The 526668-nt window shown below is 41.5% G+C and overlaps 7 protein-coding genes, 2 long non-coding RNA genes, 3 other non-coding genes and 2 pseudogenes across 33 annotated transcripts; 7 read left to right on the forward strand and 7 right to left on the reverse strand.

Moving 5' to 3' along the window:
- Window positions 1-702: 702 nt before the first annotated feature.
- CDADC1 (cytidine and dCMP deaminase domain containing 1) lies at window positions 703-89988 on the forward strand. The gene is made up of 11 exons (XM_036298918.1): window positions 703-716; window positions 10892-11337; window positions 12248-12345; window positions 23966-24040; window positions 35743-35920; window positions 47360-47929; window positions 52264-52313; window positions 60809-60978; window positions 66689-66878; window positions 75235-75295; window positions 89218-89988. Exons 1-11 carry the CDS (start codon window positions 703-705, stop codon window positions 89289-89291), a joined length of 1926 nt encoding a protein of 641 aa, XP_036154811.1. The 3' UTR covers window positions 89292-89988.
- Window positions 89989-112290: 22302 nt separating this feature from the next.
- Window positions 112291-261027, reverse strand: CAB39L (calcium binding protein 39 like). 9 transcript variants are annotated; one of them, XM_036299215.1, is made up of 11 exons: window positions 261013-261027; window positions 237896-237969; window positions 220307-220443; window positions 199808-199949; window positions 196237-196401; window positions 166224-166342; window positions 159268-159436; window positions 149610-149669; window positions 147340-147405; window positions 132270-132413; window positions 113994-114372 (listed from the first exon to the last, which is right to left on the reverse strand). In XM_036299215.1, the coding sequence occupies exons 4-11, from the start codon at window positions 199916-199918 to the stop codon at window positions 114193-114195; spliced, it is 1014 nt and encodes a 337-aa protein (XP_036155108.1). In that variant the 5' UTR covers window positions 199919-199949; window positions 220307-220443; window positions 237896-237969; window positions 261013-261027; the 3' UTR covers window positions 113994-114192. The 9 variants fall into 9 exon arrangements, with proteins under 9 accessions (XP_036155111.1, XP_036155108.1, XP_036155107.1 ...); XM_036299214.1 differs by lacking the exon at window positions 261013-261027 and adding an exon at window positions 239086-239143; XM_036299212.1 differs by lacking the exon at window positions 261013-261027 and adding an exon at window positions 239086-239138 and having other exon boundaries at window positions 220307-220502.
- On the forward strand, window positions 187811-187912 carry LOC118652279. Its single transcript, XR_004966539.1, has one exon. It is a non-coding gene; the product is annotated as a U6 spliceosomal RNA (small nuclear RNA).
- A 242-nt stretch (window positions 261028-261269) lies between the features above and the next one.
- On the forward strand, window positions 261270-328489 carry SETDB2 (SET domain bifurcated histone lysine methyltransferase 2). 4 transcript variants are annotated; one of them, XM_036299204.1, is made up of 15 exons: window positions 261274-261783; window positions 271256-271615; window positions 278108-278233; window positions 279839-279904; window positions 285992-286088; window positions 297985-298207; window positions 298331-298548; window positions 309838-309954; window positions 310743-310912; window positions 312643-312862; window positions 314322-314421; window positions 315945-316038; window positions 320250-320590; window positions 324460-324548; window positions 325135-328489. In XM_036299204.1, exons 2-15 carry the CDS (start codon window positions 271600-271602, stop codon window positions 325250-325252), a joined length of 1995 nt encoding a protein of 664 aa, XP_036155097.1. In that variant the 5' UTR covers window positions 261274-261783; window positions 271256-271599; the 3' UTR covers window positions 325253-328489. The 4 variants fall into 4 exon arrangements, with proteins under 4 accessions (XP_036155098.1, XP_036155096.1, XP_036155099.1 ...); XM_036299203.1 differs by having other exon boundaries at window positions 261271-261783; window positions 297985-298548; XM_036299205.1 differs by lacking the exons at window positions 324460-324548; window positions 325135-328489 and adding an exon at window positions 321795-322160 and having other exon boundaries at window positions 261270-261783; window positions 297985-298548.
- LOC118652419 lies at window positions 321487-321671 on the forward strand. Its single transcript, XR_004966637.1, has one exon. It is a non-coding gene; the product is annotated as a U2 spliceosomal RNA (small nuclear RNA).
- LOC118650818 lies at window positions 326455-329580 on the reverse strand. Its single transcript, XR_004966050.1, has 2 exons — window positions 329435-329580; window positions 326455-326743 (listed from the first exon to the last, which is right to left on the reverse strand). It is a non-coding gene; the product is annotated as an uncharacterized LOC118650818 (long non-coding RNA).
- Window positions 328810-369221, forward strand: PHF11 (PHD finger protein 11). Of its 3 annotated transcripts, XR_004966049.1 has the most exons (12): window positions 328810-328982; window positions 338981-339102; window positions 343189-343296; window positions 347478-347608; window positions 354150-354193; window positions 354383-354454; window positions 356849-356913; window positions 358123-358189; window positions 358855-358986; window positions 359125-359228; window positions 366053-366124; window positions 368310-368375. XR_004966049.1 is itself a non-coding variant. In XM_036299207.1 (11 exons), exons 1-11 carry the CDS (start codon window positions 328871-328873, stop codon window positions 368444-368446), a joined length of 1062 nt encoding a protein of 353 aa, XP_036155100.1. In that variant the 5' UTR covers window positions 328816-328870; the 3' UTR covers window positions 368447-369221. The 3 variants fall into 3 exon arrangements, 2 of the variants coding, with proteins under 2 accessions (XP_036155101.1, XP_036155100.1); XM_036299207.1 differs by lacking the exon at window positions 359125-359228 and having other exon boundaries at window positions 328816-328982; window positions 368310-369221; XM_036299208.1 differs by lacking the exons at window positions 354383-354454; window positions 359125-359228 and having other exon boundaries at window positions 328814-328982; window positions 368310-369221.
- Window positions 369222-371441: 2220 nt separating this feature from the next.
- On the reverse strand, window positions 371442-439567 carry RCBTB1 (RCC1 and BTB domain containing protein 1). 6 transcript variants are annotated; one of them, XM_036298866.1, is made up of 12 exons: window positions 439429-439567; window positions 419335-419501; window positions 418815-418965; window positions 408200-408366; window positions 404755-404913; window positions 399438-399545; window positions 398901-399043; window positions 395626-395816; window positions 387533-387659; window positions 382656-382807; window positions 381686-381816; window positions 371442-373909 (listed from the first exon to the last, which is right to left on the reverse strand). In XM_036298866.1, the coding sequence occupies exons 2-12, from the start codon at window positions 419458-419460 to the stop codon at window positions 373769-373771; spliced, it is 1596 nt and encodes a 531-aa protein (XP_036154759.1). In that variant the 5' UTR covers window positions 419461-419501; window positions 439429-439567; the 3' UTR covers window positions 371442-373768. The 6 variants fall into 6 exon arrangements, 5 of the variants coding, with proteins under 5 accessions (XP_036154759.1, XP_036154761.1, XP_036154763.1 ...); XM_036298867.1 differs by lacking the exon at window positions 371442-373909 and adding an exon at window positions 375068-375121; XM_036298868.1 differs by lacking the exon at window positions 399438-399545.
- A 12726-nt stretch (window positions 439568-452293) lies between these two features.
- LOC118650475 lies at window positions 452294-453270 on the reverse strand (annotated as a pseudogene).
- Window positions 453271-479012: 25742 nt separating this feature from the next.
- Window positions 479013-482969, reverse strand: LOC118651921. Its single transcript, XR_004966365.1, has 4 exons — window positions 482573-482969; window positions 482060-482176; window positions 480495-480583; window positions 479013-480078 (listed from the first exon to the last, which is right to left on the reverse strand). It is a non-coding gene; the product is annotated as an uncharacterized LOC118651921 (long non-coding RNA).
- Window positions 480150-480287, reverse strand: LOC118652323. The gene has a single exon (XR_004966570.1). It is a non-coding gene; the product is annotated as a small nucleolar RNA SNORA8 (small nucleolar RNA).
- ARL11 (ADP ribosylation factor like GTPase 11) lies at window positions 481790-483958 on the forward strand. Its single transcript, XM_036301618.1, has 2 exons — window positions 481790-482151; window positions 482931-483958. Exon 2 carries the CDS (start codon window positions 482949-482951, stop codon window positions 483495-483497), a length of 549 nt encoding a protein of 182 aa, XP_036157511.1. The 5' UTR covers window positions 481790-482151; window positions 482931-482948; the 3' UTR covers window positions 483498-483958.
- A 4842-nt stretch (window positions 483959-488800) lies between these two features.
- On the forward strand, window positions 488801-488884 carry LOC118652179 (annotated as a pseudogene).
- A 1298-nt stretch (window positions 488885-490182) lies between these two features.
- On the reverse strand, window positions 490183-520294 carry EBPL (EBP like). 4 transcript variants are annotated; one of them, XR_004966231.1, is made up of 5 exons: window positions 520035-520294; window positions 513307-513376; window positions 504752-504890; window positions 503930-503991; window positions 491165-491300 (listed from the first exon to the last, which is right to left on the reverse strand). XR_004966231.1 is itself a non-coding variant. In XM_036300572.1 (4 exons), exons 1-4 carry the CDS (start codon window positions 520203-520205, stop codon window positions 491171-491173), a joined length of 510 nt encoding a protein of 169 aa, XP_036156465.1. In that variant the 5' UTR covers window positions 520206-520294; the 3' UTR covers window positions 490183-491170. The 4 variants fall into 4 exon arrangements, 2 of the variants coding, with proteins under 2 accessions (XP_036156465.1, XP_036156463.1); XR_004966230.1 differs by lacking the exon at window positions 491165-491300 and adding an exon at window positions 502874-503007; XM_036300572.1 differs by lacking the exon at window positions 503930-503991 and having other exon boundaries at window positions 490183-491300.
- Between the last annotated feature and the right edge of the window lie 6374 nt (window positions 520295-526668).

Below are 526668 nucleotides of genomic sequence, written 5' to 3' on the forward strand. Positions count from 1 at the left end.
CCCCAATCACCCCTCAGGGCTTTTTCACCTCTCCCTGCTTCTGAGGGGCAATTGGGCCGGCAGCCGCCATGTGCACCCACTGCTGGTGACGGCCCCTCTCACACCTGCTGCCAGCGCTGGCCGCACTCACACCTGCAGCTGGTGCTGGAACCACTGCTTGCACCTGCTGCCAGCCCCTGGTGCCGGTCCCGATTGCTCAGTGCCGTCAGCGGGTGTGAATGGCATCTACGGGCCCTGATTGCCCCTGAGGACTTCTCCACCTCCCCCTGCTCCTGAGGGGTAATCGGGACAGCAGCCGCTGCTTGCACCCACTGACAGCACTGGCCCAAATCACTCCACGCTGTTCGCACCCACTGACAGCGCCAAGTGATCTGGAACAGCAGCAGCGGGAGCGGGGCTGCTGGCAGAGAGGGGACAGGGGGCTGCGGAAGGAGGGGCCAGGCGGGGGTGTGGAGAATGGGCCAAGACCCACACCTGTGCCCACTGCAGCCTCACAGCCCACAGTTCCTTTCAAGGTGCACGAATTCATGCACTGGGCCCCTAGTTGTTTAATTACATGCTATTTAGCCTCCATGTATTTGAGTTTTTTTGAGTTTTTATATTGTAGTTGATTTCTAACTTCATGCCATTGTGATCCGAGATGTTTGGTATTACAGTAGATCCTCAGGTTACTTCGGAGATCTGTTCCTACAGCGCAACATAATGCGTATTTTGCCGTAAGTTGGAACCCACCTACATAAGCACCTACATCACTCACATGGAGCACATACACAGCAGTAATGAAGTGAAACAGTAAAAAAAATTTAAAAGAAATATAACAATTCCTGACCTTTACTTGTGGTAAATAAGTAAAAAAAAAATAATAATAAAGCACATATGTACATATGTCAAAATGATGGAACTTTTTTTTAAATAAATAAATAAGTGACCATGAAACGATGTACATCGGGTCCGACATAACCCAAGGACTGTCTGTATATCAATATTCTTGAATTTGTATAGACTTGTTTGTGTCCTCACATGTGGTCTATCTTTGAGAATGTTCCATGTGCTCTTGAGAAGAATGTATATTCTGTTGCTTTGGGGTGAAATGTTCTATAAATATTAGATAGATCCATCTGATTTCATGTGTCATTTAAGACCTCTGTTCTCTTGTTGATTTTTTGTCTGGATGATCTAGCTCCAGTGATGTCACTGGGGTGTTAAAGTCCCCTACTATGACTGTATTGCTGTTGATATCTCCTTTAAAGCCTCCCAAGAGTGTATATATATATATTTGGGTGCTCCTGTATAGGATACATATATGTTTAAAAGTGTTATACTTTCTTGTTGAATCATTCCCTTTAGTGTTATGTAGTGGCCTTCTTTGTCTCTTGTTATGGCCTTTGTTTTGAAGTCTATTTTGTCAGATATGAGTATTGGTACCCCAACTTTTTTTTTCTTTGCATTTGCATGTAATATTTTTTTCATCCCTTCACTTTCAGTGTGTGTATGTTTTGTTCTGAGGTGGGTCTCTTGTAGACAGTATATATATGGTCATGTTTCCTTATCTATTCAATCATCCTATGTCTTTTGATTGGAGTTGTTAATCTATTTACGTTTAAGGTTACTATTGATAGGTATTTGTTAATTGCCATTTTTATTTTCATTATGCCTATGATTCTCTCTCTCTTCTTTTCTTCTTCTTAAAGCAGTCCCTTTAAAATTTCTTGCATAGCTGATTTGGGGTAATGTACTCCTTTAACATTTTTTTGGGGGGTGGTCTGGAGAGCTTTTCATTTCACTTTCCATTTTAAATGATAGCCTTGCTGGATGCAGTAGTCTTGGATTCAGGACTTTGCTTTTCATTACTTTGAATACTTATGATGTATGTAGGTGTGGGTATCTTTGGGTTCATCCTGATTAGGAATCTCTGTGCCTCCTGAACTTATGTGAATTTTTCCTTCTCCAGGTTGAGGAAGTTTTCAGTAATTGTTTCTTCAAATAAGTTCTCTGTTCCTTGGTCACATTCTTCTCCTTCTGGTATTCCTATGATATGGATATTGTTATGTTTCATGTTGTCCCAGAGCTCTCTTAAGCTATCTTCCTGCTTTTTAATTTTTTTCAATTTGCTGCTCTAATTGGGTATTTATTTATACTTTGTCTTCCAAATCCATGATTTAATCCTTTGCTTCATCCAATCTACTTTTAATTTCTTCCAGTGTGTTCTTGATATCAGATATGTTATTCTTCATTTCTGTCTCATTCTTGTTCATAGTTTCTATTTCCATTTTCATGCTGTTGTAGGTCCCACTGAGTCCCTTGTACTTTTCACTAAGTTCCCTAAGCACCTTTATTACCATTACTTTGAACTCTGTCTAATAGGTTGCTTGCCTTCATTTCATTTAGTTCTTTCTCTGGAAATTCCTCCTTTTTTCCATTTGGGGTTGTTTGTTTGTATCCCCATTTTAGATGTCTCTCTGTATTTGTTTCTATATATTAGACAAACCGTCATGTTTCCCAGTCTTTGGGGGATGGCCTTATGTTGAAAGTGTCTTGAGGCGTCCAGTGGTGCAGTCTCTTTGATCTCCTGAGCTGGATGCTCTAGGAATATCCCTTGTGTATGTTATTTGGGCTCTCTTATTGTTACTAGGACTTGATTATTTATGTCCTGTTCATGGGACTGATCTCCCCCATGACTTGCTGACAGGCTCAACCCCAACCTTGTCATGCCAGCTATTTATACAGGTGCTGACAAAACAGAACAAGACACAACAGGACTGAACTAAAAACACCACAAAAATCAAGCTATGCAAAGCAACAACAACAGGAAAGACTAAGAAGGAAAAAAAAGAGAAAGCAAAGCAAAGAAAAAATGAAAAGAATACTAGAAGACACGAGACCAAAGACTTACAGGGGATGTAAAGAAAAAGGGAGAAAGAAGAAGAAAAATGGCAATATTGAAGCAAGAAGGAAGCTAAATGAACTAGTATACTAATAGAAATAAGAAAGATAAGGAAATAATTGAAATAATAATATATAATTTAAAATGCAGTAATAATGGGTATATTAAGACATAGATAGGAAAAGTGAAATGGAAAAAGTAGAAAAGAAAAATAAAATAATGATGAAAAGAGACAAAAAAAGAATAGAATCAAAGGAAAGAAAGAAATTAGAGATATACCAGAAGAAAAGGGGAAAAACAAACTCTAAAAAAAAAACAAACCCAAAAATAAACACCACACACACACACACACACACACACACACACAAAGAAAACCACCCATACTCATACTTAAAAACCTTTGGGTGCACTATTTGTGGAGCTGACTGAATTTTGCTTTGATGTTATTGAATCTGGTCCCTTGGTGTGTCTATCCTGGGCCTCCCGGGAGCTTCTCTGTTACAGGCCAATGTGAGTCACTGTCCCTTTCTGTCCCTAGGCAATCTGATTGAGGTTCGATAGGTTGGAGCCCCTAATAGTCCAGTGGGTGGGGACTCCTTAGCCCAGAGGCTGGGTCTGCTTCAATTCTCACATCTTGATTGTCCCTGTTTTGAGCTGTTCTCCCTTCCCCCACAGAGTCCAGCTCTGTGAGCATATCCTGGTATTGGCCTATAGTGTTTGATCAGACTTTTTAGGGGGTGGTGCCAGTAGCTTGTAGGAAGGGGGAGGGGAGAGCCATTCCTCTTTTTCCAATGCCTCAGCTTTGCCCGACTTGCTGGCACCTCCTCACTGCCGCCTGCAGGGCACAGATTTCCAGCCCAGGGCTGTTTCCCCTTACCTCAGGTCACTGCAGGTGAGGTCAGAAGCAGCTGTTTGCCAGCAGGAAAAAGCCCCCCCCCCCCCCGCCCCTGCTACTTTCCAGGTGGGCAGGGTTGATCCTTCTTCCTGGTCCAACTATGTAGTCCCCTTTCTGCTCACCAGCACAAGTTCCTCCAAGAAATAAAGGGTCCCCCAGATTCACTGCTCAACATGTCCTTCATACCTCTCTGTTGGAGGCTGGCCCTGAGTTCCCCTGCATGGCCTTTCCTATTGATCAGGAGGGGCTTCCCAGGCCACATGATGGTGGGGTGCTAGCGCTACTCTATCCAGGGACTTCAGCCCCAGTCCACAGTCTCCACAGCAGCGCCCTCAGGCTCCCTCTCTCAGTCCAAGGCCCACCTATCTCACCCACTGATCTGCGGCCTCTGCAATCTCCTCGGGTCCTCAGTTCTAGTAGGTCCAAGGCGGGGAAGGCTACATCCATCTCCCTGCCTTCAGCACAGTTCCTGCCCCCAAGTCCTGGTGGTGGAGCTGGGCAGTTGGGCTCTAAGGTGGTCAGTGGCAGCACAATGGTACTAAGTGAGTCCATAGCAGGGGTAAGGGTCCTGCTGGGTCAGCGGCAGTCACATCGTGGTTGCATGGGGTCCAGGCTGGGCCCCCATGGGACGTGCAGGGTCAGGCTGGGTGCATGCCAGGCTCATGGGGTCCCGCTGGTGTCTGTTATAGGTTGTGGGGTCCCTTTCAGGGTCAGCTGCAGGCTCGCAGGGTGTGGTCTTCTCAGACATGTGGGGTCTGGGGCATGTGCGCCTTGGTTTGGGCCTGGGCGGTGGCGAGACTGGGCGCCTAGCTTGCTGCCGCTCCCGCAGCCTCTCCAAGGAAGACCTTGTACACCCTGCATGATGGCGCGGTCTTCGTGTGGGAGCTGGGCCTGGGGAGTGGTGTGGCTGTAGCAGTGGCTCCCAGGCTAGGAGAGCCCAAGACACCCACCCCTGAAACTCCTGCACGTGATCAGACTCCCGCGGGTGTGCGCGCGTGCACACACACACACACACACACAGATACGCTTGCGTGTGTGCGCACACACTCGTCCTCTCACATTCACTCTGGTCCTATCGGCCGCTGTTTTGGAATCTGCGACAAAGTACATTCAATTTTCATTTAACATCTCATCAGCTGTTAAAGTGTGTATACATTTTTTGGGACATCGTGTGTGTGTGTGTGTGTGTGTGTGTGTGTGTGTGTGTGTGTGTGTGAGAAATCACATATATACACATCTGTATATAACATTCAGGTAGTATATAGATATCAATATATTTTATTTTGAAAGAGTTTAAGATTCAAAACAAGTTTCAAAAATAATAGAAGAGCCCTAACTGGTTAGAATCTCGGCCTGGGGACTGAAGGGTCCCCGGTTTGATTCTGAGTCAGGGCACATGCCTGTGTTGCGGGCTTAATCCCAGTAGGGGGCGTGCAGGAGGCAGCCAATCAATGATTCTCTCTCATCATTGATGTTTCTATCTCTCTCCCTTCCTCTCTGAAATCAATTAAAATACATTAAAAAAATAATAGTTTCTATTTATCTTTTTCTCAGCTTCTGCAATGATAATCTAGAGGAATATGCAAATTGGCTGGGACACCATCAGGTAGGGACCAATCAGGACTGGGGTGGGGCTGCATCCCAGCACTCTCAGCATGCCTGCACCAGGGTACAAAGGGCACGGAGAGAAAGGGAGAGCAGTAGTCAGTTAGGGGGAATCAGGCCATGAGGGGAGAGCAGACAGGCAGTTAGGGGGATCAGGCCAGGAGAGGAGAGCAGATGGGGGATCAGGCCAGAAGGGGAGAGCAGATAGGTAGTTAGGGGGATCAGGCCAGGAGAGGAGAGCAGATGGGGGATCAGGCCAGGAGGGGAGAGCAGATAGGTAGTTAGGGGATCAGGCCAGGAGGGGAGAGCAGATAGGTAGTTAGGGGGATCAGGCCAGGAGAGGAGAGCAGATGGGGGATCAGGCCAGGAGGGGAGAACAGATAGGCAGTTAGGGGGATCAGGCCAGGAGGGGAGGGCAGTTAGGGCCATCAGGCAAGGAGGGGAGGGCAGTTAGGGCCATCAGGCCAGGAGGGGAGGGCAGTTAGGGCCATCAGGCTGGCAGGAGAGGGAAGTTAAGGCCACCAGGCTGGCAGGGGAGCAGTTAGGGCCATCAGGCAGACAAGCAGGTGAGCAGTTAGGAGCCAGTGGTTCCAGATTGAGAAAGGGATCCCAGATTGGAAAGGGTGCAGGCTGGACTGAGGAACCCCCCTCCCCCATGCACGAATTTTGTGCATCGGGCCTCTGGTATCTATATAATCACAGTACTTTGAAAAACCAGGAAACTGACATTGGTACAGTACTACTAATTTGGGTATCGACTTTTTATTTTTATTTCACTAGCTTTTAATACACTACTTTTGTTTTTAGGTGTATAGTTCTGTTACTGGTGTTGGGGTTCTTGGGTTCCCCAAGATAGAAATCAAGAGGAAACCAGAGAAATTTCCAGACATATTTTATTAAGCTTATACTGGCTCAGAGGTTGGCTCTGCTTGGCTGCTTTTATAAGCTGAGGACAAAGCAGGCTTACGTAAAAAGGCGGGCTTTTTTTAAAGCAGACTTGAGGAATTTTCCATTTTAGGGTTGGTGACTTCCTTTTCAAGTGTGTTGCCTAAGTTAGTGCCTGTGCTATTGGGGAAAGATGGCATACTGCTCATTACTGCAACCCTAGGAAGGTCCTCTGGCAGTCAAACCTTGATCAACTGCGCATGCCAGTTAGAAGGGAGACAAAATCAGCTACCTCTGTGTATTTGAGTAAGGGAGTGGAGGGGTGGTGACATTTTTGTAGTCAGCTTATCCCAAGTTCCTTCTGACCAACTGGTCTTAAATTGGCTTCCTGGTCACCCTGTATTTTCCATTTCTGGGCCCAAGTTCCTATGCTATCTCAGTTCTATGAAATGTTTTCATCTGTATAGATATGAGTGACTATCAACACAAATAAATTCCCTTGAGTTACCTTAATAGTCAGTCACACCCTTCTCCCAAACAAAGCACTTGGCAACCACTGATCTATTCTCCATCACTATATAGTATTTTCACTTTGAGAATGGTATGTAAAATAGAATAATAAGGTGCCTAACGCATCAAGATTGGCTTTTTCAACTTAGCACAATGCTCTGGACATTCAACCAAGATGATGCATAATCAATAGTTCTTTCATTTTTTTTTCTTTAATCCTCACCCAAGAGAGAGAGAGAGAGAGAGAGAGAGAGAGAGAGAGAAAGTGAGAGAGAGTGAGAAACATTGATCAGTTGCCTCCTGTACGAGCCCTGACTGGGAATCAAACCTGCAACCTTTCAGTATATGGGACAATGCTCCAACCAACCGAGCCACCTAGCCAGGGGAGTTCCTTTTTATTGCTAAGTAGTATTTAATTTCATAGATATTCCTTAGTTTGTTTACTATTCACTCATTGTGGGTTATTTGGCTTGTTTCCAGTTTTTTATTATCTACACTAATAAAAGAGAAAGATGCAAATTGACTGTACCTTCATGACGCCTACCAGCCAATCAGGAGTGAGTATGCAAATTAACCCAACAAAGATGGTGGGTTAATTTGCATACACAGGCGCCAAGTGGCTGGGGGTGGGGCGGGATGCTTGTGTCGTCGCCATGGCGATAACACAGGTGTTCTGCACCACCCCAGCTGCTCTGGGCCTCTGGGCAGCGTGAGAAGGCAGAAAGGCGGCTCTGGGCTGAAGCAAAGACAGAAAGGCGGCTCCAGGCCGGAGTGAAGGTGGAAAAGTGGCTCCGGGCCAGAGCGAAGGCAGTGCCAGCAGCCAGGGGAAGGAAGGCCCATTCTCGCACGAATCTTCGTGCATCGGGCCTCTAGTTACAAATAAAACTTCTATGAACATTTATTATGTATAGAGTTTTATGTGAACATAAGTTTTCTTCTTCTAAAATGAAGACCCAGGAATGTGATTGCTGGGTGTTTTGATAAGCATATGTTTAACTTTATAAGAAACTGTCGAACTGTTTTCCAGAGTGGCTATACCATTTTATATTCCTATCCGCAGCATATGAGAGATCCAGCTGCCCTGCATTCTTGCCAGCATTTGGTTCTGTCGGTACTTTTATAATAGGTATACAGTGGTATCTCATCATGGTTTTAATTTGCATTTCCTGAATTACTAATGATGGTGAACCTTTTTTTTTCATATGCTCAATTGTCATCTGTATACCTTCTTTTATGATGTGACTATTCAAGTTGTTTGCCCATTATGAAAAAAAATATATTTTTATTGACTTCAGAGAGGGAGAGAGAGAGAGAGAGAGAGAGAGAGAGAGAGAGAGAGAGAGAAACATCAGTGATGAGAGTCATTGATTGGCTGCCTCCTGCACACCCCACACTGGGGATGGAGCCCACAACCTGGGCATGTGCCCTGACCTGGAATTGAACCATGGGGACATAAGCTATATAAATTGGTCTAAATCTCTTTGAAAAGCTTTTCAGCTTTATTTCATAAATTGATAATAGCAACACAAAAATTCTACTTATAAATATAGTCTCTAAAGAAACTCTTTTATAAGAACACTAGAGGCCCGGTGCATGATATTTATGCACTGGGGGGGGGGGGTGCCTCAGCCCAGCATGTTCCCTCTCACAGTTCGGGAGCCCTTGGGGGATGTCTGACTGCCGAGGTGCGGGCCTACGCCATCATTTGGACATCCTTAGCACTGCTGCGGAGGCGGGAGAGGTTCCCACCACTGCTGCTGCACTCACTAGCAAAGAGCTCAGGGCTTTTGGCTGAGCAGCGCTCCCCCTGTGGGAGCACACTGACTACCAGGGGGCAGCTCCTGCATTGAGCGCCTGCCCCCTGGTGGTCAGTGCACATCATAGCAACTGGTCATTCAGCCGTGCAGTCAATTTGCATATTAGCCTTTTATTATATAGGAATATAGGATAAGGAAACATGTACAAACATGTTTATAGCAGCATTGTTTGCAATAGCATAAAGCTTGAGATGGTCCAAATGTCTCTTAGCTCTGTTAATGTAAGAAACATTCAAACCTGTGAAGAACTTTTATGAGTTTATTTGAGCCAAACTGTCAACAATTGCCAGGAAGCAGAATCTCAATGGATTGAGATAATGCTCTAGAGAATGGCAGTTTTGCATCTTATTTTGTACATTACAATCAAAAGAGGAGATGTAAGTGGGATACATGAAATCTACCGGTGACATATTAGGGAGGCAGGAGAAAACAAAGTGGGGAAACTTCTTGGATTGGATAAAAAGTAAAATGATAGACACATACATCTTTTACTTAGATGGGTGCAGGATAGTTAAAAGTCAACAATTAATAATAATGAGGGTATTTGTCATTTTGCAGAGTGGTGCCTGTGCTTTTAGGGGTCTGGATAAAGGAAAATTACTTTGAATTTCAACAACATGTTACTGTAGATGCAAAAAGATAATAGGCTCAGTTAAGGTAAAGATTGACCTTTGTCAGGGAAAATACAGGCCTAGGATATGACTACCCACCATAAACTGCTTTTTTAATTAAAATTTTCATTTCAGACCATCCTTTGTGGTTACTTTAGGTCTCTCAGTTTGCAAGGCCACCACACAGGCCTTCCCTGAGCTAGTCAGGTTAGCACGTGGCCCATTTTCATCCACAGCTCAAATATGGGTAAATTGTGGTATTCTACAGCTGTAAAAATTAATGAACCACAGCCATACCCATCAACACTGAAGAGTCTCACTTCAGTCCTTTACCAAGTACTTTAATAGCATTCAACTTTGCTTTAAAAAAAAATCAGTTGTAATGCCATGTTATTTGTCAGTATTTCAAGTTGTGATAACAGAATGAGTCGCGAGGAGGGCGGGCCTGGGACACTTATAAAGTAAAATAAAATGCTTAGGGCACAAATCTACAACATCAAGTACTTTTCAGATTTTCCAGGGCCCACTTGCTACTGCCTACCCTTAACTTCCTGATAATCAGTGTCGTCTCTTGATGTCTTCCTGTGTTTGATAAGTGGTCGTTGATGCCAATTGAATGTCAACAGGAATCTCCAATTTGAGGTGTGTTGAAGGAAACTTTATGCAATGCAAATAGCTCAATTGTAATACAGCTGTGCTGTGGAACAGGTCAATAGCATTAAAGCTCAATTATGAAGTGGCAAGGTGTTTCAGTTCTGGCTGAAAAAAAACACACCAGTCTTCAGTCTTCCGTGGAAAGGGCAAGTGCACTCTCAGCCAGAGGGAAGCTGACTTACATAGAAGTCCCTGCCCCAGGTTCCTGATTGCAAATGAGGACTTCAAATCAGCACAGTTTGATTATCCCCAAAAAGTAATGTCCTGATTGGACAGTGAAGATGCTAATGGTATGCTGCAGAGCACTGATTGGATGGGGAAAGTCTTAGTCCTATTGGTTGAAATACAATTCCAGGAACTCCTTTATAAGGGCTGGTTCTGGTGGTAGGAACACAGTGTAGGAAGGCAGTTCAGTGCAGGCTTCCCCCCAAGAAGCCCCTGTTTGGAAATGGCTGCTAGGCTCTGCTTTTAAATTTAAGCCCAGTTGGCCACCAGGAGCCCTTCTCTATAGGTTCTTCCTTCTCAAGGTCCACAAAGCGAACATCCCAAGGGTGGTCCTGGCACCGGCCAATCTCTGATGTTAACAACTATCTGGACCCCCAGCTCCCACCCCTTTCACTCTGGTGATTCTCTAAGACCTTGACCATAACAGATAGAGCAGAGTAGGTTTCCATTTTTTTTTTTTAAAAAAATATGTATTTTTATTGATTTCAGACAGGGAGAGGAGAGAGAAAAACAATGAGGAGAGAGAATCGATTGGCTGCCTTCTGCACACCCCACACTGGGGATGGAGCCCTGATTGGGAGTCCAACCTCCACCTCCTGGTTCATAGGTCCTGATGCTCAACCACTGAGCCTCCTTCTCCCGCGTCTACTGCATCTACAGTAACATGTTGTTGAAATTCAAAGTAATTTTCCTTTATCCAGACCCCTCAAAGCACAGGCACCACTCTGCAAAATGACAAATACCCCCCCCCCCCCCCCCTTGGGAGGTTTCCATTTCTATAACTTCTCTGACCCCAAATCTCAAGCCTGAGCCCGGCCCATGACGCAGCTGCGACTTCAAACCAAGACATCCTCAAGCAACCTTCCTTCGGCAAAACCAACCAAGGCAGCCAAATACCGAAGAAACAGCCAAAAGCCGGCCTCAACAGAGTGACCGCTTCGTGCTTCCGACCCACCCGGTGGACACTGGAGGGACAGCCCCGCGTCACGGTGTCCCCGCCTTGTTCTGACGTCACAGAAGCGCCCCAAGTGGCGGCCGGCTTCTGCGTCATCCGGCTGCTGCGAGCGGGCTGCTGCCGAGCTGCGCCGGGGAGGGGGGTGGAGTATGTGGCGCCAAGATCATGCCTAACCGCGAGGGTGTTCCGGGCTGCGGAGGCCGCGGGGCTTGGGTGGAAGGAAGCAGGGCAGATGCAAAACCTGGAGATCACGGGGGCCGGGCGGTCAGTCAGCACCCAGACTGACAGCATGACCGGTGAGTGCGCGCCCGCGCCCCTCCGCGCGGTTTGCTCTGCCCGGTGTGGCTGCGGCCGATCGGCTCCAGCTCCCTGCCCTCCCGTCGCTGCAGTTCTGCCCCTGGACGTCTCGTGCCTCCTGGCGGCCCCTGCTTGGTCGGCGGGATCCCGGGCCTGGCTGCATCCGCTTGGGAAGTCGCGCGCCCGCCTCCCTCCCTCCGTTATTTCCTCCCTGGCCCCAGGGCTGGGATCTCCGGGCCTGACGAGCCGCGCTTTTGACTTGATTTCCAAATTAACCACATGTCACACTTTCCTATCAGCGGTTCTCAACCTGTGGGTCGCGACCCCTTTGACGGTGGAACGACCCCTTCACAGGGGTCGCCTAAGACCATCCTGCATATCAGATGTTTACATTACGATTCATCACAGTAGCAACATTACAGTTATGAAGTAGCAACGAAAATAATTTTATGGTTGGGTCACAACATGAACTGTATTTAAAGGGCCAGAAGGTTGAGAACCACTGCTTCAACTGCTTTACCCTCAAAGATCACCGCGTTTTCAGTACCAGGTTGTAACCACTGCCCTTGCTGCAACGCCACAGTCCAAAGAAAAGCTTGATCTGTGATGACATTAGATGCAAGGACCTTTCATAACTCCCTTTGGCTTGTTCCCATAGCTCGCACCCCCGCCCCGCTGTGTGAGGGCTGGAGAAAGAGGCCCCAACTTTGGAAAGTGCTGGAGGAGGTCACCTCAAGTGAGATGGTGGCCGGTTTCCTGTTAAGAAACCACTTGGATTCTCTTGTCCTCTTATTTTTCCTTTCCTCCCGCTACAGCAGTTGAGATAAAGCTGGAAGCACCCCAGTGGCATTGAGCTTAGTTCATATTTTCATCAGCAACATTTTAAAGTGCCTGCCGTCTCTTTTGTAGGTCAAATACCAAGGCTTTCTAAAGTCAACCTTTTTACCCTGCTCAGCCTCTGGATGGAGCTCTTCCCAGCAGTCGAAGGCCAAAGACAAAAATCTCAGGTATATTTTTTTTCCTTAGATAATTCCAACCATTTAGAAAAGCTATGATCTCCGATGTGATTTGCTCCAGTTTCTGTCACACTTAAAAACAAAACTAAAAAAACTTAGTTTGCAAAATATCTTTGTGATTTAGTGTGACATTTGTAACTTGTAGCTCTAGCAGCTCATCTTTCCAATCTAAATATAGAACAGTTACTGTTTATGACTATAAATAGAACAATTACTGTTCCCATTTCATCTGGGTAGTTCCCCTCTCCCACCAAACTGTAAATTACTTGAAGATAGAGACCATGCCTTATTTTACCTGGTATAACTCTTAGCATCTACTATTGTAAAAGGTAATTGATGAATTACCTCTTGTTCCATTTAATAGTAAGTAGTCTCTTATTTTGGATCTCCAAAGAGATGATCAAAACAGGTTAGGAATATATTATAAGAATCTCTATATATAAAAGCCTAAGTGACTGTTACGACTGGTCGACCAACCGACCGGTTGCTAGGTTGTGCACTGACCACCAGGTGGCAGATACTCAAAGCAGGAGCTGCTCCCTGGTGGTCAGTGTGCTCCCACAGCCAACCTTCCACAGCTGGACAGCCTCCCGTGGTCCCTCCCCCTGGCCAGTCGGGCACCCTCAACCCCCTTGACCCCCCCCTCCCAAATTTGTGCACTGGGTCTCTAGTAATCATATACAGTGGGGCCTTGACTTACGAGTGTCCCGACTAACGAGTTTTTCGAGATACGAGCCGTCTCTCGGCTGATTTTTTGCTTTGAGTTGCGAGCTAAAATTCGGGTTATGAGCCAGCTTCAGATACCCCACCGCTAGTTGGCGCAGCGAACGTCACAGTGAACGCCACAACATCAGCCCAGCTTCACGTGTCTCACTCGTTCACTTTTGATTTGACATACGAGTAATTTGAGTTATGAGCTCTGTCACAGAATGAATTAAACTCGTAAGTCAAGGCCCCACTGTAAGCCAATGTGTTATAAGTATATACAGCTTCCATCTTTTCTTTCTCCTACCCTGAGTGTCGCAGAGTGCTATATTCTCATCATTTTCCTCTATGTATGGAGTGGCATGGTTCTCACCATTCTGATTTGGTAGGTTTGGAAGTTTAGAATGTTGTCATTAATTTTTAAGGAGCCACAGTCATGGAAATAGTTTAGGTTAAGTATTTAAAACATTTCTGGAAACAGGAAAGGAGGGGAGATTACTTGTGGTTTCTCACCATTCTAACCACATCAGTTTGGTGCTTTCCTTCAATCTTTTTTTAAGCATAAGCCCCCCCTTATAAAATTATTGTATTCTGCAATGCTTATTGAAGTTTCCGACTTGCCAATAATTCTGCTAAAAGGTTGCTTCAGGTTTTCCATAAAAAGACTTGCAAATCCTTAAATTCCCACAGTACTCTCATGAGATCATTCATAACCATCTTCTTTTTCTTTTGAAAAAAAATGTTTTATTTATTTCAGAGAGGAAGGGAGAGGGAGAGAGATATAAACATCAATGATGAGGGAGTATCGTTGATCGGCTGACTCCTGTCCCCACTTGGGATCGAATCCACAACCCGGGCATGTACCCTGACCAGGAATTGAACTGTGATCTCTTGGTTCATAGGTCACACTCAACCACTGAGCACACTGGTCAGGCTTTTTTTCTTTTTTGATGTCTTTTTTACTGTGGATGAAGTTGTGTACTTGGCACTGGAGATACAGAAAGAATAGAACATCGTCCTTACTTTCTAATGAGGACAAATACTAGGGATTTAAACAGTGAAGGTACAATTAGATGGTGGCGTCAAGTACAAAATACCAACAGACATGCTACCAAGACTGAAGAGGGGGGCGGGCTCTAAATAGGGAAGTGAGGGAAGGATCCATAGGGCAGGTTGCATTTGTACTGAGACATGAAGAGTAAGTAGGCTTTTACTGTTCATACACGCAGACCCAGTGAAAACCCTGAGACTGAAAATACCTCTGGAAATGGAGAACAGGGAAAGACTGAAGAAAGAGGCTGGTCAGTCCAGTCTGGTAACTAGGAGAGTTTATTAAGGGAAATATACATACGAGGTATGTCTTGGGCGACTGCGCTACAAAATGAGTCCCCTTGCTACTTTACTTGGCAGGTGCCAGAGAATTATATAAGGTAAAGGGGTGATAGCCATAGGTACAAGTAGGTATGGAAATTACATGTTTGGTCAGGACAACGACCTGTTCCAGGAACCAGCACGTAGCAGAAGGCAGGGGAGGGATGCTTATTATGTAGAATGAGCATGAGTTACCATCAGGCAGTTTTCTGACATGTCATGGGTCACCAGCCGTGGGCAAACTACGGCCCGCGGGCTGGATCCAGCCTGTTTGAAATGAATAAAACTAAAAAAAAAAAAAGACCGTACCCTTTTATGTAATGATGTTTACTTTGAATTTATATTAGTTCACACAAACACTCCATCCATGCTTTTGTTCCGGCCCTCCGGTCCAGTTTAAGAACCCATTGTGGCCCTCGAGTCAAAAGGTTTGCCCACCCCTGGGTTAGTCTCTCCTCTACATTTGCCAAGCCAGGAGACTCCAAATGGAAAAGCTTGGAGGAGTGAGAATTTGTGGTTCACATGTCAGAAGGTAAAGTTGGTGGAGTTCTTTTCAGCATTGGGGTTCTTGGGTTCCCCAAGCTAGAAATCAAAAGGAAATTTCCAGACAGATCATATTAAACTTATGCTTAAGGACAAGGTAGACAACACAGAGGAAAGGAAGGTCCTCTGAACTGACTGGGGTTTGGTGGTGGTGTGGGGGATCTCTGCTTGGCTCCTTTTATAAGCTGGGGTCAAAGCAGGCTTGTGTGAAAAGGTAGGCTTTTTGAAAAAGGTAGGCTTTTGGAATTTTCCATTTTAAGGCTTAGGTGACTTCCTTTTCCAGCTGTGTTCCTGGTAACTATGCCCATGCCTGCCCTCTGGGGGCAAGATGGTATTCTGCTCATTACCACCACCCTGGGAAAGTCGTATAGTGGTCAAACCTTGATCAACTGTGCATGCAGGCCAGTAGTTTAAGCAGGTAGTAAGAAGGGAGATAAAATCAGCTACCTCTGCGTTTTTGAGAAGGGAGTGGAGAGGTGGTGACATTTTTGAGGTCAGCTCATCCCAAGTTTTTCTGACTAACTGATCTTGGCGTCCTGGCCACCTGGTATTCTCCATTCCCAGCCCAAGTCCCTATGCTGTCTTGGAGGGAAGATACTGAAGATGAGCTTGGAAAGGTATATGGGAATCACATCATGAAAACCATTTGTATTCCTTGCAATGGAGTTCAGATTTTATCCTATAAATATTGGGATTGAATTGAAGAATTTTAACAGGGAATTTACTATTTTTAAAAGTAATATGTTTTTTTTTTTTTAATTGATTTTAGAGAGAGAAGAAGGGAGAGATAGAAACATCAATGAAAGAGAAACATCAACATCAATCAGCTGCCTCCTGCATGCCCCCTGTTGGGGATCAAGCCTACAACCCGGGCATGTGCCCTGACTGGGAATCGAACCAGTGACCTCCTGGTGCATGGGTCAATGCTCAACACTGAGCCACACCAGCTGGGTGGGAATTTACTATTTTTAAATTAAGACTTTATTGTTAGAGAACACTATTAGGTTCACAGCAAAATTGAGGGGAAAGTACACAGATTTTCCATACACCCCTGCACATGGGTAGCCTCCCCCATTATCCACATTCCCCCAACATTTGTTACAGTTGATGAACTAACATGGACACATCATGATTACTCAAACTCTATAGTTTACATTAAGGTTCCCTCTTGGTGTTGTATATTCTGTGGGTTTGGACACATATGTAATGACATTGACCCATCAGTATGGTATCATACAGAGTATTTTCATTGGCCTACAAATTCTCTGTGTTCCACTTATTTATTCCTCCCCAACCCCTTGTCCCCTGATGATTTTTGTTGCTGTCTCCATAGTTTGCCTTTCTCAGAATATCATATAGTTGTGAATCACACCATATGTAGTCTTTTCAGACATGCTTCTTTCACTTAGCACAGTGATTTTCAACGGGTGTGCTGCAAGAATTTTTAAAACATTCAATATCTGACTATTCAGTCAAGGGCACTGACCTCTTTTGCCTTAGATTGTCAAATTAAAAAATGACAAAAACCCTGGCCAGTGTGGCTCGGTTGAATGTTGTCTCATACATCAGAAGGTTGCTGGTTTGATTCCCAGTCAGGGGGCATGCACAGGTTGTGAGCTCTATCCCTGGTGGGCATGCAGGAGGCAGCCTATCGATGTTTCCCTCTCTCATCGATGTTTCCCTCACTCTTCCTTTCTCAAATCAATAAAAACATATTTTAAAAAATGACAACAGCCAACACAATAATAGCTGTCTGGTGTGACTGAATAAAAATTATACTTTTTTTGTGTCAGATCTGAAAAAAAAATAATAATATATTTTTTGGTGTGCTGCAGAATTTTAGTAATTACTTTATGTGTTCCATGAAACGAAAATGGTTGAAAATTGCTGACTTAGCAATATGGATTTTAGATTTCTTCATGTCCTTTTTAGCACTGAATAAGATTCCATTGTCTGGATGTACCACAGTTTATTTATCCATTCTCCTACTGAAGGATATCTTGGTTACCTCCAGGTTATGGCAATTATGAATGAAGCTGTTATAAACGTCTGTGTGCAGATTTTGTGTGGACGTAAGTTTTCATGTTCTTTGGGTAAATACCAACCAGCATGATTGGTAAGAGTATGTAAAGTTTTGTAAGGAACCGCCAAACTGTCTTCCAAAGTGGCTGTACACCCTCCTCAGCATTTGGTGTCAGTGTTCTGGATTTTGGCCATTCTAATAGGCATGTAGTGGTATCTTATTGTTGTTTTCGTTTGTATTTCCCCGATATATGATGTGGATACATTTGCTATACGTATCTCTTCTTTGGTGAGATACCTGTTAAGGTCTTTGGCCTATATTTTAGTCAGGTTGTTTGTTTTGTTGTTGAGTTTAAAGAGTTGTTCATATATTTGGATAACAATTTTTCATCACATGTGTCTTTTACAAATATTTTCTCCCAGTCTATGGCTTGTCTTCTCATTCTCTTGATATTGTCTTTTGTAGTACAATTTATAATTTTAATGAAGTCCAGTTTATCATTAGTTTCTTTCATGGATCATGCCTTTAGTGTTGTATCTAAAAAATCATGGTCATGCCCAAGGTCATTTAGGTTTTCTGCTATGTTATCTTCTCAAGTTTTATAGTTTGGCATTTTACATTTAGGTCTATGATCCATTCTGAGTTAGCTTTTGTGAAGGGTGTAAGGTCTGTGTATATACAGGGAATTTGCTTTTTATGATAAAATATAGTTGGAATAGTTTTCTAATTCCTATGTGAAATGCTTTATAAATAGTAAAACATTATTAATAATGTTATGAATTTTTATTCCCTATTTGTCAACCACTCCCCCAACCTCTGCCCTGGCTCTACATATCCTTTATGGCTTTGAGAATGCTCTTTATTTTCTTCATGGTTTTGAAGTCCTTTATTCTTTTTACTTCTTGATAGCTTATTATTATTTTGTGTAAGTCGAAGATTTTCAGTCAGGCTGTTGGTTTTTGTTTTTTTTTTTGTTTATTTGTGTGTTGTTGGTTTTTTTTGCAAATAAAATTTGTTTTTAACAGATTATAAACAAATGTTTAAAAATTTAAGACTTTTAAAAATGCATATAAACAGCTGGGTTTGTTAGTGTGAAGCAGGTAAAAACTTTCTTCTGCCCTTTTACATTCTTTCAGCTGTTCTAATCAAATAGACACGAGACAGGTTAATAAGAGAAGATGGCCAAATCTAATTAATATATAGGAGAACCCCACATGCATGAGAGTTTCAGGAAAATGAGGTACATATGATACTCTCAGCTAAGGATGCCCTAAAGCACCTTGGGTCTTTAGAGGGGAGGAAGGTCATTCTCGGGATGGTAAGAGATGTTCAGTAATAGAGGTTTGCCCTGCCTATGGATTGGCCATAACAATTATTTCTGGTGATAACTTGTACTATGGACAGGGCCCCTATTTTAAATTCTTCAGGAGTGAGGTAAAAGTTTCTCATGAGAGTCTCGATTGCTTTCAGCTCAGAATAATTTACATGCCAAAGTGTCACGCCTTGGGGAGGTATGTTCTGCAGTCAAATGCTCTACCACTGAGCTATACCCCCGCGGGGAGGTATGTTCTGAATCTTTTCACTAGAGATTGAGCACCAATTTTGATTTTTCAAAAATTTTTATGGATTGATTTTAGAGAGAGAGAGGGAGAGAAAGAGTGTGTGTGAGAGAGAAACATCGATGTTGTTGTTGTTCACTTATTCATACACTCACTGGTTTACTCTTACATGTGCCCAGACCCAGGATAGAACCTGCAACCTTGGCATATCGGGACAATGCTCTACCAACTGAGCTACCCAGCCAGAGCGAGTACTTATTTTGAAGAAGCTTTTTTTATATCAAGATTTGATCTCATTTTAATTTTTTAATATGTATTAGTATACTATATATGTATGTTTATATTTCAGTATGTGTTTGTTATTACCATTTTAATGATTGCATAACAGTCCACAGTATCAATGTACCATGTCTGTTCCCTTATTACTGGACGTTTAAATTGTAATTTGTATTAGCCTTAGTGTGTTATTAACTAACAACCACTTCTAAACACAGTAGTCACCCTTTATCCATGGTTTTGCTTTCTATAGTTTCAATTACCCATAGTCAATCCAAGCTCAAAAATATTAAATGAAAAATTCCAGAAGAAAACAGTTTATAAATTTTAGGTTGCATGCTGTTATGAGTAGTGTGATAAAATCTCGTGTCATCCTGCTCTGTCCTGCCCTGGATGTGAATCCAAGCTACATGTTACCTGCCTGTTAGCCATTAGCCGTCTTATTTATTAGATCAACTATCACAGTAGCACAGTGCTGGTGTTCAAATAACCCTTATTTTAATGCCATATTCACATAATTTTTATTATAGTATATTGTTATAATTTTTCTATTTTATTATTGTCATTAATCTCTTATTTTGCCTAATTTATAAATTAAACTTTATCATAGGTATGTATATTTAGGAAAAAACATAATAGATATTGGGTTCGGTACTGTCTGTGGATTCAGGCATCCACTGGGGGTCTTGGAGCATATCCCCTGTGGATAAAAGGTGAACTACAGTATAGCTGATATCTAGATTTTCTAGGTTGTCAAATATATCTGCTTCATGGATGCTCCTTGGGGATTTTCAGCGAGGTATATATATCAAGTATGAAAACTAATAATTTTTAAGAATCCAGTCCAGCCCTGGCCAGTGGCTCAGTTGGTTGGAGCATTGTCCTGAACACCAAAAGGTTGTGGGTTCAATCCTTGGTCAGGGCATGTATGGGAGGCAACTGATCGATGTTTCTGTCTCTCAAATCAATAAAAAACATATTCTCGGGTGAGGATTAAAAAAAAAAAGAATCCAGACCAAAACTAGATTAATGAGTGGGAGAGAAAGTATTGTTTATGAGAATTCTGGAGGGGGAAGAGGGAGAAACACAAAAGTTTGGAATAGAAATCAAGCACTATTGAAAATGGCTGCCATTTTAAAAAAATTACCTCTCCTTTTGATTCATAGTTTTTCATTTTAGTTAAGTTAGAGTATTTAATTACCTGATTATTACTTTAGTATAAGAATTAGAATAACTGCAGTGTTCTCATTTTTTTCTCTGCATAATTCATATTGTCCCTTTCTCCCATCTCTTCCCATTTTGTCTTCTGCCTTCCTATTTTCATTATTTTTTTTTTTTTTTTTTTTTTTTTAATTAAATCTTTATTGTTCAGATTATTACATTTGTTCCTCTTTTTTTCCCCCCCATAACTCCCCTCCTCCCAGTTCCCGCCCCACCCTCCGCCCTCACTCCCCACCCACTGTCCTCATCCATAGGTGCACGATTTTTGTCCAGTCTCTTCCCGCATCTCCCACACCCCTTTCCCCCCCAGGAATAGTCAGTCCATTCCCTTTCTATGTCCCTGATTCTATTTGTAATCACCAGTTCATTCTGTTCATCAGATTATTTATTCACTTGATTCTTAGATTCACTTGTTGATAGATGCATATTTGTTGTTCATAATTTGTATCTTTACCTTTTTCTTCCTCTTCCTCTTCTTAAAGGATACCTTTCAGCATTTCATATAATCCTGGTTTGGTGGTGATGAACTCCTTTAGCTTTTCCTTATCTGTGAAGCTCTTTATCTGACCTTCAATTCTGAATGATAGCTTTGCTGGATAAAGTAATCTTGGTTGTAGGTTCTTGGTATTCATCACTTTGAATATTTCTTGCCACTCCCTTCTGGCCTGCAAAGTTTCTGTTGAGAAATCAGCTGACAGTCGTATGGGTATTCCCTTGTAGGTAACTGAGTTTCTTTCTCTTGCTGTTTTTAAGATTCTCTCTTTATCTTTTGCTCTTGGCATTTTAATTATGATGTGTCTTGGTGTGGTCCTCTTTGGATTCCTTTTGTTTGGGGTTCTCCGCGCTTCTTGGACCTGTAAGTCCATTTCTTTCACCAGGTGGGGGAAGTTTTCTGTCATTATTTCTTCAAATAGGTTTTCAATATCTTGCTCTCTCTCATCTTCTGGCACCCCTATAATTCTGATGTTGGTACGCTTGAAGCTGTCCCAGAGGCTCCTTACACTATCCTCGCATTTTTGGATTCTTTTTTCATTTTGCTTTTCCGGTTGGGTGTTTTTTGCTTCCTCGCATTTCAAATCATTGACTTGATTCTTGCGCTCCTCTGGTCTGCTGTCGGGAGTCTGTATAATATTCGTTATTTCAGTCCGTGTATGCTTAATTTCTAGTTGGTTCCCCAATATAAGATCGAGGGTCTTATTAGTTTTCTCATAGATCTCATTAAGTTTATCGGCAGCTTCTAAACAGTTCTTGAGAGACCTTAAAAGTGTGGTTCTGAACTCTATATCTTCCATTGACAATTTTGTCCTGTTTCTTTGTCTCCGCATTTTGTTATGCTTCCTTGGTGCACCCCCTAGTGGTCTTTGTTCGCAGGCTTATAGTTAAATCTTGATTGTTGTAGTTAATTCCAGGGAGGGTTTGACCTCCAGGCCAAGTGGCTATGAGAATCAGCTGTGTCAGCAGTGAGAGAACTTCTGTCCTCTAGGGAGGTGCTAATCTGGCGTTTGCCTGAGGCTATCCAACAAATGCCTGTGTGCAGGGCTTGGGCGGGGCGGGTCGCACAGGATCAACAGGGTGGGCCGGAGAGAGCAGTTATGGCGGCTCTCAGTCCTGTCCCCAGGGGCTCTGCCTCTCTGAGTCCCAGCACCCGCTGCAAAACTCAGAGAGAAAGCTGCACTCACTCTGACCGAAGCCAGACAGTCCCGCTTTTCCCGTTTGAGTCTGGGTCCCTAAAGACTCGCCCGGATCTGGAGCTCAGAGTCTGGGACTCCCTCCCGATTGAAAACGCCAACCGCACCCTCCGCCGCCAGCCCGCTCCGCGCACTCCGCACCTCAGGATTTGACTTCAGCACTGTGCCTCCTCTGAGTGTCCGTATGCGTTTCTCTTTCCTCCTAGTTGTAGGACTTCCACTCAGCCAGCGTTCCTGTGGTTCTGGGTGATGTCCCTTCCGTTTTTTGGTTTCACTTTTGAAGTAGTTGTTCAGAGCAGCAAACTCCGGCGTTAACCTATGCCGCCATCTTGGTTCTCCCTCCTATTTTCATTATTAATGGTCTTACTATACTTTTCCAGAACAGAATCAGTGTAGCATAATGATTAAGAGAATGGATTTGGGGTTCAGATCCTGGGTTATCTATTTATTAGCTGTGTGACTATGTTCAAGTTATTTAATCTCAGTCATAATTTTTTCATTTGTAAAATGGGAACAATAATAGCTACTTTGTAAAGTTGTGAGGATTAAACGAGATGATATAGGGTTTGGTATGTGGTACACACTCAGCAAATGTTAGGTACTGTTATTATTGTCACTCATATAATCATCACCACTCCTACCATCCACACCCCATTTCACTACCAATATCATCACTTCCACTTTCTGTCCTGTTTGAACACAAACCCCATTCCCAGGACATGGCTTTTCTTGTAAACTTCTTAGATGCCATTCCTTTTCTAGCATCCAGTGTTTGTTTCATAGACTACGATGTTAATATTTACCAAGTTTGCCATTCCAACTTTCAAACTTTCTCCAATTTATTACACATCTCCCCTACTTTGGGGCTCACAGAATTCTGCTTTATCACACTGGCTTAATTATCTATTCACTTCATACTCGGTACCTGTATTCATAAATCATAAGCTCTGTAAGGGCTGTGTGCTGAGCAACTAGGTCTGTGGCTGACACATAGCAAGGGTTCAATACATATTTGTTGAATTGACTTATAAATAAAGGAGTTTGGTCCCTGGCTCAAAACTTCATTTTTTAAAAATATATTTTTATTGATTTCAGAGAGGAATGGAGAGGGAGAGAGATAGAAGCATTAATGATGAGAGAGAATCCTTGATTGGCTACCTCCTTCACCCCCCACATGGGGGAACAAGCCTGCAGCCAGGAGTATGCCATGACTGGGAATGGAACTGTGACCTCCTGGTTGGTGCTCAACCACTGAGCTATGCCAGCTGGGCCTAAAAACTTTCTACTGTTTTACTTTTAGACTTATGGACATCTCTACCTTAGTCCTGTTGCTGCTGTAACAAATTACCACAGAGTTGGTGGCTTAAAACAACACACATTTATTATCTTAATGTTCTGGGGGTCAGAAGTCAGAAATGAGTCTCACGGGCTAAAATAAAAATGTTGGCAGGCTGCATTCCTTCGGAAGCTCTGGAAGAATTCGTTTCCTTGCCTTTTTCATCTTTTAGTGACTGCCACATGCCTTGGATCATGGACCCTTTCCTCCATTTTCTAAACCAGTAGAGGCCAGGCTAAGTCTTATGTTGCACCACTCTGGCACTGATTCTCCTGCCTCCCTCTCACTGATGAGGACCCCTTGTTATTACCCACATAATCCAGGGTAATCTCCTTATCTCAAGGTCAGATTAATTAACAGCCTTAATTCCATCTGCAACCTTGCCATGGTAATTTAACAGCCACAGGCTCAGGGATTGGGACAGGAAGGCCTTTGGATGATCATTATTCCACCTACCATAATCCACATCTAATGCTTTTGTTACATAGTTTCTTCCCAAATCCAGTTAATTTTCCACTATTCCCCTTTAGTCCTGCTTAGCCATGGCCATACTCTGGACTTTTCCATTGCTCAAAACTGTCCAACTCTAAAATTTCAAACTACAGAATTGTATTTTTTGACTACAATTTCCAGTCCTTCAATGTTTTGGAAAAGCATGCAGGGGCCAGAATAAAAAGGCCTAGCTTATTAGGTTAAGTAGTCTGAACATGAACCTGAATAAAGCAGGAAGTCAATGCAGAGTTTCATCAATTAAAAAAAAAGAAAAGGAAAAAGAAAAAAATAGAATGGTCCAAAGCCAAGGAAACTGGCTTTGAAATAGAATATATAGAATTAATCATACATCTTATGTATTAACCTCCCCCCTCCCCCTTAATCTGCTTTTAATTAGGAAAAGGAAGAGGGAAAGTGTGGACACTTGGGAGATAATGAAGAGATGGCCAGAGTATCTACTGACAAAAAACAGGTGAATTTTTATGATTTCTAAACAAGACATATATGTTCATAATAAAGCAAAAGGAATGGTATAAAGTGGAATAAAACTTCCTCTTATACTCAAATTCCCTATTACCACTTCCAAAGGAGTTTCTTGTATACTCTTCTAAAAATGTTTTGTGCATTTACAGGATTATACATGTCTATTTTGTAAAACACATTGTTCTAAAGCAGTGATGGCAACGTTTTGAGCTCAGTGTGTCAGCATTTTGAAAAACCCTAACTTAACTCTGGTGCCGTGTCACATATAGAAATTTTTTGATATTTGCAACCATAGTAAAACAAAGACTTATATTTTTAATATTTATTTTATATATTTAAATGCCATTTAACAAAGAAAAAATGAGTTCGCGTATCACCTCTGACACGCGTGTCATAGGTTCGCCATCACTGGTCTATAGTATGCTCCTACACCTTCCTTTTTAAAAAAATTTTCCATCTTTAGCTCATGACACATTCCCATATTAGTTCATGTGTTGAGACACTTCCATGGTTCTTTCAAATTCCCACATCTTGCTGGTTTAAATAATTCAAGGCCCAAACTGCTCTTTACCGCGTTCATTTCTAGGAGTTGCATTTGCAACAAGCAACCTTGAGGGTTGAGGTAATGTCTCCCTCTTGGTACAAGAGTGTGTGTGTTTGCTTGCTGTCTGGATAAAACAACAGAATCCCCAAGCTCAGTGTTCCTCTCCCAGGACATACCCTACTTTGTGTCCAGGCATCTGCCTGGGCCGCTCTGCCTGGCCCTCAGGGGATTTGCGGGCAGAGGAAACCATCACAAACATGATGCTCATGCTGCTTGCTTAGCTGTGAATGGTATAATCTTTGTCTGGGTTTCATGTCTGCCAGTATCCATGAAACAGTAGCAGGCTAACTTACTGGCTTCCAGGTGGGATCGAATCAAAGCCCTGACCTGACAAGATAAACCTGTTCTTTTTAACATTGCATAGTTTTTCCTTGTTATTTAATCTCTTGCATTTTCCAGAGAGATCCTGATTCATCAGATGTGGAGTGGAGAAAAAAACGTATATTTTAAAAAAAGTTACCTTGATGATTCTGATGTACATTCCTGGGATTTTCTAAAATGCCTAACAAAGTATAGAAATAATTTGTCTCAGAATATTTAGATGTATTATAAGAAAAGCAAAGGTAAAAAGTAGTGACTCACCATTTTAAGTTCATATACAAAACAGGCTGCCCTCTTTTATCTATGTGTTAATATAAAACTCTGTGACTAGGGCTAATAGATGACTTGCCAAGATGTGAGTGAGGTGAAGTAAAATCAGGCAGCAGAATAGTGATTCACTCAAAAGATTTAGTCTTCTGGGAATTTCTGGGAGTTGTAGTAAGTGAAGGTACCAAAATGGAATGCAACTTAGCCTTTTATTTGCTTTGTTTTAAGTTTGAGATGGAAAAATTTTTTTTTGTCTCAAACTTGATATTTGGCCTTAGCTAGAAACAGAATGAAAAAAAAAATATATTCTTTTTTTCCTGAGGTAAAAAGAACTCTAGACAAAAAAGTGATAAATAGAGGATTCCAAGATGGCAGTGGATTAAGTGGAAGCTACATTGACATTCTCCAGGACCAAACTGGAATTACAACTAAAATATAGAAAAAAATCATTCTGCCCTGGCTGGTTTGGCTCAGTGGATAGAGCATTGGCCTGGGGACTGAAGGGTCCCGGGTTCGATTCCAGTCAAGGGCACATGCCCAGGTTGTAGGCTCAATCCCAGTAGGGGGCGTGCAGGAGGCAGCCAATCAATGATTCTCTCTCATCATTGATGTTTCTATCTCTCTCTCCCTCTCCCTTCCTCTCTGAAATCAATAAAAATATCTTTAAAAAAAAAAAAAAAAAAAAAAAAAAAAATCATTCTGAATAACCAACTGAAGCCTAGCTGAAGAGAACCCTTATCGCCAAAGATGTAAAGAGGAGGCCACATCGAGACTGGTAGGAATTGTGGAGTTGCGAGAGGGCTGGCTGGACTCCCACAGGCATCAGTTGAGTTCGGGAGGGATATCTCAGCTGTGGGGAGTTTCCCCTGAGAAGTTTGGGGTCTAAACCCCCAACCAGGCTCCCCAGCCCAGAGAACCAGAACTGGGAAAGGTGCCCACATAACATCTGGCTGGAAAAGCCATGGTGCTTCTGTCTACCAGGGAGAGATGGCTGGAAAAGCAGGCACCCTCTTAAAGGGCCAATGCACAAAATTTTATGTGCAGCCACTCACCTTGGGCTTCAGCAGAGGGAGGACAGTCGACTAGAGCTGTGTGAGGAGAATTCGGGGTTGGTGGCTCAGGGTACAGAGTTGGATCAGCCGCCTGGATCCCTGTGCTGAGTCACTCCTCCATACTTCAGAGGCCATCTTTCTCACGCAGAACTTTACTGCCAAGGCAGCTATAGCGTGGGGGGAAGCAATTGCCCCAGCCATTGGAAACCCTCGCTGCACCCTGTGGTCTACAGCCTGAGGTTCATTAAGTGACTGAGAGTAATAATCAACCTGCAGGCAGGAACAGATCTCTGGGTGCTTTGAGTCTGTGCTGGATCTGTTTCTGGACGTGGGGCTAGCAAAAGTAGACCTTAGTGTGCATCTTGGTCCTTTCCAAATGCACCCAGCCCCAGCAGAGGGAATCACAGCTGTGGATCGCTGATAGCTTCAAATAGGGTACTCAGGGCTAGTCACAAATAGTGTCTGACATTGGCCTGTACCAGAGACTCTTTGAAGAGGTCCAAAACCAATAAACCCAGTGGTCAGCTTCAGACAACAGAGCAGGATTCAGAAAGCTTCATATCATCAGGGAGATATTGGCAGGCTCCAAACACTGCTGAGGTGAATGCTACTTCATGTGATAAGCACCTGCACAGCAGTCTGCGTGCTGTGTTGGGAATTGGGCCTCACTCTCAGCCAGCCTGAGGGTCGAGCCCACACATGAATGAGACAATAGCAATCAAGATTCAAGTACAACAGGAGAGCCCACACAACGCACACAGGAACATTAGAGCACCCAGGTCTGGTGATCAGGGAGACTTCACTACTGGTTTCCACAGATCAACTACTACATAAGGCCGCCCTACCAAGACTGGTAGTCATAGCAGATTAACCTATACATAGAAACAAACCCAACAGGCAGCCAAAATGGGGAGACAGAAACAACCCCCAAATGCAAGAACAAGAGAATTCTCCAGAAGAAGAACTAAATGAAATGGATATAAGCAAAGACTCTGAACTCTGTTTAGAGTAATGATTATAAGGATGCTCAACAGCATAAACAAAATATAGAAATTATGAAAAGCAACCAGTCAGAAATGAAGAATGACATAGTAGAAATAAAGAATACACCAGAGAGGATTAAAAATGGTGGTGGAGTAAGTGGAAGCTACACTGACATTCACCCAGGACCAAACTGTCAATACAACTAAAATAGAGAAAAGCACCCTGAAAAATAAACTGAAGACTAGCTGGCGAGAACCCTGATAACCGAGGACAGAAAGTGGAGATTGCATAGAGACTGGTAGGAAATGCAGAGATGCGAAAGGGCTGGACGGGCTCCCACAGACAGTGGCTGAAGGTCCAGAGGGATATCTCAGTTGTGGGAGGTTCCCACTAAGAATTCTAGGGTCTAAAACCCAAACTGGACTCCCCAGCCCAGAGAGCCAGAACTGAGAAAGGTGCCCACAGAACATCTGGCTCTGAAAAGCACCAGGGTTGCTCTCTGGTAGCCAGAGATGGTTGGAGATGCAGACGCCCTGTACTTAAAAGTGCCAATGCACAAAATTTCATGCTCAGCCACTCACCTTGTGCTGAGTGAGGGAGGGCAGAGTGGACTGGAGCTGTGTGTGGAGAGTCCATGGTTGGGGGCTCTAGGGTTGGAGCTTGGAAGGCAGCCACCCCACTTGCCTGTGCTGAGTCATTCCCTCACGCTGCGGAGGACGTCTTTCTCCATGGACCTTTGCTGTGTAGGTGGTTTATTCCTGGGGGAAGGCAGTTGCCCTATCTGTTGAAGACCTTTTCATAGTAACCATGAAAAAAGACCAACCGTATATGATGACAGCACTAATAAAGAACACATTGGCATAGAAACCCACACATGAAGCCTATATGTTCATGGTGACCAATGTCACTGCAATCAATTTAATAAATAAAATTAAAAAGAAAAAGAACACATTGGAAGGAATACACAGCAGATTAGGGGAAACCAAGGATCAGATCAGTGAATTGGATGACAGGGTAGAAAAAAATCACTCAATCAGAGGATCAAAAAGAAAAATAAAATTAAATAACAGGAGGACAGCCCTAGCTGGTTTGGCTCAGTGGATAGAGCATTGCCTGCAGGCTGAAGGGTCCCAGGTTTGATTCTGGTCAAAGACACATGCCTGGGTTTTGGGTTTGGTCCCAGTAGGGAGTGTGCAGGAGGCAGCTGATCAATGATTCCCTCTCATCGTTGATGTTTCTATCTTTCTCTCTCTCCCTCTCTGAAATCAATACAAATATAAAAACAAAGAAACAGGAGGGCAACTTAAGGAGCTGTGGGATAACATGAAATGTAACAATACTTGCATAATAGGAATGCCAGAAGGAGAAGAAACTGAGCAAGGAATGGAGAAAGTGTTTGAAGAAATAATGGCAGAAAACTTCCTAACCTGGTGAAGGAAAAACTCACAGAAGTTTAGGAAGCATAGAGAATCTCAAGCAAGAAGAACCTAAAGAGACCCATGCCCTAAAGAGACATATCATAATTAAATGCCAAAAATTAAAAACAAAAAGAGAATCTTAAAGGCAGCAAGAGAAAATCAATTTGTTACCTTCAAAGGAACTCCCATAAGGCTGTCAGCTGGTTTCTCAACAGAAATTGTAGGCCAGAAAGGAATGGCTGAAGTATTCAAGGTAATGAAAATAAGGATCTGAAACCAAGAGTACTCTATGAGTAAGTCTATCATTCAAAATAGATGGTGAAATAAAAAGCTTCCCAGACAAAAACAAAAAAGTCACTGTAATCAAAACAACCTGGTACTGGCACAAGAACAGGCATATAGATCAATGGAACAACAGATAACCCAGAAATTAACCCAAGACATTACTCTCAATTAATATTTGACAAAGGAGCCTGGCCAGTGTGGCTCTGTGATTGATCTTCAACTCATGAACCAGGCGGTCACTGTTGGATTCCCAGTCAGGGCACATACCTGAGTTATGAGCTCGATCCTCAAGTAGAGGGCATGCCGGAGGCAGCCAATCTATGATTCTCTCTCATCTTCAATGTTTCTATCTCTCTCTCTCCCCCTATTCTTCTCTCTGAAGTCAATAAAAACATATTTTTAAAAATTGGACAAAGAAGGCAAGAATATACAATGAAGTAAAGACAGTCTCTTCAATAAATGATGTTGGCCAAGATACATATGAAAAAATACTGTCACTGATCATCAGAGAGATGCAAATTAAAAGGACAATGAGGTATCACCTTACCCCTGTCAAAAACAAATCAACAAATGACAAGTGCTGGCAATGATGTGGAGAAAAGAGAACCCTAGTATACTTCTGCAGGGAATGCAGACTGGTGCATTCACTATGGAGAACAGTATGGAGTTTCCTAAAAAAAATTAAATATGGAACTGCCATTTGACACAGTGATCCCACTTCTAGGAATATATCCTAAGAAACCCAAAACACCAATCATAAAGAATGTATGCTCCCCTATGTTCACAGCAGCACAATTTACAATAGCTAAGATCTGAAAACAGCCCAAGTGCCCATTAGTAGATGAATGGATAAAAAAGTTGTGGTACATCCATACCATGGAATACTATGCAGCAGTAAAATAGAATAATCTGTTACCCTTTGAGACAGCATGGAGGGACCTGGATAGTATGATGCTAAGTGAAAAAAGTCAGAGAAAGACAAGTATCACATGATCTCACTCATATGTGGCATTTAATTAATAAACTGATGAATGGAGTGGTTTCAGAGACATGGAAGCATGGAACAGAGTGCAGAAACTCAGAGAGAAGGCAGGGGAGGGTGGGTGGGTGAGAGGTAACTAACCAAAGACCTTGTATATATGCATAACCCATGGACACAGACAGGGGGGTGGTGAGGGCCTGGGGTGGGGGGTGAGGGTGGGTTGGAGGGGGTCAATGAGGGAAAAGGGGGAAATATGTAATACTTTCAACAATGAAGATTTTTTAAAATCAATAAAAATGGTGTTGGCAAAATTGGACAGGTATACGCAAAAAAACTAGACCACCAACTTACATCACACACAAGAACAGACTCAAAATGGATAAACTTAAATGTAAGTCATGAAATATTAAAAATCCTAGAAGAAACTATAGGCAGCAAAATCCCAGACATCTCTCATAGCAATACATCTAAGGCAAGGGAAAGAAAGGGGGTGGGGGTGGGGAAGTGGGACTATCTCAAAATAAAAAGCTTCTGCACAGCAAAAGAAACCATCAACACAATGAAAAGGGATCCCATTCTATGGGAGGACATAATTGTCAATGATACATCTGATAAGGGGTTAATTTCCAAAATACTAGGTGTAGCAGTTAATAATGCCGATTTTTTTCAATAGTTACACATGTTGATATATATGCGATTTGATATGTATGCTGTTTTGTATTGACAGCAAGCTTCAAAACCTCATATGTAAAATTCGCTGAAGGTGTTAACATCATAGATATTTTTATGCTTAAAAATGTTGAGTCTGCCGAAACCGGTTTGGCTCAGTGGATAGAGCGTCGGCCTGCAGACTGAGGGGTCCCAGGTTCAATTCCGGTCAAGGGCATGTACCTGGGTTGTGGGCACATCCCCAGTGGGAGATGTGCAGGAGGCAGCTGATCGATGTTTCTCTTTCATTGATGTTTCTAGCTCTCTTATCTCTCTCCCTTCCTCTCTGTAGAAAATCAATAAAATATATTCCAAAAAAAATGTTGAGTTTTGTGCCAAAAAAAGAGCATTTGCAGGAAGTTTTAATTCACTACTTTATTTTGAAGAAAAAGTTAGCATATACTTCAGGAAGCTATGGTGAACATGCTCCATCTCAAGATACTTGTGAATGCTGGTTTAAACGCTTTAAAAGTGATGATTTCGATGTGAAAGACGAAGAACATCCAGGTCAACTGAAAAAGTTTGAAGACCAACAATTACAAGCATTATTGGATGAAGATGCATGTCAAACTCAAAAACAACTTGCAGAAAGATTAAACGTTGCTCAGCAATTTCCGATCATTTACAAGCAATGGGAAAGATTTTAAAGGAAGGAAAATGGGTATCACATCAACTGACTGGAAGACAAATGGAAAACCAAAAAGTCACCAGTAAAATGTTGCTTCAACGCCACGAAAGAAAGTCTTTTTTGCATCGAATTGTGACTGGCGATGAAAACTGGACTTATTTTGAGAATCCCTAATGCACAAAATCATGGGTTGATCCAGGTCAACCATCAACATTTACTGCAAGGCCAGATCGCTTGGGAAAGAAGGCAATGCTCTGCATTTGGTGGGATCAGGAAGGTGTGGTGTATTATGAGCTTCTAAAACCAGGTGAAGCCGTTAATACTGATCACTACCAACAAAAATAATCAATTTGAACCATACTTTGATCATGAAACAACCAGAATGTTCCAGAAGACACAGCAAAGTAATTTTGCTTCATGATGACGCACCATCACACACTTCAAAACCAGTTAAAGACACGTTAAAAGATCTTGCCTGGGAAGTATTAACCCACCCGCCATATTCACCAGACCTTGCTCCTTCAGATTACCACTTGTTCCAATTGATGGCACACACACTTTCTGAGCAGCACTTCAAAACGTACAAAGAAGTGGAAAATTGGGTCTCTGAATGGTTTGCCTCAAAACAAGAAAAGTTCTATTGGGACGGTATCCACAAATTACCCGAAAGATGGGGGAAATGTGTAGCTAGTGATGGACGTTACTTTAAATAAAGCACTTTTGATGTTTCTCTTGAAGTTACTGTGTTTTCTTTGATTACAATATCTGCCATTATTAACTGGTAACTCAACTTAAGAAAAGGAAGACAGACAATCCAATTACAAAATGGGGAGAGGACCTGAATAGATACTTCTCCAAAGTGGATATTCAGATGGCCAAGGGACATAGGAAAAAATGCTCACAGTCACTAATCATCATAGAGATGCAAATTAGAACTACAATGAGATCACCTCACACCTGTCAGAATGGCTACCATCAACAAATGACAAGTGCTGGTGAGGATATGCAGAAAGGGAACCCTTGTACACTGCTGGTGGGATTGCAGACTGGTGCATCCACTATGGAAAACAGTGTGGATTTTCCTAAAAAAATTAAAAATGGAACTGCTGTTTGTTCACACTTCTAGGAATATATCCTAAGATACCCGAAACACCAATCAGAAAGAATATATGCACGATGTGTTTTTAGCCGAGCTATTTACAATAGCTCATATGTGGAAACAGCCCATGTGCCCATCAGTAGAAGAGTGGATTTATAAACCTGTGGTACAGTTTACACAATGGGACGCTATGCAGCCATAAAAAAGAAGTTTCTTTTGCCTGGCCGTTGTAGCTCAGGGGATGAGTGCCTACCTATGAGCCAAGAGGTCATAGTTTGATTATGGGTCAGAGCACATGTCCAGGTTTCAGGCTCACTCCCCGGTGTGGGGCATGCAGCAGACTGCCAATCAGTGATTCTCTCCCATCATTGATGTTTTTATCTCTCCTCCCTTCCCTCTAAAGTCAATCCTATATAATAAAGAGCTAATATGCAAATGGTCATCACGCCCTAATGCCATCACACCCTAAGGGCTCAAACACTCAACACTGGGGAGAGAAGAATGGCGACCAGCCAGGTTGCAGTCCGGGAGAGGGACAAGCTGCCTGCCCTGCAGTCCCGGGCACCAGCTTCTGCGCCTACGGCCCGGAAGAGAGACAAACCGTCAGGCCCCAGGTACCAGGTGCCTGCAGCTGTGGCCCAGGCGAAGCTGCCCACTCACGGTCCCCTGCGGATGTGGCTTGCCCGGGCAAAGCCGGCCCGGGTCCTGGGTGCCTGTGGCTGGCCAGAGGGAGGGAAGCCTGGGTCCCAGGTGCCTGCAACTGGTCAGAGAAGGGAATCCTGGGTGGTTAGGGGCGATCACGCCAGCAGGGGAGTAGTTAGGGGCGATCAGGCAGGCAGGTGAGCAGTTAAGAGCCAGCAGTCCTGGATTGCGAAAGGCAGTCAGGCATCCCCTGAGAGGTCACGATTGGAGAGGGTGCAGGCCGGGCTGAGGGACCCCCTCCTCCCATGCATGAATTTCATGTACAGGGCTTCTAATATATGTGTATGTGTGTGTGTGTGTGTGTGTGTGTGTGTGTGTGTGTGTGTGTGTATTTCTCTTATCCTTTGATACAGCATGGGGAGACCTGAAGAGTATTAAGCTAATTAAAATAAGCCAGTCAGAGAAATTGAAGTATCACATGATCTCACTTATGTATGGAATCTAATGAACAAAAACTGACAAACAAAATTGATCCAGAGACATGAAAGCTTGCAATAAGCTGTCAAATCTCAGATGAGGGGGGAGGGGGCATGGCGAGCAGGAGATTAACCAAGGAAATTTTATGCATATGTGTATAACCCTAGACACAAACAATAATGTGCAAAGTCCTGGGTAAAGGGGGGAGGAGGGGTTAAATGAGGAGAAAAAAGGCGACATCTGTAATACTTTCCACAATAAAGTTATATTTTTAAAAAGTGATAAACTTGGATCTTTTAAAAGGTTGTTCTAATAAAAATAAATAAATTGGTTATGAGTAACAATTTTTTAAAAGTCTTTTGTGGTCAAGGTTTCTGGCTTTATTTCTGTGTACTTAACAGAAAACCTAAAACTAAAATCACAATGGCAGCCATTTCCATTGGTCACAATTGGTTCAGTTTAATAAAATGAGCTCTTGCATGGTAACATCTTTTGATAAGGCCTCACCAGTTCTTTTCCTAAGTTACAATTTTATTTTTTCTTAGAGAGAGTGGAAGAGAGGGGGAGAGTTAGAGAGAGAAATGTCGATGTGAGAGAGACACTTTGATAGGTTGCCTTCCGCACATGCCCCAATCACGGCTAGGATTGAGCCTGCAACTGAGGTATGCACCCCTGACTGGAATTGAACCCAGGACCTTTCTTTCCAGAGGCTGACACTCTATTCACTGAGCCAAACTTGCTAGGGCTCCTAAGTTACAATTTAAAAAAACCCAAAAACACTTGCTGGAAGTATTCAGAAGTAGATATTAACATATACTTTGTAATTGAGAAACATGAAACTCCAGAAAGTTTTGGGATGGGAAGGGAAAGAGTTCACAAATTCAAAGTAAATTTAAAGCTTATTTTAAAAGCCAATATAGATCTTTAATATAATAGATGTATTTTGGTTATAAATATTATAACTGAAAGATTTTTGTGTTCCTTTTAAATGTTGCTATAGTTTAGGACATGGTTGGTTAACTTAGAAATGGAATTCTATAAAATCTTATTTATACCTTTTTAAAGGCATTTTACAAAATATTCTCCATAGTGTCAAACATTTATACTCATAGCTGAAACTGAAACTTGACTATTTTAGTTAATATAACGTTGGTCTGATGTTTAAAATGATTTTAAATGTGTCCTATTGGATATAACTGAGAGTAAAATTGCTTTGAAAGGGAGTAGGGAAACAAGTTCCCCTCATATTGTAACAATTACTCCAGAACCCAAGGATCAGGTTTACTTGCCTAACTGCAGTCTTACACTGAAAACAGCTGAGACTGTTTTGTGCCTTACATAGGACTGATTCTTGTCTTAGCCTGTTTTATCTGATAGTAATATTGTTACACCAGCTTTTCTGACTAGTATCTGTATTAGTTAGAACATTTTAGGTTTAAAGTAACAACTCTTAAGAGCTGCAACCTTCAGGACAAAAGCAGAGTTAGCCCCATCCACCACCTGTGGGTGGGATAATGCTGCAGTTACTGCTCTGCCTTTGAGCTCTCGCTGCCTTTCTAATACCCAAAGTATGTTTTTTTATTCTTCTCAGCTTGACTATACATTTAAAAACATTCTTTTATTATAAATAATCAATATATTTGTTGGAAGTGGAACCACATTTATCTAGACTGCCATAGTGTTAAAAATTGCTTTTATGAAAGAAGTTGAGAATTTTAATCAGTATTTTAAATATTTTAAAAATTAGGGCTACCTCTCCTTTAGTTCTGCTGTTTACCATCTGTGGGTCTTTCAGAAAGTCATGTAAACTTTCCAGGATTTACTTATTCATGTGTAAAATCAGCTTTCCAAATTTATTTTATGACCATCTAGAAGCTTAATACTAAAAATAGTCCTAGACTAGATGCTACAAGAAAAAAAAGTTGAATTGACTTGGGTCTTGCCTTTTACTAGGTCAAAATGTATTCATTTCTCACTAGGACTTTATTAATGAGAATTAAATGCTTATTTGATTAAGAAATTGTAAATTTAGAACATTTCTGGTATAAAGCTAGTATTAAATATTCAAAAAATTTGGGGGACCTAATGAAAAATATGCATTTGTTTAACCTGTTCAAGTAATGAATGAAACAGATTTTTATGTTATTAGTAAATAAAGTATAATCCATGATATCATCCTTAGCATTTATAACTAAATAAATTATTATTTTGTGTTTTAATGTAGGTGAAGAAAACTGGTCTTGTGGTGGTGAAAAACATGAAAATTGTTGATCTTCACTGTTCGAGTGAAGAGTTACATGCTGGGAAAATTGCTCTTATAAAACATGGGTCAAGGCTGAAAAACTGTGATCTTTATTTTTCCAGAAAACCATGTTCTGCTTGTTTGAAAATGATTGTAAATGGTAAGTGTAGATAAGGCTTTGTTGGGGATTACAAACATTTATCTGAGAACAGTCAGTGGAAACAAATTGTATAAGTACCACAGAGGTACTTCAGAAATATATATATATATATCTAAAGATAGTTTTATATACTATAAGAAGTCAGCTTGTATTCTGGTCTCAGCTCTGTCACTAACTAGTTAGATGATACTTCATGTAATAGTAGACTGAAATGAGCTGCTATCTTATATAATAAATACCTAATATGCAAATTGTCCCCTCGACCAGGAGTTCGACTGGGAATTTGACCAGGGGGTGGGGACGGCCCCTCCCTCCAGCCAATTGGGGGTGGGGCCAGCTGGCCAACTGCCTGCGGCCCATCCCCCCAGCTGGTTCCACCCCCAATCGGCCCCCACACCCTGATCAGGGGCGGGGCCGGCCCACCAACCACCTGCGGCCCCTCCCCCTGGCTGGCCTGGTCCCCCGTGGGCCCCCCTACCCTGATCGGGGGTGGGGCCTGCTGGCCAACCTCCCACGTCCCCTCACCCTGGTTGGCCCGGCCCGATTGGCCCCGATCAGGATGGGCCAGCTGGACCCTGTCTGTGCACTAACTTGTGCACCAGGCCTCTAGCCCTATATAATAAAAGCCAAATATGCTAAGTGTCAGACCGTTTGTTCAACTGTTCAACTGGTCGCTATGACATGCATTGACCATCAGGTGGTAGACACTCCAACCAGTAGGTTAGCTTGCTGCTGGGGTCCAGCCGATTGGGACTGGGCGAGACGGGCCAGACATGCCCTGGAGCCCTCCCGCGGTCCCGCCCCAGCTGGCCAACCTCCCGTGGTCCCTCCCTGGCCAGCTGGCCCTGATCGGGACTGGGCGAGATGGGCCGCACATGCCCTGGAGCCTGGTCCCTCCCCCGCCCCAACTATATACTGGTGGGGTCCCTCGGCCTGGCCTGCGCCCTCTTGCAATCTGGGACCCCTCGGGGGATGTCTGCAGGCCAGGCCAAGGGACCCCACCAGTGCATGAATCCATGTACCGGGCCTCTAGTAACAAATAAAACACTAAAATTTCAGTGGCTTAATATATTAGGCATTTATAACCCCTGTAGAGTAGTTTATCCATGGAGGATATGTTCCAAGATGCCCAGTGGATGCCTCAAACTACCATATTAAACTCTATATATGTTGTTTTTTTCCTATGCAGACATACCATTTCACCTAAAGGAAGCACTTTACCACTTCTCTTTAGCATAACTGAATTGCCAGCATCACTACTCTTGTGCTTTGGGGCCATTAATAGGTAAAAATAAGTTACTTGAACACAAGCACTGTGATAGATAACAATGATTCTGCCAATAGTAGATCTGATAACCTAGACGACTACTAAGTGACTAGTGGGCGGGTAACGTTCACAGAGTGGAGATACTGGACAAAGGGATGATTTATGTCTAGGATGAGATGGAGTGGGATGGAGAGATTTCATTACACTATTCAGAATGGCGCACAATTTAAAACTTGTGAATTGTTTATTTCTGGAATTTTCCATTTAATATTGGCAGACAGTGATTGACCGTGGATAACTGAAACCACAGAAAGCAAAATTGCAGATAAGGGGGCACTACGGTAATATCCCAATGCAGTTGTTGCTGAACAGCAGACACATTTCTCCGTGTGGTTGATTCATGGGCCTAGGTATCTCCTGTGGTATTGTTGCTGTCATTGCCAACGGCCCTGCATCCCTAGTCCTCTGCATCCAGACTGAGAAAGAAAATAGAGAAGGCATACCTGCTCTTAAAATTCCTGGCCTGGGCCCTAGCCAGTTTGGCTCAGTGGATAGAGTGTCAGCTTGCGGACTGGAGGGTCCTGGGTTCGATTCTGGTCCGGAGCACACCTCAGTTGTAGGCTCCATCCCTGGCCCTGTTCGGGGCATGTATGGAGGCAACCAGTTGATGTGTCCCTCTCACATTGATGTTTCTCTCTCTATCTCCCTCCTTCTCTTCCACTCTCTCTAAAAATCAATGGAAAAATATCCTCAGCTGAGGATTAACTAACAAACAAATCCTGGCTGGGAAGTCACATGCATCATTGCTGTTCATATTCATTGTGGGAACTGTAGTTCCTGACTGGGCAGCTGCTTCCCATTGACTACATTTTGGAAAGGATAAACACAAATTATTAATATACTAGAGGCCCGGAGCACAAAATTCGTGCCGCGGGGGGGAGGTGTCCCTCAGCCCAGCCTGCACCATCTCCAATCTGGGACTGCTGGCTCCTAACCACTCGCCTGCCTGCCTGATTGCCCCTAACCGCATCTGCCTGCCAGCCTGATTGCCCCCTAACTGCTCCCCTGCCAGCCTGATTGATGCCTGACTGCTCCCCTGCCGGCCTGATCGCCCCAACTGCCCTCTGCCACCGGCCTGATCTCCCACAACTACCCTCCCCTGCCACAACCTGTCTCCTCCGCCAGGACCCACCTCCTCCGCCCGAGCGGTGGAGACTCTGGAACTGGCCTCCTCGGTGCTCCGCGGAGCTGTGGGACCCCCAGGCCTCACCGTGCAGAGCGGCCGCCGGGCCCCGCCTCTACTGTGCATGTGGCCATCTTGTGCGGCATCGCGCGAGGGCGTGACACCACCTAGGCTTTTATTACGTAGGATAGCTTTCCATCTCTGTCACACAGGGCTACTCACTAGAACTCTTTGTAATCATGATTCTTTTTCGCCCCCAGGTAAGTTTCAGACCATTCTGCTATTTAAAACATATCTTCTTTTTAAAATAGGTTTTTGTTGATTTCAGAGAGAGGGAGAGGGAGAGAGATAGAAGCATCAATGATGTGAGAGTCATTGATAGTCTGCCTCCTGCACATCCCCTACCTGGAGAGCGAGCCTGCAACCCGGGCATGTGCCCTGACCAGGAATCAAACCTTGACCTCCTGGTTGATAGGTCAATGGTCAACCACTGAGCAACATCAGCCAGACCAAAAATATTACATCTTTTACATAGGTGCTGCTGTTAAAGGAGGAATTAGTGGCCAGATTTCCCAGACATGAGTGGGAGTGAGGCTCTTGGGGTATTGCTGAAGTAAGCATTTTCAGAAGCCCCCTGGGAGGATGGGATGTGGAGAAGGCTTTATTTGTATGAGGTTACATTTTTTAAGTTGCAGTGTCCCATTTCCCCAAGCCAGTTCTGAAAGAGGGGCAGCTGGGAGTTCAGCAAAGCAGAAGCAGGTCCAGTGTACAGAGCTTCCTTTCCATGTTGCCGTGGAGTATACTTTAGTATTTAGTCCATTAATCCATTGTGGGAGTCCCACTTGGCAGCCCCTGTAACAGAAGTCCCAAGAGGGCCTGGTGCGCGCGTGCGCGCGGGTGTGTGTGTGTGTGTGTGTGTGTGTGTGTGTGTGTGTAAAAGAGAGAGAGAGAGCATGCACGCCCGCACGAGCTCACATCTTTGTTTATAAATTTAAATATTTAGGTTTTGTGCACTTGCAGTGACCACGCCCATCCTGGCCACTAATTTGTTCCCAGGTATAACTGGCCAACAGGTAGGCATGTTTCCACGTAACTCAGACCTTACTGGAATTTACTGAGTGATGAGTGATAAAGGTGTCTTTTGTTATTCATTTCAACCACACCTGAGTTTCCATTCATGAAGTGATGTTTGGAAAACCCTTATGGATGGGTCTTGGTTGCCAGGGAACCAACCAAGTGATTAGAGGGTTGGAACTTTCAGCCCCACCTCCCAGACTTCTGTGAAGGAGAGAGACTGGAGTTTGAGTTCAATTACCAAAGGAAATGATCAAACATGCCTTTGTAAAGAAGCCTCCTTTGGAGAGCGTCTGGGGGGAAAGGCTGGTATAGTCCCCAATCCTTTTCCTCAAGGAGTTATTGGCGGCTAAAAATAACAATGGAGCACATCATCTAGCACCAAATGAATGAGATGGGCTGTAAGTAATAGGTTAGAGGAGAAATAGTGATCTCTTCAGGGTGGCATGTTATGAAAGGCTAGGGCTTAGGCTGTATCTTGTTGGGTTAAAGGTAGAGGAGGAGGAATATATCCTGGTCAGGGAGATAGCACATGTGGGGTCATCAGGCTGTGAAATGCAAGGTTCTAGGGGGTCAGTATTTCTTTTCTTTTTTAAAAAATTTATCTTTGTTGTTGAAAGTATTACAGATGTCCTCCTTTCTATTCCCTCATTGACCCCCATCCACCCCGCTCCCACCCCCTCCCCAGGCCTTCACTGCACTATTATCTGTGTCCATGGGGTGTGTGTGTGTGTGTGTGTGTGTGTATTTTCTTTGGTTAACTCTTCCTGCTCCCTTGTCCCCCTTCCCTCTGAGATTCAACAGTCTGTTGCATGCTTCAATGTCCCTGGATCTATTTTGTTTGTTTATTTTGTTCATTAGATTCCACATATGAGTGAGAGAGATCGTGTGGTACTTGTCTTTCTCTGACTGGCTTATTTCACTAGTTTTGTTTTTATTTACATCAAAGTCTTAAAAGTAATGATTAGTCCCTGGTGAAGGCAATGCCTTTGAGCTACAAGTGGTAGAGTCTCTTGGCCTGCAACAAGTGTTTTAAGCTGTAGGATATCTATGATAGTTTTTAGATTCTGTAGTCTTTACCCTGCAGTTACAGTAGAGAAGATAGGTAAGATGATGGTAGCAATTTTTCTTTTTTTCCCAATTAACTGGGCAGATTGGATATTTACTTTATCACTTCTGTTAATTGACCTGTAAATCCTATATAAGATAATGTGGAGCCAGCCACTGAAGATTTTTGAGCAGGAATAATATGATTGAAATTATTATTTATACTAGAGGCCCAGTGCATGAAATTCATGCACGAGGGTGAGGGGCCCTCAGCCCAGCCTGTACCCTCTCCAATCCAGGACCACTCGGGGGATGTCCGACTGCCGGTTTAGGCCCGATCCTGCGTCTAAACCGGCAGTCGGACATCCCTCTCACAATCCAGGACCGCTGGCTCCTAACTGCTCACCTGTTTGCCTGCCTGATTGCCCCTAACTGGCCCCCCTGCCAGCCTGGTCGCCCCTCACTGCCCCCCCTGCCAGCCTGGTCACCCCACACAGCCTGGTGTTGAGTCATTTGGTCAACCCCCACTAACCCCCCTGCCAGCCTGGTTGCCCCACGCAGCCTGGTACTCAGTCGTTTGGTCGTCCTTCCCTAACCTCCCTGCCAGACTTGTCACCACACTCAGCCTGCTTGGTTGTCCGTTTGGTTGTTTCAGATGTGACAGCCCCTGGCCATATATATATATATATTTGTTGTTGTTATTGAATTAGAGCATGATTAATAGACTGCTGCATTAGGCAGGGTATAAAGTAGGATTCAAAGTGACATTGATATAGAAAGGAAGACTGTGAAAGTGTTACTGGAGGAAGATGAGCCCTTGATTCTTGTTTTCGTGCTGAGTTCCAAGCATGTCAAACCGACCACAAGTTTGACATGTTTGCTGTAAGCACTCCTAATAGCCTCAGCGCCAAGAATTAGAAAAGTAGGGAAGTACGAGTTACTGACTACTGCTTGATGTCCTTAAGACATTTGAACCTGCCAAGAGAGAGAATGAAAGTGTGGAAAATCAGGAAGAACCTACAATAGAAATGCTTTTGTTAGTGTTAGACCAGGGGTGGGCAAACTTTTTGACTCGAGGGCCACAGTGGGTTCTTAAACTGGACCAGAGGGCCGGAACAAAAGCATGGATGGAGTGTTTGTGTGAACTAATATAAATTCAAAGTAAACATCATGACATAAAAGGGTACGGTCTTTTTTTTTTTTTTTTTTTTTTAGTTTTATTCATTTCAAACGGGCCGGATCCGGCCCGTGGGCCGTAGTTTGCCCACTGCTGTGTTAGACCCATCTATATATATATATATATATATCCTAGCTAATAAAAGAGAAACATGGTAATTGGCATACGACCGCTACACTTCCCATTGGCTAATCAGGGTGATATGCAAATTAACTGCCAGCCAAGATGGCGGCTGGCAGCCAGGCAGCTTGAAACTAACATGAGGCTTGCTTGCTTCAGTGATGGAGGAAACCAACGTTCCCCGCCTGCCTTGCCGGCCTCTGAGCCTGCAGTTTGAAATATTGTAACAAATATAGAAGCTAAACAAAACCCCAGAAACCTGCTTTCAGTGAGCAGGTTTGATACAGAGTTTCGATTATAGAACCTAAACAAACCAGATACCTACTTTCAGCAGCTGAGGCCTCAGAGCTGGAGCCAGAGCTAAAGCTGGTCCAGAATAAAAAAAAAGAAAAAGAAAAAAAGGAGCAGTTGGGAGCTTCAGACCCAGCCTGAAAACAGCCTTCAGCCCCTCACCCAGGCTGGCCAGGCACCCCAGTGGGGACCCCCACACTGATCCAGGACACCCTTCAGGGCAAACCAGCCAGCCCCCACCCATGCACCAGGCCTCTATTCTATATAGTAAAAGGGGAATATGCCTCCCAGCACCAGGATCAGCGGAGCCGCAAGGCCTCCTGGCACCGGGATCAGTGTGATAGGGGGCAGTGCCCAAACCCCCTGATCGCCCTGCGGTTCTGTGTGTGACAGGGGGCGGGGCCACAACCTCCCTATCCACCCTGCTCTGTTCCTGACAGGGGAAGGCGCCCCAACCCCCTGATCGGCCCTGCTCTGTGCCTGATAGGGGGAGCTCCCCAACCCCCTGATCACCCTGCAGCTCTGTGTGTGACGGGGTGGTGCCCCAACTCCCCTATCAGCCCTACTCTGTGAGTGACAGGGGGGAGCTCCTCAACCCCCTGATGGGCCCTGCTCTGTGCGTGACAGGAGGAAGCTCCCCAACCCCTTGATTGACCCTGCTCTGTGCGTGACAGCGGGGAGCTCCTCAACCCCCTGATTGACCCTGCTCTGTGCGTGACAGGGGGGAGCTCCCCAACCCCCTGATCGGCCCTGCTCTGTGCGTGATGGGGTGGCGCCGCAACCTCCCTATCGGCCCTGCCTTGAGTGTGACGGGGGCGCTTCCCCACCCCCCAATCGGCCCTAACCTGAGCATGACTGAGGGTGGCTACGCAACCTCCCAGTCCGCCCTGCTCTGTGCATGACGGGGCGGTGCCCCAACTCCCCAATTGGCCCTGCTCTGAGCCCGACCAGGGGCTGCACCTAGGGATTGGGCCTGCCCTCTGCCACCTGGGAGCAGGTCTAAAGCCAGCAGGTCGTTATCTCCTGAGGGGTCCCAGACTGCGAGAGGGCACAGGCCAGGCTGAGGGACTCCCCCTCCCCCCCGAGTGCACAAGTTTTTGTGCACCGGGCCTCTAGTATATATATATAAAAGGTTAATATGCTAAGTGTCCTTCCCACTGTCTGACCGGTCGCTATGACGCACACTGACCACCAGGGGGCAGACACTCAGCACAGGAGCTGCTGTGATGTGCACTTGCCATTTACAGAGACATGGCAGTGCAGACCTGGCACCCACAAAGCAACACTTGGCTTTCCCCAAGGGGGACACAGGCCCTGCCACCCCGGAGCAACAGGCCACCAAGTCGCAGCCAACGCTGCCGGGACCCCATGGCGCAAAATGCGGCCCACAGCCAGCCCAACCCGGAAACGGTGGCTATGGGCACCGGGTAATGACATCACGTAGCAATGCCCGGCTTCCTCTCCTAGCGACTAGGCTACAGTTTCTTCAGCCCAGGAACACGACTTGCTTTATAACCAGGTGCAAACATTTCACACTAACCAAATGTCTGAAGCGTTTTCCCATGCCTCATCTCATTTGATCCTCACAGAACTCCTGGAGTAGGTAGGTAGGAGACTCAGTGGAATCCTATTTCCTTTTCATTAGCCGTTAAATTATCATTAAACGGAATTTAGAAAGCTTAGAAACTTGACTCGACTGAAAAGAAGTAAGAAATGGTGGACCTTGAAAATGACTTTAGGTTTTCTCACTGTGCAGAATATAGTCAAACACTGCTACAGTTAAATGTTTTACCCTTTGTTCTCCCTGTGTGATCTACAATAATAATGTACTTGTTGATATTTACTGCTGTGTTGCTGACAATTACCTGAAAGAGAAGTTGGGGTGCTTCACTGGGCTGGAAAAAGTTTAGCTACGTCAGAAAGCAGGACTCATTAAGCAAGTTTATTCTATATATATAAATGGCTAAGTTGACTCACGCATGCACGATACATATAAAGCTCTCGCTGGGGCCAATCACGTGTGTTTTGATCTGTCAAAACTGTTGCCTAATAACAAACAAGGCAGTAGTAGTCATTGTACTCTTCATGGTCACATACTTGGGGGGGAAAAAAGGTTTCATGTAAGAATCTTTGGTGAAACAGTAAAAATTATTTTTATTAAATCCCAACCCTTGAGTACACATGTTTATAATATTCTGTGTGAGAAAATAGGAGATAAATATAAAGCACTTTTGCTGCAAACTTAAGTATGAAGGTTGCCTTATGGAAAACTACCTATGCAAATGTTTGAGTTATGAACTGAATTATCCACTTTTTTCATGGAACACTGTGATCTGACAAGCTATAAACACTTGGATATTTGACAGACATTATCTCAAAAATGAGTTAAGTGAACCTTCCACTTCCAGGAAAACAACTGATAGTATTTGTTGTCAATGATAAAATTTGAGCCTTCAAGTAAAAATTTTGAAAAACTTGGCATCATGATCTTATAGCTTCCCAGACTTAAAGACTCTTCTGGATGAGATTGGTGGTAATATTAATGAATAGAATAAGAATACAAAAAATTTATGATTTTTAGGGCCTATCCTTTCTTAAAATTTTATGTAGTGTCCAAGAAGAATATTGACAACTATCTGAAATAGCTGTTAAAATACTCCTTTTCCAACTACACATCTGTGTGAGGCTGGATACTTTTCATATACTTCAATAAAACAACCTATAGCAGCAGATTGAAAGCAGCAACACATTTGAGAATCCAGATGTCTTCTATTAAGCCAGATAATAAAGAGATATTAAAATTTAAAGCAGTGTAATTCTCCTATACTACTTTCTGTTGCAGTTTTGGAAAATAGTTATTTTTCATTAAACCATGTTATTCTATATAATAAAACCCTTATATGCAAATCGACTGAAAGGAGGAACTACAGGTTGCTATGATGTGCACTGAGGTCGCTATGATGTGCACTGACCACCAGGGGGCAGATGCTCAATGCAGGAGCTGCCCCGTGGTGGTCAGTGTGCTCCCACAGGGGGAGGCCGCTCAGCCAGAAGCTGGGCTCAAGGCTGGCGAGTGCAGTGGTGATGGTGGCAGCGGCAGCGATAAGGATGTCCAACTGCTGGACCGCAAGAGGGCACAGGCCAGGCTGAGGGACCCCCCCACCCCAGTGCACAAATGTTGTGCACTGGGCTGCTAGTTTATAATAATGTATCATAGGTTCTTTACTGTGTGTGTGGATTTTTTTTTAGTGAATTAATATTTTTACATTTTTGTTTTAATTTTTATTATAGTAAATATAAGTAGATACAATCTACACCTCATCGGGGTCCTCATTAATTTTAAAGAGTGTAATTGAGTCTGAGTCAACAAAATTGGAAAATTTCTGCAGTAGCATTTGCCACTGGTACGTGAATATTTGTTTAAAGATTGGTCATCCCCTCTTCTCCTTGAATCAGGTTTACTAGAAGCAACCAGGATGTTTAGATGAAAGATCGACCAGCACTGCTGGTTAGGAAATGGATTTTGAGAACTTCAAGAGAGAGTAGGTGAAATGCAGCCAGAGGAAACATTCTGATATTAGCTTTGAGGCTTTCAAAATTGCTTTATAGCCCAAATCACATAAGAGTTAGAAGTAACGGGGAGTAGATAGAAATGTGTGTTTATTCAACTAAGACTTTATTTGGTTCATCTATTACTTTGAATGCACAACACCCTGTGGGCCAACCGTCTAGCCACTTCTGGACACAGCCATAAAAAATGTCTCTCTTAGCTGCAATCACAGGAGATACTAGCAAAGCAGTCTTTGTTGTAAAACACTAACTGATGGACAATTCAGTGCTTACCTCTGCATAAGGCATCGTTCATTCTGAAATACAAATTAAAATACTTTTCCTATGTTTGTTATCCAGTTTTGTTTTTTCTTTTGTAAATTGTCTGTTCATATCTTTGGACTCTTTTGAGGCCTTGTTCTTATCAATTTATATTTGTATATGCTCTTAATAAATTAAAATCTTCTCTGTATATTAAAGATTACTAACCTTTCCTCTATCACATTGATTAAAAATGTTCCTTCTAAGTTGTTGTTCTGTCTTTAATTTTGTGGACTTAAAAAAGTGAATATTGCCCTAACTCGTTTGGCTCAGCGGATAGAGCGTTGGCCTGCGGACTGAAGTGTTCCAGGTTCGATTCCAGTCAAGGGCATGTACCTTGGTTGCGGGCACATCCCCAGTGGGAGGTGTGTAGGAGGCAGCTGATCGATGTTTCTCTCTCATTGATGTTTCTGACTCTATCCCTCTCCCTTCCTCTCTGTAAAAAATCAATAAAATATATATTTTTAAAAATGAATATTATTCCCTTCCCCCACTGCTGTCCTCAGATTATAAGTTCTTTGTGGAAATGTTGGATAACTGTATGATATTTTCTTATGAGGAAGACCCTACTCTGTTTAATCATTCCCCTATTCTATCTGTTTAGTTTTTTCTATGTCTTTACTGTTTTAAACAATGCTGCACTATATATGGTATCCATGCTTTTTTTTTTTTTAGTCTCCATTTAGAATATTTTCATATAATATCTTCCTAGAGGAAGAATTCAGAGTATAGGTACATTATTAATGCATGGTTGATTAGTTTATTTCAGATACAAAACTCTAGACACTGTTAGCTGTCGGCTATGGTGTTTCTAAAAGCAGCCATTTGATTACTTATAGGACTCTGGTATATATATAGTTCCAGCACTGGGCTTTGGGACCACACTTGGCAAGGCCAGTGATTCCAAAATACCTCCCCTGGGCTTTGTGAGGGGTTGGCCAACTTTTCTATAAAGGGTCAAGATAATAAATATTTTCGGCTTTGTGTGCCACATGATGTCTATACAGCTACTCAGCTCTCAACTCAGCTACTCCACTGTAGTGCAAAAGCAGCCAGAGATTGTGTCAGTGAATGGTTGGGTCTGTGTCCCAGTGAAAGTTTATTTATGGTCAATGAAATTTGAATTTCAGATAATTTTTATGTGTCACAAAATATTCTTGTTCTTTGTTTTTCCAATTATTTAAAACTATAAAATATGTTCTTAACTTGCAAGCCATACCAAAATAGGCAGTGGGCTGGATATGGCCTGTGAGCCATGGTTTGCCAAGAGGCTATGTCATTGGTGACTTGGTAACAGGCATTTATTATATTGGGATCTCTGGATCTACTGCAGTGATATGGTAAATTTACCAAGAAAGCCCTTACTTTCAGAATGTGTCTGATAACTACCTTTCATATTTTGTATTTCAGCTGGAGTTAACCGAATTTCATATTGGCCTGCTGATCCAGAAATAAGTTTGCTTTCTGAGACTTCTACTTCTGAAGATGCAAAGTTAGATGCCAAAGCAGTGGAAAGATTGAAATCAAACAGTAGGGCCCATGTGTGTGTCTTGCTTCAGCCTTTGGTGTGTTGTATGATGCAATTTGTAGAAGAAACCTCTTATAAATGTGACTTTATTCAAAAAATGGCAAAAACATTTCCAGATACTAACATTGACTTTTATTCCAAATGTAGACAAGAAAGAATAAAAGAATATGAATTGTTATTTTTTGTTTCAAATGAAGAACTACATAAGCAGATTCTGATGACTATAGGTTTGGAGAATCTATGTGAAAATCCATACTTTAGCAATCTAAGGCAAAACATGAAAGACCTTATTCTACTTTTGGCCACAGTAGCTTCCAGTGTTCCCATCTGTAAACATTACGGATTTTATTGTGACAAGACTGAACAGAGTAATGAAATTTACAATCAGAGTTTGCCACAAGAAATTGCAAGGCACTGCATGGTTCAGGCCAGGTTATTGGCCTATCGAACTGGTAAGTTATATGCTTAGTTCGTGAATTGGGGTTTATCAGTTGGTTGTATTTATCTCAGAAGTAAAGGTGTTCATCTCATCTATGGTAGAACTCATTTATTCTCAGATACTGAGTTTTGCTGGTCATATGTACAACATATAGAAATTAGTAAGACCCTTGAGTAGACAACTCTTCCTCAGAATGGCTTTAGGATTCCTTGTGGCCTTATAATTTGGTGCTACATGCCCTGATTATCTAGGCCCTTCTTTCTGCTTCTTGTTTTTATCATTTCACTGTTCATTGATCCCTCCACTAGAGATGGAACAAAAAGAGAGAGGGAACCAAGTCATTCATTTTTGTTAACTCTTCAATATTTTATATGTGTTCAATATTAATAAAAACTTTAAAAATCTTTACAATATATGAATTCAAAATAACTAACAGAATCAAAGTAAAAGAATATTGGCATATTTTTTCCAATTGCTAATTAGTATGTTGCAAGTAGAGAAATCAAACATTTTTACTTTTTTTAAGTTATGCATGGCCATATATGTGAAAACAAAAAATATTTCCTGGGGATTTTCTTTATTGTAATAAAAGATAGCATCTCTATTCCCAATTATAGAATACTGTTTTTACATCTCATCAGATGTAAAATATTTCAAAATAGAAGAATCATCACTTTTTAAAGTGCAACTTGGAAATAAGGAAAAAAATGCAGGCAGGAGGAGCAATAGAGTAAGATTTGATGAGTGGAATATAGTAAAACAAAATTTTAATTTATCTCAAGAAAGAAGGTAAACAGGAAGTCTTCAGAAAAGTTTCAGTTGTGGCTCAGTTGGTTGAGCATCGACCAAGAGATCGCTGTTTGATTCCTGGTCAGGGCACATGTCCAGGTTGTGCACTTGATCCCCAGAAGGCGGTGTGCAGGAGGCAGCCGGTTGATATTTCTCTCATCTATGTTTCTATCTCTCTTTCCCTCTCCCTTCCTCTCTCTCCAAAAATGAATAAAAACATTTTTTTGAAAGAAAAGGTTCATATAAATTTCACTGGCCTGCAATGTATTCTAAACAAAGACCATAGGTCAAAGTAATTTCAGTAGAATGGAAGCTCTCATCTGGCAGCTTATCAGAATCCCTGAAATTTTATTAAAAAACAAATGTTCACATTTCAATCCAGACTAAACCAAGTCCCTAAGGGTATGGCCAAGGCTTGTAAGTTTTTAAAGTTCTGCAAGGAACTTTGACATGCAGCCGGTTTAATAAACACTCAATTCTTATTAAGGAATTTGATATTAGCTCAGCTGGAGTGGCGCAGTTGGTTGGAGCATAGTCCTATGCGTGGAAAGGTTGCTGGTTCGATTCCCTGTCGGGGCACATACATGGCTTGAGGGTTCGATTCCCAGTTGGGGCACATACAGAAGGCAGTGGATTGATGTTTCTCCCTCACATCGATCCTTCTCTTTCTTCCCCCTCTCCCCTGTCTCTTCCCCTTCCTTCCTTTTTCTAAGGGTGTCCTTGGGTGAGGATTAAAAAAAGAGAACTCTGGGTGGTGAGCTCAGAGGTTAGAGCAAGGGCCAGTGTTTCATCAAGGGATCACAGGTTGGGTTCCAGTCAAGGGCATGTACCTGGTTTGTAGGTTTGATCCCTGGCCCCTGTCAGGGCACATGGGGGAGGGAACCAATTGAAGAGTTAGGAAGCCATTACATCTTATCTACCTGGTTTAAGTATGATTTTTTAAATCGCTTTTTTGGGGTCCTGCTTTCCCATTAGACTAAGCATTTTCCAAAGCTGAAGATTATACCTTCCTCCTGAACCACAATGTTGATGACAAAAGTAGGTTGGAGTAGCCAAGGAAGTTTAATGTTTCAAACTATAACTCATTGGTTCTCAACTTTTAACAGAGGGAATGCTTATGAGAAATACAGATTCCTCTGTCTTCCCGCCTTCCATGGAGAGGTTGATTTAGGGCGTTTCCATGGGAGGCAGGAGGCTGCCTTTGTAACAAGCAGCCGGTGGTTCTGACACAAGTGGCCTGTAGACCACATGAGCAGACTCTGACAAGACCACAGAACTGGGAGCTAAAGTAACCATGCCTGCGTTCCAGAACCCTAGTTAATCTGACTCTTAGTGTTCAGAGTCTCGGGAATTTGGAAGTTGACCATTCCTTCAAAAGTGTACATGAAGACACTGTGAATGACTAGAGCAATTTCTGTAAAAATTACAGACATGGAAAGCTTTCTGAGAAATGACCTAATCTGTCAGCCAACGTTAGGGCTGAGTGAAATCTACTGAATCTAATATAGATGAAATTTCATTTTGGTTTTAACATATGCAAAGTAAAGAATGTCCGCGTGGTGTGACTAACCTCAGGCGATAGAGTTGCATTGCTGGTGGAAAGGCCCCTCTTGACAAGGTTTAGTTTGTCCCCAAATGGAAACAAAAGTGGCTCCTGAGTTTAAAAAACACAACATGAAAATTACTCAGTGTAGATGGTAGCAAAAGTAGGCTCTTAATCTGAAGAATTTCTATTTCAGTTTTTTATTTTTTGTTTCAGATTTATGCATGTATTAAGTATAATTTTACTTCCAGTATAGGTTTTGTAGACAAATATACTCTTATGTTTATGACTTCTGCCACTTGCCTTAGAAATGCTCATAAAGCCATAATTATATTCTTTCGCCTCATGCTTTATTCTGAAGGTCTATTTCGGTTACACCCAAATCCCTGTTATGACAGTTTCCACTCTAGAGTAAGCCCTCCTCCTCCCATGCACTCTGTTCCTAAGCATTGCATTACATTTCTGCACAGCACAGCACAGCACAGAGGTGTTTCCTTGTTCCTGTCTTCCTTCTTCATCAGACAGACTAAGTTTCATGAATATAAGGACTTCTGTTTTCCTCACCACTGTATACTCGGGCACTCAATGAAGGGAAATGTTTCTTATGAAATTCTTAATGTCAAAGGAGGGGTAGAGGAAAGGCAAAGTAGGTTAGGTTCAGATGGCTAAATTTTAGTCACTTAATTTCTTCGCCTGTTTTCTCATCTAGAAAAGGAAATTTTATATGCTTTACCGTTAGGGTGAAAAATGAGCCAATGAGTAAAAAGTGCTTAAAATAAATTATGCAAATGCTTTATAAGATAATTTTAAAAACCTGAGTTTGCTTTAACTAAAGTTGGAGAATTTTATTATAGTATCATAACTTTCAAAGATTATTTATGAGGCATCCTAATTTTTAATACATAGGTGAAATAAAGTATCTCTATACTTTTATATTTAAAAAGTTAAGTATTTAAATGTCATCATTGGAAGGACTACTTGTAAGGAAATTATAGGATGAAGCCACAATTTTATTTAATCCTCACCAGTATGAAAATGTTCTAGCCCAAGATCATAGATGATTGTTATTTTGTGTAAATGTACCTACTTCACTATATTCGTCCCTTATTAAGAGTTTGATAAATACTATGGTTTTCATAATTACTGTATAATTTTCTTAGAAATTTGCACCCACCCTTGTATTAGTAGAAGGAAAAAGTCAACCCTTTATGTGTAGAATTTCTCTTTTGGTTTTAAAATTTTGTTTCATATTAATGGTTTTAAGAAATACAGCTTTATTTATTGCAGACATTTTGGTTCTGCAGGAAAATTATAGTCTCAAAATTGATTTAGAAATGAGCATCATGTAATTAATTGGGCTATCCTACCTCCAAAAGGCAAATTATGAAGGTCAGGGAAAGGACAACATGGTGTTCAAATAAAAATCCCCTTCATGGACCTTTCCAGCAATATAAATATATGGAAGCCCATAAATATTTATTTATGTTTGTATTATACACCTGAAAATTTTTCATAGCAAGAACATTTGCATGAAATGTATTTTTCATGATTAGAGTATAAAAAATTCTAGAAGACAGACTTGATTGTTGTGTGACTGTTTATTACATTAAATCCATTAGTTCAGAAATTTGTTTTTCAAACAACTTTATCATCCGTTAGAAATAGTCATTTAGAAACTGACTTGTTGGTGGAGAATCAGTAGTTACAGTCAATTCTGGTTAGAGCTCTGAAGTGACCTGATCCTGAACACTGCCATTGTAATGATCTCCACATAAAGATCACGTGTGACTGGGCTGGTAGTGACAGTGTCTAGTTATTTAGTATCTACTTCCCATATTGCATGCTTAAAAGTATTATTTTAGTGGTTTTCTATAATTTGTGAAATGTCAAGAATTGCTGCTACATTTAGAAACTATGTTTCAATAAATATGTTAATATTATTTTTAGAAAAATATAGTTCTGAAACTAAGAAATCATTGATTTTTTTACTGTGTTAAATGCCATTTATCTTTCAGAGGATCATAAAATAGGAGTTGGAGCAGTCATTTGGGCAGAAAAAAAATCTGTAAGTATTAAACTAATTGTTTAAACATTTAACTTTGATTTTCTTTAAATATATTTCAACCTTAAATACATTATTTTGTTGACCCATAGGCATTAATATTTTATATTGGTGACTTTATGTCCTGTAAGCATTTCTTTATTTCCTCAACAATTTTATGGATAGATTCATTTATTTAGCAAACATTTGTTAAACACCTTCTACAGGGTTGTCACTGTGCCACAGTGTACCGGGGGGAGTTAAAGACCACATTTCCTGCCCTTCATGGCCTTCTGTAATCTATTCACACAGACAGAGAAGTGAAAGAGAGACTGGTATGTAAGAGTGATTATAAGATGATACCATGAAAGCTCGGAGGATCAACCTTAACTCTGCTTGGAGAAATGAGTAAAATATTCTTAGAGGCGATAAGATGTTATTTGTCTTGAAGAATGAATAGGAATTTACCAGGCAGAGCAAGTTCGTCAGACTAGGACAGCGGTTCTCAACCTTCCTAATGCCGCGACCCTTTAATACAGTTCCTCATGTTGTGGTGACCCCCAACCATAAAATTATTTTCGTTGCTACTTCATAACTGTAATTTTGCTACTATTATGAATCGTAATGTAAATATCTGATATGCAGGATGTATTTTCATTGTTACAATTTGAACATAATGAAAGCATAGTGATTGATCACAAAAACAATATGTAATTATATATGTGTTTTCCCATGGTCTTAGGCGACTCCTGAGAAAGGGTCGTTCGACCCCCAAAGGGGTTGCGACCCACAGGTTGAGAACTGCTGGACTAGGAGGATAGCATGCAGAGGTGAGGGGTGTGAGAGGGAGTTGGGGAATGGAAGTGATTTGGCATGTTGGAGTACAGAGTCTTATGCTTAATAGTGTGTCAGAGGAAATTGGTCTTGACTCTGAAGAACTCTGTATTTCATGTAGAGAGTTTGGACTCTATCCTTTAGATAGTGGAATACACTAGCACAGTGCTAAGCAGCGGAAATAAAAGACAAGCCACATACTAAATTTTAGATGTTATAGAAGCCATATTTAGAAAAAGGTGAATTAATTTTAAGAATATATTTTGATCTAATCTATCCATAAGTATCATTTCAACATGTAATCCATATAAAGATTATTAATGACTTGCACAGAGGGCCAAGAGAGTGCCACAGTGGCTTCCAGAGGGAGGGTCAGGTGAAGACACAGGGAGGAGATGTCTGTTTACAAACCAAGGCAAGAAGTCTTATAGGAAACCAGCCCTGCCATTGACCTTGGACTGCAGAGCTTTGAGTAGATCTAAGACGGCGGTGGAGTAGGTGGAAGCTAAACTCCCCTCCTCCCAGGACCAAATTAGAGTTATAACCAAACTATATAAGAATCACCCTGAATAACCAACTGAAGATGAGCTGAAGTAGACCTTATAACCAAGGACTCACAGGAGAGCCCATGTTGAGACTGGTGGGAAGGGTGGAGACAAAAAAGGGGCAGCAGCTGAGGTTCTGGAGGGATATCCAGCTCCGTGAGGGGCAGTTCTCCTGAGAAGGGCGGGGTCTACACCCCTCGCTGGGCTCCCCAGGCTAGGGCACCAGAGCTGAGAAGAGGCACCCAGAGTCCTGGCCATTGTGGCTCAGTGATTAGAGAGCTTCAGTCCTCACCCCAAAGGGTCGTAGTTTCGAATCCTGGTCAAGGGCACATACCTGGGTTTCAGGGTTGATCCCCAGCCCCAACTGGGGCACATGCAGGAAGCAACCAATCGATGGTCTCTCTCACATAGATGTTTCTCTCCCTCCTCCCTTCCTCCTCTCCACTCTCTCTAAAAATAAATGGGAAAAATATCCTCAGGTGAGGATTAACCGAAAAATAAAAATAGATTAAATAGAGGCACCCACATAACATCTGGCTGTGAAAAGCTCCAGGGTTTCTGTTCACTGGGGAGAGATGGCTAGAGATACAGGTACCCTCTTAAAGGGCCAATGCATAAAACGTCATTCACAGTGACAAGTCCCATGAGGAGAGTGGGGTTAGTGGCTTTGGGGAGGGAGCTGAAGGGACAGCCACCAGAATCCCTGTGCTGAATCATTCACCTATACCCGTGGTCGGCAAACTGCGGCTCGCGAGCCACATGCGGCTCTTTGGCCCCTTGAGTGTGGCTCTTCCTAAGCCTTAGGAGTACCCTAATTAAGTTAATAACAGTGTACCTACCTATATAGTTTAAGTTTAAAAAATTTGGCTCTCAAAAGAAATTTCAGTCATTGTACTGTTGATATTTGGCTCTGTTGACTAATGAGTTTGCCAACCACTGGCCTATACCACAGATGCTATCTTTCTTTATTTTTTTTCAAATTGTTTTATTGCTTAAAGTATTACAAAGAGTATTATATATGTCTCCTTTTTTTTTTTCTCCCCTTGACCTTCCCCTAGCCTCCCATACCCCCCAGTGTCTTGTGTTTATTGGTTATGCTTATATGCATGTTGGCCAGCAGGCCTTGATTGGGCTGGGGGCAGCTCCTGCATTGAGCGTCTGCCCCCTGGTGGTCAGTGCACGTCATAGCTGGTTGTTCTGCTGTCCAGTCGATTTGTATGTCACGCTTTTATATATATATAGACTAGAGGCCCAGTGCACAGAATTCATGCATGGGGGGGGGGTCCCCTTAGCCCAGCCTGCACCCTCTCCAATCTGTGATCCCTCTCACAATCCAGGACCGCTGGCTCCTAACTGCTCACCTGCCTGCCTGCATGATTGCCCCCAACTGCCCCCCCCCCGCCAACCTGGTCACCCCCAACTGCCCCCACCACCGGCATGGTCACCCCTAAATGCCCCATCCACCATCATAGTCACCCCTTACGGCCCCCCCCCCCTTGCTGGCCTGGTTGCTCCAACGGCCCCCCTCTGCCAGCCTGGTCATCCCTAATTGCCCCCCCCCACCAGCCTGGTCGCGCCTTACTGCCCCCCTGCTGGCCTGGTCGCCCCACGCAGCCTGCTGCTCAGTCCTTTGGTCATCCCTCACTAACCCCCTTTGCTGCCTGATAACCCACTCAGCCTGTTCAGTTGTCCATTCGGTTGTTTCAGAAGTGATGGCCCCTGGCTCTTTATATATAGAGATAGTACCAGAAGTCCTAGCTACAGCAGTCAGACAAGAAGAACAAATAAAAGGCATTCAAGTTGGAGAGGAAGAAGTAAAACTTACTATTTGTGGATGACATGATACTGTATACAGAGAACTCTAAAGATTCCACCAAAACACTACTAGAACTGATAGATGAATTCAATAAAGTAAAAGCATACAAAATAAATATCCAGAAATCAGTTGCATTTTATAGGCCAATAATGAACTAGGAAACTAAGAAAACAATCCCATTCATAATGGCTTCAAAAAGAATAAAACAGGGGTCCTCAAACTTTTTAAACAGAGGGCCAGTTCACTGTCCCTCAGACCGTTGGAGGGCCCGACTACAGTTTAAAAAAAAACTATGAACAAATTCCTATGCACACTGCACATATCTTATTTTGAAGTAAAAAAACAAAACGGGAACAAATACAATATTTGTGTTTGCATGTGGCCCATGGGCCGTAGTTTGAGGACCCCTGGAATAAAATATCTAGGAATAAGGACCTGTATTCAGAAAATTATAAGACACTGAAGAAAGAAATTGAAGAAGATACAAATAAATGGAGGCATATACCATGTTCATGGATAGGAAGAATTAACATCATTAAAATACCCATATTACCCAAAGCAATCTGTAGATTCAGTGCAATTCCTATTAAGATACCAATGGTGCCCTGACCGGTTTGGCTCAGTAGATAGATCGTCGGCCTACAGACTCAAAGATACCAATGGTATATTTCATAGAGCTAGAGCAAATATGCCAAAAATGTATATGGAACCACAAAAGACCCCAAATAGCAACAGCAATCTTAGAGAGAGAAAAAAAGAAAGTTGGAGGAATCACACTACATGATATCAAGCTACACTACAAGGCCATAGTAATAAAAAAACACTTGGTACTGGCATAAAAGCAAACATAGATCAATAGAACAGAATAGAGAGCCTAGAAATAAATCCAGGCCTTTATAGTCAATTAGTATTTTACAAAGGAGGCAAGAACATACAATGGGGTAAAGATAGTCTATTGAATAAATGATGTTGGGAATATTAGACAGACTCATGCAAAAAAAATAAAATAAAATTAGCCCACCCAGCAAATGGAGGAAAAGGAGCTAGGATCAGAAAAGACTTCAGGAAGGAGATGATAGTTAAGGAAAAATAAAATCTTGGAACACATAGGAATTAAACTGCCCGGATGTGAATCCTGGCTCTATCACCTACTGGCTATATGATCTTGGGCAATGTACTTAGCCTCGATTTGCTCATCTTTAAAATAGAAATGATAACCCAGCTGGCCTGGCTCAGTGGTTGATTGTCAATTTATGAACCAGGAAGTTGTGGTTTGATTCCCAGTCAGGGCACATGCCAGGGTTGCGGGCTCAATCCCCAGTATGGGGCATGCAGGAGGCAGCTGATCAATGATTCTCTCTCATCATTGATGTTTTTATCTTTCCCTCTCCTTCCTCTCTGAAATAAATAACCATACTTTTAAAATAGGGATAATAATATTTGTATGGATCTCACAGACTTCTCATGAGAAATCAATGGAATAATCCCAACAAGTATTAGAACAGTGCTGGCATATAACAGCAGCTTAATAAATGTTAGCTATTATTATTTGGGATGTCTCAAAGAATGGGTAGGATTTTCATAACTGGAAAAAGAAAATTATAACTGAAAATAATAAATAATTAAAGTTATAATGAAGCTGAAAAAACACCTAGCCCACCTTCTTACATCATACACAATAAACTCAAAATGGATTAAAGACTTAAATGTTATACTCGAAACCATAAAAATTCTAGAAAAAAACATAGGCTGTAAAAGCTCAAGCATTTCTCATAGCAATATTTTTTTTCTGATATATCTACTCAGGTAAGGGAAACAAAAGAAAATACAAATAAATGCAGCTATATCAAACTAAAACGTTTTTGCACAGCAAAGGAAACCATCAACAAAATGAAAAGACAACCCACTGAATGGGAGAACATATACACCGGCATATCTGGTAAGGGGTTAATATCCAAAATTTATAAAGAACTTAAAAATCTCAATACCAAAAAACCCCCAAACAATCCAATTAAAAAATGGGCAAAGGACCTGAATAGATACTTCTCCAAGGAGGACATAGAGATGGTCAATAGACATATGAGAGGATGCTCAATGTCACTAATCATCAGAGAAATGCAAATTAAAACCACAAAGAGATATCATCTCACACCTGTCAGAATGACTATCATCAATAAATCAAACAAGTGTTGGTGAGGATGTGGAGAAGAGGGAACCCTGTGTACTGTTGGTGGGAATATAGATTGGTGGAGCCACAGATGATAGCAGTGTGGAGTTACCTCAAAAAATAAAAATGTAATTATCCAACATTCCTGCTTCTGTGAATATTTCCAAAGAAAATTGAAACACTACTTCAAAAGAATATATGCACACGTTGTGTTCATTGCAGCATCATTTACAATAGTCAAGATTTGGAAATAGATAAGTGTTCATCAGCACATGAGTGGATAATAGAGACAGACGCACAGAGCTGGCTGACAGATGTCAAGGGAGGGGATTTGGGGGGTGGAGGGATTGTGCAAAAAAGAAAAAAAGAGAAAGAACTCGTGGACACAGACGTCAGTGTGATGATTGCCTATGGAGGGGATGCAGGGGGAGATGGAGTAGGGTATAGGGAGGATAAATGTTGATGGAAGGAGACTTGATTTGGGGTGATGAACACACAATACAGTGTACAGATGATGTGTTGTACAATTGGTCATCTGAAACCTGTATAATTTTGTTAACCAGTGTCAACATCAATACATTTAATTTTTAAAAGTTTTTTTAAAAATGTTTTCATTGATTATTTAGAGAAAGAAGAAAGGAGAGAGATAGAGAGATGGAAACCTCAACGAGAGAAACATCAATCAGCCATCTCCTGCATGCTCCCTACTGGGGATTGAGCCTGCAACCTGGGCATGTGCCTTGACCAGGAATCAAACTGGGGGCCTTTTGGTTCATGGGTCAACGCTCAACCACTGAACCACATAGGCCAGGCTTAAAAGGGTTTTTTTAAATAAGATTTTTAATAAAATATCCTGCATTTGGGGCACTACAGTCTTCAAAATATTGTGTGTATTTTACACTTACCACACCTTCCAATTCAGACTAACCACACATGGCTGCTGCTAACCATATTGAATAGTGTGATCCACGAACCTTTTTTTTTTTTAATTCCCTACCTGAGATATTTTTTCCATTGATTTTTAGAGAGAGTAGAAAGGAGGGAGGGAGGAAGGACGAGAAAGAGATTGGCTGTCTCCACACACACCTGATGGGCCAGGGATCAAACCTGCAACCCAGGTACATCCCCTTGACCAGGAATTGAACCCACGAACCTTGGGTGCAAGGCCGACACTCTAAGCACTGAGCAACAGTGGCCAGGCCAATCCAAGAATCTTTTAAGTGGTAAAATGTTTGGTTTAGATTTGCATTATAATAATAATGAGGTGGGGCTAGACAGGAAATAGGGGCACTCATATAACATATGATGAGGGCTTAGAATTATGGGGGATGGGTTAGGAGAGCACAGAATCAAGAGATAGTTCTTAGTAATTATGTGTAGGAGCCTAAATTTTGTTTCCATAGACTTTATAGCAAGTAATTGGACTATTTGCCTGGATGTTTCATAAATCCTTTAAGTTCATCGTAGCCAGTATATCTAGTATTTTCCCTGCTAACCTATTTCTTCATCAATGGTCACCATCCCATTCCTTCTAATGCCACACATTCAATTAATCACCAGGTACTGTGGGCTCCACCTTCAAAATATCTCTTAACTCTACTCAGCTGTTAAAACCTACTAGCTAGGTTCCTCTACCAAAAACTTCATAGTGTTCTGTACAGCTCATTTGTATCACTCATCACAGTTAAAATTATGCGTCCAGTTTCTTATCATCTCTAGATTGTAAGGTTCACGATGTCAGGAATTCTCCGTCTTGTTTATGTGAATGCTCAGCAGCCTCTAGCTTAAGATCTGAGTGTTCTTGACTACTTTGTGGAGAATTTAAGTTTCCTTTCAAATTACCTATAGTGTACACAGCATGGTAAAGTGCAAAGATGTGGTTTTGGAGTCAACCTGAGCTTGAATTTCACCTGTTGGTTAATGGTTTTGTGACCGTGGCTTCAGTTTCCTTATCCACAAAATGGGAATAATGGTAGTACTGCTGTTCTCTAGGTTGTGGAAATTGATTAAATGAAATAATACATATAAAACTCAGCGTGATACCCTAACCGGTTTGGCTCAGTGGATAGAGCATTGGCCTGAGGACTGAAGGGTCCCAGCTTCGATTCCGGTCAAGGGCATGCACCTTGGTTGCAGGCACATCCCCAGTAGGGGGTGTACAGGAGGCAGCTGATCAATGTTTCTCTCTCATTAATGTTTCTAACTCTCTATCCCTCTCCCTTCCTCTCTGTAAAAAAATTAATAAAATATATTTTAAAAAAAACTCAGCATGATGTTGACAGTAAGTACTCAATAATAATTTGTTATTAATGAGATCATTTATTTGTAAGCTTTTGTTTGCTCACTGTAACAGTGATTTTCATCAAGCTACTACATTAATGAGTCTGTTGATACTTTCACATGAGTAATTATAATATATTGAAATTTAGTGAGGTTTATTATAGCATATTCCAAATTACTATAAATACTTGTGATTTATAAAGTATTTCACTCTAATAATTGATAAAACATTCATATTAATACCTGATATGCCATTGACCAGGAGAAATAAAGAAGAACCAGTGAAATAAGAAGTCCTATGATAACACATACACATATAACAGGGCTCAATAATTATTGAAGATTATGAGAAACTGAAATTTTTATTTTCCAACTATATCATATTGGCACATTTTTAGCCCAACAACAGAAATTGCTCAAAATATGTTTTTAAATTTCTGGCTTGCTAACCAGTAACAGCACAGAGTATATAAGAAATTAACAGTCATTTATTGAGTAACTCTTAATATGCAAAGCACTCTAATAGGCATACTCTAAGAGATAAAGAAAGAAGAAAGCATGATTTCTGTTTTCCAGCATCTTATAACCTGTTCTAGGAGAGCTGTCTGAATCAAATGAAACAATTGGTGAATTAGACAAGCTAGTATTTAATTAACTGCTAAAACCAATTCTGCCTTGAGATTATATGTTAGAAAGATGATCAGCCTTCTTGAAATTTAGCTTTGATAAGACCACACTGCAGTTGGAGGACTTAATATTATTTTTTTTGATGGTTCAGTTTTTCATAGAAAATTGAATTCATTATACAAAGTATGATACTAAACTGCCTTTTCAGACTGTTGAAAACTAAGTTTTGTTGGTTTGCTCCCTTTCGTAGCAAAATTGCGATGGGACAGGCATGATGTACTTCGTAGGATGTGGTTATAATGCTTTTCCTGTTGGATCTGAGTATGCTGACTTCCCAAACATGGATGACAAACAGAAAGACAGAGAAATAAGAAAATTCAGATACATTGTCCATGCGGAACAGAATGCCTTGACCTTTAGGTATGAAATTCCTTTGCATTTTCATTAAAATGTAGCAAGGGTTAGTTGAAGTTGAACCCACAGCCTTTTGGTGTATGGGACAATGTTCCAAGCAACCGAGCCACCCGGCCAGGGCTGAATTTAGTTTACTTTTAGCTGCAATTTATTTCCTTTTTAAAATTTTTATTATTCCAAGAAATACTCTTCAGAAGTATAACTCTGGTTATACTTGGTCTTTGCTGCCTGACCTGAGGCCATCATCAGAGATACTGTGGGCAGATTTATTGAGCAGTCTTTTTTTCCTCCTTATTCCTTACTCTCTAATATAAAATGGCATGAAGTGTATTCTTAGGGTCTTGTATATTTCTGGAATGTAAGCTGTCCTTTGTTTTCGAAATCTAAAGCACATATTTTGTTTTTATGAATATATAGATTTTATTATGAGCTAAATTGCTTTAACGTAGTTTTTGTTAGAGGTTATAACTGGCATTACCTCCTCCTCTGATGTTACTTTAGATTATTTCTGCAAACATTTCTCAGCATTAACCACGAAGGGGGTGATCTTAGGGTATTCAAAACTGAATAAAATATTGCTCCTATCCTTAAGAGCTTATAACACAGTATGTGATACAGGGAATGTGATAGTGCATTCACCCAGCCCAAGTGCTGTAGAAATTCACGGGCTGCTATGGATGGAGGGAACTGGGAGGGAAAAGCTTTATGGAGAAGCTAGCATTTCTGCTGAGCTTTGAAGGTCTTGGTAGGATTGTGACAATTGGAGGTCCTTACAGGGAAGTCATTCTTGCTTCGGGCATAGCAGTGGTCTAGAAGGAGGAGAAAAGCTTATGTGTAGGAACATGCAGCTCCAGTTAGGCTGGACCATGGAGCTCCTGGGATTAGGTTGGGACTATACAGTGGGGCCTTGACTTACGAGTGTCCCGACTAACGAGTTTTTCGAGATACGAGCCATCTCTCGGCCGATTTTTTGCTTTGAGTTGCGAGCTAAAATTCGGGTTACGAGCCAGCTTCAGATACCCCACCGCTAGTTGGAGCAGCGAACGTCACAGTGAACGCCACAACATCAGCCCAGCATCACGTGCCTCACTCGTTCACAATTGATTTGACATACGAGTAATTTGAGTTACGAGCTCCGTCAGGGAACGAATTAAACTCGTAAGTCAAGGCCCTACTGTATAGGGAAGACTGTGAGGTTAGACTTCATTTGGGAAAATGGAATGGCATTGAGAGATTCACAGTACTGATTGCTTACGTTACGGGTATATTGTTTAAATAGGTTAGGTGCATAAAATTGTGTTGGCCTAGTCCGGGTGAACAAATGAGAGTCTGAACTAGAAAGATGGGTATGGAAGGCTGGTGGTGGTGGAAGACGGCTAACTCTGAGCAGAGTGAACCATGGAACCAGGAAATACAACCCCTGTAGCCTCAGATGAGAGCATCCCTTAGTCCTAAACTACCCCCATTCAAACAACTCCTCTCTCTTTTCCTTGTGCTCTTCATTAAAGATTGCATGGAGATATGGATATGTTAAATCCACATGTTTCTTAAATAAAAGTATCCTGTGTTAGGGAAGTGGGTAAGGGAACTATAATTCAATCCAGAACTTTAATATTACAGTAAAACCTCAATATAACAGACTAATATTGGCAGGGGGGTGGGGCGATTAGAAAACTGTGGTACATCTACACAATGGAAATCTACCCTGCGGTAAAAAAGAAGGAATTATTGCCATTTGCAACAGCATGGATGGAACTGGGAGCATTATGCTAAGTGAAATAAGCCAGTCAGAGAAAGATAAATACCACATGATCTCACTCATTTGTGGATTATAGAGAACAACATAGACTGATGAACAGGGACAGACCCAAAGACAGAGAAACAGCGATCAGACTATCAATCCCCAGAGGGAAAGTAGGGGAGGGCGGGGGTAAGGGGAAGAGATCAACCGAAGGACTTGTATGCATGCATATAAGCCAAACCAATGGACACCGACAACAGGGGGATGAGAGCATGAGTGTGTGTGTGTGTGTGGGGGGGGGGGAGTTGGAAGTTAATAGGGGGATGAGGACACATTTGTAATACCTTAACCAATAAAGAAATTTTTAAAAAAAGTCCATCCTATCTAATAATGAGGGAATATGCTAATTGACCCTCACTCCATCGCAAAGATGGCGGTGTCCACAGCCAATAAGGAGGGAATATGCTAATTGACTGCCATGCCCTCAAATATGGCAGCGTCCATAGCAACAAGATAGCAGTGCCCAGACCCCTTAGCCCTGCCGGGGCGGCAAGCGTGTGGCAAGGCTGGGCCCGCCCCAAGGTGAGCCCAGCCTTGCCACGCACCTGCCTCCAAAGTCCCCCAGTCCCCTCAACCCCCCCGCTGCCCAGGGCTGGCCCAAGGCACAGGCAAGCCTCAGATGGTGGCTGCCCAACTGCCTGGGGCTGTCTGAGGCTCAGGTAACCAGGGCTGGCCAAGGCTTGCGTTGATGGCAGTGACAGCAGCAGAGGTGTGATGGGACGTCGCCTTCCCCTGATGGCCAGGTCTCCCACCCCTGAGGGCTCCCGACTGTGAGGGGGGCAGGCTGGGCTGAGAGACCCCCCCCTCCAGTGCATGAATTTTCATGCACTGGGCCTTTAGTCCTATCTAATAAAAGAGAAACATGGTAATTGGCGTACGACCGCTACCCTTCCCATTGGCTAATCAGGGCAATATGCAAATTAACTGCCAGCCAAGATGGCGGCCGGCAGCCAGGCAGCTTGAAACTAGCATGAGGCTTGCTTGCTTCAGTGACAGAGGACTCCAACGTTCCCCGCCTGCCGCTGTGGGCCTCTGAGCTGCAACTCTAAGCAACTATGTAACAAATATAGAAGCTAAACAAAACCCCAGAAACCTGCTTTAGTCCACCGGGCTTCAGCCAGCAGGATTGCAACATTGTAAGCAAAGGCCAGAAACCTACTTTCAGCAGCGGAGGCCTAAGAGCTGGAGCCAAGCCTCAAAGCTAAAGCTGGCCCAGAATAAAAAAAGAAAAAGAAAACAAGGAGCAGTTGGGAGCTTCAGTTACCCCCAGCCTGAAAACAGCCCTCAGCCCCTCACCCAGACTGGCCAGGCACCCCAGTGGGGACCCCCACCCTGAAGGGTGTGTGACCAGCTGCAAACAGCCATCATCCCCTCACCCAGGCTGGCCAGGCACCCCAGTGGGGACCCCCACCCTGAAGGATGTGTGACCAGCTGCAAACAGCCATCATCCCCTCACCCAGGCTGGCCAGGCACCCCAGTGGGGACCCCCACCCTGATCCAGGACACACTTCAGGGCAAACCAGCCGGCCCCCACCCGTGCACCAGGCCTCTATGCTATATAGTAAAAGGGTAATATGCCTCCCAGCACCGGGATCAGCGGAGCCGCGAGGCCTCCTGGCACTGGGATCAGCGTGACAGTGGGCAGCGCCCAAACCCCCTGATCGGCCCTGCTCTGTGTGTGACAGATGCGTCACCCGAACCCCCCCACACCGGGCCTCTAGTTATATAATAAAATAGGTTTTCTGAATGTGTATGTTAAAAAAATTGACAAATTAGTTTATCAATTTTTACTTATGTAGACATATTTGTATAATTAAAATTAAGTATGTGGAAAGTTTAATTTCGCAGAAAAGTTTTCTATATGTATTACTGTAATTTTAAATTTATACTGGATAGGTCTAGTAAATGCCTGCATTCAGCAGTCACCAAGTGTAAACAAATGCACACAGCTGGGGTGTGGCTTAATACATGTGGAAACATCAGCTAGCACATGTTATCCTGCAGAAAGTCACACCACACAACAACGGAACCAACCACCATGTGCTATGCGGTGTGATCATGTGCTATTCATTCACCAAATATTGTTACGAGCAGTGACTCTTGGATTTAAATATGTAGACTATAGTTGCAGGTATGTAATATTTATTTATGTTGGTGAAATTATTACAGTGTTTTTTCCAACATATAGCCTATTCGCTAAAATTTGTTAAAAATAACAGTGAGTTAATAATAAGCAAACTAGAGGTCTGGTGCATGAAATTTGTGCAGGGGGGGGTGGGGGTGTCCCTCAGCCCGGCCTGCACCCTCTCCAATCTGGGACATCCCTCTCACAACCTCGGACTGCTGGCTCTTAACCGCTCGCCTGCCTACCTGCCTGATCGCCCCCTAACCGCTCCCCTGCTGGCCTGATTGAAGCCTAACTGCTCCCCTGCCAGCCTGATCACCCCCAAGTGCCCTCCCCTGCCGCCCATCTTGTGGTGACCACCTTGTGGTGGCCATCTTGTGACAATATGGGGATGGCCATCTTGTGATGACGTTGTGCAACATGCCGGGGTTCAACCCCAGCAGGTCCAGGGGTCCCCAAAGGTGTGGATGGAGTCGGCGAAGAAGGAATGACACAGAGACAGCGTTCAGTTGATCAGCAGCCTAGCCAGGATCTTCAGCCAGGATCTCCAGCCACGTTCTGGTCTGGATCTCCAGAGAGGTTCTGCTTAGGATCTCCAGCCAGGTTCTGTGTCCATGTTCTCTTGCTAGGTTCTCCAGGTTCTCCAGCCAGGTTCTTCAGCCAGGTTCAGTCACCAGGTTCTAGTCAGGTTCTCTTGCCAATTTCTGTAGTCAGGTTCAGTCCAGGATCTTTTGCCATGTTCTCTCCAGCGAAGTTCTTCTGTCTCTAGAGAACGTTCTGTGTAGGTTCTGTGCCTCCTGGTTCTGTCTTCTTCTAAGTTCTGTCTTGTTACATCTGTATTTATACCAGTTGATTCCAATCCTATCAATCTCTATTCCAAAGGTTAGGGCGTTTCTTATCTCCATTCCAGGGAGTAAAGATTATGTAGCTTAAGCATGATTGTTCATAGTTAAAGTGATTAATTACCCCCCTGGCACTTAGTTAAGAGGTTTTATTCCCTCCCTAACTTCAGGGGAAAATCCCTACCTGGGGAAACACCCTTTCTCAGAGACCTTGGTTAAAACACATAGTGCCAAGAAGGTGAGCAAACATTTTAAGAACAGTATGCCATATATGCCAGGTCCCTTGAAACAGCAAGCATGGACCGGCTCCCGGCAGCAACACCACCTAGGCTTTTATTATATAGGATAACCTGTTAATTATAAGCAAATCTTGGTTAAAAGCATTTTAAAATTAACAGAGATTTAATGGAAATTTTGTACGTTAAATCCAAAGTCTGTTAAATCGATGTCCGCAAAACCAAGGGATGCCAGTAATTTATTAGTTTAGTAAGCATTTATTAAATATCCATTAGGTACCAGATAAGGGGATAGTTCTTTTGGCTATCATGAGTTAATGTCTAATTGGACATCATAAACTGTTAAGGGGGTGTTAGTTCTGGCCCCTGATTTGGCATTATAGAGAAGTATTACTTAGAGAACATTGTGTTCTCTCTCTCTCTGTCTTTTACTGTTTTCATTTACTTTGTAATATAATACTGAAAACTTGCCAGATGGCTTTGAATAAGTAAATTTTGCTTATAATAATTGTCATGTTCAGGTTATATTTTAACATTTATGAGTTTAGATTTTGAACACTCACTAATTCAGAAAGAATAAGTTTCACTTATTATTGTTTATAGTGTTATAAATCTGCTCTTAAAGCAGACATTTTAGTTTTTAAAGATTTCTCTGAAATATAACTTACCCTTTCAGAAACTACCCTTTTAATATTTTATACACTTTTTGTAGGTGTCAAGAAATAAAACCAGAAGAAAAAAGTATGATTTTTGTGACAAAGTGCCCATGTGATGAGTGTGTACCTTTAATTAAAGGTGCAGGCATAAAACAGATCTATACAGGGGATATAGATGTTGGAAGAAAGAAGGCAGACATCTCTTACATGCGATTTGGAGAACTTGAGGGTGTTAGCAAATTTACAGTAAGTAACATACACATTTTTTTTTTCAAATATGCTTCCTATTAATGTTGTTTGGTACCCTGCCACATATTTTAACCTAATAATTCCCACCCTTTTAAAGAGTTTCAACAAACTGTTATCACAGTTTATTTTTATGTGCAAGCACTTGCCTAATTACAAATTTTCAGTTTAGGATCTCTGTCTTATGAATTTATATCTCTGTAAAGAGAGTTGTATTGACCTTACAGATTTGAATTAGCAGACCCTTTGGTGCATAACAAAAAAAAATCTCTGAACTACCTCTTCCCTCACCCTTCTTTCTGGCTTGGATGGAGCAGTAAACAAGGTGAAAATAGTTTAAGGTTACAGAAAAGATAGGGAGGGGGATTTAATATTTGATATATTAAAAAAAAAAGTACTGAGGTAGTTCGTGCAAAACTCAGAACTCTAACTGTTTATATTTTTTTACTATTTAGGAACAATTACAAATATACACAAAAGTTCAAAAACTCTACTAGAAACTTTTTTTCCAGAAACATTTGAGAATAAGTTGTTGACATGATACCAGATTACTCTTAAATACTTTATTGTATATTTTCTTAAACTCTATATTCTCCTACATAACCATAATCTAACCACAAATCTCAGGGAATTATTGACACCTTACTTCCATTTTAGCCGTAGATTTCATCAGCGTTCATCAGTTGTCCCAATAATGTTCTATATAGCAAAAGGGTCCTGTCCAGAATCATGTATTGCTTTTTAATGATAATTCTGGAATTGAATGTAACATTTATATACTAGAATTTGCAGTGGGTACAAAAGACATGTAATAGAATTGTTTATAAATTTCAACTTTTCATTTCTGTTTTGAGTCCAGGGTCCTGGAATGTATACAGGGGAGGGCAAAATTAGGTTTACAGTTGTGAGTACCTGAAAAAGTTTATTCTTGTATTATTATTTATTAATTATTGTATTATTTATTATTATTATTTCATATCCTTACTTATGATTTATCTTTTAGGTAATAATGACTGATAATTTAACTTACTTTTGCCTCCCCCTGTAAAGCACCTAAAAGATACTAATTAAACTATGTACATATTTAAAATTTTAAAAATATAACAACATACTATCTAATTTCTCTCTGTGTATGAAGTATCATAAATTTTTACTTGTTAAATTTTTGTCCTATACTTTTGTCTTTTATCTCGTTTTATTTAAAGTTTCTCACTACTTTAAAAAGAGAAGCGGAGGCTCTAAAAGAAGAGGGATGGGAAAGATTCCTCTTTTGTAAAACTAAGAAAATCTTACATCCAACAAGTCAAGGATAAATCTCCAGTTCTGTGGTTTTGTTTTCTATCTCTTCATTCCACCTGACAGTGGGAAGAATTTTTCAAATTTTCTTCATAAAGATTAAGTAACCTAGCATTCAGGACTGTGTATGAGGGGTGAAGTGAATTCTGAAATATCTTGCTTAATGGTGGATTTTAGTAGCTTTTCAATTGTACAGAGAATGAAGAGATCAGAAGAATGTAGGATAGGGCAAGAGAAGCAGAAGGGGCCAGAAAACAAAGGGAGTGAAGGCTCTCTGAGCACAGATGTGACACAGAAACACCCATTTGGCCAAGATCCACCCAGAATACCCTCACTCAGGTATACTGTACTTCCAGTGAACATTAGCTTTCCACCCTCTGTCCTTTCCCTTGTCTGGCTTGGTTTACAATATTATGTAAATGATTTAAACTGCCTGGTGAGCTAAACACCTAGTTTTGTAAATACCAGCAACTGACATGAACTAGTATTTGTTCTAAGTTTGAATTTTAATAATCATTATATTTTTAGACTGTCAAAAGTGGTATAAGAATATGAATAAATTTGGCATTTTTAAAAGATTAAAGCATGTTGAAATTAACTTTGTGTGAAGAATGTTTGCTTTTCTCTTTGAAGTATCACCATATACCTTAAGGTCAGTGGTCCTGTTCTGTGGGGTTATTGCTAGTTAGGCTAGGGCTGGCAACAGTACTGTCAAAAATAGATTTTGCCAGTATAAACCCATGTCCATTTACTCATAAACTCTTTCTCATGTAGATTTTTCTCTGTTAGGTCACGTGTTTTTTTTTTAATTATAAAAGTAACATATGCTCATTGTAGAGCACTAAGAAAATAAAAAAGGACTTATATTATCCCATAACTCATAGATACTGTTTTTAACATGTTATATTTTCAGTCGGTGAAAATTCTTCAAAAATAATTTCTTTACATGCAATATACATTAATATTTCAAGAAAAATGATTTTAAATATAATAATATCAACACTGTACTTACATAGTATAATATCACCAAAATTGTAGGAAATATTAAAAATCTGTAAATAACAGGATTACTTCTATTATATTCTAAAATATTTTTTTCTCTGGCTCTGTATAGGTTCATCAGTTTATGTTCATTATATTCCACAAATGAGCGAGAAAAATAATTTTTAATAATTACACATTTCAATCTATAGACATACCTTATTTAACGATTGTTCTGTTGTTCGACACCTACATTGCTTCTAAATTTTTACAGTTGGAAATAGTCTTTTTATGATTATCCTTAAATGTAAACTCAGGATTACTAATTTTTATTTTGCCCAAATTAATAGATATTAGTGGCTTGACAAGTTTTGAAACATGACTTTAAAATAAATTTTTATTTTTTTAAATTAAATCTTTATTGTTCAGATTATTACAGTTGTTCCTCTCTTTTTCCCCCATAGCTCCCCTCCACCCAGTTCCCACCCCACCCTCTGCCCTTACCCCCCCAAACTGTCCTCATCCATAGGTGTACAATTTTTGTCCAGTCTCTTCCTGCACTTTACACACCCCTTTTCCCCCAAGAATTGTCAGTCCACTCCCTTTCTATGCCCCTGATTCTATTATATTCACCAGTTTATTCTGTTAATCAGATTTTTTATTCACTTGTTTTTTAGATTAATTTGTTGATAGATATGTACTTGTTGTTCATAATTTTTATCTTTACCTTTTTCTTTTTCTTCCTCTTCTTAAAGGATACCTTTAAGCATTTCATATAATACTGGTTTGGTGGTGATGAACTCCTTTAGCTTTTCCTTGTCTGTGAAGCTCTTTATCTGAACTTCAATTCTGAATGATAGCTTTGCTGGGTAAAGTAATCTTGGTTGTAGGTTCTTGACATTCATCACTTTGAATATTTCTTGCCACTCCCTTTTGGCCTGCATAGTTTCTGTTGAGAAATCAGCTGACAGTCTTATAGGTACTCCCTTGTAGGTAACTAACTATTTTTCTCTTGCTGATTTTAAGATTCTCTCTTTGTCTTTTGCTCTTGGCATTTTAATTATGATGTGTCTTGGTGTGGTCCTCTTTGGATTCCTTTTGTTTGGGGTTCTCTGCGCTTCCTGGACTTGTAAGTCTATTTCTTTCACCAGCTAGGGGAAGTTTTCTGTCATTATTTCTTCAAATAGGTTTTCAATATCTTGCTCTCTTTCTTCTTCTGGCACCCCTATAATTCAGATGTTGGTTCACTTGAAGTTGTCCCAGAGGCTCCGTACACTGTCTTCATATTTTTGGATTCTTTTTTCTTTTTGCTTTTCCGGTTGGGTATTTTTTACTTCTTCGTATTTCAAATCTTTGACTTGATTCTTGTGATCCTCTAGTCTGCTGTTGGATCTCTGTATAATATTCTTTATTTCAGTCAGTGTATGCTTAATTTCTATTTGGTCCTTTTTCATATCCTTGAGGGTCTCACTAGATTTATTGAGGGTCTCAATAAATTTATCGGCTGTTTCTAGAAAATTCTTGAAAAACCTTATAACCATGGTTTTGAACTCTATATCCAGTCATTTGCTTTCCTTCATTTCTGTCATTTGTGACCTGTTTATTTGTCTCCGCATTTTGGCTGCTTCCCTGTGTTAATAGGGTGGCTTTCTGTGCTAGGTGTCCTATAGGGCCCAGTGGCTCAGCCTTCTTAATTACCTGAGGTGGACACTCTTGGTGCACCCCTTTGTGGGCTGTGTCCACAGTCTTGTTGTATAGTTAAGCCTTGATTGTTGTAGGTATCACTGGGAGAAATTGACTACCAGGCCAATTGGCTGTGAGACTCAGCTGTGTCTATGGTGGGAGAACTTCTGTGCTGAAGACACCCTCTGGGGCAAGACTTACTTCAGTGGGACTTTGGTGCTCACTGAGTCTGCCCCCTGAGTGTTGTAATGGATCTGAGGAGTTGTAATCTGGATGGTCCCACTCTGACCCCTGGGTACACTGGATCTTGGATCTCTAAGGAGGTGCTAATTTAGCCTCTGCCTGAGGCTACCCAGCAGGAGCTAAGGAGAAATCTGCAGATTCCTCTTCTTTGTTTGGGATTTGGAGGTGCCCAGATGGGGCCCAGCTATGAAGCCATGCAAGCTGCTGTGGGGCCTTGTGCCTTCTTTTGGATGATCTGGGTCTCTCTGACCCAGCTGCAGTTTGTTAGGTAATTTTAGATTGCAAAAGGCCAGGTCATTCATATGCAAAAGCCTCTGCACACAGCTTGGGTGGGGCGGGGTCTCAGGGAATCAACAGGGCGGAGCAAACAGCTATAGCTGATCCTCAGTCCTGCCCTAAGAGGCCCTGGGTCTCAGTGTCCTGCGGTAATCGCTGCAAGCACCTCTGAGAGAAAGCCGCCCTTGAGTTCCAACCGATGCCAGACCGTCCAGTTTCTCCCCGTATGAGTCTGGGTCCCCAGAAACTAGCCCAGAACTGGAGTTCAGAGCAGGAGCGTATGTCTCCCTCCTGATTGAAAAATACAACCGCGTCCTCAGTTGCCAGCCCTTTCCACGTGCGTCTCTGTACCTTTGCACTCTACTTCCGCACCTCCTCTGAGTCTCAGTGTGCTTTTCTCTTTCCTTCTAGTTGTAGAATTTCCACTCAGCCAGCCTTCCTGTGGTTCTGGATGATGTCTGTTTTGTCTTTTAGTTGTATTTTTGAAGTGGTTGTGCGAGGCAGCAATTTCAGGTGTTTACCTATGCCGCCATCTTGGTTTCTCTAAAATAAATTTTTATATAGAACCTCTCACCTTTTATAAATTCTCTGTTCCTCATGCTAACCGTAACCATCCCATTTCTATAGGCAACCAACCAGTTCTTCATGTCCTCCCTTTCCAGGGACTTTTTTCCACGTGGTAAAATGTTTATCTTTTGTCTTGTCCCCATGATATTAGTTAGTTTATTTGATGAACCAACTGATGCTATGGTAGAGGCTCCCAGATACTAAACATTTAATTGTGTCTTTCTGGAGGTAGTTCCCTAGTGGGGCCTTTTTGGTTAAGTCATCAAGTGATTCTGAGGATTTCCAGCCCAGGAAATAAGGAAGGGCTATGCTATGAGATCCTGATTACACTCATTTTTCTTATCTGCTGCTCCAGTCTTCTCTGTAATATCCGAGAATCTTCAGGCTTCTGTATTTCTTTCTGAATAGTTAAAATGGAAAACTAGTTAGAGAGATGATGTGATATGATATAAATAATCCTATCTAATAAAAGAGAAACATGCAAATTGACCATACCCCCAAACGCTTCCCATTTGCTAATCAGTAGGATATGCAAATTAACTGCCAACCAAGATGGCGGCCGGCAGCCAGGCAGCTGACGCAAACAGGAGGTTTGCTTGCTCCAGTGATGGAGGAAGCCAAGGTTCCCGGCCTGCGGCAGCCCAGCTCTGAGCTCCGGATGCAACAATGTTGCAATTATAGAAGCTAAACGAGCTCCAGATAGCTGCTTTAAGCCAGCAGTTGGCTCAGAGCTTAGAGCCACAGTGATGGCAACAGAGTTTCAATTATAGAAGCTAAACAAAGCCCAGATATCTGCTTTCAGCAGCCGAGGCCTCAAGCTGGAGCCAGCCTCAGAGCTAAAGCCGGCTCTCAGCTCCAGTGACAGCCATAGAAAGTAAATAAATCCCAGAATAAAAAAAAAAGAAAAAAAGGAGAGGCTGGGAGCTTCAGTCACCTGCCAGCCTGAAAACGGCCCTCAGCCCCTCACCCAGACTGGCCAGGCACCCCAGTGGGGACCCCCACCCTGAAGGGGGTGTGACCAGCTGCAAACAGCCATCATCCCGTCATCCAGGCTGGCCAGGCACACAAGGGGGACCCCCACCCTGATCCAGGACACCCTTCAGGGCAAACCAGATGGCCCCCACCCATGCACCAGGCCTCTATCCTATACTACAGGCAGGGCGGGACAGCGCGAGCTCCCATCCGTGCCCCATGTGCAGCCCTGGGCAGTGGGGCATAAGCCCCACCCAAAGCCGGGACCCCTATGTGCCACCTGAGCCCCCAGCCAGGACCCCCGTGCCACCTAAGCCCTGCACTGCTAAGCCCCGCCCCCAGCCGGGACCCTATGACTATTGGAGAGCAGGAAAGTGCCGCTGGGCCCTGGGTCGCTGTGGTGATCCGGCCATCGGTAAGTAGAAAAGTGCGGCCTATAGGCCGCCCCCAGCTGGGCCTGATCCAGGAGCAGGAAAGCCCGGCCTGTGGGCAGCCCCAAGCTGGGCCTGCTCCCCCGTCGCCATGGCGATCCTGGAGCAGGAAAGCCCGGCTTGCAAGCAGCACCCCATCCTGGCCATAGCTCAAGGGAGAGTACAACATGCAGTGGAGGCCAGGAGCCTGAGAGATCAACACAGAGGAGCTTCTGCTCCAAGCCTCCATGGTGTGGCTGAGGGCAGGCCCCCAGCAGACACACACACACACACACACACACACACACACACACACACACACAGTGCCTGCTCTGAGCCTCCAATGTGGCTGGGGACAGACCCCCAGTGGGGGCGCACACACACACACACACACACACACACACACACACACACACACGGGATGCCTGCTCCGAGCCTCTGCTGCCAGACTGTGGCCATCAGTAGGACATCCACTGTGGGCTCCTGGACTGTGAGAGGGGCAGGCTGGGCTGAGGGAACCTCCAACCCCCAGTGCACGAATTTCGTGCACCGGGCCTCTAGTCTATATATATAAAAGCCTAAGTGACCACTCAACTGGTAGGTATGATGCGCACTGACCACCAGGGGACAGATGCTCAATGCACAGGCATGGAAACATGGAATAGACTGATGAATTTCAGAGGGAAGCGGGGAGGGAGGAGGGCGGGAAGAGATTAACCAAAGATTTTATGTGCATACTAGAGGTCCCTCGGCCTGGCCTGCGCCCACTTGCAATCCGGGACCCCTCGGGGGATGTTGGACTGCCGGTTTTGGCCCGATCTCTAAGCCAGGCCGAGGGACCCCACCGGAGCATGAATCCGTGCACCAGGCCTCTAGTATCATGCATGGGAGGGGTGTGTCCCTGAGCCTGGCCTGCACCCTCTCCAATCTGGGACCCCTTGGGGGATGTCTGACTGCCAGTGTAAGCCTGATCCCACAAAGATCGGGCCTCAACCGACAGTCAGGCATCCCTCTCACAATCCAGGACTGTTTGCTCCTAACTGCTCGCCTGCCTGCCTGATCGCCCCCTAACTGCTCCCCTGCTGGTCTGATTGATGCCTAACTGCTCCCCTGCTGGCCCGATCGCCCCCAACTGCCCTCCCCTGCAGGTCTCGTCACTGCCAGCTGCCCTCCCCTACAGGCCTGGTCACCCCCAACTGCCCTCCCCTGCTGGCCTGGTTGCACCCAACTGCCCTCCCCTGCTGGCCTTTTCGTTCCCAACTGCCCCCCTGCCAGCTTGGTCACTCCCAACTCTCCCCCGCTGGCCTTGTCACCCGCAATTGCCCCCCTGCTGGCCTGGTCGCCCCACACAGCCTGCTGTTCATTCGTTTGGTCGTCCCTCACTAACCCCCCTGCTGGCCTTGTCGCCCCAAGCAGCCTGCTGTTTGCTCTTTACTGTTACTATGACGGTGTCCCAGACAATTTGCATATTCCTCTATTATTAGTATAGATGTTATAACTATATTAAAAGGCAAGATAATCTTGGCCACATTTTCATTTTTTAATATCTGGGCCTTCTCTAGCTATTATAAGATCAGAAGGACCTGAAGATAGAGTATGAGGTGGTGGAAATTCTATAGTATTGGCGGACCCAGATTCTAATTCTATTGCTGCCTTTAGTTAGTGTGTAACCCTGGGCAAGTCACTACACTTTTCTGGTGTTCCATTGTCTTACCTATAAAATGAAAGTAAAGACTCTTTAAAGTTCATTTCTTCTTTAAGAATATTGGTTTTGATCCCAGAAGTCATATCATTCGGGAATTCAAGTCCTTCAGGGTCATTAGGGCTTTGTTTTTAAAATTGTTTTGATTTTTGAGAGTAGGGTGTTAAAATACTATTTATTAAATCCTTCTTAAACGTATAAATAAAATGTTTGTGCCCTTTTGCAGTGGCAGCTGAATCCAGCAGGAACTTGTGTTCTTGAACGAAATGAGCCTGAAAGCAGAGAGAGTAAGTATTTACAAGTCCTTTTTGAGGTTAACTTTATTGCTGAGAAGAAATAATGCATTGTGAATTTTAATGAAATTGTTGGAAATTGTTGTAGTCTTAGACAGAGGCTACTCTTTTTCCAGGTTCGATTTTTGCCACTCAGTGTGCTCACAAGCATTTGTTTACCATATACTAGGTGTGATGGAAAGTGCTGGCTAGTAATTAGTCCTGCATGATCTGCGCTTTAATATAAATAATCATATACAAATTGATTTCATAAATTAAATTTATATGAAATAGTAAACAACAGTGTTCTTCCATACCAAAACAAAAGCTTTTTGGATGGTTTGACAGGAAAACTGCATATAAGTAATACAGCTGGATCTAGGGCCAAATTATGAGGATGTATGAATTCTTATTAGAGTAAAGCCACATTTGCGCAGATTTGTCAGAGACTAGAAATGTCCTGGGTATTTGCATATTCTAATTAACTATCAGTCATCACACCTATCATAAATGAATTGCTAGTCTTCAAAGCTTTATTATTTGCATACTGACACAGATATTTTGAAAGTAATGGAATCTTTGGGAGATTTACAATTCCTTAGGCACATTAATTTTGAACATTAGTTACTGGTGTACAATATTATTTTTAAATACTAGCTATGCTAGCTTGTTGATTGTTTGTATTCTAGGTAAGTGGAAGTTTATAAGGTAAAGTTTTCTTGATAATAACAATGATTTGATTATCCTGAAAAATCAGGAAATATAAATATCTTTATGAAAATAATTTCTATGTAAATATCTTGATTTTCTTTGTTCTGAATTAACTTTATTTTATTCAAATAGTAATCTGGAAAAAATACATATTTATGCTTCAGCTTTCTTTTTTAAAATTTATCAGGAAAAATAAGTAAAAGGAAAAAAAAAAAGATATACCCAGAGTGTGACAAAAGTAGGTTTATAGTTGTGTGTACGTGAAACAGTTTATTCTTGTATTATTATTTATTAATTATTGTATTCTTTTCCATATGAACAACTAAAAACCTACTTTTGCCCCACCCATCATATATGTGGATCTGATTAAAGGATGTATATTCAATAACAGTGCTTGAGGGGATCAGTTAATAATTCCCTGTTATTAGAGAAAAGACTCAAAAAGCCTTAACTGTAAAAAGATGAATTAATTTATCTATGATAAAATAAGAATATATGTTCATCAAAAGATACATTAAAAGAGGACAAAGGCAAGCCATGGAATAAGAGAAGATATTTACCATTTATCATCAACAAAGGACTTGTATCCAGGATTTGTTGTTCCTAGATCATTAAGGAAAAGGAAGCTATGCTATGGTTAGCAGTCCCAAGATTGGAGGGAGGGTTCGTGATTAGGAGAAAGCAAGAGAAAGGCATCTGGCTGCTGGCAGTTCTTTATTTATTGACGGGATGATGGTTAAGTGTATGTTTGCTTTGTGACAGTTCATTGAACTGTTAAGTTCATGTTTTGTATGTATTTTTTAAGAAGTGTTTTATATCAACAAATAATATCCCTGTCGCCCTAGCCAGTTTGGCTCAGTGGATGGAGCATTGGCCCGTGGAATGAATTGTCCCTAGTTCTATTCATACCATGTACCTCGTTTGCAGGCTCCATCCCCGCCCTGGTCCAGGCGCTTCTGGGAGGCAACCAATCAGTGTGTCTCTTTCACATCAATGTTTCCTTCTTGTCTCTCCCCCTTCCTGCCACTCTCTCTAAAAATAAATGGGGAAAATATCCTCGGGTAAGGATTAACAATAATAATAATAATAACAATAATAAATAAAAATAAATAATATCCCTATCTTTCTCAATGTTATAACAGCTTTATTGATATAATTCACACACCATAAATTTGCCCCTTGAAAATATAAAATTCAATGGTTTTTAGTGTATTCATAGAATTGTGCAACCTCACCACAACCTAATTTCAGAACATTTTCATCATCTCAAAAAGAAACCTTTCCATTTGTATTCACTCCCATTTTCACTCCCCCTATCTCCAGGCAACCACTAATCTACTTTGTTTTTTAAAATCATCTATTCTGACCATTTCATATAAGTAGATTGCTTTCTAACTTTGGAATCAGCTGAGAAACAGACACAGGACTCAAACAGATGAAAATCAAAACACCAATTTTATTGCAAGACTGAGGCTTGGACTCTCCCAAATCAGGCTTTATGGTATTTTGTCCTTCCTTACTCTCTGACCTACCCACCCCAACCAAGTCTAGACCTTGAAAAAGTACTCAGGGAGAGTCTGTCCAGTTCCGAGGAGACTTGCTGATTTATACCCTCTCAGATCCAGCAGCAGGGACAAAAGAGAAGGGAGGCAGGTAGTGTGAGTAATTACTTCCAATCTGTATAACTGAACTCAAATAACCCATAACATTCTTTTTAAGAAATCACAGGGCTTTGAAGAAAATAAGGGAAATTTCCAGGTACTCCTGTTTCCTTGGGGGAAAATAGAAATAAGAGGAACAGTTTAATAGAATTAAATAGCAACAGTCAGTAAACACAAAGCCAGGTTACCTTGGGGACAAATGTCCATATAAGTTGGGATCTTGAGAATAAGTAAGTCCATGGCCTGCTGCAGTGGAGAACTAAGCCTGAGGCTCCCACATGAAGCTGGGCGTCCTCCAGGGAAGCTAAAATGCTCCCACTCAGGTACACCTCCTGGCAGAAGCAAATGCAAATTTTCTCAGAAGGGAAGTGATCCCAACGCAGCCCCACAGGATATAATAACATATGAGCTCATAATTTAAAAATAACCATACCTAGTGGGAAATATGCCACCATGAGTAAGAGTGAACAGAAATAACAAACAGCATAGACTCCCAAGGATTTTATGTTTTGGAATTATGAAATAGAGGCTATAAAATGTTTAGGAAGTAAAATATGCTATTTAAAAAAGCACAGAACAAGCAATTATAAAAAATGACCAGGCAGATTTGAAAAGAATCAGATAGAATTTAAAGAAATAAAAAAATCAGTGGCTGAGTTAAAGCACTGTTTATTAATGGCATGCTATTGGTTTTTTGAGTGGCACAGTCTTTATGGGGTACTGACCCATGAGTGGTGGAACATTTAGCATCCCTGACAGAGATGGCAATGCACTTCACAGGCTAAGAATCGACAATTCAATTTATAATGCTGAAAAAATGGTAATCCATATAGAAAAACAATATTGGGTTCTTGCTTTACATGATATAAAAATCAATTATAAAAATATTAAAAAATTAAGTAGAAAAGGTAATTTTTAGATCAAGGGTTTCTGTTTTAGAACAGTTTTCAGTTCACAGAAAAATTCAGGGGAAGATACAGAGAGACTCATATACCACTTACCCCTACACATGAATGGCTTCCCCCATTATCCAGATCTTCCCCAGAGTGGTACATTTGTTGCAATTGATGAACCAACTTTGACATATCATAACCACCCAAAGTCCATGTTTACATCATAAATTCACTCGTGATGTACATTTTATGGGTTTGGATAAATATATAATGACATGTATGTATCATTATGGCATCATACAGAGTATTTTCACTGCCCTAAAAATCTTCTGTGTTCTACTTATTTTTCCCACACCCTCTCTTCAACCCTTGTCAACCACTTTTTTTTTTTTTTTTTTAGCCATAGTTTTGCTTTTTCCAGAATGTCATATAATTAGATCATACAGTATGTCACCTTTTCAGAATGGCTACTTTCTTAGTAATAGGAATTTAAGGTTCCTTCATGTCTTTATAGCCCATTTCTTTTTAGTGCTGAATACGATTACATTGTCTGATGTACATAGTTTATCTATCTATTCACCTACTGAAGGACATCTTGATTACTTCCAAATAATTTCAGTTATGAATGAAGCTGCTGTAAGCATCTGTGTATATTTTTGTGTGTGGACATATTTTCACTTCTTTTGGATACATACCAAAGAGCATGACTGCTGGATCATATGGTAAAGAGTATGTCTAGTTTTGTAATAAACCGCCAAACTGTCTTACAAAGTGGCTGTATCATTTTGCACTCCCACCAGCAATGAATATGACTTCCTATTGTTCCACATCCTCTCAGCATTTGGTGTTGTCAGTGTTCTAGATTTTGGCCATTCAAATAGGTGTACAGTGGTATCTTGTTCTTTTAAATGAACTGGTGGTAAACTGTCCAGTATGTTTAATAGCATTTCTTAAGGCATTGGGCTAATTGTAAGCACTTAGTCCATGCTAGGCACATGTTAGTAGGTAGGTCTTTTATTTATTTACTTTAATCCTCACTCAAGGACTTTTTAAATTGAGAGAGAGAGAGAGAGAGAGAGAGAGAGAGAGAGAGAGAGAGAGAGAGAGAGAGAAACAAACATTAATCAGTTGCCTCCTGTATGAGCCAAGACAGGAGATCAAATCCAAAACCTAGGTATATTCCCTGACCAGGAATCAAACCTACCACCTTTTTTAGTGTATGGGACCATGCTCCAACCAACTGAGCCACCCATCCAGGGCAGTATCTTGTTTTAATTTGCATTTCCCTGATGACATATGATGTGGTACATTCTTTCATATGCTTATTTTCCATCTGCATATCTCAATTGCATATTGACTTTTGGATATTCACCTTGTATCCTCCAACCTTGATGTAAATCACTTATTAGTTCCAGGAGGTATTTTTTTCAATTCTTTTGGATTATGTGAACAAAGATCTTTAATTCCTTCCTTCCCAAGCTGTATTCCTTTCCTTGTCTTGTGGCATATAGCTAGAATTTCCACCCTGATGGAGAAGGAGTGGTGAGAGAGGAGGATATTCTGGCCTTGTACCTGATTGTGTTGGAAAGCTCAGAGTGCCTCGCCATTAAGTATGATGTTATCTGTAGATATTATTTTTATTTCTGTTTTTTTTGTTAACACCCAAGGAAATTTTTTAAAAAAAATCTTCATTGTTGAGAATATTATACATGTTCCCCTTTCCCCCCATAACCCTCCTCTATCCGGTTCGCGCCCCACCCCAGGCCTTTACCACCCTGTTGTCTGTGTCCATAGGTAATGCATATATGCATGTATGATCTTTGTTTAACCCCTTCCACTACTGCCCTTCCCCCTTCCCTCTGAGAGTCATCAGTCTGTTCCATGTATCCATGCCTCTGGTTCTATTTTATTCATCTGTTTATTTTGTTCATCAGATTTATTGTTCATTTATTTTGATTTTTAGATTCAATTGTTGATACGTATTTATTGCCATTTTATTGTTCGTATTTTTTATCTTTTTCTCCTCCTCCTCCTCCTTCTCCTTCTCACCCTTGTCCTCCTCCTCCTCCTTCGTCTTCTTAAAGAACACCCTTCAATTGCTCTGATTGGGTATTTTTTTGCTTCTTCATACTCCAAACCATTGATTTGATTCTTGGAATCCTCTACTCTACTGTTGAATTTCTGTAAATAATTCTCTATTTTAGTTAGTGTATGCTTAATTTCTGACTGGTTCTTTTTCATGTCTGACATTCTCACTAAGATCCTTGAAAGTCTCACTGTCCCTTGAGGCTCTCATTAAATCCCTTGAAGTTCTCATTAAGCAACCTTGTAACCATTGTTTTGGACTCTATCCAGTAGTTTGCCTGCTTGCATTACTTTCATTTGTGACATGTTTCCTTGTCTCTGCATTTTGGCTGCTTCCCTGTGTTTGTTTTTAAGTATTAGGTGGAGCTGCTATGTCTCCTGGAGTTAGTAGAGTGGCCTGTGTAGTAGGTGTCCTGTAGGGCCCAGTGACTCAGCCTCCCCAGCCACCTGAGCCGAGCACTGTAGGTGCGCCCCTGTGTGGGCTGTGTGCACAGTCTTGTTGTAGTTGCTGTTGGCATCACTGGGAGGAATTGATCTCCAGGCCAGTTGGCTATGAGGACCAGCTGTGTCTACAAGGGAGGAGCTGCTGTGCAGGGGATACTTCTATAGAGCAGGACTTGCTTCAGTAGGGCTTAGGTGTGCACTGAATCTGCCCCTTGAGTGTGTCACTTGTGGATGAGTAGAGTTGTAATCTGTTATGGTCTGAAGCTGACTGGGGCCTCCCAGGACGTGCAAAGTCAGCCACTACCTGGGGCCACCTGGCAGGAGCTACAGAGAGATCTGTAGATGGCTGCTATTTGTATTGGGCTAGGAAGTACCCGGGTGAGGCCAAACTGTGAAGCAAGGTAGGCTGGTGCTAGTGCCGGGTTTTGGACCTCTTATTGATAGGTTTGGGCCATGCTGACACCAACTGCTATTTGTTCGAGAGATTTTTAGGAAAGTCTAAAGCCTGAGCCAGGACAGGCCATTCATATGGAAAAGCTGCTGCGAACAGCTTAGGTGGTGCTGCAAATTGGATGGGGTGGGGTCTCAGGGAATCACCTTGACAGAGTGAACAGTATGAGCCAGGCTGATGGAAACTCAAATATGGCTGCCAGTCAGTTCTGAGGCAGGGGAGGTCCCAGTACAGGAACAATGACCCCTGTGAGCACCCACATCAACAAGCTAAAAAAACAAAAATCTTATGATCATATGGATACAGAAAAGCATTTGACAAAATTCAACACCAAAGAGTCATGATAAAAACTCTCAGTAAATTAAGAATAAAGAATATCTACAGCTCTGGCCAGTGTAGTTCAGTGGTTAGAGTGTCAGTCTGAAGGGTCATGGGTTCGATTCCCGGTCAAGGGCATGTACCTGTGTTATAGGTTCGACTCCTGGTCCCAATGGGGGCACATGTAGGAGGCAACCAATCCATGTGTCTCTCTGATATCAATGTTTCTCTCTCTCTCTCCCCCTCTCTCTCCCTTCCACTCTCTCCCTTCCACTCTCTTTAAAAATCTATGGGAAAAAATTTTGTTGGTTCTTTTTTTTTATGTGGTTTTTTAAAAAATAAATCTTTATTGTTCAGATTATTACAGTTGTTCCTATTTTACCCCCATAACTCCCCTCCACCCAGTTCCCACCCCACCCCCCTGGCCTTACCCTCCCCACCACTGTCCTCATCCGTAAGTGTACAATTTTTGTCCAGTCTCTTCCTGCACCCCCCACACTCCCTTCCCCCTGAGAATTGTCAGTCCACTCCCTTTCTATGCCCCTGATTCTATTATATTCACCAGTTTATTCTCTTAATCAGATTCTTTATTCACTTGATTTTTAGATTCATTTGTTGATAGATATGCATTTATTGTCACTTTGTTGTTCATAATTTTTACCTTTACCTTTTTCTTCTTCTTCCTCTTCTTAAAGAATACCCTTCAGCATTTCATATTATACTTGTTTGGCAGTGATGAACTCCTTGAGCTTTTTCTTATCTGTGAAGCTCTTTATCTGACCTTCAATTCTAAATGATAGCTTTGCTGGGTAGAGTACTCTTGATTGTAGGTACTTGCTATTCATCACTTTGAATATTTCTTGCCACTCCCTTCTGGCCTGCATAGTTTCTGTTGAGAAATCATATGGATTCTGTTGATAGTCATATGGATACTCCCTTGTAGGTAACTAACTGTTTTTCTCTTGCTGCTTTTAATATCCTCTCTTTGTCTTTTGCCTCATTTTAATTACAATGTGTCCTGGTGTGGTCCTCTTTGGATTCCTCTTGTTTAGGGTTCTCTGTGCTTCCTGGACTTGTAAGTCTTTTTCTTTCACCAGGTAGGGGAAGTTTTCTGTCATTATTTCTTCAAATAGGTTTTCAATATCTTGCTCTCTCTCTTCTTCAGGCACCCGCATAATTCGGATGTTGGTATGCTTGAAGTCCCAGAGGCTCCTTACACTATCTTCATATTTTTGGATTATTTTTTCTTTTTTCTGGTTGGGTGATTTTTGCTTCTTCGTATTTCAAATCTTTGACTTGATTCTTGGGATCCTCTAGTCTACTCTTAGATCTCTGTATATTATTCTTTATTTCAGTCAGTGTATGCTTAATTTCTCATTGGTCCTTTGTCATATCCTTGAGGGTCTCACTAAATTTCTCGGAGGTTTCTAGAAGATTCTTGAGTAACCTTATAACTGTGGTTTTGAACTCTATATCCAGTAGTTTGCTTTCCTCCATTTCTTTCATTTGTGACCTGTTTCTTTGTCTCCGCATTTTGGCTGCTTCCCTGTGTTAATAGGGTGGCTTTCTGTGCTAGGTGTCCTATAGGGCCCAGTGGCTCAGCCTCCCCAATTACCTGAGGTGGACACTCTTGGTGCACCCCTTTGTGGGCTGTGTGCACAGTCTTGTTGTAGTTAAGCCTTGATTGTTGTTGGTGTCACTGGGAGGAATTGACCTCCAGGACAATTGGCTGTGAGGACCAGTTATGTCTACAATGGGAAAACTTCTGTGCTGGAAACACCCTTATGGGGCAGGACTTGCTTCAGTGGGGCTTTGGTGCTCACTGAGTCTGCCCCCTGAGTGTGTCTCTAATGAATGTGAAGAGTTGTAATCTGGATGGTCTCACTCTGACCACTGGGTACACTAGCTCTTGGATTTCCAAGGAGGTGCAAAGCTGGGTGCCTGAGGCCACCCAGCAGTAGCTACAGAGAGAACTGCAGATTCCTCCTTTTTGTTTGGGGTTTGAGGTGCCCAGATGAGGCCCAGCTGTGAAGCAATGCAGGCTGCTATCGAGCCTTGGGCCTTCTTTTGGAAGCTCTGGGGCTCTCTGTCCCAGCTGTAGTTTGTTAGGTTTTAGATTGCAAAAGGCCAGGCCATTCATATGCAAAAGCCTCTGTGCACAGCTTGGGTGGGGTTGTAAATTGGGTGGGGCGGGGTTTCAGGCAATCACCAGGGTGGAGCAAACTGCAATGGCTGCCCGTCAGCCCTGCCCCGAAGAGGTCCCCAGGTCTCTGTGTCCCGCGGCACTGTGCAGGAACAATGATCGCTGCAAGCACCTCTGAGAGAAAGCTGCCCTCGTGTTCCGGCCCGAATCCAGACAGTCCAATTTCTCCCTATATGAGTCTGGGTCCCCAGAGTCTCACCCAGAACTGGAGTTCAGAGCATTCGGGAGCTTGTCTCTCCCTCCCGATTGAAAAAGACAAAAGTGTACCCAGCTGCCAGCCCGTTTCCGCAAGCGCCTCCATACCTCTGCACTTTATTTCTGCACTTCCTCCCAGTCTCAGTGCACTTTCTCTTTCCTTCTAGTTGTATAACTTGCACGCAGCCAGCCTTCCCGTGGTTCTGAATGATATCCTTTTTGTCTTTTAGTTGTAGTTTTGATGTGGTTGTGCGAGGCAGCAATTTCAGGTGTTTACCTATGCCGCCATCTTGATTCCTCAATTTTGTCGGTTCTTAGTGAGCATGTTACAGACATAAACCAAGATGGTGGCATAGGTAAACACCTGTACTTGCCAACTCCCACAACCACATCAAAATTACAACTAAAATACAGAACAACCATCATTCAGAACTGCCTGAAATTTGGCTGAATGGAAGTCCTACAACTAGAGAAGGAAAGAAAGTACATTGAGACTGGTAGGAGGGGCAGAGGTGCAGAACAGGCTGGTCTGTTCTTTTTTTTTTTTAATTAAATCTTTATTGTTCAGATTATTACATTTGTTCCTCCTTTTCCCCCCCACAACTCCCCTCCACCCAGTTCCCACCCCACCCTCTGCCCTTACTCCCCACCCACTGTCCTCATCCATAGGTGCACGATTTTTGTCCAGTCTCTTCCCGCATCCCCCACACCCTTTTCCCCCCCAAGAATAGTCAGTCCATTCCCTTTCAATGCCCCTGATTCTATTATAATCACCAGTTCATTCTGTTCATCAGATTATTTATTCACTTGATTTTAGATTCACTTGTTGATAGATGTGTATTTGTTGTTCATAATTTGTATCTTTACCTTTTTTTTTCTTCTTCCTCTTCTTAAAGGATACCTTTCAGCATTTCATATAATACTGGTTTGGTGGTGATGAACTCCTTTAGCTTTTCCTTATCTGACCTTCAATTCTGAATGATAGCTTTGCTGGGTAAAGTAATCTTGGTTGTAGGTTCTTGACATTCATCACTTTGAATATTTCTTGAGACTCCCTTCTGGCCTGCAAAGTTTCTGTTGAGAAATCAGCTGACAGTCATATGGGTACTCCCTTGTATGTAACTGACTTTCTTTCTCTGGCTGCTTTTAAGATTCTCTCTTTGTCTTTTGCTCTTGGCATTTTAATTATGATGTGTCTTGGTGTGGTCCTCTTTGGATTCCTTTTGTTTGGGGTTCTCTGCGCTTCCTGGACTTGTAAGTCTATTTCTTTCACCAGGTAGGGGAAGTTTTCTGTCATTATTTCCTCAAATAGGTTTTCAGCATCTTGCTCTCTCTCTTCTTCTGGCACCCCTATAATTCGGATGTTGGTACACTTGAAGTTGTCCCAGAGGCTCCTTACACTATCTTCGTATTTTGGATTCTTTTTTCATTTTGCTTTTCTGGTTGGGTGTTTTTTGCTTCTTCGTATTTCAAATCTTTGACTTGATTCTTGCGATCCTCTGGTCTGCTGTTGGGAATCTGTATAGTATTCTTTATTTCAGTCAGTGTACGCTTAATTTCTAGTTGGTCCTTTATCACAACATCAAGGGCCTCACTAGATTTCTTGAGGATCTTACTACATTTATTGGCGGTCTCACCAGTCTTTTCGAGGGCCTTACTAAAATTATCGGCGGCTTCTAGACAGTTCTTGAAACACCTTAAAAGTGTAGTTTTGAACTCTATATCCAGCAGTTTGCTTTCCTCCATTTCTGTCATTTGTGTCCTGTTTCTTTGTCTCCGCATTTTTTTTATGCTTTCTTGGTGCACCCCCTTGTGGTCTTTGTGCACAGTCTTGTTGTAGTCAATCCTTGATTGTTGTAGGTAACACTGGGGGGTATTTGACCTCCAGGCCAATTGGCTGTGAGAATCAGCTGTGTCTGCAGTGGGAGAACTTCTGTCCTGATCTCTAGGGAGGTTCTAATCTAGCCTCTGCCTGAGGCTAACCAGCAAATGCCTCCGTGCAAGGCGTGGGCGGGGCGAGTCCCAGGGGAGCAACAGGGTGGGCAGAGCGAGCAGTTATGGCTGCTCTCAGCCCTGCCTTCAGAGGCTCTGCTTCTCAGTGTCCCAGCAATTGCTGCAAATACATCAGAGAGAAAGCTGCCCTCGAGTTCCAACCGATGCCAGACAGTCCCGCTTCTCCTGTTTGAGTCTGGGTCCCCAGAGACTCTCCAGGAACTGGAGCTCAGAGCCTGAGACTCCCTCCCGATTGAAAAAGACAACCGCGCCCTCAGCCGCCAGCCCACTCCCCATGCACCTCCGCACCTTAGTATTTTACCTCCGCACTGCGCCTCCTCTGAGTCTCGGTATGCTTTTCTCTTTCCTTCTAGTTGTAGAATTTCCACTCAGCCAGCCTTCCTGTGGTTCTGGGTGATGTCCGTTTCGTCTTTTAGTTGTATTTTTGAAGTGGTTGTTCGAGGTAGCAAACTCCGGTGTTTACCTATGCAGCCATCTTGGTTTCTCCTGGTCTGTTCTTTTTTTAATCGGGAGGGATATCTCATCTGCAGAGACCTCCCATGAGAAGCAAGGGATCCCAGCCCTACATCAGACTGCCAACCCAGGGTCCCAGAGGTGGGAAGAGAAATCCCTGTAACTTTGGGCTGTAAAAACCAGTGAGGATTGTGGCTGAGTGACATGGAGGCTCCTGGAGACCCAGCAGTTCCCCCTTAGAAGGCTGGCACATGAACTTACATGATCCCACTTCCTCTGAGCTCCAATACTGGGATGACAGCTTTGGGAGATCCAGGGACACACAGGGAGGAACTGGATTGCCTGGCATGAACTTGGGGGTGGCTTAAAGAGAATGCCTGAATTTCCAGCCATCTCTCCCTGGCAGACAATAACCCTGCTGCTTTTCACAGCCAGATGTTATGTGGGTACCTTTCTCAGTTCTGGTGCTCTCTGCTGGGGGGCTCAGCTTGGGGATTAGATCCCAGAGTTCTCAGTGGCAACCCCCACAGCTGAGATATCCCTCTGGAACTTCAGTTGCTGTGGGAGCCCAGCCAGCCCTTTCACTCCTCTGCCCCACCTACGAGTCTCTGTGCGGTATCCACTTTTGGTCCTCGGTTATCAGGGTTCTTTCCAGCGTGTCTTCTGCTGATTATTCAGGAAGTTTTTCTGTATTTTATTGTAATTCTGGTTTGGTCCTGGAAGCATGTCTGTGTAGCATCCACTTACTCCGCTGCCATTTTTAATTTCTTCTGCAATTCTATTAATTTTGCCTCCTGTAGTTTAATACTATGTAATTAGGTGGATATACATTAAAGATTATTATGTCTTCTTAGAGAAGATAAAATAATGCCTTTATCATTATGTAATACCTTTCTTTATCCCTGATAACTTTCCTTGCTTTTAAGTCTGCTCTGTCTGAAAATAATGTAGCTACTCCTGCTTTCTTTTGAGTAGTGTTACCATGTATATATATATATATATATGTGTGTGTGTGTGTGTGTATAATTTATTTTAGAGGTCCCACCCTACAATTGTCAGTTGTTAAACACCCAAGGCTTTTCCACTCTGGTGATCTTCTATTCCTGGCCCATCGTCCTTGCTGTACTCATGTCTGTCTAACTACCTACCACACTTAAACATGGATGGATCTTAAAAATAGAATGTTGAATGAAAAATCAAGTTGCAGAAGACTAAAATACATTAGGATACGGTTTCCTATATAATGTTTAAAAGGAAGCCAAATAGCCCAGCTGGTTGTTGCTCAGTGGTTGAACGTCAACCCATGCGTTGACCCATGAACCAAGAGGGCACATGCCCAGGTTGCAGGCTCAATCCCCAGTTGAGGGCATGCAGGAGGCAGCCGATCAATGATTCTCTTTCATCATTGATGTCTCTACCTCTCTCTCCCTCGCGCTTCTTTCTGAAATCAATAAAAACATTTTTTTAATTAAAAAAAAGGAAGCCAAGAAAGGAGGACCTATGTAATACCTTCAACAATAAAGATTAAAATAAATAAATAAATATTTTTTAAAAAGGAAGCCAATACTGTATTGTTTAGTATATGTGGTAAAATTATTTTTAAGAAGCAATGGGAAACAGGATTCAGGATAGCAGTTACTTTTGAATGGGGTGAAAGAGGGATGGGATTAGATTGGGGAGCATACAGAAGTAATTTTGTTTTAGTTTTTGGGGGGTGGTCTTGAATATACATTTTATTATTAGGCATTAAAATTTCCATCTGTGTTATATATATTCTTTTTTAAGAGAGGGGGTAGGCTTTCCCGATCTGCCTCCAGACGGCAAGACTGCACCCTCCTGATCAGGTGTCCTTATGGCTAAGAAAACAGAGCAGAGCAGAAAACACAGGCTTGGAGGGCAAGCAGGTCCCTGGAAAGACGGGAAGCAGCGGGGCGGGAGAAACTTTTGGAGATGATGGATATGTTCACCACATTGACTTAAGTGGTGGTTTCTGGGATGTATACTAATATCAAAACTTATCAAATTGTACACTTTAAACATGCAATTTCTCATACCAATTACGCTCTTAAAATCAAAAGACGGGGAGAGGTGGAAGCCAACCTCTTCTCCCATCCGAGCAACGAGCGAGGCCTGACTCCCTTCCAGTGGAGGAGTGGGAACTGCGGAGCCTTCCCTCGTACTCTATGCTCCACAGGCTGTTCCCTCACCTCCTTAAAGGAGAAGGAGGTGCATTTTGTTTCTTCCCAGCTAATAAAAGGAACAAATTTTCCCCAAAAAATGTTTGATGGATTTTTTGCCTTTCACTGTTGTGAGCCCATTTTTTTAAAGCTTAGATACTGTATTACCTGAGTGAGTTATCTGGAATCCGTCTTCAACAGTTGAGCATGTTAAGATAATGAATATTCCTTTTTAACTTCAGCATTATTTTGATCTTGCAACCTATATGACTTTAACGAATGCAAACATATTTGAAGTGAAGTTTTCCTGACGTTGTTATTCTTGAACACTAGATGGTGTGGTGCGACCCATCCCTCCGAATGAAGAAATGCACCCACACAAGAAGCTGTGTCTTGGAAACCACTAAGGAGACCTGTCTGAACTGGAGTGAAGACGTCAAGAATTTTCATTGCACTTTAAAAAGTCAGCCTTGTTAACTCAGACAATAAGGGCGGATTATGCAAGTAGTTGAAAAGAATCTGGGAATGCTAATTTATTACTAGCATATGAATGACATTAATGATAATATTTTGAGATTTGTTTTCCGGAATATAGTTCTGTGCTCTTTTATTACACTAAATGGGGTACCAGTAGTAGAGGCATAGTGAGACCAGCTTGATTGCCCACAGGGTTGGTTTCTCCCTGTTTGCTTTATATTCGCCCGTCTAAATGGGGCTGTGGTTCACTGGAGGTCACATCTCAGCAGAGAAATACACATCTTTTAAGAAACATTAATTCCCTTGGATTACAACGGTGACAATCAATAAAATGCTCCAAGGATTTTATTTTAAACAACCTGGCCATTTTATTTCAAATATGTTTTTATTGATTTTAGAGAGAGGAAGGGAGAGAGAAAAGTAGAAACATCAGTGATGAGAGAGAATCATTGACTGGCTGCCTCCTGCACCCCCGCTACTGGGGATCGAGCCTGCAAACTGTACCCCGGCCGAGAATCGCACTGGTGACCTCCTGGTTCATGGATGAACATTCAACCATTGAGCCACCTGGCCATTAAAAACAATTTTTTTAAAATCCTCACCCAAGGATATGTTTTCCATTGAGAGTGGAAAGGAAGTGGGGAGGGGAAAGAGAGGAGAGAGAGAGAGAGAGAGAAAGAGAAACATCGATGTGAGAGAGACATTGATGTATCCAACCAAGTATCAAACCTGTAACCTAGGTATGTGCCCTTGACCAGAATTGGACCTGTGACCCTTCGATGTGAGGGTTGACACTCTAACCACTGGGCATGCCAGCCAGGGCCAACCTGGCCATTTTAAAGAGCCATTGTATGAATTACCAAAAGTTCACATTTATACCCAAAGATTTATAATAACCAGAATTTATTTAAGATTGAATCACATAAATAAAGTTAGTGGACCTTGTCTGCATTACTAGAAGTATATTTTTTAAAAGGTTATTAATTTTTCTTAAGTCTTTCATATGTAGAAATCATAGTGATTTGTTGGACTACAGTGATATATTACTGATTTAGGATAGCAATAGGAAAATATTATTTTGAGACAGTATTACTATTTGATAGCACTTACTCCTGAAATCACTAGCAATGAATTTTCAATTTGGTTATGATTAACAGAGAAGAAATAGTTTGGAATATTGAAACTAGCTTTTTAGAATTCTATTCATAATGATGACCATTTTCCCTCCACATAATTAACACCGAGTGTCTCATGGCTTTGAATTCAAGGCCTTTCAAAAACATTTGCAATCATTAAGCATACTGACAGTCCTGAAAGTAAACTTATGGTCATTTCAGTTAGATCATTCCAAACTGCTCTTCAGGAATCAAATCAATCTCTCTCTCTCTCTCTCTCTCTCTCTCTCTCTCTCTCGCTGAGAAATTTTCAGAAAATTACTTCAAAGATGAAGGTTCCCGCTTTGTACTTTCCTACGGTTAGAGAGGGAGCTGCAGTGGCCCGTGGCCCTCAGGCCCGTGGCAGGCCGTGCTGAGGAACTACTCCCCTGGTGACAGAGAGGTAACCAGGCTTGGCTCTGCTGATGTCCCTTCCTGTCCATGACCCCACGTGGCTTCACAAGGCCTCTGCTGGTTCCTCAGAATTGCACAGGACCATCCGAATCCTGACCAGATGCCCTTCCTTGTACAGAAGGCTGTTTAGTTCCACTGGGAGTTCAAAAGAAGTCATAGCAGGCAGGTGAGAACTGTCAGCATTTTTACACAAGGTGTAGGGCATGGAATAGAGAGGGAGGGAGAAGAGGTGCCTTTAGAGATAACCAGTGGTTAAGCTCTTCTTTAATATTTATCAATATGCAAACAGATTTGTTTATATCCCCAGTTGCTTTCGTACACTAATTAGATGTACTTAAAAGTTTTCTTGGATTTGTTGTTTTGCTGTTACCTCCATCAAATGTTTTATTAATCAGTCACTATTTTCTAAGACCCAACCAAAAGCCTGGAATACTGCCAGGTTTATGGATTTATTGTTGGGTATTGGAGAGGGGTGGGTATCAGAAGATACATACAAATGGGAGAAACATACAAAAGGGAAAAGCTATGATTCGGAAATGGAAAATTGATATTTCTATAGCACTATTAAAATGGTCATGATAATGCGATCTTTTTCTGTACAACTGGTCAGATTTCAGAATTTATTGAGAATTTACTATGTAGTACCAGAAGGTAAGCTCTATGAGGCAGGGAGATAGATAGATAGATAGATAGATAGATAGATAGATAGATAGATAGATAGATAGATGATAGATAGATAGATATAGTTTTTTTAAACTGCTGAATCCAGTGCCTACCACAGTGCCTGGCACATAATGGGCATTCAGTATTTGTTTACTGATCGAATGACTGCTGGACACTGGCCAGACTGGCGATGAGATGTGTAAGAAATTCTCCCTGCCCTCAAGAAGCTCACAGTCTAGTGAAGGATACAAATATGTAACCAAGTAATAGAGAACAATTATCAGAATGTGGTCCCTGCCCCAACAGGTTGGCATCACCTGGGGACTTGTTAGAAATGCACCTTCTTAAGGCTCATCCAGACCTTAAATCAGACACACGCTGGGGGGTGGGGCCGGGCAGTCTGTTGTCTTCGCAGGGCCTCCAGGTGATTCTGATGAGCTTCATGGCTGAGAACCACCCAGTGGATGTAGGTAAGAAGCAGTGTAAGGGCCTCGTCAAGCATGACTAGCAAAAGTTTTTCCATTTTTAGTTTTGCTTTTAATGTAAGTGCACATGTTGACAGATTGGCTGATTTTAACATGTATGTTGTAGTAATAGATTCAAGGATTTCCATTATTGTAAATTTAGTTATTTTAGTAAAATTATACCTACACATTTAAAATGATCAAATAGTTCATTAAACCTTACTTTGAAACAATAGTCTCCCTTTACCCCCATCCCTCCCCAGAGGCAATCAGGTTCGACTATTCTAGCTGATTCTTTTGTATTTATCTCCAAAACTCCAAATAATGTCTATATTTTCCCTTAGTAGTTTTTCAGTTTTAGGCTTTTATATTTTGAATTTCCATTGTGGAAGGCTTTCTTTCACTTCAGTCTCCTCTCCACACACTTCCATCTTCCGACTATTATTATACTTTTATTTTGGTTGCATCAAAATAATATTCACTGTCTGTTATCATGACAATGTAAATGCTATTCACAGTTTGTTACGTTGTGCACTACGATTACTTTTCCTTTCCTTATTGAACTTATTTTCCTGAATTTAAAAATTGTATTTTTGCGGTGGGGGTTGGGTTTTTTAAATTTTATTACTAATCTATGGCCAAACTCTTCTCCCAATTGTGTAACCTTCTCTCAGTGCATTCAATACATTAGGTATCCTAAAAAAAATCCTTATACCTCCTATCTAAAAAAAGCCTCTGACTACCTCCAGTCTGGACTGATTGCTCCCTACACTTGCTGCACAGGTGTCTTCTGGCTCTCCCTCATATGTATCTTGGGGATCCCTGTTTCCTGGGATCCATTTTTTCTTTCTCAATTTGGTGGGGCATATCTTTCAGAAGGTTCCTGAGAAAGGGCACATGGTGGTAGGATGTCCTTCAGATAAGATTATTATTGGGAACAGTTATGATATTTTGATGTCTGTAGTTTTTATTTTATTCTCACATTTAATTGGTAGTTCGATTGGCTATAGAATTGTAGATTGAGAATAATTTTCCCTCCGAATTGTGAAGGCATTGTTTTATGATTGTTGTTACTCTACTAGAATGAGTTCCAAGGTTTGGGTTGAAACCCTACGTAGAGTTACTGAGCACTAGGTAGTCTGGGACTGTGTGGCCTCCTGGGACTTGCAGAGCCTCCTGGGGCTTCACATTCACAAGCACAGCTTCCCAAATGCTGCCATTGCGTCCTCTGTTCTCTTTGCCTGTAAGCTTATGTTTCAAACAAAACAGAAATCCTCAACTTTCATTGTAATGATTTTTGTGAAAAAAACAGGTAAATGTATATGCTCACTTCTCCATTTTTGTAATTTCTGTAATGTTTTGGCTTTAAGCATCAAATTCTTTTCCCGTGGTTATTTTAAACATTGTAAATCATCTATTTAGTGCAAACAGCCACCTCATAATGTCACTATGTGCATTTTCCTTAGGGATAAGCCCCAAAAATGTTGTGCCAGAGGAGTACGTGTTCTTGCCACGGGCGGTTTTTAAGATTTGATGGAGACAAGGAATACTTAAAAAATGCATGCTTTCTGAAAAACTACATATGGGGATAAAGAGTTAAATCTTGTTTGACATCACTATGGCATTTAGATGTTTTTCCATTTGTTATTTCTGATTGCATGTTTTAAAGGCTTTATTTACCTGGCTTACTGTGTATTTTGGTTCTAGTGTTTAACTCTCATCTCTGCTTGCAGTGGTCCACTAGGCGATTTCAAGATCAAGTTTAATTTAGACTCAGTTTATTAACCTGGGTGCAGAGGGCTCCTCCAGCACCTCCCAACTGTTTACCTTGGGCATTGCCTATTGAGCTCCCGATGGCGCTTAATTATTTATTCTATGAACATCTTTGACAATAACTCAAAATATGAAAATATCATTGTTAAGGGACTGCTACCACATTTAAAAAATCTTTTATGATACATTTGAGTGTAGTTTCAGTATGCAACTACAATCAAATTCATGAAATTTTAGTAATCTGTAAAGATTATGTACAGTGGAAAGGTAGTGAAGAACTATAGTCTATCTGGTTTTACAAAGGTACCATCAAGCCTCTGTTTCGTATGTGATGATAGAAAGAACTCATTAGTAAAAGACTAGTGAGTTTACATATATACCAATATGTAGCAGAGTTTTAATTTTATTTTACCACTTAGTGTTACAACCTTTGTTTCTATAAGGGTGACTATAGCCCAGCAAGTAACTGCTCCTGCAGTCCCCTCTCGCCTGACTTTGCCGAATCTTTTCACTTTGGTCATCTTTATTTATGGATCAGTGAATGGTACCAAGGCTCTTCTTTATAAACCTGAACTTTATCTTTAGTGACACTAAGACACACGCATTGCTCCTAATTTTCCTGAGTGTTTATTTCTAAACCCACCTAACACGTAGGAGAGAGAAGGAAGGGAGCCCCTGTGGGGACAGAAGCCCCTTGGTGAGTGTAGCACAAGGTAATTTGTTGGGGAAAACACATGTATCCCAGAAGGACATGAGCTAGGACTCTCCTGGAATATCTCTCCTCACACATACCCCCCCATCCACTTTAGATGTTAAGGCAGTTATGTTATTGCAAGTTTCTACCTTCAGCAATTAGGTCCGGGTCAAGGTGAACAAGGGAGAAGCCTTGGTTCATGGCAGTGCTGATGTCCACACGTAAAGGGCAGACCCCCAGGGCACAAGGTGGCCAAGGCGCCTGTTTGCTACAGAGCACGTGCAAACAGGACAGGCTCTTCCCGGTGAGCAGAGGTGGGGGGGGGGGGGGCTTGAATAGCTTGAAGTACCTTGTGCAGTCTGATGTGCACAATCCCAGGGTTTAAAAAAAGCAGGAGTTAAGCCAAAACACTCAAATGTACTGTGAATGCAGGGTGCCATTAAATCTCAAGAAATTTAGGCCAGTGAGTGGAGGGCTCCTATTGCATACCATAACTTCTAACCAACTTGGTTTCATCATATCAACTATGATGATAACCAGTGGCTGTTCTCTGGGTTCTTCATCTGAACATCCCACAGCTCACTAGCATGTTTCTGAGTGCTCACTGCATGCAGGCACTCCGCAGAGAGAAAGCGGGGGCTGCCAGAGGGCAGAGGGTTGGGGAACTGGGTGAGAGCGGTGAAAGGGTTAAGAAGCACAAGTTGGCAGTTACGAATGGCCATGCAGGTGTAAGAACAGCACAGGGAACAGAGTCAGTATTGTGATTAAGTACATGGTGCCAGTTGGGGTAATGGAAATATCGAGGGGACACTACGTAAAATGTATGATTGTCTAACCACTAACCTGAAACCAAGACAAAATAAAATTGTAAAAAAAAAAAGAGGATAATAACAAATACTTTGTAAGATTATTAAAAGGGCTAGAATTAATGTATGACATTCTTTGCACAATATAGGTGTTCAATAAAGTAGCTGCCTTTTACATCTCTTTTAGACAGAGTGAGTCTGTAATGGCAACACTTTCATTTTAAATTATTCTGGAAGTGGAAACATTTCTAAATAGAATTCCATACACTTTTGTCTTGTTAAATAGGCTATGGTCTACCAGCGGTTCTCAACCTGTGGGTCACGAACAATGAAAATGCATCCTGCATATCAGATATTTACATTACGATTCATAACAGTAGCAACATTACAGTTATGAAGTAGCAACAAAAATAATTTTATGGTTGGGGGTCACCACAACATGAGGAACTGTATTAAAGGGTCGCGGCAGTAGGAAGGTTGAGAACCACTGGCAGTTGTTTTTTTCTTATGGACTCAGAATCAATATTTCTGGCAGCTTCAATGCAATGCCTTTAGGCCCTAAGTAAGTGAGTCTTTTGTCCCTCTATTAAATAACCTGAAATTGCTCTGTTTTAAAGGGTCTTGTGCTTGCCTTTTCCCACTATTTTTTATGTAACTCTTATTTTCAGTTTGTCAGCTCACTCTTTTTGTAGCTATGAAAGAAGCCCATGAACCCTATTCAGATTTGTCATGCTTTTACATAGAATAACAATACTTTTTAGAAATGTATGTCATTCTGAGATGACAGACTTAAAGCTCTCCTACAAACTAATAATCGTTTTAATATGTGAAAAAATGAATAAATAAACACACAGAGCCTAGCAGCCGTTTCTGTTACAGGCAGCCCAGAGAGCCCAGGAAACGTACTATCGGATAGCCTCCGGGGTCAAGAGGGGCTGTCCCCACTCAGTTCTTGTCTTCACGTATAAATAAATTTATGTAGTTAGTTAATACTCACTGGAGGATGTTTTCCATTGATTTTTAGAGAAAGTGGCAGAGAGGGAGGTAAGAAGAGAGAGAGTGGGGGTGGAGGAGGGAGGGAGAGAGAGAGACAGAGAGAGAGAGAGAGAGAGAGAGAGAGAGAGAGAGAGAGAGAGATGAGAGAAACACATCAATTAGTTGCCTCCCGCACTCATCCTGACCTGGGACTGGGATGGAACCTGCAACTCATGTATGTGCCCTCGACCAGGAATTGAATCTGTGACTCTTCACTGCACAGGACAAAGCTCTAACCAAAGAGCCACTTTGGCTAGGCTCACATAAATGAATTTAAACAAGTGACCCTGATTGTCTTGTGGTAAAGCCAATTTATTAAAGCAAGCAAATTTACTAAAGAAGCAAGGCAAGAGAACCAAGATGGCACTGTAGGTAAACAGCCAGTACTTGCTGCCTCCCCCAACCACATCAAAATTACAACTAAAATACAGAAAAGCCTTAACTGGTTTGGCTCAGTGAATGGAGCGTCGGCCTGCAGACTGAAGGGTCGCAGGTTCAATTCCAGTCAAGGGCATGTACCTTGGTTGCAGGCACATCCCCAGTGGGGGGTGTTCACAGGAGGCAGCTAATTGATGCTTCTCTCTCATCGATGTTTCTAGCTCTCTATCCCTCTCCCTTCCTCTCTGTAAAAATCAATAAAATATATATTAAAAAAATAAAAATAAATAAAATGCAGAACAACCACCATTCAGAACTGCCTGAAACCTGGCTGAATGGAAGTCCTACAACTAGAGAAATAAAGGAAGTACATGGAGACTCGTAAGAGGGGTGGAGGCACGGAACGAGCTGGTCCAACATCCAGGTGTGTCATTTCTTTCAGTCAGCAGCAGAGCCTCCCATGAGAAGCAAGGGATCCAGCCCCACACAAGACCCAGCCCAGGGTTCCAGAGCTGGGAAGAGAAGTCCCCTTAACTTTGGGCTATAAAAACCAGCAGCAGTTTAGGCTGAGTAACATGGAGGCTGAGGAGATACAGGAAGTTCCTCTTAAAGGGCCAGTGCATGAACTTACAGGGTTCTGCTTCCTCTGAGCTCCAGCACTGGGGCAATGGCTTTGGGGGATCCAGGGACATACGGGGAGGAACTGGACTGTTTGGCGTTGGGGCAGGAACTTGGGGGCAGCTTTCTCCCAGATGGGAGTACTTGCAGGGGGCATTGTTCCTATGCTGTGATCTCTCCCCCATCGCAGAGCTGACTGGCAGCCATGTATGAGTTTCCCTCAGCATGGCTCACACTGTTTGCCCCATCCTGGTGATGGCCTGAGACTCTTCCCTATCCAATTTGCAGCCCCACATAAGCTGTTTGCAGCAGCTTTTCCATATGAATGGCCTGTCCTGGCTCAGGCTTTAGACTTTCCTGAAATCTCTCAAGCATCAGCTGGTATCAGTATGCCCCAAACCTATCAATAAGAGGTCCAAGACCTGTCACCAGCACCAGCCTGCCTTGCTTCACAGCTGGGCCTTATCTGGCACTTCCTAGCCCAATACAAGTAGCAGCCATCTGCAGATCTCTCTCTCTGTGGCCTTAGGCAGTGGCTGACTTTGCACCTCCCAGGAAGCCGCCAGTGCACCCAATGGACAGCTTCAGACCAGCGCAGATTACATCTCTACACATGCACAAGGGACACACTCAGGGGCAGACTCAGTGCACACCAAAGCCCCACTGAAGCAAGTCCTGCTCCATAGGGGCGTCTCCTGCACAGTAGCTCTTCCACTGTAGTTGCAGCTGGTCCTCACAGCCCATTGATCTGGAGGTCAATTCTTCCCTCCAGTGATGCCAATAGTAACCAAGGCTAAACTACAACAAGACTGCACACAGCCCACACAGGGGTGCACTAGAGTACCCAGCATAGGTGACTGGGGAGGCTGAGCCACTGGATCCTACAGGACACCTAGTAGGACCCTCTACCAATTCCAGGAGACATAGCAGCTCTAGCCAGTACTTAGAAACAAACACAGGGAAGCAGCCAAAATGCAGAGACAAAGAAATGAAACAAATGGAAGCAAGGAAACAACTGGATACAGAATTCAAAACAATGGCTATAAGTTTGCTCAAGGATCTTATTGAGAGCTTCAAATTACTTAATGAGACTTATAAGAATCTTATTGAGAATGTCAAAGACATGAAAAAGGACCAGTCAGAAATTAAGCATACACTAACTGAAATAATAATTTACAGGGATTCAACAGTATAGTAGAGGGTTCCAAGAATCAAATCAACAATTTGGAAGATGAGGATGCAAAAAATGCCCAGTGAGAACGGCAAAAAGTCCAAAAATGTGAAAATGGTCTAAGGATCCTCGGACAACATTTGCATTTTGGGGTAACCAGAAGGAGAATAGAGACAGCAAGATATTGAAAACCTATTTGAAGAAATAATTACAGAAAACTTCCCCTACCTGGTGAAAGAAATAGACTTACAAGTCCAGAAAGTGCAGAGAGCCCCAAATAAGAGGAGTCCAAAGAGAGATCTAGATCAAGACACATCATAATTAAAATGCCAAGAGCAAAAGACAAAGAGAGAATCTTAAAAGCAGCAAGAGAAATGCAGTTAGTTACTTACAAGGAAGCACCCATGTGACTGTCAGCTGATTTCTCAACAGAAACTTTGCAGACCAGAAGGGAGTGGCAAGAAATATTCAAAGTGATGAATACCAAGAACCTACAACCAAGATTACTTTACCCAGCAAAGCTATCATTCAGAACTGAAGGTCAGATAAAGAGCTTTACAGATAAGTAAAAGCTAAAGGAGTTCATCACCACCAAACCAGCATTACCTGAAATGTTGAACGGTCTTCTTTAAGAAGAGGAAGAAGAAGAAATGGAAGAGAAAAAAACATCAGAAATATGAACAATAAAATGGCAATAAATACATATCTATGAACAATTGAATCTAAAAATCAAAATAAACAAGAACTCTAATGAACAAAGTAAACTAATGAATAAAATAGAATCGGAGGCCTGAAAACATGGAACAGACAGAGGAATCTCTGAGGGAAGGGTGGAGGGTTGGCAGGAAAGGATTAATCAAAGATCTTACATGCATATATGCATTACTTGTGGACACAGACAATAGGGTGGTGAAGGCCTGGGGCAGGACAGGTGCCAGGCGGAGGGGCGCAATGCGGGGAGGAAGGGGGACATCTGTAATACTCTCAACAATGAAGATTTTTTTAAAAAGAAAAGAAGCACGGCAAGCAAATTCATCCAGCTTAGAGCACAGATGGCCATCAGGCAGGTGACGGGAGGCTGAGCCACTGTGACGTTAATTGGGCGGGGGTTTGAGGTGTTAGTTATACCCGCCTGTCTATAGGTTTCAAAATTCCTCTGCTGAATATTTTTTAAAATATACTTTTATTGATTTCAGAGAAGAATTGGGAGGGAGAGAGAGATAGAAACATCAATGATGAGAGAGAATCATTGATAAGCTGCCTCCTGCAAGCCCCACACTGGGGATTAAGCCCGCAACCCGTGCATATGCCCTGACGGCAATCAAATCGTGACCTCCTGGTTCATAGGTCTATGCTTAACCACTGAGCCACGCCAGCCTGGCTCTGCTAAATATTTTGGTACAAATCCTCTAGGTCCCTTTTTAATTTGTTGTGGCCTTCCCAGAATTTATGAGAAGTACCTGGCAATTTTATCTTGCCAAGCCTTGAGACTACTGGCTTCTCTGTTTAGGGAGTAAAAAATAAAACTGCCCTTTTTTCCGTTCCACTTCTCCCCTCCTTTCCTGCATTCTCTCTTAGGGAGGCTTTTAACCATTTGCTCTCAAGGGTCCTTGGGAAAGATAAGGGCTTGCAATCTACAAGCTCTCTGCAAATTGCCCACACTGGCCTTGTTTTAACATTCTTATCTCAGTTTCCCTATTCCTCTTGCCCTGGAATTTTCCTAGCTTTTCATTGCTCTGTAACATTTCTGCACAGGGGCCTCTCATGCAAACTACACTTCAGGAAGAAATCTGCACTGAACTATCTGCCAGTGTTTCTGCCAGCTGAGCCAGTCCTTATAAAAGAGTTCCTGGAATCCTATTTCAACCAATAGGACAGGCTTTCCCCAGCCAATTGGAGCTTCACAGCTATATCCCCATCAGTTTTGTCACTGACCAATCAGAGTGGCTCTCTATGACCAATCAAGACTGTGCCCTGTGGACCAATCAAACTGTGAGGATTTGGGTTCCTCATTTGCATGAGGATGAACCAGTCAAGGATTGGGGGGGTGACTTCTGTCTATATAAGTCACCTCTCCTCTGGCTCTTGGAGTAAACTTTTCCTTTAAACCAAAGACTAAAGATTGTGTTTCCCTGGCTGGAGCTACTGGCTGGAGCTGTCTCAGTAGAGTAGACCAGGGCTGGCTGGAGAGGGGCCTGTCCCCAGGATCACTCTGCCCCAGGGCTGCCTAATGGCTGTGCTGTTTCACATGGTGCTGCCTCACAGTTGAGCTGTTTGCACTGAATAAAGTTTTCTTCTTCACCATTTCCTAAATTGGGGTCTCCTGTTGGTGTTCAATTGACATCAATGACCATGCGTTGAGAAACTCAAATTGTAGTTGGTAAATCTGAGAGGAGGATTCTGGGTAATACTCAGTTTGTTTTGCTGCACAAGTGTGTTTCTGAAAATTTATTTTAAAATGTAACTTGCTAGGGAGAGCCACAGTTATGAGCACTATAATAATTCCAAGCCCTAATTGACAGCAGGAGGCTCACATTTTAAGATGAATACAGGCAGGGAGGCTCCACCTTTCCTTGCCAAGGTTGCTGCCAGAATGACAAATTCACCTCAGTTCCTCCAGCCCACCCACCCCAGGATGGCTGGAATTGATGCCAGAGGGGCCTCTGTAGGCTGTGCATTCTGAGAACTTTTATGAAGTCTTTGCTAGTGGCTTGACCCTGGAGGAAGGGAAACCACTCCTCTAGCCATTCTCTGGCCAACCATGGGTGACATGGATTCTGGATAAGCTCAGGGGCACAAAGGGTGACACTGAGAATGCAGGCCAGCCCTTTCTTTAAAAGATGCCTCATCTTCAACAGCAAATATTTACTAAATCTATTACTTTAACCCAAGTCCCCAAATCAAGAAAAATGTGAATGCTGATGGAACAGAAGACACCAGCTCAAACTGCCTACCCAATTTTTTTTTTTAAAAAAAGAAAACAGATCTGCAAAGAGCCTTTTGTGTTGCAAGTGGCAAACAGAGTAACAGTTCATAAATGTGTCCTGCTTACTTCAGGTAGCACGTTCACTTTATAGGTAATGTGGGTCTCCACGCAGGGGAGTTGGCTGTCTTTACATGCTAGAATCATTGATGATTTATTTGCCTGATAACTTTTTAATATCCCTTAACACAATCATGGATATTGATGACTGTTTTATAAAACTGTGAGTATAATTTGACTCCTAATATAGGCTATAATATTTTGCTGTTGTGGCTGTGCTTCTTCAGGCATATTTAAGAGTCTTCTGAAATCAAATACTTTTTCAGTTAGTGCAGTGAGGCACTGTGGGGAAATGATGGGTTGGGGCTTGCTACAAATGGGACATGCATTTATTTGGAGCCTCAAAACTGGCACTTTGAAATTACCTCGTCCAGGTGTGACCAACAGGCACAGATGGCATTTCGAATGCAGTCATTTTCCACTGTTTAGGACAGTCTTGAGCATTGTGAGAGCGTTAGTACCCCTGGCCCAAATGCCATTGGAATCACCCAGAAATTTGGACAACAAAACACCCCTGGGCATCGTGGGGGGACTGCCCTTGACTGAGAATCGCTGGTCAGTCCTACACCCGTGAATGGCTGCACCCCGTCAAGTGTCCTCTAGAGTTAGGTCAGCCGGCTCTGCACGTGCACCCCCAGCGATGAAGAGATCGCCGCCTCCTAAAACCACATTTGAACTCTACTTATGACTAAAATGTTATTTTTATGGCATAGCCCCAGCCCCAGCAGAGCCCCCTCATTTCCATCAGCATCCTTGTCTGTAACACAGGCTTCTTTGTGCCCCATCTCCTTCCACATGAATGCCCTTCAGTATTGAAAGGAGTCATTGTGTTCCTCCCACTCTCTTGGAAACCTGCTGTGTCATTTACACAAATTTGCACTTTATGGTAACGCATATTCATTTCGTTGTCACACTGTGATGTAGGGGTGACCGTGTCCACTTACAGATAATGAAATGGAGTCTCGGTTTCAATGACTTGCCCACGGCTGCATCACTGGTATTGGCAAAGCCACACCTGACACTAGTTCTTAAAATTCAGTGCCTGTCACAATTTTCACAATACTCACTAAATTTTGTCCAGTCTCTCTCCCCCCCCCTCTCTCCAATGTCACCTTCCTTTCTATCTTCAACTCTGCTTGTCTCCCAAGGTAGGAGGAATCAGTGGGCCCAATTTTTCACTGTTCACATCCTTTACATAGCTTGGCAGGTTCCTCCTTTCAGCAGGTAGAGTGTATTTCTCCACTTTGATTTGGGGTTCAATAGAATGAAGTGAAAATGTCATTATGCCAGTTCTGGTATCAGGCCCCAGGAATCCTTGTGTGTCTCCACTTGTTCTTTTGCATTTCTGCCATCACCAGACACAAACTGCAGAGCCATCTCAGCCAGCCCTGCCTAGGTGAGGTGACCCACAGCCAACCCACACACCTGCAAAAAAACCATAATTGATTTCATTTAACTTGCCAAGTTTGGGAAATTTGTTATGCAGCAGTTGCTGACACATTTCTCCAACCTTCAGAAAACAAAGACTTCACTTCAGCCATTGTTTTTCCCTTCATTACCTAGAAGCCTGTACTAGTTTTGTCAACATCTGATCTTTCATTTATTCCACACATCACTACTACCTGTCTGCCCACTCTCCTGTGAGAAGGCGCTCCCAACTCCTAATGGCCGGATTCTGCGTGGTCCCTGCAGCCTTTATTGCCTCGTACCATCCTGCACTTCTGACACTCCTTCCTTGGCTTTCGTGACATTTCCCATGATTCTCAGCCCCCTTCTCTCCTTCCAGGGGCCTCTCCCCTGTGCCCTCTGGCCTCTCACTTTACTTCTTTCTTCCAGGACACCATCCTCTCCTGTGACCTCAGGGACCACCAAAGCTTTGATAGCTGTTTTCAACAACACATCTCTTCAAAGTTCCAACTGTGTGCATGTCCACTTGACAGCTGCCCCGGGAGGTCCTGCCCATTTTAGCCAAGGAATTATTGCAGGCCAAGTGGAGGAAGGACCTGCATGGGGAGAGACTAGTGGCCGGGCTGCAGACAGGAATGTACCACAAGAATCCAACAAAACATGACGTGGCCGGACTGGGCCATCGGGTTACCAGAACCCTTGTTTGAGCACCCACGCTCCTGCTTGCAGAGTTGGAGTTTTGTTTTTGGACGTGGGTAGGACTTCACACCTATCCTTGTACATCCAGCCATGGTTAGATCTAGCCAAGTACTGCAGCCAGCCATGCTCCTTGTAGTTTTGTTACATCCAATAATTAGGCATCCGTCCCTGCCTGGACTTGTGTCACTCAGTCATCTGATCAATGTGTTCCTTCTATCCCACCTAAGTCACGGATAACATGGACAAGAAAGGGCCTGGGGAAAGAACACGGGAAAGACTTGTTTTAACGACCAGGTGGTTGCCTGTCCCAGAAATTGGCACAGGCCCACCTGATAAGTGAAAGTAGAATGTGAGCATTGTTGGGTTCGATGGGCTTTGGAACTGAGTGTGGAGGGAGCATGGAAGGAGAGCATAGCCTGTTGGGAGCTGCATATGGTTGTAGCATCAGCCGAAAGGAGTAGGAGGTTGACAGGGGACAGTGAAAACAGGAAGCAACTCAGTGGTAATTCTGAGGCACAATAAGGAGGCATGGGGGGGGGGTCAAGCAGAGGAGTGACAAACATGTGTACCCTTAACCGAGCACTCCAGCACCAGTGTGGAAACCGTCAGTGTGGCATGAGAGAGCAAGAGGGGGGACTGGATGCTGTTGGTTCAAAATGAGAAGTGATGAGGGCCTTGGCAACGGTGACCTTTGTGAGGAATGAGAAGACAGAAGAATGTGCCTGAAGTAGCAGGAAGAAGGCCTGGGTCGCAGGGAGTTAGCAGGATCTGATAGGGAAAGACACAAGTGAAATTATGACTCAGAGAATGAGTCGGTGGCTCAGTTGGATGGAGCATCGTCCAGCACATCAAAAAGGTCGCAGGTTTGATTCCTGACCAGGGCACATACCTAGGTTTCAGGTTTGAACCCCAGTCGGGTCGTGTACGGGAGGCAACTGATTGGTGTTTCTCTCTTGCATCATGTTTCTCTCTCTCCCTTCCCCTCTCTGAAATCAATAAAAAAAATATTTTTGGGTAAGAATTTTAAAAAGAAGAATGAGTCACTTACTCATTTAAAAATGTCCACTGAGCATTTATATGGCACAAACACTGGGTTGGACCCTGCAGAAGTGCTGGTGAAGAACAGACAGTGCCCCTCTCTGGGGTTTGCACCCGAGCTGGGGAGGTATCCATAACGTGGCGGGAGGCCAGGAGCCAGGGCTGGATATCTAAGCTGAGGGATAAGGGATAAGAATGAGAGGCAGTCAGACTGGGAGGATAGTTCCCGGCAGAAATGATAGCCTGGGGGAAAGGCCCGGGGCAGGAACTGAGCAGCAGCCGGCTTTGCGGGGCTCCTGGGTGAGGGGAGGTAGGCGGGAAGCAGGAGCGTTTATTGGTTTGGGAACACCAGTGGCCAGGTTCTCGCCATATCAACACATCTTGCCTGAGAATGAAACCACACAGAGGGCTGTGGAGAAACAGAGAGCCCTGATGACATGGTTTGAGCTCCTGGATCCATCCCTGCCTGAAGCTGGCACTCTCTGTTGGAGTTCTCAGTATGTGAACATTGTTTTGTTTTTTTCTTAAGCTAATTAGAAATGTGTTTCTGTCCCTTGCAACTGAGGAGGTCCTGACCCAGGTCTCTTCCAGTCCTATGACTTGATCATCTTGAGCCAAGAAAAGAAATTTCTTGAAGAGAAACATACCCTCTAGACTAGAGTATAAACACTCATGGGCTGCAAAGCATTAGAGGAGAAAAGACTGTGGCTTGAAACGTCAAATGCTGGCTTTTTCAGGTAGGGGAGCCTGTCCAGGTGGATGGCAGAGCAGGAAAAATGATGGAGAGAGTGACTGAAGAGGGGGACTCTGGTAACGGGATAAGCTACTGACGGAAGAGATGTAGGAAAGGCCTTTAAGGCAAAGGCAGATTGCCCTAACCGGTTTGGCTCAGTGGATAGAGCGTCGGCCTGCGGACTCAAGGGTCCCAGGTTCAATTCCGGTCAAGGGCATGTGCCTTGGTTGCGGGCACATCCCCAGTAGGGGGTGTGCAAGAGGCAGCTGGTCAATGTTTCTCTCTCATCGATGTTTCTAACTCTCTATCCCTCTCCCTTCCTCTCTGTAAAAAATCAATAATATATATATATATATATATATATATATATATATATATATATATACACACACACACACACACACACACACACATACCTATATATAAAGGCAAAGGCAGATGGTTGATCTTGGAAATGTTGGGGAGTCGTTTCCCCCAGCCTGGAGGAAAAGAAACCACTTGGGTGTGTAGATGGTGTGTAGACAGGGATGAGGAAGAAGGTTTCGCTTTAAGGTTCAACGTCCACAGAGAATATATAGAAACCAGAGTCCTCATCTCAAGTGTGGCCTGGTCTGAGGCGAAGTAGGACTGAGGGTTTTAAGGGGTGTGGGTTGGGGAGACACACGAGGAAACCTGCAAGACAGAAATAATGTTAACCATCCTCCCACCCTTCCAGGAAACTCATCAAAATCTTGCTGCAACTGAAGTCTGTTACTTTTTGTGACTTGTTGCCTAGTTATCATTCTTCCAAAACACAGAATCTCTCTCTTCAGGTGGTTAGTTTACTCTGAGCTAGATTTTGAGTGTCTTAAGCAGGAGAATATTGTTATGGAATGAATATTTTTGTCCCCTAAGATTTATTTTTATTTAATATTTTTTGTTGATTTCAGAGAGGAAGGGAAAGGGAGAGAGAGAGAGAAACATCAATGATGAGAGAGAATAACTGACTGAGGCCACAACCCGGGCATGTGTTGCCCTTGACCAGAATCAAACCCGGGACCCTTCAGTCCATAGGCCGATGCTCTATCCACCGAGCCAAACCGGCCAGGGCTCCCCCCTAAGATGTATATGTTGAAGCCCTAAACCTTGAAATGACTGTATTTGGAGATGGGACCTCATGGAAATAATTGAAGTTCAATGCGGTCCCAGGTGGGCACTGATCAGAAGGCCGAGTGAGAGCACAGGGAGAAGGTGGCCACCTGCCCAGCGGGGAGAGCCTGCCAGAACTGAGTGGGCGGCCACCCTTCCTCCCACCTGCTGGGCAGCACAGAGTCTCATCCATACAGTGGGCAGGTCGTGGCCATGTGAATGTCGTGCTCTGTGCCCGGAAATGGCAGCGGTTCCTTTTGCCCAGAGCAGGGGCAATGGCCTGCCTTAGGGCCCTGCCTCTGCCCAGAAGCTGGGGTCCCAGGCAGGCCCTCCGGAGGGCAGGGGCTGGGAAACAGCGAGGCCCTGGCTGGGCAGGTACCATCCTTTGTCCCAATGGCACTTTTAAATGCTGTGTCAGCCTGTTCTTTGGGGTAACCTCTTTATTATTTTTTTTTTAAAGATATTTTTATTGATTTCAGAGAGGAAGGGAGAGGGAGAGAGAGATAGAAACATCAATGATGACAATCACTGATCGGCTGCCTCCTGCACACCCCCTACTGGGGATGGAGCCAGCAACCTGGGCAGGTGCCCTGACGGGAATGGAACCATGACCGGCTCTGGCCGACATAGCTACCGAGCTCACAGACCCGGGTCAGTGTTGCCATGTCCGGCCTGTGGAGACCTAGGAAGAACCTGATGGCCATCGGGGAGGAAGGACGCAGGGGCTGGCAGAAGGCATGGCTGAGTCTCTCACGGCCCAGCAGCCCTCACCCCTCTGATCACGAGAACGAGGCTGCAGGGGAGGAACATGGTTTCCTCCTGAGCCTCCACTGGGAGGTGAGGAGAAAGTCTGCAAGTAGGAGACGGTTGCAGAGGAGGCGGAAATGCAAAGGGAGACAGGTCCAAGGGTGCAGTTCTGAGCCCTGAGGCCGGTGAGGAATGTGTGGCCCCTCCTCACGCAGCACAGCACAGCCCCACGGACACAGGGCTCGCCCTGCCCTTACCTTGGAGAAATGCTGTGGCACTAAGTCTGGCCAATGTTAAGTCCTAAATGCCTCACATGTCTGTGGCTCCTGCCTCTGAGCCCGGGTTTGACCTGTGCCCTGCCTTGTGCTCACTGGACCAGCTGGGCCTCTGCTTCGGCAACTGTAAAATCAGGGCAAGGAGAGTGTGTCCCTCACAGGGTGGTGCTGAGGGTTGAGCCTAGTGCTTGTGAAGCATCTAGAAGGGCCTCGTGCAGCAGGACTAAGGCAGGAGTTGCCGTGCTGAGAGGGGACTCCTCGGGGCCCCGCCCTGAGCATCCCACCTGCCAGCTCAGGCTGCTCCCTACCAGGGCCTCCGTGCCCAGGCAGCAAGTTGCACCTCGCTGCCTGCTCAAAGGCCAGCTGCCTGGATGATGGTTTTAAGCCCTTAGAATGGCATTCAAGGCCCCCCCCCCCCTCCTCTTCATGTCCACATGCCGCCAGGCAGGGTGCATGCCTGTCATTCTCTGGCCACTCTGCGCTTCATGCCTGTGACTCCTGTCCAGATCCTACACTGCAGTGGGATTCCTGCCGTCAGTGGTGAGCCCCTGGGGTGGCTGAGGAGGACATGGGAGCACCTCCTGGGCCGGCAAGTCACACACTGTGTATCTCATTGATCCCACGACCACCCTGTGAGACAAGTCCTCTTTTTGCCTCATGTTACCAGGAGGAAACAGAAGCTCAAGTGATCCTCAAGGTGAAACATGAGTAGGAAGCTGGGATTAAGTCCAGATGTGGACGTCCCCAAAGTCCCTATGGTTCCAAAGCTCGTGTCACTTTAGGGGAAAAAGGTCTTCGAGAGGGGGCGGTCATGAGAGGCTGTGGACATGGCTCCCTCGGTAGAGAACATGGACAAGGCTCCCTGGGTGGGGAACATGGACACGGCTCCCTCCCTGGGTGGGGAACATGGACACGGCTCCCTCCCTGGGTGGGGAACATGGACACGGCTCCCTCCCTGGGTGGGGAACATGGACACGGCTCCCTCCCTGGGTGGGGAACATGGACACGGCTCCCTCCCTGGGTGGGGAACATATACACGGCTCCCTCCCTCGGTGGGGAACATATACACGGCTCCCTCCCTGGGTGGGGAACATGGACACGGCTCCCTCCCTCGGTGGGGAACATGGACACGGCTCCCTCCCTGGGTGGGGAACATGGACACGGCTCCCTCCCTCGGTGGGGAACATGGACACGGCTCCCTCCCTGGGTGGGGAACATGGACAAGGCTCCCTCCCTGGGTGGGGAACATGGACACGGCTCCCTCCCTCGGTGGGGAACATGGTGGGTTTGTGAGGTGTCGCTCTAGCTCAGCTAGAACACGTTTCCAGAACTAACAAATTGGCTTGGTCTCAAGAGAAGTTGTCAGAGTGGCAAGGGGAAGGGAGTGGCCGTCACACTCACGCTGCGCAGGTTGGTGCAGACCTGCAGGCTCACCCTCCTGGGCGGGGAGAGACAGCCCAGCTGCACCTGCCCCATCAGCTTCTCCTCTCCTGGGCTCAACCTGGGGCGCTCTGTGGTGACACACCCTGGAAGGTGGAGGCCAGGGGACGAGGGGGGTGTGGGTTGCAGACCATCTCCATGGATTCCAGCTCTTTCTCCTGGGCTCCCACTTCAAGTCTGCCTTCCCTTCCCTGCCACTCAAGCCCGGGGGATGGACTTGGGAAGGCTGCTCACCCAGCTCCCAGGCACTCAAGGTCTCACCCTCCAGTCCTGGTATGTCATCTCAGGTTCTAATCCCAGCCAACCCTCATGGGCATGGAGAATGAGTTCATGGGTGTTGGATTAAACGAATAAACAAGCATTTGAATAAATTAATATTTTGGTTGCTTTAGGCTTTAAATTTCAGAAGTAAAACCAGGGGAACTCATTTTTTTTTACCTTCACTAAAGGATAAATTAATGAGTATTAAAACAGGTTCTCCCAAAGGGCCCCTATGTTCACAACTTTAAAAAATAAAAAATGGTGCCCTGGCTGGTTTGGCTCAGAGGATAGAGTGTCGGATAGAGTGTTGACCTGTGGACTGAAGGGTCCCGAGTTCGATTCTGGTCAAGTCATGTACCTCGGTTGCAGGCTCAATTCACTCCCTGGCCCTGGTGAGGGAGCATGTGGGAGGCAATCAATTGATATGTATATTTCACATCAATGTTCCTCTCCCCCTGCTTTTCATTCTCTCTAAAAATCCATAGAAAAATATCCTCAGGTGAAGATTAACAACAAAAAATAAATAATAAAACAAAAATAAAATAAAAAGTGGTTTGAGCATTGGCCTGAGCACCAAAGGGTCATGGGTTTGATTCCCAGTCAAGGACACGTACTTGGGTTGTAGGTTCCATCCTTGACCCCAGTCAGGGTATGTGCAGGAGGCAACCAATTGATGTGTCTCTCTCACATCGATGTTTCCCTTTCTCTACCCTCCTCCCTCTTTCCCTTCCATTCTCTCTCTGAAAAGCAATGGAAAAAGTATCCTTGAGTGAGGATAAATAAATAAATAACATAATGTAATGGCTCACAGTGTGGTGATTAAATTACAACTGACATTGAATTAATGGTGAAGGGGCTGTGACTTTTTGTGTGATTTTGTGACTCTGCGAGTATTGCTACTTGTACACTCCCCCTGGGAGGCAGTGATGAGGCACAGGCAATCCCAACAGGAACTAGACGGACCTCCATCAGAACTTCTGCCTCACGGGAACGCCCTGGTGGTGGGCCACTGAGGAATGTACTGGCTGCGCAGCAACCGATCCTATCGGGAAATCTAAGCTAATATTATGTCCAACCGAAAAGGCAAGCCAAGTAAACAAAATCAGGTGCAAAACTGCAGTTTGAAATCAATATCTGGGTAGTCAAGGGGTTCCTCAAGGTGATGGAGAAATTCGAAGGTGAATTCCCTATCCTGTACATCTGTCTCATTTGCTCTTCCAAACATCAGACAACCAAGTGGAGCAGTCACCACCCCCACCCCTTACATGAATCTAGCTTTTGAATTCTTTCCAATGAGTCATCCTTTAGCACTGGGGGCCAGGAATTACTCTTTTCCTTGGCAGCCATGATGAACAAAGTGTCTGCCCCTGGGGTGGAGAGCATGCCTCGGGGAGGCAGCTGGACATGCAGCCGTTTTGCAAAGATAGGGACTTTGGGGTCAGGCCTGGCCCTAAATCCTGCCACTGCTGCCAGCTGCTTGACCTGGAGCAAGTGACGCACCCTGTCGGAGCCAGCGCTGCCCTCCACAGAGCGCAGAGTGGAGAGGGACCCTGCTCAGAGCCGTGTCTGTGGAGGCCCAGCGCAGGCCAGGCTGGTCATTCTGTTTTACTTTGCTTTCATTCCAACAGTTACATAACTGCCCTCTCCATGTTTCAAAACAAAGTAATTTTGTTCACATTCATCTGATCTTTCCAAGTCTAGCTCTTCAAGGTCTTTTTATATGTTTCAGACCTTTATCCAGCTACAGACCCCTCACTCCAACACCAAGCCTCCTGAAAGAACACAGAGGAAAAGGTGATTATTCATGCCAGAATACAACAGAAAAGACATGTAAAATATATAAAAATCTTAATTTGTTTTAATACAATAGTCTAGAAAAATCTGCAAATCTGTTTTGAAACCGCTGTCTTTCTTATTTAAAAAATTCTAGCAATTTTTCTATTTCATTTTCCTTCACATTTTTACAATCACTTCCGGGTCTTGTGAAATTTCCAGGCTGCACACTGGCTCAGAGCAAACCGGTTTGGCTAGTGACAGAGTTTTGGCAAAGCTCGCCGCCCCTCCCCAGCATCTGTTTCCCCCCAGAGTCCTCCAAGGATATGAGCCTGGGGAGGCCGGCAGTCAGGAACAGCTAGGTAAGGGCTCAGGGCCACTTGGCCTTTTCTCCAAGGGTAATCCTAACGTTTGGGCAGATGCCTGGCTTCAGCCGAGAGCCTCGTTCAAGAACATTATGATCTCAACTCCTGCTGGCTTCACGCTAGGACCTTAACTCCAGACACCCCCCGGGCAGCAGTCGGGCAAGGCACATAGTTCCTGACATGCCCAGCCGTGGGCAAACTACGGCCCGCGGGCCAGATCCGTCCCGTTTGAAATGAATAAAACTAAAAAAAAAAAAAAAAAAAAAAAAAAGACCGTACCCTTTTATGTAATGATGCTTACTTTGAATTTATATTAGTTCACACAAACACTCCATCCATGCTTTTGTTCCGGCCCTCCGGTCCAGTTTAAGAACCCATTGTGGCCCTCGAGTCAAAAAGTTTGCCCACCCCCGTGCTAGACGGTCCCTAGTTCTCAGCCTTGAGGATGAGAGAGGGAAGAGCAGCAGTTTGGCTTCAGGCCACTGTAGGTTTGTCTTCCAGGTCTAGCCCATGCTGTCTGGGATCGTTAAGCTGACCAGAGCCTCAGTTTCCTCAAATATAAGGTGGGAATGACTCTGGCTGTCGTGAGGCAGCAATAATGTGATGTGTATGTGCAGTGCCTGGATGCGGCGCTCGGTTAATGGTAGTTAGCACCATGGACAGGTGGCGCGGACAGTGCAGTGCCCAGGATGACGGTGCGGGGCCTCCAGAGCCCACCCCACCAGGAGGCCGCCCGTGCTCCCCTGGGGCTTTCCTGTTTAAGGTGCTGAGGAGACACAGACACAGGCCACCAAACCAACCATGGAGCATGCAGGACCTTTTTATTTAGTCAGCCTTTATTTTAAATGTGTGCTTTTGAAATAGTTTATTAAATATGACCTTTCAAAATTCAATTCTCACAATATTTACAGTGAATTTTGTGCAAGCATATATTGACTGTGAGCTTCTGGCTCCTCTTTCACATTAATAATTCACAAATCTGTATTGCAACAAAGCCCCAGCTACTCCACTTATTGTCTCTTAAGCCCAGTTTTGAGAGGTACCAAACTAGGACAAGGGGTTGCTAGGTAAGAGCTAATTCAAACCCAGAGAAAATAAAATGTTTTACTTATCAAAAAGGATTAAACCAAGGCCTTTATTTGCAACTGAAAACATGTGTCCCATGATGTTGTGGGACAGTATTTAAGCAACCAAGTAAATTTCCAATGGTTATTGTGCCTTTGCTTTTAAAAATATATTTACACTCATCTCTTCTAATCAAATAAGCAAAACCAGAAAAGACAAACTCTAATAGACTTCAGACTGTCTGGGAATGTTATACACGTAATTAGACTGAAGAATGAAGGGCATCAGATGGGCTGCTGGCTGACCCTCCCACGCCAGCATTGGCCAGAGCTGCTGCCAGAAGGCCCCCCAGGGCCCACACCATCCGCCTCAGGGTTCCACGCTGCACACAGAACAGGAACCTGTGTCCCAGCCAAGGAGGGTGAAACCCTGCCAGGTACTTCTTCAGATGCCAAGTCTACAAAGGGCATGAGCCTGGAGAGGGATGTATCCCTCTCTGGGTGGAGAAACATCTGGTTGAAGAACACAACACCCAATATTGTAAGAAGTAAAGGTTCCTACAGAAAATAGTAACTCGTGATTTGGAAACTGCAAGAGAGTACTTGGGACCAACATTTTACACTTTTTCTACCTTTTCACTGAATATCTGAATATTTTAATAGGAAATTAAGAGTGACAGCTTATTAGAAAATAAACAGAACAATTTTTTAGTCATTTGACACTTTTTTATACATTAATCATCTGCACTCCCAATGACAATGCTCCTTTATTTATAAAAGTGGTTTAAAGAGCTGTGTGACCCTCTGGACTCATGGCTTTGTACACTCTAGGCATCCTAATGCAATGATTCCTGCTCTGAAACACTTTCACCACAAAACATTTTCCCCATGATAATTATGAATGAAATATTCCAAACGTTCATGAACGCCATGGAAGTCAGTGTGAAACATCCATGACTATAGCTAGAACTGTGGTTTTGAATCACCGGTTCTGAGTTTTCAAGTGAGCAGGTCATACCACCCAGGTCTGCTATGCCCCTGTGCCCTTGGAAATCCTTGGTTCTGAGCTATCCCTACTGCAGGTGGAGTGTGTGTTGTGGGGGGGGGGGGGGGGGTGGAGGGCGGGAGGAGGGGTGCCAGGAGTCAGGAGTGCTGAGGACATCCCTTGTGATGGAATGTGGGACAGTGAGCAGAAAGGAGGGCTGAGCAGGGGGGTGGGCATCCGATTTCCTAGGAAGTCAGGAACCACCAATTAGAGTTAAAAGACATGGGCAGGGAACAACAATATGTAGTGACTGAAAACATGGATCTTATTTTCTCAGACCTGTCAGTGCCTTAAGGAATTAGCCCAAGTGCAGGTAAGTCAAACACTCTTGTGCCTTCTGCCCAGGCCCAGCTCCCCTGAGAATTCCACCCTCTTTGAGGATTCAGTGACCCATCACTTGGGCTCCTCCTTAGGGGTTCATAGGGACTGAGAGCTCAGGGCTGCTTTTCATCAACAAAAAATTACAATTGCTTTTATTAATGGCTCTGATTTCACATAATCACAGACTTGATTAAACTGAATATATAGTTCTAGGTTAGTTTCTTTTCATTCAAATGTTTATATTCCATCTACACTGAACAATAAATTGAGAAAAATAGGCACCTCTCATGAGACGGTGACTAGCCAGGAACTGGGTGAGGCTTCAAGGGGCCGTTTTCTTCAAGTCGCGAATCTGTTTAATCAAGTAGTTCTTCTCATCAGTGAACTGCTCATCGTCCGTCCTTTCTTTTTGGAAGCTGCTCAGAAACTCAATGAGTTTGGGTTGATTTTTTAACAGAATCTCCACAATAGGCTGTGTTTTGTGAGGACTGGCCACAAATACCTGAAACATAAAGTAACAAATATGGAGATAAGCAATGCACGCCAGGGACAGCATGGATCCCACTTGAACATGTGGCACCTGTGTTAGTATAACAGAGAAAGCCTGGGTCATACTTCCTTTATTAAGGAAAATCAGTAATTCCCCATTCATACCCATTTCCCATACATTACATAAAACTATATTTGATATATTTAAAATTATATGCTATAATTATATATTTAAGTTATAATTAAATATATAATTACATATCAGCAATAATATATTCAACATGTATTTAAGACAATATATCCAATATATAATATATTTAATATACTTAATATGTAATATACTCATCTGGCTTAAAATTTAAAAAGGGCAAAGGTGTAAAGTCTTCCTCTCACCTTCCCTCTCCCAGAGGTCACCACTGTTTTCTTGTGTATGTGGACATTTATAATTTACAACTGCCCAGGCCCTTTCTCCCAGAGATTCTAGCTCAGCAGATCTGGGCTGCAGGTCTGGCATTCTGTATTTTTATAAAGTTCCACAAAGAGTCTTATATGTACTCCTGGTTGAAACTGTGATCCTGGACAAATAATTTAGGTATACTATAAAAGGCAGCAAAAACTATAATAGTAAGACACAATCACTCAAAACTATAATATTAATTGGTACAATATTTTGCAATGGACATACTTCCTTGTTAGAGGCTACATATATGACTACATGACCAGAATACCCATAAAGGTATCAACTCCTCTATAGTTCTCTGGGCTCTCTCATGTTCTCTCACACTTAAAAATGTAGTGTTTCACCACCAGCCCCTCAGCCCCTGCCTCCACATCCTGTACCTCCAACAGTGCACTCTACTCTCAACACGCTAGGAATAGGATTGCTATGACAGTGGGGACCACAAGGTTGAGCCCTAAAGGATCCCCCAACCCAGCAGTTATGGGGAGGGAGAAAACTACACAAAGATTTTATGAACCACCCGGCCAGTATGGCTCAGTGGTTGAGCATCAACCTATGAACCAGGAGGTCATGGTTCAATTCCAGGTCAGGACACATGTCTGGGTTGCGAGCTCGATCCTCAGGGTAGGGCATGCAGGAGGCCGCTGATCAATGATTCTCTCTCATCACTGATGTTTCTATCTCTCCCTCTCCCTTCCTCTCTGAAATCAATAAAAATATAAATCTTTTAAAAAGATAAGAACCAATGCGGTTCTGAAAGACTGCAGAGATTCAAAGGAGGGGGAGATTACATTAGATTTCTGCGTTTGGAACAGGAAAGGCTCATGGTGTAGGTCAGCGGTCGCCAACCTCTCAGACCTCATGGACCACCAGTGGTCCGCGGATCACCGGTTGGCAACTGCTGGTGTAGGTGACATGAGAGCTAGTCTATGAATCATATTTTCTATTTATTCTTTGGTAATTTTCCCATTTCATCTAGGTTATCTAATTTTTTGATGTACAATTATTCATATTATTCTTTTATACTATTTTTAAAAATTCTATAAGGAGATTGAATCAGTAATCAAAACCCTCCTGATAAAGAAAGCCTAGGACCAGGCAATTTTACTGGTAAATTCTACAAAATTTTAAAGAATTAACACTAATTCCTTTAAAAATTCTCCAAAAAATAAAACAGAAGGGAATACTTCTTAACTCATTCTATGAGGCCAGCAATACTCTGATACCAAAACCAGATAAAGATATCACAAGAAAACAACAGACCAATATCCTTTATGAATAAAGATGCAAAAACCCTCAACAAAATACAAGCAAATCAAGTCTATCATCATATGAAAAAGGATGATATGCCATGGCCAACTAGAATTTATTCCAGAAACCCAAGGTTGGCTTAACATAATAAAATCAATGTAATATACCACATGTACTAGGTTGAACTAAAAAAGGGCAAAGGTGAAAAGTCCCCTCAAAAGATGAATGTTCAAGTCCCAACCCTCAGTATCTGTGAATGTGACCTTATTTGGAAATAGGGATGTAATCAAATCAAGATGAGGTCACAGTGGATTAGGGTGGCCCCTAACCCGATAACTTTTAAGAAGAGGGAAATTTGGACACAGAGACACAGGGATGTAGAGAGAAAATGCCATGTGAAAAAAACACAGAGATTGGAGTTACACAATAAGCCAAAGAATACCAAGGACTGCTGGGAACTAGCAGAAGTAGGAGACAGGCATAGCATGCATGTTCCCTGAGCCTCCCAAAGGAAGCAACTCTGCTGATCCTTGATGTTAGACTGTGGTCTCCAGAACTGAGAGAAAATAACTTTCTGCTGCTTTAAGCCACTCAGCCTATGGTATTTTGTTACTATAGCTCTAGGAATCGAATATATCACATTAATACAATGAAAGAAACCGCATGATCATTTCACTTGATATAAAAAAGTATTCAACAAAATCCAACATCTATTCATTAAAACAACCTAAAACTTTCAACATGGGACAACTGGATATCCACACATCAAACAATGAAGTTGGGCCCTTACCTCACACCATAAGTAAAAAGTAACTCAAAATCAATCAAAGACCTAAATATGAGTTAATAAAATTTTTAGAGGAAAATATAGGGGTACAACTTTATGACCTTGGATTTGGCAATGTTTTTTAGCTATGACCAAAAGCAAGAGCAACAAAAGAAAAAATAAACTGAACATCAAAATTTAAAAATTTGTGTATCACAGGGCGCTATCAAGAGCATAGAATGGGAGAAGATACCGGCAAATCCTTTCTAATAAAAGAGAAACATGGTAATTAGCGTACATCCGCTACCTTCCCATTGGCTAATCAGGGAGATATGCAAATTAACTGCCAGCCAAGATGGCGGCCGGCAGCCAGGCAGCTTGAAGCTAACATGAGGCTTGCTTGCTTCAGTGATGGAGGAAACCAACGTTCCCCGCCTGCCTTGCCGGCCTCTGAGCTTGCAGTTTGAAACATTGTTACAAATATAGAAGCTAAAAAAAACCCCAGAAACCTGCTTTCAGCCCGCCGGGATCTCAGAGCTGGAGTTGATACAGTGTTTCGATTATAGAACCCAAACAAACCTGATACCTGCTTTCAGCAACAGAGGCCTCAGAGCTGGAGCCAGAGCTAAAGCTGGCCCAGAATTAAAAAAAAGAAAGAAAAAAAGGAGCAGTTGGGAGCTTCAGTCACCCACCAGCCTGAAAACAGACCTCAGCCCCTCACCCAGACTGGCCAGGCACCCCAGTGGGGACCCCCACCCTGATCCAGGACACCCTTCAGGGCAAACCAGCCGGCACCCACCCGTGCACCAGGCCCCTATCCTATATAGTAAAAGGGTAATATGCCTCCCAACACCGGGATCAGCGGAGCTGCGAGGCCTCCCAGCACCGGGATCAGCGGAGCTGAGAGGCCTCCCGGCACCGGGATCAGTGTGACAGGGGACAGCGCCAAACCCCCTGATCGCCCTGCAGCTCAGTGTGTGACAGGGGGTGGGGCCACAACCTCCCTATCCTCCCTGCTCTGTCCGTGACAGGGGAAGGCGCCCCAACCCCCTGATCAGCCCTGCTCTGTGCCTGATAGGGGGGAGCTCCCCAACCTCCTGATTGCCCTGCGGCTCTGTGTGTGACAGGGTGTGGCACCCCAATCCCCTGATCGGCCCTGCTCTGTGTGTGACAGGGTGCGGCGCCCCAACGCCCTCCCCCCCCATGGGCCCTGCTCTGTGTGTGACGGGGTAGAGCCATCACCTCCCCATCGGCCCTGCCCTGAGTGTGAGAGTGGCGGCGCCCCAACCCCCTGATCGGCCCTGCTCTGTGGGTGATAGAGGGTGGCACCCCAACCCCCTGATCCGCCCTGCTCTGTGCATGACAGGGGGGAGCTCCCCAACCCCCTGATGGGCCCTGCTCTGTGTGTGACAGGGTACGGAGCCCCAACCCCCTGATGGGCCCTGCTCTGTGCATGACAGGGGGTGGCGCCGCAACCTCCCCATCAACCCTGCCTTGAGTGTGACAGGGGGCGGTGCCCCAACCCCCCCAATCAGCCCTACCCTGAGCGTGTCTGGGGGTGGCATCGCAACCTCCTGATCCGCCCTGCTCTGTGCATGACAGGGGGCGGCGCCCCAACTCCCCAATCGGCCCTGCTCTGAGCCCGACCAGGGGCTGCACCTAGGGATTGGGCCTGCCCTCTGCCACCCGGGAGCAGGCCTAAGCCAGCAGGTCGTTATCTCCCGAGGGGTCCCAGACTGCGAGAGGGCACAGGCCGGGTCGAGGGACCCCTACCTCCCCTCCCGAGTGCACAAATTTTTGTGCACGGGGCCTCTAGTCATATTTAAGTGTCTAGCATCCGAAATACAATAAAGAACTCTTATAAGTCAACAACAAAAATGCAAACAAGCACTGAGGCTGATTTGGCTCAGTAGGTAGAGCGTTGGCCCACAGACTGAAGGGTCCCAGGTTTGATTCCAGTCAAGGGCACATACCCGGTTATAAGCTCTATCCCAGGCCACAGTTGGGGCATGTGTGGGAGGCAACCAATCGATGCGTCTCTCTCACATCAATGTTTCTCTCTCTCTGTCTCTTCCCCTCTCTCTAAAAATTAATGGAAAAATATCCTCAGGTGAGAATTAACAACAACAACAAAAAACAAGCCTTTTTACAAAGGGGCACAGGACTTGAATAGACACTTCTCTCCAAAGAAGATATACAAATGGCCAATAAGCACATGAAAAGGTGTTCATCATCATTAGTCACTAGTGAAATGCAAATCAAAACCACAGATGTCACTTCACACCCACTAGGCCAGCTACAGTTTTTAAGACTGACAATAACAAGTGTTGGTGAGGAAGGGGAGAAACCGGAGCCCTGAACATTATTGGTGGGAATGTAAATGGTGTAGCCTCTGTGTGAATTACCATAACACTGAGCAATTACATTCCTGAGTATATACCCGAAGAATTGAAAACATTTGTTCAAACAAAAACTTGGACAAGAATGTTCACAGCAGCACTATTCACAATAGCCCAAAGTCCATCAACTAAAGAATGGATAAACAAATTGTGATATATTCATACAATGGCATATTATTAGGCCGTAAAAAGGAATGAAGTACTGATTACGTTACAACATGGATGAACCTTGAAGAGATGCTAATGAAAGAAACCAGGCACAAAAGGCCATATATTGTGAAATTCCATTTATACAAAATATCTGGAATAGGCAAATCCATAGAGATTGGAAGCAGATTAGTGGTTGCCAGGGCTGGAGGTAAGGCCAAATGAGGAGTAACTGTTTAATATATGTACTGGGTTTCCTTTTTGGTGATGAAACTGTTCTAACTAGATAGTGGTGATAGCTGCATAACATTGGAAATAGACTAAATGTCACTGAATTGTACACTTAAATGGTGAATTTTGTGTTATGTGAATTTTACTACAATGAGCTACAATTGTTACTTACTTAAAAAAGTGACATTTACAATGTGACACAAAATGCCTGATGTATTAGTATGCTAGGAAGTCACATACTGGAGCCAACTGTGGCTCTTCTAATTACCACGCTGTGAAGTTTTAGCTAGAAATTGTCTGGCATCGCCCTAGCTGGTTTGGCTCAGTGGATAGAGCATCAGCCCACAGACTGAAGGGTGCCAGGTTCAATTCTGGTCAAACCTCAGTTGCAGTCTTGATCTCCACCCCTGGGGCGGGACGGGGGGCAGGGGGCGTTCGGGAGGCAACCAATCAATGTGTCTCTCTCACATCGATGTTTCTCTTTCTCAGTCTCTCCCCATCCCTTCCACTTTCTCTAAAAAATCAATGGAAAAATATCCTTGAGTGAGGATTAACAACAACAACAAAAGAAATAGTCTGGCATTTGTGGTAACTACGTAAGTAAATCCTAACAGTCTTTCTTTTTAAGAAGAACATTACATATACTGGGCAAACTAAGCTTCTCTGTATCAATCTGAAATAAATGTAAAATGTGTTGGAATTTGCATGCAGGCATCATTGGATCAACTCCATTCAATCCATATACTGTACAATAGGCCTAAAATGGTTACATTTGTTTTCAAGTTTAAAATTTTTCCATATTTTTATTTTGTATGGGTTCTGAACTCTGCTGCCTCTAAAGGTAGATGCTGATTTGAGGCAACTAATGCAATACTGCAGGACTCCTTCAGGGCAGCTGGGATACTGAAGGGCCCTGGTCAAGGCTTGAGATGAACCATTTCATAAGGAATGCACTTCTAAATCAAGGACTAGGAAACCAAAACTTTTTCTGTTTTGTTACCCTCACCCAAGGATACTTTCTCCATTGATTTTTTAGAGAGAATAGAAGAGAGGGAGGGAGTGACCTTGACCAGGAATCAAACCTGAGACCTTTTGGTGTGTGTGTGTGTGGGGGGGGGGGGGGGGCGGGTTGTCAAGGACACACACTAACCACCAAGCACACCGGCCAGGGCAAAACCAAATCATTTGAATATATGTTCAAGATAGAGCATTTATTGGTTCTCTCTGCTGCACCCATTTTTAAATGCTATTTTCAATCCCCCCAAAAGTTATACAAATGAAACTACTTGTGACTTTTCTTTTTAGAATGCAGTCTTATTGTCTGTATCCCTTAATTTACACAACATGGCCCTAACCGGTTTGGCTCAGTGGACAGAGCGTTGTCCTGTGGACTGAAAGGTTCCAGGTTCGATTCTGGCCAAGGGCATTTACCTTGGTTGTGGGCACATCCCCAGTAGGAGGTGTGCAGGAGGCAGCTGATCAATGTTTCTCTCTCATTGATGTTTCTAACTCCCTATCCCTCTCCCTTCCTATCTCTGTAAAAAATCAATAAAATATATTTTAAAAAATTTATACAACATGTTTCAGAAATGCGACTTATGGAGAAAGACAAATATCACGACCACAATTCAAATATTTCAGAAAACTAAGAATATTTTAAGCCTGAGTACTTTTTAAAATGAAAAACAAAAAATTCTTATTTTACACACATATTCATTCATTCTATTCAAGTTCTATTTTGCCAAGAGGAATCTGTGCTAGAATATTGGAAGCTAGTTTTCTCCTTTATGAACCTTACCGTCTGTAATGCATGCTGTAAGCCTGGAGTGCTTTGTACATGGATTTGAAATTGGGGCTCTTGTTATAGTTACATAGAAGTTACTAAAAAGAAAATTTCATCTGTGCAAGTGTAGAATAAGACCTATTTATTCTAAAGGTTCACCTTCCCAAATGAATACAATATTTAGATTATTTTGACACTAGTTAAAAGTAGTTGATGAAACATTAGTTGATATAAACACTTTTTCAGTGTACTATTAAAATTTTTAGAAAAAGTTTTATTATTAAACTAGTGGCCTGGTGCACAAAATTTGTGCACACTAAAAGTGAATTAATTAGAGGAAATACTTTAATACTGTTTTTTGCCCTTTCTCTATAATAGAAGTGTCAGAGATGAAAGAAAATTAGTAAAATGTATATGAAAATCTTCCTCCTGTCAGAGTCTGGGGTATGCCGCAGGAACCAGAATCAAGTCCCCGCACACCTGTGTGAACCTCGAAATCGCGCAAGACCCAGACCCGGCCGGCCCCACCTCTGTCAAGCCCCGCTGGGCGGGGGTGCATCCTCAGGTCCCCTGTCAAGCCCTGCCAGGTGGGGAGCACAGCCTCAGGTCCACCGTCAAGCCCTGCTGGGCAGGGGGCGCAGCCTCAGGTCCCCCAGCCTGGCGCCAGGGCATGGGGATGTGGCTTCAGGTCCCCCAGCCTGGCGCCGGGGGCACGGCATGAGGTCCACCGTCAAGCCCTGCCGGGTCTGGGGTGAGGCCTGAGGTCTCCTGTCAAACCCCGCCGGGCAGGGGGCGTGGCCTCAGGTCCCCCATCCTGCTCCGCTGGGCGGGGGGGCATAGCCTCAGGTCACCTGCCCCAGCCCAGCACCACACAGCCTCAGGTCCCTGCTGATCGCTCATTCCAGCTCGTTACAGGAACCCCACCACCGCTGTGGGTGCAGCCATCTTGTGTTACGGGAACCCTGCCTCTGCTGTGGGCATAGCCATCTTGTGACAGTGTGATGGAGTGAGGGTCAATTTCCATATTACATCTTTATAATATAGGTTCAGCTCATAGCTGACTCCTACATTCATTTGGTCTCAATCACTTTCTCCATCAGTAGACTTAGATTTGGTGCATCATGACTGGGGAAGTTGGCCTGTTAAAAAATGGGTCCTTCAGGAAGTAGGTAATTTAGGGTTAGTCTTTCACCAAATTAATGTTAATTCTGCATGCTTTTCAGTAAGAACAGATTAAAATTATTCTCAACTAGGATGTTTCTTGTTCTGTATTTTTTTTTTTTAGATGAATTATCAAGCTGGCCTTTGAGTTTTGGAATAAGCTAGGATAGAGCTTCTTGTTTTCATAGAAATGGCTATTGTGGCCAACTGCTTGGATGTGAGTGACAGAGCAATACACTTAGGACAAATTTTGGCATGAGTCATCCCCAAGTTCCAGCAGCTCTGAGAGGTGAGTCAAAAGGCACAGACCACCCACACCTCTACAAGGTTTGGTGGGAAGTGGCAACATGTCCTTTGCCATTAAGGAGGTTAACAGAGAAGGGAAAGGAAGAAGATTAGCTCATAGCTGATTCCTACATTCGTAATGGACACATCTCTGGGAAAGCCAGATGACAGAGACAAAGGTCACCTGAACCTAGTATCTTAGACCTAGACTTTAATGTTACTCATTCTGTAAGTGAGGAAATGATGGATCCAGATGGATTTGCCCAAAGTCACTGCTGGCAACTGAGTCAGAACAAAAACCTAGGGCCTCTGACTTCCATCCAGTTCTTTCCTGCTGTCACCACACCATCCTGCTGTCAACAGGAGAACATGTGAAATGGCATCTTATTCCAGTCCCTGAACTTATCAGCAAGTTAATGAAAATGAGACGCTAATAATCTGGCAAAGACATTTTTACTCATGTGTTCCACATTTTCTGCACCTTATGGAAGGTGCTTTGGGGGAAAAACTATCAATAAAGACTGTGAAAAAACTCCAGGCCTTCGCTGTTACTTTTTCTAAATAATAAGATACTATTTTTGACAAGTAAACAATTCCGTTCACATTTCAGTGGAAGGAGCATAGTTGGGGTACAGGGTAGGGTTAGGGTTATACACATATGCAAGTAAACAAGCAGTCAACTATTTTTAAATGTACCTAATCTGTCCAATGATTAGATGATCCAAATTCTGATCTCAAAGGATAAAAGTAGGTTATTTCTATTTTGCCACTCAATGAATTATGCATTTCTAGCATAATTATATAAAACTTGCTCTCTTCTAGGATGAGATATTAAAATTCCATGGAAACTGAATGACATGACATACAGTCTTACCGTCAAAAAGGTCGTAAGAGGGACAATCATTTTATACAACATAGGCATTTTCTAGTCCACAGCAGTCTATTTTTGTTTCATCAAATTTGTGTTTATTTTTTATGAAATAATTATAACAGAGAAGAGTATAGGAATAATTGAAATTTTTAAAATAAAATATTACAGATATAATTAAAGTCTATTGGACACTTCTTCATGATACCATCCTCTTCCCTAACCCTCCCCTGCAGGTTTTTAGACTATAACTGCATAACCGAATCCACATATGGTATTGTTTTTGCATGTTTTCAAACTTTAAATAACCTCCTTTGAATGTTTGTTCCCATTCAATGTTTCTGAGGTTTATCCACACTGATTCATATAACTCTCTTAATTTTAACCCATTAATATATACAGTTATATGGCTATGCCACAATTTTTATTTCCCCAGCCATTTATGTTTTTTCTCTAATTTTACACCATTCTAAACAATGTTGCAATGAACATTTTTGTACATGATTCCTTATGCACACTTTCAGTTCTTAATTTTGCTAAACTGTTCTCCAAAGTAGTTGTACCAATTTACAGTGTATGAGAGTTCTCACAGCCTTCAACATTACCAAAATTTGATATTGTCAGACTTAGACATGTTTGCCAATATAAAGAATGTGAACTGGTATCTCATCAGTATTTGAATGGCCACTTCCATGATTACTAGTAAGATGAGTATATTCAACTATTTATTGGCCAATAGGTTTCCTCATCTGTGATTATCAACTTGTATCCTTTGCCCATTTTTTCTATTGAACTGTTTGTCTTTTTATAAGTTATTAGAGGCCCAGTGCATGAATTCATGCACAGGTGGGGTCCCTCGGGGTAGCCTGTGGGGATTGGGGCCTCAGCTCGCTCCCCTAGGCTCGCAGCCCCAGCCTTGCAGCCCCGCCTGACACCCCACCATGGCCTGGTGCCACCCCCTCACCTTTTCCACCATCCTGCCTGTGGGGCAATTAGTTGGGGACACCCCCCTCCCCTGCCTGAATCCCTCAGCATCTGGGAGCCAGGAGGTGGCTCCACCCCCTGCCGCTGCCGCTGGTTGCCATCTGCAGGGCTATCAGTTTGGGCCGGGCCCCCTGCCCGGCTCCCTCAGCGCCTGTGAGGTGATTGGTGGGGCAATTGGGCCCCTGCTTGCACCTGCTTAGGCCTGGTGCCACCTGCTCACCTCCTCCACCATCCCGCTGTGGTCCCGCTCTCATTGGGACCCATTGGGGCCGGCAGCGCCTCCACTGCAGCCTGCTGCCAGCGCCACATTGCAAACGCCCACCATGTTCCATGCCACCCCCTGGTGGTCAGCACATGTCATAGCGAGTGGTAAAACTCCCGGTCAAACAACCGCCGAGGGGATAATTTGCATATTAGGCTTTTATTATATAAGATATGTATCACATTCTATCCTGTCTTTTCACTCTGCTTATGTGTTTTTCATCAGTTTTAAATTTTAATGTGATCAAATTTATTAATATTTTCTATTATGTGTTATTATTTTTATTTCTTTTTAAAGGAATTCTTCCCACTCTAAAATCATAAAGACAGTCTCCTATTTTCTCATCTAAAAGTTTAAAAATTTTGCTTTTCAAGTGTAGTAGGTCTTTACCTAGAATTTATTTCTGAGTATAATGGAGCATAGAACTTTCTATATGGATAATCCTTTACCTTAGACCACTTATTGAATAGTGAACCCTTTCTTCACTGATTTTTTTTTAAATATATTTTATTGATTTTTTACAGAGAGGAAGGGAGAGAGATAGTCAGAAACATCAATGAGAGCGAAACATCGATCAGCTGCCTCCTGCACATCTCCTACTGGGGATGTGCCCGCAACCCAGGTACATGCCCTTTGACCGGAATCGAACCTGGGACCTTTCAGTCCGCAGGCCGACGCTCTATCCACTGAGCCAAACCGGTTCCGGCACTGATTTTTTTTATAATCTTTCCACTATCAAATATCAAGTTTCATATTTACTAAGGTTTATTTCTGGGCCCTGTACTATGTTTTGTTGTCCTATTTGTCTATCTTTGTGCCAATACAATATTGTCTTCATTTATTACAAATTCATAGTATGTTTTTTTGTTACTGTTGGCATTTCAGGTTTTATTTTTTAATTTTTCAATTACAGTTAACAGAATATTTTATTAGTTTCAGCTACACAACATAGTGACTACACATTTATATAACTTACAAAGTGATCACCCCAATAAGTCTAGTACCCATCTGACACTGTACAGTTATTACAATATTGACTATATTCTTAATCCTGTACTTTACATCCCTGTGACTGTTTTTATAACTGACAATTTCACACCTTATTCCCTTCCTCTTTTTCGTTCATCCAGCCAACCACCTCCAATTTGGCAACCATCAAAATGTTTTCTGTACCTATTTGTTTGTTTGTTTTGTTTGTTCATTTATTTTGCTTTTTTGGATTCCACAAATAAGTGAAATCATATGACATTTGTTTTTCTTGGTCTGGCTTATTTCCCTTAACATAATACCCTGTAGGTCCATCTATGTTGTTGCAGATGGCAAGATTCTTTTTTTTTATGGCTGAGTAATATTCCATTGAATATATGTACCACTTCTTTATCCATTCATCTTTTGATACTTAGGTTGCTCCCATATCTTGGCTACTGTAAATAATGCTGCAATGAACATAGGGATGCATATGAATTTTTGAATTAGTGTTTGTGGTTTCTTCAGAAAAATATCAAGAAGTGAAATTGCTAGGTTCTTCTTTGTCTCTTATAGCCTTTGTTTAAAAAATTTTATTTATTAGTTGAGTTTTTTATACAGGGAGGGAAGGGAAGGGAGGGAGGGAGAAAGGTGAGGGAGGGAGGGAGAAAGGTGAGGGAGGGAGGGAGAAAGGAGAGGGAGGAGAGAGAGAGAGAGAGAGAGAGAGAGAGAGAGAGAGAGAGAGAGAGAGAAACAATTTGTTGTTCCACTTATTTATACATTCATTAGTTGATACTCATATGTGCCCTGAATGAGGATCAAACCTGCAACCTTGGTGTATCAGGATGATGCTCTAATCAACTGAGCTATTTGGTCGGGGTTTTAAAGTCTATTTTGCCTGATATAAGTGCTGCTACCCCACTCTTTTTCGTTTTGTTTCCATTTTCATAAAATATTTTTTTCTATTCCTTTACTTTCATTCCTGCATGTCTTTTGATTTGAAGTGGGCCTCTTGTAGGCAGCATACATATGGGTCTTATTTTCTTATCCATTCAGACATCATATGTCCTTTGATTGGAGACAAATGTTAAAATTATTCATATTTATCTCTTTCTTCTTAACAAAGTCCCTTTAACATTTCTTGCAATATTGATTTGGTGGTGACAACCTCCTTTAGCTTTTTTGTGTCTAGAAAGCTCTTTATCTGTCCTTGAATATTAAATGATAGCTTTGCTGGCTAGAGTAATCTTGGTTAGAGGTCTTTGCTTTTCATCACTTTGAATATTTCTGGTCAATCCCATTTGGCCTGCAAAGTTTTTGTTGAGAAATCAGCTGGTAGTTTTATGGGAGCTCCCTTATATGCCACTAACTGTTTTTTCTTCCTGCTTTTAAGATTCTTTCTTTATGCTTAACCTTTGTCATTTTAATTATGGTATATCTTGGTGTAGGACCCTTTTGTTTGGGACTCTGCACTTCCTGACATGTATCTATTTTCTTTGCCAGGTTAGGGGAAATTTTCTGTCACTATTTCTTTCGATAGGTTCTCAATCCCTTGCTCTCTCTCTTCTTTCTCTGGTATCCCTATAATGCAAATGTTGGTATACTTGAAATCCCAGAGATTCCTTAAACTATCCTCATGTCCTTGGATTATTTTTTCTTTTTGCTGTTCTGATTGTGTGTTTTCTGCTACCTTGTCTTTCAAATTGTTGATTCAATACACTCATTCGTCCAATCTATTGTTGATTCCTTCTAATGTAGTCTTCATTTCTGACTGGTTTATTTGTATGTTTCCTATCTCTACTTTCATGTTGTCTATGTCTTTGTGTAAGCTCTCGCTGAGTTCCTCCACTCTTCCCCTGAGTTCACTGAGCATGCTTATAACCAGTGCTTTGATCTCCGCATCTGGTAGATTGCTTGTCTCCGTCTTGTTTAGTTCTTTGTCTGGAGTTTTGTCCTGTTCTTTCATTTGGGACGTGTTTGTTCATCTCTCATTATGGCTGCCTCCTGTGTTTTTTCCTGTGCTAGGTAAAGCTGTCTCCTAGTTTTATAGAGTGGCCTTATGTAGTAGGTGTCCTGTAATGCCAGTGTTGCAGCCTCCCTGGTCACCTGAGCCAGGTACCACAGGTGTTTCCCTGTGTGGGTTGTGTTTGTGTGTGCCCTTCTGCTGCAGTTGAGCCTTGATTGCTATTGGCATGCCAATGAGAGGGACTGACTTTCAGGACTGACTATGACTATAGTGGAGGAGCTGTTGTGCAGGGCCTCACTCTACGGAAAAGTAGGATTCCCTTCAGCAAGGCTCTGATGCCTTCTGAATCCACCCTTTAGGTGTGTTGTTTGTGGAGATGGTTGGGTGGTGCTCTGTGTGGTCTGAAGCTGGCCCCTGGGTGTGCTTGTTCTGGGGTTTCTTAGGAGGGGGTCAGGTACACTGCCTGTGCCCTGCCCAGGGCCACTTAATATGATCTGCAGATGGCTGGTGCTTGTGCCAGGCTTGGGGCTGCTTAGTAAGAAGTATGGGCACAATGAGGCCATATACTGCTTACTTGAGGTTTGTGAACCTTTGAGAGAATTTAGTAAAGTACGAAGCATGAGCCATAACAGGCTGTTTGTATGGAAAAGCCACTGGAAGTGGCCTAGGTAGGCCAGCAAGCTGGGTGGGTGGGAGAATCACCAGGGCTGGGCAAATGGTTTTAGCCGGGTTGATGGAGACTCAGACTTGGTTTCAGCCTGAGCCTGCAGGCTAGGTGGGAGAGGGCTCAACAAAGGACCAATGGCCTCTGCCAGCACATCTGTCTGAAAGAAAGCCGCCTCTCCAGTCCTCACCCTGAGCCAGATAATTAAGTTCCTTTAGAATGTCCTGGTGCTTTTTCAGCCACAATCCCAGCACTGGAGCTCAGAGCTGTCGAGTTCATCAGCGAGTAAGTCCATGCACAGGCCCTTTAAAAGGAATGCCTATGACTCCAGCAGCCCTCCAGATTGAATCTTCTCAGCCTCAGTCCCTGTTGGTTTTCACGGCTAGAATTTATAGGGACCTCTCTTCCCTGCACTGGAACCCTGGGCTAGGAAGCATGATGTGGGCCTGGGACCTTTCACACTGAGAAAACTGCCACATACGGGTTTGGGACCAACCCATTCTGTGCGAAGGCCCCTCCTACTTGTCTCAATGTGGCTTCTTTTTTAATATATTTTTATTGATTTCAGAGAGGGAGAGGGAGAGAGATATAGAAAGATCAATGATGAAGGAAAAACCATTGATCAGCTGCCTCCTGCACACCCCCCACTAGGGATCGAGCCCGCAACCCAGGCATGTGCCCTGACCAGGAATCAAACTTCCTAGTTCCATGGTCGGCAAACTGCGGCTGGCGAGCCACATGTGGCTCTTTGGCCCCTTGAGTGTGGCTCTTCCACAAAATACCATGTGCGGGCGCATGTACAGTGCGGTTGAAACTTCATGGCCTATGTGCAGAAATCGGTATTTTGTGGAAGAGCCACACTCAAGGGGCCAAAGAGCCACATGTGGCTCGGGAGCCGCAGTTTTCCGAGCCGCAGTTTGCTGACCACTGTCCTAGTTCATGGGTTCATGTTCAACCACTGAGCCACACTGGTCGGGCTCAATGTGGCTTCTTTTTTATACCCTTAGTTATGGGATTTCTGTTCCGCTACATTTCAGGTGGTTCTCAATGAAGGTTGTTCTGTAGTTTAGTTGTAATTTTGATGTGGTCACGGGAGGAGGCAAGCATAGCATTTTCCTACTCTGCCATTTTGACTGGGCATAATAAGTTTAAAATCTGGTAGGGAGGATTCCGCTATCTGTTCTTCAAAATTACCATCGATAATCCTAAGCCATTACTTGTGAAAGGGGTCAATGAGGGGGGGGGGAGGTGGAAAGGGGACATCTGTAATACTTTCAACAATAAAGATAAATTTTTAAAAAGCAAACAACAGTAACAAAAACACACACACACACACAAAAGTAACAAAAAAACCCCAAAACACACAAAAATAACAAAGCTAATAATTTGAATTAGCTTGTTAAGTTCCAGGAAAATTCCTGTTGGAATTTTGAATGTAATTGAATGGAATTTATAAATTAATTTTGGGTTTAAATTGCTCTAGTGACTTTTTGGACAATGAAGATCTGGTGGCTGAAAGATGGATTAAAACTTTTTTTTACCACTCAGAGCAACAATTAAATCCTGTATAATAAAAGCCTAATATGCAAATCGACTGAATGGTGGAATGACTGGCAGAACGACCGGTTGCTATGATATGCACTGACCATCAGGGGGCAGATGCTCAATGCAGGAGCGGTGCCCCCAGCCTGCAGGCCCTGTCCAGCGGTGGCAGTGGGGGGCAGGGCCAGCGAGTGGGCGGCGCCAGGCCAGCCAAGGTGGGTGCCAGCCGGGGGTTCCCCCGATTGCCCCACTGGTCACCCCATAGATCAGCCCTGATTGCTGGCCAGGCCTAGGGACCCTACCTATGTACGAATTTTTTGCACCAGGCCTCTAGTATCTTATAAACGGCCATGTGTCCATGTATAGACTGATAAATTCAATTAATGAACATACATTATAAAGATTAAAAAAAGCCCACCTAGCCTGTAGAAATATTTAAGTAAACTAAAATAAATATACCCAATGATAAACTATGATACCAATAAAACTACTAGCTCTAAAAATGACATATAATGGTAATGAATTAATGTTTACTGATGTTATGGCATTCAGTGATAAAATCAGGATATGAATTTTGTATACAATGTGAATACAGTTGTAGAAAAAAAAACCTTCAAATATGTGCACAGGAAAATAAAATTTACTAAAATCTTTACAATAGTTAGGAGTATGGGATTACAGATTAGATTTTTCTCATTAACCATAATCTATAAAAATCTATTGTCTAAAGTTTCTAGGAGGCCATTTTATTACTTATTAGAGGCCCAGGACACAAAATTCATGCACTTGTGCGGGGGGGGGGGGGCCCTCAGGCCAGCTTGTGCCCTTGGGGGATGTCCGACTGCCGGTTTAGACCCAATCTCCACAGGCCTAAACCAGCAGTCAGACATCTCTCTCACAATCTAGGACGCTGTATGCACCAGTGACCATACTTTCATACAGGTGAAAGGCATCTTGCTGTTGTATGGGCAGCTACATTTTTTTGCCCTGATTATAAAAAGTAGTACATAACATGATCCTTCTGAGGCAGCAGTACCATTTTCCCCATCTTATGGGTGGAAAAACTGAAGCAGAGAGAAGTTAAATAATTGGCTTTGTCACACAGTTATAAGTGTCAGAATCAGTAGTGACCACAAAATATGCAAGCCAGAGTCCATGTATGTCATCACTGCATCATCCTGTTTTTTCAGTGTTAGAGTAGCCTTGCCAGGTTTTAATTTTTAAATCTAAGAGACTGTTCCCAATATTTGGGCAGGGTCCCTAGGCCTGGCCAGCGATCAGTGCTGCTCTGTGGGACGACAGGTGGGCGTGGCGATCAGGGCGCCCCTGCTGGCACCCGCCTTGGCCGGCAGCCTGGCACTGCCCACTGGCTGGCCCTGGCCCCCAACGCCGCTTCCAGTCGTCCCTTGGTGGTCAGTGCGCATCATAGCAACCAGCTGTTCTGCTGGTCATTTCACCATTTGGTCGATTTGCATATTAGGGTTTTATTATATAGGATGCTAATGAAAAAAGCAAAGAAAATAGGAAGAGATGAAAAATCCTTTATTATACAGGATTTAATTGTTGCTCTGAGAGGTAAAAAAAAGTTTTAATCCATCTTTCAGCCACCAGATCTTCATTATCCAAAAAGTCACTAGAGCAATTTAAACCCAAAATTAATTTATAATTAATTTTATAATTAATTTTATAATTAATTTTATAATTAATTTATAATTAATAGGAAGAGATAGCAGGTATAACCGGGGGTAGCTTTCTTTCATAGGAAAATGCATTTACAAAAATATTTATGAATAAGTAAAAAAAGTGAGTAGTATGCAAGTATTTCTTCATTGCTTCATTTCTGCTTAAGGCAGAAAGCAAAGCATTCAAATTCTCACACTCAGGATTTGCATTCTAGCTCAGTCACTGATTATTTTAGTAACTTTTAGGAAACAGTATCTACCTATTTTCTTAATAAAAAAAAAAGAAAATATTTAGAGATATGGATTAGTTAGAAACCTTTTAGAAAGAAACGGGCATTCATTAATATAACTCTAAAATTTCACCCAAGTCATGCAAAACAAAAGACTGCCTATTTAATTTTTTCTCAAGTATAAAAGAGAATAAAAAATAGGGAGTTTGCCACTTGAAACTGGAAAACAAATGCCCACTTTATTTCTGTAGCTTACACTTTACCTTAAAGACATGAAAGGCTTCAAATTGAATATTGGGACTTTTATCTCGAAGGAGGTTCATCATCAGTTTGAGGTTCTCTGGCTTGCTGATGTACTTTGTCATAATGGCAAAGTTGTGTCTATCCAGGATCAGTTCGCCCAGCAGCTATAAACAAATAAAACAAAATATCAATGCTATAATCTGAGAGCCATCTTACTCAAAATACACCTCACTGCTTCCCACTGAAAAACAAAATATAAATGTGAGTTTAGAATGTTGACATGAAAAAAACGGAGAGTCCTTAAGCACATCTTAAAGCACGGCATGAAAGCAGTAGTTATTTTAAGCTTTTTACAGTTTTGTTAAAGTCCATACTTAATGCATTTCTGAATCTATTTTTAAGCCAATCATTGATGCAGCTTTAAAAAGCTCACTCTGTAGCTCTAATCAAGAGCTGGAGAGAAACTAATTTATTATTTCCATTGCTTACGTTACCTTGAGGTAGGATAAGAATAACAAAATTGACTACAATTATACCCCCATTACCTAAATTAATGTCCTCTAGTAGCTTACTGGGGAAAAAAATAGGTTATGTAAAGTGATTTACATGTTCCCCCAAATTTTTATTACAAACCCTGATATATAACCAGCAAAAAAATCACTGATTCTGACTCCAAATGAAGTTTAACATGTGCAGCACGTTTTTATAAAAAAGTAAAGCAAAACATTTTCTGGTGACAAATTAATAGTTCCCAAATGCAGCATTACTCCATGTTATGAACTGAATGCTCCAAAATCTACATGTTGAAATTCTAACCTCCAACGTGATGGTATTAGGAGGAGGGGTCTTTAAGAGGTTAGGACATGAGGGTAAAAACATCATGAATGGGACTGGTGCTCTTATGAAAGGGACCCCAGAGAGCTCTCTCACTGCTGGCATCTTAATCTTGGACTTTCCAGCCTCCAGAACTACAAGAAATAAATATTTCTTATTTAAGCCACCCAGTCTACAGTATTTTGTTATAGCAGCCAGAACAGACTAAGACACTTCAAAATAAAATAAAAATACCAAAAGTGGGAACAGTTGAAGAGACTCTAACAGCACAACTTAATGTGCTGCTGCTCCATCTCATAAACTTGTATTCTCACTGTAGTGGTAGCAATCCTAAAGCTTTGGCAACCAGGCAGTTGAAGTGTACCCTTAACGTAATTTTATATGTGATATATTTATTTTCCAAATCTCCTATTTACTGGAATTTTTCTGGATGTCCCAGGATAGTAATACATTGCATAGTTGTTTAAGTTCTGGATGGAAGGAGAAAGCACATGAAACTGTCTGTCTTATAATACAGTCTAGCAACATAACCCCAGGTGTATATGTAGAGGTGTGTATGTAGGGGTGTGTGCGTACGTTGTGTGTTTGGCAGCCGGGGAACAACCACTTTGCCTGCGATGCATCTTTTGTCTATTTAACAAATGAGAAGTACACATCTTGAAGTAATTTTAGTGCACAAAAGTAACGTTTGTTAAACAGAAAATGATGACCATAGTTGCGTGTCAGGTGGTTACCAGTTAGTCATATACATATGGAATGGCAAGAATGTAAATCATTGATCTTCATCTTCCTTAGTCTTTCTATGCAGCATCTAAAGCGAACTGAACACTCTTCCGGAAACTTTCTTTGCTTTTGATTTCAAGGCCATTTCATTCTACTGGTTTCTTACCCCTTGCAGCGTATTCCTTTGCTGCCTCTATTACTGACTCGCCTTCCTTCCGCACCACATATGCAGGAATTTTCCAAGTTGTATACTTGTTTTTTCTCATTCATTCATTCATTCATTCATTCATTCATTCCAAGCTATATATTTGAATCACTTAGCTTTTATTTCCCAACAGTCTCATCTAAGTCAATGGCTTCAACTATAACATCTGGGAAGGTGTCTCTCAAATCTACATTTCTAGTTTCAGTTTCTTTCCTAAACTCCATGCACACATTCTAACTGTCCACCAGGCAACCCCAGCTGCCTGGCCTATCACACTCAATGTCTCTTTCCTCTTTTCTCTTTGTTAATGACATCGTATCTTCCAGTGCCTTAGGGCAGAGTGCTGAAATCTTCCCCAGCTCCTTTCTTTCCCTTGCTCCTCACATAAAATCTACATCCAAGATCTTCCAATATTCTGTTTCTAAGGGCCTCAAAGATCTTTCATTCAATTTTTACTGCCAGTACCCTCATCCAAACCCTCACTGCCTTTCATCTGACGACTACAACAGCACGTAAATGGTCTCCTCTGCAGTCTTCAGTCAATCCAATCCATTCTGTACATTATGTCAAACAAATCTTCCCGAAGATCAGACCTATTCATGTTACTAATTCCACTTATAAAGTGGATGGATAAACAAACAAATGTCTAGCTTCCTATGGATGGCACTCAAAGCCTTTTGTGATCTGAAGTCATTTCTGCTGCTTCCTCTCCTCCGCTCCCTCACTTAGTCTTCCTTATTCCTGGGTCTGTGGCCTTATACTCCTTGCTCTATCTCCCCACCCCAGCTTTATCTATATATAAAAGGCTAATATGCAAAGTGTCCCCTCAGAAGTTTGAGCAGGAGACCGGGAGTATGATCACTCGCTATGACATGCGCTGACCACCAGGGGGCGGCACAGAACGAAGGAAGGCCTGGGCTGGCAGCCAGAGGGTGATTAGCCCTGATCACCAGCCAGGCCTAGGGAACCTACCCATGCACGAATTTTGTACAACAGTCCTCTAGTTTATATATAATTGAGAAAACTGTACACACTTAAAGTGTACATTATAATGATTTCATATACATATACATTGTGAAATATTTACCACAATCACGTTAACACATTCACCACCTCAGTTATCTGTGTGTGTGTGTGTGTGTATGTGTGTGTGGTGAGAATGCTTAATATCTACTCTCAACAACTTTCAAGTATACAATTCAGTACTGTTAACTATAGTCACCACATTAGATTCCCAAACCTTATTTATCTATAGCTAAAATTTTATACCTGTTGATCAATTTCTCCCCATTTTCCTTAGCCCCAGCCCATGGTAACCACCATTCTACCCTATGTTTCTGTGAGTTTGACTTTCTCCCAGGCTGAATCTCCTCTACTGCCTCTATGCTCTTTGTTTTTCCCCAGCAGTACTCACACTGCCTTGCAGTACAGAGTTACTTGTGAGTCTCTTTAGAATATAAGTTCCACAGGGCATGCATCAAATCTTGTTTGTGTTTGTACCCTTCACAGCTTGTGTGATGAATGTGGATAGTGTTGGGGAAATAAGGTGCTATTACCACAGAATCTTCCCAACAAAATGTAGAAGGAAAGCAGTTTTATTATTGAACAAGGCCTGGTACATGAAATTTGTGCACAGGTAGGGTCCCTAGGCCTGGCTGGCGATCAGGGCCAAATAGGGCCTTCCGCTGCTGGCCAGGCCCTTCCTTACAGCTGCCAGCTGCCAGCCAGGGCCTTCCTTCCCTGGCTGCCGGCTGCTGGCCGGGGCCTTCCTTCGGTCTGTGCCACCCCCTGGTGGTCAGTGCAAGTCATAGCGAGTGATCGAACTTCCGATCTCCCGGTCGAACTCCTAAGGGGACATTTTGCATGTTAGCCTTTTATATATAGAGAGATAAGCATAGTCAAAGCACAACACTGTAGGTAATCTATGAAAAAGACAGATAAAACCACATTTATTTACACAGCCAAGGAGCTACAATCATTACATACATATATCCTCAACAGAAAAGGTAATCTGCCCCCGGAAAGAGGACTTGCCAGCGTTACTTGCTGTGCACCTTTCCATAGTTCACTCTAAATTCACCTGACCATTAGGGTAGTTCTTTGTTTAAGCTAATTGCCTTTATCCAACAAATAACAAGCATAAAAAACCTTTCTTACCTCTCTAACAAGAAATGTTTATAGGTTAGAGCAGGGGTCCTCAAACTTTTTAAACAGGGGGCCAGTTCACTGTCCCTCTGACCGTTGGAGGGCCAGACTATAGTTTAAAAAAAACTATGAACAAATTCCTATGCACACTGCACATATCTTACTTTGAAGTAAAAAAAACAAAACAGGAACAAATACAATATTTGTATTTGCATGTGGCCCGTGGGCCGTAGTTTGAGGACCCCTGGGTTAGAGAGAAGCACCAAGGTTAAACTCCCCTGGTGACAGTGAGATGGCTCCCAGATGTTCAAAAAAACAAAACAAAGAAACCCAACCACTTCTGGGTTGTAGAGCTGATAAGAGGCTTCTAAGTTATATACATGTATGTGTGTGTGTGTGTGTGTGTATATATATATATATATATATATATATATATATATATAATATATATCTTTATAAAACATGTATATATATGTTTGTGTATACACACACACACACACACACACACACTACACACACACTGCTTTTTACAGGCCTATCTATATCTATATAGATATATCTTGTATATAGATATATATCTAAAAATGTATTTCTATAAAATATATAATCAAATATAATCTATACCACATGTTAAAATACATATACATCACACACACATATACATATGAAAAGGACTTTTAGCAACAATTTCATTTAAAAAATAAACTAACCCTTAAAATGTGCACACACACATTCAATAAACATTGCTGACGTTTGTGAGTTATTCAGATTAAGTCACTTCAGTTTTTATTACATGGGGATGTCCAACCTTTGCTAATATAATTTGACTACTTTTCTGAAACAATTGTGTTAAATCACTTGGTGAATAACACTAAATCTTTTAGCCAGTAAGTGTTAATCTATTTTAATTAATACTGACAATGACAAAATACTGCACTTCATGGAAAAAGTTCTATTTTTACTTCCTTAAATTTTATTTTACAGGCTTCGTACTATATAGTAAAACCATGCACATCAAGTAGATATAATGAATGTGTTTCTTAACTTAGGGTTTTAATTAAATTGACCAGAGTCCAAACCCCTCCCAAATTCCACCAAGGTTCTTTTGAATTATAATCTTTCTAGCTAGTAATTAAATGTCAGGCCCTGAAGAAGACAAGAAATAAATTTCTAAACTCTGTCACATGAGTGAAAGGAATTTCTCTGTTAATTACTTTTTATTGACACTAGGAAACTAAGTTCCCCAAAATAGTTCAGGAAAATTTAGAATATGATTAACAAAAGGCAGCAGGTAGCACTACTTTGGAATCAGAAAATAGCCTAGTGTGAGGAACATAAGTGACCCCATCTTAAAGCTAACCGCTGTCCTGACATCTGGGTGATGATGGACCCTAATCCCTCCCCTTCCCTGGGAGGCTCTGGAACAGGAACCAGAGCTCTGGGCTGATCACAATTCATATCAATTCCCTCTCTAGGGAGAGACACTCTCCCTGTTTCTCTTACCTCACGCTGCACTGAAGCCTCTGGCACCTGATCTCTTTGCTCATCCATGCATTCTCACTGCTCTCATAACATACAGAGTCTGGCGGGGGTGAGGGGTGGGGGTGGAGGGCTCAGAATCGTTGTGTTGCTACTGCAGAATGCTGCTTCCTTTAAGCTCGCTTTTATAACTGACAAACTGGACTTGGCCTCATGTTTTGGCATGTCGGTTCCTTCTAGCATTGGGGAGCTGCTTTCATACATTGCCCTTCCCCAAAACACCTAGCTTTAATACAATTCATTACTTGAAGAATACTGTAAGTAGACTATTGTAATGATTTAACCTTTTGTTTCCTATAATTATAAAACATCTATATATAAAATATTACATAATCCAGAGACATAAACAAGGTTATGTTAAAATAGAACATACTGCTGCTACCCACACATCTAATTTCCAAAAGGAAAAACCAACAGCACGCTAGCAGAGCTCTTCAAAACAATGTTTTTCTGTTGACGAAAACAATAAACAATATTTAGTGAGCTCTTTCCTTGAATAGAGTGATACAAAACCATCTTAGCAAGTCTCTGCCTATAATGTGGCATTCAAAAAAGCCAACTCTTCGGTAACCTTTTAAACAATTTCTGCATTCTCAGATATGCTTTATCTGCCTTTTACTAGTTTCATTTCTCTCTCTCTCTCTCTCTCTCTCTCTCTCTCTCTCTCTCTCTCTCTCTCTCTCTCTCTCTCTCCTGTTCAACCAGTGCTTGGTTTTACCATATTCTTAATCAAATACTTTCAAGACACTCAATTGTAAAGAATTTTAGGCAGGAATAGCAACCGATGTAGTATGTCTGCATGAATTAATAAATAGTAAGAAAGAGGTCTTATGAGTCAGCTGAGGTATCTGTAAATGAATAGGAAACATAATCAGTTTGAAAAAGGGGGTGTTTTAATACCAGGTACAAACTCTGCTGCTTCTTGCTGGTGTCACTGGGAACACTGCAGAGGTCTCTACCTGGAGAACCATGTGAAGAGGGAGGCTGGGAAGTGGAGAGCTGGGTGACAGCAAACAGCAGTGAGGAATGAATCTTCCTCCCTTCCCTTTGCTACACACCAAATTTGTATGACATAACATACCAATCACACATCCACTGTATTAACAGGCTTCTATTTTTAAATGCAAATGCATCCTGGTAGGAATAAGTCTAATTCACATCCTAGTCCCAATTACTTATTTAGAACTGATCAACACCTTACAGAGATTAAACTCTAGGGATAATGATGAATATCTCTCTATATAAAAGCTCAACAACCATTACAATGGAACAACCAGAACGACTGATCGCTATGACGTGCACTGACCACCAGGGGGCAGACGCTCAATGCAGGAACTGCCACCTAGAGTGGGAAAGCCACTCAGCTAAAAGTCGTGCTCACAGCTGGCGAGCGCAGCAGCAGTGGTGGGAGCCTCTCCCGCCTCCGCGGCAGTGCTAATGAGTGGTGAGCCAAGCGCTACGGAGTGAGCAGGCAGGCGGTTAACAGCAAGGGGTCCTGGATTGTGAGAGGGTGCAGGCTGGGCTGAGGGACACCCCCACTCCCCGTGCATGAATTTCGTGCATCAGGCCTCTAGTTTACTTTTAAAATTTCTTTTTATTTTATTGAACAAATATATCTATGAGCTAGGCTCTGCTCTAACCACTTTTCAAATATTAACAAGGGAACAGGATAAGGTGGGGCTGAAGATATCTTGAGAAGAGAATGAGACAATAGGTACAGGGTAGAAGAAGATGATAGGATAGTAGGAAAGGAAAACCAGAAGGGGGATGTTTGAAAAAACTGCCAATTTTATAACTTTGCCTAAGACCCTACCTAGCTAGGGAAAAATTTCTGTCACAAGTTCTTGTCACTGCTGAAATGGAACAGGGATAATTCTAAAGTCTATGACCCGCAGCTTTTTTGACCCCTAAATTTAGTTGTCACCTTAGTTTGTAACAATGTCTCTACTTTGGTCCAATATCTGACAGATTCCCACTGAAAAGAGGAAAGATTTGAAAATTTATAAGCAATTTCCTGTATTCTGGCCCTTCAGACCACTGTCACCTCTGTTTACTGTTTCAATTTCCACTTCCCTCCCAGGGAGACTACCTCTTGTAAACATGGACAACTGTGCTTTGGCTGTCCTTGTGGAGCCCTTCACAAATAAGCAATTCTGTTCTTCAGGTACATGGCTGTGGCAAAAGGATGCATCTTTATCTTCAACTGCGTTAACGACTGGAGAGCCCAGCATTGATGTTACTGCCTTTGCCTAGAGCTCAGTCACATCACAGCAAGCTCCAGCAAGGAACGCAGCATGGTATCTTTCCTACAGGGATCACCTTGTATGGGTTTCCACTCAAAGGGAAACTCAATAAAGAGTGCTGAGTGACTGGCAGAAAACAATACACTGACCTCTCCTGCATGGTGGAAGCTGGAACATGAGGGCACAAATACAGGGGAAAGCAGGTCATGGCCAATGCAAAATCACGGTTAAAGTGAATTTACAAAAATATGGTACAAAACATTTAATTTATGGCTTAAGCTTAAAACTATACGATATTTAGAAACACCTGCATTGTTCTATGAATGTCATCCCAAACATATAAAAATAAAATGAATGATATTTAGTAAGTTCAAACATCATACAAATTGCTTGACAAAAAACAACCAAATATTATCTGTCAAAAACATTCTTTTGAATACAGTAAAACCTTGACATAATAGACTAATTCAGGTGTGTGGATGTCCATTAAAGCTGAAAGTCTATTATATAATAAAGTAGGTTTTCCAAATGCATATGTTAAAAATTTGACAAATTAGTTAACCTGTTTTTACTTATATAGGTTCTAGGGGCCTGGTGCATGAAGATTCATGCACGGGGGGGGGGGGGGGGGGGGAGGGAAGGTCCCTCAGCCCGACCTGCACCCTCTCCAATCTGGGAGCCCTCAGGGGAGCCCTCTCCAATCTGGGAGTTTCTGTCTGTCTTTGCAATCATATGAGCGAATTGTCTGAGACCCCCAACCCGGTTTGCTGCTCACAGAATAATAGACGCATTTGTTTTTTCTTTGCTCCATAGGTGGAGATTTCCTGGAAGTTTTAGGATATCTTCCCTATAATTTTTCCTAGACACTCTGATTTTACTTATGTCTCTCACCTTTACTTTCCCTCCACCCCCCACTGCAACAGGAACTTGCTCCAGGCTCACTTTGCTCTAGTGTCTAGGACAGGGATGGCGAACCTTTTGAGCTCGGCGTGTCAGCATTTTGAAAAACCCTAACTTAACTCTGGTGCCGTGTCACATATAGAAATTTTTCGATATTTGCAACCATAGTAAAACGAAGACTTATATTTTTGATATTTATTTTAAATATTTAAATGCCATTTAACAAAGAAAAATCAACCACAAAAATGAGTTCGCGTGTCACCTATGACACGCATGTCAGGTTTGCCATCACTGGTCTAGGAGATCCATCTGCCACCAGAACTACGATTCCCAGCATTCCTGGTGCTCCCCGCGCTCTGAGCTTCTGCTTCCTGAACTGGGGCTGCCACCAAAACTACTATTCCCAGAATTCCTGGTGCTCTCCATGCTCTGGGTTTTCTGGACCAACTGAGCCACGTCCCCCCAAGCCTCCGGCTCCCATGCTCTGCTCTCCATCCGGTGACCAAGGGAGCCATGTCCCCCCAAGGGAGCGACCGAGGGAGCCACATCCGCCCCAAGCTGCTGGCTCTCCCACTCTGCTCTGTGCATGCAAATTACCTGCCATCTTTGTTGGGTTAAATTGCATACCCACTCCTCATTGGCTGGTGGACGTGGCTTAAGCACAGCAGAGGGATGGTTAATTTGCATGTTTCTCTTTTATTATATAGGACTAGAGGCCCGCTGCACAAAAATTTGTGCACTCGGGGGGGAAGGGGGTCCCTCAGCCCGGCCTGTGCCCTCTCGCAGTCTGGGACCGCTCGGGAGATAACGACCTGCTGGCTTAGGCCTGCTCCCGGGTGGCAGAGGACAGGCCCAATCCCTAGGTTCAGCCTCTGGTCAGGCTCAGAGCAGGGCCGATTGGGGAGTTGGGGTGCCGCCCCTGTCATGCACAGAGCAGGGCGGATCTGGAGGTTACGATGCCACCCCTAGTCACGCTCAGGGTACGGCCGATTGGGGGGTTGGGGCACCGCCCCCTGTCACACTCAAGGCAGGGTCGATAGGGAAGTTGCGGTGCCACCCCCTGCCACGCACAGAGCAGGGCCAATGAGGGGGTTGGGGCGCTGCCCCCTGTCATGCACAGAGCAGGGCCCATCAGGGGGGTTGGGGCTCCATACCATGACACACACAGAGCAGGGTTGATCAGGGGGTTGAGGAGCTCCCCCTGTCACGCACAGAGCAGGGCCGATCAGGGGGTTGAGGAGTTCCCCCCTGTCACGCACAGAGTAGGGCCAATAGGGGAGTTGGGGCACCGCCCCCTGTCACACTCGAGGCAGGGTCGATAGGGAAGTTGCAGTGCCACAGCCTGTCACGCACAGAGCAGGGCCCATCAGGGGGGTTGGGGCTCCGTACCCTGTCACACACAGAGCAGGGCTGATCAGGGGGTTGAGGAGCTCCCCACTGTCACTCACAGAGCAGGGCCCATCAGGGGGGTTGGGGCACCGCCCCCTGTCACACACAGAGCAGGGTGGATCAGGAGTTGGGGCGCTTCCCTCTATCACCCACAGAGCAGGGCCAATCAGGGGGTTGGGGCACCGCCACTGTCACACTCAGGGCAGGGCCGATGGGGAGGTTATGGCTCTACCCCGCCAGACACAGAGCAGGGCCCGTGTGTGGGGGGGGGTGCCCTCTATCACCCACAGAGCAGGGCCGATCAGGGGGTTGGGGCGCTGCACCCTGTCACACACAGAGCAGGGCGATCAGGGGGTTAGGGCTCTACCCCGTCACACACAGAGCAGGGCCCGTGGGGGAGGGGGGTTGGGGCGCCGCCCTCTATCACCCATGGAGCAGGGCCGACCAGGGGGTTAGGGCGTTGCACCCTGTCACACACAGAGCCGCAGGGCGATCAGGGGGTTTGGGCGCTGCCCCCTGTCATGCTGATCCTGGTGCTGGGAGGCCTTGCGGCTCCGCTGATCCTGGTGCCGGGAGGCATATTACCCTTTTACTATATAGAATAGAGGCCTGGTGCACAGGTGGGGCTGGCTGGTTTGCCCTGAAGGGTGTCCTGGATCAGGGTGGGAGTCCCCACTGGGGTGCCTGGCCAGTCTGGGTGAGGGGCTGAGGGCCGTTTTCAGGCTGACGGGTGACTGAAATTCCCAACCGCTCCTTTTTTTCTTTCTTTTTTTTTTTTTATTCTGGGCCAGCTTTAGCTCTGAGGCCTCGGCTGCTGAAAACAGGTTTCTGGCCTTTGTTTACTGTCTGTATTTGTTACAATGTTACGGTCCGACTGGCTGAAGCCCGGCTGAGTAAAGCAGGTTTCTGGGTTTTTTTTAGCTTCTATATTTGCAACATAGTTGCTTAGAGTTGCAGCGGAGAAGCCGGCAAGTCAGGCAGGGAACATTGGAGTCCTCCATCACTGAAGCAAGCAAGCCTCCCTGTTTGCATCAGCTCCCTGGCTGCCGGCCGCCATCTTGGCTGACAGTTAATTTGCATATCTCCCTGATTAGCCAATGGGAAGGGTAGCGGTCGTACGCCAATTACCATCTTTCTCTTTTATTAGATAGGACTAGAGGCCTGCTGCACAAAAATTTATGCACTTGGGGGGGAGGGGGGGTCCATCAGCCTGGCCTGTGCCCTCTCCCAGTCTGGGACCCCTCGGGAGATAACGACCTGCTGGCTTAGGCCTGCTCCCGGGTGGCAGAGGGCAGGCCCAATCCCTAGGTGCAGCCCCTGGTCAGGCTCAGAGCAGAGCCGATTGGGGAGTTGGGGCGCCGCCCCCTGTCATGCACAAAGCAGGGCAGATTGGGAGGTTGCGATGCCACCCTCAGTCACGCTCAGGGTAGGGCCGATTGGGGGGTTGAGGCACCGCCCCCTGTCACACTCAAGGCAGAGTCGATGGGGAGGTTGCAGTGCCACCCCATCACGCACAGAGCAGGGCCCATCAGGGGGGTGGGCTCCATACCCTGTCATGCACAGAGCAGGGCCCATCAGGGGGGTTGGGGGTCCGTACCCTGTCATGCACAGAGCAGGGCCCATCAAGGGGTTGGGGAGCTCCCCTCTGTCACTCACAGAGTAGGGCCGATAGGGGAGTTGGGGCACCGTCCCCTGTCACACACAGAGCAGGGCGGATCAGCGGGTTGGGGCACCGCCCTCTATCACCCACAGAGCAGGGCGGATCAGGGGGTTGGGGCACCACCACTGTCACACACAGAGCAGGGCTGATGGGGAGGTTATGGCTCTACCCTGTCACACACAGAGCAGGGCCCGTAGGGACTGTGGGGGGGTTGGGGTGCCGCATCTGTCACACACAGAGCAGGGCCGATCAGGGGGTTTGGGCGCTGCCCACTGTCACGCTGATCCCAGTGCCGGGAGGCCTCGCGGCTCCGCTGATCCCGGTGCTGGGAGGCATATTACCCTTTTACTATATAGCATAGAGGCCTGGTGCACGGGTGGGGGCCGGCTGGTTTGCCCTGAAGTGTGTCCTGGATCAGGGTGGGGGTCCCCACTGGGGTACCTGGCCAGCCTGGGTGAGGGGATGATGGCTGTTTGCAGCTGGTCACACACCCTTCAGGGTGGGGGTCCCCACTGGGGTGCCTGGCCAGTCTGGGTGAGGGGCTGAGGGTTGTTTTCAGACTGGGGGTGACTGAAGCTCCCAACCGCTCCTTTTTTCCTTTTTTTTTTTTTTATTCTGGGCCAGCTTTAGCTTGAGGCTTGGCTCCAGCTCTTAGGCCTCCGCTGCTGAAAGTAGGTTTCTGGGCTTTGCTTACAATGTTGCAATCCTACTGGCTGAAGCCTGGCGGTATTTGTTACATAGTTTCTTAAACTGCAGGCTTGAGGCCTGCAGCCGCAGGCGGGGAACGTTGGTTTCCTCCGTCACTGAGGCAAGCAAGCCTCATGTTAGTTTCAAGCTGCCTGGCTGCCGGCCGCCATCTTGGCTGTCAGTTAATTTGCATATCTTGCTGATTAGCCAATGGGAAGGGTAGCGGAGTGACACTAATTACCATGTTTCTCTTTTATTAGTGTAGACTAGAGGCCTGGTGCACAAAAATTTGTGCACTCGGGGGGGGGCGTCCCTCAGCCTGGCCTGTGCCCTCTCGCAGTCTGGGACCCCTCGGGAGATAACGACCTGCTGGCTTAGGCCTGCTCCTGGGTGGCAGAGGGCAGGCCCAATCCCTAGGTGCAGCCCCTGGTCGGGCTCAGAGCAGGGCTGATTGGGGGGTTGGGGCACTGCCCCTGTCACACTCAAGGCAGGGTCGATGGGGAGGTTGTGGCACCACCCCCTGTCATGCACAGAGCAGGGTCAATCGGGGTTGAGGAGCTCCCCCCTGTCACACACAGAGCAGGGGCGATCAGGGGGTTGGGGAGCTCCCCCCTGTCACGCACAGAGCAGGGCCCACCAGGGGGTTGGGGAGCTCCCCCCTGTCACGCACAGAGCAGGGCCATCAGGGGGTTGAGGAGCTCCCCCCTGTCACTCACAGAGTAGGGCCGATAGGGGAGTTGGGGCACCACCCCTGTCACACACAGAGCAGGGCAGATCAGGGGGTTGGGGTGCCGCCACAGTCACACTCAGGGCAGGGCCGATGGGGAGGTTATAGCTCTACCCCGTCACACACAGAGCAGGGCCCGTGGGGTGGGGGGGTTGGGGCGCCGCACTCTGTCACACACAGAGCCTCAGGGGGTTGGGGAGCTCCCCCTATCAGGCACAGAGCTGGGCCAATCAGGGGGTTGGGGCACCTTTCCTTGTCAGGAACAGAGCATGGCCGATAGAGAGGTTGTGGCCCCACCCCCTGTCACACACAGAGCCGCAGGGCGATCAGGGGGTTTGGGCGCTGCCCCCTGTCACGCTGATCCCGGTGCTGGGAGGCATATTACCCTTTTCCTATATAGAATAGAGGCCTGGTGCATGGGTGGGGTCTGGCTGGTTTGCCCTGAAGGGTGTCCTGGATCAGGGTGGGGGTCCCCACTGGGATGCCTGGCCAGCCTGGATGAGGGGATGATGGCTGTTTGCAGCTGGTCACACACCTTTCAGGGTGGGGGTCCCTACTGGGGTGCCTGGCCAGTCTGGGTGAGGGGCTGAGGCCTTTTTCAGGCTGGGACTGAAGCTCCCAACCGCTCCTTTTTTTTTTATTCTGGGCCAGCTTTAGCTCTGGCTCCAGCTCTGAGACCTAGCTGCTGAAAGTAGGTATCTGGTTTGTTTAGGTTCTATAATCGAAACTCTGTATCAACTCTAGCTCTGAGATCCCAGGCTCGCTGAAAGCTGGTTTCTGGGGTTTTGTTTAGCTTCTATATTTGTTACAGTGTTTCTTAAACTGCAGGCTCAGAGGCCTGCAAGGCAGGCGGGGAATGTTGGAGTCCTCCATCACTGAAGCAAGCAAGCCTCATGTTAGTTTCAAGCTGCCTGGCTGCCGGCTGCCATCTTGGCTGGCAGTTAATTTGCATATCTTGCTGATTAGCCAATGGGAAGGGTAGCGGTTGTACGCCAATTACCATGTTTCTCTTTTATTAGATAGGATGTTTGTGTAACTAAAATTAAGTAATCATGAAGAGTTTAATTTCACAGAAAAGTTTTCTATATGTATTATTGTAATTTTAAATTTATACTGAATAGATCTAGTAAATGCATGCATTCACCAGTCACCTCAAGTAAACAACTGCACATGGTGGGGTGTGGCTTAGCACAGGTGGGAACATCAGTTAAAGCTGCTGCAGAAAGTCATGCCATTGGACAACAGAACCAATGACCATGCATGAGGTGTGATCACATGCTAATCATTCGCTGAACACTGTTTATGGGTGGTGACTGTTGGATTTAAATATGTAGACTATAATTGTAGGTATATAATATTTATTTCAACAAAATTACTAGTGTTTTTCCCAACATATGGACTATTCGCTAAAATTTGTTAAAAATAACAGTGAATGAATAACAAAATAACCTGTTAATTATAAGCAAATCTTAGTTAAAAGCATTTTAAAATAATCAGGGTATTAATTTTCACACATGACATATGGACCAGAAATTTTATCCGTTAAATCTGAAGTTCATTAAATCAAAGTCTGAAAAATTAAGGGTTTACTGTATCTGGGCAGAATACGCAAGAAATGTCCCTCCTGGATAAATGGCTGCTTCCAGGCACTTTTCACTGAGGGAGGGAAGGCCACTCACAGACAGATGTAGCCCTGCTCTGCTGGGCTCCCTGTTTGATGAGGGAGAATGGCATTTCCACAGGAATTTCATAGGAGATATAATCTCAAATTGAGATATACTAGTAATCTCAAGTTGTGGTCACACACAACACACTTTTTGTATAGTAGCACATACTTATTATTTATAGTTACTTCTAAAAAGTATTTGAGGCAAGACACTTACATTATTTTGCTATAAAGTATAGTTGTAACATAAACTATTTCTCAAGTTACAAAAAGGACACTTAAATTTTTCTATATTTACTTGCTTACAAATAAACCAATCATTTAATACCAAGACATCAATTTATGGAGACACTAAGTTAAATTTGATATTACCTTTAAAGATTGTCTCTTAGTCACATAATTCTCAGACTGAAGCAATTTCTCATAGTCTTCAAAAATCTAATGAAAAAAAAATATTACAGTGTAAAACTAATAGTTATTTCTCTGCATTAGGTTTGCGTACTTGCTTCAGAAGTAAGTAAATCCCCAATCCCCAAGTCCAGCGCAGCCCAGCTGCTGTGCTTTCTATCTCTGTGTGTTTAACGACTGACCACCACTGTCCACTGGGAGGTTCCCCTTTCCCCATCCTCTTTTGCACGTAAAGACATCGAGAGTGGGAAGGTCAAGTGATACAAGAGACATACTTCTCTATTTTATTTTAGTTCTGCAAATTATAAATAGGGTAGAAAAATGTAGTAATTGAATACTCATAATAAATCATTTTGAATAAAACATCTATTGAGTTGCAAGACAACGCATTTTATGCCATATTAAAGAAATCTGTTTATGTAGACTTGCTGGTAGTCTATGAATAATTTGAGAAAGATTAAATAATTTAGGGTTTCACCTGGCAACTCATTAAAAATCAAATTGTCAAATTCATAGCATGAACATGTAGAGCAGCGGTTCTCAACCTGTGGGTTGCGACCCCTTTGGGGGTTGAACGACCCTTTCACAGGGATCGCCTAAGACCATCAGAAAACATATATACAATTACATATTGTTTTTGTGATTAATTGCTATGCTTTAATTATGTTCAATTTGTAACAATGAAATTGGGGGTCACTACAACATGAGGAACTATATTAAAGGGTCACGGCATTAGGAAGGTTGAGAACCACTGATGTAGAGGAACTAGGGCTACTTTTGCTGCAAGACGGCAATGCCAATCCCAACTAGCCTCTCTGGAGCACCTCTACTCTCCCCAGAGGTTGGGGGACACTGGTGTTTGGAGCCCCTGTTTCCTATTGTGGTCGAACATCAATCATTACTTAGGCCCTTCAATCAATTCAGGAAGCCAGCAGCTGGGGAAGCTCAGTGTCAACTTCCCACCATGTGTTGATGCACTCAGGGATTACTAAGGTGGAAGGAGCAAGACGAGCAGAGAATTGAAAGCTACAGTGCTCAGAGGCTGAAGAAGGTACAAAACAGTTCTGGTCCTCAGAGAGCCAAGTGGGAGGAATGCGTGTGTGCTCGAGTGAGATGAAGGCAAGCTGAGCACACTGATGATAATTACTGAGAGAATTAAGAAAGTGAAAAGTATAAAAGAAGCATGTAGTTCACATTAAAGTCACAGTAACTAGACTTATTATGTATGAAGGACTTATTATTTATTCTAGGTATTAGGGATACAAGTAATAATGATAAAACTTAATACTGAGTGCTTACCATGGTACTATCTTGAAAACTTCAAATCTTGTCAAATTCCTACCACAGCCCTATGAGGTAGGCATTAAAATGTTTATTTTCAAGTAGTTACAGGAACTTGCCCAGGGTCACGCAATTAGTAAGAGGGAGAGCTGGGTCTTGAAGCCAAACAAGCAGACTCTAAAATCTATATTGTACTCTGAACCTTTGTGTTCAACAGATAAAATTCTGCCTCTCAGGGAGCTCAAGGACTGGCTAGTTAGATGCAGCCACAACACAATAATACACGGTAAACAGTGAGAGAGGGGCAGGGGAGGGAGGTCAGGAGGGTGTGTGTGTGTGTGTGTGTGTGCGCGCGCACGCGCGCGCGCGCGCGCGCGTAAGGATGTGACTGTGTAAGGGTGTGTTAGCGAAAGCTTGCTAGAAGTGTCACATTAATCCAAATGACAAAAGGATGAGCTGGATTCACCATTAGAGAAGGGAGTCAGAAAATAGAAATATTTTGGTATTTCTACTAGTAAGTAAAACTAATTATTGACCAGGTCAAATGACTTATCTTAGTAAGGGTTGGGTGTTCTTCCATATGGAAGAGTTACCTACTGGCTCTTAAGGGCAACATGGATGCTCTTAAGTCTAGATCAAGGTGAGCAGGTGCTAGTTGTTTCTTGGAGCTCCAGAGCATAACACTAGGAAGAGATATGAAAAATGAGAAAGCCCTGATCTCCTGCCATTGCCAATTTTCCATAAGGTTTCCTGATGACCTGGCTTCTGGGTAAAAGACCAATTGGATGTATGGTTGACATGGTGGATTTCTATAGTGGATGATAAACAGGAATAAGTGCTCATAAATTTGAGAGAGAGGGAGGGAGAAAGGAAAGGAGGGAGGGAGGAAGGAAGGGAGGGAGGGAGGGAGGGAGGAGAGAATAAGGTAAGACTTAAAAATAACTTCTACTTACAGTGTCATAATTTTGTTCTAAGAAGTCTGCTACCAACACTTTATGTCTGGTTAGTAAATCCTAGAGAAAGAAGAAACAAGTGAAACAAAATGATCATAGCTAAAAAGTTTTTTAAAATTCTGTCTTTTCCTTCTAAGATTTAATAAGTCCACTAATTTGAAACATGTAAGTTTCAGAAGAAACTTTTTGTTTATATCAGAAAATTATTTCCATTCTTAGTTTAAGATGTGAAACACAAGCTTGTTTCATGTTAAAAACAAGTGTGTTTTAAATTTATATTATTGTTAAATTATGGAAATAATTTAGTTACTAAAACAAATGGTATTTTAGAGATGAGTTTACAGAATAATTTCTTCAAGCCACAACTCTACATTGTGCATACGATATAATATTCAAATAAAGTTTATGATCTTTTAAAAGTATCATTAATAACTAATCATTTTTTTAATGGACTAAAACCATATCTCATAAGTTAACAGATTTTAAAGGATTTTAAGCTTTAGTTTTTTTCTTAACCACTTTTAAAATAGAGTTGCCTAGGATGCTGGGAAGCACAAGAATGACATTTAGCAGGGCCATCTCATATCTCCCTGCTCTGGGGTTAATGGGCTGTGAGTTACACAGTAGCACAATGCACCCTTTCAAAGTTGAAGACAAGCAGCCTGATCTTATTACAGACATAACTCTCAGAAAACTGGACAAAAGCATAAAGGAACGTTTGACTGTTTTCAAATCACACCTAAATCATATCCTTAATTCACCTTAATGTGGAAAGAAAACAAGCTTCACCTAATCCCTTTTATAAGCTTAGAGGCTAAATACCCTATTTAGGTTTCATTCAAAATTTAATTAAAAACCTAACAAGAATTTCACAATTTTCCAAAATAAATTCTTATACTTTAGTACATATTTAATTAAAACTTCCTAAAAGCATATAGAAGATACAATAATCTCACAAAGAAGGCAGCAGCAATGGTAAAATCCATATATTTCTATTTTAATAAAAATTAAAATATTTAAAGCATTTTGTATTATAATTTTCAAGTTCAAAAACAATGAGACTAACTTCATTTCATGATTGACCATTGGGCCTATCAGTGGAAATATGGTACTTTTTCCCTGTAGAACACTGAAGCCAAACAAATGTGCTGTTCTGGAACTGTAATTTTTAAAACGGGGGCCATCTCAAATTGTCCTGCTCTGGGGTTAATGGGCTGTGAGTTACACATTAGCACAATGCACCCTTTCAAAGTTGAAAACTTCCCTGGCTGGGTGGCTCAGTTGGTTGGAGCATGGGTTCAATTCCAGATCAGGGTACACACCAAAGTTTCAGGTTCGATTCCCCAGTTAGGTACAGTGTGTACAGGAGGCAACTGATCGATGTTTCTTTCTCACATCCATGTTTCTCTAGCTCTCCTTTTTTCTGTCTCTCTAAAAATCAATAAAAAACATATCCTTGGGTGAGGATAAAAAATGGGGGGATCTTTTACAGAGATTCAGTCATGGCCTGTTTGAAGTAAAAATTCAAACTATTCCTCTATCACAGACCCTTGAGAGAGTAAGGTAGTCCTACAGCCTCCTTTGGGGTCCCTAATCTTTTCCTAGATGGATATTTGGAATACCTAATTTGCAGACAACCCCTTTCCTAAAGCTCCTCAGCAGTATCAGTGATTTTTCTGAGCTGACCCAGGACTGATGCACCATGGGAGTTCTCCACCCGCCACAAGTTGTCAGCCTTGAGAGTTTGGCCCATGTTCTCCCTCTGCCCCAGAGCCTGCACATGCAGCAACAGTAGCAACACAAAAAGCACTCTGCCACTGCATGCTGCCTGGAAAGATGTTCTGTTCACTACACATTAGTAATACACCAAAGAATCAGGAGGGAGCTCTGTTAGTAACCTCTCCTTCAAAATTCTAAGGGGAAAAAATTTGAAATAACTTAAAAATTCAATAATAGAAGAATATGGTAGGATAGAATTTCTCCAGCACATGTATATAATGGATACGACCATTAAATGATTTGTATTCTTTCTCACACATGCTCTTACACTTGAGTATGCATATATTATATATTCATAGCTATACCCTAACATCCTATATAATAAAGACCTAATATGCTAATTAGACCAAACAGCAGAACAACCATCCGGACTACCTTCCAGATAAAGTTGGGGCTGCAAGGGCTGAGCCCCTTGCACGAATTTCATGCATCAGGCCTCTAGTTTATGTATATAATAAATGTATGCACAAAACTGGAGGGATTATACTATGTATATACAGTAAGTCCTCACTTAACATTGTCATTAAGTTCTGTAACTTTAAGTGAAACAAAACCAACTTTGCCCTGCCTGGTGTGACTCAGTGAATAGAGTATCGGCCAGTGCACTGAAGGGTCTCAGGTTCAATTCCCAATCAAGGGCACATACCTGGGTTGCAGGTTTAATTCTCCAGCCCTGATCGGGAGACAACCAATGTGTCTCTCTCTAAAAAAATCAATGAAAAATATATCCTCTGGTGAAGATTAACCAAGCCCCCTCTCCCCCCACCAAAAAAAACCCCATACACAAAAAAACAAACCAACCAATTCTACCATAGGCTAATTGACATAAGTAAGAGTTAAGTTCCTATAGCATCTCAACAATGTTATAATGAAACTAGTGACCTGGTGCACATTGAAAGGAAATTAATTAGAAGGTAGCTGGCAGGGTGGGACTGGGCAAGATGGGCTGGACACACCCTGGAGCCAGCCTCCCATGCTCCCTCCCTGGCATCTGCGGAGCGGGGTCACTTTGGCAGGTGGGGTCTCTCAGCTTGGCCTGTGGGGATCGGGCTGAAACCTGCTCTCCAACATCCCCCGAGGGGTCCCCAAGTGCAAGAGGGCACTCTGCAAAGTTGCTGTCGTACAGGGTGTGGAATGCAAACATAAGTGTGCAGTAAACCAGATTCGAGGCCAACAGTGCCCCAGCAACAACATAAACCACGGCCGAAGTTGGAATTACACAGCCCCACGAGGAATCGGGCTTCCTCCTCTCTGGTTTTGGGGTGTGTCACCTGAGAACTGCTGCTGCCAAGTCACTGCAGCTCAGCAGCTCCTGGGTTGAGCATCTGCCGCCTGGTGGTCAGTGCGCATCATAGTGACCAGTCAGATGGGCAGAGGGACACCTAGCATATTAGCCTTTTATGTATATAGATTATATATATAGGTGACATTATTTGAGAACCTGCTGAACATAAACACGTGCATATATACACATAATACATAGACAAATATAATTGCAGCATTATTATAGAGCATATAATGGAGTGGGGAAAAAAGAAACTAGCTAGGATTTTACCCAAAAAGGAAAAAGCAGAAAATTGCAAATAAAAATAAAGTTCAAATTTTAAAGAATTTAAAATTTAAAAATTTGAAACAGTATATACTGTTTCATCCCACCTCCTAACAATTCTGTTTAACAGATCTAAGTTTTGCATAGTATAAGTATTATGCTTTAAAAACAAATGGGATGTTGATATTTTAGTGGTGGGTGGAATTAAGAGATACACAATGGCATGAACATGATACTAGATCCACCAGCAGCAGCTGCATTTGTTAAGGGTTTACCACATGCTGGGGAAGGAAGGGTGCCGAGTACTTTACACACATTATTTCTAATCTTCACAACTCCACAAAGCAGGAAGTATTTTCTTCATTGCACAGATAAGAAACATGAACTTGCTCAAGGACATACAGCTAGTCAGGTGGCAGAGAGATGGAATTCAAACTACTTCAATCATCCTGATTCTTGGAGGGGGGATGGAAAAAAACATGGTTGTAAGAAATCGTTTTTGGGGAAGGTCAATTTATAGACAATACCATGACAAAAACATAAACTAACAACATTAAAACATGAATGACTAAATTGGGCAACAGTCATCTTGGAGCTCAAAACAAAAGAGGTTTGTCTAAGAGATTAAAGCCCAGGCCAGCCACCATGGCTCAGTGGTTGAGCATCGACCTATGAACCAGGAAGTCATAGTTTGATTCCAGGTCAGGGCACATATCTGGGTTGTGGGCTCCATCCCTATTGTGGGCATACAGGACACAGCCAGTCAATGATTTTCTCTCATCATTGATGTTTCTATCGACCCTCTCTCTTCCTCTCTGAAATCAGTAAGAATATTTAAAAAAACAACAACAACACAAAGCCTAAACTAATGTAGAACCGAACTTAAACCAAACCAAATAAACAATATCCCTTAAAACCAGCTTCTTTAAAAAAGAAAAGTGACTTAAGGTCATTGTTACATAGATTAACCATAGAATTTTAGAAAAACATAGAAAATTGGCATTTCCAATATTGATAGCACACTAGAAAAATTTTTTGGTTATTTAAATTTTTTTTTTCTACCCTTGTTTTTTTTATTTATTTTTTTATTTTATTGATTTTTTTACAGAGAGGAAGGGAGAGAGATAGAGAGTTAGAAACATCGATGAGAGAGAAACATCGATCAGCCGCCTCCTGCACATCTCCTACTGGGGATGTGCCCGCAACCCAGGTACATGCCCTTGACCGGAATCGAACCTAGGACCTTTCAGTCCGCAGGCCGACGTTCTATCCACTGAGCCAAACCGGTTTCGGCGGTTATTTAAATTTTAAGTTCAACAAAACAATATGCTGAAATAAAAATCAAAACATCAGAATTTTTTGCGAGTCAATATTGTGCTGAAAATTAAAGTGGGCTGAACATATGATAACAAGACATTATTATCAAGTATAGTTTATTCTATTAAATGTTGAAAAATCTTTGGGGAAACTTCCAAAAATACATATTCATCTGTATTTGCTTTTATCTGCATTAAAATTTGTACTATGTTTATAATTATTTGTGTAGTCTTACTTATGTTTTTTTTTAAAGCAACTACCTGTGTCCATCATCAGATAGAAAAGGGAAAAATAGGATTACAGTATCTATTAATAGAAAAAATTTCCTAAGATGCTTATGCACAGATATTTTGCTGGAAAAATATTAAATCATATTCTGTGTTAAATGTCATTCTTCGTATCTGATGCCCCACGGCCGCTCTCACCATGTGCTCTAGATATACTCTTTTGGAGGTGGGGTTCATCTGTAGTCACTGTACCATTTTGTTTTGCCAGGTGAGACTGAGAGGCCTGTGAAATGAAAAGACTCCTAGGGTTTCACAGCACTCTGAACACATGTCCATGTTTCCTCCCCCCTCCCCTTCCCTCTACCCACCAGTCAACTCTCTCTCTCCCCAACCCTTCCTTCCTTCCACTCACTTTGCTGTTCTTTCTAGATTTCCTCTTCCTTTCTTTACATCTTGTCTTCTCCCTAATTTCTCCTTCTTCCCTTCTCTCTTTCCCTTGCTCTTTTCCATCTATCGCAGACTTCCAGGTAAGGGCTCTTCCTCTCTCCCGTTTTCTCAGGGAGAATCTGGGGAGCAGGCAGGACTGGATGGAGACCTGTGGAAAACCTGAGCAGGCTGGTGACCATCCTTCCTTCAATCTCAGATTCTAGATTGATATTTTATTTCAGATTTGGCTCAAGCTTTTAGAGACGACGGGACTGCAGCTCCTTTGCTCTACTTACTGTCTCAGGCAATTCAGCCCTGGTCCCAAACAAACCTGCACACCCTGTCTTAAAACAAAAGTACCACAGCAAACTGTCATCCTCAATTGGATTCTCCCTGACCGTTCATATGAATTCAATTTTCCTCATTTCATTATATTTCCGGAGGTATCGTGGCTCCCTTCATAGATTGCGTTACAGGCAGCTACCCAGCCTTGCCTACCCCTTAACCAGGCGATCTTCAGGGTGAAGTCCACTGACTAGCATTCTCTTTTCTTTGGCAAAGGAAGCCCCTCTCCCTGCCCAGCCTGCAGGTCCTTTCTTCTTCTCCTGAAGTTTCCCTTTCTTCCTGCTCCACTCTAATCTTCCCTCTATTTCTTCCCTCTAACATTCTCTCTGCCATCATGTGGGCTAATATACTTTTTAGTAGATTTAAGGAACCTTCTCAGAGCAGGCTGAGTAAATTCCTAGTCTATAGATAATATATACTTTTCAGTACAAGCAATGACTGCTTTCACCTTTCTCTACCTCTGGGGAGCTATTTTTGTTGTTGTTATTAATCCTCACCTGAGGATATTTTTCCACTGATCTTTAGAGAGAGTGGAAGGGAGGGGAAGAGACAGAGGGAGGGAAACATCAATGTGAGAGGGACCCATGGATTGGTTGCCTCCCACAGGCACCTCGACCAGGGCTGGGTTTGAGCCTGCAACCCAGGTATGTGCTCTTGACTGGGAATCAAACCCACGACCCTTCAGTCCACGGGCTGATGCATGATCCACTGGCTAGGGCTGTGGGGAGATATTAAAAAGTACTATTTATCATAATTGTTTACATACAGTAACAAGATTAAAATATATGTTAATACTAGATGCCCGGTGCATGAAAATTTGTGCACTTGGGGAGATCCCTCAGCCCTACCTGCCCCCTCTCACAGTGTGGGAGCCCTCAGGGTATGTCCTAAGCTGCATTCTGGCCTCCCTCTGCAGGAGGCGACCAGGAGGATCAGGGGAAGGTGCCACCCCCATCACCCCACCACTGCTGCTGCCTCTGGCTTCCCTCTGCGGGAGACAACTGGCTGATCAGGGGAAGGTGCCACCCCCATCATCCCACTGCTGCTGCCAAAGCCGGCCTCCGTGGCTGCGGGCCCTTGGCCCTTGCTTCTTAGTGCTGGCCCCGCCCCCCCGCCCACTTGTAGGGTGGTGATCTGGGGCCAGGCTGGCTGGGGGAGGGGCTGGGGGAGGTTGAGGCACTGTGGTCGCAACCTGTCCAGCCTCTGCAGAGGCTCTGGGACCATGGTGCCGCCGCCTCTCCCAGTGCCGCCTCTGCAGAAGGAGGGGCGGCGGCGCGGGTGGGACTGGACCGGGCCTGAGGCCACCGCCTCTCCTGCACCACTGGCCCTCAGCCCTCACAGCTGCTGTGGCTTTGTCTGGAAGGATGACCATAAGACATCCGGCTAATTAGCATATTACCCTTTTATTAATATAGTCTAGAGGCCTGGTGTATGAAATTCGTGCAAGGGGGGGGTGTCCCTCAGCCCAGCCTGCACCCTCTCCAAACCGGGACCGCTCGGGAACATCCCTCTCACAATCTGGGACCTCTGGCTCTAACAGCTCACCTGTCTGCCTGCCTGATCACCCCTAATCACTCTGCCTGCTGGCCTAATCCCTCTACTGCCTCTGCCTCTGCCTCTGCCTCGGCCCCACCACTGTGGCTTTGTCCAGAAGGATGTCCAGAAGGTTGTCCGGAAGATGTCTGGTCTAATTAGCATTTTACCCTTTTATTAGTATAGATTAGTATATGAACTATGTCAATATTGTTGAAATATGTATGTATGTAGTTATTTATTGAAAGATTTAAAATTAATTTTTAGAGAGAGAGAAAAGGAGAGGGAGAGAGCTGTGAGAGCGAAACATCAATTGGCTGCCTCCTGCACGCCCCCTTACAGGGGAATGAGACCACAACCTGGGCATGTGCTCTGACTGGGAATTGAACCTGTAACTTTCTGGTGCACAGGTTGACACCTAACCAACTGAGGCACACTGCTCAGGGCTGAAACAGTATTTATGATAATATATAAAAAATCAAAAGTCACATATGGATTACAGTTAAAATATATGGTTATATCCTGAAAAAAAAGTAGTTTGGAATTATATAAACAGAACAAGTAAAGTGCTGAAATGCTTTTAAAGAAACAAATTTGAATATGTATATTTAAATGATCTTGTCTATTTTATAATCAACTTTCTTGAAAGTCTTTTTTTTCAATGATGCTGTTATGTCATCAGCTTAAAATATGTTTGTAATTCCTCTTCTAATATAGCTATTGAAAGCCTATTTATTAGACAATGAAGAAAATCAGGCTCCATTTTAGCTATTTTAAAATTTGTTTTTTATTATCACAATAATTACTATAACCAAAGCCCAATATAGTTCTAACTAATTTGATTGGCCACTTTACCCCACCTGGAAGTCAAATAGCTATTTGCTATTTCTAAAACTTTTATCTGCCCTCTAAGCATAAAGATTTGCCATTACTGAAAAATGAACACAATTGTGAGAGTGAAACATCAATTGGCTGCCTCCTGTACGCCCCCTTACAGGGGAATGAGCCCGCAACCTGGGCATGTGCTCCGACTGGGAATTGAACCTGCAAACGTGGTTCAGTGGTTGAGCATCAACCTATGAGCCAGGAGGTCACGGTTCAATTACCGGTCAGAGCACATGTCCAGGCTGCGGGCTCAACCATGGTTGGGGGCATGCAGGAGGCAGCCGATCAATGGTTCTCTCTCATCATTGATGTTTCTATCTTTCTCTCCCTCTCCCTTCCTCTCTAAAATCAATAAAAGTATTTTTTTTTTAAATATTTGCCATTATTGAAAAATGAACATGCTGCCAGGCCAGTATGGCTCAGTGGTTGAGTATCAACCCATGAACCAGGAGGGCACAGCTCAATTCCCGGTCAGAGCACATGCCCAGGTGGCAGGCTTGATCCTCTATAGGAGGTGTGCAGGAGGCAGCTGATCAATGATGTTTCTCTTTCATCAATGTTTCTATTCCTTTCTTCATCTCCCTTCCTCTCTCTCTCTAAAACTCAATAAAAACATTTTTTAAAAAGAAAAATAAACATGCCACAAACATTGATACCAGTTTCAAATACACTAAACAATGACAGAATCATAAGAATGAGTACCTGGCTTTCTAAAATAGAAACCTGAAGGGGATATCATTCATTGGATGTATAAGTGCTAGTATTTTAGTTTGCAAACTAGCTACAGTATTTTCTAATATGCTCTCTGAACATCTTTTTGACGATCAAACTCATAGAAACAGAAAGTAGAAAGTGGTGGCCAGTGGCTGGAGGGAGAGGGGAATGGAAAATTATTTAATAGAAACTGGTTATATGATAATATGAATATAAATATGTACTAAAGTATACACTAAACAATGGTTAAAATGATAATTTTATGTGCATTTTACCACAATTAAAAATATGTTTTAATTTAAAAACTAAGTTAGATTAAACACCTACATAATAACAAAGTATATAAAAAGTTTCTAAGAATATGTAAGATTATAAAAAACATACAATATAATTTATTAGTGCTTGTTCCACCATGTGGAACTTTAAAAGTACACTGATAAAAATAATATTATGTCTTTCATTTTCAAAGATGTAGTTCTCCACTTCCCTTCACTACCCAATTCCTTTCCTTGGAGGCAAACACTCTATTTCCCAGATACCCCTCCAGAGGCATTTGATACATATACACGTTAAGTGGAAGCTTATACACTTTGTTTTTAACATAAATAAAAGTATGACATACATAGAGTACTGTTTTTTCCTATTTATATATTGGAATTCATTCTGTATTAGCTGTGGCAGTATGTTGAGATGTGGCAGACTGGCCTAATAGACTGTAGTCTATTTTCTAATGCCTCTTATGATCCACATCATACACATTTGTCTATGCCCAAGCCAAAGAATAGAATTTTCTGCTTTTTAAAATTAAATTGCTTCTTCAGAGGCCACGTGACTCTAAATGCTGAAACTAAGTGATATACTTTATTAAGGAAAAAAAAATTACCTTAAAAGAAGCAAAGGCATCTGATGCAATATCAAATGTTGACAACTCCACATACTTAAAGAAATCTCTGAATTGATTAGAAAAGAGGATGATTTTGGCAAGTGGTTCATGTCGAATACATTCTCTCAGCATAATTCCACAACGTAAGGCAATCTGTGGGGCTTCATATCTAAAGCATAAACAAGAGACAGAGAACTCTGTTATCCTATTAACAAAATAATATTAATAGTATCAAAAGAACCTTTTCAATACTGCTGTTAATGGAGGCATAGATAGCACTTGTCATAGTTCTTTCAAACACCATTCATCCAATGCCCACTGAACATCTATGATGTGTGTGGTATTATTCCAGGTACTGGGGGTACATCAGTAAGCAGACAAGGTCACTTGCTTCCTAGTCAAGGTCACTTGTTCCATATTTTAGAGAGGTTACATCTGGTGGGGGAAGAGGCAGGCTATAAAAAATGAAAAGATAACTTCATTTTCTGAGAAGTGCTCTTAAACTAAAGAGAATAAAAATAGTGTGACAGGCTGAGCCTGTCATGATAAGATTGGCATTTCCTTTGGTTGCCCCTCAAACCCTGCACCCAATTACAGGCCAGACAAAGCAATGCCAGAGATCTGCTTTATTGGGGGAAAGTATCCCAATCCTAATGCATGCGCAGTTTAGCCCCAGAACAACTATTGCATGACCTATCGACATTATAACAGTAAAAAACACACCCTGGGTAGAGATTTAATACGCTAATGAGAAATGTGACACATGAAGAAACATGATATACTGTGCAAGCATCAAAGAGCCCCACCACTACATGCTTAGACATTATACTTAGATGTCATCTTTCCTGTCTAAAATCCTTTAAAACTGCTCCCCAGCCATTGCTCAAAAAGTAGCATCTTTCCTGTTTTCTAAGTGTTGTCTCCCTTTGTGCACAAAGCTTTAATGAACCTTCACCTGAGTCATGATTCTGTGGGTACTCTATTTCTAGCCTAGAACCCAGGGCTCTGGTAACAACAGGTATATTTAGAGTGTAACTACTACTTAATTTAATTTACTTTAGATTGTGTCGCCAGGGAATAGGCAAAGGATTCCAAGCAAAGGCAACTAACTGTACAAAGGCTCTAAGGCAAGAACCAGCTTGATGAGTTAGAGGAGAAGGCCAGTGTAGTTGAAGTGCAAGTGGAAGAGCAGTGAATGGTGTGAAATGTGGCAGGAGTGCAGAGAAGGGCAGGGGCCTGATAACCTACAGGACTTTCAATAGGAAGTCTTTGGAGAGTTTAAAGCAAGAAAGCCCAACTAGAGATGATGGTAGCTTGGACTGGGGTAGTAGTAGTAAAATAGCTGGCTGTGGTTCAGGTCATGCATATTGTTTGAAGGAAGGGTCAACAGGACTTGCTGATGTAGCTAGGGCAGGGGAATCAATTTGGGGTGAAACTGAAGATTAAAGAATAAGTTCTGTGTTTTGGGCTTAAATATAATTGGGTAGATGGTGGTGCCATTCATTAAAAATGAATAAACTAGTCGAGGAACAGGTTAGAAATTAAGAGATTGTCTTTGACCATGTTAACTTTGAGATGCCTGATATCTAGTTAGAGATATCACCTTTGCAGTAGTATATACCCATCTGGAGTTCAGAAAAAAGATAAGGGATAGATATATATAATCTACACTAATAAAAGACAAAGATGCTAATTGACTGTACTTTCGCTATGCCCACCAGCCAATCAGAAGAGTATGCAAATTAACCCAACAAAGCTGGCCATTAAATTTGCATACTGCAGGTGGGGTGGGCAGCGCCAGACACCGCCCGCAGAATCCAGGCCGCAGATCGGGGACTGGGGAGGTGGGGCGGGCAGTGACAGACACCACCCGGGGAGGCGGAGCCGGTGATCACCCCGGCCAGAGGCCTGAGACCTGGGCAGGGGCAGAGCGGGCCATCGGAGCGGGCTGGGGGTCCCTGCCCAGGCCTAATGCCTGTCCAGAGACCTGAGGCCTGGGAAGGGGCGGAGCCAGAAATCGCCTGGGGCTGGCGGTCCCCTGCCCAGGCCTGACACCCCAGCCAGAGGCCTTGGTAGGGGCAGAGCCGGCAATCACCCGGGGCTGGGGGTTCCCTGCCAGGCCTAATGCCCTGGCCAGAGGCCTGAGGCCTGGGAAGGGGTGGAGCCTGTGATCGAAGCGGGCTGGGGCTCCCCGCCCAGACCAAAGACCCGGGCCAGAGGCCTTAGGCCTGGGCAGGCGATCGGAGCGGCCTGGGGGTCCCCTTTCCAGGCCTAACACCCTCTGGCCTGGGCAGGGGTGGAGCCTGCGATCAGAGCGGGCTGGGGGTCCCCTGCCCAGGCCTAACACCCCAGCCAGAGGCCTGAGGCCTGGGCAGGGGCGGAGTTGGCGATTGCACAGGGCTGGGGGGTCCCCTGCCCAGGCCTAACGCCTGGCCTAAGGCCTTAGGCCTGGGCGAGGGCTGAGCCAGAGATCAGTGTGAACTACAGAGGAAACACCTTTTCTGAGCGCTCATTGGCTAAGCTCCCTGTATGCCACTGGTAATATTCTTAGTAACTTGGGTGATAAGAATCCAAGAAGGTGATGTAGGGTTTTTCCACCTCACTCCTGGAGAAAAAAACGAAGGTCTGCTGCTGGAGGGGCTAAGAAATATCACATCCTGCCCTAGACGGTTTGGCTCAGTAGATAATGCCTCGGCCTGCCTACCACATGATCTGGGTTCAATTCTGACCAAGGGCATGTACCTATGTTGCAGGCTCTTCCCTGGCTGGGGCCCAGGTCAGCGCTCATGCAGGAGACAACCAATCAAAGTGTTCCTCTCACTTTGATGTTTCTCTCTGTCTTTCCCTTTCTCTTCCACATTCTCTAAAAATCAATGGAAACATCCTCAGGTGAGGATAAAAAAAAATAATAAAGAAATGTCATATCCTATGAAAGACACATCTTGAAAATGCCTAAAGAAAGTTGTCATTTTTTCATGGTGAAGGGACTGGAGTCCATGTTAATGAAAACACCTTGGTGGCTGCGGTGACTGGCAGTGGCTGCAGCAGCGGGGTGATGGGGCTGGTGCCTTCCCCTGATTAGCCCAGTCGCCTCCCACAGACTGCGGCTTAGGCCTGCTCCCCAAGGGGAGCAGGGAGCTGGCCTAAGCCGTCACTAGGACATCCCCTGAGGGCTCCCAGTATGTGAGAGGGGGCAGGCTGGGCTGAGGGACCACCCCCGCCCCCGCGTGACAGTGCACGAATTTCATGCACCAGGCCCCTAGTTTGCATATAATAGATAACCAGTAATTAATAGTTTTGGATTGACTGACTCACTATAATCATGAAGTAGAATTACAGCTCACAGAAAAAACTACACTAGAAAAACACAATGTCTATTGTAGGGAACAATTCAGGAATAGCATACTAGACCTGTTCCATTTCTAATTTAATAACATTTTTTTAAGTGTCAAATTTAACAATGAAATAAATCTAGGTTTGAGTTATACTACAGTATATAATAAGGTTTTAAGAAAATGAACAATATTGAAGGAGAAAAGCATTGTCATTTATTCATAGAGGACTTAAGAAAATATAAAGACTGTTGGTTCAGAGCAGGGGTGGGAAACATCCATCCTATAGGCCGTATAAGGCCTGTGAAATCATTTGGTCTGGCCCTGCCAAGGCATTAGGGATGAGCTAATTTTTTTTTAAGTTGATAATTTTGTATGGCCTGCGAATGATGTTATAAATATTCAAATGGCCCTTGGCAGAAAAAAGGTTTCCCACTCCTGGTTTAAGGGATCTGTAATAAACATATATCATTCTAATCTGACTACCCTCCAGGATATTGGCTTTCGATAGCTTATTGCCTATTATATAAAGAGGTGGTCCACAAGTTAAGCCTATCTTAAGTTTAAAATCACAATAACAATAACCTTAGGTTTGGTAAAGAACAAATATTTATCTCATTTATTCTACTTATAGATAAGGTTCCTGAGGGCAGGAACCATGACAAATATTAGACTTTGGAGACTACCCAGGAACTAGATATGATCAGTTGAGTGGCAATGAGGAAAATGGCTTGGAGAGTAGGGGAACTGAGATTTCAGCTTGGAAGAGTCCAAGAGGAGATAATTTGGGTCAGAACTTTAGTGGTAATTTTGAGAATGAAGAGAGTATATATATTTTAAATATTTCAATTTTTTCTAATTCAAAGTAATAACATATTTATTATTTAAAAATTCAAACATTTTTAGAAATGCATAATATAGAAAGGGAGTGCATATCTCCCAAAGAAACCATTATGAACAATTTCGTGATGACTCCTCTGGTTTTTATTCTCTATTATAGTGATTCTCCTTTTACGTTTTTCTTTTCTTTTTTTTTCTTCTTTTATGTTTTAACCCAAACTTTAAATCCATTTTTTCACTTTCTGTTTTGTAGATACCATTTATTGTATACTTGTTATATTCCAGGTATTGCATTTAGTATCTCTACTGATGTTATTTCATTTAATCCTTTTAATAATACTTAGAACCAGGTATTATTCTTACCATTTTATAGATGATGAAATTGAAACTTAGAGAAAATAAGGCTAGATTTCTCAAGGTTATTCAGCTAGTAAGCGACAGAAGCAAGTTTTCAACCCAGATCTGTTTCTAAACTTCATGTTTTGTGGGGTTTTTTTGTTTGTTTGTTTTACCATTAATATCTTTAATGAGATTTGAGGACTGTTTAAGTGTGAAGGAAGAGGGAATTACAGGAGACCCTGAAGACAGGGCAGATAACAAGAAGCCCTAAGTGGAATAGTTGTATCAGAATCAACTTTACTTGTCACCATTTTCTTTCTAGTTTAGCTTGAAATCCTAGGGAATTAACAGTTTGTTAAAGAACAGCATTTTTTTTACTGAATTGTCTTTAGATAGATGATAGTAACATGCCATATTGAACCTAAGTCTAACCATAAAGAATACAAGTCAGAAAGAAATTAATACTTGTCCACCAAAGAGACTAACCTGGATATGGGATACAAAATATGGTATAAAGGATTTGGAGCCCAAATTTTATGAAAAGACTATGCGTAAAGACTTTTCTCTAAATGGACTTTTCTCCTTGCCCAGATAAGTGACATTCCAGGGTAGTGAGAGAACCTGAGGATGAGGTTATTAAACTTCTCTCAGTGATCCATAACGAATCATGACCAGTGGAAGATGTGCCAGAATTCTAATATTAAAATCATAAATTCCTCCCAATAATCTTATTTCTAAAAGTTTTTATTAAACCATACTAGTAAAAAAGTAAAAAAGTAGAAAGTACAAAAAAAAATGTACCCATCACCCAGCCTTAACAACTGTCAATATTTTTCTGTTTCTTTCATCTATCTCCCTAATGCCCCTTTCCCCCGTTTTTTTTTTTTTTTTTTTTTTTTTTTTTGACTGGGGTATTTTAAAGCTCCATATAATATCATCATAACTCTTTTTTTTTTTAAAAAAGAGAAAATTCCATTGGGAGTTTGATGGGGGTTGCATTAAATCCGTATGTTGCCTTGGGTAATATGGCCACTTTAACAATGTTGATTCATCCAATCTATGAACACAGAATATCTTTCCATTTCTTTGTCTTATTCAATTTCTCTTAATAATATAGTTTTCAGTTATAGGTCCTTCATATCTTTTGTTAATTTTATTCCTAGGTATTTTATTATTTTTGTTGCAATTGCAAAAGGAATTTTTTTCACTTCTTTTTCTAAAATTTCATTGTTATATAGAGAAATGGAATGGATATTTGTACATTGATTTTGTATCCTGCAAATTTACTATATTTGTTTATTGTTTCTAATAGTTTTTTAAGGGAGTCTTGAGGGTTTTCTACATAAAGAATCCTGTCTTCCACCAAAAGTGATAATTTTACTTCTTCAATCCTAATTTGGAAGTCTTTTTTTTTTTTTGGATGTCTTTTATTTCTTTCTGTTGCCTGATTACTCTGGCTAGGACATTCAGTATATACTATGTTTAATAGGTTCTTCAAAAAATTACGACTAGAGTTACCATGTGACCCAGCAATCCCTCTCCTGGGTATCTACCTGAAAATTTGAAAACATTTATTCGTAACGATATATGTGCCTCCATGTTCATTGCAGCATTATTCACAGTGACCAAGAAATGGAAACAACTGAAGTATTCTTCAATAGAGGAGTGGATAAAGAAGATAGGGTATATATACTATGGAATATTATTCAGCCATAAGAAAAGATGGAATACTGCCATTTGCAACTATATAGATGGATCTTAAGAATATCATGCTAAGCAAAATATGTCAGATGGAAAAAGTCAAGAATCATATGATTTCACTCATGTAGGATAGAAAACTGAAAACAACAAATGAACAAATAAGACAAGTATACAAAAACTCATAGACAGACAATAGTATGGTGGTTACCAGAGGGGAAAGGTGGGGAGGAGGGAGGTAGTAAAGGTATGGGGGTCAAAATATGGTGACAGGAAGAGTTTCGACTTTGGGTGGTAAACACAGAATGTAACATACAGATGATGTAATATAGAATAGTACACTTGAAACTTATATAATTTTATTAACCAATATCACCCAATAAATTTAATATTGAAAAAAGGAATATAAAGATGTAAAGAAAGGATTTTTGCTGTGGTCTAAGTAATTATGGTGATGCTGATTTGGAAGACTGACCTTAAGCATGGCAAATACCTTTACTGTTATTACAAAAGAGAACCCATCATATCTCAAAATGAGGCTAATGCTATATACTTTTTAAAAATTTTATCTTTATTGATAAAAGTATTACAGATGTCCCCTTTTCCCCTCATTGACTGTCTCCTCCCTCCCCCGTCCTCCCCAGGCCTTCCCTGCACTATTATCTGTCCATGGGCTATGCATATTAAGTTCTACTTTTAACAACTATTCTAAACTCAAACCTACTTTGAAGGAAACCATGTACTTACCCTTTGAGGAGCATAAATAGGATATGAGGATGAGCACTAATGTACTCCACAGTAGGACATCGAGTGCCTATCTGTCTTCTCAGGATGTTGTTAAATATCTGGGTCACATCCTTTTTGCCCTGTTAAAGAAACAACCAATCACTGTATCATATACTTGAAATGGGTCAACTATATGACATGTGAATTATATCTCAAAGGCTGTTTATATACATATACATACAAATAGCACTGTCCTTCATAATGTGAAACCATTAATTTACTCTTTAGTCGGTTGTGCTCTCAAACATTCAACACAGAGCCTACAAAATACTAGTAGATGTAGCTCCTTTCCACAGGGTTTGCACTGTGGAAAATTTGGACAATTAGAAGTCGACTTCTCACAGCAGTAAATGAAGTGGCACACGGGAATATAAAATAGTAGTTATAAAATAGTAGTCTATAGACATAACCAAATTCTTCGGGGCATATGCAGGAGGCAACCCATGGATGTGTCTCTCTCACATGATGTTTCTCTCTCTCTCTCTCCCCCTCCCTCCCTTCCACTCTCTCTACAAATCAATGGCAAAACAAAAACAAAGTTGCTGTGAACATTCATAACCAGGTTTCATTTCTCTGTAATAAATACCAGGAGTGTAATTGCTTCTATGTCAGTTGCATGTTTAGTTTTTTAAGAAATTGACAAAATTGTTTTCCAGATTGGTTATACCATTTTAATTTCCATCAGCAATGTAGTTTTTATGCATCCTTACCAGCATTTCGCGTTGTCATTAATTTTTATTTTAGCTGTTGTGATAAGTATGTAGTAATTTCTCATGTTGGTCTCCAATTGCATTTCTGTAATGGCTAGGGAACAGCATGTATAGCTATCTGTACATACTCCTCTTTGGTGAAATGTCTCTTTATGTCTTTTGCCCATTTTTAATTGGATTGTTTTTTTTTTTTACACTATTAAGTTTTGAGGCTTTTTAACATATCCTAGTTTTTTGTCACATATGTGGTTTAAAGTATTTTTTTCCCAATCTGTAGCTTGACTTTTTATCCTATTAACAGGATCTTTTGCAGAGGAAAAGTTCTGAATTTTGATAGAATCCAATTTATCAATTTTTGTTTTATAGATTTTACTTTTAGTGTCAAGTTCAATAATTCTTTGCCTAACTCTATATCCTGAAGTTTTTCCTTGATTTTTAAAAAAGTGTTATAGTTTTATGTTTTACATTTATACTGTGATCCATTTGAGCCAATATTTTTAAAATATTTTTTTATTGATTTCAGAGAGGAAGGGATAAGGAAGAGAAATATAGAAACATCAATGATGAGAGAGAATCATTGATCAGCGGCCTTCTTCTCACCCCACACCGGGGATTGAGCCTGCAACCCAGCCATGTGCCCCGACCCGGAATCAAACTGTGAGCTTCTGGTTCATAGGTCCTGGCTCAACCACTGAGCCATGCCAGCCAGGCTGAGCCAATTTTTAATAAAGTTAATAGTATACAAGAATTCTCATTTCTCCACATCCTCCCAGCATTTGTTACATCTTTTCTTTATGATAATAGAATCCTTATAGGTGTGAGGTTGCATCTCATTGTGGTTTTGATTTGCATTTCTATGACGACTAAGGAGCAGGGTAGAATCAGGATGGGAGTTGAACCCAGCAATATCAACACTGGAAAAGATGGCACCCTCCCCCTTAGATTCCCTTGAGCGATAGGTATTCTCAAGAGTAGGAGCTTATCCCCAATGTTTTCTTCAAGGACTTTTATGGTTTCAGGTCATATATACAAGTCTTAATCCAATCTGAGTTGATTTTTGTGTACAGTGCAAAATAGGAGTCCATTTTAATTCATTAGCATGTAGATATCGATATCCAGTTTCCCCTACACCACTATTCTTTTCCATTGTATATTTTTGGCTCCTTTGTTCAAAATTAATTGATCATATATGCATGGGTTTATTTCTGGGTTTATATTCTGTTGTAGTGATCTACGTATCTATTTTTACCTGTACCACACTACTATAGCTTTGTAATATAGTTAGAAATCAGGAAGTGTGATGTGCCCACCTTTTTTTTTTTTTTTTTTTCAAGATTGCATTGGCTATTTGGAATCATTTGTGGTTCCATATGAATTTTAGGATTTTGTTTCTATTTCTGTGAAAAATTTTGATAAGAATTGCATTGAATCTGTAGAACTCTGAGTAGTATTGATCTTTTAACATTATTAATTCTTCCAATCCATGAACACAAAATATTTTCCACTTATTTGTGTTTTCTTCAATTTTTCATTAATGTTTGATAGTTTTCAGTGTATAGATCTTTCACTTCCATAGCTAATTTACTCCTAAATATTTCTTCTTGGTGTTATTAAAAATGGGACTGTATCTGATTTTTTTCTGATAATTTTTTGTTAGTGCAACAGATTTCTATATATTGATTTTATACCTCCAACTTTCCTAAATTTGTTTATAAGTTCTAGCAATCTTTTGGTGCAGTCTTTAGGGTTTTCTGTATATAATATCATCTCATCTGCAAATAGAGACTTCTTTCTTCTTTATTTACTAACTGCTCTGGCTAGGTCTTTCAGATGAATACAAGTGGCAAGAATGAAGAATGGGCATCCTTGTCTTGTATTTGATCTTAAAGATTTGATCCCAGGCCCCAGTCAGTGCATATACAGGGGGCAACCAATAGGTATGTTGCCGGGGTCCAACCCCAGCAGGTCCAGGGGTCCCCAAAGGTGTGGACGGAGTCGGCGAAGAAGGAATGACATGGAGACAGCGTTCAGTTGATCAGCAGCCTAGCCAGGATCTCTAGCCAGGATCTCCAGCCAAGTTCTGGTCTGGATCTCCAGAGAGGTTCTGCTTAGGATCTCCAGCTAAGTTCTGGTCTGGATTAGGATCTCCAGCCAGGTTCTGTGTCCATGTTCTCTTGCTAGGTTCTCCAGCCAGGTTCAGTCACCAGGTTCTAGTCAGGTTCTCTTGCCAATTTCTGTAGTCAGGTTCAGTCCAGGATCTTTTGCCATGTTCTCTCCAGCGAAGTTCTTCTGTCTGTAGAGAACGTTCTGTGTAGGTTCTGTGCCTAGGTTCTGTCTCTCTTCGTTCTGTCTTCTTACATCTGTATTTATACCAGTTGATTCCAATCCTATCAATCTCTATTTCAAAGGTTAGGGCGTTTCTTATCTCCATTCCAGGGAGTAAAGATTATGTAGCTTAAGCATGATTGTTCATAGTTAAAGTGATTAATTACCCGCCTGGCACTTAGTTAAGAGGTTTTATTCCCTCCTTAACTTCAGGGGAAAATCCCTACCTGGGGAAACAACCTTTCTCAGAGACCTTGGTTAAAACACATAGTGCCAAGAAGGTGAGCAAACATATTAAGAACAGTATGCCATATATGCCAGGTCCTTTGAAACAGCAAGGATGGACCGGCTCCCAGCAGTATGTCCCTCTCACATCAATGATTCTCTCTCACTCTCTCTCTCTCCCCTCTACTCCTTCTTCCTTTACACTCTGTCTGAAAATCAATCTATATATATAAGCCTAAGAGACCGTTATGACCTGTCGACCAATTGACCGATCACTGTGACGTGCACTGACCACCAGGGGGCAGACACTCAACGCAGGAGCTGCCCCCTGGTGGTCAGTGTGCTCCCACAGCCAACCTCCCACCATTCCTCCCCCCCCTTCCTCCCGCCAGCCGGCCCTGATCAGCCTCTATCGGGACTGGGCGAGACAGCCCCAATCAGCCCCAATCGCCGTCCAGGCCAAGGGACCCCACCCATGCATGAATTCGTGCACCGGGCCTCTAGTGGAAAAAATATCTTCAGATGAGGATTAAAAAAAGAAAAAGAAAAAAAAAACACAGAAATTTGGCCTATAATTTTCTGTTCTTACAGTGTCTTTATCTGGCTTTGGTATCAGAGTAATACTAGCCTCATAAAAATAGTTTGGAAATGTTCCTTCTTCTGTTTTTAGAAGAGTTTGAGAAGGAGTAGCATTAATTCTTCTTTAAATGTTTGGTAAAGCCCAGGCAGTGTAACATGGTTGAGTGTAGTCCCATGTACCAAGAGGTTACTGGTTCAATTCCTGTTCAGAAACAGGCCTGGGTTCTGGGCTAGATCCCTAATAGGCAGCCAATAAATGTTTCTCTCTCTCATTGATATTTCTCTTTCCCTTTTTGTCCTCTCTCCAAAAATAAATAAAAACATTTAAAAAAATGTTTGGTAAAATTAACCTGTAAAACCATCTGGTCCTGTGCTTTTCTGTGTTGGGAGGTGTTTTCATTTTTTATTCAATATCCTTGCTTGTTGTTGGTCTGTTCAGATTTTCTATTTCTTCATAATTCAATCTTGGTAGTTTGTATGTTTCTAGAAATGTACCCACTTCTCAGTTGTCCAATTTGTTGGTGTACAATTGTTCATAGGAGTTTCTTATGATCCTTAGTATTTCTGTATTATAGTTGTCATGTCTCCACTTTCATTTTTTATTATATTTGAGTTTTCTCTTTTTTCCTCGGTCTAGTTAAAGGTTTGTTAATTTTATGTTTTCAAAAAAACAGCTTAGTTTCATTGATCTTTTATCTTTCTCGTTTCTATTTTATTTGTTTCTGTTGATCTTTGTTCCTTCCTTCTAATAACATTGAGCTTAATTTGTTCTTTATCTAGTTCTCTGAGGTGTGAAGTTAGGTTATTTTAGATATTTTTCTTAATGTGGACACTTCTTGCTATAAACTGCCCTCTTAGAAGTGTTTTTACTGCATCTCATAAATTTGGTAAGTTGTGTTTCCTTTTCATTTGTCTCACATTTTCTATTACTCTTTTGATTTCTTCTTGGCTAATTATTTGTTCAGGAGCGTAAGGTTTAATCTCTACATATTTGAAAATTTTCCAGTTTTTCTCTCGTAATTGATTTCTAGTTCATACCATTGTGGTTAGAAAAGATGCTTGATATGATTTCAATCATCTTAAATTTATTAAGACTTGTTTTGTGGTCAACCATATAACCATCCTGGAGAACCTTCTGTGTGCACTTGAGAAGAATGTGCATTCTGCTGCTGGTGGATGGAATGTTCTATGTTTGTTAGATCCATCTGATCTAACATGAAGTGTAAGTCCAATGTTTTCTTACTAATTTTCTGTCTGTATCATCTAGCCATTGTTGAAAGCGGGATATTAGTGACTTTGAGCATGTTTTCATGTCTCTTGGCTTTCTGTACGTCTCCTTTCGAAAAGTATCTACTTAGGTGTGTTGCCCATTTTTTTGCTTAAAAAAGAAAAAGTGGGATATTAAAGTCCCCTAGGATTATTTCATTGTTGCCTATTTCCCCCTTCAAATGTGTTAATACTTGCTTTATATATTTAGGTGCTCCAACGTTGGCTGAATATTTATAACTAGAGGCCTGGAGCACGAAATTTGTACACAGGGGGAACGGGGTGTCCCTCAGCCCAGCATGCATCCTCTCCAATCTGGGACCCCTTGGACATCCCTCTCACAATGCAGGACCACTGGCTCCTAACCACTCACCTGCCTGCCTGCCTAATGCCCCCAACTGCCCTCCCCTGCAGGCCAGGTCACCCCCAACTGCCCTCCCCTGCCAACCTGATCTCGCCCCTAACTGCCCTCCTCTGCCGGCCTGATCATTCCCAACTGCCCTCCCCTGCCAGCTTGATTGCCCCTAACCCCCTTCCAGCCTGATCTCGCCCCTAACTGCCTCTGCCTCGGCTCCCACCACCATGGCTTTGTCTAGAAGGAAGTTGGATGTCCAGAAGATGGCTGGTCGACCTGCTCTAATTAGCATATTACCCTTTTATTAGTATAGATTATATAGAATAGGATTGCTTAAATGGGGGGGGGAGCCTTTTTCAGCAGGAAGAGATGCTTTTGGCAGACAAAAATACATAACCCCTATATCTGGACTGATAGCCAGCCATATGCACTATACTGTCAAACCCGTTATTAACAAATTGAACCCCTTTCTTATACCTTACACTAAACAGCTGTTGCCCTTAAAACCCTTCCTCAGTCCCACCTTAGGTTCTGCCTTCGCTGTTCAGGCAGACTAGGTTCTGATTGGTCGGTTTCTATGCCTGTCAGCATCAAAACCTCCACCTCCTAGGCAGCCATTGGCTCCTTGCGGTTCATCCAGATTTGGTTCTGATTGGTCGGTTTCTATGTCAGTCAGCGTCAAAAGCTCCACTTCCTAGGCAGCCACTGGCTCCTCTGGAAAATCCAGAAAAGCCCTGCTGACAGCTGTCTCTCTCTCCAGGCCTATCTCTGGGCCTGATCCGCAGAGGTGGCAGCTGCGGATCAGGCTCTGCCACTCTCTCTGGGCCTCTCTCCAGGCCTGATCCACAGCCGCCATGGTGGCAGCGAGGTCATTATGCCTCTGGCTTGGCCGCGGGGCTAAGGCAGAGGCCAGACCCAGGGCCAGAGGCCCCGCCCTTGGGCCAGAGGTGTAATGACCTCGCTGTGCCTGCCTCGCCACGCACACCCGCCTGCCCACCGGTCGCCAGCCTTGCTGTGATAGGTGCCTGTGGGCCACAGGGAAGGGACTGAGAGGTGCTCCATGCACTTTCTGGTGACCGTTCATTTGGTCATTTTGGTAGTTACGGCCATTGGCCTTTTATTATATAGGACTGTTATAGCAACTGGAATAACTGTTCCCATTTCAGTCATGTGTGGTGCTTAACAATAGGCATATGGTCTGAGAAATGCATCATTAGGTGATTTCATCATTGTGCAAACATCAGAGTGTGTACTTACATAAACCTAGATGGTATAATCTACTATTGTAATTATATGTGCTACTAGAGGCCCGGTCCATGAAAATTCATGCACTGAATGGGGGGGGGGGGGCCTCAGCCCAGCCTGCCCCCTCTCACAGTCCAGGAGCCCTCAGGGGTAGGAGGCGACCCTGCAATCAGGGGAAGGCAACATTCCCATCACACCTCTGCTGCTGCTACTGCCGGCAGCGCAAGCCTCAGCCGGCCCTGGTTACCTGAGCCTCGGGTGGCCCTGGGCAGCTGGGGGGCTGAGAGGACTGGGGGTCTCCAGAGGCAGGCACATGGAGCAGCCAGGCCTGCCGGGGGGGGGGCCCAGCCTTGCCACACACCTGCCACCCTGGCAGGGGTGAGGGGACTGGGTGCCGCCATCTTTGAGGCATGGCAGTCAATTAGCATATTCCCTCCTTATTGGCTGTGGATGCCGCCATCTTTGTGACAGTGTGAGGGTCAATTAGCATATTCCCTCTTTATTAGATAGGATACTTTTATGCAAGTGGCAGTGCAGTAGATTTGTTTACACCACCATCATCATAAACATATAAGTAATGCATTGCACTATAACAGTATGACAGCTACCATGTCACTAGGAGACAGGAATTTTTCAGCTTCATGATAATATTATGGGACCACCATCTCATATGCAGTCCACTGTTGACTAAAACATAGTTATGAAGCACATAACTGTATTATTATTATATAAAGACCTTCTTTGTCTCTTGTTACAGTTTTTGGCTTAATGTCAATGTTGTCTGTTATACTCCTGCATTCTTTTAGAATTCATTTGCATGGAATATTTTTTCTCCATCCCTTCACATTCAGTCCATGTATATCCTTAAAGCTGAAGTGATTCTCTTCTAAGTAGAATATAATTAGATCTTGTTTTGTTATCCATTCAGCCACTCTGTGTCTTTTGATTGAAGAAGTTAGTCCATTTATATTTAAAGTAATTACTGAAAGGTGTGGAATTATTACTGCCATTTTATTAATTATTTTCTAGCTGTTTTGTAGTTTCTTTCTTCCTCTATTCCCTTGTGATTTAATTATTTTATAGTGCTATGCTTCAACTCCTTTGTCATTCTCTTTTGTTTTTCTACAATGGGTTTTTGCTTTGTGATTACCATGAAGATTACAGAAAATATGTTATATTTATAATAGTGTAATTTAAGCTGATAACAACTTAAGTTTGAATACATACAAACCTTTACATTTTACATACCCCTGTCCAACATTTTGTTATGATGTCACTTCACATCTTTTTAAATTATGTATTCATTAACAAACTATTGTAATTGTAGTTATTTTTTAATACTTTTGCCTTAAAACTTTATACCAGAATTATAAGTAATTTCACCACCACCTTCACAGTATTATTCTCTTTAACTATAAGTTACCTTTACCATTAAGTTTTATACTCTCATGTTTTGTTACTAATTAGCATCCTTTCATTTCAGCCTGAAGAACTGCCTTTAACATTTCTTATAAGGCCACTTTAGTGGTGATAGACACCTTCAGCTTTTGTTTGTTTAGGAAATAATTTATCTTTCATTTTGTTCTGAACAACAACTTTGCCAGGTATAGTATTTTATATGAAGTTCTTTTCTTTCAGCACTTTGAATATGTCATCCCTCTCCCTTTTGGCCACAGTGTTACGGGGGCTTTCTTTGCACGTAACAAGTTACTTTTTTCTTGCTGCTTTAAAGATTTTCTCTTTGTGTACATTATCTCTTTGATAATTTCATTATAATGTGTCTTGGTGTGAATCTCTTTGGATCCATCTTATTTGTAAAAATTTGTGCTTCTTGAACCTGCATGTCTGTTTCTCTCCCCAGGTTAAAAAAGTTTTCAGTCATTTATTTCAAAAAGCTCTCTTCCCCTTTCTTTCTCTTTTCCATTAGGGACCCCTACAATGCATATATCAGTCCACATAATGATGTTCTTTAAGTCTCTTAAGCTATTTTCACTCTTTTTAAAATTCTTTTTGTTCCTCTGGTCCATGAATTGCCCTATCATGTTTTCAAGTTTATTGATCCTTACTTCCATTTTATCTAGTGTGTTGTAGAAGCCCTCTGTTGAATTTTCAGTACAGTTATTGTATTCTTCAGCTCTGTGGTTTCTGTATTTTTAAATATTTTCTATCTCTCTGTTATTCTCACTTTGTTCATGAATTGCTCTCCTGACCTAGTGAGCATTTTTATGACTATTATTTTGAACTTTCTATTAAGCAAATCACTGATCTCTATTTCATTAAGCTTGGTTTTTAGAGACTTATCTTATTCTTTTGTTTCTAACATTTCCCTTTGTTTCTTCATTTTCCTTAATTCTCTGTGTTGGTTTGTGCACATTAGGTAAAACAGCCATCTCTCCTACTCTGGACAGAATGATCTCATGTAAGAGATGAACCCTGTCAATCAGCCTAAGTTCCTTGTGCCTGCCAAACATTTGTATCTGTCTAACCCATCATCTTTGTTCTTAGTGGCTCCCAGTAGTTAAGGGTATGTCAAGACTTGTCAGTGTCCCAAAGGGGAGAATTGCAGACAGTATTTTGATTGCAAACTGATTAAAAGTTGAATCCTTGGACAGCAGCTGGGAAAGGATGCACTCAAATCCCTTCCACAGAGAAACTGGGCCTATTTCTTCTGCACTGAGCCTGGGTGTATAACCATGAGGGGTGTTCCTATGCCCATTTAAAAAGTGCTCCTATGAGACTGTACTCCTATGAGACTCATGAATGCAAGCTCCATTATCTATCAGGCCTAGTTTATTTGGGGGTCTGTCCTTCGAGTGGCAGCCATAAAAGTTGGGGCACTAGATGTGCGTTCAAGCTCTTTCCAATAAGATACTGGCAACTTGGTTTTCTTGTTGGACCAAGCTGAAAAAAGAAAGCAGGGGAAGTACCCACTGCCTCATTTGGGCTCCTGGGAGAATCCCAACCAGCAACTAGATTCACAGATAGGTAATTTGGGTGCCTCTTTCTTAGTTGGCAGCTTGGAAAGTTGGGGGACTAGATGTGCGGTTCAAACCCTTTCCTTCTTAGGGAGAACCTAGGAGTTGAGGGTTCCCTCCCAATTGTATGGTGCTGTGCCAGGGCTGAGTGTGTTTATGGTGAGCGTGTCTCAGCATTTCCTACCCATTTTGATGTAAATATTTTCTCAGTCACCTAACAAGCAGGAGTCACTCACCTAGTTTCTAAACTTCTCTCAGAGAGATTTCCTCCATATGTAACTGTACATTCTCTGCTTCCCCACGAGTAGGGAAATTCAGGAGCCTCCTACGTTGTCATTTGGCTGAGAGTCCTAGTAATTCTTTAAACATTACATTTGTTTGTGGGGGAGGATGTAACACTGGTTAATATCATTACATAAATTTTAGATGTGCAACATTATAATACAATATTGTGGCTCACCACATGAAGTCTACTTCCTTCTGTCAACCCCTTTACCCTCTTCATCCTCCTTCAATTCACCTTCCCCTCTGATAACCACAATTCTGTTGTCTGTATCTATGAGTTTAGTTTTTATTTGTTTGTTTGTTGTTTTTTATTTTATACTAGAGGGCCAGAGCATGGATTTGTGCATGGAGCGGGGAGGGGGTGGGGAGGAGGGGAATTCCTCAGCCTTGCCTGTGCCCTCTTGCAATCTGGGACCCCTTGGGGGATGTCCAACTGCCGATTTAGGCCCGATCCATCCCCCAAGGGATACAGCAGTGTGCCAAGCGGCAGGCGACAGGGAAGAGCCTGAGCTGGGGTCGGGCATCAAACTGCTCGTATTCATCCCGGCCTGCTGTGCCTGCCACTTGGTAGTGCTGCCACAGAGTCAGAAGAGGCTCCCACCACCTCAGCTACACTGACCAGCCATGAACCTGGCTTCTGTGGGTCGGCACTGACAACCAGGGGCAACTCTTGCGTTGAGCGTCTGCCCCCTGGTGGTCAATGCGCGTCATAGCAACTGGTCGACTGTTCATTCTGGTCATTCAGTCATAACAGTCGTTTAAGCTTTTATATATTTAGACTAGAGGCCCGGTGCACCAAAATTTGTGCACTCGGGGGGAAGGGAGGGTCCCGCAGCCCGGCCTGTGCCCTCTCGCAGTCTGGGACCCCTCGGGAGATAACGACCTGCTGGCTTAGGCCTGCTCCCGGTGGCAGAGGGCAGGCCCAATCCCTAGGTGCAGCCCCTGGTCGGGCTCAGAGCAGAGCCGATAGGGGAGTTGGGGCGCCGCCCCTGTCATGCACAGAGCAGGGCGGATTGGGAGGTTGCGATGCCACCCTCAGTCACACTCAGGGCAGGGCTGATTGGGGGGTTGGGGCACCGCCTTTGTCACACTCAAGAGAGGGTCGATGGGCAGGTTGCGGCGCCACCCTGTCACGCACAGAGCAGGGCCCATCAGGGGGGTTGGGGCTCGGTACCCTGTCACGCACAGAGCAGGGCCAATCAGGGGGTTGGGGCGCCGCCCTCTATCATCCACAGAGCAGGGCGGATCAGGGGGTTGGGGCGCCGCCCTCTATCATCCACAGAGCAGGGCCGATCAGGGGGTTGGGGCGCCGCCACTCTCACACTCCGGTTAGGGCTGATGGGGAGGTTATGGCTCTACCCCGGCACACACAGAGCAGGGCCCGTGGGGGGGGGGGAATGGGGGGCCACACCCTGTCACACACAGAGCCGCAAGGGGATCAGGGGGTTGGGGAGCTCCCCCGTGTCACGCACAGAGCAGGGAGGATCAGGGGGTTGGGGAGCTCCCCCCGTCACTCACAGAGTAGGGCAGATAGGGGAGTTGGGGCACCGCCCCCTGTCACACACAGAGCAGGGTGGATCAGGGGGTTGGGGCGCCGCACCCTGTCACACTTTGGGCAGGGCCGATGGAGAGGTTATGGCTCTATTTTGTCACACACAGAGCAGGGCTCGTGGGGGGGGGGGGCGTTGGGGCGCTGTACCCTGTCATGCACAGAGCAGGGCTGATCAGGGGGTTGGGGCACCGCAGCCTGTCACACACAGAGCCGCAGGGCAATCAGGGGGTTGGGGAGCTCCCCCAACAGGCACAGAGCAGGACTGATCAAGGGGTTGGGGCGCCTTCCCCTGTCACAAACAGAGCAGGGCGGATAGGGAGGTTGTGTCCCCGCCCCTTGTCACACACACAGAGCTGCAGGGCGATCAGGGGGTTTGGGTGCTGCCCCTGTCACGTTGATCCCGGTGCCGGGAGGCCTCTCAGCTCTGCTGATCCCGGTGCTGGGAGGCCTCGCGGCTCCGCTGATCCCGGTGCTGGGAGGCATATTACCCTTTTACTATATAGGACAGAGGCCTGGTACATGGGTGGGGGCCGGCTGGTTTGCCCTGAAGGGTGTCCTGGATCAGGGTGGGGGTCCCCACTGGGGTGCCTGGCCAGCCTGGGTGAGGGGCTGATGGCTGTTTACAGCTGGTCACACACCCTTCAGGATGGGGGTCCCCACTCGGGTGCCTGGCCAGTCTCGGTGAGGGGCTGAGGGCTGTTTTCAGGCTGGCGGGTGACTGAAGCTCCCAATCGCTCCTTTTTTTCTTTTTTTTTTTGTTTTTATTCTAGGCCAGCTTTAGCTCTGAGGCTCCAGCTCTTTGGCCTCCACTGCTGAAAGCAGGTTTCTGGCCTTTGTTTGCCTTCTGTATTTGAAACAATGTTGCAATCCTGCTGGATGAAGCCCAGCGACTAAAGCAGGTTTCTGAGGTTTTTTTTAGCTTCTATATTTGTAACATAGTTGCTTAGAGTTGCAGCTCAGAGGCCGGCAGTGGCAGGTGGGGAACATTGGAGTCCTCCGTCACTGAAGCAAGCAAGCCTCATGTTAGTTTCAAGCTGCCTGGCTGCCGGCCGCCATCTTGGCTGGCAGTTAATTTGCATATCGCCCTGATTAGCCAATGGGAAGGGTAGCGGTCGTACGCTAATTACCATGTTTCTCTTTTATTAGATAGGAGGATTCCACATATCACTAAAATCATATGGTTCTTGTCTTTTTCTATCTGATTTATTTCACTTTTAGCATGATAATCTCAAGACACATCCATGTTGCCCCAATGGTAAGATTTTGTTATTTTTACGGCTGAGTAGTATTCCATCTTCCTTATCCAATCATCAGTAGAAAAACAACTAGGTTGTTTCCTTGTTTCAGCTATTGAAAATAATGCTGTAATGAACACAGGGGTACATATATCTTTATAAGTAGGTGTTTTCAATTTTTTTGAGTAAAGCTTTTGTACGCAAAAGAAATCATCCACAAAGCAAAAGGCAGCAACTGAGTGGGAGAAGATATTTGGAAATGACACCTCTGATAAGGGGCTAATAATATCCAAAATATATAAGGAATTCACAACTTAATAACAAAAAAAAAATCAAACAATCCAATTTAAAAATGCACAAAATATCTAAATAGACACTTTTCCAAGGAAAACATACAGATGAAAACATGCTCTATAGCATTAGTTATAAGGAAAATGCAAAATCAAAATCATAATGAGATTCTACCTCACACCTGTAGAATGGCTTATCATCAATAAAATAAAAAATAAGTGCTGAAAAAGATGTGGAGAAAATGGAATCCTTGTACATTGCTGGTGGAAAATATAAATTGATCCAGTAATTTTTTAAATGGTAATATTCAATGATTTCAATCATCCATTGTTGGTGAGGATGTAAAGCAATGCAATAATACTTGTGATGTCCTAGAATCCCACATTGGGAAATCTAGCCTGAGAAAAAAGTCCTAAATAACACCCTTAAGTACAGCAAAAAAATAACAGGCACAGAGATCTTTGTCGTAGTGATGATAATAAAGAGTTGGAAGCAAGCAATATATCCAGAATTAGGCATGTTTAAATAACTTATAGTATATCTGGCAAAAATAAAGCAGAACATCAAAATGTTGACAATGATTAAATATAAGAAATACCTATGACTATCCATTGCTTTCACATCACTGTATAGAGAAAAACAAAGAGAGGTGGAATAACTAACTTATGAAAGATGAGGGCCCCTGAATCTGGCACGGCAAGGTATCTCTTTGACAAGCACACCCTAGGAGATAGTGATGAGAGTTAAGCCTTAAGCTGGCTCCCCACAGCCACAGTGGTGACTTCCCTGGTCACCAAAGCAGTGCCTGCATGTTGGAGGTACTGCTTACCTTCACTTTTTCTGTAAGTTGTACAAATCATCCACTTACATTCTTTCATTTGTAGCATTCCTTCAAATAAAGTAATTTGATACCCCATTGCACCCCCCTCCAAAAAAAAAAAGAAGAAAAAGAGAGGGAAGAGGAAAGAGGAGAGAGTAAAGAAGAAGGAAAGAAAGCAAGCCATGGAGGAAGGAAGAAGGGTTTAAAGGAAGTGAGACAGGTACACAAGAAAGCAAATCATATCTTCTTTTATGAAAAAGCACTATACAAATCCAAATTTTAATAGAAAAATTAGGAGGTGAGTCTTCAATTTAAAAGGATACTTTAGAATCAGTTATTCTCATGATTTTAAAATACTAAAATGAAGGTTCATACTACATAAATTTCATTTATACAGACGTTAAAGAATATATTTATTGTGTGAAAGAGCTATATCGGTAATTATACTAGTAAATGAAAGAAATAATCTGGTTTGTTCAAGTCTTTCTAGACTCCACAGTAATACTGCAGAATATTAATCTTCTTTGAAATGTCATGAAAGCGTGTTTTTCATACTTCCCAGTAAAATGCCACAAGAACATTTCCATACAGCATTCCAGTGAACAGTAGAAATGATGCTCCATAGAACTCTATCCAACTTTTACATAGAAGAAAACATTCTTCTACTTCATTAGCAAATATGTGCAAAGTCAAAGAAAACCCCTGTGAATAACAAAAACAAGTTCTGCTACAAGGAACAGCTTCTCCAAACAGAGGAAATGACCAGAATGGAAAGCATTACAGAAAATTTAAACAGGTACAGATGAATGATGGTCTCTACATTAAGTGCAACCATTGTGGATACCCACTAAGCATACTATATATAATTGGAATAAAACCTTAACTATTTCAAAATCAGTCTTCTGCAACATTTAGAAATGAACAAATTTGTCTGAAATTAGCCAGTAATTCTAAGAGTACATATAATGTAACTGATTAGATATCACAGCTGAAGAAGCACTTGTGTTAGCTGGCAAATTCAAAAATGGTCAGCCCTGACATGAGATGCTCAATGCTTATTTGCTGAATGAATGGTATATATGGGAGTATCTACTGGAATCAAATAAAAAATGATAAAAAGAGGGAAGAAAAAAGTACTGAGTAGCAATTAAAAATAACTGCTGATAAAGAGCATTCCCTCACTGACTGATAACAGAAGTGAGAAAAGGCAAATGAGAGACCAAAAGAGGATAGAATTTGGAGGAAAAAACATCCACTTTAAAATTGCTGCTATTGCCCTGGTCCACGTGGTTCAGTGGTTAGAGTGTCCACCTGTGGACAGAAGGGTCATGGGTTCGATTCCTGGGTTGCAGGTTTGTTCCCCAGCCACCGTCTGGATGAGTGTGGGAGGCAACCAATTGAGGTCTCTCTCTCTCTCTCTCTCTCTCTCTCTCTCTCTCTCTCTCTCTCTCTCTCTCTCCCTTCTTCCCTTCTTCCCTCCCTTCCACTCTCTCTAAAAAAAAATCAATGGAAAAAAAATATCCTCAGGTAAGGATTAACAACAACAACAACAACAACAAATTGCTGCCACTGACTTTTATACAGACTATATAAAGAATTCTCAAAATTCAACAACCAAATAAAAGGAGGGCAAAAGCTCTGAATAGATACTTCACAAAGGAGGAGATATGGTGGCAAGTAAACACTGGAAAAGATATTCCACATCAGTCACTACAGGAATAAAAATTAAAGCGTCAATGAGATAACACTAAAACTTACTAGAATGGCTAAAATTTAAAAAACAAAAACAAAGCCAAAACAAACAAAAAAAATCCGACACTACCCAACAATCCTACACCTAGGTATTTATCCAAATGAAATGAAAACCTACATTCACATAAAAATGCATGTAAATGGTTATAGGTTTTACTTATAAATGCTAAAAATTTAAAATGCCCTAAATATCCTTCAACTGGGGAATGGATAAATGATCTGTAGTGCATCCATATAAAGGGATATACTACTCAGCAATAAAGAGTGACAAACACATTATACACAGCAACAACATGGCAAATGCATTATACTAAGTGAAGGAAGACAGACGCAAAAGGGTACATTCTGTATAGTTCCATTTACACATTTGCAAAGGCAAAAATACAGGAACAGAAGATAGATTACTGGTTGCCAGAGGCTGGGGTAGGTGAAGAAGCTGATTACAAAGCTAATTTCTAGATACTGGGAAAGTTTCAGAGAACTCAAGCACAGGCTAGCTCAGAATTAGCTGCTCTCAAAATTTTTTAAGTTAAATTAAACTTATGTATTACATGAATTCCATCAGGGAGCCCCTGCCCCCACCATTTCTCTGCCTATTTTTTTTTTTTTCATTTTTCTGTCTTTTATGTAGACTGGCTTCTCTACTTCTTTAGTTTATATGGCAGGACACCTGGCCATTGATGGAAAGACTGTAACGTCTTTTTTTTAAAAAATATATTTTATTGATTTTTTACAGAGAGAACGGGAGAGGGATGGAGAGCCAGAAACATCAAAGAGAGAGAAACATCAATCAACCAAGGTACATGCCCTTGACTGGAATCGAACCTGGGACCCTTGAGTCCGCAGGCCGATGCTCTATCCACTGAGCCAAACCAATAAGGACTGTAACGTCTTTACCTCCTGATTACAGAAAGGGTTCTGTGTCTCAGTTCCAGTTCCAGAATCCTGCAGAAATACTTTGTCCTACTTTGGTCTGCTGTCCACTGCTAGTCTAGTCAGCTGTGTGTTGGGCAGGGTGTTATGTTGCACAAAATGGTTGCTTCCACTATCACCATGTGGGCTGGGGAGAGAGCTTTTCCCAGACAGCAGAGGGCTTGAGCATGCTTTATCATTAGGGTAGGTTACCCTCCTTAAAAAGTATGGTAAGGTCAAACTACAATGGTCATTGTCTTAATTTTTACAGGGGGCATGCAAACAATTAACAGGTTATGCTTCTGTTTAAGGACATGATACTTCTAAAGTTTATATTCATTAGTTTTAAAAGAATAGTAGGGTAACAATAACATAACATTCTATTTATTATGATATAAGTATTTCCCCACCTGAGATTATAAATTCTTGAACTGAATTTGTCTAATGACAGGGTGGAAAAATATATAAACAACAAAATAAAATCAATGCCCTACACATATAGTAAGCATTTCAAATTGTTAAATGCATGAAATACTGTCAAATCTTAAGACTTAATGATTTCCCATTTTTATATTAATAAAACCAAAGGTTAAGGAGCACTTTTGTCAGGGCCAGGCAACAGAAAAAGATTTTTAGGGAATGGAAATTTTCAAAAACTTAGTACCATAAAATGGCTTATTAAGAAGCTGATTCTGGAGTTCTTATTTTGCTGATTTTTTTAATGTAGCAAGAAATAATCACTAGAAATCAAATTATCACTGTAGAAAGTTTTCTTCTTCATTGAGCTGCTTTCTAATTCAACCTGAACAATTGACTTTGTATCACCCTAGCTTTGCAAGGCACACCTGCCCTTAAAATGAATGCATGAACTCTTAGATGCAATAAATTTTCCATCCTTTGATCTCTTATCACATTGTGTTTCAAAACATCAAAGAGTTTAAAACTGTGTCTTGAACAGTGCCCAAACACAGCTCTGAGTTTGATCCTGAGCCCACAAAATCAGAAGCCTTGAAATCTCAGCCACTTTTTTTTTTTAAACCTCATTAACAATATGCTGAAGTGGTTCTTTTGCCAGGAATTTTAAAGCTTAAATAAAAATTTATGGCAAATCCCTACTCCTACGTCCTCAACCCTGTTCCTTGTCTTGCCTCCTGTAACTCATTATTTTCTGAACACCCTGTTTATCCCAAGTATAGAAAAACGCCCCTTCTCCTTCAATCAACATATACTTAATAGTTCTTTTATCAAAGGTTTAAGTCGGGTAACAAAGGATAATTATAGCACAGTGCAGAAATAACTTCAAATTGAATTCCTACGTACTGGAATCCAATGAACAAAATAAACTGACAGGTCTAGAGGCATGGAGGCATGGAACAGACTGACAGATCTCAGAGGGGAGGGCACGGGACTAGAGGAGATTAACCAAATAACTTATATACATACATATGTGCATGGCCCATGGTCACAGACAATACTGCGATAAAGGCCTGGGGTGGGGTAGGGGTTGGGTAGAGTGGGGCAAACGTGGGGTGGGATGGGGGACATCTGTAATACTGTCAACAATATAAAAAAAAGTTGAACCCTACACAGAGCTATTATTTGTGCACTCGGTGGGGGGAAGGGGGGATTCCCTCAGCCTGGCCTGTGCCCTCTCGCAGTCTGGTACCCCTCAGGAGATAATGACTTGCTGGCTTAGGCCTGCTCCCGGGTGGCAGAGGGCAGGCCCAATCCCTAGTTGCAGCCCCTGGTCGGGCTCAGAGCAGGGCCGATTGGGGAGTTGGGGCGCCACCACTGTCACACTCAAGGCAGGGCCGATGGGGAGGTTATGGCTCTACCCCGTCACACACAGAGCAGGGCCCTTGGGGGGCGGGGGTTGGGGCGCCACACCCTGTCACACACAGAGCCGCAGGGCGACCAGGGGGTTAGGGAGCTCCCTCGTATCAGGCACAGAGCAGGGCTGATCAGGAGGTTGGGGTGCCTTCCCCTGTCATGAACAGAGCAGGGCCGAAAGGGAGGTTGTGGCCCCACCCCCTGTCACACACAGAGCCGCAGGGTGATCAGGGGGTTTGGGCGCTGCCCCCTGTCACGCTGATCCCGGTGCCGGGAGGCCTCGCGGCTCCGCTGATCCCGGTGCTGGGAGGCATATTACCCTTTTACTATATAGGACAGAGGCCTGGTGCACTTGTGGGGGCTGGCTGGTTTACCCTGAAGGGTGTCCTGGATCAGGGTGGGGGTCCCCACTGGGATGCCTGGCCAGCCTGGGTGAGGGGCTGATGGCTGGCTGCAGCTGGTCACACACCCTTCAGGGTGGGGGTCCCCACTGGGGTGCCTGGCCAGCCTGGATGAGGGGATGATGGCTGTCTGCAGCTGGTCACACACCCTTCAGGGTGGGGGTCCCCACTGGGGTGCCTGGCCAGTCTGGGTGAGGGGCTGAGGGCTGTTTTCAGGCTGGGACGGAAGCTCCCAATCGCTCCTTTTTTTCTTTTTCTTTTTTTATTCTGGGCCAGCTTTAGCTCTGAGGCTCCAGCTCTTAGGCCTCCGCTCCTGAAAGCAGGTATCTGGTTTGTTTCCGTTCTATAATCAAAACTCTGTATCAAATCCAGCTCTGAGATCCTGGCTCGCTGAGAGCAGGTTTCTGGGGTTTTGTTTAGCTTCTATATTTGTTACAATGTTTCTTAAACTGCAGGCTCAGAGGCCGGCAAGGCAGTCGGGGAACGTTGGAGTCCTCCGTCACTGAAGCAAGCACGCCTCATGTTAGTTTTAAGCTGCCTGGCTGCCGGCCGCCATCTTGGCTGGCAATTAATTTGCATACCTCGCTGATTAGCCAATGGGAAGGGTAGCAGTCGTACGCCAATTACCATGTTTCTCTTTTATTAGATAGGATTCCTTAGCATTTCTGATCATCTTGTTCCTTAAGACCTTTCCTCTGTCATGGTTCCAAGAGCTTTCTCTCTCCCTCACTCCAAACCCTTCTAAATCTCTTCTATTTCCTATTCCTATCAAACTTAGCTAAAGAGAGGGCATTTATCAAATTTCTGTTACTTTACTCTGCAAAGGGAATCTAAGCTCTTTCCATTCAGTTTTTTCTGTCCAAACATTGCCTAGACACCCCACCTTTCACAACTAACAAAAAGTCCATCTAGGTGGCTTCTAAACAAAAGTTCACTTTTTTTCTCTGTAAGGAATGTTCCATTTTTTTAGGCTATCTAGCAAAAAGCTGCAGCCCATTCTTAAAGTAATAATTTTTCCTTCCTATTATAAAAACATACCAGAAATTTTACAGTCAAATGACTTGTGTTCTTGAAAGGAGCCTCAGGAAAGGTTATTCACTTACTGAAATGATACTATTATTACTCTTATTTATCTTCTACACAATTTACTAAGAAAAGTGGCTTGTTATTGTGCCTCAGGACATCTTTCTTTGGTCCAATTCCCTTACTTTTGCTTCTATCTCTCATTTTCATTCCTCTATCTATTCATTCAACCAACCAATAGACATGGCATTAGACGTGGGAAATGCAGTCCTATCATTTAAGATATTCTTAATTTAGAAGGGGCTGTACCAGTGCTACATATGAAGCAAAAGATGAGGAGGGTGGGGTTCTGTGTGATTAGACTGAGTTTTGAAGTTTGGAGGAATTTTATTAAGCTGTCACTAGTTTATATGGGTACTTTAGGACCGAGAAGGAAAGTTGGTCTCATTATTCATGTCTCCAGTTCAAAGAGATACATAGCATATTTCTGTAAGTAGGTAAATAATGCTAGTAATGCTGCCTCCTTCCTAAAAACACTGTACATAATTGGTAGAATGTTTAATACTAAACTGTCCTGAATTTTAACTTTTTCATTTATACATTTAACCAAGAAGTATTTATAAGTGCATATGTTCTATGGACTTTCAAAGAACAGCTTCATCTACTGAATAACATACTCATTTATAACTAGGCTCTAGGCATTGTGTTACATCAGTTAAATGAACAAAGTCAAGAACTGTTTGGTCAATTTATGCCTTAAAGTTCAGGGGGGCGAGGGAGGACCTGTCTGCTACTATCACAATGATAGATCTTCCTAATGATAATTTTGATTCATCAGTAGAAATTATTATATATAGAATGCTATTGTGGAGGGGAATAATATAATCATTTCATAAATATAATATAAAGTAATTTACAAAAATAATCTATTTAACTCTGCATTTGAAGAGTTAATCTCTAGCTACATGTAAAATTCAAATATTCAGAAAGATACTTCTTTTCCCCAAGAATTCCAGAGAGTAAAAGTTTTTTTCACTTGATAAACAGAAGTCAATTTTCAGGCAAGTGTTTTAATCCCCAAATAAGTTTAAGTAAACATCCTCTTTAAATTGATTTATTTTCAGTATACCAAGTAAAATAAGGAAAACTTGCATAAGTGTTTTGTTTTCTAACCCAATGCTGAACAAAGTTTTATACCTACCTCTCCAATTATTGGACAGCACTTTGAATGTAGGCTATTCTGTGGCTGCTCAAAGTTTTGCCAGGTCACTGAACCTGACAACATCTCTCCCTGACTCAGTTTTCAAAACATATCCATCCTTGAGTCATATTCCTCCCAGCATGCAACTGCTATTTGGGCTAATTTCATAAATTAACTCAAGCTAACATATTAATTAATGATTATAATAGCTTACTGCATTGCTACTCTCAGAGAAATGTGCAAAAATTAGGTATATAGAAATATAATACTGTAATCCAAGAACATGGGTCTTTTTCCCATTTGTAATAACTGGACCAACTAAATCTCAAACTAAAATAATAAATAAAACAAGCAAACACTAAAGGGTTATAACAAAAATAAGATAGCTTACATTTTTTAACTTTAGTCTGAGAGAGAAAATGAAAGTATACTAACTTACATTTGTATATAGTTTGCACATGTATTTAATGTTCTTTCATAACATATATATGTATGTTTTATTTACTTTAATATTTAAAAGTTCATAATAGTCCTATTTTATAGAATAAAAAAAATTAACCTCATGCTTGCTTCAGCAGCACATATACTAAAATTGGAACAATACAAAGAAGGTTGATATGGACCCTGCCCAAGGGTGACACCCAAATCATGAAACATTCCATATTAAAAACAAACAACAAAAAACAAACAAACAAAAAACCCTAGCCCTAGCCGATTTTGCTCAGTGGTTAGTGTCGGCCCGCAGACTGAAGGGTCACCGGCTCCATTCCAGTCAAGGGTACACACCTCGTACTTTGGTTGCAGGCTTGATCCCCAGCCTCAGTTGGGGCGTGTCAGGAGGCAACCAAACCATGTGTCTCTCTCACATCAATGTTTCTCTCTGTCTCTCCCTTTCCCTTTCACTCTAGAAAAATCAATGGAAAAAATATCCTCGGGTGAAGAGTAACAACAGAAAAAAAAGTTTGTTACTATCAAATGACAGGTCAAGGATTCTAAACAATTCTAATATGTCAGGTATTTTTTCACTAGGTACAGCTCCTAAAAATGTTCATAATAACTAATTTTAAATTAAATAAGAGAAACATGAGAATATATAAACACAATGAAAAAGCTCCCCTTAAATTCAACATATGACCACTTTTTTAAAACATGGGGATTAAGATGGGAGTGAGAGTGAGCAAGCCCAGCAAGAGGATAAAGTAGGAAAATACATTATTGGGCAGAAAAATGTCAAAGCTAGAGAAACAGATACAGGATGAAAAGAGAGAAAAAGACCAGTGTATCTGAAAGGAAGAATGAGTTGAAGTCTGGGCCTTGGAGATTCCTCAGTCAGTGTTGGTTCCACCCAACACACCTGGTGTCACATCTCCAGAGCAGTCTTGCTCTGTATTCCTCCTCCTTGGCTCCAGTCAGCCCAAAACATTCCCTTATTTAGCAGTCTGAGAGCCTGGGACTAGTATTTCCACGATTCCCCAAGAGCCCTGACCTTATCTTGGTCTAATCACTATAATTAGTTTTCCTTTCACTTCCTCAGTGACAAAACCAAAAGCAATTTACTTCAGAAATCATTCTCTGCCTATTTTTAAATTGGATTCTGTCTTCCTTTTGTTAAGTTTCATGAGTTCCTTATATATTTTGGATATTAACCCCTTATCGGATGTACCATTGGCAAATATGTTCTCCCATACGGTGGGCTCCCTTTTCATTGTGTCGATGGTTTCTTTTGCTGTGCAGAAGCTTTTTATTTTGATGTAGTCCCATTTGTTCATTTTCTCTTTTGTTTCCCTTGCCCTAGGACAGGGGTCCTAAAACTTTTTAAAGAGGGGGCCAGTTCACTGTCCCTCAGACCGTTGGAAGGACGGACTATAGTTTAAAAAAAAAAACTATGAACAAATTCCCATGCACACTGCACATATCTTATTTTGAAGTAAAAAACAAAACAAAACGGGAACAAATACAATATTTGTATTTGCAGGTGGCCCGCAGGCCATAGTTTGAGGACCCCTGCCCTAGGAAATGTATCAGCAAACATATTGGTACAAGAGATATCTGAGATTTTGCTGCCTATAGTTTCTTCTAGGATTTTTATGGTTTCACAACTTTTATTTAAGCCTTTTATTCATTTTGAGTTTATTCTTGTGCATCATGTATGTTGCTGATCTAGTTTCATTTTTTGCATGTATCTGTCCAATTTTCCCAACACCATTTATTGAAGAGACTGTCTTGACTCCATTGTATGCTCTTGCCTCCTTTGCCAAATATTAATTGAGCATAATGGCTTGGGTCTATTTCTGGGGTCTGTTCCACTCATCTATATGCCTGTTCTTGTGCCAGTATCAGGTTGTTTTGATTACAGTGGGTTTGTAGTATAACTTGTTATCTGCTACTGTGTTCCCTCCAACTTTGTTGTTCTTTCTCAAGATTGCTGTAGCTATTCAGGGTCTCTTTTGGTTCCATATATTTTTTCTAGATCTGTGAAATATGCCATTGGTATTTTAGTAGGGATTGCACTGAATCTATAGATTGCTTTGTGTAATATGGACATGTTAATGATGTTAATTCTACCAATCCATGAACTCGGTATATTCTTCCACTTGTTTATATCTTCCTCCAATTCTTTTTTCAATGTCCTACAGTTTTAAATAGACACTTCTCCAAAGTGGACATACTGATGGTCAAGGGACATATGAAAAAATGCTCAAAGTCACTAATTATCAGAGAGATGCAAATTAAACGACAATGAGGTATCACTTCACACGTGTCAGAATGGCTGCTATCAGCAAATGAGAAGTGCTGGCAAGGATGTGGAGAAAAAGGAACCCTAGTACACTGCTGGTGGGAATGCAGACTGGTACATCCACTATGGTAAATGTGGGAAACTGATATAGGGTTGAGCCTCGGACTGACCTGCTGGCAAAGTCACAAACAAGTCCCAGCTTAGAGGGCTCAGTCCTCTTAGCATAATTAGGCTTGACCTTATAACACTCCCCAGATCTTACCTGGGAAGCTAATGGGCTGAGGGAAGTGCAGGGAGTGTAAACATGATCAAAACAGGTGAAACTCACAAGAACTGTAACTATGGTAACCACTGCATTGTTTACCTCAGACTATAAAAGGTCGATGTGGACTGAGCAGGGTGGAAGTCTTTCCTCTTGAGTTGGACTTACCCGCCTGGTCCCCCAATATTTCCAAATTATCTCTTGTCTTTTCTATTTCATTTGTGTGCGGCTCCTCTTCTAGATATTGAACCCTGAACCACGCAGGACGTGGGAGGAAACATTAACGACAGTAAACAGTATGGAGTTTCCTAAAAAAATTAAATATGGAACTGCCATTTGACCCAGTGATCCCATTTCTAGGAATATATCCTAAGAAGCCCAAAACATCAATCAGAAAGAATATATGCACCCCCATGTTCATAGCAGCAAAATTTACAATAGCGAATTTCTGGAAACAGCCCAAGTGCCCATCAGTAGATGAGTGGATAAAAAAGCTGTAGTACATTTATAACATGGAATACTATGCAGCAGTAAGAAAGCAGGATCTGTTACCTTTTAAGACAGCATGGAGGAACCTGGAGAGTATTATGCTAAGTGAAATAAGCCAGTCAGAGAAATACAAGTATCACATAATCTCACTCATATGTGGAATCTAATGAACTAAATAAACTGATGAACAAAATAGATCCAGAGATATAGAACCATGGAACAGACTGATGAATTTCAGAGGGAAAGTGGGAGTGGGTGAGGGGGCATAGCCCATGGACACAGACATTGGTGTGATGAAGGCCTGGTGGGAGAGGGTGGGTACAAGGAGAAGGGGGTCAATGGGAAAAACACCACCACCACCACAATGGGGACATCCGTAATATTTTCAACAATAAAGATAAATTTAAAAACAAAAGAAATGTAAAAAAAGAAAAGAAAAGAAAAGTACACAGGGCACATTTAGTCCTGGCTGGTGTTCTCAGTGTTTAGAGCATTGGCCCACTCACCAATGGGTTGGGGGTTCCATTTCCAATCAAGGGCATGTATCTGGGTTGCAGGTTTGATCCCTGGCCTTGGTCAGGGCGTGTGCAGGAGGCAACCAATTGATGTCTCTCTCTCATGCTCTCTTTTTCTTTCTCCTCCTCTCTCCCTCCCTTCCACTCTCTCTAAAAATCTATGGAGAGGTTTTCTCCCATCCCGACCCTACCAGCTCCCGCCTGTCTCTGGCACCCCCTTACCCCCCTCAAAAAAAATAAATAAATAAAAATTAAAAAAAAAATCTATGGAGGCTGGGGTGGCTCAGTGGTTGAGCTTTGACCTATGAACTAGGAGGTAATGGTTTGATTCCCAGTCAGGGCACATGCCCGGGTGTGGGCTCCATCCCCAGTGGGGGGCATGCAGGAGGCAGCCAATCAATTATTCTCTCTCATCCTTGATGTTTCTATCTCTCTCTCCCTCTCCCTTCTTCTCTGAAATCAAACCAATAACTACACACACACACACACACTCACACTCTAGAGGCCCGGTGCATGAAATTCATGCACTGAGGTGGGGGTGGGGGGGTCCTTCAGCCCAGCCTGCATCCTCTCCATTCTGGGACCCCTCAGGGGATGTCCAACTGCCAATCCCGGTGGGATCGGGCCTAAACCGGCAGTCAGACATCCCTCTCACAATCTGGGACTGCTGGCTCCCAACCGCTTGCCTGCCTGCCTGCCTGCCTGATTGCCCCTAACCACTCCCTTGCCAGCCTGATTAACGCCTAACTGCTCCCCTGCCTGCCTGATCACCTCTGACTGCCCTCCCCTGCCGACCAGTCGCCCCCAACTGTCCTCCCCTGCTGACCTGCAAACCCACAACTGCCCTCCCGTTGGCCATCTTGTGGTGGCCATCTTGTGACCACATGGGGGTGGCCATCTTGTGTGAAGGTGTGATGGTCAATTTGCATATTACCTATTTATTATGCAGGAAATTCCTTGGGTGAGGATTGACAAAACAACATACGTTTAGACCAGGGGTGGGCAAACTTTTTGACTCGAGGGCCACAATGGGTTCTTAAACTGGACTGGGGGGCCAGAACAAAAGCATGGATGGAGTGTTTGTGTGAACTAATATAAATTCAAAGTAAATATCATTACATAAAAGGGTACTTTTTTTTTTTTTTTAGTTTTATTCATTTCAAATGGGCCGAATCCGGCTTGCCCACGGCTGGTTTAGACTGTCAGTGTTCACAAGTTTCAATACTATCCCTGCAATTTATTTGCTGAGTGCTCTGGAGGCAAAGTAATTTAACTTTTGCAAATCTCAGTTTCCTCATAAAAGAACTAGGAGGATGTTTATTTATGTAGCTCCTTCCAACTACAAAATTCTGTTTTTCATGAGCTGCATGTACACAAAAAATAAATGGTGCTAGCCTGGTGTGGCTCAGAAGTTGAGTATTAAACCTATAAACCAAGAGTTCACAGTTCAATTTCCTGTCAGGGCACATGCCTGGGTTGCATGTTCAATCCCCAGTGTGGGGTGTGCAGGAGGCAGCTGATCAATGATTCTCTCTCATCATTGATGTTCTATCTCTCTCTTCCTCTCCCTTCCTTTCTGAAATCAATAAAAAAATATATTTTTAAAAAAGAAAATAAATGGTAATGGACTTATTCAAACAGATGCCTTAGTAACAGTTGAAATGAATAGATTTCCAGAAAATTGAAACATAACTTCAAATAATGCAGGGAAGCTTCTGAGAAGGTAGAGAAGCACGAACAACCATGAAGCAAAGGGAACAACCTTTCCTGAGAAATGATGGCCAAATCTCTGTGCACTAAGTTCCATCCTTTACCTTTCAGCCATATCCTGAAATATCATCAACTTAATCATCTGGGCATTTGATGATAATGCTATCTAAAGTATACAACTATTTTAAATAAAAGAAATCCAAATAAGAAAAGAAGCATAAGCCCTAGTCGGTTTGGCTCACTGGATAGAGCGTTGGCCTGGGGACTGAAGGGTCCCGGATTCGATTCCGGTCAAGGGCATGTACCTTGGTTGCAGGCACATCCCCAGTAGGGGGTATGCAGGAGGCAGCTGATCGATGCTTCTCTCTCATCGATGCTTCTAACTCTCTATCCCTCTCCTTTCCTCTGTGTAAAAAATCAATAAAGTATATATTTTTTTTAATAAAAGGAAAAGTCTGTATCTAAATGATATACTATTTAAAACTTCTTTTAAAAAAAAAGAAAGGAAGCATAAAACTGTAATTATTTGTAGATTACATACTACTATATAGAGAGAACCTTAAAGAGTCTACAAAAAAACCTATTAGAACTAATCAAACTAATTCAGAAAAGTAGCAGGATACAAAATTAATATTCAGAATTTGATTGCATTTTTATACACCAACAACAAAATAAGAGAAAGAAAAATTAAGAAAAAAATCCCATTTACAATTACATCAAAAAGAATAAAGTATGTAGCAATAAATTCAACCAAGAAAATAAAAGACCTGTCCTCAGAAAACTATAAGACATTGCAGAAATAAATTGAAGAAGATAAAAATAAATGAAAGGATATACTGTGTTCATGGTTAGGAAGAATTAACATTATTAAAATGTCCATACTACGCAAAGCAATCTACAGATTCAATGAAATCCTTATTAAAATACCAATGGTATTTTTCACAGAACTAGTACAAATAATCCTAAAAAATACCTGGAAGCACAAAAGACCCTGAATAGCCAAAGGAATCTTGAAAAAAAAAAAAAAGAAGTTGGAGGTATCACGCTACCTGATATCAAACTACTTAGTATACTATAGCATGGTACTGGCATAAAAACGGACACATAGATCAATGAAACAGAATAGACAACCCAGAAAAAATTCCACACCTATATGGTTAATTAATCTACGATAAAGGAAGCAAGTATATACAATGGGGTAAAGACAGTCTCTTCAATAAATGGTGTTAAAAAGGGGGGAATAGGGGACACCTGTAATACTGTCAACAATAAAAATGAATGAATGAATGAATGAAGTTGACAAAACTGGACAGGCATGTAAAAGAATGAAACAGGATTACTTTCTTATCCAATATACAAGAATAAAATCAAAATGAATTAAAAAATTAAATGTAAGGCCTGAAACCATAAAAATCCTAGAAGAAAACATAGAAGAGTAGCTAATGCTACTCTTTGACATCACTCTTAGTAATATATTTTTAGATGTCTCCTTGAACAAGGGAAATATGAGAAAAAATGAATAAATGGGAGTACATCAAACTAAAGTATTTTTGCATAGTGAAGGAAACCATCAACAACATGAAAAGACAACCAACTAAATGGATGAAGATATTTGCCAATGATATATCCGAAAAGGGGTTATATCCAAAATATATAAGGAACTCATACAACTCAACTCCAAAAAAACAAACAATCTGATTTAAAAATGGGCAGAGGACCTGAATAGACATTTCTCCAAACAGGACATACAGATGGCCAATAGACATATGAAAAGATGCTCAATGTCACTAACCATTAGTGAAATGCAAATTAAAGCCATAATGAGATATCACTTCACACCTGTCAGAATGGTCATCAATACCTCAACAAACAAGTACTGGTGAGGATGTGGAGAAAAGGGAACCCTTGTGCACTGTTGGTGGGATCATAAATTGGTGTTACCACTACGGAAAGTAGTATGAAGTTTCCTCAAAAAATTAAAAATAGAACTATCATATGACCCAGTAATTCCACTTATGGGTATTTATCCAAAGAAATCCCAAACACTTATTGAAAAGACATATGCAACCTTATGTTCATTTCAGCGTTACTTATATTAGCCAAGATATGAATCAAACTAAGTGTTCAATAGATGAATGGATAAAGAAAAAGTGAGGCCCTAACTGGTTTGGCTCGGTGGAGAGAGCGTTGGCCTGTGGACTGAAAGGTCCCAGGTTCGATTTCGGTCAAGGGCATGTACCTTGGTTGTGGGCAGAATTCCAGTAGGAGGTGTGCAGGAGGCAACTGATAGATGTTTCTCTCTCATGCTTCTCTCTCATCGATGTTTCTAACTCTCTATCCCTTTCCCTTCCTCTCTGTAAAAAATCAATAAAATTTATTAAAAAAAAAAGAAAAGAAAAAGTTATATATATATATATATATATATATATATATATATATATATATATAATGTATATTCTCAATATATATACAATGGAATATTGATCAGCCATAAAAAAGAATGAAATCTTGCCATTTGTGACAACATGGATGGACCTAAAGGGTATTATGCTAAGTGAAATAGGTAGACAGAGAAAGACAAATACCAAATGATTTCACTTATATGTGGAATCTAAAGAACGAAATAAACTAACAAACAAAACAGAAACAAACTCACAGATACAGAGAACAAATTGATGGTTGCCAGATGAGAGGGGATTGGGGGTAATGGGTGAAAAGGGGAAGGGAATGAGATGATCAAATTGCCAGTTATAAAAACAGTCACAGGAAAGTAAAGTATAGCATAGCAATATATATAGTTAATAATATTGTAATAACTATGTGTAGTGTCAGATGGGCACTAGACTCATTGGGGTGATCACTTCATTAAGCTATATAAATGTCTAATTACTCTGCTGTAGACCCTAATATTGTCTGTCAACTGTAATTTTTAAAAAACTGCCTGGCCAGTGTGGCTCAGTGGTTGAGCATCAACCTATGAATCAGAAGGTCAGTTTGATTCCCAGTCAGAGCACATGCCCAGGTTGTGGGCATGCAGGAGGCAGCCAATCAATCAGTGATTCTTTCTCATTATTGATGTTTCTATCTCTCTCTCCCTCTCCCTTTCTCTCTGAAATCAATTTTAAAAATATATTTAAATTTTTTTTAATTTAAAAAATGATTTTAGAGTTTTAGAAAAACTTTTAAAATAAACAGTAATAAAAAATTAAAATCAAATATTAATAGTCATACATATTAAAATTGAAAAGCAGAAATATAATACTCTTACAGATAGTTTACCTCAAAGTCTATCAGCTGTAGGTCAGCTATCAGTGTCACCAGCAGCCCACTATTGTAGAGTTCTTGTGCTAACTGAGCCACAGCCTCTGTTGGGGGTTCCTTGTCATTTGTACCACACAGAATTTCTTTCATTGCTTGCAGTGATTTCGATACTTCTTCCGAAGCCTAGTGACCAAAAAGTATGCTAAGACTTAAGTGAATAAAAATTTTCAGGCTATAAACAAACAAAAACCACTTATTAATCCCTATATATTTATGATCAAAGAACACTGTACAGTTATAAACAAACAAAAACCTTTTAGTAAGCACTGGTTTTTTATTTTAAAAAGTTACTAAAATTTGTATCTAAAAAAGACCTCTAGTATTTCTATTTAGCCAGCATAATTAAAAAAAATATTTTCTCGCCGAAACTGGTTTGGCTCAGTGGATAGAGCGTCGGCCTGCGGACTCAGGGGTCCCGGGTTCGATTCCGGTCAAGGGCATGTGCCTGGGTTGCGGGCACATCCCCAGTGGGAGATGTGCAGGAGGCAGCTGATCGATGTTCCTCTCTCATCGATGTTTCTGGCTCTCTATCTCTCTCCCTTCCTCTCTGTGAAAAATCAATAAAATATATTTAAAAAACAATATTTTCTCTTAAACCATACTCAGACACAGTCCATTTTGATAGTAATTAATTGTAAATTTAACTCTTGAAATTAAAATGACTCTATTTTAAAGACCTATCAGTAGCTACTAGTCTTTAAAACATTTGCTAAGGTTTTTCCGATTTTTTTTAGTCTAGGTATAAGATCATAAATTGTTAAAACGCATAAACTTTCTTTGTTGATACACTTTTCTCTCACACAGACATTATCTTTTTTGTTATCTGTAAAACTTTTAAAAAATCCCTCACTATATATAAAGAATAATAGGAAAATCCATAGAGATAGAAAGTAGGTAAGTGTGTACTAGGGCCTGTTGAGATAGAATGAGTAATGACTGCTTATAGGGTACAGGGTTTCTTTCTGGGATGATACAAATGTTCTGGGATTAGATAGAGGTGATGGTTGTACAACCTTGAGAGTATAATAAAAACCACCGAGTTGTACATTTTAAAATGATGGAGTATATGGTATGCAAATTATATCTCAATGAAAACTTTTAAAAAAGTTAATACAGATGAGGAGAGAAGAACAGACCATTAGTTAACAATTTGATTTGCTGACCACTAAAAATATATATGTAAAGTATAAAATTTAAAGTATACTATTCTAATCATTATAATTGGAGGGAATAAAGAGAATAAGGTAATATAAAAATAATACATAGTAATGTGACACTATTTAAAAAAATAATTTCCATATACATTTTATGATCTGACTGAAGCAATCCTTATTTATTAGAGATTGGAAGTTTCTTAAATTGTGTGACTATACCACAGGTCAAGAAACATTTAAGTACCCCAGAAGTTACCTGAATGGCTCTCTTTCAGCCTAAAAGTAAATATTGTTATGTCTTTTATGATAAACATTTATTTACATTTTTGTAGTTTTCTTACCTATGTTTGTAGCCTAAACAATATAGTTTAGTTCTACTGATTTAGAATAATACCTGTACTCTTTTAAAATTTGCTTCTTTCACTTCACACTGTATTTGTGAGATTCATCCATGCTGCTGCATGTAAGCAGCAGTTCTTCAATTTTCATTTCCTATGGTATTCCAATGATGGTGGCACCACTTCACTATCAGCTCTATTGTTGTTGGACATTTGGGTTGTTTCCATTGAGGGGTTATTATGCAAAGCACAATACTATAACATTCTTGTACATGCAGTCTGAGACCATGTTCAAGAATATCTCTAGAGTTTATATCTAGCAAGAACATGCATGACTTTCTATCTAACAGATAATATACTAACCTTGTTTCCAAAAACCAATTTATACTTTACACTCATAGTGAGTCAAAGTTCTTATTGCTTTCCATACTTGTAAATACTTAACACTATTAGACAATTTTGCCAAGGTAGAACATGTATATTATGAATATACTGCAGTTACTTGGACTTTTTCTGATTACTAATGAAGATGAGTATCTTTTGATGTTTTTTAAAAAGTTTTCTTTCTTTTGTCATTTAGAATTACTCTTTTATAAAGATTTTTTTTTCTACTTGGACCAATAGTTGGTTCAATATTACAAGTACACTAGGATTAAAATATATTTCTATATTACTTACAAGATGTAGGATGAAAAATATACTTCTACATCCTTATAAGAACACAAGATTGTATCAGACACTGAGACAAAAATATACTTTGCACTCAAGGGTATTTAATTTATAGATACTAATACTAAAAAGTCCTTTCAATGCGGAAGCACTACATGGTAGGATTTTAAAACAATGTTAAAATGAGGTTGCACTGCAGTAGAAACTATCAGTTAACCTTTAAATAAAAGCTTTTTACCCTTCATGCCAATATATTATACCAGTACTAGAGGCCTGGTGCATGGATTTGTGCAGTGGTGGGGTCCCTCAGCTTGGTCTGAGGGGATCAGGTCAAAACTGGCTCTCTGATATCCCCTAAGGGGTCCCAGATTGCGAGAGGGGTGCAGGCCAGGCCGAGGGACCCCACCAGTGCACGAACCCATGCACTGGACCTCTAGTATGCATATAAGATCTATGGTTACTCTCTTCCCCCACTCCTCCCTCCCCGCTTCCCTCTGAGATTCATCAGTCTCTTCCATGTTTCCATGCCTGTGGTTTCTGCTTCTGCGTTGAGCATTTGACTCCTGGTGGTCAGTGCGCATCATAGCTACTGGTTGGTTGGTCAGCCAGTTGCTTAGGCTTATATATATATAGATAACCACTTAGATTTTTAAGCTATGTAGTCTAGAGGAATCCAGGGTTGGTCAGAGGCTCCAGATAATGAATCAAGAGCTCAAGACCACCCTGGTCAAGTATCTCAGTTGGTTAGAGCATTGTCCTGATACACCAAGGTTTCAGGTTCAATCCCCAGTCAGAGCACATACAAGAATCAACCAATGCATAAAGAAGTAGAACAGCCCTGGCTGGTTTGGCTCAGTGGACAGAGTGTCAACCTGTGGACTGAAGGGTCCCAGGTTTGGTTCTGGCTGGGGGCACGTGCCCGGGTTGCAGGCTCGGTACCCAGTGTGGGGTGTGTAGGAGGCAACTGATCGATGATTCTCTCTCAGCATTGATGTTTCTCTCTCTCCCTCTCCCTTCCCTTCTGAAATCAATAAAAATATATTTTAAAAAAAAAAGTAGAACAAAAAATCAATGTTTCTCTTGCATGCGCTCTCTCTCTCTTCTCCTGCTTCTCTTTCTCTAAATCAGTAAAAAAATTTTAATAAAGAAATTTTAGTTGATTAGAGGGTTGTCCTGATATACCAAGAGTTCAAGACAATAGACTCAACAATTAACAGATGCATAAAACCTAAAATAAATTTAAATGTATTTACAGAGACCCTATGTAAATCACAGACCATATTTGGGGTACTTCATTAAACTTTTATGTTGGTTTTTGGTCTTGGAATAAATATATTTTAATAATAATGTTATTGTTTTAGCTCATACCTTGTCTGTCTTTTTGTCTTGCTTTTCCAAAATGGCTAAGTTGTCTTTCAGAATTTTCACAATTTCTGCTGGATTTTTATGTGATTTACTAAACAATGGCATTTTTTTCATCTTTAGAAATATCCTCTTCCAATATGGAATGCTAAAAACAAATAAAAAAATAAAAATCATTAACTTATTCTTAACATGATTAAATTGTTATACTAAAATGACTTGTTTTCAATTCAGTAATTTGCTATATTAAAATCCAATTAAAATGAGTTTCATCAAGTTTTATGCCGAATTTAAACACGTGCAAAATATTTTTAAACTTTACCTAAAAGTTTTTTCTCTAAGTTAAAATTTTTTCTTATAATAGAAATACAAGTATTATGCAAGAATGGAAAAAAGAATACCTTTAGAGAATAACCTGATATTTAGACTAAAAACTGATGCTAATAATAATAGTAGATAAAATAAAACATATAAAACTAAAGTGGAATTAAGATCCACATACTATGGTAAGGCGATATTTAAAAGCATTCCACTCAACAGTAATGTAGAGTCTGTTCTTCATTCTTTAAATATTCAACTGACTATACTCATTGATGAAATGAGGGCTACCATGGCAGAAGGTGAAGAGAGAAGGGCAAGGAGTATCAATTCTCGATTTTGAGAACATCAATTTACATACAGCAGAGAAAGCCAAATGTGGCAATCATTGTCTTATATTCATTTACTTTACATGTATTAGCAAAAATATTTCAAGCATTACAGAAATATGGTATAATAAATCAAAGGCTTCCATTAACAAATGACCCAGAGATACCAATTATCAGTTTGGAATATACTACTCCTGAGTTTTTTCTATACATGTAAAAGTAAATATGTTTTAAAATAAAAACAGAATAGTTCTAAATATAGTATTTTGTAACTTTTCCAAACTTTTTATATCTTGAATATCATTCTATAAGTTCATGTTTAGGTCTGTAATATTTTTATTGCAATATAGTATTCCATTATACAGATACATTACATAATTATTTGATAAGTTCTTAATTATTATAATTTATTTTACCAATACCCTATTGATGTATTTTGAGTTAATTGAATTTCTCTTAATATTTTTCTTATTAACAGTGAAGAATATTATATGTAAATGTGTACACAAACATGTATACCAGTTGATAATAGCACTCTTCTAACCAGCTATTCCTGTGGCGTAACCTTGGCTATGGTTCTAAATCCCTCATCCTCCTAGATTCCTACTTCCTAAATCTGGTTCCCTAGTGTTTGATAGATCTGTGAGTTACCTTATATCCTTCTAATAAATTCATTCAGTATTGACTGTGATCAAGAATTCCAATGGGATACATACTAGTATATGTTATGAAGTATAAATTACAACTGTTGGTATAAATTTTGATAATAAACAAAAGACTTAAAAATTATTTCATGTTTTCAGTAGGGATGCCTTAACTTCCCAATGTGGGAGGGTAAATATAAGGGGGAAGTTGTCCACTTTTAGGGCAAGAATAAGGTTTTTTTAAAAAAATATATACATATTTTATTGATTTTTTTTACAGAGAGGAAGGGAGAGAGATAGAGAGTTAGAAACATCAATGAGAGAGAAACATTGATCAGCTGACTCCTGCACAACTCCTACTGGGGATGTTCCCGCAACCCAGGCACATGCCCTTGACCGGAATCGAACCTAGGATCCTTCAGTCCGCAGGCCAACGCTCTATCCACTGAGCCAAACTGGTTTCGGCAAGAATAAGTTTTAAAAGCATGTTAAAGGACCCAAATCAGTCTCTAAAACTGATTCAGAAAGTTGACTCAGCACTGAAAGATAAAGATGTGAAAATCACACTGTGAGACTCAGTGGGTGGTTTCAGGTGCAAAAAAGAAAGAACATTGGAAGAACATTGTGTCCTGTCCCTTTATAAAATACAAGAACAAAATGATAAATATGCATTAGGTCTTTCTTTAATAATCAGGCCTAAACATAAATAAAGGCAAAGTACATTTAAAAAGTGTATGTAATGTGGAAGTGGGGTAGGTGCTGAAATGATCATTAGATGGTTGGGCAAAGTAAACAGTCTGTTGATTACTACCTCGGTGCTCTTGGGCACAGTATGCGATCTCTCCAAGTTCTGTGTTTTTACCTGTAAATGGTTATAATAACATCTCCTTCTCAGGACTGTTGTAAGGATTAAAGGCATGCAGAGTACCTTGCACAGGGCCTAGTAGATGTGAGGTACTCTATAATGCTTAGCTGCCATTATTACAAAATGTTCTATAATAGTTAATGAATTATTTCACTACACAGAAAGACATAATAATTGAGATATAATTTTGTCTTTATTGTGTCCTAGACACTTCTAAATTCCTGAGCCACTTACACATTTTTTAAAAATATAAATTTATTTTTTGAATTTTAAATACTCAATCTATATATATAAAAGCCTAACTTTCAAATTGTCCCCTCAGGAGTTCAACCAGGAGACTGGGAGTTCGATCACTCGCTATGACGTGCGCTGACCAGCTGGGGGCGGCATGGAACATAGGAAGGCCTGGCCGGCAGCCAGAAGGCCCCCATCAGCCCTGATCACCAGTCACACCTAGGAAATTTCGTGCACTGAGCCTCTAGTGTTCAAATATTTAACATTAACAAATTTTTATTTATTTTTTGTTAATCCTCACCTGAGGATATTTTTCCACTGATTTTTAGGAAGACTGGAAGAGAGAGCGAAAGACAAAAACATTGATGTGAGAGCAACAGTATGCACCCTTGACCAAAATCACACCCTGGATTTGATCTACAGGCCAACGCTCTATCTACTGAACTAGAGCTAACATTAACGCATTTTTAATGGCTAAATGTATTTGTGTATTATCTTTCTCTATGTAGTTCTACTGCACTAAGGAACAGATAGTCAACTATAGGAATTTCAACTAAATATGTACTCCCTAACATCAAAACAGAGTGCAAATTATATATGGTATATATATGATATGACATGACTTTTGTCAGTTACCCATTGCTCTGCTCAATTCTCACTGTAACAAGCTAGTTCTAATGCTAATTCCACTACAATTATAAACATTTTCAGGACATTATCCTATATAATAAAAGGCTAATATGCAAATCGACTGAACGGTGGCACGACTGGTCGCTATGATGTACACTGACCACCAGAGGGCAGATGCTCAACACAGGAGCTGCCCCCTGGTGGTCAGTGCACTCCCACAGGGGGAGAGCTGCTCAGCCAGAAGCCAGGCTCACAGCTGGCGAGTGCAGTGGCCTCTCCTGCCTTCATGGCAGTCGGACATCCCCCAAGGGCTCGTGGACTGCGAGAGGGCACAGCCCGGGCTGAGGGACCCCCCTCCCCGAGTGCACGAATTTCGTGCACTGGACCTCTAGTATTAATATAATAGTTAGCCAGCATTTCCTGATTCACTGTAGCCCAACTGTTCATTTGCCTGTTGGTTTCTTCATTTATTCATTCACGTACTCAACGAACAAAACTAAGCATAGGGATAGAAAAACACAAGCTCTGCTCTTTGGAGCTAATTATTAATTGGAAAAGCAAATATTTTAGGGGCAATGAAATTAATAACAGTGGGAATTAACATAGAATATATATAATGCCTCTAATATAGTTTTCCCTTTTTTGAATTTATTATTTTCATATTTTAAATGTACCTATTATCATAATAACTCTAACATAAACTTAGTTTAATAATGTTCTAAAATCTCATGGGATCAATAGTCCTCAATTCTGGGGAGCCTATTTTGAGGAAAATCAAAACCCATACTTTCAAACCATGCAGTTACAGCCCCCTAGGTCTCCTACAAGTTAATGTGAAGCTCTCTTTTCTACACTGTTCTCTTCAGACCATGGCCAGCTCCATCTCACCCCCAGACTGAACACCTGTCTCTATAATTTTAAATTTGAGGCTGCCCTTTCCATAATCTGAGCAATTGTGCTGGTCACTCCATGTGCACCCACCCTAATCATATCATTCACTGCACCTTTACTTAATAAATGAGTCAACCAGCACTCAACACTACCTGCTAATAATGAGACCTAAACCCTCATCTATTTCTGAGTTGTTGTTAACTGATCATTATGATTCAGAAGTTATCACCCTTATGTGTGTATCATTTCTCCTGTCTGTAAATTCAGGGGTTCTTTTTTCTTTTTATTGAATTTCTTGGGGTGAGGCATCTTTTTTTTTAGCTTAACTGTGAATTCACCTCATCATATCATTTAATTCATAATTTTCCATTTCATTCATGAAGATATCATGAAAAAATTTGCCAAATGCACCGGGAAGGCTCAGATACATTATATTTATTTGTTTACACCAGTTTGATTACTGTATTTTATTTTTTACTACATCTCCATGACTTACTAATTTTATAACTGCAAGTTTGTACCTTTGACCACCTCCACCCATTTCATCCACTGGCATCCTATGCCTTTGACAACCACCAATCTGTTCTCTTTAATATATAAACTTATTTTTGTTTTAGTGGTGTTTTCTAGATCCAACATGAGTGAGATCATATGGTATTTATCTTTCTCTGACTTATTTCACTTAGCATAATGCCCTAAAGGTCTATCCATGTTGTTACAAATGACAAAAATTTATTCTTTTTAATGAGTGAATAATATTCCAGTGTGTGTGTGTGTGTGTGTGTGTGTGTGTGTGTGTGTGTGTGTATACTAGGTGTACCGGTTAATAATGTGGATTTTTTTCAATAGAGGGAGTTACACATATGTTGATATATATGCGATTTGATATGTATGCTATTGTGTTGTATTGACAACAAGTTTCAAAACTTCATATGTCAAATTTGCTGAAGGTGTTAACATCATAGATATTTTTACACTTAAAAATGTTGAATTTCATGCCCAAAAAAGAGCATTTGTGCAAAGTTATAATTCATTACTTTATTTTGAAGAAAAGTGCTGCTGAAAACTTCAGGAAGTTTATGGTGAACATGCTCCATTTCAAGATACTTGTGAACGCTGGTTTAAATGCTTTAAAAGTGATGATTTCGATGTGAAAGACAAAGAACATCCAGGTCAACTGAAAAAGTTTGAAGACCAACAATTACAAGCATTATTGGATGAAGATGCGTGTCAAACTCAAGAACTTGCAGAAAGATTAAATGTTGCTCAGCAAACAATTTTCGATCATTTACAAGCAATGGGAAAGATTTTAAAGGAAGGAAAATGGGTGCCACATCAACTGAACAAAAGACAAATGGAAAACTGAAAAGTCCTCAGTAAAATGTTGCTGCAACAGCATGAAAGAAAGTCTTTTCTGCATCGAATTGTGACTGGCGATGAAAAGTGGACTTATTTTGAGAATCCCTAATGCACAAAATCACGGGTTGATCCAGGTCAACCATCAACATTGACTGCAAGGCCAAATCGCTTGGGAAAGAAGACAATGCTCTGCATTTGGTGGGATCAGGAAGGTGTGGTGTATTATGAACTTCTAAAACCAGGTAAAGCCATTAATACTGATTGCTACCGACAAAAATAATCAATTTGAACTATACTTTGATCATGAAATGACCAGAATGTTCCAGACGAGACACAGCAAAGTAATATTGCTTCATGATGATGCACCATCACACACTTCAAAACAAGTTAAAGACACGTTAAAAGATCTTGCCTGGGAAGTATTAACCCACCCGCCAAATTCACCAGACCTTGCTCCTTCAGATTACCACTTGTTCCGATCGATGGCACATGCACTTTCTGAGCAGCACTTCAAAACATACAAAGAGTCCTCGCTGGTTTGGCTCAGTGGATAGAGCGTCGGCCTGCGGACTGAAGGGTCCCAGGTTCGATTCCAGTCAAGAGCACATGCCTGGGTTGTGGGCTTGATCCCCCATGGGGGCCGTGCAGGAGGCAGCCGATCAATGACTCTTTCTCATTATTGATATTTCTACCTCCCTCTTCTTCTCTCTCCCTCTCTGAAATCAATAAAAATATATTTAAAAAAACAACATACAAAGAAGTAGAAATTGGGTCTCTGAATAGTTTGTCTCAAAACAAGAAAAGTTCTATTGGGACGGTATCCACAAATTACCGGAAAGATGGGGAGATGTGTAGCTAGTGATGGACATTACTTTGAATAAAGTACTTTCGATGTTTCTCTTGAAATTATCGTGTTTTCTTTTACAAAATTCGCTATTTGTAACCAGTACACCTAGTATATATCCTATCTAATAAAAGGGTAATTTGCAAATTAACTGTCACTCCGTTACAAAGATGACAGCACCCATAGCCACAAGGTGGCGGCGCCCAGTCCCCTCAGCCCCACTGGAGTCCCCCAGTCTTGGGGGGTGGCCACTGAGAGCAAGCAGCATGAGCAGCCTGGCGGAATGCTTGCTTCGAGACAAGTGTTCCGCCCTGGTCACGGAGGGCCTCTGGGCAGTGTGCGTGCACGCAGAGCAGCTGGGGGAGGACGCTTGCGTCATCGCTGTGGCGACAAGGTAAGCATCCCGCCCCAGCCGCAGAGAGCCTCTGGGCCGCAGAGAGCCTCTGGGCAGCGGGCGTGGAGTGGCCAGGCCCCACAGAGAGCAGAGAACCACGGGGAGTGGGCCTATGCCGTCAGGGCTCCCAGATTGGAGAGGGCTCCCCTGAGGGCTCCCAGATTGGAGAGGGTGCAGGTCAGGCTTTGGGACCCACCCCCATGCATGAATTTCATGCACCGGACCTCATATATATATATATATATATATATATATATATATATATATATTTTTTTTTTTTCAACATGTACTCATCCATCAATGGATACAGGTTGTTTTTATATCTTGGCTATTGTAAATAATGCTGCAATAAACATGGAAGTACATATATATTTTTTTGAATTAGTGTTTTATTTTTCCAGATAAATACTCAGAAGTGAAATTACTGGATCATATGATAATTCTATTTTTAAATTTTAGAGGAACCTCCATAATGTAAAGGGGAGGTTATAAAAGATAGAATAAAATATTTTTAAATTAGATAGGCCATGTACAGTGAGCTGTAGGTTATTTATTGCTTATCCATATTCATTCTGAATCTTTTAACTCCTTCTATCCATCATGGCTGAAAATAAAATGCTTAAGATGGAGACAAAAGGCATGAAGGAGACCTGAAAATGGTACCTTCTGGGGATAAGTTGATAGTAGTACTTTTTCATAAAGTGTACCTTAGAGTTTTTAGAACATACATTATATTTCAGCAAAGCAGGAAAAATGGACAAGAAAAGATGCCATGTTAGGCCAACAGACTGACACCAGATGAACTTCTCCCGGGCACTGAAAACTGTGTTAGGGCCTCGTACAAAACCTGCCCTCCAGCATTAGTGGTGACAGCGGGCCATACAGCACACAGATGCCAGTGAACTGACAGTGGCCCTGTTGTACTTTTCCACTTTCAAGAATAAATAAACAGAATAAACAACACAAAATGTAAGTTCTATTTAATGGGGGGGGGGGGGTGCAGGGGAGAAGCAGCACATGAAAATGAGAGAAATGCCCTATGGGCTTGGACAGGGAAGGATGCTTCCAAAATTAATTTTTTTGTAGGAGATGGGGGGGGGGGTAGGGAGGGGGGGGGGGAGGAGATTTATGCAAAAAGAAAGCTTGCCAAGATAAACAATCAAACACATAAACATACATATTACCCCCTCCCAGCCAATGCAGCAGATAGTCCAAATCTGCATAGAGCAGAATTGACCCCACAGAGAATTGATTGACGACAAATAAAAGGTACAAAATTGGCCAGTCTACATTTATTCATTCAGAAAATATTTACTGAGCCCCTTTAAAGTCCCAGGTATTGAATTAGAAAATTCAAAATGAACGCGTCTCACAGGGCTCAAAATGCAGTGGGAAACAGACACATACAGAGTTTAGCCAGAATGCCAGAAAAAGTCAAAGAAACTAAAATGATATTAAGTGTGTGTCTGTATACAGACATATACTACATATATATGTATATATATATATATATATATGTGTATATATGTATACATATACATAGAGATGTATATATTATATATATATATATATTATAGAGCTATAGAGAAGATAAAGTGCTATTCAATAAAAACAGGTATTATAACAATAGGGAAAGGTCAAGGAAGACAATAACAAAATAAAGGCAACTAAAAAATGGAACACTCAGAGAGAGAAAAAAATCTAAACCTGGTCATTTAACGGATTTTTCTCACTGAGATAAATGATGAGACCCCAAATTAAGCTTCTTGTAGCTTTAAAAAGAAACAAACATTCCTCTTTCAAAGCTCATTTATACAAAATGACCTTAACAAAAAAGGGCCAAAAATTAAGTTGTTTTTAGACTTCCATAAAACTAAATGTCGTAGGACCATGAAGACAATCTATAGAGTTCTGAGAGGGAAAGTCTATAACCTCATAATTATGTGTTACTTATGTATTAATAAATTGTGTACAGTTACTAAAACTTTTACAAAAAGATGAGATGAATCAAGCACACAAGGGTTCAATAAAATAAATGCTAAAATTCAGAAATAGTTCTTGAGTGGGAGCCTTGATATTGTTGGCAGAACATGTGAGAGGGTGAGAATCTACAATTATAATTAAAACCTCTGGGAATAAAAATAAATAAGAATTCAACTAAATAAGTTAAAAAGGAAACTACCCCAAAAATCTCTAAGAAAATAAGGATGAAAACAACTGAATCAGAAAAGTAAAAGAAAATCTCTGCAGGTCCCTCCATGCTGTCTCAAAAAGTAAGAGACCCCCCCCCCCGCCTTTTTTACTGCTGCATAGTATTCCATGGTATAAATCTATCACAGCCTTTTTTTTAATGCTAAGCAAAGTAAGCCAGTCAGAGAAATACAAGTATCATATGATCTCACTCATATGAATAATCTAATGAACAAAATAAACTGATGAACAAAATAGATCCAGAGGCAAAGAACCATGGAACAGACTGCGGAATCTCAGGGAAGGCAGGGGAGGGTGTGTGGGTGGGAAGAGATCAACCAAAGAACTGTATACATATATGCATAACCCCTGGACACAGAAAATAGGGTGGTGAAGGCCTGGGGTAGAGGTAGGGGGTGGGGTGGGGGTGGGCTAGAAGTGGTCAATGGGTGGAAAAGGGGGACATAAGTAATAATTTCAACAATAAAGATGTTAAAAAATTACAACAAAAAAAGAAAATCTCTGGTAACTGTTTGGTCTTGTTTCTTCTGGTGATAAGACATGTCTGTTCTACTTCCCACCCGACCCTACCAAAAGGGTGGGAATAGGACCCAGGTGTAGCCAGAGTATTTCTTCCACTTCCCTGGCTATAACAATTGACTCACAAAATTATGACAAGGTCAAGATAATCAAAATACTTCAACAGGACTTTTCTGCCTATGTGTTTTAATTTAATTTAGTTTAAATAAAATATTTGGACATACAGAAGGAGAGATAGAGAACAATGTAATGTGTTTCTCAATATTTACCACCTAGCTTAAAAAATAAAACAACTGAAGCAACCCCCTTGGTATGTCTCACTGATCCTATTCCCCTCTGGCTCATACTATGCCTGCTTAGCATTTATCTTTCCTATATATGTTTTCACTTTTTTACCAACATTTATAGATAATATGAGATATTGTGTATGCTTTAGCTTTATATAAATGGTATCATACCATTAGTTCCTTTTTCCCTCAACATTATGTTATGAGACTTCTTTGTATTGATACACAAATCTCTAATTTATTCATCTTACCTACTGTATACCATCCCATTGTATGACTATATTGCAATTTATTTACTAATTCTCTGAGTTCTAATTATTTTCAATTGTTTACTGTTGCAAACATAATTGTAATACAGATTATCTTGCATGTTTACTTGTACATTTGTAGGAGAATGTCTCTAAGGCGTGGATTCATCCCTTTTTTTAGAGTGATTCATACTTAGGAATGCATTTTACATTGTGACCTAGAACAAGTAATGTATAAATGATTATATAATTATTTCATGAAACAATACCTGCTCTCTGAATATTTTCCATTCTATTCTACCTGTTTTATCTTACATCATTTAAAAAAAGTACTGATCTCCCAGACAGCATGGCTCAGTGGTTGAGTGTCAACCTATCAACCCAGGGGGTCAGGGTTCGATTCCAGTCAGGGCATATGCCTCGTTGCGGGCTTAATCCCCAGTGTGAGGCATGCAGGAGACAGCTGATCAATGATTCTCTCTCATCATTGATGTTTCTCTCTCTCTCCCCCATCTCCCTTACTTTCTGAAATCAATAAAAAATATATTTTTTAAAAAAGTACTGATCATTGTCTGTTAAATTGATTTCAGTACCTGGTAATGAGTTACAAGCTCAAGTTTAAAAAACACTGCTCTAAAATGGATTCAAGGAGCACAAACAGTATGATCATCTTTACTAGAAATGGCCACGTTACATTCCCAAGTTGTTAGACTAATTATATTCTCACTGGCATGAGTCCCAGTTGTGCTTCGTTCTTCCCAACAATGTAAAAATGTTGCCAATATAACAGTTATAAAAGGTTACTCCTTTATTATTATAATTTGTATTTTTCAATGACTAATAAGAATGAACATTTTTTCATATTCTTACTTGGCATTTTAACTTTCTTTTTCTGTAAATTTCCCATTTCTATATTTTGCCCGTTTCTTTAGGTAGTTGAAGAAAGTCATACCAACATCCAATTAATATAGTCCCTTGCTTAAAAATATAAATCACAATCAAGAATCACCAGGCATTTGAGGAAAGTCAAGGAAATGCAAGCTAAATATAAACAGAGCAAATCCCTGGGGAAAGGGGAAAGAAAGGAATTAAAACAAGAAAAAAATATATTTAATATCCCTCCCCCCAAAATATGCTATTACATCCATAAAATAAGAACAGGCTGCCATGCAAAAGAAGTAAACAGTGAACACAAAACTTGCTTAAAACTAAAAATGCAGTAAAATAGCTGACTGGCAGAATGGCATAGAATTGAAAAACAAAAAGCTAATTGAAGACCAAGCCATGGAAATCTCCTAAAAAGGAGAGCAAACAAAGAAAAACAAAGAAGAACACATTGAGAAAGGTCGGAAATAAACAGGGTAGGTCTAGAGAACCAATATTGATCAAATATGAATTCTTAAAGAAAAACAAAAACAGATAATTGGTGAAGAGAGAGTAACAAATAAATCAACAAAGAAAAAATATTTACTTGAGTGAATAAAGGTACATGTCTCCAGATTTATGCAAACTAATGGTTTTACAGGGGAAATGTGAAAAGGCTCACTCTAAGTACATTAAAAAATTTCTGAACTCTAAAGTTAAAGAGAAATCCTACAAACTTCCAAAAGAGAGTAGCACCTAAGAACCAGACTCTAAGAGAAGAAACAAGATTTATAACTTGAAATCAAATGTCAAAAAAACAGTGAAACCTTCTTTACATAGCTTTGTGGGGAAGCACGGGACTTGGTTGGAAAGTCTGTAAGGAGGATTCTCCAAAAGGTTGGGGATCTCTAGGAGAACCTTACCAAAGGTGGCAGACCCTGCCTTGATTTTTCCAAACAAGTCTAGATGTTTTACTGGAATATCTATGTTTAATCTTTAGACATGACCTTGTAGAAGCTTGTGCCTTCTCAAGGATGCTTACCCTGCTGATAGTATCTAATAGTTAATTTTAGTTCAAGCTGTTGTTACAATAAAAGCCTAAGGAGACAGGCAAATGAGGCTGCTTGGTTGCTATAGCCAAGCAGTCCCTTAGCCCTCTCTTTCACATAAATCTGTGCCAGAGTAATCCATTCATCTGTCACTCAGGGTCTGCCAGTCAGCCCCAGCATAGCTTCTAGAGGAAAAGATTTTTAATTTAGAGTTCTGTACTCTGTCAAAATATTATGCACTTGTGAGAGCAAAGTGAAATTACCTAAGGTTGGAAATGGAAAAGAAATAGGCAAATGAAAATAATATTTGAAAAACATGGAGCTGAGCAAAAAAACTGATAAAATTTAAAGGTAAGTCTAAATGAAGGCTAATATGTGTGTGTGAAGCTTAATACAATTGTTAAAAAAGTATTCCCACAGTATTCTGTTAGAGGCAAAATGTAACAAAAACTAACATCAGTAACCTGGAATAATGCAAATAAGTAAAATTCTTTTATAGATTTTGTACTTTGGTCAAGGAACAATGACAGATGTTAAGATGCAGAACTTGCAACTATCAAAAGGGTGAAAAAAGAACAAAAATAATTTAACTGAATCAGTAAGAATCAGGAGTGAAAAAATAAAAGAACAAGCAAATAGTAATGAGAGAATATGAAGCAATATGGAAAGAATAAGAGCAAACAACAGTAACTATATGCAAATGTGTTAAATTCTACTCCTAAAAAATCAAGGCTCAAATTGAGTCAGTGCACACACACACAATTCAGCTATAAACTCCCAAGGGACATAAAACAACAAAATGATAGAAAAATGATGAGAATAAAGAGATGCCTAAAGATATGCCAAGCAATATTACATGAATATAAGACAACACAAAGTTTTTCTATGTGTGTGTAGTATAGGTTTTATATATATACATGGAGGGGCAAAAGTAGGTTTATAATTGTGAGTACATGAAACAGAATTTATTTTTATTTATTAATTACTGTATTATTTTTCCATATGAACTATAAACCTACGTTTGCCTTACTCTTTATATAGTGTGGATATTTTATCTAATTATTATTGTAAATAGGAAATATATTTATAGATTACATGTAACATATAACATCTGTCAATTTCCTTTATAAAATGAATAATGTTTTATACATGTTGGGTAAAATAAAGACTATATTATATATCTACTAGTGGCCTGATGGGGATTAATTAGAGGAAATATTTTAATAATGCCATTTTCTCTTTTTCTATAAGGAAAGTATCAGAGATGAAAGAAAATTAGTAAAATGTATATGAAAATCTTCCTCCTGTCAGAGTCTGGGGTGCACCACGGGACCCAGAGTCAAGTCCCTGACCACCCATGTGCGCCTCAAAATCATATGAGACCCAGACCTGGCCAGCCCCCTCCACCCCCCCGCATTGGGCTAGATCCAGACCCGGCCAGTCCCACGCTTGTCAAGCCCTGCTGGGCAGGGGGTGCAGACTCAGGTCCCATGGCCCGGCTCCAGGGCAGGGGACACGGCCTGAGGTCCCCCATCAAGCCCCACCAGGTGGGGGGTGCAGCCTGAGGTCCCCCGGCCTGGCACTGGGGCAGGGGGCGCAGCCTAAGGTCCCCCAGCCTTACGCCAGGGCTGGGGGAGCAACCTGAGGTCCCCTGGCCCAGCACCAGGGCTGGAGGCGCACCTTGAGGTTCCCTGTCAAGCCCCACCGGGTGGGGGGCGTGGCCTCAGGTCCCCTGGCCTGATGCCAGGGCAGGGGGCGCAGCCTCAGGTCCCTGCTGATTGCTCGTTAAGGCTCGTTATGGGAACTCGGCCTCCACTGTGGATGCAGCCATCTTGTGTTACGGAAACCCCACCTATGCTGTGGGCGCCACCATCTTTGTGGTTGAGTGACGGTCAATTTGCATATTCCCTCTTTATTATATAGGATTTTTATTTTGTGACTTCTATTTTCTCTGCTAAGTAGAACAAGTCACTGCTGGAGAGAGATGAACAACAGGGAAGTATTATAGGGACTTTAAGGAAATATAAAAGTTTAGAAAAGCTACTGATAGAAATGGGAACAGGAGTTACTAGGGAAGTAATTTAAATTATTTTCAGTTAAAATGTTCAGTGTAGATTCTAAGTAAATTATTTTTTAAAAATATATATATATTTATTGATTTCAGAGAGGAAGGGAGAGGGAGAGAGAGATAGAAACATCAATGATGAGAGAGAGTCATTGATTGGCTGCCTCCTGCATGCCCCACACTGGGGATTGAGTCCGCAACCCAGGCATATGCCCTTAACCAGAATCAAACCCAGGACCCTTCAGTCTACAGGCTGATGCTCTACCCACTGAGCCAAACCAGCCAGGGCTCTAAGTAAATTCTTGTCAATAAAATCAAAGAATGTTTAGAGAACAATATATCAAATCACATTATTTAATAATTGTAAATTATATAAATAAATCAAATAATTATTTCAGATGATAAAAAGCCATCCAATAAAATAAAAATGTAAAAATAAACAAACAAATAAATAAATAAATAAAATAAAAATCTATAGAGAGAAGGAGAGTCAAGATGGCAGCATAGGTAAATGCAATATTTGTCTCCTCCCATAACCACATCAAAATTACAACTAAACCACAGATCAACCATCATTCAGAACTGCCTGAAATCTGGCTGAACAGAAGTCCTGCATTTAGAGAATTAAATAAGAAGCCATGTTGAGACTAGTAGGAGGAGTGGAGGTGCAGAATGGCCTGTTGTTGAGACTAATAGGAGGAGTGAAGGCACAGAATGGCCTGGTCCAAGAACTACATGTGGCCTTTTTTTTTTTTTTTTAAATCAGGGAGGGATATCTTGGCTACAGAGGTCCCCCATAAGGAGCAAGGGATCTCAGCCCCACACCAGACCTCTCAGCCCAGGGTTCCAGTGCTGGAAAGAGAAGTCACTGTAACTTCAGTTTATAAACATCAGTGGGTATTGTGACTAAGTGACATGGAGGGTTGCTGGAGTTGCAGGCAGTTCCTCTTAAAGGGCCCATGCATGAACTTAGCCTCCCTCTGAGCTCCAGTGCTGGGGTAGCAGCTTATCTGGCATCAGGGAAAGAACTGGGAGCAGCTATTTCCCAGACAAAAGTGCTAGAAGAGGACATTGTTCTTTTGCTGAGATCGCCCCATCACAGTGCTGACAGACAGGTGCCATATCTGAGTTTCCATTAATCTAGTCCACCCTGGTGATTCCCTGAGATTCCACCCCACCCAATTTGCAGCCCCCCGACAAGCTTTTTCCAGTGGATTTACAATATGAATGGCCTATCCTAGCTCAGGATTCAGACTTTCCTAAAATCTCTCAAACAAGCAGCATTTGGCCTTGGTATGCCACATACCTCTGGATAAGTGGCGCCAGGCCTGGCACTAGCAGCAGCTTGCCAAGGTTCACAGATTGGCCTCTCATGGACACCTCCAAGCCCAACACCTTGGGGATGTCTGCCTGCCAGCTTAGGCCTCATCCCCCCCGCCCCCCCCCCCCCCGCCCCCGGTGGACATTCCTCTCACAGTCTGGGACCCCTCTCGCAATCCAGGATCCCTCGCTCCTTATGACCCGCCTGCTCGCTGCTCCTTACCGTTCGGCTCGCTGCTCCTTAGTACTGCCACGGAGGCAGGAGAGGGTCCTGCCACCACCACTGTGCTCACCAGCTGTAAGCCCGGCTCCTGGCTGAGCGGTACTCACCCTGTGGGAACGCAGTGACCACCAGGGGTCAGCTCCTGCATTTAGCATCTGCCCCCTGGTGGTCAGTGTGCATCATAGCTGGTGGTTCCACCAGTCATTCCGCTGTTTGGTCAATTTGCATATTAGGGTTTTATTATATAGGAAGGATTCAATCCTTCACCAAGCCATCCTTTTAATTGTATATATCCACAGAACAATTTCTGGAATGTGGCTCAGCTAATGTTAATGGTATTATCTAAATTATGAAATTTGTAAAACATTAAAATTTTTTCTATCTTGGTGTTTTTCTGCATTATTTATGATGAGTACATTTCTTCTTTCCTGAAACAATAAAGAGATTTGAGGAAAAACCCAAATAACTAAGCTAGAAAAGATCTCAGTAGGAAAACTTATCTTATTAAAAAAGATATTTTTTTATTGAATTTTTAGAGAGGGAGTAAGGGAGAGGAATAGAGAGATAGAAACAATGATCAGCTCTTCCTACAAACCCCTGCCCCAACCCCCCAGTGGGGATTTAGCCTGCAACCCAGGCATTTGCCCTGACCATGAATCAAACTTGGTTCATGGGTCTATGCTCAACCATTGAGCCACACCAGCTGGGCAGAAAAACCTATCTTGTTTTGAATAGAAAAATTAAATATCATTAAAATGTCAATTATTCCACAAGCCTTTGGTTTGATACAATTCCAATCACAAGTCAAAAAAATTTTTGGTAGCTAAATTAGGCATACCAAAAAGCAAGGACAACAAATTTTAAGTAAAACTTGCACAGGAAAAACAGACCAATAGAACAAAAGAGCCCAGATACAGATGTTAAAATAAGTTACAAGTGACTGTCAAATTTCTTTCTTTTTAAATATATTTTCATTGATTTCAGAGAGTAAGGGAGAGATAGATAGATAGATAGATAGATAAAAACATCAATGATGAGAATCATTGATTGGCTGCCTCCTGCATGCCCTCCTACTGGCAATCTAGCCAACAACCAGGGCATGTGCCCTGACTGGTTCATAGGTCAGTGCTCAACCCTGAACCACATAGGCCAGGCCAAATTTCTTGATGTAAAATTATCTGTCTATTTTTAGAAGTGATAAAATAATCTCAAAGAAAAAGACTGACATGTCAGAGTCCATATAAATATGCTACAAATCTAATAAAATTTTTTAATTTTTATGGATGAAATAAAATTATAAGCAAATAAGAGAAATTCTGTGATATGAATATAAACGGTAGAGGGTTAATCTACATATATAAAAGGCTAATTGGCAAAGTGTGCCCTCGGGAGTTCGACTGGGAGATGGGGAGTTCAATCACTTGCTATGATGGCTTTTTCAGAAAAAACAACCAGTAATTTTCATTCATTAGTAACATTTCTGTTGACAGCTCCAGTCATTTGTTGGAGCTAAAATTTTCGACACCTATTAGATATTAATGATTGTCAATGAATAATAATTTTACATTCAAATTTTATAATCTCAATTTATAGCGGAGATCTGAAGCTAGGTTAGTATTCTCAAAATCTAGTAACTGTAGCCCAGCTGGTCTAGCTCAGTGGTTGAGCATTGACCTAGGAACCAGAAGGTCACAATTCGATTCCCAGTCAAGGGCACATGCCCAGGTCGAGGGTTCAATCCCCAGTATGGGGTGTGCAAGAGGCAGTCACTCAATGATTCCCTCTCATCACTGATGTTTCTCTCTCTCGCTCTCTCCCTCTCCCTTCCTCTCTGAAATCAATAAAAATATTTTAAAAATTAAAACAAAATAAAAACTAGTAACTGTAATCAAACATCAGATCTCTGAAATTCACAATGGTTATTCTTCACAACAGAATTATCAAAGGAAACTCAAAATTCACTTTTATTTTTAGTCTTTACTCTAAGTACATACATAACAATCACCAAATTTTGACTAGATACTGTTATTGGTATTAAGACAAGGCTTTTGGTTATAGTGTGAAATATAACTATTTCATAGCTTCAGTAAGCCCTTGTGCCTGTCTATGAACTGTCAATCTATAAAAACATTAACATGGGAGAGTAGAGATGAAAGTAATTTAGCTGAAGATAACTTGCATCCTATAGATTTCCAGGTGTGTAGTTTTTCTGGCTGGGTAGGTTAATATAGCCTTTCATATTTCCAAAGCTGCAAAAGCCTAGAAGAGTTTTTGCTAGAAGCTTAAGACATGTAAGTCACAAAACTGAAAAGTATATTATATCATTCAAAAGCAGTAAAGATTTCAGCTTAAACCAATTATTTTCATTACTGATGGAATGCTAAGTAGGACCACAATGAAAAAGCATTTGATAGCTTTTTCCGCTTGCTAAAGAAATATCAGTAAATATTATCTTTAAGCTACATTTTAAATACATATGTACATGTATATGTAAACAGAGATCCATATCTTAGAAATGAAAAACTGTCTAAACTATTTCACCTTATTTTATTCAATCAATCAATCAATCAATATTTATTAAGCAACTATTGTATACCATTTAGGAATACTCAAAAGCATTACTTTTTAAATAATTTGCCACATAAAAGAATGGTAATTCCTGAACTTTTCTGAATTTTTTTCATGTAGTGGTAGGTTTAATTTATAAAAAATTAACAAAGAAAGTGTAGTGTTTTTTAATCAAATGGAAAAGTCTTTCTGTACAATATAAGGATCATACAATATAAGTGTAATCTGCATTCATTGCCTATTTATTTTGTTATTGATTTTTATATCTGTTCATTGCATTACTAATTTAAAAATTTTATATCTTGGCACTTTAGAGGAACTTTTAGGGCAGAGTAACTAACCTTAATTTGCAACCTAATTGGAATTTTCCAAATAAGCCACATTTCTTCTTATGGGTCCTAGTACACACAGGCAAATACATAATTCTTTTGAGTTAAAGTTGATACCTTACTTCAGAATGTCTTATGTACTCAAGATACCTAGCTGGTAAATTGCTTTCCCTCATCAGCATCCCTACTCATTCAGGATTACCACCAAGTTATCCTATGTTCTTTTCTTTTTCGCTTAATAGTTAGGTCTATTCTGTATTACTAGTACATTGCTTTGTTAGAGTCTCACATTTCAATCAGTTCTTGTCAGGTCATCTCTCTCATAATGAAAACTATGTGCCCTTAACCCCCTCTCCTTTTTAGAATAATTTGGAAAAATTACTCCGTTCCATTTTTTGTGAAATAAATAAAGAGTTTAGTCTTCATCTTGTATCTATTTATTAGATACCTACTTATGTGTCAGAACACTGGGCTAGACCTCTGAAATAAATGATAAGCATAAAAGCAATGGCTAGAAATATTTCTGTAGCAAGGAAAAGAATAATCACTGATTTTACATGAGCTTAGATCTCATAAACAGTGCAATTAATCTTGAAAGCTCTTGAAGCTAGAAATCCAATTTATAAGCATTATTCCAAATATCCATCCATCTCTTAGTAAACTTGCTTTTCTTCCAGCATTAATAGTTAGGATAAAGATAATGTCTCATTCAACATAATTGTTTTTATATTTAGTTTCATCACTAAAACTAATTTTCTAGTATTTTTCAGGATGGCAATGGTTTTGCTACCATGTGAGTAAAACATATTCTTAGGATATAATAAAAGCCAACAATAATTTGTTAAATTGATTCCCAAGGAACATGGGTCCCAAATTCTCAACAACCGACTCACAAAAAAACTTCTCAAATACAAAATATTTGTAAACTGGGCATAACTTATTCTTTATTTCTATACGAGCTTAAGAAATGGTGCCACCACTAACATAATAACAATGAATTGTTAGTTTAAAATAAAATTATTTTCAAGATTATGAAGTTGTGTGCCAGTCTTCTATCAGTCCAAGAAGGACTGAGTGTGGGAAATTCTGTAAAGAAATAAAAGTTGGTTTGTGATATTATCTCTATTGTATTTACTTTTGACTTTAAATGCAAGATACTTGTCCAGAAAAGGTTTCCACAGACCAGCTGAGCTTCTTATTATACATAATCAACAAGCTAAAAAAAAAAAAAAAAATCCCACAAAACAAAACCTGTTCTACTGGCTTCCATATACATAGAGGAAATATTAGAGAAAGGATAGCCATTTTATATTATGACTAGGGTACAAATCCTTTTAATATGTGTACTGACACTCTGCTGAAGTTTTCATTTCAGCTAAGTTGTTCTGTTTAAAGAACTTACTTGAATCAGTAAGGACATTTTTTGAGGCTGGCAAAGTGCAGATTAGAAACTTTGCTTAGAATGGTACATCTTTACACAATGACTCAGTTTAGCAGCTAACAATATATACTTCCTTCCTCCAGCATAAGAATGATTACACGCCTTCCCTTGATGCCCTTAAAATGAGATATGTAAAATTAGCATACACTCTGCTATGCTAAATTTATATCAGAATGTGAATACATATTTTAAGAGTTTCTTTTTCTTTTTTCTGCTCTAGTGCTTTCTTACATATATGTGCATCTGGTTATTCTAGTTCTCCAGTGGACCATTATGTGAGAGCTAGGTATCAGCTATAAGAACAATACAACTGCATTATTCCTTAATTTAAAATCCATGTGCATTCATTTTGTATCAAATGGTAAATCTAACATGTAAATTGTCTGATTTTATTTTCATTATGGAACTTTCAAGAGGTCATGTGCCACTTGAATCATGAGAATTCTGTAATTTAATAACTGAAAATACCAAATATCACAATGGTAATTTTAAATTTACTGACACTAGGCAGAAAAATATAACTTTTGAATTTTCATTAAGTTGAAAGAGTAAGGTGAAAAATGATATACTGCCATCATTTTATTTTTGGAAACTCTGTAAATAAAAACCCGTTTCCAAAATAAGATATTTCACAGACAGAGAATAGTTGGTAGTGGTTCAAGTGTCTTAGGCAACAGAGGAGTATTGTTTTGTAGTATTTGTTTTTTTTAACCTCTCCTAGTAACAGCAGTTTATCATTTACAAAGAAACAAGGTAACAACATGATTTAAAATGAATATATAAGCAATAACTGTAAAACTTTAACTGAAACTAAAGTTTACCATATCAATTCCATTTCTATGAGCTGGTATAGATAACCTGGTTGATACTCACCAAATGTTATAGAAATCCCAGGCTTGTCTAAGCAACAACAAGTAGACACATGGTGAGGTGCTGAAGACAGCTCTCTCGTGGGCTAAAAGGACTTCAGAAGAAGTAGCCTTTATCTTCCATTCAAAACAGGGTGATTCCTATTACCAAAGCATGGCAGAGAAAAGAGTTTCCACAATCCAGTCTTGACTTTCTGCCTCTGTCTTTGAAGAGTAACAGTTACCACCGAAAAACATTAGCAGAATACGATCACTTGAACACTCACACAAGGCAGCTGTAAATTTCCACTCTCTTTGCTTGCTCTCAGATTCCAAGCATTGCTTTTAATCTGTCACAGGCAGTTCTGTTTCTGGTCAAACCAGCTTGCTTATGTGTTCTCTTCTCCCTCTCTAACACCCTTTTTAGAAACATAACCACACAGTCATACCTCCCTCTTTTTCTTCCTCTGAACAAATCTTGCAACGTCACAAGAATGTGTATAAGACAATTAAACTGAGGCAACCTCCATTCTTTGCCAAAAAAAGAGTCTAGGGATAAACAAAACCTTTTTCTTATTACATTTTTTCCCCTTTAAGTCCTATACTTATTCATGCATGGGGTTTTGTCAACCGATTAAACTGGTCTGACCATCTTGTTTAAAAGTGTAAATAAAGGTTTCTAATAAAGGTATGTTGAAAGTGATAATAACAGATTCATCTGCCAATATACTAGTTCCTTAGGGAAGATGTTATTCCCAATCATAATAAGAAAGTGTAGCAAGTAAGTATTCAAATATTTTACCTTGAAATTAAAATACTTTAAAAAATTAATCTTGAGATTTAAAACCTAAGGAGATTTTAGAATTAGAGTATTCATAATTTAAAGATTAATTTTGTGAAAACTTAATGTATTTTTAAATAGGGTATATATATTTTTAGGGTATATTTTGAAATTTAGAATCAACATTTGAGATTATAAAAGAGAAAATTATAAAGAATATAAAAAATATTGACACTAAAGATAATAAATAGAACAGCTTAACCCTGGCCAGTGTAGCTCAGTTGGTTGGAGTGTCGTCCCCATACACTGAAAATTGTGGGTTTGATTCCTAATCAGGGAACATACATAGGCGGTAGGCTCAATCCCTGGTTGGGGCATGTATGGGATGGCAACCGATCGATGTTTCTCTCACATCAATGTCTCTCTCTCTCTCTCTCTCTCTCTCTCTCTCTTTCTTCTTTCTCTCTCTTTCCCTCCCCTCCCCTCTCTCCCTTTCTCTTTCTTTCCCTCCCCCTCTCTCTAAAATCAATAGGGATGTCCTTGGGTGAGGATTTAAAGAAATAAAGAAATAAAGAAATAAAGAAATAAATCTACTTATACCATTCATGTGCAAACCTAATGTAATTACTTTGTTACTGAAATATGTCTAAGAATATGAGCTTAAATAAAGTAAAAGGTACATATCTCTACTTTTTTAAACTTTAGAAAGTCTCCTCCCCCCACCGCCCATCACACATATATAAGCATTATTGGTCAGGATGTATAATACCTCTTCAATGAAAATTTAAAAAGCTAAAGGCTACAAATTGTTTTTCATTATTATACACATATAATTACAGAGTAAAATATCCTAAAATTATGGATCTCCTTGTAAGGTTTGGGAATGAGGAATTAGGTAGAAAGCTGGGTGAGATGGTTGGTGACAGGTGTAGGTAGCATTTGTAGGAGTCTTTGGAATTAGGAGGCAATGTACCCAGGTTGGAATATGTGCTGGATCTCTGAGAATGCTAGTTAGAGCCTGTTTTAGAGTATTCTGTTCTAACTCCTTAGCTCCAGAGATTTTTGGGTACTCTGTCTCCTACTATGTGTTACCAATCAACATTCTTGGGTTCTTCTAATGACCAATACTATGCCCCAATTATAGACATGATAAAATTAGTTATTAGCCCTATTATTAGTTTAATCCTACTCTCTGAAGAACTGAAATATGTCTAAGAATATGAGCTTAAATAAAGAGGAACATATCTTCACTTTTTAAATTTTTTTTAAATATATTTTCATTGATTTCAGAGAGGAAGGGAGAGGGAGAAATAGAAACATCAATGATGAGAGAGAATCATTGATCGGCTACCTCCTGCATGCCCCCAACTGGGGATCAAGTCTGCTACCCTTCAGTCTGCAGGCCAACACTCTATTCACTGAGCCAAAACTGCTAGGGCAAGATAAATATCTTTAAGCAGTTGTTTACAATCCTTCAGAAAAACAAGAAAATACAGTGTGGATTACTTCTTAATCTATATAGCATACATTTAATACATATTTCCTAATATGCACACTTTTGTTTAAATGCACATGAATGGTATAAGCAGATTTATTTATTTATATACACGTTTCTTAATCTAGTTCATTTAGACTTTTAAAATTTAAATATATTATAAGGTAATTCACATCTTAACACATAAGAAATAGTCATCAAAGAAGACTACAGATTAGTCTGCTGATTATTCCTTCACTTGGTAGTTTTGTAAAATTTAGAGATTGTTTTTTTCATTAAAAAAAATATTTTTATTTATTTTTAGAGAGAGGAAGATAGAAGGAGAGAGAAACATTAATGTGAGAGCAAAACATTGACTGACTGCCTCCTGCATGCCCCCACCAGGAATCAGGCCCACAACCTGGGCATGTGCCCTGACAGGGAATCAAACTGGCAACCTTTCCATGCAAGGACGATGCCCAACCAACTGAGACACACTGGCAAGGGCTAGAGTTTTATTTCCTACTACAGGCCCGCTGCACAAAATTCGTGCACTGGGGGGAGGGGGTGGTATCCCTCAGCCCAGCCTGCACCCTCTCCAATCTGGGACCCCTCATGGGATGTCTGACTGCCCACAGGGATCGGGCCTAAACCGGCAGTCGGACATCCCTCTCACAATCCGGAACTGCTGGCTCCCAACAGCTCACCTGCCTGCCTGCCTGATTGCCCCTAACTGCTTCTGCCTGCCAGACTGGTCACCCTCTAACCACTCCCCTGTCAGCCTGACTGACATCTAACTGCTCCCCTGCCGGCCCGATTGCCCACAACTGCCCTCCCCTGCTGGCCCGATTGCCCACAACTGCCCTCCCCTGCTGGCCTGGTCACCCCTAACTGCCCTCCCCTACAGGCCATCTTGTGGTGGCCATCTTCTGTGAGGGTGTGATGGTCAATTTGCATATTACCTCTTTATTATATAGGATTTTTAAAGAAATGGAGATAATCCCAAATCATTAAAAGGAATTAAATGCCCAGTATCTTGCTGAGTCTAAAATTACACTGAAAGAGTTCTGAAATAACTGAAGAAATTCAGAATTTGTAATGGGGGTGTAGACACTTGGAATAACTACAAGGTTAATTTTCATAAATCACTTTCAAATTGGGAGATGTTATATTTACTATGATTCTAAGCCACAAAATAAAGGCATGGTATTCAAAATATATAATAAGACTGAGTACCTATGATTGTGTACAGTTTATATTTGATACCTGCTAAACACCATTTTTAAGATGCATACAAAGGAATTACAAAAAGTGACCTTATAATAGACCACAAAGAAATCAATAAATTATCAAAGGAAACATATACAAGCTTCATCTTCTGGACGCAAGATGATAAAATACCTTAAAATTTCTTCAAGGGATAAGTAAAGGTTCTTTTTTTAAAAAAAACCCTCATAATACTTGAAAATGAAAAACAAAACAAAACACCTTGGTAAGCCCTAGGCCAGCCGTGGGCAAACTACGGCCTGCGGGCTGGATCCGGCCCTTTTGAAATGAATAAAACTATTGAAAAAAAAGACCGTACTCTTTTATGTAATGATGTTTACTTTGAATTTATATTAGTTCACACAAACACTCCATCCATGCTTTTGTTCCGGCCCTCCGGTCCAGTTTAAGAACCCATTGTGGCCCTCGAGTCAAAAAGTTTGCCCACCCCTGCCCTAGGCGGTTTGGCTCAGTGGATAGAGTGTGGGCCTGGGGACTGAAGGGTCCCAGGTTTGATTCCAATCAAGGGCACACACCCGGTTGCGGTCTTGATCCCCAGTAGGGGGCATGCAGGAGGCAGCCGATCAATGATTCTCTCTCATCATTGATGTTTCTCTATCTCTCACTTTCCCTTTCTCTCTGAAATTATAAATATATATATATATTTTAAAGAACCTTGGTCAGAGGAATAGTGGCATGAGAGATCCACTCGGCCTCTCCCTTTGAAACTTCAACAAGTTGATCAACTATAACTCAACTAAGGACTCCCTGTCAATATAGAAGCAGGCCTGAGAGACCCATGCATTGAAGCATCTAAAGATGGGCAACTAGGAATAAACAGGGAGGCAAGAAAGGAGGAGAACTCAAATGGCCACCTACGCAACCCTGCGGCCAGGAGCTGGCAATCAGTTTGGCCGGAGAGGGGATGAAACCAGTGGTAGCAGGTCTTCCATGGGCTGGGAGAAACAGAGAGTTTCCGTGGGCTCTCCAGCAGGGTGAGCAGTGCGAACAGCAGCTAAGTCAGCAGAGTCACCCGGGCAAGGACACAGGATAGGGGTTCTGCCGTGGCTGTCCGCCACTGGGTGGTGGTATTTCAGACAAAGAAATGGAGCCACAGAGCACTGCCACTCCTTCGACTCCCAAAGCTCTCCTCTAGTTGTCCTTGGTGTCAGGTAGAGGAGCATATGGCCTGCTAACTGACAGTTACTGCAACAGAATTGCAATTGCAATTGTTTCCCTCTCTGATTGATCCCTAGGTGGGGTGCGTGGGGGGCACTCTACAGGGTTGCCATTACAGTGAGGGTAAAACAAACCCCACCCCAAAGCAGTGGGGCTGTACTGTCTTACAGAAGCTAAGGAGAGCAACTCTGGTAGGTCACAGAGGTAAAAATCTTGTGATTCAGCACCACCTACTGGAAAAATAATAGAAAGACCTCTTCAGAGAAAGCTGCTAGATAAGGGACAATAATACAATATAATATATTAGTATGTTTGGACAAGTGGTTCCTAACGTGGGGCACATGCCTCACAGGGGGGCAATTTGAATTTTAAGGGGGGAAATTCAAGAATGAGTTATTAACAGTGAATTTTTTGCATTTCTTATGGCTCTAGGGGCCTCATATACACTATATAAGTATATATTGTGACATATTTATACATTTCATTTGTCTATTATATGTTTTGAAACGTTATTTGCAATTTTTTGATATCACTTCATATTATTATTTTTTCAACAACTTCTTAGTGATTTCTTCCTCAGTACTTCAACTGTCCTTTCGTTCTTTTATTTTTCTCTTTCATGGATGCCATGTTCTTTGGAAGCTTGTTTAGACCAAGTTAATGGCCTTTAAGGCTTCCTACACATGAATAGGAGTTCACTTTTTGAATAATGAGAATGATATGTCACAGGGGGGCATCAGGATTTTAGAGATGCTTAGGTGGGGCATGGCCAAAAAAAGATTGAGAACCACTGGCCTAGACAAAGGAGACCAGCAAATACCATGAATAACCACAGTAATGAGGAAGCTCAGGAAGAAAATGAAAAATCTCCAGAAAGAAAGCTGGAACATATGAATAAAATGACAGAGAATTCAAGATTGCCGTTCTGAAAATACTTAACAAGATGTGAGAAAATACAGAAAGGGAGTTCAATGCACTCAGAAAACAAATTAATGAAAAAAATGAATACTTTAGCAAAGATTGAAACTTTAAAAAAGAACCAATCAGTCCTGGTTGGTTTGCTCAGTGGTTAGATTGTTGGCCTGCAGACTGAAGGGTTGTGGATTTGATTCCTGTTCAACAACACATACCTTGGTTGCAGGTAACCCAGTCCGGGTAGGGGCTAGTGCGGGAGGCAACCAATCAATGTATCTCTCTCATGTCAATGTTTCTCTCTCTCTCCCTCTCTCTCTCTCTCTCCCTCCCTCCCTCCCTCCTCTTCCCTTCTACTCTCTCTAGAATTCAATGAGAAAAAATATCCTCGGGTAAGGATTAAAATGAATGAATGAATGAATAAATAAATAAATAAATGGACCAATCAGGTCTCTTGAAAATGAAGCACGCAATTAAGGAGATTAAGAGCAAACTACTAAGCACAGGAAGGAGAGCGGACCAGATGGAGGAAAGGATTAGTGACATCGAAGACAGGAATCTAGAAATGATGCAAAGGGAAGGAGAGAAACTTGAGCATAAACACAAAGAAAGAAAGAACTCTATGAGGACTATTTGACTCCGTCAGGAAAAGCAATATAAGAACTATAGCCATATCCGATGAAGAAGAGAGGGGAAAAGGAATGGAGAGTTTATTAAATAAATAGTGGATGATAACTTCCCAAATCTATGGGAAGAACTAGATCCTTTGAGCCCCGCCAGTGTGGCTCAGTGGTTGAGCATCGACCTATGAACCAGGAGGTCATGGTTTGATTCCTGGTCAGGGCATATGCCCCTTTGGGGGCTCAATCCTCAGTGTGGGGTGTACAGGAGGCAGCCGATCAATTATTCTCTCTCGTCATTGATGTTTCTATTCTCTCTCTCCCTCTCCCTTCCTCACTGAAATCAATAAACACACACACACACACACACACACACACACACACACACACACACTAGATACCTGAATCCAAGAAGCAAGCAAAACAACTAGTTACCTCAATCCAAAGAGACCCTCTCCATGGTGCATTGTATTGAAACAGTCAAAAATTAATGACAAAGAAAAAATTCTCAAAGCAACCAGGGAAAAGAAGGAGGTGACTTACAAAACCTATAGGATATCATCCAACTTCTCAAGAGAAACTCTACAAGTCAGAAGAGAGTGGAACCAAATATTCAAATGACTAAAGCAAAAAAGTATCAGCCAAAAAAAAAAATATATATATATATATCCAGTGAAGTTAACCTTTAAATATGAAGGAGAAATAAAGACTTTTCTAGACATACAGAAGCTGAGGGAATTTATCACCAGGAAACCTATTGCAGGAAATAATCAAGGGAATTATTCTACTGGAAACAAAAAGCATAAGGTCAAAACACTATGAGTAAGATCACCAAAAACTTACAGCATAAAAACGGATAATTCAGGAAAACAAAAACATAAAAGGTGAGGGGTTAAAGGTCCAAACTGGCAAAGGTGGATTGAGATTAGACACACTCAAAAGAAAAAAAATTATATGTAACAACTTTATTTTTCATAAACTTAATGGTAACCATGCAAAACTCCCAAAATTAAGAAGCATAGCTTTAAAAAAAGAGGAAGAGAAAGGAGTATGGAAAACAACAGACAAAAAAAGAAAAGAAAAGAACCAATGGATACACAGAGCTACCAGAAAACAAAAGATAAAATGGCTATAGGAAATCCTCATACATCAATAATTACCCTAAATATAAATGGTCTGAATTCACCAATAAAGAGGCACAGAGTGGCAGAGTGGATCAAAAAACAAAACCCAACAATATGCTACCTTCAAGAGACACTTCTAAACTACAAAGACAAAGGTAAATTCAAAGTAAAAGGGTGGAAAATGATTCTCCAAGAAAATAACATCCACAGAAAAGCAGGTATAGCCACTCTTATATCTGAAAAAATAGATTTAAAGATAACAAGAGACAAAGATGGACATTTTATAAGGTCAAAGGGGACAATACATCAAGAAAACATAACACTTCTTAATATATATGCACCCAACCAGGAAGCACTGAAATATATAAAACAAATTGAAGGGGAAATCAGGAGCTTTGCAGACCAAAAAAGGCTAAGGGAGTTTATCACAACCAAGCCAGCAATGCAAGAAATGCTAAAGGGAATGCTGTAAAAAGAAGAAATAGAAAGGGAGGAAGGAACACAGGCATAATGAATAGAATGGCTACAAACAAGTACCTATCCTATCTAATAATAGACAACATGGTAATTGACCGTACCTTCGCTATGCCTCCCATCGGCTAATCGGCGTGATATGCAAATTAACCGCCAACAAAGATGGCGGCTAATTTGCATACTGCAGGCAGGGCAGGACAGTGCCATCCCACCTGCCCCACCACCATCCGGGCCTGCTATCTGCGACCCAGGGTGGCGGGCGTCCGTGTGCGACCTGACCCAGGGTGGCGCAGCAGCAATCGGCCGGCCCACCCGACCTCCATCTGGGCATCCCGTGTGCGACCCGACCCGGGGTGGCCAGGCGGGGCAACAGCAATCTGCCGGCCTGCCTGGGCATCCAGTGTGCAACCCGACCCGGGGCAGTCAGGCAGGGCAGTAGCGATCCGCTGGCCTGCCTAGCCACCATCCAGGCGTCCTGTGTGCGACCCGACCCGGGGCAGCGCCCCAACCCCCGGATCGGCCCTGCCGTGTGGGGCGGCGCCCCAACCCCCAGATCGGCTCTGCTGTGTGCGCCGCCCAGGGAGGCAGGGCAGGCACCGAGGGATCGGGCCTGCCATCTGCCACCCGGGGTGCAGGCCTAAGCCAGCAGGTGGTTATCTCCCAAGGGGTCCCAGACTGTGAGAGGGCACAAATGGGGCTGAGAGACACCCCCCACCCCAACCCCTGCCAGTGCACAAATTTTTGTGCACCAGGCCTCTGGTCAATAATAACATTAAATGTAAATGGGTTAAATGCTCCAATAAGAAGACATGGAATGACTGAATGTATAAGAAAACATGACCCATATATGTATATGCTGTATATAAGAGAGCCACCTCAGAACAAGGAACTCACACAGACTGAAAGTGAAGGGATGGAAAAACATTTTTCAGGCAAATAGAAATGAAAAAGAAGCCGGATTAGCAATACTTATATCTGACAAAATAGACCTCAAAGTGAAGACCATAACAAGAGACAAGGAAGGCTACTTCATAATTCTAAAGGGATTGATACAACAAAAGGATATAACTCTGGTAAACATATATGCACCCAATGCAGGAGCACCCAAATACATTAAAAAAAAAACTTCTGGAGATATCAAGGGAGAGACTGACAGCAATACAATCATAGTAGGAGACTTTAATACTCCATTAATATCACTGGATAAATCCTCTAAACAAAAAATCAGCAAAGAAACAGCAATCCTAAATGACTCACTAGATCAGATGGACTTAATCGACATCTTCAGAGCATTCCACCCCAAAGCTACAGAATATATATTCTTCTCAAGTGCACATGGGACATTTCAAAGATAGACCACATATTGGGACACAGGCAAACTCTCTCCAAATTCAAGAAGATTGAAATCATATCAAGCATCTTCTCAAATCACAATGGCATAAAATTAGAAATCAACTACAATAAAAACAATCACAAAAATTCAAACACTTGGAGGCTGAATAGTATACTATTAAACAATGATTGGGTTACCAAAGAGATCAAAGAAGAAATAAAAAGCATCCTGGAAACAAATGACAATGAAAACACAACAATCCAAAATCTATGGGACACAATGAAAGCAGTCCTGAGAGGGAAGTTCATAGTTCTACAGGCCTATCTCAAAAAACAAGAAAAACTGGTAATAAACCATCTAACTCTGCAACTTGAAGATTTAGAAGGAGAGCAACAAGAAAAGCCAAGAGTGAGAAGAAGGAAGGAATAATATAGATCAGAGTAGAAATAAATGACATAGAGACCAAACAAACAAACAAACAAAAAACACAATACAGCTCTCTCTCTGCTGCTTGCCACTGTGTCTGTGAGTGTGGTTGGGGAGCCGAGCTAGCTCGAATAAAGCCTCTTTGCTTTTGCATCAGAAAAAAAACAAAAAACAAAAAAACACAATACAAAAGATCAATGAAACCAATAGCTGGTAATCTTGGTTGTAGGTTCTTGGTATTCATCACTTTGAATATTTCTTGCCACTCCCTTCTGGCCTGCAAAGTTTCTGTTGAGAAATCAGCTGACAGTCGTATGGGTATTCCCTTGTAGGTAACGGAGTTTCTTTCTCTTGCTGTTTTTAAGATTCTCTCTTTGTCTTTTGCTCTTGGCATTTTAATTATGATGTGTCTTGGTGTGGTCCTCTTTGGATTCCTTTTGTTTGGGGTTCTCCGCGCTTCTTGGACCTGTAAGTCCATTTCTTTCACCAGGTGGAGGAAGTTTTCTGTCATTATTTCTTCAAATAGGTTTTCAATATCTTGCTCTCTCTCATCTTCTGGCACCCCTATAATTCTGATGTTGGTACGCTTGAAGCTGTCCCAGAGGCTCCTTACACTAACCTCGCATTTTTGGATTCTTTTTTCATTTTGCTTTTCCGGTTGGGTGTTTTTTGCTTCCTCGCATTTCAAATCATTGACTTGATTCTTGCGCTCCTCTGGTCTGCTGTCGGGAGTCTGTATAATATTCATTATTTCAGTCCGTGTATGCTTAATTTCTAGATGGTTCCCCATCATAACATCGAGGGTCTCATTAGTTTTCTTGTAGATCTCATTAAGTTTATCGGCGGCTTTTAAACAGTTCTTGGGAGACCTTAAAAAGTGTGGTTCTGAACTCTATATCTTCCATTGACAATTTTGTCCTGTTTCTTTGTCTCCGCATTTTGTTATGCTTCCTTGGTGCACCCCCTAGTGGTCTTTGTGCGAAGTCTTATAGTTAAACCTTGATTGTTGTAGCTAATACCAGGGAGGGTTTGACCTCCAGGACAAGTGGCTATGAGAATCAGCTGTGTCTGCAGTGAGAGAACTTCTGTCCTCTAGGGAGGTGCTAATCTAGCCTTTGCCTGAGGCTATCCAGCAAATGCCTCTGTGCAGGGCTTGGGCGGTGCGGGTCGCACAGGATCAACAGGGTGGGCTGGAGAGAGCAGTTATGGTGGCTCTCAGTCCTGTCCCCAGGGGCTCTGCCTCTCTGAGTCCCAGTACCTGCTGCAAACCTCGGAGAGAAAGCTGCACTCGCTCTGACCAAAGCCAGACAGTCCCGCTTCTCCCGTTTGAGTCTGGGTCCCCAAAGACTCGCCCGGATCTGGAGCTCAGAGTCTGCGACTCCCTCCCGATTGAAAACGCCAACCGCGCCCTCCGCCGCCAGCCCGCTCCGCGCACTCCGCACCTCAGAATTTGACTTCAGCACTGCGCCTCCTCTGAGTGTCCATATGCGTTTCTCTTTCCTCCTAGTTGTAGGACTTCCACTCAGCCAGCGTTCCTGTGGTTCTGGGAGATGTCCGTTCCCTTTTTTAGTTTCACTTTTGAAGTAGTTGTTCAAGGCAGCAAACTCCGGCGTTAACCTATGCCGCCATCTTGGTTCTCCCCAATACCCTTTCTTGATAAAAACTCTCAGCAAGGTGGGAATAGAAGGATCATACCTCAACATAATAAAAGCTATATATGACAAACCTACAGTCAACATCAATACTCAATGGGCAAAAACAAATCATTTCCCCTAAGAACAGGAACAAGAAAGGGATCCCATTGTCACCATTCCTGTTCAACATAGTACTGGATGTACTAGCAATGGCGATCAGACATGAAGAAGGAAAAAAAGGCATCCAAATTGGAAAAGACGAAGTGAAATTGTCATAATTCGCAGATGACATGATATTATACATACAAAACACTAAAGACTCCATCAAAAAACTATTAGACTTACTAAATGAATTTGGCAATGTAGCAGGATAGAAAATAAACACCCAGAAGTCAATGGTTTTTTATATACCAATAATGAACTCACAGTAAAAGAAAGTAAAAAAACAATATCATTTACCATTGCAACAAAAAAAATTTAAAATACCTAGGAATAAATTTAATCAAGGAGGTAAAAGATTTGTACTCAGAAAATTACAGGACATTGAAAAAAGAGATAGAGGAAGACATAAACAAAAGGAAGAATATGCCATGTTCATGATTGGTAGAATCAACATCATTAAAATGTCCATACCATTTTTTTAAATGTAGTCCCATTTGTTTATTTTCTCTTTCGTTTCCATTGCCCTAGGAGCTGTATTAGTGAAGAAATTGCTTCGGCATATGTCTGAGAATTTGCTGCCTGTGAATTCCTCTAATATTTTTATGGTTTCCTGTCTTATATTTAAGTCCTTTATCCATTTTGAGTTTATTTTTTGTGTACGGTGTAAGTTGGAGGTTTAGTTTTATCTTTTTGCATGTATCTGTCCAATTTTCCCAGCACCATTTATTGAAGAGACTGTCTTTATTCCATTGTATCTTCTTGCCTCCTTTGTCAAATATTAATTGAGCATAGTGGTTTGGGTCGATTTCTGGGTTCTCTATTCTATTCCATTGATCTATATGTCTGTCTTGTGCCAGTACCAGGCAGTTTTGAGAACAGTGGCTTTGTAATACAGCTTGATATCTGGTATTGAGATCCCACCTACTTTTTTCTTTCTCAGGATCGCTGCAGCTATTTGGGGTCTTTTTCTTTTTCCAAATGAATTTTTGGAGAGTTCATTTTAGGTCTGTGAAATATGGCATTGGTATTTTAATGGGGAGTGCATTGAATCTAAAGATTGTTTTGGGTAGTATGGACATTTTAATGATGTTGATTCTACCAATCCATGAGCATGCTATGTTCTTCCATCTGTTTATGTCTTCCTCTATCTCTTTTATCAATGTCCTGTAGTTTTCCAAGTACAGGTCTTTTACCTTCTTAGTTAAGTTTATTCCTAGGTATCTTACTTTTTTTGGTGCGATGGTAAATGGGATTGTTTTTTTAATCTCGCTTTCTGTAAGTTCACTATTGGTGTATAAAAATGCCATAGATTTCTTAGCGTTAATTTTGTATCCTGCTACATTGCTGAATTCATTTAGTAAGTCTAGTAATTTTTTGATGGAGTTTTTAGGGTTTTCTATGTACAGTATCATGTCATCTGCAAATAAGGACAGTTTTACGTCTTCTTTTCCAATTTGGATGCCTTTTATTTCTTCATCTTGTCTACTTGCTATGGCTAGCACTTCCAGAACTATGTTGAACAGGAGTGGTGAGAGGGGGCATCCCTGTATTGTTCCTGTTTTTAGGGGAAATAGTTTTAGTTTTTGCCCATTGAGTATGATGTTGGCTGTAGGTTTGTCATATAAGGCTTTTATTATGTTGAAATACGACCCCTCTATTCCCATTTTTCTGAGGGTTTTTTATCAAGAAAGGGTGTTGGATTCTGTCAAATGCTTTTTCTGCATCAATTGATATGACTATGTGGTTTTTACTACATCAAAATAAAAAGGTTCTGTTCAACAAAAGAAACCATCGACAAAACAACAAGAAAGCCCACTGCATGGGAGAACATATTTGCCAATGTTATCACCGATAAGGGTTTAATCTCCACATTTACAGGGAACTCATACAACTTAACAAAAGGAAGATAAATAACTTAATCAAAAAATGGACAATGGCCCTAAATAGATACTTTTCGAAAGAAGACATAAGGAAGGCCAAGAGACATATGAAAACATGCTCAAAGTCACTAATCATCCGAGAGATGCAACTCAAAACGAAAATGAGGTACCATCTCACACCTGTCAGAATGGCTATCATCAACAAATCACAAGCAACGAGTGCTGGCAAGGATGTGGAGAAAAAATAACCCTCTTGCACTGCTGGTGGGAATGCAGACTGATGCAGTCACTGTGGAGAACAGTATGGTGTTTCCTCAAAAAACTAAAAATGCAACTCCCATTTGACCCAGTGATCCCACTTCTAGGTATATATCCCAAGAAAACAGAAACACCAATCAGAAAAGATATATGCAGCCCTATATTCATAGCAGCACAATTTACAATAGCTAAGATTTGGAAACAGCCTAAATGCCCATCAGTAGATGAGTGGATTAGAAAACTGTGTTACATGCACAAAATGGAATACTATGCTGCTGTAAAAAAGAAGGAACTCTTACCATTTGGAACAGCATGGATGGAACTGGAGAGCATTATGCTAAGCAAAATAAGCCAATCAGAGAAAGATAAATATCACATGATTTTACTCATTCATGGAATATAATGAACATCATAAACTGATGAACAGAAATAGATACAGAGACAAAGAAGCATTGAACAGACTGTCAAAATACAGCGGAAAGGCGGAGGTACGGGGGTGGGTGGGAGGGGTAAGAGATCAACCAAAGGACTTGTATGCATGCATATAAGGATAACCAATGGACACAGACACTGGGGGTGGGGAGGTGAGGGCATGTGCTGGCGGGAGGTCAAAGGGGGAAAAAAGGAGACATATGTACTACTACTTGTAATACTTTAAACAATTATATACATATATATAAAACAACTACTCACAGAACTAAAGGGAGAAACAGATTAAAATACAATCATATTTGGGGATCTTAATACTCCATGGACAGCTCTAAATAGATCATCCAGACAGAAAATCATTAAAGAAATATTGGCCTTAAATGACACACTAGACCAGTGGTCGGCAAACTCATTAGTCAACAGAACCAAATATCAACAGTACAACGATTGATATTTCTTTTGAGAGCCAAATTTTTTAAACTTAAACTATATAGGTAGGTACATTGTTATCAACTTAATTAGGGTATTCCTAAGGCTTAGGAAGAGCCACACTCAAGGGTCCAAAGAGCCGCATGTGGCTCGCAAGCCGCAGTTTGCCGACCATGGCACTAGACCAAATAGACATAATTCACATTTACAAAGCCTTTCATCATAGAACATTAGATTATACATTCTTTGCCAGTGCACACAGAACATTCTCAAGGATATACCATATGTTGGTCACAAAAATAACATCAACAAATTAAAGAAGATTAAAATTATACAAGCATATTCTCTGACCACAATGCCTTGAAATTAGAAATCAACCTCAAAAAGAAAGTAAAAAACCCCACAAATACTTACAGATTAAACAACATACTACTAAAAAATAACTTGGTCAAAGAAGAAATAAAAGGTAAGATCAAAAGATATATAGAGAGATATATGAGAATGATAAGACAACATATCAAAACTTCTGGGATGCAGTGAAAGCAATAATAAGAGGGAAGTTTTCTATAATTACAGGCCTATCTCAAGAAACAAGAGAAATCACAAGTGAACATCCTAACTTTACATCTTAAAGTACTAGAAAAAGAAGAACAAAAGCAACCCAAAGTCAGCAGAAGGAAGGAAATAATAAAAATTAGAGCAGATTTGATTGAAATAGAAAACAAAAAGACTACACAAAAGCTTAATACAACAAAGAACAAGTTCTTTGAAAAGATGAATAAAATTGACAAACCCATGACTAAGGAAAAAAGGGGAAAGACTCATATAAACAAAATTAGAAATGAGAGAGAAGTCACCACAGACATCACAGATATACAAAGGATCATACTATAATACTCTGAAGGATTATATATGGCATGAGCATTGACCAGACAAAGCAGTTGTCCACACAACCAGAACAGGCATAGGGCATTAAGCATACCTGCTAAACATTGAGTGTAGCTCATTCATCTATATAGAATATCATGATCATGTTCTTAAAAATATTTAAAGAAATTAGGATATGTTTATTATAAAATATCTCATTAGAAAAATCCAAGATGCTAAACTTAATAAAAAATATGTGCTTCAAATTTTTATTGTATTTTTTTACATAAACATTTCCTTCCATATGAACATGGAAAGATTACAAAAATGTTAATGTTGGATCATTGGTGATTATTTTCTTCTTGTATTCATGTATGTTTCTCAAATGATCTATAATAAACATGTATAGTCAGGTTTTGCCAAAAATCACCATGCTACATAAAATCATGCAATAAGAACCAAAGGAATTATGGGGTATACAGGGTTAGAGCTCAATACTTAAAAACTTTGTCAGAGACATCCTATATAATAAAAGCCTAATATGCAAATCGACCAAAGAGTGGAATGACTGGTGGAAGGACTGGTCACTATGACACACACTGACCACCAGGGGGAAGACACTCAACGCAGGAGTTGCCCCCAGCCTGCAGGCCCCAGGTCAGCAAAGGTGGATGCCAGTGGGGCCCCCCAATCACCCTGCTGAGGGAGGCGACCAACCGCAGTGGTGGGGGGCGGGGCTGGCGAGTGGGTGGCAACAGGCTGGACAAGGCAGGTGTCAGAGGGGGCCCCCTGGTTGCCACGCTGGTTGCCCCACTTATCGGCCCTGATCACAGACCAGGCCTAGGGACCCTACCCATGCACAAATTTCGTGCATCGGTCCTCTAGTTTTTTATAAAAGGTAGGAACCTGCCCTGGCCAGTATGTTCAATTGGTTGAGCATCATACCATGCACCAAAAGGCTGCTGGTTTGATTTCTGGTCAGGGCACATGTCCAGGTTTTGGGTTGGGTGCCTGATGGAGGCAACAGATTGATATTTCTCTCACATCGATGTTTCTCTCTCTCTCAAATCAATAAAAATATTTTTAAAAAAGGTAGGAACCAATAAAAACAATAGCAAAGTTTTACACATGTTAAATGGTCAGAAAATATATAAATACTACAATAAGTATGGCACTTCATCTTGAAATAGACCTGACATTGCTTGTAAAAGTGGGTATTAGAAGAGTTGTAGCTTGTGTGTTATTTTGAAACAGTAGAAATAGGGTTATCTGAAATCAGCTGGAAAGTTTTAACATCAAATATGGATGGATGTAACATTTAATATGTGGTACAATGAGATGGCTAGTAGGTGTTGTAGGTGTGTGCATATAGGTATTTTGTGTATTCCTTGTGGCTTGGTTCAATTGGATGGTTTTCTGCATTCATGTAGTGTTTCTCATGAATGAAACTGCACAAGGGCAAATGAGAAATCTGCATTATGCTCATACTGTTCCCTAACATATTAATTATGTTAGAATAAATTTCTGTTTTCAAAACAAGTTTTATAGCAGAAATGACTATTACTTTTACATCATAAAATACATGTATATGTATATATACACAGGGTGAGGAAATAGTAGGCTTCCAATTATTCATATGGAAAATAATACAATAATTAATAAATAGTAATACAAGAATAAACTGCGTTTTCCCATACTCACAACTGTAAACCCATTTTCGCCCCACCCTGTATGTTATAGGATGCTAAAAAGTATTGTGAACCTATTGTAATGCTAATTTGTGATAATTCCTGCCAGGTACCAAAGAGCATTACAGACCCAAGTCCAATTTAAATTAAAACTCTACTTGTAGAGTTTAGTGTGAGCTGGTAACCAGGAATTTTTAGGGAGATTTTAACTCTATCTAGGGCTGTACACTTCTCCAAAACGGTCTCTGATCAGGCCCCCTACACTTTATAGAATCTAAGGAATTTTCCCCAGTCCCCATTTCTCTCCATGTACAAGTTTCTATGCCAACAGAAATCCATGGGTACTCCCAAAGTATTCAGTGACTTTAGCACTTGCTTACCTCACAGAATGTACTTGTTTTGTTTCTAGCCCCAGAAAGTTTCCCTTATTTTCTTATATGTTCATCTATTTATTATAAAGTGTTTTTAAAATATTGAATCAATTGAATCAGTAGTTTACAGATCTGTAGCCTATCATATTGTCAGAAATGGAAGTCTATTTAATACTTCTGCAATTGTTTTGTAAAACTTAAATCAGTATTATTTTATTCTTGATACATTTTATTTTAGTGTGTTACTACAGTCTACATGTCTGTCAAGAGCACTTACAATCTTGATTCAACTATTGTATTAGTTTACCTTAGAAATTGTGTGTCATCTGCAAATTCATTTCAACTCTCAGCCTTCAACAAAGTCACTGACCAACACAGCTTCTGAAAAAAGAAAAAGGTTCAAAATTAATTTTGAAAACCTTTACAGCAAATTCATCGTAATTTTCTTTGTTATCTGGTATATACTAGTAGAATTATAAAATTAAATTTCTATCATAATCTTATAGAGATAAATCAAATTAAAATAGAAATATCTCTCTACCCCAACAACTTCCAGTGGTAGATCTTTTAAAAAGTAGTACGTAAACTGAAGGCAAATATTTTATCATCAGGAGGAAGCAGAAATATGAAGGTGTGGGCTGTGTGAGGGAAACTCTAGCACCTCTCAAGTCTACATAGCCCTCATCTTCTACAGGAGGAAACACACATTTAAACTAGTATGAAAAGAATATGCAAAGCTTAGAAGAGCTTTGAAGTGTCACACAGAGAAGTTTTGAAGGGTGTTTTGCTTTTAACAACATCATGAAAACCCATGCTCCCTGGTTTTTGTTTTCTTTTCTGCTTTGTCATACTTTTAGTTCATATCTTTTAATAATTTCAGTCATGAATAAAATCTTTGTAAAATTTTTATCTCCAAAATCAATATAAGGACTTGTGTGTGTGTTTACAATTTCCCATCAGAAACAAGAGAAAACATACACTGCTCTCCTTTAGTTCACTGCTCTTGCACGAAGAACGACAAACCACTAACTTTGGTTCTGCATCTTTTATTTTCTGAGCAGCAACTACAGGTTTAAATAGAACATTTAGTTTTTGATGTTCTTTCTTCTCAATATGTGATGTACATCCTGCAATAATGTATTAGAAAAAGCATTGGCTTTGGAATCATATAGATCTCGTTTAAATCTCAACTGCTCTAAACCTCATAGGAAAATATCAGGAGTCTCTTTTTTTTAACTGACTTTTTTATACTGCTTGATGACCTGCTTTTTTTATTTAACAATATATATTAACTACTTTCCATATCAATATATGAGGCTCTCTGTTATCTTTTTCATGCTGCAGGGTAATTTATTTTAAATTAACTTAAAAAATTTCTACTTACCTTTTGAAAAAAATTTTTTAAAATTTATTTTATTGTTGAAAGTATTACAGATGTCCCCATTTTCCCCCCTTTACCTCTCTCCACCCGCCTCCCACCCCACCCCAGGCCTTTACCTGTCTATTGTCTGTGTCCATGGGCAATGCATGTATGCATATAAATTCTTTGATTAATCTCTTCTCGCCCTCCTTCCACCTTTAAATTGATTTTTACAGAGAGAGAGAGAGATAAACATAAATATGTTATTCCATTTATGTATGCATTAATTGGTTGGTTCTTGTATGTGCCCCAACTGGGGATTAAACCTGCAGTCTTGGCATATTGGGACACTTTAGCCAAGTGAGCTACCTGGCCAGGGCCAATATTATGAGTCTTAATGGGTAGCAGCAAAAGCCTAATGATATAGCAGCAAGAGCTATCTATATATATAAAAGTCTGAGTGACCAGCCAACTGGCCGACAGCTTGGTGGGTATGATGCGCACTGACCACCAGGGGGCAGACACTCAACGCAGGAGCTGCTGAGTGACAGCAACTTTACAGAGTGCCCTCTTGCACTCCGGGACCCCTCGAGGGATGTTGGAGAGCCGGTTTTGGCCCAATCCCTGCAGGCCAGGCGGAGGGACCCCACCAGCCGGAGGGACCTGCTCACTCTGCAGACACCCTTTGAGTTCCAGTGCTGCCCCAGGTGCGGCTGGCTGGGGAGGGACCAGGGGAGGTTGGCTCCAGGGCATGTCCAGCCCTTTTCACCCAGTCCCGTCCCATCGGCCACCTTCCAATTAATTGCTTTTCAATGTGCACGAATCCGTGCACTGGGCTTCTAGTATCACTATAAAGCAGGAACAGCACTATTCCTGGCACATAACATGTACTCTATCATGTTAGCTGTCCTATTATGTAATTTTGTACTTCATTCCCACTTTACTCAATCTGTCAAAGGATTTTCCAGACTAAATTTAAGTTATAAGAAAGTTGATATAGAAGTTGATATATCAAATAAAAAGTTGATAAACTTCTAAGACTTTATTCAACAATTACCAAATTTTTGCAACTTATTTTACCCAAAAATATACATAAAATACTTTAAAAATAGCAATACAATATTACTGAATATACTCCATTAAGGCACAGCCACAAATCTATATTCTAAAATCACTAGAAATTGTTCCTTTTCTTATGTGCTATGTCACCAAAATACTGTAGTTCTGTAAATGTGTTTCAGTTCCTTTTTAGATTTTTCTTCTTTCTACCTTTTAATTTTATTTTTGAATATGTAAATATACGATTTTAAGATCAAAACTATATAAACAAGTTATATTTAGAACAATCTCTCTTCCACTGTTGGCACCTTTCCCGTTACCTCTTTATACTCACAGATGACTCTATATACTATTCTGTGCCTTTGTTTTTTTTCTACTTCATAATATATTCTGCAGGTCATTCTATATTGGTATATGGAACCTTTCTATATCTCTTTATGACTTCTGGGGAAAAGAGTGACCTGAAAGGGACACCATCTACCTGGAGATAGTTCCATTGATGCATGTACTTTAATCAGTTCTCCATTAATAGGCATTTTGGTTATTTCTAATCATTTGCTAATACAAGTAATGCTGTTATAACTAACCTTTTATATTTTACTAGAGGCCCGGTGCACAAAAATTTGTGCACTCCAGGGGGTCCCTCAGCCTGGCCTGTGCCTTCTCGCAGTCGGGGGGCTGACCACCTGCTGGTTTAGGCCTGCTCCCTGGGGAACTGGGCCTAAGCTGGCAGTCAGACATCACTCTGGCAGCCCAGGAGCCCTCAGGGGATCTCCACTTGCCAGCAGGGAACAGGCCTAAGCTGCAGTCGGACATCCTTAGTGCTGCTGAGGAGGTGGGAGAGGCTCCTACCACCACCGCTGTACTGACAGCTGGCAGCCTGGCTTGTGGCTGAGCAGAGCTCCCCAAGTGGGAGTGCACTGACCACCAGGGGGCAGCTCCTGCATTGAGCGTCTGCCCCCTGGTGGTCAGTGTGTATCATAGTGACCAGTCATTCCCAGTCTTTCTGCTGTTAGGGTCAGTTTGCATATTACCCTTTTATTATATAGGATAGAGGCCTGGTGCACAGGTGTGGGCCAGCTGGTTTGCCCTGAAGGGTGTCCTGGATCAGGGTGGGGGCCCCGCTGTGGTGCCTGGCCAGCCTGGGTGAGGTGCTGATGGCTGTTTGCAGGCTGGTCACACCCCCTTCAGGGTGGGGTTCCCCACTGGGGTGCCTGGCCAGCCTGGGTGAGGGGATGATGGCTGTTTGCAGGCTGGTCACACCCCCTTCAGGGTGGGGTTCCCCACTGGGGTGCCTGGCCAGCCTGGGTGAGGGGATGATGGCTGTTTGCAGGCTGGTCACACCCTCTTCAGGGTGGGGGTCCCCACTGGGGTGCCTGGCCAGCCTGGGTAGGGGCTGAGGGCGTTTTCAGGCTGGCCAAGCCCCCCGGCAATGGAAGCTCCCAGCCTCTCCTTTTTTTCTTTTCTTTTTTTTATTCTGGGATTTATTTACCTTCAATAATTGAAACATTGTTGCCTTCAGTGGAGCTCAGAGCCAGCCGTGGCAGGCGGGAAGCTTGGCTTCCTCCATCACGGAAGCAACCAAGCCTCCTGTCACTTCAGCTCCATGGCTGCCGGCTGCCATCTTGGTTGGGTTAATTTGCATAGCGTCACTCTGATTGTCTGGTGGGCGTGGCTTAAGGTGTAGCAAAGGTACGGTCAATTTGCATGTTTGTATTTTATTAGTGTCGATGCCAGTGTATCTTTAGAACAAATTCCTTGAAGTTAAATGGTGGGTTGAAGGATAAATGCATACAAAATTTTGCTGGATATTGCCAAATTCCCTCCTGGACTTTTATATCCTACCAAGCAATGCCTCAAAGTGTCTGTTTCCTCATAATTTATAGAGCCTATTGTATATTTTTGGATTTTGGTGAGAAAGGCTTTAGTGCAACTATAATTTTTAGCATAGATTTCACTTGCATTTCTCTTTGTATGACTTAAGTTCAACATCTTTTATATGTGTGTCATCTGCATTTCTTTTTTCGTGAACTCTATTTTCATCTCTTTAGCCCACTTTCCTATGGGGTTGATAGTCATTTGCCTTGATTTTTAGGTTATTTTCATTGAGATTACCTCTTTGTGGTATAAGTTTAAATATGTCTTTCCACTTTGTCATGGCATTTTCATCATGAAATTTTTGTTAATATGGTGGCATTTAGCATGGTTGTTATTTTTTTCTGGGAATGAATCATAATTATAAAATCATTTCATTGGCTTACAATTTCATAGACTTCAAATTTGTTCCATAACTGTCGTGTTTGTATGTTGCTGTTGAGAAGTTTGTTGCTAACCTCTTCTTTATGACTGGAAACCCAGAGGAATTTTTCATTATCTTCAAAGTCCAATAGTTTTGCCAGGACATGACTCATAGAGTTGACCATTCTGGACCAACTTTTCCAATACACAACAAGCTTTCTCAATATGTAGATGTAAGTCTTCTGTTACTTCCAGAATGTTTCCATTGATTGAAGTTTAAAGATTAGCTCTACTATTGTTTTTCTTCTTAGGAACTCTAATTTTACATATTGTCTATATCAATCACTTTCTGTCACTTTTTACCTTTCTTCATTTAATTTTCATTCTTCTGGTTGTCTTTCCTCAATGCCCTTTATATTCAATCAAATTTATTCTTCTTCAGGTACCTTAAATGTTAGCTTCATTTTAAAAGATGATTTTAAAAAAATTTATTGTTATCATTATGTCTCCTATTCCCCCCCATTTTGTCCTCCTCCACCCAGGCTCCACCCCAGGCCTACCTTATACTATTGTCTGTGTCCACGGGCTATGCATATATGCATATGTTCTTTAAAATTTCTTCCCGCTCCACCACCCTCCCCTCTATAATCTGTCATTCAGTTCCATGCATCCATGTCTCTGGGCCTATTTTGTTCATTAGATTCTATATATAAGTGAGATCATATGATATTTATCTTTCTCTGATTGGCTTATTTCACTTAGCATAATAATCTCCAGGTCCCTCCATGCTCTCAAAGGGTAATAGAGCCTTCTTTTTACTGCTTAATAGTATTGTTCTGTAGTTTTCTTTAGCTCTGTAGTTGGATGTTTTGGGGGAGACTTCATCAACTGAAATATTTTGACTCATTTTGTGTTTCCTACTTAAAGTAACTTTACATGGATATTGTCTACCATTTTCTGTTCATTTTGAGTGTTTTTATTTTCCTAAACCAGATAATAGTAGTACATAAACAGGAGTGATGGATTTGGAAGAATTAGTGGACTTTTTAGTTCAATAGCACTTTGTGTTGGTATATAAAAGTATAGTGTTTTAAATCAGTGACTCCTTTTGGGTGTGGGGGTGGAGAAAGGATGATCTATCTTCCGTTTCTCCAATTTCTACTACCTCTTCTTTCTCTTTACCACCAAGCCTCTAGGTAACTGATGCCTCTTCCAAGTCATCCTCTTTTCCCATAAGCAGTGCCTTTCTGAAACTGCCTCTTTGGTCCCATGCACTTTCAAGTCCCTTCCTTTTGTTTAACAGCTCCCAAACCTCTTGGTATTTCCCACCTTAGGGTGGAGTTTTCTTTTTCTTGAGTTAATCTGCATTCTATGGACCCTAGCTCATGCTCACCTCTCCTGTTCTGAACAACCTCAACTTCACTTGCCACTTCAGCATAGGTTCCATAGCTTGCTCTGCTACATTTCAGTTTATTTCCCTAAATACCCATAATTTGATATTGTTAGGCAAGGGTGGTGGTGCTTTTATCTGCTTCCTTTATAGATCTGTATGGTATTTCAAAGGTGAGTTGTCATCATCCTACAGAAACCTGGAGTCAATTTTTATATTTTAAATTCATTTTCTAGTTTTATTGCATGTAGTCAGAATTTCGTTTGATTATTTTAGTTTTTGGAACTGAGGTTTTCTTTGTGGTCTAACATACAATTGACTTTTATAACACTACCCTGTGCACTTGAAAATATGTATTCTCTATTTGTGGATCTTTAATATAAATATGTGAGAACTACCTTACTGTTTATGTACTATGACTAATTTTTTCCCCACTTAACTGGACTTATTTTTGAGAGGTGTTAAAGTCCCCTTAGCAGGTTTCTATTTCTTCATACATCTCTTTTAATTTTTATTTTATGAGAGCTGTTGATATCTCATTTGATAGACATTTCAAAAAAATATTGTGAATGCAGCCCTTAACCTATAAAATATTCAACTTTTTGAGCTAAATTCTGCCTTGTCTGATACCACGATGATGAACTCTGATTTTTAAAAAGTTGCCTTTATCTGATATCTTTACCCTTCCCTTTATTATTAAAGTTATTAATCCACTTTATTATTTATGCTTTATACAGCTGTGTCTTCTGTATACAGCAATCATTATGTTGAGCCCATTTGTTTATTAACCTGGTATTCTTGGTGTTGTGATATTTCATGTCCTATTAATTTTTTGTCTGTGTACACACAAGTAAGTATAGAGAATGTGTGTATATCACTATGTAGTCTGTTTTATTTGCTCTTTTTAGGAGAGGTTTCTTTTAGTGTTTAGTTGTGTATTTTGTTCTTGGGGTTAATTCTATAGTGACATCTTTATGTAATACTATTCATTCCCTCCCCCTCTTAAGATAGTATTAATTCCCTGCTATTAGCAGTAACAAAATTAGTAACTTCCTATTACTTTCTTTCTCCCCCGCCACCTACTTTTGATCATTGGTATAATTTTCATTAGTGTTTTATCTTATATGTCATAGTGTGTATACTTAAAGTATGTTTAAGTTTCCATCAATCAACTTCAAGTACTACCCTTTTCCTCACAAATTCTTAAGAGGAAAACCACCGCTATACTCTACTTTTCATTTACTCTCCTTTCCCCTCCCATTTTTTTTTTGTGTGGGTTATAGTATTTCTATCTTGTCAGACTACATAACACTTACATACTTTCTATCATCATTTCCATCTTTTAATCTTAGTGCTACGAAAAACATATTCAATGATCACCACTTGACCTAATGTTGAAGATTCTGAAATCATTTCTTGGTTGTCTGAAATCTGTTCTCTAGTATATTCTTCAGGAAGGATTCATAGGAACAATATTCCTTGAATTTTCTCATGTTTATAAATGTTTGTTGATGCCCTGTGAAAGGACAGAACGGGAATGATAGCTGTGTCCCTAACTCCTTTTCCAAGAAAAAGCTGCAGAATGTATCAGTTACTCAGCCTGCCCTTATCTCAGCCAATGGGAATGCAAGGGAAACTAGCCCAAGGCCAAAAGTATGCTAGCCACCTCCCCTGTCTTTGTGTAACCAGACCCTAGCTGCACCCTGCCCTTGCGTCACTAGCCCCCGGCCCTCACTCAACCAACAGGAATCTGCCAAATCAGTGGTCAGAGTGTGCCCCCACCCCCTGACCCCAAGCCCTATAAATTCTTTGTTCTCTTGGGACTCCTGTCTCTGTCTGTCAATCTCTCTCTCTCTCTCTCTCTCTCTCTCTCTCTTTCATCTTGCCGCTGTGCCGGCAATGGAGGCAGAGGGACCAAGCCTGGGCCTGAATAAAGGCTCTTTGCTTTTGCATCGGACTCGGCTCCCTAGTGGTCTGTCTTTGGGGGTCTTGAAATCTGGGCATAACACCCTGAATTTTTTTTTTAAATATATTTTATTGATTTTTTACAGAGAGGAAGGGAGAGGGATAGAGAGTCTGAAACATCGATGAGAGAGAAACATCAACCAGCCGCCTCCTACACACCTCCCACTGGGGATGTGCCCGCAACCAAGGTACACGCCCTTGACCAGAATCGAACCTGGGACCCTTCAGTCCACAGGCCGACGCTCTATCCATTGAGCCAAACTGGTTACGGCACCCTGAATTTTTTTAAAATGTTTTTAGTGATTTCAGAGAGAAAGGGATAGATAGAAAAATCAATGATGAGAGAGAATCATTCATTGGCTGCCTTCTGCACGCCACCCCACTGGGGATCGAGCCTGCAACCTGGGCATGTGACCTGACTGGGAATCGAACCTTGATCTCCTGGTTCATAGGTCAACACTCAATCACTGAGCCATGCCAATTGGACAATGTCCTGAATTCTTGAAAGACAGTTGAAATAGGAAATATTTATTTCCTTGGATATTATTAAAATATTGCTTTATCATCTGGCATAAAATAGGTTACTGCTAAAAATCTAATCCAATCTGATTTTCTTTCCCAGTTGAATTGATCTTTTTTCCATGGATACAAAAGGAATTTTTGTGTTTCTAAAAAGCATTGTATAAAAATACATCTCAGTGTTAACTGTTCTGGGTTGAATTCTCCAGATTCACAGTGTCTTTCAACATATACAGATTTAAACATTCTCTAACATCAAATGTTCTTGAATTATAATTCTAATAGTAGGTAGTGTGATGAATTGAATGTCAGTAAAAAGTTTTAACAAGGATGGGGTCAAGGGTAGGTACCAGGCATAACTCCAAGTCTCCCACTCCCTGACAGCGTCAAGGTCCTGATTAGACCCTTGTAACTGTAAATCAAGGACATTTGTGTTTTCTGGGGATTAAAGCTCACAGAACAGAAAACTCGGGGCTGTTACAGAAAAAAGCCTGTGGCAGTCACTGGCCAGTTTCAATAAATCCTCGCTTGCTGTTTAAGACCTAATTGTAGTTGGTGGTCTTATTCTCGCTAATGTTGGTCCACAACATTTGGAGGCCGCAGCGAGATACCCGGCAGGGGTGAGAGGGACCCCCTATTTAGGGCAGGAGGCTCTCACCCAGCGGTAGAGGAGAGAGGGACCCCCCATCTAGGACAGGAGGCTCTCCTCCATCCATCACCAGGCAAGCAGCGAGGACTTATTGAAAAAATCCTGCAGGAGGTAAGGAGGCACCTGGGGCAAGATCTCACAGGGGAGTCAAGGGGAGGGCTGGACACAGCACTACCTCCCGACTCCAGCCAGTGGCCACCACGGTGGCCACGGCACAGGACTTGTCTGTCTGGTGTTTGTTTTCTAGTGTTTGTTGTCTGGTGTTTGTTGTCTGGTGTTTGTTGTCTCGTGTTTGTTGTCAAAATGGGACAGTCGTCGTCTGCTTCTGTGTGCTCCCCGCTGCAATGTTTTCTTAAGAATTTTCAGGACTTCAAGAAGAGAGCCGGAGGCTACGGATATGATGTTAATGCTTTTAATTTACAGTGATTCTGTGAACGGGAGTGGCCCACTTTCCAGGTGGGGTGGCCGGATGCAGGGTCTTTTGATCTGACCACTGCCTACCGGGTCCATTATGTCATATATGGCTGCCCAGGGCATCCTGATCAAATTCCTTATATTCAGGTTTGGGTTGACATATTGTCCAAGAAACCCCAGTGGATGAGGGCATGCCTCCCGAGGGGAAAATCAGGACAGAGACAGACAATTCTTTTGGCCGGGCCCCAGAAGGGAAAGGCTCCCCCAGTCCTTTAGGGAGAGCAGGAAGAACCCATTAGTCTGCCACCCCCCTATATTCCCCCGGCGCCAGATCCGGGTGAGCCCCGGCCTCAGGCCCAGGCCACGCCACACCACCAGCTCTTGACCCGGAGCCCCTGCCTCCCCCAACGCCAATGTCTTCCCTCCGGACCCACCGGTGGGAGGGGCTTTGTCGTCCTCCAACATCTTCAGTCCGTCCCATACTAGACAGGGAACGGAATATGGAGCTTCCGGGAGTGTTGGGCCAGCAGCCCCAGTGCCTCTCCTGCCCTTGAGGCAGGCTGGGCCACCGGACCTGGGCCCGGACGGCCAGCCTTTCATGATTTATGTCCCTTTCTCAACTAGTGATTTGTATAATTGGAAGAATCAAATCCCTCTTTTTCTCAGAACCCTCAGGGTCTGATCTCTCTGCTGGAGTCAGTCTTTTTTTACCCACGTGGGATGACTGCCAGCAGTTACTGCAGACCCTCGTCACCTCAGAGGAGAGAGAGAAGGTGAAGGCGGAGGGAGGGAGGACTGCTTTTCTCCGAAACTCTCACTGTTTAAAGGGAGACAAACAATTGGACTGGGAGACAGGGGGATTGGTCGAAGAGATCAAAAGTAAGAGAAAAAATCTGTGGGGGAAAGCAACGGGCCCTGGGCTGAGAGATAGGGGCAGAGTGTTGGCAGTTATTTTACTTGCTACAGACCACTATGCAGGCGTAAGGGTTTCGTCTGTAGCTTACCAGCAGATGCCTTATCAACTGACTTCAAGGTCGCAAGTTTTCTGTAAGTGCAATTAATCTTTCTCTGCCCTAGTTTATTACATTAAAAACAACTAAACTCCCAGGAGCAAAGCGGAGGAGAAATGGAGCTAAAGTCTGCAGCCGCCCTGGTGATTTAGAACTGGTTGCTAGGCAGACTCAGCCCCCGAGAGCCAGGACAAAGAAGGGGGATGGATGCCCAAGCTGCCTGCAGTGGCCCTGAAAAAAGAAGCAGCAGCAGCAGCGAGAAAGTGGGGGACAGCAGAAATTTACCTGACACTAGAGCTGCCCTGCTGCTGCCCAGTAAGTAATGAGTGTTTTACAACAAGCAATACAAGACTTGGGCCTTTGGCTTGCAGGCTACAGCAGTTAAGCCAAAAGCCAGTGACAGGTACTAGCCTTCCTACAGCCCCAGGAATAGAGCAGCAAGCCTGGGATCTATGAAAGCTGCAGATAGAGCTAGTAAAAGGTCCCTGTTTGCAAATGTGCTAAAAAGGGTTTAGAACCTGTTGCTGCTGGAAGAGAAGGGGCTGATATCCCCTTCCAGTGCACTCCCTTCGAAGAGGCCTGGTCGCTGCTCTGCCATAGAGGAGACTGGTGGGAAGACAAGGAAAACTGGGCCCTGTAACTAATAAACAGGGTTAACAAAAGGGCAAAGAAAAGGGCACTCTCCATGGACCTGGGAGCCATCAGGACTTTGAAATTCTCCAAGAGAGGAGGGGTCTGACTCAGAGACTGGCCAAAACCTTGTTGGGTTAGGAGGACCGGAGGCTGCATATTGAACTTATAGACTGCAGTTTGCTAGGCAGAGGTCCAAGCCCAGTTGTATAGGGGTTAAGCTACCTGTGTACAGCAAAACAACTTTCTCCTGTGCCAGAATACATTTTAAGGAAATTGGACAGACTGAGTTTATAGCTAGAAAGAAGAACTGGCCGCAATGCACAGGCCACAGGACAGTGGCCTGCAAAAAACTGTATAATAACAGAAGATTTAGCTGCCTGAAGAGGCCATAGTGCCAATATTATGTTTCATTGTATTAATATATTGTATTAACCTTTCAGGTTTGAATGTAGCTGTATCTGCCAGCAGTTGCTGTAAACCGGTGATGGGTCTACAGTCTTTGGTAGTCTTTAGGAGTAAGTGGCAAGTGTCCAGATTCCCACGCTGAGGGCCACTGTTATGGCTATGTGTTAGCTGTCCTAGAAGCGGGCTATGTGGGGTGAACCTCAAAAGTAGAGGGTGCCTAGCTGCCGAGAGGGCAAGTGCCCAACTGGGCAAAGAAAAATACCCATTAGGTTTTGGTCTCTATTGAGAGACAGTTGACAGTTAGCAACCTGTATACTGTCTTGTCAGCCTGTGTGACCATGCCCATGTCAGGGGTGGCACAAACCTCAACTGTAGGAAACTGGGGAAGGCCTGTTTAGAACAGAGGAGGTTAGGAAAGTGGTGAATACTAGCCCTCTGTTACAGGAATTACCGACCCTGTGAGGTCCTGTGACATGTAAAACCATGTAAAGAAATAAAGCTCCTTTAGTCCGTTCCAAGAGAACAAGTCAAGTAAGGGAAACCCTACTACAGGGACAGCTGTGACTGTCTATCTGAATATAGACACGTTGTAAATTTCTTCTTGCCATTTAAAGACAACTACTCTGAAGAGTCCATGAAAAGGGACTGGCAGGAAAATCAGAAAATCTTAGAGCAGGTCAGTATGTTTTTCACCTTATATAATTCCTCCGAAATTTAGCAATGCTTAATAAACCAAGGCAATACATTTCTTTGCATAAATTCAATAAGACTGGTTCCTAATAGTGGTTTTATTAACCAAAAACTTTGACTGGAGTATCATGTTTTAAAGAGACCTGTCTAGACTCTGAAGACTTGAAGCCAATAAGAGTGCCACGGGAAAAGCCTGGTATCCTGCTTGGGAGCCCTGAAGATGGCTGGCACTGGAGCATCATGCCCTACCATCACTGGCAGTTGGTCAGAGTAGAAGGGGAGCAATAAGGACGTCTCTGCGTCCCTGCGGAACCCCCACGCACTCTAGGCCACGATGAGTAGGAAGGCTACTGAGATGGGCCTTAAAGACAAGAGCGTGGGCCCAGATGGAGTCGCTACAGGTGAGGGATTCACCTAACTCAGCAAATACTGTAGGCAGGCCTGATGGCACCTGGATGGCTTGGCCTCCTGGCCCTATGGGGCACATTAATATTCAATCATGAAATTCTGGCAAAGATAATCACTTATCATTCTTGTTGTGCTTATGCAAACATCAGGCCAAATTGAATACAATAGATAAATTGTTCTTAATTTGGTTTTCTGATAAACACAAAGGTAATTTTAAGGAGAAAAACTCTATTTCAATAAAGATTAAAACTGAAATGTTTTCTTTCCATCAGGTCACAAGCCCACCTCCTTCTGTGCCCAGGCCTCATCGTCCCTCTGACAGACAGCAAGCATCTCTTGGCTCTGAGAGAAAACTCCATCCCTCCTCAGCACGAAGCAGTTACAGAAGAGGAATCCAATGCCCATTTTCCCTGAAAGAATTCAGAGCCAGGATCCTTGAGGTAATATATTAGGCAGTTAGACAGGCATGAGCAGAGCAAGGACGATGGGCCAACTAGTGCTACCAGATGTAACTAAGTATTTCCACCTCTAGGTATGTGAGACAAGGTGCATAGCCAAAGAGGTACTCACCTAAAGTCTCAGCCCCTAGAAAAGGTTGGTAGACTATTTGTCCAAAAGACTTAACCCCTTTGCATTTGAGTATTTAGGTTACCTACTTGCCTCTGGGTGGCAGCAGCCCACCAGCCGAGTGACGCCTAGCCTGAGTAGAAGGTGACCTCTGACCAGACAAACCCGCTGCGGATCATCCTCAAGAAGACATGGACCTGGCCAATCAACGTGCTCTGATCAAGCAGCAAAGGAAGCCACCAAAAGACCAGTAGGGCCCTTACAGGTCTTAGTGACCCTCCCAGACTGCCAGCTGCCAGACACCCCAACCTACACCAAGAAGGAAGAAAAGCAAGCAAAAGGACTAGGGGCCCAGGCAACCAGGGGAGGATGGCTGAAACTCCTGGACCACCGTCTGTTCCTCCCAGAAAGCCTGGGCAGAATCATCGTAGAGCAGACTCATAGGGGCACCCATCTTGGAGGCACCAAGCTGGCTGAGCTTCTTCGCAAGGATTACTATGTTCCGGGACTACAGAGGATGGCCAGGGATGTGGCTCAGAGATGCCAGGCGTGTGCCCAAGTGAACCCCGAGCCCCCCTATTACGTAGGGATCGGAGCTTGGGCTCCATTTGGGGCAAGTGCAGCCCACGTCCGCAACCTGTCCACGAATGCAGAAACCCCAGGACTATGTGCATGGGGAAATGGGAGGAGGGGATTAACTTTAGGAGATATTACTAGAGCTGGGCTGTGTGTCGCATCTGCCAATTACTCCCTCCTCGATTCCCCCTATGCAGAAAATTTTAACCAGATACTCCGACTTCCAGAGAGACCAGGGTCTGGGACCCCCTGGTACCTGGTGGCCCCAAATGGTACCTGGTGGGCATACATCACCAGAATCACCCCCTGCATACTCTCCCTATACCTCCAGACGGGGCCCGAGCCAGGGCTCTGCATCCTAACTCATATCCTGCCGCAAGGGGAAGAACGAAGGGAGCACCTCCTCATAGAGCCTCAGTGGATTAAGAGAGCCCTGGTGCTGGTTCCCCTACTCGTAGGACTCGGAATTGCAGGATCCACAGCAGTAGCGACAGCCGCCCTAGTGACAGGACATCAAAATTACAAAGAATTGGGTAATCAAATTGACCAAGACCTGAGTACCCTAGAAAAATCCATAGGACAGTTGGAGGAATCAGTGGGTCCTTAGCTAAAGTAGTCTTACAGAACAGGAGGGGACTCGACCTACTCTTCCTGAAACAAGGGGGACTGTGCCCAGCATTAAGGGAGGTGTGCTGCTTCTACACTAACCACTCCGGGGTAATCAGAAAAAGTTTAAGTCAGTTAAGGAAATGGCTTATGGACAAAGAAGAGGCCCGTAAGGCAGAGGGGAACTGGTCTGAGAATCTGTTCTTCTGGTCCCCGTGGCTCACAACCCTCCTATCCACTGTGGCAGGGTCCCTCCTCCTCCTAATAGGTCTCATTTTCGGACCCTGCCTGCTCAGGTGTCTCCTCAATTTTATCAAAGACCAAATCCAAGCTGTCAAACTCATGGTGCTGCACACCCAGTACTCTCAGCTAGTGGATACTAGCGACGAATCCAGGGTCTGAATTCGTCTCTTATGACCAGTAGGTAGTGTGATGAATTGAATGTCAGTAAAAAATTTTAACAAGGATGGGGTCAAGGATAGGTAACCAGGCATAACTCTAAGTCTCCCACTCCCAGACAGCGTCAAGGTCCTAATTAGACCCTTGTAACTGTAAATCAAGGACATTTGTGTTTTCTGGGGATAAAAGCTCGCAGAACAGAAAGCTTGGGGCTGTTACAGGAAAAAGCCTGTGGCAGTCACTGGCCAGTTTCAATAAATCCTCGCTTGCTGTTTAAGACCTAATTGGAGTTGGTGGTCTTATTCTCGCGAATGTTGTTCCACAACACTACAGCCTGCTTGGATCAGTGGATGAGTGTTGACCTATGAACCAGGAAGTCACAGTTCGATTCCTGGTCAGGGCACATGCCCAGGTTACAGGCTTGCAGGAGGCAGCTGATCAATGACTCTCTCTCATCATTGGCATTTCTATCTCTCTCCCTTCCTCTCTGAAATAAATACACACACACACACACACACACACACACACACACACACACGCGCGCCTAAATTAGGGCAGTAGCAATGAGAGCAGAAAATTGAGAAGAAAAGCCTTTTTGGAGGATGAAGCAACAGATTATACTAGTATAGTTGGGCAAAAGGAAGTAACAATTCCAAGTTTTAAATCTGAGCCACTTAACCAAGATAGGAAACATAAGAGGAAGAGTTGTATACAAATTAAGTTGATTTAACGGTCCAAAGGCTTTGAGTAATGTGTGTTAAGTACTTGAGAGACAAAATTAACATACAAACGAGATCACAAAAGGGAGCAGTCACATAATAAAGGCAATCTTTTAATGTTTCAATTCCTTCATCTTTTTAAAACGCTAAACATATAATACTTTGAATGTTTCTCCTTTAAGTGAAGTAACCTGAATGTCCTACAAGTTTATCTCACAAACATTTTCAGCAGCTAAGGGACATCCTTATGATTCAGGAATTCAATCAATTTCATTGATCAACTGAACAGCACAAACTACAGTGGTCATTTGGACCTTTACATTGTTTTAAATCATTTAAAATTTTTAGTTACATTGTTTAATTTGTCCCCATAATGGACCATACCAGTTCAAAACCAGAAAGTGATGGCAAAATGCACAAAATTAATGAATGACATATACTAGTATATGATCAAAACTTGCCCTGGCTGATGTGGCTCAGCTGGTTAGAGCATCAGCCTGTACATCAAAAATTAAAAGGTAATGTGTTTGACAGGCTCGATTCCTGGTCAGAGCACATAGCCAAGGCCAGGGCACATGGGGAAGCAATGGATTGCTATTTCTCTTTTACATAAATAGGTTTCTCTTTCTCCCTTCCTTCCTCTCGCTCTCTCAAATCAATAAAAAACATATCCTCGGATAAGTATTTAAATTAAATCTATCTATCTATCTATACACACACACACACACACACACACACACACACACACACACACACACACACACACATATATACTAATAAAGAGCTGATATGCTAATGGTCGATACACCATAACAGTAATAACCAGGTCATTAGCATATTAGCTGGGGCGTTGCTCTGGAGACTGGGTGGAATTGGGGAGGCAGGACCATCCTGTGCCAGGGAGGGCAGGGGTGAGAACGCATAGCGCCCCCCTCATCAGTCCTTTACCACCCACCGATCGCACTATGAGTGCCCTGTGGCCCACCTGCCAGGGGAAGGAGCACAGCGCAGCAGGCGGGAGGCTTCCATGCTCTCCTCTGGCGACCATGACAGGGTGGAGCCTCTGCATTGCCCCTGAGACAAGGCGGAAGCCAGGAGGCGCCCAGAGAAGGCGGGACCAGCCCTAGGAGACAGGAGGGACTGAGGGCAGGACTTGACGCCGCCAGAGAAGGTCAGAGGGTTTGGGGGCTGGGCCAGGTGTGCTAGAGCTCTGCATGGAGAGGTTCCTGTGTCAAGGCAGGGCAGTGCCACGCCATTTCAAATGGCGCTGGGCTCCTAGTATATTAATAAAAGTGTAATATGCTAATTAGGACAGACCCTTCCAGACCTCCATCCAGACAAAGCCACAGTGGCTGTGAGACCCCGGGGCTCAAGGCTGCCTGAGCCCAAGGCTGCCTGAGCCCCGGGGCCTCGAAGCCACTGTGGCTCAGGCAGCCTTGAGCCCTGGAAGCTGCCAGGCCTGGGGCTCAGGCAGTGAGGCTCGGGGCTCAGGCCTCGTAGCCACCTTTGCCGGCCATGGCAGCAGACAGGAGGAGGGGGCCTAAACCATCAGTAGGACATCACCTGAGGGCTCCCGAACTGTGAGAGGGAGCCGGCTGGGCTGAGGGGCCCCTACCCCTAGTGCACGAATTTTCTAATCTAATAAAAAGCAAACATGCAAATTGACTGTACCTTCACTATGCCTTAAGCCACACCCACCAACCAATCAGAGCGACGATACGCAAATTAACCCAACCAAGATGGCAGCCAGCAGCCATGGAGCTGGAGTGAACAGGAGGCTTGGTTGCTCCAGTGATGGAGGAAGCCAAGCTTCCCACCTGCTGTGGCCGTCTCTGAGCTCCACTGAAGGCAACAAAGTTTCAATTATAGAAGGTAAATAAATCCCAAAATAAAAAAAGAAAAAAGAAAAAAAGGAGAGGCTGGGAGCTTCTGTTGCCGGGAGGCTTGGCCAGCCTGAAAACGGCCCTCAGCCCCTCACCCAGACTGGCCAGACACCCAGGTGGGGACCCCCCCCCACCCTAAAGGGGGTGTGGCCAGCCTCAAAACAGCCATCAGCCCCTCACCCAGGCTGGCCCATGCACCAGGCCTCTATCCTATATAATAAAAGGGTAATATGCAAACTGACCCTAAGAGCAGAAAGACTGGGAATGACTGGTCACTATGACACACACTGACCACCAGGGGGCAGACACTCAATGCAGGGGATGCCCCTGGTGGTCAGTGCGCTCCCACAGGGGGAGCTCTGCTCAGCCACAAGCCAGGCTGACGGCTGAAAGTACAGCGGTGGTGGTGGGAGCCTCTCCCACCTCCTCAGCAGCACTAAGGATGTCAGACTGCAGCTTAGGCCTGCTCCCGCTGGCAAGTGGACATCCCCCGAGGGCTGCCAGAGGGATGTCTGATTGCCAGCTTAGGCCCAATCCCCTGGGGAGCAGGCCTAAGACTGCAGGTGGTCATCCCCCAAGGGGTTCCAGACTGCGAGAGGGCACAGGCCAGGCTGAGGGGACCCCCTCCGCCGAGTGCACAAATTTTTGTGCATCGGGCCTCTAGTATATATATAAAACTCTGTTGTAGGCATCAGGAATGGCATCAGGTGTTAGATCAGTGGGGTCAGACCAGACATGGGTTCAGCAACCTCAGTATTTGAATTCTAGCTAGGAAAGAATTCAGAGCCAAGACCCAAACTATAAGAGAATATTTACTTGGTTAATCACAGAAGTAGAAAAAGTAATTCCTAGAAGAAATGGGCTTAGGAAACAAGTTATAGAGGCAAAAGAAGGGCCCTTGAAGCTTAGGAGTGAGGAAACTGGTAAAGAGCCTGGGGTGGGGAGTGCAGAGGGAAAGGCAAGAGTATGCTCCCTGGAAGGGGAGCTCACTGGGTCCTCTGTCCTAAGGGTTTTAAGGGTGGAGATTTTAGGGGAGGTCCCAAGGGAAGATCTCAATGGACTATTCTGCAGCTTTCTGGGTGTGTCCTTTCAGGGTCTAAGTCTCCACTGATTGGTTGGCACCAGAGCAGGGGGGTCATGATCCAATGCAGCTGGTCCTGAGGTCATACATGGGATTGCTGGTTTGGTTTTTTTTTTACTTTTCTGACCCTGAAACTGAAATACAACTGAGGCCTAGATGTTATCTCTCGGGAGGAAAGGTTAGGGGGGGTCCAAACTACAGGACAAGAGATATTCTAAGGGAGGAAAGTTCACCCTGGGAGCAAGATTCTACCCTAGGATTGTCCTTTCCTAGGCACCTAGGGCTTCCCACCTGGTGACCTTTTGTACCTGGCCCATCATTCTTGCTCTGTTCATGTCTGTCTGCCTACATTACAAAGCACAAGGTATTTCTAGATTTCAAAAATGATTTTTAAAAGAATTATTATTATTTGCAACTTGGCTTTTCAGTTACTGGGGTAGGGAACCTATCACATTTTAAATGAGATTTTTAAAGTATCAAATGTTAGAATTCTGAACACTTTCTGAGAGCAGTTTTTATTGTTATGCTGATTTAGATAAATTTTATTTATTTTCTTGATTTCAGAGAGAAAACGAGAGGGAGATAGAGACAGAAACATCAATGATCCCACACTGGGGAATCAGGCCTGCAAGCAGGGCATGTGCCCTGACTGGAAACTGAAACCTGACTTCCTCATAGGTTGGTGCTCAACCACTGGGCCACACTGGCTGGGGTAGACAAATTTTAATCTATATTCTGTCACAAAATAGCACATTCATTTAAAAGTTATCAAAAAATTTTAAAAATTACACAGCGTACATCACTTGATATTGGGAAAAGAATCTAAACTTGTATATATTATGAGATTGCTATGAAAAGTAATCTCTAACATACCAATCTAAGTTAAATCACTTTTACTTAAAGTTACTTAATATTGTTCATGCAAAAGTGGTATTTTAAAAATTTCTAAGAATCATCCCATTGTTATTACGTCTATAGCACTACATTAATGAAAGAAAAATTTGAAGATACCTATTTTCAAATTAGAGGCCCAATGCACGAAATTCATGCACGAGGGTGGGAAGGGTCCCTCAGCCCGGCCTGCGCCCCCTTGCAATCCAGGACCCCGCGCTCCTAACTGCCCACCTGCTTGCTCCTTACTGCTTGGCTAGCTGCTCCTTAGCATTGCTGCAGCTGCGCTGGCCAGCAGTGAGCCCGGCTTCTTGCTGAGTGGCGCTCCCGCTGTGGGAGCGCACTGACCACCAGGGGGCAGCTCCTGCATTGAGCGCCTGGTGGTCAGTGCACGTCATAGTGACCAGTCATTCTGCCGTAATGGCCCCTGGGTTTTTATATATAGAGATTATTTATCTGCTTAAAATTACAAAATATACTTATACAATATAGTAAATTTTAAAGTTGAAGTATTTTTGACTTGTGTTAAAAAGAAACTAGAAAAGCAGTAAGAGATCTATGACACTGATAATTTTGGTATTCATGCATGCTTTCAAGAAAAAAAATGGCATATAGAGCATTTTCACTTAGGGCTCATCTTCATTATCTAAATTTCTCTATAGTTCATAAACAGACCTCACAAAAAGGATATGAATTAATCCTTAATATTTATATGTACAAATTGGAAGCAAAAAATATAGTTCAAATGAACTAAAAGTCACGTTTTCTAGGAAACTTGTGTTTCTTAGCCACTGATCTGTGGATAAAAAGGGGCCACAGGCTAACCTGACAAGCTCAGGAAAGGCCTGTGTGGTGGTCTTGCAAACTCAAAGACCTAAGGTCTGAATTTAAAACTTTAACTAAAAGCAGTTATCATGTTTAGTCATGTCCTAGGCTGGTATCTTCCCTGACAAATGTCAATCTTTACTTTAACTGAGTCTTTTGTCTTTTTTGCATCTATGATAACATATGAAGTATGGTACCTATTTGCTTTGTTTAACAATGGACAGGTTATTTTGATTTTCTGAATTATATAAATCATCCCATTTGATTAAATGCCTTATTGATTGTAATGTGAATATCCCATGGGTTGTGGTCATACTGGTCTTAGAAAGCACATTTTTCCTTCACCTGGGAAGGACAGCAGTTATTATTCCAAGGTCAGAGGGCTCTAGACCAGCCGTGGGCAAACTACGGCCCGCGAGCCGGATCCGGCCCATTTGAAATGAATAAAACTAAAAAAAAAAAAAAAAAAAAAAAAAAGACCGTACCCTTGTATGTAATGATGCTTACTTTGAATTTATATTAGTTCACACAAACACTCCATCCATGCTTTTGTTCCGGCCCTCCGGTCCAGTTTAAGAACCCATTGTGGCCCTCGAGTCAAAAAGTTTGCCCACCCCTGCTCTAGACACAAAACTGTAATTTAGATAACATGCCTAAGTTTAACCCAGGTTACCTGAGGGCTCTAGATAATGTATTTCTGTCAATTCAGTGACCCCCAAGACCCAAAACTATAATTATCATGCTTAATTCTGCTTCTGTAAACTGCTTTTTTCGAGCCAGGTTCCTCATTCCAAACCCTGGGATGTAATCAATACCTTTGTGATTTTCTGCCGATGTAACCCTGGAGCTGCGACCATCTTGTGACTATGAGATTTGGGGAATGGCCCCTCATAGTCCCGGATTGCAATAAATGTGACTCTTTAATTCGACTTCTTGAGGCGTCCTTCCGTGATTCTCGGGGTACATTACAACACATATAGTCGGAATGTCAAAGTAATTTTCCTTTTTTCTGGACCCCTAAAGCACAGCACAGGCACCACTGTGCGGAGACCACAAATCCCCTCAGTTACTGAGTTCATTGTTGACTGTTAACTATCCTGCACCCACCTATGTAAAAGAAGTATGTGTCTATCGTTTTACTTTTTATCCAATCCCTGCTTTGCTTTCTCCCACTTCCCTAATCTATCAGCAATGGATGTCATGTAAACCACTTACATCTCCTCTTTTGGTTGTAATGTATAAAACAAGGTAAAAAATCGCCATTCTCTGGAGCATTCTCCTAACTGAGATTCTGCTTCCTGACAATTGTCGACAGTTTGGTTTACATAAACTCGCAAAATTTCTTTACAAGTTTGAATGTTTTCTTAAGTTAACAGATTTCTAACGTACCTTAGGCTTCAATTCAACACTAAATTACTGATACTTGAGGCCTTAGCAGGGTAAGTCAGTTGGTTAGAGCAGTCCAATATGCCAAGGTTGAGGGTTTGATCCCTGGTCAGGGCACGTACAAGAATCAACCAATGAATACATAAATAAGTGGAACAACAAATTGATGTTTCCCTTCTCCTTTCCCCCTTTCTCTGAAATCAAATTTAAAAAAAAGAATCAACAGCCCTAGCTGGTTTGGCTCAGCGGATAGAGCGTCAGCCTGTGGACTCAAGGTTCCTGGTTCGATTCTGGTGAAGGGCACATGCCCGGGATTGCAGGGGTCGATCCCCAGTGGGGGGTATACAGGAGGCAGCCAATTAATGATTCTCTTTCATCACTGATGTTTCTCCCCCTCTCTCCCTCTCCCTTCTTCTCTGAAATCAATAAAAATATATTTTATAAAATAATAAAAGTAAAAAAAGAATCAACGAATGAATGCATAGGTGGAACAAATCAGTTTCCCTCCCTCCCGTTCTGTAAAATCAGTAAGTAAAAAAATAAAAATATAAATTATTCATCCCGGAACCCTTGCAATTTATGTTTTATAAAATTCGAATTAAAAAGCAAATTTTAAAAATAAAATATTTAATTATTTTACTGCTGTTTTCTTTGGTATTCCTGCAACAAAACACACGGTACTGTTGACTCTGTTGGGCCACCAGTTAACCTTGAACAATTGAAAACTAAACTCAAGGCAGTAAGGTGAATAGAATAGCTTTGCTTTCTTCTCATGCATGTCAAAACTGCTAAAGGTAATCACAGAATCGCAGCCTTTTATCGGCTAGGTTCTCAAATCTGATAAAATTTCCCCGTCAAATTAGACAACGCGTGTTTCCTACTTTGATAAAGAATAAAAAGAGGGGGGGGGAAAAGAGGTACTTCTTGTGTCCTTCCTTCCAACCGAAAAAGAGCCCAGCCATTAGGCTGCGTTCCCGCAGGAAAGCCGCCCAGGCCCACGGCGCCGCGGCCAGGCCGCCCCAAACACGGCTCACCCTCCCGATCGTCACCAGGGAAACCAAGATCTGACCAAATTCCGCCTGCACTCCCACAGATTCCACAAAGACCAGCACCTTCCGGCGTTTAAAAAAGACCGCTGCCGGAGTGCCGGCTGCACACTAATGAACAAAACTGCCCGAACGCAGGACCTGACGCCCCCTGGGACCAAGTGCTGGCCTCAGTCCAAGGATAACTGCGGGGAAGAGCACACACCTCGGCGGCCGCTCCTTCGCCAAAGCGGGAAACGAAGACGTCTCTTTCCAACCTGAGCATAACGGCGAGGCGCTCCCTCTCGCCCCCTTTCACTACCTACCAGCCCTGTTCCTTTCCGTACCAGATAGTCCACCAGCCAACCTCCTTTGTGAGTAAGGTGGAGGGCCGGAATCTCCGAGGCAAACATGATTGGAACAGCGTCCTGGAATTCCAGGACTCGATTTTGAGGCATCACGGGTCCCACCAAGCCCTCGCAAAGACGAGCCAACCAAAGCCACCACTACCGTTCACCGCTCTAGCCAGGGCCGAGAACCGGGCCAAGAAGACTTTTCCCTTCCAGGGAAGTGAGAAGGCGCCGGCTCTGTGCCCTCGCACCCACACCCCCGCCCCGTCCTCCACAGCTCCCTCAGGACCCCTCTACACCTTAAGCCGCTAACTACGTTTTCAAGCGCCGCGAAGCCCAGACTCAGCCACACACAAGATGGCAGCCAAGCACCTACCGGAGGAAACAGCTGCGCCACCACGCCTGTGAAGCCGGCCTCTCGACTGCGGGTATCCCCATTGGCCCAGCGAGAGAGCGCGAGACCACGCGAGAGCGCCGTCAGCAAATGGGCCGGCGGCGCTTCGGCGCCTCCGCGTTGCCGGCGGCTCGCGCGCGGCTGTCGGAGGCGTGGCCGCAGTGCGCGGTGCGAGCACAGGGCCGCGGACCGGGAGGTGTCCGACTCCTCCCCTTCAGGTTCGCGTGTGGTAGGCCAGATGTTCCCGGAGGGGCGGTCCTTCCTCCGGCCGCGGTGCGAGCTAGTAAATGGTGAAGTACTTCCCGGCCAGGGGGCACCTGGGGCCGTGCGATCTTGGTGGAGTGGAGTCGGAGAGGGTCCCGACCTGCGGTGAACCCAGCCTCGCGTGCGGAGTGCTGCCTTCAGGTCTGGCGGGCGGCAAGGAAAACGCAGTGGCGCCCGTGTAGGCGAGGCACGGCCGGGGGTGGCTCACTGACGGGTCCTGTGGCCCAGGACCTGGGAACGGAACGCCGGGGAGCCCTTGCCACCTCCCTTCCTTCACCCACGTGCCGTCCTGTCCCGGGCCGGAGCGGGGAGTTGGGACGCACCAAGTCCCCAACCCCATTTCAGTCTAGATCTTGCGGTTTACACCTTCATGTGAGGTGATTCCTAAGCAGCCAGGACCCGAGGCTGTAAAAGGGCTGCAGGAAATGGACTGCAGTGTAAAAACCCAGAAGCAGAACTTGAACGTTTAACCACTGACCCATTTCACAGGTAAGACTACACAAGCCCTAAGTAAGTAAAATCATTTATCCAGTTTCACGCGGTTAAGATCCGATCGTAGGAGCACCTGACTCATTAACCACAACCCAGTGAGTAAGTAGTTAATCAGTGAGTGATGAAAATAAGGAACAGTTGGGATTAACGGTGCTCTTCGGCTTGTGGAAACCTGCAGTAAGTTCTGTATGTTTTGATGAATGAGGCTAAGGAAAGGGGTAACTGAGGCGGTAGATGGAATAAAAAAAAAAAAAGCGAACTCTGAAACCATACCACCTGGTTCCTTTTATTTTGTTTCTGCCACTTTCACTAGAAAAACCGACATGCTAATCTATCTGATTGTTATGCAGAATAAAAACAAGGGAAGTAGTGTGCCTGATACATGACTTATACACAGGTTTTGTTAATTTGTGTTATATAATTAAAACAAGGAACACAGGAAATGGTCACAGTTTCATAAGACCCTATTTTTAAAAAGAAGGAACCGTAAATTGAAGTGGAACTACTTTTCTGCCAAAATGGAAAAGCGAAAAGCAGAAATATATCAACAAATTTTAAAATCCCTCTTATACTCCAAAATATTAACACTGGTTGTCTCTGGATGGTGAAACTGTGAATGATTTAAATTTTCTTTTTTAAGAAAATATGTTTTTATTGATTTCAGAGAGAGGAAGGGAGAGATAAAAACATCAAGGATGAGAGAGAATCATCCATTCAAGGCTTCCTGCACGCTGCGGAAACCTAGGCATTTGCCAACCTGGAATCTAACCATGACCTGGTTCATGGGTCGGGGCTCTAACCACTGAACAACACCAGCCACACTAAAGTTTTCTCTTTATGCTTTACTATGTTTTGCAAATTTTCTCTACTAAACATGTGTTACCTTTGAAAGTTCAGTTATTTTTTAAAATCTTTATTGATTTTTTTTAATTTTTAGTTCAGAGGAAGGGAAAGGGAGAGAGACATAGAAATATCAATGATGAGAATCATTGATTGGCTGCTTCCTGCACACCCCCCACTGGGATCAAGCCCAAAACCCAGGCATGTACCCTGACTAGGAATCAAACTGTGACCTGTTTCAGAAGTCGATGCTCAACCACTGAGCCACACAGGCTGGGCATAAGTTCAGTTATTTTTAAATTTTTAGAAGTTATGAACACTGGTGAGAGCTTTTTAAAAAGAACCTATTACCGAGTGTGCTTATATGCTGTAGGTGGACGTATAAATTGGTAGGACCTTTCTAGAAAGCAGTTTGGCAATATGCTGCAGAAAGCTTTAAAATGGACAGTCCCTTTTCAAAACTATATACTTTTTAAATTAAGTACACTACATTTTCTTTTACAAAATTAGAACTTTACAGATGGATAAAGAGAACAATCTACAGTCCCTGAATTCCCGCCCGCCTCCACCCCCCTCCAGCAAAGACTGGTGCAGAGCCTTCAAGTCCTTTTTTTCATACTTAACATAGTCTCAATAGGTGCATGTATGCATTTATAATTTTTAAAAAAGGAAATAGTATACTATGGAATTCTATAACTCTTCACTTGACAATGTTTTTGCAGTGTATAAATGTTATTTGTAGCGCATTATGTTATGTATAGCTCATTTCTTTTAGTGTTCCAGTGTATAATAATTGTTTTTTTCTTCTGTTGTTTTTTTTTGTTTGTTGTTGTTTTTTTTCAAGATGTGTCTTTCATATAAAAATAATTTCTTTATTATTTTTTTAATCCTCACCTGAGGATATGTTTCCATTGATTTTTAGAGAATGTGGAAGAGAAAGGGAAAGACAGAGAAACATCGAAGTGAGAGGAACACTTTGATTGGTTGCCTGCTGCATGAGCTCTCACCTGGGCCCCGGCCACGGAGGAGCCTGCAACCTAGGTACATGCCCTTGGTCACAATTGAACTCAGACCCTGCCATCGGCAGGCCAAGGCATTATCCACTGAGCCAAACCAGCTAGGGCAGGATATTACATTTCTTAGCCCTCCAGCAGCAGACCTTCGTTTTTTTCGCCAGGAGTGTGGTGAAAAACCCTAGATCACCTTTTTGGATTCTTTCTTTTTTTTTTTAATTAAATCTTTATTGTTCAGATTATTACATTTGTTCCTCTTTTTTCCCCCCATAACTCCCCTCCTCCCAGTTCCCGCCCCACCTTCCACCCTCAATCCCCACCCACTGTCCTCATCCATAGGTGCACGATTTTTGTCCAGTCTCTACCCGCATCCCCCACACCCCTTTCCCCCCCAAGAATAGTCAGTCCATTCCCTTTCTATGTCCCTGATTCTATTATAATCACCAGTTCATTCTGTTCATCAGATTATTTATTCACTTGATTCTTAGATTCACTTGTTGATAGATGCGTATTTGTTGTTCATAATTTGTATCTTTACCTTTTTCTTCTTCTTCCTCTTCTTAAAGGATACCTTTCAGCATTTCATATAATACTGGTTTGGTGGTGATGAACTCCTTTAGCTTTTTCTTATCTGTGAAGCTCTTTATCTGACCTTCAATTCTGAATGATAGCTTTGCTGGATAAAGTAACCTTGGTTGTAGGTTCTTGGTATTCATCACTTTGAATATTTCTTGCCACTCCCTTCTGGCCTGCAAAGTTTCTGTTGAGAAATCAGCTGATAGTCGTATGGGTATTCCCTTGTAGGTAACTGAGTTTCTTTCTCTTGCTGCTTTTAAGATTCTCTCTTTGTCTTTTGCTCTTGGCATTTTAATTATGATGTGTCTTGGTGTGGTCCTCTTTGGATTCCTTTTGTTTGGGGTTCTCTGCACTTCCTGGACTTGTAAGTCTAATTCTTTCACCAGGTAGGGGAAGTTTTCTGTCATTATTTCTTCAAATAGGTTTTCAGTATCTTGCTCTCTCTCATCTTCTGGCACCGCTATAATTCGGATGTTGGTACGCTTGAAGCTTTCCCAGAGGTTCCTTACACTATCTTCGTATTTTCGGATTCTTTTTTCATTTTGCTTTTCTGGTTGGGTGTTTTTTGCTTCTTCGCATTTCAAATCTTTGACTTGATTCTTGCGCTCCTCTGGTCTGCTGTCGGGAGTCTGTATAATATTCTTTATTTAAGTCAGTGTATGCTTAATTTCTAGTTGGTCCTTTATCACAACATCGAGGGTCTCATTAGATTTCTTGAGGATCTCACTGTATTTATCGGCAGTCTGACCAGTCTTTTCAAGGGCCTTACTAAATTTATCGGCGGCTTCTAGACAGTTCTTGAGAGACCTTAAAAGTGTGGTTTTGAGCTCTATATCCTCCATTTCTGACATTTGTGTCCTGTTTCTTTGTCTCCGCATTTTTTTATGCTTTCTTGGTGCACCCCCAAGTGGTCTTTGTGCGCAGTCTTATTGTAGTTAAGCCTTGATTGTTGTAGGTAATACTTGGGGGGATTTGACCTCCATGCCAACTGGCAGTGAGAATCAGCTGTGTCTGCAGTGGGAGAATTTCTGTCCTCTAGGGAGGTGCTAATCTGGCCTTTGCCTGAGGCTATCGGGCAAATGCCTCTGTGCAGGGCTTGGGCGGGGCAGGTCCCAGGGGATCAACAGGGCTGGTGGAGCGAGCAGTTATGGCTGCTCTCAGTCCCATCCCCAGAGGCTCTGCCTCTCAGTGTCCCAGCAACCGCTGCAAGTACCTTGGAGAGAAAGCTGCCCTCAAGTTCCTACCGATGCCAGACAGTCCCACTTCTCCCGTATGAGTCTGGGACCCCAGAGACTCTCCCGGAACTGGAGCTCAGAGCTTGAGACTCCCTCCTGATTGAAACAGGCAACCGCGCCCTCAGCCGCCAGCCCGCTCCACACGTACCTCCGCACCTTTGTATTTTACTTCCACCCCGCGCCTCCTCTGAGTCTTGGTATGCTTTTCTCTTTCCTTCTAGTTGTAGAATTTCCCCTCAGCCAGCCTTCCTGTGGTTCTGGGTGATGTCCGTTCCATCTTTTAGTTGTATTTTTGAAGTGGTTTTGCAAGGCAGCAATCTCCAGTGTTTACCTATGCCACCATCTTGGTTTTCTGTTTTGTTAATGTAAATTATTTATCTTTTTCTCTTATTATTGGTTTCCATATTAAAATCTATTTTGTTTTATGTGTTACTGTATAGCACATTTTATTTGTCATTCTCCTTTTTAAAAAAAATATATTTCTTTATTGATTTCAGAGAGGAAGGGAGAGGGAGAGAGAGATAGAAACATCAATGATGAGAGAGAATCATTGATCGGCTGCCTCCTGCACGCCCCCTACTGGGGATCGAGCCCACAACCCGAACACGTGCCCTTGGCCGGAATCAAACCTGGGACCTTTCAGTCTGCAGGTTGACACCCTATCCACTGAGCCAAACCAGCTAGGGCTGTCATTCTCCTTTTGATGAACTTTAGGTTGTTTCCAATTTTTCACCTGATAATGCTGCAGAAAAACCCTAGTATGTATTTTCTTGTGTACATGTGGTATTTCTCCAGATATATACCTAAAAGTGGAATTGCTTGGTTTTAAATTATGAACATTTTTAATATTAATAGGTCTTGCCAAATTTGTCTTCAAAATATTTCTACTAATTTACACATCTCATAAGTAGGTTTTTAGAATTCAGTTTCCTTATAATCTAGACCAGCAATTTTCAATTCGTGTGCTGCAAGAATTTTTAAAATATGAAATACCTTTTAATCAGGGGCACTGACCTCTTTTCCCCTAGATAGACAAATAAAAAAATGACAACAACCAATACAACAATAGCCATCTTTTGCGAATGAATCAAAATTATACCTGTTTTTTGTTTTTTGTCAGATTGGCAAAAAATGTATGTTTTGGTGTGGAGCAGAAGTTTAGTAATTAGTTTGTGTGCCATGAGATGTAAAAGGTTGAAAATCACTGATCTAGACCAACACGAGATATTATCTTACTTTTTGCCCATCTGATGGATAAAATTTTACTTGTTTGTTAAAGATCTCATTCTCTGATTATTAATAAGGTTGCAGTATCTACTCATGTTTATTGACTTACAACTTATGTAAATTTATATGATTTCTTTAATAGAGTACCCATTTTATATTTAGTCATCTTTTTCTTAATGATTGAAGGAGTTCTTTATGTGTCCTGGATGCTGTGTATCCTGTATAATTTTTAAAAATTTTTTCAGTGTCTAATGGCTATATCCTTTTTTTGTTACTATTGTGAAAATATGTTACATTTTCTCCCAACCCTTTGCTTGGCTTTTAACTTTATTTTGTTTTTGTTTATTTGCAGATTTTTTTTCTTCTTTACAAGCTTTTTTAGGTTTCTTTTTATTTTACTGCCTTTTTCTAAGACTTTCAGTACAATGCTGAATAAGGGCAGCTGTGGCAAGTATCCTCATCCTGTGCCCGACTTTAGTGAAAATGCCTCTGAAGTTTCATTATTGAGTATGCAAGATTTTAGTAGAATCGTCTTTATCAGATTAAAGAGTTCTTTTTTATTATTAGTTCGCTAACAGTTTGCCTTCTTCCCTTCAATAGTTGTCAATTTTCATTGAATTTTTAAATTTTGTTTTTCTGCATCTGAGATGAGTTTTCCTCCATTTATCTGTTAATATAAAAATTTACATTTAGAAACTTTCCAATGTTGAACTTTCTGGGTATTCCTGGGATGAACCCTACACGAATGACATACTTTAGTCTACTGATGCATGCTTTTACTTACTGTTTTTGCTTCTATGTCCATAAGTGATTTTGGCCTTGAGTTTCTTTTTTTACATGTCAAGGTTATACTAGTACTAATCTAAAAAAAAGTTTGATGGCTTCCCCTATTTTTCCTGCTCTGGAATTTTTGTATACTATAAAAATTATATGTTCCTTGAAAGTTGTATGGAATTCATCTAGGAAACTTTATGGACATAGTATGCTGGGAATGAGAGGTGAGGATGTGTGGCATGCAGCTCTGCTAAGATCTTCAGTTATTCTTTTAAAATTTCTTTTTTATAGTTATTCCTTAATTGGGATTTTTACTTCTTGAGCTTACTTTGTATTAAATCAATTTCAATTACATAGTCATGGTGAATTGTTCTGTCAGTGTAAAATATTTCCTTGTCTCTTTTGTTTCATATTAAATACTATTTTGTTTGATGTGTTTTTTTATTTTTGCTGGTATGTCTTTTTTTCACATTCCCTCCATTCAACCTTTCAGTGATATTTTGTATGATTTAAGTGGGTCTCTTTATTTGAAAATACCATAGCTTGCCCAGCCAGTGTCGCTCAGTCATTGAGCATCTACCAGTGTCGATCTATGAATCAGGAGGTCAGGTTCGATACCTGGTCAGGGCACATGCCTAGGTTGGAGGCTCGATCTCTCGTAGGGGGCAAGCAGAAGGCAGCTGATTCTCTCTCATCATTTCTATCTCTCCCTCTCCCTTCCTCTCTGAAATCAATAAAAGTATTTTTTTAAAAATAATAAAAATAAAAATACCATAGCTAGGTCATGCTTGGATCCAATCTGAGAGTCTGCCTTTTTAATAGTAAGGTTAACACATTCACTTGATTATTAACATATTTGGACTTTTCCTTGTCAGCTTATTTACCATGCTTCTCTTTATATCTTTTATTTCTTATTTTTTTATTTCTCTTTTTAAATTGAGGTTAGCTCTAAGTTTTCTTAGTTATACCTGTTTTGTTTGTTTGTTTGTTTGTTTATTTATTTATTTATTTATTTTTAAAATGATGAGAGAGAATCATTGATCGGCTGCTGGGGTCCAGCCCCAGCAGGTCCAGGGGTCCCCAAAGGTGTGGACGGAGTCAGCGAAGAAGGAATGACACGGAGACAGCGTTCAGTTGATCAGCAGCCTAGCCAGGATCTCTAGCCAGGATCTCCAGCCAAGTTCTGTTCAGGATCTCCAGCCAGGTTCTGTGTCCATGTTCTCTTGCTAGGTTCTCCAGCCAGGTTCTCCAGGTTCTCCAGCCAGGTTCTGTAGCCATGTTCCCTCGCTAGGTTCTCCAGCCAGGTTCTGTCCAGGTTCTCTAGCCAGGTTCAGTCACCAGGTTCTAGTCAGGTTCTCTTGCCATGTTCTAGCCAGGTTCTGTAGCCAGGTTCTGTCTCTAGGTTCTTCAGCCAGGTTCTCTCACTAGGTTCTGTCTCTAGGTTCTGTGGCCAGTTTCTGTCCAGGATCTTTTGCCATGTTCTCTCACTAGGTTCTGTCTCTAGGTTCTGTTGCCAGTTTCTGTCCAGGATCTTTTGCCATGTTCTCTCCAGCGAAGTTCTTCTGTCTCTAGTTTCTGTGTAGGTTCTGTGTCTAGGTTCTGTATCTTGTCTTGTTACATCTGTATTTATACCAGTTGATTCCAATCCTATCAATCTCTAGTCCAAAGGTTAGGGCGTTTCTTATCTCCATTCCAGGGAGTAAAGATTATGTAGCTTAAGCATGATTGTTCATAGTTAAAGTGATTAATTACCCGCCTGGCACTTAGTTGAGGGGTTTTATTCCCTCCCTAACTTCAGGGGAAAATCCCTACCTGGGGAAACAACCTTTCTCAGAGAGGTGACCTTGGTTAAAACACATAGTGCCAAGAAGGTGAGCAAACATATTAAGAACAGTATGCCATATATGCCAGGTCCCTTGAAACAGCAAGGATGGACTGGCTCCCAGCAATCGGCTGCCTCCTGCATGCCCCCTTCTGGAGATTGAGCCTGCAACCCAGGCATGTGCCTTGACCTGGGAATCAACCACTGAGCACGCCGGCGGGGCATGTTTTTATTCTTGATATTCTGAAGTTTATCCACAGTTTGTTTAGCAGTGTACATTCAAAATTTTATCCTGATTGGTACTCAAGGAGCCCTTAGTGGGCTTGCGTGTTTTACAGTTCTGAGAAATTCTTGGTCTTTATTGCCTCTTCATTATCCCTATTTTATTCCTCCACTTATTGTTTATTTGCTCTGTGTTTTGAGTGCTTTGCTTAAGTCAATCTTCCAGCTTACTAAATGGCTCTTCATCTGAGTCTGTGCTATTATTCAGTCATCTGTTGAGTTTATTCAACAACTGTTTTTACATTCAAGAAATCTAATTGGGTATTTTAAAAGTTGTATGTATTTGGCCCTGGCCAGCATGGTTCAGTGGTTAGAGGGTTGGGGTGGCACCAGGAGGGTTGTGGGTTCTGTTCCTAGTCAGGGGCACTTACCTGGGTTGCAGATCCCATCCCTGCTCCGAGTCAGGCAGGGCATGTTTGGAAGGCAACCAATTGATGTGACAGGGACACATCAATATTTCTCTTTCTCTCTTCACCCTCCCTCTACCACCCTCTTTTCTACTCTCTCTAAAATCAGTGGGAAAAATATCCTCACTTCTTGAGGTTTCCTTCTTGTGCTCTTTGAGGATATTAAAAACAATAACATTTGTTTTTAAATTATTTTCAGGATGCTCTATTCTCTTGAATTTAAGTCCATCCGTTTGTGGGCTTGTTAAGTCTCTGTCATCATGTAGCTTTCCTCAGATGTTTAATGACTCTTGGTTGTGTCCTGATCTCCTCTGAGAGATTTTGCTCTTCCTTTTACTATGTTATGATAGTAGTTGGCATTATCTCTACAGCTTCTCTTCTGTTTTCTTTTCCCAGAGAGGTCTCACAGACTTGGTCCATCGAGAATTCCCTTTTTGTTCTCAGCATGATTACATCTTTTTAAATTTTTAAAAATATTTTAATATTTCTCTGCATTTGGGATTGGGAGAAGAATTTATCATATGTTGACTAACATCTTGAGGTTGAAAATTATTGATATCTTTTTGACTCTTAGTTCCACCTCTAGCTGCATATCTTAAGGAAATAAACATAGATATGCATAAAGCAGATTCCAGCATTAATTATTACTGAAAAAATAGAAACAATCTAAATGTTCAATATAGAGGTTTATTTATAGTACTAATTAATAACTTATTAAATTTTAGTTATTAAATTTTTTTAGTGTATTTTAATATATGTATTACTGACCAAAGCACATTCATTATATAGTCACTTAAAAGTCATATTGTAGAAAAATATTAACGACTAGGGGAAAGTGTATAATATGTTTTCAATGAAAGATTATAAAAAATTATATATACTAAAATCCAAATTTTGTTTTTAAAATATATTTACTGAAAAAGCAATCATTATTGCTAGCATTTATTTTGTCCTTTGTATGTTTCAGGGACTATTCTAAGTAATTAAGTTTTATTCTCACTGCAACCCTAGGAGGGTAGTTAGCATTATTATATCCATCCTAAAAGTTTTTATGAAGTATCAAAATTTATAAAGTGGGGATAGTTTATGTCAATTAAAAATATATTAGATACTGGCAATTCTGAATTTCTCTGTAATTTTCGTAATTTTGATATTTTATACACTTTTCTGGTTAATAGTGTTTTCATAATAGTTCATGGTGTTTTAAAAGATAGAGCTATTAGTATATGACATTCTCTTCTTACATATTTTATTCTTTACAAACATGCAACTTTTTTATTGTTTTCTTTACAGAATGTTTTATGCATTTATGAACCAAAAGATGGAGTTGATTTTTATTTTTATAAAGGTATTGTCAGTGATCTGATACAACTATAAATATTTGATTGAAGATTCGTGGACATGTCATTATGTTGGACTAGTCATTTCTGAAAGTTTCTTCAACCAAAATTTCTATTTGAACATTCAAGTATCAAAGAATTCTGGGTTTAGAATGCCACAATGATGTATTTTCTCTGAGGACTGCAAATTTCATAGAGACTACAGTTGGATTCCAGTTACATTCTCCAATCAAAGTGATTCAATCCTTTGATAAAATTAATTTTGAAGAGTTTTATCTTTATAAACGACGCCAAAAGATGGGAGAAAAAAATGGTAGGTTGAAAAACCATTGTTAAACTTTGTTTAAAAGTATGTAGATTACTTAATGAAGCTGAATTGTGGAATTTTCAAGGTGTTTAATTGCAATTGCCTGTTCTAAATTCGGAGGAATTAAGGGTTTATTATGACCTAGCCAACATTTTTAGCTCTCTTTATAATTATGTATTTATAATGCTAAGTCAGCACTTTAAGTTACTTTAAAAAATATTTGTTTTTTAGAAAACATTTGGATTTACAGAAAAATTGAGAGGATAGTACAGAGAGTCCCATATTCCTGCAGCCAGTTTTGCCTATGATTAATGTCTTACATTTGGCTGGTACATTTGTTACAATTAATGAACCAGAAGTGACACATTATTATGAACTAAAGTCCATGGTTTATTCCTATTTCCTTAGTTTTTGCCTGACGTCTTTTTCTGTTCCATGATCCCATCCAGGATACCACATTACATTATCTTGTCATATCTTCTTAGGATCCTCTTAGATGTGACATTCCTCAGACTTCCTTTGGTTTTGATTTTGTATCCAGGTATTTTTTAGGATGCTCCTCTATTGGAATTGTTGACTGCTTTTTTTCCTCATGTGAGTAGGGTTAGAAGGTTGTGGGATGTAAAGCGCCATTTTACCATATCATATCAAGGGTATATTTATCAACATGATTTCTCACTTATTGATACTGAGCTTGATCACCTGGCTGACAGTGTTATTTCTCTACTGTAAATGACTTTTTAAAAAAATCTCCCTTTCCTTACTGTACTCTTTGACAGGATAGTCACTATGTGCAGCCCACATTTAATCCATGGGGATTTTATGCTCCTCTTCTTTCAGAACAGAATATTTACATTAATTATTTGGAATTGTTCTATATGGGAGATTTGTCTCCTTTCCCCCACCTTTGTATTTATTCAGTCATTTATTTATATATTAATGGATACTTATTTTATACTTTGGGTTATAATCTAGTATTGCTTTATTTTGTTACTTAAATTGTCCCAGGATTTGCCATTGGGAGCTCTTTTCAGTTGGCTCTGTGTCCCCTTAACATACTCCCATTAATGTAGGTGGGTTTTGTTTCACTTTGTTTGTTTTTTAGTACTTCTTTATTTTATGGTATTAGAAGATGCTCCAGGCTCACATATATTTCCTGTCCCAGTCCTAGAATCAGCCATTTCTTGAATATGCTTTGTTTCCTTTCATTGGAAAATTGTATTAGAAACCCAGATATGGTCAATAGGTATGCTCTTTGTACTGGAGTTCCATTGGTTTAGGCCCTCTCAGTGACAGAGCATGGAAAGATATGTATGTACATATCTATATGTGTTTCTATATGTAACCATGTGAGTCTATATTAAGCTAAATGTGACTGTATTGATTTGTCCAACTCTAATCCATTACTATGTGGATCATTCTAGCCTACTCCTTGCTTATCTGTAAACTTCCATTCCAACATTGAGAAATGTGGCTCTGACCATCTGATCCATTTACGTAATTGCTCAATTTCAGTAGACAGGCATACTTTGTAGATATTGGGGATTGGGTTCCAGACCGCCACAAAAAAATATCAAAGCAAATTGTAATATTTTTGCTGGTGGAGGGTCTTGCCTTTGATTTGTATAAAATGCAACATCTGTGAAGTACAATAAAGCATAGCACAAGAAAACAAGGTATGCCTGTATACTAGTATGTATAGTAGTATCAGAAATGTAAATTTATTCCCAGGTGGGAAACAGCAGTGCTGTGCACAGTTACTGTTACTCTTAGACTTCACTTATTTCCAGTTATTTAGGTCAATACCTTTTCCACCCAGCTCTTCAGGGAAATTGTCTATACATTTTTAATACAATTAGATTCTCTTGTCACAGTCTACATACATTCCTTTCAGGGATCCCTAACCTCTTAAATGATATTTTAAAATTTGCATACATTCAAGTTTACTCTTTGTGCTTTAAAGTTCTTTGGGTTTTGACAAATGCATAGTGTCATTTATGTACTACTACAGTGTTATATAGAATTGTTTTAATGCCCTTTACATATGAATTTTTATGTAGAATATATAGTATGATTTCACTGGGCCATTATCTAGCACAGTAGTTCTTAAACTTTCTTTTGCTCTCAGGACTACTGTATACTCTTAAAAGTATTTAAAACCCTAAACAGCTTTTGTTTATGTGAATAATACGTGTTCATATTTACTGTATTAGAAATTGAAACCGAGATGTTTCAAAATGTTAATTTAGTTCTTCCCAGGTGGCTCAGTTGGTTGGAACATTGTCCCATATACCAAAAAGGTTGTGGGTTCAATTCTAAGTCAGGGCACATACCTAAGTTTCAGGTTCGATCCCAGGTTAGGGCACGTATAGATGACAAACGATTTATGTTTCTGTCACATCAATGTTTCTCTTTCTCCCTTCCTCTCTTTCTAAACTCAATTTAAAAAACATATCTTTGGATGAGGATTAAAATTAAAAAGTTAATTGGCTCATTTAAAAATAATAAGCATGTTAACATGAATTATATTTTTGTGAAAAATAAGCATTTTAAAAACAAAAATTAGTGAAACCATTGTTTTTCACTTTTATAAATTTTTAATAGATGGCTTACTAGAAGAGAGATTCTCATATCTATTGCATTCAGTCTATTCAAATATATCGCTTTGGCTAAAATGTGTAAAGAAAATGAAGCTTCACACAGACAAGAAATTGGAAAAAGGAAGAATATTTTAATAAAAATAGCCTTTTGATAATTGTGGATATGTTTTTTTAAAATATATTTTTATTGATTTTAGAGAGAGCAAGGGAGGGAGGGAGAGAGAGAGAGAGAGAGAGAGAGAGAGAGAGAGAGAGAGAGAGAGAGAGAGAGAGATCTGTTGCCTTCGCATGTCACTGACCAAAACCTGGGCATGTGCCCTGACCATCGATCAGCGACCTCTCGGTACTTGGGACAATGCTCAACCAACTGAGCCATACCAGCCTTCATTTCTGGAGGCAAGTAGCAGCAATGTTAGTATACTAATTTGATTTTCAATTCAAGTACCTGCTCCTGTATTCCTTGTAACTGTCTTCTAGCGAAATATACTGAAATATTTGTTTTAGATGATAACCCTCAGCATGCATACAATGCACAAATAAGGAGCAAGAGACTAAAATTGTTTACATTGTAGTAACCATACAGTCTGCCGTTGAAATGGAAGTCAGTCAGATGTTTCTTCGTATGATACTCATTTAGTCTCTGTTCAAAAAAGTTATTAACTGAATCTCTTAATCTCATTTATCAGAGAGGTTGGTTACCTCTTTTCTTACTTAATATTACTGTGGTTAAATTTTTCGCAGTAAGAAGATGAAGAAAAATGATCAAGAAGAGTGAGGAGCAAGAGCCATTGAAATATGAGAAATAAACTTAGCAGTTTGAGATAATAAGGATATCATAGGATCAATATATTAAAAACCTAGAACAAATAAATATGAATTGCTTAGTTACATTTATTTATTCTGCAAGCAAATAGTTTCCGTATTTTCTGATTGGCTTTATTTTCTTATATTGTCAGTGTCCTCTTTATTAATCTATTCCAAGACTAAGCATTTACCCTGTTCACTTTGTTTTGTTTTGTTTTTGTTAATCCTCACCCAAGGATATTTTTCTATTGATTTATAGAGAGAGTGGAAGGAAGGGGAAGAAACAGAGAGAGACACATCGATTGGTTGCCTTCTGCATGTGCCTCATCCAGGATTGAGCCTGCAACCGAGGTGTGTGCCCTCGGTTTTGAACCCAAGACCCTTCAGTCTTCGGGCCAATGCTCTAACCAGTGAGCAGACCGACTAGCGCTGCCCTGTTCATTTTTTAAGTAATTTGTTGTACATGCTTCCTGTCAGAATAATTTGGTATCATGTATTGCCATTTCTAACAGCTTTAAATGATAGTCACTGAAAAACAAAAATTCATGTAAGTCCTGATTGCTGTCTTTCAGCAGCACTGCTTTTTTTCTCAAGCCAGAGGATTATTATGCTACAGAAAGCTCTTTGTAAATACCCTTCAAAACCCTTCTTTTAAATGTCCACCTCAATAGAGATAAATCCCTAATATGAAGTTTTGAGTCCTATCCATGAAAAGAAACATGGTAACAATAATCAGTTAAGTGCTTTTACAAATAGTTTTGCCTAAAAGCAATGATTTTTGTTGGTTATCTTTCAGTAAAAACTTAATGATTTTAAGGATTCTGAGAACGCCCTGCTTCAGAAAATATTTTCTCCACTTAGTGAATGATTTCTAAAATTCCACATTTAAAGATTAATTTCTTTTGTCTAAGACTGTATTCCCTGTTAAATTATATACAGTAATTTCTTGCTGTCATGTGTTTATCTGTGTACATCAACTCTGAGGTAGATGCTATTATTCCCATTTTATAGATGTAGTCACACATCTAATTAAGTGGCTGTGCTGGGATTCAAACCCACATACATCTGAATTCCAAAGCACAGACTGTTAATCACTCCTGTTCTTTCATCTCCTTGCTCCTCAGTCTCCATGATTCCTTTTCTTGTACTCATCCCTTACATGTTGATGTTCTACAGAAGATCCTCTTCTCATTCCCTATACATTCTTCTTAATCATCTACTCTGTGCTTCAGCAAGCAGTTGTATGATATTGACTCCAAAGTTTGTATATATGGAGCAGATCTTACTCTGAAGCCTGTGTATCCATTTTACTCGCCCTATTTGAATTTCTGATGTGTGCCTCTACCTTGATTCCCTATCTCAATGCATACCATTAGTATACATATGGTTGCCTGAGTCAGAAACTTAGAAATCATTCTTGACTCTTCCCTCTTTTCTCTGCCACATGAGTGTTATAAGAAACAAATCTAATCACATTATAAGATGCTTAAACCTCTTGAGTGGCTCTCTGTAGCCTTCTGTATAAAAATGAAGTTGCTTAGCATTGTACACAAGGCCCTCCATGTTATGGCTCCTGCATGCTTCTACAGCATCATTTCTCATCCCTTTTGTCCTCACATTGTTTTAAATGTTGAAGCATTGTCTGAGTTGTACCAATGGGAATTAAAGCTGGGCAGTCTTGGGTAGTACACATCAGGGCAAAATGTTAACACAGAAACAGCACCCCTCTTGAGGCTTCTGTGGAGGCAGTCCCAATTAGCCAGACGTCTTTTATTGGTAAGGTGACTTTGCCAGTAAGGGTTAGAACTCTGAGGCCTAAGCTTCTTATGAAGAGTCTCACTCCATGGCCAAACTTATAGGTTCTAGATTTAATTTTTATTAAGGAAACTGTGGCTTTTTGTAAACTTACTGGGCTTTCATTAATCATCATAGCTTCTCAAGCGACCTTTCTGAAGTGCAATTATTTTGTTCCTCTTTTCCTTAAGTCTTCATTAATTAATTTTAACATTTTACAAATACATTTTAAGATATTTTTGTTACTTGTAAACCTGGTTTAAATGAGATTTTGCTTCTGCCAATTTATTTTAATTGCCTTTCTCATATTCTTGTTTTTAACTTTGAAAGGATTATTTCTCTAGGAAGTTGTTAAGGGGTTAGGTTGCTGGGCATATGAAATTTTGGATCATCTATATAACTTTATAAAAACTTTTAAACATTTTGTTTCATGTTATTTTAAAGTAATGTAAAAGACATTTTATTTATTTTTAAATCTTTTTTAAAATTTTATTTCAGAGAAGAAGGGAGAGGGAGAGATAGAAACATGAATGATGAGAGGGAATCATTAATCGGCTGCCTCCTGCATACCCCCTGCTGGGGATCAAGCCTGAAACCTTCTATATATCCTGACCAGGAATTGAACCGTAACCTCCTGGTTCATAGTTCAATGTTCAACCACTGAGCCATACCAGCTGTACTATAAAAGTCATTTTAAAAAGCATTATTGTTGGACATTTAATTATTTTAGCCATTGCCGAGATGTTTCATTCTGAAGCCATCCACCTCCATACTCATTGGATGTTATATTCTTTAAAGTTTTTAAATGAATGTGTCTGTGAATGTCCACTACCACCCTTGAAGTCATTCCTTTTGTTTTCCAGTCAAGAAATAGTGTCACCAAAGTTATCATCATATTTTTCCAGGTAGCAGAAACAAGTGACATACTTAGATCATATTCCTTGTATCTAGATTTTTGTTAAGAAACAATTACCAAAATCATCTTCCTCAAAGAAAGTGAAAGATAATTAATACTTGATTTTATTTATAAACCAAACAGACTGTTTATAACATGTGCCATGGGGAAATTACAGTCTATTTTTAAGTTTTTTTAAATTTGTTAATTTGAGAGAGAGAGAGGAAGGGAGTGAGAGAAACATCCATTTATGCATTCATTGATTGATACTTGTTTGTGCCCTGACTGGGGATTGAACTCACAAACTTGACATATCGGGACAATACTCTAACGAACTGAGCTACCCAGCCAGGGCTACAATTTATTTCTATTGAGGTCTTAGACTATTCACTGATTTATATTTAGGGGATGCAAAAACTTTCTGGATGGAACTGGAGGATGATGGAAAAGTGGACATCATATTTGAGCAAGTGCAAAATGTGCTGCAGTCACTAAAGCAGAAGATCAAAGATGGGTCTGCCACAAATAAAGGTACAAAGCAATAAAAACTTAGTACATTTAATGCTTAATGTTACCCATTGGCGTACAGTATAGTTCTATTTCCAGTAGTTTGTTTTAAAACTCAAATTATTTCTTTCTTTTTAAGAACCTAACATCAGTTCTATTTGCTTTTTAGTATGTTTCTATGCTCTGCTTCTATAAAAACTTGCTTTTTACCATACCATGGCTATTTTGTAAAACTGGGGAAGATGCTTATTTTAAACTAGAGGCCCCATGCACAAAATTCATGCATGGGAGGGGGTCCCTCAGCCTGGCCTGCACCATCTCGCAGTCCGGGACCCCACAGGGGATATCCGACTGCCAGTTTAGGCCCGATCCTGCAGGAATCCCCCTGCGGGATCAGGCCTAAACTGACAGTTGGACATCCCTCTCGAAATCTGGGACTGCTGGCTTCTAACCACTTGCCTGCCTGCCTGATCGCCCCTAACTGCTTGCCTGCCTGCCTGATAGCCCCTAACCTCCTCTGCCTCTGCCCCCGCTGCCATGGCTTCGTCCGGAAGGATGTCCGGAGTGACGTCTGGAAGGTCGTTTGGCTGTCTGGTCTAATTAGCATATTATGCTTTTATTATTATAGATAATAGCTACTGCATTTATCTCATTATCTCAGGCTACCTGTTATACTCCCCTCCCCCCATTTTCTTTTTGTCTTTTTATCTTTTCTTTGGGGCAGGCATAATGTCTGCTTATTGTACATTTGGTATATATAGAAAACATAACAAAACTTACCCATTCCATCATACAGTGACAGCTAGTGTTTGTTTTTTAATATAAAAATACATATAACTGTATTTTGCCTCCTTTAAGCAGAACTTGCCTTACTAGTCTTCTGAAAGCAAAACATGCATTCTACATAGGCACTCATTCAGTCATCCAAGGGTTTTGTTTTCTATTTATTTTTCTTCAACTCTGGTTGTTTGTAGAACATAAGACTTTTATGTGGAAACCTCCATATTCCATCAGGACATACGATTTTCAAGCAAATTTTCCCCAGACTATATATTTTTCCTCAGACTATTCTGAATACTTTTGGGTGTTCTTATAACATTAATTTACTATGTGCTTGTCAAAAAAATTAGTACTGTTAAAATGAAAAATTTTAACACGAGAATTCTCGCTTCATATTACACAGTATTTTACAAAGTATCATACTTTAAAAAGATGTTAGCTTGTAAGAACATGTAATAAATAACTTCAAAATGCAATGGGTATTTAATTTTAAAGCGTGCCTTTAACATTTATATAAAATGCTTTTTGTATTCATTCAATAGAAATTTATCTGGCCACTTGGTAAAGCTAGCAATAAAATTACTGGTTCATATTCCTCCCCATTCCTTTATGAGTCTGATACACCTAGATTTGAATCCAATACCACTTCCTAGCTAAATAACCTATAATAAATAGCTTAACCTCTAAGCTTCAATTCCTTTGTCTCTAATACAGATACTCATAAGAACCTCTCAGAGGAGTTGTGGAGATTAAATGAGATAAAATATGTAAATTGCACAGTAGCTGGGACCTTGAATAAAGGTGATGCTGCTGCTGATAGCTTTCATTCTTTTTTCCTTTCCTTAACAGAGTACATTCAAGCAATGATTCTAGTGAATGAAGCAACTATAAATAACAATTTAACATTGATAAAAGGTATGTACATTTCTAATCCCAATCTAGAGTATTTTCTGGTATTTTCTTGATCTAAAGCAGGCCCACCTAATTATGTCAGGCTAATTAAACTATATAAATCAGTTTAGTTTCTCTATTAAATGAAAATTCCTAACCATCCAGATAAAGGAAATGCATACTCTACAAAGCCTTCTAGGGAAGGAATGAACAAATGTATCTCTTCTTCATAAAAGCTTTTTGTATAAAAAGGGCAAATAAAATGTTAAGACTCTAAACCACCAAAAACCAGCTTTGTGTGAAGAACACTACTAGGAAGGAATATTCTGGTATAGATAGATGGCTGTCAGTCTTCAAAACTCTAAACAAATTTATGTTACAGTTAACCAGAAATAACATACCAGGACTAGAAAAAGAAATATTAAAAGTTACTTTATTAGAATCACTATCCTGTAAATATATATAAATATATTCTATTTATATCCTATAAATCTTAGTCATCCCTGATTTGCTAAAGTGTTTGGGAAGCACATTTATTAGATGTAAGTTACTACTAAATATTATCAATAAATTATAATTTTAACTGCTGTAATTTGGAGCCTTAAGGTTTTAAATCTCTGAAAATATAGCCTAGCATCATCAGTATATTTTAAAGAAATCTTTTGTTGCTCAAAAGTATTCTCAGTTTCAGTAGCTAACATATATTTTTATAATAATAGATTCTGTCTGAAAACAGCCTTTTGCAGCATCCTTCAGTTGCACTTGGAATCAGCACACCCTTAAAGGATTATAGTAGTTTTCTTTTTCTTTTTTTTTTTTTCTATAGTAGTTTTGAAGAAAAGCTTTTAAATACAGGAGGTGGTTAGATAACCAAATTTAAACAATTCTTTTTTTATTTCGGAGACAATATATTTCCTATTAAAAGAAAGTAAGTGGCCCTGGTGGCTCAGTTGGCTGGAGCATCATTTCATACACCAAAAGGTTGTGGGTTCCATTCCTGGTCAGGGTGCATACCTAGATTGCAGGTTCGATCCCTGGTCGGGTTGTGTATGGGAGGCAACCGATAAATGTTTCTCTCTCTCTCTCTCTCTCTCTCTCCTTTCCTTCCTCTCACTCTATCTCTCTTCCTCTCTCTCTAAAATCAGTTTTAAAAAATAGCATATTCTTGGGTGGGGATTAATTAAAAAAGAAGTTGGGGTTTTGTTTTGGTTCTTTTAAAGTAATAATTTTGTCAGTCGAGATGCTGAATATTGTAATTGAATATTTTTAGTAGTTTATCTGAGTTGCAATGAACTTATTAAAATAAACTTATTAATATAGAAGTATGTGTTTGCCAGTGGTAGAGCAGTGTTTTTAAGTAAGTGGGGAGTTATATAATTGACATTTAAAATTTTTTTAAAAATTTATCTTTATTGTTACAGATGTCCCCATTCCTTTTCCCTATTGACTCCCCTCTTCCCCACTCCTGACCCCTCCCCAGGCCTTCACCCCACTGTTGTCTGTGTCCATGGGTTATGCATATCCTCCTATCTAATAATAGACAAACATGGTAATTGACCATACCTTCGCTACGCCTCCCATTGGCTAATCAGCACGATATGCAAATTAACTACCAACAAAGATGGCGGCTAATTTGCATACTGCAGGCAGGGTGGGAGAGCGCCATCCTGCCTACCCCGCTGCCATCCGGGCCTGCTATTTGCCACCCGGGGCGGTGGGGTGGAACAGCGCCATCCCGCCTGCCCTGCCACCATCCAGGCCTGCTATCTGCGACCCAGGGCGGCGGGCATCCCACGTGCGACCTGATCCGGGGCGGCCGGGCGGTGCAGCAGCAATCGGCTGGCCCACCTGGCTGCCATCCGGGCATCCCGTGTGCGACCCAACCTGGGGCGGCCGGGCGGGGCAGTGAAGGCTTGAAGGTGGCTCCGACCGGAGCGAAGGCCTGGGTCCCGGGTGCCAGAGGAAAACCGGTGCCGTCAGCCAGGGGAAGGGAAAGCCTATTGCACGAATCTTTTCGTGCAACAGGCCTCTAGTATGTATATAATTTCTTTGGTTGATTTCTCCCTTTCCTCTAAAGATCCTCAGTGTGTTGCATGCTTCCATGTCTCTGGATCTGTTTTGTTTGTCAGTTTATTTTGTTCATTAGATTTCACATATAAGTGAGATCATGTGGCCCTAATTGGTTTGGCCCGGTGGATAGAGCATCGGCCTGCAGACTGAAGGGTCCCAGGTTCAGTTCCATTCAAGGGCATGTGCCTTGGTTGCGGGCACATCCCCAGTAGGGGGTGTGCAGGAGGTAGCTGATCAATGTTTCTCTCTCATCGATGTTTCTAACTCTCTATCCCTCTCCCTTCCTCTCTGTAAAAAAATCAATAAAATACATTTAAAAAAACAATAAGTGAGATCATGTGAAACTTGTCTTTCTCTGACTGACTTATTTCACTTAGCATAATGCTCTCAGGTCCCTCCATGCTTTCTCAAAGGGTAAGAGATCCTTCTTTTTTTACAGCGGCATAGTATTCCATTGTGTAAATGTACCACTATATTTTTATCCATTCATCTACTGATGGGCACTTGAGCAATTTCCAGATCTTAGATTTTGTAAATAAATTTGCTATGAACATAGGGGTGCGTATATTCTTTCTAATGAGTGTTTCCAGCTTCTTAGGTTATATTCCTAGAAGTGGGATCACTGGGTCACACGGCAGTTCCATATTTAATTTTTTGAGAAAGCACACACTATTTTCCATAGTGGCTGTACCAGTCTACAATTCCACCAGCAGTGTACTAAGGGTTTCTTTTCTCCACATCCTCACCAGTACTTGTTTGCTGATTTGTTAATGGTAGTCATTTTGGCAGATGTGAGGTGGTACCTCATTGTTGTTTTAATTTGCATCTCTCATGATTAGTGACATTTAGCATTTTTTTCATGTATCTCTTGGCCATTTGTATGTCCTTCTTAGAGAAATAAGTGTCATTTTAGGTCTTCTGCACATTTTTTTTGTTTGGGTTGTTTTTCTTCCTCTCGTTGAGTTGCATGAGTACTTTATATATATATATTTTGTTTGTTTTTATTTTAATATATATTTTTATTGATTTCAGAGAGGAAGGGAGAAGGAGAGAGAGATAGAAACATCAATGATGAGAGAGAATCATTGATCAGCTGCCTCCTGCACACTCCCTACTGGGGATCAAGCCCAAAACCCGGGCCTGTGCCCTGACCAGGACTTCCTGGTTCCTAGGTTTGTTGCTCAACCACTGACCCTCATCAATCGGACATTTTGGATATTAACCCCTTATCAGATGTATGTATCAGTGGCAAATATGTTCTCTCATACAGTGGGTTCCCTTTTCATTTTAATGCTGATTTCTTTTGCTGTGCAGAAGCTTTTTATTTTGATGTAGTCCCATTTGTTTATTTTCCCCTTTGTTTCTCTTGCCCTAGGGCCTAGGTTTTGTATCAGTGAAAATTTTGCTACATGTGATGTCTTATATTTTGCTTCCTATGTCTTCTACAAGGATTTTTACAGTTTCACGACTCACATTTACATCTTTTTTCTATTTTGAGTTTATTCTTGTGTATGGTGTAAGTTGGTGGTCTAGTTTCATTTTTTTTGCATGTATCTGTCCAGTTATCCTAACACCATTTATTGAAGAGACTATCTTTACTCCAGTGTATTTTCTTGCCTCCCTCCTTTACCAAATATTAATTGAGCATAATGGCTTGGGTTGATTTCTGGTTCTATTCCGTTCCATTGATCTATATGCCTGTTCTTGTGCCAGTATCAGGTTGTTTTGATTACAGTGGCTGTAAAGTATAGCTTGCTATCTGGTATTGTGATCCCTCCAACTTTGTTCTTTTTTCTCAAGAAATTGCTTCGGCTAGTGAGGGTCTTTTTTTGGAGTGTTTGTTCTAGATCTATGAAACATGCCGTTGGTATTTAAATAAGGATTGCATTGAATCTATAGATTGTTTGGGTAGCATGTAAATTTTAATGATACTAATTCTACCAGTCCTTGAACATGGTATATTCTTCCACTTGTTTATATCTTCTTGTATCTTTTTTTTCAACATTCTGTAATTGTCTGAGTATAAGTCTTTTACCTCCTTGGTTGAGTTTATTCCTGTGTATCTTAATTTTTTTGTTACCCTGGTAAATGGGATTTCTTTTTTTCATTTCTCTTTCTGAGAGTTCATTATTGGTGTATAAAAATGCCAACAAATTCTAGGTATAATTTTTATTCTGCTGCATTGCCAAAAAACACTTTTTGGTGGAGTCTTTAGGGTTTTCTATGTATAATATCATGTCATCTGCAAATAATGACTATTTTACATCCTTCTTTCCAATTTGGATGCCTTTTTTTTCTTCTTGTCTGATTGCTGTGGCTAGGACTTCCAGTACTATGTTGAATAAAAGCGATGAAAGCAGACAACCCTATGTGTTCCTGTTTTTAGGGAAAGTGTTTTTAGTTTTTGCCCATAGATTTGTTATATATGGCAAATAAAAGGATTAACAACTTTCTAGTAATAAAATTTCATGTTAGTATTTTAAAAAAATACTGCGACTGGGCCCTGGCTGGTTGGCTCAGTGGATAGAGCGTCGGCCTGTGGACTGAAGGGTCCCAGTTTGATTCCGGACAAAATTGATCCCCAGTCGGGGGCGTGCAGGAGGCAGCAGATCAATGATTCTCTCTCATTATTGATGTTTCTATCTCTCTCTTCCTCTCCCTTCCTCTCTGATATCAGTAAAAATATATTTTAAAAATATAAATAAATAAATAAACAAACAAACAAACAAACAAACTGAGATGGGAGAAACAAAATGATTTGGTGTTGAGGTCAAAACAAGCCATCCCAGACCCAGCCTTTGCTCCACAAATCACTAAAAATTACCTTTATTTTCCTTGCTTGTGTATAATAAGCTGTAAATATTTGCTGTGTCCCCATACAAAGGATTAGATATTTTTTTGAGAGAAATTATTATTTCCCCTTTACCCCTTAACTAATGATTAATTTTAAACCTCCATGTTTTTCAGTAAATCTTATTTCTAACTATGCTTATATACATTTGTCTATTCATATTTGTTAGTGTGGGTTTACACTAACTCATGCAAAGAAGTTTGCTGTTAAAATCAGAGATTCTTAATTTGTAAAATTTATTTATTTTTAGTCAGTTATTATAACTCACTGCAACTATCAGATTTTAAACTTTCTTTCTTTACCTAGATAATTAAAGAGGGATCTTTGTTTTTCAATGGGCCAAGGAGTGGCCTTGGATTATAATCTAATCTTTTATTGACTTAAATTTTTTTTTCTTTTTTATAAGACTGGTTTGCACTAAAGGACAGGGTAAGCTAATAATCCAAGGCAGGATGAGAAATCATTTTTTTCTTAAGGTTCATCATTATCTAGGAAAAAGTGCATTTAAAAAAAAACACCTCTTTAAACCAAACTTATAGAATATTCCACATACCATTTTTCACAATAAGAACCAGAAAACTAATTTATTTCATTAAATACACAGTTATGTCTGTATTATAATCATGTTACAGAGTAAGAATAGATGAGTAGAAAAAGAGACAATAAACAAAGAGACAATAAAAAAGCAGAAAGATATAGGAGAGACGAAGAGAAATATAAAAAGACAAATGGAAAGACAAAAAGAGGTATCCAAATATCCTACTCAATTCCCCTTATAAAATAGGCAATAGTAAAATAATGAGAAAAGATACATAAACTTCTTTATTTGTAGCCTTTTTAATAAAGCCTTATGTTATTTTTTCTATATAATACAAACAAAAGTAGGATACTTGATGTTCACCTTAAAGGTTGATTAAAATTCAAATAAAGTTCAGGCCAAACTAGAGTTTTCTGCATTAGAAATCTCTTTTATCCTATCTTTTATTTCATCCTATCGTATTTTCTTGATGTTTTTAAAAATATTGACACTTAACTTTTTGGCTCAATCTTGATACCTTAATATGTTTGCAGATTTAAAGGCTCAGTATATCTCTAGTTAATAAAGATATTACTTAGATATTATTGTGAATGATGTTTAAATTGGTGTACTTGTTACTCATGTTTGTTTGTTGTTGTTTTTTTTAATGTAGATCATAAATCTTTGACCGAGAATGAACAGGAAAACAAATCAGGTTCATTGCCATCTACATCATATGAAGACTTTGTTCCAGAAGACAGTACAATTCTGTATGTATATCCGTTTAATTTAATTTTGTTGTTAATAATTTTGCTCCCAGAAAGAGATTTACTCTTGCTACTCATTTTACAGAAGAGTAGATAGAATATATGAAAAAAGATTCCCACTAAAAGCATTAAAAGTTGTAAATTTTAGTATTTTATAGGTAGGATAAAATTTCATGAGTCCCTTAATACTTTATTTACTTTTTTCTTTTCTTTTAGTTTATTTACTTTTAATATACTTAGATAGTCAAGTCTTTTAACAAAATTTAGCTTAGGATGTCTTTGTATATTATTAGATTGAAATCTACCAAACTGATTGTTGTTATTTTTTTAACTAGAAAATTGTTTTACCTGGATGATTTCTTTTAAAGTGGAGTATTGAAAAGGGTCAAAATTATTTCTTTCAGTATCAGTTCAGTTTTTAAAATGCATAATAGCGCTAAATTCGTATCAGAAATTTTATAAGACTAGGCTATATTTTTCTGACCTTTTCTTTTTTTTTAATGTTTTTATTGATTTTTAGAGAGAAGAAGGAAGAGGCAGAGAGAAAGAAATAAAACACTGGTGAGAGAGAAACATTGGTCAGCTGCCTCCTGCATGGCCCCCACTGGGGATCAAGCCCTCAACCGGGGCATATGCCTTGACTGGGAATCAAACTGGCAATTTCTTGGTGCATGGGTTGATGCTCAACCACTAAACCACATTAGCCGGGCTGACCTTTTCTTCTTTAACCACTAATTTCAGTATAGATTCCTCAGCAGAATTCCTCAATAGAATCGTATAAGAGGAAATCTGACACTCTGACATTTAGTCTTTATTTTTAGTAGGTAATGCCTGTATTAAAATTTTCAAGTCCTAGTTAAAGAGAAGTTTCTGAAAACGTTTTGTGCTCGTGTAGGGAACAGAATTTCAAAAAACCAAAAAGTGTCTTTAGAAAGTAAGTTATTAAGTTGATTGTCCTTTCAGCTACATAGTAAAGTAACAAAAAAAGTTGTCAATACAGAATTCTTTTTTTCTTTTCAGTGTTTATGAGAGTTGTAGATTGACACTATTGCATATGATTTGCATTTACAAATATTAGAGATGTCATTGCAGTTTGAGTCTAAAAGGCTCATCAAAAACTCTCAGAGAAAGCTAAGTTCACAGTTTTAAAACACTTTAACTGGCCATTTCAGTAGCTGAATTCTGACTTTCTTATATACAGCATAAAGTTTTATTACCTTTTAAAAAAGGTAAATCACTCTAAATCACTAAAATAGATTATTTTTATATAAATTGCCTCCCGACAAACTGTTCTCCACCTATATTTAGATAATTATATTTTAAGCTTAAATGCAGGAGTTGGTTCATTCTTAAGTGTCCTGTTATCCTAGCTTATCATAATCCTTTCAAATTTTGAAACTCTTATGTTATATTTTCTTACTAGCTTTTCATCTTGCGCAAATATTTAAATAAGCTTTCTAGACTTTATTGAAGCTCACTGCTAGAGACCTTTTTATTACTCTTCATAAACAACTGTTTAACCAGTTGTGAATTTATTTACCCCTATCATTGTCCTGCCTATGTTTCTCTTTCTTACTCATAAGACTATGAGAAATCAGGATTCACTGCTGTAGCATTCTATATTATTATCAAACTTTATCAACCCTATCAAAAAGTATGATTAGGTTTATTTGCACTTTTTTTTTTTTTGGTAAACTAGTCCATGTTGGCTTTTTAAATCATAAGTATTTAAAAGTCACATGGCCTGATTCTCTCTTTTAGAATTGTTTAGGGATCAATAGTAAGCTGACCATTCTCTACTTTCTGGAATGTTCCCTTTTTTATTATTATTTTTTTAAATCCTCACCTGAGGTTATTTTTTTTAATATATTTTTATTGATTTCAGAGAGGAAGGAAGAGGGAGAAAGAGATAGAAACATCACTGATGGAGAGAGAATCATTGATCGGTTGTCTCCTGCACATCCCCCCACTGGGGATCGAGCCCGCAACCCGGGCATGTACCCCTGACCGGAATTGAACCTGGGACCCCTCAGTCCGTAGGCTGACACTCTATCCACCGAGTCAAACCAGCTAGAGCCTGAGGTTATTTTTTCCATTGATTTTTTTAAAAAAAGAGGGGGCCAGAACCAGTTTGGCTCAGTGGATAGAGCGTCAGCCTCTGGACTCAAGGGTCCCGGGTTCGATTCCGGTCAAGGGCATGTACCTTGGTTGTGGGCACATTCCCAGTGGGGGGCATGCAGCAGGCGGCTGATCGATGTTTCTCTCTCATCGATGTTTCTAACTCTCTATCCCTCTCCCTTCCTCTCTGTAGGAAATCAATAAGACATATTTTTTTAAAAAAGTCCAAATACTAAAAAAAATTATATATATATATTAAAAAATAATAATAAAAATAAAAAAGAGGGAAAGGGAAAGAGTGGAGGGAGAGAGAGAGAAACATCCATGTGAGACACATCAATTGGTTGCCTTCCCCATGTGCCCTGGCAGGGGCTGAGACACACCAGCAACTCCTCTGTCCGCAGGCTGAGGCTCTAATTGCTGACCCAAACTGGCCAGGGCTGGAAGGTTCCCTTAAAAAAAAATTAAAAATCAGGGCAGTATTTTTCTATTTTCTATTTCTATTTAAAATTTTGATGTTTAATTTATTTGGGTCTTGAGATTTAATTTATTTGGGTCTAGAATCTTAAATATGTTTAAATAAAGTAGCATTCTAGGACCCCTTTTAAACTGTCACAGACTTCAGTTTCTTTTCATTTTTGTCTGGTCTTTCCAACTTGAGGGCAGCAGCGATAGTTATAGGTAGAAAAGACAAAGGCAAATTGTTTTTGAGCCTCCCCTTCTCTCTATAATCAGTTAACTTTATAGGATCTTTCCCCAACTGATTGTCTTGTTTCAAACGTAGCTTGACTGAGATCTTTTCATATGAAGGGATGTGTCTAATTAGACTCAGGATTTTCTTCCTTAACCATTACAAATTTTAAGGCCACATTTCATTCTTGACTAGAATTATGTTTAAAGAATTATTTTGTATTTCCTCTGCAGATCATGAGTTTATTATTTGTTTTGCTTTTATTAGTTAAGCCTCTGGAGTCTAGCAGGTCAGTGGTCACATAGGCAAACTGGCAAACTAAATGGTGAATAACTTAAGACAGCGGTTCTTGGCCCTAACTGAGTTGCTCAATGTCATATAATTTGTCAATGGAAAACCAGAGTGAAAATCTTAGATCTGATAGGAAACTGGCTTTTTAAATTTTATTCCTAAGTTTAATTTAATTTCTATTCCATATAAGTGAGCTATAACATAGGTACATATAAAAACAAATTTAGCCCTGGCCAGTGTGGCTCAGGTGGTTGGGCATTGTCCCATGCACTGAAGGGTTTCAGGTTCGATCAGTAGGTGGCATGCAGGAGGCAGCTAATCAATGTTCTGCTCTCACATCAGTGTTTCTCTCTCTCTCCCATCTCCCTTCCTCTCTCTCTAAAAATAAAGACTTTTAAAAAAGTTATTTTAATGATAATTTTTACAAAAATACCTACTTTTGTGTTGTTAGGAAGCCTGGCTTAATTCTTTTTCTTAGTTGAGTAATTTTGTAGGAACACACAGCCAGCTTAAGTAGTGGAATTCATTAGAGATACACCAGGTGTATAGCTTTGGCTAATATACATGGTGAAAGTGGGCTCTTGCCCCACTGCTAAAAGACCCAGGTTTGAATTTAAGCCATTTGACTTTTTATAACACGTGCACATAAACACCCAAAAGAGCTTTTTTTTTTTTAAAAGAAAACACACACACTCCTAACCTCCATGTATTTACATACACACATACACACACATATAAGTAAAATAGGTGTTCAAGAACAGAAACTGTAACACAGCAGGCCATATGGGGACTAGATTTGAAACTGGGAAATCAGTACCTGAGGGTCCACATTGTTGAGATCAGTTTCTCTCTGTATGGTATCAATTGGTCCTTATGTTCCCATAAAATCTGCCCCAGCTAAACACTACGTGATCTACTGCGCATGTTACTTCATGATATTATTTTATATCTTAACTTTTTGAGAGAGATTATAAATAGCCCAGTATGAATACATGATCCAACAGATTTGCCTTTACTGAAATTAAAATGGCCATCTTTCTGACAAGAACTGAACAGAAAACAAATGTTTACTGCAGTCTTTAAGATGAATATAGTTTACATTCATTTCTTTTTTAAAAAATATTTTTTTATTGATTTTAGGGAGAGAGAGAGAAACATCAATGTGAGAGAGAGACATTGATGAGTTGCCTCCCACATCGATGCAGGAGGCAGCCAATTGATGCTTCACTCTCATATTGATGTTTCTCTCTCCCTCCCCCTTCCTCTCTTTAAAAATTAATAAAAATATTTTTTTAAAATTTCAGATGATTTGGACTTCCAAACTATAGAAAAATTAATTTAGAACCTTAGAAAAAACAACACAGTAAAGTAAAGATTAGATCTCTTTCCATGACATTAGGTATCCTGGCTTCATTCATAACATTATCTATACTTTATTTTACTAGTAAATACTTAATTCTCTGCTTAAAATGTAAGCTCCTTGAGATCATTGAGTTCTCATTGTTTCCATAACACCTGCTACATAGTTGGCACTCAAGAAATCTTTGAAGGAAGAATGAATGAAAGAACGAACCTGCATAGAAAAAGGAACAAAGCATATGAATAGACAGTTCACCAAAGGAAAAATAAAAGACCAATAAACATGAACTTATGTTCAAACTCCCTATTATTAATAAGCTCCCTAGTGGTAATAAACAAATTAAGAGGTAATAAAATACAATGTTCATCTATCAAATTGATTAAAATATTTAAAACAAGATTTAATTAGATTAATGTTCATATATGCTTTTGGGAGTGTAATTGGCCCAGCATTTTTGGAAAGCAGTTTTGCAATCTGTATTGATTAAAATGTGTATATCTCCTAGCCCCATGATTGTAATCTCTAAATGTCATATCTCATTAAATGGATTGCTAGTCCTGTAGAGCAGCAATTTTCAACCAGTGTTTTAAAACATGCAATACCTAACTATTTAGTCAGTGACACTGACCTCCTTTCCCTTAGATTGACAAATGAAAAAATGACAGCAGCCAACATAACAATAGCTGTCCACTGTGAATGAATCATAATTATACCTACTTTTTTGTCAGATATTTTTTTGTGTGCTGCAGAATTAGTTTATGTGTGCCATAAGATTAAAAGGGTTGAAAATTGCTGCAGTAGAGAAATGGTGGATTCCAAACCAGGGACATCTTGTGATGGAAAGCAGAAATGCTATCCAACACTACCATTTGTGTTTTGAAGATGCAGGACCAAACCTGAAGGAGCTCCCACTGGCCAAAATGACACAATTTCAACATCAAAAGGAATAATCACTGTAATGATTTAAACACATTAAATATATAAAAAAACCAAATATATATATTATGGGTTCATAATAATATTATATAAAATTATATATAATATTATAAAAATTAAAGTACTAATTTTAATTTTAAGTCACATTGGTAGTTGCTAGGATATTATTCATCATCATTCTGAATGCTAGGAAATAAAAAGAATCAAGCATTTATTCTGCCTTACCTATACTGTGTTTCATGATAACCTTAGTTGTTAAAGAAAAGCTCTTCTTTATAAAAAATTCCAGCCCTCGTCAGTTTGGTTCAGTGAATAGAGCGTCGGCCTGTGGACTGAAAGGTCCCGGGTTCAATTCCAGTCAAGGTCACATGACCAGGTTGTGGGCTCAGTCCCCAGTAGGGGCTGTGCAGGAGGCAGCCGATCAATGATTCTCTGTCATCATTGATGTTTCTATCTCTCTCTCCCTCTCCCTTCCTCTCTGAAATCAATAAAATATATATTTAAAAAAAATTCCATCCAGAAAATTCTGGGAATGATCGAATAAGAAGATTATTTTTATAATACCCCCCCACACTCCCCCAAGAAACAGTGGACTTAGGACAGTGCTCTGTAACTGTGGTGAGAACAGGTGTTTTATTTTAAACTTCCAATTTATTGAGGAGCAATACTCTTATAAAATATAATAAAATGTGACAATGGCAAATTACTGTCAAGTTTTTAAACTTTTCCAACTTCCAATTTTTGTACTTACCATAAATTAATAGTCCCATTGGGGACTGACACCACCATGAGTAAATGACAAACCTGTTAAGTGAAAGATTTGTGAGGAGCTTTCAGATGAATGGATTTGGCTGAAAACACCCTAACCTACTTACAAGTCTTAACATCACTAAAAGTGAATAATCGGACATTGTGTGTCACTTTATTTGACTCAATAGGAAATTTATAGCATCACCTATGAATTACTACACCCCCCCCTGCCACCACCACCATCAAAATTGATCCTGAATCTAGTAAACTTCTAGAACTGACTACTGATATACCAGGAATAGAAGGGATAGAGCAGTGGTCGGCAAACTCATTAGTCAACAGAGCCAAATATCAACAGTACAATGATTGAATTTTCTTTTGAGAGCCAAATTTTTTAAACTTAAACTATATAGGCAGGTACATTGTTATTAACTTAATTAGGGTACTCCTAAGGCTTAGGAAGAGCCACACTCAAGGGGCCAAAGAGCCGCATGTGGCTTGCGAGCCACAGTTTGCCAACCACTGGGATAGAGGAATGAGTTAAATGACAACACCACAATAAAGGCATCAGCCAAATTCCAGAATGCAGGAAAAGCTATAGGACAAATGACACAATTTACTAAACTTGGACAAACAAATGTCATAAAATGAAGATGCACTGTTTGAAGGTTAACGAGACATAAAATACAGTGAGGCCTTGACTTACGAGTGTCCCGACTAACGAGTTTTTTGAGATACCAGCTGTCTCTCGGCCGATTTTTTGCATTGAGTTGATAGAGTAATTTGAGTTAACAGCTCCTTAACGAGCTCAGTCTTAGAACGAAGTAAACTCGTAAGTCAAGGCCCCACTGCACATCTGAATCAAATACAATGTGTGGAGATTGTTTGAATTCTGATTCAAACAAATTTTAAGATAATCAGGGAAAGGAGAATATATATTTCTAAAAAGCCTTATTTGTTAGAAATCAATACTGAATTATTTCAGGTTAAAAGAAATATGTAATGTGTAGAATTTGCTTTAAAACTCCTGTATGTTTCAAGATGGGGCAAGAGGTGGAGAGAATAGATGAAATAAAATGGGCAAAATGTTGGCTATTCATGAAGTTTGGTACCCTGACAAAGATAAAGACATTAGTTAAAGCAGTGAAAACATTTTATTTAGTACCTGCTGACAATAGGGGAAAAAGTTAAGCTCCATTCCAATTTATGCTGCTGAGGTGACTGGTGTTTTAAGGGGTATGAAGGAGGGAGGAAGAGTAGGGGCTCAAGCGAAAAATTATAAAAGGGTTGGTGAGGGTGAGTACCCTAGAGACCAGCTGAGTGTGTGAGCTGGCAATTATCCGAGTTAAGATTCTGTCCTTCTACAAAGACTGGAAGACAGAGGCCCTATCCTTCCTGATGACTGCCTTTCAAAGGAATGGCTTTCAGGTCCTTGAGAAACACATTCCCAAGTTGTAGGAAATACATACACCTCTCAGAAGCAGGTAGGAATGATTCACAGTTTTAAGCCCTTTTTAGTAAATGCTCTAAGAAAGGAAAATCAGGGGTTTATCTTCAGTTGTTGTCTAGAAGAAACAGTAAATTCTCCTGGGAGCCTCAAGCTTTCTCAGGCAGCCATTATATTGGGGGTCTGGGGTCATCCTAGAGCAGTAATGGCGAACCTATGACACGTGTGTCCGAGGTGACATGCGCACTCATTTTTTTGGTTGATTTTTCTTTGTTAAATGGCATTTAAATATATAAAATAAATATCAAAAATATAAGTCTTTGCTTTACTATGGTTACAAATATCAAAAAATTTCTATATGTGACACGGCACCAGAGTTAAGTTAGAGTTTTTCAAAATGCTGACACACCGAGCTCAAAAGGTTTGCCATCACTGTCCTAGAGCAGTGGTTCTCAACCTGTGGGTCACGACTCCTTTGGGGGTTGAACGACCCTTTCACAGGGGTCGCCTAAGACCATCGGAAAACACATGTATAATTACATATTGTTTTTGTTTTGTGATTAATCACTATGCTTTAATTATGTTCAATTTGTAACAATGAAAACACATCCTGCATATCAGATATTTACATTACGATTCATAACAGTAGCAAAATTACAGTTACGAAGTAGCAACAAAAATAATTTTATGGTTGGGGGTCACCACAACATGAGGAACTGTATTAAAGGGTCGCGGCATTAGGGAGGTTGAGAACCACTGTCCTAGAGACGTGGCCTTACGCTGCTAGAAGCCTTGCTAGATTTTGGTTGTCTCTTGATGCAGAGGTTTGGACAGAGTCCTTATGCGCCAAAGGTTGGTTCTGCAGTTCTCACAAGTACATGGGGGATCCAATATATCAATCAGTTTTTTCTATGAGTAAAATACACTTTTATGTGTATTTTGAAAGTTTTATTAATAAAAACTTATTTTTAAATGTATATTCCTGTTGAATTAGTAATTCCTCTTTTTTTAGTAATTCCTCTTTTTTTAGTAATTCCTCTTAAAGGAATGTATACTAAGGTAATAATCAGGAATTTGGTCAAAGATTTTTATGTGTGAGGATATTTATCAAAGCAGTGATAGAGAAAAATTGGTAACAAATGTTTCCAACATTAAAAGATTTATAAATAAATTTATATCCATTAGCCTGTTAGATTGCCAGAAATTCAAAAGCATCAAGAGCCAATGATTAATGAGGTTTTGGAAGCAGGTATCCATAAATTGCTGGAGTGCTGACCCCATGGAGAACAGTTTGGCAATCTTAACAAAATTACTAATCCATTTACCTTGTAACCTAATACTTCCACTTCTGGTAGTATATTCTGCACTGATATCTTTACATATATGAAATTGTTATGTACAAAGTTATTTGTTACATTATGATTTATAATAGCAAAAGATTGGAGACAATAGAGGACTGAATAAATTGTAGAGTTTATGCAGAGGATTACTATACAGCCAGAAAAAGGATGAGGAACCTCATATCTATGCATTCAATATGGTAGTCACTAAGCTATACATGGCTATTTAAATTTGAATTAATTAAAATAAATAAATTTTAAATTTAATTCTTTGGTTGCACTAGCCGCATTTTTTAAAAATTCATTCTCTTTTAAAAAAATCTTTATTGTGAAAGTATTACATATGTCCCCTTTTCTCCCCCATTGACCTCTTCTAGCCCGCCCTCACCCCTGGCCTTCACACCTATTGTCTGTGTTCATGGATTATACATATATACATACAAGTTCTTCAGTTGATTTCTTCCTACCCATCCACCCTCCACCGCCTTCTCTCTGAGATTCCACAGTCTGTTCCAGGCTTCTGTATCTCTGGATCTATTTTGTACATCAGTTTATTTTGTTCGTTAGATGCTACATATGAGTGAGATCATGTGATACTTGTCTTTCTCTAACTGTGCACTAGCCATATTTAAAAGTGCTCAGTAGCCACATGTGGCTAGCAGCTACCCAATTGGACAGCACAGATATAGAACATTTCCATCAGTGCAGAAAATTCTGTTGGACAATGCTGCTTTATATAGTAAGTATAAAAATATCTCTAAGATACCTGTATTACTTTCATAATAAAGACACCTAAAGATGGAAAATATTACATAAAACAAAATTGAGGTTCTTTGTGAAAGATTAAAATTTGAGTTCCAAATACATATGGAATCTTTTCACAGATATATATATATTTTTTAATTAGCACCTGCCCTATTTTCTCCTGTCAAGTTACCATTTTCAGATGTAGCACTATGATGCCAGATAAATTACATATTATGGAATAAATTCACTTGGTTGCAATTGTTAAGGCAAATACAGCAGGTCCTTGGGTTATGTCGGAGATCCGTTACTACGGCATGACGTGACGCGATTTTCGCCGTAAGTCAGAACCCACCTATATAAGCACCTACGTCACTCACATGGAGCACATATACAGCAGTAATGAAGTGAAACAGTAAAAAAAATTTAAAAGAAAGATAACAATTCCTGACCTTTACTTGTGGTAAATAATAAAAAACATAAAGCATATATGTACATATGTCGAAATGATGGAACTTTTTTTTTTTATAGATAAATGGGAGATGGCAACGTAACCATGAAACGATGTACGTTGAGTCCAACGTAACCCGAGGACTGTCTGTACAGTATAAAGGATTATTGATGAATGAATGATTTTTTGACTAGTCTTTACTAGTCTTTTTGCATGCAGAAGGCTTGAATCAGGCATGCCATGTAACCTTCCTCACCTATTTATCGAGTGCATGCTCTAAATAACTCTAAATGTTACAGCTATAATCACAGCTCTCTGGAATAGTTTGAAATTAGGTTGTGATATAAGAAGTTACTTGATCTTTGTCCCAGTGCCTGGCACAAAGCTTTTAAAACCTTTGGAACTCCTGATAAGAGTATCTTTGGTGTGCTAATGAAATGACCCTTGGTGAGGGGCTCCTAGTGTCAGTATGGGGCCTGCTCGCCAGAAAGACTAAACCCTGATTAGAAACTTAAAACTTTCAGTCTTACATTCCAGCCTCCAGGGAGAACTTAACCTTTGGCGCATAGGAACTCTGTCCAAGGAGAGAATGGCTAGAGATTCAGATAATCACCAGTAGGCAGTGATTTAATCAGTCATGCTTATGTAAAAACCTCTAAGCATTAGGGTTCTGAAAGCTTCCTGGTTGGTCAACACCTAGAAGTGCTAGGAGAGAGGCATTCATGGGGAGGGCATGCCATGCCCCTACCCACTTATCTTATCCTATGCATCACTTTCATTTGGCTGTTCTTGAGTTTTATCTTTTACTAGAGGCCCAGTGCACGAATTCATGCACCAGTGGGTGCACGAATTCATGTGCCTGGCCTGAGGGATCAGGCCGAAACCGGCTCTCTGACATCCCCCGAGGGGTCCCAGATTGCAAGAGGGTGCAGGCCAGGTCAAGGGCCCTCACCTGTGCACAATTGGGGCCCGGGAGGGACACAGGCAGTTGGCTAGCAGAGAGGGACCACGGGAGGCCGTGTCTGGCCCATCTCGCTCAGTCCAGATCGGTTGGACCCCAGCAGCAAGCTAACCTACCGGTCGGAGTGTCTGCCCCCTGGTAGTCAGTGCACATCATAGTGACTGGTCAACTGGTTAACAGTCTGCCTCCTGGTGGTCAGTGCATGTCATAGCAAGTGGTTGAGAGGCCTTAGCATATCATTAGCATATTACGCTTTGATTGGTTGAACAGCCAACTGGTTGAACAACCAGACACTTAGCATATTAGGCTTTTATTATATAGGATTATAAACTGTAATAGTAATTAAAGTGTTTTCCTGAGTTCTGTGAGTCTTTCTACAAATTAATCAAACCTGAGGGAGTAGGTTGTGGGAACCCCAGGCTAGGTCAGAAGTATGGATACCTGGGATTTGTATATTGCATCTGAAATGAGGACAGTCTTGTGGGACTGAGCTCTCTAATTTGTGGGATATGATACTGACCCCAGGTAGGTAATGTCAAAATTGAACTGAATTAATTATTGGACACCCAACTGGAGAAGTGCTAGAAAAAAAACACCACTTATTTGATGTCTGGAGGGCAAAGAAAAACCTTTGAGGCATATCTTTATATGGCTGCAGAATATAGTATACTCAGAGCCTGGCTTATTTTTGTGTTATCTAAGAAGAAGAAAATAGGAACTAATTACCACCTTAATGTGCAGTGTTATTTTTTTTAAATGGGGATTTGTACTATAAATTTGAGATACTAATAAGTAATTAATTTTAAACAGATCTATAAAAAATGAGGAATTTCCCCCTCTGGAAAATAAAGCTGCAGACTTTAGAGAAAAAGAATCATCTTTGAATTTATCTTACAAAAGTCATGACTGCTCTGGTACCTGTCTCACGAAAATGCTACTAACCTTCAAGGGAGAAAACCCTCTGCAGCTACCAATTACGTGCCACTTCCAAAGACGACATGCAAAGACAAACTCTCATTCTTCAGCACTCCACGTGAGTTATAAAACCCCTTGTGGAAGGAGTCTACGAAACATGGAGGAAGTTTTTCGTTACCTGCTTGAGACAGAGTGTAACGTTTTATTTACAGATAACTTTTCTTTTAATACCTATGTTCAGTTGACTCGGAATTACCCAAAGCAAGAAGAAATTGTTTCTGTTCTGGATATTAGCAATGGAGTGGAATTGGTGCCCATTTCTTTCTGTAATGAAATTGACAGTAGAAAGCTTCCACACTTTAAGTACAGAAAGACTATGTGGCCACGAGCATATTATCTAAACAGCTTTTCCAACATGTTTACTGATTCATGTGACTGTTCTGAGGGCTGCATAGACATGTGAGTAGAATAACCTGACATTTCAAAAAATCTTCTGAATGTTAAGGGTACTTATTACGTCCTGCAATGTATCAGTTTGTCTATCTAAAACTGTTGACTAAGAATCTAAAATGGGAAATGCACTGTCTCACTAGCAATGGGAAAGAAAATTCTTTACCAGTTATAGTACAGTGGGGCCTTGACTTACAAGTGTCCCAACTAACGAGTTTTTCGAGATACGAGCCGTCTGGGCCGATTTTTTGCTTTGAGTTGCAAGCTAAAATTCGGGTTACGAGCCAGCTTCAGATACCCCATCGCTAGTTGGTGCAGCGAATGTCACAGTGAAAGCCACAACCTCAGCCCAGCATCACATGTCTCACTCATTCACTTTTTGATTTGACATATGAGTAATTTAGTTACAAGCTCCGTCACGGAACGATTTAAACTTGTAAGTCAAGACTCCACTGTAATTTGAAAATTATTTTCTCAAGGATGAGTATTTTCTTTAAGCTAGTATCATAATCATAATTACAGCTAATGCCATGTAACAGTGCCAGACACTGTGATAATTGTTTTACATACATTTTCTTATTTAATTCTCACAAAAGAATTTTCATGTCCCAAATGAGGAAATTGAGAAACCAATTGTGAAATCATAGGGCAAACAAATTAAAGAGCTACAATATTTTTTTTAAAATATATTTTATTGATTTTTTACAGAGAGGAAGGGAGAGGGATAGAGAGTTAGAAACATCGATGAGAGAGAAACATCGATCAGCTGTCTCCTGCACACTCCCCACTGGGGATGTGCCCGCAACCAAGGTACATGCCCTTGACCGGAATCGAACCTGGGACTCTTCAGTCCACAGGCCGACGCTCTAGCCACTGAGCCAAACTGGTCAGGGCGTTATGTTTTACTTTTACAAACCATTTCCTTGCTATTTTTTAGGAAGCTAATGGTGCTTATAATTAGTACTCTCTTGATCACAACATTGACATTCCATTAAAAAAAAATGAAGACATGTTCTAATATTTTAGGACTTTGAAATCATTTTGTTTTATGGGTGTGTAATATACATGATTTTGTGGTTATGCATGTATAAAATGGAATGCATTTTATGCACATTTAATTTAATGCAAGTATACCTTCCTGTACTAGGCAAAATAATGACATGAGAGGTAAAAAGAAATAAATAGTATGGATAGTAATTTTCACCATCCTGTTAGTTGGAATGTGAGAAGAGATGTATAAATCTTACAAAAGTCATATAAGATTTTGACTCCGTTCCTTTAGGCCTATCATAGAGGAAACCTGTCATTGTGCTTTTTTAATTTTCATTTTAAAATGCATTTTTTATTGTTGATAGTATTATAGATATCTCCTATTTTCCCCCCCTTCCCTCCCTCTACCCAACTCCTACCACCCACCAGGTCTTCACTACCCTATTGCCTGTGTCCATGAGCTATGCATATAAGTATATAAGTTCTTTGGTTTCTCTGTCCTCGTCCCCTCAACCCCACATAGAGGTATGTCAGTCTGTTCCATGTCTCCCTGCTTCGGGTCTTAGTATGTTGGTCAGTTCATTTTGTTCATTAGATTCCACAAATAAGTGAGATCATGTGATATTTGTCTTTCTCGGTTTGGCTTATTTCACTTAGCGTAATATTTTCCAGGTCCGTCCATGCTGTCCCAAAGGGTAAGAGATCCCTGCATAGTATTACAGGTGCATAGTATTCTATAGTGTAAATGTCTCATAGCTTTTTTTAAAAATTCTTTATTGTTTAAAGTATTACATAAGTTCCCATAGCTTTTTTTTTTTTTTTTTTTTAATATATTTTTATTGATTAAGATATTACATATGTGTCCTTGTCCCCACGTTACCCTCTACCCCCCACGCCCCCCACCCCCGCTCATGCCCTCACCCCCCCGTTGTCCATGTCCATTGGTTAGGCCTATATGCTTGCATATAAGTCCTTTGGTTGATCTTTCCCCCTTACCCCCACCCTCCCCTACCTTCCCTCCAAGTCCCGACAGTCCAATCAATGCCTCTCCGTCTCTGGATCAGTCCTTGTTCATCAGCTTATGTTGTTCATTATATTCCACAAATGAGTGAGATCCTGTGGTATTTATCCGCTCTCAAGTTCCATCCATGCTGTGGCAAATGGTAAGAGTTCCTTTTTCTTCTTCCTCTTCTTAAAGAATACCTTTCAGCATTTCATATAATGCTGGTTTGGTGGTGATGAACTCCTTTAGCTTTTTCTTATCCGTGAAGCTCTTTATCTGACCTTCTATTCTGAATGATAGCTTTGCTGGATAAAGTAATCTTGGTTGCAGGTTCTTGCTATTCATCACTTTGAATATTTCTTGCCAGTCTCTTCTGGCCTGCATGGTTTCTGTTGAGAAATCAGCTGACAGTCGTATGGGTACTCCCTTGTAGGTAACTGACTGTCTTTCTCTTGCTGCTTTTAAGATTCTCTCTTTATCTTTTGCTCTTGGCATTTTAATTATGATGTGTCTTGGTGTGGTCCTCCTTGGATTCCTTTTGTTTGGGGTTCTCTGCGCTTCCTGGACTTGTAAGTTCATTTCTTTCACCAGGTAGGGGAAGTTTTCTGTCATTATTTCTTCAAAAAGGTTTTCAATATCTTGCCCTCTCTCTCCTTCTGGTACCCCTATAATTCTGATGTTGGTACGCTTGAAGTTGTCCCAGAGGTTCCTTACACTATCTTCATATTTTTGGAATCTCTTTTCTTTTTTCTTTTTCGGTTGGGTATTTTTTGTTTCTTTGTATTTCAAATCTTTGACTTGATTCTTGGGATCCTCTTTTCTGCTGCTGGATCTCTGTAAATTATTCTTTATTTCAGTCAGTGTATGCTTAATTTCTAGTTGGTCCTTTTTCATGTCCTCCATGGTCTCCCTATACTTATTGAGGGATTCATTAAATTTATCGGCGGTTTCCATAAAATTCTTGAAAAACCTTATAACCGTGGCCTTAAACTCTATATCCAATCGTTTGCTTTCCTCCATTTCTGCCATTTGTGACCTGTTTCTTTGTCTCCGCATTTTGGTTGCTTCCCTGTGTTGATAGAGTGGCTTTGTGTGCTAGGTGTCCTGTAGGGCCCAGTAGCTCAGCCTCCCCAGTTACCTGAGGTGGACACTCTTGGTGCACCCCCTCGTGGGCTTTGTGCACAGTCTTGTTGTAGCTATGCCTTGGTTGTTGTAGGATCACTGGGAGGAATTGACCTCCAGGGCAATTGGCAGCGAGAATCAGCTGCCCTGATGATGCTCAGCTGTGTAGCAATGCAAGCCGCTGTGGGGCCTGGGCCTTCTCTTGGAAGCTCTGAGTCTATCTGGCCCGGCTGCGGTTAGGTAATTACAGGTTGCAAATGGCTGGGGCATTCATATGCAAAAGCCTCTGCCGCAGCCTGGGTGGGGCGGGGTCTCAAGGAATCAAAGGGCTGAGAAAGCAGCTATGGCGGAGCCTCAGCCCTGCCCTAAGGAGTCGCGAGTCCCAGTGTCCTGGCAACGGCTGCAAGCACCTCTGAGGGAAAGCCGCTCTCAAGCTCGCCCGCTGCCAAACAGTCCAGTATTTCCCCGTATGAGCCCTGGGTCCCCAGAGACTTCCCGGAACCGGATTTCAGAGCCGTCGGGAGCTTGTGTCTCCCTTCGGATTCAAAAAGACAGCCGCGTCCTCAGGTGCCAGACCCTTTCCGCGCGGGCGCGCACGTGCGCGCGCGCGAGCCCCCCCCGTACCTCTGCACGCCACCTCCGCAGCTCCTCCCGCTCGCAGTGTGCTTTTCTCTCCTTCTAGTTGTAGAATTTACACTCAGCCAGCCCTCCTGTAGCTCTGGATGATGTCCACCTTGTGTTTTTGATGCATTTATCGATTGTTGTGGGAAGCAGAAATTTCCCGGTGTTTATCTATGCCGCCATCTTAGTTTCTCCCCATAGCTTTTTTTATCCATTTATTTACTGATGGGCACTTGAGCTGTTTCCAAATCTTAGCTATTATAAATGATGCTGCTATGAACATAGGGGTGCATATATTCTTTCTGATTGATGTTTTGGGGGTTTTAGGATATATTCCAAGAAGTGGAATCATTGGATCTAAACAGAGTTCCATTTTTAATTTTTTTTAGGAAACTCCATACTATTTTTCATAGTGGCTGCACCAATCTGCAGTCCCACCAGCAGTGTACTAGAGTTCCTTTTTCTCCACATCCTCACCAGCACTTGTTGTTTGTTGGGGTTTTTTTTTTAATGGTAGGCATTCTGACAGGTATGAAGTGATATCTCATGACTTTGAGCATTTTTTCATGTGTCTCTTGGCTATTTGTATGTCCTCTTTGGAGAAATGTCTATTCGGGTCTTCTGCCCATTTTTTAATTGGATTGTTTGTCTTCTTTTTGTTGAGTTGTATGAGTACTTTATATATTTTGGAAATTAACTCCTTATCAGATGTATCATCTCCAAATATATTCTCCTACTCAGTGGGTTCCCTTTTCAATTTGGTGGTGGTTTCTTTTGCTGTGCAAAAGCCTTTTATTTTGATGTAGTCCCATTTGTTTATTTTCTTCTTAGTTTCCTTTGCCCCAGGACCGTGGTCGGCAAACCGCGGCTCGCGAGCCACATGTGGCTCTTTGGCCCCTTGAGTGTGGCTCTTCCACAAAATACCACGTGCGGGCGTGCATGTACAATGTGACTGAAACTTCATGGTCCATGCACAGAAGTCGGTATTTTGTGGAAGAGCCACACTCAAGGGGCCAAAGAGCCGCATGTGGCTCACGAGCCGCGGTTTGCTGAGCCGCAGTTTGCCGACCACTGCCTAGGACAGTGATGGCGAACCTTTTGAGCTTGGCGTGTCAGCATTTTGAAAAACCCTAACTTAACTCTGGTGCCGTGTCACATATAGAAATTTTTTGATATTTGCAACCATAGTAAAGCAAAGACTTATATTTTTGATATTTATTTTATATATTTAAATGCCATTTAACAAAGAAAAATCAACCAAAAAAATTAGTTCGCGTGTCATAGGTTCGCCATCACTGGCCTAGGAGATGTATCCGTAAACATATTGCTACATGAGATGTCATGAGATTTTCCTGCCTATGTTTTCTACTAAGATTTTTATGGTGTCATGCCTTATATTTAAGTCTTTTATTGTGTATGGTGTAAGTTGATGGTCTTCTTTTGCATGTGTCTGTCCAGTTTTCCCAGCACCATTTATTGAAAAGACTGTCTTTACTTCATTGTATGTTCTTGCCTCTTTTGTTAAATATTAACTGACCATATATGGTGTGGATCAATTTCTGGGGTTTCTGTTCTGACCCATTGGTCTATATGCCTGTTCTTATGCCAGTACCAGACTGTTTTGGTTATAATGGCTTTGTATTGTAGTTTGATATCCAGTATTGTGATCCCTCCTACCTCGCTCTTCTTTCTCAAGATTGCTGCAGCTATTCGGGGCCTTTTATGGTTCCATATACATTTTCTGAGTATTTGTTCTAATTCTGTGAAGTATACCATTGGTATTTTAATAGGGATTGCTTTGAATCTGTAGATTACTTTGGGTTATATAGACATTTTAATGATGTTAATTCTTCCAATTCATGAACATGATATATGGTTCCATTTCTTTGTATCTTCCTCTGTTTCTTTTTTGAATGTTCTTTAGTTTTCTAATTACAGGTCTTTTACCTCCTTGGTTAAGTTTATACCTAGGTATCTTATTTTTTTGTTGTTACAATGGTAAATGGAATTGCTTTTTAGTTTCTTTTTCTGAGAGTTCATTATTGGTGTATAAAAATGCCATCTATTTGTGGATGTTGATTTTGTATCCTGCTACCTTGCCGAATTTATTTATTTATTCTAGTAGTTTCCTGGTGGAGTCTTTAGGGTTTTCTATGTACAATATCATGTAATCTGTGAACAATGATAGTTTTACTTCCTCCTTTCCAATTTGGATGCCTTTTATCTCTTCTTCTTGTCTGATTGCTGTGGCTAGGACTTCCAGTACTATGAATCAGAGTGATGAAAGTAGGCATCTTTGTCTTGTCCCTGTTCTTAAGGAAAAAGCTTTTAGTTTTTGCCCATTGAGTATTATGTTGGCTGTAGGTTTGTCGTACATGGCCTTTATTATGTTGAGGTATGATCCCTCTATTCCCACTTTACTGAGAGTTTTTATCAAAAACGGGTGCTGTATTTTGTTGAATGCTTTTTCTGCATCTATTGTTATGATCATGTAGTTTTTATCTTTCAATTTGTTTATGTGATGTATCACATTTATTGATTTGCAAATATTCTACCAGCCTTGCATCCCTGGAATAAATCCTACTTGGTCATGGTGTATGATCTTTTTAATGTATTGCTGGATCTGATTTGATAATATTTTGTTGAAGATTTTAGCATCTGTGTTCATCAGGGATATTGGGCTGTAATTTTCTTTTTTTGTAGTGTCTTTATCTGATTTTGGAATTAGGATAATGCTTGCTTTGTACAAAGAGCTTGGAAGTGGTCCTTCCTCTTGAATTTTTTGGAATAGTTTGAGGAGGAAAGATGTTAGTTCTTTCTTTGAATGTTTGGTAAAATTCACCTGTAAGTTCATCCAGTCCAGGACTTTAGTTTGCTGGAAATTTTTTAATTACTGCTTCAATTTCATCAGTTGTTATTGACCTACTCAGGTTTTCTGATTCTTTCTGATTGAGTTTTGGAAGATTGTATCTTTCTAGGAATTTGTCCATTTCACCCAGGCTGTCGGGTTTGTTGGCATATAGTTGTTCATAGTATTTGCTTACAATCTTTTATATTTATTTGGTGTCTGTTGTTATATTGCCTCTTTTCATCTCTAATTTTATTTGCTTGGGTCCTCTTTGTTTCTTTTTTCTTTTTCTTTTTTAACATATTTTATTGATTTTTTACAGAGGAAGAGAGGGATAGAGAGTTAGAAACATCGATCAGCTGCCTCCTGCACACCTCCTACTGGGAATGGCCCGCAACCAAGGTACATGCCCTTGGCCGGAATCGAACCTGGGACCCTTCGGTCCGCAGGCCCATGCTCTATCCACTGAGCCAAACCGGTTAGGGCTCTCTCTTTGTTTCTTGATGAGTCTGGCCAAAAGTTCATCAATTTTGTTTATCTTTTCAAAGAACCAGCTCTTGGATTTATTGATCTTTTGTACTTTTTTTTTTTTTTTTTTTTTAGTTTTTATGTCATTTATTTCTCCTCTGATCTTAATTATTTCCTTCCTTCTACTTCCTCTGGGCTTTTCTTGCTGTTCTCTTTCTAATTCATTTAGTCTTAGTGTTAGATAGTTTATTAGTCCTTTTTCTTGTTTCTTGAGGTAGGCCTGTAATGCTATGAACTTCCTTCCAGGACTATTTTTGCCGTGTTGCATAAGTTTGGGGTGGTTGTGTGTTAATTTTCATTTGTTTTCAGGAAGTTTTAAATTTCTTGCTTGATCTCATTGGGAACCCATTTCATTGTTTAATAACATGTTATTTAGCCTCCCTGTATTTGAGTGTTTTTGAGGTTGTTGTTTTTTTAATTGTACTTGATTTCTAACTTCACACCATTGTGATCTGAGAAGATGCTTGGTATTATATCAATCTTCTTGAATTTGTATAGATTTGTTTTGTGCCCTAACAGGTGGTATATCTTTGAGAATGTTGCATGTGCACTTGAGAATGTATATTCTGTTGGTTTGGGTTGAAGTGTTCTGTAAATATCGGTTAGACCCATCTGATCTAGGGTGTCATTTTTTAAAATTAATTATTTAATTAATTAATTGATTTACTTATGAGAGAGAGAGAGAGAGAGGGAGAGAGAGAAGCATTGATTTGTTGTTCCACTTGTCCGTGCATTCACTGGTTGCCTCTTGTATGTGCCCTGACTGGGGATCAAGCCCACAACCCGAGCATGTGCCCTTGACCTGAGTTGAACCTGGGACCCTTCAGTCCACAGGCTGATGCTCTATCCACTGAGCTAAAGTGGCTAGGGCTAGTGTCATTTAAGGCCTCTGTTTTCGTGTTAATTTTTTGTCTAGAAGATCTATCCAGTGATGTCATTGGGATGTTAAATTCCCCCACTATGACTGTATTGCTGTTGATCTCTCCCTTCATGTCCATCAAGAGTTTTTTAATGTACTTGGGCTCCTATATTGGGTGCATATATGTTTATAAGGATTCTATTTTCTTGTTGCTTCATTCCCTTTAGAATTATGAAGTGGCCTACTTTGTCTCTTATTATGGCCTTTGTTTTGAAGTCTATTTTGTCTGATATGAGTGTTGCAACTCTAGTTGTTGTTGTTTTTCTTTTCTCCTTTCCATTTGCATGGAACATGTTTTCCCATTTCTTCACTCTCAGTGTATCTTTTGTTCTGAGGTGGGCCCAAGTTTTACTTCTGTTTAAAAATAAGTTTGTTCGTTTTAAACATTGCCTCTAGGTATAACCCAACTATATCTGGCTAAGCTCAATCTCTTTCAGTGCTGGAGAAAAAACTGGCTGTTGGACAGTGTTTACTCTACTTTATAGTCAGTTTAAGGGACTTTTTTAAAAAGAATAACTTGACTATATGTAATTTTAGAACAAACAGGATTAAGCTGGATCGAATCCAGACAGTCACAGCACACAAAGGTGTTTAGGACCTTTGAGTCACAACTACTGATAAAATTCACATCTGAAGAATCAGAGATAAATGTAGAATTTGATTGAAAAAGACTTTACAGTAGCTGTGTTTAAAGTGTCTAAAAAGCTAAAATATTAGCATCTATGAGACAAGAAAAGGAGATTTTATTTTTAATGGTATATATGAAGAAGAACCATTGGAAATATGGGAAATAAAATATATGGTCATTGAAATAAAAAATGAAATAGATGCACTAAATGTTTGCATTGGTATAGTTGGAGAAAGAATAAGTGAATTTCATGGCAAAAACTAAGATCTCTCAGAATGTAAAGAGATAAAGATATGGGGAAAATAAGTTACAGATTAAAAAATATGGAGGATAGCCAGGGAGGGTGGGAGGGCAGGAGGGGGGCGGGTAAGAGATCAACCGAAGGACTTGTATGCATGCATATAAGTATAACCAATGGACATAAGACACTGGGGGGTAGGGGAGGCCAGGGGATTTTCAAGGGCGGGGGGGAAAAGAAGGAGACATATGTAATACTCTTTGTAATACTTTAAGCAATAAAAAAAAAAAAATGATGATGATAATGATGGTGACATAATGTTTTTGGCACTTAGAATATTTATTAAAGGAAATGAATAAAATCATACTTTTGTAAAAAAAAAAAAATATGGAGAATAAAATGAAAAACTGCAATATACATATGTAGTGAAGAAAAGGACAACACTCAAATAATAGCTGAGAATTTTCCAAATTGAAAAAAGATAGGAATCCTCAGAGTCAAAAAGCCTTTGAAAATAAGATAAATCTAAATATATTGATGCAACTTAAAAAGTATCTTGGGTAAAGAGTAAATTTTAAAAACTCAGAAAAAAGGACAGACTGACAGCACACTTTTCATCAGAAATAATAGAACAAAAAAAGAGATAGATTAGCTTAAATTACTGAAGGAAAATAAATATAAAACTAGAATTCCATACCAAGTCATTTTTCAGGGAGAGTGGGGTGTTCAAACCATGACATAGCAGTTGAAGAAGTGCATACCTACTTTCCAGCAATAGTACTTTTAAGTATATCCAGAGTATTGTTTTATCCAGAGCATTGTTTTCCAAGCTATAGAGTTAGTGGCATGTAAAATCATTTAAGGGGTTGTAACTAGCATTTTTTAAATTAAATAGTACAAAAAGATACTCAAATGCATCCCACACAATAAGGGTGAAGTTTATGCCACCATTGTTGCAGTTTATACACCTGTACACATACATAAATATGTATGATTGTATAGGATCATGAAGAAAATGTATTTTCTACCATGGGTCATAGTAAAAAATATTTGAAAGTTACTACTCTAGAGATGCTTACACATGTATATAGGCATAGGATGTTCATTGCAGCATCGGTTATATTGAAAACTTTAAGCAACTTAATTGTATACCAAGCAATTTAATTAAGCAACATAATTGTATATCTAAATGCTATGGAAAAGTTTAAAGGAATTAACTAGATTTGCATAAAACACGATTAGGTCTCAAAAAAATAATATTGAAAGAAAAAGCAAGTTGAAGAATAATAACTACAGTAAATATTTAAAAACAGTACAGTATATTGTGTATAGATCTATATGTTTAAAAGTATAAAGGATATCACACCAAACCGCTTGAGAGTTTATCTGTAATGTTTAATTTTTTTATTGTTTAAAGAAGATCAGATCAACAGTGTGTATGTTTTAAATTATATACATAGGAAAAAGAAGGACTAAACAAAATGATGACAGTTAATTCTATGTGGTAGAAATGTGAGTGTTAATTATGTTACTATTTGTATTTTTTTGTACTTTTAAACTTTGCAAACAAAATCATATCCAAAAAAAGCATCTTTAGATTTCTACATCTGTAAATAGAATCCAAATTAATGAATTTGTTGTTGATTTTTTTTTCTGTTGTAAACAGTAGCCACCACTCTTATGCATGTATGTATATACAGAAAAACACAGAAGAGAATCATTGAGGAAAAGACCTCAGTCACTTGTTGAAAATAGAGATAGATCCAGAGAGTTTAACCAGCCCACCAGTAGTCACATACTCAGTTTACATCTGAGATACCCAGGTTCCTTACTCCCTATCAAGTTATAAGTCTCTTCTCATGTTAGATAATCATTTAAACAGAGGGGAAATTCTTTTATGGTTGTATTTTTCTTGTTTAGCAACATTATAAAGAACAAACTGCGGTAACCAGATACCCAGTATCAGCTTCCCTAATCTCTTTTCATGTCATTGGAAAGGAAGGTAACTTAAGACATCTGCAAAACTATGTACACTCTTTTGGGTTTGACACACATAAATTTATCCATTCTAAGAGAGTGTACCTGGGAGAATATTCACAAACAAGCTTCTGCTGAACAGAAAATGAAAGGAATTCATTTTGAAAAGTTAAAGAACACTTACATAGTTAAGTATTTATTTCATGAGCAGATAGGACAGTTTATAATTATTTATAAACTTTTGGTAGATATTCTCTTTCAAAAAGCTCTATTTAGGAAGAAGTTCAACTGTCCATGAGGCAAACAGTTGTCATAAATACAATGACATCCTTTACTATAACTTTTACACTTTAATCAAGACAGTCTTTACTTCACTTGGTGCTTTTTAAATTCTGACTTATCCATTCATTGCCTTCCTTTTTAGAACAAAATGTGCATGTCTTCAAATGACAGCAAGGAATGCTGAGATTTACTCCTTGTCAAGAGATAAAATAGCCGTTGGATATAAATATAAAAGACTACAGAGACATATACCTACTGGGTAATATACCTTAAGGATTTGTTCCAGGGTGTTTGTATAGTTAAAGGTGGATACTTTACTATTGTGGTCTATAGTCTTATAGATGTTAAATCTTAATATTTTTGTACCCAAAATCTAAATTAAGGAATTAAAAATAAAAAAAACCTGCATATTGTTTTTAGAAATGAAAGTCAGAGACCACACATGTATCATAAAGGGTATAGTCAAACAGAACACTCCTCTGCTTTGAGTCTAGCTCTTATCCCTCTAGAGTTAGCCTACCTGGGGCAGCCTTTTCCTCATTAAGAAATATCCTGTGCAAAACACTTCTAAGAATTGGGAATTTTCACCATTTCAAGGTTGTTATTAAAAAATAAACAAACAAAACATTTTTCTTCCTAAACATTGCCTTCCCATACATTTACTTCTTAGACATTTTTAAAGAGCTGATATTTACTATGTGCCAGGTATTGTCCCAAGCACCTAATAAACGTTGACTTGTGTAATCTTCACGAAACAACCCTGTGATACTTTATATATCGTATATATATTCAGGTATATATATATGATACAAACTATCATATAATCCCCATTTTAAAAATGGAAAATTAAAGCACAGACAGCTAAATAACTCATCCAAGATCACACAGCTAGTAAATGCTGGAGCTATAATGGGAACCCAGGCAGTCTAGCTCTAGGAAACTTCCTTCACCCTTAGTCTGTGATTATTAGTGAGGTAGCGCTATAATGTGCTTTTTGTTTTAATTAAGGAAGCCTGATTGATTTTCTCTTGGATATTTTATTGACAGCATTTATGAATGCAGCCTGTTGTGCAAGTGTAATCGACAAATGTGTCAAAACCGAGTAGTTCAGCATGGACTTCAAGTGAGGCTACAGGTGTTCAAAACTGAGAAGAAGGGATGGGGAGTACGCTGCCTAGATGACATTGACAGAGGGACATTTGTTTGCACTTACTCAGGTAACGCAAGGGTTTATTTTCAAATTACTATAGAGTAAGATCTACACTTCTGAATCTCCATTTTACTAGACAGGGCCATGAGATCGTATAGCAAGGACAAGAGGAACAGTGTAGAGGAGGAGCACCAGAGTAAGGAAAGTTACTGGGAAACTGACTTCTAAAGGGAAGAGGTGCTTCAGGAGGCACCAGATGTTTCAGAAAGGCTCAGAGATAAAAATCTGAGTTATTGTGTGAGGCACATTTTTTTATTTTTTTTTATTTTGTTTTCATGGCTACAAATGCTTTGGACTCATACAGATAGAAAACTTTTTAAATAGGAAAGCTAAATTACTGAATTATCAATCAGAGACTACCTTATTCAGTGCTTTGGGCTATTAGAATTTAATAAGGTCGTTTTGTAATAAATACCTATGTGTGGTGAGTTGGGCAGTGATGTCAGGCAGCTCACTCCATTTCAGAGACCCTACCTAGAGCAGTGGTTCTCAACCTTGGCTGCACATTAGAATCATCTGGGAATCTTTTTTAAATCCTGGTTTCTGGGCCTCATCCTCCGGAAATTCTGTTTCTTTGTTACTAATGTTGTGGCCCCACCCCATAACAAAGAAACAGAATTTCGGAGCATGAGGCCCAGAATCAAGATTTTAAAAAGATTCCCAGGTGATTCTAATGTGCAGCAAGGTTGAGAACCACTGCCCTAGGGGTTACCGTCACGCAGTTATTGATTCCTTAGGTCCACAACCCCCAGGCCAGCCATGTCAGTCTCCAGTGGTCTTGATTAGTTACTCAAGCGTGTCAGCAAGGATCCTCACGCTCTCTATTTACCAGGAAGTGAGGAGAGTGGAGGAAACGTGGCTCTAACCAGTCTAAAGGAAATGTGCTGGACTGAGTCTTTGCAACTAGGCAGCAGGGACCAGAGCAAACTTTCTCATTTGAATTTCTGGGTTCACTTCAGTGAGGGCAGGAATTATCAGAATTCAAAGTAGTCACACTTGGATCCTTGCCACATACCACTCTATAGACATACAACTTATCTAGACAGTTGTTTCTCATATTTCTCAAAATAACTCTGATGGAAGTCTGCTGTCTATACAATGCCAAATAGTATCCAGGAAGAATTGTCTTTATCTGCTTCGTTAGAAAATGCAACTAAGGAATCTCTGATTCCTTTGACTTAGTAATTGTAGTAATTGTAGTTTTGAGTCCCTGGGGGGTGGGGTAGGGGGAGAAACATAAACTTTAGACTCAGATTTTAATGTTACACTAGGACTTAATATGAGAACAGTAGGCACATATCACCGCAGATTTAAATAGGTAACTTTATAAAAAGAGTATTGATGTTAAATGATAAAACATTTTTAACGAGACACCAAAGTTGTAGTATCAAGGCTAGAGTTCACCGCTCTAATTTGTAAAATGCTTTCTGATCTATATTTTTGTTTTATATTATTGTAGCTGAACCTCTTTTCTTTCATGTTATACCAAAACAGACAAGTGTTGTTTTTTTAAATGTACTGTATTTTTTCATATACTGGAAGATAGAGAATTTCTTACTGGTCTCTTATTATTTCTTGCAGAGGTTTTCTAGGATATTAATGTGTTTATCTTCATTCTAGAAATAAGGTACATCTCACAGGGTTCTTTAGTAATGAAGAATAATAGAGACGCCCTTTTGTTGCCTAGCAATTATTGTATTATCTTTTGTCCTGCTAAACTCCCTTACTTTCTGCTAGGAAGATTACTAAGTAGATCTAACACTGAGAAATGTGATACTGTTGGAGAAAATAGAGAAGAAGACAATATTATGAAAAATACGTTTTCAAAAAAGAGGAAAATAGAAGTTGCAGATTGTGAAGTTGAAGCTATCCCTTTAAAATTGGAAACATGTCCTAGAAGTGCTAAGAGTGAAGAATGTTCACCTAAGTTCAATAATAATCCAGAAGAGCCTGTTATGTAAGTAAGATCTTAGGAACCCAATCAAAAATTGATCTGTATTATTGGTCAAGAGTGGTTGTTCAGCTGTCCTTCCTCCCTCCCACCCTTCCTTCCTTCCTTCCTTCCTTCCTTCCTTCCTTCCTTCCTTCCTTCCTTCCTTCCTTCCTTCCCCCCACTCCCATATCCCTCCTGTATATAAACTTGCTTCACAGTTATAAGTTTAACACTGAGAAATCAAGGACACTGAGATTTAAAAATCTAGTGAACACACTATTTCTTCAGTGTTGCATTTCTGGAGTTTAACCTTTAAAAACTTGATGACTTTAATCAGGTTCTTTATGGATCTTGTGCTTTGCAGTTATGTTTATTTTCTATCACCATCTATTTCCAATACTTTTTGATGATTTTCTTCTTTTTTTGACATATTTTAAAATGTCATTGACTTTAAAAACTATACTAATAAAAGGGTAATATGCTAATTAGACCGGGAGACCTTCCGGACATCCTTCCAGACAAAGTCGTGGTGGCGGGGCCGAGGCAGAGGTGGTTAGGGGCAATCAGGCCAGGAGGGGAGGACAGTTGGGGGTGATCAGGCCAGCCGGGGGGGGGGGGGGGGCGCAGTTGGGGGCAAGCAGGCCGGCAGGGGGGACCAGTTGGGGGTGAGCAGGGTGGCATGGAGGGGCCAGTTGGGGGCGAGCAGGCCGGCAGGGGGGACCAGTTGGGAGTGAGCAGGCCGGCGGGGGGTGGGGGGCAGTTGGGGGTGAGCAGGCCGGCAGGGGTGGGCAGCAGGGGCCGAGCAGGCCAGCAAGGGGGGGCAGTTAGGGGTGAGCAAGCCAGCAGGGAGGGTCAGTTGGGGTCGAGCAGGCCGGCAGAGTGGTTAGGGGCAATCAGGCAGGCAGGCAGGTGAGCAGTTAGGAGCCAGCGGTCCCGGATTACGAGAGGGATGTCTGACTGACCCCAAGGGGTCTTAGATTGGAGAGGGTGCAGGCTGGGCTGAGGGACATTCCCCCCCCCCCCCCGAACAAATTTCATGCACTGGGTCACTAGTCTATATATATAAAAGCCCAGCAACCAAATGGTGGAATGACCAGAACAACCATGTGACCAGTTGCTATGACACGCACTGACCACCAGGGGGCAGACACTCAACACAGGAGCTGCCCCCTGGTGGTCACTGTGCTCCCACAGTGGGAGCCACTCAGCTGACCAGGATGAATGGCACTCCCACAGTGGGAGCAGCCACTCAGAGGGCGGGTCCAAGCCGCTCAGCTGACCAGGATGAGCAGTGCTCCCACAGCAGGCTGATCCCCGCAGGCCACGCCCCCCACCAGTGCATGAATCCGTACACTGGGCCTCTAGTATTATTATATTCTCTTCTGGTAAGGGTGAGGCATAGATATTATTACTTACATTAATTTCTAATGGATATTTCTATAACATTGATATTATCTAGAATAACTTTTTCTTTTCTTTTCAGAGAAATGAAATATAACAATATTTCAAGAATTCAGTGTCATTCAGTCATTAGAACTCCAGAAGCCAAGATAGCCATTATTCAACCCGATGGGAAAAAGATGGTAAAAACTGCAAAATGTAGATGGGGTCCTTCTGAGAATATTAACTATTATCTCACCTTTCTATCTTTTACTTAGTTCAAATTGTTTGTGCTATTTAATGTGTAGGATTTATTTTACTGTTTTGAAATGGGTATACTGTTGAAGTGTTACTAATCACATTTTATTTACTTAGTATCCTCCATAATGGTTAGTGTGTTCCACTGAGACTGAGGGACATCCTGTTCTGTGAATTTATAGAAGCTAAAGTGTGTGAGTTGATAATAATAATAAGAAAAATATTAAGAAAAAGGATTGAGGCCCTAACTGGTTTGGCTCAGTGGATAGAGTGTCGGCCTGCAGACTGAAAAGTCCCAGGTTCGATTCCGGTCAAGGGCATGTACCTTGGTTGCAGGCACATCCCCAGTAGTGGGTGTGCAGGAGGCAACTGATCGATGTTTCTCTCTCATCAATGTTTCTAACTCTATCCCTCTCCCTTCTTCTCTGTAAAAAAAAATCAATAAAATCTATTTTTTTTAAAAAAAGAAAAAGGATGGAGTAATTTAGGTTAAGGAGATAAGGTTGTGAAATGCATGAAAAAGAAGAGTTGTAACCTAATGAAAGGTCATCCAGAAAGCAACATTTTACATGATAGCCACTGAAGGTAGTTTTCAATCTAGAATAACTAGTCAGAGACTGTAATTTAGGAACAGAGAAAGATGCAGTAAAAAGAAGAGAGGCGGACATAATGGTAGTTCACATAGGGCTTTGATGAAGATAATAACTCTGCTTTGGGTAGTTTGCAAATTTTGCCTTCTGCCTACTAACCTACAGTAGGAATATCCTCAGTATCACATACATAATTATGAAAAAGTTGAGCCAGGGGATCACTCTGAGCTGGGCTTGAACTCCAGTTCTGCTGCTTTCTAGCTGGGTGACATCTCCGTTTCTACATTTCTTTATCTGTTAGATGAGGATAATAGTATCTAAAATCAGGAGGATTAAGTGAGGTAAACATCAGAAACATGTTTGACTCTTGGGTTAGTGCTCAATAAATGTTGACCATTTAAGTATTTGAATAACATTAATGGTCAACTTTTACTGAGCAGTTAGTTGTGTCATGTGTTGTGCTTAAGCAGATAACACTTTTTAAAAGTTATCACCATTTTAAGTCACTGCAGTGTCTAGGCAACTTATTAAACCATTTTTTGGAAGTAGAAACTAGCCAGAGTGTTTTTATCCAAATTCATAGTCTGGTATCAGAATTAAGAGATACAACAGATGTATTTTAATTTTATTTTGTGTTTTAATGCTTTGACTGTTTTTCTGGTCTTCATAGCTGTAGCCTAACTGACATGCCTACAAGTAGAACAGCCAAAAGGGCTCCATCACTCCTAAGTTTCCTTATGATATCAGGAGTGCGGCTTTCAAAACCAGTGTAGTAGCTACAGCCTATGAAGATTGACACTTGATAAAAGAGGCCTAAGCACTAAATTAAATTCCTTTTCCTGACCTAGGAGGTAACATCTTCCTTGTTTTCTTTTAAGGGATTTGCTTCCTCAGAATCTGCCACCTTTGAAGATAATGATGGATTTAAACCAACCCAAGTACATCTGAACTCTAAAGCCAAAGAGATGAAAAGTAGGCTTTGTTTAACTCTGCCCGTCTCTTCTGCCTTTTTGTCTGTCTTGCTCAGTATCTGTGGCTCATTTTCTCAGATTCCAAAACAAACATGCTGCATTCATCACAAAAGTTACTGCTTGTCTAAAATTGACAGGTTGGCAACTATGTTTGTGGGCCAAATCTAGACTACCATCTGTTTATGAGCTAAGATGATTTTTACCTTTTTAAATAACTGATAAAAATGAGATGAATAATATTTTATGACACTTGAAAATTATAGGAAATTTTAATTTGTGTCCATAAAGTTTTTATTGAAAACATAGCCACCACATTCATTCATTTACATATTGTCTCTACTTTCACACTATAGCAGCAGAGCTAAATAATCATGACAAAAGCCATATGGCCAAAAAAAGCCTGAAATATTTACTATTTAGACTCGTATAGAAGTGTGCTGGTCCCTCATCTAGATGCCACCCGTGACCTGACATGGCAGGAAGGAGTGGGGTGCACAACTGTTAGTTTACATTGTCCACAGTGTTATCTGTGGCTTTGGAGGCATTGTCCAAAGCAGCCATTTCCTAACTTGTTGGGGGCTCCTTTAAAAATATACAGCATTAAAAAGAAAAAGAAAAAAAACAAAAACCCCACTGCATTCTACTGCAGTATTCCAGCCAACACTGCTGCTGAGGATGCTCAGCAAAAAGTGAAAATATTGCTACCCTGAGTTCTTGTATTTCAGTGTTACCAACCCTGCCATAGCTAATATTACAACTTGACAAACCTGGGTTTGGGTCCTTTTGCATTTCACTATATCCCTGAGTGGGGAGACATTGCTGAGAGATGACTCATTACCTCTTCTTTTGAGCTTCCTTATATCTGTCTGCACTCCCATTTCTCTGCCTGGTCTCAAAGGATGGAGATTGGAGGAGGCAAGGAAACTACTTGACTGAAAAGGCCTATCAAGAGAAGGCATTTATGTATTGTAATTATTTCACCTTGTAGGGGAGGTAAAACTCTCTTCCTCTCCCTATCTTATGTTGACTGGCAGGGGTCCTGTAAATTAGACTGACAAAACAAACAGAAGTTTATTACTATCATCATGTGTATTGTACATGTAACACAAGGGACTACAGTAGTCCCCCTTATCCACTGTTTCACATTCTATGGTTTCAGTTACCCGCATTAACCACAGCCCAGGAATATTGAATGGAAAATTCCAGAAATAAACTTATAAGTTTTAAATTGCATGCCATTATGAGTAGCATAATGAAATCTTGTGTCATCTCCATACTACCTAGGACACCCCTTTATCTAGAGTATCCACACTATATATGCTACTTGCCTCAGTAGCCATCTCATTGATCAGATTGACTGTTGCAATATTGCAGTGATTATGTTCAAGTAAACCTTATAGTAGCCTAACTTTACATCACAATGTCCACATCATTCACTTCATCTCCTCACATAGGCATTGTACCATCTCAAATCATCACAAGAAGGGGAGTACATTACAATAAGGTATTTTGAGAGAGAACACATTCATATAACTTTTATTACAGTATATTGTTATAATTAGTCTATTTATTTTTAATCTCCTACTGTGCCTAATTTATAAATTAAACTTTCTCATAGGTATGTATGTGTAGGAAAAAACAGTATAGGATTCAGTACTAGCCACAGTTTCAGGCATTCACTAGGAGTCTTGGAATGTATTTCCCACATATAAAGGGGGGACTGCTATACTCAGAGATGAGTAACTCAGAGGTGGTTTAGAATTCCTGCTTATTTAGAATCTTAGCCAAAGAACAATAAATTTTTAGAGGCATAGCAAGACAAAGGAAAAGGACCTTTAGTCTTTAGGGGTGGCAAATTGTGGGAAGGCAAATATATGGGAAACCAATGGTAGATACAGACTAGTTAGTAAAGTTTGTTTCCTAGATTTCTCTGGCTCAATCTCATGGATAATAAAGGTCTAAAATTGTCACCGGTGATTAACTTTTGTCCTTTCTAGTAGGAGAAGGCACACCTTTGTAAATTTATATCCTGCTTTTAGGCAGAATAGGGGGAGGCAGAGAGCTTTTTCTACATGTGGTATTTAAATAATTCTTATGTCAAAGCGGCATATTTTGGGATGACATATTCTGATTTCCTTCACCATTTAAATGCATGTGAATCATAATGAGTGCTATTGCTTTTGGTTGTTTTGCCATTTTCATCGATCACTATAATGTATATAGGAGGCACTAAGAAAAAAAATAGTTATTTACTGTTAGTGCTCACAAGTAATCTATGATTAAAGTATGAGTATGTATAGGAACAGCAGCCACTAATAGTAATGATTAAATCAATAACATAGAGAAATACTATTTCTTCATGCCACTGATGTGGTACAAGTTTTATTAAAAATAAATGATTTATTTCATTTGACATGCATTCATACTTTTGAATATTCTAAAAAATTATTTCTAAAAATGATTAAGCAGTTAATCTTCTTCTAAAGTATTATTGTTTGTAAAAGTGTGATTATTGAATGGTCATCTAGAATACACACCAAACACTAATGTGTACAAAGCCTATAGCAGGGGTGGGCAACCTTTTTGTGAGTGCTTGCCAAAACCAGCAAAATCTTTGACTCAAAATTCTTCTGCATGCCAACCCTAATATTTTGAGAACATGTTACGCCTACTTGATATCTCTTAAGGTGTACGTATGTGAAGAACCTTGAAGAAATAATAAAATTCATTCGAGCGACAAAAACACAGTATATGATGATGAAAAATACGTTTATTTTTTAATGTATACATGTACATTGATAGTCCGACAGAAAACTTTATGACTCCGTTTGATATTATCAGTGAGACTTTTGCTGCTGCAACACTGATGACAGAGATTTTACATCAGGTTTATATTTGGTGACCTTCAGAGATATGCACGAGCTACTATTTTCATCTGTCAGGCTACTCCTATAACGAGACTTAACAAAATTCATCACTGAGAACAAAGATTCACAAGCGTATGTGGATGAAACCAAAACACTGGTCGGATCTAGGAAGGCAGGGAGAGTTAAGGCAGAGGCATAGAAACTGTTCTTCCCCTCTCTCGTCAATCCATGTCTATGGTCTTTAAGATCACTTGTTACGTAAAATTATTTATTTATCTAAGGTACACCTACACTGAATTTATCTGAAAAATAAAAAAGTCAATATTAAGAAAAAAATTGTAAATGGAAGATTATAAGAGAGGGTTTTGCGTGCCAGCAAAAGTTATAGCAATACAGTTATTGTAGAGGATGACTTCGACAGGGTCTTTTCAGGCCTTTGGTGTCTTAAAGGCCTGGAGTGTTCCCTACAAACTACTGTTACAGCTGTTTAGAATATACTTAGCCTTGGCTGGATTGTTTAGTTGGCAGTGGTCGGCAAACTGCGGCTCGTGAGCCACATGCGGCTCTTTGGCCCCTTGAGTGTGACTCTTCCACAAAATACCGACTTCTGGGCATGGGCCACGAAGTTTCAATCGCACTGTACATGCGCGCCCACACGTGGTATTTTGTGGAAGAGCCACACTCAAGGGGCCAAAGAGCCGCAGTTTGCTGACCACTGGGTTAGAGCATTCTCATACATCAAGGTTGCAGGTTTGATCCCTGGTCAGGGCGCATACAAGAAGCAACCAATGAATGTATAAATAAATGGGACAACAAATGGATCGATCTCTCTCTCTCTCTCTCTCTCTCTCTCTCTCTCTCTCTCTCCCCCTCCCTCCCCCCTTTCTCCCTCCCTCCCTTTCCTCCCTTTCCCCCCTTCTCTCTCCTCCCCCTCCTTCACTTTCTTCTCCCGCTTCCCTCCCTCCTGCTTTCTCCCTCTCTCTCTAAAATCAATTTTTAAAAATTTAGAATATACTTAAATTCGGAATCCAAAATTGAAGAGAAGTCAGGAAGCAACATGTAAGTTCATTAAAAGGCATTGTTATGTAGTAGAAAGACGGCAGACTTTGGAACCAGACATTTCTGAGTTTGTTACCCAATTTCTTTATTATTGTGGGTCAGGTGAATCCCTTAATCCCTCAGAGGCTCAAAGTTTTCATATATAAAATTGGAGTGCTGTCTGCCTTAACACATTTTAAGGATTAGTGGTAATTAAAGCAACTAGCATTTAATTAGCATTGTTAATCTTAGCACTATTGCTTAGCCAAGTATATTTCCTGACGATTCTTTCTAAAATGTTTATTAGTGGACTCAAGCTCAAATCAAGTTGAAGATTCTGAAGACAATTTGCTGATTGAATCAGATGTGATAGATATAACTAAAGGTAGAGAAGAAACTTCACCAGGGGGCATATGTAACCAAGCAACCACACTGGATAATCAGAATATTATGAAGAAGTTTGAGGTTCAAATACTAAAGCCCCAAGAGGAAAACTCTCCAGCATGTCAAAACCATTATGTCTTTTGTAATAAAGAGTTGCCAGGTGAAACCAAGAATAATACTTCATGTGAATCTCTCAAGTTCAGTAAAGGAAGAGTGTTTTTATTGGATGCCACAAAGGAAGGAAATGTGGGCCGCTTTCTTAATGTGAGTATATCAGCTGAGATTTATATCTCTAAACATTTGTGTTTGTGCTTTTTAATAAAATTATAAGGAAAATATGATTAACAAATTCTAATGCCAGATTACCTGGATTAGGATGCCAGTTTTTCACTTGTATGACCTTGGACATGTTACTTGACCTCATACCTTATTTCTGACTTCTATAAAATGGGGATAATAATAATAACTTACTCATAGGATTAAATGAGTTATATATAGTATGTAAAGTGCTTAAACAGTACCTGGCACATTGTTAAACATTTGCTTTTGCTTAAGAAAATTATATAAATGGTATGTAAGAAAATTATTTACATTTATTGGAAGATTTATTACTTCCAAAAAAAAAATCACAGTGGGACACATAGAATAAGTTTCTCTTTTGAGTCTTATATAATACAGTAGCTCTTCTTCAGAGATGCCTCTAATAGTTCAAAAAAATCAGTTGTAGGTATTTATTTTACTTACTTTTAGTAAGTTTTGAGTGATTTCATGGTTTAGTGTAGAAAACCAGTACATTTATCAGAATATTGCATATAACTATCCTCTTTTTTTAAATTCCCAAACCATAGTCATTTTCTGTTTGTGTGTATGTTTGGGATATATGTAAGAAGATTTATTTCATTTATATAGAGAATTATGTATGATTCCTTTGATTTCAAGGTTAATTAACACTTAAGACTCCAGTTATCTTCATGATAAGAGGAGTAATTTGTATTATTGGTTATAATCTCTTGTGTAAGGTGAAATTGACGTTACCTTGTGACTTTTATTCTATCCTGCCTCCTACTATCAGGCATTATCAAAGATTATATGCTCCCAGGAATCCTATAAGGGAAAGAAATCTCCTTCAACCTTTAGTCCCATTGTCTATATAGTCTTTCATCGCTTCTCGGCCTTTTGGCTAAGATCAAGTGTAGTATCTGTTCTTATCAGTCTATATAGTCTTTCCAGTCTTTAGTGACTGAACCATGGGGAAACCCTGAACCATCTGTTTGAGAGCTGAGCCAGGCCCTTCTGCATGGCTCCCTGATCTCTGGACTCCACTTTGTCTGCTTATCATATCCAAGAGAGTGAAGAGTCATGGAAGGAGGACAAGGACTTTGATCCTTCCTCACATCGTTTGGAAAGGTCCACTATAGCACATTGTCCCCTGGATGCGGCCTTAATTGTTCTCTATTGTCTGTATCAGAGCTCTTCTTCCTCCCGGTGGGAAGGGATTAGTGGATGGGCAGCTTTGACTTTTCCCATAAAATAAAGGTGAAGGAAGGGAAGCATGCATGGCCCATGATTCTCATAAGCATTTCCTTTGACGTCTTTAAGGTAAGCTCAGTGCCTCTTTAAATGTGACATTTGAACGGTTTGAAATTTATGTGCACTGATAATTTTACATGTAATTCAGCTGCCATCAGAAGAAAACATATTAGTAAGTCAGAAAATCTTTAAAACCAAAGAGCTTGCCTGGCGAGCGTCGCTCAATGGTTGAGTGTCAACCTATGAACCAGGAGGTCATGGTTCATTTCCGGGTCAGGGCACATGCCCGTGTTGCAGGCTTGATCCCCAGTGTCAGGCATGCAGGAAGTTGCCGATCAATGATTCTCTCTCATCATTGATGTTTCTATCTATCTCTCCCTCTCCCTTCCTCTCTGAAATCAATGAAAATATATTTTAAAAAATAAATAAAACCAAAGAACTTTTTCCTTGCTAGGTGAATCTGCTAATTTGGTTTTTTCTTTCCTAGTTAGAATACTTGATTAACAAGGAATAAAATGATCTCTTCCCCTTCTTTGTCCCCCAACTGCTGTTCTCTATTCCACTTTGACTGCTTCTACACTGCTGCCAAACATGTCAGGAAATCCATTAAATAAGGATCCCCAGCAAAGGACTCTCATGGCTTTATTTCCCATCAGTTATGTTGAATGGTGGCTGTACATACACGATTGAGTTGGTTTCACCTCTCCCAATCAGCACATGAGCCAGGTCCCTCCTTTGTTTGTAGGAGAAAAAACAACAAAAACAGGCTCTTCCTTTTTTTCTTTATCTTGCTCTTTTTTTTTTAATTTAATTTTTCTACCTAGATAATACATTGATATGATTTAAAAATTGAAATAAAATAATAAGCCATGCAGAATACATACATATAGCTAAATAGAATTCTGTTTCAAGGTAGCTCTAAGCCTGCCGAGTAAGCACCATGAGTGAAGCTCATTGGCTCAAATTTTAAAATGTATGGACAGGAAGTTATTATCATTGAAATGAAAAGCTTGCCCACATGTCCAAGGAATATCGTGGGGATTTGATTCTTTTATGAATCTGGTGATGGATGAATGTGTGGAGATGGCAATAGAACAATATTAGAATGGTGGGTGGTAATAGGAGGAAATAGCATCATCATCTGTAGATACTGTTGGAACAAGTATAAGTAATGGTTATGTTCAGCAGTGCTTACACATGTCCCCTTTCCAAAGGGCCTCTTCACTATGATGTAAAACTCTGGTTATAGACAGTCTTTCATATTAAACTTTTATGTTTTGTTAGAAAAAGAAACATACTGTGAGAAATACTATATCCACATTTATCGTGCCACCTATAGTAATAATTTGTATTACTTTCTCTTTCATTCTTACAGTGTTTCTTCATGCAAATACAAGTAAATATAAATATGTGTCCTTACGTAAAAGATAGCATATTGTTGTCACTGTCCTATACCGTGTTTTTAAATTAACAATGTACCCTGGAGATCTTTCCATATCACTACACAGAGAGAGCTCCTCATTTTTTTTGCTCATAGCTGTATAGAATTCTTTTGTGTTGATATACTGAAGTTTATTTAACCAATTCTCTTTAGACTAGGGGCCCAGTGCACGAATTCATGCACCTTGAAAGGAACTGTGGGCTGCGAGGCTGCAGTGGGCACAGGGGTGGGTCTCAGCCCATCCTCCATGCCCCCGCCCAGCCCCTCCAGCAGCGGCCCCAGTCCCCTTTCTGCCAGCAGCCCCGCTCCCACCACTGCTGCTCCCACATGCTGACGGCGCTGGCCCCACTCGCACCTGCTGACAGCGTGGAATAATTGGGGCTGGCACCAGCTGACAGCACCAAGTGATCAGGACCGGCGCCAGGTGCTGGCAGTGGGTGCGAGCGGCGACTCCAGTGCCGGCTGCAGGTGCAAGTGGACGGGACCACAGCACGCAGGAGCAAAGAATTTTCAGTAACCACCAGAGGCTCACCCCAATCATGGCAACTGGTGCCCCACCTTAGTCTGGCGCCGCCACTCACCTGCTCCACCATCCTGCCGTGGCTGATGCTCGCCATGTTCTGCACATGTCCCTTGGTGGTCAGCACACGTCATAGTGACCAGTTCTGCCGTTCGGTCTATTTGCATATTAGGGTTTTATATACATATATATGTATATATAGATAGATAGATATAGATATTCTTTGGGGTTGTTTCCAAACTTTTACTGTTAAAACAATGCTTGATGAATAATCTTACACATAGGTATATGTATAGCTGTATCTATAGAATACATTATCAAATATGGGATTACTGAATCAAAAGATACATGCTTTTATAATATTGAATGATCTTGACAAATTATCTTCTTTAGGGATTTATACCATTTTGCATTTCTACCAGCAGGATATAAGAATGTGACAGGCTTTTCTGAATAGACTCCTACTATTAACTGGATTGTAGTGAGCTATGATAATTTACATATTAGTCAACAGAAAAGCAAAAGAAACAAAAATAAGCGAGCTTTGTTGGAAACAATGGTATTCTAATGCTTCAAAGAACAAGACATCACACTGTATGCTGTATCTAACCTCTGTTTTAATTTTTTTTTTTTTTTTAACAGCATAGTTGTTGCCCAAATCTTTTGGTACAGAATGTTTTTGTAGAAACACATGACAGGAATTTTCCATTGGTGGCATTCTTCACCAACAGGTTTGAAATTTTTTATGATATAACTATGAAATTGTGACTTTAAAAACAACAATAGAAGAAGAAAAGAAACTAGAGAGGGACAGGGATGGAAGCAAAAAATAGAAAAGGAAAATATGAAAAGATATGTGCTATGGCCCCTAATATCTAGTACTCTAGAATATTCAATTATCCCAAACTCTTCTTACTCAGCAAAATTTGAAACAGCTGAAATTTCAATTCTTATTTCCTTTTAGAGCTAATGCTTGAAAGGGCTAAGGATGGCAGTTCTCACCCAGTTCAGTTCAGGGGATAAATGATGCAAATTGCTACATGGGCATAATGTCTACACTCAAATACACTGCAGGCCTCATCACATCACCAGGTTCCTTCTTCGTAGATATTGACAGATTTCTTACTTAGGATTTTAGCACATTTGAAATAAAACTCAAATGATTATTCTTTTAATGAAAGAGCAGTCCTAATTGGTGGGTGTCAGAGAGAATAAACGTATTTTTGAGGATGGTTAATGATGTTAACATGAAAATTAATGTAGTCAAGTTTGGTTTATTCAGGGTAATTTATTTTTTTTTTAATTTCTACTTTCTAGGTATGTGAAAGCAAGAACAGAATTAACATGGGATTATGGTTATGAACCTGGAACTGTGCCAGATAAAGAAATCCTCTGCCAATGTGGGGTTAATAAGTGCAGGAAAAAAATACTATAAATGTTGGAGCTAATGCCTGTTCATGAAACTAGCTGTTCAAGCTGAAATTAGAGCCATAGAAAAGGATGCTCAGTTGTCAGTGGAATTTAGTTTTTGATTCATGAAGAGAATTCCTCAGTCTTCTCTTGTCAGGGAGTTCATCTGTGTGACTTAGAAATGCTAGGAACAAAATAAGGACAGTTTCATACACATAGGGTATCTCTTGATTCTTACCGTTATTCAACTTTACATGAGTAAGATGGAAGTATGTCTTTTCTATGAAATACTGCTATATAACTTGTAATTTATTTGTAAGCTATATATTAAGAGAAACAAATGTTACAATATAATTAAGTTGTTCTTAATTGTTTTTTATTATTGTCTTTGAGTTCATGGATCCAAATGGCCACATTTCATGACTTTACCTACAAAATTTATTTATGTTTAATTCCTGACAATAGCGTGAGGAATATAGCTCCATGAAGTACTGTCGCATTAAACCACTTGAGTGAGAAAGGGTGAGAAGCCCTTCAATAGAGAAGAGTTTGGCAAACTCTTTGAGGTGAAACTGCTTTCCAATAGATTCTCGTTATTCCTTTAATACTAACACAGACAGGAAAAGAGGGAATAGAAACCTAGAGGAATTGGAAGATATTTGTTCTAGATTGAGCCATAGAAAAAGAAAACAGGAAATTAGTCAGATTTGGCTTATTTAGACTAGAAGAGATTGTGCTGGGCAAGAGTTTCATTTAAAAAACAGAACAACTGAGCTTCAAGTTTGAAACATCCTTTTGCATTCTCCTGAGCATGTTGTGCAGATTGGTTTTCTAGAGGAAAAGGGAAGGTTACCTAGCGCTGGCCTAGTGGAAAGGGGGCTGGAAATCTCCAATAGTTAAAACTGATTTCTCCTTAACAAAGGTGTACTGTACTGTATATTCGGCTGTCAGGAACTTACCCCTTAAAACCAGGATGGGAATACTAGCTCAAAAAGGAGTAAATAAAAGGTCTCATTTTTGAGAGATCATGTTGTTTTTGGGTTTTCTTTTTTTTTCTGAACTTGCGGGGTTTAGTTTGGTTACCTTTCAAAGTTCATTCTAAGTTTAGACCCAATTTAATTTCTTTAAAATATTGAACTAGGTGAAAATTTAACTTGAAATTGTTTTAGAGCATGGGGAACCAAAGAACGAGAAAGAGCAAAAAATTATAACTCAGCAGCCTGTAGATTGATGAGAAAAGTTGAGCAGTCCATTTATTCACAGTAAAGATGGCAAGAATTTTAGGCATTGCACTAAAATGAAGTGAAGACACTTGATCAGCATGGGAAATATTTTTGTGTAGAAATCCTGGTATCTTAATCTGCTTCAGTCTGTGTTGGTTTACAGCTATCATCTTCCATCAGTGTCCTAGAGACCCCCTTTTTCTCTCCTGTGTCAAATCTGTTTCCAGTTACATCCATTATTTCCCATTTCCTTGGTTTACTTCCACATATTGGTGAAGCACATCCTTCAATACCTTTTGAAAAGGAAAAATGAGAGGTAAATATTTTGAGACCTTGCATGTTTGAAAATATTGTTGTACGCTGAAACCCGTTTGGCTCAGTGGATGGGGCGTCGGCCTGCGGACTGAAGGGTCCCAGGTTCGATTCCGGTCGGGGGCATGTGCCTGGGTTGCAGGCACATCTCCAATGGGGGATGTGCAGGAGGCAGCTGATCGATGTTTCTCTCTCATCGATGTTTCTGGCTCTCTCTCTCCCTTCCTCTCTGTGAAAAATCAATAAAATATATTTTTTAAAAAAGAAAATATTGTTGTACCACTACACTTGTTTGCTATTTTGACAAGGTATAGAATTCTTGAGTAGCCTCCATTCCCAATTTTGAAGGCATCTGCTAAACTTTCAGTATTGCTGCTGGGACGTTTGAAGACATTCTTGCTTTGATATCCAGGGTGACTATTGGATGTCAGATGCCATTCTGTTCTTTTTGTATATGCAACCCGTTTTTATCTCTCTAGAAGCTTATAGTATTACTTTGTCCCAATGTTCTGTTCCTGGTAAGGGTTCATTTTCATCCCTTATATGGGGTGCTTGGTGGGGTCTTTCAAACATTGTCCTTCAGGGAAATATTTTCTTTAATGACTGCTCATCTGTTCTCTCATTCTAGAATTCCTGTTACCCAGATGGTAGACCTCCAGGATTGGTTCTCTTATTTTCTTATCTTTTCTCTTAATTTCCCGCTCTTGTCTTCTAGCTCTACTTTCTAGAAGACTTCATCAACTTAATTTTCTAATTAGTCTAATATGTTTTATTTTTCTGGTCTCAGATTTTTTTATTTCTAGGGCTCTTTTTTCTTCCCTGAATGTTCTTTAATAGCATCTTTTTTTGGTTCTTGGTTGTAGTATATCTTTGAACACATACATTTATATTTTCTTCATGCATATTTTTGTGACCGCTAAGTTTCATTTATTTGTTTTCCCTGTATGTTTCCTTTGGTCTTTGTTTTTGTGTGTGTGTGTTACAGGCTTTCCTCAGTGATGATAGGGTCTACTACTGCTTAAGAGTAGAACACCAGAATGATAAACTGAGAGTGGTGGAAGGTGTTTTTCAAATGTTTCACAATGACTTAGGTAGCTAAATTATTCAGTCTCTAATTCAGTTTCTTTAGGACTTCCTGTTTGGCAAGGAATAAAGGCCTAATTCTGAGATATTACAGTTTGGTAATATACCGTAATGAAGCAAGTATCATAGTAAAGCAAGTGGTAATCTTTTTGCTGATGGAAGGTCTTGCCTTCAATTTGTAAAAAAAAACCCACAAAACTCAACACCTGTAAAGTGCAATAAAGCTAAGCGCAATAAAATGGGTTGTGCTTGTAATTCTTCTATTCACCTGCTTGAGATGCAATAAACTTGGCTGTAGGAGTCCCTCCCTTTTTTTTCTCCTGTTTTGCAGCCCTATGCTCTTGCTTCTGCAATCCATTTATGTATTTGTCAAGACTATCCAGCTTATCGTTTTTAATATTCTCTTTTCTGCTGTCCCCAACTTGCCTCTTTTCCTCTTTAAAGTTTGCTCACATTGCAAGATCTCCAGAAGTTTTCTTTTAATTCCTCAGCAATTCACCATTATGTGCTTCTTTTCCAGAACAACTTAATTTCAACTGTATGTTCTCTACCGGTATATTTGTTAACATGCACTGAAAACCTCCTCTTGTATGGTGCTGTGTACCCCATGGGTGCTAAATAAAGGCTTGCAACTGGTAACTGCAGTTACGGTTCGTTAATTGTGTCCGTTTATGATATACCTGTGTAGTATATCAATTTAATAAAAGTGTTAAAAGAAAGGTGAACCTCTCAGAAAAGCGGTCATTTCTCCAACTGAACACAGGAGCTTTGGCCCCTTGCGTCCTGGGAGGAGGATTAAAAAAATACATATTCAAACTCGAATCTGGAGAAGGTAGGGCTCCTGTCTGGCAGAGAAGCCGATCTGCAAACCCGAGGCTGGGTTTCGTTTCTCCTCCCAGGGACCGGCTGGGTTTCGTTTCTTCTCGCTGCCGGGGAAAACCCCCCGGGCGTGGGGACGAGCCCTTCCGGGCTTTCGGGCACTCGAGCGGCAGCGGGCTTCCGGCAGCGCGAGCGCAGCGGCCGGCATGGGCGAGAGTTCGGCCGCGGACCGCGCGCCGCCGCCCCGGCCTGCTTCGGCCGGCGACGCCCAGGGGCCCCGGGGGTCTGAGGCGCCGGACGCGTTGCTCTGCCCCAACGGTGAGTACCTGATGCCGCGGGGGCGGGGGCGGGGGCGGGACAGGCCGCGGGCCGGCAGACACCGGTCCCGCCCTGGACCTCACTCGGGCGCGGCCCCTCGGGGCCTGGACCCCGTCTCCCGAGCCGCCGAGGCCGCGTGGACGGTCTTGGCCCAGCAGCGTGTGGCCCCTCGGAGTTCGCGCCCCGGCGTTCACCTCCGGGGGCCCCGGGGCAATTCCGCAGTGGCCGGGAGAACTCCCCGACCTCTCCCCTGCGGGGGGCGGCGCATGGCTCCTGCCCGGCGCGGGTGCTGGCGCCCGGGCAGACGGAGGCGAGCTCCGGGGCTCCTCTCCGGCGGCTCCGCCGGCTGTGAAACCGTCGGAGAGGTGCGGGGAGCGGGGCAGTGGCCCGCTAGTCTGGAGCGGTTTGGGAAGTTTCCGAGGAATGTGACTCTGGAACCACCCCTGCTCTACCTTTAGTAGCCAGGGCCTCAGAGGCTCTCTCCACGAGGGAAGGGAAGCAAGCCTGAGCGCGCCGCTCCCTTAAACAGGAGCACAGCTCCTACCACGTGCCGAGCTCGGGCCGAGAGCTGGGGATACAGAGCACCTAGTGGGCAGCTCGCTTCTGACCTGGTTAGCCCTCAGAGGCACGCATGGGCGGCTCCTGACAACCTGCTGTTCCCAGAAAGCCTTTTGGAGGCGAGTACGTGGATCTTAGTTTTAAAGGGTGAGTCAGTCAGCGAGAGAAAGGTTGAAAGGGTGTTCCAGCCAGGTGGTGACATGAATAAAAGCATCAGCCAAAAACATGTGGCAACCACAGGTCAAGCAGTTGAACATTTCATTCAGCTGGTATGTGTATATACGGAGTGCAAGATGAGGAGTTCCATTCTGACCTTTTCCCCAGGCTCCAGACTCTCATAACCAACTTTATCAATGCCTGGAGTGATTTCAAACTGAGGATGTCCCAAAGAGAACTCTTGTTTCCCCTCTAGACCCACACACTCCAGACCTGCTCAACCACCAGCCTGCCCCATTTCATTCACCCACTTACTCAGGCCAGAAACCTAGAGGAACGCTCAGTGCCTCACTCTCCTCCTCACTTCCCATCTATTACATTAGTCAGACCTCAGTATGTCTTCAGAATACATCTTGAGCCTCACTACTTGTCACCACCTCCGTTACTACCATCCAATCCCAAACCACCATCATCTCCTGCCTGGACTATTAGTCCCCTGGTTTCTAGTTTAGCCTCATCTGCACAGCAGCCAAAATGATCTTTAAAACACAGAAAACAAATGTGATTCTCGTACTCAAAGCCCTCCAATAGCCTCATTTTTTCCCCCAGAATAATCTTTTTGGCTTACAGTGCACCCATGTCCTGATCTGATCTGATTCATCTTGATGATTCTGCCACCCCCTCAATGCCTTATGGGTCTTGTCAGGACAGTCTCTGAGTCCTCGGGCTTGCTAGACCCAGTAGAAGGACCCTGGGAAGCCCTACTTATCCTCATTGTTCTTAATCTCAGCTACTGATGGAGACCAATGGGCTCTTCCCCAAAATATCCTAGCCCCCATGATACTCCCTTACTGTATCGCTCCCTTACTGTCTGAGTCTTTATAGTTCCTGAGTTCAGATGGTGAAGACTGTCAGTTATCCAAGTGTATTTGGTCCATGGGTTTCAGGTAACATGTAGCAAGCATTCAGACAGTGAGGAATGCCTGTCTATGTAAAATCCTCTAATGTACCATAACTCCCCTAACTACAGAGAGTGGTGTGCATCCTCCGGTCCAGAAGAATAAACAAGTTAGAAGAGCCAAGATCTTTTGGGAAACTGTAATGAGGGGATGTTTTAGCAGGAAAAAGCCATTAGGGGGAGCCTGTGTGTCCCACTTTGGGTTTCTGTCTAACACTGGAAACAAACTCCAGGTCACAGCACAGCCGGTGTGCTACCACCGCTGTATTCCCAGGTACCAAGACTCTAAGGGAGCCTGTGGACTTGGGAGTGCAACTCAGATGACACGGAGTCCCCAGAGCAGGCACAGAAGGACATGCTCAGGTATCTGCAGCCTGACAGCTCAGCCTAGTGCAGTGTATCAGTCTGAAGGTCCAGCTTTGCACAGGAAAGGGTAACACTGGGGCAATGTGTAGCTCTTATACAACAAGGGGTTTTGTATATCCTGTCAAACATTATCACATGATTTTATAAGAGAATTTTAGCACTAATAATTTAACTGAAACTTTTTTTAAAAAGTTTTAATTGATTTTAAAGAGAAAGAAAGGGAGAGGGGGAGAGAGAGAGAGAAATATCAATGACACAGAGACATTGATCTGCTGCTCCCTGCAGTTTCATACTGGGGAAGGAGCCCGAAACCCAGGCATGTGCCCTGACTGGGAATTGAACCTGGGACCTCTTGGTACATGCATCCACATTCAACCACTGAGCTTCACCAGCCAGGCTATTTGACACATTTTTTTTAGCCTGTGCTTTACAAACTCTAATATGAGTGTTTTTTTAAATAAGAACACAGTATTCTATCAAAGTAGACTTTGGACCTAAGGTGAATAAAATATTGGAATTTTCTTCCCATTTTTATCCTAGGACGTGGGCTTTGTGTTGTCAAATATTAAAATATGTTCTAAAGTGTTAAAAATTGTAAAGTGTGGTATTGTTGCAGAAAATGACAGGTCAGTGGAACAAAAGAAGTATAGGAACAAGCCTAAATAAATTAATAATTAAATATATGAAAAGGATGTTTTTAAATCAGTGGCAAACCATTATGAAAATAAGTTACAGCTCCATCTCATTCTTTACAATAAAATTAACTTCATTTTAACATTTTAATGTAAAAAATAAATTAAAATTCTAGAATATAATAGAAGTATTTCTAAGTTATGTCCCCTCACTCAGGAGTAGAAACTGTAACATAAAAGGTTGGTATAATTTCATCAAATAAAACATTTAAATATTCTGTATATCAAAGAACATTAAAAGACTGCCAGAGCTGACTGGCAGACCCTGAATGACGGATGAATGATTACTCTGACACACGTTTCTGTGAAAGAGAGGGCTAAGGGGCTGCTTGCTTTAGGAGCAAACGGCCCTGTTCACCTGCCTCCTTTAGGCTTTTATTGTCACAACAGCTTGAACTAAAATTAACCTTTAGATACAATCAGCAGGGTAACCATCCTTGAGAAAGTGCCTGCAAATGTAGTGTCTTTTAAACAAGGACGTTTTGAAGTCTAAACATAAAGATTCTAGTAAAACACCTGGGGGGGCAGACTTGTTTGGAAAAGTCAAGGTAGAGGCTGCTGCCTTCGTCAAGGTCCCCCCAGAGGCCCCCGACCTTTCGGAGAATCCTCCTTACAGACATTCCAACCAAGTCCCGTGCTTCCCCACAAAAGACCACATATTTGACTAACAAAGGGTTAGTGTTCTGAATACATGATAAGCTTTTATAAATAAGAAAATAGTGAATAACCCAATACAACAAAAAAATGGGCTAAGGACATTACCAGAAAAGAAATGCAAATGCCACCGTGGGGTATATTATTTCATAATTATAGATTATGACCCACTTCTCTCTATACTTCATTTTTTTTTCTTTTAATGTGGTCATCTAATCTTCTGTCCTAGCTATACTATTATATCTTTTTAAATCAGGTAGGCAAATATTCTTTCTTTTTTTTTTCTTAAAGTTTCTTCATTGTCCATGCCCATTTATTCCAGATAATCTTAAAGTAACCTTGGGATTTAAGTTGAAATGACTTTAAACCTAGAACTTATTTGTGGTAGAATTGACAGCATTATAATGTTCAGCCTTCCTGTCCAGGATCACAGCATTTTCATATATTGAGATTGATCTTAAAACAACTCTTTCATCATGTCATTCCCCTATTCAAAAATCCTTCCTGGCAGACTTTCACCATCGGTTTTTCAAATTCTTTTCCAGAGTTCTTAGCACAGGTTCTTTTCTTAAGGCCGGCTAATTTTCTCTCTTCTGGTCAGACTTCTCTCTTGGCTTTCCCACATTACTGCTCTGTCTGCCAAGTCCTCGTCCCTCCTACTCCCCTCTCCCCTCAGGCTCCCCAAGCTTCTCTCCAGGTTGTACCTGATCAAGGCCCGTGTTCTTGACAAGACTCCATCCCACAGGGAGCACTTCCTCCCCTACATCCATAGCACGTATTGTATTTCCTACTCAGAAGTTATATTACTTTGTAACCTTTATTGTTATTTTATTTTTATAATTGCTTTTTAGTCTCCTGTTTATTTTGTAAGTTTCCTGCAGACAACAATTCTATCTCACATTTCTTTATATCATTGGCTGTGCCACTTGGTACAGTATCCACTCATCACATATGGTTATTGAGCACTTAAAATGTGACATCCGTTGAGATGTGTAAGCGCAAAGTACACTGGGTTTTAAGACTCAGTACAAAAGAATATTAATTTTTATATTGATTAAATGTTGAAAGTGAAACCAAAATGTGGGGTTTGAGACCGAGTTTGTTGTCTCGTGAAATCAAAGAATGAAGTCGAGGACAAAACCAATTAACAGAGGCAAAGTTTATTGAGAGAAGCCAGTCCTAGAAAAGGTGCAGCTGGGGTTCCAGGAGCAGGCCAGTGTCCAGAGCTTCCTTCCCATGTTACAGTCAGGTGTTAAAGTCTATTAGTCCATTCGTAGAGCCCCACATGGCCATAAGCCACGTGGGCAAAAGGGAACATGTCTCCTTCTATCAACCCAAGAATCTAGCACATTGGGGAGAGGGAGAAGAGGAGCTCGTACTTTTTAATTTAAGGGTGGATGCAGCCTTGCTAGTTCTTGATTGGTCTTTTCAAAGAATTTTGTCTTAGCAACATCCTTGAGATTGAGTTATATGTCTTATTGCCTTGTGATTGGTTATCTGCAACTTGCTTGTCTTTAGCAACAATCCATACATTTTAGTCTGTCTCTCTCGTATGCCCTTCTTTCCATGCCCAGCTGGGTTGCCTTAGCAATTCCACCTAGTTGGATTCCCCAGTTTTACTTCCTTATGGTCCCTATTCCTGACTACCTAGTTTCCCTCTGTCTCCTCAGAAGGATAATATTTTGGGTATAGTTGGTTGATTTAAATTGCTTTCCCCTGTTTCTTTTTGCTATTCTTTAATGAGGCTTCTAGAAGTTTTATGCTGTATCTGAGGCTCACATTTCTAGCTTGAATTATGTTTTAGGAAACAAATTAAAGAAGAAATTCTTGGAAAGTGAAATAAATGTTAGCTCCAAAGTGCAGTCTTCTGAATGTAAAATGGAAGCTCTAATTTAAGAGCGACCAAAAGCCCTTGCTGGTATTGCTCAGTTGGTGGAGCATTGCCCTGTGCACCAAAAGGTTGCTGGATTCCCTGTCAGGATACATAACTAGATTTTGGATTCTATCCCTGCTCCGGGCATGTGCAGGAGGCAGACAGTCTCCCTCTCCCCTCTCCCCTCTCCCCTCACCTCTCTTTCCTCACCCCTTTCCCTCATGAATTACAAAAAAGGACTTTTAGGAACCACTTAAGTCAGTGGTTCTCAACCTTGGCTGCACATTAGAATCACCTGGGAATCTTTTTAAAATCCTGATTTCTGGGCCTCATCCTCCGGAAATTCGGTTTCTTTGTTATGGGGTGAGGCCACAACATTAGTAACAAAGAAATAGAATTTCCAGAGGATGAGGCCCAGAAATCAGGATTTTAAAAAGATTCCCAGGTGATTCTAATGTGCAGCCAAGGTTGAGAACCACTGACTTAAGTGCTTAACCTCATATAAATTTAAAACCATCTTATCTAATAAAAGAGAAACATGCAAATTGACCATACCTCCGCTACACTCACACGCCACGCCCACCAGCCAATCAGAGCGACTATATGCAAATTAACCCAACCAAGATAGCGGCCAGCAGCCACGGAGCTGGAGCAAGCAGAAGGCTTGGTTGCCCCGGCAATGGAGGCTCCGCTCAAGGCAACAAAGTTTCTATTATAGTAGATAAATAAACCCCAGATACCTGCTTCCAGCCAGCCTCCACTGGGAGCTTGGGTAGCGGGGGGGCTTGGCCAGCCTGCAAACAGCCATCAGCTCCTCACCCAGACTGGCCAGGCACCCCAGCGGGACCCCCACCCTGAAGGGGCTGTGGCCAGCCTGCAAACAGCCATCAGCCCCTCACCCAGGCTGGCCAGGCACCCCAGCGGGACCCCCACCATGATCTGGGACACCCTTCAGGGCAAACCAGCTGGCCCCCACCCTTGCACCAGGCCTCTATTCTATATAATAAAAGGGTAATATGCAAATTGACCCTAACAGCAGAACAACTGGGAATAACTGGTCAATATGCAACACACTGACCACCAGGGGCAGATGGTCAACGCAGGAGCTGCCCCCTGGTGGTCAGTGCACTTCCACAGGGGGAGTGTCGCTTAGCCAGAAGCTGGTTCATGGCTGGCCAGCACAGCGGCTGTGGTGGAGCCTCTCCTGCCTCCACAGCAGCGCTAAGGATGACCAGCTAATGGCTTAGTCGGACATTCCCCAAGGGCTACTGGGCTGCCAGAGGGATGTCTGACTGCCAGCTTAGGCCCAATCCCCTGGGGAGATAGAGGGTGCAGGACTATGAGAGGGTGCAGGCCAGGCTGAGGGACACCCCCGCCCCCGAGTGCACGAATTTTCATGCACCTGTCCTCTAATTAAGTAGTAAAATAAATCCAAGTGAATAAAGGGATGAACATTGAAAAGGGCAAAGAAATGTTAAATGGACACATGTGGCCAATGCCATATTGGGAACAGGTGAATTTTTCCTTCCTTTCTGCCTCTTTCCTTTTCGTCCTAGCTCTCCTCTGCTGATGGGTACTTAGGCTGTTTCCAAACCTCTTAGGTTTCCTTCATTTCTTTCATTCCCTCTTTAAAAAATTTTTTTTTTTATTTTTCCTTCATTATCTTTCTTTCCTATCTTATAATGCTAGATTAAAGAACATTTATATTAAGGTACATTTCTCATTTGTTTCTTTAATTCACCCAAAATTTATTTTTGAATTATATATGATATAGTAAAAAAATATTTTTACAGGTAGCTAACTAGAGCACTATTTCCTTTTTTCTTAAAAAAATTTTTTTTTGGAGGAGGAAGAGAGGAAGGGAGAGAGAGAGAGAGAGAAACATCAGGGTGAGAGCAGAACACCAATCAGCTGCCTCCTGCATGCCCCCAGCAATGGAATCGAACCAGCAACCCTTCAGTGCACAAGACCACACCCAGCCAACTGAACCACACCTGCAAGGGACTGAGCACTGTTTCTTGAATACACCATTGTTTTCTTGTTGATTTGTAATGACAATAGTAATTATTGAGAGTTTACTATAGGCAAGGCAAAATTTTGAAAGCTTATTATTTAAATTCCTGTTTGCATTTCTTGAATAAAAGCTTTTCTCATGTTTGGATATTTGAAATGAATTCATTAGTGTTTTCTTTAATTAAGCCATTAAAAAACACAAAGTAAGCCCTACCCGGTTTGGCTCAGTGGATATAGCATCAGCCTGCAGACTGAAGGGTCCCAAGTTCGATTCTGGTCAAGGGCACATGCCCGGGTTTGCAGGCTCGATCCCCAGTAGGGGGCGTGCAGGAGGCAGCCAATCAGTGATTCTCTCTCATCATTGATGTTTTTATCTCTCTCCCTTCCTCTCTAAAATCAATAAAAATATATTTTTAAAAAATACAAAAGTTGCTTTTCTACTTGGGTCCCAATTTCTTTTTCCCTGAGAGTTGAAAATCTCTCGTTAAAAACAAGTGCCTTTCTTTTTTTAAAAATTTAAATTCTTTATTGTTTAAAGTATTATGTGTCTCCCTTTTCCCCCATTGACCTTTTCCTGGCCTCTCCCACCCCCCAGTACATGCCCACACCCCCCACCCCTACTGTCTGTGTCCATTGGTTATGCTTATATGCATGCATGCAAGTCCTTTGGTTGAACCCCCTCCCCCCATTCACCTCTGCCTTCCGTCTGAGGTATTTTTGTGTGTTTTTTTAAAATATATGTTATTGATTTTTTACAGAGAGGAAGGGAGAGGGATAGAGAGTTAGAAACTTCAATGAGAGAGAAACATCGATCAGCTGCCTCCTGCCCACCCCCCCCAGGGATGTGCCCACAACCCAGGTACATGCCCTTGACCGGAATCGAACCTGGGACCCTTCAGTTTGCAGGCCAATGGCTCTATCCACTGAGCCAAAACCGGTTAGGGCCCCTCTGAGGTTTGATGGTCTGTTCGATGCTTCTCTGTCTCTGGATTTATTTTTGTTCATCCGTTTTGTTGTTCATTATATTCCACAAATGAGTGAGAACATACGATATTTATCTTTCTCCTACTGGCTTATTTCACTGGCTTATTTCACGTGCTCTCCACATCCATCCATGCTGTAGCGAATGGTAAGAGTTCTTTCTTTTTTCTTTTTTTAAAAATATATTTTATTGAGTTCTTACAGAGAGGAAGGGAGAGGGATAAGAGTTAGAAACATTGATCAGCTGCCTCCTGCACACCCCGTACTGGGGATGTGCCCGCAACCAAGGTACATGCCCTTGACCAGAATTGAACCTGGGACCTTTCAGTCTGCAGGCCGATGCTCTATCCACTGAGCCAAACCAGTTAGGGCAAGTTCTTTCTTTTTTATAGCAGCATAGTATTCCATAGTGTAGCTGTACCACAGTTTTTAAAAAAATATATTTTTATTGATTTCAGAGAGAGAGGGAGAGAGAGAGATAGAAACATCAGTGATGAGAGAGAATCATTTATCAGCTGCATCCTGCACGCCCCCCACTAAGGACTGAGCCCGAAACCTGGGCATGTCCCCTCGACCAGAATTGAACCTGGGAACCTTCAGTCCGCAGGCCGACACTCTATCTACTGAGCCAAACTGGCTAGGAGTGTACCAAAGTTTTTTAATCCACTCATCTGCTGATGGGCACTTAAGCTGTTTCTAAATATTAGCTATTATAAATTGTGCTGCTATGAACATAGGGGTGCATATATCCTTTCTGATTTCTTGGGATATATTCCTAGAAGTGGGATTACTCGGTCAAATGGGAGTTCCATTTTTAACTTTTTAAGGAAACTCCATACTGTTCTCCACAGTGGCTGCACCAGTCTGCATTCCCACCAGCACTTGTCATTTGTTGAATTGTTGATGATAGCCATTCTGACAGGTGTGAGATGGTACCTCATTGTCATTTTGATTTGCATCTCTGGGATGATTAGTGATTTTGAGCATGTTTTCATACGTCTCTTGGCCTTCTGTATGTCCACCTTTGAAAAGTATCTATTTAGGTCCTTTGCCCACTTTTTGATTGACTTGTTTGTTTTCCTTTTGTTAACATTGTTTGCGGGTAGTTTTTATTGCGCGCTAACAGGTGGCGTGGGCCATTTTTGCTAATTTTTTTCGCAAATGGCAATGTTCAGTAAAATTACAATAACTTTAGTTTACGTATTTGTACGTTACCCGCATTCTACTGCTAGTCTATAAAAAACGTATTAATACGTGTCCCGCACTCTACTACCAGTCCACGCTACCAGTCAACGTAAAACGTATAAATACGTTTCCCGCATACAATGTGTTAAGTTGTATGAGTTCCCTATAAGTTTTGGAGATTAAACCCTTATCGGAGATAACATTGGCAAATATGTTCTCCCATGCAGTGGGCTTTCTAATTTCTTTTGCTGTGCAGAAGCTTTTTAATTTGATGTAGACTCATTTGTTTATTTTCTTCTTATTTTCCGTTGTCCTAGGAGCCATATCAGTAAAGATATTGCTACAACATATATCTGATATTTTGCTGCCTTTTGGTTCTTCTAAGATTTTTATGGTTTCCCATCTTACATTTAAGTCCTCTTTCCATTTTGAGTTTATTTTTTATATATGGTGTAAGTTGGTGGTCTAACAAGTGCCTTTCTTCTACTTTAAAACTAATGCAGGTGTTATTGAGACCAAGAAATTTTACTTTTCCATTTCTCATGAGGGATGTTACTTATAGGTGTCTTCCAGGTTGCAAAAAAGATGCAAAGAAGGATATGTGCACTTTGTCCCAAAGACCTCGAGTGTGGTGTCCTGTACTGTGCACAATCAGAGGACATAGCTGCTCATGAAAATTGTTTGGTAAGTTACTTGAAAATACAGGAGTTCTTTCATTAGCCTGTTTGGCTCAGTACATAGAACATCAGCCCTTTGGATTGAAGTGTCCTGGATTTGATTCCAGTCAAGTGGGCCCATGCAGGAGGCAACCAATCGATGTGTCTCTCTCACATCGATGTTTTTCTCTATGTCTTTCCCTTCCCTACCACTTTCTAAAAACCAATGGAAAAATATCTTTTTGTGAGGATTAACAAAAATAAAATAAATAAATACATGAGTTCTTTTAGGGAAGGATATACCAAAATAGAAAAATGGTACTTTAAGTACAAAGAATGATGAGTTGGCCATGGTTTGGGCTTTTAAGTGGGGATTTTGGGAGGATGTTTTTCTAACTTTTTAATTTTTTGGATCTTATTACCTTATGATTACTTTAAATCTTATTTATAACAAGAATTATGAAGAAGCTTTTTAGCCCAGTTGGTTTGGCTCAGTGGTTGAGTGTCAGCTCATGAACCAGGAGGTCCCTGGTTCGATTGCTGGTCAGAGCACATGCCCAGGTTTCGGACTCAGTCCCCAGTAGGGGTGATGATACAGGAGGCAGCCGATCAATAATTCTCATCATTGATGTTTCTGTTGCTCTCTTCCTCTCTGAAATTAATAAAAATATATTTTAAAAATATTTTATAGAAGCTTTTTAAAAGACATTTATTTTAATTTGGGAGAAAAATAGACACCCTCATGATATATGAATTTTTCTATCCATTAACAGGGTCTGTCTCCCCAGTCATTCAGATCTTGTATAAATTTTAGAAATGTTTAATAATTTTTTTCTGTGTAGTTCTAGAACTTCGGGTTAGGCTTATTCCTGAGTTTGTTTTGTTACTTTTTCTTAATACCTGTTTAAAATAAGCTATTATTGGTACATACAAGCACTGTTGATTTTTTTTCAAACACTATTGATTTTTAAAAATTGATCTTGTCCAATAATTTTTGCAAATTCATATTAATTGTAGTAGTCTCTAGATTCACCTGGATATTTTATTTGGACAAGCCTCACCTATAAATAAAGATACTTTTTTTTCTTTTAATTTTTGGGCTTCTTAATTTCTTTTTCTTGTCTTACTGCATTTTTCTAGATCATTCTGTTATAATAGTGATTAGATTTTATTTATTTATAGAAACTTTTAAATAGGGAGCTTTGTCTTATTTCTTATATTAATGGTATGTTTCTAAGATTTTAATTTTGTGTATACTTTAAGTTTTTAATATTTCACTTTATTGAAATAAGGATGTTTCCTTTTATTTCTAGTTTGCTAAAAGAATATTGAATATAAAGAAAAGTTGCACATACAGTACAAAAAATATTTTTGTTGGAACCATTTGAAATTAAATTGGGACAGTCTTACTTTAGTTTGTATTTCCTACAAACAAGGACATTCTTTGACATAATCACAATATGACCATCAAAATCAGGAAATTATCCCCGCCAGTGTCGCTCAGTGGTTGAGCATTGACCCATGGACCGGCACATGGCCAGGTTGTGGGCTCAATCCCCAATGGGGGGGGAGTGGGGGGGCGCGTGCAGGAGGCAGCCAATAAATTATTCTCTCTCATCATTGATGTTTCTCTCTCTCCCTCTCCCTTCCTCTCTCTAAAATCAATAAAAATATATTTTTTAAATCATGAAATTACTATTAATGTATTACTCAAATCACTCAAGTCTTCATCTGTTGTCCTAATAACTTTCTTTATAACAAAGGATTCTAATTCATGGGTTCCAAATGGTTTTCATGTCTCCAATTTTCTCTTTTTAATTTGTTAGTAATATGTTACGTACTTATTTTCTGCTGTTAAACCATTCTGAGATTAACACTATTTGATCATGAGATTTTATTCTAATATACTGTGAATGTTAATTTGTTAATTTTTAGTTAATTTTAATATATAAAACAAAATGCTCCTATTTTAAGTATACAGTTTGAAGAGTTTTAAGACATCTCTTTACCAATGTAACCACCACCAACCATCAAGATATAGAACATTTCCATTACCCAAAAAAGTTCACTTGTACCTCCTTGCAATAACCTCCCCCCCATCCCCGCCCCTGCCCAGTCCCTTGTCTTTTCTTGAATCTCATGTGAAAGGAATCCTATAGCATGTATTCTTTTATATCTGGCTTTTATTTTATTTTATTTATTTATTTATTTATTTATTTATTTATTTATTTTTGCTCAGTATACATTCTTCTATGTTATTGAATGTATCTCTTTTTTTTTCCCTTTCAACTTCTGCATAGTATTCCATTGTATGGATATATCCCAATTTCTTTAACCATTTGCCTATTGATAAAAATATGTGTCATTTCCAGTTTGGGGATATTAGGATAAATCTGCTATGAATATGAGTCTTTATGTGTGAGTATAAGCTTTTATTTCTCTTGGGTGAATACCTAAAAGAGGAATGCTGGGTCATAAATTAAGTGTATGTTTAACTTTAAAAGTAATTGCATTGTTTTACACTACTAACAATGTGTAAGAATTGTATTTGATCCACACCATCGACACTTGGTATTTTCAGTCTTCTTCATTTTTGCTAATCTAGTGAGTGTATATTGGTATCTTAGTATGGTTTTAATTTGCCTGAAGTTTAAAGATATTGAGATTCTTTTCATGTGCTTCTTCAACATTAGTAACTTTTTCTATGAAATGTCTATTCAAATGTTTTGCCCATTTTTAATTGAATTTTTTATCTTATTACTAGAGGCCCGGTGCACAGATTTGTGCACCAGTGGGGGTGGGGTCCCTCGGCCTGGCCTGGGGGGATCGGGCCTAAACTGGCTCTCTGACATCCCCTGAGGGGTCCCAGACTGCGAGAGGGCGCAGGCCAGGCCAAGGGACCCCACTGATGCACAATCGGGGCCAGGGAGGGACTGCTGGAGGGCTCCAGGGCGTGTCTGGCCCATCTCACCCAGTCCTAATTGGCAGGACCCAGCAGCAAGCTAACCTACCGTTCGGAGCGTCTGCCCCCTGGTGGTCAGTGTGCATCATAGTGACTAGTCAAACAGTCGAACGAATGGTCGGACACTTAGTATATTAGGCTTTTATTATATAGTATGAGTTATAAGAGTTTTTCCTATATTCCTGATATACTTTTCAAATATACATATTATGAAAATTTTTTAAAATATTTTTTATTAATTTTTTTTTAGAGAGGAAGGGAGAGGGAGAGAAAGAGAGAAACATCTATGTGAGAGCAGAACATCACTCGATTGCCTCCTATGTGCCCCCTGCTGAGGATCGAGCTGCAACCCAGGCATGTGCCCTGACCTGGAATCAAACTGGCAATCTTTTGGTACCCAGTATGATAACCAACCAACTGAGCCACAACTGCCAGGGCCATATTATGAATATTTTCTCCCAGTCTCTGATTTGCCTTTTTTTTTTTTTATCAATTCTTTCAATGAGCAAAATGTTTTAGTTTTGAGAAAGTCCAACTTACTAACTTTTTCTATATAGTTTCTAAATAGTTTCTGCTTTTTCTAAGAAATCTTTGCTTATATTCCAGTATCACAAATTTTTGTTTTTCATACCCTTTGTTATTTGAGCATATGTGTTACGTTGATTCCGAGGTAGTTGAATTCTTTTGGTTTCAAGTAACACAAAGGGGCTTTGTGATAAGGTTGCTGGGGCATTTCATGTCTCCTAAAGGCAGACATGCAGGCCGGTGTAAGAAACAGGCATTGGAAAGCCATCAGGAACCTCTCTAGCCTCATTTTTGTTTTCTTTTTCTTTTTACAGCTGGCTTGCTCTGAGCATGTGGCTCAGAGCCTATTCTACTTTCCTAGGATAGAAAATCTGATTGGTCCAGCGTGGGGTTAGAGCCCCAACCAGGTTCAGTTAGCCATTGGGGGTCAGGGTTATGGAATAGAAAACATGCCTGGGGATTGGGACCACTTCCAGGAAAAGCAGGGTGGCTTGTGACCTGCTCACACCCCCAAAATGTTGTCACTGCTCTATCATCTTCCACGCCTGGTGATTCCTTTTGGTGCCATTTTCTGACTTGTAGCTCTCACCATTCCTTTGTGCATACTCTTCTCTTCCCAATCTGCAGCTGTATTCTTCAGCACTTGTGGAATGTGAGGATAGTGATCCAAAACATGGTTATAGAAGTTTTAATGTGGAAGCAGTAAAGAAAGAAATCTTCAGAGGAAGGAGATTGGTAAGTATAAATTATGTTATTACTTACAAGATGAACAGACCCTTGGGGGATGCCTTCAAAAGAAAGTCTCTTTGATTAATACACCAAGGATAGAGATGCATCTTGGAGAGCTGAAGGAAGTGGGACCTGTATTGGAAACTCAGGTTGAACATTTAATAATTTAAAATAAACTATCAAATGCTTCATCAGCAAAGTATATATGCCTTAGAATGCTTTTGGCTGTAAGTAGGAGGAATGCTGACTCAAATGGCTTTAACAAAAAGGATGCTTATTTTCTCACTTAGCCAGAGGAGAAGCTGGCTTCAAGGTTGGTTGTTTCAATGGCTCAATGATGTCATCAAGGGCCCATCATCCTCTCTGCCCTCCTATCCACAAAATCAGCTGGTTCCCTTGTGGTCATAGGGTGGCTGCAGGCACCAACTGAAGCATCACAGGCTTTCTCGTTTCTATCTAGGGAAAGAGGAAGTTCATCCCCAAGCATGGAATAAGAGCCCTCAGAGTATTTAATTGCCTGCCCCCCCTTTCCTGCACCCATTGCTAGATGTGACTAACTCGTCAGGGTTTACCCTTGAAGCTGTGGTCAGTTCCTACTGGGCCCATTACTTTAGACTTCCTTATGAAAGGCTTTGCACAGCTTAACAAGCAAGCAGTACAGCAAGTGTAAGTACCTAAAGCCCTTGCCACCACCATGATAGGGTTAATGAATCTGAGAAATATTGATTTAGCCCTTGCACGGTGTCAGCACATACATGGCCAGTTTCCGCACAGCCTGACATGCTTGAGGGTCAGCACAAGTCACTCAGCAAGCAGGTGCTTCACCACGTTTGGGCCTTAGGAGTCCTTGTAGGTGAAAATGAAGACGAGGAAGGAGAATGCAGAGAGAGGGAACAGGATGTGCAGAATGTGGAAGGCAAGAATGACATGGCATGTTTATAAAATTGTGAGCATATGACTCTCCATTCTCTGCATTGACTTCATAGAATTCCTTAGGATGTCCCAGAATGCACACAACCATTCTGTTGTTGTTAGGTAATGAGTTGATTCCGGTTTCTCACTATAACAACTAAAGCTGCAGCAAATCTTTGTACATATATCCTTGTGTATTTGTTTGTTGCTGTAGAGAATATTCCCAGAAGTGGAGTGGCTGAGTGTCAAAGAGAATTCTCTTTAAAATTTTTGAAACATGCTGACACACCGTCCCCCAAAACGAGTGTATCACTTTATGTGTCTGTACATCGGGGATGAGAGAGCACTGCTCCCAGCCCTTGACAAAAATGAATATCCAACTTTATTAATTTTTGCCAGTCTGAAAGGAAGTTTCATCTTGCATTTCTCTAATCACTGGAGATAGGATTATTTTTCTTTAGACATGTCCTGTCTGCTCAGCTCACCCAGCTCCAGCAGTTTTTCAATGACCCCTTCACAAACAGTGGCCCCACCTCATAGCCATGGTCCGTCATTGCGGTCATTCTCTTCCAAACATCCCTGGCCTCCCTCTCCCCACCGCCCACATCCTTACTCTGCTAGCAAAGCCCAACCCTGGGGAAATTGCGTCTGTCTGTTGTCTGCATATGCTGAGTAGCACCCCCACTTGAGCAGTTGGGAACAACAGGCGATAACCCCACAAATGTGTTGACTGATCTTAGAGTCATAGTCACAGACCTCAAAGGGATTCTCCACCCACCACAGTTACTGTTTCATACCCCCTCATCTCTCTTTAAAACCTCTCCCCACCTCATCTTCCTATCCCCAAGTTAATGACTTTTTAAATAGACTATTTTTTAGAGCAATTCTAGGGTCACAGAAAATTTGAGGGGAAGGCACAGAGATTTCTTATATAACCCCCGCCACCCACACATGCATAGCCTCTCCCCACCATCAACATCCCCCCCAGAAAGTACATTTCTTACAAAGTAATGAACCTACATTGACAGATTATAAACTCCCAAAGTGCATAGTGTACATTAGGGTTAATCCTTGGTGCTATACATTTCTTTGCCTGACTTTTACTGAGAAAATGGCAACCATTGGATGGAACTCCTAGTATCCAAACCACCACCCTCCGGACCTCTGTCCCACCTGGACCTTCCTCCTGTGAAAGCTAACCGTCCTCTTGGACTTTGGAGCCAGTCCCCTTCCCTTCTTAAGGACTAGACCCTTGCATTTACCTCTACCCTCTTTACATCAGTATCCCCTTTCTATTACATTATTCCCCTCAGCATGTGAACATGAGCAACTGATCACGTCATCTTAAAAAACAACCCTCCCTTTTACACAAGACACTTGTCAGTGGCAGTGTTCCTTCTCTGTCCTTAGTTGACCTTTCAGCAGTATTCATCACGCAGTTGTCTGTGCCCTGCATTTTGAAGCACTTTATTCTTTGACCTCCTGGATACACTCTGCTAGTATAGCTCTTACCTGTAAGCTGGCTGCTGCTCCCGGGCACCTTGAGCTGTTTTCCTCCTCTGCTCAACCCTTAAAGTTCGGGGTGCCCAGTGCTCCACCCTGGGCTCCTTCCTCCATCATGTGGGAACAGCCTGCCTACGTGACATCATGCAGTTCTCATGGCTTTACCCTTATGCCAGTGACTCTGTATCTCTAACCCTGACAACCAGCCTGGCATATCTACATGGATATCGAACAGCATCTCATGTTAAACTGGCCAAAAATCCATCCTCTACACCAGGGTAGGGAACCTTTTTTCTGCCAAGGGCCATCTGGATATTTATAACATCATTTGTGGACTATACAAAGCTATCAACTTAAAAATTAGCCTGCTATATTTAGTCAAACATTTAATTAACTCATCCCTAATGTCTTGGCAGGGCCAGACCAAATGATTTCATGGGCCTTATACGGCCCTGGGGCCAGACGTTCACCACCCCTGCTACACACACACACACACACACACACACACACACTCACTCACACACACACACACTCACACACACACACATACACACTCACTCCATCCAAACCTGTTCACTCCTCACCTCAATAAACAGCACGTCCTTCAGCCATCATCTCCTCATCAACCTCCCGACCAAGCATCAAGCCCGTCAGTACAGTAGTGAAGTCGCTGGTCTGCCTCTTTTGGGTGGTTGCTGAGCACTACCGATACTTGCCGTGCTTTCTCTCCTGCCCATCCTTACCCCAGCCCGTTCTCCACACAGCAGCCAGCATAGTGTCTTAAAAATATTGCTCAGTTTATGCTCCCCTTGCATGAGGATAAAATCCCAACTCTTTACTCTGGCTTATAAGCCCTACGTGACACAGCCCTGACTACACCTTGGGTCTTGCCCCAGACTCTTCCTTGCCCTCCTCTCTGCTCCAACTACACCAGCGCCCCCTCCCGTACCCCACCCCGACCTCTCGCAGCTCTGCCCCATCCTTCCAGAAAGCCTGCCATTGTCGAAACTCATTCTTGCTGCCAGAACATAAGGCCTTCAGCGTAGAATGTCCTTCCCCCTGGTTGTGTTGTTGTTTGCATGCTAGGAGCTCTTATTATTCACATCTGAGCTTATCTATCACCTCCTTAGAGGCCTTTACCTATCACACAGTCTGTAAAACAGGCCTTGTTACATACAGGGAGAAATGTGGGTCCAAGAGAGGAAGTGACTGGCTGGAGACCACACAGCTCTTATGGCACAGCCAGGAGCTAGCTGTCCAGCCACAGACTCAGTGTCTGTGACAGGACCCAGTGCTCAGAGCCGGACAGTTTTCCAACCCTGCTTTTTGAGATTAGTTTTTTGAAACAAAACAGGTTTTCTGCTTTTTTTTATTGATTTCAGAGAGGAAGAGAGAAGGGAGAGAGAGAAACATCCATGATAAGAGATGATCATTGATCAGCTGCCTCCTGCGCGCCCCCCACTGGGGATCGAGTCCACAACCCAGGCATGTGCCCTTGACTGGAATCGAATATGGGACCCTTCAGTCCGCAGGCCAATGCTCTATCCACTGAGCCAAACCAGCCAGAGCGGTTTTCTGCTTTTAATCAGATCATTACAAAACAGTCTGTGCCAAGTGTTCTAGTTAGCTAACCAGCCAAATGTAAGTAATGTTGTACCTCAGGACATTAGGGTTACTGACTTAAAAATAATATTTAATAGCATGTTTAATTTTAAATTTTAAGAAAGATTATGAGAACAGGTGCTTACTCAGTAATATCTGTTCTTCTGTAGAAATGCACATTTTGTGATGAAAAAGGAGCCACCGTGGGATGTGATAAAAAATCCTGTCCCAAGAATTACCACTTTTTCTGTGCCAAGAATGACCGTGCTGTTCTACACACTGGATCTGGAGGAATTTATAAGTATTTAATAAAACAGTTTTAGAGCCACATTTGGGGGGACTGGAATAAAATAAGGAATGGTTTAAGATTAAGGCAAAGATACATATATTTTTAATTCTCACCCGAGGAGATGTTTATTTTTTTAGAGAAAGGGGAGGAGGGGGTAAGAGAGAAAAAGAAACATTGAAGTGAGAAACTGGGGATTGAACCCGCAATCTAAGTATGTGTCCTGATTGGGGAATCTAACCTTCAACCTTCCAGTGTACAAGACAATACTCGAACCAACTGAGCCACACTGGCTAGGGTGCAAAGAGATTTTTAAAACTAATTTTATGCTAATTATTTCTAAGTAAGAACTTAGTTTGGGGTCCCTGGTTGGGAATCTGACTTCACAACACCTTCTCCATATATCATGGGAAGAAAATAAGTAGGGTTGCTTTTGGTTTTGGTTGTAATCTTCCTACATTCCTTCTTTTCTGGTGGAAAGAAAGCATTGGTTGTCAGAGTGGCATGAGTGACCTAGTGATCTACATAATGGGTAGCCGTGAGACGGAACCAGTTTACATTTGCTCTTTCCTATAAACAGGAAAGGAGCCTTACTTGTTAGCCACAGGTCTATTGTTTATCCATCTTGTCTGCTCAATAAGTACCTTTTCCCACCATGGTCACCACTATCATACCTATAAATAACTTCTAAAAATTATAAACTATGCAACAAATACAGTAATCAGTCTTTCAGTTATTAAAGAAACTTACCTTGTTTGTATTGCTTTTGACTTTTAAATCTTGTGTCATGTCCTTAATAATTCTTTAAATGTTAATTTTAACCCAATAAGGCATATTTCTTTTTTTTTCTTAATCCTCACCAATGGACATGCTCATCAATTTTAGAGTGAAAGGAAAAGAGAGAGAGGGAGAGAGAACAAAATATAAATGTGAGAGAGAAACGTCGATTGGCTGCTTCTCATACATGCCCCAACCTGGGACCAAACACGAAACCCAGGTATGTGCCCTGACCGGGAATTGAACCCATGACCTTTTGGTGTATGAGACAATGCTCCAATCAGCTGAGCCACACTGGCCAGGGCCTAATAAGGCATATTTCAAGTCCAATAGAATTATATTTATTTTATCCAGGGAGAAACTTGAGCTCCCTTTCGATGAAAAGTTTCATTTCAGTTAAATAATTATATAATTTAGTAAAAACAGTAAGCCAACTGTTAACTAAATTGATTCAGGCTACTTAGGTTGTTTTCATATCTTGGCTATTGTAAATAAAGCTGTAATGAACATAGGGGTGCATATAGTTTTGCAAATTAGTGTTTTTGTTTTCTTCAGATAAATACCCAGAAATGGATTGTATGGTAGTTCTAATTTTAATTTTTTGAGGAATTTCCATGCTGTTTTCTGTAATGGCTGCATCAATTTATATTTCCACCAATCGTGCACAAGGTTTCTCCACATCCTGACCAACACTTCTTATTTCTAGTCTTTCTGATAATAGCCATCCTAACAGGTGTGAGGTGATATCTTATTGTGATTTTGATTTGCATTTCCTGACGATTAATGATGTTGAGTGAAACTGAATGATGGTTGAGGGCATGAGGGTTCATCATATCTCCTCCACATTTACATATGTTTGAAAATTTTCATATTAAAAAAAAAATTACCTGGCAAATGAAAGTGCTCAGAGATACCAGAATCCAAAGGGTGAGGAGATTAATTTTGATTGGGAGAAGAGGTGGGGTGGCTGGGAAAACTAAATGGAGGAGGTGGGAACTGGTGTGAGACAGGAAGCATTCATTCATTCCTGTAGGTGAGGGGACCCTGCATCTTAGGGGTCAGCACCATAGGGAAGGAAGGAGATGTAGGTAGGGACTGAGGAGGAAGAAAGGATGGAAAGAAAATGCAGCTTGAGCAGATCCTTAAAATTCACCATTTCTTCTTCATAACTTTGCTACTTCTCTTCTGGGGCACTGATCAATTCTAGATTCATGCAGTTCAAACCTAAAATTTAGGCGAGATGCCTGTAGAGTTAGAAAACTGTGCTTCCCAAATTAATACATGCAGTTTTGTGCTAAATATTTATTGTTGAAAATCAGAACTTTGTATAGTCAGATAAAATTTTGTATATCTTAGATGTTGGGTCCTTAGGTGTCTTTATTCAGTAAAAACCTACTGATTACTATCTATAAACTAGTATGTTCGGAATATCTAGTCAGGGCTAAACCCTTCAAGAGAGCATCCTGACCTTTCTGAGGCCCAAGAACATGGAGAACACCTGGCAGAGGCTCCATCTGTCTTGATGTGGGTCAGTAACTTACACAGGTTCGAACAGATTTTTCTTTTTGGCTTAACTTTAAAATTTTTTCAATTAGAGACGTTCAATATTTTATTAGTTTCAGGTGTACCACATAGTGATTAGACATTTATATAATTTATGAAGTGATTCCTTCAATAAGTTTTTCACCCACCTGGCACCCTTATAGTTATTACCATATTATTGACTATTTCCCGATGCTGTACCTTATGTCCCTGTGCCTCTTTTGTACCTATTTTCTACTTCGTAATCACTTCATCTTTTTCTCCAGCCCCCAGCTCCACTCTCATCTGGCAACCATCAGTTTGTTCTCTGTATCTATGAGTCTTTTTCGATTTTGTTTGTTCATTTATTTTGTTCTTTAGAGTCCACATATAAGTGAAATCTATATTTGTGTTTCTCTGTCTGACTTATTTCACTTAGCATAATACCCTGTGGGTCCATCCATGTTGTTGCAAATGGTAAGATTTCATTATTTTTATGGCTGAGTAATATTTCATTATGTTTGTACAACTTCTTTATCCATTGCCTTTTTTAAAATTGATCTTTATTGTTGAAAGTATCATAGATGTCCCCATTTTCCCCCCATTGACCCCTTCTAGCACACATCCGCCCCCTGCCCCAGGCCTTCACCACACTATTGTCAATGCCATGGGTTATGCATATATGCATATAAGTTCTTTGGTTAATCTCTTCCCTCTGAGGTTGGACAGTCTGTCCCATGTTTCTGTCTCTGGATCTGTTTTGTTCTTCAGTTTATTTTGTTCATTAGATTCAACATATGAGTGAGATCGTGTGATACTTGTCTTTCTCTGATTGGCTTATTTCACTTAGCATAATACTCTCCAGATCCTTCCATGCTGTCTCAAAGGATAAGATATCCTTCTGTTTTTACTGCTGCAATAGTATTCCATGGTGTAAATGTACCACAACTCTTTTTTTATCCACTCATCTACTGATGAAACAGGCACTTGGGCTACTTCCAGATCTTAGCTATTATGAATTGCACTGTTATGAACATAGGGATGCATACATTCTTTCTGATTGGCTTTGGTTTCTTAGGATATATTCCTAGAAGTGGAACTACTGTGTCAAATGGGAGTTCCATATTTAATTTTTTTGAGGAAACTATCCATTGTCTTTTGATGGATTATTTAATCTGTTTATACTTAAAGTAATTATTGCAAGGCATATAGATATTTCCATTTTATTATTGTTTTCTGATTGGCTCTGTAATTCTTCTCTGTTCCTTTGTTATTCTCTTACTCTCTTGTATGTTGATGACTTTCTGTAGTGTTGTGTTTGATTCCTTTCTCTTTATTTCTTGTATATCTTTTGCAGGCTTTTGGTTTGTGCATCATATATCCCAAGCTATGTTTACAGCAGTCTGTATTAGGTTGGTGGTTGCTTAAATTTGAACACATTCTAAAGTTACAACCAGTTTTACTCTCCACCTCCACATTTATTTTTACACCATTTTTTTTTTTACTTGTGTGTGTGTGTGTGTGTGTGTGTGTGTGTCCCTTGATTTAACTGTTGTAATTACTCGTATTTTTTGCTGCTTCTCCTTTTTTCCTCCTCCTTCAACTCTCTCTCTCTCTTTAACCTTTCTTGTAATACTGGTTTGGTGATGATGAACTCCTTCAGCTTTTTCTTGGCTGGAAAGCTCTTTATCGCTCCTAATATTCTAAATGATAGTCTTTCTGGGTGGAGTAACCTTGGTTGTAGGTCCTTGCTTTTTATCACTTTAAATATTTTGTGCTAACCCTTCAGGCCTGCAAAGTTTCTATTGAGAAATCAGCTAACAGTCTTATGGGAGCTCCCTTAGTTTTCTAACAGTTTGTTTTGATGCTTTTAAGATTCTCTCTTTGTCTTTAACCTTTCGCATCCTATATAATAAAAGACTAATATGCAAATTGTCCCCTTGGGAGTTCGGCTGACCGGGAGTTCGACTGCTTGGCAATGATGTGCACTGACCACCAGGGGGCGGCGTGGAACGAAGGAAGGCCCTGATTGCCGGCCAGGCCTAGGGACCCTACTCATGCACAAATTTCATGCACTGGGCCTCTTGTTTTATTTTATTTATTTTTATTATTGAACGTATCATAGATGTCCCCTTTTAACCTTTGGCATTTTAATTATGCATCTTGGTGTGGGCCTCTTTGGGTTCATCTTTTTTGGGACTCTCTGCACTTTCTAGACTTGTATGTCTATTTTCTTTGCCAGATTAGGGAAGTTTTCTTATTTCGTCAAATAAATTCTCGATCCATTATTCTCTCTCTTCTCTTTCTGGTAGTGCTATGATGTGAATGTCATTACATTTTATGTTGCCCTGGAAGTCCCTTAAACTATTTTCATTTTTTAAAAATTATTTTTTCCTTTTGCTGTTCTGCTACCTTGTCTTCCATATCACTGATTTAATTCTCTGCTTCATCTAATCTGCTATTCCATCTAATGTAGTCTTCATTTCAGTTCTTGTATTCTTCATGTCTGACTGGTTCTTTATTTTTTCTATCTCTCTTTTTTTTTAAGCTTCCTATCTTTTATTGAACGTCTCACTGATACCATCTACTCTTCCCCTAAGTTCACTGAGCATCCTTATAACCATTATTTTGAATGCTGCATCTGGTAGATTGCTTGCTTCCATTTTGTTTAGTTCTTTGTCTGGAATGTTGTTCTGTTCTTTCATTTGGGACCTGTTTCTTTGTCTTCTCATTTTGGCTGCCTCCTTGTATTTGCTTCTATGTATTAGGTAGAACTGCTGTATCTCCCAGTCTTGGCGGAGTGGCCTTATGTAGAAGGTGTCCTGTGGGGCCCTGTGGCGTAGTCTCCCTGTTCACTTGAACTGGGTGTTCCAGTGGTGTCCTTTGTGTGGGTTTTATGTGCCCTTCCATTGAGTTGAACCTTGATTGCTGTTGGCACATCAGTGGGTGGGATTGATCCTCAGGCTGACAGATTGTGAGGACTGGCAATGACTACAGCAAAGCTGTTGTGCAGGGGCTGACCCCACAAAGTGGGATTTCCTTTAGCAGTGCTCTGGTGCCTGCTGAGGCCACTATTTGGGTGTCATTTGTGGCACTAATTGGTGGTGCTCTGGTATGGTCTGAAGCCAGCCCCCAGGTGTGTTGTTTCCAGGGCCTCTTAGGAGGGGCTCCTGTACAGGCCAAGGTCAGCTGCTGTTTGGCCTGAGGCCACCTGGTAGGAGCTGCCTGTGCTGGGAGTGGAGGCACGTGATAGTGGTTATGCTGTGGAATGAGGCTGGCTTCTACTAGCTCCAGGCTTGGGACTGGTAGCAAGAGGTACATGGAAAGCTGAGGCCAGTCAGTGTTCATTTGGGGTTTGTGGATCTTTTAGAAATTTTAGGAAATTCCACAGAGCTTGTGTGGATTAGCCTCTGAAAGGTGTTTGGGTGGGTATGGGAATTGGGCGGGGCGGGGTGTCGGGGAATCACCAGGCCAAGGTGAACTCTGTTAGCCAGGTTGACTCAGATTTTTTTGTCCACCAGCACCTGCAGGTTGTATGTGGGGATGAGTCAACAACAGACCAATGGTGCCTGATGGCACTTTTGTCCTGAGAGAGCTACTCCTCCAGGTCTTACTTGAAGCCAGACTAGTTCCTCCACATATGTCCCTGGCACTTTTTAAGCTTCTTTCCCTTCTCTAAAACTTAGGGTGAGTGAGTCTGTACTCAAGTCTTTTAAGAGGTTGTCTGGGTCTTACAACAGACCTCCTCCACACCCAGACTGGGTCCCTGCTGATTTCATAGCCACACGTGGTGGGGTCTCCTCTTCCTGGCACTGGTCTTCTGGGCTGGAGAGTCTGGTGTGGGGCTAAGGAGTGAGGGGCCTCCACAGCCAAGATATCCCTCCCAGTTCTTAATAGCCACACATGGGTGTGGGGATAGCGCATTTCATATCTCTGCCTCTCCTACCAGTCTTGACATGGGTTTTCTTTATATCCTTAGTTATGAGTTTTGTTCAGCTAAGACTTTCAGGTGATTCTCAGGAGTGGTTGTTCTATAATTTAGTTGTAAATTTGATGTGGCCATGGGAGGCGACCAGCACAGCGTTTACCTATATTTCCATCTTGACTGGAAGTCTCAAACAGCATTTTTCTTTAACAAATATTTAGGGCAATACTATCATAAAGATAGTTTAATTCCTTTTTAAATCACGAAAATAGGCATAATATTTGAAAAGTGTAAGTAAAAATATTTAACAATTCTTTGAAATTGCATTTTCAGAGTGTTTTGCCAAGAACATGATCCATCGAGAGAAACTCAATCTGGTAAGTCTCTAAAATTTAGTATCATGGGTTTAAAGAAAAGTAATCATTCAGGTAAGACATGAAATAACCTGATTTACTAGCCTCACTGAATTAAAATAAAAATTTCTGAATTAAAAATTTTACACATAAAATTGTCATTTTCTTTGTACAGTGTATCATATAATGTACTAAGTTTTCTTTGTGAACTAGGCCTCCTCTCTGTAAAGCCTTTGTCTCGTGTCTTCCATCCTCACTGCATTCAGAAGACTGTCTCACAACAAGGTAAAAAGCTCTGCCTTTTTGTGACTGCTTCTCTTCTAAAAGAATATCAGAATTTTTAGTAGATAAAATTGATAAAGTGCTGCATGGCCCCTAAATGAAAGTGTCCTAAGAATGCATGGTTAGCATTTCAGTTCTAATTAATGGTTAGCAATTAAGTTCTAAAATTGGACCCTGTCTGAATGGAAGTATGGGATGGACATTCATTCATGAATGGTTTCCACGTACTGTCAGAAAAAGCAGTATCTTTCTAGCACAGAATCTGGAATGCTCCTTGTGGACTGGAGTTAGGACCTATTTGGAAAAGGCTCAATTCTTTGTCATGCCAACTTCATTTTATCCAAACAATATCATTACCCTCATTTTTGAGTCATTATTGAAGCAAAATTTTTGGGCTGGAGCACACGGTGTTTGTTCCCTGGGCAGGATGTCCCAGATTCTTTGTCCGCTGGAATCGAAGAATGAATCCACGGACAGAAGGTGGTATAGCAAAGGTGGAAATTTATTAAAGAACAAGTACAAAAGGGTCCCACTGAGTTCCCTTTCCCTGTGGCTTATAAAGGCTACAGAGCCTGTGCCTTGATATCCCCTCTGGTCACTATTCCTTTGGATTGGTTACTATAGTAACTCCTGGGCTCAGAGGTAGAACCTCACATGAAACATATGAGGTTCTCCCCCCTCCTTCCTTATTGTTTTCCTATTCCCTTTGGGCTTTTACTTCTGGATGAGGGGCTTCCTTCCCTTTATTTTGTAAATGTAGACCTTTTGCTGTTCCCTGCTCCCTCATTCTATGGCAGTGATGGTGAACCTTTTGAGCTCAGCTTGTCAGCATTTTGAAAAACCCTAACTTAACTTTGGTGCCATGTCACATAGGGAAATTTTTTGGTATTTGCAACCATAGTAAAACAAAGATTTATATTTTTGATATTTATATATTTAAATGCCATTTAACAAAGAAAATCAACCAAAAAAATGAGTTCGCCTGTCACCTATGACATGCGTGTCATAGGTTCACCATCACTGTTCTATGGAAATGTACCTGTTGCAGCTTTTCAGCTCCCCTATTTTATGGAAATATACCTTCTGCTGCTCTGCAACTCTGTGCTTCTTCCATGGTCCTCTTAATTTCTAAAATTTCCTAAAACCTGTTTTTTCACCCCTAAAAATTCCTGTTTGAGTACCTTTTTTAAAAAGAATGGGTTGATGTTTTGGGGAAGAATAAAAAATCGTAAATTTACATTATTTTGAAATATGTGTTGCTAGCAGGAATTCGGTACACCTCATATGTAGCAAGCATTGCCCACAGTTTAGGTCCCAATGAGGGTGGACTAGAGACATATAAAGTACTCTTCTTAGGAATTACTGGGTATTAATAAAATAAGCTGTTCAGAACTAAATGCCATTTCAATACAATATCCTTTTCTTTACTTTTTTTTTTTTTTTTGGTTGAAAACATTACTCTTTTAACTTATTAAGAAATACTATGAAAAACCCTGTTGTCAATTACTGTTTATTGACAGGAAAGGTAACAATAATGTATTAGTTTTAAAAAGCAGATTATAACACTGGTAGTGAATCCTCTCCCCAGAAGATTGTCTTTTGAATTCTTCCCAAAATTGTCTGTGTATACAAACTTACCTACTACTGTACTTTGCTTTTTCACTTAATATATTCTAGAGATCCTTCCATGTCAACACAAGTGGATCTGCCTCACTTTTAAAAGGCTGCATAATGTCCCATTGTGTACATTATTTAGTCACATAACTGAACTAGTCTCTGTATGATGGGCATTTAGGTTACTTCCAGTTTTTCTACCACATTTAATACTGTAGTTAGCATTTTTCTCCATTCAACTTTGTGCCTTTATGAACTATACTATTAGGAAAACTTTCTTTCAGTAGATTGCTGGATCAAAGAGTATAAAAAATGAAACTGAGTAACTATTGGTTAATTATCTTCCAAAGAGGCTGCACCAGCAGTACATAATTACCCAAATCCTTGCAAACATTAGATACTGAGCACCTTCATCTTTGTCGATCTGTTTTTACTTTGCATCTTTACTTGAGTGAAATTGAGTGTATTCCCCTATCTTTTGATCAATTATATTTATTTTCCTGTCGCCCAGTCTGTTTTCCTATTCAATGAACCCTCTCCCCAGAGGGCTCCCAATTTGCCCATTTTTCTACTCCAGTGTCTTTTTTTGGTATTGATTTATGAGATCTTTTTATATTTTTTAAATTGGCCTTTTATCATAGATGTTGCAAACATTTAGTCCAAGTTTGGCATATCTTTTGACTTTGTAATAACTTTTGGCATGTAAGAGTTTTACATTTTATGTAATCAAGCATCAGTCTTTTCCTTTATGGATTCTGATTTCTACATGATTTACGTTTTCAGCTCATTTTTCAGGAGTACAAAGAAAAAGAAAGAAGGCAGATCACTCAACAAGCATTTCTGTACAGGTACTTTGACTTAATTTTATTATAGCTTTAAGTTTCTGCTTACAAAGTCCTCATTTTAACCATTCTGGATTTCAGGTGAAATGATAGAACCTTAATGAAATGAATATTAAAGAGAAGTTAGATGTGACAGTCCTATAGCTCCTATAACACATCCCCTGGTACCAAATTAGTAAGAAGAATCTGAACCCATATAGTGCTTATGATCTTAAAATGATTAGAGGTAAGGTCGAGCATCCTTACCTAGCCAAGTATTTCCCAGCTGCATGCTCCATACTTGACCTAATTTGTAATTTATAATTTTCTGGATTACTGTTGTGTGTAAAGCATATGAAAATGTTTTGGGGATTTCAAAAAGTTTTTTATGCACCAGGTCATATAAGCAACCTTCACCTTTCTCCTGTTTATATAAGAGTTACTTGTCACAACTCTTGATGTTTTGTCATACAAAACAAAAATACATTTGATATTTACATCAACAGATGAATATGGGGCATGATTTTCACCATAGGCATATCACTGAATTATACAAAAAAGATTGGTTTGCATTTTATACAACATTCTGAAACGGAATTTTTGGACTGGAACCCGGATTGTTTGTCCGCCAGAGTCGAAGAATGAATCCACGGACAGAAGGTGGTATAGCAAAGGTGGAAATTTATTAAAGAACAAGTACAGACTTCCACGTAGGGAAGGGGGAGAGTCCCACAGAACGGATTCCCACAGGAGGAATGAAGGGTTCCACTGAGTTCCTTTCCCTATGGCTTATAAAGGCTGCAGATCCTGGTGCCTTGATATCCCCTCCGATTGGTCACTATTTCCTTAAGACTGGTTACTATAGTAACTCCTAGGCTCAAAAGTGTGAGGTTCTCCCCTGCCCCCTCCTTCCTTATTGGTTTCCTATTCCCTTTGGGCTTTCTTCTTCTCCCCTGAATGAAGGGCTTCCTTCTCTTTATTTTGTAAATATAGACCTTTTGCTGGTCCCACCCTCATTCTATGGAAATATACCTGTTGCAGCTTTTCAGCTTCCCTATTCTATGGAAATACACCTGCTGCTGCTCTGCAACTCTGTGCTTTCTCCATGGTCCCCTTAATTTCCAAACTTTCTAAAATTTCCTAAACCTGTCTTATTTTAGCCCTAAAATTTCTGTTTCAATTCAGTGCCAACAGTAAAATCAGTATAAAGTAACCTTGATTTTTCTCTCCTTCTAGGTACCTAAACTAACAACAGTAAACAGGTCCGAAAAACAAATGGAAGAAGAGGATAGCAGACACACAGGTTTGCTATAAGTTTTTTTCTGTAACAAATATGACCTATAATACTTACAAAAAAAGATGAGCCATGTGTTTCAAAGTTGGTATCCCACTTTATTCTTCTAGACCTGTAATAACTAATTTATAAGAATAAAATTTTTTGTCTTAATCCTTTTTATCATAACCCCAGCAGATCAAAATAACTTAGGTTGGGACAGTCCATCACTCTTCAGTATTGAGAGGATATTGTCTTTGATAAAGAAGGCAAGATAGTGTGAGCTTAGAATACAGTAATGTGCCACCCTCACACTGAGATTCCCTGCTCCCCGGGAGCCAGTACTGGCAGCTTTCTGTTCTTAAGCAGATAGATGTTCTATAACAAGTCACTGTGACAGAAAAATAACAAAGGCTGTCATCTCAAAAGAGTTGAAGCTAAATTGGAGAACATTGTCTTGCTTCATATAATTATTCTAAACAAAGTTTTTCACATTTTCATAACATTTCATTCATTGTTTCAGCTAGAAAAAATGAGGTTTGATGAAATTACAATTAATAGACAACCTAAAGGTACTGTATATGTTAACTAATTATGCTCATCTACCACTAGGCAATGTCTTAAGAAGACTATAAAGTGATTTATAACAGCTTCCCTAACACTGTTTCCTTCTAAAATGTTTTTCTTATTCTTAGATGCAATTGTGAAAGTTGCTTTTCTCAAGAAATGTAAGGAAGCAGGACTTCTTAATGATTTATTTGAAGAAATATCACAAAAACTTCATTTGATTCAGGAAAGACTCATGGATGAGAATATTTCAGAATCAGGTACTAAAATAGCAAAATTCCTATACAGAGACTTCTCACAGACCTACATATAAAACAAAACCAAAAACCTGTACACATTTTCTATCTGAAGTATTATTTTCCTTTTTTTTCATTCTTTAATAAAATCCATTGTTCCAGATCTCCTGTCTTTTACAAATCTACAGGATGTGGGCAATTCACAAACTCATTAATTTTGTAAAAAGTATCCTGATGCCATGAAGGTTTTCAAGTATTTTCCAAAGGTGTGTATAGCAGAGAGTAACCAGCAAGAGATGGGCACTTCAGAACCAAACTCAGTCACACATCCACCCCCACAGATGAGCACACTTGTTGCTAAGATCTGAGAATGGCATTATGTTAGTTTTGATTTGACTCAAATTCTGTTCCTTAGTAAACCAAGTATCTTTTTTGGTATGTTCAAGTTTAAAGTATGGAAGTAATTTTACTGTTCTGACTGATGTTTGACTTAGTTAAATGTGACCTTTCATTGGGAACTCTTTGGAAAGCTGAAGTTCCATTCGTATGTGCAGATATATAGCCACTTAGCCTTCTTATCATTTCTCCTATGAGCGTAAAACCTTTATTATAAATAATGCTATTTTGTAAGAAAAAGCGTGATCGTCTATATTTTAAGCAATAGTATAAAATAAATGGTTATTTGAAAGGGATTATTTTCTATAGGACAAAACCAAAAAATGAAATTAAGAGCAAACATATCTTGAAGCTCATTCAATGCATTCTTTTGTCTAGACCAGGGCGGGGGCAAACTTTTTGACTCGAGGGCCACAATGGGTTCTTAAACTGGACCGGAGGGCCGGAACAAAAGCATGGATGGAGTGTTTGTGTGAATTAATATAAATTCAAAGTAAATGCCGAAACCGGTTTGGCTCAGTGAATAGAGCGTCGGCCTGCAGACTGAAAGGTCCCAGGTTCGATTCCGGTCAAGGGCATGTACCTGGGTTGCGGGCACATCCCCCAGTGGGAGATGTGCAGGAGGCAGCTGATCGATGTTCCTCTCTCATTGATGTTTCTAACTCTCTATCTCTCTCCCTTCCTCTCTGTGAAAAATCCATAAAATATATTAAAAAAAAAAAAAATTTCAAAGTAAACATCATTACATAAAAGGGTACGGTCTTTTTTTATTATTTCAATAGTTTTATTCATTTCAAACATTTTAACAAGAAGAATGTAAACACTAATTATTATAATTTGAAACTTCAAAAAGTGGAGGAATCATAGCACAATAACATACCTTATATTGAAGATGGCAAAGGCAAAATAAAATTGCCTAACAAAGGAAAGGTACAAAAGCCTTTCAAATTAAACTTAAATATAATAAAATAATTTAAAACTAAAACAAATAGGAAAGAACAAAATGTGTAAACAGTAAATTAAACATTTTCTTTAGTGCAGCTTCCAAATTATGCCCGGGACATAGATGTAGATGGCAATGTAGACTGGGTTGGAAGGTTTTTGGTATTTAAAACATCAACTTCAGTGGGAACAGTGTTGTTGGTCTCCTTTTTTAGCTAATGCATCAAAGTCTGGAGTTAGTTTTGTTGTGGCTATTCTCAGGATATATCTGAGGTGTTCGTCAGTTAAGCTGAATCTGTGAGGGGCTTTGTTGATGTTCATGACGCTAAATGTCTGCTCACAAACATGGGTTGACCCAAACAGCACCAGTATCTTCTTCTTTTTTTTTTTTTTTTTTTTTTTGTTGTTGTTTTTTTTTTAAATTAAATCTTTATTGTTCAGATTATTACATTTGTTCCTCTTTTTTCCCCCCCATAACTCCCCTCCTCCCAGTTCCCGCCCCACCCTCCGCCCTCACTCCCCACCCACTGTCCTCATCCATAGGTGCACGATTTTTGTCCAGTCTCTTCCCGCATCTCCCACACCCTTTTCCCCCCCAAGAATAGTCAGTCCATTCCCTTTCTATGTCCCTGATTCTATTATAATCACCAGTTCATTCTGTTCATCAGATTATTTATTCACTTGATTCTTAGATTCACTTGTTGATAGATGCATATTTGTTGTTCATAATTTGTATCTTTACCTTTTTCTTCCTCTTCCTCTTCTTAAAGGATACCTTTCAGCATTTCATATAATCCTGGTTTGGTGGTGATGAACTCCTTTAGCTTTTCCTTATCTGTGAAGCTCTTTATCTGACCTTCAATTCTGAATGATAGCTTTGCTGGATAAAGTAATCTTGGTTGTAGGTTCTTGGTATTCATCACTTTGAATATTTCTTGCCACTCCCTTCTGGCCTGCAAAGTTTCTGTTGAGAAATCAGCTGACAGTCATATGGGTATTCCCTTGTAGGTAACTGAGTTTCTTTCTCTTGCTGTTTTTAAGATTCTCTCTTTATCTTTTGCTCTTGGCATTTTAATTATGATGTGTCTTGGTGTGGTCCTCTTTGGATTCCTTTTGTTTGGGGTTCTCCGCGCTTCTTGGACCTGTAAGTCCATTTCTTTCACCAGGTGGGGGAAGTTTTCTGTCATTATTTCTTCAAATAGGTTTTCAATATCTTGCTCTCTCTCATCTTCTGGCACCCCTATAATTCTGATGTTGGTACACTTGAAGCTATCCCAGAGGCTCCTTACACTATCCTCGCATTTTTGGATTCTTTTTTCATTTTGCTTTTCCGGTTGGGTGTTTTTTGCTTCCTCGCATTTCAAATCATTGACTTGATTCTTGCGCTCCTCTGGTCTGCTGTCGGGAGTCTGTATAATATTCGTTATTTCAGTCCGTGTATGCTTAATTTCTAGTTGGTTCCCCATCATAACATCGAGGGTCTCATTAGTTTTCTTGTAGATCTCATTAAGTTTATCGGCGGCTTCTAAACAGTTCTTGAGAGACCTTAAAAGTGTGGTTCTGAACTCTATATCTTCCATTGACAATTTTGTCCTGTTTCTTTGTCTCCGCATTTTGTTATGCTTCCTTGGTGCACCCCCTAGTGGTCTTTGTGCGCAGTCTTATAGTTAAACCTTGATTGTTGTAGCTAATACCAAGGAGGGTTTGACCTCCAGGCCAAGTGGCTATGAGAATCAGCTGTGTCTGCAGTGAGAGAACTTCTGTCCTCTAGGGAGGTGCTAATCTGGCGTTTGCCTGAGGCTATCCGGCAAATGCCTCTGTGCAGGGCTTGGGCGGGGCGGGTCGCACAGGATCAACAGGGTGGGCCGGAGAGAGCAGTTATGGCGGCTCTCAGTCCTGTCCCCAGGGGCTCTGCCTCTCTGAGTCCCAGCACCCGCTGCAAACCTCGGAGAGAAAGCTGCACTCGCTCTGACCGAAGCCAGACAGTCCCGCTTCTCCCGTTTGAGTCTGGGTCCCTAAAGACTCGCCTATATCTGGAGCTCAGAGTCTGCGACTCCCTCCCGATTGAAAACGCCAACCGCGCCCTCCGCCGCCAGCCCGCTCCACGCACTCCACACCTCAGAATTTGACTTCAGCACTGCGCCTCCTCTGAGTGTCCATATGCGTTTCTCTTTCCTCCTAGTTGTAGGACTTCCACTCAGCCAGCGTTCCTGTGGTTCTGGGTGATGTCCATTCCGTTTTTTTAGTTACACTTTTGAAGTAGTTGTTCAAGGCAGCAAACTCCGGCGTTAACCTATGCCGCCATCTTGGTTCTCCTGTTGTTGTTGTTTCAGCACCAGTATCTTCTGTGCCATCCTCCGGATGTTTGGAAAAGTGGCTTCATTAAGTGAAGCATAAAAGTCTCTTAGTTCAAGAGAGCTGAATTTCTCCTTTAGGACAAAGTCAGACTGAAGATCGATGAGTTCCAGTTGCACCTCTTCTGGTGCTGTTTCAGGGTTTTGTGACAAAGGACAGGCCACCAGTTGAAGTGACTGGTCAATTTTTTCAACATCAGAAAACCGACGACAGAATTCTGCATGCAGGTCATCCAGTGATTTGCTGTATTTCTTCACGTTTTGGATAGTCTCCTTCTGTGTGGCTAGTGTGGCAAAATGAGTGAAGACTTTGTCTGAAATTTGTCTGGAAAAGAAAATCAGCTTCGATTTAAAGGCTTTCACATTAGTGTACATGTCATGTACATACTGATCTTTTCCCTGTAGCTTCACATTTAGCTCATTCAAATGTGAAAATATATCTATAGCAAATGCAAAGTCACACAGCCAGTTCTTGTCACTCAGCTCAGTAAATTCGTCAGACTTCCCCTTTAATTTCAAAAATGCACCAATCTCTTCTTTGAGCTCCCACACTCGGAAAACTTTGCCCAAACTCAACCAGCGGACACGAGAATGGTAAAGTAAGTCGTGGTGATCCGCATCAGTTTCCTCCAGAAACTTAATAAACTGACGGTGCTGAAGTCCCTTTGCTCGAATGAAATTAACAAGCTTTACGACTGGATTAACAACATGATTAAGTTGTAGTATAGACTTGCACAATGATTCCTGGTGAATAATACAGTGAAGAAAAAGAACATCTTGGTTAGGGTTCTCCTCTTTCACTTTATCCTGAATTCTTTTTAGCAGTCCAACATTTTTTCCAGTTAAATTTGGAGATCCATCTGTCGTGACATTAGCAAGTTTACTCCATGGTAGCTTCATTTTCTCGATGACAGTAGACACCCGGTCATACAAGTCCTCGCCCCGTGTTTTTCCTTTCAGTGGCTCCATGGCTAAAAACTTCTCCATAATTTCAAAATTGTCACTAATCCCTCGGATAAAAATTAAGAGCTGAGCAGTGTCCTTTACGTCATTACTTTCATCCAATGCTAGTGAATAAAACTTAAAGAACTCTGCCTTACTATTTAACTTGCTGGCCAAGTCTTCATCAATCAGTTCCACTCGACGAGTCACTGTCCTGCGCGATAAGCTGAGTTTTTCAAACTTGCCTTTGCTCTCTGGATGCAAGAGACCTGCTGTCTCTATCATACATTCTTTCAAACACTCGCCTTCAGAGAGAGGTTTGCTAGCTTTTGCTAATTTGAATGATAGCATAAAACTTGCTTTGGTAGTTGTCTCTTGACTTGCAGTTTGTCTGTGAAAGACATTTTGCTGAGCCTGTAATTTAGCCATCAACCTCTGTGCAGTAGCCTCCCGTTCTTGAGGTGACTGCTTGCTAGCATAGTTGCCATGCTTTGTGGCAAAGTGACGGCTGAGATTGTACTCTTTGAAGACAATCCTGGCATATCAGACATACCGGCATTGATCGGACTTTGGTGAAAAAATATTTTGTTGTCCACTCCCTCTTAAACACTCGGCATTCACTGTCCACTTTCCTTTTCTTTGGTCCACTCATGTTTAATATTGGGCTAAAACCAGCAGTACCGTTCTCTTATTAAATTCTTTACTAAAATAAGACAGTAAAGTATAAAAACAAGTGATTAAATTTTCTCTACTATAACATTTTTGGTCTTCTAAAAAATATATATATAACAAAATCATCTGAAAAAGTTCAGACATTGGACAGAGGCACACCCTGCCATAGAGAACAACCCCTTTCCTCCATAGGAAACCTGTGTATCTTTCACACAGGCCCTTTGTTTATGCTAACACACATAGCTGCACATTGCTGTGTCTTCCAGACACACTTGTATGGGAGGTGCTAGGGCAGTGCAAAACATGGGTAACCAGTAGTTACCACTAGCACTTCCGTTACTGGCAAAAAACAGCCGCAGTGCACATAGTGTGAAAGAGCCCATTATCAATGTCAGATTGCATCCACTGGACTCTATAAAAACAACCAAGTGCCACTTTTAAATGCCCATTGCAACAGTTTTTCTTATTAAAAGCTGGAAATGGCAGGATATTTATATATATACCCCTACTGTGACAGCCTGGCAGAGCATTACAAAGGAGAAAACCCAGCATCTGGTGATGTCCATAAGTACAAGACTTCAGGCTGTCATTACCAGGAAAGGGTTTCATCCAAGTATTAGATATGAACATTTGATTTTCAGTTTTTCATTTGTCCAATTACTTCTGAAACCCTGAAATTAAGCGATTTTGTAATAAAATCTTTAGTTCATCACATTTCTATACAATCTTTTTGTTTAACCCACTGAATTAGGGTCCGTTCACACTAGCCGTGCTGCCGTTGCAGTGTGGTGCAGTACTGCAATGCAGCGCAGCTAGGGTTAATGCAGGGTACACAGGTTTCCATCATGTTTGCGTTGATGCTAATGTGCAGTGGTGCATGTTAACACAAATGCCCTGTAGCACGCATTTTTACAGCTGAAAGTCTTTGTTGTTTTATTAACAAGTCATTGTGATGTACAGAATGTGGGAACAGGAAAAAATTGTGTTTGAGTAGAGCTCTTAATCTTACCTCAGAAAGGCTCTGATACTGTGCTCTCCAGGGGCGTGTCTCCCTACATCACCGCGATAACGTGTCTACGCATTCCCAGGGTGATGTCGGGAGACGCGTCTGCGGGCATTACAAGGAGCCTCTGGAAGATTGAGAGGTTGTTCCTTCTACTGAATGAACTCAGAAGAAGGAGCTGTGGCCGTGTTTCTCGACGTTGCCATGTTAACACTGCTGCTGGTGAAGGAGTGGAGGGGAGAGCAAGAGAACCCTCCGCTCTTCCTGCTCCGCGGGCCGGATAGAACAGCCTGATCCGGCCCGTTTGAAATGAATAAAACTAAAAAAAAAAAAAAGACCGTACCCTTTTATGTAATGATGTTTACTTTGAATTTATATTAGTTCACACAAACACTCCATCCATGCTTTTGTTCCGGCCCTCCGGTCCAGTTTAAGAACCCATTGTGGCCCTCGAGTCAAAAAGTTTGCCCACCCCTGGTCTAGACCAAGCACTTCTCAAACTTGAGCATGCCCCTCAGAATCACCTGGAGCAGCGGTCACCAACCGGTGGTCCCTGAGGTCTGAAAGGTTGGCAACGGCTGACCTGGAAGGCTTGTTAAGTCACAGATAGCTGGGCCTCCCCCCTGAGGTTCCGTTCAGTAGAGGTGCCAAGAATTTGCATTTCTAACAAGTTCCCAGTAGATAACTGCTCTGTTTACATTTCATTTTGGAGGGTTATTTTGTGAGGTGTTTCTGCCTACATAAAATATTTAAATTAAAACAAAATGTTTTTCTCCCTCAGACTATGAAGAAATCGGGACTTCACTTTTTGACTGTAGATTGTTTGAAGACGCATTTGTAAATTTTCAAGAAGGTATGAGTTAGAATCAAGCAGCCAAGTTTACAAATATTTGTCAATATTGAAATAATGTAATACTATTCAGGTGATAAAAATATTTCAATGGACAGTTTTATTTTTTATGATTCTTTATTGTTGAAAGTATTACATATTAGACACAGTTTTATTAAATGAAAAAGCGACACTGCAAAATAGTATGACCTCTCACACACACAAGAAAAAAAATACATAAATACAGAGGCACATGTGCACACAGAAAAACTGAACCAAATGGAAACAGTATTTATCTGTAGGCGGCTGGGTTAGTGTTTTTCTTTGTATTTTCCACAATCTCCAACCTACATATAGTAATATTTTCGGTAGAAACAACAAAAAATGATTGCAAAATGGCAGAACATTTGGGCACCATGTTCAGAAATCGCAGGAACAGATGAACCGTTCTTTGGCCGCTGCCCTCAGGCAGCCAGGCTGTGACAACTCCAGCTGCCTTTTGCCTCCCTCTCACCTGGTATGATGTACACATATTTTAATTTCCCAACATCAATCTGCAAAGCCAATGGCCGGCTTTAGATCAACTGTAAAGCTTATGAGAAAGAAAATGCACAAGAATAGAGAAAAAAGCCTTGTGAGGGCAGAGACTTAACTTTTCTGTAAAATATCAACCATTTATTGAGTAGGTCCTTTTGCCATTGTTTAAGATGCCTTCAAAACAAGGCTAAATTTTCACTTGTGAGTCTTATCTGACTTCTCCCCAAGGCTGCCACACACAACTGGGAGGGGTGCGCTGCACATCCCAGTGTGTGTGTTTAGGTGCGGTATGGGGGGCAGGAGGGGCGACCAGAGTCACACAGAGTTTTTTGCAAATGGCTTCTCTGAAGTTATATTTGTCTATCCAGCAAATGGTATTAGGACAATAGGTTTTCCCTGTGGAGAAAATATTTCCAGGTAGTTCATATCCCTGTCTCAGTATACACAAGCTTTTCATTTTGTTTTCATATTACATATTTCTATTTGAATTTTGTATTACATTTATAATCAGCAGAAAAAATATTTCTTAACGTCTACCAAAAATAGAGTATCTTTTAACAGTCTCTTGAGGATGTCTGTAGACTGCTCATGGGAATATCCGTGTGTGTTTTTTAAGCAGCCTTTTAAATATTTTTCTAAAAAGCTTTATTTTGTAGGGGACTTTCACTGTGTTTATTTTTTTGTATAAAAGGTTACATCTTTGGAACATGACACAGGTCACTACTTGGGTGGGTGAGTGGGAGTATATAGGTTATAGTGTAATATTTGTGGGGTGGGGCACTAGGAGGAGACACTATTTGAAATCTCATGAGAACCAACTTAAAAGACTTAACTTTAAAAAAAATTACTGATTTGAGAGAGAGAGAGAGAGAGAGAGAGAGAGAGAGAGAGAGAGAGAAACATCAGCTTGTTCCACTTAATGCATTCATTGGTTGCTTCTTGTACGTATGTGCCCTGACTGGGGATCGAACCTGCAACCTTGATGCATTGGGACAACACTCTAACCAATTGAGCTACCCTGGTCAGGGCAAAAGGCTTTAACTTTTGACACCCAACTAATAAAGATTCTTTGACTTAACATAGCCTTTCTAATGTTCCAGAACATTAACTACAGGTATGTAGGTATTCTAAGATTGTGTATGTTACTATTCTTCAGTTTTGAGTTTTTTTAAAAAATGACATTGCCTCTGAGTAATGTTCCTAAATTTCCACGTTAAAAGCCTTTCTATTTCTAAATAAAATCAAAAGCTTTTAACATTAAAAACTGGATGCATTTTTATGAAAGACTTGCCCTGATCCTTGATATTATAATCACATGCTCTCGCTAATCATCTCTCAACAAACGCATATAGTGTAGCATGAAGGTTATACAGTGGCTGCTTTCGAGTTTTCAAAGATACACAGAGTGCCTTTTTCTGCTACAAATATGTACAAAACCTTAAAGATTTACTGATCAGCTTTATGTGAAATAAAATACTAGAGTTCTATCCTGAATTAGAAGAGGAAGCAAACATAAAAGAACCAGTTCCTCTTAAGATCCTAGATTCTTTTCACTTGGGGCACAGCATCATGTACTATGTATGCTCTTGCAAATAATAGGGGCTAGATATCCTAACATTTTTTAGACAACTTCTGAATAACCTGAAATCATTTTATTTCTTATCACACACAGCATTAGAGACTAACATTCAGCAATTCGAAGAAAAATGGCAGCAGATGAAGGAAGAGATTGAGCTACTTCAAGACTTAAAACAAACTTTGTGCTCTGTTCAAGAAAACAGTGCTTCAGTATCTTCTTTATCTTCTTAAGAGTTACCATTTCCTAAGCCAGACATTGGGCATAGCTGCAAGCAGGCTGAGGACTAGAGACCAGGCCTGGGAAAGCCACACATCTCTAGCACAAGGTCTCGTGTCTCTCTTGTCTGCACACTTTGACCCTCACCAGCTCAAACCTGTTCATGCCTAGCTGGGTGTTTACTGCCTCCCTCTTATGATCTCACTTCTCCTACCTCTCCTCTGACAAAATGTTTCTCAGATTCTACTTGAGTAAATTGGATCATGCCTCCCATATCTCCCAACCTCTGTACTAAAACCCTTTCTCTGGCTTCCTGCTGACACATTGCCTCCACCCGTCTCCAGTGAAATAGGTCAGCAGTCGCCAACCTTTCGGACCTCCGGTTGGCAACCGCTGATCTAGGTTGATTCCAGTAACACACCAGGTGCCCCTGCCTCCAGGGCCTTTAGCACATCCTGTGAAGTCTTAACTGCTCTTTTGCCTTCCTCTAACTGCTCCCTCTGCAGATCTTATTATACATGTTCCTCCCACTTATTCCATCTGAGAGTACTTTTCCTTCCTAACACTTTCTAGTATAATCCACTGTACTTACATCACACTGCTGGAGTATCAGCTCTGAGGGCAGGAACTAACTATTCTGTGTTTGCTTACTATCACATTCCCAAGCACCCAGCATGCTCCATAAATGTTTGTTCAATAAATACATAAACTGTTTTTATCTTTTGAAACTATTTCTAGCCCATAATGCCTCTTAGCTATAATAAATTTGAATATTTTATTTTACTTGTACCAAATTTGCCTGTCTTCTTGTCACAAAGTCTGCTTTTTAAATTTCTTCTCAGCCACAGTCATCACATAGAAATACATCATCTTCAAAATAAACACTGAGATTTAAAATTGGACTCTGAATAAGAATATCAGTGAGAATATGTAAGAATGAAAAAAAAATGATAGTTACGATTTTTTTTTAAAAATATATTTTATTGATTTTTTACAGAGAGGAAGGGAGAGAGATAGAGAGTTAGAAACATTGATGAGAGAGAAACATCGATCAGCTGCCTCCTGCACATCTCCTACTGGGGATGTGCCCACAACCCAGGTACATGCCCTTGACCGGAATCGAACCTGGGACCTTTCAGTCTGCAGGCCGACGCTCTATTCACTGAGCCAAACCGGTTTCGGCAGATAGTTACGATTTTTAACATTACATTCACATTTCTAATTTTTTACTATAGTACCTTAATTCACAATAATCCTACATTTCTTACTGTTGTTAGTTCTCATCCAAGGGTATTTTTCCATTGATTTCTTAGAAAGAATGGAAGGGAGGGGGAGAAACAGAGAAACATCCATTTGAGAGAGAAACATCAATTGTTTGCCTCCCACATGCACCCTGATCAGAGCCAGGGATCGAGCCTGCAAATGGGGTATGTGCCCTTGAGAGGACACTATCCACTGAGCCAAACTGGCCAGGGCAATAATGCTACATTTCAAAATGAGTTTGATTAAGTCTCAGCATTGATGCCGGGTATGTAGTAAGTACTCAAAAAAACATCTGTTCAGAGAAGAATATGATGTAGGTGAAAAGAGAATGGGTCCATACCTGTTGTAAAGGTAACCCTAGCCGAAGTCATTCTTACCTGAGGGACAAAAATCAAGGTCAGCTGTTCTCAAATTTGCACATCAGAATCGCCTGGGGGACTTAACAAACTAACAGCCAAGACTCCATCCCAGACCTTGAATCAAATTTCCCCTGGTCTAGATGGTAACTAAGCTTCTGCCCCTGATACTGAGTAATAGTTTTGACTTCATGATCTTTATTTTAAAGAAAACCTCTGTCCTCCCACGTTATTTTCAAATTTAATCTGTCATTCACAAGATTACTTTGGCACAATGCAGCTCATGTTTTGCAGTCATAAAGTAAGCAAATGTCAGGCAAACGCAGGCCTGGTTTGTACTTTAGTTCTATCACTTAGTACTGAAAAACTTTAATCACACTGTTTAATCTATCTGAGCCCAATCCTGCCTACCTTATGGTACAAAATGTGGGCATGAAAAAAGTGTATGTGCAGCACGGCATGAATGATGCTTGGCACCGTGGGAAACAAATGTTCTCACATACACACATCCTCCCCTTGCCAGCATTTCCACCTCTCAGACCCTGGCTTTTCTACTCAACCAGACTTATGTCAGGCTCATCAGCTCCCACCTGTAAGCCTTTGCTTGTGCCACTTAACGTGTTTTGGAAATAAGCTGACAGGACACTTATGTTTTCCCCCACACCGCACAAACGTCTTCAGATATGCTTCTCGTATTAACTCTCTTAGGTTTTCTCTCACTATCATGAAAAGCTGTTTATAGATATGTTATTGTGTTAACTCCTAAACCTTTCCTATAATGTATACTTCCCTTGAGGGCAGGGACTATTTATGTCTTTCCCTTCACTTATAAGTACCCCAAAGGATTCAGGTTTTTCTGCTGTGACATTTCAACTGTACTATCTTTCAGCAGAAATAAATCAAAGGATTTTTATAGGGGTGTGTGTGCAGTTTAGACGCAGTTGACACATGTTCATGGTGGTATCTATTTTTAGCCTGATACCTGCTAAGACTCACAGCGCAGATTTTTTTAAGTTGTAAAATTTCCCATGTTAACTATGTTTATGTGCACAGTTCTGTAGCGTTAAGTAAATTCATTGTTTTGCTACCCCCACTGCTGTCCATCCACAGAACTCTTTTCATCTTGCACAGCTGTAACTCTGTAACTGTGACTCCCCATTTCCTCCTCCCTGGAGTCCCTAGCAACCACAACCTACTTTCTGAAAGTCTCTGACTGTGACAGGTACTTCACATAGTGGAATCATACAGTCTTTGTTGTCTGGTGACTGGCTTAGTGAACCTAGTGTAATGTCTCCAAGGTTCATCCAAGTTGCAGCATGTGTCAGACTTTCTTTTTATGGCTGCATATCACTGATTTTTGAGGGGGGGTGGTGGAACAACTACACACCTCTTTTTAACAGACAGCTTTATTTATTAATATGTCATTCTAAACATTACATAAATACAACCTATACATTAGAGTATCAAACATTGTTCCAGTAAGAAGATCAACAGTACATTTAGGGCTATTTTAGGAAATATGAATACTTTGGCTTGCATTATTACATCAGATGAAAAAAGCAATTCAAAGAATAGTTTTCATCTCTATGATTAACAACAAAACCAAGTAGAAAAATAAGTATATATTTTTAAAAAAAGATAAACAATTTTGAAGGACTTATTCCTGATCTCTTCACTACATACATACTCACACAAGTTACTCAATAATATGAGAAGTGGTTCTTCACAAATATTTGTTCAATGAATGAACCATGTATGGAAATGGACCTACTACTTTAATTTGTGCTTTTCATAGTCCTTTTTTCAAGTAAGAGCAATAGTAAACATACTGAAGTTCATGTTTTGTCCAGATCAAAATAAGCCTACAGAACAGTGATTGTTACAAACACTACCCACCATAATTAATAAAATTAATATGTATTATCAACCTAGTAAGAAAAGTTCTATCATGTTACAGATCCAGTTCTAACCTAATCACTGGACTTCAATCACTAGCAACATGGTCAAGAAAAGGGGGCTGGGACTTCTAGATTTGCATATGTTTTACCTGTCAATGAATTTCTAGCTTCGGGCCCTCACTCCCTGCTACACACATACACTCAAAAACACTGCTAAAAATAATAGCTGCCGCATCTCTTCACCCTCTTGTTAACCTGAAAATGTATTTAGGCAAGAGTATATTGAATATGTCATTTTTATAGGGGAAAAAGTGTGTGGAGGAGGGGGCAATTTAAACTTGAGTTCTCAAATTTTATCTTAATAAAATAAAACATCGTTAAATAGTAGTGGAGATTCTAATTTATAAATACATTTGATCTGAAAATGTATTTAGGCTCCAAGTTCAGATGGGAGGACCTTCTAAGCAAGAAACAGAATTTGCTAAGAGAACTCCCACAAATGGAAATGAGTCCGTGGATTGGAGGGCAGAACAGAGCTTTGTTCTTAAAGCAACTGACACACACGACAAAGCTTAAGAGTTGAATATTCTTACCTTCCAAATCACACTTCATAACCAGACCCCCAAAAACAAAACAAAAAAATCCCGTAATTTTGATCCTTTTTCAAGGTCCAATTGTGCTAAATATTAGACCTAACACAATTAAAAGGAGAGGAAAACCAAAAGTAAAAGCTGGCAAAGTTTCAAATAAGCGAATTGGTGATGGATTTGGTCTAGATAAGAGATAAAACTAATTCCTGTAAGTCCTGTAAGAGAGTTGGTTTTAAGAACCTTTTCTTTGAATCATATGTAGCAGATCTGATGATTTAGCAGCCACAATTTAGGAAGGCAAGAGTATACTGAATATGTCATTTTTATAGGGGAAAAAGTGTGTGGAGGAAGGGGCAATTTAAACTTGAGTTCTCAAATTTTATCTTAAATAAAACATCGTTAAATAGTAGTGGAGATTCTAAGTTATAAAACATTCACCTTTGTCCAAATTTCTTTCATTATCAACTTTTCACAGACAGTTCTAAATTACTACTCTTTATGTGCTTAAGTCTTAAGAGAAATCTTGGCTAATCTAAAAATTTATCTTAACATAATTATCATTTCAATAGATTTAACTCATATTAAACTTAATATTATTTTCATACACCATGAAGTTAAGAAAAAGTCCAATAGTGCAAACACACAAAAAAAAGCCTCAAAATATCTCAGCTATTCTTTCACAGTAAGGCAGTTGAGCTAGCAACTAATGCAGCAATTCAGTAAGCCCCAACGTCAGCATCTTTAATTCATGGTGGGGCCTCTATGTCTAACTCACAATTCACTAACTATCACCACCCCTAGTGTCAAACGGATTGTTGATAAGTGAGCCAGGAGAGTTGCCACAAACGTCCCCTTTCCAAGTTCATAAATTCCTCTAATGAAAAACAAAAAAACAACCAGCTAAACTTTCACCCTTTTATAGTGTTCCAGACAAACCGATAGTCATATTTAAAATATACATGTCTGGAAACAAGAGTTGTTTAAAGTAAGTTCAGGAAAAGCCATATATCCTTCATATATTCCTACACAGAGAATTGTGTCTCAGATATGAAAAGATATAAGTTCAGGAAAAGCCGTATATCCTTCATATATTCCTACACAGAGAACTGTCTCCCAGATATGAAAGGACAACCTGATGGTTTTTACCTGCAGCATATCACCAGCAGAGCACAAAAGACACACCATCACCAGTGCCCAGAGCACTCACACATAGCCCAGCAGCCTTGGCTTCAGTTCTTAAAGGCTCCACATTTACTGGCTTTAGCAATGAATTCCTTTAGCAGAGGGCCATCCATTTGCCAAAATGCTGCAGTCTGTGTAACTTCTGTCAAATGATTGATGCAAAACTTAAAGCAGAATTCTTCTAAATCCTGGACACACACAACAAAAATAAAAACAAGAAGAGGCCTTTTTAAATTAACCTTAATTGAATTACTCTCTCCAAACCCTTCACCCCAAGTACCTCCCCCTCCCCCAGAAAGGATAGTTGAGTCCAGAAACCTCAAATTAGGCAAACAAGTGGCCACAGATAGGTGTCAGAAAAGCACATGCTATTTACTCACAACACAGTAAAAGCAACGGTTCCCTATCTCGTCTGACTCTTCAAAACATACCCACATGCACACACAGTCCATGAGGGAAAGTTTCCTCATGGTTATCACACAGTCTAGTCATACTTAACATGATTTTAAAAAGCTAACGCAACTTTAGTCCCAATCATATGTTTTACCACATTCAAGAAGTCAGAGAAAAGAATTAAGATATGGGTTATTTAAGGCAGAGACTACAAAAATAAAAAGGGGGGGGGACTATAAGAATTAGAAAAGCGGTGGAGAGGTGCAGTCAACCTAAAGTGACGCATTACAAAAATTTCCAAGGGCCTTGAATTTACCCTCCGGCTCTCCTAAAGACAAACGCCTTCAAGAATAATACTCAACAACTTCCATCACACCAATTTCTTAGATAGATGGTTAACAGGAAGAAGAATATTCAGAGATTGGATTTTCAGTCAGACAAATGGAAGTAACCAACCACCACCATTCGGGAAAGTAATATATACAAATGGTAAACCAGAACAATTTAAAAATCGATTTCTGCCTAACTAGTACAACCTGTCATCCCCAGCAAGACTCTAATGTTGTTTGTTCCTTCGTATGTTGGAACAGATATTAAATCAATGAGATACCAGGAATATATACCAAGACTCAGTATATAAAAGCAAATCCCACTAATAACTTTTATCACAAATAGCTTGACTTTTATCACTTTGCTGGATACTGTGGAGGTACTCAGGGTCCTATCAAACCAGGAATTCAACAACATTTAAATGGTACAGTCTTGACTTCACATTTCCAGCAACCACGAAATGAGAATTTTAGGCAAAATGGGGAAGGACTCACACAAACATATGAACACACACCTTTTTTGCTCTCTCGGTGCAGACCTCTTCGAATAAAGACTCCCTTTATCCTGAGGAGCCTCTGTCTCCACTGAAAGAAGGATACTCCCCTCCAGGAATATAACCAGTAGGAGATAAACTCCATCTAGTGTATACCAGCCAGCCACTGCCAGAGTTTTATTTTCTAGATAATTCAAAATGCATTTAAAATGTTAGCACAATCTCTGAATCCATATTTTTTAAATATATTTTATTGATTTTTTTTTACAGAGAGGAAGGGAGAGGGATAGAGTTAGAAACATCGATGAGAGAGAAACATCGATCAGCTGCCTCCTGCACACACCCTACTGGGGATGTGCCCGCAACCAAGGTACATGCCCTTGGACCCTTGAGTCCGCAGGCCGACGCTCTATCCACTGAGCCAAACCGGTCAGGGCTGAATCCATACATTTTTTTTTTTAATATATTTTATTGATTTTTTTTTTTTATAGGGAGGAAGGGAGAGAGATAGAGAGTTAGAAACATCGATGAGAGAGAAACATCGATCAGCTGCCTCCTGAACATCTCCTACTGGGGATGTGCCCGCAACCCAGGTACATGCCCTTGAACGGAATCGAACCTGGGACCTTTCAGTCCACAGGCCGACGCTCTATCCACTGAGCCAAACCGGTTTCGGCTGAATCCATATTTTTAATAAGAGATAGCAAGTGGATTGAATAAATGTACAACTGAATGCTCTGAGTATTATAGTAAATTAAAATGCTAAACTATATAAAACATTCTCTCTCACGTTAATATTAAAGAAAAAGTACTACTCCTGGTATTTCATAACCCAAAGTTTAATAAATAGCTCTAGGGACTAAATTATTCCACAGGAAGATATACTTTGATCTTATTTATCAAAAATAGAAAACTAGTTTACCCATAACTTAGGAAGAAGTAGCCAGTCATGAGCAAGAAAGTTCTTCAAATCATGTAATATATCAGATAAGGATCTTTAAATATTACGTTTTAATTATATAATTTCAAATTCAAAGGAAAAGAAGCCTGGCCAGTGTTACTCAATGACTGAGTGTTGACCTGTGAACTAGGAGGTCATGTTTTATTCCCAGTCAGGGCACACGCCCAGGTTGTGGGCTCCATCCCCCCCATAGGGGACATGCAGGAGGCAGCAGGTCGATGTCTGTCTGTCTCTCTCTTTCATCAATAGAAACATTAAAAAAAAAAAAAAAGAATGCAAACTGTGCTTCTAATTACAAATCAGTTCATATATCAATAAAAATAGTTCTATCAATCTGCCTTTGAATTGGTGAGATTTCTCAATATTCAACATATGTTTAACAGTTTCAAACATTAAAAGTCTAACTAGGGCCCTGGCTGGTAGGGCTCCGTGGTTAGAGCATTGGTCCCCCGCACGAAGGGTGGCAGGTTCCATTCCAGGTTAAAAGCACATACTAGTACCTGGGCTGCAGGTTCATTCTCCAGTCCCAGTCCAGGAGTGTGCAGGAGGCAATCTGCGGACACATAAATCTTTCTCTCTCTCTTTCTCTCTCTCTCTCTCTCTCTCTCTCTCTCTCTCTCTCTCTCTTCTCTCTCTCTCTCTTTCTCTCTCTCTCTCTTCTCTCTCTCTCTCCCCCCCCCCCTTCCCGCTACTCTATATAAAAGCAATGGAAAAATATCCTCAGGTGAGGCTTAAAAACAAAAGTCTAACTAGGGAATACTGAAAATAATCTAAATATCCATTGTTTAAGAAACTAATTGAACCTTGGTGAAGGCAGATTTATGGAAAAGGAAGCATTGAAAGCACTTGGAAAGAGAAACTGGAATATGCAAATTCATTTGCATGAATTTGAGAGTGGCATAGCCAAGCGAATTCATTGCGCAACCAATGCCCTGAACCACTTTGCCTTAAATGTGTGAATTAGATAAACATCTTTCTGATAATTCTTAAATACTGTAAGAACCTACATGATCTGTTCATCGCATTCTGCAAATGATCAGATCTTCTATTGCTTAGAAAAGAAAATGCAACTCTTACCCAATCAATATAGCAACTATAACAGGATTGCTGGGCTTTAAATAAAACCTTTCCAAGGACAAGAATGACAGAATGAAAGAGTTTTCTCAAGGCCCATTGAATAGGGAAGTGGGAGATGCAAAATCTAACACGGTGTTATCGTTAGTATTTTAGAACTGACGTCCATGTTTATGACATCTTGTGGTGAAATTGTTATAAAGGCAAATAGCATAAAACATCAGATTTGTTGTAATTGGTGTTATGGGTTAGCTCAGCGAGATAGACCACCGACTCAGAATTTAAATTTTAAGAGCCTTTATTAAGCTGGCCAGCTGACTTCCAGCCGTGCCCTTCCCGTGAGAGCCCCACAGCTTGCAGTGCCGACCGAGAGTACAGCAAGACCTTTTATCTGCAACACTACAAAGTATTTTTTTTAAAAAAGAAAAAACAAACTGCAAAGCGGTTCATTAGCCATTCCTGGTACTGGCAGGGTAAAAAGTTTACATAAAATTTACGAGCAGGGTCACACCTGGCTGGGTTCAATCATAACACATTGCTTTTCTAGCGAGGTAATTAGCAATTTTTCTCTCCCATGATCCCTGCCCCTCAGCCTACTTAGTAATTCTTCTTTGTCAGGCCCCTGCCCCTAGCACAATTAAAAAGGAAGATCAAAATTAAAAACTGCTATACTGAAATAACTTATAATTTCATTCCAAATTTTTAATACATGATTTAATTATTTCAGTCACTATACATACTCAAAAAACAAGTTGTTTTTCCTTCCTTCCCACAGATTTTCTTTAGTAACAAGAGAATTGATGGTCTTAATATCAATTTAAAAAAATGTCTTACTTATGATTTTAGAGACAGAGAGAAAAACAACAATTTGTTGTTCCACCTATTTATACATTCACTGGTTGATTCTTGTATGTGCCCTGACTGGGGATCGAACCTACAACCATGGCATATCGGGATGTTGCTCCAACCAACTGAGCTACCTAGCCATGGCTTAATATCAACATTTTAAAAATGCAATTTTATTTACTGGAGTTATTCAGTCCTAAAATACCAAAACTAAAATAGCTGAATGCTAAGACTTCCTGTGGAAGGGCACTTGGCCACAGTAAGACAGGCTGCCTTCATGTCACAAGCCACCCTTGAGACACATGCAGGTGACAAGAGATGGCGAACCATAACTAACTGTCCAAACTTGTTAAAATAATTGTAAAACAAAGCCCCTAAACCGTAAGTCTGGAATTCACTTTATAATATGTCAAGTACAAAATATTTCATATTGAAGTGGGTGTTTTTTCTAAGAATGTATTTAAATATCTTACCATATGGAAAAATAGAGAAAGATGCTTTCTCCCATTACCCCAAACATATTTTACAGTCTACTGGTCATAGAAAACTTGTAATCTGGCCCTTAGAAAGAAGAAGAAAAATGCTGACCATCTGACTTTAGCGTGAAGTTTTCCAATACTCACATCCCAAACCACTTTTGGAATTACATTTCTGGGCTCATATTTATGGCTTCCCAACAAAAACAAAATCCTAAGATACAAGTTACTCAACAAGTAGGATTTTCTGGAAAATTCTCTAATCTGATTAAACAAATAATACTTCCCAACTGTTCCTCCTAAAGTTCAAATATACATAGAAAACAAAAATTTCCTGAAACAGTATAAACAGAAACATTTCAAGTTTTTTATAATGTGACACAGAAGTACCTCAAGACAATGTTTTACTCACATTTTCTCCCTTGATGTCAGTATTTATTCAGATTTATGCTAGAGGATTACTTAAGTGCTCCTTCTCCAAGTCCCTCTTTACTTTATAGAAAGTTTCATTCATAATGACAGGACCCCACAATAGTTAATTTTAAAAACTCTTCATAAGTAGTGAGTCAATACATTTTTGTTGCTTTTATGTGTGCACATTTGCTTAAAGATTATCTTGTCAAAGGGTGTATGGAGGAACAATAATAACTTTTATAGAAAAGGGAAGAAACATGAGAAGCAGGTGGTCTCCATCTTCCTAGCATTTCAACCCACAGAATGAAGGCAAAGGCATCTAGTATCCTCAAGTTGAGCTTCTGAAAATAACAGTTTTTGCAGCTAATTTCAGATATAGTAAGTGTGTTTTATTTTTATATTCTAAAGACTTCATTTATTCATTTACTACGTTCAATAACATTAAGAAAATAAAAATTAAATTTGTCAATTATGTAATTCCTATCAGAACAACAACAACAAAAAAAAAACCACCAAAGAAAGTGATTCTTTTTATTTTTGTCTCCTCTCTATTTTATAATTTTTCCATATTGACTGTGTTATATTTGTACTAGTGATCTGGTGCATGGATTCGTGCACATTAAAGGAAATTAATTAGAAGAAATATTTTAATATCACTATTCGCCCTTTCTCTATAATAGAAGTGTCAACCAAATTCATGATTGACAATGACAGATTGAAACACATGCATGCTTCAATAAAGACTGTCGCCAGCGAGAGCTTTATATATATTGCTCATGTGTGAGTCAACTTAGACTTTTATATATATATAGATAAACCTGCTTAATTAGACCTGCTTTCTGATGTAGCTAAACTTTTTCCAGCCCAGTGAAGCACCCCAACTTCTCTTTCAGGTAATTGTCAGCAACACAGCAGTAAATATCAACACAAAGCAGATTATTATTGTAGATCACGCAGGGAGAAAAAAGGGTGATTCTTTTTATTTCTGTCTCCTCTCTATTTTATAATTTTTCCATATTGAATGTGTTATATTTGTATATTTTTTTAAAGTTTTTTAATAAGCACATCTTCATGATTACATGTTTCAAATACATTCATTCGTGAATTTAACTCAATGTATATTTTTTAATACTAACTATTCGCCCATATTGTGGCAGACTCTGAGAGATCCCATGCATTTGTGGTCTCAAATAATGGGTTTTATTTTTAATGTGTTTATATTTAATTAAGAAAAAAAATAGTCAAGGAAATGATCAGCGAACAGACTTTTCTATAAACTTTCTGGGGTACATGTTAGCTAGAAGTGAGGAAGAAAGTTTCAGCAACTAGAGCCGAGATGTTTACCTCTGTCCAGATGGTTTTAGTCAGCAAGATCCCACCCCCAAAATGTGAAACTCATTAGCAATGGGGAGGAATATGGAGAGACACAGACAAGATTTTAAAATCAATCACAACATGGAGAGAAAAGACACTGGCAATTTAAAATTAGATCATTGGGTGGGAATTAAATCTAAGGAAATAGCATTTCTTTTTTTAAAAATATATTTATTTCTTTATTGATTTCAGAGAGGAAGGGAGAAGGAGAGAGAGATAGAAACATCAATGATTTGAGAATCACCGATTGGCTGCCTCCTACACACTCCCCACTGGGGACCGAGCCCGCAACCCAGGCATGTGTCCTTGGCCAGAATCAAACCTGGGACCCTTCAGTCTGCAGGCTGACGCTCTATCCACTGAGCCAAGCTGGCCAGGGCAGAAATAGCATTTCTAATAAAGAAGCTCCTATCAAAGAAAGGGCAGGAGGAAAAACTATACTTCCATTTTCTATTAGAAATATCTTTTGATCATTATTCCATCTGTTGAAAAGGCTACAGAGAAAGTCAGCTATATTTGACCTTATCAAATATTTATAATAGTAACATAATCTCAAATAAAAATAGTACACATTTTGAAAACACAAGACATAATGGCGCACTTCGATCCCTAAGTGTGGTAAGGAGGAAGTCTGTCCTCCACCACCTCTCCAAGGCCACAGCTGCAGGTCCTTGCAGGTGTTTGGTAAATTCCCTGGAACCAGGTATTCTGTCGCATAATATGATGACAGAATACTTACAATACTAGACAAATTGTGCCCTTTAGGGTGGAGATCTTAACTAGACGTCGTGAACTCCAAAGCTACTGCTCTCTACCTTTTATTCCCTGTGAATTTGTAAAACCAACCATACCAACCTTTAGTTCACTAAGCATCCCTAAAGCTCCCTTTGGGTGGTTCAACAAACATTTATCATCCAGAGCCTACGATGTGCCAGGCACCACAGGGTGCACAGATGAGTAAGACCCAGTTCCTGCTCATGAGGAGCTATGGTTCTTCACTTCAAGAAAATGCACATGAATACAAAATGTCAGACTCCCAAAGCCCTTTCAATCACACTCTTAAGAGATCCATCAATCCCAAAATTAAGAATTCAATCCAGTGTAAATAAAAAATAGACAAAAAGGATTCCAGAGCAAGTTCTTAACACACGAATAACTGTTATAGTCAGACAATGATAGAATTTCAGAGCATAAACAGATATAAATCATATGGCATCCATGGCGTACGACATGGTAGAGCGGAGGGACAGCAAAGTGGTCTTAAAAAAACACATATGCTGACCTTGAGAAATACTTGAACTAAAATACGTGGTTTGTTAGTCCAATTAGGTGTGCACTTCATATTCCAACCAGCAGTACAGCTGCTGGGACCTCAATTTCTTATCTTAGTTAAGAAGGAAAAGAGAGGAATAATAATTTTGAAACTAAGAACAGAAAATAAAGAAGCAAGGCCAGATTTCATTGTTCAGGGATCAGTCACTTCATTGATTCCTAGTAGAAAGGAAGTTACTCATCATGGTCCTTGTTGAAGTGAGAAAAAGAGAGAAAGGAGCACACAGGGAGTGAGGGGTGGTTTGAGTGTCTGTTTGTGGTTTTACATTACCTCTGCATCGTATCTGACTGCAGCAGAGAATAATGAAAAGGCATTCTCCACAGTGATTCCTTGCTTGATAATGTGCTGACAAAGTTTTTTCAGTCTGTTTTCACAGTAAGATGTCGCCAAATCCAAAAGACCTACAAGTTAAAAGTATAGCAGTTTTAATAAAGTTTACGATAATGTCCCATAATTTAAACATATACGTGTGTGTGTGTGTGTGTATGTATATATATGTATATGTATTTATTTTGTTTCTGGTGCACAGAGTAATGTAGGTAAATCAGAAGTTTCTTAGTGAATAATACTTGAATTTTATTAAGTAAGTTCTCTTTGTTACTCCTTACCTCCCCAACTCCCCAAACAAACCTCTCTTTTTTTTTTTTTTTTTTTCATAGATTCCCTTCCCCAAGAGTATGGCCAGATAATAAATGAGCCGACTCAAGCCTTGTTTATTAATCTGATGTAGCTACCTGCCCACCTGAGGAGCCCCAAGAAGGCAGCCTTTCTGATACAGACGGAAATCAGGTTAGGGTGCTGAGCGCTGAGCATGGCCAGGCCGGGAGTGTTTGTTCTGGGGAATGGGGTGTGTGCACCTCCATATAAAACATACCCCTGGTGCCCGGCCTGTGGGGCTCAGTGAACAAACCTCTCTTCTACTCACTTTATACAATTTCTTCTACAGTACAGAGAAAGGCAAAAAATTAAATTTCCCACTCATTTTTTTCTAAAATGACATGATAAATCCATTATCAAGTTATACTTAAGTATTAAAAAATTAAAATAAGTCCACAAAATAATTTTGGACTTATGTGCAAAATTATTAACCATAACTATACAATATTATTTTAAAGATATTTACTTCAAATATTTTTTAAAAGCCAATAAACCTGAAACTCTTCATGTTTCAATACTATAAGAAGATGAGGAGCTATATTTTTGACCATATGATATGGCCAGTCCCAATGTGGCTGAGTACCTATAGCATCTTCAGGTGGCAGGTCCACCGTGTCTGTGTAGAGGAACTGAAGAAAGGCACGATACACTGGGTAAGAAAACTGGTCTATTTCTATCACTTCTTTCATGTCCTCATTCCAATAAGACTGAAACATGGATCGGAAGTGCTCACACCTAAAATGGAACAGGAAGTCAATTCAGTTGATGGAATCAGTTAAACAAATACTACAGGTATCTTTAACTACTATATTTGGGCTTCCACACGCCAGGATCATGAATCTTTAGCTAGTACTCTAAAAAAAATTCCATGTGCAAGAATTTTTATATTTGCCTTTTATGTACACTCATTTTCATGTTTTTAAATCTTCAATCAAGGATATGTTTTTATTGATTTTGGGAGAGAGAGGAAGGGAAAGAGAGAAACAATCAATGTGAGGGGAAACATCAATTGGTTGTCTCCGGTACGCACCCCACCCAGGGACTGAATCCACAACCTAGGTATATGCCCTGACCAGGAATCAAACTCACAACCTTTTGGTGTATGGGATGATACCCCAACCAACTGAGCCACCTGACCAGGGCATGACTTTCATTTTTGATGAATGCTTCCTATGAAATATTAAGAATTATATGTAGCCCAGTCAGTGTGGCTCAGTGATTGAGCATCGACCTATGAACCAGGAGCTCACATTTGACTTTGGTCAGGGCACATGCCCGGGTTGTGGGATCAATACCCAGTAGGGGGCATGCAGAAGGCCACCAATCAATGATTCTATTTATTGATGTTTCTATCTCTCTCTCTCCCTCTCTTTCTCTCTGAAATAAAAAAAATATATTTTAAAAAATGATTCTATGTAGAGCCTAGGAGTGCCTAGCACTTGTGCATTACTGCTGTTTCCATTTGACAATCCCCATTCATATCAAGACATCTTGCTCACTTGTTTTTTAAAACAACAGGAGCCCTAGCTGGTTTGGCTCAATGGATAGAGCATCAGCCTGGGGACTAAAGGGTCCCAGGTTCGATTCCAGTCAAGGGCACATACCTGGATTGTGGGCTCGATCCCCAGTAGGGGGGCGTGCAGGAGGCAGCCAATCAATGATTCTCTCTCATCATTGATGTTTCTATCTCTCGCTCCCTTCCTAACTGAAATCAATAAAAATATATATTTTTAAAAATGTATAGGAATGCATTTTAAATAATGAAATTAAAGGAAATTAAAAAATAGGAGTTCAAACATATCACTATAAAGTAACACATTTAAATGATTCATTTGTGGGTTTTTGGGTTTTTTTGATCCTCACCCGAGGATATTTTTCCATTGATTTTTAGAGAGAGTGGAAGAGAGAGGGAAAGACACAGAGAAATACTGATGTGAGAGAAGCACATTGATTGGTTGCCTCCTGCACAAGTCCTGACCAGGGTCCGGACTGGGGAGGAGCCTGCAACAGAGGTTATGTGCCTTTGACTGGAATCGAAACTGGGACCCTTTGGTCCACAGGCCAATGCTCTATCCACTGAGCCAATCCGGCTAGGCCAGTGGTCAGCAAACTCATTAGTCAACAGAGCCAATTATCAACAGTACAACAACTGAAATTCCTTTTGAGAGCCAAATTTTTTAAACTTAAACTATATAGGTAGGTACATTGTTATTAACTTAATTAGGGTACTCCTAAGCTGGCCTTTGCTAAAAACGTCCTCAACCTGATTGAGGTATGTTCGCTGAGGTTGATCCCTTCCAACTCTCCCATCCACACTCGTCTTGGCTCCTTGTTTCAGATAGATGAGTGTGGATGGGAGAGTTGGAAGGGGTCGACCTCAGCGAACGTACCTCAAAACAGTGTACCTCCCCCGCACTGCGTATCCCGCAGCCCGCCTGCGCCCGCATCTCCCATCACCCACCCGACCGACAGCCCCCACTTCTTCTAACGCTTCTTCAAAATAGACTCGCCCAGGCCGAAAACCGACTTCTGCGCATGGGCCACGAAGTTTCAATCGCACTGTCCGTGCGCACCCGCACATGGTATTTTGTGGAAGAGCCACACTCAAGGGGCCAAAGAGCCACATGTGGCTTGTGAGCCGCGGTTTGCTGACCACTGGGCTAGGCCGTTTATTTGTTGTTGTTTTTAATATAATCATCATATTCATTTTTTAATCTTTTGAAGTCAAATTTATTGGGGTGACATTGGTTAATAGGAGCATACAGGCTTCAGGTGTGCATTTCTTTGTTACAAGATCTGTATATCGCACTGTGTGCTCACCACCAAAGTCAAATCATCTTCTGTTACCATGTAGGACCCTACCCACTTCCCTTTGGCAACCACCATACTGTTGTCTATGTCTATGATTTTCAGTTTTATATCCTACATATGAGTGAAAGCATATGGTGCTTAGCTTTTTCTGCCTGACTTATTTCACTTAGCACAATATTCTCAAGGTATATCCATGTGGTTACAAATGGCAGTATTTTATCCTTTCTTATGGCTGAGTAGTATTCCATAGTATAATATGTACCACATCTTCTTTATCCAATCCCTACTGTAGGACACATTGGCTGTCTCCATGTCTTGGCCACTGTGAACAATGCTAATCAGCATATTCTTAAAACTGTTTTAAATGTTACCTGCATTGCATTTAAACTGATTATTGTTCCATTACCTTACATGACAATTATCCTCTTTCTGACTAGTCTTCAAAATGGCTACCACTCCTATTTTGTTTCTTTGCTTTGCCTTGCCCCTTTCCTCTCTTTCCAAGCTGTTACCAATCTATGTACATAAAAGGCTGTGTCCATCCATCCAACTGGTAGCTATGACATGCACTGACCACCAGGGGCAGATGCTCAACGTAGGAGCTACCGTGACACACACTGGCCATTTAAAAATAAATGGCACCATGGACCTGGCACTGACAAACCAACACACGGCTTCCCCCGAGTGGGACACAGGCCCCGCCACCAGCCCAGAGCAACACCCCACCAAACCGCAGCCAACGCTGCCAAGAACCCATGGCGCAAAATGCGGCCCACTGCCTAGCCCAGCCCAGAAACAGTTGCTGTGGGTGCCAGGTAATGACGTCACATAGCAACTAGCCTCCTTGGAGTTTCTTCAGCCCAGGAACCTGACTTGCTCTATAGCCAGGTGCAAATATTTTACAGTTTATCCAAATGTTTGTGAAGCATTTTCCTGTACCTCATCTCATTTGATCCTCACAGAAGTCCTGGAGTAAGAAGATAGGAGACTCGGTAGAATCTATTTTCTTTTCATTAGCAAGACATGAATAGCAATATTAAAATATTTATTCTAATTAATTTCCTTCAATGTGCACAAATCTGTGCACTGAGACACTAGTTTACTTATAGTCACATATTTCAAGAAAACCTAAGGGGTTTTATGAAATATGTATTGTATAACATGTACAAATTTACCCATAAATTCAAGAACTGATTTCTGAATATAGATTTTCTTAAAGTATGACATACTTTATAGGTTTAAAAAACCATCTTTTAAAATCCTTTTAAAATGAGATACAGTATAAATAAACACAAAATACTTTCAAAATCCATTCAGAATACTAAAAAAAAAATGGCCATTTACCTAAAAAATTGCCCTAACTGGTTTGGTTCAGTGGATAGAGCGTCGGCCTGCGGATTGAAAGGTCTCAGGTTCGATTCCAGTCAAGGACATGTACCTTAGTTGCAGGCACATCCCCAGTAGGGAGTGTGCAGGAGGCAGCTGATCGATGTTTCTCTCTCATCGATGTTTCTAACTCTCTATCCCTCTCCTTTCCTCTCTGTAAAAAATCAATAAAATATATTTTTAAAAAATTACTTCATCTGAGAAGTAAAAAGAAATGGGTATCTAAGCAAGGAATAGTAGATAAAATGGGTCAGAAAACTATACATGAAAGGAATAGACTGGTTGTCCACAGGTTCACAGACACAAACATTTCCAGGTCATCTTTCAATTAATACTTTGGTGCAGATATTTACCTCTTAAGTAATGAATGATATATGAACTTTTCAATTCCCTTTAACGTTATTTTGTAAATAGGCTTTTGACTAAATTTACAAAAAGACATGTAAGTGGCCAGTTCAATTCTCAATGGACTGACTTTGTTTGTGCTGGTCTCTGTAAAGGCAGCCTTAATGAGCAACAGTCCAAACAATTACTAATAAATACAAAGTTCCCTCACATTTATACAAAGAACTCCTGACATATAGCTAAACAACACGTCTTTAATTGGGAATTAGATGTCCCTCGAGCCAGAAGACCACAATTCCAGAGTTTTCTGCTTGAGAAAAATAAATTTTTAATTAACAGCAAAAAAAGGCATATATACACTTTTCCTTGACAATCTTTTATGGGGGTTTTTGACCATGTAAATAAGGCTTTTGATGGAAATAAATATTCACAAGATCCTTCATTTAAAAACAATATAGACAGCCTTTCCAGTGTTGCTCAGTGGTTGTGCATTGGCCCATAAACCAAGAGGTCAACAGTTCAATTCCAGGTCAGGCACGTGCCTGGGTTTTGGGCTCAATTCCGGAGGCAGCCGATGGATGTTTCTCTCTCATTCATGTTTCTATCTCTCTATCCCTCTCCCTTTCTCTCTCTAAAAAAAATCAATTAAAATATATTTATAAAAATATATATAGACAAATACTTATACTACTACATTATGCTTTTTAAAAAAGACACGTGCACATGCACACACACGTGTGCATGCAAAACTCTTCAATAATGAATGGATTGAGGCTATCTGCAAAAATATGAAGCTGTGTCATTTCCCTCTATTGCCAAGGCTGTTTCTTATTAGTCCCCATTTTATGGAGTAACAAGGGAACAGATATCATAAAAAGAAAAGAAGGTTATTGATATCTCAAGCTCATGCAAAAATACCTGATTTTCAAAACAGCTTTATGGACATGGATATATTTCCCATCAATTCTGAACTTTAGGTCAGCAGTTTCTGGACTGTCAAATTCTTTCTTCAGGGACTCTGCAACTGTTAAAAAATCTTCATGCTCTGAAGGCAACAAACACATTATAAATACAAAAAACTCAGGAAACATACTCAAGATTTAATAGACTTCAAAAGATAATCATTAACACGAGGGGGATAATTCCATCTGCCTTTTTTTCAAAAGAGATCATGCCTTACTTGACAAATCCATTTCACAGTATGAAAATAAGTATCTGAGTGTATAAACTACAAAAAAACACATGTTTAGTAAGATCAAATACTAGTCTTACATACTATTAGTCCTCAGAAATGTATACATTTTTAAAAAAAGAAAAAGTTATAGGTAGTCCATGATTACATAACTATTTGGTCAAAACTTGAGTGACTCTCTTCCAGGGCTAAAAACGTACCAATTTTCCTTGACTGGAATGTTAAGAACACCTTTGCCCAGCTTTGGGGTAGTTTCAAGGGGTTACTATATTCTAATCAAAGAATCCCAAGAAACAAACTCACCATTACGTGGTAATACTAAGCAGTCATATTCTTACATAGAGAAACCCCTTTTCTTCGGTATTTAGAATCTAAACATCCCTCTTAACCATAAGAATTAATGTACAAAAAATAATCCTTACACACTATCTAAAAACAAAGCAAATTTTCTTAATAACAATGATACTCAAAGGCAACAGTTTTACAAAAACGTGATCTCATTGCCTGATGAGAAGAACTGCTGTTATGATTACAGGTAGATCTATTATTATAAAGGAAAAACAGTAAAGGCACTTGGCCCGGCTGGAGTGGCTCAATGGTTGAGCATTGTCCCATGCACCACAAGGTCGCTGGTTCAATTCTTGGTCAGGGCACATGCCTGGGTTGCAGGCTCAATCTCCAGCAGGGGGCATGCTTGGGACAGCGATCTATGTTTCTCTCTCATTGATGTTTCTATCTCTCTACCCCTCTCCCTTCCTCTCTCTCTAAAATAAATTAAATAAGGGGCAGAGAATCTGTCAACCTCCCCCCTCCCATCAAAATCACCAAGGCCTCAGCCCCCTTCATCACCATTTGCCCCTCTCCAATTCCCTCACCCCTGAGAAAAAAGAAAAAAAGAACAAATATATAAAGCCACTTGTACAAATCCATGTAATACTTTCTTGTGTTTTATATGCATGGACAAAGAAAAACAAGTAGAAGGCTAACAGGGACCCGCATCAGCACTGAATGCAGGTTCAATGGACAGAGACAGGTTCTGACTGCCCACAAAGATAAGAATGGTGACTTCATCAAATAACTGAGCTATGTCTCTCAGGAGCCTGGTGTTACCAAGGGAATGCTTAGAGGAGGGACAACTCCTAAAACCTAGGCTAAACCTAACAAATGAACTTATCCATGAGCTTTATCATCAGAATCTCCCAAGGAAATATCATTTGCCTGAGCCCTGTTACCTTAACCTAGCACACACATAATGCAGAGCTCTCTTGGCTATGGAGGGAAGGTCAACAATCTCTCAAAAATCAAGTTGCCCTTGACCCTATAACAGTGAGTAAAAAAAAAAAAAAAAGGGGGAAATCACTAAAATAGATAGAGAGTCCAGTAGTCTAGATTGCTACTTCACCCATCCCCAAACGAGCTTCTTATCAATGCCTCCACTTCTGAATCTAGTAGTCAGGGTTGAAATACACCTTTCCTCCTCTTAATTCCTGGCAACAAGTATACCTTCTTTCACAGAAGAAATATTCTTCTGAGGTGTGAATTCACCAACTGACTTTCTTCCTATCGCTCAGCTGAAATAATAAATTGAGAGGGAAAAAAAACCTCAGACTTACTGGGTAGAGGGAAAGAAGTCATCAAAGTAATATATTCAATGACCACATTTTTTTCCCAAGCTTAACATTAAAAAATGTTAGGATGTTCTAAAAAGGATGCCTTTTCAGGATCGGGATTTTTAAGATACAAAAACCTGAGGAAGCTTTTTATAACAGGCCCAGGTTAAGTAGTATATGAGAATCTGAAGATGTGGACAGAGTGCTTTGGTGTGACACACATATGTGATTATGGCCAAATAGTCCCATCTGTGAACTAAATTTTTCTTTGCTTTTTTATTTAATTTGCTGGGGTGACATTGGTTAACAAATTATATAGGTTTCAAGTGTATAATTCTATAATACATCATCTGGATACTGTATTGTATTCACCACAAGTCAAGTCCCCTTCCATCACCATTTATCCCCCTTTTATCCTCTTTCACCTCCTCTGACACCCTATCCCTCTGGTAATCACCTTATCTACAAGTTGTTGTTTTGTTCTTCTTTTTAAGAGAGAGAGAAAGGGAGAGGGAGAGAGAAAAATATTGATGTGAGAGCACATCGATGGCCAACTCCTGTATGCCTCCCACCAGGGGATCGGGACCACAACCTGGGCATGTGCCCTTGACCAAACTGGAGACCTCCTAGTGCATGGGACAAAGCCAACTGAGCCACACTGGGAAGGGCTGTAGTTTGTTTGTTGCTTAATCCCTTAAACTTTTTCACTCATCCCCAAAAATCCCCTTCCCTCTGACAGCTTTTGGCTGTTCTCTCTCTATGAGTCTGTTTCTATTTTGTTAGTTTACTTTGTTCAGTCGATTCCACACGAGTGAACTTATTTCACTTAACATAATGCTCTCCAGGTCCATCTATGCTGTCGCAAAGGGTAAGATTTTCTTCTTTTTCATGGCTGAGTAGTATTCCATTGTGTAAATGTACCATCGCTTTTTCAAAAATCTTTATTGTTGAGAGTATTACACATGTCTCTCATTTCCTCCTCCACTGCCCCCCTCGACCTGGTTCCCGCCCCACCCCAGGCCTTCACCACCATATAAGTCTGTGTCGTTAGGTAATTCATATGTGCATATAAGTTCTTTGGTTAATCTCTTCCACCCCGCTTTCCTCTGAGATTTGTCAGTCTCTTCCATGTTTCCATGCCTCTGGCTTTATTTTCTTCACCAGTTTATTTTGTTCATTAGATTCCTTCTTTGTTTCTTCTTTCTCTTCTAAAAGAACACCCTTCAAGCCCAGCCAGCATGGCTAAGTGGTTGAGCGTCGACCTATGAACCAGATCATCATTGTTTTCTCGGTCAGGACATATGCTTGGGTTGTGGGCTTGATCCCCAGTGTGGGGCCTGCAAGAGGCAGCTGATCAATGATTCTCTCTCATCATTGATGTTTCTCTCTCTCTCTCTTCTTCTCCCTTCCTCTCTGAAATCAATAAAAATATATTTAAAAAAAGGGAAAAAAAATAATACCCTCCAACATTTCATTTATTACTGGTTTGGTGGTGATGAACTCCTTTAGTTTTATCTTGTCTGTGAGCTCTTTATCTGACCTTCAATTCTAAATGATAGCTTTGCTGGGTAATCTTGACTATAGGTCCTTGCTATTCATCACTTTGAATATTTCTTGCCACTCCCTTCTGGCCTATAAACTTTCTGTTGAGAAATCAGCTGACAGTCATATGGGTGCTCCCTTGTATATAACTAACTGCTTTTCTCTTTTGCTGCTTTTAACACATTGCGTACTGCATAGAAATCTCTAAGACATACGCCAGGGACCGCACGTTTTTGGGCAAACTGCACATTATTTAAATCATCATAATGCACTTTAGGTGTTGTTTTTCAATAATTATAACATTTTTATTTACAAAAACAATTAAACAATTAAAGTTCCTAGTACTTTTTTAATGTATGGTACTGTGTAAAACATTTTCCTCTATGAAGAGGGACCAAACAAAATTTACATAAGTATCTAGATTCGCTCCTTTTTCCATGGGCATGAAAAACGAGAACACTCGTGAGCGGTCCTTAACAGATGGCGCGCGAAACACGAGAAAACTCCTGAGCGGTACGAAATGTGTTAAGATTCTCTCTTTGTTTTTAAATTTTGGCATTTTAATTATGATGTTTTTGGTGTGGGCCTCTCTTTGCTTCCTGGACTTTAAGTCTGTTTCTTTCACCAGGTAGGGGAAATTTTCTGTCATTAATTCTTCAAATAGGTTTTCAATAACTTGCTGTCTCTATTCTCCTTCTGGCACCCCCATAATGCAAATGTTGGTACGCTTGAAGTTGTCCCAGAGGCTCCTTATACTATCTTCATATTTTTTAATTATTTTTTCTTTTAGCTCTTCTGATTGGGTGTTTTTTGCTTCCTCATATTCCAAATCATTGATTTGATTCTTGGCATCTTCTACTCTACTGTTAAATCCCTGTAAATTACTCTTTATTACAGTTAGTCTATGCTTCATTTCTGACTGGTCCTTTTTCATGTCTCTGAAGTTCTTACTAAGTGCCTTGAACTCTCATTAAGACCCTTGAGCATTCTTATAACCATTGTTTTAAACTCTGCATCTAGCAGTTTGTTTGCTTCCACTTCATTTAGTTCTTTTTCTGGATATTTCTTCTGTTCTTTCATTTGTGATATGTTTATTTGTCTCCGCATTTTGGCTGCTTTCCTGTGTTTGTTTCTATGTATTAGGTAGAGTTGCTACGTCTCCTGGAATTGGCAGAATCCCTTGTGTAGTAGGTGTTCTGTAGAGCCCAGTCACCTGCGTTAGACACTCCAAGTGTACCCCTGTGTGGGCTGTGTGCATAGTCTTGTTGTAGTTGAGCCTTGATTGATGTTGGTGTCACTGGGAGGAAATGACCTCCAGGCCAATTGGCTGTGAGGACCAGTTGTGACTACAATGGAAGAGCTGCTGTGCAGGAGACACCCCATGGAGCAGGACTTGCTTCAGTGGGGCTTTGGTGCTCACTGAGTCTGCTCCTTGAATGTGTCACTTGTGGATGCGTAGAGCTGTAATCTGGTATGGTCTGAAGCTGTCCACTGGGTGCACTGGCTCTGGTGCCTCCCAGGAGGTACAAAGTCAGTCACTGCCTGGGGCCACCCAGCAGGAGCTACAGAGCAATCTGCAGATGGCTGTGTTTGTGTTGGGCTTGGAAGTGCCCAGGAGAGGCCAAGCTGTGAAGCAAGGTAGGCTGCTGCTAGTGCCAAGACTGGGCCTCTTATTGATAGGTTTGGGGCACACTCACTCGAGCTGCTGCTTGTTTGAGATTTTTGGAAAGTCTAAAGCCTGAGCCAGGACAGGCCATTCATAAGGAATAGTCATTGCAAACAGCTTGGGTGGGGCTGCAAATTGGATGGGGTGGGGTCTCAGGGAATCACCAGGGCAGAGTGAAGTGTGAGCCAGGTTGGTGGAGCCTCAGATATGGCACCTGCAAATCAGCCCTACGCCTGGGGATGTCTCAGCATAGGAACAATGAATCCCATGAGCACCCCTGCTGCCAGACAATCCAGTTTTCCTCCCCATATGTCCTTGGATTCCTCAAGCCACTGCCTCAACGCTGGAGCTCAGAGAGAGTGAGTCCAAGTAAGTCCATGCACCAGCCCTTTAAGAGACTACTGGGACTCCGGCAGTCTCATCACTCAGCCACAAAAAAAATGCCCACTTGTCTTTACAGCCCAAAGTTAGGGGACTTGTCTTCCCAGCACTGGAACCCTGGGCTGAGGGGTCTGGTGTGAGGCTGGGACTCCTTACTCCTTACAGGAGGCCTCCACAGTCGAGATATCCCTCCTGATTAAAAAAATGCCACACATGGGTGTCAGACTAGCCCATTCCGTGCCTCCGCCCCTCCTATTAGTTTCAATGTGCTTTTTTCTTTAATTCTCCAGTTGTGGCACTTCCATTTAGTCAGATTGCAGGCGGTTCTGAATGATGGTTGTCCTGTGTTTTAGTTGTAATACTGATGTGGTTGTGGGAGGCAGCAAGTATTGGAATTTATCTATGCCACCATCTTGGTTCCATCAATTATCAGATTTTTTATCTACTTATCTACTGATGAGCACTTGGGCTGTTTCCAGATCTTAGTTAATGTAAATAATACTGCCATGAACATAAGGGTGAACATATATGCTTTGATTGGTGTTTAACAATTCTTAGGATATATTCCCAGAAGTGGGATCACTGGGTCAAAAGGCAGTTACATTTTTAATTTTTTGAGGAAACTCCATACTGTTTTCCATAGTGGCTACACCAGTCTGCATTCCCACCGACAGTGCAACAGGGTTCCCTTCTCTCCACATACTTGCCAGCCCTTATTTCTGTTGATTTGTAGACGACAGCCATAGTGGCAGGTGTGAGGTGATACCTCATTGTCATTTTAATTTTCATCTCTCAGATGATTAGTAACATTGATTATTTTTTCATATTCAACTGGTCATCTGTATGTCCTCTTTGGAGAACTGTCTATTTAGGTCCTTTGCCCATTTCTTTTGGGTTGTTTGTATTCCTGGTGTTGAGTTGTGTAAGTTCTTTATAAATTTTGAATATTAATCCCTTATCAGATATATCATTGGCGAATATGTTTTCCCATTCAGTATGTTGTCTTTTCATTTTTTTGATGGGTTCCTTTGCTGTGCAAAAGCTTTTTATTTTGATGTTGTCCCATTTGTTTATTTTTATTTTGACTCCCTTGCCTGAAGCTATATATCAGAAAAAAATACTGCTTCAAGAAATGTTCAAGATTTTACTGCTTGCTTTCTTCTAGGATATTTATGGTGAACTTAATTTTTCTAATCACAACATTCACTGTAAAGCTTGCTTTATTACAAAATATATATGAAAATGTTCAATGTTTCGCTTTAAGTTGAGCAGCAGCTTAACTCTTCTTAAACATATTCCTGCCTGGCGCCATTTTGGGGCTCAGCCATCTGGTATCCAGGTGACCTAAAAACTGGTCACCTGATGATGGGACAGCTCCCGCTGTCTGACACAGCTCAACATGACATGTGTTATAAGACTAGCCTTCAGTATCAATTGCTGAGTAACCCAAACCCCTTGGTGGTCAAGAGCTATGCTAATGTTCAAACACGAGGCATCATGACCTAGTTATTTTCTCTTCATTTTAACAATAGAATAACTTAGAAGAAATACATTTGCAAAAAGGCAGAAATGAACACAAAATAACATTAAAAGATTAAAATATCTTACAGCTCCTCAGCTTTATGACAACTTAATACTTTCGACCAATAATGAACTCTTAAAGGAAATAGTATTCAGAAAATGGACAGGTTATGTAACCAAAAAACACCTTGAATTCCACTACCCTTTCAAACACCACAGTTTTGATGCCCTTCTAAAATAAAAGTATTTGAGACTGGTTGTAAGAAAAAGGGAGAAAGAAAGATTAAAACACCACCTTAAAAAACCACAAGTTCTTCAGTTTTTTAAAAATTCAATTTTGTATCACATTATATTGAATTATGTAATAAATCAAGTATTAGTATAAGAATAAAAGCACTTAGGAACAGGTTACTCAAACAAATATTTGTACATGAATGTTCATAAAAACATTTTTCACAATATTTAAAAGATAGAAACGATCCAAATATACATCAATAAACAAATACATGAAATGTGGTGTATACATACAATGGAATACTATTCACCTATAAAAAGGAATGAAGTACCGATAAATGCTACAACATGAATGAACCTCAAAAGCATTGAGTAAAAGAAGCCAGACATAAAATGTTGCATATTGTATTATGCTATTATAAAATATCCAAAATAGAAAAATGCATAAAACAAAAACCAAATTGGCCAGTGGCTGGGGAGAGAAGGGAGAATAGAGAGTGGCTGCTTACTAGGTACAGGGTTTTCTTTTAGGGTGATAAAACTGTTTTAGAACTTGATATTAATGGTGGTTGCACAACACTGTGAATGTGACAAATGACTCTGAATTAAAATGGTTAATTTTATGTGTATGTATTTCACCTCAATTAAAATGAAAGCACTTAAGGGGAGAAAATAATCCATAAAATGTTTCATAACATATTAATAAATTTTATTATGCAAATCTAATTTGAGGAAAGATATTAAATTTAATAAAAAATAAAACATTCTAGAACCTAAAAAAGCCCACAAACAGGAAATATGCAAACAAACTGGTCAGCTGATGGGACTATTTTTCCTGGGTGGAAATAGCCCTGAGCTTTCTTACCTACAGAGAGGAGGCGCCAGGAGACGGCGGGAGTGGCAAAGCAGGCAAACACGTCGTCTGTGCATGAGAGGTGGGTGAGGTGAGGCAGGACCACGGATTGGCCCCGGCACTGGCCCCACATGTACACGTGCCCTCCCTGGGTCTTGGCAGCAGATGTGTGGGCAGAGTGGCAAGCTGCAATTTCTACTACTCTGAAAAATTTTAAGAAAAATGGATGTCACGTCTATACTACAAAAGCCCACAACATATCACATAAAGTAAGTAAAAAGTTCATGCTTAGAACACCTCAAAAAATAACTCAAGACTGAGAAACATTAGCTATCATGTCCTGTAGACAAAACCAAAAGATCAGAGCAAGAGTACTGTATTTCTCCTCTCCTGAGTGCCCCTAACTTCTCATCCTAACCTCTTTCTAAGATAAATAATGCATAACTATTGAGGAAAACTTGGAAAAAGGGAACAGAAACCTGTTAGGGTCGCCAAAAGAGGAACGCACACGAGGCCAAAGTGGTAAGGGGTTATATATTTACTAGAGGCCCGGTGCACGAATTCATGCACGGGTGGGGTCCCTTGGCCTAGCCAGCAATTGAAGCCTATCGGGGGGCCGGCTGGCAGGGGGAGGGACCCCGGAAGGCTGACCGTTGGGAGGAGGGGCTGGGAGAGGTTGGCTGGCCAAGGAAGAGAGGCCACGGGAGGTTGGCCAGCCAGGGTGGGGAAGGGGCCACAGGAGGGGCTGCGGGAGGTTGGCCGTGGGAGTGTACTGATCACCAGGGGGCAGCTCCTGGGTTGAGCATCTGCCCCCGATGGTCAGTGTGCATCATAGCGACTAGTGGACCAGTTGTTCCGGTCATTCGGTCGTAAGGGTCGCTTACGCTTTTATATATATAGACTAGAGGCCTGGTGCACAAAAATTTGTGCACTTGGGGGGGAGGGAGGGCCTCAGCCCGGCCTGTGCCCTCTCGCAGTCTGGGACCCCTCGGGAGATAATGACCTGCTGGCTTAGGCCTGCTCCCAGGTGGCAGAGGGCAGGCCCAATCCCTAGGTGCAGCCCCTGGTCGGGCTCAGAGCAGGGCCGATTGGGGAGTTGGGGCGCCGCCCCTGTCATGCACAGAGCAGGGCGGATTGGGAGGTTGCGATGCCACCCTCAGTCACACTCAGGGTAGGGCCGATTGGGGGGTTGGGGCACCGCCCCCTGTCACACTCAAGGCAGGGGCGATGGGGAGGTTGCAGTGCCACCGCCTGTCACGCACAGAGCAGGGCCAATCAGGGGGTTGGGGCGCCGCCACTGTCACACTCAGGGCAGGGCCGATGGGGAGGTTATGGCTCTACCCCATCACACACAGAGCAGGGCCTGTGGGGTGGGGGGTGGGGCGCCATCCTCTATCACCCACAGAGCAGGGCCAATCAGGGGGTTGGGGCGCCGCCACTCTCACACTCAGGGCAGGGCCGATGGGGAGGTTATGGCTCTACCCCGTCACACACAGAGCAGGGCTGATCAGGGGGTTGGGGAGCCTTCCCCTGTCACGAACAGAGCAGGGCGGATAGGGAGGTTGTGGCCCCGCCCCGTCACACACAGAGCCGCAGGGCGATCAGGGGGTTTGGGCGCTATCCTGTCATGCTGATCCCGGTGCCGGGAGGCCTTGCGGCTCCACTGATCCCGGTGCTGGGAGGCATATTACCCTTTTACTATATAGGGTAGAGGCCTGGTGCACGGGTGGGTGCCAGCTGGTTTGCCCAGAAGGGTGTCCTGGATCAGGGTGGGGGTCCCCACTGGGGTGCCTGGCCAGTCTGGATGACGGGATGATGGCTGTTTGCAGCTGGTCACACACCCTTCAGGGTGGGGGTCCCCACTGGGGTGCCTGGCCAGTCTGGGTGAGGGGCTGAGGGCTGTTTTCAGGCTGGCGGGTGACTGAAGCTCCCAACCGCTCCTTTTTTTCTTTTTTTTATTCTGGGCCAGCTTTAGCTTTGAGGCTTGGCTCCAGCTCTTAGGCCTCCGCTGCTGAAAGCAGGTTTCTGGCCTTTGTTTACCTTCTGTATTTGAAACAATGTTGTGATCCTGCTGGCTGAAGCCCGATGGACTAAAGCAGGTTTCTGGGGTTTTGTTTAGCTTCTATATTTGTAACATAGTTGCTTAGAGTTGCAGCTCAGAGGCCGGCAGCGGCCGGCGGGGAACGTTGGAGTCCTCCATCACTGAAGCAAGCAAGCCTCATGTTAGTTTCAAGCTGCCTGGCTGCCGGCCGCCATCTTGGCTGGCAGTTAATTTGCATATTGCCCTGATTAGCCAATGGGAAGGGTAGCGGTCGTACGCTAATTACCATGTTTCTCTTTTATTAGATAGGATTAGGTCATCTGGGTAACAGATGGGCTGGCGCCATTTCGGGGCTCAGCCCATCTGGTATCCAGATGACCTAATAAATGTATAATCCCTTACCAATGTCCACTGTGAAGTGGCCTAAAAGTCAGTTCCCAGGGGAGAGAGTACTGATTCAATTATTTGATCAGACCTAACAAAACCAAAGTAAATGAGTAAAGTGGACTCTGACAAAATGTGCTGACGCTGATGGTTGTAGCAGCTTAAACTGTAGCAAAAAAAAAAAAAAAAAAAAAAAAATACTGTCTTCAATATGGTAATTTCCTTTCAAATACAACTTTTTCTCTCATCCCTAACAGAGCTCACAACACTCATTAGGCTGATAAGCACTGATCTAGGGGTCATGAACTCTGAACACCCAAAGCCAAATGGACATCAAGCCAAAGCTACTCCATTTCTCAGACAGCTTCTTAGGCAGGGACCCAGAATCAGAAGTCGACATTCTAAAACTTAGCAAGTAAAACCTCAGAATTTGGCTGAATAAACACTAAGCATCTATTCCAGTAACACACATTACATCAAATCAATATTTAAACAGATAATGACCTTTCAAGGGCAGATTTTATTTATTTAGATGTTGTTTTAGTTGGCTCAACAGAAAAGTTTGTACTTCAACATGGTGACAGACATTATTTTACTTCCCTACTAAATGGGCAACAAGAAGTGTGTAGGAATTATACCAGGATGTATTAATGCCTATCAATCAGGAGGTTATTTTAGAAAGCTCATAAGAATCATATCAACTTTATGCTCATTCTAGTTGGTACTACAACTCTTTGTTTCTTTGTTCAAAATTAGAATGTTAATAAACAAGAGTTACAAAGCCAAACACCACAGCTCCAGCACACACAGTCCTAAGTCCACAATGCACACACAACCCCAAGACATACTACAGCCAAGTTACCTTTCTTTCTCCACCATGATGTGTGTTGGGCTTAGCAGGTTATTTTTATTGCCAGTTCCAAGCTGCCCATACGTGTTAGCTCCCCAGGCATAGAGCAAGCCCTCATCTGTTAGTGCTAGAGTGTGTGCATAGCCGCAGACAATCTGCAAGTAAATTTAAATGATTACCATAAACAGGAAAACAGGAAGGACAGGGAAAACATCTACTTAAAGATTACAGCCAGCTTCTACAGAATGCCAATTCATCATCACGTGTGGAGTAACATTCTCTGAAACATTAAAACAACATTAGGAAAGCCTAAACCTGAGACTACTGAATTTTTCCAATCTTTATTTTTACTCGTCAATACTGATGTGCTACTACCATGGTGTTCCTTTTCATCATCAGAATTTAGGGAAGATATAATATTGGACGTGAAAGACTCAGGGACAGAGTATTACCCTAAAATATTTATTGACAAGTAAATTTCCAATATTCCTCCAAGTCAGAGCAGGGAAGCTAGATGGAGACCAGCAGCCAAGAGTCTACCACACATACCTGGTTCACGCACACACTGTGCAAAGCTGCCACTCGCACAGGGGTCAGCTGATTGACATTGTTTCCCAAGCCCAGCTGACCGTTGCCATTGTAACCCCAGCCATACACCTTGGAGAGAAAAAGGGAGAAAACGGGCTTTTTTAAAAGTGCTAATAAGAGGGAACAAATAAACAAATCAGTTACACTTTTTTCACTTCCAGCATCCATACTCTACTCTGTGTGATCCTACACTGACCTCCAAACAGATGTTTTAGGGGTGGGGAATGAACAGAATTTTGCATCAGTTCCTACTCCATAACTTACTAGCTGGATAATCTTGGGCATGTCATTAATCTTTGTTTTACACGTGAGGAAATTGAGGTTCATTAACAATTATTAAGCACCTACCTGTCAGGACCTTGTGAAAGGTACTAGGAATGCATCTTTAATCACAGTTTAACAGGGGGGATGAACTATGCAAATTTTCTCTAGCCAAGTGGCAATTGCTATAACAGAGATATAATCTAGGCACTGTAGGAGCAAAGAGGAGAAAGGATTTGGCTACAGAAAGAAAGTGAAGGAAAGACTTTTGAGAAAGTGGAGATTTGGGCAGAACTGAATGATGGATGAGGGGGAAGGTACTCCAGGTGGAGGACATAGAATGTGTTGGAGGCAGGTTCAGAAGACAAGTAGGTGGGCCTGACTGGACATACATGGGATAGTAGAAGGAGAAAAGACTAGAAGGAAAGGTAAGGGCCTAAGGGATAAAGTGTTAAAAAACATACCAGGGAAAGTGGAATGCTTCTATGGGTCTTTCACTGAAATATTTAAAAAAAAGAAATTAATATGCTTAAATTTTCATTTTGGAAAGATCATGCTGGCTGCAGCATGAAGGGGAACTGGAGTGGTTAGAAGGAAGAGGCAGGAAGACCAATCCTATATAATAAAAGGGTAATATGCAAATTGTCCCTCAACCGGGAGTTCAACCAGAGTTCGACCTGGGCGCGGGGTTGGCCCCGCCAACTGCCTGCAGCCCCTCCTCCTGGCCAGCCCCGCCCCCTCACCCCAGTTGGGGGCAGGGCCGGCCAGCCAACCTCCTGTGTACCCTCCCCCTGGCTGGCCCAGCCCAATCGGCCCCAATCAGGGCGGGCTGGCCGGACCCCATCCATGCATAAACTCATGTACCAGGACTCTAGTCAGTAGATAAATTGGTCTCTCTTTAGCAAACAGATGAGCTCTGATGGCATTCCAAGCCAACATAGTGGCAGAGGGATCAAGAGAGAGGGAATGGATAGGAACTAAGTTAAAGAGGGGGATGTGACAGAATGTGGTGATAGAGATGTGGAGTGAAAGGGGAGTCATCAGCTGAAAGTAGCAGGGTTGGGCATAGGTGTGACAGGACTGTTAGAAGTTTAGAATAGCCAGCGTGGGACATAGGAAAAACTATTGACCAGGAACAATAAAGGGTCTAGATCAAATCAGAAACCCAAGATGCGTGGTGGTACCACGCCCCATGGCAATGCAGGGCAAATAAGAACTGGGTGAGGCTTTCCTCCCCTGGCCCCCCCCCCCCCCAATCTTCACCCAAGGACATGCTTATTGATATAAGAGAGAGGGAAAGGGAAAAACATCAGTGTGAGAGAGAAGCATTGACTGGTTGCCTCCCCGTAGGCACCCTGACCGGGAATCAAACCCACAAACTAGGCACATGCCCTGACCAGGAATCGAACCTGCAAACTTTTGGTGTATGGGAAGATACACTAACCAACTGAGCCACACCAACCAGGGCAGCTAGGGCTTTTCAGGGCGATGTGACAGAGGGGAACAAGGGAACATGGACTTTTGGGTACTAGCAACATATGCTTAAAAAGCACTTTCAATATCAGAAGTGCAACAGGTTTGAACTTTCTGGAGATAAATATGGCAATAGACATCAAAAATTTTCATGACATACTCACTGACCCAGAAATCTTATTTCTGAGAACTTATTCTATAGAAATCCTTACCTAAGTGTACAAAGACACACACACACACACACACACACACACACAGAGTTACACAGAAAGTCAGTGCAACATTGTTTGTAGCAACAAAATATTAGAAACAATTGAAATGTCTATCAGTAGAGCTCTGGTCACCCATACAAGGAACACTAAGCAGCCATCTATATATATAAAAATCCAGGAACCGTAATGCTGTAACAGGAAGACCAGTCACTATAATGCCCACTGTGGCCAGCAAACCAGCAGATCAGGGGGCGGGGCCAGCTGGCCAACCTCCCGCAGCTCCTCCCCCCAGCGGGCTCCACCCCTATGGGCCCCCACAACCCTGATCAGCCTACAGCCTCTCCCCCAACCTGGCTCCAACCCAGATCGGCCCCCAACCCGGATCAGGGACAGAGCCAGATGGCCAACCACCCATGGCCCCTCCCACAGACCGATGGCCCCCAGTCGGCAACCCCCACCCGATTCGGGGGCAGGACCAGCTGGCCAATGGCCCACAGCCCCTCCCCATGGCCAGCCCCACCCCCAGTTGGCCCCCCAACCCTGATAGGGGGCGGGGCCCACCAGCCAAGCACCCGCAGCCCCTCCCCCCAGCCGGCCTGGCCCTAATCAAGCCCCAATCGGGGCAGGCTGGCCAGCCAATCTCCACCATCTCCTCCTCCCAACAGGCCCAGCCCCGATCTGCCCTGATTGGGGCCCGGCCGGCTGGACCCCACCTGTGCACAAATTCATGCACTGGGCCTCTAGTCTATATAATAAAAGCCCAGTGACCATTACAGCAGAACAACTGGAACGACCGGTTGCTATGACACGCCGGCCGCTGGGGCCACCACCACCACTGCTGCTGAGCCCGAGGGCCCCAGGGCCAGATGCATGGCCGCCGCCAACGTGCCAGTAAAGAAGAACACGAAGGTGGCCAGTGTGAGATGAAGGCTCTGTGGGATGAATTCAGTCAGCTGGGCACCAAGATGATCGTCATCAAGGCTGGCAGGTCAGGGCACCCCTCTCCTTGCTGCAACCCTCCCCACATGGTGCCAGTCTCAGGCAGTGGGCTTTGGCTCAATCCACACGAGCAAGACAGAAGCAGGGTGAGGGGGTGTGGCCTAGCCACCTGCAGGTCCAGCTCCTTTGTTCTCCATGTCCCGGCTCTAGTGACAGCCACCTGGCACGCCGGGCCAGAGGGTACTGCTTGGGAGGCCAGGAAGGTGGTGGAGAGAAACCCTGTGGACTGCCACCCAACCAGCAGCCCAGGACCCAGCACTACCAGAAACAGACTGGCTCAGAGCACACCGAGCTTGGAGGAAAGGCAGCCGCCTATGAGGGGCCTTGCCACCAGCCGGCTCCCGGTGGATCACACCTCAAAGGAAACTCGGTCTTTGGTTCCTTAGTTCAGTCTATCCCAGCTAAAGAGGAGCAACTGGGCACATTTTAGAGAAGAATTAAGACTCTAAAACAGTGTGTTCTGTTCTGTGGAGATTGCTACCCAGTTGTCTTAGGCCTAAATTCCGGGTGATTGTATTTGTTGTAAGGGCCCAAAGAGAAGAAGGGAATCAAGTTTTTTGATGCAATGTATTTGACCAACAGACCAAAGCAAGTGCCAGCTATGTCTAAGGTATACACAGAGACACCAGCTCTGAGTCCGCCTGGCCAAAGGGAACTCGGGCCCTGTTTGCAGAGCCTTCTGGTGGTTTCCGTTTCCTTGCTGAGGCTGTCCTCCCTGGGAACCCTGGGGCCCATGCTCAGCTCCAGCTCAGTGGGTCTTCTCCAGGCCCCGCCCCCCGGCCGGCCCCGCCCCTGATTGGCCCCCCCAACCCTGATCGGGGGCAGGGGGTGCCACCCGGCCAACTGCCCGTGGCCCCTCCCCCAAGCCAGCCCGCCCAATCAGCCCCAATTAGGGAGGGCCAGCCAGCTCCCACCCATGCACGAATTTGCGCACCAGGCCTCTAGTTAGTGTATAAAAAGCAGCTACAGATGGTCTGAGAATAGATTCAGGTATAACACATGTTGTTAGATAGGGAATTTACAGAATAACAGAGCAAAGTAGTAGGCATAATAATCCCATTCTTTAAAAAGGTAATTATATTTATCCATATATAATTATTTATAGAAGAAAGTCCAAAAGGATATACATCAAACTATTAACAAGATTGGAGAAAAGGTATTCACATTTTACTTTATATGTTTCATTTCATTTGTTTTCCTTTGTTAAAATAACCACATAATAATCTTCTTAAAATTAAATTTATTTTTAAAAAGGAAGTGAAGAATACTTCCTTCTTGGAATTCGAGATGTCATATGACTATCCCAAGGAATTCTAAGTCATCCAGGATATCAGGGTTGATTCCAAAAATAAATGAACACAGGGGAGCACTCTATCACCCAAGGCACGATTCCACATGTGTGTGCCCAAAAATGTATTTTTGGGTAATTTTTGTGTACTAAGTCATGCAGAGGTGGTGACAGGTCCATTTAAGTAGAAGTTGCAACCAGAATAATTTCTTAAAAATAACCATTCATTCGAAGGTGACCATGAGAGAGGGTCACTGAAAGGTGGGTTTTTAAAAGTAGCCAATGACAATCATGACAAAAAAGATTATGCTTTTGCAAGTTGCTTCTTCCTGTGAACAAACATTCCAGATATAGGCACGTAGTTCTACAGAGACAACATGCCCACTGGAGTCATCAACTGCCTATAAACATCACCAGCGAACTTCAAAAAGTGCACAATTGATTTTTTCATTGGAAGAATGAGGTATGTAAAATTTTAATTGGCTGATTAAATCGCAAACAAATATCTATAAACATTAAGCTACTTGGATCTTCCACAAAAATAAAATCAGACACATTAGAATCTTTACTTGCAGATAAATTAAAAAATTCACACTAAAGCCCTGGCCAGTATGACTCAGTTGACTGGAGCATAATCCTGTACACCAAAAGGCGGTGGGTTCGATTCCTAGTCAGGGCGTATACTCGGGTTGTGGGTTTGATCCCTGGTTGGGGTGAGTGTGGAAGATAACCAATCAATATTTCTCTCTCGCATTGATGTTTCTCTCTCTCTCTCTCTCTCTCTCTCCCCCTCTCTTCCCCCCTCCTGCCTTCCCTCTCCCTCCCTTCTCCCTTCCTCTCTCTAAAATCAATTAGAAACAAAATTCACACTGAGGAGCAAACATTCTCTGGTTACTCCTCAGTCAGTAACCAGTTAGCTATCAATGGGGTTATCAAAAAAAAAAGGACTCTTGCCTCCACAATCTAATACACGCACCTTATGAAAAAAAGACATTTCATTATAAGAAGAGGGGGGAGGAAAAAGGGGAATGCAAAGATAGCTCACCTCACCAGTGTCAAGAACAGCCATGGATGAGGTCTGACCACAGGCAATGCCTACTACCCTCTTAATATGTAAACAATTGGTAACTTTTCGAGGAGTTGGTTGATTTGCTGTAGATCCTGATCCCACCTGGCCACAGTTGTTATAGCCCCAAGCAAATACCTACACAAAAGAAGGGAGGGGGGGAGATAATGGTAAGGGTGAAAATTCTACAATCATAAATAAACCCACTTAACAAAGTACTTACAATGTGCTAAATGGCTGAGTGTTTTACTGCATTAACCTATTCAATCATCATAGTAACCTGTACTGTGACCCCGGGGTAGACACTATTACCATCCCCATTTTACACATGGAAATGGAAATGCAGAGAGGTTAAGTGATTTGCTCGAGGTTCCAGAGTTAGCAAGTAGTAGAAGTGGAAGTTGAACCCAACACAGTCCAGCTGTGCTCTTCACCACTACGCTGCATTGTCTCTATAATTATGGCAGCCATATATGTTTTTTAATCTGGCATCAATTAAAAATGAAGTATATGCTACATAAGTATCGTGACATGAAGAAAACCTGCTTAACTCTTTAGTCATAACATTTTTTTTATGGAAACTTTCAAAACCATACTATGCTTTTTCCCTGTCCAATACTGGACATTCATAACCTTTCCCAATGACCCAAGGCCATCATTATTATAATTATCAATCATAGTTCCACATCATAACATAGAAATGACCGGAAGCATTGCGGAGACATTTATCTCTACAGAAATGACACCAAGCTGTTAGTCTGTCTGTTCTTGCTAATAGTTCCTCTGCATCCTGCTTATTAATTTTGGCCTGTGATCTGCCATAACCTGAAACCGTCTTTCTAAGAAAGAGAGAGACATAAACAGATCTCTAAGCTGGTTAAAATCTAGTAACAAAGATGAAAAATAACCAAAACATCACTTCAGGTTAATTACCAAAACATTCTATCAAACAGGAGTGTGATCAGAGAGGAGAATTAGGGGAAGGGGAATTTTGGCAGTAGAGAAAATAAACTTCTACACTAGGGAACACTTCCTGAAAGTAGATTCACAGAAAAATATACATATACATATTAAAAAGAGGAAATATTCAAATTAGGCCAGGACGCCATAACAGGTCACGTCCGAACAGGAAGAGGTTGTGCGGGCAGGTGAGGTCTGGAGCAGAGACGGACGCTGAGATAGGGAAACTGGCAAGCTGCCCCGGCCCAGCTCAGGCCAGCCTCCCAGAGCTGGAGCCTGGAGTGGACACAGACAGGGACAGGGGGGCCGGCCCACAGCCTCCGCAGCCCAGCGCAGGCCCGCAGGCCCGGAGAGGAGACAGCGGGCCTGCCTCTCACGGAAGCAGTGCGGCTCCCTCCCACCTCCCAAAGAAGCAACGGGGCTCCCTCCGGGCTCCCATGGCCGCCAGCAGCTCACTTCCGCCTCCCGCCTCCCGCAGAAGCAGCGCTGCGGTTCCCATGGGCTCCCCCGGAAGTGGCGGGCAGCCTACTGCATGCAATATTGCACGATGGGCTACTAGTCTAGGATAATAATGCAAATATTTAGCACAATTATCCAAAGTAACATATGCTTAAGGTAAAAATTACCAGGAATCTAAACTGTACAAATTAGTAAGTTCCAATTTCAATAATCATTCTTCTGGCACTTCTCAAATATTCTAGTTCCCTTGCAATGCGACTGTCTTTTATTTTAAAAACTAGAGGCCTGGTGCACATATTCGTGCACAGGTGGGTCCTCGGTCTGGCCTGTGCCCTCTCACAATCCGGGACCCCTCGGGGGATGTCAGACTGCCAGTTTCGGCCTGACCTGTGGGGATCAGGCCAAAACTGGCAGTCCGACATCCCCTGAGGAATGTAGTAGTGTGTGAAGCAGCAGGCAGCTGGGGAGGAGACCAGGCACTGCATCGCTTCCGCTCATCCTGGCCCTGCTGGTGCCTGCCACCACCGCCACTCGGCAGCATGCTGCTGAGGAGGCGGGACAGGCTCGTGCAGCCGCAGCTGCGCTCACCATCTGTGAGCCCATGAGCCCGGCGTCTGGTGCTCCTCAGTCAGCTGAGCGGCACTCCTGCTGTGGGAATGCACTGACCACCAGGGGGCAGCTCCTGCATTGAGCGTCTGCCCCCTAGTGGTCAGTGCGCATCATAGTGACCAGTCAAATGTTCATTCAGTTGCTTAGGCTTTTATATATAGAGATGGGGATTGTAGTTCTACTAACCAAGAAGCAGACTAGGAAACAGTGGATTCTGGGGCATAATGCCTATATGCTAGCCTGGCTCCACCCCATCCCAGCTATGAAACCTTGATCTCCCTGAGCTTCTTTGGTTTCTCCATGCATAACACATCCTATGTAGTAAAATCACTGTAACACAATTGAAGAACTTTAAACAGGGAACAATATGACCTGCTTTGTGTTTTAGAAATCACAGGAGGTGGAGAAATAATACTAGACAGGTAGACCAATGAAAAAGCTGTGGAATAAAACATCAGAGTAACAAGGCCTGACCTAAGATTATGGAGACGGAGAGGAACAAAATGATATGAGATTAGAAAGTAGAGTCAACAGGATGAGTAACCTTTAAGATAAACATGGAATTTGTGGGGTAAACAAATAGTACAGCTCCTACTGGAATGTTGGTAAAGTTATTTTCTGACATCATTACATTTACTGAAAAGAAAAAAAAATACACCCTAAGGAATGGGGTAATTAAAAAAAAAAAGTACAGAACACTGTCATACACCTCTAATTTGTAGTATTAGTAAACAGCACGAGACGCAACTGCTTTAAGACTGAAATCTACCATCATCAAAGAGTGTTCCTGATCACATAATACAGGTTGTGTTAGAAAAAGAGTATGTTCCTACATTGTGTTTAGCTACACACACAGAGCTACTATGTTCACACTATACCAAATACAATGTGGTCGTTATATTTTTGGCACTTTCACAATAGTTAAAAGGTAGAAACAAGCCAAATACCCAGCAACAGATAAACAAATAAACAAAATGTGGCATGTAAATATAATGGAATATTATTTAGCCTTAAAAAGGAAGGAGATTCTGACACATGCTACCACGTGGATAAATCTTGAAGACATTTTGCTATGTTAAATAAGGTAGTCGTAAAAGGAAAAATACTGTAGATTCCATTCATAGGAGGCACCTAGAGTAGTTAAATTCATAGATACAGAAAGTGATTGCCAAGGGCTCAGGAAAGAAGAAATGGAGAATTAATGATTAACAGGTATAAAATTTCAGTTTTGCAAGATAAAAAGAGTTCTGTGGGTGAATGGCAGGGATGGTTACACAACAATGTAAGTGTAGTTAATGGCACTGAACTGTACACTTAAAATGGTTAAGATATCAAATTTTATATTATGTGTATTTTAGCACAATTTAAAAATAAAGAATAAAAGCAAGGTACTTACCTCTCCATCAGCTGCCAAAGCCACTGAATGATGGGAGCCACAAGCTACTTCAACCACTTGTTTGATCAAGAGATTGGTACAGACTTGGATGGGAGCAATGCCTTGGTTGGTTGTCCCATTCCCAAGCTGGCTATATCCATTGTGGCCCCAGGCGTAAACAACTCCATCTATAGAAGATGGCCACACACAAAGAATCAGCTCCAAGAAGAAATAGCATCCCCGTACTTTTCCCCCAGATTTTGCACAACTCATTCTCCTACCTTAATTTTTTCACATTGCCCTTCTCCCTACAAAGTAACCACTGATGAGGAGTGAGGGAAAGAGAAAATAGGATAGACAGATGCAAAATTGTTAAAGAAAGGACTAACATAGAAAGAAGATCAGCTTTGTGGTCAGAAGTCAGTTTATATATTAAAAAATTTGATCTTCTACACACTTTGAATCATCTCAATAGTTTCTGTGTCAGGTACCAAGCAAAAGGGAAAACACAGGAAAGTTCAATACTAATCTTTACCATCATTTTACCAAATGCCAAGTTTCATGGAACTGTGGGGGGGTATGTGTGTGTGTCACTCACTCACAAAGTATAGAGGAAAGAGGTGTACTACTTACAAGAGTTAAGAGGTGTACTTTTTGTATAAACTATACATAAAAATCACAGGCTTCTCTCAAACAGACTAGTGGCATAAAATCTGACTGAATTTTTTTTTTTTTACTTTATCTTTTGGGGATTCTGATAGAGGTCACTTGTCTGTTATCTGTCCCGGTCTGGAAGTATCATTGTTCCATGCATTTCCTCCCACAGCATGATGAGTATCAAGAGCAGATATCCCAGAGTTACACACTTTTCTCATGTCTTTCCATAGTAATAAAGCATCCTGACTTTTTAAGGACAATCTATGTCTGGCAACCACAAAATCCAAGAGAGACAGCAGAAATCCAAGTATTATTGTCAGGCTGCTGACTCACTGACAACAGTCCCCAAGCAATCAAGGACAGGCACTCATAGGCTTCTTACTATCTACTCTAGAGGAACTATAACTCAACAAAGTCAAAGTTCTCTTCCAGTACAAGCCAGATCTGGAGAACCTCTGATGTATGTCTCACAAATTTTTCCTTTGTAAATGTAACATAATGATAGTAAAATGCTTCAAGTTACTTTCTGGAGTGAGACAAATTGATTATAAAGTTCAATGGAAAGAACAAACAAGAAAAAACCCCGTTTTAAAAAGAACCTAGAAGGTAGCTAGCTCCATCAGTTATTAAGCTATAAGAAGTTTCTAAAACTAAAATTAATACTAGGCCATGGACAGACCAACCAATGAAATGGAATTCAAAGTCTAGAAATAAACCAATTGTATATGGAAAAGAAAGCTATGTCAGTTGGGGGAAATGGACTTTTTACAAGTTGTACTGATATACAGTAATTGGGCAGTCATATTGAAAAATTAAACTCATTCCTTACATCATGTATCATAACCTCCCAATAAATCATTTTTAAATGTACAAAAATAAAACAATACAAGAACTAGAAGGAAAAAATTAGTAAGTTCCTCCATAACCAGGGAGTAGGGAAAACTTACCTATAACACAAAATCCAGATGCAATAAAAAGAGTGATAAATCTAGTTATATTTTTGAAAAAACTTTACAAGGAAATAAACACTATGAGCAAAGAAAAACGGTAATATTGGGAAAAAAATATTTGCAATTCCTATTACTAAGCGATAATCTTTAATATAAAAAAAGCTTCAAAAAATACAAAAGAAAACAACCAAGACCCCTATAGAAAAATGAATAGTATCAAGAGGAGATATCCCAGAGTTACACACTTTTCTCATGTCTTTCTCATGGTAATAAAACATCCTGACTTTTTAAGGACCATCTGTCTGGCAACAACAATAACCAAGGACAATCTATGAGTTAAGAGGTGTACTTTTTGTATACATATCCTATATAATAAAAGCCTAACATGCTAAGTGTCCGGTCGTCCAGTCGGCTGTTCAACCAATCCAAGCGTAATATGCTAATGATATGCTAAGGCCTCTCAACTGCTCACTATGAGGTGCACTGATCACCAGCGGGCAGTCGACTAACCAGTCACTATGATGTGCACTGACCACCAGGGGGCAGACACTCTGACCAGTAGGTTAGCTTGCTGCTAGGGTCCAGCCAATCAGGACTCAGCAATATGGGCTGGACACACTCTAGAGCCCTCCTGCAGTCCCTCCCCGGCTGGCTAACCTCCCACATCCCTCCCTGGCCCCAATCGTGCACCGGTGGAGATCCCTCAGCCTGGCCTGTGCCCTCTCGCCATCCCGAACCACTCAGGGGATGTCAAAGAGCCGGTGTCAGCCAGATGATGGAACAACCAGTTGCTATGATGCGCACTGACCGCCAGGGGGCAGATGCTCAATGCAGGAGCTGCCCTCTGGCGGTAAATGCACTCCCACAGGGGGAGCACCGCTCAGCCAGAAGCCAGGCTGATGGCTGGTGAGAGCAGCAGCAGTGGCGGGAGCCTCTCCTGCCTCTGTGGCAGGGCTAAGGATGTCCAACTGCCATCAGTCGGATATCTCCTGAGGGCTACCAGACTGCAAGAGGGCACAGGCCGGGCTGAGGGACACCCCCCGCCAAGTGCACGAATTTCATGTACTGGGCCTCTAGTATACTATACTATAGTATATATGTATATACTTCATTGATGGATCACAATGAAAGAAATGTAAATGGGTCTTAACTGTATGAAAAGATGCTCAGCCTCACTCATAAGGAGAAAAATGCAAATAATGGAAGATCAGACTCCACTAACCAAGACTGACCTACCCACTACCATTGCTGAATGCCCACTATGCCAGTAACAGAACCACTGCAGAGCTCCTGATACAGCAACACCCCTCAGGAGACCAACTAGTTATTTGATAGCAAGATGACTCCAAATGGACCCATTCTATCCTGGAAAGAGCAGCCATTCACATTGACAGGAATCAACATCTAACCCAGATATGGATTTCCTGCACACAGGGCCCCAGCCAGCACCACTATATGAGGGCTTACAGAGTAATCCACTGATAGAGGATCCCACAAAACATCTGATCAGACTCACTTCATAGCAAAAGCGGTGCAGCAGGGCTCACTGGTCCTGTCATACACTGCAGCATCCAAGAGCTGCTGGCTGAGATAGCGTTGACAAGCTGGCTTGGCACCCAGGTCACACATGGCAGTCCTTTGGTGTACACCTGCCCCATAGTGACAGTAAACAGAAATATGCAGCAGTCACGGCCAGAGTACAACATGGTCAAGGGCTAGGACTCCTTAGAGATGAGAGACTGGGTCTCACAATTAGGAGCCACCCAAGCCAGGTGCTAGCCAAGTGTGAAAAAAATCTAGAAGAGGTTCGAGGAAAAAGGTGATGAGAATCAGTTGTGGCCAACAGACCAGCTACAGTGCAGAGGTTATAATATATCCCAGTAAAGATCTTTTTATATATTTTCCCTAAGAAAAGAGGCCCACCAGAATCCTGAAGGACTGGCAGTACATGACCGAGACCTAGTGAATGCTGTGCTGTATCATCCATGTGTCCCTCGGGATTAAGGTCTTACTTCCCAGACGCTGACAGAGCTACTATAAGTCCTCTCCAGATTTGCCCTTGGCAATTACTTTCTTGTTATTATTTTACTCTTTAAAATAGTATACATACATCTTTCTTCTTTTTTTACTTGATGAAGCATAGGAAAATTTAATTCCTTCATGGGATAGCTCTTAGTAAAAATTCCTAGGAAATATTCAAAGCAACCCAATCAATCCAACTGGATGCCACTGTCCACTTGCCATGCTGCCTCTAACAGACCAAGGATGAAGCTTCAGGATCTCTTGAGGATTAAGAGACAAGCAAATTTACCCAAGGATGTGCCAGTGAAACAATACCAAACTAGAAGGAAGAGTGGGGAGTGGGTAAGGGAGAGTGTAGAGGGAGACAAAGAAGCATCCCACGAATCTCTGACTTTAAAGGAAACTCAGTATAGCCTTCACAGACTGGACGGACACTGGGTTGAAGAAGTGACCAGAAAAAATCCTATATAATAAAAGGTTAATATGCAAATCAACCGAATGGCAGAACAACTGGTGGCTATGACGTGCACTAACCACCAGGGGGCAGACACTCAATGCAGGAGCTGCCCCCTGGTGATCAGTGCGCTCCCACAGGGGGAGCACCGCTCATCCAGAAGCCAGGCTCACGGCTGGCAAGCGCAGCGGTGGTAACGGGAGACTCTCCCATCTCTGCGGCAGCGCTAAGGATGTCTGACTGATGGCTTAAGCCCACTCCCCGGGGTGAGAGGGCCTAAGCCATCAGTCAGACATCCCTTGAGGGCTCCTGGACTGCAAAAGGGCGCAGGCTGGGTTGAGGGACACCCACACCCCTGAGTGCATGAATTTCATACACCAGGCCTCTAGTAATTTTATAAGTAACCTAATTTAATATTGTTTCAGAAGACAAAGAGAAATCCATAAGCCCTAGGTTTGTATGTGAAGTAATGATACTAAATGAATACTTATGTTCAGAACTGTCACCAGGTGGGGCTATATGTTCAATTTAATAACATATCATTATTTGAAATATTCCTAAAATGCCCTTCAGAAATACCACATAGGCAAATAAAAACTGAAAACAAGTTTTTATCTTCATTTACTCCCCAAATCCTACTGAAATGACAGTAAGGGGTCAGAGGAAGGTATAAACACTCAAGGAAAAGAACAACAAAGAAGAAAATACAACAGGAGACATGTCAACAAAATTTTGGGAACTGGAAAGCAGATGGATGTAATAAGAAGCAAAGCAGATCAGAGCAGGTGACACCTATAGCAGCAAAAGGAGCAGCCAATTCCAGCACCAAATCTCACAAAGGCCCAGGGACCACAGGAGATACAAGGGCAGGGTCAACTGAAAACCGCAGCAGTTAGTCCCTAAATCTCCTCCTCTTCCTATGGGGTCAGGCAACTACCCCTCCTCAACCCTGGAAAAAGACAAGAGACTTACAGTATTTTACTTAATGTGAATTTCTTATAGTAACCCAACTTTACCCTTTGCCCAAACCTGCTACCTTCCCTTCCCCACATAACACAACAAAGAAAATAAGAATGAGGGCGCTGGAAAAATAATCTAGAGAGGCTCTGAAAGCAGCATCGATTGATTACTTCCTGGAGGCGCCCAGACCAGGGATGGAACCACAACCTAGGAATGTGCCCTGACTGGGAACTGAATCCGCAACCTTTTGGTGTAGGTGAGATGCTCCAACCAACTGAGCCATCTGGATAGGGCAGATCATTAAACTTTTCAAGAAAGCCTCCAACTTAAAAGTCAGAGACCAGCCCAGCCGGTGTGGCTAAGTAGTTGAGTGTTGACCTATAACCAGGAGGTCACAGTTCGATTCTGGTCAGGACACATGCCCAGTTTGTTGGCTCAGTCCCCAGTGTGGGGCATGCAGGAGGCAGCCGGTCAATAATTCTCTCTCATCACTGATGTTTCTATCTCTCTCTCCCTCTTCCTTTCTCTCTCTGAAATCAATAAAAACATTTTAAAATAAATTAACTAAACATTTTTTAAAAGTCAGAGACCAAAACAAACAAAGAAAAACAAGAAACTAGGGAGATGATGATGATAATAATAATTAATAATAATAATAATAATAATAATAAAGAAACAATGCAGAGAACAGAAAATAATTTTAAAATAATGTATAGTTAGTATAGTCTCAAGGAAAAGATACTGAATTCATAAAACAAGAACAGGAAGCTCTGGAAAAGAACATTTAGAGAACAAGAAAGAGAACCTGGAAATCTAATAGCAGAAATATTAAAATTTGGCAATGTTAAAATTTGTAAGGTAAGTTGAAGAAATTTCCCTGAAAGATCTAGAGTCTCTAACATCTTTCTAAGAAAAATTCCAGAAAGAAAAGAACAGAGAAAACAAAGGGAATTGTCCATGAAATATTACAAGAAATTTTTCTAGAAATGAAAGAATTTCCAGATTGAAGGACCAGTAGAATAATCAATGCCATTAATTAAAAACTACCCCCACCAGAATATATAACCATGGTTATTTCAGAACACTTGGAATAAAGAAAAGATCCTTACGGCTTTCAAAGAGGAAAAAAAGTCTTAGCAAAATAGCAAAAGTCAGAATGGCATCAGATTCTCAAGAGCAACCCTTGAAACTTGAAAGGTAAAATGACTTCAAAATTCTGAGGAAACAAATGGCAGTTCCATATTTAATCTTTTGAGGAAACGCCATACTGTTTTCCATAATGGCTGCACCAGTCTGCATGTCCACCAGCAATGTACTAGGGTTCCCTTTTCTCCATATCCTCTCCAGCACTTCTCATTTGTTAATTTGTTGATGGTAGCCATTCCAGCAGGCATGAGGTGATACCTCATTGTCATTTTAATTTGCATCTCTCTGATGATCAGTGACTTTGAGCATTATTTCATATGTCTCTTGGCCTTCTGTATGTCTACTTTAGAGAAGTGTCTATTTAGGCCCTTTGCTCATATTTAAATTGGATTACCTTCCCTTTGTTAAATTGTATGAGTTCCTTATATACTTTGGATAATAACCCCTTATCAGATGTATCATTGGCAAATATGTTCTCCTATACAGAGGGTTTCCTTTTCGTTTTATTGATGGTTTCTTTTGCTGTGCAGAAGCTTTTTACTTTGATGTAGTCCCATTTGTTTACTTTCTCTTTTGTTTCCCTTGCCCTAGGAGATATATCAGCAAACATATTGGTCTGAGATATGTAGAGATTTTGCTGCCTATGGTTTCTTCTAGGATTTTATGGTTTCATAACTTACACTTAAGTTTTTTATCCATTTTGAGTTTATTCTTGTGTATGATGTAAGTTGGTGGTCTAGTTTCATTTTTTTGCATATACCTGTCCAATTTTCTCAACACTATTGAAGAGACCATCTTTACTTCATTGTATGCTCTTGCCTCCTTTGTCAAATATTAATTGTGATCCCACTTATAGGAATATATCCTAAGAAACCCAAAACACCAATCAGAAAGAATGCATTCACCTGTATGTCCCTAGTAGTGCAATTTTCATCAGTCCAAGTGCCCATAAGATGAGTAGATTAAAAAAAAAAAAAAAAAAAAAAGCTGTGGCACATTTACACCATGGAGTACTATGCAGCAGTAAAAAAAAAGGATCTCTTATCCTTTGAGACAGCATGGAGGGACCTGGAGTGTAATATGCTAAGCAAAATAAGCCAGTCAGAGAAAAACAAGTATCACATGATCTCACTCATATGTGGAATCTAAAGAACAAAATAAACTGAGAAACAAAATAGATCCAGAGACACAGAAACATAGAACAAACTGTTGAATCTCAGAGGGAAGGCGGGGGGGTGTGGTGTGTGGGAGGAGATTAACCAAAGAATTTATATGCATATATGCATAACCCATGGACACAGACAATAGTGTGGTGAAGGCCTGGGGTGGTGGGGGCAGATGTGGGCTAGAAAGAGTTAGAGGGGAGAAAAAGGGGACACTTGTAATACTTTCAACAATAAAGATAAAATTTTTTAAATTCTGTAAAACATGATTTCCAATTAGGAATTCTAAGATCCGCCAAAACCATTGCTCAATTGCAAGCGTAAAATAAAGACCTTTTAAGACAGGGTCTCAAAGATTTCTCTCACACCCTTTCCTTGGTAAACTACTAGAGAACGCGTTTTACCCAAATGGGAGTATAATCCAAGGAGGATTATAGGACACAAACAATAGGAGATTCAGAGAGGACAAAAGTGAGGAGACTTCCAGGGATAGTGGTGAAATGAAGTTCTAGGCTGACAGCTGTGCAGAAGGTCTAGAGCAGCGAATCTCAACCTGTGGGTCGCGACCCCTTTGGGGGTCGAACAACCCTTTCACAGGGGTCGCCTAAGACCATCGGAAAACACATATATAATTACATATTGTTTTTGTGATTAATCACTATGCTTTAATTATGTTCAATTTGTAACAATGAAAATACATCCTGCATATCAGATATTTACATTATGATTCATAACAGTAGCAAAATTACAGTTATGAAGTAGCAACAAAAATAATTTTATGGTTGGGGGTCACCACAACATGAGGAACTGTATTAAAGGGTAGCGGCATTAGGAAGGTTGAGAACCACTGGTCTAGCAGGGGTGGGCATTTTTTGACTCGAGGGCCACGATGGGTTCTTAAACTGGACCGGAGGGCCGGAACAAAAGCATGGATGGAGTGTTTGTGTGAACTAATATAAATTCAAAGTAAACATCATTACATAAAAGGGTATGGTCTTTTTTTTTTTTTTTTTTTTAGTTTTATTCATTTCAAACGGGCTGGATCTGGCCCGCGGGCCGTAGTTTGCCCACGGCTGGGTCTAGAGTGACAGACCAGGCTGCAGCAGGGGGACAGAGGGCTCCAGAAATGACCTGATATGCTCAGATGTACTGTAAAGCAAGACTGCTCTGTAGAAGAGCTTTGGAATATGTTAATGATAAGTATAAAAGAGCTCCAGGAAAACAAACAGTTGTATAAGAAACGATGTGGGCTCAGGTATAAATAATGCTTATAGAGTTCTAAGTAAACATTGAACACCGATTTCACCAAAATGGTGATGATATCACTGTATTGAAATGATAAGCAGAGGGAGGAGAGGGAAGGGAAAGAGAGCTAAATTCTATCTGCCATTATAAGTGTCAAATGATAATATCTAAAATGAGAAATTTGGAAATAGCAGTATAAGCATGTTAATTTAAAAATTTGAGTTAAATATCAAAAGAAACATCTGAGAGTTAAAAGTGGTTCCTTCTGAAGAGCAGTTTCTAAGAGTGAAGACGGATAGGACAAAGATCCTGCTTTTTACGAAAAGCCATAAACTATTTGAGGATTTCGAGTGTTAAATTGTTTTATTGTTTTTGTTAAATTCTTTTAAAACTATAGGATTGTCAACATACAGTACACACAAATATATATATTCATAGAGATACATAATACACGCATGTTTACTGTATATTGTGTAAAATGTATTATAATGATCAAAACGAAATTAAAAACAAAATGAAAAACATGCCCATGAGAAAATCAGATATTTATATTTACGTATATTTTTTATTTTTAAATTTTTGTATTGATTTCAGAGAGGAAGGGAGAGGGAGAGAGATAGAAACATCAATGATGACAGAAAATCGTTGATCGGCTGCCTCCTGCATGCCCCACACTGGGGATCAAGCCCACAACCCAGATATATGGCCTGACTGGGAACCAAACCCGTGACCTCCTTACTCCTAGGTCAATGCTCAACCACTGAGCCACACCAGCCAGGCCTGTTTATTGATATTTACATCTCAACTGTAACATTCAAGATAGTTAAAACTGTATGATCTGGATGCTAAAAATAATTCAAAAGAAGAGTTATAATTTCCTAAGGTCACCACTTTGAAAAAAATAACAAAAAATTTGAATGTACATGTTTTAGTATATTTGCTCTAAATAATTGGCTCAGGAATTTACGGTGAAAAATCAATCACTAGTTAAAACTGATATGCATTCGGAAAAAAATAAATCATTAGGTCATAATGGATGACAGGCTGAACCAGTCAGCAAAGTTGTAACTGCTTGAAAGAGCCAGTGTAATTCTAGAAAGGCAAGATTACATAACACGGAAGTGAGACAATCACCTCATTATGCTCAACACATTATACTCTTACTAAACAATCATGCTCAGATCTGGATCTCACAGCTTGAGAAAGATACAGACAAGCTGGAGTGGACTCAGATATAAGTTAAAAGCAATTAAAAAGCTCAATACCAAGAAGACCTATGGCAACATCCAAGGAAGCTCCTAGTCTGGAGACAAAAAGGCAAGGAGTAAACTGTCTCCCAAATGCCACCCAATAGGATAACCCAACAAAAACCTAAGGACCTCTGCTACAGATGGAGAGATGGGGAGAGAGATGGGGAGAGAGAAGGGGGCGGGGGGAGAGAGAACGCACGCTAGTGTGCCTAAAATATAAAAGGAAGATCTTAAATTATAAATAACAGATTTTCAGAGTTCTGGTTGCCCACAATAGAGATAAATGACCAAAGACAAATAACAGTCTCCTTCTTTAGTGATCTTGGAGAGGCAGAGAGAAAGGGAGAGGACTCTATCTCACATTTTTTCCATAAGGCACCCACAGGAATGCCAGGGAATAAACTAAGATTTATTGAATTCAAGGTTCAGGAATTACACAAAGAAAGGAAAACCAGTTTTATCTTTATTTACAAAAATGTACCAAGTAAAACCTTAAAGTTGCCTTGTTACCACAAATCCATTGAAAAATTAGGCTGCAAGGACCACTTCCTTGCTATAACTAATCTTTCACAACTGTACATAAGTAGCCTAAAACCTCAGAAGTTTGCTTAATTTGCAAGTCATCCGATGGCTGTTCCAGTTAGCCTGAAGTGTTTAATTTTTACCACTCAGAAAGTAATAAACAAACCATGAGAAATTAATTATTTGATCCAGCCCTACCTCCTTTTAGCTTAGAATTAACTGCTCCATTTTCCACAAACTGGAAAGCTGGACTTATTCCCTCTTTACCTTCAGTGCTGAGAAGAACATGTGGTCCACTGCCATAACTAAGGCTTTTAATCTTCTTTCCACATAAGGCTTCTAGCTTTTTGGGTGTAAGTGTACTCTGGTTGTCTCCAGTTCCTAGACAGTTACTATAGTTCAGTCCAAATACAAAGACCTGGAAAACAAATAGTTCTGTTTGAGATGTTTGGCCTAAAGTTACACAAAGACTCCCTTCTTCACCCTGAAAATGAGACACACTCAAGTTTAGTTTGACAGCTCGGTGGGTGGGAAGAGACTAAAAAAGTTATTAAGAAAAAGTCAACCTCTGCTGATGTTTAGGATATTGGCTATACTATGAAACCCAAAGAGTAGTAGGGGTGGAGTGGTATTAAATCAAGAAACTGAAAGAAAAGGCAAATTACATCAAAGATACAGTCTTCTTGAATTTCAGGTTCTCTTATCCCTGACCTTTCTCCATCTTTAAAGCTCAATCTCAAAATAAGCCCTAAAATTAAACTCTGGATTTTAAGAGATTCTTTCTTACCTCATCATCTTCAGTAACGTACAGTGCTTCATTGGCTGAGGTGCCAAAGACACAGGCTTTCCGAATAGATGCAATTTCTTGAGGTGAGAGCAGAGTGAAGATTGGCCACTTTCCTACATCCACCATGACTCTGGCTTCAAGCAATTCCTATAAATATGCTGGCATCTCTGTTGTAGCAAACAAAAAGGAATCCAAGAAAAAAAATTAAACAACCACTAAACTAATTGTTAAAAGACACTGTTAATAAAATAAAACAAAAGCTAATTCCAGAATAAACTGTCCCCCTACCTTTGGTTAAACAGACTGCTCGCTCACCCCAGCAACGTGTGTAACCCTTCCTGCACCTTCAGACCTGGGCCTTTTCCTATGATGGGGAGGAAACTTGCTTCCCAGTTGACTAATATAAGTCAGTGCTAATCTGTTACATACATGCTTACATGCAAGCTGACAGCAATAATGGAGGGAAGACATGCAAACTGGATGAAACCAGGGTTTCTCATCGGGTATATTTTCTCCAGGAGGATGACTGTCATGGTGATTGTGTGATTGTGTTTGTGTGTGTGTGTGTGTGTTATGAAAATGAGAATCATTATCTCTACCTCCTCACTCTCCCACTACCTCTGCCAGAATGTACTAAAAGACCCCACCCCATGTGGAATATCACTGCCACACCGAGCCACTGTTAATAAAGGGAATGGGACACCCCTCATATGGTTTAGGGTGGCAAAAATATTAAGAAACACTAGTTTAACATTTACTGGATGAAACCATAAAATAAAACATTATGTTCTGATCCTAATTTACATGACCACATTTCCTACATTATATATAGACCATATTTCATTTCACATTGAGAAACATTATTTGAACACAGACAAGACAATTTGCCCTAAATCTGGTGCTAGAGGTGATGACTATAGCCTTTATACAAATAGCAATTAGCTTAAAAATACCCAATCCCAATAAAAAGTAGAGAGATGTATAAAACTAAAGTTGATCTTTTTAAGGAGTTTTACACAAAGAATCCTGGTCATGGCTCCAATTCTTCTAGGGTTAAAAAGTAATTCTACAAATTCCAGGGGGCTGCACGAGCACAAAACCCTATCATACCAAGTGAATTTCCATTTTGGCTCTCACCTCTGGAAACTGAAATAGAACCAAACAGTTGATAAATACAACCACAGTTTCCTACTCACTCTGTTCTCAGACCTCTAAATATAGCCAAGAGAGGCAGGCCCAAGAACAAGGTCCTTTTCTGGCTCCAGCACCTATGACAGCACCTATAAAGCGAGCCTCAGAGCTTGAGCACGCTTAGCCAAGGCCTCAGTTTCCACCATCCAGAGTGATTTTTTCCATCAGCATCAATATGGATGACAAAGATCGGGTTCCAGTTATGCCCCAAGTATCACACCACATAGTCAATAAGCTTTAAACACTATTACCTGTCATTGCACAATCAGACTCCTGGAATGACATTTGAATATTCTGAAAATTGTGCACCCAAGGGTGTGTATGTGTGTGCGCACACACTTGCATATGTGTGTATGTTGGTGGGAACAGGTAAAGGGTGTGGGAAAGGGTAAAAACTAATATGTAAATATGTTAAAAAATTTTGTTTCAAATAGTACAAAACAGTATATGAAAGTAAATCTCCCTATCCTCCCCTTCTAGACCCTCTCTTCAAAGGCAATCACTGTTAGTAGCTGTTTTAATTCACTCCAAAGATAGTGTATACTTACATGAGCATTATATGTAAGTATGTGTGGAAGCTTTCCCACCCTACTTAACAGCACATCTTACAGATCATTCTGTAGAGTTACTTCACTTTTCGATGGTACTATAGAGGATAACAATTTACCTGTTTCCACTGAGACATTTAAGTCACTTTCAGCCTTTGCTAACATGAACAATACTGCAATTATTGTTTGCACATATTATTGAATATACATGTCTTTTATACATAAATTCCTAAGACAGTCTCCTAAAAATGTACTTGCCAGTTCAAAATTCAATAGCCAGTTTGCCTTTAATAGCTATTTCAAATGGTCCTCTACTGAAGTAGTACCAATGTATAAGATAACCATCAATGTGTGGCAGCAACTGTTTACGCACACCCTTACTACACAGTGTATTATCATGATGTCTCAGTTTTGTTTAAACTTGAATTCCTCTTATGATGAGTGAAGTAGGGCATCATTTTTAGAAATAATCACAATTATAGCAACAATAACAAATGACATTTCCTGAGCACTCTGCACCAAGCACTGTTCTAAATAGTTTACATTTATTAATTCATTTAATCCTTACTTTAGAGACAAGGAAACCAAGGCAAAGAGATATTAAGAATGTGCTCAAACTAGTAAGTGGCAGAGTGAGGCCCTGAGCCATGCAGTCCAGAGCCAGCATGTGTATTCTTCACCTCTCAGTCTCAGATGCTTAAGGGCCCACATACCATCCTTCTACATGAAGTCCCTATTTTTTCTACTAGACTGTTGTTCTTTTCTTTGTTCTACATTTATTATAAGTGTTCATTGTATAAGAAGATTGTCTTAAGTGCTTTTAGAAGTAACAAAAAGATGCCCTCCACAATGGACTTTGTGCCTCATACAAAACAGACAAGGAATATCAAGAAGTAAAACAGTGTAGATGTCTATAAAGTAGAAAAATTCCAAGAAAATCCAGAAGCAAATTTTCCTAGAATATAAACCATATCAAAGTTAGGCTTCAAGCCTAACCAGTGTGGCTCAGTGGTTGAGCGTCGACCTATGACTCAGGAGATCGCTGTTGGATTCCTGGTCAGAGCATAGGCCCTGGTTGTGGGCTCGATCCTCAGTAGGTGGTGTGCAGGAGGCAGCCGATCAATGATTCTCTCTCATCATTGATGTTTCTATTTCTCTCTCCCTTTCCCTTCCTCTCTCTGAAATCAATAAAAACATATTCTTTTTAAAAAGTTAGTCTTCAAAATTTAATATTTAATGTAATATAGAATTTAATTTTAAATAAATAAATAGGGAGGAAGGGGGAAATTAATTAGCCAAAATATATGATTCGCCATCTTTAAAATTACAATACAAAGTTTTATTACCACTCAAAATTATATAATGTCCTGACAGCAGTATAATTATTCTGAAATTATTAATTAGTTACAGGGCAACTCTGCCCCAAGGGTGTGGCAATCTACAGAAAACTCAAGCTAACTTTCATAATGATGGCTTATTATATGAACTGAGTTTACCCACATTGCTAAATTACTCGAAGCTTTATTTTACAAGATATTTCTCCAAAGACTTGTAATTTAAGAGTCCATGTAAAAACCAGGTCCTCCACCTACACCATGTCTGCACCCATCATAAAAGCAGAAAGCATCACCAGTAGCATGGTGGAAAGGAATGAGTCCTGAGGCCTGTGCTTTAGCTCTAGATTTACTTTTAATTACTTGTAATCAATCAGAGTGGCATGCCACTTATCTTTTTGAGCCTGGGTTTCTAAAAATTATCTTCTGTAAAAATCTATAATTTTAAGTTTAAGGTGAAATGAAGAAGCTATGGGGGATTTTTGAAAGCCTGAGAACAAAAGCAATAATGTTGGTCAAGCAAGTAATTACTCCTAGCAACACAAGAAAATAAAGAGCAGGAAGGAAGAAACTAACAATGATCAGGAACCTGCTTTGTTGCCCTGCTGTGTGGCTCAGTGGTTGAGCATCAACCTTTGAACCAGGAGGTCATGGTTCGATTCTCAGTTAGGGGACATGCCTGGTTTGAGGCTTGATCCCCAGTAGGAGGCATGCGGGAAGCAGCCAATCAATTATTCTCTCTCATCATTGACCTTTCTCTCTCTCTCTCTCTCCCCCTCTCCCTTTCTCTCTAAAATCAATTAAAATTTTTTTTTTAAAAAAAAGAACCTGCTTTGTTGTAGACACTGTGTTAGGTAGTTTCACATACACTATTTCATTTAATCTTCACAATACTCTTATAAGGAAGAGACCATAACCCATTCTTAGCAACAGATGAAGAATGAGACTCAAAGGTGAAATGACTTCCCAAGGACACAGGGAAGTAAGTGGCATAGCCAGGATTCAACTCCCACCTCTCTGATTCTTCTTATAGAAACATTAGTCCTGGCCTTTCCAATGGCTAACCTTCTCCAACATTATTTCTGTCTGATTTTATCGAGTCTCATAAATGTATACCAGCAAGTGTTTTAAAAATGCTTCAAATATAAAAAGCACTTCCCAAAAAACACCCCCAAATGCGCCTCTGTCTAAATTTGCCTGGTTAAGCCTCACAAATGTTATTCATTCCTTCATTCTTCCAAAAGCCATTGTGAGGCAGGCCAGTTCCTCAGGGAGCTCACAGGACTGTGTGAGCACAAGGCACTGTGTGAGACTGCTAAGGTACAAAATATGTCTTCATTAGACTATGCTCAGCCTGGCAAGTGATGACATGAACAAGGGATCCTCAGAATTCAGACAAGGTTCTCCAAGAGGTTCTGTGGAGGTATTAAAACCCAGGATGTGCTATGTACAGAACAACAGATCACAGTCTTGAGCATATAGCATATCTTTAGTAAGGCAGCACAGTGTAAATGTAAGCATAAATACCGTACCACCAAAATTTTCTAATTAACTCAAAATTACCACCATCATCATTATAAGTAAATTATTGTGGTGAGATGTTTAATTACTCCATTTTCCTGGGGGCAGTGGCAGTGTTTAGAAAATCATACTGCATGGATACATGAAACAGATCAACAACTGTCAGAGAGGAGGTGGAGAGGGGACTGTATGAAAGAAGGTGAAGGGATTAGCCAAAGAACATATAGGCATAACCCATAGACACGACAAAAGTGTGGTGATGGCCAGAGATAATAGGGGGTGGGGGCTGTGTGGAGGCAGGCAAAGGGGGCGGGAATATGGGAACACCTGTAATAGTGTCAACAATTTTTAAAAAAGAAGGAAATCATACTGAGTATCATGATTCTATCAACTTCTTACTCTTACTATTTGACTCTCTACCACAAAATTATAAAGAGTACTACCTAATCAAATGTACATAACAAATGTATGATAATGCGAACAAAATAAAAGCACATTAATTCTTTTGCTGACGATGACCCCAAATACCAAGAATGCTGGGGGAAAGCATAAAGAACAATACAATCATGACCCCTGCTTCTGAGGAACTTAAGGTTTAATAAAAAGCCAGTTCCTAGTAAGCGGAAACCTAGAATTCAAGTGTAAATGGAATACCTAAGTAAATTATGGGATACAACATGCAAATATATAGTTCATGTGATACATGCTACTGTGTAAATGGAAAAAATTATTTGCACAACAGTTACAAGTATATAAACATTATATATCCCAGAAAACTGTTATATGCAATTCAAGAAATCAAATTCTCAGAACTCTAACAGATGACAAAATATAAGCATTTCCTCTGAACATCATCTAGTTTCCTACAGGAAAAAGTGTTTTTCACAGCCTTCTTCCTTTTTCACCAATGGAAGTTCCCATTTGAGCACATAAGACTTAAGGCTATTTTCAAAGATAGACCACATATTGGGGCACAGGTAAAGTCTCTTCAAATTCAAGAAGATAGAAATCATATCAAGCATCTTCTCAGATCACAATGGCATAAAATTAGAAATCAACATCTGAAGGCTAAGTAGCATGCTATTAAACAATGATTGGGTTACCAAAGAGATCAAAGAAGAAATAAAAAGCATTCTGGCAACAAACAACAATGAAAACACAACAATCCAAAATCTATGGAATAGAGTGAAAGAGCAGTCTTGAGAGGGAAGTTCATAGCTCTATAGGCCTATCTCAAAAAACAATAAAATATGGTAATAAATTATCTAACCCTACAACTCAAAGAATTAGAGAGACAGCAACAAGAAAAGCCCATTGTAAGCAGAAGGAAGGGAATAATAAAGATCAGAGCAGAAATAAATGACATAGAGACCAAAAACAAACAAACAAACAAAAAAGATCAACAAAACCAAGAGCGGGTTCTTTGAAAGGATAAACAAGATTGATGAACCTCTAGCCAGGCTCACCAAGAAGCAAAAGTCAGAAATGAAAGAGGTAAAGTAACAACTGATCCCACAGAAATACAAAGGATTGTGAAAAAATACTATGAACAACTCTATTCCAACAAAATGGGCAACCCAGGTGAAATGGACATATTCTTAGAAAAACACAAGCTCCAAAACTCAATCAGGAAGAATTAAAAAAGCTGAATAGTACGATAACTACGAAAGAAATTGAAGCAGTGATCAAAAATCTTCCAGCCAACAAAAGCCCTGGTCCGGATGGAGTTCTACCAAGCATTCAAAGAAGAACTAAAACCTATCCTCCTCAGACTATTCCAAAAAATTCAAGAGGAAGGCACACTTCCAAGCTCTTTCTATGAAGCCAGCATTACCCTAATTCCAAAACCAGATAAAGACACCATAAAAAAAGAGAAACACAGGCCAATATCCTTGATGAATACAGATGCTAAAATCCTCAACAAAATTCTAGCAAATCAGATCCAGCATTACATTAGAAAGATCATACACCATGACAAAGTGGGATTTATTCCAGGGATGCAAGGCTGGTACAATATCCACAAATCAATAAATGTGATACATAACATAAACAAACTGGGAGACAAAAATCACATAATCATATCAATTGATGCAGAAAAAGCATTTGACAAAATTCAACACCCTTTCTTGATAAAAACTCTCAGCAAAGTGGGAATAGAGGGATCATACATCAACATAATAAAAGACTTATATGACAAACCTACAGCCAACATCATACTCAATGGGCAAAGACTAAACTCATTTCCCCTAAGAACAGGAACAAGACAGGGATGCCCACTTTCACCACTCCTGTTTGATATAGTCTGGAAGTGCTAGCCATACCAATCAGACATGAAGAAGAAATAAAAGGCATCCAAATTGGAAAAGAAGACGTAAAACTGTCCTTATATGCAGATGACATGATACTGTACATAGAAAACCCCAAAGACTCCATCAAAAAACTACTAGACCTAATAAATAAATTCGGCAATGTAGCAGGATACAAAATTAACACCCAGAAATCTAGGGCCTTTTTATATACCAATAATGAACTCACAGAAAGAGAAAAATTTTTTAAAATCCCATTTACCATTGCACCAAAAAAATTAAGATACCTAGGAATAAATTTAACTAAGGAGGTAAAAGACCTGTACTCAGAAAACTACAGGACATTGAAAAAAAGAGATAGAGGAAGACACAAACAAATGGAAGAACATACCATGTTCATGGATTGGTAGAATCAACATCATTAAAACGTCCATACCACCCAAAGCAATCTACAGAGTCAATGCCATCCCCATTAAAATACCAACAGCATATTTCAAAGATCTAGAACAAACTCTCCAAAAATTCATCTGGAATAAAAAAAGACCCTGAATAGCCACAGCAATCCTGAGAAAGAAGAACAAAGTTGGAGGGATCCCAATACCAGATATCAAACTGTATTACCAAGCCACAGTTCAGACCAATGGAACAGAACAGAGAACCCAGAAATCGACCCAAGCCATTATGCTCAATTAATATTTGACAAAGGAGGCAAGAGCATACAATGGAGTCAAGACAGTCTCTTCAATAAATGGTGCTGGGAAATTTTGTAAGATACATGTGAACAAATGAAACTAGATCACCAACTTACACCATACACAAAAACAAACTCAAAATGGCTAAAGAACTTAAATGTAAGATGGGAAACCATAAAAATCCTAGAAGACTCCATAGGCAGCAAAATAGCAGACATATGTCGTAGCAATATCTTTACCAACACAGCTCCTAGGGCAATGGAGACTAAGGAGAAAATAAACAAACGGGACTACATAAAAATTAAAAGCTTCTGCACAGCAAATGAAACCATCCACAAAACAACAAGAAAGCCCACTGCATGGGAGAATATATTTGCCAATGCTATTTCAGATAAGGGTTTAATATCCAAAATTTATAGAGAACTTATACAACTTAACAAAAGGAAGATAAACAATTCATCAAAAAATGGGCAACGGACCTAAATAGACACTTTTCGAAAGAGGACATACAGAAGGCTGAGAGACATATAAAAATATGCTCAAAGTCACTAATCATCCGAGAGATGCAAGTCAAAACAACAATGAGCCCTAATCGGTTTGGCTCAGTGGATGGACTGAAGGGTCCCAGGTTCAATTCCAGTCAAGGGCATGTACCTTGGTTGCGGGCACATCCCCAGTAGGGGGTGTGCAGGAGGCAGCTGATCGATATTTCTAACTCTCTATCCCTCTCCCTTCCTCTCTGTAAAAAATCAATAAAATATATTTTAAAAAAAACAACAATGAGATACCACCTCACACCTGTCAGAATGGCTGTCATCAACAAATCAACAAACGACAAGTGCTGGTGAGGATGTGGAGAAAAACTCTCATGCACTGCTGATGGGAATGCAGATTGGTGCAGCCACTGTGGAAAACAGTATGGAGTTTCCTCAAAAAGTTAAAAATGGAACTCCCATTTGACCCAGTAATCCCACTTCTAGGACTATATCCCAAGAAACCAGAAACACCAACCAGAAAAGATATATGCACCCCTATGTTCATAGCAGCACAATTCACAATAGCTAAGATTTGGAAACAACTTAAATGCCCATCAGCAGATGAGTGGATTAAAAAACAGTGGTACATCTACACAATGGAATACTATACTGCTATAAAAAAGGAACTTTTACCATTTGCAACAGCATGGATGGAACTGGAGAGCATTATGCTAAGCGAAATAAGCCAGTTGGAGAAAGATAAATATCACATGATCTCATTCATATGTGGGATATAATGATCAACATAAATTGATGAACAAAAATAGATGCAGAGACAAATGGCAGGGGAGGTGGGGGGTTAGAGAGCAACCAAAGGACTTGAATGCATGCATATTAGCATAACCAATGGACACAGACACTGGAGCGGTGGGGGCTTGCCCAAGGTGGGAATGGCTAGCGGGGAGGGGGAAGTCAATGGAGGGGGGGGGGGGGTAAAGGAGACATATGTAAAACTTTAGACAATAATTTTTTAAAAAAAGACTTAAGGCTGTGGTGATCTTTTCTCTGTTTCTGAATGCATGATATTTCAATTCTAGGAAAACTTTCAAATAGCGGAGTTCGAGGGTTTGGGGTAAACTTTTGGGTACAACTTTAAAACTTGTTACAGCAAAAGCAATTCAAAAAACCTCTCAGATCACAGAAGAGCCAAATGTTACTCTTATGGATCTCTTCCATACTTATTCTGATGAGCTTTTTGAGAATGAGCAGATGCTACACCACTGATTTAGACACAAAATGTATTTCCCAGGACCAGACAAACCTCTAAGATAGGATCAGCCTCAAAATTCTCACCCTTTCTATAGTATAAGTACTACAAAGAAACAAAGTTTCAGAGATTTGCTAAGACAGTAATGTTGTTACTGCCCCAGGTGCTAGAACAGCCGTCATCCACTTCCCTTTTCTGCAAACTAACCATACTAAAATAATGAAAGGGAAAGAAGGAATGTCCTGAATATTTGTCAAATTTCACAAAGACTAAAGGGCTCTGAGGATGTAACATTCTCCAAGACTTTATGCCACCCTTCATAAAGATGCAGCTGTACAGGTGGCAAAGTTATCCTACCTTCACTTAAAAACAGCACCACTGCTTGTTTTAGAATTTCCTAACACAGTGACTGCTCTTTGTCTCATTAATTTTGTTCAAAGTCATCACTCATTTAAAAGGACAACTGTCACTTCCTTTGCCAGTAGGTTGCTTGACTTGAAGCACAATTTGTAATAACGGCCTCTGGAAGCAATTCTTCAGCCCCATTATCCAAGGGACTGTTTTCATTTCATTGCACAAAAACTTTAGGCAATTCTAGGATATAGGGAATTTGACGGCTCATTGTAAGTGAAGAAATAATTCTACAGAAGCTATGTGCTCAGGTTAGAAAAGCAAACAAACCAAATGGCAATAGTATTAGCAGCAAAAAATAACAAATCCAGGACTGTGAAGCTGACTGTGATCTTATAAAAGAATTGCTTTTATGAGATACTTTTATTTTCAAAAGGAAACAAACAAAAAACCACCATCATTCAAAATAATGTTCTTCCACAATTTTGTTTTTTGTTGCACCAAACACACAGGGGCCACAAAATAGTCCACAATAAAAATAGATGGGTCAACAAGTTAAAGGAATGACTTGAACACAAGAATACATCATTTTATTTTTCTAATGAGTCCAAGGCTGGAATGGAGGGGCCTAAGTTCAAATCTATTTATGATATTATGAACCTTTTCTACATGGATCACTCTAAAGTGATTTTACCTACTAGTTTTTGCTGTATGAAAAGTACCAGCTGTACCCTATGTTGGCCTAAAACCAAACTAAAATTCCAGCAACGGACATGCAGAACCATACTGTATTTATTCAAGAAATGTTTACCGAATGTCCTCTAGGTAAACAGAACACAGAGCCAACACCACTACCACCACCTGAACCCCCAGCAGAACTTACATGCAGTAACAGGGTCTAGACATAAACATATGCTCACCACAGTGTGGCCAGTGCTACAATGGTGAAGTTCGGGTGCTATAGAAGTATCAGAAATGGGAAGTGTCAACTACCTGAAAAGACGGCAGGCACCTGGAATAGTGAATATACATGCCAGGTAAAGGTCTGGTGGAGGAACTGAAAGAAACTTAGCAGGGCTGCAGCCAAAAAGCTTAGATTTTATCCTAAGAGCAACATGTAATCACTGGAGGATTGTAAGCAGGGAACTGGCATGATTAGATGTATGTCTGTTAAAGATTATTCTGGCTGAATGTAGAGATTAGATGGGGATGAAGTAGGAGTGCTTAGAGGGAGCCTAAGGTGGCTGCAGTAAACCACGAAAGAATGGAAGCCTATATGGGGGAAATGGAAATGGAGAAAACTGGACAAGAGACAGACTCAAGAGTAATTGACTGAATGGGAGAAAGGAGCTAGATAAGAGAAAGGCCCAAGGGATTACACACAGACTGTCAAATTAAGTAACTGAGTGAACTGTAATGCCACTCACTCTAACAGAGAATACAGCAAGTTTCAAAGGGAAATGGGGAATGATTCTCTGGACATTTTAAGTTTAGCTACCTGTGGGATATCAAAGTAGATATGTCCAAGAGATAGATTTATAAATATGAAGATCAAAAAAAAGATATGAATTGGAGATTTGGAAATCTGGAAAAGTATGTGGAATAAGAAGAGACAATGATCTTGGACAGAACTCTAAGAAACTCCGACAGCAAAGGGACAAGGATATTCCATAGAAGAGACTGTACAGAAACAGGCAGAGTAGGAAGAAAACCAGGAGAAGAGTGTCATGGAAGCCTAAGGACATGAGCATCACACAAAGGAGATTACTAGAAGAGTTTCAGGGAGGGTGTGGGTGGACAAGGCCAAATTGCAACAGGATGAGGAGCGTGTGAAAGTGCAGAAGAGTATAAACAACTTGTTCAAGTGAAGGGAAAAAGTGAAATAGGGTAGTAATTGAAAAATGGGCTAGGGTTGAAGGACACACTTTAGGTGATCTTTTTGTTTTAAACATGTTAGAGATGTGAAAATGTTTAAATGTCAATGCAAAGGACCCAGTAGAAAGAGAGAGAAGACAACTAAATAAGGTTTCTGAGAAAGTAACAGGGAATGCGATCTGAAGCAGAAATGTAGGTAAGCCATAGAAAGGGGGTGGGGGAAATATTCCATTAAAACACAAGAAAAAGGAAAGGATGGATATGAATGAAAATGAGTTTAATGGTTGGGGAGCCAGAAGTTGGAACAATTCCTTCCTCCCTCCCCCCATCCCGGCCCCCCTACCTAACCATCTAATGATAGTCCACTGAGTCTGCTTTTTTTTTCTATCAGCAATTTATGAGTGTCCCAATTTCTCAATAATCTCACCAACACTGTCTTTTTTATTATAGTCATTCTAGTGGTTTGATTTGCATTTGGGCACATCCCCTATTTTCCCCAGTGAAGCAAGTTTCCTGTTAATGGTAAGAGCGGAGGTAGCAATAGAAAGTAGAGTGGAATAGCAACAAAAAGAGGTGGTGAAGCCTGAAGCAGTCACCAGGGAGGATGAGAAAGAGCACTGGACCAGGGAAACCTGAAGATATGTTGAGACAATCCAGTGAAACCCAGTGGAAATTAGGAGACCATAAGCATGTAGAGGTATCCTACCCATCTGAACTCCTGTGAGATTTCATTCTCCAGGAAAGAGTTGTTGCATTTTAAAATTTTATTTTATTTTTTAAAGATTTTTTAAAATTAATATTTAGATTGAAAAAACGGGAGAGGGAGACAGAGACACCAATGTGAGAGCAAAGCATCGATCAGCTCCCTCACACATGCCCCCAACCAGGGATCGAGCCCGCAACCCGGGCATGTACCCTGACTGGGAATTGAATCGGCAACCCCTTGGTGCATGGGATGATGCCCAAACAACTAAGCCACACCGGTCATGGCTTGTTTGTTTGTTTTTTAACTGATCTAACCAGAATTTGAATGGGAAGTTGCTCAGAGGATTTTCTCATTTAGAAGTAATGACATAAGTGCACCTGAAAATTCCATCATTTTTGTGTTTAAAGTCCTGTAACATACACTTTGGAAGTGACAGTTTACATCAGATTCACTCTCCTTGACCACATGTGTCCGCTGCAGCAGATCTGACATTTGTACTTAGGCTAAAATCATCAGTTGCTAAATTCATCAAATATAAACTGAAAGAAACACCACACATCTGTCATTACAATAATGAGTAATTCCTTTAAAACATGTCAGAATCATATCACAAAACACTAACTTAAGACTGATAATAACAATCATATCTATACATATATAAAACCCTAATAGGACCAAACGGCAGACCCGAACAACCAAACAACCGGTCGCTATGACATGCACTGACCACCAGGGGGCACACGCAGAACATAGCAGGCGGCAGAGTGCAGAACATGGCGCTCAGCCACAGTGGGATAGTAGAACAGGTGAGCGGGGGCGCCAGACCAAGGTAGGGCATCGATTGCTGTCACTGGGGTGAGCCTCTGGTAGTTACTGAAAATTCTTTGCTCCCGCGTGCCATGGTCCTGCCCAGCACTCACACCTGCTGTCAGCACTGGCCCCGCTCGCACCCGCTGCCAGCACTGGAGCTGCCGCTCACACTCACTGCCAGCACCAGCCCCAATCGCCCCACAGGGCTTTTCTACCTCCCCCTGCTCCTGAAGGGAGACTGGGGCTGGCATCCACCTCTTGCACTCACTGCCAGCGCCGGCCCCGCTCGCACCCACAGCCGGTGCTGGAGCCACCATTCGCACCTGCTGTCGGCACCTGGCACCGGTGCCAACTGTTGGCGCCATTAGTGGTGCGAGCAGTGGCTGCCAGCCCCGATCACCCCTGAGGGCATCTCCACCTCCCCCTGCTCCTGAGGGGTGATTGGGGCAGCAGCCGCTGCTCGCACCCGCTACCGGCACCGGCCCCAATCGCTCTGCGCCATCAGCAGGTTCGAGCGGGACCAGCGCCGTCAGCATGTGGGAGCAACGGCATGGGAGTGGGGCTGCCGGCAGACAGGGGACCAGGGGCCACTGCGGAAGGTGCGAGGCAGGGGTGTGGAGGATGGGCCAAGACCTGCCCCTGTGCCCACCGCAGCCTTGTGGCCTACAGTTCCTTTCAAGGTGCACGAATTCGTGCACTGGGCCCCTAGTATACAAATAATGAACAATTACATAAAAGAAAATAATATTTTACTTATTTTACTTTGAGGAGTATGAGACATAGCCAGTCTGGTTTAACTAATTCAATAAGTACATCCCTATGTAATATATTTAATTAATTTAACAATATATCAATAAAGCATGCTGCTGCATATCAGTTTTGTGCTCAGGGGTCACATCTTGGGACTGACTTATATGTGAGCCAGATTTAAATCAAGGATTTTATGGCACAAGGCACTAGTTGTTATTTCAGTTTTTAATTACAGTGGGGCCTTGACATAGGAGTTTAATGCGTTCAGTGACGGAGCTCGTAACTCAAATTACTCGTATGTCAAATCAACAGTGAATGAGTGAGACACATGATGCTGGGCTGATGTGGCGTTCACTGTGACGTTCTCTGCGCCAACTAGCAGTGGGGTATCTGAAGCTGGCTCGTAACCCGAATTTTAGCTCGCAACTCAAAGCAAAAAATCGGCCGAGAGACGGTTTGTATCTCGAAAAACTCATTAGTTGGGACACTCGTAAGTCAAGGCCCCACTTTATTTTTTTTTTTTAATCTTTGTTGTTGAGAGTATTACAGAAGTTCCTGCTTTTTCCCTCCATTGCCTCCCTCCACTGGTTTCCTTCCCAACCCAGGCCTTCACCACCCTATTGTCTTATCTTTGGTTAATCTCTTCCTGCACCCCCCTCACCAATTCCCTCTGAGATTCACCAGTCTGTTCCATGTTTCTATGCCTCTGTACTAGTATACATCAGTTTCTTTTGTTCGATTTCTTTTTTGTTTGATTTTTATATTCAATTGTTGATAATATATATTTATTGCCATTTTATTGTTCATATTTTTCTCCTGCTTCTCCTCCTTTCCCTCTCCCCCTCCTCCATCTTCTTCTTCTTCCTCTTCTTAAAGAATACCTTTCAACATTTCATGATATTGGTTTAGTGGCGATGAACTCCTTTAGCATTTTCTTGTCTGTGAACCTCTTTATCTGACCTTCAATTCTAAATGATAGCTTTGCTGGGTACAGTAATCTTAATTGTAGGTTCTTGCTATTCATCACTTTGAGTATTTCTTGCCACTCCCTTCTGGCCTGCAAAGTTTCTGTTGAGAAATCAGCTGACAGTCTATGGGTTCTCCCTTGTAGGTAACTAACTGCTTTTCTCTTGCTGCTTTTAAGATTCTCTCTTTGTCTTTAACCCTTGGCATTTTCATTATGATATGTCTTGATGTGGGCCTGTTTGGGTTCCTCTTGTATGGGAATCTCTGTGCTTCCTGGGCTTGTTAATCTATTTCTTTCACCAGGTAGGGGGAGTTTTCGTCATTTCTTCAAATAGATTTTCAATATCTTGCTCTCTCTCTTCTCCTTCTGGCACCCCTATAATGCGAATGTGGGTATGCTTGAAGCTGTCCTTGAGGCTACTTACACTATCTTCATATTTTTAGATTTTTTTTCGTTTTGCTCTTCTGATTGGATGTTTTTGCTTCCTCATATTCCAAATTGTTTATGTGATCCTCAGAATCCTCCACTCTACTATTGAATCCCTGTAAATTATTCTTTACTAGAGGCCCAATGCACAAATTTGTGCACCAGTGGGGTCCCTCGGCCTGGCCTGCGGGATCGGGCCAAAAACTGGCTGACATCCCCCAAGGGGTCCCAAATTGCAAGAGGGCACAAGCCAGGTCAGGGATCCCACTGGTGCACGATCGGGGCCACGGAGGAATATGGGAGGTTGGCCAGTCAGGGAGGGACTACGGGAGAGCTCCAGGGTGTATCTGGCCCATCTCGCTCAGTCCCAATTGGCTGGACCCCAGCAGCAAGCTAACCTACTGATTGGAGAATCTGCCCCCTGGTCGTCAATGCACATCATAGCAACTGGTTGACCCATTGACTATCTGCACCCTAGTGGTCAGTGCACATCATAGCAAGCAGTTGAGCATCCTTAGCATATCATAAGCATATTATGCTTTGATTGGTTGAACGGCCAACCGGTCAACCAAACACTTAGCATATTAGGCTTTTATAATATAGGATTTCAGTTAGTATATGCTTTGTTTCTGACTGATCCTTTTCCATGTCTTTGACATTCTCACAAGATCCTTGAAAATCTCACTAAGTACCTTGAAGCTCTAATTAATTCCTTGAAGCTCTCATTAAGTCCCTTATAGCTTTCATTAAGACCCCTGAGTAACCTTACAACCATTGTTTTGAACTCTGTATCCAATATTTTGCTTGCTTCCATTTCTTTAATTTGTGACATGTTTCTTTGTCTCTGCATTTTGGCTGTTTCTATGTATTTCTAGGTAGAGCTGCTATGTTTCCTGGAATTGGTAGAGTGACCTTGTGTATTAGTGGCTCAGCCTCCTGTCACCTGAGTTAGACACTCTAAGTGTGCCCCTATGTGGACTGTGTGCACAGTCTTGCTGTAGTTGAACCTTGATTGCTGTTGGCATCACTGGAAGGAGTTGACCTCCAGGCCAACTGAATGTGAGGACCAGTTGTGACTACAGTAGGAGAGCTGCTGTGCAGGAGACATCCCTATGGAGCAGGACTTGCTTCAATGGGGCCTTGGTGCCTTGAGTGTGGATGTATAAAGTTGCAACCTGGTATGGTCTGAAGCTGCCCAATAGATGTACTGGCTCTGGTGCATCCCAGGAGGGGCAAAGTCAGCCACTGCCTGGGGCCACCTGGCAGGAGCTATAGAGAGATATGTAGACGGCTGCTACTTGTATTGGGGTAGGAAGTGTCCAGGCAAGGCCCAGCTGTGAAGCAAGGCAGGCTACTGCTAGTGCCTAGTCCTGGGCCTTTATTGATAGGTTTGATGCCAGCTGCTACTTGTTTGAGAGATTTTAGAAAAGTCTGAAGTCTGAGCCAGGACAGGCCATTCATATGGAAAAGCCGCTGCAAACAGCTTGGGTGTGGTTGCAAATGAGATGGGATGGGATCTCAGGGAATCACAAGAGTGAACAGTGTGAGCCACACTGATGGAAACTGAGATATGACTGCCAGTCAGCTCTGAGATGGTGGAGGTCCCAGCACAGGAACAATGAATCCTGTGAGTACCCCTATGTGGGAGAAAGCCACCCCCAAGTTCCTGTCCTGATGCCAGATAGTTCAGTTCCTCCCCAGATGTCCCTGGATTCTCCCAATGTCGCCAGTCAGCTCTGGAGCTCAGAGGAGGCGGGATCATGTAAGTTTGTGCTCTGGCCCTTTTAAGAGGAACACTTGGGACTCCAGCAGCTTCCGTGTCACTCAACCACAATATTTACTGGTTTTTATAGTCCAAAGTTACAGGGACTTCTCTTCCCAGCTCTGGAACCCTGGGTTATGGGCTGGTGTGGGGCTGGGACCCTCTGCTTCTCACAGGAGGGCTTGGAGATATCCCTCCCAATTAAAAAAACACCACACATGGGTGTGGGACTAGCCCCTCCTGTGCCTCCACCCCTCCTACCAATCTTGATGTACTTTCTTCTTTACTTCTCTAGTTGTAGGCCTTCCATTCAGCCAGATTTCAGGCAGTTCTGTATTTTAGTTGTAATTTTGATGTGGTTGTAGGAGGCAGCAAGTACCAGCATTTATCTATGCCACCATCTTGGTTCTCTGTTTCAGTTAGCTTTTACTAAATAATACACCATCCCCAAACTCAGTGGCTTAAAACAATGTTATATCTCTCAGTCCTGTGTTTTGACTGGACTCAGCTGGGATTACTCCTCAGGTGACAGGCACTGGGGGAACTTAGCTGGGGCTGAAACAGGCATAGCTCTCTGGCCACTTCAGGTGATCTCACTCTGCACCTAGTTTAGCCCAAGCCTCCAAGCCTCTGTAGTGGTTCTCAACCTGGGCTGCACATTAGAATCACCTGGGAATCTTTTTAAAATCCTGATTTCTGGGCCTCATCCTCCGGAAATTCTGTTTCTTTGTTATGGGGTGGGGCCACAACATTAGTAACAAAGAAACAGGAATTCCGGAGGATGAGGCCCAGAAATCAGGATTTTAAAAAGATTCCCAGGTGATTCTAATGTGCAGCCAAGGTTGAGAACCACTGCACTAGAGAGAGGATAGGCTTTGTCTATTTCCAAAACTAGAATTTTTCCTTAAGCACTGAAAAGCATATCTCAGCAAAGATTTTTCCCCTGCTAATCTGAGAAACCTTTTTGGGGATTGTGGGAAAGACAGATGCTACCCTGCAAGAGTGGCCACATCTCCAGAAGTGATTTAACACTTTTTAATTATTACGTGTACATGAGTATGATCTCATTTTTTAAAGTATATATAACACTAAAAAAGATATAGAAGTATCTCCAGCTATTTGAACTCTTGCTATCCAAAATCTATCAAAACTCAAGAATCAAGAGATTTGGCTAAGTTCTTCAATACTCAAACTTCTGCTACTGGCTCTCCTAGACTCAGGAATAAGTTTGGTTTGGATATCACAGTATCTCTTATAATCTGAAATCTCACTATCTGAATATGGCAACCCATTAAATATGCATAGTGAAAAGAACTTATACTCCAAAATGTTAACTTGTTATTTTTAGATAGTATAATCACAGGTAAGTACATTCTTCTTTCTGCTTCATATTTTCTAAATTTTATTTTTTCTTTCCAAAATTAAAAAAAATAAGTCTATATTGTGGACTTAATGTACTTGGAAATTTTTAAAAATTAAGTTCATACAGTAGATCAACTACATAATTGATTTAGATAATTATTTGATTAACTGACCTCCTCAAGGAAGTCTATTCTGGTTAAATGCAGACAATAGTCATCACGTGTCTCCTGTGAATTCCTCAACACATACACAATATGAAACACTTTTAGACTTTTTTTAAACCACAGAGTATCTAAAAAGTGTGTTCTAATGCCCAGCCTAGACTCTAGACTCCTTGAGGGCCCAAAGCTTGTTTCCATGGATGACACTGAATGTAGTACACACAGAAGTAATAGTATAATAATAATAATAAAGGTCTTTGACTTCCCTTCAGTTTTATCACCACACTGACTTTCAGTTAAAGGAGAACACTGTCTCAGGCTTTCCAGCTTGAGCTGCTGATTATTAAGATGGAGCCAAGCTCTTTCTGGAACGTGCAGGCACTCTTTAATTTAAAAATAAATTTTTTTTTAAATTAAGCTGAAAACTTGATAGCTTTGGTTTTTATGGCTGTTTTCTGAAGCTCTCAGAACTGGATCACTTGGATCACACTCAATCACTGCGGAAATCTTTTTAATGACTAATATCCTTCCTCTTTAAGAGAAAGAGACTAGAGGGTAGACTGTCTAAAAGTATTAATAAATAGACTGGTATTCACACAATGGATTAAAAGATATCTGGGCCCTAGATTAACTGCTATATTAATAGAATCTAAATATACAGTTACATACTCAACCCGAGAGAAGTTCGAAGAGGTGAAATTTAGCCAGTGCTCACTTCAAATGGATACTTACTGAAGTTTAAAGCACACTGTAAACCACCGTCAGGGTTGAATCATTTTTCCATTCCTTTCAGCATTATTTACCTGGATGTTTTGATGCTATGATCCCACAATGCACACCAGTTTCAGAAACTCAGTTTTTGCCACCAAAGGCTATAATTCTCTCCCCAAAAAGAATAGGCCAAAGACAAATAAGACAACGAATCTAGGTTTTTCAAGCATTATTACAATATTGACTTACAAAATTGCAAACCCCAATTGCAGAAAGTTCTGCAGCAGATGACTTCGGAGTGTCTCACGTGCAAATAAACATAAACAAAGGCCACTTCCGAAAGCAGAACGGAGCGTGCCTCCCTTCGATAGAACAGGTAGTTCATTTGAGGCAGCACTAGAGAAATGTCATTTCACTCCGCTAACCGCACGCCTGCATAAAGGTCCCTACTGTGGGAACGGCCCTTCGTGGAGTCCGTGTTGTGGAGGATGGGAAAAAGCGAAGACTATGCTCCGTGACACCACTACCCGCCCCTGCGGAGGCGGAGATGCTCGGATCTAGACTAGATTCTAAGCCAGGGTCGAAGGGGGACGCGGAGGGTCGAGGCGGGTGTCTGTCAGAGCTGCGACAGCCTCCAACTAGGAGCAAAACAGCGTCCCTGCAGCTCCAGGAAAACTTTCCCTCACCGCACCCCTTTCCTCCACCTGGAAGACATGCCAGCGGAGGTGCTGACAGTGCGGACGCGCGGGCCGGAACCCGCTGCCGGAGGGGAGAGGGAGGGAGCGGGAGTAACGGGGCACGCGGCCCGGCGGCGGCGGGGAACGCGGCAGAGAAGGGGAGGGGCGAGAGCGGCCTCTGCGAGCTCGGCCCGGACTCACCCGCTACCTGGAGGCCAGCCGCTGCCGCTCGCCGTCCGCCGGGCCCAGCCGCCGGGAGCGCCGCGGGAACCTCGGAAGCTCGGCTGCAGGAGACTCACTGCCGAGGGCCGCCTGGGGGGCGCGGGGCGGGGCCTCCGGGTCACGTGGCCAGGCCGCCTCACGTGACACCGACGCCGCGCGCCCGGCGAGCTCCCGGGTGGAGCTGCCCCTCTGGCCTCGCAGGCTCTTTGGCTGTGGGCCCGCAGGCCCGCGGCGTCCGCGGAAGCCGGTAGGTTGGGAGCCCAGCCCTCCGGAGGGTCGCGGTGGAGCTTGGTGGCCGCGGAGCTCACAGCCTTTGGTCCGGCAGGGAGCCAGGGACGCGCGAGGGGCGGACTCCGGCTGTCCTCCCGGATGGCATGGCGTGGCCCGGGGTGGGTCGGCCAGCCACCCCTAGAGACCAGGGCGGAAAAGCGGCTGGCAACTTCTCTCCACGTGCTGCTGCCGGGGATGAAGGGCCTCAGAGGAGGAGAGCTTGTTTTACTCCAGAGACGTGCCCCCGCATCCCTGCCCCCGCACACCGGTGCTAAAAAGCACCTGAGAATGGAGGGAGGAGGGAGGTGACACCTGCACCTAGAGGAGAAGGGAGTGGAGCACAGGCCCAGGTCATGGGAGAAGTCAGGGAACCTGGCTGTCAAGTTGGAAGGGACCTAAGACGGCAAATGGACCATGTCTTTTCTTAGTATAAATGAGTAAACCAAGGCCAAGAGGAGGGATGCTTCATGCCATTCCAGCCTATTATCTGCGGAGACCAAAGCACCTTCATAAAAAAAAGTTATTTCAGAAAAGACCCAGTGGGCTCCGCGGGATAAAGTTCAAACTTCTTGGCGTAACTTTCCAAGTAATCTTGTTCAAACTTACTTTTCCCCTTTGTGCTCCCATGAATAAACAGAAAAACACTTCATTTTCTAATTATCACCGAACAGCTCCACTGCCTACTGCAAGAAGCCTCCTTTTCCTCATCTTCGGCACTTCCTCAACAGTAGTCTAGAGGCGCTGGCTGCAGAGAATGCCTCTTTTCCTTGACCACTCAGGTTTCTTCCGATTACTACTTACTTTTTCCCTAAGTTGCTCTACTCCTTTTTGCATCTGTTCATTCTTTTGCCTCTGTCTGAAATACCTGGAGTCATTCCCCTCTCCCTCCTTGAAGAAAACCAGAACCAAACAATTGTTAAAACTGTAAAAACATTTTTATCAGAAACTATTGCAATACGACAATTGAGACCAGTTCTATACTGAGGGTTCTTTTCCCCAAAGGTTCTGAATAAAATCTGTTTTTACCTCCAGAGTTGTGGGAGGACTAGTCCTCTTTATGTTCATGCTAATAGATGACTATGCTAGTAAAAAGTATCTGCCAAGAACCTAATGAAATACAGTTTTTACAGCTTTAACTACTGTCAGACTCTGGTTATCTTTAACATCACCTCCAGGTATACATCAGCCTCCTAGTCATTGTTAAGAATCCAGGTCTAGCCCTGGCCGGTTTGGCTCAATAGATAGAGCGTCAGCCTTGACTGTGTTCAGTTCCAGTCAAGGGCACATGCCCAGGTTGTGGGCTAAATCCCCAGTAGGGGGCGTGCAGGCGGCAGCCAATCAATGATTCTCTTTCATCCTTGACATTTCTGTCTCTCCTCTCCCTTCCTCTCTGAAAGCAATAAAAACATATTTAAAAAAAAAAAAAAATCCAGGTCTAATACCACTTCTGTCTCCCCTGCATCTTCCCTGATTCAACAGCATCATCGATTGAGGTTCATTCGACACTGTCAACTGTAACTTCCCTGATTTCTAGGATGCTGTACATAGTCTGATGCATAAATCTCACATTGCCCAAAAATGTACTGTGCATTTCCTGTAAGGGGTAAATTATTTATCATTGTCTTCTTCCTTGGATTATAAATTCGTCTGGGCTTAGTGCAGTGCCCTCAATATCCACTAAATGAAGTGGCTTGACCAAGATCATAGCAGTTCAGTGAAAATACAAAAAAAAAAAAAAAAAAAAAGTCTAGTTTGCTCAAAGAAACTGAAGTCAATTTCTTTAGGCTATAACCTGATCAAAAGAACTTCTGTAAAACATGTTTATGTAAGAGAAAAAAATGAGGGTTTGGGGTTTGAGTAATCAAGTATTTGATAGAGGACAAATAATAGGTAGATTAGGAAGGGAGGAGAAGGCCTTCCAGGAAAGAGAGCAGTGTGTTCAAAGGTAGGGAGGCATGAATCATTGTTATTTATTTGGGATAAGCAAGTAACACTGTATGGCTGGGTTTAGTGGCCTTATTTACCTCTGGCACAACAAAAGCCGATTTAGTTAATGTTGATGTACTTGAAAGAATGACATATCAATTAGTATTAGTATTATTTATTGGACTGAGTAACTTTCCATCAGACAAATTATAAGCTCTTCACCTAAAATTGGCCTGTGGACTCATGCTAGGTGGGTTTTTTTACCTTTTTTTTCTTTAGTTCCAAAAGCTCTCTATAAATCTTATATAAAAAATAACAAAATTATTTGTTCCAACAATGAACTTTTTCTACAGGGCAAAAGAACTCAAGTTACAAGCACTACTTTAAGGAAAAAACTGGACTCTACCTCCAGAGTTGGGGAAGGACTACTCTTCTTTATGTTTATGCTAATAGATGACTATGCTAGTAAAAAGTATCTGCCAAGAACCTAATGAAATACAATTAATGTAAAGTTTAAGTTGGAATGGGACATAGGAGAACAATTCTAATCACTCTTGGGGACTTCAGAATTACATTTCAAAAATTAATCTCTCACCCAGCTGGCGTGGTTCAGTGGTTGAACGTTCACCTATGAACCAGAGGTCACGGTTTGATTTCTGGTTGGGGCACATGCCTGGGTTGTAGGCTCAATCCCCGATAGGGTTGCAGGAGGCTGCCTATGGATGATTTTCATCATTGATGTTTCTATCTCTCCCTCTCTTAAATCAATAAAAATATATTTATTTAAAAAGTTAATCTCTCAGTAAATGGAAAATTAGAACATTGTCTTGTGTTTGCTCCCTTTTTCTCCACTATGCTCTTCTGTGAGTGTCAATTTAGGCCATTGTGGGTCAGCCAATCCATCCCTACTCCCTTCAGCCGGACTATCTCACCCGAGGTGGGGGACGTCCAGCCCAGCCCACAAAATCATTTGGTCTGGCCCTGCCAAGGCAACTGCAGGTGGGACTTGAAATTCAATAAATCTAGGAGCTTTTTTCATAGCAACATGAATTTATATTCAGTGAGTTATATTTAGCAAAGGATGTTATAAATATCCAAATGGCCCTTGGCAGAAAAAAAGGTTCCCCACCCCTGAACCTCTGATTGAATGCACCTCTTCCACAATATTCTTTGCTAAGAAAATCTAAAGGTCCCTTACGTGGACAGTTGTTTTGCATAGGCCACTGCAAGGTTGTTGATATTGGACAAGCAAAAGTAAAAGAGATTTCAGTTACTTCTTCAAAGGCTTGAATATTATTTCTTCTGAGAGAAATAGCTGGGAGAACCCAGATTATCTTCATCTTCTTTGTTCCTTCCCTCCTCTTGGGGATGGTCAAGATTAAGAGAAATAGCCTTGGCCCATTTTTCTCAGTGGTTAGAGCGTAAGAAGGGTCCTGGGTTTGATGCTGGGTCAAGGGCACGTACCTCATTACAGATTCCCCAACCCCAGTGGGGATAGTGGGAGGCATCCAAGCGATACCTCTCTCATGTCGATGTTTCTCTCTCTGCCTCTCCCTCTCCTCCCTCCCTTCCACTCTTTCTACAAATCAATGGAAAAAAATATCGTCGGCTCTAACCGGTTTGGCTCAGTGGATAGAGCGTCGGCCTGCAGACTGAAAGGTCCCAGGTTCGATTCAGGTCAAGGGCATGTACCTTGGTTGCGGGCACATCCCCAGTAGGGAGTGTGCAGGAGGCAACTGATCGATGTTTCTAACCCTCTATCCCTCTCCCTTCCTCTCTGTAAAAAATCAATAAAATATATATTTTTAAAAATCCTCGAGTGAGTATTAAAAAAAAGATTAAGAGAAATAAGCTGGAGAACCACCAACAATGGTTACTAGTAAATAGGGAACATTTAGGTCCCTATTTAAGATTGCTTACCTGTTTTTGTAACAAACAGGAAATCTAATAGTCTCAAAGATAATAAAATTTATTTTGAGAATTGAGGATGACATAACTGCTTTAGCATTTTGCAAATGTAATAAAATATAGGATCTATCTAGAGAGAGATTCCTTGATTTTTACTTAGCTAAACAAGTTAAACATGATCAGTCACAATAAGTTTTACAATTTTAATCATTATGGATCAAACTCTTTGGGGATAAGGGAAGGGAGTGTGGGAAGATAACCCATGCACACAGACAATAGAGTGGTGAAGGCCTGGGGAGAGGGAGGGAGTGGGGGGAAGGCGTCAATGGGGGAAGAAAATGGGACATCTGTAATACTTTCAACAATAAAAATTTAAAAATCTACTTTGGGGATAATTTCTGCTCTTATAGTGGGATAAATAAACATAATATAAAATGTGGAAAAATAATGAAAGAAGTGGTAATGGAAAATTGAAAAAATTTTATTTTAATTCCTTTTTCCTTCACCCCAAGAACAAGATGAATTTTCCTTTTCTCACCATGCAAACACTTTATTTTTTTTCTGATTCCAGAATTTTTATTTAAAATTATTCTAAAAATTATTTTAATCTTTACCTGAGGATATGTTTTTATTAATTTTTTTTAACATGCAAACACATTAAATAAACAAACAAGAATCTTAGCCCTGGCTAAAGTAGACTTCTCTGCTGAGTCATATCTTCACCTGCAGATGCTGTGCTGAACAGATGGCATAAAGAATCAAACCTACCCTGCTACCTAGACCAGGCATGAGACCCTTCTCAGCATGGCACCTCCCATGAGTGTCTATATCACTCTCATATAAGGTCACCTGTATGCATAAAAGTGACACAATACACTCAGTTTAGAATTGCTTCCTTGTCCTCTGACGGGTGAAAGAGCTTCTTAAATATAGAATTCCTACACTTCCATGTGAACTGACAGTGGCCTATTTATTTTATTCATCAGCAGTGGTCCTAGTTTCATCTTCATTTAGATATAGTAACACCACCAAAGCAACATTGTTCAATAAGCCACCAGCTTCTGGTAGGAATTATGAGGTCTCTGGTCCTCAGAGTCTGCAAGGACTCTGACTGCAATTGGCTATGAATCAGGATGTTCTTCTGGATGTTAGTAGAAGCTTTCTTCATAGCAACATAAATTTATATTAAGTGAAGATTCCATGGAATGACCTAAGGGTGTCAGGGTAGTGACAAGAGTAGTAAGAATATTTTCAGATGGGGATTTCCTCATTGGTTTGAAATATTAAAAGTGATGTTACCTGGGATAAATGAAATGACACAATGAGGAAACAATAAGATAAATCCAGAATGGAAGACAAGAGCCCTCCTAGCCTTTGTCTCTTTAAAAAGTTGTCTGTGGGGGAAAGGATTGGGGGTGGGGGTAAATGATCTAGCTTAAAAGAGACTAAAGAAACATAATATTCAAATGTAATACATGATCCTTGGATGGAATCATGGTTCTAAAAAGTTTTCAAAGCTATTAAAGATATTTTGTGGAGAATCACAAAATTTGAATAGAGACTGAATATTAGATCTTAGGGAATTACTGGGTTTTGAGTGTTTTTTAAGATGTTGCCCTGGACGATATTGCTCAGTTGGTTGGAGCATTGTTCTGTGCACCGGGAGGTCATGGGTTTTGTTCCTGGTCAGGGCACATACCTAGGTTAGGGGTTCAGTCCCTGGTTGGAGTACACATAGTGATGTTTCTCACATCAATGCTTTCTCTCTCTCTCTCTCTCTCTCTCTCTCTCTCTCTCTCTCTCTCTCTCTCTCTCTCTCTCTCTCCCTCTCTCTCTCTCTCTCCCATCCTCTCTCTCTAAAATAATTTTTTTAAAAGGTATGATAATAGTAATATTGAGAACATCCTTACTTTTAGGAAATGCATACCAGAATATTTAAAGACAGGGTGTCATGAGGTCTGCAGATGGTTCAGAAAAAAAAAAAGTAATACTATATATACACATATCCATAAAGAGAGAAAACAAATATGGCAAAATGTTGAGCCTAGGAAGTGTTTTTTACAGTTCTTTTTTATTTTTAATATTTTTCCTTTATTGATTTTTAGAGAAGAAGGGAGAGGGAGAGAAACATCGATGAGAGAGAAACATCATCCATTGGCTACCTCCTGCATGCCCCCAACTGGGGTTGGAGCCTAGAACCCAGGCATGTACCCTGACTGGGAATCAAACTGAACAGGTGACCTCTTGGTTCCTGGGTCAATGGTCAACCACTGAGCCACACCAGCTGGGCACACTCTTCTTTTTTATGGTAAAATATTGGAGGGTGAATTAACATGTGACCTTTATACTCCAAACTAATAAAGCAGGGCATTTCAGTAATTTGTCTATTTCAAAAAGGTTTTTTGAAGGCCTACCATGTGCTAAGCACTATTATTAAGCTTGGACATTTATATTGGTGAATAAAATAGTAACAGTTGCTTCCATGGGTGCTATACTGGACCACACTCTCTCTCCTTTAAGACCGAAGGAGTCAGCTTCTGGGACAGCCTTCATTAGTATTTGTCTTAGGTAAAGAAAGTTACTTTGCCCAAAGTCATGCCTCTCCTAAGGCCTGCCTGCAGCAAAAGACTGCTTGATGTGGCATTGTCAAGACCTGACTCTCTGGCCTCAACAAGGGACAACTCTAAGGAGTCAGCCCAGCTTCAGAACTCCCCTCAAGGTGGGCTGAAGCCTGGTTGTGACTGTACTGCAGCCAGCTTTGTCTTTATGCCCAGTCTTGCTCCCATCTCTTTCCTCCACAGGTCCTGAGAGCATCTACCTTTGAAGAAGCATTAAACACCCAAGTAGAATGACTCAGCCAGTTGGTGTCATTCAGCTTTTTCATCTGCCACCCCACTATTGGCACAATGGATTCACAAACAGAAAAGACATCATAACGAGGAGGAAGGCTATACATGGGCCCAACATCATTAGCTCCCACTCACCAAGATTAATCGAACTAGTGCTATGGCCAAGTTACCAACCTGCCAACAACAAAAACCATTACTGAGACCCATCACCACACTCTCCATCAAAGACACCAGCCACTTGGTGGAAAGGTGACCATATTGGACTCCTTCTTCCCTGGATGGGGTGGTCATTAAATTTAACATGAAGAGATACATATTCTGTGGGTTTTTCTTTCCTGCCTGCAGAGTTTCAACTACCATGACTATCCAAGGGCTTATATTATATTTGATACGCCAGCATGATACCCCACATATTATTGCATTCAACCAAGGAGCCCACTTTATAGCAAAAGAGATGTCGTACTAGTAGTGGGAACATGACCGTGGAATCCATTGGACCTTTCACAAAGCATAACACCCAGAAGCTATTGGCTTGAGAAATGGAGCAGCGTGTTGAAAGCTTGGATGAAGTGCCAGCTTGAAGCTGGTGCCCTGTGAGGACAAAGGGCTGCCCTGCAGGATACAGTAATGCTCTAAATCAATCACTATTATATGATGCTGCATCCCCAAAAGGAGAATACACGGTGTGGAAGCAGGAGTGTCCCTATTTACCATCCGCCCCACTGAGAAATTTAGGCTTTTCATCCTCGCAACTGTAACCCGGGCTTAAAGGTCTTGATTCCCAAAGGAGTAACATTTCTACTCAGGAACACAGCAAGAGTCTTCGTTGAACTTTAAGCTCCCCACCATGCAATACTTTTTGGCCCCTCAAGCCAAGCAAGGATCAACAGGCAAGAAAAAGATCTTGATGGGGTTAATTGACTCTTATCATCAGGAGGCAGTAGAGCCATTGTTACACAACGGAGGCCCGGAGACAGATATTTTGCACCTAGAGATACAATTGGGACATCTTTTAAGTACTGTCTTGTGCAATTCTGATGGCAACTGGGCAAGTGAAGCAGATGCAACCTGAGAGATTTGAGAGTCTGATTTAGTCCACTAGATAAGTCAGCTAAACCTTTCTAAGCCTTTAAAGGCACTAATTGACAGTGAGGAGAATCTAGAATGGACAACAGAGCCGGGAAAGGATGACTATAAGTTACAGTCTCAAGAACAGCAGCAGCAGCAGGGGCTGTAGTTCACTTTACTAACAAGTTTCCCCAAGAAAAGTAGTGTCCTGAAGGAGCTACTCCCAGGACTCATGAAGAACAGGGTCTGAGGGCACAAGGCAGGGGCCATCCTGGATGCTATCCTGCCTTGCCTAGACCATAGTTGTCAGCCCTCGTAGGAATTGCTTCAACTAAATAGAACTGCTTTGTTCAAAGTCAGGCCCCTTCTGGGCAGCCAGTGTTCACTGACTAACTGATGCCCAGTTCTCCTTTCATTTGCTCAGCAGGTATTGATTGAAGTACTTCCTAATAAAGTTCCTAAGCTAATCTCCACTTCGGACTCTACTTCTCAGGAAATCTTATCTGTGACATTCTTTCTAGTGTAGATGACAATTTGGAGGGAGAAATATCAAACTAGTAAAATAATTTTGTATTTGTACCCTGAAGGAAATGAACAAAATGCAGTGATAGCAAATAACCGGGAAGGTATATTTATAGAGGAGGTGACCTTTAAGCCAAGAATTTTATAATAGAAGTCAGCCATGTGAAGAGTAGGAAGGAGAGTATGTTTCAGAAAGAGAAAAATCTTGGATACAAACTCTTCCCAAAGAGCTTCCAATGTTGAAGTACCACCAAAACCTTTGTAGCCATGTTAACAGTTTTATTTCAAAGTAAAGGCCTGGTGCATGAAATTCGTGCACGGGTAGGGTCCCTAGGCCTGGCTGGCAATCAGGGATGATCAGGGCTTTCCGGCTGCTGGTTGGGGCCTTCCCTCGTTCTGCACCGCCCCCTGGTGGTCAGTGCATATCATAGCGAGTGATCCAACTCCTGGTCTCCCGGTTGAACTCCTGAGGGGACACTTTGCATATTAGCCTTTTATTCATATAGATGTAATGGGAGATCTTTATAGCTTTTTAAGCACATGAATAAAATGCTGTGATTTGCACTTTTTTGTTAGTTTGTTAATCCTCACCCAAGGATATTTTTCCATTGACTTTTTAGAGAGAGTGGAAGGGAGGGGGAGAGACAAAGAAAGAGAAACATCAATGTGAGAGAGACATATTGATTGGTTGCCTCCTGCATGTGCCCCAACCAGGTCTGGGGTGCAATCGAGGTACATGCCCTTGACCAGAATTGAACCTGGGACCCTTCAGTCCATAGGCTGAAGCTCTAGCCACTGAGCCAAAATGGATAGGGCTGTGATTTTCATTTTAAAAAACTTCTCTCTGATACAGTGTGAATCTATCTGAGGTTATTGCAACATCAAGAAGCCACCCCAAATTAACCCACTCCCTCCAAACCACATCCCGTGTGCCCAGAGCCCTGGGCTTCCCAGCTCACTTCCAGGACCTGCATTGGCCTCTTCCCTATGCCCATCTCCCCAAGAACAGACTGCATACCTTAGAGCAGTAGTTCTCAACCTTCCTAATGCCACGACCCTTTAATATAGTTCCTCATGTTGTGGTGACCCCCAACCATAAAATTATTTTCATTGCTACTTCATAACTGTAATGTTGCTACTGTTATGAATCATAATGTAAATATCTGATATGCAGGATGTATTTTCATTGTTGCAAATTGAACATAATTAAAGCATAGTGATTAAGCACAAAAACAATATGTAATTATATATATGTGTTTTCCGATGGTCTTAGGCGACCCCTGTGAAAGGGTCGTTCGACCCCCAAAGGGGTCGCGACCCACAGGTTGAGAACCACTGCCTTAAAGTCATGGAGTGGCCAGGGAGTGGCTGTTTGTGGGGCTTGGAAGTGTAGTGTCCACAGTACATGTGTGAAGTCCCTTCCAGTGTTTGATGAAGCCAGATTGGAAAAAGAAAGGAAGATGTGCTATAGGGCAGGAGCCCAGATGGTAAGTTCTCCCTACCCTGCCAAGTTCCGATATGGAACCCCAAGGATTCCAAGAATCCTAAATTCAAGGCTTGGCCATCTAGGTCTTTGAAACGCTACATTTAAACTATATTTATAAATATAGAAGGATAGAACCTATTATTTAAGTAGTTGTTGGCTTAATTTTTAACATACCTTTTTAGACATATGGTATATGGGCTTCCATTTGTAATTTTGCCCCAGGTTCTACAAATGTTAGGGATGGCCTGAAAATCACATTACCTACTGAGAAATCATATATAGACAAAGCTGGCTTCTTATCACAAGCAATAGATGTTAGAGGACAATGGAATAATATCTTCAAAATGATAGGAGGAGTACCTATTAATCTAGAATTCTCTATCCAATCAAACTAGCATTCAAAGGTAAAGATAAAATAAAGACATTTAAAAAATTTTTTCTGTCCTAGCTGATTTGGCTCAGTGAATAGAGTGTCAGCCTGCGGATTCAAAGGTACCAGGTTCGATTCTGGTCCAGGGCACACGCCTGGGTTGCAGGCTCGATCCCCAGTAGGGGGCATGCAGGAGGCAGCTGATCAATTATTCTCTCTTATTATTGATGTTTCTTTCTCTCTCCCTTCCTGTCTGAAATAAATAAAATATATTTCAAATAAATAAAAAGTAAATAAAAATAAATAAATAAATTTTCTAATAAGACTAAACTTATTCAATAGCCTAGTAAAAGTTTTGATTATAAGTATCCAACAGTATAAAACGTATAAAACTTGTAAATTTCTAATATAGTAATACAAAGTGCATGACCACATGCAATACATCCTATAGGCAAAGAGAGGTGGAAGGGGAAAAAGAAGACTGTGGTTGAGGTCTAGTAATAAATAAATAAATAGCACTGACCGGTTTGGCTCAGTAGATAGAGCATCGGCCTGCCGACTCAAGGGTCCCAGGTTCGATTCTGGTCAGGGGCATGTACCTTGGCTGAGGGCACATCCCCAGTGGGGAGTGTGCAGGAGGCAGCTGATGGATGTTTCTCTCTCATCGATGTTTCTGGCTCTCTATCCCTCTCCCTTCCTCTCTGTAAAAAATCAATAAAATATATATATATTTTTAAATTAAATAAATAAATAAATATAGAAGTAGAGATGATCCATGTTATAGTTCTACCAATAATTATATTCTACCAATACTACAGCCAAAATGTACAAAAATAAAAAAGAACCATTTCAAAATAACTCAGGAGGAAGATGATTATGTCTGGGACTCTTGTAATACACCTTAAAGGCTGTGGGAGAGCCAACCCAACTCATTGTCTAGTGCATGCCTAGGGATGGCTTGTAGTTTCTTCCGAAGGCGTATAAAATTGTACGTTTAGATTAAGAACTATAAGCTACAGGGTGCCCATAAAAAGTGGTTCACTCCTTATTGTTATTTATACTATCCAATTTTTAAAGTCCATCTTTAAAAATAAGAACTGAGTTTTATTCTAAGGTAGGCAAATGCTCCTCCTTCATTATGAAAAGTCTGAACTGGTAATATCTTTCGTGAACTTTTAGATAAGACGGAATGAGGGTACTTTGGCTTTGGTTCAAGTAATAGGCTTTTCATAAAAATGTTAGAATTGAAGGGCTCCACATTGTGGATTTATCATGTAACATCTCAATGTTCAGAAAGCCTGACTGAAAGAAGCCAATCCCAAACCAATCCACTCAGCATTAGCACACCTCTTTTCTTTTATTAGAATTTTACTTTAATATAGTGAAAAAATAAAACCCAAAACTCTAATAGGTTGAAGCAAGTCAAATAACCACTCTACAGATAAAGCCTTTACAAAGGTCAACTGAAGTAATCCACAGCTAAAACTGAATTGTGCAGATTTGCAATGCAGTCACCAGTTATGTAACACAAACAGAAAGTCAATTATTTACACACTCCGCAAGTCCTCTGAGAAATGTGCCCCACAAAGAATTAACCTTTGGTTTTTTTATGCCATCCTGAAGACTTGCACATTTATTTTCAGATAATTTAACATTTTTAATAGAGTGCATTCTTTACCATGTGGTAAAACGTTGGTACTATTCATGCAAGAATACATATCTTACGGACTTGATATTTCCACAAGAGGAGCTTTGGTTCTGCTTTAAAAGTTTCATATAAATTAAAACCTTTATTAAATACTAATATGAGGAAAGTGATCCGTAGTACAACATATACAGTCCAGTTACCTCTTTTTATATTTTGAAATTACTCCTTCAAGGTATTTACACCAGAGAGTTTAGATTGTCCTGCTTAATATTCAGGTTTGAAACATTAGAACTTTGGCAAGACCATAATATTTCAAAATTATTAACAACTACCTGTAGGGGCAAGTCCATGTTACTGAGTAATGACAAATTTATTATCATGAAGGAAAACAAGTGTAGCCAGCAATCTTTTAAAATGCCCCAACCACTGCTTTTCAATATAGAAAGACTAAAACTACATAGGTTTATCATACAACAAATTCAACCTCTGTCACCTGAAATTCCCTTAGTTCATTCATTAGAAGGGGATTTAAAAAGACTTAAAGAGCACTTTATAGCAGCATTCAGTTTTTCTATGAAATACTCAGCATATTAAATATTATATACGCCCTCTTTTTCTTTTAGTGAGCTAAAAGAAAGAGTTTGTGGAACTTGTGGCACTAAAAGAAAAATAATACACTCAAAACAATTCTAGAAATTGTCTTTTGGCAGAATTGTCTTTTGGTATCCAAGTTAAAAATAGAAGGGTCATTTTGTTGCTTTTTTCCCCAAAAAATTTAAATCATTTTTGTTCCTCTTCTACATAAACCTCAGCCACCACTCCTGAGTGGAGATGGGCAAAGGCTCTGGCCCCCGTTCCTCCCATTTCTTAACAGCTGCTTTCTTATTGCTACAACCAGGCTTCAATAGATGTGTGCCACTGCAAACTTCCCCAAAATGGCCTTTATAGATAATCCCTCAACATATTTTCTCTCTTTTCCAGTATGTGAGATCTAAAAAGAAAATAAAAACCTGGCATTCTGTTAGAGCCAGAAGCCATCTCTGTATCTGAGCCATCATCTGACTAGTTACCGTAACAAGGAGATTGAGCTGTGGAGGCACTTGAAGTGGTACTGTGAGCATTGAAATTGTGACCTTTAAATTACTTCTGCAGTTTGCTGATCTGATTGCTTTTTTATCCTGTTTCCAGATAGAGTTTCCCCTTTCATTGGTTTCAATGTAGTCTTAAAATTATTATTATTATTATTATTATTATTATTATTATTGTTATTATTATTATTATTTTTACTGATTGATTTTAGAGAGAGAGGAAAGGAGAGAGAATGAGAGAGATAGATGTGTTGTTCCACTTAGTTATACATTCATTGGTTGATTCCTGTTTGTGCCCCAACCAGAAATCGAACCTGCAACCCTGGAGCATAGGGACGATGCTCCAACCAACTAAGCTACCTGGTCAGTGACTCAATGTAGTCTTTAAACTGGGTCCTGCCCTTGCATCTATTACATGATTCCAGGGTGTGTGTGTGTGTGTGTGTGTGTGTGTGCGCGCGCGTGCGCGCTCGCTTAATCCTGCCAGCAATTTCATTTATCTTTTCATAAGCAGGACACAGGCATTATAGATGTCTCCTGAAGGAGTCTTATGCAACCCAAAACAGTTCTTAAAGCGTTTACTATCAGTGAATCAGGAACTGGAGGACTTAGCTCTGCAAATACAGCATCCCTCTATATTTTGGGAACATCTTTGGCTTGTGAAAACCAAACATCTTTGCTTCTGGGCAGTAGTCTTCCCAAAGCAGCCATTCTGCATGCAATACTGTTCCCGAGGTGTGAAGTGCACTCCAGGCCAACCCCTCACCCCTTCAATTGCTCCCTCCTTCTCAACTGCCTTGTCTAGAAAGATTGCTTCTGCAGTTCTCAAAATAAAGACATTTTAAACCAAGACTAAGAAAATGTCCTTCACACAGACCCTGCAGAAAGAAGAAATATAAACCCAGTAGGAAAGGTTAGAATGCAAGAATCAATGATGAACAAATAAGTTAGTAGACACATTAGTAAATCTAAGTAAATATTGACCAAAAAATTTATTAATTTTTAGAGGATAAACATAGGGTGAAAGTAGAGTGTTGCATAGCAATCAGCTGAAAATGAAAGACAGGATTCAGAGTTGAAACATTTTAAGGAACTTACGTTGAATATACAATGTTAAAAATTTTCAGCTATAACTTTTAATATTTTAAGGAAAACATATTAAGCAATTATGCAGAAAAGAAAGGAATAGTTATGATGAAAGACCCCCCAAAAAAGAAAGTGAGTAATTATGATGAAAGACCCCCCCCTCCCCAAAAGCAAAATAAGTGTTACTGGTTATGCACATAAAATTGTCCTCATTTGAATATGAAAAATTGGGCACTGATTTATTCTTTGTACCAGACCACTAACCATAAAATACCACTTTTGCCACTATAGTCCCCCAACCATAAATTATTATTCATCCATGGGAAAAACTTTGAGAGCTGTTGTTCTTCATTCTTATAAAACTCTAGGAAAGAAAGGTATTAAAATGTTAGTTGAAATCTCGGAAGAGAACCAAGATGGCGGCATAGGTTAACGCCGGAGTTTGCTGCTTTGAACAACTACTTCAAAAGTGAAACCAAAAAACGGAAGGGACATCACCCAGAACCACAGGAACGCTGGGTGAGTGGAACTCGTACAACTAGGAGGAAAGAGAAACGCATACGGACACTCAGAGGAGGCGCAGTGCTGAAGTCAAATTCTGAGGTGTGGAGTGCGCGGAGCGGGCTGGCGGCGGAGGGCGCGGTTGGCATTTTCAATCGGGAGGGAGTCGCAGACTCTGAGCTCCAGACTCAAACGGGAGCAGCGGGACTGTCTGGCTTCGGTCAGAGCGAGTGCAGCTTTCTCTCTGAGCTTTGCAGCGGGTGCATGTACACTAATGTGAAAGCCTTTAAATCGAAGCTGATTTTCTTTTCCAGACAAATTTCAGACAAAGTCTTCACTCATTTTGCCACACTAGCCACACAGAAGGAGACCATCCAAAACGTGAAGAAATACAGCAAATCACTGGATGACCTGCATGCAGAATTCTGTCGTCGGTTTTCTGATGTTGAAAAAATTGACCAGTCACTTCAACTGGTGGCCTGTCCTTTGTCACAAAACCCTGAAACAGCACCAGAAGAGGTGCAACTGGAACTCATCGATCTTCAGTCTGACTTTGTCCTAAAGGAGAAATTCAGCTCTCTTGAACTAAGAGACTTTTATGCTTCACTTAATGAAGCCACTTTTCCAAACATCCGGAGGATGGCACAGAAGATACTGGTGCTGAAACAACAACAACAGGAGAACCAAGATGGCGGCATAGGTTAACGCCGGAGTTTGCTGCCTTGAACAACTACTTCAAAAGTGTAACTAAAAAAACGGAATGGACATCACCCAGAACCACAGGAACGCTGGCTGAGTGGAAGTCCTACAACTAGGAGGAAAGAGAAACGCATATGGACACTCAGAGGAGGCGCAGTGCTGAAGTCAAATTCTGAGGTGCGGAGTGCGTGGAGCGGGCTGGCGGCGGAGGGCGCGGTTGGCGTTTTCAATCGGGAGGGAGTCGCAGACTCTGAGCTCCAGATACAGGCGAGTCTTTAGGGACCCAGACTCAAACGGGAGAAGCGGGACTGTCTGGCTTCGGTCAGAGCGAGTGCAGCTTTCTCTCCGAGGTTTGCAGCGGGTGCTGGGACTCAGAGAGGCAGAGCCCCTGGGGACAGGACTGAGAGCCGCCATAACTGCTCTCTCCAGCCCACCCTGTTGATCCTGTGCGACCCGCCCCGCCCAAGCCCTGCACAGAGGCATTTGCCGGATAGCCTCAGGCAAACGCCAGATTAGCACCTCCCTAGAGGACAGAAGTTCTCTCACTGCAGACACAGCTGATTCTCATAGCCACTTGGCCTGGAGATCAAACCCTCCTTGGTATTAGCTACAACAATCAAGGTTTAACTATAAGACTGCGCACAAAGACCACTAGGGGGTGCACCAAGGAAGCATAACAAAATGCGGAGACAAAGAAACAGGACAAAATTGTCAATGGAAGATATAGAGTTCAGAACCACACTTTTAAGGTCTCTCAAGAACTGTTTAGAAGCCGCCGATAAACTTAATGAGATCTACAAGAAAACTAATGAGACCCTCGATGTTATGATGGGGAACCAACTAGAAATTAAGCATACATGGACTGAAATAACGAATATTATACAGACTCCCGACAGCAGACCAGAGGAGCGCAAGAATCAAGTCAATGATTTGAAATGCGAGGAAGCAAAAAACACCCAACCGGAAAAGCAAAATGAAAAAAGAATCCAAAAATTTGAGGATAGTGTAAGGAGCCTCTGGGACAGCTTCAAGCGTACCAACATCAGAATTATAGGGGTGCCAGAAGATGAGAGAGAGCAAGATATTGAAAACCTATTTGAAGAAATAATGACAGAAAACTTCCCCCACCTGGTGAAAGAAATGGACTTACAGGTCCAAGAAGCGCGGAGAACCCCAAACAAAAGGAATCCAAAGAGGACCACACCAAGACACATCATAATTAAAATGCCAAGAGCAAAAGATAAAGAGAGAATCTTAAAAACAGCAAGAGAAAGAAACTCAGTTACCTACAAGGGAATACCCATACGACTGTCAGCTGATTTCTCAACAGAAACTTTGCAGGCCAGAAGGGAGTGGCAAGAAATATTCAAAGTGATGAATACCAACAACCTACAACCAAGATTACTTTATCCAGCAAAGCTATCTTTCAGAATTGAAGGTCAGATAAAGAGCTTCACAGATAAGGAAAAGCTAAAGGAGTTCATCACCACCAAACCAGGATTATATGAAATGCTGAAAGGTATCCTTTAAGAAGAGGAAGAGGAAGAAAAAGGTAAAGATACAAATTATGAACAACAAATATGCATCTATCAACAAGTGAATCTAAGAATCAAGTGAATAAATAATCTGATGAACAGAATGAACTGTTGATTATAATAGAATCAGGGACATAGAAAGGGAATGGACTGACTATTCCTGGGGGGGAAAAGGGTGTGGGAGATGCGGGAAGAGACTGGACAAAAATCGTGCACCTATGGATGAGGACAGTGGGTGGGGAGTGAGGGCGGAGGGTGGGGCGGGAACTGGGAGGAGGGGAGTTATGGGGGGAAAAAAAAGAGGAACAAATGTAATAATCTGAACAATAAAGATTTAATTAAAAAAAATAAAATAAAAAAATAAAAAAATAAAAAAATAATAAATAAATAAAATGTTAGTTGAAATCTCATACTTGGGGTTTTCAAACCAATGAATCAATTATCAATAATTATTTGCACAAAACTCTATTATCTGTGGGGAATACAAAATAAAAAATCACAGTCCCCATGATCTGGTAGTTTACAACCTGAGTAGGGAGAAGCAAGCTATATAAACCCACCTGAGAATAAACCGTGGGGTAGAAGACAGCAAATACTAAGAGCCTTCGATTGTATAAATATTACGGTTAAGTGCAAGTGGCATCCCTTCCAAGCAGGATGAGTTGGAAGGCTTTAACTGAATATGTGAAATTTGATCTGGGCTGTAAGAGAGGTAGAATTTCATTAGATAAACTGGGAATAAGCCTGAGCAAAAGCAACAAAATATACAAAGGTGTAGGAGCCGAAAAAGAAGACATTTTAAAGAAATGTTAACGTTAAAAAAAGCAGTGAAACCTGTAAAGAATTTTTGTGAGTTTATTTGAGCCAAACTGTCGACATCTACCGGGAAGCAGGACCTCAACGAATTGAAATAATGCTCCGGAGATTGGCAGGTTACATCTGTATTTACACATTGTAATCAAAGAAGAGAGGTAGGTGGGTTACATGAAATTCATTGGTGATAGATTAAGGAGGTGAGATAAAGCAAAGCAGGGAAACCCCTGGGATTGGATAAAAAGTAAAATGATGGACACATACTTAGGTGGGTGCAGGAACAATTAACATGATAATGAAGGAATTTGTGGTATCTGTCCTGGTGCCCAGCACATTAGGTTGTGCCCCAAGGGGTCCAGAAAAAGGGAAATTACAAGTTACCCAGACATTTCAAGGGTATGTTATTATAGATGCAAAAAGACAGATAGGCTCAGTTAAGGTAAAGGTTGACCTTGTCAGTGAAGATACCAGCCTAGGATGTAACTGCCCACCATAACTGCTTTTAGTTTAATTTCAGACCATCCTTTGTGGTTACTTTAGGTCTCTGAGTTTGCAAGACTACCATGTAGGCCTCCCCTGAGCTTGTCAGGTCAGCATGTGGCCCCTTTCGTCCACAGAAAAAAGGCTAAGCATTGTGGGAAATATTGAGAGAAATCATTGAATGAATCATAACACAGACTGAAATCCTCAGAAGAAATAATTTAAAGTATTTTAATTTGTTTTTTTCCTTATTTATATTTTGTTAATGTTTTAAAAGTGTAGCAACTATAAATACAAAATATTGGCTTTTTATAAGTTACATACATGAACTGCTCAGATTTTTACTATTTGCACACACAACTTTATTTTCTAGACTATTTCTAGCTTTAAAAAAAAAAAAAGGCCAACTCTTGTATACTGCAGAAAGGATTCCATATTAAAGCTTGTGTGTCAAGCTCAGGGGTTTAGTTCTCGGTTTGTATTATGAAGAATCATGATGAAATCATGGGTTTTGGGGTGCAGATTTTTCCTGTGGGTCCTTGTCCTCACGAAGTTTGAAGAATAAACTCATAGATAAAAAGGTTTTGTTAATTTAAAAAAATGTAGAAGCTTATTGGAAGCAGATATAAACTCCTTCTGGGCAGGGGTGTTCCCAAAGAGGACCCCTAGGCAGGGCCCCCAAATGGGAAAAGCCTGCTCTCTCTCTCTCTAATGGGAAAAAAATCTAAATAACCTGAATCTGTAAAATCTGAAATCTGCTGATTCTCTTTGTCTCCAGATGTATAAAGGCTGCAGTTCTTTGTCTGAGCCTGACCCTTTGTAATTGGACCCTTTTTTAAACTTAGGACCCCTGTGCTTTCCTCATTGGTCATTCTGCTACATAGTGTCAGTTTCAAAATCTAAAGCCCAGGTGGTGCCCCCTTTTTCTCTCCCCCTTATCTTGCTGGTTGGAGTTGCCTTTGATCTCCCAGCTGCTCAGGCCAGAGATACCTCTGTCCTTGGGTAATGGCTCTTTTCATTGCTCAGGCCAGAAATGTTTCCATCTGCCTGGACCACCCCCCTTCCTGTGGCATTTCTCTACCCTCTGTACAAGTAAGACAAGCATTTTGGCATCTTCAAGCCCCCATCTATGCATCCTCTCCCATGGACCCTCTTTATCTCTAAGGCTCCCTAAACCTGCCTGTTTTGTCTCTAAAATTCTTTTCAATTATATTATAACATCTAACATTTATTAAGCAGTATTGTGTTAGTTATTGTACTAAGTGCCTTACATGCTATTTTAGTTCATGCCAGCTGCCATAATAGATAAACCCCGGAATCTCGGTGATTTAACAAAATAGAAGTTTATTTCTTACTCATATAAAGTCCAAAACAAGTGTTCCTAATAGGCATAAAACTCTCCACTAAGCCATGATTTGGGGACCACAGTTCTTTCCATTCTGGGACCACAATGGGAGATTTATGTGAGCTGAACCTAGAAGTAGAATGCTTCTCTTCCTCTCACATTGGCCAGAATCCAGTCATATGGCAAACTAATTACAAGTGAGGATGAAAAATGTGATTTAGCTGTTTTTCCTTGAATTAAAAAGCAGTAGTTTGGTGAGCAATTTGCCAGTCGGTCACACATTTTTTTCCCTTTTAATTCTAACAACCCCATAAAACATGTCCTATAATTTGTACCACTTTATAGATAAGGAAACTAACATTTTTGATAAGATAAATCCCTTGCCTGATATCTCAGTTAATGAATGGCAGAATTCAAACACAAACCTAGGCAATATAATTTAAAAATCATATTACTTACCAAGTTAACTGCAATATGACTGAAGTTCATTACTGAAGAAGAATATTTAAGCTTTTTTTTTGGTTGTTAGTTATAAGAGAGGTGTGATGATTTTAGAATTGTAAGTAATCCAAATTCATCATTTTATTGATAAAGAAATTGAGATCTAGAAGCAGAATGTCCTATTGAAGACCAAATCCTTGCTGCTCAGGTACCATAAAATGTAAAGAACAATTTTGTAAAAAAATATAATCTTGAAAAACTAATAAGTTATGTCATCTTTTCTAAAAGTTAAGTCCCTCAAAGATGTGGCTTAATGCAGTTAAATCCAACCAGTAAGACTTATTTCTTAATTAAGTTTGTTTCCTCCCCACTTTTTTTTTTCTTCTTCATTTTTTGGTCCTGAAAAGGAAGCACAACACAGAGTAAGCCTGCCACCATGTGGCCTGGGCCAAAACTGATGTTTTAGTCCCATTTATTTTGTTTGCTTCTAGTTTATTTACTAACCTAGATTTGATAATGCCCGAAAAGAAAATCACACCCAGCTATGGTCAATTCTATAGGCTTCTGTACTTTTAAATTTCTTTTTAAAAATGTTATAAGAGTTTATTTGAACCAAACTGATGGCATACAGTAGGGAGCTAGATCGCAAGTGCTCCCAAGAATAAGTTTGCAGGTTCTCTTATGCATTTGAAATTTAGGAGGGAATTAAAGAAGATTACATGGAAATTGAAGAAAGTAAGGTGGGGATTGGATTACAGGATAGCCAACAAGATTATTTGCTCTCTTGAGAGTAGTTATAGTTTATTTCAAAGATATGTTAACCTAGATGCACAGAAATGATGGATAGGCCCTAGTCGGTTTGGCTCAGTGGATAGAGTGTCAGCCTGTGGACTGAAGGGTCCCGGATTCGATTCCGGCCAAGGGAACATGCCCGGGTTACAGACTCAATCCCCAGTAAGGGGCTTGCAGGAGGCAGCCAATCAATGATTCTCTCTCATTGATGTTTCTATTTCTCATTCTCCCTTCCTCTCTGAAATCAATAAAGAAATATATTTTAAAAAAATGATGGACAGGGCTTGCTTAAGGCAAAGATAAACCTTTTAGTAAAGAATTTATATGCCTGAGGTATGACTACTCACCATGACCTGCCTGGTTAAAAATTTATGATCAGAACACCCTATGAGGCTACTTTCCACAGAACCACCCATCCTTTTTTTTGTTTGGTTAATCCTCACCCAAGGATATTTTTCCATTGATTTTTAGAGAGAGTGAAATGGGGAGTGGAGGTTGGGGAGACAGAGAAAGAGAAACATCAATGTGAGAGAGACACATTGATTGGTCGCCTCCTGCATGTGCCCCGACCGGGGCCAGGGAATGAACCTTCCTGCAATCGAGGTACATGCTCTTGGCAGGACTCAAACCCGAGACCCTTCAGTCCACGGGTGGATGCTCTATCCACTGAGCCAAACTGGTTAGCCCCCTCCCTGTTTTATCCACAGTCTCCCTTTTTGGTCATAAATCAATCCAAAGAATGCATTGATGACCAACCCTTTGGTCAGATAGTGTGGTCTCACAGTACTAGGAAGGCTCATTTATAAGAAGTCTCATTATAATAGGGGATTAAAAATGGTGGTGAAGTGGAAGCTACACTGATACTCTCCCAGGACCAAACTGGAAATACAACTAAAATACAAACATACCATTCTGAAAAATCAACTAAAGACTAGCAAGGACAGAAAGCAGAGACCGCATAGAGCAGCGGTTCTCAACCTGTGGGTCGCAACCCCTTTGGGGGTCGAACGACCCTTTCACAGAGGTCGCCTAAGACCATCGGAAAACACATATATAATTACATATTGTTTTTGTGATTAATCACTATTCTTTAATTATGTTCAATTTGTAACAATGAAATTGGAGGTCACCACAACATGAGGAGCTGTATTAAAGGGTCGCAGCATTAGGAAGGTTGAGAACCACTGGCATAGAGATTGGTAGGAAGAGCGGGGGTGCGAAAGGGTTGGCCAGGCTCCCACAGACAGCAGCTTAAGTTCTGAAGAGATACCTCAACTGTGGGGGGTTTCCACTGAGAACTCAGGGATCTAAACCCCAAGTTGGGCTCTCCATCCCAGAGCACCAGAACTGAGAAAGGTGCCCGCAAAACACCTGGCTATGAAAAGCAGCAGGGTTGCTACCTGCCAGTCAGAGACGGCTGGAAATGTAGGCACCCTCAATTGAATAGAGCAAAGACATCAGAAATCGACCCATTACACTCAATTAATATTTGACAAAGGAGGCAAGAATATACAATGGAGTTAAGACAGTCTCTTCAATAAATGGTGTTGGGAAAATTGGACAGATATATGCAAAAAAAAAAAAATGAAACTAGACCACCAACTTACACCATACACAAGAATAAACACAAAATGGATAAAATACTTAAATGTAAGTTGTGAAACCATAAAAGTCATAGAAGAAACCATAGGCAACAAAATCTCAGACATCTCTCATAGCAATAAGTTTATGGATACATCTCCTAGGGCAAAGGAAACTAAGGAGAAAATAAACAAATGAGACTACACTAAAATTAAAAGTTTCTGCACAGCAAAAGAAACCATCAACAAAATGAAAAGGGAGCCCACTGTATGGGAGAACATATTTGTAAATGATACATCTGATAAAGATTTAATATCCAAAAATATATAAGGAACTTATACAACTTAACAAAAGGAAGACAAATAATCCAATTGAAAAATGGGCAAGGATCTAAATAGACAATTCTCCAAAGTGGACATTCAAATGACCAAGAGACATAAAAAAATGCTCAAAGTCACTGATCAACAGATATTTGCAAATTAAAACAACAATGAGGTATCACTTTGTACCTCATTTGTTGTATCATCAACAAATGACAAGTGCTGGAAAGGATGTGGAGAAAAGGGAACCCTAGTACACTGCTGGTGGGAATGCAGACTGGCGCAGCCATTATGGAAAGCAGTGTGGAGTTTCCTCAAAAAATTAAATATGGAACTGCCATTTGACCAAGTGATCCCACCTCTAGGAACCCATAAAACCAATCAGAAAGAATGTATGCACCCCTATGTTCAAAGAAGCACAATTTACAATAGCTAAGATCTGGAAACAGCCCAAGTATCCAGCAGATGAGTGGATAAAAAAGCTGTGGTACATTTACACCATGGAATAGTATGCAGCAGTGAAAAAGGATTTCTTACCCCTTGAGTCAGCATAAAGGGACCTGGAGAGTATTACGCTGAGCAAAATAAGCCAGTCAGAGAAAGACAAGTATCACATGATCTCACTCATATGTGGAATCTAATGAACAAAATAAACTGATGAACAAAAAAGACCAAGAAACATAGAAGCAAGAACAGACTGTGGAGTCTCAGATGAAAGGCGGAGGAGGGTGGGTGGGTGGGAAGAGATCAACCAAAGAACTTGTGTGCATATATGCATAACCCATGGACACAGACAATAGGGTGGTGAAGTCCTGGGGTAAAAAGGGTCAGTGGGGGGAAAAAGAGGACATATGTAATACTTTCAACAATAAACATTAAATGAAAAAATATCAGTATAAACAATGTTCTTTTTAAAAAATATTTTTATTGATTTCAGAGAGGAAGGGAGAGAGAGAAAGATAGAAACACCAATGATTCATCACTGATCAGTTGCCTCCTGCACATCCCCCACCGGAGACCAAGCCTGCAACCCAGGCATGTGCCCTTGACTGGAATCGAACCCGGGACCATTCAGTCTGCAGTCTGACACTCTATCCATTGAGCCAAACCAGCTAGGCAACAATGTTCTTATTGACCATTGAGGATGGGGCAATACTGTAACCATGGGATATGAATTGCAGCCAAATTTTCTCAAAAAGGGAAGGGCAGGTAAATGGATCATTTCTATCCTGTGAACTATCATGATCTGAGTTTTACTACTGTCTCATTTTTTCATATTTGGTATCTAGTATAACATATGAAAAGGATCTTGCACGTTATTTTATATATCTTCTTTAGCTTGGCAAGTCAAGTTCCAAATGACCTTCCCTTTTTAAAATAAGGACAGTCATATTTAATACCTCAAAAAATTGGGTTGACACCTAAATGACATCATAGGTTGATCCATTTATGTAAATCCTTTTTTTTGAAGCTTTAAGAGACCAATTAAATGTGCTTTCCATTATTTTGGCCTAGTTTCATAGCCGGCTTTCTCTAATGGTGAGTGCAAAAGATTAGAGGCATCGGGGGATCCTCATCTTGGCAATTGTAGCTACATAAATAGAAGGCTGACTATCATGGGGCTTGCTGGCCTCAGAGGCATGGCTCCCCCTGCTAATGCTGAGATCTGTGGAGTCTTCAGAAACTTCTAGGGAAAAGCAGCCCTTACGTGCAGGTCTCTGGAGAAGCTAAATGCAGTGAATATCCCTGTAGGACTGCTCTACACCCTGGAGGAAGTTTTTCCTCAGGTAACCCCACAGAGACTCTTAGTTACCTAAGAATACCCAAGCAAAGGCCAGCAAGAGCTCACCTGATCCATGGGACCTGTGACTCTTTCCAAGGCACAGGCCCCTTTCTCGGGCCCCTCTTTGGGGTGAACCCATTTTGGGGCACCCTGCCCTTCCTGTTGGGGCTCCGCCGGCTTCTCCAGAGCCAGCTGCGCTACTGCACTGGACGGTTCTCCGCACCCATCTCTGTCACTCTGATTTTGGATGTCTGAACAGCTGTCGTCACCCCACTGGCTATTCAGGATGGGGAAGCAAGTGTCCTTTCTTTTTTGGAGCTAAAGAGAGTTCAGTCTCTCATTTAACCAGCAAATAATTTGTTCATAGTCTCAGTAAGCAATCCAATTAAAAAGCTGAGATTAAAAGCAGGGGGATAAATGGTGATGGAAGGAGACTCAATTTGGGGTGGTGAACACAATACAATATACAGTTGATGTATTATATAACCATACACCTGAAACCTATCTAATTTTATTACCCAATGTCACACCAGTAAATTCAATTTTAAAAAAAGAAAAGAATTGGAAAAACAAAATAAAAGCAGTAAACCATTTTTTTTTCCCTCTCCCTGGGTTAATTCAACCCTTATCCACCTCAAGGGTTTTCTAAGGACAGCTCAGATAAAGTCATGGCCTGCTACTTGAAGCAGAATTCTGAGAGAAACTCACCCAAGTTCACCTAATGCAAAGCAGGGAGCTAGTGGGGCACAATGGCCCGTGCTTGTACCTAGCACCACTGGGTCCAGATAGGTAGGGTAGTCCTGGGTGGGGTTTTGTTTTAGAATCCTGGCATACTGTATCAAATAAATGTCAACAATAAAATTCCAAACTGCTGCCCTGGCTGGTTTCTCAGTGGTTAGAGCATCTGTCCATGCACCAAAGGGTCACCAGTTTGATTCCCAGTCAAGGGCATGTACCTGGGTTGCAGGTTCAATCCAAGCCCTGGTGGGGCATGCACGGAAGGAAACCAATAGATGTGCCCCTCTTGCATTAATGTTTCTCTCCCCCCCCCCCCCACCTCCCTTCCTTCCTCCCACTCTCTCTAAAAAATAATCAATGGCCTGGCCAGTGTGGCTCAGTGGTTGAGTGTTGGGTTCCAGCCCCAGCAGGTCCAGGGGTTCCCAAAGGTGTGGGCAGAGTCAGCGAAGAAGGAAGGACACGGGGACAGTGTTCAGTTGATCAGCATAGCCAGCTTCTCTAGCCAGGTTCTAGCCAGGTTCTCCAGCCAGGTTCTGTCTTCTTCTCCTGTTACATCTGTATTTATACCAGTTGATTTTAATCCTATCCATTCTATTCCAAAGGTTAGGGCATTTGTTATCTCCATTCCAAGGTCACTACTCTATTGTTCTGTTAAGCTACAAGGAAGTAACCGAAGGAGATTTTCCTAAGTAAAGATTAGGTAGCTTAAGCGTGATTGTTCATAGTTAAAGTGATTAACTACCCGCCTGGCACTTAGTTAAGGGGTTTTACTGATTTATTCCCTTCCTTAGTCCTGTTACTCCCTAACTCCAGGGAAAAATCCCCACCTGGGGAAACAACCTTTCTCGGAGAGGTGACCTTGGTTAAAACACATAGCGCTAAGAAGGGGAGCAAACATATTAAGAACAGTATGCCATATACACCAATCCCTTGAAACATATGCTGTGCAGATGTTTCTTCCCTGCAGCGACTGTGTCAACAGCAAGGATGGACCAGCTTCTGGCAGTTGAGTATCAACATATGAACCAGGAGGTCACAGTTCGATTCCCAGTCAGGGCACATGCCTGGGTTATGGGCTTGATCTCCAGTAGGGGGTATGCAAGAGGCAGGCGATCAGTGATTCTCTCTCATCATTGATGTTTTTCTCTCTCTCTCCCTCTCCCTTTTTCTCTGAAATCAATAAAAAAATTTTTTTTAATTAATGGAAAATATCCTCTGGTGAGGATTAACAACAACAAAAAATGTCCAAACTTGTAGGGAATTTTTATGAGTTTATTTGAGCCAAACTGATGACATATGTCAGGGAGCAAGATCTCAAATGCTCCCGAGTACTTTTTTATTTCAAGAGAGAGTGGAAGAGAGGGAGGGAAAAACATCGATGTGAGATAGACACATAGACTGGTTGCCTCTTGCTCCTGCCCTGAAGGGGACTGGGGAGTAAACCTGAAACCCAGGTACATGCCCTTGACCAGGAATCAAACCTGTGAGCCTTTGGTCTGCGGGCCAATGCTCCAACCACTAAGAACACGGACCAGAGCTCAAGATACATTCCTGTATCCAATTCTAAAATTATTGCAATATTTCTGAACCTGCTGATACTGTTGTAAATAACCAAGTTTTTTTTTAAAAAAATATGTTTGTATTCATTTCAGAGAGGAAGGGAGACGGAGAAGGATAGAAACATCAATGGTGAGAGAGAATCATCGATTGGCTGCTTCCTGCATGCCCCCTATTGGGGATCGAGCCCGCAGCCCAGACATGTGCCCTTGGCCAGTATTGAACCCAGGACCCTTTAGTTTGCAGGCCGAAGCTCTATCCACTGAGCCAAACCAGGTAGGGCTAAATAACCCAGTTATTAATAACTGGAAAGTAGTGAAGGAAAGGCCAAAAAATATAGGCATTCATTTGTGCAGCTTTGATATTCCCCAGTTGATCTGGGGGAAGGCCCTGGACAGGGGAAGAACAGATGCATGCCCAGTAAAGTCTGGGTGAGGTAGGGAAGGTGCTTGCCTATCAGTCACACCTGGGAGCAGGTCATTGACTAGAGTAGGCGTGGCCACTGCAAGGGTGGGAAGATTTGAGATACTTAATCTCCTAAACAAAGAAATTCTCTCTCTTGCTTCCTTGCCTCTTACATTCTTGGGACTCTTGTTGCAGGCTGTATGCTCTTGGCTCCCCTGCATTTGCCCACATGGTCCACAGCCATGAGGTTCCCACACACAATGGACTGATGGACTGTAGCTAGCCTAATGCTAAACTAGACCCAGGTCACCATAGGATGGAAACTTTGGACCCTGCCTTTGCTTCTAGCTCTGCTGAATCCCCAGCTACACCTCTTCCAGTACTGAATTAAGGGAAATGGGACTTTCAAAACCCACTTCCACTGGTAAACACTTCACTTTCACCAATAACACTGCTACTGGGTAACCAACTTTCAAAATGTAGCCGAGGGACATTCACAAGAGCACTACTTCAGCACCTCATAAACAAGAAAAAACAAAACTCAGAAGTTAATGAGCCAGCTTAGAAGGCAGATTCCCAATCATACAATAGGCATATCAAGGACTGTTCAAATATGGATAAAACATCCAAATGATTGGGGTCAGGGCATTGGCAACTCATATTCTGATATAGAGTTTAAATGTCCCTCCCTTCCTTTGGCCCTATTCCTACTTCTTTCTTTTTCTACCACTACAAAATCTGAAATATTCATGTTACATATAACTCACCTGAAGTCACTGGGGAAAGCAATTAAAGGGAAAAAAGTTTTTAAATGTTTGAGGGTGAAAAAAACTCTACATCATCCTTTCTTTTCCTTTTTTGTTGTTGTTGTTGTTGACAATATTACAGATGTCTCCCATTTTCTCCCTTTTTGCCCACTCCACACAACCCCTGCCCTACCCCAGGTCTTCCCCATGCTATTGTCTGTGAAAGGGCGAGGGCTATGCCCTCCATCTTGCCCCGTATCCTCCATGTTGGGGCAGCAGCCATGTGCTCAGGAAAGTACCTTCTTCCCGGAAGCCCAGGCCTCTGCTGGCCACGCCCGGAATCTTTTTAAACTAACCAATGACAATCAGGGGACGTGCATGCCATGGATATGACCACATCCTGTGTAACAAGACCCGACTTGCACCTAGCCAATCGGCAGGGCCCACAGCCATCTCTCCTCTCCTCACTCCACCCACTATTAAAACCCCATTTTTTCCCACAGGCGGGTTCTCTCGTCTAACGGTTGCATCGGTGGAGGCTGGGAGCCAGACCGGGGTCTGTAATAATAATAAAAGATTCGCTGCTTTTGCATCGGACCTGGCTGGCTCCCTGTTGGTCTAGTGGGAATCTTGAAATCTGGGCATAACAGTCTGTGTCCATGGATTATGCATATATGCATATATGCTCTTTGGTTAACCTCTTCCTGTCCCCCCTCCTCTGCCCTGTACACTGGGATCTGTTATTCTGTTCCATGTATCCATACCTCTGGCCCCAGGGTGGTAGGTTCAGGAGGATAAGCCCACACAGTGGTATGTAAACTTGTTATTCCCACCTAATGAGTGAGGTAATTGAGATGGGAACATGAATTTAATCCAGTGATTGAATGTCAATATTTTCAGGAAAAGAGGGAGTACCAATGGAAATCCAAAGCTTCTTTACACTCCAGATTGCTCCCCTCCTCCTCATCTCCCCAGCCTCCACATTTTCCCCAAGTATGGGTATGTACCACAGTAAAGAACACTACTTGAGCTATGTTTTCTAGTGGCTGAACATACATGAATAACCCTATATTATGTATACACTCATTCTTTGGAGGAATGCTCTGCCTTCCCTCTAGAGTGCCCATTGGTTTCCCTTCTTACCACTCCCCATGCAGCCAGGGAAGATTGCATCACTCTCTGTCTTAGCAAGCTCTCCTGCACAGGGCTCCAATAGCTCGGCTCCAACAATTGGAGCATATGTTCTGGTCTTGTCCATCCTTCTTTTTGGCCCATAAGCTCCAGACCAGTCTTTCCTTACCACTGAAGTGATAAATGTGGACTTAGGAACAGAGGCCACTTAGTTTTGCTTAAAGAGTTCACCATGTGCCCAGCCAGGCGGCTCAGTTGGTTGGAGCATCATTCTGTACACCAAAGAGGTTTCAGGTTCAATTTCTGGTCAGGGCACACGTACCTGGGTTGTGGGCTCAGTCCCTGGTCAGAGTTTGTATGGGAGGCAACCAATCAATATTTCTCTCTCACATCGATGTTTCTCTCGTTCTCCCTCTAAACTGTCCAGCTGGTGTGGCTCACTGATTGAGCACCGACCTATGAACCAGGAGGTCACGGTTTAATTCCGTCGATGAAGGAGGCAGTCGGTCAATGGTGATCTCTCATCATTGATGTTTCTAGCTCTCTCTCTCCCTTCCTCTCTGAAAATGATAAAAATATATTCTAAAAAAATCAATAAACGTATCCTCGGGTAAGGATTTAAAAGAGAGCGAGAGCATTGAAGTAACCACTTTGCTCGCTGCTGCCCGCAGACAGGAACTCCTCTGGAAAATGGAGAAAAGTACTGATTTCTGCTTCTAACTACTAAGCGACCTTCCAACCTCCTTCCGAACCAAGTGTTTACTTGCCTGTCAACTAAGAATACACTATCCAGTTCCGAAAATGTGGCTGATCGAGTGGCGGCTGCTGCAGAGAACCTCCTCTGCGTATGGAAACAACTGTGGAAGGAAAACAGCACAGCTCACACGCAGCAGCTCCTGTTTTGAGGCTGGGCTCGCACTCATCTCACGTTTGCAGGAGACAGTCTCTGGCCGCTGTTGCTCCCCCCTTAGTCTCAGGAAAGTTCCTGCAGATACTGTAAAAGCAGAAGTTGAAGCTGCTTCAGTGCAAAGCAAACATCCTCCAGATCTTTCTTAAACTGTTTCAGAAAGCAGACCAGCCACTGCTGTTTCCTTTTCCTGCCTTTTTTTTTTTTTAACAGACAAAGAGATATGCTGCCAAGATATTATTTCTGTTCAGAGGAAGAGAGAGCAAAAAGAGACAGGCACAGAAATTTCCCCCAGCTTTGCCATGTTCCTCATTCAGTTATGTGGAGGTGGCATCTCTAATAAAATGAAAACTGGAAATAGCAGGAAAGTTCTGGAAGATAAACTGTGCTGTAAATGTAAAACACAAGTCACTTAAAAGTGATAATAATTCTAAGTACAATTGTAATGCAAAATAAAGATATTTTAAAAGTCTGCAATATTATATTCTACTAGAGGCCCGGTACACAAATTCATGCATGGGTGGGGTCCAGCTGGCTGCCTGATCTGGACGATAGGGCTGGGCTGGCCAGGGGAAGGGCTGTGAGCCCCGCCCCCGATCAGGGTGATGAACTCCATTAGCTTTTCCTTGTCTGTGAAGCTCTTTAGCTGGCCTTCAAAGCTAAATGAACTTTGCTGGGTAGAGAAGGGCATGGCAAGAAATATTCAAAGTAAGGAAGAGCAAGGACCTGCAGCCAGGGTGACCTTCTTTTTGAAAGGAGGAGGGTGCTTGGGGCGAGGGTTTGGTTTCTTTGAAACCCGGGTCAGTCTTTCCATCGGGCGATGCAATCGCTGAGGCCTATTTGAGAGTCACCAAGGCTGGGAGGGTGATCTCAGAACAGTTAAAAACACGTCCATACAGGGATGTTATGGGTTCTCTCTCATCAAAAAGCCCACGCGTGCCTGTGCTGCACCAACAGGGTTGCTTTAACACTGAAGCCTCCATCGCAAGCCCACCCGCCTCCAGGAGCTGGCGGGAGGTTGAAAGTGGCCGCGTAGATGAGGCCAGGCGACCATCGCAGGCCACCTGGCAGGTGTCAACGGCTCAGCTGTCTGAGCCCCAGGCGTGGGGAGATGGGCTCTGACATCACCACCGCGGAGGATTTGACGCTATTGGCAGCAGCTTCAGAGCTTGTTGCTATATTTTTTTTAATCTCCTTTTCCCGTTAAACCCCTCTAGGTTGCGTGCGTTAGAGAGAGGAATAGACTTTGCAGCCTCCTCGGCAGAGAGCACACCTTCATCTGGGTTCACACGCAGCCGGACAGAGTCCTGTTTAGAAACACGTGTGGGTCTTGCATTATTTGCGCTGTTACCGAAAAAGAGGGTTTTAGATTCTGGCACGTAAATGTGTTTCCACGAGGGCAGGAGGCTGAACGCAGCCACAGGCACAGCCACAGTTCTTCACTCACTCACAGGCCTCCATTCCAGGGCCGTGATCCAGGTGTTTCTCACACAGAGGGGGCCAGGGAGCAGGGTCGGGCAGCAAATGCAGAACACGGCCATCCACAGCCCTGCTTTTCCCAGACCTCTGTCTCAGTCCGGATCTTCCCGCTCAGGGTCTGTAGCATCTTCCTCTTGAGGCGGATTCAGGCGTCTGGGGGACATGATGTTTATACACGCTGTTTCTCTGTGTGGTCAGCACGGGGTTCCTGAATCAGGCTTCCTCGGCATTGTGGTGGTGGTGTGGGGGGGAACAGCATGAAGGTGCGGACATCACCCGTGGGGACTCCTTGCTGAGTGCTTTCTGTATACCTTCTGTATACCTGGTGGGCGTCTCCCCTCAGAAGGGGTGCGGACAGCTCAGTCATGTGCTCCCTGTGTCCCAGACCAGCAGGTGGGGGGGGGAGGGCAATTGGGGGTGGGACCCGCGGGTGGGAGGGGCCCATCAGCCTGGATCAGGCTGGTTGGCTGTCGCGGTGTGTGTCATAGCCACCAGTCATTCCGGTGGTTCTGGTTGTTCTCCCATAGCGGTCACTGGGCTGTTATATGATATCCTAATCTTCATATATAAGAATAATGTTGATTTCACACATTCATATGGCATGCAGATGCATCTTGAATAGTGTTTTTAGAAACACAGTGGGGCCTTGACTTACGAGTTTAATTTGTTCTGTGACGGAGCTCATAACTCAAATTACTCGTAAGTCAAATCATAAAGTGAACGAGTGAGACACGTGATGCTGGGCTGATGTTGTGGCGTTCACTGTGACGTTCGCTGCGCCAACTAGTGGTGGGGTATCTGAAGCTGGCTCATAACCCGAATTTTAGCTCGCAACTCAAAGCAAAAAATCGGCCGAGAGACGGCTCATATCTCGAAAAACTCGTTAGTTGGGACACTCGTAAGTCAAGGCCCCACTGTATAATGATAGACTGTAGAGCATTGCTTATAGCTGCTCAATAAAAATTGCATTTTACCAGTAAAATATTAGAGCTGAACAAAACTTTAGAGATCACCTAGTTCAACCTTCTTGCTTTACAGATCAGAACTTAAGGTTCAGAAAGATTAAGTAATTTACCCAAGGTAACAGATAGAAAATAGCAGACCTGGGGCTAGAGTCCACATCTCCTAGTTCTTCAACCTGCCTTCCTCGTCATTATGAAGGTGCCTCAAGGTGCCTCACTGATCCAGCCGCACCATCCTGCCCTGTCTCTCGTTTGCAAGACAGCAGCAAGAATTACTGCAGCATTTCCTCTGATTTCTTACTTTTTTAAAAAATTTTTTCTTTATTGTTGAAAGTTGAAAGTATTAGAGATGTCTCCTTTTCCCCCATTGACCCCCGACATCCTGCTCTCACCCCCCACCCCCAGGTCTTCACCACACTATTGTCTGTGTCCATGGGTTATGCATATACGCATATAAATTCTTTGGTTAATCTCTTCCTGCCCCCCCCCCCCCACTTCCCCCTTTCTTTTGAAATTCATCAGTGTGTTCCATGCATCTATGCCTTTGGATCTATTTTGTTCATCTGTTTATTTTGCTCATTAGATTCCACATATAAGTGAGATCGTGTGATACTTGTCTTTCTCTGACTGGCTTATTTAGCTTAGCATAGTACTCTCCAGGTCCCTCCAGGATGTCTCAGAGTAACAGATCCTTTTTTTTTTTTTTTTTTTTTTTTTTTTTTACTTCTGCATTGTATTCCATGGTGTAGATGTCCCACAACTTTTTTATCCACTCATCTACTGATGGGCACTTGGGCTGTTTCCAGATTGAGCTATTGTAAATTGTACTGCTAAGAACATGAGGGTGCATACTTTCTTTCTGATTGGTGTTCCAGGATTCGTAGGATATATTCCTAGAAGTGGGATCACTAGCAGTTCCATTTTTAACTTTTTGAGGAAACTCCATACTGTTTTCCATAATGGCTTCACAGTCTGGATTCCCACCAGCAGTATACTAGGGTTCCTTTTTCTCCACATCCTCACCAACACTTGTCGTTTGTTGATTTGTTAACGATAGCCATTCTGACAGATGTGAGGTGATACCTCATTGTCGTTTTAATTTGCATCTCTTAGATGATTAGTGACTTTGAGCATGTTTTCATGCCTCTTGACCAACTCTCTGTCCTTTTTGAGAAGTGTCTATTTAGTATCATCCCTGTTTTATTGATCAGAAACAGAGCCTTAGAGAATGTATGTTGCTTTCCAAGGTATTATATGGGTGGACTTGTGCAGTCCCCAAACGTATTGACGTCCTAAGCCCAGTACCTGTGAATATGACCTTATATGGAAGTAGGGTCTTTGGAGTTAAGATGATGTCATTAGGGTGGGCCCTAATCCAATATGATGGCTGTCCTTATAAACAGGGGGTGATTTCTTACTTTTAAAAGACATAGAAGACAAAGGTCTTGGAAGATAGCATTGTATTGTGAGAAGAGAACCATCTACCATGGAATGTTGAGGGAATGTAGCAGACATTGTTGCCCACTCAACACCATCCCCACTTTCTTCTTGCTAAGAATATGCAATTTTAGTCAGCAATTGGGAGGTGGAGGCAATATGCCACAGATTAACTCAGCCTGGTCAGACCAAATAATTTCCTCCTGGCTGATGAGATATAAGGGGAAATTGGTTGAGGGGCTTTGGGGAAATATTTCCTTCCTGATAAAATAAATGTGCACACATGCACACAAACACACAAGAAGGCTGCCGCCTTTTCCCTTCTTCCCGCTTTTCATTCAGTTTGTGAGAATCAGATACTTTATGTTGCTGCACCGAGGGAAGGAAACAGCACCCATAAGTTGCTGATGCTGAAGCAGAAACGTGGAAAGAGACTGGCTTCTTGATGGCACTATTGAGCTGCCAAACCAACCTGGAAGCACCCCCCTCCTTCCTTGTGGTCATGTGAGGTAATAAGAAGACCTTACTGCTTCAGCCACTACAGCTGCTATTCTGTAACTGGTAGCTGAAAGCATAGTTACTTTGCTTCTCTAGCCTCAGCTTTTTCTCTATAAAATGGTGATAACAAGACCTTCCTGACAGGGTGATTTTGAGGAGGAAATGAGATAATAAAATGTCTAATATAAAGGAACTCAATAACTGATAGCTACCAATATCATCTATATGTATAAAAACCTAAGTGACTGAACGACCGAACAACCGGTCGACTGGTCACTATGATGCGCACTGACCACCAGGGGACAGATGCTTAATGCAGGAGCTGCCCCATGGTGGTCAGTGCGCTCCCACAGCCAACTTCCCGCAGCCTCCCCGCCCCCCAACCTCCTGCGGCCCCAATCAGTCCCGATAGCCAGCCAGGCCAAGGTTCCCAGCCATGCATGAATTCGTGCACTAGGCTTCTAGTAATCATTATAATTATTATATTACATCAAAATCCCCAACAGTGGGAATGTTTTTTTCCACTCCACAATCTCCATGGCATCTGGAACCTTTTCCCTACAACAGAGGTCTGGGGACGGTACACCCCAATGCTATCTCTTCTCCGAATGCTGAGGAACTCATGGCACGGGTGCTGTGGGCCTGGGAGTTGGGGAGGAGGGCAGCTTATCATGGAAAAAATCAAAATCAAAATCCAGCGTGTAAAATAAAAGCACAACTTGTGTAACATGATGGCATATTGAAAGTTCTGAGCAAGCCATTAGGTGTTCATTTCTTCTGTCCTTGAAACCCCAACACTGGCAATCTGGCCCATGTAAATAATCCAAATGAAGAGAAAAGCTTTAGTTCCAAAATATTTAATTCAGCATTATTGTGGAAGTAAATCGTAATATTCCCCCTTGATGTAATATAATTTTGAAGCCAATGCAAAATTTTTTATTGGAGACTATGTTGGAGTAAGGCAGTGTAATTTCGACGTACATTTAAATGAAAAAAAAAAATCAGAGTATAGAAGTGTATGTACACTCTGGTTACAACCACGTGGAACACAATTATTCTTAGGCTGGACTGTAATTGGCAAACCATAGTTAACTAATCTCGGCAGAACACAGGAAATAAGGGGGCTGAGGATCGTTGAAGACACTCTGGCCGGAGAGGGCAGGAAAGATGAGATAAGATGACAATGATAATAGTGGGGCACACAAAGGGCATTCCTTTCTCTCCACTAAGGCCATTAGGTGGTTTTCAAAATAGTCCAGGCAGCTGAGTACAGAGCTGAAGGCGGGACAGCAAAGGTACAGACTGGCCAGCAGCTGCGACAGCAGGGGAGATGAATGAGGGAGACGTCTCAGCTCTCCAGACACTGTGAGGGAGGTAAAGAGCTTCCAAAACCTGGAATTTAGAAAACACTGGGAAACAGCTTCCACATGCCATTGCAGGATAAGTAGTCCTGGTAGAATATTTCCTATTGATTCTCTATACTGGGGATCTTGTTTGTGGCCAGAGTATAGTCAGGCACTGCTAAACTATGGGGATTATGGGAATAAGTTCTGAGAAATGCATTGTTAGGCCTTTTTACCCTTGTGTGGACATCACAGAATGCACTTACACAAACCTAGATGGGATAGTCGACTACTGCAATTGTATGGGCTATGCTTTTCCATAACTGGGAAGCTCATACTAAGCTCAGCATCATTGTAAACACAGGACTAACACAGCATGCTACAATGTTAGGACTGTTGTGTCACTAGGCAAGAGAAAAATTTCAGGTCCATTATAATCTTATGGGACCACATTTGTACATGTAGTCCAATATGTGGTGCATGACCGGGCACTAGAAAAGCATAGGCAGGCAGATAGATTTCCTTTTGCTCGGGTTTTCTGTGCAAAGCAATACGTCAGTAAAATTTTGTAAAACCAATTGCCTCGGAAAAGCATGGAAGGGCATACAGCTATTACAATTTGGTGTTCTTTTTGGTTCTCGTCTTGCCATTTTGTAAGCAGCTCTTGCATCTGGCCCTATGCAATCATTGCACACATTGACAAGTTGTGTTCTGCTACAAGGTAGTCCATAGGATGTAGTTAGAAGCCAGGCTCCATGTAGGAATGAGACTGCATGCTCCCGTGAAGAAACAGACCTCCCTGACTCAGAGAGCGAGAAGATGAAACCTCTGGCTGTCACCAGGTATGGCTTCCAATTCGAGGTCTCCCATTGTCAGCACCGACACGCTGGATTTTATTTTTTCCACTCTAAGCTGCCCTCCTCCCCAACTCCCAGGTCCACTGGCTCTGCTACTACTGGTCCCTTACTCATCCTTTCCTCTACCCAACTATCTCCTCCTCTAGGAGGAGCCCTAAAACAGAGCAACTCACCACTTTTCCCTCCAATATAACAAATACTTTTAAATCTAGAAATGAAAATCATAAGTAATAGAATCTATTTACCCCTATAATGTCAAATAGAATCAATATAATAATATAACTATAAGATAAGAAATAAATAAAAGGAAGATACATATAACAAAAGAATAACTATTTCCATAAAAGTGCTCAGGCACAATCACATTGATGAAGCTGTCAAACTTTTGCAACTAAAGGTAGAATCAATGTGGCCACAATGGGGCCTGATACAGCATTCTTATGGGTATTATTAGCAACTTAAATGCCACAGGCAGTGCTGCTGTCAGCGATGTGATTTTCTAGAATGGGGAACAGCTCATGCTAAAGCTCCCAACAAAACAGTGCAAGCTTTCCTCAGTTCACATACTAGTCTCATTTCTGGAAAATGTAATGTATGTGAAACTATACAGAAAATAGTCTGGGTTTTACATATACGGTAAAACCAAATTAGGTTCTAGGATCAGATAATTTTTAAAGAGTGAGCTTTTAAAAAACTACATGAATGTCTGGGTCATTCAAAAGGTGAATTCAAATTCAAGAAACATTCTTTCTTGTGCAGAATTATCCTGGAGTTGACCTCGTGCTCTCTGGGGAAAGCTTAACCAAAGACACATGTCCCTGTAGACAGGCACCGTAAGCTGCACCTGTGGCAGCCATCCCAGCTTCCGGTATACAGTGGACCCTTGTACAACACAGATTTGAACTGTGAGGGTCCACTCACCTGTATGTAGATTTTTTCAATAAATACTTTTAGTACTGCAAATGTATTTTCTCTTCCTTAAGATTTTCTTAATAATATTTTCTTTTTTTCTAGCTTACTTTATTGTACAAATATAGTATATAATACAGATAACATACAAAATATATCTTAGCCCAGCCAGTGTGGCTCAGTGGTTGAGCATCGACCTATGAACCAGGTGGTCCCGGGTTCAATTCAGGTCAGGGCACATGTTTGGGTTGCGGGCTGGATCCCCAGTAAGGGGCATGCAGGAAGCAGCCAATCAGTGATTCTCTCTCATCATTGATGTTTCTTTTTTTTTCTTTTTCTTTTTTTTTTTTACTGTCATTATCTCCATTGATGTTTCTATCTCTCTTTCCCTTTCCCTTCCTTTCTGAAATCAATAAAAACAAATAAAAACAAAAAAACCCAAAATATATCTTAATCGACTGTTTATATTATCAATAAGGTTTCCACGTTTTGGGGAGTCAAAATTATCCATGATTTTTTTACTGAATGGGAAGTCAGCACCCTTAACCCCACTGCTATTCAAGGATCAACTGTACTGCTTAGGGTCCCCAGGATTGCCTAATAAATGACAGTGATAGACGGAGTTAAACGTCTCAGAGAATGTTAAACTTTAGCGTGATTAAAATGTTGATTCTCACCACAATACCTCCCAAAGACAACCTGCACATTGCGCATGCTCCCTCTCATCACTCACTGGGGGAGCGGGAGGAGAGGGGGTGAAGGCTGGGGAAGTTGGGTAATCCCTGGGCTGCTGCCACCGATCCTTGACAGAGCAGATGGCTGAGAAATTCTGATTGAAAGATTTACTAAAGTGATTAAATTCCTCCAAGTATGTTACCATTTGGGGAGGAAAAAAGATGAACATTACAAACTTGCTTACATATGCACAGACCATCTCTGGGAAAATACCTAAGAAATTGATGGTGTGGGTTGTTTCCCAGGAAAGGACCTGCACGGCTGGAGGACAGGCGTGAGAAGAACTCCCTTGACTCTCTACCCTTTTGTACCTTTTGAATTGTGTAGGGATAATTTGAAATATAAATAACACCTGATTATTAATAGATACAGTCGTTGGTAAGTTATCAACTTGAGTATTGCAAGTTAAGAAATTGATAGACTAGAGATGAGGCCACAAAATGACAAACAGACAGGCAGGAGGACTATGGAGCCCAGACAAAAGGGGGCTGGGAAGGAGGAATATGTCGGCATTTCGCTAGCACTTTCCAGGGAACACAGTTCTGACTCTAGCCCTCTCCTCCCTAGGACCTATCTGTAGAAAGGAGAAAAGAAAGTGATCACCAGGCTTTGTTCCATGATAAACAATCCTTCAAAACCACCAACTTTCCATTGTTTCCAAAGAGCCGGTTTGCACGTGGTTTCCGTGGTTGGTTTACTCAGTGTCGGTGTGCCTGCCACGTGGTGCTCCTCCCCCTGCTGCCTGCTCTGGGGGTGCTCCACGGAACACTGGTTCCTGATCTTGGGCTGTTGTAATGTACCCCGCGAATCACAGAAGGACGCCTCAAGAAGTCGAATTAAAGAGTCGCATTTATTGCAATCCGGGACTATGAGGGGGCATTCCCAAACCTCATAGCCATAAGATGGTGGCAAAACCAGACTTATATAGGCAAAAATCACAAAGGTATTGATTACATCCCAGGGTTTGGAATGAGGAACCTGGCTCGCAAAAAAGCAGATTACAGATGCAGAATTAAGCATGTTAATTACAGTTTTGGGTCTCGGGGTCACTGAATTGACAGAAATACATTATCTAGAGTCCTTGGGTAACCTGGGTTAAACTTAGGCATGTTATCTAAATTACAGTTTTGGGTCTCTGGATCACTGAGTTGATAGAAACACATTATCTAGAGCCCTCGGGTCTCCCGACCACTGAGTTGTCAGGACAATTTAGAGTAATTGTGCTGTCCTGGTCTCGGGACCACTGAGTCAGCTGGAACGTACCACCTGTGGCCACTAAAACAATTTAGGGTAATTGTGCTGTCCTGTTTCCAGGTACAGAAGAATGTGCTCTCTAAGACCAGTATGATAACAATCGGTGGAATAGTCATTCAATCGATACGGCATTCAATCGAATGGGATGACTTATACAATTTAGAAAATCAAAGTAACCTGTCCATTGTTAAACAAAGCAAATAGGTACCATACTTCAGGGCCTAAATGGATCTCCTTGGAAATGTGAAAAGTTGTATTCTGGCTAATAAATTGGTTGGGGTTTTTTTGTGAGTGAAATGAGTATGCCTTGATCCTCCAGACCTGACTACCTGTATGAGAATTGGCAAAAGTTTATTTGTGAACTCACAGTCTGAATTACGGGGCTCTCTGCTCAGGGGCCCTCTTGGGAAGCCTAATTTCCTGGGGATGGTACAGATGGGATCCAAGACCCTGGTCTCTCCTGGTGCCAGTGAGTGTAGCAGAGCTCCTCTTCCAGTAGCTGCAGCCACAGGTTTACAAAGGTTGTGTCCCTTACCAAACACACCCCTCCTTTTTTTCTTTTTAATCCTCATCTGAGGATATGTTCATTGATTTTAGAGAGAGGGAGGGACAAAGAGAGAGAGAGAGAAAGAGAGAAACATTGATCGGTTGTCTCCCAGACGCACCCCAACCAGAGATCGAACCCGCAACCCAGGTATGTGCCCTGACAGGGCATCAAGCCCATAGTCTTTTTGGTGTGTGAGATGATATTCCAACCAACTGAGCCACCCAGCCGGGGCCATACCTCTTTCCTCATTTCATACTAGTAACCTGAGACCAGGGGCCTGGATTTGGGCTAAGTATTTGTTGTTGTTGTTGTTTTTAAAGTTAATAAACTTTTATTTAAGGAATTTCACATGTTCTGAGTTCTTCCACTGCCTTAGTGCCTCCCGAGTTTGAGTCTTAATCATCTTATTCCCTTTTTTTCTCAATCTTGATGTCATTTCAGTCAGTCCACAATCCTTTTAGTTGAGCTTCTTTGATCTACACTTGAATATGGACATACTTCAAAAACTCTGCATCTATAATCGTTGGGAACTAATTTCTTCAAGCAATTTACTTTAGGGCCATGGTTAGGGTCTGAGTAGATGGATCTGCCTGGTTTTTTAATTTCAGACACCCTAGAAAAAGACAAGTATTAGTTCCTACTGAGGATTACTTATGTCTAACTGAAGAGTAAGAACTGTAAGAATAATGTTTCAATAAAAATACCAGGTTTAACATGCACAAAGCCAAGAAAACCAATGATGCCAGATACTGAATTTATATTGCACTGTCCTTTGAACACCCAGCAGGAATAAACTACTGAATGCAGATACCATGCAGTGCATTGGGCTAAGTATCTGATGTTGCTTAATTTAGTTAACCCTCCCAATAACCCTCCAAGTTAGGTGCTATTATTAATATCATCATCTCCATTTTACAGAAAAAGAAGCTGAGGTACAGAGAAATTCAAGAACAAACTTGAGGTGACATAGTAACTAAGTAGTAGAGGCCAAGCCCCCAGGCAGCCCCGAATCAAAGCCCACACTGTTACCCTCTGCTCCTCGTTGCCTCTGCGGACAGCAGCCCTTCTAAAGCCCCGCACACAAGGGTGTCCAAGGAAAAACTTCTCTTCTTGTTGAGCTGCAAGGATGGGATTGAGTGAAGAAAGGGACAGGGTAACTCAGGCCACCGTGGCCTTTGGGTCGTATTCACAGTAATTGTTGCTTTCCCGGCTCCCATTTCTCCAGCTAATACAGGGCCTTGGCCATCATTTCCCAGGTGATGTCTGAGCACCCTGGCCTGCCTTCAGCAAGAATCCTGTTATTCAGTTTAGCCACTCCCCCCCCCCCCCCCACTATCCCTGATATTTCCTCTTAGTAATTTTTCATCCACTGACCCCATCCTACTCCTTGGCTGTAAATCCCTACTTGCCCATGTTGTACTCAAAATTGAGCCCAGTTCTACAGTGAGGTCTGTTTCCCCCTATTGCAATAGTCTTGAATAAAATATGTTTTTAGGGCTTCAGCTACTCTCCAACTCTGGCTTTTATTTGCCAATAATTCCACCCCCGTTCTCCCTTCTTTCACCACACACCCTGGCCCTTGCAAAAGGACTACAGCCTACAACCAGGCACTCAGAAGAACAGAACAACGTAACATCAAGAACAGCAAAACACAGTGGTGTGCACAACACATTCTGTTTCTGACTTTTCCTAATTGCTTCCTTCTGTTAAATACAGTAGCCTGACAACAACAAGTGCTATAGGGTGTTTGCTGTTTACAAAGCACTTGCTCAGTGAGTAGCTCATGTCCAAAGGAAAGAGGTGACTTAGAAATCCCAGCAAGATCATGAGCAAATTGTTTACCTTGTCTGAGCCTGTTTCTTCATTTGTAAAATGGGAGGATTATAACTCCAACTTGGTTCTTGACGGTTTAGTGAAATAATGTGTGGAAAGCAGAAAGTGCTACACAAATGCTACTGGTTACAAGAGCCAAATCACTGCAACTCGAGATCCAAATCAGATCACTACAGAATCAACAGCTCCTCATTGGAACAATTTTTTGAAAATTATATTTCCTCCTTTTAAAATATCATTTTTAAAAAATATTTTTTATTGATTTCAAAGAGGAAGAGAGATAAAAACATCAATGATGAGAGAAAATCATTGATCAGCTGCCTCCTACACGCCCCACACTGGGGACGGAGCCAACAAACCAGGCATGTGCCCTGAGCAGGAATGGAACCGTGACCTCCTAGTTCATAGGCTGATGCTCAACCACTGAGCCACGCTAGCCGGGCTGAAGGAAAAACTCTGATTCTCAGATTTCTCCACTGAGGAGGTCACAGGATTATGAGAGGAAGAGCAGAAGAAAGTGGCTGGACTTGGGCACAGCTGTGACCGTGGCCCCTTCCTTCTGCAAGGAGTCCAAGCTGCCGCAACACTGAGGTGGTGCTGGACCTCGCTCATTAAGGGCTGGAGCGCTGGGGGTGTATTTGTGGCACATCCCCGGCGGCAGAACTGCTGGCAGCCCCAGAGCTGGCAGACGGGCTTCACAGCCCTCCCACCCCACAGCCACCTGGGAAAAGGAAGCAGAAAAAGGAGAAACAGCAACTTACCTCACAGCTCGATCTTGGGACATTACCGACGAGCAGCTGCGGGGGAGAAGACGCTGCCGGAGGAGCTGCGGCCTCCGGCTCACGGCACCGAGGTAACCGCAATTTTCATTCTTCTCCCTGGCATGAGGAATGAACAGGCTGTCTTATTTTCCTCCTCCAGGGGCAGCTGAAATATATTCCTCGGGTGAGGTGTCCCTTCACTGTCCCAGCCAAGGCTTCCGCTGACTGAACTAGGATCAGGTCTTAGTCTTAAAATGTTTGATTTTTGAAAAAGGGGATTTGTGAAAAACGGGAGAGGTAATTTACTTTGGTAAGACAGTGGAGGGAACCACTCTGCCCTGACTGATAAGGTAAGGTTGTCCCCAGCCAACAGTATTTATAAATAGCCCCTGTGTCCAGGACACGGTGCTGGCCTGCGGGGTGTTCCAAAGGCAGCGAAGCGACCAGGAGCCGCTGTCCCCTTCACTCAGTGCACTGAGCCCAAGGCCGCTCCCTTTCGGGGCTTAGGCTTACCAGGAGGAAAACAGAGGCTAGCCGCACAGACTACCAAGACTTGCAGACACCTTCCAGTCGTTTCTATTGAACTGGGTTTGCCTAACTGGGACTTTGTTTTGCCTCCCAGGGAATGTGAGCCCACATTCCTTGTCTCCCAGAGTCCTGAGCTCTTCTCTGAAGGAGGCTGCCCAGCTAGGGGCCAGCTGAGGGTGACTCACACCCTCACTTCCTGGCCGTCAGAGCCCAGGCCTGTGTTTGAAACTGTCAAGACACTTCCTATTTTTGAAATAGAACCTCCTCTTCCATGTGCCTGCATGGATCTGTGTGTTCCTTCAGAAAAGAATGGCTGATGTGTGCACCTGGCCTTTCTCCCCAGGATCTGCCAGGGGCCACCATGGGCTCTGTGAAGTCCCGAGGTCACAAGGCGGAAGCGCAGGTGGTGATGATGGGCCTGGACTCAGCAGGCAAGACCACGCTCCTGTACAAACTGAAGGGCTACCAGTTGGTGGAGACCCTGCCCACCATTGGCTTCAATGTGGAGCCTCTGGAAGCCCCGGGGCATGTGTCTCTGACTCTCTGGGATGTCGGGGGGCAGGCCCAGCTCAGGGCCAGCTGGAAAAACTACCTGGAAGGAGCAGACGTCCTTGTGTATGTGCTGGATAGCACAGACAAAGCCCGCTTGCCCGAGGCAGGGGCTGAGCTCGCGGAAGTCTTGGACCGCCCCAGCATGGCCAGCGTCCCTTTCTTGGTGCTGGCCAACAAGCAGGAGATGCCTGGTGCTCTGCCCCTGCTGGAGATCAGAGACAAGCTGGGCTTGGAGAGGTTCCAGGGCCGCTGCTGGGAGCTCCGGGCCTGCAGTGCCCTCACCGGAGCGGGGCTGCCCCAGGCGCTGCAGAGCCTAGGGAGCCTCCTGAAATCCCACAGCCACTGTGTCTCCTGGTGAGCACCGAGGGGCAGTGAGTGCAGAGAGCAAGAAGTCTTGACTCAGAGCAGCTTATCTTTGCTCATGGGAATTGGGAGAACCAGCTTATCCCTGAGAATTATAAGCTCAGTTTATCAAATAAGAAACCCTTCTATGCTTGGACAGGATTTTTTTTTCCCTTGGGACTTGGTGTCACTGTTGAAAATCAACTGTTTTTGAATCATGATACTCTAAAGAAAAAAAAATAATACCTTAATGCACTTCATTTAATAACTCATTGCCACCCTGGGCAGTGTGGCTCAGTTGACTGAACATTGTCCCATGCACCAAAAGGTTGCCAGTTCAACTCATGGCCAGGGCACATGCCAGGTTGCGGGTTCAGTCCCCAGCCAGAGTCTGTGTTGGAGGCAAGTGATGGATCTCTCTCTTTCTCTCCCTCTCCCTTCCTCTCTAAAAAAAATCAATAAATCATATTTTTGAAAAACTCATTACCAAGTGTGAACTAAGCAATTGTAGTAACAGAGCAACAAGTAATAATTGTAATAATAGAGGATAATAATTAAGACCTAAATTCATGGGGAAAAAAAGGCGTTTCAAAATCAAATCATAATATCATCTAGACATGATCAAGATCTTATGAGTGATTTTCCTGGTGTCGCTGGGTATGTGCCATGATCACTCTGATCAGCCAACATGAGCGGAATCGAGCAGGTGAGTCACATCTTGGGTTTAGAAGGGCATGGTGCTCCGCCCTGGGCAAGGGAGTTCCAGCCTTCCCAACGTGATCCTCTTCTCTGACCCTGACTCACTGTTCTCTTCCCTTTTGTCACCCTGTGCTGGTCTTTTTCTAAACCCTTCATGTTTTTCCTTCTTTTTTTTTTTCTCCTTGTGGCACATATCTTTCCTTAAAAATAAGATTGATCAATGACTTCATTTATTTATTCATTTAATAAAAAATATGTAGAGCCTTGAATTTGTGGCAAAAAAAAAAAAAGCACTGAGCTTTTAGCTATGAACCAAGCCCTCTAGATGGGAGGTGTGTATTTTGAAGATCAGTATGACAGCAATCAGCCTCTCTCATTATTACTAGCAAATACTTCCTATAATCTGAGGGTTTTTTATGGCACACAACTTACATTTGATACCTGCTCTCATATTAAACAGCTCTAAAGGTTGGCGATTCCTTCCTACCCTGGCTAGCATCAGCCTCCTTGTGGCTCCTGGTGGTGGTTCTGCCCTCTCTGGAGTGACGCAGTATAGATTGGCGCTCAATACCCCTCCAACATCTGGGCCCTCTACCCAAAATCTCCCCTTCTAGTTTCAGGTTAGGCATGCCTCGTTCTTTCACTACTTGTCAATTGACATGTTTCAAGATTTCCTATGCTAGTCACAGGAAAGTGCAAAGATGCAAAGACAAATATGACAAGGCCTCAGGCATCATGGAGCTCTGGCTGGGGAAGCAGTGAAGACATAGCTTCCATAAAAATGTGAAGATAGAGATTCAATTCAGCAACTGTTTATTGAGCACTTTTGGGGGCCAGGTTCTCTGTTGAGCGCTTTACTAGTATGTAGATTATCTCTAATCCTCCCAATTCTGCAAAGTAGCATGGTTAGAAACTGAGGGTCAGAGAGGTTGTGACTTTCTCGAGCTATTAAGCGACATACCTGGGACTTGAAACCAGATGTATCTAGCTGTAATGATGCCTTCATTCTTTCACATCATGCTTCTAAAGGTTTAAGCTAAGGTTCACTTTCAGTCAGCAGATGTGATGAGGGAGCAGTCTAGTCAGAAGGAGGAGACTGCTTGGAAGCATGAGGGAAAGGGTAGGAAGATAAGTAAGCCAGAATGGCTGAAATAGCAGGTTGGAGTGATTATATTATAATAGGGAACAAAACAGGAAAAAATGTTTAGATTCAAGTTGGGGAAGGTATTAACTTTCATAATCAATTAGAGGCCCGGTGCACGAATTCATGCACCAGTGGGATCCCATGGTCTGGCCTGCGAGATCAGGCCAAAACCAGCTCTCTGACATCCCCCAAGGGGTCTTGGATTGTGAGAGGGTGCAGGCCAGGCCAAAGGACCTCACCAGTGCACAATTGGGGCTGGGGAGGGACACGGGAGATTGGCCAGCCAGGGAGGGACCGTGGGAGGGCTCCACGGCCAGACCCCAGCAGCAAGCTACCCTACTGATCAGAGCATCTGCCTCCTGGTGGTCAGTGCATGTCATAGCGAGTGGTTGAGCAGCCTTAGCATATTATTAGCATATTCCACTTTGATTGGTTGAATGAACAACTGGACATTTAGCATATTAGGCTTTTATTATATAGGATAATTTGGCTTTGGCCCAAGCCAGTTTGGCTCAGTGGATAAAGTGCTGGCCTGCAGACTGAAGGGTCCCAGGTTCAATTCCAGTCAAGGGCACATGCTCAGGTTGTGGACTCAATCCCCAGTAAGCGGCATGCAGGAGGCAGCCAATCAATGATTCTCTCTCATCATTGATGTTTTAATATCTCTCTCTCCCTTCCTCTCTGAAGCCCATAAAAATATATTTTAAAAAAAGAATTTGGCCCTAGCTGGTTTGACTCAGTGGAGAGAGCGTCAGCCTGTGGACTGAAGGGTCCCAGGTTCAATTCTAGTCATGGGCACATGCCTGGGTTGTGGGCTTGATCCCCAGTAGAGGGCATGCAGGGGCAGCCAATCAATGATGCTCCCTCTCCCTTCCTCTCTGAAATCAATAAAAATATATTTAAAAAATTTATATAAAAAAAAGAATTTGGCCCTGACCGGTTTGGCTCAGTGGATAGAGCGTCGGCCTGTGGACTCAGGGGTCCCAGGTTCGATTCTGGTCGAGGGCATGTACCTTGGTTGCGGTCACATCCCCAGGGGGGGCGTGCAGGAGGCAGCTGATCGATGTTTCTCTTTCATCGATGTTTCTGACTATCCCTCTCCCCTCCTCTCTGTAAAAAATCAATAAAATATATTAAAAAAAAACAAAACAAAACAAAAAAAAGAATTTGGCTTTGGCAAGTAAAATCATTGAACTTGGCATTTAGGAGGATAACTTAGTGGCAGTGTTGGGGTGGATTAAAGAGAAGAGGGGACAATGGGGATGGGAATGCAGGGAGATCATCTAAATGGCCATCATGTAACAGAGGAGTGGAGAAGAAGGGGGATGAGAACATTGAGAACCATTTTTAAGGGGAAAAGCTGAGAGAGGGAGAATTTGATGACAGTTCAAGAATTTGAGTCTAGATGGCAGGAAGGATTAGAATGATATAAAAAGGTGGACACAGGAGGAACAGGTTGGGATTAGAACACGGATCAGCACTACCAGGTTCTGCTTTTGAAATTCTGGGTATGAATATGTGCATGGCTTCTTTCAGATGGTTCCATTGTCTGCAGTCCTTGAGAACCAGCTGCACCTGCTGGTTCCCACTCCCGGAGGCTCATTTCCTCACATGAGCTGTCACTTTTTATTGTGAGCTCATTTTCAGTAGGATTTGTTTTTCCTGTGTGACTCTCATGTGCTCTGCTTTGAGACTGTTTCTATACAGAGTGGTTACGCATTATCTAGTAGGATCCTAGAGGCTTCAATTATTTAACCAAATTTTATGTTAATTTCTCTGCTTGGGAATTATGGGCCTCACAGGTAGTATAAATCTGGACTCTGCACTCTTTCAGGGCACAGGCCTTAGGAATTCAATTTCTGACAGGTGATCTTTTTCTTTTGCACCCAAACTAGACCATTTGCTTCCTCATACTCCCCTGAGCTGGTGGGAAGTGTTTTCTAATCCCTTTCTAAGGAAGGGGCATCTCTTTGATGCTTTTGCTTTTCTGCTGAGCTCAGATTAAAAGCTTCTCTCCTGCCCCAACCGGATTTGCTCAGTGGATAGAGCATTGGCCTGCGGACTCGAGGATCCCGGGTTCGTTTCTGGTCAAGGGCATGTACCTTGGTTGTGGGCACATACCCAGTAGGGAGTGTGCAGGAGGCAGCTGATAGATGTTTCTCTCTCATCGATGTTTCTGGCTCTTTATCCCTCTCCCTTCCTCTCTGTAAAACATCAATAAAATATATTTTTTAAAAAATAAAAAAGTAAAAGCTTCTCTTCTCCAAGCAAGGCTAAGGCCACAGGTCCCATTCCTTTTCAAGTGTTATTAACTCAGTTCAGTCCCTAGCACCTAAATTTGGCTCCTCTAAGATCCCCACAGACTCCAGGCTTCCAATTTACACCTAAGTGCTTCAGCTGTTGTTTTTCTCTTCATTTCTGCCACTGAGGACTTCCCTTTATTTTGTGCAGGGACAGCATACATGAAATAAATATTTATTTTGTGACAGTTTCCTCAACATTTCTGTGACTCCATAATGGGAAAGGGCCTATTTGCCATGTTGCAGACCGCCTGGTGAATTTTGATATGTGGCATGGAGCCTTCCTGCGGTCCTGGCAGAAGGTTGCTATGCTGAGATCTGTCCTTAGGAACATGTCCTGAAGGCAGGGGGACAAGAGGGTGAGCAGGGTGTCTTTTGACTGATGTGCATACTCTTGACACCATTGGTCTGAATGGACATCCTATCACCGCAGCAGCCCCATCCTGCTATGGGCATTCTTCCCATCTCTTGATAATCCCCTGCTTTGGCCCAGCCTCCTTGCTGACACCAGCATGGACCAGGCTCTCGTCCAGCTCCAAGTGTGTACTTCTTGCTGGATGAGGCAGAGTGTACAAGGGTACCAGCAGGTAGCTCTGAGAGTGCTAACAACCCCAAATCCTTGAAGGCAGGTGTCTCTAGTCAAAATAAGCCCCAGAAAGTCTCCTTCTATTATGCCCCTGGATAAGATTTGGGAAGAAGGACAACAAAGCAAAATATCATCAGACCCATGCCCAGTTAGGGTTGACCACCATTCCCTGATGGTCCATCTTCTACTGGGGGAGAGTGAACATCAAATTAGTCACGTAGAATTACCCGTGGTGAGTTCCGGAAGGTGAAATATACAAGTCTCTGGGTGGAAGGTGGGGTTTGAGAGCCTCAGAGTCCAAGGGCAACTCTGACAGCCTTCCACCTACCTCACTGCTTCTGAGATGTTTGCTTCTCACAGGATGCAAGGTTCCGTGGCCCCGTCCTGGGACTTCTGATGCCCCTACTTTTGTGCTCTGGCTCATCAAGCTTCCATGGGAGCTGGAGGTCCTTGTAGTGATAGTAGGGACCCCAACAGTGGCAGCCGTCCTCCAGGTCACACAAACTTATGGAAGCCTCCCTACACCCTTGCTGTTCCTTAGGCTTAGGATGTTTTCCTGTTCAAATTCTGTCCACTATTACAGGACCTTCAGCTTTGCGCAGTGGCAGTATCCTAGCCAATGAGGTTTATCTGAGGTGTGATTATTGCTATTAAAAATAAATAAATAATAAATAAATAACCTTCAGATCCCACCTCTGCAGGAAGCTTTACCTGCACACTGCAGCCATGTTTATCCTCCCTCCGAACATCCATGCCTGAACTGGGACACTTCCACGTGTTGGTATGTGGTCTCCCCAGATATGGTGTAAATTCCAAGTGATGAGGCATCATTCTTACATTCTTTGGGGTCTCTACAAAGCCTGGAACAATATGAGATACTGAGAGTTACTCATTAAATACCTGGGTGAATAATGAAAACTGATTTAACTATTGAACTGGATGTGTGGCAGAGTCCCCAGATCCTCTGAACTGTCTAGAATAAAATTTTAAAAATGAGAACACCAAGAGGCTCATTGGATTGAGAGCCAAAATGGCAGCACAAACATATACTTCAGGCATCTTCTGTAGTAAAAACAAAACAAAAAGCCATACATTCTCTTTCTAGAACATGTCACACTCAGAACTACCTTTTAGTTTATATAGAAGGGGGGTGCTAAGTGGGGACTGAGTGCGGAAGGGCTGGCACAAGTGGTAGAGTATGGCGGGAGCCCTTGGAAAGGTTGAGGCCCAAGAGAGGGCCAAGGAGAACAGGTACAGAGCCCAGAGCCAGTGCCCAGAGGAGGGCAAAGGTGCTCTACTTAGCCAGGCTGTGGCCTGGTCTTGCCCGCTCCAGGGCTCCTGTCCTTATTTCTACTTCCAACCTGACACTGATGGATCTGGAGGGAGGGTGGGACCTCATCCTTTTTCAGAATCTTCCCTGAAGACCACAGGAGAGCTTGCCCTCCAGGGAGCAAAAGCGGCAACAGATCAAAGCTAGTACTTTCTTTTTTAAAAAAAAAAATTTTTTTTTATTGATTTTTAGAGAGAGAAACATCAATGATAGAAGAATATCATTGATCGGCTGCCTCCTGCACGTCCCATACTGGGGATGGAGCCCACAACCCTGGCATGTGCCTGACCAGTAATCAAACAAGCGACCTCTTGGTTCCTGGGTCGACACTCAACCGCTAAGCCACACCAGCCAGACAAAGCTAGCACTTTCTTTTCTTTTTTTAAAAGGATAATTGAAACTATCATCTTTACATTTTTTAAAAAAAAGTTTTTATTGATTAGGGTATTACAAATGTGTCTTTATCCCCCCCATTGTCCCCTCATGCCCCAGTCTTGCCAGCACCCTCATCCCCTGTTGTCTGCATCCATTGCTTATGCTCATATGCATGCATACAAGTCCTTTGGTCGATCTCTCCCCTTACCCCCACCCTCCCCTCCCTTCCCTCTGACGTTTGAGCATCTCATTGATGCTTCTCTGTCTCCAAATCTGTTTTTGTTCATCAGTTTATGTTGTTCATTATAATCCATAAATGAGTGAGATCATGTGATATTTGTCTTTCTCAGACTGACTTATTTCACTTAGCATAATGCTCTCCAGCTCCATCCAGCACTTTTGACTGGGAATTCCACTCCCTTATCTGCTGCCAACTAAATGAGAGGGCAGTCCTTGAAGACAGCTCCAGCCCTTGTCTCCCAGTGAGGCAGGTCACAGCACTCCAGGAACATGGAAGTAGGAGGTGGGGGGCCAATGGAGTGGCTTCTGTCCTGCTCCTCTGCTCAGATACACATTTATGTGTACACACATATGTGTATTTCAGAGATGCAACACAAGGAAGCTTAGGAAAAAATAAGTGGTGATTTCTGTCTTGTTTTCCAAAATGGTGCTCTCTTTTGTAAACACGGTGTAGAGAAAGAATTGTTTCTACTTTGGAGAGCACTTCAATTCTTCAAATAAAAGGAGGCATCATGCATATAAATTGTCTCTGGATTATGACCATATCATTCTGCAATTTTGATTCTTCTTTTCTTTGAATTACTCCTTTGAATTTGAGGCTGAGTTTCTGTTTTCTGAGTCACTGATTTTGAATATTTTTCTCCTTCCCTCTCAATTAGAATCAATCTTTTGGTGAAAGTAGGAACCACGGGGAGTTCCTACTTTCTGTTGAACATAAAGTTTTGCTTAGATCCTGCTGAGTTTTGATTTTCAGTTATTCATTCTCACAGTTCAACACTCACTTCCTGGTGGGGTTGGGCTAGTTGTGTTCTTGAAAGTAGACCAGGCTCCATCCTCAACACGTGGGTGGGCCAGGACCTTGCCTTGCCTTCTGGCCTCAAGTTCCCCAGCCCCAGCCTCAGGCGGGGTGGTGAGGTCACCCTGAACAGGACTTGCACTTTCCTCAGTACCAATATGACTCACAAGGCTGGGGTGCCGCTCCCTTCCAGAAGCCCCAGCCCCGGCTTTCCTACAACTATTGGGAAATCAACAGGAGTGACATGGTCGTGCATTCTGTGTCCCTTGTCCCAGAGCCTGGATCAAGATGGGACAGTTCCGAGTGAGCAGGAGGTGGAAATGCCCCCCTTTGCTGCCACCTCTTGGGCCTGTAAACACAAATACAAATTAAAAATAGGAGGCTTAGATAGAACCAGAGTGATAGAAGCATTGAACATACAGTCCAACCTATGAAGGAAGGTGGGGGGTGAGGGGGTAAGAGGGGGTAAGAGATCAATCAAAGGACTTGTATGCATGCATATGAGCATAACCAATGGGCACAGACAAGGGGGGGAGGGGGGAGGGGGAAGGGAGGAGAAGGAAGTGAGGGCATGTGCGAGAGTGGGGGGTGGGGGTGGCCAGGGAGAGGTCAATGGGGGAAAAAGAAGACTTATGTAATACTTTAAACAATAAAGAATTTAAATAAAAAAATAATAAGAGGCTTAAGCCAGAGGGAAGGCGGGGGGGGCAGGGGCTGGGTGGAGGTGAACAAAGGGGGAGAACTGGGGACATCTGTAATAGTGTCAACAAAATAAATAAATAAATACATACATACATACATAAAAATAAGAGGCTTGATTCTTTCTGTTGAAAATAAAGGAAGACATTTCTCCTCACTGCCTTTTCTTAGAGTATTTACTTAAAAAATCTGTAAGTTATTTTCTCTCTTTGAAATGTATGCAAATCTTTTCAAAAGCTAAATAATCCCTTTGCCAACTTTAGGACTTGGGAATGTCTTTGTCTTTGAAAAGTAATGACCAGTCTTTGCAGGAGAGCAGGAGCTGAACTTGACAGCCTACCTCCTGTTATAAAGACACTGAGAAGTTTGTTTTTCTTTAGGTTAAAGCCAATTAGATAACACAGGAAGCCCCAGTTGCCAGGTGACTCTAGGACGAACTTTGTGTGAAATATGGTGCCGTCAGGACTAGTTAGTGTTTATTTTGAGAACTTAGGTAACAGTTATGACTGCCTGGCTATAGAAAAGGGTGAGATTCCTTTCTGTCTTTGCAATCTTAGTGGATTCCCTGTGATGCACATCACATTCTGGCTTTATGCTTATCCTATCTAATAAAAGAGTAATGTGCAAATTAACCACCACTCCCTCACTCCATCACAAAGATGGCAGCGGCCACGGAGCTGGAGTGAGCAGGAGGCTTGGGTTGCCCCCAGCAATGGAGGAAGCCAAGCTTCCCACCTGCCCTGGCCGGCCCTGAGCTCTGCTCAAGGCTACAAAGTTTCAATTATAGAAGTTAAATAAATCCCAGGTACCTGCTTCTAACCTGTGGGCGTGGCCAGCCTGAAAAGGGCCCTCAGCCCCTCATCCAGGCTGGCCAGGCATCCCACTGGGGACTCCCACCCTGAAGGGGCTTTGGCCAGACTGAAAATGGCCCTCAGCCCCTCACCCAGGCTGGCCAGGCACTCCAGTAGGACCCCCTACCCTGAAGAGGCTGTGTCCAGCCTGAAAACAGCCCTCAGCCCCTCACCCAGGCTGGCTGCACCCCCATGGGGTGAGGATCCCCACTGGGGGACTTGACCAGCCTGCAAACAGCCATCAGCCCCTCATCCGCCAGGCACCCCAGCGGGACCCCCACCATGATCCGGAGACCCTTCAGGGCAAACCAGCCGGCTCCCACCAGTGCACCAGGCCTCTATCCTATATAATAAAAGGGTAATATGCAAATTGACCCTAACAGCAGAACAACTGGGAATGACTGGTCACTATGACACACACTGACCCCCGGGGGGCAGACGCTCAATACAGGAGATGCCCTCTGGTGGTCAGTGCACTCCCACAGGGGGAGCTCTGCTCAGCCATAAGCCAGGCTGATGGCTGCCAGCACAGCGGTGGTGGCAGGAGCCTCTCCCACCTCCTCAGCAGCACTAAGGATGTCCGACTGCAGCTTAGGCCTGTTCCCTGCTGGCAAGTGGACATCCCCTGAGGGCTCCTGGGCTGCTAGAGGGATGTCTGAATGCCAGCTTAGACCCGATCCCCTGGGGAGCAGGCCTAAGCCAGCAGGTGGACATCCTCCAAGGGGTCCCAGACTTCGAGAGGGCACAGACTGGGTTGAGGGACACCCCCCCCGCCCCCGGAGTGCACAAATTTTTGTGCACCAGGCCTCTAGTTCAATAATAAAACTGTTTTCTTTCTCTATTACCATTGCAGTGAGGTGTGTTTTTTTTTTGCCAGGGAGGGAGCAGGATATTTTTTTTATTTCCCCAACAGACACAATTGCCCTGTCTCCGTGAGCCTCAAGTTGCACCCATGATTAGTAACAACCATGTAATCAAGTTTGAATGCATCCTAGCTGGCTTTTAAGGGTGAGGAGGAAACTGTCTTGCAAGGTGTGTCAGGCCATAAAAACTGTGAACAATGCATTGCCCTGCGGTGGCGGGGGGGGGGGGGGGATGGGGGGGGAGGAGACGGTCGTTATCCCTGGCCCCAGGACAGATCTTCAACACCTGGGGGCCTTCCTGTAAGCTCATGAAAGGGGGTGGAACCATATCTGCAAGACAATGACCCCAGAAGGTTATAAAAAGCGAAGCCTCTGCATGTTACTTCACTCTGATTTGGAAATTATTCCCGGAGTCCACTAGTGTTAATTAATGGGTTCCTCCCTTTCTCTAGGAAGCGTGCTTGGTATTTCTTTGCTCTTCTGTAACAAGGGCACTTAATTATGAATGATGAATGCAGTTTAGTAGGGCCTGTAGCACTCCCTCCTGCAAGATTATGGAAACCTCTAAAAAAACAATACAAAAGTTCAATGAACCAAGAGCTAGTTCTTTGAAAAGATAAACAAGATTGATAAACCTTTACCCAGACTCATAAGAAACAAAGAGAGAGGACCCAAATAATCAAAATCAGAAACAAAAGAGGTGAAATAACAACTGACACCACAGAAATACAAAGGACTGTAAGAAAATACTATGAATAGCTATATGCCAACAAGCTGGACAACTGGATGAAATGGATAAATTCCTAGAAAAAAACAACCTTCCAAAAGAATAAGAAAACCCAAATAGGCAGATAACAACTGATGAAATTGAAGCAGTAATAAAAAAACAAAGCAAAACTCCCAGCAAACAAAAGCCCTGGTCCAGACAGCTTCACAGGGGAGTTTTATAAAATATTCAAAGAAGAACTAACACCTATCCTCCTCAAACTATTTCCCCAAAAAATCCAGGAGGAAGGAACACTTCCAAGCTCTTTTTATGAGGCCAGCACTACCCTAATTCCAAAACCAGATAAAGATACTGAAAAGAAAGAGAATTACAGGCCAATATCCCTGATGAACATTTTGGTTTCCATCAAGCCTTTCTTTGACAAACTTTTATTTTACAATTTCATATTGTTTATCTAAACTTTTCCCAACATATTTATCAGACCACTTGAACAAGTGGGATGGTGTTTTGAGGAACATCAGGTAGGGAAAAACTACATAACACAATTCAGTATTCATAAGATTAAAAACTAACCAGTAACCAATAAACAATTAAAATAGAATTTTTAAAAATAATTTTTAGAAAGCTACATTAATTAAGGCAATGTAGTATCAGCACAGGAATGGAATAGCCTAGAGAGTCCAGAAACAAACTTTCTCATATTTACGATAGCATCAAAATATTCTAATATTTACAACATCACCCCACTTGTTCAAGTGGTCTGATAAATATGTTGGGGAAAGTTGAGATAATTAGTTAATCTAGTTTCTTTATTGTGGGACTTCTACAGTCTTTGATGTGCTAATTTAATATCCCTCAAACTTACTTGGCTACACTTATTAAATTTTCAGCAAATATTGTAGTCAGATCTCAATTAGGATAAAAGTGTAGAAAACAGCAATTATTCTAGGTGTTTTAAGCAAGAATATTTAATGCAGGGAATTAAGTGCCTACAGAAGTCACTGGGGACTGCAAGAGCAGGTGCTTGGCTATGATTATAGAAATGACTTCCAGATGACCACGGAATGGACCCTCCCAAGGGCGGCACTACCAATGAGGCCACCACTAGAGCTACTCAGCCCGACAACTCTTTATTCCTGCTGCTCCAACCACAACTGCTTGTCAATATCCAATAAGTTGAATACTTTGTGTTCATGCCAAAACCCTCACATTTCCATGACCTTACTTGTCACCACAAAACAGCAAAGACAGACAAAACAAAACAAAAATCCAGAAACAGTTTCACGCTCCAAATGTCTCTCAAGTACCTCTGAAAGGCAAAACCAATTTTGCACTCAGGACAACAATCTAGTTTTCTGCAGGATAAGAAGGAACCCTAGAAGGAGGGGGAACACAGACTGGCTTTCTGAGCAACAGTATGCACCGCAACTTATCAAGGGCCGGGTGTTAGGAGCCAGTCACTTTTCTAGGCAGAGAATACATGTGTGAGCTTAGTACCTAGTGAAAAAGGCAGGTGTTGAACAAGTTAGTGGGATACATGCTCCCCACCTCTGATGGAACTGCTATGAACATCTCCCAAAACTAGTGTTTTATGAAACACAATGTGGTAATGTTTCCCTCTTGGTAGTGAAGGTAAGTGATACATTTGTGCTTCAGTTCTATGAATGATGTGTCACATTCTGGCATGCATTTGGCATATTAACTTTACCCTCATCTTATTATTTCTCACTCTTATTTCCCCTGTGTTCCTAAGTCCTGATTTAATCCTATCTAATAATAGACAAAGATGGTAATTGACTGTACCTTCACTGCGCCTTCCATTGGCTAATCAGCACGATATGCAAATTAACCGCCAACAAAGATGGTGGATAATTTGCATACTGCAGGCAGGGCGGGACAGTGCCAGCTGCCAGTGCCAGCCGCCATCCATGCCCCTGTGTGCGACCCCAGAAGCCACCTGCCTGCCGCCCATGATTGGATCCGGTCCTGGGCCGCAGGCACGCCGGCCCCAGAAGCCCCAGAAGCCACCTGATATGGCAGTGACTCTATCAGTAAGCACTCCGAAAGTCAGTGGCATAAATGCACCAATTAAAAGACAGATTATGAGGGTGAATCGAAAACAAAACTCAGTTTAAATATAAAGACACATATAGATTAAAAGTAAATGAATTAAGCTGCAGCCTGTTTTGCTCAGTGGATAGAGCATTAGCCCGTGGACTGAAGGGTCCCAGGTTCGATTCCAGTCAGGGGCATGTACCTCAGTTGCTGGCTTGATCCCCAGTCCCTATCAGAGCATGTGCAGGAGACAACCAATCAATGTGTCTCTCCCTTTCCCTTCACTCTCTCTAAAATTCAATGGAAAATATCCTTGGGTGAAGATTAACAAAAACAAAGTAAATGGATTAAGTAACACCAAAGAGATTATAAGAAAAATATATTCCAAATTTTGTTAGTTGTATAATGGTTATGTTTAAATTATTAACATCTAAGAAATTGGGTGAAGGGTAGATATAATATGCTGTAGTATTTTACAGTTTTTTTATATGTATGAGATTATTTCAAATTAAAAAATTAAAAATTAATAAAATATTAATTGAAATGTATCTGCATTACATGAAAAATCTCCTAATTGCTTCTAGCATAATTTATTAAATTGTGCTAAAATTTACAAGGGTTCAATTAAAAAATATCTTTTTTTCTTTTTAATTTATTTTTTTAAAATATATTTTATTGATTTTCCACAGAGAAGAAGGGAGAGGGGTAGAGAGTTAGAAACATCCATCCATATATTTTTTAAATATATTTTATTGATTTTTCCATAGGGAAGAAGAGAGAGGGGTAGAGAGATGGATCAGCTGCCTCCTGCATGCCCCCCAGTGGGGATGTGCCCACAACCAAGGCACATGCCCTTGACTGGAATCGAACCTGGGACCTTTCAGTCTGCAGGCCGACGCTCTATCCACTGAGCCAAACTGGTTCGGCTGAAAAATATCTTAATTCTAAATGATATAATAGAAAATATATAATAGTGCAGTTACAAGCACTTATCTGAAAATAAAATTTAAAGAAGTGAATTTAAAGAAGGGATTAGCCAAAGAAAATATATGCACAACCCATGGACACAGACAACAGTATGGTGATGGCCAGAGAGAAGTGGGGGGCAAGAGCTGGGTAGAGGGGGCAAAAGGGGGGAAATAGGGACATCCTATATAATAATAATAAAAGGCTAATATGCAAATTGACTGAACAGCAGAATGGCCGGTTGCTATGATGCACACTGGCCACCAGGGGGAAGATGCTCAATGCAGAAGCTGCCCCCTGGTGGTCAGTGCACTTCCATATGGGGAGTGCCACTCAGGCAGAAGCTGGCTCATGGCTGGCCAGCACAGAGGTGGTGGCAGGAGCCTCTCCCACCTCCGTGGCAGCACTAAGAATGTCCAACTAACAGTTTAGGCCTGATCCCTTGGGGGCTTAAGCTTTTAGTTGGACATCCCCCGAGGGCTGACTGCAAGGATGTCTGACTGTAAGCTTAGGCCTGATCCCCCAGGGAGTGGGCCCAAGTCAACAGGTGGACATCCCCCAAGGGGTCCTGGACTGCAAATGGGCGCAGGCCGGGCTGAGGGACCCCCCGCCCCTAGTGCGCAAATTTTTGTGCACCAGGCCTCTAGTTTTTATAATAATGTGCTATGTATTTTTTTGTTAATCCTCACCCAAGGCTATTTTTTTCCATTGATTTTTTAGAGAGAATGAAAGGGAAGGGGAGAGACACACAGAAGGAAACATTGATGTGAGAGAGGCACATCAACTGGTTGCTTCTGGCATGTGTCCCGCCCAGGGTCAGGGATAGAGCCTACAACAGTGATGGCGAAGCTATGACATGTGTGTCAGAGGTGACACGCGAACTCATTTTTTTTGTTTTTTTCTTTGTTAAATGGCATTTAAATATATAAAATAAATATCAAACATATAAGTCTTTGTTTTACTATGGTTGGAAATATCAAAAAATTTCTATATGTGACACGGCACCCAAGTTAAGTTAGGGTTTTTCAAAATGCTGACACGCCGAGCTCAAAAGGTTCGCCATCACTGGCCTACAACCAAGGTACATGCCCTTGACCAGAACTGAACCTGTGATCCTTCAGTCCACAGGTCAAACCAAAATATATAATCCACTGAGCCAAACCAGCTGGGGCATGTATTTTTTTAATTGTAGACAGTATTACAAATGTCCCTCATTCCCGGATCTTGCCCCCTTGCACTCAACCCCTACCCACCCCAGGCCTTCATCACACTATTGTCTGTATCCATGGGCTATGCATATATGCATATATGTTCTTTGGTTAATCTCTTCCCGTCCACCCCAACTTCTTCCCCTCTGAGACCTGTCATTCTGTTACATGCATCAGCAACAGATGCATGTTCATCAGTTTATTTTGTTCATTAGATTCCACATATAGTGAGATCAAGTGATATTTTATTTTATCTGACTGGATTATTTTGCTTAGCAGAGTACTCCCCAGTCCCCTCCATGTTGTCTCAAAGGGTAAGAGATCTTTCTTTTTTATAGCTGCATAGTACTCTATTGTGTAAATATATACAGTTTTTTTAATCCATTTATCTATTGATGGGCACTTGGGCTGTTTCTAGATCTTAGCTATTGTAAATAATGCTTCTATGAACATAGGGGTGCATATATATTTTCAGATTGGTGTTTCTGGCTTCTTAGGATATTGGAATCACTAGGTCAAATGGCAGTAAAATGGGCAGAGGACCTGAATAGACATTTCTCCAAAGAGGACATACAAATGGCCAAGAGAACCCTTCTAGGGTTCCTTCTTATTTATTGCCATTTTTATTCTCTATGCCTCTGTTCCTTTCTCTCTTTCAATTTCTTCTTCTTACAGCAGTCCCTTTAATATTTCTTGCAATGCTGGTTTGGTGATAATAAACTCTTTTAGCCTTTTTCTGTCTGCGGAGCCTTTATTTCACCTTCAATTTTGAATGATAGCCTTGCTGGATAGAGTAGTCTTGGTTTCAGATCCTTGCTTTTCATTACTTTGAATACTTCATGCCATTCCCTTTGGCCTGTAGTGTCTGTTGAGAAATCAGCTGACAGTCTAATGGGATCTGCGTTTTAGGTAACTGACTGCTCTCTCTCTTGCTGGCCGTAAGATTCTCCTGGTCTTTAACATGTGCCATTTTTATTATGATGTGTCTTGGTTCACCTTAATTGGGACTCTCTGTGCTTCCTGAACCTGTATGACTTTTTCCTTCACCAGATTAGGGAAGTTTTCTGTCATTATTTCTTCAAACAGGTTCTCTATCCTTTGCTCACTTGTTCTCCCTGTTACTCCTATGATGCAGATGTTATGTTTCATGCTGTCCCAAAGTTTCCTTAAATTATCTTTATGCTTTTAAATTATTTCTTCTCTTTGCTGCTCTGATTTTTTTTCTACACTGTTTTCTAATTTGCTGATTCAATCTGCAGCTTCCTCTTATTCTTTATGTCTTCCAGCTGTGCCATTCTTCATTTCTGATTGGTTGTTTTTCATGGTTTCTATGTCCCTTTTCATGCTGTTGGGTATTCTTAAAACTATTAATTTGAACTCTGTTTCTGATAAATTGTTTGCCTCTATTTCCTTTAGCTCTTTTTCTGGTGATTCCTCCTGTGCTTTCATTTGGGTCATGTTTCTTTATCTCCCCATTTCTGTGTATTGGATAGGACTGCTATAACTCCCCATCTTGGTGTGGTGGCCTTCTGTAGTGGGTGTCTTGTGGGACCCAGTGGTGTAGTCTCCTTAATCTTCTGAGATGGGTACTCATGGAATGTCCCTTGTATGGGTTATGTGGGCCCTCCTGTTGTATTTGGGTCTTAATTGCTGTTGACACATTCAGGCTGGCTGACTGTGAGGCTCAACACTGACCACTTTGTGACAACTGTTATACAAGTGATGACAGAACAAAACCAGGCAAAACAAGACCAAACTGAAAACAATGTGAAAACAAACAAACAAAAAAACACAAACGCCACCAACAAAAACAACCACAAATAATAATAATAAATAGAATACTAAAAGACAAAAGAGCAAAAGAATTAGAGATGAAAAAAAAGAAACCAAAACGGAGAATATGAAAGAAGGAAGAGGAAAGAGAAAGAATACGAATATAAAAAAGAAAACAATAACTACAATAATAATAATTTTAAAATTAATAATAATAAATAAAATATATAATAGGAACAGAAAAATAGGGAGAAAAAAACAAAGGTAAAAAATGAAAAAAGAGGAAAAAACCAGAGTATATGGAAAGAGAAATCAAAGACATGAAAGAAAAAGAAGAAAAAAACTAAAGAAAATGAAATACAAAAGAAAAAAATAAAAAGTTAAAAAGATAAAATAATAAAAATAAGTGGAGTTAGTCTCCGCTGATTTGGGGGCTCACTGTGATTACCCTTTGGGTCTGCTATTTGTGGAACTCGCTGGATTTTACTCCGATGCTGTCTCAGTCTGGCCTCTTGGTGTGCGTGTCTGGGCCTCCCAGAGGTTCTCTGGTGCAAGCCAATGTGAGTTGCTGTCTCTTCCTGGCCCTTGGCAACCTGTCTGAAGCTCATCAGTGCAGCCCCAACTAGTCTGGTGGGCAGGGCTTCCATAGCCCAGAGGCTGGGTCTTCTTGGGGTCTCATACATTGAATGCCCCTGTGGCAGCTTCTCTCCCTTCTCCCACAGAACTGGGCTCTACGGTGGTTTCCAAGACCTGGCCGGTTTGGTAAACAGACGTGCACTGCGGGTGGTGCCCATAGCTTGTAGCAGGGGTGAAGGGCACTTTCTCTCCTTCCTAGGACTGTGCTGGCTTAACTCCCTGGGGAGCTCAGCTCGGTTCCCCCCCAATGCAGCTGAAGGGCCCAGGACATGCCCGTCTATCTCCCAGTCCATAGCCCATTCCGGTTGCAATGCCTCAGCTCTGTTTGGCTTCCTGGTACCTCCTCGCTGCCACACCAAGTAGGAGGGGATAAAAAAATAAAATCAGCCTGGCATGGCACTCCAGTCTTTCAGCGTGTCTGACCCCTCGCTCGGAGGGGCTTTCACCCAGTTTCCCACCGGCCAAGTAGCTGAGTCCTTTGCACCCTCAGACCCAGTCGTAGGAGTACAAATTTTCAGCCCAGAGGCCTCCCCTTTGCCGGGTCGCAGAAGAATGGGGAAGGCCCAGCTGTTCTGCAGGTGGGGGTAGGTTTGCCACCCGTGTGCTCAAGTTGCGCAAGACTGATCGTCTTTCCCAAGCCACGGTGTCCAGCCCCCTTCCACTTTGCCCAAAGTCCTCCCAGAGAGCAAAGGGCTGCTCAGATTCACTGCTGGGTGTACCAAACAGATCCCTCCGCCAGCTCCAATCTTTGCCACGTGGTCCCTCCCTCACACGTGAATTGCAAGGATCTTCCCAGGCTGATGTTGTAAGAAAGAAATCCTTTGTTTCTTTCTGGGATGGTGTGGTTTGAGACTTCCAGGTGGACCTGACCGAATCCCCACTGATTCCCACTGCCCAATCTACATGGGCCCCCCTTTCCTTCTCTGTTGCTCTGGATTGGGGATCCCCGTGTGGGGCCGAGAATCCACCTCCCGGGGGATGGGGAGGTGGAGGTGGTGGTGGTGGCTCTGCTGCTGCACGCCCCCCCCCCCCCCCCGCCTCCCCCCGCCCCCTCCCCGCCCTGCCTGCCCCATACTGCGCAGGTGTGCGAGCTGGCTCACCCTCTCCATGTTTCCTCCTGTCCTTTCTCCACATTCCCTGCCTACAATATTTCAGACCAGCTACACTTCAGCTGTTTTTTTGGTTTTTTTTTAAGCCAAGTTTAGCTGCAAGACTGGTCTGATGTTGGGAGCAAGTGGACGGGCTGTACTATGTATTTTTGTAAGGTAACTCAAATCTTCCTTCTTGAAAATCAATCATTTGTCTATGTGAAACTCCAATGTCACTCATAAGGAGTTGGCCCCCTCACCAATTCAAACTGCTGTCATTTTTGTTGGCTTCACAAGTTTGATAAAATATAAATTAGAAGCATTTATTTCATTTCTGGTTTCATTTTGGAAACAAAGACTAATAAGATTAAAAGTTGAAGCAACAGCCGAAACCGGTTTGGCTCAGTGGATAGAGCGTCGGCCTGCGGACTGAAGGGTCCCAGGTTCGATTCTGGCCAAGGGCATGTACCTGGGTTGCGGGCATATCCCCAGTGGGATATGTGCAGGAGGCAGCTGATCGATGTTTCTCTCTCATCAATGTTTCTAACTCTCTCTCTCCCTTTCTCTCTGTAAAAAATCAATAAAATATATTTAAAAAAAAGTTGAAGCAACAACATGTTCTTTGGAAAAAAATTAATATAACATGCTCTACAGTATTTTGTGATTATTGGCTTTATTAACATAGCACAATTAATCTGATATAAAAATGTATAATTAACATGTGATTATGACAAGTTAAAATTTATTCTCTGTTCCCTATATTGCCATTTAACTGGAAAAACAAATCAACAATGAAATCTTGTCATCTTACAATCAATTTGAAGTCGGTTGTTCAGGAATAACAATATGAAAGAAATTGTAGACTGGAATGTATTAAACTTTATCAAAACAAAAAGGTTTAATCCAGTCTGGCTCATAAAGTTAGAAAATGTTTATGATTTTTGAAAATTCATTGGAACTTTTTCCCTAAGCTGGTTCCTTTGTGATACATTTTCTTGAGGTCTACCCACGACTGCCACAGCAACAGCCCTGGGACCAGAACCCACACACTATTGAAGAACACCAGGTAGACCCAAAAGTACAGCCGATTGTTGGTGTGCAGGTTGGGGCTTCCCATAAGCCACTCCGGGGAGAAGGTCATCCACCCGCCGTACAATTCACACACGCACAGAGCGATCTGTACGAAGTGCCTTAAAGAGAAAGAAAGCAGGGATGAAACCGCCAGCTCAGCGCCCTGAGTGATGACAGCATCAACAGTCTCCCAGGACAGAAACCCTCTGAAGGTGGCCTTCAGCTTCCATGTGGTGCTCCTTTACAGGGCAAGTCAATCTGATCAAGGAAGACCCGAGTTTTCCTTGAAGAAGCAGCACTGTCCTCTCCAGAAGACTATTCTCTGAGTTGAATAAGGTCTCTCGGGCATCCTCTTCTATTCTTAGGGGGATTTACTGAGACCTGGATGTGAATCTCTTTGTGAGCTACAATTTCACCTGTTGTAAAAGGGATAACAGTCCCTTTCTCAAATAACCTTTTGGAGACATATGAGATATGGTCCAGCCAGTGTGGCTCAGTGGTCCAGCATCGACCTGTGAACCAGGAGATCACGGTTCAATTCCCGATCAGGGCACATGCCTGGGTTGCAGGCTTGATCCCCAGTGTGGGGTACGCAGGAGGCAGCCAAGCAACGATTCTCTCTTATCATTGATGTTTCTATTTCTCTCTCCTTCTCCCTTCCTCTCTGAAATAATAAATATACATATATATTTTTTAAAATATGAGTATTATTAAAAAATGAGACATGTAGATAAAAGGCTGAGCACCTTGCCTGGCACAAAGTAAATACTCAACAATGCAGATATTATAAATGTTTGAAATAATAAACAAATGGGTGCATGTAGTAAGTCTACAATCAAGACTCTGGAGTCAAAGACATGTCCAGGTACCGAGGAGAAATTTAATTTTTACTGCTGAGAATCCATGTAAAATTGGGTGGGGGAAAAGTGGATTAAATGAGCCTTGAGGTCTCTTTCAAATCTGAAATTTTATGATGAAGCTTTAAATAAACAAAACTTATTCAATACAAGATAGTAGAACACTGAATGTAACTGCACCTACCTGACATTGTTTCAGGGAATCATCCCCAGGTTAGCAATCTATTTACCCCAGGTCACTTTGTCCTTAAGGAGGAAAGGAAGGAAAAGGGAGGAAGGGTGGTTGAAAGTCTGAGTCTGACTGATGGATGGTGAGTCATCCACCTTTCTCCTTCCTCTCCCCATGCTTCTGCCTTCCTCATAGCCTCAATACCAGGGGTCCTCAAACTACGGCCCGCGGGCCACATGCAAATACAAATATTGTATTTGTTCCCGTTTTGTTTTTTTTACTTCAAAATAAGATATGTGCAGTGTGCATAGGAATTTGTTCATAGTTTTTTTTTTTAAACTATAGTCTGGCCCTCCAATGGTCTGAGGGACAGTGAACTGGCCCCCTGTTTAAAAAGTTTGAGGACCCCTGCTCTATACCCTAGAAAGATTTCTTACTTATCTGGCATGTCTAACTCAGAATAACACAAGAGACTGTACTTTGTAGCAAGTGGAACAGGAGTTTTCTAGTGTGATTTGGGGATGGGGGAGAGGATGGAAATACTACCCTTTTATCCGCCAGAATATCGGTGCAAATCATCCAGTGCTGTTAACACCAGGCTTGCCTGTACAGTGCCTAGGTTGTTACCTCAATCATATTTCTCAGATGTTTTATTTTGAACTGTTTGAAATGGTCCTACTGGCACCATGATCCTTATCTAATAAGAAACAATTTTTGTTTCTACTCTACTTTTTGTCTAACAAAGAAATGTGATCATAATCTCCTTCAAATGTCATGTAAGCATTGGGACTGCTAATGTTTCTCCTCTTTTCAGCAGGATAGGAGCAGAGCACTTACCGATAATATTTCTCTTTGACTATGGCGTACATGAGGACCAGTGCCAGAGACCCATCCAGGACAACAGTCAGAATTTCCACAGACACAATGGTTGGGTCAAAATTAACCCATCTTGCATCAGCTTTGCCATATTCTTTCCCTAAAAACAAAGCACACTTTGTTACTTATCCTTTTTATGACAGTCAATGGAAATGACCCTTTCCCCCCCCCCTTTAGGATGAGATAAAAGGAATAGCTACCATTCTCTCTGCATTCTTCAGAATGCCTTAGTGGAAGCAAGAGAAGCCCTGAGACAAAATGCATTTGCCACCTAACACAAGTAACAATAACAATATTATGTTATACTAGAGGCCCGGTGCACAAAATCCGTGCACTGGGGGTGGGGGGTGGGGTCCCTCAGTCTGGCCTGTGCCCTCTCACAGTCTGGGACCCCTCGCTCCTTACCACCACCTGCTTGCTGCTCCCTACCACTCAGCTCGCTGCTCCTTAGTGCTGCTGCGGAGGTTCCCGCCACCTCCACTGCACTCGCCAGCCATGAGCCTGGCTTCTGGCTGAGTGGTGCTCCCCCTGTGGGAGCACACTGACCACCAGGGGGCAGCTCCTACGTTGAGCATCTGCCCCCTGGTGGTCAGTTCATAGCGACCAGTCATTGCACCGTTTGGTCGATTTGCATATTAGGGTTTTATTATATAGGATTGGTAAAATAATTTAGTCTGCAAAGTGTTTTCACATGTGTGCCCTCTTCAACCCCCCTTTCCATTATAAGTAGCAGAATTCTATATTAATTCAACATAATCAGATTTTGCAAAGACAATCCTATATAATAAAGGGGTAATATGCAAATTGACTATCACTCCAACACACAAGATGGCCACCACAAGATGGCCAGCAGGGGAGGGTAGTTGTGGGCAATCAAGCCTGCAGAGGAGGTCAGTTGGGGTGACCCAGGCCTGCAAGGGAGGGCAACTGGGGGCAATCAGGCCTGTAGGGGAGGAAAGTTGGGGGAGACCCAGGCCTGCAGGGGCGGGCAATTGGGAGGGACCAGGCCTGCAGGGGAGGAAAGTTGGGGGCAACCAGGCCTGCAGGTGAGGACAGTTAGGGGCAACCAGGCTTGCAGGGGAGTGGTTAGGGGGTAATCAGGCTGGCAGGTAGAAGCGGTTAGGGGCAATCAGGCAGGCACGCAGACGAGCGTTTGGGAGCCAGCAGTCCCGGATTGTGAGAGGGATCTCAGATTGGAGAGGGTGCAGGCTGGGCTGAGGGACACCCCCTCCCCCCATGCACAAATTTTGTGCACCGGGCCTCTAGTCTTTAATACTTATCTTGTAAATACAATATAATTCCTTACTTTAAAATTTCGATATAAAGTCTGTAAGTATAATTTAAATATCGGAAAATTATTATTAAGGATATGTTTATTAATAATTGAAGGAAATTAAGTGCTGAAGTGGACAGAAGGAAAGGGAGGGGAACAATATAGCCTGGACTACAGAATGAATCCAAAATGGACAAAAAAGGCATTTCAGTTTGCTACAGGGACAGATTCACTAATAACTACCACCAAATCCTCAATTGTGCAGAGGGGGTGGGCATGCCCGAAGAAATTTTCCAGACCCTGCTGTCAAGATGGTTCTTTAGAAATCACCATGAGGTGTGCAAGCTTTAGAGTCGGACTGAGAGCCAGGCACAGGGCGAGGCCATACTCCCCTTCCTCCCTCCTTTCTTTTTTTACCTTCTTCTTTCTTTCTCTCTTTCCCTCCCTCCTCCCTCTCCCTCCTTCCCCCCTCTGTTCCTCTCTCCTTACTTCTCTCTCTCTCTCTCTCTCTCTCTCTCTCTAATATATTCTGGTCCTAAGATCTCAAATAATCAAAGTAAACAAACGTTCCCACTTCTCTCCATATAAATCTGTTCTCGCATTATTTAAAAAAGGTATGAATGGTCAAAAATTAGCAGCATGTTCTGATTGGGCTGAGCTGCACAAAGCCCTAGCCCAGTGGTTCTCAACCTTCCTAATGCCGCGACCCTTTCATACAGTTCCTCATGTTGTGGTGACCCCCAACCATAAAATTATTTTCGTTGCTACTTCATAACTGTAATTTTGCTACTGTTATGAATCGTAATGTAAATATCTGCTATGCAGGATGTATTTTCACTGTTACAAATTGAACATAATTAAAGCATAGTGATTAATCACAAAAACAATATGTAATTATATATGTGTTTTCCGATGGTTTTAGGCGACCACTGTGAAAGGGTCGTTCGACCCCCAAGGGCCAAAGGGGTCGCGACCCACAGGTTGAGAACCGCTGCCCTAGTGTCTTACCGGCCAGAGTTAGGATCCATTGGGGGCCAGGGACAAAAGGGTTCTAATGAAGGGCTATTCTGAGAGAAGGGATGGCCAGTAAACAGGATTAGCTATTTAATGGAATAACACACAGACACAGCAGGCCAGGCAGAGCCTGCCAGCTTGTCCTCAACCAACTGCCAGCTATGAACTAACTGGAAAACAACATAATAGTGAAAGCAAAAAATTTTCCTCTAAACTTAAACATATATACAATAGGCAAAATGTACCCTCTATGCATCCAAAAATCTAAGAAAACATCACAAGTAAAATGTCAATGCTTTAGGAACTAAGAGGTTAGTGGGTGCTTAGACATTCAGAAATATAACACCATTCATTAATTCTTTAATTCAACAAATCTTTTGGAGCACACGAGGGTTCTGTGCTAGCAACGACTAGGACACAACGTCCGCTGCAAGTGGCTCACATTTTAGTGAGGTCAGACCATGCAATGGGTGATGGTGACAGAGTATGGGGACATGGAGGAAGTGGCAGCTAAGCCAGACGCGGGAGGTGAGGTGTTTCGATCCCTCCCTCTCACCTTGTTGGTGAGGGAAGGATTCCCCGCTAGTGTCATGGGGATGACACAGTACACTACACACGACGCTGGGCAGGTGAGACTGATGGCAGATTCTTAGCCACATGCACTCCCAGCCTGGGGAGGAGGGCACTGCGCCATGCGGGCCACGTGGGGCTGCACTTAGAAATGGAATGACAAGGAGGGGCTGGGAGAGGCAGGCTGTGTGGTAACAAGAGGATGGGGTGACCTCTGGTCCCTGTGGCAGGAGGTGATTGCCCGTTTGAATAATTCCGAGGGCTGGCAGGGAACTGAAGCCCACTACTCAGGGATGGTAGGCACTGTGCCTGGTCCCCGCCACATAGAAGGTCGTTTGGCTGAGGGACCTGATATGAGGAAGCAGGGTGGGGAAGGGACTTGCAGGTAGGCCATCTGGGCCCTCTGGATTTTACCAGATGTCAAGGCACACATGACACCGGACCTTCATTTCAGGCCTTACACCACACGGGGTGACTCCTGAACTGGGCGAAGGGGAAGGGTATGTCAGGGAGAAGCATGTGTAAAAGCCTGGAGCTGAGAGAACATGGTGTATCTAAACCTATATTTAATTCAGCAAAACTGAAGAATACTTCGGGGAGGGGGCGGAGGAAGGGGGGAGCCAAGGTTAATGCTGAGAGGAAGGCAGGGGGTTGGACAGTAATAGTAGGCATTGCTACCTATCTGTCCCAGCATATCAAGCCTCTGGTATCTCATCATCGACTGCTTAACCTTAACCATGTCTTTGCTGGTTAATTACAGCATTAACAAGCCTAATGCTGTGATCATTTATCACTTGCTTTGTGACTGACTGCCAGGTTTAGAGGGAAGGATGCACACGAAAGGCTGGAGTAGGTCTCCAGGACCCAAGCCACAGCCGTGCCCTTCCCACAGAGCGGAGGGTCGGAGGTGATGGGGCAGCAAAGACTTTCCGACTCCTCTGAGCTTCTTCTCAACAGGACCTCGAACTTGGCCTTTGTCCTTGGCCTTAGTCCAGTTTTAGCGAGAGCGGCAGAGTCAGTTTAGTAAAAGTCCCCCTTCTGGGTATCTCTCTTTTCCAGTTTTATTGAGATACAGTTGGCATACAGCGCCGTAAAAGTGTAAGTGTACAGCATAATGGCTTGACTTACATATATTGTGAGATGATTAGCATCCCTCATCTCATATAGATTTAAAAAAAGAAAAAAATGATTTTTTGTTTTTTCCCTGTGATGAGAACTCTTAGGATTGATTCACTGTCTTAACAACTTACAGCAGTGTTAACTATAGACATCGCATTGTACATTACATACTTAGTACTATTTAACTTGTAACTGGAAGTCTGTATCTTTTGATCACCTTCGTCCAATTCTCCCACCCTCTACCCCCTGCCCCTGGTAACCACAAATGTGATCTCTTTTCCTGTGAGTTTGGATTTGTTTGTTTGTTTGTTTTTTAGATTCCACATAAAAGTGAGATCATACAGTATGTGTCTTTTTCTGTCTGACTTATTTCACTCAGCATAACTCCCTCAAGGTCCATCCACGTTGTCACAAACGGCAGGTTTTCCTTCTTCCTAAATGGCTGAGAAATATTCTATATACACCACATTTTCTTGACCCACTCACCAGTGATGATCACTTAGGCTGCCTGCATGTCCTGGCTATTGTAAACAATGCTGCAATAAACATGGGGATGCAGACATCTGATCAAATTCCTTATCCCCCACCCTCTATATCTTCTCCCGCCGCCTGCCTTCAGCAAGAATCCTATTAGTGGGGCTACCATGATCCTCCTAGGCTTGATGTTTCTTCTTAGTAATTTTCCATCCACTAGCCCCACCTTGGCCATAAATCTCCACCTCTCCTTGCTGTATTTGGAGTTGAGCCTGATCTCTCTCCTATGCAAAGCCCCCCCCCCCCACCCCCGCCCCGCGGTGGTCCCTCTTTTTTCTTTTTTTTCAGTGCTGATTTTATATATTATTTATTTATTTATTAATTTTATTGTTGAGATTATTACAGATGTCCCTCTTTTTCCCCCCCATAGCTCCCCTCTATCCGGTTCCCACCCCACCCCAGGCCCTTGCCACCCTATTGTCTGTGTCCACAGGTAATGCATACATGCATATGTGATCTTTGTCTAATCTCTTCCCGCACCCCCACCCCCTTCCCTCTGAGAATAAACAATATGAACAACAAAGTGACAACAAATAGATATCAATAAACTGCTGAATCTAAAAATCAAATGAATAAAAAAATGATGAACAGAATAAACTGGTGAATGGAATAGAATCAGGGGCATGGAAATGGAACAGACGGATGGTCCCTCTTGAATAGTCTTTCTGGCCATTTTTTAACAAGTGTCATGAATAAGATTTTCTTTACAGCATCTACATAGTGTTAACAGCCCAGTTCTACATTCTGCTGGATCAAAAGAGTCCACAGATCAACATGGGAGGCTTTACCCCAGACCCTCGGAATCAGGATCTGTATTTTAAAAGTCTCAGGCAATTAGTGCTCTTTAAAGCCCAAGATGCACTACTTTATAATACCTATTGGATTTTCACATTCTCTAGAATAAAGGCACCCCCATGAGATGAGTTTTCACTTTTTATAGGTGAAAATGTAAATTGAAGATGACTGATAAAGACTGAATTAGACTTTACATTTCATGGGATTGAGCCAAATCTGGGCTGTTCCCTTTCTCTGATGCCAGCCAGAGCAGCCAGAATGGGAGGACAAGGACAGGCCGGGGTCCTCCAGCCCCGGGGCTTCCCGGCAGTTTATCCCAGCTCACCCATCGAAAAGGTGCACAGCTACACTTTGCTCAGTGCTGGACCTGAAGGAGCTGGACTCCAGGCGTGGGGCTCAGGCTCCTTGAGCTACTACTACTGGCTGGGACCTGAGAGGCATCAAAGATGATCCTGCAAGAGGCAGCCAATCAATGATTCTCATCACTGATGTTTCTCTCTCTCTCCCTCTCCCTTCCTCTCTGAAATCGATGTTTGGCTTTAAGAAGCACTACCTGTGGCTCCATTATCTAGCAGAGTTTCCTAACACTAGTGATAAATAGGAGTTCCAACACAGATCCTGGCTGGGGATATGATTTCAGAATCATAGAAGAAATGAGATAAACAGTGAGGTATTTCAGGCACAAAATCTGAAAGAAGTTATCCTGAGCAAGGCAGCTGTATGATAGTGGCAAAGGACCCTGTTGTCACACAGCTCATGTATTTGTCAGTGTTGACATAGTACATGGGAGGAAGTCAATACTAGCTCATTGAATGCTGATTAATAGTGAGCATGAGGAATATAAGAAAACTAGTTAATATCTCTGTAGAACAAGAAGATTTTTGGAAATTACCTATAAGACATATTTGAAAGTTGATATTAAAAGTATAAAAAACACCCAGTTTAAATACTGCAAACTCTTCAACTTGCACTCACTATAAACATTTAAAATATACATTTATTAAGATATAATGCATGTGCAATACAATTTACCTATTTAAAGTGTGCAATAACCCAGCATGGTGACTCAGTGGTTGAGCATCAACCTATGAATCAGGAGGTCACGGTCTGATTCCTGGTCAGGGCATATACCCGGGTTGTGGGTTTGATCCCGTGCAAGAGGCAGCCAATCAACGATTCTCATCATTGATGTCTCTCTCTCTCTCTCTCTCTCTCTCTCTCTCTCTCTCTCTACTCCTTCCTCTCTGAAATAAAAATATATTTAAAAATAGAGTGTTACCTACAACAATCAAGGCTTAACTACAACAAGACTGTGCACAAAGACCACAAGGGGGTGCACCAAGAAAGCATAAAAAATGCGGAGACAAAGAAACAGGACACAAATGACAGAAATGGAGGAAAGCAAACTGCTGGATATAGAGTTCAAAACTGCACTTTTAAGGTGTTTCAAGAACTGTCTAGAAGCCGCTGATAAACTTAGTAAGGCCCTCGAGAAGACTGGTGAGATCGCCGATAAATGTAGTGAGATCCTCAAGAAATCTAGTGAGACCCTCGATGTTGTGATAAAGGATCAACTAGAAATTAAGCATACACTGACTGAAATAAAGAATATTATACAGACTCCCAACAGCAGACCAGAGGATCGCAAGAATCAAGTCAATGATTTGAAATACGAAGAAGCAAAAACACCCAACTGGAAAAAGAATGACAAAAGAATCCAAAAATACGAAGATAGTGTAAGGAGCCTCTGGGACAGTTTCAAGCGTACCAACATCCGAATTATAGGGGTGCCAGAAGAAGAGAGAGAGCAAGATATTGAAAACCTATTTGAAGAAATAATGACAGAAAACTTCCCCTACCTGGAGAAAGAAATAGACTTACAAGTCCAGGAAGCGCAGAGAACCCCAAACAAAAGGAATCCAAAGAGGACCACACCAAGACACATCATAATTAAAATGCCAAGAGCAAAAGACAAAGAGAGAATCTTAAAAGTAGCAAGAGAAAAACATTTAGTTACCTACAAGGGATACCCATACGACTGTCAGCTGATTTCTCAACAGAAACTTTGCAGGCCAGAAAGGAGTGGCAAGAAATATTCAAAGTGATGAATGCCAAGAACCTATAGCCAAGATTACTTTATTCAGCAAAGCTATCATTCAGAATTGAAGGTCAGATAAAGAGCTTCACAGATAAGGAAAAGCTAAAGGAGTTCATCACCACCAAACCAGGATTATATGAAATGCTGAAAGGTATCCTTTAAGAAGAGGAAGAAGAAGAAAAAGGTAAAGATACAAATCATGAACAACGAATATGCATCTATCAACAAGTGAATCTAAGAATCAAGGGAATACATAATCTGATGAACAGAATGAACTGGTGATTATAATAGAATCAGGGGCATAGAAAGGGAATAGACTGACTATTCTTGGGGTGGGGGATTCGGGAAGAGACTGGACAAAAATCGTGCACCTATGGATGAGGACAGTGGGTGGGGAGTGAGGGCGGAGGGTGGGGTGGGAACTGGGAGGAGGGGAGTTATGGGGGGAAAAAAGAGGAACAAATGTAATAATCTGAACAATAAAGATTTAATTAAAAAAATATTTTGTTTTAAATTAAAAATAAAAATAAAAAAGTGTACAATTAAATGGATTTTAGTAATTCACAGATTTGAATCACCACAATCTAATTTTAGAGTATTTCATTACCCACCAGAAAAAATCTGTATCTTTTATCAGTCACTCTACATTTCTCTCCAACATCCGTTCCCCACCCTCTCCTAGGAAGCCACTAATTTATAATCTGTCTCCCATAGATTCACCTACTCTGGACATCTATAATAATAAAAGGGTAATATGCTAATTAGACCGGACGTCTTCCGGACATCATTCCGGATGTCCTTCCTGACGAAGCCGGGGTCGGAGGGAAGCCAGCCAGGGTCCCGTTGGCTGTGGGTGGACCGAGGGAAGCCAGACCGGGTTCCAGGTGCCTGTGGGCGGCCGGAGGAGGGAAGCAGCCCAGTTCCCGGGTGCCAGAGGGAAGCTGGTGCTGACAGCCAGGGGAAGGAAGGCCTACTCTTGCACGAATTTTCATGCATTGGGCCTCTAGTTTTATATAAATGGAATCATACAAGATGGGATACAGGTACTAATACAGTCACACTTGGAATAAATCTCCTCAAACATTTCAAAGGTAAATATTTGAAATTACTTACACAAGGAAGCAATGAAGCTATCAGAATCAGCAATGTTTCCCATGAAAGACAAGTAGACAAAAGAGCCTTCCTAGAGAGAAGAAAATAAAATAAAAAAATGCTCTAATTTAGCATCACAACCCCAGGATGGCACCGCAAGTACATGGCACTGCCTGGGAGCATCCCTTCCCCCTCCTACCCCGGTTGGTACCTTCAGAGCACTACACTTACATAACCCCATGGGGTGTTATCCTGGAGTGCAGTCCCTGACCTTGGAAATGGATGAATCCAAAGCTAATGTTCATATAATAAATGCTATTTTTCAATGATTGGCATTATAAAATAAGGGGTGTATTCTTTGGGGGAAAATAAGTTGAAATTTTTCCACAAGGAAAGAGCTTAAATGTTATGTTAAATAGGCTAAATTCTGGATTATTCTAACAAATTTATTAAACTTTTGAGAAGTACCTCACAGCAGTTCATTTTGTCTCACTTCACAAAAAAGTCCAAGATCTCTCTTAGCAAAACTGGCATTCAAATACCTATATCATAATTAAATTAGTTATTTTTCCTGCCTAAGGGCAGACTTAGGAACGTTTTAAATGCTTACAGGCTACATTTTAAATTTTAAGTAATGAAATATTTGCAATTACACTGAGCATTTCTCCATCGCTGATGTATTTCTTCGCACTAAAGTTTCAAAAACCAATGAACTAGAATTCACTGGGATATTTGATTGTCATGTTGCTTCTTGGAACAAATTCTGTTGCTGGTCAATACTACTACTTTTTTTCTCACTTCTTTTTACCAAAGCAATCACTTATATGACATTAAAATTGTGTCTCTGACTAATCCTTGCTCATTTCCAGTACCACTTCCCAGAGGTTAGCACTTATAACCACTTCTGTCTGTAGTTCTGGGGATTATCTCCATAACTTACACTATTTCTTTCTTTTCTTTTTTGGTTAATCCTCACTGGAGGATTTTTTCAGCAATTTTTTGTTTTGTTTTTTGGTTATTCCTCATCTGAGGATTACAGGCGAGGTGATCACCCCAATAAGTCTAGTACCCATCTGTGAGAGAGACACATCAATTGGTTGCCTCCTGCATGCACCCTAACCGGGCCGGGGATGCAACCTGCAACCCAGGTACCTGCTCTTGCCTGGGAATCAAACCCCTGACCCTTCTGTGCACAGGCCGACTCTAACCACTTAGCAACACTGGCCAGGGCTACACTGCTATTTCTTTAGGTATTATCTACAACTGCACATCCTGGAAAATTATGACTTAGTTTATATTGCTTCCCTTCCCTATGCCTTCCAGTATTTGATAGTATAGTGAAGGAAAAAACTTCTTTCTACCTTCTTAGGCTCTGGAGCTGACATAAGAATCAACCCACATAAGACAGAATAACAGGAGAACAGCATGCAAATTTTATTTAATATTTTACCCCACAAAGCAGGACTTACTTCAGCAGAGCTCTGGTGCCTGCTGAGTCTGCCCCTTGAGTGTGTTACTTGAGGAGGAGGTTGGGTGGTGGTGCTTTCACATGGTCTGAAGCCGTCCGCAGGGTGTGCTGGCTTTGGGTCCTCCCAGGGCCAAGCAGCATGAGTTGCAAAGTGACCTGCAGATGGCTGCTACTTGTGCTGAGCTTGGAGGTGCCCAGGCGAGGCCAAGCTGTGAACAAGGCTAGACAACTCAGTTTCTCCCCATATGTCTCTGCAGACGGCTGCGGCCCCAGCACTAGAGCTCAGAGGGAATGAGTCCAACTAAGTCTATACACAGGTTCTTTAATAGAAAGTGCCTGAGACTCCAGCAGCGCTCTGTCTCGCTCAGCCTCAATCCCCCCTGGTTTTTACAGCCAGAAGTTATGGTGACTTCTCTTCCTGGCACTGGAATCCTGGGATGGGGTCCTGGGATGGGGCTGGTATCCCTTGCACCTCAGGGATATCCCTCCCAATTTTTATCCACCACATGTGGGTGTGAAACGAGCCTGTTCCATATCTTCATCCCTCCTACCAGTCTCTGTCTGGCTTATTCTTTAATTCTCTAGTTCTAAGAGTTCTATTCAGCCAGATTTCAGGTGATTCTGAATGACGGTTATTGGAGGATGGGAATACTATGTTTACCTAAATCACCATCTTGCCCAGAAGTCCTAAATGTCTGTGTGTTTTCTTTTCTTTTTTTTTTTCCCACCTGTTCTATGGTATTTTTGTTATAGCAGCCCCAGCTGGCTGAGAGAGCAAGTGCTGGTGAGGATGTGGAACAACTGGAACCTCAAGTATTGTTGGTGGAAATGGAAAATTGTAGAGCCACTTTGGAAAACAATTTGGCAGTTCCTACTCTAGTTAAAGAATCCCACTCCTAGGCACTTACCCAGGATAAATAAATGTCCACAACAAAGATTTGTAAGCAAATACTCATAACAGCATAATTTATAACAGTAAAAAACTAGAAACAACCCAATTGCTGATTAACTGGAAAACAGAAAAATAAATTGGTATATATCCACATATCGGGATACTATTAAGTAAATTATGCTAAATAAAAGACTACATACTTTATAGTTTCATTTATATGAAATTCTAGAAATAGCATACCTTTAATAACAAGAAAGCAGATCAGTGTTTCTTGTCTTTGTTAACATTATCAATAGTACATACATCAGCCAGATTCTAAACCTCATGATCATCTCTACTCCCAATGTATAAGCCATCACGTTGACTTACACAGTTCTCCCCTTGAAAGTCTCTTATACTTAGTTTTCTTCCCCACTTTAACTTTCACCACACCTTAGTGCAGCTCTTTTTCATCTCACTCCTAAAATACTGCAATTGCTGATCTTTTTGCTCCTTTTAACTAGCTTTTCCAATCCACCCTGCACTATGTTGGGAGAGAATACTCCATAAATATATTCTACTCCTGCACTGTCTGGGGTCTCTGGGCACAGGCGTTTACACCAACTGAGGAGGCATTATATGAGGAGACATTCCAGGTTAGTAAAGCGTAGAGACCTCTCCTCCTAAAATATTCCAGGGTGATAGACGTAAAGATCTTGCCCCCTCCTCCCCAGAGAAGATCTGTTTACATTCTAGAGTAAAGGTCTTTCTCCAGAGAGAAGTATGAGCAGGTCACCAGCAGCTACGTAAGATGGGAGCCTAATTTGGGGTTCCTCCCCTGTCATGCACCCACTGTATGTGCAGGTACCATCTGGCCCTCCCTGCATTGCCCAGTGGTACTTGAAAATTAATCTGACTAACTTGTAAAAAGGTTGAAATCTCAGACCCTTTACAGTTTCTGATTTAACACATTACCACCAAATTATCGTTAGAAAGATCTGCTTTGGCCATGCTACTCCCTTGGCTGAAACTCATCAACAGCTTCCTACTACAGAATAAAATTCAAAGTCTCACATATCATTCCAGGTCCCTTACCTGTTCCCCAAATTTATTCCGTAGGTAAACCCTGTGTTCTAGTCAATTTGGACTTCAAGGTCTTGCCCAAACACATGAATACACATCCGCCTTTATGCTGTGTCCACACCTAGAATGCTGTACTTAGGTTGCAGATGAGGAAAAAACCATGAAGCCCCAGTGCACGAAATGCCCACAGCAACCTTTGAGGAATAGTGAACCACACCATTGGTTTTTTATGTACTAGTTAGTATATTGTCATGGCTCTTACCAGTGTACTACTGGTGGGAAATTGGCCTGCCTTCATCCTAGGCCTACCCAACTTACCTGAAGACCAGTGCAGTAGCCTGAGGTAACCACATTCTGATTGGACATCAGGGAGCTGAACTACCTCTGGGAATGCTGGGCTTGGAACTCTGTGGACAGGGGAGCTCTGCATTTGATGGCGGCCATTAATCCCAACATCTACCATTTGAGAAGTGAAGTTTACAGGGATAAGGAGAGAGAGCCCAGGTTCTAGTGTGAACAAGTGAATTGTGGCTTCAGTTTTCCACCAAGCTTTATATTCCAGTCTTAGCTCAGGCCACATTTCTGGGTCTTCTGGCAATAAGCTCCCAACCAAAGATAATACAGGTCTGCATTTTTTTGCAGGCCTCAACCACTTAATTCAAGTGCTCTCCTCACCAATCTCTAGAATATGTGTACAAAGATGCTGGTTGAAGCACTGTGTGTAAGTAGCTAAATAAAAATATTCCTATTAAGCCCTAGCTGGTTTGGTTCAGTTGATAGAGCATCGGCCTGCAGACTGAAGGGTCCCAGGTTCGATTCCGGTCAAGGGCACATGCCCCGGGTTGTGGGCTTGGTCCCCAGTGGGGGGTGTGCAGGAGGCAGCCAATCATGAGTCTCTTTCATCATTGATGTTTCTATCTTTCTCCCTCTCCTTTTCTCTCTGAAATCAATAAAAATATATTTAAAAAAATATGCCTATTAATATTAGCTGATTAACTTTTCATGTTTCCTCAACTATAAGATATAGCCCAATTTCAGAGATATAAGATATCAATAAATGGACCACAGTGGTTATGTCATTGATTGTTTTAATATGTTAAAAATGTGCATTTTAGAATTAAAGAATTAAGGCATGGTGCATCATAAAGCGGAACATTTTGTAGCTAGGACAGGTAATAGCACAAGGTAGGGTTGGGGAGGGGACATTTCCTTTGGAACAGGGAGGAGGAAAAACAGGGCAGTGACTCCACACATTGGGCTACACCTCAAGGTGCCACAAGTGGAGATGTGTCTGGTGTTACCTGTAACAGTCTGTGCTTGAAAAGTAGACTAAATTTTAAGCTAGGTGGACATATGGGTATATGTTTTAGTATTTTAACACATTGTTTGCGGGTAGTTTTTATCGCGCGCTAACAGGTGGCGCGGGCCATTTTTGCTAATTTTTTGCGCAAATGGCAATGTTCAGTAAAATTACGATAACTTTAGTTTACGTATTTATATGTTACCCGCATTCTACCGCTAGTCTATAAAAAACGTATTAATACGTGTCCCACACTCTACTACCAGTCAACGAAAAACGTATAAGTAAAAGGTATAAATACGTTTCCCGCATACAATGTGTTAATACATTTTTGTATGTCTAAAAGCCTATGTAATAAAAGGGTAATATGCAAATGACTGAACCGCAGAACAACCAGTGCTATGATGTGCACTGACCACCAGGGGGCAGACATTCAACATAGGAGCTGCCCCCTGGTGGTCAGTGCACTCCCACAGGGGGACCGCCGCTCAGCCACAAGCTGGGCTGCAGCTCTAAGGATGTCTAACTAGCGGGCCTAAGCCATCAGTCCCCAAGGACTCCTGAACTGCTAAAGGGTGCAGGCTGGGTAGAGGGACCCCTCTCCAGTGCACAAATGTTGTGCACTGAGCCTCTAGTATGTAATAATATTTTCTTCTCTCAGTGGGCCTAGCAACCTATTTTACTGCCCCTGTTCTTTGGAAGAATTTGTGTCCAATGACAGCTAAAAAGCCAATTCTATAAATAAAGGAGTTAGGACAATATTCACTCTCTTAGCTTGACATGTTAACTATTAGGAAGAAGGAATTTCATCATTCCAGAAACACCTGATATGTACATATATCCAACTAACATACAGACCTAGATGATTATTGAAAATTTTGCTTTCTATTTCTTTCTCAATACTATAGATCAACCATTTTCAATCTTTTTCATCTCATGGCACATATAAAATAATTACCAAAATTCTGTGGCACACCAAAAATATATATATTTTTGGCTGGCCTGACAAAAAAATAGGTGTAATTTTGATTCATTCACACCGGGTAGCTATTGTGTTGGATGTTGTCATGTTTTTATTTGATAACCTAAGGGGCAAGAGGTCAGTGCCCCTGAATAATCAGATTGCATGTTTTAAAAGTTCTTGTGGCACTTGGGTTGAAAATCACTGCTATAGACGTTGGCTTCACATTAGCCACGGGCTTGCCTAGATTTAAGCAAGGTCAAATTTGCAAAAAAGATATTTTGGCATAATTAAAATAACTTTAAGAAAAAGTGTGTGCATGGGGGAGGGGTATTTTAATAGAATTCCCTTAACTACAACCCTCCTGGCCACTTATAAAATGAGTTCAATTTTTAGGGGCACACTTCCTAAAGCCTGGTGTAATACAGAGTCTTTGTAGCCAGACTAAACAAACGCAGAACCACGCAAGCGTGTGGCATTGCAGTCACCTAACTTTGCAGGGCCTGATTTCTCCTCTGTAAAATGGGGACAATAATAACTGGTTTATGGGGTGTTGTAAAGATACAAAAATTTAATACACAGTATTATGCATGGCACACATTCGTCACCCAATAAATGCCATTACTATTAAGGCACGTGTGTGTGTGGGGGGGGGGGGTCTGACACAGCGCTGTGCGCCCAAGTTCTCCAGCTCCCACTGGGGCACTGAAAAACTCTATTTTCAGTTCAACATTTAGTGTAAGTTACGAAGTCGAGTAAGCCAAGACCCTGAGTAGCTTACACTCAAACTAATATAACAGGACCCAGAAATCACTATTTTCAGGTTTTTATTTGGCTTAAAAAAAGGGGGGGCACCCACTAAGGAAGCTGCGCTCTTTAGAGACTTGGGGACGCGGAGAGGTGCAGCCTCCGGCCAAGGCCAGGACCACAGCGGCTCCCGGCCTCCCGCGGCTCCGCAGACCTCCCGCCCCGGGATGGGGCTGCCCCCCTCGTCCCCGTCCTTTTCGGGGACCCCCTGGGACGGCGGAGGGAGGCGTCCCTAGAGAGGCGCTGTCCGCTCACTTACCAGAGCGCCGTGCACCAGGGCGTCGTAGCAGAGCCAGGCGAGCGCCGCGCGGTCCGCCGCTCCCCGCCCGCGGCCCAGGCGCAGGCCCAGCGCGCAGCCCGCGGCCAGCAGCGCGGCGCACAGCAGCAGCGAGCCGCCCGCCGCGGTTCCCAGCCCCGACCCCACGCCCATGCTGCCTGCTGACCCCCACAGCCGGCCAGGAAGGTAGAGCCGAGAAAAGGGGGTGGGGGTGGCGGCGGGAGGCCGGGTCCCCCGATGGGGCGGAGCTTCTGGTCGGGGCGGGGGCGGGGGCGGGGGCGGGCCGAGGCTTCGCTTCCCGCCTAGCTTCCTGGCTACCCAACCAGCTGAGCCTGAGGTTTTCTGGAGTCGGGATCCTGCTCAAGAACTCACATAACTGCCTGTCCAGGCCTGTTCCCAGACCAGACCCAAAGGACTGGGAATAGAGGGCTACGCTTTTTTGTTGTTGTTAATCCTCATCCCAGGATATTTTTTCATTGGTGTTTGGAGAGAATGGAAGGGAGGGGGAGAGACACACAGAGAGATACATCTATTTGTCTCAGATTGATTTGGTTGCCTCCTGCAGGAGCCCTGACCAGGGCCTGTGATGGAGTCTACAACCCAGGCACCTGCCCTTGACCGGAATGGAGCCCGGGATCCTGCAGCCCGCGGGTGGATGCTTTATCCACTGAACCAAACTAGCCACACTTTTTTATGCAGTTTTATTTTTAACCAGGTTCAAAACCATAAGCTACAAAGTGAAGCTCAAATGGTGTAAATTTTGCCAACAGACTGGGTAGAATTTTGGGGACAAAAGGTTCTAATTAGGCCCTTGCAAGTCTTGCAGGAGAGGTGATGGCCAAGGGAGTTTTCAGCCACCAGCCACCCATTTCTTTAAAATCCAGAAAAGCATTGAAAGTATGGGGGAGAGGAGCCATAGGTCAAATCAGCGTGGCACTAGATGCGTTCATCTCCGTTATCTAACATCCCAACAACTCTGGGAGATCATTGGTTTCCTATTTTACAGTATGAAAACGGGCCCAGGCAGGCCCAGGACTGAGTCTCCATCATGTTAACCATCCTCTTTACTTTTGCTAACATCTTATTTTTCTTCTTTTTAAAATTTGCTCTTAACTGTTTTCCCTGCTCCTTTCCTTAGGCCTCTGCCATGTAGATACTTAACCCCGGATAAAGGAGTCAGAGTTTAAAAAGATTGCAACCCTTATTGACCATGTCTGTGTTTTTAATTTTGGGTAGCCAGGTGAAATACAGGATGCTCAGATAAATTTTAATTTTAGTTTAAAAATGAATTACTTTTAAAGTATATCGTTGTACTAAAGTATCACTAGGGCATTTATGCTAAAAAGATTTGTTGTTTTAAAATGTGGTATATACACACAATGGAATATTATTCAGCCATAAAAAGGAATGAAATTCTGACACATGCTACTACATGGAAGTGCCTTGAGGACATTATGCTAAGTGAAATAAGCTAGTCACAAAAAAAGTCACACTTAATGAGGTATCTAAAGTAGTCACATTCCTAGACAATAGAATGGTGATTGCCAGTGACTGGGGAGAAAGGTAATTGTTTAATGGCTACAGAGTTTCAGTTTTGCAAGATGAAAAGGTTCTGGAGTGTTGGTTCACAATGTAAAAATACTCAGCATACTGCACTGTACACTTAAAAATGGTTAAGATGGTAAATTTTTTGTTATGTGTGTTTTACCACAATCAAAAACATACTTCTGGGACTGAACACAAGTGCAGTAACTTTCCCCTCTAGTTACTCCCTATATCATTTTTTTATCTACACTAATAAAAGAGAAAGATGCAAATTGACCATACCTTTGTGACACCCACCAGCCAATCAGGAGTGATTATGCAATTTAACTCAACAAAGATGGTGGGTTAATTTGCATATGCAGGTGCCAAGTTGTCAGGGGCAGGATGCTTGTGTCGTTGCCATGGCAGCAACGCAGGTGTTCCGCACCGCCCCAGCTGCTCAGAACTTCTGAGCAGCTGAAGGCAGGAAGGCGGGAAGGAGGCACCAGGCTGGAGCAAAGGTGGTGCCGGCAGTCAGGGGAAGGAACTCCCATTCTTGCACGAATCTTCGTGCATCAGGCCTCTAGTTTATTTATATTTTTAAAAAATATTTTTATTGATTTCAGAGAGGAAGGGAGAGGGAGAGATAGAAACATCAATGGTGAGAATCATTGATTAGCTGCCTCCTGCACGTCCCCCACTGGTGATCGAGTCCACAACCCGGGCATGTGCCCCCACTGGGAACCATGTGACCTCCTAGTTTATAGGTCAACTGCTGAGCCATGCGGGCCGGGCCCCTATATCACTTTTTATATAGCAGATAAAATCATCTTATTTATTTACACATTTATTGCTAGTCTCTTGCCATTAGAATATATGCCCCACAAGGCCAGGGGTTGAGTCTGGCTTGTTTACTGTTGTGTCCCTTGCATCTATTAGGTAACTGATGCCTGATTGAGTATGGTCAATTCTGTTAACTTAGAAAACTTATGATCCCTTTTTTGTATATTCAACATCTTTCTCAACTGTATTTCCCCACCCACTACCCTATATCACCCTTTAGTGACTACCCTGCACTCCCCTTCAGAGTAAAATAAAAACCCAAGAAACTAATTAGATTTACTCTTTTTACATTCTGTTCTTGATCTTTAGTCCTTCCTACTCTAGTTTCCACCTTCTTTACTGCAGTGATGCAACCTCACCCTCCACGACATCCCCGTGGGATGTTGGAACTCCACAGCAATTAGTCCCAAACCCTGTCCTCACTCCAAATGCTGAACCAAGACAGTCTCATCCTTACCCCCTGCTTTCATAACTACCAGAAATAGGCAGAGGATTCAAATCTCTAGCCTGGCCCTCTCTGAGCTCCAGACCAGTATTTCCAACTGCCCCACTTGACAGTGTTACAAAAAAGCTTATGAATGAAATCGCTTCTATTCCCTGTGAGTCTCTCCCAGTGTTCCCTTTCTTATGCTACTTCCATTTATCCATTATGGCCATCCAGAAACCTATAAATCATCTTTGATACTTCCCTCTCCCCAAACTCCAGATCCAAGGCATTGTTAATTCCTGTCTAGTTAGTTGCCAAGTATCTCTTGATACCATTCACTTTATGGACCAAGCTGTTCACCATCTCTTGCTTCAGTGCTTTACTCTCAGTAATGTGATCTCTACACATCACTAAACACAGAGCACATTTCCTGTTTTTATCTTACCAGCCAGTGATTTTATTAAAGACAATTCTTCTATCATCACTCTTTTTAAATAATATCTACCATTGCTCGTAGAATACCAAAATCCTTTATGTGACTTACCAGGCCGTGGGGGCTGACTGCTACTTACTCTTTAGCCCTCCCTTGCTCCCAGTAAGCCTCTCCATTATTTTTGCTGTAGTGATACTTGCTTTCTTTCATTTCCTGAACTCCCCATGGTGCTTCCTAGTTGGCCTTTGTACAGCCTGTCTCCTCTGCCAGAAAGCATTCCCAGTGACTGTGCCCACTGAACTGCTTTTTCTTCACCATCATCAGCTGTGTCATTCTGAGAAAACTTCTCTCTACCTGGTAACAACCTTCACAGAATTGCTGAAAGGATTGGTTGGTACTTCTAAAGTGCCCATACCGGTGGCTGGCACTTAATAAGGGCTCACTGACAGTCTGATGATTAACTTCCTAACTAGGCCAGTTCCCCCTATTTTATAGCATTGAATACACATGTATTCCCCCTAACATGTGTCATAACTTTCATTTGTGTATGTAAGCATCTTGTGCCCTAGCGTAGTACCTGGCATGGGATATGGTGTTCAAGAAATACTTGAATGTTTCTACAGGTTTAGTCAAAATCATTATTTATAAAAGACTAAAGACATGGAAAGGATACAATTGATAAAAGAATCTGATGTTGTTATTAGGAAAACTAGGCTAAAATCAGTATGACATTTATAACTTCTTATATTTAGGTTTGAAAGTGTAAATGCCTAACTACTGAGTAGTCAGAGAGTTGATGACAAAGGGAGCCCAGGCTGACTTGATCACAAATCTAATTATGATGAAGCTGGTAAAATAACTGAAACACTCTCCTTCACATTAATTGAATTGTGTCCAGATAATGGAATATTCCCATCCATTGTACCCAGAAACTAGCCACATCACGCTCAGTTCTTAGGGTTGTTGGAATGCATGAAGCGGACAGGAAGCAGATCCAGGAATGACTTTAATCAGGATGGGGAAAGGCATGGGCGTTAAGGTTGAGGAAGAGAGCCGATAAAAACCAATCTGTCTTCTGCTATCTGGGAACAGCAAAACATCTACTCTGAACCGTGAGTAGTTAATTTATAATGATGGCCATTTCAGAGCAGTGACTTTGTTTAATATTAAGAAGACTTGGTAACAACTAAACCGATTCAACAAAGAACAGGCTCCCCTGGGGTGAGTGCCTCATCATTTGCTTCTCAGACTCCTGACTTGCTCCTGCAGGGATCTCTCCATAAAATGGCATGCCTCAAAAATCTGCTTTTATCTTGAAAATGTTATGCAAAATGTGTCCTTGACTCTGTAACTCTTAAACTTGTATCATCATAAAACTGTTTCACTTAGCATCAGGTAAGGTAAAACTGCTGTCCCGTGAGTCTTGTGCCAAGTCTTCACATATTACTTAGAACAAGGCCCAATTTATTTTCAGGTACCAGTTTGAAAAAAACAAAATTACCCAACTAAGTGGATGGTAATTGGTTAGGGTAGAGAAGAGGGATGTTGTAGAAGAAATTCCTGCAGGAAACACATCCTTTATAGTCTGGCTCAGATATGGTACCTCTGCTTTTAATCTTATTTTATCTATCTATCTATCTATCTATCTATCTATCTATCTATCTATCTATCTATCTATCATCGTCTATTTATTTTTGTTAATCCTCACCAGGGGGTATTTTTTCCATTGGTTTTTAGAGAGAGTGGAAGGGAGGGGGAAGAGAGACAGAGAGAAACATTGAATGTAAGAGATACATCAATTGGTTGCCTCCCACACGTGCCCAACTAGGGCTTGGGACCGAGCCTATAACCCAGGTATGTGTGCTCTTGACAGGGAATCCAACCAGAGACCCTATAGTCCATGGACTGACGCTCTAACCACTAAGAAAAACCAGCTAGGGCTGCTTTTATTTATTTATTTATTAAATATATTTTTATTGATTTCAGAGAGGAAGGCAGAGGGAGAGATAGAAACATCAATGGTGAGAATCAATGGTCGGCTTCCTCCTGCATGCCCCACACTGGGGACTGAGCCTGCAACCCGGGTATGTGACCTGACGGGGAATTGAACCGTGACCTACTGATTCACAGGTTGATGCTCAACCAAAGCTATTCCAGCCGGGCGGTTACGGTTGCATTTAATCATTTCAAATAAACTTACAAGTTTCCTGATGAAGCCAATCTCTCACAATGCTTCAAAAAATGTTTTTCCAAGTATGCTGTGATTTTTCTGGTCCTACTCAGCTTTCCCAGAGAACTTAAAGAACTTCAACTAAAAATGTCTGAAAACCACTGTTCCAAGACAGTGCTGGGAAGACTGTAGTCAATCAGCAGTCTTCACATGCCTTGGTTTTTAGCTACAGAATAAGTTTATGGGTAACTAGTTACCCCCTATTCCCATTTCTACCCCAAGTCCTTTGCAATAGATGAGGCTCAATACTACCAGGAGTTCCCACAGATGAGGGATTTGGGAAATATGGTTAGGGCTGGCCCTGATCTCTCTTGAAACTGAAAAGACAAGGCACATTTTTGTCTCCTCTCTCTGTCTTCTGCACCTGAGGAAAGATGGGACTGTTCATAATACAAAAAGGCATGACTTAGGCTGTCTAATTTGAGTGGAGTTTTGTACAGGAATTGTTTCAAGCTAATGGTTCACACCAAAGGCAATTTAGACCCCCAGGGGACATGTGGCAATGCCTGTAGACATTTTTGTTAAGACTGGGGAGTGGAGAGGTGCTACCCGACATCTAGTCAGTAGAACCTAAGAATGCTGCTAAATATCTTATAATGCACAGGGCAGTCCCCCACAGCAAAGAATTAGCCAGCTTAAAATATCAGTAGTTCAGGGTTTGCGACACCCTGATTTAGGCCAGTTTGTTGAGAGATTTCATGGGCAGATAAAAAAGAGTAAGAATGTGAAAATATTGCATCCCCTTTCCCAAACACTTTCTCTTGATATTGTACTGAGCCCCATTATCTCTATTTATTTATCTAAATCTATATATCCCCTTCTCTATATAATACTTTTTGAGACTCATTCTACCACTATTTTTTTCAGCTAATAAAGTACAAGATTTACATGAAGAGTTCCTTTTAAACTTCAGACAAATGAGTGATGGGTTACACAAAGTACTCCCTGGTTTATATGCCTTAAGACTTACAGCTTAATGTACAGAAATTATACTATACTTCCTTTCTCCAAATAGATTTAATTAAAACCCCCCAGTTCAACTAGGTTAAAAAATTCATAGCCATCACTATAAGACAACTGACATTCATAAATTTTCACCTGCAGTAATTAGATAATTAATCCCCTCAAAAGGACAACCCTTCTGAAGGAAATTATGGCA

This window comes from Myotis myotis, unplaced genomic scaffold (assembly GCF_014108235.1).
Source record: "Myotis myotis isolate mMyoMyo1 unplaced genomic scaffold, mMyoMyo1.p scaffold_m19_p_3, whole genome shotgun sequence".
NCBI classification, from domain to species: Eukaryota; Metazoa; Chordata; class Mammalia; order Chiroptera; family Vespertilionidae; genus Myotis; species Myotis myotis.

Excerpts from the sequence above, each read along its gene's own strand:
- CAB39L (XM_036299218.1), bottom strand. The coding sequence starts at position 199,918 with ATGAAAAAAATGCCATTGTTTAGTAAATCACATAAAAATCCAGCAGAA. Across the intron at positions 166,343-196,236 it reads TACAGCTGATAGACTTTGAG|GGCAAAAAGGATGTGACCCA; the intron begins GTAAACTATCTG and ends TTTCTTTAACAG. Across the intron at positions 159,437-166,223 it reads CTATTTATGCTCCTCAAAGG|ATATGAAGCCCCACAGATTG; the intron begins GTAAGTACATGG and ends TTTATGCTTTAG.
- PHF11 (XM_036299207.1), top strand. The coding sequence starts at position 328,871 with ATGGGCGAGAGTTCGGCCGCGGACCGCGCGCCGCCGCCCCGGCCTGCT. Across the intron at positions 358,987-366,052 it reads TGAGAATATTTCAGAATCAG|ACTATGAAGAAATCGGGACT; the intron begins GTACTAAAATAG and ends TTTCTCCCTCAG. Across the intron at positions 366,125-368,309 it reads ATTTGTAAATTTTCAAGAAG|CATTAGAGACTAACATTCAG; the intron begins GTATGAGTTAGA and ends TATCACACACAG.
- RCBTB1 (XM_036298866.1), bottom strand. The coding sequence starts at position 419,460 with ATGGTGGATGTAGGAAAGTGGCCAATCTTCACTCTGCTCTCACCTCAA. Across the intron at positions 418,966-419,334 it reads ACGTTACTGAAGATGATGAG|GTCTTTGTATTTGGACTGAA; the intron begins GTAAGAAAGAAT and ends TTTGTTTTCCAG. Across the intron at positions 382,808-387,532 it reads AAAGCTGTTTTGAAAATCAG|GTGTGAGCACTTCCGATCCA; the intron begins GTATTTTTGCAT and ends GTTCCATTTTAG.
- ARL11 (XM_036301618.1), top strand. The coding sequence starts at position 482,949 with ATGGGCTCTGTGAAGTCCCGAGGTCACAAGGCGGAAGCGCAGGTGGTG.
- EBPL (XM_036300570.1), bottom strand. The coding sequence starts at position 520,205 with ATGGGCGTGGGGTCGGGGCTGGGAACCGCGGCGGGCGGCTCGCTGCTG. Across the intron at positions 513,377-520,034 it reads CCCTGGTGCACGGCGCTCTG|GAAGGCTCTTTTGTCTACTT; the intron begins GTAAGTGAGCGG and ends TCTTCTCTCTAG. Across the intron at positions 504,891-513,306 it reads TAGCTTCATTGCTTCCTTGT|GGAAAGAATATGGCAAAGCT; the intron begins GTAAGTAATTTC and ends CTTTGTTTTTAG.
- CDADC1 (XM_036298918.1), top strand. Across the intron at positions 12,346-23,965 it reads GCCAAAGACAAAAATCTCAG|GAAAAGGAAGAGGGAAAGTG; the intron begins GTATATTTTTTT and ends GCTTTTAATTAG. Across the intron at positions 52,314-60,808 it reads TTTGGGCAGAAAAAAAATCT|CAAAATTGCGATGGGACAGG; the intron begins GTAAGTATTAAA and ends TCCCTTTCGTAG.
- SETDB2 (XM_036299203.1), top strand. Across the intron at positions 286,089-297,984 it reads CCAGAAGACAGTACAATTCT|ATCTATAAAAAATGAGGAAT; the intron begins GTATGTATATCC and ends AATTTTAAACAG. Across the intron at positions 312,863-314,321 it reads AATCCAGAAGAGCCTGTTAT|AGAAATGAAATATAACAATA; the intron begins GTAAGTAAGATC and ends TTTTCTTTTCAG.